Source organism: Corvus hawaiiensis, chromosome 5 (assembly GCF_020740725.1).
Source record: "Corvus hawaiiensis isolate bCorHaw1 chromosome 5, bCorHaw1.pri.cur, whole genome shotgun sequence".
Taxonomy (NCBI): Eukaryota; Metazoa; Chordata; class Aves; order Passeriformes; family Corvidae; genus Corvus; species Corvus hawaiiensis.
This window is the reverse complement of record NC_063217.1, coordinates 20874464-21451179: the sequence shown is the minus strand read 5'-3', so window position 1 is coordinate 21451179 and position 576716 is coordinate 20874464. Positions and strand designations below refer to the sequence as shown.

General features: G+C 35.8%; 1 protein-coding gene and 1 long non-coding RNA gene across 8 annotated transcripts; one reads left to right on the top strand and one right to left on the bottom strand.

The window, feature by feature from the left end:
* Positions 1–187540: 187540 nt before the first annotated feature.
* On the bottom strand, positions 187541–458464 carry PCDH7 (protocadherin 7). 7 transcript variants are annotated; one of them, XM_048304313.1, is made up of 5 exons: positions 457987–458464; positions 453062–457816; positions 406105–406164; positions 331921–332113; positions 187541–191875 (listed from the first exon to the last, which is right to left on the bottom strand). In XM_048304313.1, exons 2-5 carry the CDS (start codon positions 456230–456232, stop codon positions 191496–191498), a joined length of 3804 nt encoding a protein of 1267 aa, XP_048160270.1. In that variant the 5' UTR covers positions 456233–457816; positions 457987–458464; the 3' UTR covers positions 187541–191495. The 7 variants fall into 7 exon arrangements, with proteins under 7 accessions (XP_048160270.1, XP_048160273.1, XP_048160269.1 ...); XM_048304316.1 differs by having other exon boundaries at positions 332005–332113; XM_048304312.1 differs by having other exon boundaries at positions 331897–332113; positions 457987–458070.
* On the top strand, positions 458153–458672 carry LOC125326248. The gene is made up of 2 exons (XR_007203721.1): positions 458153–458244; positions 458458–458672. It is a non-coding gene; the product is annotated as an uncharacterized LOC125326248 (long non-coding RNA).
* The last annotated feature ends 118044 nt before the right edge of the window (positions 458673–576716 follow it).

The window sequence follows — 576716 nt, the reverse complement described above, 5'->3', positions numbered from 1 at the left end:
AGAGAGACCAGAAGAGAGACCCAGAGCCATCATCCCCCTTTGGAACACCATGATACTGTCACCATTGCTACACTGCTGACAGCCCTGCCTGGACAGCCCCACAACCAGACACACTTGGACAGGCAAAGCCTCTCATGCCTTCTTCATCAAGGCGTTCGAGCTCTTAAGTTTCCCATGGTTCTAAAGTTTCCTGTTCATAGAGTTAAGTTGTTAAGTTGTAACTTTAAGGCAATAAGCCTGCAGCATGCCGCTTTGAGAGTTTGTATCACTGGTAATCCCATGTGACAGCTTTTGGATATGATTGTTACATTGCCAATGATACAATGGGATACATCTCTGGCTGAAAGGGCCTAGGCCTGCTGAGCCGTGTTTGTCACCCTGTTTCCAAGGGCTCTGGAGACAGGACGACAGATACTGGTTTTATATTTAAAAACAAAAAGGGGGAATTATTGTGGTGATCAGCAGCTGGCCTGAAGGGCTCACAATAATAATGAATCCCATTTTATAACTCCCTCTTTTATAACTGAAATAATGAAGATATAACTGAAATTATGTAAGTATCCTGACCGGTTGGTTATGTAATCCAGCCAGTGCGGACTGTTGGAGAGCAGGCCCAGGCTGCTGGGGACACACACAGCTATTGGCTGGTTGGCTGGGTGGCAACTGGTTCAGCCCATAGGGATTGACCGTGCAGACCTTCAACTCTGTGCAAGTAAAGGAGGACTCAATAAAAGTGGGCTGTTGTGCATGAACCCAGTGTGTCTTGTCTCTTGTCTGTCTCTGAAAGTGTGGCAGTAGGAGGGCTCTGCAGAGAGACTTGGAACAGTTGGATATATGGGCAGAGTCCAACAAGATGAAGTTTAATATGTCCAAGTGCCGGGTACTGCATTTTGGCCACAATAATCCCCTGCAATGTTAAGGGCTGGGGATGGTGTGGCTGGACAGTACCCAGGCGGAAAGGGACCTGGGGGTACTGGTCGATAGCTGGCTGAACATGAGCCAGCAGTGTGCCCTGGTGGCCAAGAAGGCCAATGGCATCCTGTATCAGGAGCAGTGTGGCCAGCAGAAGCAGGGAAGTCATTCTTCCCCTGTACTCAGCACTGGTGAGGCTGCACCTTGAGTACTGTTTTGGGCCCCTCAGTTTAGGAAGGACGTTGAGACGCTTGAGTGCATTCAGAGAAGGGCAATGAGGATGGCGAAGGACTTGGAACATAGGCCCTATGAGGAACAACTGAGGGAGCTGGGGTTGTTTAGCCTGGAGAAAAGGAGACTCAGAGGTGACCTTATCGCTCTTTACAACTTCCTGAAGGGTGGTTGTAGTCAGGTGGGGGTTGACCTCTTTCACCAGGCGGCAACTGACAGAACAAGAGGGCACAGTCTCAAGCTGTGTCAAGGGAAATATATGTTGGATATTAGGAAAAAGTTTTTTACAGAAAGGGTGAAAGTGCTGGAATTGTCTGCCCTGGGAGGTGGTGGAATCACCATCCCTGGATGTGTTTAAAAAATAACTGGATATGGCACTCGATGCCATGATCTAGTTGAGGTGCTAGGGCATGGGTTGGACTCGATGATCTCGAAGGTCTCTTCCAACCCAGACATTCTGTGAATTCTGTGAATTCTGTGAATTTTGAGTGTCTGGTCACCTGGCTGGCCAAAGGTCTCTGTGCTCTTTGCTATGCAAAGGGTCAGCAGTTCGAGGCCTCTTTGCTTGGGATCCCACCACCCAGAGCTCCATGTGCAGCTCCCATTGCAGCTGCTCACTGAGCTACGGGCCCTGGCTGTATTCCTTAACAGTGAGAGTGTTTGCATTTAGATTTTAACAGTAATAATTTTTTTCATTTACCTCTCCCAGCCTGAGGGAGAGGTCCCAGGCACTCCCTTCAGACTGCAACTTGCCGGGCTGTAGCTATCATCTGAAGATTTATTTGGGTCAAAGCCTCTGCCCTGGCAGAGACAGCTGCTCCAACACCTCTTGGAAAATGTGTCCTGTGCTGCATAACTACCATTCCTTTGCTGTGGTTGCTGGTGGATGAGCTAGATAGTTCCATGAAATTATAAAATATTTTAGTTTATGTACATCAGTGATTTTTTTGTGGAAAAACATAGGACAATTTTTTTCTTGTATTTTTAAAAGGTTTTTTCAGAGCTTCACTAGTGAATTATAATGAAAATATTTGCAAAAGTTTTACATTTCATGAAGATTTATGCTGGAGAGAACTCCTCCATCAAACCAATGCTTATTTAACCTTTTCACAAAAAATAACTGTGGAGTATCTATTATTTTGAAGTATATCTCATAACTCTTAAGCCAAACTTTAAACTGTACCCTGGCTGTACAATTATTCTTTGAAAAAAAATCATATTTAAGTTCTGATTATTTTAGTCTAACATTTTTGTAGTGATTAAAGACCAGAAAAGCTGTGTGATTCTTTGTGAAATTAAGAAATTATCAATATTAATGTTCCTGTCTGATACAAAGGAGGAGTTATATAGAGTGAAATGCATTTAATCTTGTTCTGTAACTTTTAAACATGGCCCAATCATTCACTAAAGTTCTTTAAGAAAGGCCACAGGTGCATTTTACTCTCTGAACAAGAAGCTATAGAGTTAAAAAGAAGTAGCACCCACAGTAAATTTGCTCAAATAGAGTAAGAAAAATAAGTTGAAAAAGGGGAAAAGACAGAAGGCAAAGAAGAGTACATCATTTAGAATTATTTGTATTTCAGGCACACACTTCATAGGAAATATTGTGGAAAAGGCTAGAATAAAAGTGCACAAATTGCCACTGAAATTTTATTAATATTTTATTAAGCCAACAGACAAGTAGTTATAGGTTTAAAAATACATGGAATCAAAGAAGCTAACTGCATTATTAGTACTTTAGAATCTTTATAGATTTTTGACTATTATCATATGGGAGGTATATGCTTTTGGAACTATATTTTCATTGAACATGGTGACAGACCACCAACAGTCCTAAAAAATCACAGAGATAATAAGGACACAGAATATAAAATTGTGAACCTTAAATCACTCTTCAAAAAACAGTCTAAACAAATGCAAAAGAAGGAGATAATCTGTTCATTAATTACAATACAAAAATGAGTTTTCAAAAAAAACTATCCAAAAAAAAAGAGTTTGAAGAGAAATTCATTAAAGGTATGTATAACTTCAGATTGAACCCTTTCTAAAGTTTTTGCTAGCTGATCCCATAAATATACACAAATGAATAAGTGCACATAGAAGTGTAACTGGGTGTCTAGGGAAAGGAATTCCTCTTGTAGAAGAGGCAAAAAGACTTCTGTGCTTCTTCAGTCTGAAAAAAACCAAGACAAAATTGAAATACCAGTTCGAAAATTCCTGCAGACAAAAGAATTTCTGTTACCAGCAAGACCCAATGAAACTATCAAGCATGTTAAACTTGAGAAAACTTTTCTTCATGGATGCTTAATAGAACATGTTGTAATGGCATGAAGTGTAAGACTGAACTCTGTACAGAGGACTGATTCATTAAAGCCTTTGAAGAGTAGCTAAATGCTGCCTCCCTCAGAAAGGTATTTGTCCTTGCATTCTCTTCATATTTACTGCTGTAATATAAAAGATATTACCCAAAGAGGATACCAATTGGTTTAACCCTTTTGAGAGTATTTGATTGTTTATACAACACTCTTTGCATGTCAACATTCAGAAGTGCACCAGAATGTACATTAGTTAGTTAAAAGCCATGCAAACTTGCAAATTTAATCTAGCTGCATATTAAAAAAAAAATCTATCAATATAAAACTAATAAAATGGTGTGGCAGGGTGCAGACAGAAATGACACATAACTCAAATAACAAAGCCTATAATAATAAAGCACCTAGAAATTCAGAAACAGCACACATATTTCTCAGGAGTCTACCTCACTTGTGGACTTTTCTGGGATCAGCCTATTGAATTTTATGTCTCTCCTTCCACTGAGGAATTTAATACTTTACTTAAGTGCAATATATTTACCAGAAACAATAGCAAAACTGTCATTTGCTGTAATAAGTCCAATTATTACATTTACTATTTATAGATTTTTCTATAGGCCAACTTTTAGTTTTCTTCATAGTGACCTGGGTAACCCAAAATGTTATAGTGTTCCTCAACTATCTGTGCCCAAGATTGTTATTGTCTCTTTAAGAACCAGTGGCACGGCTGGAAATGGAACTGTGGGGCAGGGAGGTGCTGGTCCCTTTTAGAAAGTTCATCAAATTATTTGTTCGTGTGCAAATCTGAATATTAAAATTACAAGAAAAGCAAATAATTATGTTTTCCCAACTGAAAATAGCCTTTTTAATTTAAGATTGAGTTGAAGATCTGTATGTTATGTCAACCGTAAGGTTTTGTTTGTCCTGTATTATAAGTGATGTTCACATAAATTTATTGAGTCTTTCTACAGTCTGAAGGGCAAGAACTCTATTACAAAACATGTCCAGAAATGTGTTATGAAAGTGCAAGACAATTACTGAAATAGTAATTATTCAAGAAACATTACTCTGAAAGATTTAAAATTAAAATGACCTTAGTAACAGGCCAAATGTTTGTTCATATTAATAAGTCACAAGTATATATTTCTGAATAACCCTTCATAGTGGTAGGATGTTTTTTCCCTCTTTAAACACTCCTAAATCAATGTGAATAAAATTAAAAGAAAATCCCTCAAAAGAATGAGGCAATAATCAGTCATTGAGCTCATCAGAGTTCATTGGGGACAACAAATAATGCTATCTAATTAATTAGGTTGACAGCAAACTGTGTGACATATTTCGTATGGCTGGCTGGTTTAACATTCTAAACCCTCTTGTTTATTAGAGCTTGCATGTTTCAAATAGAAAAGGATGTTAGACATCCCATCTGCTGTGTAACAGAGCTTCAGAAAAAAAAATACACTGAAGTCTTGATAAATTCACATCACAATAACAAGACAAATGCAGCATCTTATCTGATATGCAGTGACACAATTCCAATTGTTTCTAAAATTTTATTATTTTAATGGGACTACGTGGAAATAAACATCCTACTGTCAACATGATTCCCTGATCAAAGTCTGACGTCAGGTTAGTCAATAAAATGTCTCAGTTTGAAATACCTCTTATCTCTGAGTGAGCACCAGTAAAATTTTGAAATGGAATGCACATCCTGAGACAGCACATCTTGTTTACAAAGTGGTGGTTGGCAAATAGTGATATAATGCTGACTGACTACTATGCGGAGCTGTGACTCTAATTATGTGCATATTCTGAAATAAATCTGTTAGAAAGCAATTTACTTAAAAATGCATGATTCTATTTCATGCCTGAATACACTTATGTGAAAGTACTGTACTTCTAGTATACTTCAAATAGATTTAGCAAACATAGGAAGGGGTAGAAATCCAAGTATGCTATAATCAAGCTGTTTTTAATTTTTTAAAATTTTTCTTTTCAATAAAATATTTTATAAGTATCACTTTGTTAGCATAGATATCCATATCATACATGACTACATAAAACTGTATGCAATTATAAGTTCTTGAGTTCTGATGCAATCAAATGCAGAAATTAGGAAGCAGGACTACCTGAAATTAAAGCACTTGACTGAGAGCATTTTCCAGATGCTCTTTGAACTCTGACAGGCTGGATAATATGACTGCTTCACTGGAGGACATTTTCCAGTGACTGACTACCCTCTCAGTGAAGAAGCTTTTCCTAATGGCCAGTGTGAACTTTCCTTGATGAAGCTTGATTCCATTTGCTTGTGTCCTGTTGCTGGTTGCCAGAGGGAGGAAATCAATGCCTACCCCTCTTCTGATGACCTTAAAGAAGATATACATTACAATGAGGTCATCCCTCAGCCTTTTCTTCTCTAAGCTGAGCAAGTCAAGTGACCTCAGCCACTCCTCGTAAGTCTTGCCTTTGAGACTTTTTACCATCTTGGCCATCCTCCTCTGGACACACTTCAATAGCTTCTAGTAAGTCCTTATAGTGAAGTACTTAAAACTGCACACAGAACTTGACTTGGGCAGCACCACTGCAGAGTAGAGTGGAACAGTCACTGCACTTGACCAGCTGGCGATGCTCTCCTTGATGCACTCCAGGACACAGCTGGCCTTTTTTGCCTTTCTTTTTCCTATTCAAAATTCTTTTTTTCAAAATTACAGTTAGTTTGTTAGTTTCTTGCCAAATCTTGTTTACCATTCAAAAAACAGGGAAGAGTTCTCAAACTAGAAATGTTTCCCATAACATGTTCTCATATCTACAGTCTAGGTGAGTTCTAGACATATTATGCATTAAGTTTATGTGCCAAATGCTTGTGCAGGATGGCTGTAACAGATCTAAGTTAAATGGTCTTTAAACTTTACGTAGAGTGTTTTTCAGGTGTTTTTGTCAGGTTGCTTTCTATTGCTCTTTAGGTTTTTTTTTTTCATGTTACAGTAGAAACAAGAACTGATTTATTCCTAATAAGCCCTTTTAGTCAGGAACATTTAGAATGAGTATAGCAAATTTGCATGAAAGTGTATGTTTTATTGTTGATGCTGCATGAGTAAGAATGATTGTTACCATGCTAATAGACATGGGCAATATTAAACATGGAAAAAATTAAAGTTAATATTAGACTGTGTTAAAGAGATAAATTTTGTGTCAGAGGAATGACAATGAAGTGTACTCTGTAATTATCATCTTAATGAAAAACAGAAGTCAAGTCTATGTTTTATGGATCATACTAAAAATCTAAGACTGTATTCTAAACACACATTGAAGTCTGTTATTAATGGCACAGTTAAGAAATCTTTAAGATCCAAAGATCTTAGCAAAATCATAACACAGACTGGGACTCCAGCTGATCATGCAAAACTCACAATAAACCTTAAGGCTAGACAGGTTTAATTTTCATTACGGGTGAACAAGGAAAACTCTAGCCAAACTTCCCAAAAAATGGAAGATACTCTCCCTCCCCAAGAAAATAAAATCCAACAGCTAAAAAAGACCTTAAACAAATACCACTAAAGCATTTTATTTAATATTCTGTTCTATCTTTCATCTTTGTAGGAAATAATTAGAAATCCATAAAAATAAAAATTGAAACTATTGCTGGAGCTGATGGAGTTTATTCACTTGTAAAAGACAAGATCCAATTTTCTTTGAGATCAAAGGCAAAACAAAAAATAAAAATATTAATACCTATTACAAATAAATTAGATATCCAATCCAAAAATTAGATATGAAAGGGACTGTATACATAAAACTTGATAAGAAAAGTAGTGTCAGAAGGAGGAAAGAGAAAAAGAAAGTTTAAGGGATATAAGGTGGTTCCTTCTCTTTAAAATGCAAAGTCTCTGAGTTTCCCAGGATGAGTTTTTTATTTAGTTCTTGTATTCAGTAGAATTTAATGTTTTTCAGTAAATCATATACAGCTGTTTTATGGGAAACTGTCAGAAACCATAATGGTAACAGGATGGGGCAAGAATGTCATGCATGATATCAAAGGAATAATTCTGGATGACAACTCTGAATTTTAATCTGTGATTATTGGCTTATATCCTGAAATGTACCAATGTTTCCTCAGGATTGGCCATTATCAATCATTACAAATCTGGGGGAAAAATAACCAAACAAAATATACATTATATTTTAAGTACTCAGAAAAACTGTAAATGTTCATTGGAGAACATGAAATGATTGTCATAGGTCAGTGAGACAAAACAAGTTTGAAAAATGCAGACACTCACTGAAATCACAAGATTTCACTTCCTTTCCTGAAAGGAAGAATTTCATTTCAGGAAAGGAAATTAAATCTTGAAATCAGAACATAGTGGAACAAACACTGGAAAGGAGATAAAATGTAAAATAAAATGCAATTCAAAAAAAAAAAAAAGAAAATTTAGAAATGGGGTGACTACAACAAAATGGACTGAGATGAAATGAGGTGCAGTGAAAAGGACCAAAACTTGCCAAAATCATTAATACTGAAATCCCAAAATCAGGGAAGAAAGGTAAACAAAGAGACAGGAGAAGAAGTTGAAAAAAATGAAATGTTAAAAAAAAAAGAGAAAATTCTGAAGCAAAGTGAAAATAATAAAAGGAAATGGGATGACATGAAGTGCAGTGAAATGGACCAAAGCTTGCAAAATTGATCCTCATTGATAAGGCAAGATTTCATTTCCTTCATGACTGGAAATGAAATCTTACCATTTCAATGAGGATCAATTCTGCAGGTTTTGGTCAATTTACACACACTTCATGTCATCCCAAGCCATTTTATTGTTTTCACTTTGCTTCAGAATTTTCTTTTATTTTTAGCATTTCATTTCATCAACTTCTTCTCCTGTCTCTTTATTTCACTTAGTTCCCTGATTTCAGGATTTCAAGGAGAAACATTTTGGCGAGGTTTGGTGCATTTCACTTCAAAAAAAGAACACCCCACTGCCCAAAAATTCCTCTCTTCACACCTTTCTTCTTAGCACCACCCATGTGATGAACCCCTCAGCAAAAGCCCACTTTTACTGCTCCACTTAGGATTAGGCATATGCCTTGGTTTAGACTTGAAAAAACCTCAATGCCTAGAGATTCAGGGAGTCTGCAACTACAAAAGGCATGCCAAGGTGGGCAGAGCACTGCCCCAACATTGCTCCCTCCACACCATTCTCCTTGGCACCACCCACGTGCTTGGCACCTCAGCAAAGGCTGCTTTTACTACTCTGCTTAGGGTTAGGCTTACGCTAAAGCTTAGGCTTTAGAAAACCGCAAAGCCTAGTCCTCCAGGGACATTGAAACTGTGAAAGGCATGCAAAAGGGGAGCACTTCATGTCATCTTATTACGTTTGATTACAATCACTTCATTTCTGAATTTTCTTTTATTTCTTTCCATTGATTTTAATTTCATTAGAAGCCAGCCCCAGTTAGTTTGTTTCATTTTTGTTCTCCAATTTCAAGATTTAATTTGCTTTCATGACCAAAACTTTTGTGCACACATGCAAAAAAATCTTGTTATGTAGAACTGGTTCAGATTAATGAAGTTTAGCAACAAGAAGGAGGCTCTCCCTCTTAATCCTAACTACATGAATGGAATCTTCTCTCTGTGAATTCTGTTTGTTGCAAAGGCAGAAAAAAGTTCAGACAAAAGACTGATTAACCAGATTCTCTCTGAAATATTACTGACTTTGAGCACTGTAAGAATCAAAGTCAGAGTTATAAAGGATATTTGAGCAGTAAACAACATCCAGATCCTATTTCAGATTGTGAGATAGAACAGAGGATAGCAGACAATCTTACCTCAAAAGTTTCTATGTGCAGGAATTACAGCAAGAACTTGAGTTTCTTTGGAGATTAAATAAATATGACAGAGAGTTTACCATACTAGAGATTTGTTTATTAGACAACAACCTCATTAATACTGACAAACATGAAAGGATGTTTATAACAAAACTAAATTTTTCCTGGACCTGATGGAGGTTAAAAGTCTAAAGCATTCAAAGTTGGTAGAAATTATGAACCAACAAATTTAGAAAGACAAAACAAAATTAATTTATTCTTTACAGAAGCTGTACTTATACTGATATATAGGTAAAGATGCCACATCAAGAGTGCCTATGCACTCTTATATGACTTCATATGTTTATGCCTAAAGCTGTAACCCTATGATAAGAGTTTTGATTGATTGGAAGAGTATATTTCAGGCCTCTGAGAAGACATCTTTACAAGTATCATTGACTATGTATGGCTGCTCCATCTTTGGAGAGTTCAAAGCCAACTTGGACAGGACTTTGTGCAACATGCTCTAGTGGAAGGTGCACCTGGCCATGGCAGGGGTTTGGAATGGGATGGTCTTCCATGTCCCTTCCAATCCAAGCCATTGTGTGATTCTGTATATGAAAGATAAAGGACTTCTCTCCTACTTCACCTAGAAATCCAATTTATTCACCAACTTTAGCTGTTTCTGCTGCCTTCTTAACAAAAAAATGACCTAGGAAACAGACAGGAAATAAAAACCAAACCCACACAAACCCCCTCAAAACATTATCATTGATTTACTCATTGTGTCACAACAAAGACACACTACATAAGTAAAAGAATACTTGGCTAATATGTAACTTAGGTAAGGTGACATACCTAAACTTTTTAACTGTACTTTACATTAAATCACGTTAGCTTGTATTCACTGTCAATTAATTACATATACAGGAACAAGTAAAAGCAGTTCAGCTTTTACCAGTTATTTGGCTTCAGATTAAGTCATTCAGGTGTCTACATACGGTATTCAAGCTCCTGTCATTTTCAGCTAGTCAACAGTCCAATGGGGTCTAAGGAGTTGATTCTCTAAATAGACCCTGATATCTGATCAACTAAATTGCACTTCAGCGATCACATTATCAAAAGGCACAGTGCAGTGCCTCAAATACAAACCCCTAGTACCATCTGAGATGTTTTTCAATATCCCATAATGACTTGTTAGACCAAAATGTAAGAGTCTCCTATAGATTTTGTATTAGATAAGAGATTCCCACATGAATGCCTGAAATACCTTAGGGCATTTCAAATATCATATCTATGAGCTGAATCAACTGCATGCCCTCTCCTGAGACAAATCAGTCATGTCCCTGACACATTAGGGTGACCTAGTCAGTAAATTCATCATTTATCTGCACTGTAAGTGACTTTGATCTATCATGAACCAAATTCTCTAAAATACTTTAAAAATACATTCAGGTAGACCTGCAAATATCTTCAACAATTACATCAGAGACAAATATTTTTCTTCTTTCTCCTAAAACAAAATTAGATTTTAATTGTGTAGATTTTATTGCTAGAAAAGAGTGGAGATGATAAGATTTAAGGACAACATATAGGACATTGTTGGGGAAGATGAAACAGGAAAGCCTTGGAAATATGATTGCCTGACAAAAGATTTTGGGAATATGAAAACTACAGGCAACATCGAAATGAAAGCCACTTTTGAAATACCAGGTCTTAGTTACTGAACAACTGGAAAACAATGGTATGGCCGACTGAAGGTAATCCCCTCTTGATGGAACAATACCCTCTGCTTGCAAACAGGTCCAAGGGTCAGAGCAGACCCTACTAGCTCAGCAGAAGGGGTCCAAAGAGTAGTTTTTAGAAGTTAAGATGTAACACTCTATGGTAATATAAGAACTCTTATAGGCTGTATGTAAATGCTATAGGATTTGTATCTTGTATTAGATTGGTTAGTGACAATTAGAATATTCAGTACAGAAGATGATTTATTGTATTGTAACCAGGACTTCAGACATTCTCATTCTCATTCTCATTCTCTCTTCTATTCATTCTTCCTCTCTTCCACTTCTACTCTTGCTCCTACTCTCTCTCTCTCTCTCTCTCTCACCCGTTCACTCTCTTGCTCTCTTGGGCCTGCTCAGAGCTGAGTCTACCAGCTCTGAGCAGTGCCCCAATACCCACGCCCTTTACAATAAACCGGCTGTGTCCCAAGACCTGCCTATAGAGATCTCGCGTCTCCATCCGTCACCGTCTACGTCCGGCCGTCCCGACTGGACCCCCAGAACCCCCGTAACCTTCAGGACATGTGTGTGAATACATCATATGTCTAATAACCAATTCCAGAATATACATTTAGAAAAATAAAGAACACAGAATAGGCCTTATCCATACTATTGAGTTCTCTTACCCTCTAAAACAAGATTATCACAACTGACCTGCCTTGGGAACAGTCTCTACCCTGAGCCATGTTGAGAATTAAATGCTACTAAATGGTTTTCCTTTTGCTGAGCTGTTTAAATTCTCTTGTGTGCAGATTTCAGCTTGGACATCAATTTCTCTTCTGTGGAGTCTTGCCATGTGTAAGTAAAATTTCAGTGGAGAATTCAACTCCATGGAAATCTTTGTACATGTTAAAATTTATATTAGCACAGAAATTTTTCCTTTGCAATTAATGTCATCTTGGTCTCTCTTTATCAGGTCTCATGGAACCTTTGAAACAATTATTGAAAAGTAACAATGCTTTATATCACGTATCTAACCTAACAGATTCTGTCTGTTTTTCAAGCAAACATGTTTTACTCCTGAAAGCATGAGAAACTGTAGTTTGTGTATGAAGACTAGAACATCAAGAGATTTACAAACACAAGGCAAATGGTTTTCTACTGTTAACTGTGGAGAGGAGGGGCAAGTAGAGGAATTAACTAGATTTCTTTCCAGTCTGGGCGTGTCCATTTTTGTCATTAAAAAAAAAAAGTGGAAATAAAAAAAGGTAATTGCTCCAAAGCAAAGTAGTTAAAACCATACTTAGTCTATTTCAAATGTAGTAGTTAACCCAAACATTCCAAAAATCCATCCACTCAAACAGAAGGATGATTCCTGAATCAGCTGCTGTACTGACTGTTCAGAGAGGACAGTTATACTTCTGCTACACAGATATTTCCTTTTGTATAAACCTATTATGTAAAGAAATTGAAAACAAAACTTTAATTCTTCTTGCTATAGCTTCTCTGAGTGCAGAAGTCCTTTGAAGTTCTCCCAGCTTTCTGCCAATTTTCTTTCCGGTTGTAAAACAGATGCTTGTCAGCTCCTGAGATACCCTGAAATAAACATAAATAATGAATATGTCTTCAAGGTTTTTCTTCAGATTTGTAATGACTAATGCATTTAGCTAGCTCATTAGTTCCATAGCACTTGATACATCTAAAGGGGGTAGTTTATGCCTCTTCTCACACCTTACCCAGTTTTCTGAATGATGCAGAGAAGTATCTGGATTGATTTTGGTAGTATCCTTCACAGTTTTAAAATACAATAGACTTCAAAAAACAGTCCTGCAGATGGAAACAGCAGGAATACAACAGCAGTATAGAAGGGGTGATATAAAAGAGATGTGATTTACACAGACATGTACATGTAAAACCTCAGTATGTAGACCTTATCAATATTTTCAACCATAGAAAAAATTTTTAGCTCCCAAATAACCTCTTTGCCTCAGTGAATGAATCCAAACTTTCCATTTTAATGACAATCAGAAGAAAAATCAAGTAGAAATGAACTCTCGAGAAAGAGATAATGAGCAAATATTATTACCCTCTTTTTCAGATGTTTGTCACACACAAGCACACCTCCTGGTGCGAATCAATTTAGCAGTATTTTAAGCTAGTCTGTTTGCTTTACTCAAAATCATATTTATGGGCAAGAGAAAACTAACTTTATATATCAAGCCAAGAATTTATTGCTAAAATAATTGAATATTCACAGTCTTACCTGTCAAACCAGAATAAATCCTAGAAAAGAAAATGAGCAGTTATTAGGTAATTTTATTTACGTGTGAAAAACTGAGAATTTATTGACATTCTTGTCTGTTGACATGGGGATCGATGTTCAAAAGAAGATCCATCTTACATCTGACATATGAAACAGTTGTCAAACAATTGGAACTCTATCTTATGCATCCACTGGGTTTACTTCAGGGGAAGAAGCTGCATAAGGAAGAGAAAGCTGAATCACTTTGAAGTAGGACCACAAAGTTGTTGCCATACATAGGTGACATTTCAAAAATTTGAAATAATTTATTCAGTGTAAATAACTGTATAGTAAAAGGCAGATAGTTTTATCTGTTGGATTTAAGGCCTCAGAGAAACGAAACAATTAAAAACCTGGAGCTGACCTGACAGGAAGGTGTGTTAAAATATGGTAAAGTTAGAGGTAAGAACACCACAGTAAAATTAAAATATAATTTTAAACCCCTCCAAATTTATTAAAACAAAAGCAATAGAAAAAAATGGCATAAAAATCTTACTTTTGTGTACAGCACATATATAAAGGTCTGGTTAGAGTGGTGGGTTGAGCCTGGCAACTAAGTACCAACCAGAGGATGAGAATCAAAATGTCAAAAATCAATGAAGAAAAATGAATCACGATTAAGACAGTTTTATAAGTAAAGAAAAAAAAAAAAAGAGATGCAAAAGCAACAACTTATCACCTGCCACCCACAGACTGATGCCCAGGCAGTGTCTGAGCAAAGGTTATCTAGGAAAAGCAGCATCCTCAGTGTGGAGTCATATGGTGTTAATTATGCCTTTGGTCAAATGGGGTCAGTTTTCACAGCTGTGTCCCCTCCCAGTTTCTTGCCCCCTCAGCCTACTCACAGGAGAGAGGCAGGGGAAGAAGGCAAGACACAGTAAGAAGCAGAAACCCTTGGTCCTGTGCAAACAGTTCAGCAGTGGATAAAACACTGGATTGTTATCAATACCATTTTGTCATAAATCTTAAACACAGCATTACACAGGCTACTATGAAGAAAATTAACTCAATCCCAGACAGACCTAGACAATTGAAAAAAAAACCCAAATAAACAGTCTGCTGGGGTTTTTTTCTGTCTATTTTATAATAATTTAATAAATAAATATCATGGAAAACAAAGGCTTTCCTCACATGTGAAGTAGTCATCCTTGGTAACGTTAGTCAAATATCTACATTTTCAGGACTGGATGGATTATTTCTGGTCCCCAGTAAAGGCAAGATGTGCATAGATGTTTCTTTTATGTCAATTTATTTATTTAACATTGTGAGTTTTATCCTAAATATAATGAAGCTAAAATATTAATTTGATGTCCCAAAGAAAAATATTTTATTCCAGCCAATGTAGAACATGGCCAAATGTTGCATTAGCTACCATCTGTATCAACATATTGTCAGCCAGGTGCAAATGCTTAGCTGGCAAATCTGGCAGCCCACCTTCTAGTTTTGTTTAAACAAATAGGTTTCTGTTCCTCTGGGATCCTTCCTCTGCATAATGAAACTCTTGGCATTCAATCTTTTCAAAACTTATAAAATGACATTTCTTTGCTTCTATGCATTCATACACTGGGGCATTTCCTGAAGGTGTTCAAATAACTTTAAAAGACTCACCCAACTCACAAACACATCTGTCAGAGTTAGTAAGTTTTATGGAGCAATCCTTGCAAATGGCAGAGTAGCTAAAATTCAACACGTATCTTTGAAAAACAACGGCAGAAAAAAGTATCATATTTTCATTTTATAATGTACCTTAATTCAACATTATTACTCTGTAATCTGAAGACAATAATTATGTCCTTCTGTTTACGTAAAATGTTAAACTCAAAGTCCTGCTACAAACAAAATGAGGAAAGTCCCCCATATGTGAAACGAATAATTTACTGTTAGTCCAACTAAAGTTTTAACAGCCTTATAGTCTGACTCATAAGTATAGTTACCAGTATTATATATTCACAGTCCAAACCAACACAGAGAAGCCTCGATAAACCAGTTTAAAATGTTGCTCGAAGGCTTTCCTAGTATCTGCTGCACTGCTGGGTGGTTTTATGCAAACACTGCTCCTGAGACTCTTTGTGTTTGCTGGGCAGGGTTGAGAAGGTTTTGCTGCACCACCCTGAAATCTTTCCAGGAGCGACATCACTAACAAGGAGGATTTCTTCCTTCCTTTAGAGGAAGGTGAAGATCTGTGTACTGTATTCCTTTTCAGTCTTGGAATCTATTTACATTAATTTTCCCAAATTTCTTAGCACAGTCTGCCTATATATTCTTTCTTTTCATTGACTTTCAACTATTTGGCATTTCTGTTCTCTGTCTAGTAGCAAAACTTAGTGAAAGTGGAGAAAGTTATTTCTAGAGCATCAAGGCAGTGTCATGTTCCTGAAAGCAGTCTTTGAAATAACTAATAAAGTCACAAAAAAAATTCAAGTATCTTTTAACATAAAATATTATCTGTTGTCTACATTAAAAATTCTGTGGTTCTAAAAGCATGTTCTGTGGTTAAGATAAATAATATTTTTAAGGGTAATTAGTATGTTACAAGTTTTTTTAATGTGTAAATATTTATATATAAATAGAAAAACAGAATACCCTGAATAAAGAAAATTCACCTTATTGAAATGTGTATACATATAAGTATTTGCTTATACTTTCTTACAAACTATACCTGGTATAGGCTATGTACTATGCAGAGATTTGTCCAGGTTGTCAACCATTCACTGTTCCTCTGGAAATTTCTGGGAAACAATTTTAACTTTGTATCCAAACTCTAAAATTGGTTTAAATGTGACAGTGAAGAAAAAAAAAAGCAAATAAACATATAAACATTTCAGAGGCTCAAACAGGGTCTTAAAAAAATTACTATTTTAGTCCTTTAGTTCACATGTATGGCAAAAATAAACTGTAAATATGGACTATCAGAGAATTAATAAAAAATCTAATCAACCAATGGTTTTCAGCTGCATGTCTGATGAAGTGTTAGGTTTTGGCACTACTTGCGTCCAGCCAGTGAAATATGAAAAAGATCATATTTCAATCATAATCATTCCTATATATCCATCTTATTGTTAAACATATCAAAAAGCTAAATTTTTTTAAAATAAATTTCAAATCATTCTCATGCACACGCACCACTTTCAAATCACTCTCATGTGCACACACACCACTTTCAAAATTTAAGTTCAGCAATTTGGCTTAGATCCAGCTCTGTATTTTGCACCATAGTGAAAATTTTTCATTGATTTTAAATTATATTTTACATATCATACTACATTTTATATTAAATATACATTATATTCTATGTGATTTCAAGAAATATGTACCTTATGCATCACATAGTTTCTTATGTGTATATATATGCATATATGTATGTATATATGTATATATACAAAATGTTAACCAAGAATATTTCTGTAAAATTAGAGTTTTTTCCAAGGGAACTGCATAGGCATGCTGATTTGAAAAAAACTCTGTAGAACTGTGTGTATTATTGTGTGTTCTCTTCATTCTTACAATTACAGAAAAAACCCATAGGTTTAAGGGTTTTATTGCTGATATAATCACCAATTTTTATTTGTTCTGTAGAAGATCCTACCACAGGCCAGGATATAATTGCACCTTAGTTTGCCCCTTCTAAGATTACCAGTTATATATATGATTGACAGTTTTTCTTACAGAGGGAGACATAGAAATCTATGAAAAAAAATTTCATTTTTATGTAAAAGTCATATTCAGCCACTCCCTTGCTACCCCACCAGTGGGAGTGGGGAGAGAATCAGAAGGGTAAAAGATAAAGAACTCATGGGTTGAGATATGGACAGTTTAATAGGAAAAACAAAAGCCACACGCCAAAGCAAAGCAAAGCAAAGCAAAGCAAAGCAAAGCAAAAATTTCATTCACCTCTTCCCATGGGCAGGCAGGTGTTCAGCCATTCCCGGAGGGTGGGGCACCATCACAGGTAGCTGTGACTTGGGAAGACCAATGCCATCACTCTAAATGTCCCCTTCATCCCCCCACTTTATATACAGAGCATGATGTCACATGGTCTGGAATATCCCTTTGATCAGTTTGGGTCACCTGTCCTGGCTGTGTCTCCTCCCAACATCCCAGGCACCCCCAGCTTCCTTGCCAGCATGATAATACAAAAAACAGAAAAGGTCTTGGCTCTGTGTAAGCCCTGCCCAGAAATAACAAAACTTCTCTATATTATCAACCCTGTGTTCAGCACAAATCCAAAGCACTCATACCAGCCACTGTGAAGGAAATTACCTCTACCACAGCTGAAAACAGCACCATTTCGAATAGCAGAAAGGAAACAAACAAACAAACAAACAAACAAAATCAAAAAAGCCCCCCACCTTGTCAAAGAAACAAGCTCCACTAAAATATGATTTAGCTTTATTTTCAAAAGTAATAGCATATAGCTATATTTCTCTTGTTAACATAATGAAACTGAAAAATATAAGAAGAGTGAGGAAAGGTAGCAGCATGCAGAGGATGAAAAATTGGTGTTTTGTACTGACTCCAGCATTCAAAAAAAGATTTCACATCTCTTCATCATCAGAGAAGAGAAACATCCCAATGCAAAAGGCACAATGTATGTCAGGTGGGCTGTGTCCATGCAAACAAGAACAGACACAAGTTTTCTGCTGCAAAAGGTAGTTCTAACCACATACAAAATATGGCTTCATAAGATAAAGCAAAGACTGTAAAACACATATTTATACATAATGTTATTCTGACAATACATTTAACAGTAATTCTACACTCTAATAACCCTTAACAAGAGCCAAATACTTTCATGGACCCCACTTTGTGTTTCCATACAACCTTTATGTCATTTCTATAGTTGAAATTGTGTAGTTACACATCATTCAATTATGTGAGATAACAAAGAGGTTTGTTGTTCTTCTTGTTTTAAACTAGGAAATGTGAATTAATTGAAACCAAAATTCTTTAAGTTAACATGGCAATTCCCAGAAAACTCTTATGAAGAAGTAGCAGATGTTATTTTCCTTTCAAAATCAAGAAAAATTGCACTGTATCAGGCTCCAAATATCCTGATGTTGTGATAAGGGTGCTTATACTTAGTATGATATTCCAATATTCAAGTGTGAGTTTAACAAAAGTGAGCTACTTCATTTGAGGATATGAAAATTCAGTCTGTTTCTGGAAATGCTTATAATAAAATTTTGTTTTTCTTCACTGATGCAAGATGTAGTTCTCTAAAACCTTCAAGGAGATTTCAACTCCTTTTGAAAAATAACAGTTTGAGAACTTTTAACTATTGTATTTTTAATCTGGAAGTAATTTTCTGATTGTGGAGGAATCTCGTTGCTGTAGAATATCAGAAACACAAAAATACTGCATACCAAAGCATTTAATCATTTCTGTTTTCATTTCACAGGAATCCAAAAACCACAAAGAATGGGAAAAAAAAAAATTAGCCAGGCTATTTTAAATCATTTATATGATCTAGACTTAATTTTGTCTGTGCTAGAGCTGAAGGACTGAACATCAAATAGTATGATTGCTATTAAGCAGATAAGTAGGCAATAGGGTCTGTATCAGTAAAAATCTTCCCTCCGTCAACTCCTGCCCCACTCAGACACGCACTATCTGCTGATACCTTCCCAGGGACTGCAAGGGCAGGCTCTGACACCCAATGGGTCTGCCTCGAGCACCTTCCTTGGGCCATGTTCCGTGCCCACGTAACCACGTTCCTTCAGCCTCTTTCTCAGGAGGTCTTTCAAACCAGGTGTCAGCCCAAGCCACCAACCAGGTTGGTTCGTAATGATTCTGTGATCTACCTTTCCAGCAGTTTCAGTTTTAACTCTTCAGTTAATTGTTCACCTGTGGTTCACACAAAGGCACCTTATTCTCTGTCCTTGTTTGCATTTTCCTGTTCACCCTGGCTCACCATACTTAGCCCACTTGCACTGAACTCAGCTCCTGGCCAAAGTGATACCATCATACTTCTGGATCAATTGCTGATTTATGAGTCTGATGTCAAGGAACTCTATCTGACTTTAAAAGTTTTGGATGAGACTGAATTTGTTCCTCTTTAATACCTCACATGTTTATATAGATTTGTCCACAGTCTCCAAGTAGTATTGAACCGTAAATAAATGCTTAAAAATTAGGTAAACAAACTGAATAATCTATTTGTTTCAAATATCATTCTTTTTCCCAGAGAGACTTTTTAAAAGAAGTTTCACTTTCAAAAATGATACTACAAAATAGTGAATAAATATGTGGCTATATTTATCAATTCAGAATTATTTCCACGTCAAACATAATGGTTATAAACACAAAGATAAAGGTATCTTCACTAAGTTCTGAAAACTTAGTCTGAGGTCTGACAACGCATATGCATTTTTCCTTTTTTTGCCTACTCTTTTCACTAGCAAGAGATGAAAGTCAATAGAGGCTCTCAGTTGCCTAATACGCTGCTGCAGCTTGTTTTCTGCCAAAGTTTTTGACTAGAAGAGAATAGAACTGAGTTCCTTATCACTCTTTCCTGTGGTATGGCATACCAGCCAATAAAGAATGGTTTAACTACTTATTTAAGTGGCAGAAAATTATTGTTGATCTGAATGCATGCATGGGCACTGGTGCTCAACTGCACCCAGAGAATACAAGGTGACTGAACATGCTAGGTGGAGGCCTAATTTCTGAACAGGGAAAGGTATGTTTTAGTGTTTCTCCATCTTACCTCAATTACTTGTTATAAACAGGTAAAAATACAATTTGGAAGTGGGTATTGTTCAGCAGTATATTGGACAGATGCTCTTCAGCTCCAGGAGGTTGAAGTCTGTGGTTTTACTAAAGCATCGTTTCATAAGAACGTCCTCCAGAAGGACATTGTCCTAAAGGACAGATCTCAAAAGTGACACCACCAGTGCTTTCCATAGACCTGTCTGCCTACAAATAGTATTCTGGCTGCACTCCAGTCATGATCAACAAAGAATAGAATTGCTCGGAGACAAAAAAATATTTTGCATATGTTTGTTTTCCAGATGAGGATGTATAAGACTGAATAAGTAGACATAGAAAGAAAAAGTACATTACAACTATATTCTGTACTACAGCTCTTGTATTATGGTCTGAAGGACTGTAGAATTTCATGATTATATACTAAACGCTTTTCTGTGTACATAGTACCTGACACCAGAGCATGATGCCAAACTACTAGGTTCTGTATCAAGGAGAGAATGTTTCCCTTTCCTTTACAGGAAATATAATGTATTTTCAATAGTTTCTTTGAAAGCAGAGTGGCTTCCTTCTTCATATGCAGTCCAGAAACTTTTCAGTTTCTTGTTGCCTGAAAAATACTTTACAATATGTTTTATTCAATAGAACTCACTTTACAAAATGAGAAATAGCATGCAGACAATCATGTATCTAAGGCTGTATCATGGTTTTATCATTATGAAGCATGACATACTTCCACTGAATTTTTGTTTTGATTCACAGCCTAAGTGAGGTGTGTTCTGTGTTTACTGCATATCGTTGTGTAGAGCTTAAAGATCTTTTCTGAAATGAAAAATGTTACGTATATTAAATATGGATTGCAACTTATTCAACATCATTCATTATTTATATTAAACCTACTCTGTTTTCCTAGGGGCAGAAACAAATATTTATGTTAGGTTAAATCTGGTGGTTTTCCTATGCAGCAAATCCTATTCCGATCCAAATCTTTTGGAGTCAGATAATTTTGCAATTTGGATTTCATGCATACATTGTTATGATTTTGCTATGCTCTTAATATTTTCCAGAAACAGTTGTAATTAATAATGTACCTATAATACAACAATAAAAATTAAAAGTACATAAAATCTTCCAAAAACATGCATGCAGATGTAAATGCACTACTTTTATTTTACTACTTTTATTCTCTAATCACTGCATGTAATTTCTGTTGACTGATCAGTGTTAGAATGAAAACACTAAACCAGTCTAAATGCTTAGCTAGAAAGCTGAGCTACAGCAGTTCACCAAGCAGCACCTAATCTGCTTTAATTGCTTCTCATTGTACCAGTTTGATACAAAACAGAGATTTGTAGTCGTATTTTGAAACGGTGGTACAGTTTTTTGTAGATAGTGTAGTAGTTTTTACAAGTTCATAGTATGTATGAGTTAAGATACATATAATAAACAAAATTATCTTCTTTATTGAATGTATGGTACCTCAAATTCACATACCATCAAGGGTACTGTCCTGGGTTGCAGTGTATTCTATTACCATCCCCATCAGCTGTTGAAATCAGGTGGGGCAGTGTTTCCTTGCCTCCTCCCCCCAGACTATCTTTCTGTTAATTGCCCATCATTGTCCTGCCGCCTGACTCAGCGATAACTCCCTCCGGACTATCTTCTGTTAATGAGCCTAATCAACACTTTGCCTCATGACTCATTACCCCATTGTGAGATGCTCCACCCAGAGGGAGGAACCAAGCATCCCATCGTGGATATAATCTGAGGCTGAACACCAGAGACACGGGCTTCCCACTGGATTTCCAGAGGACAGGAGCTACACAGCCACCACTGGACTTCCTGAGGAAGAGCAGACTGTTTTACTACAGGATCACTGCTTCAGAGGACTGCAGCCACCATTCTACCAGACTGCTACCACCACCCTGCCTAACAGGGTGTCAGGTTGTACCTTGACTCTGTCAGTTTGACAGTGTTTTTCTTTTACCTTTTTTTCCCCTTTTCTTTAATTTCCATTAAATTGTTATTCTGACTTGGTGCCTCCCACTGGTTTGTTTTCAAACTAGTACATAATTTGGCGCCCAGTGTGGGGCTTGCTCTGAGAAAAGGTCAGAATTACAATTTTGTATAAACAGAAATCTATTCACCATGGTGCTCAGCTGGTCTGCATGGGTACTGTATCTTGCTCTCTATATTTTTCCTCACATGGGGAACTACCTGCCTCTTGTATTACTCCTGTTAAAACCAGGGAATGGTAGGAGAATTGCTTTATTGGTTTATTATGTCTATAGCATAATAACCTGCGAGGCGATGAATACCATTCGGAATATATACTCAATTTTGTTTGGCTGTCCTAGTCTGGGCTCCTATGTCTGGGACCTCTTCAACAATCACAGCCAGCCCCTGGTGGGAGGAGTAGAGAGTGGTTTCTTCCAGCCTTTCAGGCCAGGCACAGCAGTTTTTGAAAAAATTGAGTTCCCTCTGGATGTTAAGGATGGTATAATCTTCTTGTCAGTTCTCTTCTCTTTTTTCTCTATGGCCTGCATTGTGTACACCATGCTTAGAAACAAAACACTACTTAGTGTGGTGCAACGTCTGCTTGAGGAGGAGGTAAAAAGGAGCAAAGCAGCAAATACCATGTCTACACAGACTGTCACACAGAAAGGAGCCAAAAGCAAAGCAACCGCATCCATTTCTACGCAGACCGTCACAGAGGAGAAAGGAACCAAGAGCAAAGCAACCGCATCCATCTCTACGCAGACTGACACAGAGGAGAAAGGAACCAAACAAAAAGCAACAGTGTCCATCTCTACACAGACTGTCACAGAGGAGAAAGGAACCAAATGTAAAACAACAGCGTCCATGTCTACACAGACTGACTCAGAGGAGAAAGGAACCAAAAGCACTGTCAGCGTCCCCATGCAAACCATCACTGAACCAGAACAGCCTAAACCGATTGCAGTTGCCCCCATGCAGAAGAAGAAATCAAAAAGCAAATCAGTCCGCATAGTGACTGACGAGGATGCAGCAGGACCTTCACACCCAGCAGAAGAGGCAGAGCCAGAGATCATCACTCGGTCGCTATCCCTGGGTGAGCTGCGAGACCTGCGGAGGGAATTCACCCGCCAGACGAACGAGTCTATCCTGACCTGGCTGCTCCGCATCTGGGACGCTGCAGCCAATGACACCATTCTGGACGGAAGTGAGGCCAGGCAACTGGGATCTCTGTCCCGGGATGTGGTCATTGACCAGGGGATCGGGAGAACCCAAGAAACCCTCAGCCTCTGGCGGCGACTGCTTACAAGTGTTAGGGACAGGTACCTTTGTAAAGAAGACCTCCAGGTGCACCAAGGAAAATGGAGCACAATGGAACAAGGTATCCGGTGCCTGAGGGAATTGGCTGTGCTGGAGATCATTTTCTCAGAAGATGAGAGATTTCCTAAGAGCCCAGATGGTGTCCAGTGCACGTCACAGATGTGGTTGAGGTTCGCACGCCTTGGACCAGAGATATACTCCCGTTACCTGGCAACGCTGCAATGGAGGGAAGGCGAGGACAGGGTGGGCGTCTTGGTGAACAAACTGAGGATTTACGAGGACACCGTCACAGCCCCGTTTCGCACCCATGTCTCATCCGTGGAAACAAGTCTTTCGGCTGAGCAAGTCCGGAGCTTGATTGAAGAAGGCCATCAGAAACTGAAAAAGGAACTTAAGGAAGAGATTTACCACATCCCACCAGAACCAACAAGAGTCTCTGCCATTAGGAGCCAGCGACCCTCAACCAGGGAGAGAGGATATACCCCACGAGGTAACCTCTGGTTTTTCCTTCAGGAACATGGAGAAGACATGAGTAAGTGGGATGGAAAACCCACCTCCTCCTTAGCAGCTTGGGTACGTGAACTAAAAAGAGGGACAACTACCACAAGAAGCGCATCTAGAGTCAACATTGCTCCGGTCTCCCGCACACAGAACTCCAGACGGTACCGGAACGATAATATGACCGATCCTCTTGAAGGGACCTCAGGAACGTATTCACCGGAAGGGAGCAACATGCAACATGACCAGGAATAGAGGGGCCCTGCCTCTAGCCAGGTAGAGGAAAGGGAGAATCGGGTCTTTTGGACTGTGTGGGTCCGATGGCCTGGCACATCTGACCCACAAAGATACACGGCTTTGGTTGACACCGGTGCTCAATGTACTCTGATGCCATCAAGGTATGTGGGAGCAGAACCCATTTCTATTTCTGGGGTGACAGGAGGATCCCAGCAGCTGACTGTACTGGAAGCTGAAGTGAGTTTAACTGGGAACGAGTGGCAGAAACACCCCATCGTGACTGGCCCGGAGGCCCCGTGTATTCTCAGCATAGACTATCTCAGAAATGGATATTTCAAGGACCCAAAAGGACATCGTTGGGCTTTTGGGATAGCTGCTGTGGAGACAGAAGATATCAGACAACTGAGTACATTGCCTGGCCTCTCAGATGACCCCTCTGCCGTGGGACTGCTAAGAGTTGCAGAACAACAGGTGCCAATCGCCACAGCAACAGTGCACCGTCGGCAATACCGCACCGACAGAGACTCTGTGGTTCCCATCCATGAGATGATTCGCAAACTGGAGAGCCAAGGGGTGGTCAGCAAGGCCCATTCACCTTTCAACAGCCCTATATGGCCAGTGCGTAAGTCCAGTGGAGAATGGAGGCTGACGGTGGACTACCGTGGCCTGAATGAGGTCACGTCACCATTGAGCGCTGCTGTGCCGGACATGTTGGAACTTCAGTACGAGCTGGAGTCCAAAGCAGCGAAGTGGTACACCACTATTGACATTGCCAATGCCTTCTTCTCCATTCCTTTGGCAGCAGAATGCAGGCCCCAGTTTGCTTTTACCTGGAAGGGTGTGCAATACACCTGGAACCGACTGCCCCAGGGGTGGAAGCACAGTCCCACCATTTGCCACGGACTGATCCAGACTGCATTGGAAAAGGGTGAGGCTCCAGAACATCTGCAATACATCGATGACATCATCATGTGGGGAAACACAGCAAAGGAAGTGTTTGAGAAAGGAGAGAAAATCATCCAGATTCTCCTGGAAGCTGGCTTTGCCATCAAAAGGAGCAAAGTCAAGGGACCTGCCCAAGAGATCCAGTTCCTGGGAGTAAAGTGGCAAGATGGACGACGTCAGATTCCCACTGAGGTCATCAATAAGATCACTGCAATGTCTCCACCGACCAGCAAGAAGGAAACACAAGCTTTCCTAGGCGCCATAGGTTTCTGGAGAATGCACATTCCCGAGTACAGCCAGATCGTGAGCCCTCTCTACCTGGTTACCCGCAAGAAGAATGATTTCCACTGGGGCCCTGAACAGCAGCAAGCCTTCGCCCAGATCAAACAGGAAATCGCTCATGCGGTAGCCCTTGGCCCAGTCAGGACAGGACTAGAGGTGAAGAATGTGCTCTACTCTGCAGCCAGGAACAATGGTCTGTCCTGGAGCCTCTGGCAGAAGGTGCCTGGTGAGACTCGTGGCCGACCACTGGGATTCTGGAGCCGAAGCTACAGAGGGTCTGAAGCCAACTACACTCCCACAGAGAAGGAAATCTTGGCAGCCTATGAAGGAGTCCAAGCTGCCTCAGAGGTAATTGGCACTGAAGCACAGTTGCTTCTGGCACCCCGACTACTGGTGCTGGGTTGGATGTTCAAGGGAAAGGTTCCTTCCACGCATCATGCCACCGACACCACATGGAGCAAGTGGATCGCCCTCATCACACAGCGTGCCCGTATTGGAAACCCGAATCGCCCTGGGATTCTAGAAATTATAACAAACTGGCCTGAAGGTGAGACTTTTGGATTATCCTCTGAAGAAGAAGAAGAGCAAGTGACTCGTGCTGAGGAAGCCCCACCATATAATGAACTACCGGAGACTGAAAGACGTTATGCCCTGTTCACTGATGGTTCCTGCCGAATTGTAGGCGCTAATCGAAAGTGGAAAGCTGCAGTATGGAGCCCCACACGACGAGTTGCACAAGCTACCGAGGGACAAGGTGGATCGAGTCAGGTTGCAGAGCTTAAAGCCGTCCAGCTGGCTTTGGATATTGCTGAACGAGAGAAGTGGCCGAGGCTCTATCTCTACACCGACTCATGGATGGTAGCTAATGCTCTGTGGGGATGGCTGGCTCGCTGGAGAAAAGCCAACTGGCAGCGCAGAGGGAAACCCATCTGGGCCGCTGAGATTTGGCAGGACATCGCCGCCCGAGTAGAGAAGCTGACCGTGAAGGTTCGACACGTGGATGCGCACGTACCCAAGAGTCGGGCTAATGAAGAACATCGCAACAACGAGCAGGTGGACCGAGCTGCCAAGGTGAAAGTATCACAGGTGGATCTGGACTGGCAGCACAAGGGAGAATTATTCCTAGCTCATTGGGCCCATGATGCCTCTGGTCATCAGGGGAGAGATGCAACATACCGATGGGCCCGTGACCGAGGGGTGGACCTTTCCATGGACAGCATCTCACAGGTCATCCACAGTTGTGAGACCTGTGCTGCAATCAAACAGGCCAAGCGGGTGAAGCCTCTGTGGTATGGTGGACGATGGTCAAAGTACAGGTATGGTGAAGCCTGGCAAGTTGACTACATCACCCTTCCCCAAACCCGCCAAGGCAAGCACTACGTGTTGACCATGGTTGAAGCAACCACTGGATGGCTGGAGACCTACCCTGTGCCTCATGCTACAGCCCGGAACACCATCCTGGGCCTGGAAAAGCAAGTCCTGTGGAGACATGGCACCCCTGATAGGATCGAGTCAGACAACGGGACTCATTTTAAGAGCAGCCTCATCAACACCTGGGCCAGAGAACACGGTATCGAATGGATATATCATATTCCTTATCATGCACCAGCTGCCGGAAAAGTTGAACGCTGCAATGGACTACTTAAAACTACCCTAAAGGCACTTGGTGGGGGGACCTTCAAAAATTGGGAAGTGAACTTAGCAAAGGCCACCTGGATAGTCAATACCCGAGGGTCCATCAATCGAGCTGGTCCTGCCGAGTCTGAACCCTTGCACACAGTGGATGGAGATAGAGTCCCTGTGGTACACCTGAGAGGTATTTTAGGAAAGACTGTTTGGATTAATCCCACCTCAGGCAAAGACAAACCCATCCGTGGGATTGTCTTTGCTCAAGGACCTGGTTGCACTTGGTGGGTAATGCAGAAAGATGGGGAAACCCGTTGTGTACCACAAGGAGACCTAATCTTAGGTGAGAACGGTGTGTAGATTTCACTGTGTATATATATATATATATATATATGTATGTGTGTTTTAGAGTTTAAGAAGGTGTTGATTTGGGATAATGTAGATGGTAATAGAATAAGGGGTGGATAATGTCCTGGGTTGCAGTGTATTCTATTACCATCCCCATCAGCTGTTGAAACCAGGTGGGGCAGTGTTTCCTTGCCTCCTCCTCCCAGACTATCTTTCTGTTAATTGCCCATCATTGTCCTGCCGCCTGACTCAGAGATAACTCCCTCCGGACTATCTTCTGTTAATGAGCTTAATCAACACTTTGCCTCATGACTCATTACCCCATTGTGAGATGCTCCACCCAGAGGGAGGAACCAAGCATCCCATCGTGGATATAATCTGAGGCTGAACACCAGAGACACGGGCTTCCCACTGGATTTCCAGAGGACAGGAGCTACACAGCCACCACTGGACTTCCTGAGGAAGAGCAGACTGTTTTACTACAGGATCACTGCTTCAGAGGACTGCAGCCACCATTCTACCAGACTGCTACCACCACCCTGCCTAACAGGGTGTCAGGTTGTACCTTGACTCTGTCAGTTTGACAGTGTTTTTCTTTTACCTTTTTTTCCCCTTTTCTTTAATTTCCATTAAATTGTTATTCTGACTTGGTGCCTCCCACTGGTTTGTTTTCAAACTAGTACAGGTACACATGATAAAATATAGTCATTCCTGATATAAAATGTTCTGGATAAAAATGGATTATAGAGGTTGCTATTAAGTCTGTGTACATAAAATGATTACATTTTCAAACTCCAAGAGTTCTAGCAAAAAATATGAACATACATTTCCCCAACATTTCTTCTGTTTATACAAAAATCCCTACAGACCTGGAAGTATTACCAGGTGTAAATTTCCTTAACTTGCATACTCAAAGCAACATTAATTAGTTTGTTACTAATTAAGAAGCTGATTTGAAATTTGATTCATGAAGTAATTGGAAAAAATCTACCTCCATTTCAGTTTGACATTGCAAAATTACTTCCACAAGGACAGCTTCAGTGTATATTAAAATGAGGAGTGATAATATGGTAAGTACATATAAATGGAATCACACCAGATTTGGGAAAAAAATGTTCTTTCACTTTAAAAGGAAGGATTACAGTTTAATCTACTCCTGCTGTTTTAACAAAAGTATGGTTGCAATAAGGAAGTATGAATTACATGGCTTTGAAAAAATCAGGTTTGAAACACTTTCGCTTGACTTTTGGTGACAGGCTACTTTATTCTGGAATGCTGGCTTCCAGAGTAAAAAGAGGATTCACTGAGCACAAGTTCCTGCAGCTCTTACCGTGATAATGCTGCCAATACGTGTAACAATTTCCCCTGTCAACACGTTTGTAGTATAAATGAGCAGAATATATTTCACCCATTTGAATGGGTAGAATGAATATATTGCATTTTGGCAATTATCTCACAATCAATATTAAGTCCTGTTTGATATATTGTCATATTATTAAATGAAATTTATACAGCTTTAAGCTTGTTGCCAGAAGTAATTTAGCATAATTTAAAATTGCCTTTTCTAAATGAAAAATCTTTAATTCAGTTCTTTTATCTGAGCTGAAGGACAGATGAGGTAGGACTAGTTAAAACATCCAGAAATTAAAGATAAGATTGTAAGCAAATTTAGGAGTCCATATATTTTCTTTTAAATTGATGCTCTTAGTATATCAAAATTAATATTGTTCTCGGAAGTCTCTGAGCCCCAGCAATGAAAATACCACCTTAGTTGACAATATTTTACACTGACTCAAAAGGAATGTGCTAACACCTTCAAATAGAATGTCTTTCTGTCTAAGGTCAACAGTCAGGATTGTGTTATTTTTTAAAATCTTTTTTTTATTAATAAGAGGTTAATCTAATTTTCTGTGTATTTGGACTTGTTTTTTAAATCTACAAGTAAAATTTATGCTTTTAGTGTCCAGCTTCAAGAAATGTAGATGTCTAATGACACAATGTCTACCTCTATGCCAGGAAAACCAGGTAACTTGTATGCTCTTTCTCCTTAGACAGATCTCTAAAGTATGTGATGAGCAGAGAACTTCTGAGCTTCCAAATATTCTTCTTCCATCAATATAAAAAAAGCTGTAGCTCTGTGAAACCTTACTATCTTCACATTAATGTCTAAATATTTAAAAAAAAACATGGAAGAATTGAAACTGGCTTGCATTTAACTGAGCTGTAAAGGAAAATACTGCAGGGGACAAGCAGGAATGTTTACTCCTTTACCTATCAGAGGCACTATTCTCATCATCACTGCCAAAGTGTCCTAACCCTTTTCATTTCAAAATTTTGTTGTTCCTTTAAAATAAGTACGGATTTGCATGTATTTATTTCTCTGTTAAGCTACTATACCTCACTCCTCACAGCACTGAGTTGGAAACTTCCATGAAAATTACAGTTGATATAAAATATTACCTTGGCAAAAAAAACCCCTGAAAGCATGTCAGACATTTAGCCTCTTACTAATTACTGTTACAGTTTAATGTGTTTTTATGTAACAAAGTGTCTCTAAGAAGGTCTTAGAGATCATGTGATCTCTAAGTGATACAAAATGTGACTGCACTCTATGGAAAACTTAGGAGAAACTCATTGTGAAGTAGCATACATTAGAATATGACTCTGCATGACCAATATTTTGGTGTGAAATTGACACTCACAGAAGATGAAATGGAAACCTAGTCTCACCAGATGAAGAACTGAAGTAAAACATGATTCTGCCTCACTATCTTGTTTAGATTATGGAGGTAGAAAATTTAGTTTCCATACAAATCAAATTTAAAATCAGATTATTAAAGAAATAGGGTAATTATGATAATGTGTGAATTTTTTTTCAATTACTATTTTCAGTAGCTCACTAAAAGTGCAATGAACTTTTAAAAGTAGACAGCTGGTGACAGATAGAAAGATAACCAAGAAAAGATGACTAATGGAGAAAAAGGGAGTGAGGCAGAGAGAGACTAATTTGAAAAATGTGTAATGTAGACATCTGGCCACTGACAGTGCTGTCATCTGCAGTGGTGACTTGGAACTGTCACTGGAAGCAAAGCCTCATATCACCAAAAAAAAAAAAAACCAACAAAAACCAACAGAACTATAAATAAATATATAACTAAATAGTGAACTAAATAAATCACAAGGCTGTGGGATATCCTAGGTGAGGGAGGAAATTTATCTCACTGTAACTCCTCTTTCATGTCTGACACATGGCATTCTTGAACCCATGGCTGAGTTCCCTTTCTAAAGAAGTACTTTGAAGTTCTCAGTCTTATATATGTAAATATTTGCTGAACCTCAGTCTCCCCCATTTCCACTGAACAAATAAATTATTGCATTGTAAATTCAGACTCTTTCTGTTACTGTCCCCAAATACTTCTTGTAGATAATATGAGAACTCCACCATTTGACATAAAGAGAGGCACCCACGTCAGAATTTGGTTCTTCTAGAAGAGTGGAGAAGTGGATTAAGTTCTGAGAAATGTTTACTGGCAAAAGATTCCCTCCCAGATCCCAGCCTGATATAGAACTCTGATAAAGATGAACTTTTTCCTGATCAGATCCCCTAGAATCCCCTAAAATGCTTTACAGTATTTAGTTTAGATTAAGTGCTTTTTAAAAATTCTTTTACTAGTCAACAGACTTCTAGCCATGTTATTTAATGAGCATGGATACTTTGAAGGCATGGTCTTGGACCACAGCAGTGTCTCTTTTGAATCTTAAACCCTCTATTCTCAATTATCTGCCATCTAAGATTTACTTACTTGGCAACAGTATTAAGGTCTTAGATGCTCCTAACTAACTTTCTGACAGGAAATAAAATTACCTTATACAAAGGTAGCTTAGACTCCAGACAAAACTACACATATTGTTAAAGGTGACAGGTTTTAATACATTAACCAAAACTTACAAGTTAACTTACTTCAAAAATATCATGATGAATTTAAGTCTTTGAAAACTTCACTCCTGTGACAGATTACCAGTGGCTTGACACCACCAAAATCAAATTTTGCTGAATTATTACATAATTGTTTTTCTTCGGAAAGGAATATATGGGAAGTTTTTCTTTCTTGTCTTTTCCTTGAGCCTCGCAGTTTCATTATTAACAAGTCCTAATTAATTGTTCACTCTAAGGGGAAAAACCCCTTTGACTTCAGTGGCAGTGGAATTAATCCTAATGGTGATAAAATATATTCCTGGAGCTACTTCAATGTTTGTGTGTGACTAGTCACTACTTGCCTTTGAAAGCTTACACTACACTGCTTTAGCAGTCAGATAAAGAAGGACCCTGTTAATTTCTACAGGATAAATTTTATTCCTATATATATTCCTCAAATATGCTAAAATTTCCTGTTAAAAAACAAACAAAAAACAAGCACAAAATAAAACAAAAGCCCACATAACCAATTTCATAAGGAATATACTTTTTACCGCTCAGTTACTTGTTGATTGATTGATTAGGTATTTTGACAGAACACTTTTACATCAAAAATAAAACATGACATCAAGATGTGAGGTTTTAACAGGGAAACATGAAGGAAAATCATGAAAGCAATAAGCAAATTTAGTAAACTATTAAACAGTAAATTATGCAAATAGAAAAGCAGAACGAAATAAGACTAGGGAATCTGAACATTAATTTCTTCCCTGAAAATCATAGTATATATTATACTTTACATATTACACACATTGTAAAAGCACAGGCAGTCACTGACACTAGAAAACATCACAATAACAAGCAAAAGAAAATATAAAACATATTGCATACTAAACTAGTTATATTGAGGTTACAGTGTTTTCTAAGCTTGTTCTCATCTAAATTAGCAAGGCTTACCACCACTCAAATCTAATTTGAGTTGTTATTTGCAGCCCTAATTGCCAAAACCTCTGCACAAAACTAGTGATGGAATTCTACTTTCATTATCCCTCTGTTCCTGCTGATAAACACTCAATATAAAATGATCTTCCTCTGTTAAAACATACTGATTAAATTTAAACTGTCAGATCTTATTGCATTTATCGTTATGACTCTCACAGCGGAGTATAACTAGTAATTTTCTTTTCAGGTACTTTCATCTAAACTTTGGCCATCAGTGAGAGAAAGCAATAGTTGAACTGATATTTTAAAAACATTGCACTTATTTTGCAACAGCCTAGAGAGCATTATGACACTCAGGTTTTGGATCACTAAATGTGATGGAAATATCCTCAAAGATGACAGTGGGATTGATGAATGGCTCAATCAGTCTAGAGTAAAGTCTCTTCTTCACTGGGCTCTAGACAAACATTATATATGGTTATCAATCTAAACAAATTATAGTGAAGTTCAAAGGAAAGATAAAGAACATGGAAAATGACAGATCTGTGCCAGCTGATTAATTTGTGTTTATTTTTTTTCCATAATCTGCTTTCACTTATTTGAATTAAATGAGGAAGCTCGATTGACTGGTTGAAATTTACACAGTAAATAATCAAAAAAGTTGTAAATGTGCAGAAAAGAAATAGGTTTAAAGTGCAGCAGAAAGGGTTTTGTAGATTTTTAAGATATCAGATAGTTTTACATATGAAGTATAGTTATTTAAAAATATATTTTTAAAGGCAGTAATACTGCCTATTTTTGTTAATGGTCTAAAGTTTATTTGCTAAACATAGCATAAAAAGAGAAAATCATACTGAAATAGGATTTGCAGAATGCAGCATGTTTTTAAGTTACATAAACAAGTATTGAATAAGTACATTCTATCTCATAAAATCCTTTTAAGAATGTATACAATAATGTAACAGTTAAATAGACTGTATATTGCAGAAACTCCTTTTTAACTATCAAGAACAATGAAATTACTTATTTTGGTTTTTCCTTTCTCAAAAAACTTCTCTTGTGGAAGTATTTGGAGACATTGACAGTGCTTTGTAAGACTCGAGCAGAAAGTATTCGTCTATTAGTGTATGAGCATAAAACTAATGAAAGTAGAAAATAGAAATGGGGCACACTGATTACTTTCCTATCTTTGATACCAATATCCACATCATTTTGAATTCCATCATATTTTCATGCTACTTTTGGCTCCTACTCAAAGATTCATAGTGCATTTGGTATTAATATTGTTATTTGAGATATATGTTACTTGTATTGCTCTAGGAGCTAGGGATCTTAAGCAGATACAGAAGTATGACTACAGCAGGCATTCTAAAGAATAATAATTTGTTGTGTAACTATTGTGTTTGCTAACCCAAATATTCTCAGAATATTGGTGGCATTATACTCCACCTGGGCTGTCTAAGGAAAATGTCCTTCAAATAAAAAGTTAATAAAACTTCCTAAAAGGACAAAGCTACCACATTTTTCCTTGAACTCTGAAGAATAGGAGTAGAAACTGGATGACTTAAGCTGTGTGCAATCATCCATAGAATCATAGAATCATTAACATTTGAAAAGATGTCTAACCTTTGACAAGACCTTTGACTGAACACCACCTTGTCAACTAATCCATGGCTCTAAATGCCACATTCAGTTGTTCCCTGAAAACCTCCAGGGTGGTGACTCTACCACTTCATTGGGCAGTTTGTTCCTGTGCTGGACCACACTTTTAGAGAAGAAATTCTTCCAGATGTCCAACCTGAACCTCCCCTGTTGCAGCTTGAGACCATTTCCTCTCGTCCTATTGCTGGTTGCCTGAGAGAAGAGGCCAACTTTCACCTGGTTACAACCTCCTTTAAGGCAGTTCTAGAGAGTGATAAAGTCTCCCCTAAGCCTCCTCTTCTCCTGGCTAAACCACCCCTGCTCCCTCAGCCATTTCTCGTATGCCTTACTCTCTCCAAATTGGAGACACTTGAATTTGAAGGGTAGACTACTTGGTGGATAAGGAATTGGCTGGATGGATGCAGCCAGAGAGTTGTGGTCATTAGTTCTATGTCCAGCTGGGAGCCAGTGAGATGTGGTTCCTTGAGATCAGTGCTCTTTATCAATGACATAGTGAAATCGAGTGCACTTTCTGCAAGTCTGCAGATGACATGAAGATGAGCAATGCAGTTGACACAACAGTAGGAAAGGATGCCATCCAAAGGGATCTGGACGAACTTGAGAAGTGGGTCCATGAGAACCCCATAAAGTTCAACAAGTCCAAGCGAAAGGTGCTCCACCTCGGTCAGGGCAATCCTAGAAATGAGTAAAGTCTGGGAGAAGAACTCATCAAGAGCAGCCCTGACGAGAAAGACTTTGGGGTTTTCATGGATGAAAAGTTGGACATGAGCTACCAGCATGTGCTCACACCCCAGGAAGCCAACTGCATCCTGGGATCCATCAAGAGAGTAGGTCAAGGGATGTGATTCTTCTCCTCTACTCTGCCCTTGTGAGATCTCACCTGGAGTACTGTGTCTGGAGTCTTCAGGACAACAAAGATGTGGACCTATTGGAACAAGTCCAGAGGAAGGACATGAAGATCATCAGAGGGTTGGAGCACCTCTCCTAAGAAGACAGGCTGAGAGAGTTGGGCCTGTTCAGCCTGGAGAAGAGAAGGCTTTGGGGACACCTCATAGCAGCCTTCCCGTACCTAATGGGGGCCTAGGAAAAAAAAGAAACACAGACTTTTTACATGGGCAGATAGTGATAGGACAAAGGGGAACTGTTTTAAAATAAAAGAGGAGAGATTGATAGTGATAGGACAAAGGGGAACTGTTTTAAAATAAAAGAGGAGAGATTGAGGTTAGATGTTAGGAGGAAGTTCTTTACCTTGAGGATGGTGAGGCACTGGCACAGGTTGCCTAGAGAAGGTGTGGATGCCCCATCTCTGGAAGTGTTCAAGGCCAGGTTGGATAGGGTTCTGACCAACCTGTTCTAGTGGAAGGTGTCCCTGCCCATGGCAGGGGGCTGGAACTAGGTGATCATTAAGGTGCCTTCCACTCCAAACCATTCTATGATTCAATGATTCTCCTTACCAGCCAGATTTCGGTGCACCACATGTGGTTTGGGTATGCTTGACCAGAGTTTTGGTGACACTGAATACTCTCAAAGGATAATGAAAACGCCAAAGAAAATGGAACACAGAGTAAAAGCAAAGCATGCCATTCCTTTCTCAAGTGCTTTCTCAAGTGCCATCACTTGGTGTTCTGGGATTTAAGAACTGATTTTGTGGAAAAGGAATAAGAAATCGGGTGAAGTTTATTCTTTGTACCCACTCATATACAAGGCAAATAAATAATTACATAATTACATGTTTATACCACAATTTAGTGTATATTGTCATTTGCAAGCAGAGAAGCACTTCTACCTGCAGATGGGATTTGTACATGTCTGTTGGGTTGCCAGATGTCTCGGATTATCAAATTACTCTCACACACAGTTAATAAAAAATGCAAGGATTGGAGGAGGTCTTCATAACTTCTGCGGCTTGTTTGAATTCATAGTTTGGAAATTTTTTAAAACTATTGGCTCTTGTAGGACACTAGAAAACAGTGAGGACTTTTTCTACCTAATTTTATCTTCTATGCAACTATTAAAAATGTAATTTCTGTCACACCAGACCAATACAGATTTTTCACACTCTCACTCCTTCACAGCATAATTAATGGAGCTACACTGTGACTCATAATATTAAACTATTGTAAAACACATTTTTGGAAGATATTTATAGATAAAATATAATGGTTTATTCTGTAAGAACTTTTTGTGAGGTCTTTTATTTTGTTTTCAGATAGGACACATAGGTATTAGTTAGATCATACTGCTTATATCTTCCATATCTTTCTTAGTTCCAAATTTAATTCTATGCAAGTTATTCGCTAGCTTTAGCAGGAACAAAATCAAAAGTTTAATGCCAAATGTTAAGCCTAGTGGACTAATTATTCTCATTTATTATTGTAGGATATCTTAACACTAAAGAAATCAATGAGAATTTAGTAATTTATTTCTGAGGGACTAGATATCATTTGGAAATGTTGATCAAACAATTGATAGGTTTTTGAATTTATTTCACTATTTTGAGAAGAAAATGTAAGGGTATACTTCACTAATTGGTTTAACAAAGTTCAGGAGAGTATTCTGTGTCACTTTAATTATAGTTTGTTAAGTGCCAGAGCTAAACCTTTTTATCATTTCAACAGAAATGCTCAGCTTAGGCATTGGTCCATTAAAAAGAGAAGTGGATCCAAGAGAAGAGCAATGGGTACTTTAAACAGGCATAAAAGCTTCATGCAGTGAATACAAAGATCTGGATAAAATTTGAATCAGAATATAGGTAATACAGAAGCACCTATGTACACTGTTAGTTATTATTCCAGTTTGGTTGTCTGAGATTTGGAAAAATAACTGTTTCATTTAAGAAAAAAAGGCATATTGTTCAAACAGATCAATTAACAAAATGGAAAGGGTAAGAATACAAGCTGTCTGTTGACCTTCCATACATTATTCAGTATATTATTTTAGCTATAATTTGCTTCCTATGTATGTAATATAATTCTAGAATTAGAATTATAGAATTCTAATTCTATAGAATAAAATCCTGGACAAGAAATATGAAATTCAGAAGTAAAAATTCCTTAAGTGAAGCAAAAACCAGATCTATTCTTGTAAATATTGACCTATTTGGAAATCTTACCATTCCCTAAGTGAGTTCAGGTTTAAGAAAATAAAAGGGTGAGGAGGAGGAGGGAGGGGAAACAATTAATTCTACACAAACAAACATACCAACTTGAGGTCAAATATTTGTCAAACTTCTGTTAAATTAAATTTTGTCCGATTTAAGGGGGAAAACCATATTTTTTCATTTGAGTCATATTTATTACCATAAAAGTTAAGGTAATTTCTAGACATACCAAGGGGAAACAGTAATTTCAATTATATACATGATATAATAAAATATAGAAACCCCATTCAGCTATAATAGGGTTGTGTGAGTGTACTGGTCACAGTGCCCAATATTTTTTTAATTCTTCAGTTAAAATTTTTACTGCCTCTTTGTGCTCCAATTTCCACACTCAGGGTTTGCCCTTCTTTACTTGGTCCCAGATATTTTCCAGGTAGAATTTCAATTTCTGCTTTATTTACTGCTTTCCATACTGCTGCTGCCTCTTCCCCCACCTTCTCAGGGGAAGTTTCTCCAATCAGAATATCATCCATATATTTTGATACAGTTTCACATCTTGGGAGAGTGAGTCTCTGCAAAAGTTCAGCAAGCCAAGCAAGAGCAATTATAGCTTAATATTTTTACCTCTGTGAGAGTCTGCTAAAGGTGTATTGTATTTCCTCCGCAGTGAAAAGAAACTTCTCTTTATCCTCCTCCTTCAAGGGAACCATAAAGAACATTTTTTTTTTTTATATCTAGCACCACCATCAATGGGAGTGCAGCTGCTTGAAAAGTAGCAGTTAAATTTGAAATGTTTGGTACAGCAGCTGTTAGCCTGGCTGTATTAGCACTCAGATACCAATAATCAATTGTTAAATACCACCTCCTGTCTGCTTTCCCAACTGGCCAAACAGCTGAGTTATATGGGGAGTGAGTTATGGAGATAATTTGTTGTTTCCCAGTCATGACTTCAGAAATTCCATTTTGTGCCACAGCAGAAATCATATTCATTTTTCAATGAGGGAGTGCATTGGCTATACTCATTAGTACACACATTGTAGTACACACATTGTAGACGCCGAGCTTCTGCCAAGGCTGGGATCAATGTCTGATCCTAAGGACCACACATCAGCATTTGGCAGGTACATCCATTTAAAACATTGAAACCTAAAATATTTTCATGTTGCTCTTAATTAAAATGTATGGGCTATCATCACCACCCAATAAGCCTCCACTTGCCAACAGAGAGGCCTAATTGCCTTCCAAGTGTTAATCTTTTTTTTTTTTCTTCATGCTCTGCAATTCCTCCTTAAGTCCCTTTGTGGAGACTGATGCCAGAGGAGTTGAAATATGCTTCTTCCTTTCACTGCTATCTCATTTCTGGAACACCTATTACATTCTCAAGGCCTCATCCAACCTGACCAAGAACATTTCCAGTGATAGGGCATCTGCCACCTCTCTGCAACTTGTTCCAGTGTTTTGCCACCCTCACTGTGAAAAATGTTTTCCTTATATCTAGTCTAAATCTACACTTTTAAACTGTTTTACTAGCCCCCTTCAAATATCAAAAAGTTACAAATAACATCTCCCCAGAGCCTTCTCTTCTCCAGGCTCTGATGGTCCCATCCAGCAGCCCTCCTCCCTAACAGAACCATGTCCTTCCTGCACTAAGAAGTCCAGACCTGGACACAGCACTCCAGGTGGGGTGTCACCAGAAAAGAGTAGAGTGGAAGAATCACCTCCCTCACCCTGCTGGCCAGGCTTCTTTTGATGCAGACCAGGATGCAGTTGTCTTTTTGAGCTGCGAGTGCACATTGGCTGCTCATGCTCAGCCTTTCACCTACCAGCATCCCCAATTCCTTCTTGGCAGAGCTGCCAGCAATTGCTTCATCCCGCAGCCAGCATTAATATCAGGGATTGCCATGAACCAGGTGAAGGATGTCTCGCTCGGCCTTGTTGAACCTTATGGGGTTCTCACGTTCACTTCTCGACCTCATGAAAGGCATTACATTTTCCCCATGGAAAAAGGAAAGATTATTTGAACTTCTTCATATGATAACAGTTAATTCTAGGTGTTATTTAGACAACTAGAAATTTCAGTCTCTAACAAAAAAACCTGAAAGTGAAGTGTAATGATATCTTTACAAATTAGATTTCAAACAGTGAATTTTAATAAATAGACTTAATTTCTTCTAGTATCATCATCTCTGTATTTTTCTTCCCTACAAATACACAAAGAGTAATTCTTGGGAGAAGTAGATTATATGCTGATTGGAATTCAGTGACTGCTTTCTTTTCCTGTTTTGACCCTCAAATATTTGTCAGTATAGTCACTGTAAGGTCTCAGGAATAATTGCTTTAAAGAAGTCAGTGTTTTCTATTTCCTATATTCACAGGTTTTCCAAAGCTACCAGGACTCGGATATATACATTCTCTATGTGTGACACAAAAAACTAGATGAAGTACAAACCTGGATCTAAAGGCTTTCAGACCTGCTAATGTTGTAAAATGAATTTATCAGCCCAGGCAGTTTCCATTACTAGGATAAAATGTATAATTATTTTAACAGAGATCAAGACTTTCTTAGCATTATGTATATTATTAAAGGAGTTAGTTTTAGGCTGATTTAAATTATTTTTTGAGAACATGCATTTAGGAAAAAATGAGGTCTCTCTCAAGAAAGCAGGACTGTGAAACAAGAACCTAAGTTCTACTGATTGAAAGAAATTCTTCTATAGATCATAAAGATCTATTTGAATATGTCTTGTATCTTATTACCACTTCTCTAGACTATGTCATATTTTAAAATATAAGTATACAAAAATTTACATGTTATCACTGAAATTGTAATGCTTTTCGCATTCAGATTGTATGGCAATGACCACAGCATAAATATGTTCAGAGAATGAATGATATCTGTTGTCAAAGATACTAAAGGTCATCTTGTCCAATCCACCACTCAAAGAAGGGAGTAATTTAGGTCAGGCTATCTATCTCCCCAAGGCTATGGTTTCCACAGCCTTGCTGGGCAGCCTGTGTTTGACCATTCTAATTGTGGTAGGTATTTTTTCCCTAAGGTCTAATCAGAAACTCTGTTAGAACTGAGGTTTTTGCCCCCCATCCTTTTGATGGACACCTATGTTTCCACCTCCAGTAGGAAGGATCTTTCGTATAGCATTTTAAAGAAAGTTACAAATAACACTTTTTTGTTTGATGTAACTTGGACTAGTAGACTGATGAAACATGAATTAAGAAAACAAAATATTTTGTAGATAAACAGATTAATATGTTGTCATGCTGTCTTTTCTTTCTTCTAAGCTGAAGTCAGAGTTTAATCACAAGTGTGTGGATGGAGTGCTTGCAGGGCATGATCTCCCTGGACTGAGGAGGTGTTGTCTGCATCTATCATTGGGTGCATGATCAGTATCAGTACAGAAAACAGTGACGTTAACAGTCAGACCCTGCATAACAGGAATTCTGTATATCCTGCCCAAGCACTGGTCCTGACAGCTAATGGTATGCACCTGCAAGGGAAGAGCCCTCCATGGAGAAGTGTAATTTTGTGTTGCAAAGAGAATAAATATTTCTCATTTGTTGAAGATTGCTCTACTACTCTCCCATTATAAGTACACACATTTATAAATTATGTATTTTCCATTTTAAAGGTAGATGTGTTTAATAAAGTATATTTAAAAAATACATGAACCAAGACAGAAATAACATTCATTGCCCACTTAGCATCATCTAGCATATGTAAACTCAAATGCCTTGTCAAACTGATTTCTCAGACACAGTCAAAATGCTGAGCCTACAAAAGGAAAAAAAAAAAAAAGGTAATTTAAGGATTTTTGGTTACTTGTAAGGGAAGCAGTGAGGAATCTTTTTCTGCATGTGATTTGTCATCCATATTTCAATCTCTCTGGTGCAATCTGTCTCTAACCAATGAGCATTTCTCTCCTAGCTTATCACACCAGTATTGGCCTCTCATATATAATCCTTTGAACCATTTTCTATGGCAGTTCAAAGTCCTCAGTCCTATGCAAGTGCTTAATAAAAAGAAATTTTAAAGACAAATGGATTGTAGTGATACAGTAGTGACGGGTTATAACTTGGTCAAATGCAAATTATAATTTGATAATAGACTGAAATGTCTGAGAAGACCTAAAGAAAAAAGGTCAAAAAAACCTGCAAATAAAAAGCATATGCACCTGCTGCAAGGAAGCGGTAGTGAGGCGGGGTCAGTCTCTTCTCTCATGTAACAAGCAATAGGATAAGAGGAAATGGCCTCAAGCTGCCCTAAGGGAGCTTTAGAATGAATATTAAGGAAAATGTCTGCCCTGAAAAGGTTGTCAACACTGGAAGAATTTCCCAGGGAAGTGGTTGAGTTACACCCCCTGGGTTTAAAAGACATGCTGAGAGACATGGCTTAGCAGTAGACTTTGAAGTCCTAGAGTACAGGTTGGACTTGATGATCTTGACCTAAATGATTATATGATTTTATAAGGGACTGATTGACTTTAATATAGATATTTGAAATTCATGAATTTTCATATTTGATTCTGTAGTCCTGTACATCCGTTCCTGTGGCAGGCTGGGTGTAATTTCCAACCAGCAGCCGGCCGCGTGTCCCTCCCGTCGGGAAGAACAGGCTGCCGTGGCCACGGGCGCGCTCCTGGAGCAGCTGCGGCTCTCGGGGTCGGGGCACGGCGGCGGCGGCCGCTCCGTCGGGGAAACAGCGGAGCACTGGGGTGCCGTGGGGTCGAGCTGCCTCGGGGAAACGGCGAAGCAGGGCAGGACACGTGCGGACAGGACAGACAGCCAGGGAAGAAGCAGGACCGCAGGGAGAAAAAGGCGAGGGGGACCAAGCTGAGCCTCTGGGCAAGCCCCCGCTCCCTCCGAGAAACCCAAATGAAATGACCCCGGGTTGTGGTGCAGCTCCCTGCTTTTGTGTGCTAAAGCCCCTCCGTAGCCCAGTTTCCTGGGCATTTTTTCCCGGGCAGCCGGGGATCAGCCCCACCAGCAAGGCGGGGTCGCTCGCAGCCCGATCGCGGAAGCTTTCTCTGCCCTGGGGGCTGCCAGGCGAAGCCTCCCCGGGGACAGGGCTCCCAGCACGTATGCAGCCCCTGGAGTCATTTTCACCTCATGTATAACACATGTTGAGGCATAAAGAAAAATCAGATTGGTCCCTCTCACTGCCTTAGAAAAAGGATAACAAGTAGAGAAAAAACAAATCAGTATTTCAAAGTGTTTTGATATGTTATACTGTAACTTTTGTCCACAGGAATGGGCTGAGATAGGAAAGGCAGGTTGTTTTCTTCCCTATACATAGTCCTGAAGGAGTCTAGATCTTCTAAATTGAGGGTAAACATATCAAGTATTCTTAAGTCTGTATAATAACTGAAGGAAACTGCAGATTACTTTCCACAGCATCAGAACAAGTCAGTCAAAAAAGTCAGTGGCCATACCTGGAAAACCTGCAAGTTTTATTTGTGTTAGCCTGTTAGTTGAAAGAAAGAGGATTTGAGTTTTATGTCTAAAAGCAGCAAAAAGCCTGGCAGTGGCTGCTGGTTTGGGAGGTTTTGTTTTTTTTTTTTTTCTGAATTGATCCTTCTTTTCTTAAAGAAAGTCTCGCCACAACCTTTCAATAAATAAATTTACTGCAGACAGCTTTCTTTCAGACACAACTATTTCACAGATGATCATAAAATGTCCAGGAGAGACTGCAGTAATAGAAAATAGAACTGCCTGACAGAACATTATTGCTATAGTTGTTCATAAATAATAGTACATGATTAAAATGCTGTGGGGGAAACAACCACTATTACATTCAACTAGGAGAGTGTTACCAGAACTCATCTGTATCCTTCATTTCTCACATGCATCTTCTGTTTTTATTCCTTCTAACAATCTTGGATTCTTTCACTTCAGCTTCTAAGAGTGCCCTGTTTTTTCAAAATGAAAGCATTCACCTTTGATTTTTTTTTAAAAAACATATAATGATGTTTTGAAAGAAAATTAAGTAATTTGCTAAGATTTGAAAGAAGAAACATTTCTGTTACTGTTTTGCAGCACATATATACATATTGACTGCATTTATGTGAATTATTTTTTGTGCTTTACACAGTCTAATGATAGAAGATATTGGAAGTAAATTATTTGATCTGATGCTTGCTAAAATAGTTATTTTCTTACTCTATATATTCAGCAACATAAAAAAAATAAGCATCACAAAATGAACTATTTTAACATTTTGGAGATACATAAAAGAGGCAATTTCTTGCAATTTCATATTAATTTTTTTGTCTGTTATAACAATTTATTTGTTAAGCATACTGAAACTGTGTCATGAAAAAGTTATGCTGAACATTTGTTCAACCAAATGACAGATGAAACAGAAAATATTTACTATGCTTATGCTTCTATGAAGCTTAATTATTGCTTAATTAAAACTACTAGATTCAATAGTGGTTATAAAATAAATAACTGTATATTATATACAATAATATACAGTATTATATGTAACCATAAATATTCAATATATATAGATATAGACATACAATATCTATGATAATTTTTTTGCAAAATAGTTATAAATGTGAAGCAAGAAAATAAAACATCTGAAAGTTTTGTTGCAAGTGTGTCACTTCCTGTTAATCCTTGGCGTACCTTAATATAAGTTTTGGTGGAAACAGAAATCTGTCTCCCTAAAATGTTTTAATGCAGAAGTTTAATTATTCCTGAGTTTTCATATGACAAAATTCACAATATCTAGGGGCTTAAAAAATCATTTCAAGACTCTTTTATTAAAAAAAAAGTCATTTAATCCCTATCTCTTTATTAATCACCAGAAACAAAGGAAAAGGGAAAAGCTGTACTGGAGTAAGATCCAATGTGATCATAGAGGGTGTTTTTGTTTTGGTCTTTTTTTGGGGGGGGGTCGTTTTGTTTTGGGTTTTTTGCGTGTTTTTTGTTTGTTTGTTTTTTAATAGATGTCCAGCATACTTTTTGGACTATATTTAATGAGTAGATTTTTTTTCTGATTGAAGTATCTTTTTTCATTCAGCATTTTCAATATGTATGACAGCCTGGATGCTAAAGACACGTGCTTTTATTTCCATTGAAAACAGCTGCAGATTAGTTATTAACTTCAGTGGGAAATGGATCCTCCTTAAGAGTTAGTGAAGGAATGAAGGACTATTGATGACTCAGTGCCATTAGGGATTATTGTTTGGTTTTTAAATGACAATAACTCATTTGACTAAAAAGAAACAGTAATGGGTTTGTATTTTATATTTTATGACTCTATTTTGTCTAACACTGAACCTCTGGAAACAAAATCATCATAAAATAAAAAACTGGATCAGGAGGAAAAAAATAATAAAAGAAAAGAAAGAAAACAATTTAGACTCAAATGTGTCCTGAAATAAGTATTAAAATGATTAGTCTTTTTCTGAAGACTATATCGATGTTGTTGCTAAATTACACTGTCAGCTTGTGGGAAGGCTGGTCTGGTTGTCTTGAAAACAGGCAGATGGTAGCTCTCTAAGTTTGAAGGCAATAGATCTATTATAGAATGGAATTGTAGAAACTGAAGCTTGATACCTCTTGGTGTGATATTTCCTGTACTTACTTCATCTCTACTAAACATGAATTTTCAAATGTGTAGAGTGAACGTTCAAGCTAATTTTGACCAAAGTCTTGATAGCGTTCCACCAAGACATACTCAGACATTCCTTTATTCTGCTTATTCATCTGCTCCAAGTGCTTCCAGAGAGTGGTAGAGGGAATTCTTTAATTTTCTCCAGTTATTAACTATCTTCAGATACCAAAAGGGTGGATTTCACCTGTGCAAGACAAATTACACAGTGCCTTACTCTCCTTATTTTGACAGATTTTCAATTCAATGTTATATCCTTATGATTCATACATTATCCTTATATCCTTCTAGTATATATCTCAAAAGTAAAAGATACACCTTAGCAATTTTTAACTATTGAAATATCTTGTAACCATATACATAGATACAGTCTAAAACCATACATACAGTACCTTGCTTCCAAAGGAGTCCAGGTAATTTTATACAATGATTTTTTTTAAATTTAATTATATTATCTTAGTGGACATGTTTTAAGGTACCATAAAAATTTATTAGAAAGAAACTTTATATATTTCTGTATGTCAATTAGAAATACTGCTGCATTTTATTTTTGCAGCTTTAGAACACTGTTTAGTAATAACAAGATGTCTGTTATACAAAAATGCAGGTAAAAAGTCAGGGGAGGGGGAAAGAAAAAGAGAAAATATGTTCCTCAAATATTTAAAACAATTACAAACTAGCCGAAAAACAGTACATGTTCTAAAGTGAAGGTATAGTACATGTCCTGTACTAATTAAAACTGATAATCATGGAATTGAATCTTTCCCTAACAGAATTAGGAGGTAATTTATTTCCTTACTCAGCTTTTTTCAGCATATAAATCAAATATGGAATTATACTTTTAAGCTGATATATAAGTATACTTGCATAAATTACAGTAAAAATTACTTTCAAGTCAATAGATTAGATATATAAGCTTTCTTCTAAGAGCTTTTTTCCACTTTATAAAGGTATGACCTCATTAGGTATTAAAAGAGGGAAAAGGCCTTCTGAAAAATGCATAAAAGCTAAATAGCCAAATAATTTATAAAATAGAGAGGGGAAACATGTCTTTTCCTGGTGATAAATCAGTATACAAGTTTTAAAGGAATCTTTGATCTGATCAAAAGAGGTGGGTGTTTCTTGTAATTCTGTTGAAATTCTCAAATGACAGGAAGAGCAATTAGGGAAGCTGGATGATTTATTGCTTCAGGGGTGTAATAGACAAAATTGTTGTAACAAAGTTTAAAGCATGAAACTGAACTAAAATGCCTAGTTACTTGAGGCAGCTAGAACCAATACTTGCCCATTTTGAACTGTATTAAAAGGCTGATGAGAAATATATAACAATACATACTGCAATTTCCTGTCTTCTCCTTTAGTTCACAAAATTATTGTGACTTTCTAACTAAATATATACTTTTTTTAGAAAGAATATTAAGACAGGTTCATATATACGAACATTTATGAGCAGAATGTGTAGCTGATGGCATTCCTGAACTATAATTGTGAAGGTTACCTTGGAGGAAATACAGGAGGGAGAATGAGAGAGAGAGAGAGAAAGAGGGAGAGGAAGGAGTTAAGGGGGAAAATGCCCATAGGAAAAGGTAAAAGCTGCTATAAAGAAAAGGGAACACGGATACACATCCTTCCCTGTGGGGTTCCCCCAAATGCAGGAGGTGCCAATGATGATGATGATTTTCAGCATGCTTTATTTCTTAGTATTCCCCTTTCAGTGAGATCTCCTCAAACTCCCCATTGATTCCTGTCTCCGATGACATTATAACTTCTTGGAAAACAAATCTTTTATTTTTATTGGTTATTAAGTCCCCGTTTACACTTAGTATCAGATGTTATTTATAATGAACTTCAGTAACTACTCTTCACTTTTTTGTGCGCTATGCTTGGCTTTCTGGAGTATAAAGTAAAATCTGCAAAACAAAAATGAAGGAGTAAGTGACAGCATATAGAATCATTGAATCATATAATAGTTTGAATGGAAAGAACACTTAGTTCCAAGCATTTAGTTCCAAGCCCCCTGCAATGGGCAGGGACACCTCCCACTAGACCAGGTTGCTCAATACGGAGAAAATGCAATGATGGTTTCATTTCTGTGACAGCTAAGAAATGTACAGTGAATAGAAGCTGAACTTTTAGTAGCCTGAATTTATGTTCCTCTGAAGACAAGTCTATTGTCAAAGAGATGACAGTATCTCCTAATGGGATCATCTTTTCTAATATACACATGTGAATAACCTAGAAAGGATCTTAGAAATTGTATATTAAGCTTATCCTCACTAACCAAATAAAAATTATGATCCTTGTGATAATTAGAAATATCAAAGTTGTTTTCTTTCCCTTGAATTTTTTTTTAATTAATCTGTAAGACTTGGAAAAAATGTTTATTGTAAGAGGACATAATATAGTAGTTTTTCAGATAATAAAGTTTTCCTCCTTTTCAGTCAATACATTAATTTTAAATGTAAAAAGTATTAATGCTGAAGTCATAAAGCAGAAGAATGGTAGGAAGAAAAGACAAATAAGGAAATTATGAAGTTACAAGTAAAAAAAAAAATAGAAGAAAAATAAAAAAACAAGTTTTCAATAAAAAGAACTAAACCCTTATCAGGACCAGCCTTTTGCTTCTTCCATGCTGCCTAAATGCAAGGAGAACCTTTTAAAAAGAAAAATCCCTAGTTAATATCATATTGGCAACCAGAGCCTTGAACAAGATGTTCAAAAGAGCAAGTAAAGGATTTGCATTCTGCCAGGGTAAAGCATATCAGTAACCACAGGAAACACATTTAGTTTTCAGGAATCCATGTCAAAATAGCACTGAACATTTAAGTCAGTATTATCTCAAAAGTGAAAAATTAGGTGTTAAGACAAACAATATACACAGCTAAGTACATCTGCTGGGAAGTAGCCTGAGTGACCCAACCATCATTCAGGTTCTCTGTTTGCAAAGCACTTTGGACAAAACAGATCAGTTGCACATGCAAGTTTTCTGTAGACATTTCCCTCTCTCTATAAAACAGTTTTTGAAGTTTATTAACTACTTGAGGAAGAAACTGTTTTTTAAAATTGTATTTATAGAATAAGTACTGTAATAAGATCTGACCAAACACTAGGTTTCCTCAATATTTGTGAATAACTGGGGTAGAAATCATAGCAGGGAAGGTGAGTTTTGTAAGGTTTTAAAAATAAACATGGCACAACACTCAAAGAAGACAATTTTTTAATTCACCTATGACAATTGCTGTATTGATTTCTCATAAGGCAAAAAAAAATTCAAGAAAATCAAAGCCTATTTTTGGGAAAGATATATGTAGCCAAAATAGAAAGAATTATAGCATGCATTCTTAATTTTGCTCACGTACTGGGTATGCAAGCAAATCACCAATGGTCTTGAAAAGCATATTGTCCCGTTTTATATACCAATCTTACATGTTGCAATTATGGAGGAGATAACAGATGACAAATAGACTTTCAGGGTGCATCTTGAGTTTCATCTTATTTAATTCAGATTGCTTCTCTTTTCCCCATACCAATGTTAAAAACACCAGTATTCTTTCAGTACCTGACATATAATGACTGAGAAATTTTGTTGTCCTGCACTATTAATGGAAAAAGCAAGAAGATACCACAACAGCTTTTAAAAACCTTTCTTACCTGTGAACATAGTTGTCCAAGTTAGTATGAATTATGTTCTTTGAAATACCAGAACTGAAATCAGTGTTATTGCTCCTGAGCCTTTGAATTCAAAGGCATCATTTCACTGTCTTTAATCTTCCATTTGAAACATTAATTCTAGGTCCCCAAAGGGAAATTTGTGTTTTATTTCATGCTATATGCATTTCAAATTATTGAATAGTAGTTTTGATTTGACTTTCTGATAAGGTTAAAACACAGCTGGTACAAAAGAACAAAGTATTTAGTATCCTGCTACATTCTATTAAGTCTGATTGTCTCATAATACTGAAAGTTGCATTTCATCTAATTCTCCCTGGTATGCAGATTAGTTTAAGTACAGTGTAATGATAACAGAAAGTGAGGAGGTTTTACATATAATCTTCATTCATTCACTTTTTTGGCACTTGATATACATAGCTTCTCCAAATTTTTTAAACTTTACTTCTGTATTCATATGATCTGAAATTAAAACTACTTACATTGAGTTTACAGAGAATTTTTTTAAATTGTAGACAACCTTTATTTGTTGTTTTAAAATGAATATATTAACAAAACACAAATGAAACCAAAGACATGGACACCTGAAACAACTTATAAAGGATTATACATTTGTTTAATCAGTAATGATGAAACTCTACTTTTTTTCCCTCAGAATCTTAAAAATGCCTCAGGGAAAGGGTAGCAGATATCAAACTCATATATTTGTCCTTTATTAATTTATTTAGAATGCTAAACCATTCCACTATAATAGAGTTGGCCCTAGATTGCAAGTCTTAGAATTCAAATGTCTGCTCTACTTCAAACTTCCTAAATATATGCATTGGCAAGCATTTTGAAATGCCATTGCTAGATTATTTCTTTCCTCTCATCATTACTCATCTGTTAAACAAGTTCAAATTGAAGAAATATATGGTAAACATTCAAAATCAGTTAGTTTTTCACTGAAGATAAGACCAAAAGTTTATTTGAGATATCTAAATACAGGTGGAATGCCTGATATAACATCTATAATTTCAGTTTATTTATGAAGTCAGACACTTAGTTTATAATTATTCAACCATTACCATAGTAACAAAGTCATCTCTTTAATACAGGGTCACTGTTTCATTGCAATTTTATCAAAAGTTGGACATGAAGTGAGTGAAAGCTCATTTCTACCAACAAAGCAACAAATTTGAACAATAATAGGAAAACAAAAAATAAAGAAGTATTCTTACTTAAAAGTCTCTGTTAATTGTTGTAAGCTAACCCCAGTAGGCAGCTAAGCACCACAGAGCTGCTTGAACACTCTCTGATTGCTTAAGCTTATTAAAGCAAAAGCTGCATGCTCAAGAAAAGCAATGTAAGGAATTAATTACACACTTCCTATTGCAGGCAGATTTTTTTTTAAGGAAAAGCAGGGTTTCCTCATGCCAAGCAGCTACTTGGGAAGACAAACACTATAACTCTGGACGTTGGAATGTTCTGAAACGTCCTTTCCATAGACACAAATGCCTATGAGGTATCCTTGTTCCCATGCGGACTTATCCACAGGTCATAGTCCCTTTGACTGGAATTCTCTTTCAAGTTCCAGCCTGTCCAGTACAGCAGCACAGGAAGAGCAAAAATGCCCTGTCCATCTGCTAACCAAGTCAGATTGTTGTTGCTGTTATCAAAGTGTTCCCAGGCATAGCACAGTAAGATGATAAGCAATACAGGAAACAATGAAAGCAGGCACTAACATGCACTAGACTTTTATATACAATAAGGCAAGCAAGCTGCATGGAAAGCACAGGAGACTGGCATTTAATAGCTGAACAGTTACAGCAGCTATGAATTCAGTCTATCACACTGAAATCTGTCCTTATCACAAACCCTTCAAGACTCACTTTGAGTTCCAAAAAGGACTGTTTTAGCTTAACCCCAGTAGGCAGCTCAGCACCACAGAGCCACTTGCTCACTTCCCTCACAATGCAATGGGGAAAAGAACCAGAATGGTGAAGGCTGAGATAAGGACAGTTTAAAGGATTAAGCAAAAACTGTGCATGAAGGCAAACCAAAATAAGGAATTCATTCACTGCTTACCATTGCCAGGCAGACAAACAGTCATTTCAAGGAAAGAATAGCTTACTGCATGTAGCAGTGACAAACAGATTTGGGCAATGAGATGTTGTAATTCAGAGCATCACCTCCTTCCTCCTTTACTCCCCCAACTTTTATTGCTGAGAATGACATAATATGGTATGAGGTATCCCCTTGGTCCATCTATGTCTCCTCTCATCTTCTCATGCATCCCCAGACTAAGAATTGGCTGGGCAGAATGAGAGGATGAAAGTCTTTGACTTAAAGTAAGCACTGTTCAACAACAATCAAAACATCAGTGTGTTGTCAACAGTCTCTTGGTCACAAATCAAAAACTTAGCACAATACAATCTGCAATGAATAAAATTAGCTGTATTCCAGCCCAAGCTGGTAAAATAATTTATTGACCTTCTGTAGTTACTACATGCTAATTTCTGATACCACAACATGAAATAATTCATTAACATAGATTATAAAATAATATTAGATTAGTATTTGAAAACTCATGTGAAAACTAATTGCATAAAGTTGTTGAAATTCCTTTTAAGGACTTGATGTCTTCAAGAAAAGTAGCTGTATGTAGGACCTTCATAGCAGATTGGGAAGCTGGATTGTATTTCTTCAGTAAGGTGGTTCAGGAAAGTTACACTGTATATTAAACTTGAATTATTTTGAACATTTCTTTACTCATATCTTTGAAGCAATTTTTCAACTGTAAATGAATTATAGTGGATAGTTCAACTAGTGCAGGCGAGGTTTAGAAATTTAATGTAGCATACGCTAGAGTTAAATAAGAGATTCTACATATTATCTTGGCTTGTTTTTTCCTATTTTTTCCCTGTGGCTTTCAGCTATCATCTTACACTAAAATTTCTTCTTAGATAGAAGCAAGGCTTTGTTATACACTCTTACAACTCATTATGAGAAGAACGGGCATTTTAGGTACCAATGTATCAGTGTAAATAATAGTATTTGTGAAAACTGCAGTACAGTAATGCTCCAAGTACCAGTCAAAGTGGCAGTTACAGAGTATTCTTGTGTAATCTTTTCAACTATACTTGAAACATCACATGAAGTGATAACAGATACACTATATATAGTTAAATTGCTAACATGAAGCATTGACACCAAAAGTAAATCCACAGAAGGTAGTTTTAGAATGTCTACCCAGTGAAATCTATAACTTATATTTTATACAGCATTTTACAACACAGAATAAGAGAATGGAAATGGAATCTATTACATTGTGGAAAGGATAAAAAGAATGAGCTTCATGTTTTTAGGTCTTAGAATTCCAGAATCATAGAAGGTTTGGGTTGAAAAGGACCTTTGAAAACCATGTAGTTCCAAACTCCCTCCATGGGCAGAGACAACTTCCACTAGATCAAATTTCTCGAAGCCCCATCCAGCTTGGCATAGAGCATTTCACATGATGGGGAATTCACAGCTTCTCCGGGAAACCTGTTCCAGTGCCTTACAACCCTTTTAGTTTTAATCTATTAGCTTTTGTCGTATCACAGGTGGTCATCATTAAAAGAAAAAAAAAAAAAAATCATCTTTCTAGTATTCACCTCTAAATATCAAAAGGCCAAAACAAAGTCTCACCCCCACCTTCTCTACTCCGTGTTAAACAGCCCCAAATCTGTCAGCCTTTCCTCACAGGAGGGGTATTCCTTCCTTCTCATTATTTTCATGGCCTTACTACGGGTCCCCTTTAACAGATCCATGTTTTTACGTCCTGGGTGCCCCAAAGTGGGTTGCAGCACTCCAGATGGCATCTCACCAGAGCAGAGTACAGGGAAAGAATTTACTCCCTCAACTGACTGCCACAGTTCTTTTCATGAGCTAAGGATATGACTGGCTTTCTGGCCTGCAAATGTACCTTGTCAGCTGACATATAATTGTTTATCTACCAATACCCCCAACTCCTTCGCAGCATGGCTGCTCCTGATCCCTCCATCCCCCAGTCTGTCACGATATTGGGAATTTGCCCAATCCAGAGAAAGGGTCTTGCACTTTGCCTTGTTGAACTTCATGAGGTTCACATTATACTACTCCTCAAGTCTGTCAAGGTTCCCTCTGGGTTGCATCCCTTCCTTCTAGCATATCAACTGCATCACTCAGCATCATCCAAAAACTTGCTGAGGCTGTATTTAATCCCTTCATGTCACTGATGAATATATTCAAAATTATCAGTCCTGACACAAAACCCTGAAGAACACCATTTGCTATTATCTCCATTTGGACACAGAGCCAGGAAATGCAATATTGGATGCAGCCATTCAGGCAGTTCCATCCATCGAATCAACAGCATCAATGATTTTGTGTGAGACTCTGTCAAAGTCTTACCAAAGTCAAGATCAATAAATATTCTTGTGATGTTTTCTATTCTATTCTATTCCATTCTAACTCTCTTCTATTTCCTTGTGCCTTTCTTGTAAATTGGAACAACGTTGACTAGTTTTCAATCAGTGGGGATGTCCACAGCCTCCTAAGACCATTCTTAAATGATCAAGGGGTCTGCCATAACACTGACTAGGTCATTCAGTACTTTGGGACGAAACCCACAAGGTCCCATGCACTTATGACATTCAACTAATTTGTATTGCCTGTTGCAGCACTAGAATGAAGTGAAATCATGGTGACTCTGAGAAATTCTCCACTTTTGCTTTCCTTCAGCGATGGAAAGCATTCCCTGCAGTAGGTTGGTCACTGGTCATGTGTTTCATGATGTAAATGTAAATAACTGCTCACCACCAAGTGACCAATGCATAGCCAGTCTCTGAAGCGTGTCCACCCTGCCAACCTCTCTACTAGACTTATTGCTGAGCATGGAGTCATATGGTATGGAACATCCCTTGGGTCAGTTGGGGTCAGCTGTGCCCCTCCCAACCCCTTGTGCACCCTCAGCCTATATGTGGTGGGGTGGGGTAACTGGTTGACTCAGTGTAGGTGCTACTCAGCAATTGCTATAATGTCCCTGTGTTATCAACAGTGTTTCTGCACAAATACAAAACATATTCCTGTAGTAGTTGTTGTGAAAAAAATAAATTCTATCCCAGTCCAAACCTGAAGAGAGGGACAGTACTAAAAGTTTTACTAAAATCCAGAAAGGCTCCAACCACCACCTTCCCTTCACCCACTCATGGTTAACCTTATCATAGATTCTTGTGAGGTTTTTTTTTTGTCTCATCTATTTGGTTTTATTTTATTTGAGTGAAGGTAGTGTCAGATAAATAGTGTATATGTGGAATACCATAACCTTATACGAAGAGAAGTGCAAAAAGTCCTTTAGAACTCTCTTGTATACATGAAAGAATGACAGAGGCCTTTTAGAGAGTACTGTGTTTTCAAGACACACATATGTACTGTAAAAAACTCTGTAACAAGAGCAAAACCATAAAATCCACAGATTTAACAAGAAATACAATCAAACATGTATATGTAAATGTGTAATTTAAAGTTTGGTCTAAATATCTATCATAATTTTTTATCCTGCCTTTGAATTTATGATGTAGATAATTTTTGGTTACTTTAATGTACTGAATGGAGCACTGTCTCAGAGCTGGTAGTAGTCTATGATGTCTTCTTTGCTGCACAATTGAACCAATTCTGTCACTTTTACTTCTTTTAAATAATTAAGACTTAATGAAACTTGCTCTTTTCAGACATAAGTATCACAGTCTAGATAACCCATAAAAATTGACCTCAACAACATTTTAAATGTCTTTTAAAAATTATATTCACCTTGTTTTCTGAAATCTTATATTGTTAAGAAATATTTTTAGACTTCTCCTTTGAGAGCTTATGTAATATGTGATTTACTTAGCTACAGGTTTTAATAAATTTTGACCTACATTTCAATTTAGGACTGAGTAAAAATGTCCTTTTCCCATGCTGACTTGGTGTATCCTGTCTTTTTTTGCTATATTAGATGTAGATGTCTATATAGGATAATAGCTAATCCTCTCTCCATCTTATCCATAGTTAATCCTATCCAGTACTTACTCATTTAACATCCTGTCTCCCTCCTCCTGTTTTTGAATACTCAAACATTGTATTTAAATTACTTTTATTTATTGATATTATTATGAAACTGTTAATACACCCTCAAATTTTTGACAACTCAAAGAAAAAGAAAACACATCTCTGTTTCAATAGTTACTTGTGAATATTTGAAGTGATGCTGTCTAAACAATCATTCATTTCACTTTAGTCAGTATTTTTGACGACGAAGCTTGTATCCACTGGGTTTAATGATTGTCAAAACCTAAAGTCTTACTGCTCTTCAGATGTATAAAGATCACAACAAAGGGTTAGTAGGATTCTGTAATACACAAGGACACAGAGACTTTATTCTTTCAATTTCTCTACTATATTACAGATTACCACAAATACCACATGAATCACCATTACTATGTAAATTATCACAAAACTCACCACTAACAAGTATACCTATAGTTAACAAACTGAGTATATATATCTCAAGCTATTAAAAATTACTATCAGCATTCATTGCTATAAGATTAATCAAAAGTATGTCAACAATCATTAATAAAAGTAATCAGGTAGCAACAAGCAATAACAGCAACAGCTAAGTAGACATATACACTTGCATAAACTTATCATTACTGAAGCAACTTTTCAACAATTTAACAACAGGTATAATAGAGTACTATTTGGGAGATAAACATGTCATCACTATCAAGTGAATTCGACAGATTTCAGAAGAGGGAAAACAATCCCAAAGGGAAGGACAAACTCATTCCAGATGGGGATCCAACCATCCCAGGGGTAGGAGGGCAAACCAAAGGAACCCCAAAAATGGGGTACAACAAAGTAACACAGAATCTCACTTCAGTGATGGTCTGTGTCTCAGAGTCTGGAGTCAGACAGGACTTCTCAGTGGAAGTCCAAGATTTCACAAAAAATTATGTGGAGAATTCAATCTGTTTAAGAAAGGAAAAGTAGGTGTAGTGTGGAGAGTTCTGAGAGAGGCTCCATTTTAGATAAAAATAAATGCCCTGTTACAAGATATAAGAGAGCATAGGACATACTACTTAGAGCAGACAATAGATGTATTTAATTTTGATATTTTTAGCCTTAACAGCCAGTAGATAATGGCATGTTCTGTTCTTTCAGAGTAATTTTATTTTTACAGACAGTTTTCCACCTTTTCAGAAAATAAGTTGCTGTTACAGTGCCTTGTTTTTGTGCTTGTCAGTGATATCTCAGAATCTGTCAAGTGTCTGTGTACCAAGCTGTACTTCAAGGACATTTATCATTCCTAGGCCTAGTTCCCAGGCTGGCAGTTTCAGCCTGGGAGTCCTTTCTCTGTCAGTCCTTTCTCATCAGTATTTTTCAACAGTCATGTTCTTTTGCTCAGTAAGTTTCACCTTCTAACCAGGCCACATCTACAGCTGCTCTCATCAACAGTGATCCAAACCCACTAAACCAATGACTGAAGAAATAGCTTTCCTACAACTCAGGGTATGTAGATCTGGGGTTTTGCCAAACCTCTTTGACTAGTATTAGAACAGAAATACAAGTATATATATATTATTATATGAAGGATGGCCTCAGATAATTTTGAATTCTAACATATTCTTTTCAGAACATGTAATGATGCCCACTAGAAGAGGGGCATGTGGAAAATGACTGATAGCATGCTGGCAACTAGTGAAATTTAGAACATGTCTATTGTGTTTTTGCTCATTTTTGTTTTTAAGGGAGACCATTTGCTTACATTTTATTTGCAAGACTTATATTCTAAAAATCTGACTACCAGTATCCTGGTGACTGTACATAACATAACACAAATTTATTGAGCATGGTAGAAAGACATCTGTTTTCTTTCATCTTGCTTCTTCTCTCTGTTATCAGGGATTCTTTCAGAAAGAGAAAGTGGTTGTGGAGTCTTTCATCTTCTTCTGCCCCGTGTGAAAAGGAATTAAACACTCCTGTTGGCTGACTGCTGTCTCTAAGCCACAAGTACACTATTTGGGCCTTGGCCTCTTTCAGATTCCTTTCTCTGTGATACATTGTTGTCCCCAGGTGCCACTGCTGACACTGACTTGCCTGTGGCTATACATTCCTCATACATACAGTTTGACACACAAACTATTGTCTGTCACAGGCTTGTTCCTCACTAACATTAACTATGGTTTGTCTTGTTAGAAAGATACAATGTACCTTCAGGTTCCTTTTACAATTCTGTGTAGTTGTCTGCAGCATTTTTCTATTTTCTTTTGTTTAGTAAGAATTAAATTGACAAAAACAAAAACATCTCTAAGAGGTACATGGAGATAAAGTACATAACAACATAAAAATGAAAATATTTTTTCTATACTTTAGAGTTTATGGACAGTAGAATTTCAGATTCTTCAGGAAATTTTTATGAAGCAGAACCCAGTTGTAGCATTTGTATCAATACTATTAATGCAACTTGACTAGATGTGAGTGTTGAGATAGTGAGATAATATTTTCAAATGGAACCTGTTTTGTTAAGAGTTAAGACTAATGATTTGTGAACTTGGTTCTTGCTAACATATCATCAGTACAGGAGAAAATAAATGAAAGGAAGACTTTCCAGCAGAGACATTCACACAGGAGTTTACTAAGAATTTTTAGAATTCTAGATTTGTCAGAGAATCAGTATTGTGTGAGAAATTATATAACAATAAGATATTACCAAAACATAAAATTTTATAAAAATAAATTGCATCTCAACTTTCATTTCATATTATGTGCAAGGCTTCCTACTAGTATGGAAAAGAAGTATAAAATTAGTTCATAATCTTTCTTTTAAAAAGAAAGCACATTTTTTGCTAAACATAACATTGTTTACATATTTCACCAGCCCTAGTTATCATTTTACTTCAGTAGGATTCTTACTCATTCCTTTTGTTTTCAATCTGGAAAAATCTATAAAATTCAGATACAGTGGATATTTATTGCATTATGAAATTTGGCAAATCTAGCAAGGTATTTGTTGGCATTTTAAACTGCCTTCTCAATTATTTTCTGTTACATTATTATACTTTCCTGAAGAGAAACTAATATTATAATAGAAACAGTGTCTTTTGACTCAGCAACAAATGAGCTTGCGTACAAAAAAGTCCTTGACAATATTTTCTTTTCATTACCAAGTATTATTTAGTCCGCTGAACTTGTCTATATGTGTTGCTGTTGTCATGCTTGAGTGCCCTTGAAAAAAATCAAGTAGCAAGCGTATATGTTTGATGTCTGATAATTAGGTAATGATGTACTCACTTGGAATAATTGGACTGGAAACATAAAATTATTTATTATTCTGAAAGTGTTAGAGGTACTGAGCCTAAATGCACCTGATTTTTTGTTGATTCCAATTAGGCTTTAGTTGAAAGGACGTCTTGCAGAAGCTGGTAAAACTAAGCACTGTTCTATGGACAAGGGTGAGGGAAATATTGGCTCTAAACAGAAGCAGAACAGTTGATTTAAGGTTTCCTAACTCTGACTTTACTAAGACCGTGTAAGAGATTGCTTGTCTCTCATGAAAATGTCTCTTTCTCTTGCTTTAACTGCTTCTTCTATATCTTCCTTGGTTAAAACTGCAAAAAAAACCTTACTAAGCATCAAATAAAGAGACATTCCTTCTTGCAACTATCACTTCTAGACTTTTCCCTCCTGTTTTCAAGATTGCATCATCTCTCTTCTCCTATGTTATTTCTCCTATGTTATTTATCCTATGTTATTTCTCCTACTGCTTTTACTTTGCACTTTTATTTTAGTTGGTCCTATTCTTCTTTCTCCTCATTTTCTCTGTTCACACCATACAATTACATTTGTGATCGACATTGTTTCTGCCAGCAGTGAATCACTTTAGTCATACCTCCAATGTGCAACTCTGTTTCTTGTCTACATACATAGACTAGAATGCTTGAGCAGTGTGATCTACATCCACTATGTGTATATAGTGCCTAGGAAAATAGAAGCCCACTCTAATTATTTATTAAATCTCTTTACTAATGTGATTTAATATTATTAAAACACATATGTTCAAATAAAAACATAGACAAGAGCAGATACAAACATCAGGAATCACACATACAGCAAATTCAACCAAACAAAATTTGAACCTGATTCAGCACTGGTAATTTAGTAAATCTTCAGTTACTTTTACTGTTGGTGTTGCACCTGGTAATATGGTTTAGTTGTGGACTTGGCAGCACTACATTATCAGTTAGACTCAATGATCTTAGACCTTTTTTTCAACCTAAATGATCCTATGGTTCTAGTTACTTTACCCCTTGAAGAGATGGAATGATGGAAGTTGGAAAAATACAACTGTAACCTTAAATTCACACCCAAAGGGACATTACCAAAACAGACAGTGCAATTCTTTGGAAGTAACAAGGAAAAAGCCAAGAAAGTATCCCTAGAGGTTAATGCCACCTGTATTTCGAGAAGGTAATAATGAATTGGTCACTGTGTCTTGGCTCAAACTTATGCATCTGATTTAAATTTCGTCTTTGTTAACTAGATACTTCTCTTCGTAAAAGTACTCCAAGTACACTGCAATGTATTTTTCCTCTCATAATGTATTCATTTTACAGTTTTAAAGTTTTTTCCAGAATGGCAATAATTATTTTTGTGTAAATTTAGTTATATTTTACAATTTAATTTTGGGATATACCTTGGAGACCTTACTGCAGGCTTTCATCAAAAGGAGGCTTGTAAGAAAGATGGTGACAGGATCTTTTTGTAGGACCTGTAGTGGTAGTGCAAGGATTGATGGGTTTAAACTAAAAGAGGAGAGATTCAGATGAGCTATAAGGAAGAATTTTTTCCCAGTGAAACACTGGAATGGGTTGCCCAGAGGGATGGTACATGCCCCATCTCTGAAAGTGTCCAAGGTCGTGTTGGACAGGGCTGTGAAAAATCAGATCTAGTTGATGTCCCTGCTCATTGCAGGGAGTTAAACTTCAAATCTTCCTTTCTACTTAAACCATTCTATGATTCCAAGTAAAGTTTGTGGAAAAATCAGAAATTGCAAACTAACTGGCAGCTAGTTCTTTGAATTTAACATATCATGTATTATACCCTATGTATGTGATACATATGGCTTACATTACAAAGTATATGACATATTACACATTGTATGTTATTTATTATTTGCTTATGTTAGCTTAAAATACTTCATTTCAACTCATGTATGTGGAAAGGCAACAAATATTTTTGTGTTGTGCAGAGCTATGAAGAAAGATGAACCCATGCTCATGATGCTTGTACAAAAACGCAGTTAAAAGACTGAAATGAGGTTACTATGAACTTTGATTTTGCGAAATATTTTTGTTTTCAATTTCATACAGATTTACATGGTTATAGATAACCTGTGCATCTTCTGTACTGATATTTTATTTGGAAAATCAATATATTTACCACTAGTTTTGTGTTATGTGGGTGGGGCTTTTTGGTAATTCATAGTTAAGCATTTAAGAGAAGAAAAAAAATGTGCAAATCTCCAGGTTGTAAACATGCATTTCTTACAGAAGAGGGAACTAATAGTCAACAATATTTGCACATATTTATGGAAGATATGCATGTGGTAGATCCCTGTGAAGCAGTAGCAGCTAGGGGCTTGATCAAGTATATGTGGAAATCCATGGTATCTTACCTTTACTAGAATGACTTTATCACTCTTCCCTAACTGAATTGATTTTAAGTCTTAGAGCTGAATTGAGGACACAAACTCCATCAGCTTTATCTTCCAGCAGATAGACTGCCTTTTCCAGTGGAAAAAGAACTATTTGCAGATCAGATAAGTACTAAAACCTCTCCTTATCTTAGGTTACCAGCAAGTCATAAAACTAGCATAATTTGTCTTATTTCTTGTACCAAATAAATACAATGCTAAGTATGAATCCCTGGAAAAAACTCAAGGCATACTAAAATTCTCTGATAAATAAACCACAGACCATAAATTATGTTTGTAAATAAGAAACATGATGTTAGATGAAAGGGGTTTAAATAAACGAAAGGATCACATACATTTTATCAAAGTTATTAAAGAATGATACAATCAGGAACATAAATTTCACACCTAGAGGATGGATCCTGTAGCCTTAAACCCATGCATCAGAAAAATATTAGAAATTCATATTCACATAGGTACTGAACACTATGAAACACCTTTCATAATAGCTTTGAGGCTGAATATTTTATTTTTCTATATTGGTAGAAGGATAACAAACTTATAGGGAATTAATCGAATAACACTGGAATACAGGATCCAGTTCTAATGTCCACACTTCATATAAGATACCCAAAATCTGAGTTTAGAAGACACCTACAAAAATATTCTGAGAAATCAGGGCCCTGAGTGCACAGATGGGCTTTAATATCCAGGGGAGGCTATTAGTCCTAGTTAGCCTCCCCTGAACACTACGCTAACACAGACATACTCATCCATGCACATACCCCAGAACCTGTGTTCAGAGGCTTGAGTTAAGCTCAGATCTAAATGTCACATCCCTGCCTGAGCCCTGCCATGGGTGTCCCCAAGCTCAGTCCTGCTCCTGCCCATCCTGATGTGCTGACTCTGCTCCCCAGACTGATCCTCGACCTCGCTCATCACCTCCCATTTGCCCAGTGCTGGTTGTGCCTTGGCAGGATGCGCTGCTGTGGCCGTCCTGCTCTGCTCAGCTTCTCTCTAAGGGTGGCTTGGCCTTGCCTGCCCTGGGCCACTCTCCCATCCTCACACTCTTCCCTCAGGAGCAGATCCACTACTGCTGCTTCCTGGCAGCCATAGCCTTATTATTTGAGACAAAGAAAGATAGTATTTGTTTATCAAACTAGAAGGAACTTGACCATTTTCTAAATGGAGAGACATTTCTCATTTTATTACATATGTTGACTAAGGTATAAAATTCTATAGAAGTTCAGATTACATGCTGTGTATTTTTTAAATTCCATTTTTTTTCTCTGTTTTTGTTATTTTTGAACTAGTCAGAGGAGCTGCATACAAAATTATTGTCCTTTATCACTTAAATTTCTGAAAGCCCTGTGAAAAAATGTGGTAGCACAAGATTACTTATCTAAGTGTGTAACCTTACTAAATTCTGTAGTCTTTCTTATTTAGGATCAAACTAAATGGTTGTCATACTGTTCTCTGTCCTCATAAAATCTATTAAATAGCTTTTATCATGTAAGTGGTGTGGAAAATAAGATGACAAATATGATTTAATCTGTCTTTTCAAGGATAAGTGTGAAAGTTAGTAATAAAATACAGAAATGTCATTCTACTAGATTATACATTTGTCCAGGGAATACATAAAGCTTTGATGACTATGCAGAAATTGTAGAAGATGTTAAATGTAAATATGACAAAATCAACAGCCATCCTAAAGTGAACTGCATGAAATCCAGATCAACACAGACAGGCAAGAATGCCTGCTCTTTTTGAACTTGAATGAGATAAAAACTTAAACTTATATTTAATTTCATACAAAATGCTTAACCTTATATAATTTAGCACGTCTGACACTAATTACACAAGCATTAGAAGTCTTCTTTCTTGAATCAAGAGTTTGCCCAGGGTAGTTTATAACATATTCCACACGTCTTTGTGAATAAGAGTTTGTGCTAATTTACATACATTTACCAACCTTTCAATGTTTTAGTGATCTTAATAATTTCAAGACTTCCAAATATGAAAGAAAACATTTAAAAATGTAATTCCAGAAGATGACAATAAAGCAAATAATTTGATTTTCCTAAAGTGCTTGTACACAATACAAGTCACCCATTTCTCAATTTTCAGTATCAGGTTCTTCTTCTACTGGAAAAAAAATCAAAACATATCTAGTATTCAATGTACCAAGCAGTGATAATTCAAACTCTTTGGCTCAGAAATATACCTGTTTACATGAGTCTCTGTTCTTTCTCCTTCATTGCCCAAGTTTGCATGCTGCTGTGGCTGACACCACAAGATACAACAAAGGTACCAAAAATCCTCATGTAAATTTTTTAAGCAGAGTTTTACTTTCAGTTCAACAAACAAAAAGGCATATCATTTGCATTTAATGGCAAAAAAAGATTCAGAGAGAAACCTCCTATGTTCTTCTGTCTTTCTTAGGGCAAAAGACAGTCTATTTCTTTTGAAGCATTGCCCTCAAAACATCTATCCATTTTTCTTCTTTCATGTCTTGAAGCTCTTTTGGTTATGCCAGTTAGGAATCAGATCCCTGAACTGACTGCCAGCCTCTCCACTTGGGTTCCTTAAAGAGAAGAGCCATCTGGTCTTCTACATTCTTCTTGTACCCTAATATGCCAAAATAATATCTTGCCAAAATCCTTATTCTTCCACATCCTTGCTTTTGCCTTTGTCTTCGATGAAAGTAAGCTGTTTACTGTTGTAGCAGGCTGACCCTGGCTGGCTTCCAGACACCCGCCAAAGCCTCTCTCTTATTCCCCTCTGCAGCTGGACAGGGAAGAGAAAATATAATGAAGGGTCCATAGGCTGAGATAAGGACAAAGAGCGATTACTCACTGAATAACATGATAGGCAAAACAAGCTAGAATTAGACTTATTAACTGAGTTTATTACAAAAAAAATCAGGCCAGGATAATGTGAAAAAAAACCAAATCTAAAACTTAGAAAGACTTTCCACCCACCCCTCCCTCCTTCCCAGCTCTACTTCCTCTTTCAGCGGTGGAGGGAGACAAGGAATGGGGTTTATGGTCAGTTCATCACATGTGGTATCTTCTGCTGCTCAGGGACAGGAGTCCTTCCCCTGCTCCGGCATGGGGGACCTCTCACAGGAGACAGTTCTCCATCAGCTGGTCCCACACAAGTCCAACCCACAGGCAACAAACTGCTGCAACGTTGGTCACTCTTCCACAGGGGGCAGTCCTTCAAGGATAGTCTGCTCCAGTGTGGGTCCCCCACAGGGTCACAAGTCCTACCAGCAAACCTGATCCAATGTGGGCTCCTCTCTCCATGGGCCTGCAGGTCCTTGCCAGGACCCTGCTCCATCACAGGCCTCTCATGGGTTCACAGCCTCTTCTCAGGCATCCACCTGCTTTGGTGTGCACCTCCTCCACGGGCTGCAGGTGGATCTCTGCAACCCTGTGGTCCTCCATGGCTGCAGGCGTACAGCTGCCTCACCATGGACTTCACCATGGGCTGCAGGGGAATCTCAGCTCCAGTGCCTGGAGCACCTCCTGCCCCTCCTTCTCCACTGACGTGGGTGTCTGCAGAGCTGTTCCTCTCACATGTTCTCACCCCTCATTTTCTCTGGCTACAATTATAACTACACAATAATATTTTTTCTTTTTTTTCCTTCTTCTTCTTCTTCTTAAATATGTTTTCACAGAGGCTTTAACGCCATTTCTGATTGGTCAATCATTGACTAGCACCCATCTTCGGAGCGATCGGGGGTTGGCTTTGCTAGACACAGAGGAAGCTTCCTCCTCATTACCAAAGCTTGGCCATGCAAACCCTATTCACCAAAATTGTTCAAAAGAAAGTGGAGAAGGTGGTCTGAGCAATGAAATTCCACATTTTAATTAATAATAATAATAATAATGAAGTCTTGATTATTGATTTAGCATTATAACAAAAAATCACAGGTTTCTATTAAGCAGGTTTTCACTGGTTCCCATCAATAAACTCAAAAATGATGGTGTCTTCAGAAATAAAAAATCATATATAACTTCTCTGGGAGAAAGAACCCAAATAAATTAAAAAGAGTCTAATGATATTAACTTTCAGTTAGGCAAACAAAATCCATTAATTTCATATTAGAACTATAACTTACTGACCCTTGGGTTACTAATCATCTGTCTTGTGGAGCTGAGAATGCTTTTTTACACAGAAACACCCACTTAGGTAAAATTTTGCTCAGGTGAGACAGAGACTATAAAGATTTTCCTGAGAGCCCTGCTCTGATAAGGAAGTTATCTGTCCCATTCTATATTGTGTTGTTGGAATCTGCACCAGATATTGGGAAGACTGTTAGGTGATAACTAGTATTTGCTCGTGGTACTGGCAGAGCTGCTCTGTGTTTTGTGAGTGACAGGATTCTAATGACCTTCTTAGCTAGGTGAAGAGGGTGAATACAGGCAGAATTCCTATCCCATGTGTCCTTGACCAATAAAAAATTTACTAAGGGCATAAGCAATCCACTTAAACGAGCTGAAGCAATAAAAAACAGTAATTGAAACTATGGTGGAATCACATAATAGTTAATGTAAATGAGACTGCCAGACATGGCTTTTTGCCTGTATTGAGGACAAAGAGTTCAGTCCCTCTAAGCCTCCCAGCTTGTGAGCTTGTGCATACATTAGCTTCAGTGATCAAAATAAGAATGAAATACATTTAAAAAAATGTATGAGTCCGTTACAGGAATGATGAAGCCAAGAAAGATCTTTAGCTAATATTTAAAATTAAAATTCCAGTATATAGCTGTTGTTCCATTTTTTCTGAAAAAAGAATAAAAAGAGGATATGAAGTTATAGAAATTAAATACTTGTATGATTTCCAGTAAGGTTCCAATGATTATTACTCTGTTATAATTTCATTTTGTGTATTGTAAATAAAATTAAAGTAGAAGAGTTAATAAACCTTTGTTGACCTGAGTCTTACAGAGAAGAAGACAAGTGAAGGCAAAAAAGGAAGTAGCCGTGCCATGTTAGAATGACTTATTTTTCAGATCACAATGGTAATTGGGGCCTACTGCTATGTGAAAGGCGATAAATACCTTTTTTATACCTCTTATATATATTTGTAGGTAAGAAGCCAGTTTTTTGTTAAATGCTATGCTAAGTAAATCTTTTAGTTTACCATATATTAAGTAAAAGGGGACAGTTATAAAATACATTTAAAGAAAAACAAGAAGACATATCCTGTTCTAATGAAATCGTAAGTTTATAGACTGACAGACTGCAGAATCAAAGCACCAGAGCTTTTCACAAAACACAGGGAGAATATATTAAGAGAGAATTGCAAAATAATGTTTTCACTTAGTAAATACATGCAACATGAACTTTATTGCATTCATAATTTAATTTGGGAAAAATTCACAATATGAAATTATTCTGTTTCAAACAGTCTCCATCAGTGAGAACAGATGTTCACAATTATATGTTAAGCTGTATAAGTAGCTCTTCAGGATATAAATGTAAGTGAAATTCTATACAGGCAAAGGGCAACTGTATTTCTAAGTGGTCCCTCACATGAGAAAAAATAATTAACATTCATTAAGAAGCATATCTTTTTTCAGAACAACCAAAGCATTCTGAAACACACTGTGGAAGTGATTACGTTTGCTATCTAATTATATTTTGTGAAATGCGTTGCACATATATCCTTTAGGCCAGGAGCACAGACAAGATTTTTGAAAAAAACAAAGTCACTCCTGAAGAATGATGAAATCCCAAACTACTAGTGGGGGAAAACTTAAAAAAAAAAAGCTAGGGATGGCAATGCACATGTTTATGTGCCCTACTTACCATGCTTTGTGGGTGATGACTCCTGAAATTTGCAAGTCAGAATATTTTATGCTGTTCCATAGGTTCTTTATATTTTGTCTCTGGCATACAGTAGTATAATTTAAACAAGCTTGGCATGTGAGAATCACGTAATATATTAATCATCATCTGCAAGAAATTATACTGTATTTAATGACAATAACCTTCCCCTTTCTTTACACACTCTTACCACAAATTGAGCTTGTTATTGCCATTTTTGCCCTCTGATCATTTAGTTTCCAAGTGTACGTGTTTATTTCACTGCTCGCTTGTTAAGGTTTCCGTCTGTGCACTTGGGTCTCATTGCAGCAAACTACCATTTTAAAGTAAAGTCATTGGGAATTAAATTGGAACTTAATTTTAAGCTCACACTAGAATTCAGTCAGGCTAAACACACATGAGCTCAGAAGCTTACTCAGATGAGGGTCTGAAGGCTGAATGTGGTTTCATTCAGTTCTTCCTGCTTTGCCTCCACTTTTTTCAAGTAAATAGACAGGTCCCATCTCCTAGATGCCTATTTAGTAACAGCTGATCAAAAGATAACATTTGTGTTTCACAAAAATATTTGAATTTGCAATATTTTTTTTTTAATTTTGCTCACAGAATTTTCTCAGGACAGATTCACACCAAACTGCCCTTTTGTATTTGTTGTACGTGCCATTGTACACTTACTCTATGATACCATTTGACTGAAAAAATTACATCTTTTTACAAAAGAATGTTATTCTGAACTTGTTCACATTAGGTGTACCTTTTCAAGGAATCCAGGATCAGGAGTATCTCTTGGTTTGTGTTTTCTGTTAAATCAAAATATTAGTTTATAGTCTTGTGGGTAATTTCTGTTGCACATAACTTAATTGTTTTATTCTCAATCAAGACTGTGGTTTAGATAAACATATAGTTATATACAAACTTCAAAACAATAATCAGAGAAACTAATAAAATACTGAGTAATATGAAATGTATGTCTTTCTTTTATATCAGCTCTGGCTGGTTGAGTTATTATATTTTAAAATTACGTAAGAAATACTAAAAGTTCTGGATGTTGATTTAAAGAGAGTATCCTGAAAAGTTCCACGCTCCAGGTGCACAGATAAATTTCCTTTGTTTTTGTTTCACCTCAATAGTAGGGTTTTTCTATGAGAAATATATCCATGCTTAGAAATGATAATATTTTTTGTGTTTGTCTGTACTAAAATCTTTTCCACAGGTAATAATTTGTACTATAGTTTATACCAAAATTTCTCAGAAGTTACAGAGAAATGATTCAATGCTTTTATTTTCTCCTTATGTCTTTGCATTCTTTATCTCTGAAGTATAAAGTACCTATGAAATGCATCCTTACCAGTTATCCTTCATACACAAATGACTTACAACTGTAATACCAAAGAGACTCTCTAACACATGAAGCTGAAACTGAAACATTTAAGGCCTAATACAAAATATTAAATTATGGATATTTGGATAAAAACTAATGTTTTTCATGGACAGAGGTGTGAGTCAGAAGGAAACTTCAGATTCTGACACTTTTTTCCAACTTATTCATGTTATTTTGGCCAAGCTACTTGATGTCTTGGTGGCCAAAGCCCCCATCAGAAAAATGGGAGTCATTTTTTTTCCTCCTACCAGTTTGTCTTTTCAGATTATCAAATATTCAGTACAAAGGCTGCTTATTATTAAGCACAATGCTTGAAAAGCAAGATCCTGATTCAGATTTGGCTGAGAGACACTGCTGTTATGCCAATTAAATTTAAAACCCCACTGAAGATATTTCAAGAACAAAAATTTCAAGGATTAGTAGGCGCATGATTTTTTTTGGGGAAAAAAATTTGACTTTGCTTATACTGCATCATATTTGAATTTCAATTTCTACATTTTCTTTGTACATTTGTTTTCTGAATTTTTTTAGAAATATGGAATTAAGACTTGTGTTCATGTATTTATTTCATCTCTTGCAGTAGCTGTGCTTTTGCTTTACCATTATTCACTAAAAGTTAATGGTGTAGGAGAAAACACAAAAGATATGAAGATGACAACATGATATTATCTATATTTTTAATTTGCTATTTCTACTCCTTCATCTGGTAATGAATAGTCAGAGCTGTATGATTCCACTCAATGTATCGTGCAGAGAAGGAGGACCGTAAAAGTGATGACATGAGCAGATGAGACTTTTCCTGTCAAAGATATGGCAGCCTTCTGTTTCACAGATGGAGTTTAGACTGGGTGCCTCATATCTCTGGAAAAGACAACATGGAATGAATATGCCAGGGACAAGGAATTAGCAAGCTAAGGTAGACTGGACATCACAATTTTTCTCTACCGTATTAACTATTAAGGATTCCAAAAGAGGGTCAGAGGTATTAAATAGCATTTATAAATATTGTCATGATTAATATGCTTATTTGTACCAGCATTGTGACTAAACATGAATGCCATGTACACAGATGGATATATGTATGTATGTATACATTCTTTCAAGTTATAGTACTCATATGATTACTCTACACAGAACTAATCACACCTTCACCTCTCTTGACCATATTGCTCACAGTCTTATGTAAACTTCTTGCCTAAGAAAATGCAGTATTAGAAAATACAGGTAAGACTCTTCTTGATTACAGTGCTTTAGCACACATATTTGGGTTGGAGACAAGCTGATATGAACTATATCCTCATTATCCCACTAATAATTAATAATTTTCATACATTTGACCATACTATAGAAACAGAATAACTTTGAATTTTGTTGGTTGTGGTGGTTTTAATCAAGAATAATTGTAGAAGAGAGCAAATCTACACATATCCATACATTTTCGACATATAAGCACATTTGTCCTATACAAATTTGACCATATGTTGTAATTTCATAGTGATGTCATGTGATCTTTTTAAAATATGGTGATGCTCTGAAAATACCCCTCTAAAAGTTTTTGTCTCACCACTATATTTCTTATACATTGTCTTCCTTTCAAATAAAGTTAATCACCATGTAAAAAGAGATGAATTACCTTTTGCAGAATGACTGTAATCCATGCAAATTCTTCCATGAAAGATACCAAGTGTAAGGTAATTTGGTGCCAAGTTCAATTCTGTTTTTTCTGTTTGAGCAGTAAAAAAAAAAGTTAGGTTTATTATGTATTTTTCCTTTAAACATGTGGATGGCTACAGAACTCATAAACAAAAAAATCCCTCTTTTTTTTAAGGATTATCAGACCTATCATTGGCTTTGTTTTGGTTTTTTTTTTCCTTAATGAGCTCTAGCATTCCTGGGTAGTTCTCACATAACATAATTTTAGAGATTTGTTATGTTTGTTGTTAGATGTTGTATGTTTTACGTTATATCAATCTGGTTTTTAATTGTGATTTGTACATAGACTTTGAGGTAAAAATCATCTTTCATGTTATGCATCTGTTCAGTAGTACCTCATGCATCACTTTTTTGGCCATTCTTAATTTTTACACTAGATCATCCATAGAACACATGCTGTAAAATGCTTCGATTGAAACATACAGCTCCAAAGTTGTCTGCTGGTGTCCTTCCTGTAAATGATAAGGATGAAATAAAATTCTCAACAACATAGAAAAGTATAGTCTATACTGAAAATTATATAAAAAAACAAAAAGAGAAACTTGAACTGTAACTGACAGATTCTGGGAAGTAAAAATTAAATACTTAGAGACAATTTTTGTGAGCTTTGGGATTTTTTTATACTCTCATGGGATCAAATGAACTTGTCACCCTTTATGTAACATCACATCTGCTTAAGAAAAAGAAAAGAAGTTATTATGAGGCAGTTTTTGCAATGTATGAGTCACCCTGTCCTCATAGACTATTAAATGCATTTGAAGACTAACTTTTGAAGATTTGGTGAATGTACTTTGAACAGTCAACAAAACTGACACATACTTAAGATGAAAAATTCAGTCTTGCAACTTTGACATATTCTTTTATTCTCTTAAAGAGACTGCCCTGCTAAGGGCAGTTTTTTGCTAAGGCTCTCAATTATGGAGGAACCAAAATCTGTACTAACAGACACTGGTTGGAGTTTCAGTACCAATATTTTTAGGAGTTACAAAACCTAGGCAAAGTAGCTGCAAAAAATAGATTGCCTTCATTGTGGCCATGCAGTATTTCAACATTTAGCATTTTTTGTTTAGATTGAGTCTGTTCAGATGTAACATTATCATGAGAGACAAAAAATAAAGGAACAAACCTATTGTTACAATAGTCAAATGGTTGAGAGGTGCAGACAGATCTTTACATCAAGTAATACTTAAAAGTATATAAATATAGCTCAGAATCATGGAAGTAGCCATCATGGATGCTTCTACACAGATAATTCAATGAAAGCCAGCCACACAGTTTTCAGTGAATCTCCCAGGAGCCCTTAATACTTGCCTTTGTGCTGTGGTGCAGTTTCAGTGTGCATGAGCTGGATTCCTTTCAGATGAATGCAAAAGAGTAAAACTAATGCATTGTGGGTTTAGACATAGATTGTGTCTATGGGACCCACCTATAGATAATTCAGTCAGAAGCTCCTGCAACTACTTGCTAATGTATACAGAGCTACTGGCTCCATCTGTCTTGAAAGTATCTTAACTCTTAATATCTCATATCCGTTGTCTGGAGTAAGGCAAGAATTTAATGAATGTGGGTTTCATGAGTCTGAGAAATGTTTGCATTTCATGGCCCCATCAAATTTCTATTATATGAATATGACATAATGAAATAATTCTGCTTAAAAAGTAGTTGCAATTTATAGGATGATTGTGGCATTCAATAAAATGAACTATGTAGTCAGTAGTCTTTTTTGAAGATTTTGTTTATAGTATTTTAAAGGTTGCAGTGGTCATTAAAATATCATTGACTGCAACACAGCTGACAGGGTTATTTCTTGTTTAAAATGAAACAGAAGTTTTTCAGACACTGCAGTGACTGCTGACTCTTCAAATGGTGACCTCATTATTTTACTATTTTGATCATGTACCACAGTTTACACTGCACACTTAACAGAAGAGATTTGCTTACACATTGCTCTTAACATAAAGTCCCTTTAAATTAGGTGGGCTAGTGGAAAAATGCTCTTAAAACCTCCCAAAGAGATACATTACTATCTCTTTTGCTCAGTAATGAGACCTAAACAAGAAGACAAGATTTATGAAGATATTAGGCATAACGGCTGAGAATGATTTTTTCTCATCATACACTTCATGCTATTTCATTTGTTTTGTTTAACCAATAGAAATGAAAAATTCTCTCTTATGACACAGGGAGAAAGACTAGAACAGCTACTTCACACATACCTGTAAAGTGATAGAGATGCTGAAGGGCACTATTGAATTCAGTAGGTACAAGTCAGAGTAATAATAACAATAATAGTGAAGTTCTGATTTTTCCCTTTAATTATGCTCCCTCCTGAATGAGGAAAATGCAAGTATGGCAAGACAACTTATAGCAGGGAAATACTGTTACTATTCCAATTGATATTTAATTAATTTGTACTAACATGAGCAGGCTCTGTAATACGCTTCCTCATGTTATCCAACCAAATGTTTTAGATATTAAATTACAGGCACATTTACACATGAAATCTCTAACTTCACTTCCCTTTTCCTACATCACTTGCTTCCCCCTCCTCCCTATCTTTCTTTGTACCTTCTAGTGAATCTTTGATTTTGTTAGCTTTTTGTTTTAAACACAAAGTACTGATCTATACAAATGAAATCCTGAATGGTCTTTTTATTGAAAGACATTAAACTAAAAAGTAAAGAAAGACAAAACATGCTAAAGAAAGGGAGCAAAGCAATCTTGAAAGGTTAGAAGAGAAGTAGGAAAAGTAGACTGAGCCAATCTCCTCCCTCACAGATTGAAAACAGAAACACACTGAGAATATCTGATGGGAATATAAGCAGACAACTAATAGAAATTTTGATATCCATATCGAGCTTGTATGAAACCTCTTTTTGTTTCTGTATTGGTTTTTTTTTGTTTTCTACTTTTTAACATTTGATCTTCATTTTAAACTCTCTTTATTCCATCTTTCTTCCTCATCTTCTCTAGAACTTAAACAAGTCTAATTGAATTGCCAAAATTATTTTGGGGCTACTTTTTTTTTTTTCCCCCATCAAATTAAGCAGCATTAAATAGTAAAATTATTGCAATACACAACACCCTGGAAAAGAGTGAGGTTAAAAGGAGAGTAAGTGCTCAAGAATGATTATTGCTGTCCACTAACCACCAATGTGGATTTTGTATTACTTTTGTTTTATTGCCTCTCCTGGACCAAATCTTTGTCCATTGCAAATTGGCCTGATTTTAAATCGATTCCATTAAATCACGCAGCTTTATAACAGCTGAGAATATGACTAGACAAAGATATCCATGCTAATACATAGAAAAGGGTTGACAAACTTAGAAGTAGGCCACTTCATTACTTTTAATTAGTATTTTTTATATAGAACTTCAATGAAAAGTATGTTTAGTGAATGAAGAATTTCCCAAGAATGATTTGGAGTTCATGTAAGCTGACAAACAGGAAAGTATAACTATATTAAGGATATTGGTGAGCATAAATTCTAGTGGAAAAAAGTATATAAAAGTCTACAAGTTAACATAACTACGTTGATGGGATTCATTCAAGCAGTATCCAAAGTCACATCCTCTTGTAAAGCTTGATGCAAAATTTCTTTTCCCTAGAGCAGGACAACAAAGAACTAATTTCTCACTCTTTTTTTTCCTTCTCTGCACTGCAGTGTTCTGTAGGAATATTCACATTTATAGTAAAATATAACTTTATATTCTAGACCTTCCTTTCAGAAATTGTATTTAGTCTACTTAATCTATTAATCTCTATCTAAGATGTCATATTTATCCCCTCAAAGGTACTGACTCTACCCCTTACTGTTCCTGACTATGCCAGTTTATTTTATTTTTTTGTCACTAAATGTACTCAGACAACTTTTCCTTACTATATATGAGGGCATAAAGAGTCATTCATTCAATTGTGCCATGTGAGATGACACGTGTAGTTTCTGAAATAATTGTAGCTAATAGGAGAATGATATTGAACATTACATAACATCTGAAGTCAAAATTGAAAAGAAACTGTTTCCCTCTCAGTGAGCGAATTAAAACAAAATTCTGACAAAGGAAATCTCAATGTGTCTGGAGGACCATTTGCTATAGGGGGGAATTCAATCTTCCTCATAAGCTTGACAATTTTGTCCAGAACTGGATTTTTTATTCGTGGTCAAATTCTCTGAGAGCTCCAGCCAAGCATCAAGTACTACAGACATGATAGGTGATGAAGAACCCTTTGGCAGAAAGCAGGCTAAAAAATATTAAAAGTGATTGATTATTTGTATTTCAGAAGTATTTTGCAACATTAGAAACTTGTTTATAATTTTTCAAGATAAGTGTTTTAGATAGGAAATAATGATGGGAAGGATGTCTAAGTAGAGTGGCTGCACTGGATTTTTAAATGTAGCTGGTTTTAGTATCCATAACCTGATTCTTAATTTTGTGTTCCAATATTTTGCTGTGTTTCTGTCAAAGATTTTGGTAGCCCTAAGCCTGTTCAGATCCGCTCAAGGTTCTTTATTCAAAATTAAAATATATAGTTTTTTTCTTTTCTTCCCTCTCACATTAATTCAAGTCATTAATTAGTTGATAAGGATTTGCAGAATGTGAAGGAAAGGAGGAATAAGTACTACTACATTGCTTGCTTTCATTGCATTTTGCATTATAACCAGCATATGCATCTTTGCAACCAATGGTCCATTTGTAAGACGTCCCCATAAGGTTTCTGTGAATCAGGATTCTACAGCACAGCACAGTAAATTTATCATCAGTTCTACTTCTCTCATCTGCTTCTGAGAAAACAGCTTGTAAATGTGGTTTTTTTTTTGTTTTTTTTTTTGATAAGTTATTCTAGTGTCTAAGAGAACTGCAATATAGACTATCCAAGCAATCTTAAAGACTATTAATATCCTTTATGGTAGAAGCATATGCTATCTTTGGACATTATCAGCTGAGAACTGCACTGACAAAAAAAAGTAATTTTATGTAAGATCCTGAATCTTGTCTCAGTGATACACATCACAAAGTAAGTAATATGTATGCATGTAAGAAATGCATATTCTGATCTCTGTTGGAAAAAAACAAAAAAGCCCCAACAAAACAGCTGTTCTATGTATCAAAATGGTGTTCATGACATGCAAACTAATGCCTCTTTTGTTTCTCTTAATAGAAATCAATAATCCAGAAGCAGCTTTGAGATCACTGTAAGCTTTACACAGAAGCTGATTAGAAGTGAAATTGGCATAGTTAAAATGAAACCAAATAAGATGCCTTGTACTGTGGTATTTTAGCAGAATAGGAAAAGAACTATTATTTTCCTCCTTGTGGAATAAACAGAATGCATAATAAGCACTTGCAGCACTGCATGGAATCGATTTAACTGGAGAACAAATACATTTATTACTCACTTGTGGTTTTGACTTCAGCTGAATTAAGAGGTGTTCTCATTATTTGTGGAATGCTATTGCTGTTCCGTAAGTGCCTAGGCACCCTAATGTGTATATACTAAGCTCTGAACTTCATGAAAGAAATTCTATTAATCCTAACTATAGGCTTACTAGTTAGAAATAAGTATATAAAATAATACAACTAATGATTATTTGGCATGTTCAGTGTACACTGAGACAAAATCTCATCAGCAGTAAAAGAACAGTAGGGTATTTTCCCCACACATTTATATTAAATTTAATCTTAACAAAAAAGCAATGTCACTTCATATTTCCACAGTGACCTCTGACGAAGAATCTCATCATCTCATACTATTTATCTTATGAGGCCATATTATGGCCTCACTATCAAAGCATTTCAGAATATGACCATTTTTAGCTGACATTTTACATTGCTATCAGATACAGCAATGTAACCCGTGCTCTGAGACAACCAAAGCCGTTACAACATTTAAGTCTGATGCAAACCAGAATCATTCCCTCAGTGATATTTCAGAGGATTATAGTCTGTTTGACATACTACTACTATCATCATGCTGTATTTGACTAGGAAGTAACTGGTGTCCTTTCTGCTCAGAACACCAAAAGATCAAACTCCATTTTACCAGGGATGTCTTACAAAGGAGTGCACTAAGTGTGAGAATATCTCTGACTTGGATTTTCTTAAAGTGTTTTAAATCCTTAAGAATTCATTTTTGTCTTTTCAAGTAGCACACAAATGGTGTTATTGGACTGATGATGCCTCCCTGACTTACTTACTGTACAGAGATCTCTGTTTGCTAGGAAGCAAACATTGGAGGAACTGTGGTCCTCAACCTTCACATCAGGAAAGAAGAGCACGTACAGTCGGATTTCTTCCAGCATCTCTTGACAAAGACTGCAAACATTCAATATCAAAGATCATAAAAATGGAGGCAATGGAGATGAGCAGTAGCAAGTTTGGTAAATTGAGGCGTGCTCCTGTCTTTATGTAGAACATAATCACAAATGGCTTTCTTGTGAAGGGACAAGGAATATTTTTTTCTGCAAGGAAAGAAAAACTATCAGAGGATGACTCCAGTCTTGTTTGTACTGAATCACATGGGAGAGCTTTTTACCTTGACTGTAACTAATCTAGCTATACACTTAATTGAGGCGTTTCACTAAGTCTGGGCTGTTGAATAAAAACCCAAGTATTTTATTAAACATTTATTCATTTCCTCTCTCTTGTACCTCAGTTTAACCATATAAAAACTTGTTACATAAATTGTGGAAAGTCTATTTAGATAAATGGCCAAAGCCTCCTGTATTTTACAGCTGAGTGACAAAAAAAGAGACCCAGATTAAAAAAAAAACCCAAACAGCCTTAACAACAACAGAAACTTCACAATTAGATGTAATCAGATCCACACACTTGACTGAAGATGACAGAGCAAATTGTTTAAAATTAACTTTGGCTATCCAAAAAGGTTTATAAAAAGGATACTGAGAAAGCCAACCCATTTTTAATGCAATATTGAAGGATCAAATGCAAGATTTGGGAAAAAAATCTTTTTACATGAACTATTTATCTTTAAATTTTGCTATAACAAAAATAAGTTAAAAATAATAAACTATTACCGATACACATGGTCATGTGGGTCCGGACTGGATCTGTGTTATAGATACATTATCCAGATGCAGAGGCATGCACATGATATTTATATATGAGTGTAAATATATCTTTTCAGCTGATGTGGCCATATATGCAGTAATATCGGTTGAATCTGGAAAAATTCTGATATGAAACTCTAAATTTTCGTTCAGTTTCCTCATTCTGCAGATATGTTACTCTTACATTTTGTCCAAGGAATTTCTAGGACATTTATTTTAATTCTAGATTAAAATCAATTTACGTAATATCATTTTCACAACTGGCAAAACAAAGACTATTAAAAGAATTGCTAATCTCTCATTTACTAGGGGAAATTATATAACCTAATTAGAAATAATTTGGCATGCATTGAAAATTGCCTTTATGGATGACAATACTGCTTATGCAGAAAAGTGTCTACATAAAAAAAAAGAAAGAAGAAAAGTAAAAGCCATCTGTATTCTGTGTTGTTTTGATTTCTATTGATCTGCAGTCAGCAAAGCAGTATATAAATTGATACAGTGGCATGGAGTGTTTTAGGAGTTTCTCTCTTCATTATTTCATTTTCTCTGGTTTGCAAAACTTGTGTTTCCCAGACTGAATTTTCTGTGTAACCTTATGTAATTAAAATCCAAACATTTCTATATGTGATATATTCAAAACATTTGTATTTTTTTAATAGTTAAGGTACACTGTTAAAGGAAGTGCCCCTAAAATACCTATATAATAATAAAATCACATTGAAACATTACAGATTTTCTCCTTTTATTTAACTTTTGAAAATTCTGGATAGATTTTTCACCTTTGAAATACCTTTGTATTGTCTTGTAGTTTTTGTTACATGGAGAGGCACAAATCCTATTTAGATCCCTTTTCTTGTACTTTCATGGAAATTGTGTGACTTGAATAAAACCTCATCATTTTCAAAATACTAAACCAAGTTTCCATAAAACTCTTTGTTGCATTCCCATTCATGGAACTTGCAAAGAATATAAAAGCTAAGTCACTATACAAAACAACAAAGGAGCAAAATGTATGCACTAACTTATTCTAAAAAGTTGAAATAAAATAGAAAAGAAAATAGAAAGAAAAATATATGCAGCAATTATAGAAAGGAATTTCTTTGATACTAACAGCAATAAAGAACTAACCTATAAAAATAATAAGAATATTATCTATATTGTTATGTCTGATGATTAAATTAAGCAAAGGTATTAATTCTTATCTGCACTTTTTTCTATATTTTAAAAACCTTTCCTGGAAAAAAATGAACTTCATAAATGATATATTTCCAAATTTTTCAGGGTTTTTTTGTTTTTTGGGGGTTTTTTTGGGGTGGGTGGGGGAGGTGGTTGTTTGGTTAGTTTTTGGTGTTTTTTTCCTGGTGAAAATTCTCCTCATTATTTCCTGAAAGACTTGGACATAATTTCATGCTTAGAGCAATTGTTCATGCAGTATCCAAAGCTTTGACATACACAACACATGTACCGCAGTATTGTGGCTGTGCTCTTGTTTCAGGTTGTTCCAAGCAATCTGTACTTAGGCCAGGTAACCTGGGTGTATTTATAGGAAGATATCAATATTAATTTGACCTAAATTTATCAGAAGAAAAGGAGGAGACATGCAAGAAAGCCTAAACTTATGGTAGTTTGGGGAATTTGTGGTAGTTCAAGAAATTTACTGCATTAAAAAAACCCCACCCAACCAACCAACTAAACCAAACCAAAACTAAAGCTGTCATTGTTATTGCCTACAGCCAATAAACTTTATTTTTGTTTTCCCTAGAAATAAAATGCTTTATCAATGGAAAGAGAAAAGGGGAAAAGGACGGGCTGATTGATGGCACAATCCTCACATAAACTCTACTTACCTGTATTAGGCTCCATCTCTGTAGTACGAGAGTCTAATGATAGCTAATATGTTTTCTCCAGCTCTGAGAATTGCATTTATTTTCAGAAAGCAATGGAACTGTACACAAAGAGGTGTTTAGGAGGAGAGTTCTATTCAAGCAAAATATTCAAAATGTAAATCTTTAAAACTCCTATTCAGCAAGCACTAAACACCATAGGTCATTAAGTTTCAGAGGAACCTACATTCACTAATTTTCTGCTTCAATTTGAAAAGCGATCAGTAATTCACCATGCAAATGCTCTTGGGAAAGGAAAAAGACATTCTACCACCTGTCTCATTTCAGGGGTTTGAGCTGTTTAGTGCAAAACTAGTACTTGAATTGCATTTAAAATAGAGTAAGGCCTATGATGATACTTTGCACCCCCTTAACACAAAATGACACATCACCTCAATGACAGTAATTTGAATAATTGATTCTGAACAGATTCCATGATTGGACTTTGGGGCTTAATCTTCACAAGCAAGCAAACAGCAGGCAAATAGTGTTTCATTCTTCTACTTCCCTTATCTCTTTCTGGGTTAAACTGCTATCAACATATATTGAGTCCTCAATACAAGACTCCATAAAATAACTTTATGCTCTGATAAGGAACAAACTTATCTGGGTGTTAGGAATGTTTGGGTTATTAATTTTAAGTTATTAACTGGTATTGTTTGGGTATTACTGATCTTACAAATGAGTGGGTTGAGGTGGTATAATAATTTGCAGAAGGGATTGCAGATGCATGGGGCTGGAAAACAGGGGTTCTGAAAGCAGTTACTGTGTCTCCTTTTTTCTCAGCTTTGATTTTGAAATCTTCACAGATAAAGACATGTTTGCAAGGTTTGCTCTTCCAGTAAGAGAAGTAGAGGCTATTACTATTCAAAATTGAAAATCTGAGCTTAAACACAAAGTTTAAAGGATGCTGATGAATTTGCTGCTCTGTAATACTCCTGCAAGTCACCAAGATAGACTAGTTTAAAAGAAAAGCCAAAGTACTAAATGAGTAAGAGCTTGCTTGTCAGAAAATCTAGGTCATTATATTAAAAAAGAAAATTATTACAACTGCTAGTTCTGCAGTCCAACAATGGTGAAAGAAAATGTGTAAAGAAAACAATTATATGATCCATTCTTAGAACATAATGTAGAGAAGCTCTGTGCCAGCCAAGGTGAAAAGGGTGAAAGGAAAGTTGAAAAAGGGAGAAAGGAAAGGTATGTCAGCTGTAAAAATATTTCAATGAATCCACCACACAAATACACATTCAGACAAGAAGGACAAGTCTTTATTCACTTACCTGCACTTTGACTTTTAAATACAAAAATCAGCATTCAGAATTTCATCTATGTGGTGAAAATACTTTCAAAAATAAGTAAATATTGGAAGTAATAGTGTGAAACTAGATTTCATTAATAATCATGCTGTTTGAACTTACCATTTTAATTTCAAAAATAGCTTATTTTGCTCAGCAACCCATCTTTCTATGCTTAAATAATATATGATTTTTTTATTGTTTATGTTAAATCTTTCAAATTATTTAAACCTTTGAATTTCCATGTTGCAGCATCATTTTTTTGAAATGAAATTACTTTTACTGGTAACATAACATCTAACTGAAAAACCTGAAAGACCTGCAGGTTATGCTGTACAAATGCTACAGTAATATATGTTCTCTCCATCTACCAAGCACTCACAGATTTACTCAATTAAAAGTGATTTTGAATAAAGATATTTTTTCAGTGTTTTCCAGACATTTCAAAAGCAATGAATATTAATAAAGAGAAATGATAAACAAATTGAAGGGAATTTGTCATTCCTAATGATATAAAATGTTAAAATGTGCTTGTGTTTTGGGGTTTTTTTCCTGGATACATAATTACATTCATTCATTTTAAAGCCTTTTTAAAGCATACCAGAAAGACATATCATTTCTATAACATTTATTTTTGATCTACTGTTTTATGTAGTTAGTTTGAGATAACTTGCTTGAGATTAATCTCAAATCTATAAACTGTCAGGTTATTACAAAGGCATGCAGTATTCTTTCAGAAAATGTTGATACCTCTTCATATTCAGGAAATTGTTTAACTCAGAATTAGATACCAAGCACTTGAAATATTTGATCACATCTTTAGAAGAAAGAAATAATCCTAGATGACTTAATAGAAGTTGTTTAAATTTGTATAATCTTGGTACTGTCTTTAACATTATGAGGCAGAAATAGACGGAGGATAAAAAAAGGTACAGTATTTCTGGGGACAACCACTCATGATAGAGAAGACTAATATGGCATAAGAACTTCTATTTTCAGTCAGAGAAATGCCTTATTCCTTCTTTGGCATGGTCAATGAATAATTACCTACAGTATTTCTGGTTTGATATCTTTCTCTGTTAGTTTCAACATTAATTCATAATAGTTTAACACACAAGTATCTTAATTTGAATGAGTAAGCTTCTCTGCCTTAATTTCAAACTTGTCTGAATGTTATAAGTTTTTTTACTAAAATGATGTAAAAAAAAAGGGAGAAATGAAACAGTGAAAAGATCATAGGGAAAAACAAATATGGAGTGAGCAAAATCAGAAGTAAATATATAGTTACTGTATGAGTGAATACAGAGTCTGCACAATGTCAGTAAGAAAATACACTATATTGTATATTTCAAAAGATCATAGACAAAAAACCCTGTTAGATTCTGAGTAGATGTTTCAGAAATAGTGACCCTGTTCAGACGCTTGAATACATTATTTGAATCTGAGTTTGAGACTAAATTGAAAATTGCTATAGTTTAGGTGAAGGTGACTTTAGCATGATTTTGAGCTTTAAAAAAAATGTTTAATGCCACCAACATTTTCTTTCATTTGTTTTGAATACTCAGTAGAGCAGGAACCATGTAGAAGCCCTGTAAATGCATTTAAGGAGGAAAAAAGCCCTCCCTAAAATTCTAAGAGACTAATTCTCAAAGTGATATCCTGGAAATAGAAGAAATTGGCTTGATAAGAAGTGAACTGTTAGATATGACATAGTTCTGTTCCCAAATCTGTTATATAGGCTTGGGTTCTTTGGACAAGCCATCCGTGACTGCTTTCAAAATACTATGTTTAGAATGGAAATGTTTGGTTCCTCCTTATTCCCTCTTCCTACTTCCTATCCACAGACATAGGGAAAGAAATGGGTCCATTTTTTTCACATTCATCTATTCTCCATACTCATAGAATCTATCAGATTTTTGACAACCAGATAGTGTCTATTTTAATATTTTAGAGAAATAAAAAGGTGAATTAACTAATTATATTTACTCTCCTCAACTAATAGTAAAAAACATTCATGGTTCACCAGATCCTTGTCAGTCTTTAAAATTTCTTTCTGATTTCTATCAGCATCATAATGCTGATAGCTGGGCCTGAACAAGCACTAGATGAAGTCACTGGGTCTCCAAAACTCCAAAAGATAATGTAAAGAGTAATTTGTCCTCAGAGCTCTTCCCTAAAAATGGAAAGATCAGAAGTTCTTGTTAGCTTTCCATCATAATCACTTACACAAGGTAGAAATATTTTCCCATTCTTTGAGTACTTTTAAGAGGCAGTATTTCTGAATTATGGAGAATCTCAGATATAGAATTATGTGCATAAAATTATAATATTTGTAATACCCACTACTTCTAAGTACAGAATTAAGTGTCAGCTGCAGATTTCTTAAAAACTCAACTTCTTTGAGCCTATACCAGGTTTCACAGTTGTAAAATAAGTAAAATTTTTAATACCACAGATATATAATGTAAACAAGAAACTAAAGTTTCAAGGTCAAATCTTCAAAATGGTCCATGGAAGAAACATACCTTAAATTCTGAATAATTGATTACTACTACTTTAAATTAATACTTTAAAAGGAAGCTACAGTAGTTTTCTTAAAAAGAATATCGGTGTTTAGGAAAATGTACTGTATAGCCAAAGGACTGCAAACTAGTGTCTTATGTTAGTTAATGAATTTCCCATAATCATCCTGTAGAGATTGTGTGTGTTAGATCAATGGTTCATACATCGTGTTTTCCACTAACCTTCAATAGTTCTTGAAATAAACTCTAAGTGAACTGTTCTTGAACTTCCTTGAGAAAATGTCATATAAGTGCTCATTTTTTTCTGCATTAAACTCATGTACAGTTACTATTCTAATTGAGTATAAATTGAAAGGTGAAGAGTATGGTAAATGGTATTCAGGTTTTAGATTAGAAAAATATTAGCCATATACTGTGCCAGCACATATAGCTAAATAAATGAGCTTGACGTAGTTGTGTATACTTAAATGTAAGCTACATAGGACATTCAATTAATGAAGCACATAATGTGAAGCATTAGCAGTACTAAATGATCTGTTTATCATTCACATCAAATCATCTTTTCCCATTAAAATGCTGGTATCCCATAATAAGTATTAGCCTCTTGTCTCAAAATGAAAATAGCAATTTACTGACTTGCCATTATAATGTTAATGATAGCAATACTCTGGAAAGTAAAAAAACGATTAAAATATATATTATCCAGTGTGGTTTTCCTCTTCCTTTTTTGAATAAAGAGTGTTGTAGACAGAGGATATGGAAAGAAATCTGATAAAATAATTTGGGTTTTTTTTATGCTTCTCTACAATTTAATTTACATATTGATTATATAGCTCAAAAAATCTCCCAATTTGATTAAGTAAAGCAAAAAATGCCTAAGAGTAAATTGATAGCTGAAATTGCAGAATATACTTAATCTAATTGTATTAATAAACTAATCTGACTAGGTGTTTTTGTAAGAAAAAGTCCTTTTGTCATTTTTATTTAGCATAGACTCTAACACATTCCATCTATCTTTTAATAGTGTTCTCATCTGGTTTTTTACAGTATTCTTATTACATTCTGAAAAATCAAACACTTTTAGAATATTTGGGCAAATGGAAAAAAATAAGGGAATAGTAAAGACTTTTAAATTATTTGAAGAGGTAGCTTTGCAGTGTTTGTGAAGCTTTGTTTTTAGCTGGTTTTGTGTTGCTACAGGCAAATTGTAAGACAGAGCAGTTGTAGTCTGACATTTTCCTTAAAAATTATTTTGTCAATGTTTTGTCTATTAATATGTTTCATGAATTTTACTGTATGTGAGAGAGTATGGATTTTTTTCCACTTTCAGAAAAGTAAGGAAGCTTTTTTTAGTAACTTGCCTTATATTTCTTAATCAATATCATATACACAATGAGTTTGTTCTTTGAGGTAATACTTAATATGATAGATTAGAAAACTTTTCTGGAAGTTGTGAATAGATTGGGGAAAAAAATAAAACTCAAAACAAGTTACTAGATTTTAAAACATTTGAAACAGAATAATTTTTGTGGGATGACATTTTGCTTAGAGAAACACATTTTCTTATCTCTGTAATGGGGTATACAAGAGAATGAACAGCTGTAAAGACTGAAGTATCCAAATATATTCATAACATCTGATTTTAAATATTTGACGTGAGTGTCAGAGGAAAAGGAACACCAACCAACATGAAAAAAAACCAAAGAGATTTTCAGTATTTCTTATTTCTGTTGTTTATTTATGAGTAATAATTTCTTTTTCAAGTTGAGAATGTAACATTTTCCTTTCTAGGATGCACAGCATATCTGCTAGTCTCAATGGCAACTGCAACTTTATCTTGCTGTTTTGCTTAATCACTTCTGTTTCTTTTTCCTAATTTTATCTTATAGTCAACAAACTAAAAGTCCCCTTATGCATCAGTCATAGAGCATTACCAGCTTTCCAAAAGTCACTGTTCTCTGCAATAGGTCAGCTTCTTTTCTGACCTTCCAAATCTGTTGCTACATAGAACAGCTCCATTTCTAGTACACCATACAACTTATTTCTCTGGAAAGACTCTTTTGATGTAATTCTATCAGCCAGGTCTCTTCTTCGCTCCAGCATCTAGGTTTTTAATTAAATGAAACAAACTTTAATAAGAAAAACCTGTCCTTAGAAATCATAGAAAAAAATCATTATTCTACTTTTTGTAAATAAATTATTCCCCATCTCTTGCTATTCTCTTACTGTAGCTGTAGAATGATTTAAATGTCTTATATGTTTACTGAAACTTTCATTCATTTTATTCTAATATTCTACATACACAGAGGAAAAGGGAAATTAATGGCATTCTGCTTATCTGAATCATACCATATCTGTAGAAAAGGATTTTATTGCAAATATAATTGAGTAGTTTTACAGACTTAGTACTACACAAAGATGACAGTTTAACATTATTATACAGGATATCTCCTGACATAGATTTTTTCTTGTTTGTCCTCATTGTTTTGGTTTGATGTCTTATTTCAGGACTCTGCATGTTGTCTCTTTCTTGAAGGCTCAAAACTGATATGAAGAAAATTCCCCCCTTCGCAATGGACAGCGTGAGTTTTGCTTTGCCTGGGAAGTCCAGAAGGTCTTCCTAGCTATCATTTTGAGTCATAAGAATTAAGCCAATAGGAAGTAAATTATTTATGCGTACAAAATATACCAGCATATTGGAAATCAATATTTTCTCTGTAAAAAGTCATTCGTATGAGTATATATGCCACTGTATGTTTCTGTGCTTCTGTGGCATCATAGCTTGTTTCCTTCTTATTTGACCTCCAAATCATGAGGTAAATATATGTTAATAGAATGTACTACTCACCCAGTAAATGATATAATTAAACAAATGTCTTTCTTTCGAGAGTTAGATTATTTTCTACCAAATGTAAAACCTGAAAAACAAAGTAGATACATTCTTTGAAAACTTATCCCTGTGCAACATTCCAAAAATAGGTAAGGATGAAAGGTCTAAAGCCTTTGTAATAGCAGGGGATCATTTGGGTAGAACAGACCGGAGTATTTCTGGGAGCTGAATCATGCCTGCACTGGGAGGAAGAAAAAGGGAATGGAGAATAGGGAGAGAACAAGTTTAGAAGAGAATTTCTACAAAATTTCTTAGGAGTGGGGGGAAGAAACTGCTCAGATTGAAATTTAGCTGTCAGTATGTCCCTGAGGAGGTGAGCAAGAAACATCAGTCAGTCATATAATATGAAAAGCATTCTTTGAACAGTCTGTGATTACTAATCTCTTTTCTTGACTTTATCATGGCTGCTCTCCGGTGGGAGAATAGATGACAACAAGCTGATTGTGCATCATACACACGAATGATATATAACTCAGAGGATAGTAGCTGATCTGCTGAAGTACGAATTTTTGTTTCAACTATGAGCTGCAACTGTCATAAGCATGCAGCACACACATTCAGTTCTGTTCATTGAGGCATGCAAAAAGAGAATAAAGGTGTCGATTCCAGAGCTTCCAACCTCCAATTCCAGAAATGACAAAATGCAAAAACGGTGCTTAACTTTTCACACAACTGTGTTAGAGAACATCTTTTGAAAGGTTAGCTAATTCTTTTTAAAAGACTTAGAACACTGGTAATTTTGTCACCTGCCATATTATTGTAGTGGCACACAACCCTCAATGCCAGGAACAGACTTTTGGTCCTTGCATTCTCTCATACCTCAGTCAAAAGGGCTGAAAAGCCTCCCATTACAATTTTCTATGTGGTTGTATCTATACACAAGGACCAAATTATTTCCCAACTTTCTCTTCAATAAGATGGTTTTTCATTATTTAGAATCCCACTAAGCTTTATTAGATTTTAAATCAGTCTTGGATTTTGATATTTTGAATAATAAACCAGTTTAAAAAATTAATCTTTGGAGTATCTTGAGTACTAGAGCTCTGATAAATGAGGTTAATTAGCATCAGGGTTTTGAGATCTGTTGATGAACCAGGTTTTATTTTGAGATCCTTGTGCACCCTTTCCATGCAAGTGGTGAAGTAAAAAACTTTAGGAAGTGTCAGCATGAATACAGAGGTTTTAAAGCACTTCAGAAGGCATGATAAACAGAACTGTTTTAATTATGCAGACTAAAACTTTTTAAATCTTGGAAATGCAGCAATGAAATACAAGTCCAAAAAGATCAGAATTTAAAAAAAAAAAAAAAAAAAGTGCATGGGTGAAAAAGAAGACTGCAAAAGGGTCTGAAAATTGATCAAAAAGTTAAGAAGGTAAAATGAACTAAAACAGACAGGATTTTGAAATAACAGAACAAGAACCGAATACTGCTATTTAAGAGGGAAAAAATGTCCTTTATCTGAGATTAGACTAATGAAGAGGATACATTAAGAATTTAAAATGTTGGCTATGAATATAAAGGGTTGTGGAATAAATCTCTTCTGAATTAAAGTGCTCTAGGTTACTAGGTATATATCCTGAAGTGCACTGAGCATAGGAAGGAGCAGCTGAGAAGCTAATTTTTTTTAAATTTTAATTTTAATTTTTTAAATTTTTTAAAAATTTATTTATTTTTATTCAGAGTACAGCACAACATTTTCTAAATTCTGGCATTTTAAAAGGATGATCCAGAATAGATATTCACTCTTGACAAAAGTAATAGAATCCAAATTCAGGACTTCATTAATAAAGAATTAGACACTAAAAATATCATTAATGACAATCAATTTGGTTTAAAGGAGGTACTGCATGTCACATAAACGTGTTATCCTCAGAAGCAATGGAAGCAAGGATTTCTTTTCTTATCTGTTATCTGGAAAAGGTTAACGACATCTGTGAAAATGTGGCATTTTCTCTGTAGAAAATGTATGTTTTTTTAAGACATTACAGAAAAAAATCCACTATATATCAGTGAACAGTTCACACATAAACTAAATTGGTCAGTTATTAATCATTGTTCATACAGTATTTTGACAGGTGCTGCTTAAAAATTTGCCACTGAATTTGTTCCAGAGAGAATCTGATTGCATCTATCAGGTCAGACCTACAAGGCCATCCTAAATTTGAGAGAAATACCCAAGTTAATTTCATCTTCATTTCTGCCTGGATTTTTAAGACACTAAGAGAGCTATTCAGAAATCCAAATTGCATTGGTACCAATCAGTAGCAGATAGGAACTTTTTATGGTCTGGCCATATTCTATTCTTCCAATTTTATTTAACTACACCCAGTTACAGGAGAAGATACAGAGGTGTTCACTCAGATAATGAGAATTCCACCCCAATTTAAGAGTACTAGCTTTTAAATTTTTTTCAAGTATTTGCCATTCCATAATAAAGGAACAAGACTTTCTTCAGCTAAATATACTATCAAAATAGAAGTTCCTTCTAATGTTCTCCTATCTTTGCACACTAACATTGTTGCACAACATTAATTTTTTTCTTTTCACTGTTGAAATCCTCAGATAAGTACCAAAGGCACATTTAGGTTACTAACTCCATAAAGAAGATTGCCACTTCTTTCCTTTCTAAACTTGTAAATATTTCTTACAAACAAACCCCAAAAGTACGGAGTTGATAAAGTTTGTAGTACCTTTATCAAAAATTGCCAAAGCAACTGCATTGTTATCAGCAAGCATGCTATAATTGCTACAGCAATTTATCACTGTTAACACCAAGACTATTTTTATAAATACTTCTGAGCCTCTTTCAGCTGTGATTTCAGATTCTCAGCTGCTAGTTGGAACCACTGTGGGGGTGGATGAAGTGGGATTCTATTGTTTCACCTGAGATTCTGCCTTGAGAACACAAATTATATTGAATTCAGACTCCAAAACTGGGTTGAAATGTTTTGCTCTTTAAAATTTAGTTCACATAATGAAAACTGAAGAGGCAGTAATTCTCTGTCAGGAATCATAGAAGAAACTCTGATACAATTCTGAGTCATTGACAAACTACGGACCCTTTGCAAAAGAAATTCAAAGCAGTCAAGCTTACTAATGAATTTGGCCCAAATTTCATATTTTGATTAAACAAGATCAAGTACCAACTCCATTTAAAAATATTTAAAGATGTATTGTTATTTAAGGCTTCATGAATATTTTTTATATACTTGTAAGCTTCACTATAAATGAATATTTCCATTTTCAGTTCATGATCCTGAAGCAAAGGGAATATAACACATTCTGAAATACAGTGACTTAGAGCATCTGTATTTGTGCCTTTGTTTCCTGAATATATAAATCATCTTCTCTCTGTGGTTTCTATCCCGTTTCTTACCATTCAGATTAATACATTTCCTATTTCATTCTTTTAAAATGGTTTCATATATATATATATGATGTCATATATATATAAACATATATATATATATAATTTTTAGTTTTTCTTGGAACTTAGGAATACAGAGAATATAATTTCTTAGAAAAATCAAATTAGAATGCTTAAATGGGGGTATCTTCAGGGGTGTAGTGTTCAGGCAGGCAGAAAGGAGACAAATATAGCAAGAAGGCATAAAGGTGCACATACTTTAAGAGTAACAGAAGCCAATTTTTCCAGGAATACCAAGAAGCTGGAGGTTTATTGCAGCCCAGAGGAGAAAAAATATTGTTCAACTAAGGACAGTACCAGTGAATAAGACTCAGTGACTAGACTCAGTGTCCAGAGGGCAGATCTATTCACAAATTTCTTTAAAATTAGTTTCCCTAGCCTCCCCAAAGTTCCATCTTTCTCAGCTTAAAACCTTTTTATTCCATTTTTTGCTTAATTGTTTACTTAAAATAATTAGCTTAAAATAATTTGACTGGTTCTGGTGTCCTCACTTTAAGAAAAACTTGTCAGCCAAGCAACTCCAAAACTGTATCAGGTTGGGCAGAAAATTGTATTTTTGTTTTAATGACAGTTTCACTGCACCGGTCAACATATTTAGCTTTTAGAAAGTCCTAACACCTTTGCACATAAAACTGTTGAGCATTATATCATAAAACTATATCTGACAGACTACAGCTTAGTGTTAACCTATTAAGAATGCCCATGAAATTCTATTAATTGTAGCATGTGGTTGCACCTGAGAAATATAGATGTGACAATGATTTGTCTGCTTTGTTCTCTAGTAATGAGAAGACAGGAAGAGGCTATGTTATTAGTGTAGAAACATTGTCCACTGGATTTTGCCTCCAATAAAAAGAACTCATTTAAAAGTGTCAAGTCTGGCCTTTCATTAATGATGCTTTCACAATTGCTGAAAATCTACAGTCAGAGAAGATAGCTTGCTCCTTTATGTTTGTTCTTTGTCATGAGTTTAGAAATAAAAAATATTTCACATGATTTTTATGTACTTTTATTTTGAAAATAAAAAGTTTTAATGAAACAAACAGAATTTGTTTCAACAGTTTCTGTCTCCAAAAATTCTTATTTTTTTCTTACTGTCTTTTCTTATGCTGACTTTATTTGTTCCTGGATGATCACAAGAAAACTACTGTTATACCTGAAAATCTTCAGTGGTCTCCCTTTTAGACACAATTCATTATTGAATCCCAAACTTTCAGATGATTTGAGGTTGAGGCACTTCTGTGTATGAAAAATGCTATTTTCTGCTATGATATCCAGTATTTGAAAGATCTGAGACTGAAACTAGCATTATTTGTGAAAAGTTCTAAGAATTTAATTTTCTAAATTAATGATTTTAATTGAACATATGAAGAATAGGATACATTTTTATTATGTATCACTGCTACAATCAGTTTTTGATGCAACTGTTCGGGTCATAGATTCCACAATTTTTCTATGACTGTCTAGGAACACTTGCATTCAATTCTTTGCTAAACTGAATGCTTGAGATTTAATGTACTTGTCAGTACATTATTAGGAACTAAATAATTGAAAATACCATAAAAATAAACATTTAAAAAATAAGCCTAACTACTGTTTTTAATTTCTAATATAGTAACTTCTAATTTTACTACTCCTTTTTCTTTTAAGAAGTATTTATGTTTCACATTTAAACCGTTGTTCTCCTTCTAATTATCTGTTACTAGAACTCATCAAAATATTACTTACTGAGACAAAAAAATTTGCCTACTATAGCTGTTTTCCCATAAAGAAAAACATGGAATAAACCACCATTATAAATACTCATAGGTTCTTTAGACTGACAAGAGTAAAATTTCTTTCCCTCCTTAGCCCCTAAACCTTCCTCTGAACCTCAGAGAACGAAGGAACAAAACCCCTGTAGCAAAAGATTCTTTCTTTTCATAGCCAGTATCAGAAAGGCTGGAGTTTCTTCTGCTGGTTGCTTTGTCTTGTTCATGCTCCTGAAAAAGACAGTCCAACACACATTGAATTTGACACTTCACTTCAGGACAAATCTGCAAGTGTGGTTCTTGCATTCTCTCTTCTATTCATAAATGCCTTGAAAATAAGTGGAGCTCCATCAAGAGTCAGGACTAGAGGTTGTGAGAGTGACAGCATGTTTTACACACACGCATGCCAATGTGACAACAAAGTCCATTTTTAGAAAGCTGTATAGAAACCTCTCTGCATCAGTGTCAAATTAGAGATACTGTTCTGATACACTGATTACAACTGCATATTTAGCCTGTGTCAGCTGACAGTATCTGACTTATCTATCCATCTATTACTGCCTGCTGCTCAAATGAATGTCATCTTGTTAATGGGCTCATCATTATATTCAGCTGGAAGGTTTGCAGACTTTCAGCTCTGAGAAAGAACTATTATGGTGTTTATGGATGACTTCAATACTAGCACATCCCTTTTTTAGGAGTGTCAAACTTCTTGGCAATCCATTCTGCTGAACAAAAGTGAGTCCCTGAACAAAAGTGAATCAGTTCATGAGCTCTCCATACCATTTTTTCCAGGTATAGTTCCTCAATGATTCTTTAAGCCCTGATGAATGTTCCACTTACACGCTTCTTTTAATGTAACTCTGCCTGCTTGTGTAGTATTATTTGTTTCCAAAAGTACAGCTCTGTGTGAGAATGCGCCTGGAAAATTCATATATAATAGGCAAATTTTATGGTGAGCTGAGGGACAAGACTGAACCGTTTAGAAATAATTTTATGTTTAACATGTCTTTTATAAGTTAAATGCTTGTTCAATTAAATTAGTTCAAAGTTAATGTCTTGTAGAAACAAAGTATTTTCTATAAAATCCACTATACCTACCCAGGCTGCCAAGGTTACAAGTTTTTTGTCTCCAGGTTTCTCAGACAATGAACTAGTGTTATCCGAAACCTATGAAAGGCAGTTTTGGTTGGGTTTTGGTTGGGTAGGATTTTTCTGCTTCGTTTTGTCTGTGTGTGTGCATGTGCAAACAGAAATTGCTAAAATTAATTTCATGTTTAGATGCCTGTTTACACTCAAAAACCTTGCAGGAAAAAGCTGATACCCTGATTAAATTATTGAATTTTTCTATGTCATAAGTCACTGCAGTATTAAGTTTTTTGCTTTCTGAAATTTCTGACAGGTTAACAATTCTGTATGGATGATACAAGAAATCTCATTGGTTTGCAATTATGAGTAAGATAAATAAATTAAGAGATGTTCTTAAAAGAGTAGTACCTGGTAAGGTGAGTGGCATAATGTGATCAAGAGATGTGTAAAAGAAAAGAAATTAGGGTATTTGTCAAGAGTTTCTTTCTGTGGTCTGGACTCTCTTGTTGGCCACCTCATTGAACCACACTCCTGCAACACCAGATGTCAAAGAGGTGATATGAGCGTAACTGTGTATATTAAAGGTCATGATAACATTGCAGAGATGGAAATAGAACCATCAGAGCAGAACAGAGCCAAGAAGAGGAAACATTTTTCCTTCTGGCTTCCGTGATATCAACTGGATTGATGCAAGTGGTTAAGGATTTGTCTGTGAACAAGTATTTTAGGTTCCTATTAAGCATATTTATTAAACAGTCTTACTAAAATTAGACAAAAAAAAGAATAGTTATACTAAAATTAATTCCTGCATCATTGAATGATGAATAATTCAAATGCAATAAACTGACCTTGAATTTGCTTTTGTTTTAGCACTGGCTGTTATTTTATTCTTTATTTTGCATTGTGCTAATTTACACCAAGAGTAGGAGTGTTACTAGACAGCTAAGGAGTGCATGGAAACAAAGGAATCTATAAGTTCTGGGAATAACTCTGCAGTCCTTTTCTGCAAGAAATTATAGCCCACTAACGTATTTGAAATAGCAACTCCCTATGAATTGAAGCAGTTTAGAAGGATTTTCTGACCCCTATATATTGTTTTCTCTTCTGTTATTCATGAGCTGCTTTATAAACAAAAAACCTTATGATTTATACTTTTTTCTAGCATGGAAAATAATTTTAAGGCTACTAGTGATGCTGATCTAGTAATCTCATACAAAAGTGGCTACTTTTGCAAAAGACAGCAAAAATGTTTTCACAAATGCATCATCAATAAAAAGAGGGCTAAGGAAAATCTCCATCCATCCTTTATTGCATACAAGGGGAAATATAATGACAGAGGATACAGAAAAGGATGAGATACTTGATTCTTTTTTTGCCTCAGTCTTTAATAGTAAGGTCAGTCATCCTAAGGATATCCAGCCCACAAGCTGAAAGACAGAACTGGGGAGCAGAATGAAACCCCCATAATCAAAGGGATGAAGCACCTCTCCATATGAATAAAGGCTGACAGAATTGGGATTGTTCAGCTTGGAGAAGAGAATGTTCCGGGGGAAACCTTGTAACAGCCTTCCAGTACCTAAAAGGGGGCCTAGAAGAAAGCTATAGAGAGTTTTTACAAAGACGTGGTGATGGGGCAAGGAGGAATGGGCTTAAACTGAAGAGACTAAGTTTAGATTAAATATTAGGAAGAAATCCTTTACTGTGAGAATGGCGAGACACAGGAACAGGTTGCCTGGAGAAATTGTGGATGTCCCATCCCTGGAGGTGTTCAGGACCAGGTTAGATGGAGCTTTGAGCAAACTGGTCTAGTGAAAGCTGTCCCTGCCCATTACAGGGGCATTGGAACTAGATGATCTTTAAGATCATAGAATCACAGAATCATTTCAGTTAGAAAAAACCTCTAAAATCATCACATTCAATGTTTAATCAATCACTGCTTTGTCAACTAGACCATAACACTAGACCATGACACTAAGTGTCATGTCCAGTTGTTTCTTGAACATCTCCAGGGATGGAGACTCCATCTCCCTGGGTAGACCATTCCAATGCTTAATAATGCTTTACGTGAAGAAATTCTTTCTGGTCCCTTCAAATGCAAGCCATTCTATGATTCTATGAAGAGAAAGAGAAGTATTTAGGTAGATAGTAGTAACATTAAAATGGAAATTTTGTCAAGACAGTGAGGTTATGCTAGAGTGTAGTCATGGAACCTTCTCTTAGTTTTAGAATGATTCATTTTCCCACCATCCCGAGGAAAGGGAATGGACCAGTCTTATTATAATTAATTGAAATTCAACTCTTATCCAGTAATTCAGATGGCTAGATGTAAATATATGTTTTTCATTGTTACGTTAAATGGATAAAATAAAGACCATTCTGAGAGGGAAATGTTGCTTAATATGCAAGATACAAAAAGGAAGACTTGTTTAGTAAACTGTAAATACTCTGAGGTATAAGCTCATTACTTCTGTTGCAATGCAAAAGAGCCTCACTAATTCACATTAATAGCTCGGAGACTCACTGTAAATGGCTGAATTTTATAATGAGACACTAGATGAAATAAATGGTAAAACTCTCATGGACTTGCAATTTTAGTTTTATTGGCATCAAGGCAAATGAGTAAGAAAAATAGAACCACTTACAAAATATCTGGTAGTCATTTGTATGTTGCACAGTTTCAAGTATTTGGGGATGAACATAGATGGAACTAGACTAGGTTAATTAATCTCTTTTTAAGTAGAGAAAATGGAGCAGAATTATATAAATTTTCAAAATTTATTTTTGAAACACTTCCTCATATTATTGAGATTGTTGTTTTGTCTCCCACTTTAATATAATAATACTAATCATACTACTACTACTACTACTAATAATAAAATTGATAACCATTATTTTGGCCACAATAACATTTTTCTAAAGGAAAAATGCTGAGGAGTAGATACTGAGGCAGCTTTAGAACAGTAACTATTGCAAGCCGATACTTTATTTTTCTTGGTGCTATTACATAGAAATTTCCTAATTTCAGATCCACTCACCAGTTTGTGATTAGATGCAGCATGCTAGCAACAGAACCATCCTTTTCTGGTTAATTTCTCCATTTTTTCTTATAGTGTGTTTTTCTTGATACAACCAGAGGAAATGAACTATTCTACATCTTAGATTATTAAAAGAATAATAATTCACAAGGGGTTTTCATACTTTCATTAATCATAAATTCCCATCTGCTCATCTGGAAAAAATCTGCTAACAATTATAAGCCATTGACTTAATGAAAGAATGTTATTTGCTTTTGTACATCTTTTTCTTAATATTCTGCTTGCCACTTGGACCTGAACTTAAAGATGTAAAATTCTGTAGAAATTGGAGGTGTACAAGGGGAAGGATCTATTTCATAATAAGTGCAAGAAAGAAAATCACATGGACTAAAGATGTCACAAGATGAACCAATAAAATGCCCAGGAAAAGGCATATGACCAGTTAACTACTGCAAAACATCTAGGATTTGTGCTCATTATCACAGAAAGATGGAAAATTGCTTCACACATACAACTTCACAAAAGCATCCCTGTTTATCTGTACTCAGATAAGTAGCTTTTCTACATCAGTGGAATTAATTTTCAAGATTCTGGCAACTGACTTACATAGAATAAGGGATTTCTGGAGACTACTTATGTGAGAAGCTCCAGCTTCTGATGTCAAGTAATTCTACTGGGGTTTCTTTGTCTTTTCTCAGTTAAATGAAATGCAAAACAACAGACAGCAATGGTGCTGAACATTTTCTGTGGCAATTATTCACGTACGTAGAAACCCAGGTCCTGAAACTATTTAGATGCTACTCTTCCTCGAATGGAAAAGTATGGTGTTTTTTGTTTTATCAAAGAAAATAAAGCCCTGAGGTACCACTTTAGGTCTCTGCATCTAACAATTTAACACTGAAATCTTCAAATATCTCTTTCTAGCACAGGGTTATTGAATGCACCCTGTATATTTTACCATCTTACACAGCCCCATAGAACAGTTGTTGCTTTATTGTGCTTAGTCTCATAGGTGTGCTCCAAATTCCATGTAAATGGCAAACAAAAGTGTCAACACCAGGCAGCAGGTCACTCTGGAGAGGAGGAGCAGAGACATGGGCCTGCTACCTTACTCCTGCAGTATCCAGGAGAACAATCTGTAGCTCAGGCAGGCACTGTCTTCCATGATGCTGTTCCAAAGGCTTCCATAACAGTACCCTAAAGTGGACATCTTCATGTCTTCTGCCTTTTCAGTTGTGGAATACTCAGATTTTTTTTTTTTTTTTTTTTTACTATGAATTTATTTACAATAAATAAGATTTCTTGAAACAAAAACTTTTAATTCAGACTGCCAAGCATCTAATGAGGTTACATAGTCATAATCAGTTTCTGTTTTTCTGACTACTTTTCTCTTAAATAACTTGTGAAGCTTCACCAAGAATGAGTAGAAGAGACCTGCAACATCACTCAGGAGCTTGACAGAGAGAACATTTTTGCCCAAAATGTCAGACCTTGAGCAAACATCCTTCCTTGAAGGAACATAGTGATCTAAAGGCTTGAATGACCTCAGTAAAGTGATGTATTTGCTACTGAGACTCATGAAAGAAGCCATTTTCACTGCCCGATTTCATAGGTGTAGTCTGAAATACGTTTTTTGTGGAAGAGAGGATAGTTATCCATTTACTAAGATTACATTATTAAACAAAAAAAAGGAGAAGACTTGCATATTTAAAAGGTGTTAAAATAAATAGAAATCAAATGAAATACAAACTCTGGTGTCAAATGCACAACATTCACTCCTTTATAGTGCATTTCTTTAAATGAGTTTAACGTTAAAGAGTTAAAAAATACAGCTTGATAGGAAGTATCCATCAGTTATATCAGTTCAAACTTCATTCAGAGAGAAAAGTCTCAGCTAAGAAAGAGAGAAAGAAATAGAAAGCAGATCCCACGTTCCTGTGCATTGAAAAAAACCCTGCCCTCTTTACCAAATAAATCTTTCTTAAAGGCACATTCTGACATTCACTGTGACAGAGAAAATAGCCATCAGCAACAACTGGCAGCCAAAGCATATTGAGATGCTTTGAGTTGTTCTCAAGAGATAGGAATTCTAGCAAGCAAATCCTTTTACACTGGCTAAAAATGTCCATTTTTTTTACCTGTGATCACCAGATACTCAGCAAATAAATCTCTCCTGCAGCATCCCTCTGCTGCAGAGCTGGGAGAGGTTTTTTAAAGCATTGTATTTCTATTGCCTTTTTTATACCTTAAAAGTTTAGTGGAGGACTGAAGGTGTGGTTTAAGCCTTAATTACTTCTTTATTGTTTCAAAACAAGTTAAAGTTTAATATCTCATATCCACTTTTTTGTGATGTAAGAAATATAGCACCCTCTTCTAAAGATTTGGCTATCAGTGCTTAAATTTCACAGATCACTCCCAGTTAGAAGTCTTTGTAGAGATATATAGGTATTATAATACTGATGATGATAATAAAAATAACAACATATAAACATATGTTATTTATAAAATAAATAATACACCTTTATGGATTAAGAAAGTTTGGCTTATGCAGCCAAATGTGAAAATAATAGACCTGAATAAAAATGCAGTGCTTCCAAGTAAAACTAGCACACCCGCTTTTGCTAGAACGTGGTTTGAATAACAACAAGGATGTACAGCATATGACTAACTGTTTGCAAGCACAACAACTGTGTCCATGTAGCCCAAGAATTAGTATTGCCATGGCTATTAGCAGGCCATAAGCTTTGTATTGAATTTGCTAAACATCAGCACTGAGGCTTGTCAGACTTGGTCTGTCTGAACTTTACTTGAACTGCCTTACGGATTTGTTTCACTGTGAAAACAATTTCTTTATTTGGCCAGGTATTTATGACTAAATAATTTTACTTTTGGGTTTTTTTATGTGGTGCAAGCATGGTTTTATAGAGGCTAACAAGCAGCTATTCTGTATAGAATGAAATATTTTGACTCTTAACACAATGCAATAGAGAAATGCAGAGCTGGTGCAGTAACAGAGGCCTAGAGAAGTGGAGACAAAGGATGTGGCATAGAGGAGTACAGGCATGGGATGATCAGGGATGAAGCACAGATAAAGAGATCATACAGTAATGTATGTTTCTACTCATGAAATACATAAAATTAACAGTGTCATTTCAGTGCCCTGGAAACTTTACAGTGTCTACTGTGGCTGCATATGGATTTTTAGGACCTCTAATGCCCTTATGATCTCTAATATTAAATATATCTGTATATAAAATATGATATCATAGAATATCTTCATAATGGCATGTATTTAAGAAGACCTTGACTTCTTCTGATTACTCAGTATTATTTTTGTCTGCTAACTTCACAAGCTTCTAGGAATGCTTAAATCAGGTAAACAGTTATGCAGAACTTGTGTTTAAATCTTCTGGTTATGCTTCAGTAATCCAAGAAATTAAATAAAGTTACTACAGGATCTTATCTATGTTCAGCAGTTACAATATAAAGTCCACATTTAATTTATTTTGTTTTGGTTAATTTGCATGCTTGCCATATAATAGCAGTAAGGTTCTGTAGGAATCTGAAATCTATTGTACTCTGAGTCTTCTGAAAACCCAATGGGAAAATAAACTTTATTTTGCCATAAAATATGGCAAAATAACTTTATTTTCAGGGATATTTTTTCAAAGAAGGTTTTGAAAAATGCTATTGTAAAAATAGATATCTTGGTGAACATGCAAATTCTTTTGCATGAGAGGACACCAGCTATATAGTATATATATAAATGTTATATGTGGCATCCATTTCCTAGCTATGCAAAAAGTAGAGATAAGGATTTGATTCTTCAGGAAATAAAGTAGGGTAGGTCTTTTAAAGAAGTGCAATAACATTCACATTAAACTCAAAAAATATTGAAAAGTACCTTTAAATTCTGTGAAAACATAAATATCTTTTAAGTGCATGGTCTTAAAAGAAATAGAATTCCAAATTGTTTTGGAAAATTTCCTCTGTTACTTATACAACCCTGCTTTACAGGACTGAGATTTAAGAAACTGTGTAAATTCTTTCTTCTGTTGTGCTACACTGATGCTCCCTTTTTTTTGTATCCAAAGATATAATGAAGGGCAGCTTAGTTCATAAATAACTAATTTGCATTCTCCCTCACTAAATCTCAATGATGTTTTGTGCACAATACAAAAGCATACTGCAGCAAAATAATGAGAAAAGCATTAATAATTACACAGATGACAAAAAGAAGAAAAGAAAATACCTGTTGCAACACAGAAGGAATTAAAAATAAAGGATTAGAATAATGGAATACATCCAATTGCATTAAAAATACACAAAAATTATTTAAAACACAAAGGGAGATTCAAAAATCAATAGCAATGAATTCACTAAAAATTAGTTATTAAATTGATTAAAAAGCAAGAGATAATCTAGTCACTGAGAACTTGACTTTACAGAGTTTTATTCACGTTACAAGTAAATGCTTTTAATTAGTTTCTTTGAAATTAATTTCTTTGCACAACTCTCAAAAAGGAGGCCTCTGTACCTTATTTTTGACAGTACCAAAGCTCTCATTACCATAGTAATAATTTGATTTGAGTTTTCTGTAATTTCTTTAAACATTTTTCTTGTACAGTTCTGACTTATGAGTTCTGTTACTTCATTTATGTGAAGTAAAAGAATCAATACATAGGGACATGTTAATTTTCTCTACTTAGTTTCTTTTGTTCTTTGCCTCTGTTTCGTGAGTTCTTTTACTCAGAGTTTGGATTGAAGCACAGGAGACACCAGGGTTGTTCTTCTAATTGATGTTTATTATTTCTTACCTATAGCACAGCTGTACAGAATGTGCCTCTTAAGTTAACAAGATGGAAAATGGCCCCAAGTTCTGACCTCCAAGGTCTTTTAAAGTCCATACTATCCAATTATGGAATTCCAACTAATTTATTTTTACTTATAATCCAATAACTAAACATTCATGTTCCGCACTGTGGGTTTTTTGAACCAATACCAAACTACTCAGATTTGTGAAGAAGGAGGAAAGAAGAACTAATCCACACCCCAAATCCTCCATCTTGTTACTATATCCCATAAACCTATTTTTCTACATCTCTACATATTCCACCCAGTGACATAACTTTAATTACACAGCAACAACCTCAGTGTTATCACACAATTTGGGAAGCCTTTCCCAAGGCCTCAGGTCAAATGCAGTGTGCTTTTGAAGATCATTGTCTGTCAGCACTGAAAGGCTGGAATTCTCTGAACTCAGGGTTCCAACAGGGACATACACAGCTTTTAAAGAAAATAAAGACATAACTGATTCTCATCCCCATTAGTCCAAAACAGCCAGATAGTTCTGGTTTAGTCATTGGCCAAAAAATTATTTGGAACATGTCAAAGAGTCTATGACTCTGTACGGTTGCTACCTGTAGACCTGCATATCAATTTTCAAGCTTTACCGTACTCTTCAAGAATTACTCTTCAAGAACCTTAGCATCTTACCAAGGGTCCTTCCCTAGCCTTTAGCTTTATTGTCTTATTCAACACTCTACTGTCTATTCCTCATATTTTCTTCCTGACACCCTACTCTTTTATGACATTTTTAAGAGCTATTTACCTTTACCTGTCAGTTTGGGTTGTTCTATAATGGAAATTTTAGAAGCTTCTTCTTTAATAAGTCTACTCTCTTCCAATGAAAGAGAAAGGATAAAAAATTACCCTAAACCCAAACTCATTTATTAATAACACATATATGAGAATTAAATTTTTCAACCAGGTGCATACTTTTTTTTAGCAGCTTTTTTGTAAAAGCTCTAATCTTTGTCCTTCTGGTAGCTGTGCTTCTGGGAGGCTTGAAAAACTAATACAGAGAAAAAAAGTGTTTCTTTTATTCTTATATAATGGTGGTATGAATCCTTTCACTTGTTATGTTTAATTCTTCTACCATAAAGGAGAATCAGAAAGTATGGTCTTCTGTTTTAATCTGCTCTTCTAAGAGGCAAAAAATGAGAAGACAGTGGCAAAGATCATCCTACTTCAATTTAATATTTTTATAGTGCTATTCAATAGTTCGGTCCCAAATTAGAGAATATAAGAGACTGGAGATGGCTTACCCTTACATAACAAATGTCTGAAGACGTATTTTATAGAGTTTTAAGGAATTTTGTAATAAGAATAATTTATAAAATTATTTATCAGTGTAGAAAAATAACAAGGAGTTTCTCAAATTTTATGTCAGGACCCAGGAAACTCAAAAGTTTAGAAATAAGAACAAAATACCAATGGTCCTGGCCTTTTTAAATCTCACTGTAGCAACTAATTTTACTTTGGAATATTTTAAATAAAATGGCAAACCTCCTTGAATTAAAACTGCCTTAGGAGTCCTTAGAGAGAATAACAGGATAAATAGCATAAATAAGATTGTATTTTCTTGATGAGCATCAAAGTATTAAATTTTGCACTTTGAATATAATAAAAAGCTAAATCTAGTTTGCTGGAAAGTGAGAACAGCTGAATTTCTGGTCACTAGAATTTGTTTAAAAAAAAACTTAGAAAATTGAGTAAATGTAAGTGAAAACCACAACATTCCTTTTAATGAGAAAGCAATTGGAATAAAAATTGATGAAGTGGAAACTCTTCTAGTAAAATTAAAGATTTTATTTTGATTTTGAAGTATTCTTGTTTTTGTGGGTTTTAAAGTTTTCTAGAAATAAGAACCTTTTAAATAATTTAAATATTTTTGATGATAGAATTACAAAACATTTGTTGTTCTCTCAGTCCATGAGTGACTGCAGGAATAAATCAATGTATAATCCTAGTTCAGAAAAGCAGTTGTGAAGAATAATCCTTATTTAAAAATAAACATATGAGATCTATGTGCTACATCATATTAGAATGTAAGGCATCATAAATATGTTTGGTATTTTGAAGGTCTGCAGGAGTTAAACTCTCAATTCAGTTAAGCGCTTTTGTAAAACCAATGACTATATGCTCCCTAGTTCAATGAGGATGCTAAAAAAAATAGTCTTTTATATTCTGCTATTTAGTTGACATTAAAAACGGTTTCCAAATATTATTTAAAATAACAAAATTTGAATGTTTGCTTTGCACAATAAAGAATGATACATTTAGCAAGAGGTCTGTAATATAGATAACTCAAGCTTTATCAGCACTAGGGAACAAATTCTTATAAAGATGGCAGAGTGTAAACAACCAGCAGAATTTCCTTGTTATGAAGCAAAAGTTACTTTAAAATATAGCATTTAGGTCAAAAAACTGTCTCTTGCAGGGAGGATGAAGTATGAAAAGTGGTTATGGTGACAGGACTTGAAAACAGGGTTGTTTAAATACAGCTTTATTGTTATACTGTTTTTGCCAAGTTACTTGGTTAGTTATATAGGGTAGCATCCATCTTTGTGAAGGCCAAAAAAAGAGTGAAATCCCCAAAGATCCCTTTGCTTTCTTCCCTTGGAAAAGAGAAGGAGGAAAAGAAAATACAAGGCCTTCACTTGATAATTCTGTGCATGTTCACTTACTTTTGACAGACATTAAATATCTTGATAATAACTTTTAAAATGAAGTTTGCAGTTACTTGTTTTTTTCTCCTTTGCAGTTCTTTTAAATTTGGAACATGTTAAAATTTTTAAGAATTAAAGTAGAATGATTGCTGCTGCATCAGAGCATTCAGAACAGGAAACTGAGTTAGTTGTATGGTTGACAACAAAAATATCCACACAGACAAATTGCTTCAAACAAATCTAGGGATTTATAAAATATGCAGAACTTGATTGGAGGATTAGTTAATATTCTAACATCAACCTTCCGTCAGATATTCTTTCTAAAAGTTTGTCCTTGAAAAAAAACATGTGCATGGTCACCTAGAGCAAAAGGTATCTTCCTGGATGTTTCCATGTTTTTGATTTAATGCAGCACATCAAAGTAATGATATATCACACGTGAGTTCTATACGCCTTCAATGCACCTTCAGCCTGTTCTGCAGAGCTCAAGCTGTCATACTCTGAATCCTGTTGGGGTTTTAGTTTAGTCTTAGGTTTTCCTGTTAAAGGAATTTTCTCCCATATGCATGTTGCTAGGGGACAAATAGCTGTACTTAAGAAAGACAAAAAGGGGAGTGGGGCGGGCCTGGCTACTCTTTTGTCTACACCTGGGTGTGGGGACAGTTCGCTCTGAGCGTCCGGAGAGAGAAGCTGCAGAGAAAGGAGCTGCTGCTGCTTTCTTTTTGGCCGTTCTTTCTTCCTGCTGGAAGCAACGCCGGGACCCCAAAAGCCGCTTTTCCCTGCCCTGCTGGAGACCGAGCTGTGGCTGTCCTGCCCCGCTGCTGCTTCGAGCTTTCGCTACGCTGTAGCCCTGCTCGCCCTGCCTGCCTGGGCCTCCGTGGTTTTTTCCCATCTGGATACATCTCGTCTGCCACCCGGGATTTGCGTTCGTCCCTGCCATTCCAGCCTGCTGTTCCTGAGAGCCCGGGATCGGCTGCCCAGCGGTTTGTGAAGCCTTTGTCCCATCCCTTCCCGGGATCCCAGGGCACCAGAGCCGCGTGCTCCCCGAGCTCGCTCCGGAGCGCCCCCTGCAGCCGCGGGGGAACCATCGCACCTGCCCTGCTCACCGGGAGCCGCCAGCGCCCCTGCCGGCTGCGAGCGGAACTGCACCCGAGGGGAAAGGGCCTGACAGCCGAGAAGGCTGGCACTGGGTTTGTGATTGCTGTTACTGCCATAGTTGTTGTTGTTTTGTTTGACTGGTTATATACATATATATATATAGTAAAGAACTGTTATTCCTATTTCCCACATCTTTGCCTAAAGGCCCTTGATTTCAAAATATAATAACTTGGAGGGAAAAGGGGTTATATCTGCCACTTCAAGGGGGGCCTCTGCCTTCCTTAGCAGACACCTGTCTTTCAAAACCGAGACAGATCTTGGCGCCCAACGTGGGGCCTGAGGGCATTAAGAGATAGAGGTGAAAAAGGAATAACAGTTCCTCGATAACTTTATTTTGTGTGCTGGATATTGGAACCTTGTTAGGCAGCACTATGTGGTCTAGTTTACCCTGGTTCGGGTGGCATGTGGCCGTGGCTATATTCTTCCCCTTTGCAGCTCCTTACTTGAATATGGGTCCTCTGACTAAGGCTACCATTGCTGTTATCCAGCTTGCGTTATGGGTCGAGAAGGTGAGGAATTCATGGGTTTTTAACTTCCTCCGGAATGTGGGCACATGGATAAACAGCTATCACACACTGAGCACATGTTTTTGGGGTTATGTTAACAATGGTACCTTCTGTGAGGAAATGACACCAGGGGAAGTTTTCTCCCAACCCCTCAACCAGTTCTTTGGGCCCACCCCATCAATTTTCGAAGGGTTTAAATTCCCTCTGAATACTAACCATCTGCTGCTGATAGGCCTACTCTATTTAGCATTCAAGGATAAGTTGAGATTGGCTTGGATATCTACCCGGACACCAGCCCCAGAGACTAGAGATCCTGCCCCAGAACCTGACATGGCCCCAGAGAGTAGAGTTCCTACCCCAGAGCCTGATCCTGCCCCAGAGCCTGACACGGCCCCAGACACTAGAGATCCTACCCCAGAACCTGACACGGCCCCAGACACTAGAGATCCTACCCCAGAGCCAGAGCCTGCCACAGCCCCAGACACTAGAGATCCCGCCCCACAGACTGATACCGCCCAACAGTCCACCTCAGAAATGGACTACCCAAACTGGGTGGGGGTACTGGAAAAAGGGATGCAGGAGATGTGCCAGGAGATGGGCCAGGTGCGCAAGGAGATGTGCCAGGAGATGGGCCAGGTGCGCCAGGAGATATGCCAATTGCTAAGGGAATACACCTCCTCAGCTAGTGAAAAACCCTCTCCCTGCCCCAAAGAGGGTGAGTCCGATGGTGCAGCAGTGGAACCCACGGATGTTACAACCGTCCAGGCTTCAGCTGAACCACAAGGACAACCACAGCCAGCAGCAGTCGCCCCTGTGCAAAGGAGGAAGTATAAGACCAAATCAGTACGACCAGTTAATGATGATGGGCAACCAGGGCCCTCACAACCAGCAGGAGAGCCAGAGCCAGAAGTCATCACTGAGTCCCTGTCGCACGACAGTCTCCGTGCTATGCGAAACGACATTGTGCGAAGGGGGCGTGAGCCTTATACCACCTGGCTGCTTCGGGTTTGGGACCTTATGGGCACAAGTGTGCAACTGGATAGTGGTGAGGCAAGGTATCTGGGATCGTTGACCCAGGACCCAGGTGTGGACCAGATATTTGTGAGGGAGCCAGGGCCTCTCTCTCTTTGGGAGCGGCTCTTAATGAGTGTGAGAGAAAGGTTCATTCACAAAGAAAGAATGCAGGAGTATCATCATAGAATGCAGTGGAAGACACTCGAGCAAGGGATCCAACAGCTAAGAGAGGTGGCAATATTAGAGGTACTCTTTGGGAAGGATGGACAGCATGATAATGACCCCGATAAGGTCAGGTGCACAGGACAGATGATGTGGAACCTGGCAAGGCTAGGGCCATCGCAATACACCACCTTCATTGCAACGATTGATGCTGACAATACCCGAGAAACAGTGGGCTCTGTTGCCAACAGGCTCAGGCATTATGACAGCATGATCAATGGCCCACTGAAAGCTCATGTCTCTGCTGTGGTCCAGGACCTCAAAGAGGACATGAAGGAGATGAGGAAGGAAATGAGGGAGGAGATGAGGGAGGAGATGAGGGAGGAGATGAGGGAGGAGATGAGGAGGGTCAGTGTGGCACCAGTGCGAGTCACAGGCCCCCAAGTCAGAGCCCGTCGTCCCCCTGCTAGAGAGAGAGGGTACACCCCACGAGCTGAGCTGTGGTTTTTCCTGTGTGAGCATGGGGAAGACATGAGAAGGTGGGATGGGAAACCCACCTCTGCCCTGGCAGCGCGGGTGCGTGAACTCAAGGAGGGAGGCACTAACCGAGGGGGTTCCGCTAAGGTGAAGGTAGCCTCAGCCTCCCGTGACCGAGCTGCCAGGCATTACAGAAGGGAGGATGATATGTCGGATCCCCTTGAAGGTACCTCGAGCATGTACGCCCAGGGAAAGAATGATAACCAGGGCTAGAGGGGCCCTGCCTCTAGCCAGGAAGAGGCACGGGAGAACCGAGTTTTCTGGACGGTGTGGATCTGATGGCCTGGCACATCAGAGCCACAAAAATATGATGCGTTGGTTGATACTGGGGCACAGTGTACTTTAATGCCATCGGGACATGTGGGGGCAGAACCTGTATCCATCGCTGGGGTGACCGGGGGATCACAGCAGTTGACCCTTTTGGAAGCTGAGGTGAGCCTGACTGGGAAGGAGTGGCAAAAGCATCCGATTGTGACCGGCCCAGAGGCCCCGTGTATTCTGGGCATAGACTTCCTCCGGAATGGCTACTACAAAGACCCAAAAGGACTCAGGTGGGCATTTGGGATTGCTGCTGTGGAGGCAGAGGGCATTAGGCAATTGAACACCCTGCCTGGACTATCTGAGAATCCTTCTGCAGTTGGGCTCCTGAAAGTGGAAGAGCAACGAGTGCCAATTGCCACCTCGACAGTGCACCGCCGGCAGTATCGGACAAATCGAGATGCTGTGATCCCCATCCACAAGATGATCCGCGAGCTGGAGAGTCAAGGGGTGGTGAGCAAGACCCACTCACCCTTCAACAGCCCCATCTGGCCTGTACGCAAGTCTGACGGGGAATGGAGATTGACTGTGGACTATCGTGCCCTGAATGAAGTGACTCCACCGTTGAGCGCTGCCGTGCCAGACATGTTGGAGCTCCAGTACGAGCTGGAGTCCAAAGCAGCAAAGTGGTACGCCACTATTGACATTGCCAATGCATTCTTCTCCATTCCTCTGGCAGCAGAGTGCAGGCCTCAGTTTGCCTTCACCTGGAGGGGCGTGCAGTACACCTGGAACCGACTGCCCCAGGGGTGGAAGCACAGTCCCACCATCTGTCATGGACTGATCCAGACTGCACTAGAAAAGAGTGAGGCTCCAGAACATCTGCAGTACATTGATGACATCATTGTGTGGGGGAACACTGCAACCGAAGTGTTTGAGAAAGGAGAGAGAATAATTCAAATTCTCCTGCAAGCTGGTTTTGCCATCAAGAAGAGCAAGGTCAAGGGACCTGCCCGAGAGATCCAGTTCCTGGGAGTAAAGTGGCAAGATGGACGACGTCAGATTCCCACTGAGGTCATCAATAAGATCACAGCGATGTCTCCGCCGACCAACAAGAAGGAAACACAAGCTTTCCTAGGCGCTATAGGTTTCTGGAGGATGCACATTCCCGAGTACAGCCAGATCGTGAGTCCTCTCTACCTGGTTACCCGCAAGAAGAATGATTTCCACTGGGGCCCTGAACAGCAGCAAGCCTTCGCCCAGATCAAACAGGAAATTGCTCACGCCATAGCCCTTGGCCCAGTCAGGACAGGACCAGAGGTGAAGAATGTGCTCTACTCTGCAGCCGGGAACAATGGTCTGTCCTGGAGCCTCTGGCAGAAGGTGCCTGGTGAGACTCGGGGCCGACCACTGGGATTCTGGAGCCGAAGCTACAGAGGATCTGAAGCCAACTACACTCCCACCGAGAAGGAAATCCTGGCAGCTTATGAAGGAGTTCAGGCTGCCTCAGAAGTAATCGGCACAGAGGCACAACTCCTCCTGGCACCCCGACTACCGGTGCTGGGGTGGATGTTCAAAGGAAAGGTTCCCTCCACGCATCACGCCACCGACGCTACTTGGAGCAAATGGATTGCCCTCATCACGCAGCGCGCCCGAATTGGAAACCCAAGTCGCCCTGGGATCTTGGAAATAATTACAAACTGGCCAGAAGGTGAGACTTTTGGGTTATCTTCTGAAGAAGAAGAGGAGCAGGTGACACGTGCCGAAGAAGCCCCACCATATAACGAGCTACCAGAGAGTGAAAGACAATACGCCCTCTTCACTGATGGTTCCTGCCGAATTGTAGGCGCTAGCCGGAAATGGAAAGCCGCTGTATGGAGCCCCACACGACAAGTTGCACAGGCCACTGAAGGAGAAGGTGGATCGAGCCAATTTGCTGAGCTCAAAGCTGTCCAATTAGCTCTGGACATAGCTGAAAGAGAGAAGTGGCCAAAGCTCTACCTCTACACCGATTCATGGATGGTAGCCAATGCTCTGTGGGGTTGGCTGGAAAGGTGGAAGAAGGCAAACTGGCAGCGCAGAGGAAAACCAATCTGGGCTGCTGAAGAGTGGAAAGACATTGCCACTCGGGTAGAGAAGCTATCCGTGAAGGTCCGTCATGTAGATGCTCACATCCCCAAGAGCCGGGCTAATGAAGAACATCGTAACAACAAACAGGTAGATCAGGCTGCAAAAATAGAGGTGTCCCAGATAGACTTGGATTGGCAACATAAAGGAGAACTGTTCCTAGCTCGATGGGCCCATGATGCCTCAGGCCATCAGGGCAGAGATGCCACCTATAAGTGGGCACGAGACCGAGGGGTGGATCTAACCATGGACGGTATCTCCCAGGTTATCCATGACTGTGAGACATGCGCTGCGATCAAGCAGGCCAAGCGGGTGAAGCCTCTGTGGTATGGCGGGCGATGGTCCAAATACAAGTATGGGGAGGCCTGGCAGATTGATTACATCACACTGCCTCAAACCCGCCAAGGCAAGCGCTATGTGCTCACAATGGTAGAAGCCACCACTGGGTGGCTGGAGACCTACCCTGTGCCTCATGCTACTGCCCGGAACACCATCCTGGGCCTGGAAAAGCAAGTCCTTTGGAGGCATGGCACCCCTGAGAGAATCGAGTCTGACAATGGGACTCATTTCAAGAACAGCCTTATAAACACCTGGGCTAGAGAACATGGCATAGAATGGGTGTACCACATCCCTTACCATGCACCAGCAGCTGGGAAGGTTGAGCGGTGTAATGGACTGCTTAAAACCACCTTGAAGGCACTGGGTGGGGGGACTTTCAGAAACTGGGAGATGCATTTAGCAAGAGCCACCTGGTTAGTTAACACTCGAGGTTCCACCAGCCGAGCAGGCCCTGCCCAATCCGAACCCCTACAAACAACAGACGGGGATAAGGTTCCAGTGGTGCACATGAGAGGTATGCTTGGAAAAACTGTTTGGGTAAAGTCTGCCTTGAGCAAAGACAAACCCATCCGTGGGGTTGTTTTTGCTCAGGGACCAGGTTGCACCTGGTGGGTGATGCAAAAGGATGGAGAGACCCGATGCTTACCTCAAGAGGACCTTGTTTTAGGGTGAACTACCCATGGCTCTGTACTTGTATCAGTATCAGCATGTATATTTGTATATAATTTGGGTAATGCATAGATTTATATGGTTAAAAAAAAGTTAAGTTTCATGTAACATGTTAGTATGGGAAAAAATTCGGGGTGGATAATGTTGGGGTTTTAGTTTAGTCTTAGGTTTTCCTGTTAAAGGAATTTTCTCCCATATGCATGTTGCTAGGGGACAAATAGCTGTACTTAAGAAAGACAAAAAGGGGAGTGGGGCGGGCCTGGCTACTCTTTTGTCTACACCTGGGTGTGGGGACAGTTCGCTCTGAGCGTCCGGAGAGAGAAGCTGCAGAGAAAGGAGCTGCTGCTGCTTTCTTTTTGGCCGTTCTTTCTTCCTGCTGGAAGCAACGCCGGGACCCCAAAAGCCGCTTTTCCCTGCCCTGCTGGAGACCGAGCTGTGGCTGTCCTGCCCCGCTGCTGCTTCGAGCTTTCGCTACGCTGTAGCCCTGCTCGCCCTGCCTGCCTGGGCCTCCGTGGTTTTTTCCCATCTGGATACATCTCGTCTGCCACCCGGGATTTGCGTTCGTCCCTGCCATTCCAGCCTGCTGTTCCTGAGAGCCCGGGATCGGCTGCCCAGCGGTTTGTGAAGCCTTTGTCCCATCCCTTCCCGGGATCCCAGGGCACCAGAGCCGCGTGCTCCCCGAGCTCGCTCCGGAGCGCCCCCTGCAGCCGCGGGGGAACCATCGCACCTGCCCTGCTCACCGGGAGCCGCCAGCGCCCCTGCCGGCTGCGAGCGGAACTGCACCCGAGGGGAAAGGGCCTGACAGCCGAGAAGGCTGGCACTGGGTTTGTGATTGCTGTTACTGCCATAGTTGTTGTTGTTTTGTTTGACTGGTTATATACATATATATATATATAGTAAAGAACTGTTATTCCTATTTCCCACATCTTTGCCTAAAGGCCCTTGATTTCAAAATATAATAACTTGGAGGGAAAAGGGGTTATATCTGCCACTTCAAGGGGGGCCTCTGCCTTCCTTAGCAGACACCTGTCTTTCAAAACCGAGACAATCCCTTCTGGACAGAGCTGCCAATCATGCTAAACTATGTGAACAGCTTAGTGACACAGACAGATGTTCACAGAGAATGAGACAGAGACCACCAAACTCACTCATTTATAAATTTAACAGGATTTGAATATAGGGCTTCAGAGTGAAAGTCTATTTCATTGTTCTAGTAGTTTCTTTCAATTGTATTTTTAGAAGATACATTTGCAAACAAAAAATCTCAACTCTTTTATATTGCTACCACCAAACAAGAGGGAATACACTTGGCCCCATTCAAGCTTTCAAACTCAGCATTCTTCATGATTTTGTACAAATTCAGAAAACAGCTTTTCATACTGAGCTCTGAGCTTTATTTCTCAAACCATCTTTCACTGGGAAAGAAATATAACATTGAGGTTTAAACATAATAATTTTAACAGGAAAGAAAATTCAGGAAAGTTAAGTACTTTAAAGCAAAACCTGAAACACAGCACCACAAGAACTGAACAGCCTACAAAAAGAACCCCCAAAAACCAGAGGGGCAAAAGGTCATAAATATTTACAAAGGTATGATTTTGACTTAAATAAGAAATAACCAAAAGTTCTTAATAACTGCAGCAAAACCAAAAAGCATCAAAACATTTTTATCTGTGCCTGTGGTAAGAACATGGACACAAAATTGAACAGAATAGTAACAGAAATATATACAATTGAGATAAAATATAAAATCACTGTACTTTTAAGTCTTATTTTTAGTGAAGCCTAGTTCTGATACATGTAATAACACATTTTCTTCAGTTATAAGTATCATACGTTTGAGAAGACTGTCTGAACTATACTGTCTTCCCCCAAAAGCTTTGCCAATTACCCTTATTGAGGTACTTTGGTTTTTATGAGATGATTTACAACACATACCACAGGAAAAATAAATGGAGATTTTCATATATTGTTATTAATTGTTTATTTTACTTAATATTTTGAAAAGCAAGTAACTTACCTCTTCCATTTTCCGAGCCAAAGCTAAGGCAAACTCCACTGAGGAACTTATATCCAGAAATGGTGAACAATTGATTATTTTAAGCATAACACTGAAGTTAGACTTACAGATCCAGGGATGATTTTTTTTTTTCTGGGAATATTTCTTGCCTCTTTTAGACTCATACACAAATATTACCCTGTGTTCAAAATTGTATTTGAGTCTGGAGTGCATTCATTCTTTAAGGAAAATTTAGCTGTTTCTCAGCGGGCTAGGAGAATCTATAGATTTAAATTATCTCCATATATGTGGAAAGTTAAGCATATAGGTATGAGATAAAAAACCAAAAATTTTGAATCTTCACAGTGAGTTACCTAAATTAATGAAAACAAATTGAGAAGGAATGTCTCCTGAATCTTTTTCCACTGCAGAATTTTTCTTCCACCAGCAGTAAATATTCATAAGGGTTTAATAAGTAATTCAGTAATCACAGTATAAATACCTATTTCAGGAAGCAAAATAAAAATAAGAAATTTTGAGAGACTGGTTAAATATCTCCTATTTTACAGTGAAGACTTCCAGTGAGTTGAAGGGAATAATTTCTCTATCACACTGGATTGTTGTATTTTGAATAGAACATCCAATAATGGGGAGAAAGTCTTAATGGAATAGTCATCGTGTTATTTCATTGAAGAAGAGGGACATGGACTCCATTAGTTCTTTAAAATTTATCTTAGATGCAGTTATATGAGAAGAAATTTAATCTGCTTTCTGAATTTTTATCTAGTGAGTCTGTAAGATTTTGCTACCTCTATTACTTTACTTCTTTACTATGGAATGGAAAAAGAAATCTTTTAACTGGGGAAGACTGATAAAAAATCACCACATATTTTCCTGCATAGTGGAAGTTTTTTCAGCAACCTCCAGAAAAGTTTAAATTTCAATGTCCTCGTACTGGATCTGTCAATTCTCTGGTGAGTGTTTCAAGTTACCAAACTAGTGGACACTGAGGTGATGAATGATTACAAACAATAATTCACAGGATATTCTAAGATTGACAGTATTTGCACAACCCTGGAAGTGAATGGAAGGAATCACAAATTTTGGCCCTTTGATTCAATTCCTTCTCAGCAGTGAAAGAATTAAATATTTTTAAGCATTAAAAAAATATTAAATAGAATTAAAAAAAAAAATTAGATGTACCTTTGGTAGATGACTGGCTTATCCAGAGCCAGTGACAGTTAAGCAAATGTCAAGTGCAGTGGGATGGTTATGCTACCATTCTAATTTTTAATACAAAATTACTATTAACTTTTTAATTACTTTTTTTACAACTATTTAACTATTAATTTAGAAATGAAGGTTCAATCTCAGTTTGGGTTTAAAAAGAAAATAAATAATGCTCAAATAATGACAAATTGGCCTTTTTCTCTCTTTTCATGACAGCTGATCTCTTAGCATTAGAAAATTATTTATTGTTCATTTTTAGTTAAAAAAATACATTCTTCAGTGTTAATCCTCCACATATTCACAAACGTTTCCTTCTTATTTTAGGACTCAATCTCCTAGAATACACTGTCAATAATTACTACAGACAGAGGGTAGGAAACAATTTATTTTCAAACACAAATGAAACAATTATTGAAGCAAAAGAGTTATATACTCTATCTGTAAGGAATGCATTTACATACTTTCATTTCTAGAAAGGTCTTCTTGCTTTGAAACGAAGCAGTTTTCTAACTTAAAGTAGGTAATTACACACTCCATTAAACAAGTAATTAACAGATTACAATTTAAAAAAAATTTGAAAATGAGCAATTCAAATGCTAAATGTGAAGCACACTGTTATAATTAGCATAATACTTTTTGAAATGGATTAACAAATACACAATGAAAATGGAAAAAAAAATCTATTTTCTCCATGCAAATCAGAAGCAACCAATAGTATTTTATAAGTCAAACAATATCACAGTACAAGAACCTAGTGCAAATACCTCATGCTAAACTGCTTATTTAAATAAATAAATAAATAAGCTCTTAATTCCCTGAAGAAATAGCTAAAACTTTTGGAAGATTATTATTGTGTATGCACCATGCTGGGAGCATTCATTATGTGAAGTAAACAAAAGGTCAGATGCTGGGCTTTTTAAAAGCAAATATGATTCTTCTATTAATCTGAAGATGCAAGTGAAATTTTACCGACCACTATTCTAAACATCAGCAAAAGCTACCACAATGAGAAACACTATCCAATACTTTATGCTTCCATGTCTTGTGTTAATTTTGTACATCTGATGAAGTTTCTCAAAATAAAAGTTAATAAGCCCGGATAGGATAGTGAAAGGCATGAATGGGTTTATGAACTAATTTCTTCAGCTCCTTCAGTCCAGCTGGCACATACTGGCCACCTGTCTATAGCACCAGTACAAGATGTGTGCTTTTCAGCTGCTGCCTTGAAGAAATGTTAATTCTGCTTCAAAATTAAAGAAATAGACTTTAATAGGAGCCATATCCTTTGTACATAGTCAGCTTATTTAATCTTCTTTATAGTTATCTGTTTTTATTTGTTGAAATTATAAATTGCAGACAAAAAATGATCAAGAAAGAATCTAGTTTAACCTCTTTTGCACGGGTATTTAGTCTAGCTGTTCTCCTGAATTCTCATTTTAATCATCATTTTACTTCAAAAAAGTACATTCTTCTTCTTCTAACCCACAGGAAGATTTTAATTATTCAAACATTATTTTCAAACGTTCTTTCCTCCATAAAAGGAAATTACTAGAATAAGTAATAATACCATTTTCATTATTTTTATTAAATAAAAAGAATTAATATAGAGGTTCTTAATCAGAAAGCCAGTAGAAGGTAATAAACAGTAAACAAGAGACTTAAGAATATAAAGTGCAAAACACAAAACAAAATATTCATGTTCTGTCACTTCTTTTTTTTTTTTTTTTTTTGTTAAATTTTCTGTGAATTTTTGAATCCAGCTACTGGCAACCTAGTCTTAATTTATAGGACCTGACAATCAGAGCCCATGGCAATATGGCTGTACGGGAGCAGTGTTTTGTTGAATGCATTAATGTCATGATAAACTGAATTACTTTCTTGCTAATGAAGTTGACCTCTTCGGGTGTTATTGGAAGCCAGGCCAGTAAAGAAATTCAAATACCCCAGAATCACTCAAGGCTTAATTTGCATCGAAATAGAGCAACTACAAAATATAATAAAAAATTGAATCACTGTGTAATACTGAATCAAATGCAATATCTGTGAGTAAAGGAGACTGCAAATCTTACAAAAGGGAATTGTTGTAGGGCAAACATATGATGACACATCAATGTGATGGCTTACTCCCACATACAGCACACTAGTTTCTTCAGCTTTCATTTACCTAATAGGTTGTTTTGATGAAGCGCCATCTCATATGGTTGAAAGAGGAGGGTCATGAGACGAAATCAGAATGGCAAAGGTGGTTACTATTCCTCTGAGTATCAGTAATAATTGTAACTTCTTCAAGTAAATAAAGCTCTCCTCAGTTTCCTTCTCACACGTCTTTCCTTCCTTAATTATATTTCTTGGTCTACTTTGACAGTTAACTATTTTCATGGATGGTCCTCATCCCAAGATCATGCATGAGAGCAACAGCAGTTTAAAACTTGCCTTTTTTTGTTCTTCCAGGTATGATTAAATGCTAGAAAATAAACATGAGAATGCATCTATAAATGTACTGTATTTTATCTTTTTCCTCTATGGAGGAATGATTTGTATGAAATTATCAATTTCTACCAAACTCCAGAAATCTTAGACTCTGCAATGATGAATAGTTGAAACTAATTTCATAATCAGTTTGAATTTAGTTAAGACCAAAGCCTACATATAAATATACATAAGTGGCAGCATGAGACAAGTTACTCAGACTGATATCATATTGTAAAATATCCCAAATGTGAAACTTTTGGTAGTTTGCATTTTTTTTGTTGTTTTAAATCTAAAAATATAATTCTGGTTTAAGTAGCTTTCTTATTTACTATTATTTCCTTTCTCAACAAGTATAGAAAACTGTTATAGAATACTGTTAGACTGATTATTTTCATTAAATTCATATTTAAATAATCTGTTTTCTAGAGTTATTCAACTTCTGAGGATTTAGCACAAAAAATGAGGAATAAGTCTTATTCACAAAAAATTTACTTCCGAATATATGTTTTAATGACACATAAAATGCAATACTTTCCCTACTTATTTGAGATAGATGTTTATTGATATGGGTTTTTTGAGCCTGAAAAGAGAGTTATTTGAGTACAGATCTCCCTAAACTATGACCCATATATTTTCAACAGCAAATAAATGTCCACAGTTCCTAGTGTTTCTGTAGAAAATAAAATTTTTAAAAAAGCATTTTGCTATCTACATTAGACTTGCTTATTTTGATTTTCAGTGTAATTTCAAAAAAGGAGAAAAAACTTGATAACACCACCATTAGACTAGCAATGAAGTAAATAGTGACTACAATGGTCAATCTTATGTTATAAAAGCTATTGTAGGCAAAAAAATTAATCTAGAAAAGTGCTATAGACAGCCAGCAATTCTGATCCTCTTTTTGCTACTGCTAAAGACAAAATCCCTCTCACTTTCTATCTGTAGGTTATTTTTATGGTTAGTCCTCTTTTCAATGTCATACTTTGCTGTATAGTAACCAAGATATGTGTGCAAAGCCATATCAAGAAATGCTACCTAGAACAGCTAACAAAAGTTAATAATTTTAGAAGATAAACCAATGCAAATGCACATGACACTGAATCTGAATATCTTGTAATGCCCATTTCCTCTGTGAAAACAAAGCAACTTTAATAACTGACCTTGTTGCAGACTTCAGTGTAGCTCACAGTCTTGTTTCACGGCCTGAGGAAGTAGTTTTGGAAGCTCATTATAGAAAGATAGCTTTCAGAGGAACTTCGCAGTTTTTCTCTTCAGACAAAAGCAAATAATTTCTAAGAAAGTGAAGTAATTTCTAAGAAAGAAGGTAACCTTCTCTTTCACAAAATTTGGAAGAAATAAAATGCAAGGCAGAATACTCCTATTCCTATCTTGTACATTTTTTTTTTCACTTAGTGTTCCTATACATTTTAAATGAAATTGTAAAAGCTGTATAAGTAATTTATTTGTTGTAGAAGAATATTTGAATTTCTTAAAACTTGGCAATAGGAGAATTCTTTGCTTTTGATAAATAGCATTTATCAATTTATCAAAGTGGGAAAGTCAATTTCATTTAGATTTGAAAGAAATACACTGTGAAAAATGTTGCAGGCAGCGTCACAAAAATCATCATCAATATATTTGGAAATAAACCAGTAAAAATTATATTACGGTGTTCCCTATTTTCTTCTAGATTACACTAGCAGATGGTCCCCTCCTGCTAGAAGTAACTAAAATCCAATGGAATTCACAACAATATCAATAACAAACTTCAGGGTTCCCTCCAAAAGTGACAGATCCTAGATATTACATTCAGATTATTAATTATTCTGTCATTGTTGTGGCTCCATTAGATATCAGAAGAAAATGTCTTTTACTATTGCCAGCTACTGCAAGTTTCTTATATGGGGCACTAATATGTATTGTTATATCTTCTAATGAGGTTTCAGAATATCATCTTTATTAAAGGCAGACACACAATAAGAAAGTGCAATAAAGTTTGGCTTAAGAAATGTCTGGCATCTCTTCTTGCTTTCATCAGACTGCAGCCTCAGGTGACCTTAGTTGAGGCATCTTTCTTAAAAATAGCCACTTATGATTTTGCAATAAATTTTTTGTTGACAAAATTCCTTAGTTAACTGTTTATAAAATCTGCTGGATAATTAATTTTATAGAACTTTATTATTTTTATTTAGATCTGCTAGGTAGGAAACTGGTGATCTGCTCTAGTTCTGTTAGTCAGCAAGGTGTGGCACAGCTATTCTGTGCAAGCCATAGCTACCTATGGCAGTGATGATGCAGTAATTCTTCAGTCTGTTGTACTAATAGGATATGTAAGACCTTTATAAAATGTGAATCATACCGGTCTCATGACTAGAACTTGGGAGAGATACAAGTAAAATGTATTCATATTTTATTGACTATACCTGAGCCCATTGTTGGAGTTGCGCTACCAAAGAAAGTTAAAATGAGTTAGGAGGGACTTTGACTCAATATCAAACAGACAAAAGCCTTCTGGATATTGAGTTTCCTATATTACACGTTGCTCTACCTGTTGGGATCATCTGTGTGTCTTTCTGCGTTCAATTCCCGTACATCACTGAGGCTACAACACTTGCAGTACATTGAACATCTTGAAGGACTTATGTGCTTCCACATTTCTGACAAATTTGAACTTCAGCTATCTAGATGGCATTAATTACAAAAGGGAGGAATCACAAATAACACTTTGGATGTTGAAATACTTTTTCTCAATGTTATACTCAAAGCATAGATGTGCACTCTAATGAAACACACAAGTTCTGAGAAAGGGTCTGCCCCTTTGACCCTGTTTTCAACTTCTATGAAAGCAAGGGTGTGAGGTAAAAGGAAATGGAAGAACATGCTTGGAACTGTATGCCTTAGTATCATAATGGCACTGAGATGGAATCAGCTGGGGGAGACACATAGATCTCAAAGCTGATATGTAGTTTTAAGATATTAGTATAGAGTACAATTTCTGTATAATATACAGTATTAATAATATCATATGACTGGGATCCTTGTATGTTTACTCTTAATAAGTGCTTCAGGAGGAAGATGGCAAATATTTTTTTCACATTTAATTTAAACAAATATAAAAATGACCAGTTGAATAGAGTAGTGTCATGATGGAGAAGTAACAAACAACTCTACAGATTTTATATCCTCTTTGAACTAAACATCCTATAAAAGCCAAAGAACTCTGTGAAACATTGTGGATAACATGTCATGCTGTCCTATAGTCCAAAAGTGCACATTTTTGACACATTCCTTTAAGTCTTTTCATTGCATATAATTTTTTTTAATAAATAAAAAATATTATTTGTTTTCCTAAAATCCATATATCCAAGAAGAAAAAGACAAAAATAACTACTTTGACCAGTTTCACCTCAGCTTAACAAGCTGAGACCTACCAGGTGTAAATATTATAAAACATGTGCATCAACTCTTTACGAAGCAAAGGAGCATTGTCTATAAGAAATCTTTAACCTTCATTGCCTGCCTCTTTGGGCTATCATTTATACCTGTATAAAGAAAGTGTAGAGTGCAGTCATACCAAGAAGCCCACCTATTCCAAGTACAAAGTAGCACTTTTTGGTCTTATTATGCATAAAAATATGGTTTCAAAAAAGATTTGAGTGAGCTGTGTCAGAATTTTGAAACAACTTATAAATCACTTCTAAAAGGTTTTCTTTGTTTTCGAAAAAGATGGTAGAAATATGTGTTGCAAAGTTTTTCATTCCCAATCCAAGATAGTCTAAATATTTAATCAGGCACAGAAATACAAATTAAAGCATGTTAATAAAAATTATGCATACCTCACTAAAGTTCCCTGTAATAATAATTTAAGAGATAAAGTGACAGAGACTATGCTACAGGGCAGTTTCCATTAAGTACATTTGAAGCTGTAGGCTAAGCCCTTGTTTATGAAAGCTATATGGAAGATATTTTATATTTCACAAAGTACTGCATCTATTTATCTCTTATAGATGCAGTGACAAGGAGGAGATCCTTCTTAATCTGCTGCTCATCAGCATGTATTAAAAACCTTGGCTGGCCATACTTAGGTATGGTGTATATTTCCTAAGTTTTCAGTGTTTCAGCAAAAGTGTCACACACATTACAATGATAGTCATTAGTGCTACTTGCATCTAATTGCTTTTTACATACCTCATCCATGCAGCTGTTCATATATCAGTGTTAGAAATGGGTTTGGAACACCAGTGTCAGCATCTTGATACAGAGGGCTGAAACAAACACATTTGTTATGATTCCCCGTGCCACCTAGGAGATTTGAACGCTCAGTTCCCATTAATTAACATCCAAGTCCCCTGAATGCCTGACTATCTCAGCTTCCATCTCCCATGAATCATTCAGAAAACGGTATAAGCTTTGACACTGCAAAGTTCAGTATGCTTAAATAAATATTTAACAATACTTGTGAAGTAAAGCTCTTATATGATCTGAAAAAAAACATTAAAAATACATAATAATATGCAAAAAAGTTAAGATACTTCAGAGATATCAGGTATAATTGTTAGCAATATTTAGAATTACTCTGACAACTTTCATTACAGTTACTCTCTCATTAATTTCTTTAAATATCTTCCCTCCAAAGAAATGCAGTCAACTATGTTATAATTAACTTGGTTGCCAGAAGATATTATATATCATCAGATGCTCTACCGGCCTAAGGTAGTCATAGAGTGGCAGCTGTATTGTTCGGTGTTTAATCAGTTCAAAGCTGTGGCAACTTTAATTATAGTTATTGTCAAGATGCTGCTTAATGCTTGCAACAAACCTTGTCATATGTCAGGTCTTGAATCTTTTCTTTTAGGCATGTGTAAGTGAAAAGACTGTCCCTGTTAAATTTGACAAGCATGATTCTATAAGAAAAATTGGCATATAGCTAGATAAATTTGGGGTAATTTGGACATGTGAGGATAGGAAGTAGGCCAACATATTGAGGTAAAACGGAAAAAAAACTTACTCTTGTAGCTAACACAGAAGATAAGAAACAGGTGCAGAGAAAATGAGGCCAGCAAGTCACAGAATCTTTTCCCAAAAAAAAAAAAAATCCCACTACATACACCCCACTATCTTAAAAAGCAAAGTATTATCATATGTTATCATATATAATTATAATGTATCCACCTGAATCATCACACTCTACTAATGATGTAGACTTATCATTCATGCATCTTCCTCCTGGCTCAACAAATGGATTAGTCTAGTGGTCCTTTGCCCTTTGTTTTCTAATTTATAGTGTCTTTTTGTTCTGCATAAATATTACATTTTGCAACAGTGTTTCCCTACTTTTCCCACACTAATAGTTTGGCTCATTCCCTGTTTTTCGCCAGGTGTATCCACACTGTCTCTATTCTCCTTGGATCTCAAGGCCCCATCTGAATCAAACAAAATTACTTCTCTCAAGGAAATGAACTGAAAGGAGAGTTGGCTTCAAAATCTTCTTCTTGTAAATCTGCTGCATCTTAAGGATGGATAAGGTTTTGTTCTCTCTGCTCACCACAATCCTTCAATATTATTCTGACATATATCAAATCGTATCACACTATGCCTTCACAAGCAATGGTTGAGATGCACGCAGCCCACACTGTGGGTGTCATGCTATCAAAAACAAGAGAACAGTCTCATTATTTATTTGGCAAGTTTATGTTTTCATAAGGGGTGTTTGTTATGAGCAGAACACCTAAGATGTGTCAGAGTACAGAAAAATAATTTAGGGATGTGGAGGCAAAGAAACTCCTTTGTCTGTGGGGTCTTCTGCTATGGTTTCTTTGGTGATCCAGTCACTGTGCTTTAAATATTATCTTCTAAGGAGTGAGTTGAAAGGAATAATCACTTCTCTCTAGCTAGTGACAGTGCTTCTGTATTAGGAAACAGACTAGGGGCTGAGCACAGGCGCAAGGCCAGAGGGGTCAGGAGCCAAACCACAATGACCTTATTCCACTGTACCTGGGCGAGGTACTGCGCAGATCGAGGAGTGGCAGATGGGGTCAGGCCAGAGTTGAGATCACCATACATATTTGTGGTGATGATGCAGGTCTCGGTCAAATCATGAAGTCAATCAACATTTCAGGTTTAAATCCAGCAGTGTTAACTGGTATTAGAAATAACCCAGCTGTTGCCAGGCATGTCTGTAGTGATGGAGCAAGACTGAGGCCAGGCTAAAAAGTCAGTCCACATATCAAGGCTCAGACCAAAAAGGTTCCTAGCCAGGCACATACAGAGCTAGGGCAGAGCTAGAGCCATGTACATGGAAAAAACATCTCAGGCATGAACTGAATATCCAGGCATGAGCTTAAAGGAAGCCCAGGGCCCAAGTCTGCCCAGTCTCTGCCCTATTCAGCTGGACAGGGGAGAGGAATTATAACAAAAGGCTCATGGGTCAAGATTTGGACAAGGAGATATCACTCAACAATTATTGTCATGGGCAAAACAGACTCATCTGAGGGAAATTGATTTAATTTCTAACCAACCATATCAAAGTGGGATAATGCAAAATAAAATCCAGATCCACTGTGGAGTCCTCTCTCCACAAGGCTGCAGGTCCTGCCAGGAGCCTGCTCCAGCATGAGCTTCCCATGAGGTCACAAACTCCTTTGGGCATCTACCTGCTCTGACATGGGGTCTTCCACAGACTGTAGGTGGATCCCTGCTTCCCCATAGACCTGGAGCACCTCCTCCCCCTCCTTATTCACCAACCTTGGTGTCTGCAGAGCTGCTTCTTGCATATGCTCACTCCAGCTGCAACTGCACATGGGTTTCTCTCCCCCTTCTGGAATCCGTTATCCCAGAGGGGCTACCAGCATTTGTTACTGTGCGGATACTGTAACATGCATATCAAACAAGGAGGCCCGTGGAAAAGAAATATATATGGACAGATTTGTGGTAGATGTTTCAGAGATGTTTTTTTCTCCAGCTGCATGGCCAGGGCTCTGCTGAGGAACTGAGGCAATCACGGGACCCGAGGGTCCTCGCCCACGCAGGGGAACACAAACCAACCAATGGGAACAAGGCTGAGCAGGGGCAGGGAAACCCCATGTCTGTCCCCAGGGCCCCTCTCCCAGGACCACATGGCAGGGGGAAGGGACCCCAACAACCATTGCTGATGGGCTCAGCCTTGGCTAGTGTTGGGTCCATCTTGGAGCCAGCTGCCATTGGCTCTGACAGACACAGGGGAAGCTTCTGGCAGCTTCTCACAGAAAACACTCCCCTTCCCCCTATGTCTATCAAAACTCTTCCACGCGAATCTAGCACAATTATTCATGTCTGGCCCAATAGTAACAGGTTCAAAGGAAAGAAAGGGATAATGAATATGAAATATTTGGGAAGATGAAGCCTAATTTGTAGTATATGAGTATATGAGTGAGTAGGGGGAGTAGCTGGGTTTTTTTTGTTTGGTTTTCTTTTTATTGTGGTAGAAAAGGAATATCTCTTGCTATTTGGGGAATTTTTTTAAAGACAGATATAGAAAAGGTCTTTTTTTTTGTTACAAATAGAGCTTGTATGCATTCATTTAGGTAGTTTACACTCTGATTGTGAAGGCTATTAATTTTACTCTAATAATTGCCTCAAAAATCAGTTAAATAATTTAAAAAACCCAAAAGATCCCTCTGATTCATAACCAGTTATAGTTATGATGAGAATGGAACTTAATTTTCATATATTGCAATGGAATCTAGGAAGTTAACTGTAAATCATCTCTCTAATGGTTGCAGAAGTGCCTTGTGTACCTCACTGTAGGTATGCATTGATATCTATTCTAGGCATCAATTCTTTTCTCCCTCTAATAAAAAAGATAAGACTCAATTCCCAGTTACACAAAGGCAAAACATGAAACAGAACTAAAAAGCCACCTAATGTCCATTTCCAAAGAAGAGCCATGATTCTTGGTTGTGGATGCTAAAAAGCAGGTGCATAGGAATTCTCCAGCTCCTGAAGCATTTTGTGAAGTTTTTCTTTCTCATGCTTTCGCTGAGAAACAGAGAAAGACAGTTTTGTAAACTAACTCTCTATCTCGTGCCTGCACAGTCTTGTTTTGGTTCACTGAAGAAAATATTTTGAAATAGGCATTGTAGCATTCAGCCAATCACTCTGGGAGGTGTATGGTCAAGCACCCAATAATGTCATTTCTCTATTGCGAACCAAGTTATATAAACGAGGTGATAATTCATTAATTAATCCCATTTATCCTGGACCTGAATTCTGTGTCGTTCTTCACGCTGTCCCTGCGGAAGACAGCGACGCTTGGTGATTCATAACAGTACATTTTTTCCAAGAAGTATAGAGACTTTGAGCAATAGAAAAGCCAGCAAGCAATATAATAAAACTGGTAAGGGAAGATATCTAAATTCTTTTGCCCTTTCTTGACATAGAATAATAGAATGGTTTGTGTTGGAAGGGACCTTAAAGATCATTTAGTTCCAACCACCCTGCCATGGACAGGGATACCTTCCACTAGACCGGGTTGCTCAAAGCCCCAACCAACCTGGCCTTGAGCAGTCTAGGGATGTTCCACAGCTTCTCCGAGGAACCTTTTCCAGTGTCTCACCACCATCACAGAAAAGAATTTCTTCCTAATATCCTATCTAAATGCCTTCTTTCATTTTGAATCCATTTCTCCATGTCCTATCACCTATGCCCTTGTGAAAAGTCCCTTCACAACTTGTCGGCCACCCTGAGTTACTGGAAGGCTAACGTAAGGTCACCTTGGAGCCTTCTCTTCTCCAGGATGAACAATCTCATAAAACCTGAATTCTTTGTATGCACAATCCTTCTCACAGGAATCTAAAAGCATCATGGTACAGACAGCTTGACAGCTTAAGAACTCTTGAGAAAATTAGGACTTCTCAGTTATTTATGTTGATTTTGGGAGTTAGAAAAAAACAGCTTTGGAAACATCATAGAAACATTAGTAAATTTTTTAATCTTTACATATGTATTGGTAGGTTTCAGAGGGTCAAACTTCTTTTAAATTTTTATTAATGTATCACTTTTTTCAGTTTAGGGATTGAAATTTCCCTAGCTCAGCATAATGAGTGGAATTCATAATTACTAATGGTGTTCGTTTGGAGAATATAAAGGTTTTACTGGAGCCTGAAAAGTTGTTAAAAGAAACTACCTTGATCTGTTAATCTGTCATCATTTTTATCTCTCTAGAATCAAATAGGTTATATTGCTTAGGTTTTGGAAAATAGTCATGGATAGGATGGATGTTTATCAATTATGAATCAATTAATTTGTACTATACCTAAGCAAACACTGCTTTAATACTACGTCAAACTTTATTCACTTGATATATTTCCTGAAGATAAGTTCTCATCTCATAGCTTCTAATTTTTCAGATAATTTCTACTAGAGGGTTATGATACACAAATCATTGCACAAAATAATTCAAATAAATGATTATAACAAATAACTTACATTTTTATAACATCTTTAATCTTGATTCAATATCCAGGATCTCAGTAATGCCTAATTTTGGGATACTTCCAGTAGAATCCATCCCTCATGTGTACCTTTTCTTAGTGCTAATTGCTATTTTGCTGTAAAAGTAGGCAAGTAGACAGGCAGCTCTTTCCAGAGTAGCAAACACACAAACTAACTGGTCTTTGAAAACTGTTCTTTCAATTTTCCTTTGGGGTTGTTTTATATAAATTTTTATCAGAGATTATTACTAAATAAATAATTAATATATCTTTATTATGTTATATCTTATATTGGTGAATAATGTTTATCATGTGAAGAAATGGGAAAGTCTTCATAGTAGTATTATTTGCCCACTGACAAGAGAATTAGAAGAGTTATACAGATATAGCATTTTTCCCAAAAAAACCCCCATCAGTGTTTTTGCAACCTGGTATTTAAATAATGCATTATAAATAACCTGCTCCTTAGATGGCAATGACAGCACCAGCAAACAGCAACTGCAACAAACAACAGGAACAGAGACCTCTATTTCCAGACAGATCATAAAACAGAAATTCTGGCAGTGGATCCTGAGTTAAACATCACATATTTAACAGCTCTATATTTAACATCTCTATACCCTGGACAGTTTTATCCTTCAGATGCATTGGTATTTGGATTGATCAGTCACAAATTAGTGTACTTTAAACACTGAAGATTTCACATAAAATACTTAATCTATATTGGGAGTGATACAATGCAGAATGTTATAGTTTAATGTAAATAGAATTAAAATCATGTATCAAATATTTTTCTTCTTTGAACTGCAATGATATCTATATCTATTAGCAGAAGAAACAGTAGTCATTTAGAGGTGAATCTCCCAAAAGTAATAATGCCCTAATTCTACTTTCACTGAAGACAGTGGTAAATTTTCATTAAATTTAACAGGAAGAGAATTTGGCCAGTGTTTTGAGAACTTCACCTTTAGGCTAAGCTTTATTCAACTACTTAATTAAAATTTCTGCTTGTTTTCTACTTGGTTATTATTCCTATGGTGAGCTTAATTGCTACTATATGAACAGTGCATTTGGCTGGAGATATTTATTAATTTTTAGTTGAGAAGCATTCACTTGTTATACACAGTTTGTGGTAAGTTATTTTAAGCAGTACCCTACTTCTATGCACATAGTTCATGTGATGAAGTCCATAAGTGTGAAACTATATAAAGCAATTAGTTCCTGTTGTCATTAAAAATTGACAATAATATCTTTATTCGTTCAGATGCTGTTAACTCCTCTCCCTCTACTTGCTTGTGTAAGTATTATTATGATACTGAATTATGTTCTGTGTGTGGCTGGGGATTTTCAGAGGTTGTGCAACATTCATATTCCATACATGTACAACATTCCATCCCAAGTTCATACTGACAGCATTTCGTTTTGCAACCCCCTTTTTCCCCCAGTATCAAACCCAGAAGGAATTATTATGATAATAATAGTAGGCAAGAAAATTTGCAACAATTAATATGTCTGTCAAATAAAAGAAATATTTTTTTCTAGCATTTTTCTATGTTATGTATTGAATCATTAAATATGCTTGCTTTTAGTCTTTAGTACTTAACAGAAATATTTAATAATACTTCCTTTTTATATTGTACAATCCTGACGTACTCCACCTTCCAATATCTTGTTTAACTGTGGATCCACATCATTAACTTCAAAAAAGTGCACTGATCCCAAAAGCAGGTGGAGGAGCGGAGGAGAAATAAGTTGACACACAGACACATTTTCTCAAACAAAAAATTCTGGATAGTGAATGCAACCAGTATTCTATTTAGCTACCATCCCTCTCATGAAATATGGTATTGTTTCAACAGTACATGCTACACAGGTGAATAGTTCTAGACTGTCTGTAGTACACAAGACTCAAATACTTCTTCAGGAAAACAATGTTTTCACTTATTAAATATTTGTAAAAAAATCTCTTCCTGAAGTTTGTGTTTTAGTTAAAATGTCATCTTTGTCCATTTCAAGGCATGTCGAATTTCATGCATGTGAGGCTGTCTACAATTCCTTCTGTTTCTTTTGTGCATTTAAGTCATGTTTTTAACAGGAGCTGTTCTGAGTAATTTTCTCAGTGAAAAAAAAATTGGTATCTTAGTTACCTAAGAGAAAAAAGTATTTTTGTGAGTTTCTATTGTGTGGAATTGTGTATAATACACGACTTAAATGGAAGTCATATGTTCCTTACTCGTTCTAGTAAGGTTTCTAGTTTAAAGAAAAAAAAAGTGCAGCAGGGGTCAAAATGCTAAACCAGTAATGTTTTCAAAGTCATGTGGTTTATTCAAATCCACATATTTTTCTGATAGAATCCAAAAAAGATTCCTATTCTTTACAGAAGTTTACAGCTACTATACCTATTTTCTAGGTACATAGATGCTTTCCTAGGACATAAGAACAGGTTAAATACTTCTCAAACATTTTCATGAAATGGACAACTTAGAAGGTACAGCCAAAGGAGAGGCAAAGACAACTGAGAGGCCATTATGTGGATTAATTCAAAAAGTCATTTTAGCCCTTGGAAGATATCCCAGTGTCCTAGAATTAGGCAATGACAAAGTTTAGCTTTATGTCTCTTGTGTGCAATCACTTACTTCTCCACCTTTCAGCTGGCACTGTGTGCCCTTTGGCTATTACTGAGAATGTAGCTGAGTTTTAACTCCTTAATGTGATCTCAACTCACCAGCTGACCCCAGAGGCCTTGTGCTTAAATGGGCATGTTCACTGAATTCTAGTGGGATTCCTTTGTTGTGAGCGAGCATGGATCAGAGAGAACAACCTAATTGCTCAGCAGCAGCTGACATACTGACTCTGTATAAGAAAACTTATGTGATTGACTCATGCCAGTTGTCTGAAGAAGGGGGGATTGTGACTAAATCCTTTAATGCCTCTTTTAATAATAAAATTTTAGTATGGCTAGGGAGGATGTAAGAAAACAAGGAAAATTAAAATGAGCTAGAAATATTATCACTAACTAGTCTTGCACTCTTTCTGGAACTTACTTAGTAATCCTACTTTGTCAATCCAGGTTTATGTTTCCATTTAAACTAACAAGATTGATGTCAATACAAAATAATATTCTAGGAAATAGGCAGCCAACTGTCTTTAAACTCCCAAAACCCAACCAAAAAGACCCACCTCAGTTGTGATAGTAGAGCCTATTGTGGCTTCTCAGTAACTCAGCCATTTCACAGTACCTTAAATATTTTTTCATGTATTTTATATCTCCACTTACTCCACTGTAAATATTAAGATGAAAAGGAAAAATATAATCCATTAAAACAGTTCTTTTAAAAAGTTTGTTCAACTTCTGTCTCATTTGATATTGAAAGATGCTGATAGGGAATACTAAAGTAGTTGAGTCAAAAAGTGTGTGTATGTTGGGAGAAGAGAAGGAATGGCACACTGTTTGTTAGTTTGGAAAATGTCACGTGGTTTCATAGGTAGGACTCCAAATATATAGGGAGCTATTACTGCTAAAACATTAAATTTGTTTATCAGGCACAGAATTATGTATTGATACATTTGAAGACTTACATCTGTTGAAATGATAAACAACCAAATTACAATTACAGTAGGACAAATTCAAGATATATGAGTCTATCAGTGAAACAGAAAGGATACATGACAGGAAACTCAGGAATAAAACTGTGTGGCTTACATTGCAAATTTAAATTATTGTGCAGCGTCATGTCTCAAATTGTAGAAGTGATTCTGATCTCTGTAGTCTCTGTAGTTGACTGTACTCATCATGCTGTTCACTTCAGTAAATTTTCTTCAGATCTGCACAGTTGTCAAATGGCAAATATAGCATATAGCTTTTGGGAAGGAAGTTTCACTTTTGAGGTTGAATATCTAACCAACCTAAAGCTTAAGGTATTGGTAAAAATCAATAAATAATTAAATAAACATGAAGATGTAGGAAGAGAAAAAAATGCTCTGCCATTATTATGGGGATCATAAGAACCTTGCAAAAGTCAGTGCACTTACTATGCCCCTGGGATTTGGAAACAGTGGGTGTAAGGATAGCAATAGAGTTACAAATGATAATGCTACCAAGAAAGCTACTGAAATAAACTGCAAGCAACTTACAAGTTCATGGATTTTGCAATTCAATACATCCTAAGGGAATAGTTTTAGAAGTGAACATTGAAAGTTTAATGTCAGGCAGTGTGGAAATAAGCATTTCACAATTTCTAACACTTGATTTAAGCTGCGTTGTGTAAAGGATTTATATTTTCTTTTTAAGATTGCATTATATCTGGCTGCAAAAATAACAATAAAAACATTGAAACCTGTAAAATGGTTTGTCCTGGAAAAGGAATTAATATTAATGAATGATTCAGCACTTGGAAAACAGTATGTTTATCAGTATCAATAGTAGACTAAAAGCAGAGTGAATGAGCAGAAAATTTCACTGGAATAAATCAGTGACAAGCTTTCCTGAACCTGGTAAGTTTTTATGGAGGAATCTCAAACAGACAGAGATTTTTCATAGACATAAAATAGCTTTACGGCTATATCTACTAAGTAAATTTTTCAAATCAGCATAAGTATTGTTGTTTTGTTATTATGACATAAATATATTTGTCTTCTTTATTTTAATGTGGATTTGGTAACTATTTACTATTAGCATATGTCTTAATTTCCACTGGTTTCTAGTAATATTACTGAAAGTTGCAAGAGATCAAGGATCAACTGGCAGCCAGAATTTCTTTTCTCACTTAAATTTTTTACTAGAGGAAAAATTATATTAATATATAATGAATTCATAAAAGCAGTATCACCGGTGATATTTAATGTAATTCTGTAGCATAAAAGCTTACTCTATGCCGTTCAGATCGAGAGCATTTTTTTTGGTTGGGGCTTTTGTAGCTGTTTTTTTTCACAGAATCACAGAATATGCCAAGTGGGAAAGGACCCACAAGGATCATTGAGTCCAAACCTTGGCCCTGAACAGCACCATCCCCAGGAGTCACACCATGTGCCCAAGAGCATTGTCCAAACACTTCTTGAACTCTGTTAGGCTTGGTGCTGTGACCACTTTCCCGGGGAGACTGTTGCAGTTGAACTTTGTATGATTGATGATTGCCCACTCCTACAATTTATCAAAGCATCTCTGCAGGGCCTCCCTTTAAGGGAGTCAACAGCTCATCCCAGTTTTGTATTGTCAGCAAACTTAATATCCCTTCCAGTCCTGTGTTCAAGTCCTTTATGAAGATGTTGAAGAGCACAGGGCCAAGGATGGAGCCCTGTGGAACCCTGCTGGTGACAGGTCACCACTCTGATGTCACTCCATTCACCATAACCCTTTGTGCCTGACCCCTGATCCAGTTGCTCACCCATCACATGATGTGTTTATCCAGCTGTGTGCTGGACATATTGTTCAAACAGATACTTGAGAGACAGTATCAAAAGCTTTACTGAAATCCACAAAGATCACATCAGCTGGCTTCCCTTGATCAGCTAGGTGGGTAATATTTTCATAAAAGGAAAACAGATTTGATAAGCACGACTTTTTGTGGGAGACAGAGGAGTAGAAACTCCTGCAATTAAAGGAGGCTTTGATTTACAACCCTGGAAGAGACTAGGTCTGGCTTAATTGACAGAGATTTGTGGACTTTAGGCAAAAGGATTACAAACTTGTGTTCCTATCATTATAAGTAAAATTGTACACTGGGTGTTTTGGTGAAGGGTTTTAAAATATAATAGTGTGATTTTATATAGTTTAAGTTAAGAATGTAGATGGTATAAGAGAGACATCTGTGTGTACGTGACATGAGAATTTATTGGTCAAGACATAGCTGCATTGCAGTGAGAAGTGCCACAGGTGATAGGTCATTAATCTAAAACAATGTGTTGTTTTAAGTATCTATTGGATTAGAAAGTTATAAATTACGATGTAACCCTAAATCTTGTGACTAGTCGCCATTACTCGGAGGTGTTGTAAAATCTCACGCCTCGACTGATGCGTTTGTTATTTTAAACAATAAATTCGTGTAGTTGCATAGTCCCATCCCTTAAAGTTATTTTCCTCCGACACGTGAAAGCACGAGAAACGGACAACTTTTCTGTCACGAAGCTGTGCTTGCTGTGACCAATGACTGTGTTGTTTTTCAGGTGTTTTTCAATACCTTCCAGAAGAACCTTATCCATAACTTTACCAGGCACTGAAGTGAGACTAAAGGCCTGTAGTTTCTGAGGTCCTCCTACCTGCCCTTCATGAAAATAAGGACAAGGTTAGCCAGCTTCCAGTCAGCTGAGACCTCTCTGGATTCCCAAGACTGCTTGAAAATCATCAAGGGAGGCTTTGAGATGACATCAACTTTCTCCTTGAGGATGGCTTAGACAGTGTTATGAAGTACTTTTTGCCCATTATGTCAAAACTGTATAAAGAAGCTGTGACCATGAAAGCCCACCCCTCCCTGAATATACCTCCTGACTGGAACTTTGGACTGTGAGTTAAGCTGCCTAAGGGAATTTGGCATAAGATAAAGATGACCACATTGTCCAGTTATCTCAGGTCTAGGGAGAAGTAAACAAGGCTGAAGGAGAGGAATATATCCACAAGAAAGTCAAATCCAGCAGCTGTTCTGAAGATCAGCTCTTGCTGGGTTCGGGCTGGGGAGGCCGTAGAGGTCAGGGCTGCGGACACACTCCCCCCCATCAAGGGGGAGAGGGGGAGAGTTTTTGCGTGTGTGGCACAACCTTTGATCAGGGGGAGCTAACGCCCATCACCCCTTACAAAAACTGACTCAATTGTAAAAACTCCCACACTGGGAAAGTCATGTACACATGGGACATTCACATGAGAGGCAGCTGAGGTGGTGTCATAATCCATCAAAGACCCAGAAGCACTCCCCAGATGTATCTCTGAGGCCTTGCAGCAGAGCACTGCATGTGATGCAAAGTGATGCAATAGACTCAGAGTTTGCTGCAAGAGACAGTGTCAAACTTGCTCCCTGCGGGGAGGTACTTGGGCATTCCCACCTGACCCAAATGTACATTAATCTACTGAACTCTGTTGTGTGGGACTCACCACCAGGAAGACCAGTAGAAGAGGATCAGTGGGACACCATCAAGATCCACAAAGTGGTGATATTTTCTACTTAATCTGTCTCTCTTTGTCTTCACCCCCCATCTCTCGCCGTCATTTACTGTTAAATACAATCCATACTATTGACTTCAGCATATGGTCTCATTTTCACCTCAACTCAGGCAGAGGCATCTCTCTACAAATTTTAATAATCAGATGGTAACATCTGGGTAACTAATTTGTACCACATGACAGATGCTGAATCAAGCTGAATTACTATAATATTCATTGCAGTCCTATTAGAATACAAGTTTACTCTAACCCCAGGGTCTTGATGAGGTTAAATATCAAGCCAAGAGGAAGTTTTTTCTGTTCTTGAAGAATGTCTTGCAGATGGCTTATAAAATTCTTTGGCCTCTGAGCTTGGCATATCTCAGAAATTGCCATCAGTTTTAAAATTTACCTTTGGAAGTCTTTTTCAATATTCCTTCTCTCTGAAAATGTAATGATTACATTAAAGTAAGAGCTTTGTAGATTTATTTGTAATTCTGTACTTTTAAATTCAAGGTTCAACGACATACAAACACTGTGTTCGGTGTTTGGGTTTCTTCCTGTAGATTAGTCAGCAAAGTCTTCCACTAAGAAAAATAGAACCATGTAGACAGAATGTCAAGGTTTCTGAAACTAGCAGGAAATCATGCTTTCTGTCTTAGAAAAAAAAAATAAACAAAACAACAGAGCTTCTGTAGTTCTGCCCACTAATCTGAGTCATTTTTGTGCTCTGCTGGGAAAACTGATGAGGGAGATAATTTCTCAGGAAATAGTGCTTCAAACATGAAGTAATCATAGCAAAAGGAATTAAAAAAAAAACTTCATCCATATTAATACTCTTGAAGTATTTATATTTGTAGTTTCTTGGTAGTCAAAGAATACCTTGCCTTTAGTTGTCTCATTTTATTATTTGATTACTTCATCGATAATTGCTTAATTTTTACCACCCATTTAAATATCATTGCATTGAATGTACAATTTAAAGTTTTATTTATTGCAACTTGGTAATGTTTTTTTAACATATGGGTAGTTAAAATAATAAAATTAATGTAGCACCTTACCTTGGGAGCTGTCACTGAGCTAGTGTTTTCATAGGACTTTTGTTATATTTGCTGTCACTAAGGGGTTTTTTTTGTGGCAGTTATACAATAGTCTCCTACTCAGATATTCTTTCAGCATTTGTTCCTGTCTGGATTTAGAGTGTTCAGTAGCCAGAGCTGTGCAATAAAGGTCATTTTTTATGAATGCCAGGAACCAATACAGGCATGTGTACATAAGTACCTGCGAAGGAAATGCCACTTAAAAATAAAGATGTTTTTATTTTGGGCAATGATATGTCAGGAAATTAATTTTAAAATCCAGAACACTTCTGTTCTCTTCACCAGGTATTCCCACATTGAATTTTACTAGTCTTAACAGTCTAGTTACAAGGACGTGGGGAAATTTTTTAAATAATCTTCTCCATATATCCTTATAAAGAGTAACATTCTATTTATCTATGTGTGTTCATGCTTGACTGAAGGACTAATTTTTAGCCTGTAACAGATAACGTGGCTCAGATGCCAACAAAGATAACAAGCCAGGGAAAGCTTTTTCAAAATTTTCATATGCTACTTTGTTGGGGCCCTCCCCCCTGCCATGTGGTCCTGGGAGAGGGGCCCTGAGGGGAGACACGGAGTTTCCCTGCCCCTGCTCAGCCTCGTTCCCCATTGGTTGTTTTGTGTTCCCTGCGCGGGCAAAAGGACCCTTGGGTCCCGTGATTGCCTCAGTTCCTCAGCAGAGCTCCGGCCATGCGGCTGGAGAAAAAAACATCTCTGAAACATCTACCACAAATCCGTCCATATATATTTCTTTTCCACGGGCCTCGTTGTCTGATACGCGTGTTGCAGTATCCCCACTGTAACACTACCTTTTCTGCAACAAAACATTTAAAATCACAATATTATATTATAAGTGAACAAGGAATGTGGATACAAAAACTGTATCGAACAAAAATGACTTTGTCTCTATTTCTTTTATTTTCAGTACAACTTTACAATAGGTTCTATAGTAACATGACATAGGGTATGATTCTCTATTTAGATTTATTTCATGCTGGTTCTTCTTTGACTAATGATTATAATATAAACATTGCACAGCTAAATGTCAAATCAAGTTCCATAAGTACTAGGTTTATTGGATTTTATCAGAATTATTTTGATGAGTCTACTTTTGCTGCATTAAGTAAATTCATTTTCCAAGTGAACACAACAGTTATTTAACAGCTCTCAGGAATACTAGATATCAGGCTGGTCCTGACATGAAGATACCATCTTTGTTTAAAGCTTCCCTCTTCCTGGAATGCCAAGTGAGTTGACAAACAGCAATGGATTTAAAATCTAGCCAAGAAACTAGAGATAATTTAAAAAGCATCTGAATGAAATCACTGAATTTAGAACCTCAATGAGCTAATAAGCCTCAGGAGGGACTCGCTAAAGATAATGCTGAATTGAAAAGTGGAAAATAACTGGGACCAAAAAAAGTAATAAAATTCTGCTATTTAAAAAGAGAAGAACTCTCTTAGTGAATACACTGTTCATCTTCTGTTAGATCAAACAGAGGCTTTGCTAATTCTGTTGTCCAGTAAAATATGAATAAATAAATAATACTATTCAGATATTTTTAGTGCTTTCACCATTGTGCTTTTAGGGACAAAGTTATGAGGGCATGCTAGACTAACATTTCAAACCATAGACCATCCTTGTACAGCAACAAAGTAACACACCAGATGAGTAAGGGAATGATGGCAACAAAATGGTATTTTCAGCCAAACTGTTCATTAATACTGTTTCTCAAGCCCGTTTACTAGCAAAGTTGAGATCAAGACATAAGCAGATCAGAATGGAAATCCAGCATTGCATGAAGCAGAAAATTAGGATATTTCTTCATAATTTGTCATAATATAGTATAAAACATACTTCCAGTTAAGGATTTACAGATAAAGCCAACATCTTAATCCACATGAGAGAACTGGAAGACAGCATAAAGCAGAGATTATCACAGGTACATAGTGACTTCTTTTGTGCTCCTATCTAAGAGGAAATATAAAGATTGTCTTCCTTCTCTTACCTTGTACTTTGGTTAGCAATATTTTTTTCTGGTAAAATTTGGATGAAGTAATTGAAGATCTACAGCAATTTTTTGGGGGGTAAAATGGCATGTTCATAACAGGCCAAAGGAAATAAAATTATATTTTAAATCAAACTTCAATCTTTTCTTTTCTAAGCACTTTTTATGAAAGCATTTTAGGCAATTTGCATCTATGTTCATGTACAACACTGCTTTTTTCTCTGCTATCTCTTCTGGAACCCATGTGTGGCATGCAGGAATGTATTAACATTTTTCCCTGCTACTACCAGAAATTATTCGATCTAATCTGAAAAAGTGTAAAGAACCTAATAGATTATCACATTTAAGGTGATGAATAGAATATTATGCATTAATTTGGCTCTTTTAACAACAACAGGACATCAAGTACCATTTAACCTCCAGACATTTTCTAATACCTACATACTTTGTTCAAGGTTAAGTTATGCAGAAAAAAACTTACAGCAGTTAGAGCAAAGTCTGTATGTAGATGTAGCATTGTTTTCAGATAGTCATCAATATCCAAAAAGCCTTTTGAATGGTTTTGAGAAGTAGTCTCTTCTTGAGCGGCTACAAAGGTGTGTCTGATTACTTGCATTAGCTGTCTCCTTTTGGGCCTCGCTTTGTTTGTTTAGGTTCACCCAGGCAGGCCTTTAGGCACATTTCTTAATCTTATGTTGATATAAGTTCCACTTAACAGAAGGTTGACCCAGGAGGTCATTTGAACCTCTTATTGCCCCAAATTTTACAGCAAATTTGAAAAACTATACTGAGTATTCAGAGATAATTATTTTTTTCTCAGACTTCTTATTCATCTCCGTAATATTACTCACACTTAGTGAAGATATCCATCAGACTTTGTTAGGTCTTGATTAGCCTATAGGAAAAGTAGTTAATATCAATAATAGGAGGATATAATTCTGCAGTAGTGACTTACCAAATAAAACTTACTTCTGCATGAATAAATACCACTTATTATGAGAAGAGATATTAAGATGATGCACTGCCCAAGAGTTTTATTATAATGTCTGGCTATTACATGTTTGCAGGAACTACTATGAAATCTTTAATCTTTTATTTTGAATGGCTATGTGACAAGGCTATTGACATGGAAAATAAACATGAAGTATTCAATTGAGAAATAAGACACTAAGATCTAAAGTCAAAATTAGAACTGCAAACAAATAAAAGATCCATAGAGAAGCCTAAATTCCCAAGGAATCTAAAAATACAACCATGAACACTGACCTTACAACTGGAAACGTACCAAATTTCCCAAGTCTCAAAAATGTGAAGCAGTTCAATGCCAACAAACCTATATACCAGTACTGTTCACAGAAAAAACCTGACCATTTTCCTAACTCATGTGTAGAGTTTAAGCCTGCATGGGTGCTCTGAACAACTTTACAATTTCTAGTGTGAGAATCCAGGACTTGCCTTTCCCAACTACGCACTCTAAACTCCGGGCTACAGAAACATCTGATTCTGTATCTGTAGACAAGCATTCTATGTTGTAAGTTTAACCAAAGGGAATAAAGAATATGAAAGTTTTTCCTTTTTAGATCTGAGCATAGGAAAATTGGATGTCCAAATTGGCCTTCATAAAGTCCATTTGACTCAACGAGGTTACATTGATTTAAATTAATTTTTGCTTACAAAGCTGGAATTTATATCCCCTCATAACCTACATTTCCATTGAACAGTTAAGTTGACCTTCAAATGTAAGCCTTTTTGTAAACCTGAAATTCTCATGAGTGCCTGGTATGCACTGGTGCCTCATGACAGAGTTTTGTGCTATAGAAATAAATCAAATGTCCTTCTGGAAGAGAGGGGTCTTTGAAAGCAACACCATCTGTACCCTGCATCACAACCACCTCTGTTAAGAGGAAAAGAAGGGTAGTTGTAATAGGAGACTCCCTTCTAAATGGGCCCAATATGCAGACCGGACTCAACTCAAAGGAAAGTCTGCTCTCTCCCAGGGGCTTGGGAAAGGGCCATTACTGGAAAACTCTCTACCCTTGTAAGGCACCCTGATTACTAGCTGTTGCTGGTTGTTCAAGCTGGCACTGACAAAATAACAAAGAGAAGTCCAAGGGCAATGAAAAGAGACTTCAGGGCCTTGGGATATTTGGTTAAAGGATCAGCAGCACAGCTAGTGGTTTTCTCAATCCTTCCAGTAAGAAGGAATAACTGTGATAGGAATAGGCAGATCTGTCAGGTCAGTGTGTGGCTCTGAGACCTGGTGTAAGCAGAAAAAGTTCAGGTTTTTTGACCATGGGATAATCTATTAAATGCCTGGTCTACTGACACCTGATAGGATCTAGAGGGGAAGAAGGGCTTTTCTCTAGAGGGGAAAAAGATTTCTAGCACAGGGTGATCATTGATAGAGCTTTAAACTACTTGGAAGAGGGAAAAAGAAAATACCAGGCTTGGAAGTGATGAGCAATGGAATAGTGTGCCAAAACATGAGGGAATGAGCACTAATGAGATCCCTCAATCTGCATCACGAGAAGTTGGCTACAAAATACCACTCCTGAAACTTTTCCACACTAATGCATGCAGCATGAAAAACGAACAAGACAAGCTTGAAACTTTGGCCCAGTTCCAGATATTTGATATCAAATCAAAACCTTATGAGGAGCAGATGAAATCACTTGGTTTGTTCAGTCTAGAGAGGAGGAGTCTAAGGGGAGATCTCATTGCAGTCTACAACTTCCTCACGAGGGGAAGAGGAGGGGCAGACACTGATCTGTTCTCTGTGGTGATCAGTAACAGAAGCCACAGAGCACTGGAAGAGGGTCCCCAGGGATGTGGTCACACCACCAAGCCTGTCTGAGTTCAAGAAGTGTTTAGACAATTCTCTCAGACACTTGGTGTGATTCTTGAGATATCCTGAACAGGGCAAGGAGTTGAACTTAATAATCATGATGAGTCCCTTCCAACTTAATTTATTCTGTAATTCTATGAAATTAGTAATCCAATATGACTGTTTCTTGGAAACTTGCTGGAGAAACATTCTGTTCTAGGCACGTGGCAAAATGTGGCAGCATCACAGTTCAAGCCCCTTGGGATTAAAATAATAAAATCCAAGTGTCAAAACCAAACATGTGTTGTATTTCAATGAAAACATCACTTATATTTTATTTTGTGGCCAAAGAGAAAAAGAAACCTGCAGTCAACCAAACTGCAAGAGGAGCTTTTGTGCTGGTGGCCAAGGTGGTGCAGGGCCTCACACATGGCCTTTGCAAGAATAGGTTGGGGCTGTTCCTGCCACACACAGACAATTCCAGCCATTTCCAGTCAGTTCTATAACAGACCTGCCACAGCAGACCTGTCGACGTGGTGGTACCTCTGTGAATGTATTTAAGAAAGGGAAAAACCCAACCCAGACAGAGGAGGAAGGAAAATAATTCAGTGAGGAATGGTGAACACAAAGATCAGAGAAGGAGGTGGAGAAGGTACTGCAGATGCCAGAGTAAGTGCTTCTCTGTAGTCCACAGAGAGGAGCAGATATCCATGCTGCAGGGCATGAAGGACTCCACAGTGGAGCAGGCAGGCATTTCCTGAAGGATCTGCAGCCTGTGGAAAGTCCAAACAGAAGCAATCTTATCCTGAAATATTGTATCCCATGGGAGGGACCACATGCTGAAGCAGGGAAAGAGTGTGAGGAGAAAGGACCAACAGAGAGGAACGGTTATGTACTGACCACTGCCTTCAGTACTCCATTCGCCCATGCTGCTGAAGGCAGGGAGAGTAGTCAGAAGTATCCTGTTGAGGAGGAAACCCGCTGAGTCTGGAGAAGAAAGATGTGTGGGAGAGGTAAAGTTTTGATAGATGTTTTTTCTTTGCTTTTCTTTTTTTGTGTTTTGCTCCTCAGTATCTGAGTATTTTTGGCAATAAATACAATTATGTTTTCCCTCCTCAAGTCTGTTTTGCCCATGACAATAGCGGGTAATTAATATCACTTTATCTAAATCCATAAGCTTTCTCATCCTATTTTTACCCTCCACCCTGAAGAGGAGAGTGAATCGGAGAGTTGCTGAGTGGGCGACTGCCTGCTGGACAAGACTAACTCGATTGTAGCTTTCTAAGTGGCAAACTATTACTCAAATTAGGTCTAAGAGCTCTGTGTGTGAAGTAGAGGAATGTTATTGATGTTACATGCCAGGGCCAACTTCGGTGAAAATGTGCCAGAGGAATAAATATTTAGGATACCTCAGGATAAAGAGGGAAACATCATCATCTTCACAGGAGGATTCAAAACAAAGCAAAGATAAAGAATCATTCGTACTGAAAAGTGTAATAAAATCCTTTAAATCTGGACTGTTATATAACAAACTGAATTCAATCCCATAACTCAGACAAATGTACTATCTAGATCAATCATCAATCTCGCAATCATTTAGAATAACTTGAGAAGCTTTGTGTGTGTTTGTTTTCTCATTTCATTTTTTTGGAAAACCAGATTTTGTTGTAACCCAAAGCTGGTAGCTGGTAAAAGCACTGATATCACTGCACACATACTTCAGTGTAAGGAACCCTCTGGGGAAGCACCATGCGCAGGAAACAATGGTTTGTTGCTTTTCTTTTTGTTTAGTAAAAGCAGATCATTATGAGCAGAAGTTCTGCCCTTTTGTGCCTTGCTTCTAAGCATAGTTATACCATTTCCACCACAGCCATATTCTGAAAGGACTGTGTATGTTTATTATTGACTATTTTTTCTAGCCTTAGATAAAAGTATGTCTGAAATCTGAGCAATAATAACTTCAGCAGGTGTTCATGGCTTGTTTATAATTTTTTATAGTTTTTTTTTTTTAAATATCTCTTCAGGGACTATGGCCAGTAGTGCTTTCTGCACCACAGGGTACATTATAAAAAACAGCTGCCCACAGTGACAATTAAACTACTGAAATGAGAACTAAGAGAATCTCTTCAAGAAAGAATTTCAGCTTGCCTCATACTTTATGAAGTGTTCTAGTGGAACCATATGTATATGCACATAAACAGAATGTGTAGGTTTTATGGGAATAGAAGTGGTTTAGCACACGAATTTTGAAGGGGTGAATAATAAAGAATATAAGCATTGAAGCTTGTAACAAGCGATATAATTTTAGGGCTTTGTATATGTGTTTATAACTGAAATATTATTTGCTATTGTCTATTATTAACTCATAGACTGTATTAATTCTATGTAGGATATTTTTCATACTCTCTTTCTGAAAATGCTTTGTTTATGCCTTTTCAACATATATAAAACCCAGCTGCTTTGCTAGTAGAAAGTGCTCGAAAGCTTCCAAATGTTACTGGGCAGCTAAGGGATGTTAACAGCCTTTGTTTACTCTGTAAGGCGTGCTAACTTGCACATAAATCTTACTCCTGGTGGACTTTTAAATATGTTTTTAATAATGTGTAATACCTGTAATGGCAGATTTTATTCTTTTCATCTCTACTATACATTCCTCTTTTCAGAAAATAGTTCAAAAAGGTATCCATAGGTAGAGTACGTATGGTCTTTCATCATAGTACTTTCAAATATATAAATGGTTGTTAAGTTGTTTCTACTAGATTTTTTTTTCCCCAAATAGGAAGGTTGTATAGAGAATAAGGTAAATGGCAGCACCAAAGCTTTGCAAAACTGTGAGAAAGCCAAGAAATAAACATAAAACATAAGGGTGTAGAGCAGGGCCAAAATTGCATATTAAGAACTAAATCAATTATGGTGCAATTTTAATATGAACAATGTGCATCTACAAGGAAGAAATAAGAGAAAATCTTTTACAGAGAGAAAAACTTGGTTAAAGCATACTATAGTCCATCCAATAGAGTTATAACAGAGAAATGAATAGGAATGGATAATAGGCTACTAACTAAAAGTCCATTTAATACCAGTTCCACTACTATTTTTTGATAATGAGTACTGAAAACAATACTAATTGGCAACATAAACTAGTGGTGTCAAAAATCAGCAATATCTTTTTTACTCTAGAAACATTTGGCATCATCATTTCTTCTCTTCAATCAACCTCCAGTAATTTCTCTAAAGGCTTTTGTAGTTCTCTGAATAGAAATAGCACATATTCTGTTTTCCAGGTTTTCATTGTGATAGGAAGGCAGTCACTTCTGAATTATAGCCTGCTGTAGTCCTGGGTTTGATCTAGATCTGTCTGCTAAAATCTGTGTGTTAGTGTTTTTTTTTTCTGAAACAATTCTTTTAGAATCACTGTATGTTGGGAGAAAAACATCATTACTGCATTGGTTTACTTTCATCCATATACTTAAATCATCATTCTTTTGCGACCATATGATACATGGGTGACACTAGGAGCAGATGAGTAAATTATGAGTTCTCAATCCAATGTGATATTTATGGGGTTCCTTATTTTTTATGTGCTGACAGACATTGATCGGTATAAGAAACAAATGACAGCACTGGAAAGATGAAGTAATCTTTGTTAGAATATACAATAAGCTATGACTTCTCAACTGAAAAACTGTAGATTCAACTGCAGATTCAACTAAAACCAGCAGATTCCCACCTTTTTCATGTGTGGGTAAATAATGCATTTGTAAAGATATGATTCTGAGAAAAATCATATCAACGTATATTTTAATTGATGATGTAGAATTTTTATTTTGTTGCAATACAGTTCTACTATGAATTGCGGCAGAGAATAGAAAAAATAATGAATCTGAATTAGCTGTTAATTAGCACTGGGAGCTGTGTCAAAGCACGTGGATGACAAGAAGGTGATTACAGGCAGCTAACACAGTTTCAAAAAGGGCAAATCATGCCTGCCTAATCTAGTGGCTTTCTACACACAGTGACTGCATTGGTAGATAAGTGAATAGCAGCTAATATCATCTACCTTGACTTCTGCAAGGATTAATACAACATTCGTGCCATTAAAGTGGAGAGATGTGGGTTTCATGGGTGGATTTTTTGATGGGTAAGAAGTTGGCTCAATGGCTGCAACCAAAGAATTTCAGTTAAGGTCTCAATGCCCAAATGGAGATCAGTAGCAAATGGTGTCTCTTTGGGGTCTGTAGTGGGACTCGTGCTGGTCAGTGCCTTTATTAATAACATAGTGAGACTGAGTGCAGCCTCAGCAGTACTCATCCTTTTTGGATGACACCAAGCTGAGTGATGCAGTTGATATGCTAGAGGGAATGTATGTCATTCAGAGGGATCTTGACAGACTGGAGAAGTCGAACATTGTGAGCTTCATGAAGTACAACAAGGATTAGTGCAGGGTCCTCCAAATTGGGTCATGGCAAACCTCAGCATCAGCACAGAGAGAGGCATGAATGAGCTGACGGAAACCCTGTGGAGGAGGACCATGGAGATATTGGCAGGTGAAAAATTAGACATGAGCCAGTAATGTGGACGTACAGCCCAGAAAGCCAAATATATCCGGTGCTGCATCTAAAGAAGTGTGACAAGCAGGTCATGGGAGTTGATTCTTCCCCTCTACCCTGCCCTTGTGAGATCCCACCTGGAGTACTGCATCATTTTCTAGAACCCCCAGCACAACAAGGATGTTGACCTGCTGGAGGGAGTCCAGATGAGGGCCACGAAGAGATCAAGGGACTGAAGAATCTCTCCTATGAAGACAGTCTGAGAGAGCTGAGGTTTTTCAGCCTGCAGAAGAGAAATATCCAGAGAAACCTTATAGCAGCCTTCCAGTACCTTAAGAGGGCCTACAGGAAAGCTGACAGGAGAAGGAGGAAAGGATTTAAACTGAAAGATGATAGATTTAGTCTAGATATAAGGAATAAATTCTTTACTTAGAGGGTGAGGAGGCACCGGAACTTGTTTCCCAGAGGAATTGTAGATGTCCCTAACACAACCGGGGGCTTGTCAGCACAAGCCCCGGCGTGCCCTCGGGCAGAGGGGACGCAGCGTTGGCCTCCACAGCGTCCTCGCTGGACGGCTCAGTGGAATCGGTGTGAGATGGGTGCGTGCGCTGGCTCCTCCTCAGAGGAAGCACGTCGGGCAGCCGATGATCAGGCTCGCGTTTGCCCGGAGGCAAAGAAGGCGGGAGGGGCTCCTGGTGTGAGTTCCAACAGGTTTATTTGCAGGAGGGACCAGGGACCAGCAAAAAGCGCCGAGGAGACGCGGGCTAGCCCCCTTTATGGGGGGGTGGAGCAAGGCAGGGAAAGGGAAAACAACCAATGGAGTACAAGCAGAGGGGAGGATACAATTTTTCAGAACAAATGGGGAAAACAGGGAGGCAGGAGTCATAACAGGGAACCAATTAATAACTACAAAAGGGAGAACTTTCTGGAACAGGGGGAGGTAATTTAGGATTGGGAGCCACCCAGGGGGAGGTAACCGAGACCGCAGTGATCTCTTCTGGTGACTGACATTTGATGGTTTCAGCCCGAGAGCAGGCTGAGCCACCCCAACATGTCCCATCCCTGGAAGTGTTGAAGTTCAGATCGGATGAGGCTTTGAGCAACCTGTTTGATGGAAGCTATCCCTGTCAATGACAGGGATGTTGAAACTAAATGATCCATAAAGGTCCCTTCCAACTCAAATCATTCTATGAATTCTTCAGCATTATGGTTGAAGTTCTAGCTTTATGAAGGCAGTTAGTGGAGGTATAGGTTAATAACCAAAAAGCGAATGTCTAAAATACTTCTTATTTCTTCTATTACTGCTTTAACTACTGTTCCGACTAATTCCTAACTGAACAGGTGAATTAAACTCAGTTTACAAATCAAAAACTGCATAGTACTAAAAGGAAGTTTACTGTAATAACTGCACTGTTGAACTAGGGTTTCCTTTGCACCCCCCCCAACCCAGCAGCTTAAAATAGAACCAAAAATTTTCATTTTATGGAGAAGAATCAGCAGTTAAATTTAGCAGGCAAGCCTTTCCTTTTACTCTGCTACACATGAATAAAAGCAGAAACCATTTAATATGTCGAAAATAATGGAAACTTTCCCTAGGGATATTTTCCATCTTGGCCTTTGCCATCATGCATTCTCAGGCTCACATTACTTTTCACATCGTATGTTGCTGTTGTTAAGGTGGAAACATAAGCAATTAAAAAGATAATATCCACACTGTTTCCACAGAGGCCATTAGCGTTCTTCACTATGGTGGTTTTTGTGGTTTTGTTTCTTTTTATACTAATGAAACCCATTTCCTTTTTTTCATTTTATTGTAAAATGTATAACACTAATGGATTAGACTAATTTCTTCCTGTGTCAAGTCTAATACTATGTAACAGTTTGTTTATACTGTTGGCTGCCTTAAAATAAATAAATAAATAAATAAAAGATGAAAGAAAAAAGTAATAAGAAAAGAGCAATTTTATCACTTATTAATGGGTAAATTTGTTGGCACAGAAGTGAACACATTGCTGACAATGACTTTGGCAAAGACGGGTCTCTTTAGCTTAGTGTTAGATAAGATGGTATTTGATTTGCAGTTCTGAGTTTAAAGACAATGGAGGAGCACACACAAAAAAGTAGAAATCATTACCATGGAACAGCAGTTGGAAGGAAAAGAAAAGCCACAAATAAAAGCACAAGCTTTGCAAAAAATGAAGGCATATAATGCTTTTTTTTTTATAAATTCTTTTTATAGCTAATCTTTCATTTCCCAAACATAACTGATTTAAATTCGTTTCAAGGGCAATTTTCTTTATCACTGTTACAGAACAGCCCAAGTTTTTCTGTTTCCATTTCATTTTTCATGGTAAAATAAGAAATAGGATTACCGTATTTACTCATCTTTCCAGATTTATCATTGGTAGAAGCTACTGCATCACAGTAGAAACAGATCCAAATGGTGGCTTCCTCAATATTATTGTGTTTTTAAAAATTATTTCTCTTCTTGTGTTCAGGAGATTTTAAAAATCATACTCTTTGAGACTTAAAACATGGATTAGTAGAAGATCTGATGAGTCATCTGAAAATGTAACTGAATAACAACTGCATTATTGGCTCTGTTCCAACAATTCAATATCTTAAACAGCATTTATTCCCTCCCTCTGCGGTTATTTTATATATTACAATGCTTCCTTTGAATGTTCACTGACGAGTTTTGACCAGCCTAGCTGAAAGAACAAAGCTATATATAAATTGTGCATGCACAAAGGGGTTCTGTCCTTCTCCATAAATGTACACTCAACAAAATATAAAACAAAAATGTGTATGAAGATGCTGCCTTGGCAGCTGAAGATCACAAATTGAAGCTGAAGAAAACACAAGTTTTATTCACATGCACACATACAGAGCCTTCTCTAAAATTATTTGGGTTGTGGTAGGCTGAGACCTGAGAAAAATATAGTTTGTTGACATCAGAATTCATAGAGAAATATAAAACAGTTGTGATCTGAGGATTTGTGGCAATCACATAATTTCTGGTATATAGAAGATCTCATCTTCTGTCTCTCTTGTTCGGAAAAACAGGACTTTGATAAGAAAATTTGTTTTGCTCACATCTACTACTTTACTAGACTTTGTTCATTTCTTAATTCGTGAACATAAAGAAAAACAAATCAAGTATGAATTCTGGAATTCATGTCCTTTTAGCTCATTACACTTGAAAGGGGATTATTAAGTCACAATTCTGGTTGGAGAACTATGTCCTTAATACTACCACTCTCGTGACAGTAAGGAAGAAAACTGTACACATAATGCAGGCTTGAAGAGGTTTATTTCTTTTCTTATGTAACATCTGGGTAAGAAAAAAGACAAGCTAGGCTAAGAGGTCACATTCTGTCCAATGCTACTTTTTACATTTTAAAGGCTTGATTTGATTGAAAGCCACCTTCTCTAGTAAATCTAATATCACAGCTAGAATCTGAGAGCCAATTTTTTATGTTTTTATGCATGCAGAATAACCCAGTGACTAATCCCTGACTTCAGAGAAGTAATTCAGAGGTGATACATGTACAATTAATGCTTCTTTCCCAGCAAGGACACCCAAATTAATACGAAACTGAGAAACAAATTATAATCTAAGGAATAGAAAGTCCACCTCCTCCATTCTTTTTTATGTAAGGATGCACCAAAAATAATCCATGTACTGTCATAATTTATACAATGTACCCTGTGAAAGGACTGAATATAGATCTGGAAGTACAAGTAGAACAAATCCTTATTTAAACTTAAACTATTTGAAATTAGAATTGATGCAAGTGTTGGGTATACACTGAATTTTTACTTTTCTGAAATATCAGATATATCTCCTTGGAGACAGTGAAAAGTACTTTGCATAACAGATCTGAAAGACAACAATCAGAAGTTAATGTTCATACAAAGCCTTTAGTTTCTATTATATTAGTAATTTTGATCAAATCATTGGGAAAAACCTGAAAGTGTGTTTTGGTTCAACCATAAGATATGAGCAAAAACCATAAACAATTAGCTTATTCCATGTCATTTAGGAAGTAAGTTTAAATATTGTAACAGGACAAAATTGTCTTAAAATACCTTGAAATGATGGGAAAATTTACAAAAAAAGAAAACCAATCAAAACTAAACTAGTAAAGGGTTACTACTCTAAGAAAGCCTTTAAACAAGCAAGAGGGAAAGAGAAGTACAAGGACATATTTTGAATGAAGGTAAGTTTACTATTGACTGTGAATAGATTGGCAATATCTGAGGATAACATTCAAAATTGGGAAAATTTATTGGCTCCTATCAGAGACTGTAACTGTAGCTTAAAGCAAAAAATCATAAAGGATCTATGTCCCCAAATCCCAAATTCTAGGTTTTTTCCACAGAATGGAAGTCAATCCTCTTTGACTAATATTTAGGTTTAAGTATTTCAGGTGAACTGTAAGGAGCCTTAGACTGGGATCCAAAATTATCTCACTAAGTAACAAGACACTTAGATCTTGCATTCCCAAGGTGAATTAATTTAATCTAATTTTACATCATATATGAGCTTTTTTACAAGAGACATAGTAGAGAAATAATCATCACCAAGATGGTTTTCATTCCACGTTTTAGAGACCTATCTAAGAATAAGACATAAGATGTTATAGAAGTTCTGCTCCTTTTCTACGGTCTGATGAAGTCATCAGAGTGAAATAATTCTTCACTATTTCTCAATGAAGGCTGAGGTGAATCTGAGAGATCTCAGTACATAGTTGCACGTAGATAATTCATACGAAAAAACTAACAGCAGTTAGCTTTGAATCTTGTCATACAGAAATTTACTTGAATTTTTTGAAATTTTACTTCTTTTAACTACAGCCCTAACCTTTTTCTTAAAGGAAAAAGATTCATGTTTTTAGCAAATAGCTTCATGAGTCTCACTATACTTATGGTGGAAACCCTCACCCAGGAAACACCTCCTGGCATTCAGCTCAGTATCTTGCCAGGTTATACAGTATGCTGATGTTAGAGGAACATTCTTCAATCTTCCAGATAAAGCTGTGTTGCCTCTGGATTCTATTATGAAATGTCATCTGATTAAGTTTATTTGTGCTGGGAAAAAAACATTGATGGAACAATTTTTTCTTCTTGTCAGCACACTGAACAAGAATAAAGATCTGCATTCTTCTCCCTGTAAAATTAACTGTTCTATGTTTTATGCAAATAGGTGTTTCATGCAAATTTGTGGACAGTCTTATGAAGTTTAGATTTGGTCTCAAAATGAATCATCTTTCATGTTATTCTTACAGTGGGGACTATAACAGAATTCTCAGAGTACAAGTGGTATAAAATCTTATGCAAACTATCTACTATATTTTTGTCTCAAGTATTAAATCCATGAGCTTTAGTTCCTAGAGGCTAGGAAGCTATCTAGGAAGCATCATCTAAGACTGCCTTTGTTTTATGCACTTCCTAAAGTATCAGCTAGCAAACTCCAGTCTACTGTCAGAGTCAGGCTACATGATTAGATTTGGTTCTCATCTTTCCTATTACAACTCATAGCTTAATAAAAGAAGATAATGTTCTTATTTGGGCAATATAGAATTTATGTACTTACATTAAGCCAAAAAGTTGAATTTGTTTGTTTTCATGTGTTACTGGACCACTGGTTCCTTCTCTAACACAAAGTTTTAAAAATTCTTTTCTACAGAACAACACATTTTAACACAACTGGTGAGGAAATTTATTCTGGCTTTGTGTTTTCTTTGGTGAGAAAAGCACCATAGATATAAAACTATATAGAGAAAACAAGCACTATACCTGCATTTCTCAGATATTTCTCAGGCATGCTAAGTAGGTATGCTGCAAGAAATTGTATGGGGTAAAGAGTGAGACCCACAAAGATGTCATAAAGAGAAATGTCTGAGTTCTGACTGTATGTGGCAGGGCATATCACCCCTCTCCCCACCACAGGTGGCCGGTGCAGATAGGAGAGAGAACCCAGGGGGGCAAGGCCCAGCAGGTATCATCTCCTGGTGCCAAAAGTTCTGCCACCTTAACAGATGTGGAAAGAGATAAAAAACATAAGTGACCAAAAGGCCTGTTTTACACGATAAAAGTACTACAATTTATCACAGAGGCAGAAGTCTCCTACACACACCCTGAGAAGCCTTCTACCCACATGCCCTGAAAGCATGTGAGACTTTTACCCAGAGTCTGGATGCAAATTCCATAGTTATTTTCCTGGGAATTGAGGGAAAGGATTTCGATGTGTGCTCCATCAGGAACTGAATGGTAAGAAACACTGGATCCTAAGTTACATTATTTCTTCACTACCAGTAAATTTCATGGTACCTTTAACCCTGCGTGTATAATACTTATACCCCCTTTTGTCTTATTCCTGTGTAGTAATAGTCTGTTTTAAGTCTTATGTCTGTTAGTTTTTTGTCTATTCAGAAAGAATCCATTTTATAATAGACCAAATCAGCAATTATTAAAGAACTTGGAAATGAGGGTGGGTCTTGGGGTGCTGGTCACCTCAATAACACAACTGCCAGCTGCCAGAGGCCCTGGCAAAAGGCAGGAACTTATTTAAATCCACATCATTCATTCATAACACTGTAATAACTTTGTTATTGCTAACTGCACAGATATAGGGTCCCACTGAACTGCAACCCAAAACGGAGTTAAAAACTGACTCATTTTAAGTGGAGTTAAAAACTGACTTATTTTAAGTGCTAGCTGAATAACAGATTTTGTTATCTTAATTATCAAATCAACTGTATTAATTGAAATTAATAGTTCAATTAACAATGAACACATTATTTTTCCTTAGAAATGGAAATCTAACTTCTGCAAAACTGTATAATACAAGATTTAATTATTTATGCCCATAAACAATGAGGATATTGAGAGAAGTACAAGGCCAAGACCAAATAAAAGTTAAAAATTACTTCAATAAACAAATCATGAATACCATTCACATAAGAAATTTATTCTTTAAATCTTTTTTCTGATGAATCATACTCCAGACAGTACAAGAGGAGAAGTGATCTGTAAGCAAACAAAACTTTTTAAGAAGCTTTACCAAAACCAGAGTGTGTATTGCAGCTGGGCTTGTAAGAGGCAAAATACAGATTCACAAGGATCTGTTCTCTAAGAGCAAAGGAATAGGCTGGAAATTAAACCAAATAAAATAAGAAACTTCCTGGCTTACACAGGGATTGAAAGAAGCCCCAGAAGAAGACAGTAAAAAAAGCAGCAAGTATAGTACAATTATTACAGAACTGGGTTTAGTACCCCAGGAGACCCTATGGTTTATATTTTCCATATAAACTCTCTTAATAAGGTTGTTATAGCTAAAAAAATTGTGATGATGGGTGGGCATAGACATGGGAAGTGTCTCCTTTATGATAGTGAGACCCAGTGGAAATCCTACTGTGTTGAACCATGGCCGCCCAGTGGCTCTTATGTAGACCCATCAATAGCAGAGGCTTACTTTCAGAGAGGCCAGGAATTTTGCCATCTGCTAGTCACACAGATTTTAGCCTAGTCCTTCATTAATGTTCATGTCAAAATTATTTTTTGTGATCTGGGTTTTACTTTTTAGACGTGAGGGAACTTCTCTTTTTTTAACAACTCAAGCTCCTCTCATCCATGAAACTGTTCTTTATTCAGTGAGTCACAGAAAAGATGTAGATATCTTTTCATGCTAACTCTGGTTTTGAATAGACCCAAGCTCTTATACTTAAAAGGAAACTATTTAAAATAAATTTCTCAAACCAAAACAGCCTAATGTGATTCCACATGTTCAATATGTAAAGATAGCTGTCAACTGAAACTCCGCTCTGAGTATGTGAAACAACATGGATAGGGAAAGAACTAAGATGTTTGCTGCTAAACTGAAGTACTTCACCAAGTCTCTGAAGCTATCCTTTCTTGGTGCTATTCCCACAGTACTATTATCTTCCAATGTTTTCTATAAATTCTGAAAGTCATGCTACACTTAGTGCCTTATTTTTTATCCTTTAATGCCACCAAATCTTAACACTTTACAATATCCTACTCTTCTCTCCTACAAACTCTGGAAAACTTTGTTTAAACTTTACTTCCTTTACTTTCTTTCTGAGATGCTCCAGGCAATTTATCATCAAGCGATGAACCCTGCTTGACACCCTGTATTCCAGTATTTGTACATCATGCTGCAGCCCAGTAACTTCAAAGTTTTTTTTCAGGTAGGTGTCTGTGTCCAATTTAAATTCTACTTGCCTAAGGGTTTTCCTTATTGGAACTGCTATAAACTGTCACACCTGTACAAGTGACATTTTCTTGTTTAACCTTGACCCATATCCTAGTGAATATAATTTGAGTTATTTTTATAATATCATCATTAATTTTCTAATAATACAGTCTGGAATTGTTTATAAATCCTTAAGCTGTGTAAGTTATGATGCAGAATTATTGGATGTGACAGGACATCTAAAAGACTTGCCCTTAATTCCTATGCCCTAGCAGCTAAAGAAGTTCTGAATAAAATCGTATGAGACTCAAACTAAAAAAGGAGTTTGTGATTGACATACACAATGTAGGAAGGTAGTAGAGATCTCCTTTAAGAAAATAATGCACTTAAGCTTTTGAAATTATAGTAACTTTTCCCAACATACCTATCGTTCCTTCCTTTGTTTTTCCTTTAACACACAGACTTGTAATGTTTTTTAGCTTTTTTCCTCATGATTTTCACATCTGAAGATGATCTTTCATCTGAAAAGTTGTATCAGACTTTTTCCACTATTACCCCACTTTCTGATTTTATTTTAAACATTTCCTGATCTCCTATTAAAAAGTGACACTGATTCACAAATAAAGGTTTATTGGGGTCCCTTCCCCGCCATGGAGCCCTGGGAGAGGGGCCCTGAGGGCACAGACACGGGGTTTCCCTGCCCCTGCTCAGCCTCGTTCCCATTGGTTGGTTTGTGTTCCCTGCGCGGGCAGAAGGACCCTTGGTCCTGTGACTGGAACAGTTCCTCAGCAGAGCTCCGGCCATGCGGCTGGAGAAATAAACATCTCTGAAACAGCTATCAAGAATCTGTCTGTCCATATATATTTCCTTTCCACAGGACTCCTGGTTTGATATATGTATGTTGCAGGATCCCCACTGCAACATAATGGTGGAGAATTGTGAGTAGAACGATCCCCGATCCCTAAGCGACTGATTTGTGTGAGTAAACCCTGGAAACTTTGGATTCCTCTTCTTGGTTTTGTTTTGCTATTCCATATCTAAACTATGGAGGAACCATGGGAAGACTCTTGGCTCTCAGAGCCGCATATGGACATTTATCTTAAAATGATTCTTGAACAACGATTTGTAAATTTTAGCTTGATTCAAGCTCAAAAAGAACTGAAACACTTCCTGGCATGGTTGTTTAAGAACTTTTTCTATGTTTCTTGGGATTTAATTCTTACCAAGGGCTTTTGGAAAACCGTTTGGACACAGTTAATACTGGAGTCAAAATATATGCCGATGGAAGAACATTTTCGTGAATATTATTTAATTACCAAGACTGTTGAGCAATGTCAGCTGTGTCCTGGCGAAGGGAAGCCTGGCGCAGGGACCGTGCGGCCCAGGCCACGTGCACCGAGCGCTCTGCGAGCAGCAGCGAGGCAGTTCCCGCGTGCGGGCGGAGCCAAGCGAGCTGCAGTGTTGGCAGCAGAGCGAGGAGCGGCGGGACCCGGCGGTGCCCGCACGGCCCCACGCAGCGCATGGTGGAGCGAGCCCCGTGAATGCCCGGCCGAGAGGGGCGACGCGCGGGCGGCGGCTGGCGGCGGTGGCGATGGAATGGAGCCGCGCCCAGCCGAAACGCACGCTGGAGCAGGGCGCGGGGGAGTCGTCGCTCGGGGGCCCGGCCGAGACGTGGGTACAGCGCCAGGCATCGGCAGCGAAGCTGCGACCAGAGGAGGCGACGCATGGAGAACTGAGCGGCGCGGACCGGCCTGGCCCGCACAGCCCCGAACGCGACCCCGGGAAGAGCGCGCAGGCACGAGCAGCCCCGACAATTCCAACACGGGAGCGACCGAAGGAGAGAGCAAAGACGCAGCGAGACAGAAAACAGCAGCCACTCGGAAAAAGGAAAAGATCATAGCAACTAAGACCTTAGGGATAGTAAAATGGTATAATGCTAAGCAAAATTATGGTTTTATAACAAGGTGTGACAACCAGCAAGACATATTCGTGCATAGAACTGCTATTAAAAAGAATAACCCTGAAAAATGCATCCCAAGCTTGGGAGATGGAGATGTGGTGCAATTCAAAATTATACGAGGTAGAAAAGGGTTACAAGCATCGCAGGTCACTGGGCCTGATGGTGTTCCTGTAAAAGGCAGTATATATGCTAAAAATCGTAGTCATGTTAGACAGTATCTCCATTGTAAGCCCCCCCTACAGTCTCCCTTTCCTAATCCCACCTTTCCCTTTTACCCTATGTCCTATTACCCCCAGTGTATTCCCAATCCATTTTTTTATCCATGGTTTCCCTCACAAAACCATGCTTTTGCCAATTGTTTCCCCAAAAATCCCTTTCCAGTGCTGAGTGGGGGATGAAAAGGGGGAGGGAAGAAATTAAACCCTCTCCTGCCTCAGTTTCCCCACAAAGCATGCCCGGAGAGTTCTGTCTCCCTTCTGTCAGCCCTAAGATGTTCCACAGAATCTGTTTGGACATTTAAAGACTCAGGAAGGTGGCTTGTTTTGTTTTGAAACTGTTCTTGTTATGTTTATCCAGTTGTTTTCATTCTCCTTTTATTAAAATAAAACGGGTGAGGTGTTGGGGTCCCTCCCCCGCCGTGTAGCCCTGGGAGAGGGGCCCTGAGGGCACAGACACGGGGCTTCCCTGCCCCTGCTCAGCCTCGTTCCCATTGGTTGGTTTGTGTTCCCTGCGCGGGCAGAAGGACCCTTGGTCCCGTGACTGGAACAGTTCTTGGGCAGAGCTCCGGCCATGCGGCTGGAGAAATAAACATCTCTCTGAAACATCTAGCAAGAATCTGTCTGTCCATATATATTTCCTTTCCACGGGACAACACTGCGTGTTGCAGTATCCCCACTGCAACAAAGGTTCTTTGTATTATATTCATCTGTTGGTGACAAGCAGAACCTTGTCAGTCTTCATCTGTCAGAAGCAAATATTAAGTGATTCTTAACCTAACTTGAATCACTTTTGTGACCCTACTAATTATAATCCTTAAATATATTTGCTGCAAAGCAGGTTTATATGACCCTGAAGTGAAAGTACTATCCTGAGCTTTCTGCTAATATAGAAGCTGGATGGTTTTACATTGTATTTAATGTATTTATTAAAAATGTTATACTCTTACCCTTGTGAAATGGAATAAAATGGTATGAAGATTCCGACCTTGGAACATAGTAAAATAAATTACTCTGTGTGTCCTGATGTACATTTCCAAGTGTGAATACCTGCTGGTAAAGCATTTGAGAGACATTGTTGCTGAATTAGATGTGACATGTAAATTTTTTTCCTTCTTAGAAGAACCCTTTAGAAAGCCTCTCTCCTAAGATATTTTGGGATATTTTGGGATATTGATTTTAGAGACACTGATATGTTTCTTTGTGTTCTCTGCCAAAAAACTAATGCAATACTTGAGTAGCTACAGACTTTACTCATAAAAATCCAAATAACTAAAGGCATATGCCCATCTCAACTGTCCTAGCTGTATATTTGCAAAAAAAACCTACTTTGAAGATATATAGCTTACCTTTAAGTTTAATAGCTACGATATTTTTGCATTCTGTCTTTCTTGATTTTGGCAGGAACTATGTTCTTTGTAGGCCTCCTCTTTTATGCCACTTTCATAAATTGATGTTTCCCATAAAATACTCAAACTCTGTTCTGATCAGCACCCTTAATGATACAGAGATCCTTACAATGAGATTTCTAAAAACAGCAAAACATATTTTGATTCATATTTCTCCTGATTGTCTAGTTGTATGGGAATGTATAAAAGGCAGAGCTACTGTCTTTTCTTTCCCTATATATTGATAAATTTAAAAAATCTATTTTGTGTGAAAGAATTTGCTTTTGAAATAGTTATTGCTTGTCCACATTTTTTGATAAATTTGAATTTTTTGAAAGAAAATAATGTAATATGAAAGCAATAATAAAATGCTTGCTAATAGTGTGATACTCATTCAAGCCTAAAAATAATGATTGTTTTGCATTAAGAAAGACAAAAACATAATAAATTAATCCATTAAAGCTCATAATGGGGTTCATTTCTAGGCCACTTATGGGTTTAATGGCTTTTAAATACTTTTAATGGCTCATACTTTGTGGACATTGTAAAACTACCGTAAAATGTAGTGAATATATAGTGTCTTCATCCGATAAGTACTTGAAAAAAAAAAAGAAAAAAAAAAGAGGATACTTATATTAGGTAGATCAAAAAATTCTGGAGATTTGATAATTTGATGGCCCCAAGTAAATTGAATATGTTTTCTAAAATTCACAACTTAAAGTAGTATTATTTCATGAAGATATTCAGGAGAAATTCCTTCCATTATAATTTCCCTGTCTAACCTGCAATATTTGATGACCTAGAGCATATCATTCCAAAGAAGTGAATATTGATATAAAGATTCTGAGTGATGAAGAATCCATTGTTTAAATGTCATAATTTTTAACATTTTTCATTACAATAATAGTAAAGCCTATTTAAAGGAACTTAGTCTGCAATGAGCTTTATCAAGTCAAATTTCAGGAGATTTCATTGAGATTGAAAGAGTAGATGTTAAGTACCAAACTTAGATATGATTCCTTTTTTTCTCCTTCTTACCAGAACTTAAAATACAATTTATCCTAACTCCAGTTTGAAATGCCCAGGTATTTTTTTGTCAGAGTTTCAGGCTCTGTCTAGTTCTGTGGTTTTGTTGCTAGTGTCAAAGTTCTGTGCCATTGGAGCATGAGTAGACTCATTTTATGCAGCATATAAACTAAACCTAACTGTGATGTCTAAAACTGTTACATGTACAGATTCAGGAAAGTTTTGGAATTAATACTGAAGCCAACAGGAAGTTCATCCTTGAAAAGCAAATTCTCTGAGGTTTAAAGCAGTCTCCTCTCAAGGACTGCAAACTTAGTGCACTCCTTTGGCTTACGGAGTTTTTTAATGGAGTAGCATAATTTTATATCTACATATATATATATATATACACACTTTACTATCCCTTATTTTACTGCACTCCCATGCAGCTGCATACTGTTTTGAATATGTGTAATTTTATTTGACCATATATGTGGTACTTCTTATAATGATGATACTTCTGTTTATTCCTGGTGCCCAGACACAATGAAAACAAAAGTTCTCTGTGCCCTAAAAGCCTGCTTCTTCCAATTTCATCAGTGACCAATCTACATGAATGATTCCATTTTAAACTAAATATCAGGTGAAAAGTTCCAGCAGGAAATAGCTAGTAGCCTGTGTCCCAGCAAATAGAAGGTTTTCTGGACTTATACCGTGTTATTAAAAAGGTTGGATTTGCCAGTCAGTATCTTATATGAGTGTTGAAAATCCATTTTAAGCTAATGATATGTAAAGTGGTCTCTCTAGGAAGTGCAGTTTTCACTCATATAGATTTGCAATCTCATTAACTTGTGTAGACTCACTAATCTGATTGTAATCATATTACTTATCTTTAAATTTTGTGTGTGGCAGCTGAACATCAGGAATGACATACATTTGGGACTATCATATATTAAATCAATTTAATCACATTTAAATATTTCAAGGTTTGGTCTTCTGTACAAAGCTGGTTCTTAAACAAGCAACATAAAAACCCCTCAAAACATAAACTCATAGTTACATACTTGTTTCTAAGCAAAGTTAAAATATTTAAAATTAAAATTGACCTTAAAATAATTATTGCTCATAATTAAGAAGACTCAGCCTGCTGTTTGTACTTTGTGATAGAAGAATTGTAATGCTCATTGAAGTAAATATATTTTTCCACCTATTCAAGAGGAAATTACAGTCTTTAATCAATTTATATTTATAATTTAATATTTCATTTTCATAGGAATATTACTGTGGTCTCTCAGACATGTATGCAGAACACCTAATTAGATTTCATCTTGATTGGTTACAGGCCAAAGGGGCTTGGATCTAGAATCCAGGAAAGCTATTTCAATTCCTTGCATGATTTCCAGTGTACCTTAATTTCCTGTAGCATTGTCATTTGTAGTGATGATAATTCTGAAGACAGGCATTCGTACAGGGGCTGTTGCTACTTAGTATCAGGGTAGTCTTCTAGTGGCAGCAAGACAGGTAGTACTTCAGGTGATACAATCCCCATCTTGGCTGTCAGTCCTTTCTCCATTACCCATCTTCATGACATTTGCTGGGAGCACCTTATCACTACCATTAAAATATCTCATGTGTGGGCCTATGTCTTCAGAATAGTGATACATATTGCTTTAAGAACTTATATAGCTTAACCTGTGTAAGAAATATTTTATAAAAAATACAGAATAAAATAATTGTATGAAAAAAAGAATTTGCATAATGTCTTCAAAAATTAATACATACATTCAATATAGCATGCATACAACTTGTGTAGATAAGTTGTTTTTAGCATACCTAAAGCTCAAGGACTTTAAATGCCATTTTGTACATATATTGACAGAGAGTTGTCAAATCTAACCTCAAGAGATCAAGGCTGACACTGGTACCACCAGTACCATGTATTCTCAGTAGGCACACACATAAACATAATGTACAATGGATGCTACCTTGTATACAGAGCCAGCTACACTGATCAACACCTGCAGGCACATGCAGCACTTGCACAAGCACGAACACCACCAACAGCCTCATTCCATTCCCTTCTCTGGCTGACCGGGATAAAGATCCAATAGTGGGAAGACATACAAATATATAGTGTTCACTCATCCATTGTATGGGCTCAGACACTTGGTCTGCCCATTTTCTGCCCTTGGATGCCAGGCTTCCCACTTGGTAGCACCTGGCCATGCCACCTTGAAGGCCACAACCCCACTCTAGCTACAGGTCTTCAGACCTGCACACACACATATATGTATCCCTTCAAATAAAGAGGTATTGGATGCACCAGTCCCAGACCCTCCCGCTCCCCCTTTGCCTTTCACTGAGATATTCATATACACAAGGATGTCACACAGTCAATCTCCAGAGCCCTCACATGTGTATCTGCTCCCACCTACTCACCAGCGAGGCTGACTTGTTGTTCGTTTGTAATCATACACTGACTTGGGTACAAACACTCATCATTCTTGCTGGTGACCCAGACACACAGACTCTCTGGCACTCCAGTCACTGGCTCTTAGACTTCCCACACACATACATGTGCACATGAAAAGAGCCCTTCACCCAAGAAAATAGTTAGAATTTAATGAGAAAACAAGACCGACGGTGGTGATGGAGTATAGGGCATGGTCACGCAAGTGCACTGACCAGCACTGTGCAAGTAACCATCCTCTCCTATTCCCTACATCTCTAGAGAACAAGCCTTATGAGGAGCAGATGAGGGAGGTGGGGTTGTTTAGCCTGGAGAAAAGAAGCCTCAGGGGACACTTGATTGCTCTCTACAACTACCTGAAAGAAGGTTGTAGTGAGGTGGGGATCAGACTCTTCTCCCAAGTAAAAAAGACAGAACAAGAGGAAGCAGCCTAAAGTTGTGCCAGGGAAGGTTTAGCTTGGACGTAAGGAAAAAGTCCTTCACTGAAAAGGTTATCCAACATTGGAACAAACTTCCTAGGGAAGTGGCTCAGCTGAGATCCTGGAGGTGTTTTAAAAGGCATGTAGATGTTATGGTTAGGGACAGGGCATAGTGGTGGACTTGGAAGTATTATGTTATTGCAGCCTAAATGATTTCCTGAGCTACTCCCCAAAACACCTCAGGCACCCTTTCCTCTCCTTTTGTCCTTCTCTGAACATCTCATTGTCTTGTACAATTCCCAAAAGTTCTTCTCCTGCACCCAATCACAAGTCCCACAGCCCTGTAAGCATCAACCCCCCCTTTAGTCCAGAAGTAATGGAGAAGCATTAAGCTTAGGAAAAAAGTCACAATACCATACTTTTATCTAAAGGTTTTGTGCTGCAAAAAGATAAAATATGCTATATTATTTATTAATAATACAAACTAATACAAAGGAACATTCACCCAGAAAATATAGGTAAATAAAAATAGAGATCAAATCACAGAAATTTAAGGATTTATACAAGGAGCAATTTGGAAAGCAACTTTAATTAACCTAGGTCTGTATTACACAGTAAAGCTAGCAGAGTTAGATCAGTCAAATGGATTGTAGACAGCCATCTCACTAGTTGGCATGCAGGTGGAAGACCCCCCTTGCTGCAGTTATGCCCTCCAGCTGCTCATTATTACCCTTTTTGCCAGCAGAACTGGGAGGGCAGTAACCTCCAGCAGAGCGGTTCCTGTGACTGATCCCTCTCCCTCTTCAGGCAAAAGCAGCCAGGTAAACACAAGCAATTTAAATGGTTGGCTTGAGGCTCAGGACAGATATCCTCTTTCACATCTAGCTGTGCTGATAGCTATTGTTCCTAGTCCTCTCTATGCTGGAGTCTATGACACTCAGAATGTCCAACCAAGTAGTAGATATCTCAGGACTACTTCTAAGACAGGCAAGCTGAGATCTAGGTATGCACAGTTTAAGCCCACTTGTTAACCTGTTGGTAGCAGATCTGGTGTTAATCTCTATTATAAACAGCCTGGTGTGTTTTTCTGTATCACTTGGAAACTTCACTGGCTTTGCTCTGAATGTGGATTAGACAGAATTTGCCAGAAACACTTTACCAGCTGAGCTGTGAAAAGGGGTAAGATCTAGCCAGTGAAAAAGGGATAGATTGATGTTGCTATATCAGCACCTGCAGAGGTGTCTGTTTATAGCTTTAGGCAGTTAAGAGGGGCAAGAGATGTGATTCCTGTTTGTCATAGTTTTGTTCACGAGTGAAGAGGCTTTACAAACACCATTATAAAGCTTCTTTAGTTCTATTTGAGCTGAATGTTAAAAAGACTTTCTAGAATTGTACACAGTGTGCTTTTTCATCCATGCTAGTATCATGCTGCCAGTAGAACATTTGACATTGCACCAGATCTCAGGTTCTAAATGTGCTACCTAAACAAATGTTTTAACTAAAAGAAAACTGTAGTGAAAACATTATATAAGAAGATATTTTTATTTACATTCTATTAGCTGCCTGAGCTAGTTCATTTAAACGTGAGAATGTTAGGAAGCAAACTACAAGTATTGCCAAACCTGCCTCCTAATAAACTCCAGACCTTCCAAAATGCAAGTAACAACTGTTCAACTTGATGTGCTTTTAAACAGAGGAAAACAACTTTAGGGATTAATCTAACCTCTATTTTATTAAGAAAAAAAACTTAGAAAGAGAAAACTATATTTGTGATATGTATTGTGAAATCCTAAGTATTTGTGACACACTGAACAAAAAGATGGATTTTGTTAGAACTGAGTGTATTATAAATGCATTAGATATAAATGTGTTCATTTTGTAACTGTGTTAAAGCTTCTGCTAGGTAGCAGCGTTACCTTGATCTGAAGGGATTTAACAAACCAGACCTTTTATTCAAGACTCTTCCAGCCACAGAGCAAGAGGGGACTGGACAGAGGCACAGAGCTCCGCTTCTGTGCAGACGTGCTAGAAGCGCCATCCCTTTGGCCAGGGTCTTTGAGCACCTTAGGTCAGCGTAGTATCACAGTACAATTTCTGCATTTGCCAGTGATACAAAGAGGCTGTGACTCCAGTCAGTGATTCTTTCACTGAAAGGAATATCATTCAGTTAAATGTACTGAGTTTTCTTTAGCATGATTTCAAAAAAAGGTGGCAAAGTTATATGAGCTTAAGTGAACTAGTAAAGAGACAACATGAATACAGTAGGGAGGTCTTTGTAATGGTCAGGCAACTTTCTGCTAGGGTTGTTAGCAGGAACTTAAGATGACATCTTCATTGATAGTTATGGTGTTTACATGAATGAAATCAAGTTGGTACTTGTAGATTAAAGTGCACTGTAATCACACAGTCATTTTGTCATATGGAAACACTCTCATTTTTTAAGTTTGGCCTGCTGTGGCATTATCTGGCAAATTCTAGTTTTACCGTGCTCATGTTCCCATTACATTTCTCCAATAACCCTGAGAATCATAACTGAAGTAATGGCAGTGAATAAATATCCTTGAAGATAAACTACAGTAAAAGCTTCATTCTGAAAAGCTAAATGCTGAAAAATTTACTGAGTTATTTAGTTCCATATACTATTGCTAGTTACTTGAGTGTCAGGTTAAATTTTACCTTGATTACTGCAACTTCTGTAGTCTGATGCTAATCTTTAGCTAGCTCTTTAATCTATTAAAATCATAGCCGCTATAATTATCTTCCTCATCTCTTATTTCTTCTGCAACACATCAATGAAGAATCCAGGCATTGATGCCCTCTTCCACAGTGCATTAGATATAAGATATTCATCTTCTTTAAGACCTTATACAATTTAGACCTAATTTTATGATACCTCTTTATCTCTGCAGCAGATGAAAATCTTAATGTTCTGTACTTTCTACAAATTCTTAGATTTCAATGCTAATTCAGTTGCATGCAGTATACTCCTTGTTGCAAATTATTCTGATTCAAAACTTTAAAAAATATTAAATTCTTCTGTGAAGTTAATAATGACAATAAGAGAACATGGGAGAATCCTAGAACCTTATGTAGCTATGTACACTAGTGGCCTCCTTTTCATAAGCACTGAGCATTCATGAATAGTCTTTCACTGAAGTTGCTAGATGTTGGGAAGGAGCTTTCCAAATGAAAAGCCAGAAACATTCCATCTCCTTTCTAAAGTATATTTCATGTATTATATACATGCAATAGCATTAATTGGATTACTTATCTGTTAACCCTCTTTTCAGCCCTCAGTAGAAAATGTCTCTTGAAATGTATTTCAGCATTCATTAATTCTGACAATTTATCGTCGCTAGCTCATAGTTGGTGTGTCAGTGACAACAAGTCTCATGGAGAACTTCTGAATGTTGTCCCCTGAGATGACATTCCATGGCATCCTCAGTCTCACTAGTAAGGTCAGTGACACAGATTTGCTTTCAACAATGTAATCCAGTCCAAGAGTGACAGCCAGACTATTCAGCATGACAGAGGCAAGGAAGGTTTGAAAAGGCTGTTCATTTGTAAATGACAGAAACAAGTCATACTGGAAACTTCAACCTTTGCCTATCTAGAAGCTTCTTTGAACTCAATGAATTAGTGTGACAATGATTCAATCACAACAACTTCTTGATCTGGTTTAAGATGTAGAAGGTGAGATGCTGATGTTTTGGCTTAATCATTTCCAGGATAATTAAGCCCAAAGGTATTCTTACAGAAATTGTTAATGCCCTCCCAATGATTCTGGCATAAATATGTGTATTTAAAATTCTTATATATGGAAACATCACTTGCCATGGATCGTCTTTCTAATAGTTTATTTCCCACCCACATCTTCTAGCAGGTGGATATGTTTCTTCAACCCCCATTTTATAATTGCAATGTTTCCTTCAGTTCTGAACTTTCTGGAAGAATATATCCCCATTATTAGGCATCGAGTATATAGGTATCAAGTCCTTCAATCATATGACGAGTCTATAGCACAAATTTATTCCTAGAATAGAGGTTTTTCACATGCTAAGATAACTAGAATTATCTTAGCTCATTTACATAAACACTTCTGATACTCTTCTGATACACATGTGAGCACTTAGAAATGGAAAATGAATTTCTGTGTATGTTGGTCCTTGTGACCCGTTGTGTGCATATGCATGTATGTGCTGTGCGTACGTGTAAGTGTGTGCCTGCTGGCACTGAAACTCAGTGGCTGGACCTGGGAACACAGAGCTTCAGCAACCTCAGCTCTTTTGGGCTATCAGACTTGGCAGTGCTTTACAATTTCTACTTTCCTTGTTGTCCTTGAAACTTATTCTTCTCACTAATTGTATAGATGACAGATATAACCAAACTACAGCTGCTTTAAGCTTGGCTTCTAAATAATGTAGGAACTTCTATGTACTTTATATAAAGCCTTCACCTTTCAAAAATCATTTAAAAATAAAATAAAGACCCCCAAATTAAAAAAAATCCCCAATGCAATTTATGACATATATTGAGAAGAAGTAAATGAATTATTTAATTTGAAAAGGAAGCTAATGCATGAACATGAATATGAACTGTATTAAAATCACTGAAGTTAAAAGTCCTTGATGTTACCTGAGGTCTCTTCAAACAGTCACTGAGTACAAAGTCTTAGTAATAATGTGCTCCTTTTCACATTAATCTCAGCTATGAAAGCTTTTAAGCAAAACAGTAATGCCTACTATATAATTAAAAAGAATGCAAGGAATTTGTTCTTTCTACACTGAAAAAAATTACTGCCTTTTCACCCTGAATTTAGCAATTAAGATTTTGCTAATGAAAGGGGAAGACAAACAATATTAGAGAATTTACTCAAGCATGCTAAAGAAGTATAATCTTTTCCTTTTCATGCTAAGGTCATCACAAGCACAATATTCATGCGAGTCCATGGCAAGGAAATTTGGTCATGATTTAACAGCAATGCATCATTTTTTGGGGTGTTTTTTTTTTTGCTTTCAAATATCAAAACCTTCTTATCACTGAAATAAAAATAATAGAAGAGTAGAGTATCTAGCCATTTACAGTTCATATTTCATATTATTTACCTTTTAGGCATTGCCTTGCCTAAAACCCTGTGTTGGGTGCTTAAGTTCCTCTATGAGATGAAAGCAAGTTACCTTAAAATTATTACCTTCAAAATATACCTATCAATATAACTGATAATAACTACCCAAACAATAATGATTTTCTTTCCCAGAAGTTTACTTAGAAGTGGATCATACTACAGAACACTCTGAAATCCCATCTCTCTTCAGCTCTCATGGTATGTTCTAGTTGATCAGTGCAATGACGTCTGTGTTACAAGCTGACTGGCTACACAATTTAAGACCGCTCAAAGGGCTACCATAGTTCAGAAGATTTCCTAGGAATGTGGGCAAACATTTGCCATATGGATGAAAATAAAGTAGGTGAAGAATCTATTCCTGCTGCTGACAGAGCAGAGGCAGCACAGAAAACATGTTCTTACCCCTGTCTGCTGCAGTCACAGATTTCCTTTGAGATTGGGCTGTGGCTGAGTTTCTGCTCTATTTAAGTGCAAACTCTGCCATATTAATTGAAATCACCAAAGACATTGTAGACTAATTCACTGGATTTTGCCCTGAAAGGGAATAGAGGCCCAACAGTGTCAGGTACAGACTGTCAAAGAAACTGCTCCTTTTTCACTGCATTTTGGACTGCTACTGCTAACTCTTACACCAGAAATAGGCCTAGTGCAGGTAAATATCCATTAGCCAAGAATTCAAATTTGAATTGTAAGACAATGTACCATACCTCATATTATTATCAAAGAGAGGTAATTAAAAACATGGATTTGGAATACTCTTACACAACTGAATCAGGACAAAAGGAATGCTACAGCCTTTTTTCCACCCAATTTTGCGAACTGGATTTTATCAAGATGATAGTTGTTTGTTGTTTGCATCCAGTTCCTCAAAGGATTTAACAGTGACCTTACTTTTAAACTTGGGTGAGGAGAAAAGCAAGCTTTCTGCCATCTACTTTTTATGAAACATTTTGAAGGTGCACCAGTCTGGGCTTGGATAGAATTAATTTTCTTTATAGCAGATCATATGAGGCTGTGCTTTAGATTTTTGACCAAGAAAAGACTGGTAACACATTAATGTTTAGCTTTTGCTGAGCAGTGTTTACACAGCATCAAGAACTTCTCTGTTTCTCACTCTGTCCCCAAAATAAATGGATTTAGCAGGTAAGGAGTGGTGCATAATATGTTGGGAAGACACAACCAGGCAGTGGACCTGACCTAATCAAAGAGATATTCCAACACCACACTCACAAATAAAAGGGAAAAGAGAGGCATTTAGGAGGGTCAGCCATCTTTAGATCAGAAACTATCTGGGAAATATTCTACTCATGGAAGGTGGGGAGTGATTGCTTTTGCATAATTTTTTTGTTTTGTTTTCTTCTGCTTCCCACTTACCCTTCACTTATTAAGCAATTATTATTACCATTAATGTTTGTCTTGATACACAAGTTTCTCTTTATTTATCCTTCATTTCCTCTTCCTCCATTCCCCTGGCAGAATGGGAGAAGCGAGCAAGCAGCTTTGTGGTGTTTGTCTGCCTATCTGAGTTAACACACAGCAGGAGAATAAAGCATTCTTTCAGGAAATGGGAGCCAAAATCCAGCCCTGCTCTCATCCTCACTGACTTCAGATAGGTGTTTTTGCTGGCAGATTGTGACATCTCTGAAAGATTCTGATTATCAGATTATGAGCTATGTAGATTCTTTTACTGTCTCTTTCCAGTGTTGTACCATGAGACCAATCATTTAGATTCTTTCCTATCTAGTGATGTCAAATCTTTTTACTGCATGATGAACAGCAAATATAGTATGTTTCGTACTATCAAAAATTACATCACATTCTTGTCATTTGTTCTGTTTCTTCAATGTACACTTCTACTTTGCTTTTACAGAGCTAAAAACACAGCTCAGTAAATGTCAGATGATGATGTTGTTCAAATGTTCTACTAAATAGTATCAAAATTTGAAGATGAATGCCAGAAAATGTAATGCATATCTTGAACAATTGTAGTCAATTGAAGGGATTTTTTTTTAAATTTTATTGTTTGGAGAGTTTTTTTAATTCCAGTAATTATCTGTGCTTTTTTCTTTTGCTGCTAGTCAGAAAAGAAGCTATTTAAATCTGAAAGGTCTTTATAATTAAATCACTTTTCAGTTTTAATTTTTCCTCTACTCTCTATGGTAATATTAAATTAAGCAAGTCTTGTCTGTTATTTCTGTTAAGAGGTATATCAGTTATTATACATCAAGGCACATTTTAACTGTGGAGCCAAAAGACATAAATGTAAAATTATGATCCTATGGGATACAAAAATGATTTGGTGTCATATTTTCAAATATATTCAGGTATGTCATTTGGGCACCTGTACAGGGTTTCTTAAATATCTAAACAGCTTAAGAATCCAATTGCCATTGAAAAACGACTAACGTTTTTGCTTTAATTTTAGAGGAAGTGTGAGATTTTCCTCTATTTTTTCCTTAAGTGAACTTAAATAATTACTGTATGTTTCATTGTCTCTCAATACTCTACTTCCTTACTTCAGACAATTTTAAACATTCGAGATAATCTAGTAGGTTTCTAGCTAACATGTTTTTAGCTAACAAGATTTTTATCTCCAACCTAAGAATTCTTGGAGAGAAATTGGAGAAACTAGCCTTCCAACACAGAACATAATTTAAATTGCTATAGCTGTCTAGCTTGTTAATTTTAGTGACTGCAGGCCAGTTTGAAAAGAGTTGTGTTCATGTTAACCCCATTCCAGATAGTTATCTCACTTCTAGGTCTGTTGTTTGTTTGGTTGGTTGTTCTGTTCTCATTTTTTATTTTGGTTTGGTTTGGGTTTTTTGTTAATCTTGGCCCTAAATCTTTATTAAATCAAAATTTATTTTAAAACTGATGTGCAGAATATATATAAGATGCTTGGGAGCCCTTTAAGCGCTAGAAGAGCTGCTGATTCCATTCTGAGAAAAAAAAAGGGGGGTGTTGGGGTCCCTCCCCTGCCTGTAGCCCTGGGAGAGGGGCCCTGAGGGCACAGGCACGGGGCTCCTTCTGCCCCTGCTCAGCCTCGTTCCCATTGGTTGGTTTGTGTTCCCTGCGCGGGCAGAAGGACCCTTGGTCCCGTGACTGGAACAGTTCCTCAGGAGAGCTCCGGCCATGCGGCTGGAGAAATAAACATCTCTCTGAAACACCTATCAAGAATCTGTCTGTCCATATATATTTCCTTTCCACGGGACTCCTGGTTTGATATATGCGTGTTGCAGGATCCCCACTGCAACAAATGGTGGAGATTTGAGAGCAGAACGATCCCCGATCCCTAAGCGACTGATTTGTGTGAGTAAACCCTGGAAACTTTGGATTCCTCTTCTTGGTTTTGCTTTGCTATTCCATATCTAAACTATGGAGGAACCGTGGGAAGACTCTTGGCTCTCAGAGCCGCATATGGACATTTATCTTAAACTTAAAATGATTCTTGAACAACGATTTGTAAATTTTAGCTTGATTCAAGCTCAAAAAGAACTGAAGCACTTCCTGGCATGGTTGTTTAAGAACTTTTTCTATGTTTCTTGGAATTTAATTCTTACCAAGGGCTTTTGGAAAACCGTTTGGACACAGTTAATACTAGAGTCAAAATATATGCCGATGGAAGAATATTTTCGTGAATATTATTTAGTTACCGAGACTGTTGAGCAATGTCAGCTGTGTCCTGGCGAAGGGAAGCCTGGCGCAGGGACCGTGCGGCCCAGGCCACGTGCACCGAGCGCTCTGAGAGCAGCAGCGAGGCAGTTCCCGCGCGCGGGCGGAGCCACGCGAGCCGCAGTGTCGGTGGCGGAGCGGGGAGCGGCGGGACCCGGCAGTGCCCGCCCGGTCCTGTGCAGTGCGTGGTGGAGCGAGCCCCGTGAACGCCCGGCCGAGAGGGGCGGCGCGCGGGCAGCGGCTGGTGGCGGTGGCGGTGGAACGGAGCCGCGCCCAGCCGAGACGCGCGCTGGAGCAGGGCACGGGGGAGTCGTCGCTCAGGGGCCCGGCCGAGACGTGGGTGCAGCGCCCGGCAGCGGCAGCGAAGCTGCGACCAGAGGAGGCGACGCACGGAGAACTGAGCAGCGCGGCCCGGCCCGGCCCGCGCAGCCCCGAACGCGACCCCGGGAAGAGCGCGCAGGCACCAGCAGCCCCGACAATTCCAACACGGGAGCGACCGAAAGAGAGAGCAAAGACGCAGCGAGACAGAAAACAGCAGCCACTCGGAAAAAGGAAAAGATCATAGCAACTAAGACCTTAGGGATAGTAAAATGGTATAATGTTAAGCAAAATTATGGTTTTATAACAAGGTGTGACAACCAGCAAGACATATTCGTGCATAGAACTGCTATTAAAAAGAATAACCCTGAAAAATGCATCCCAAGCTTGGGAGATGGAGATGTGGTGCAATTCAAAATTATACGAGGTAGAAAAGGGTTACAAGCATCGCAGGTCACTGGGCCTGATGGTGTTCCTGTAAAAGGCAGTATATATGCTAAAAATCGTAGTCATGTTAGACAGTATCTCCATTGTAAGCCCCCCCTACAGTTTCCCTTTCCTAATCCCACCTTTCCCTTTTACCCTATGTCCTATTACCCCCAGTGTATTCCCAATCCGTTTTTTCACCCATGGTTTCCCTCACAAAACCATGCTTTTGCCAATTGTTTCCCCAAAAATCCCTTTCCAATGCCGAGTGGGGGATGAAAAGGGGGAGGGAAGAAGTTAAACCCTCTCCTGCCTCAGTTTCCCCACAAAGCATGCTCAGAGTTCTGTCTCCCTTCTGTCAGCCCTAAGATGTTCCACAGAATCTGTTTGGACATTTAAAGACTCAGGAGGGTGGCTTGTTTTGTTTTGAAACTGTTCTTGTTATGTATATCCAGTTGTTTTCATTCTCCTTTTATTAAAATAAAACGGGTGAGGTGTTGGGGTCCCTCCCCTGCCTGTAGCCCTGGGAGAGGGGCCCTGAGGGCACAGACACGGGGCTTCCCTGTCCCTGCTCAGCCTCGTTCCCATTGGTTGGTTTGTGTTCCCTGCGCGGGCAGAAGGACCCTTGGTCCCGTGACTGGAACAGTTCCTGGGCAGAGCTCCGGCCATGCGGCTGGAGAAATAAACATCTCTGAAACAGCTATCAAGAATCTGTCTGTCCATATATATTTCCTTTCCACGGGACTCCTGGTTTGATATATGCGTGTTGCAGTATCCCCACTGCAACAGGGGGGATTCATTTCTGTGTCTCTCTGCCACCTGGGAGGCTTCATAGACTGTAAAAACTGTTTTACAAGATGGTGGTTCCTAAGTTAGTTGTTTCCTAAGGAACTATGTGTTCTATGAATTAAAGGCTAGTTTCCTTCTGCAGACAGAAAGATGAGATTACTGGTGCATTTTAGCGTTTATCTAGAAGGAAAATCTGCTCAAGTTTATTAAATTCTTTGGTGGTAAAGCAGCTGGGCTTCCTGGCAGTAGGCTTATTTAGCCCAAAGGAAGGAGGCAAAGGTGACACACAGTGCACATGAAACAAAATCTGGTAAAGAAACTGAATTTTACTGTTATTGTTATGTACCTACAAAGGACTCCTTCTACATTCTTGTGCTTACTGCATTGGCATAACAGCCCAAAAAGTAATTATGTGGTTGTTTTGATAGTCTGTTTTCACGATTCCATTCTTCCTGTTTAGTCAAACAAGGAGAAAGTTGGCATCTAACTGCTCAAACCTGATTTTTCTTTTTCCCTACTCTTTGTCCCCCAACCTACCTCCCCCCCCAAAAAAAAAAAATCCAATTTTCTGGGCTAACCTGAGAGTTTTTGAGTAGTTTTCTGTTTTCCTCTGTTGTGTTCTGATTTGAGTAGATTAGTTCTGTTCCACCCAGTTTCAGGATCCTGGGAAGCCAGAATCAGAGTGAAATATTCAAAGAATCACTCACCTGAGCACTTCCACAGGAATTAGTAACTGTAATTCTATCTGATCCTTAGTGACAGTATTTTAATAGTCATTTGTTAGTTTGTAACTGAGTACACTCATCAAGCTATAAGAGACCACAGAAAGTATTTTCCTTCATTTTTTTTCCTCAAAAGAAATTAATTTTCTCTCCTGTCCTTTATGTGAAAGGAGACAGGAGGTTATTACTATTCCATTGGGTAGGACAGTTAAGTAAAGAAAGAGACTGTTATCGCTCCTGACAAATATTCAATTTTGCAAGTTTCAGTGGAGTAAGTCAGAGTACCTTACTGCAGAACAGTTTGTGACTGGATAGGTGTGAAGAAAAATAGTATTTAAGATGCAGAACAGGTGCTGCTTATTGGATGTCTGCTCTAATAGATGGGAGTGTGCCTTAGCACTTGCCTTGAAGAAAATGAAAGCTACTATAATGATCCTAGATGATATATGGAAAATCTGTTTCAAAGAATTTTTATTTCCCTATTAAAATTCAACTTGTGTCTGGTGAGCTAAATGCTTCTATTGACTTAGTCTGTCATATTTAAACTGCATAAAGGAAAACTGATTTTTACTGTGAATTTTTTTAAGCTGTGTCAGCATTCTCCTTGAGTATTATACATTAATTTGTCGGAACATGTTCGTAACAGTTGCTCAAAAGCTAAAAGTTGTCAAACAAAGCCTCCCTCCTTTTTCACTTTGATTTTTATGAATGCTGCTGGTTTGTTTTTACTATAGCGATGGTTCTAATCAGAATAGTTTCTCAAATTAACTGAGGTACTTAAGCATTTAAAAGATGACTAAAAAGCCCTCACCTAAAATTGCTGAAGTTTCCTAAAGTTGTATTAATAGTAGAAGTATACATTTATTTCAGAGGGTTTATAAAAAAACCCTTATTCCTACAATGAAAGATATCTCAGTAGCAATGCAGTGTGTTTCTGTATGTGACTATAGGTTTGCTTCACACTGCTTGATTGATTTCCCTCTTCTTGCTTGTATGTACATATGTATGTACATATGTATACATACATGTGTATGTATAAATATGTACGAGAGTGTGTGTGTATATGTAGTTGCATGTAAGTTCTCTAAAAGTATGCAAAATGAGACCTTGACTTTAGTGTGGAAGGTTTTAGTTTAGTGAACCCAGATGACAAAAACCACATTATCATGTTAGCCAATTATGTTGTGAGTAAACTGCATAACATTGAATTCTGACAGGTTTGAAAAACAGATTTGTTAAAGGTATGAGCGGAAACAACAAAAGCATGACTATTTTTCAACATCACAGATATGAGAAGAGGACATAACTGGGAATTACTCAGCTAATACATGGAGATTAATCTCCTGAAAGATAATCACCTCTCATCACAACCTAGGAAGATGCTGTTGAAGTGTAGGCAGTTAGGTACCTCTAGGGATGACTTAGCAATGGTGTTTTATAGCTTTACACAAATGTCTCAACTCACTGAAGTCTAGATTAGCCATTTGTTTCCTATTCTTGGTAATTAATACTTGAGATTAATTAGCTTTGAGATCACTGCAGAAATTGCAGCTAGCTTGCTGGTAGTATGTTCCCAGCGTCTTACATTAGATAGCTTTGCTTTATTATCCAGGTGAATTGCATTAAATCTGTAGTCTAAATAATAAGAAGTCAGTTGTGTTTTGTTTTTCCTTCTGCTCACTGATATAACCTTAGTTACATTACTCCAATTGAAGAGATGTAAGCAGGTGTAATACTCATTTGTCAGTGTCTTATTTAATGGCAAGGTCACGATCCTAGTAAAAAACTTTAGAAAACTTAAAAAATAAACTACAACTATATATATGTTTCACTGCTTCTTCAAAGCAAGCTTGCTCAGAGAATTTAGTTAACTATAATAAATAATACCACATGAGACAAAATAAAGATACAAGCAGTTTATTGGGTTAGTTTTATTTTTTAACAATGAATGATTAACAAGTGATTGGGGAACTGTACATTGAGGATCAATGTCAGCAATATAGCAGACAGGTAAATAGCTGAACACTTACAAAATGTTAAAAGTGACCAAAAATTTGTGAACAGTTTTTCTTGACACATCCCCCAAATTCTTAATGACATAGACACATTCAAGGAGTTACACCCAGACCAGAACCCATCTCTCATAGGGCACTACAGGATACCCTGCTTGCCCATACCCGTGTTGGATATGTGGGTGCTCCAAATCCATTGTACCCATGCAGCTCACTTCTTTCAGCATACTAGTGTACACACAGGTGAGGAAGAACCCCAGAAGGCCAAGTGTCACCCCAGCCCCCAAAGGTGTGGGTCCCTATGTACTGTTAAACTAGGAGCTGCTCTGTCCAGCCTGGCAAAGGCCATTATGCTGCAGGGAGTCTTTGGCAGCATCATACCATTTTAGGTGCATTTCTCTCATCTCACTTTTTCAAATTTTCATGATTCTTTCATACCTCACTTAAGGATAACTCATCTTTTTTGTCTGGTTTTCTTACCCAAAATTTTCATGGTCATTCACAGATGATTGTTTATCACAACAGATATTAATCATCTTTGGTGCCATCAGTGTTGTTTTTGGTGCCATCAGTTGTTGGGTGGTTTAGGTTCTGTTTTTCTTGTTTGTTTTTTGTTGGGTTTTGGGTTTTTTTGGTTGGTTGGTTGGGCTTTTTTTGGAAGTATCCTCTCAAACATCTTTGAATATTCCACTCATATACGCTGTTTATATTCACATTCCTATCTTATCATATATTGTTACCCAGGCTGTTTTACCAAGGGAAAACCATTAGTGTTTCTCCACAAAGATATAGTGCTTCTAGTTTATATGCCAACATGTTGTTACAAGAGGAGCTTGAACTCAGGCTGCGCAGAGATCCCATCTGTCTTAGTGAAATACTGAAGTTTAGTGACAAAGGACCCTCCAGATCTCTGCAGACAGCTTAAATGACAGAATGACACCATATATCCTATATTCAAGCTGTACATGTATGCGTTGGCTCTTTTTGTGTAGTTAACCACTTTCAAATTCTATTCTTCCAGGCCCTCTAAATAACAACAATTGCCTGTGGCTTTCATCAGCACTGCATGAGATTTGTATAAGTACACAGTTTTTTCCACAGGTTGGCATCAAATATGCACAACTAATTTTTAAGGTCATCTTCCAGATGTGTTAGAAGCAGAGAAAATAACACATAGAAGCAGCTATGTCTTCAGATACTGAAAGGGTAGATACTTGGGGATTTGCTTTCTGCAGTTAAGCTCATGCATGTAGGATGTTTTTAATATTTTTTTTTTTCTCAGTACCAGAGGTACACATATTCAATTTCTTCCCTCTTCTTTATGGCACCTATGATTATGAGCCTATGTAGCCTCAATTTCAGTGGTGTTTTATTTTATTGAAAATATCCAAATTAATTTTACCGGAGTAATGTGAAGTAAACATAACGAAGAGGCTTCAGTTATTCCCAGAGAAAGGTCTGTGGAAAATTTGCAAGTGTAGCATATCTCTTGCCCTGCTTATACATCTTCTTGACAGATACTATGTGAAAAACAAAGCAGCAGAATACTTCAAGGTATGTGAGTCTTTGTTGTCTTGAGACAGTATGATTTGTGTACTGTGGCCAGTACATAGTGCAAGCATGCGTGCATGTAGGATGTCTGATGGGAGTGTACTGCAGTTACTTTCTGAGTTCTAGTTTTTCTGGCTAGCAGAACAATAACTGTCACGCACACTAAACTCCAAGACAGGCCTAAGGCTTTGCACAGATATATCTTATTTCTGTTGTTTAAACACTTTCTAAAACTTAGCCAAACTGGTATTATATGACACGGTTTAAGTGGAACTCATGCCCCAAGTATGTTGGAAGAAGAAAGATTTTATTCCTACTGTATCTACTGGCTCAGTTTGTCTTTCTTTGCAGTAGGTCAATTCAATTTTGCCAATCTGTTGTTGGTTCTTTGGGTTTTGGTGGTTTGGTTTTGGTTTTGGGTGTTTTTTTTGTGATTTGTTTCTTTTTTGTTGTTGTTTTTTTGGGGTTTTTTTTGGGTTTGGTTTTGTTTTTTTGGTGGTTTTTTTTGTTTGTTTCTTTTGGTTGGTTGGTTATTTGTGTTTGTGCTTTGCTTTTTGTTTGGGTTTTTTTTTGTTTGTTTGTCTCTTAAGTGCATTTTTTAAATTTTCCAGTGTGGTGTGTTTTGTAGTTTTTGGAAAGTTCTTCGTTCACTTGTTTGGAGCAGAATATTTGGGGGCTTTTGGTTTGGTTTTTGGGCTTTTGTTGTTGTTGGTTTTGTTATGTGTCTTTTATATCTTTGTGCGTGATTTAACTTATCAAGTACATTTAAAAGGGTTGAATGAAGGCCAGTGGAAAGAGGAGGAGGAATCACGGAACTGAACTTCTGACAAGTAGATTCAAATCTGTAAGAGGTATCAACTTTATGTTGTGTTCTCTGAGAAAAATCCAGATTTGATAGTCCATACAGAACCCTCAGCAATAAAGTTTCAGTCCTTACCTGTCCATCTTCTGATGTAGGACAACAGTTTCTGAACTATAAACATTTTATATTACTGACCACTTGAAAACAAGGATATAAATAAAGGAGTAAATAACCCATCATGGAGCGTGGCCCTCAACATCCCTTTGCACTAATGTACTTTCAGGCTCTTGGATTCATCTTACAGAACTGTGCTCTTGCACAATAGTTGCTACAATGTGCCTCTGGGCTTTATTGTTGTAAATAATTACAACCATAATAACAGAAACCAGAAACAGCAGCTTTCATTTTTTTACTTTAGAAAGGAATCTGCCTTTCAGGCATTTTTTTTTTTTTGTTGTTGTATATCACTTAAAAATCTTTTGCCTCCTTTTATTCTATCCTCATCCTTCCTTATTTCAAATTCATGTTCAAATAGTTTCTGTATCTATGTTAATATTTCATTCTTGAAAATTGATTTTAGTGAACAAAGTAACCAGGGTAATTCTTATGTTTGTGAGAATGTGAAATTTCAAGGACAGATATTTGATCAATAATTAAGCTGCAAAATAGAGTGGGCTGAATTCTATCTTTTGCTGTGATCTCCTTAATTTATTCCTCAGTTTATTGTTGTGTATGTAAAAGTTTAAAGAAACATTGGCATTCTAATGCTGTTATGCACTCACTGAGGGACTAAGAGTGATGTGATCAGTCATGATCACTGAGTTTGGTCATGAAAGGGAACACATAGAAAGTGAAAGTGGTAGTGGACTGCCTAAAAAGAGTGTAAAGATCTCTCCTGAACATTCAGGAATCGGTCTAGGAAAGCCAAAGCTTAGCTGAACCTGAAACTAAGGAGCAAGTGAAAGGTATGAAGAATTTCTGTAGCTAGTTCAGCAGCAAAAGAAGGTGTAGGGAAAATGAGGTACAGCTGTTTAGTGGACCAGGTTAGGTGGTTGGTGATGAAGGACAAGGAAAAGACTGAGGGCATGAAAGCCCCTCCTGAAGGGCCACTTGATTTCCTTCACCTCTCCCCATCTTCCTCTTCCCATCCTCCGGATTCCACCTCACAGGTATAACCTCAGGTCTTTTGGGCCCCTTTCACTTACAGCAGATGACCAGAAGCTATTTCTGTATTGTGAAGGAAGACAGGGAAAACATTCTGTGATTAAATGACTGGCTAAATGGAAAAAGACATTGCAGGAGATGCTGTATACTTTTTTTTAATAAGGCTTTTTACACAGTTCTTCATAGTATTCTGAAATCCATGTAGGATGTAGTTGGCCACTCAGAAAATGGATAGATAATAAGGCGCAAGGCTGGATCATTGAGCTCAGAGGGTTGTAAGCAACAATACAAAGGCAAAACATTGGTGTGATGATCACTGTAAGTGGTGATCATCAGAAATGAAAGTGAGGCCCTTTACCATTGCTAATGGAAATGACAGCTATCTGCCACCAAGTTCCCCTGGAGTTCAAACACTCCTAGTAGCCCCAGTCTCAGACCTGTTCCAGTCCTATGTTCTCACCTGCTTTGTACCACTATTTCTAATCCAACATTACATTAAGGGAAAAGCAATTTCCCTCTTGATTCTTGAGGTACAATTATGGTAATATCTTTCCATTCTCATGAAATAATTGTAAATATAAAGCTACAGAATTTATGGGGGTGGGAGCAGAGACATAAAACTCTGTGAATAACAAGAGAATTCAAAATCTCTTCTGTATTCATTAATCAAACTCAACTTGTAATTAGGCCACTCTCTCCTTGTCTTTTCAAATAAGAAATGTTCTGTAGTCTAGTAGGAACATCAAAAAACAAAAGCTGTAAGGAAGAGTAGGTTTGAGGCATATTAAGGCAGCATTGGTCAGTTTATAATAGAGATATGCTGTTCCTAGTCCTTTCTAAATCCAACAGAACTGCATTAGGACAGTCAACATCACCTGTGTAATCTTTTATGACCAGGGAAACAAACTCCTCCAGCTGCAGCTCAAAGGATGCTCTGAGTTGTTCTAACTCCATAAAAACATTCAAAGGATGTGGAGTGAGTGGCACTGAATATTCTTAGGCTAGCTTCATTTTTGTGGATTTCTCACTTTGCAGCCTTTCCCTGTGCCTGCAGTGTTGATCATGCCCTATTCTGACCTGGAGAAATCATAGGAAGGTACACTTGTTTTAAGAAAGGTGGTCAATTGTTATTGTTGCACAGATTGTTCTGAACAAAAATATATTCCCTTCTCATTATACACACAAGAAACTCAAGATTCAGGCAACCTTATGGTATTCCATTTTTTGTACAGTTTACTGAGAATTTTTAAAAATATGTTGTTGAAGATCTGCATTTTAATTATCCCTCATATGCCCTGATTTTTAGTTATGAAGTTTCTTGGCATATCTTGTTACATAATTGGTCACATTTCTGAAACTCTTAGAATATCCTGAGCACTACTGTGCTCCTGGAATTTAGGACAAGCATAGCTGTGTGTACAGAGTTCTAATATCTGTTTTACTGAATCAGTAAGTGGCTTGCTAATATTACTTCAAAACAGCAGGTTTTCTATGCTTGACAAGGAAGTGATTTATTTTCTCAAATCTGTTTTATTAAACACAGTTTAACATAAAATCAAAATCCTAGACCCTCTCCTCAAAGAATATAATGTTTTATGCATCAGCATATGAATAAATGAAATCTCCTTAGAACGAGAAAAAGTTTACATGGTTCCAGTGACATTAATCAGTAAATTCAGTCTTAAATGAGGATAAAATAACTTAATAACACATTAGAAGGTATAAGGTTCACTAATTTCCAAGATGGTAGTTCATTGTATTCACCTTAACGCTTTATCTCTTGCACTCCATTTGGGGAGTTTTAGGGAGGCATATAGCATGCTTGAATCCAAAATTTGGAGAAAAAGTATTCTAATGCAGATGGAACAATATTTCTAATTATTCACTTTTGCCAAGTGATCTATAAAAGATCAGCTCCAGTCATAAGTTTCATGACAAGTGGGAAAATAAATTGTGCAAGATAGGATGCAAATTAGGGACAAGGTTCAGCTGACTACCAGAATGTGTAATTATATTTTGATATGTCACAGAGTAAGACAGTCTAACTTGATTTAAATTTGTAAACTAAAAATATTTGACTGCAAAAATGGTAGGGAAAGGGTGTATAAAAACTGGTAATTCTTGAGAAATGTAAATATAACCTTGAAAAATAAATCTAGAGTAGGTTAGAGAATAAGTTTCTTGAATGCAATTTTACCTTACAATAGTGTAGTGGTGAATTTGTGATTATATTTGTCTTATGGATGATCTGGAATATCCATAAATGCATCATTGGTGGTCTGAGGGAAAAGGATTCTAACACATGACCAACTGAAAAATGTAATAATGTGCTTAATAATCCTGCATAATACGCTGATAATGAACAAATAAAAATCAATAATTATGATCAAAAGAAAATCCCACCAAACAGTAAGACTACTTAAAAAGCAATTCCAACACCAGAGGATTTTAAGGCTGGAATACAGTGTGTAAGCGAAGATTATGATTAAGAGACCTGCTTACTGAACATTTGATTCTGTATAGAGATATTTACGTGCATGATCTTTGTCTGCACACATGTAAATTGCCTATCACAATGTTGATTAATGAATGCAAATTCATCTTTTTTTAAAAGCTACTGATACACTGTAACTCAGCATCTGTGGATGCCAGAGTAATGCTAACTATGTATGTAACATGGATTTAAGAGTTTAATGTGAGAGAATAATAGCCAAACAATAGATCAGCGGTCAGAGCAGTTATACTGTGGTATTTGGTATCACCTTTTTCAACTAAAGTTAAGCTTGCCCTTAAGCACTTGATTGTCTCTTTAGTTTAAGGTTTTGTTTGTGTTATGCTGCCACAATGTTTGATGGAAAAGCAGTGTTTTATTCTCAAACAATACAGACACTAAAACATTGACCATGAGAAGACTGGATTTCTTACAAAAGGCAGTGTGGTGATGTGCAGAGGTACTCATGAGTCTTGACAACATTGTAGAAATAGCCTTTAGTCCCCCCTGCACAACAGCACTACTTTGCTTATTTGTATCTCAGCTCAGAAGAACATTGTACAGTTTGGATGCAACGGACCCAACCATATGATCTTATTTCAAGTTTACAAGAAACAAAATAGGAAGTAGAGAGATAGAGGCAGAAGGCTGGTTTGTAGAACAAAATGAAAAGATGGTAAATTTTTTAAATAGGACAGGTTGTAGGATAAACTCCTCCATTTGTCACTGGCCTCTAGGTAGGGGAAGACACTTTAAATATCACCTTCTGTTTTCTAGCAGATTTAGGGTGTTTTTTTACCCAGTTAGATTTTTTTTATTTTTATTCATCCATTCAAACTATAATGTTGTAACTAGGATATAAGAATAAGGCAGGAAACAGTGTTGAAAGCCTTGATTAAAATCAAGGTAAATTACTTCCACTAGTCTAACCTCATTAATAAAATAATTTGTTTTATCAAAGCAGGCAAAGAAATGTCTCAAGAATGGTTTACACTTGGTAAGTATTGACTCTTCCCAAGCACTTTATCCTTCATGTGCCCAGAATTATGTTTCAGGAGGAATTCTTCCTTGATTTTTCCCAGCAAAAAAAGTTAATCTCACTGGCCTGCAGTTTTCTGAAGCTGACACACTGGTCTTTTTGAAGATGACTGCAATATTTTCCTTTCTCCATTTCTCAGATTTCAATGACCTGTCAAAGATGACTTACATCAGCCATCCAAGAACATCATTCATCTCTTTTGGTACCCTTGGATGCAGCTCATCTGATAACTTGGATTTTCATGTCTGAAGTAAACATTATCCTCATCTAGTATTGTCTGTTCTTCTTTCAGAATCCTTTCACTGAGCACAGGTACCTGGGAGAAATTCTCAACGAAGACTGAGACAAAGGTGGCATTAAGCACCTCATTCTTACACATCTGCTGTCACTAAATCACCGACCCCTTTCAACACTATATTGGCATACTACTGCAGTGCTAGAAGCAAATCTTCTTGACCTTGTCATCCCTAACAGGTTTCCAAGAGAGCTGCAGCTATCTTAACAACATCCCTGCATGGCTGAACAATACTTCTAAATTTCTCTTTAGTAGCTTTAACCATCTTATACACTGCCCTTTCTTTTTTTCATTTGAATTCCACCATGAGCTCTCTGTCTAGTCAGGCTGGCCTCCTGAGACACCTGCTTGTTTTCCTGCGAGTCAGGATGGACTATTATTGTGTTTGGTTGGTGTCTTTCACAACCTTCTTGAGCATCTTTGCCCTTCAAAGATGCCTCCTCCCACACAATCCTACATACCTGTTCCCTGAAAAAGCTGAAAGCTGTTCTTCTTAAGTACAGGCTATAGACTCTGCTTATCTCCTTCATTCTCCTCAGGATCTTTAATTCCACTTATTCATGGTTATTCCAGTCAAAATTAGCATTGAGTATCATGTCCTCAACCAGTTCTTCCTTGTTTCTGAGCAGCTGATCCAGCTGTATTTAACCCCTGGTTGGAATCAGTATTTGCATCAAGAAGCTTTCCCTGACAAAAATCCTGTCATAGTGACCTACCAAAAAATGCCAAAGTGTTCCCCTGTGAGAATTTGTGTCTGTGATCCAGAATTCCTTATTTCAAAATAGCTTCATTCACCTCTTTATCCTGATCAGGTGAACTGTAAAAAACTCCCTTACTGGCTTCTCCATTGATCCTGAGTTGTGAACTCTCAAATTGTTGTCTGTCTCATGGAAGGGCTTGTGTACTTCTGAGCTACTCCTTCGTAGATACAAAAATGTTGCTAGCAAGGATTTTCTTGCTATTTTCTCAGTCCGTGAGAGACTTTTCTCTCTCACAGAAGAGGTAGCAGAGTTCTGTAAACAACCAAACACCTGCAACCTCGAAAAGTCTTGTTTATAGTATAGTAGAAAAATATTTTGACAATGGACGTTTTAGGATTTTAGCCAATCACCCCAAGGGATGGCTGATCCTTTGTCCAATTAAACTATGAAGAAAAAAGTCTATAAAAGAGTTTGTAAAATAATTAAATAAATCAATCTTGCTGCAAAATTCCTGCTTGTTGGATCTTCTCTCCTCCTCCCTATGGCTGTGGGACACGGTAATATACCTTAGGACATTTTTTTTAATACTCCTTCACCCTTTTCTTACCCCCTTTGTCCTCTTCTTGATATGCCTTCCCTGAAGAATGTGTGGGTACACACATTCTTACAATAACCATCCATTGCAATAACCTATTTTTATGAGTTGTCCCACCACAACTGAGTAATTGGAATGATGTTGTAGATGTGTAAACACATGTATGGTTGCAGTCTTTGCTGTTTGTTTCCCTGGCCATGTGCATTTCTGTGTATATAGCATGCTTGAGATGGACCTCTTTTCACCCTGTTTTATTACTCTGGAATTCTTTCCTGCACCTGTCACCTGTCCACTATTTCTTTGCTTGACTGTGGGTTGATATTTCCTTCCACATCTGTTCCCAGGTTAGAGCTCTACTCACCAGGTTGGTCAGGCTGTTGGAAAAGCTGCTCTCAACAACTTTGTCTTCAGCTCTGCAAAGGAGGGCCCTGTGGTCTAAATCCAAAATTGCTGTTAAAGACATCAGCTACACAAACCTCTAATCAATTTCCTGAAATAACTGGGGCCATACACTATAGTTTGCAAATTTTTGTGATGAACCAGCTATTGAATACAAGCTGTGGCAATATCATCATCTAAACCAAAAAGAACACTTTGCAGAACGGATTTCTCACCTGTGGATTATGTGATGATTTATTGTAGCTGAGGATTCGGTCAACAAATTTCCATGCACTCCTGTTAGATGAAAACTATATGTTTTTATAATCTCTAAATATCATCTCTGTATGCATTCTTGGTTGCAATAGGCACTGGAAGGTATTATAATTTTTCAGGACAGGTTTTAAATCTCACTTTACTTTCTCTTTGAACTAAATTGCTGCTGCTCTAAGGTCACATATTTCTTTCTTGTGGATTGAGAAGGTGGAGCAAGGGGAGAATTGAGATACTGCTGTCATGTATGTTCAACCCTTGCTGTGTTAATCTAACACTGACTGCTCCTTTTTCTCCCCAGGAAGAACTTTTTTAAGTCTCTAAGTACTATTGAGAGCAAGAGGGTAAATGTTCTGTAATGACTTTTAGGCCAACAAGAAAAAAATAGAAGTTTCTGGGAAAGTTTGAAGAGGAAAAAACGAACAAAAACCTGTCAAAGGAAAATTGCGTTCCTTTGCCTCTTGGACAAAGGTATTCTGGATATTTAGTGTAATTGGGATAATAATGCTGTATATCAATAACCAGTGAAATAATACACACCTCTAGGTCACAGTTACAATAAAATCATGCATTTGGGTAGATCCTTTGCAGCTTTGAAATCACTGCAATTCAGTTCTAAGAGATTTCTTTTTCAAGAAGAGAGGTTTAAAATATTTTAAATTGTTAACATTCCCACCAAGTCTATATTAGAGTGCACTAGAATCTGGTATATCCAGTAGGGAATGGAATTTATTGCAAAAAATTTAAAAACACAAAGAGGGCTGCCTCATTTTTCCTGCTTCCTTGTAATTTGAGTATGCTGGGACAAGCTCTTTTCAGATTTGTCCCTATGCAGATTTGTGGAATACTCACAGATTTTACCGGCTAGCGCGCAGAGTCTCAGTGCCTGAGGAAACCTGAGTCGTCTAGAGGGACGGCACAAGCAACCTGGCACTTCAGCAAGAACGGCAAATGGCAGCTGCAAAGTCAATACCACCGTAGAAGCAAAGACGTAGAACTATAGCCTTTGGCTTTGCTTAATTCCTGCAACTAGAAGCTTTCAATCAGAGACAGACACACAGACGTTTTTTGCAGAACGGATGCAGAGCCAACAAAGGCGGGGTCCCTCTTGTGCCCTCCTTTTATTCGGAGAAGGGGAAAGGGGAGGACTGGGGGCGGACCCGGGGTGAGCGGCCAATCAGACACTGCTGAAGAGTTTGAGTTACATTTGGTTTTGCCCGCGCTTGGAACACAGGAGTTCAGAGCACATGGCAGAGGCAAGTCCTGGCTTGTTTGACCAGGGAGGGGGGAAGGGCAGCTCGGAGCAGGCAGCAACACAAATTAATTCCAGTTGCATAGGTAAACTGAAACAGAATTTCAGTAGTTATTTTTCAGTACGTATATTCTGCTGCAGTGATCCAGAGGCAAGATATTTTTTTCTATGACTGAAAGATAATGAAGTTTTCTCAGGAGTAGGGCATGAAAAATTGTGTAACTTGTCACATCTTATATTAATAGACCTATTCTTATTTAAAAACTTAGTAAGAATTTGATCTATTAAAAAAATGAGTGGCAGCCAGATTCAAGGATTACAAATAAGCATCTTTAGCCATACCTGATTCCTTTCCTTTCCACACTTCTAGTGTGAAAACAAAGGACAGAAGCTGTAAGAGTTTGCAAAGACTGCTTTCTGGTGCTCAGAGGCAGAGATCTCTCATTGAGGCATGATATCTGATCCTAGCTTTTTCTACGGAAAATCAATACTCTCACAAAGGTGGTAATACATCTTTGGAGTTGGGGTATGTCTCCTCCATGTCAGACAGGACATTTTAAGTTCCCCAGGTTTAGAGAGTTAAGATTCTCCTGTCTAACCTTGTGTAGAGTGTACCACAGTCCACTGCCCTGCTTCATGCATTGCAAAAAAACCTTTTATCAAGCCATATGAAAATAATGGAACTAGTTTTGAATTATTTGAATAATGTAGCAGTCACATGTAGGATAACTTGGTTATCATCTCTGCACAGTGCTGCTTTTTTTATAGTAGCAATGTCCTTTGAGAAAGATGGTTTCCCTGCAGAGAAAAATAACAGAACTTGTCTCTCAACAGATATGCAGATTTGGCACTTATGACATTATTGGTGATAGTACAAGAAACTTCAAACACAGAGAGATTTGAGAGATCTGGTTGGGAGAAAAAAAACCCTTTTTGTTTTCATTCTTAGGTAAATTTCTGTAGTAGTTTTCTTTTAGCACTAGTGGCAACCATGCTTAGAAAAAGCAAAAAAAAAAAAAAAGTTATATTTGTCTCCTTTTGAGAGCTAAGTATGAATTCATTTTGATCACTTAAATAACTGCATTTCTGTCTCTATAGCCTTTCAGCTATGTAGTTAATTAAGCCTAACCCAAATGTCCAGTTTCTCAATTCTGGATACTTTTAGTATCCCGAATGCACTTTGCTTAAGGCTAATGTAATTCTGTGTAAATGCTATCTTTTATTTATTTACTTTTTTTTTTTTAAGGTTAAATGGTATATATATCCCAGGTCTTTAACTCGTGCTACCGCATGGGGTGTAGGGAGTATTTTGTTCTGTAAGTCAGAATTTGAAGAGTTCAGAAGTTTGAAGAAGTTGCAGTACCATTGCTGTCAAACAATGATTTTTATATAGATGATGAACAGCACTGGTATTCTGAATAATTCTTAAAAGAATATTATTGGAAATGAAACTAATGTACCTTCACATAATAATCTTGTTATTTCCTGCCATGTTATATGAGAATGATTTTTGAAAACTGCTGCCTGATTCTAAATTCTTTAAACTAAAATAATCCTAACTTGTATTCAGTGAAATATTTGTTATGTGTGTTAGCTTCATGAGTATCACTCTAGGTTTTAAATAAAATTTTAAAAATTAAAAAAAGTTTAGTTAATCTCAAATAATTGCAGATTAACCTGCACAGATCCTAATGACTCCAAAATTAAGTCCTATGAAGACACAGTTGTTTTCTCTAATTGAATGTGAAGGTGAAGAAACACTTTTTTTAATGTCTTTGGGAGGAAAAGTATTGTGTCTTTTCATTAATATCAGAAGATACAGCAGAAGTTCTTATTTCATCACTGATGCAAAATATTTTTGGTGTCATATTTGATAAAACAGACATATCCAGACACTCCAAACATCACAAATGCCATCTGGTGAGACCTCACATATTACTGTATACTTCAGCTATTTTCTACTATCTTCTGTTTCATATTTGTGTTCAGAAGTATAAGGTTTAAAACAACAGAAACCCTGGGAAAATTGACTGCAAATGTTTTTGGTTTGCTTTGCTATCCATTTTTGTCTATATGAATCTCCACAATCAGTAGTGCACAAGGTAAACACCTGTCACTGAGTTAAATAAATGACTCCCTCTAAAACCTGTGGCTGTTTACATGTCCAAATAAGTCTGGTAACAGTCTGTTCTAGTGCTTGTAACCTACATAATTCTGTGAGTCTGGATGTGTGTTTCCTGAGACACTGAGTTTTGGAGTTTAATTGGTAAGTTTATTGCAATGTGGATTAAAAAAAAATCAAAGTTCCCCCTCTCCATTTTCTAATTTTTTCCTGTTGAAAATTTTCTTAGCAGGAGCCTTGCAGCAGTGGATTTCCAAGGAGTAATTGTGGTTAGGCATAAATTATTTTTCGTCACTCTCTTGAAGAAACAGCATCAAAAGCACTAACTATCAGAAAACACTTCCTCAAGCAAAGCTTTTTACTTTCTTAGCTAACAAAATAGTGGTGCTGAGGGCTGAGGTTTTTGTTAATTTTGTTTCGGTGAGTGTTTTGTTTGGAGTTTTTTAGAGAGAGACGGGGACTTTGAACACAATATTTTGTTTTCAATAGTGGTTAGTATATCTGTTTAGGTAAGAGAGTGGGAGAAACAGAGGTGCCATTATTATGTTATTCTTACTTACATCCTTCATAAAAAGAATGAATCTAGAAATATTGTGGGTTTTATTTTATTATTTATGTGAGCCAAATTCATGGATGCATCCCAAAAACTGATCTCTGACAAAAAGCTAAGAAGTTTGATTCAGTGTGAGAAAACACACTTCCATATATCTTGAATCCAGTACTTGATAATTTCATATGATGATTCATAGCTGATTTATTAAGCAAAACTAATAGTTTTCACCACTTCTCTTCATGCCATTCATGAATTTGTATATATCACTGTCAAACCTCTCAGTTCTCTTCTCTGGGCTGAAGAATCCTACCTTATTTATTCTATAATTTTGATCACCCTAATAAGTATATTTTCTAGTATTTATATTCTTATCTATATAGAGCAGAAAGGTCAGAACTGTAAAAAATATGTAAAAAAAATGATGCACCTGCATCTTTGTTTAAGCAGAAAAATTTATTCTGTTTGACAACCCTTACTTAATACTAAGCCTTCATTCTGTTTTGTTGTTTTCTTTTTTGAGTGACACTGAACAGTAAAATTCTGGAATCTCATCACTGTGTAAGGAAAGACAAAATGCATTTTTTCTAAGTGTTGCTAAATTTATTTTATCTGCAGTCACTCAGTACAGAAAAAAGTATTCTGTACCTCTCAGATGTGGCCCCAGTCCATGACAAGCCAAACTCTCACCATTAATTCTTTCTGAATACTCATTCTGATTAGCTGAATTTTATTTGGAACAGAAAAATGATATTTAACTTCTATATTAATATGTAGTATTTGTGGCCAATACATTATAGCACCTTATAAAAGTTATAATACAAACCCCTTGTTCTCAAGCCAGCACTTTTGCATCATATCCCCTCTATTAATTCTACGCCCTCCTAAATGAACATGTCACACTAGATGTATCATTAATTACCCATCATCATTTCACTGATGATGCATAAACACAATCAGAATATTCATCAGGGGATCCAAACTCATTTGAAACAGTCTTAACTTACCAGGGTTGGGCAAAAGATGATTCCTTCTTTCTTGCATATATAAAGCACTATACTTCAGAGAGACCTGGGCATTTGTGCGTTTTCCTTGCATCTCTACATAAGGCATAAATTAGAATCAGTAGAAATGTACAGCTTGTTATTGTAGGCTTGTACATATCATGTGGTTGGTCCTTTATCACACAGAGCAGCTTTTCGATCCTCTCTGGAACTCAGGATAATTTTTTTTTCTCAGCATAGCACCTGAATATTCTAAATTCAAGGCATATTTCGTGTTCTATCACCTATAAGGACCCTTTTAATATTCAAACATGAAGTTATGTGTGAGTGAGTCTGCCATAATTTCATGCTCCTAAAAATAAGGGTGGCAACATGATGCCTGCCAGATCCTCAGAGGTCAGACTGAAAAAAAATATGAAATCACCTGTTGTTCCAGGGCTCTCTTCTACTTCAGTGCAAGGTGGAGAAAAGCTAAGTAGGTGCCAAGTTGATTCCAGGTACTGTCAGCAAGAAGAGATGAAGATTAAAAAAAATGCTCTGACTTTTGTTCTAGCCGCCTATGTGAGATAGGAAAATCAAGAAAAGTTGAAGCAGGTTTAATAATTATTCAGTTTTCTAACTGTGGTCTCATACACTGTCTTACTAAGTGGTAGACACCAATTTATGTATTTTGTTCTCTCTTAGTAAACCTTAGAATAAATACAGGATCTCCTGCTGCAGGTCTTTTTTGCCCAATATTCTGTCTCTCTGACACAGAATAGTGACAAAGAATTTTCTGGAATCTTAAAATCTACTTCAAAAGCAAGAGGTGTATGTACATATATGTACAAACATGCACTTATCCAAGTTGTCCATCTGTAACTTTTTTTATCCTTCTTCCACTTTTGCTTGTGAATTTTTCAGCCTCTTCTGTTTTGATAAGGCCTAAATAATGAACCATTAGCATTTGCAGCAGTCTGTGGATCTTTTCAGACTAATATCTTATTCCTATTTCTTCACATCTACTTGTCTTATCAAATATAGATTCAACTAACTTCGAAGAGATTACTAACACCATAACTTTGCCACAGTTACAGCCAGCTTCATTTTCTGGAATCATGTAACACAATTACTATGTAAGGAGAAAAAGAGTCAGGAAGATGATTTACCCCAACTAGACTTACTACAAGTTATAAAACCTGTAAGTACCTTTGGAAGAAGTAAAAGCATACACTTTTGTGGGGAAATGATAGAATCCAGTATTCCTGTTCAGGGAATTCTGTAGATTCTTGAAATTGTTGAGAGGTAGGTAGTAAAAAGACACAGATTTTTTTTTCCTTTTGTTCTAGTCTTCCCTTCCTTTTCTGATTCCCCACAGGATTGGGAAAAACTGGTGATTCATTGTTATTTTAGCTATTCTTTTCATGACACTACAGTTTGTTGAGTGTAATTTTACCAAAGGAGTAGTAAACATGGTATAAACCTGCTTTTATACTACTTTGGCTACTTGTTCCTTCTGTATTATCCTTGAAAGCACAGTTGAAAAGTGCTGGGGGTTTTTTAATTCTTTATTATAACGTGAAGATGAGAAAGTTGGTTGCTATCCTGAAAATAGAATAGAAATATGAAAACTATATCTTGCCTATTTTGTTTTTCCAAAACTGTCTTCTCCTACAGTGAATGCTGTAGAATTCTGCTAAAATTTGTTTTAGTAAGCTTACAAAGAAGGAATACTAAGATATAAATATTTTTTAACCATTACCTAAATCTTCAGAAACACCACCTTAAATTGAATCACATGCCTTATAATTAGAAGGAATCTTTTCTCATCAATTACAGTACCATACCATATATACCTACAAATTATGCATTAATATCTCCCTATTTTCGAATCCTTAAATCAGTTTGAAAATCCTAAAGGGATATATTTCTATCAATTCTGTACCAATTACATTATACCTATTTGCTGATCTTTGTTCCCTTTTTTCCCCAGAGGCTATTCCATGCAAGTACAGAATAGGTATTTTGCATTTTTTCCTCCCCAGTTTCTTGGTAAGTATATCTGTCTTTAAACGAGATGTACTTGTTTTAGAAGAAAGAGCTGTATGAACTGCCTGACTAGAATCCTACCATTTTACTAAGGAATACACTCGTCTAACGCTACTGTTACTTTCTTTTTTAGCAAAGGCTAGATGATTTTCATATTTATGAACTATTAAGCATCTTCTATACACTCTCCTCAGGAGGCTCAATAAAGACATGAAATTATTTCTGCCGAGATCACATTTATTAATTTCAGTCTCTGCATAAGATTTACATTTTACTGCTACACAGGAGGGAGAAATGAAGACAGGGTTAAAGGGGAGCATAAATTGTTAGCTTTTGCTAGTTTATATCATCCTCTCATACCACTCTTAGTGGTTCAGGAAATTTATTTTATCTTCCTGCAATCACTTTCCTGGATGCAGTGGGTAAACAAGAAAATGCAGACAAAAGACAAAATAAACAAACATAAGGTCATGCATTGCATACTACAACTAGTACAAAATAAACTTGAAAGATTGATTGAAGTTACTCATTAAAATACTGCTACTGCTGAAAGAGGTGGAGGGGTACCTCATTCAAGTGCAATGGGGGAGATCCAGGGTCAGGTGGTGAACTGAACTCTCTCCATAGGCATGTAGATTCAGAGCTCTGCTTGTGGAAGGAAGAATCTTCTTTGACGCATCCATTAGAGAAGATCAGGAAATGTTAACTTAAAGCACATTCAGAGAAAGAAATTTGCAACATAAAGTTTATTTGAAAAGAGTTCTGGCCAGTTTGTATTCACAAAAATCAAAGCCTAATCTGTAACTAAGGTAAAAGGATACAAATGATGTTCACTGGGAAATTGTATGCAATGGTGTGCAAGGTCTCTGTAGTAATTCTTTTGCATAACACAGAGGCAGGGGGTAAGAGGAGTTTTGACCTTCGATCCCTCTCCCCACAAACACATTTTTCACATATTACAATTGATGAAAATTCCAACTTAATGGCTGTTTTGGAACCTGCTCTTTTAAAACAAACAAGCAAGCAAGCAAGCAAACAAAAAAAGACCAAAAAAGCTATGTGTGATCCAGACAGCTAAGGAATAAACTCTTTCTCCTTAGATGTTCCTTTTTGAGGAAAGTTTGTTCTTGATCTACAGTTATGCTGAGATGGATAATTTGATTCACAGCTAGACAGAACTGGAGGCTTTTATTTCACTTTTTTTTCTGAAATTCTGCATTAGTTATGTTGTTTTTCTCAGTATAGATGCTCCACTGACGTTTTAGGATTTGCTAATAATTCTAAACTTCTTGGGAAAAATAACAGCCTTTCTGATAATAGGAAAATTGCCATTCCATAATGGAAACACCTGTACTTTTAGTAAAGACTTGTTATTCCACTTAATAAGAAGGTTTTGAACACATCTTAAAAATAAGCCCTTTTGAACAGTAATCAGAAACAACTACTCAGGTTACAAGTACTCTATTTCTGCTATGAAAATAGTCATGTGCTGTCCTGAGTGATAATAGCCTCTATCGAATTTCACTCCATAGGCAGGTAAAACTTCAGCTACCTCTGCAGCTGAATCTGTGGCCAGTTACTAAAGCAGTGTCATCTTTGCCATTCAAAATACCAGTTAAATATTGAAACTAGCATGTGATTTAATCTAGTAAAATTGGAATAGACTGTCCAAGAAAGTAAACTGGCAAATGGGCAACCAGTTGAACATGTTATATTTTAATTTGAAGAGACAAAAATGACAAGCAATTTATTTACATAAAACTGTACAAAAACAAATTAAATTATGTAAATATTTCATAAATAGAGGTGGACTAGCATTTAATACATTTTGCCATGTTTAGCATAGTTGCGTGCATAGTGACTCATAATAAACAATGATAAATTGTTCTCTGCTTCACTATCAACATCCAAGTTGCAGAACAATAGTCAATGATTAATATTACAAACAGATCGTACCACACTGAATGCAAGTGCTTTAAAATTTAGGAAAAAGTTGTCTGAAAGCATACCCCAGGTAGCTGGTGAATGTTGTCTTCTTCCTAGTGTTTATGCTCTTTCAGTCAGTAATAAAATTTAACTGATAGGCTTTCATTTCTATTGCTTTTCTCATCTGCTTCTTTTCTTAAGGAAACTGTATATTTATCACCAATGAAACAAGGAAAAATATTTTGTTGTTCAACTTCCTAACAAGTGTTTGGTGATGGCTGGATTTATGGCAAGACCTTTATCCATATTCATGATTTTTCTGCTTGACAACTTCTAGGGTAGCCTTTCAGCCAATCATTTCAATCCCATTTAAATTCTTCCCCCACATAAAAATAATGTTTAACTTTTTTTCCTGAAACTCAGGCAGCAGGCCAGTCAGAAACCATATTCAATAAACATAGTGGGTCTGAGATCTGGAATAAGCCTTAGATTTTAGACCAAAGCTATTGAACTTTCTAATACATATAAAGTTATATATTAACGCATCAATCTATAAAGGTGCCCTAATGTAAATACATGCAAAGCTCATTTGATTTTCCCATGGAAGGAAAGAAAAAATATGATTTCTATACTATACAACTAAAATGTGATGAAGGCTAAAAGCAATTTAAAAAAAATTAATTGTCCATTTTCCTGGCGACATGAACTGGTGACACCTTGCTAAATAACTATCATATAGACTGATCATATTTTTCCAGGCAGCAGAATTAAAAACAAATTAAAAGAACCCCAAACCCCACACAAGTAGTAATAAAAAAATCCTCAAGACCTACTTAAACCACAGCCTTGTGTTAATAATGCTTAAGACTGGTCCATTAACTGAGTTTGGCAAAAGGCTTGTTTTTAAATATATTATTTATAATTTCTCAGAAAATAAACACAGGTAAATATACAGGTTCAAAAAAGTTGGGAATAGCCCCTTACCCCTCAGTGTCCAAACCCAACTACCACTTTACCATAATAATAGGTATAAAAGGCACAGTTGCATATTTTGCATTCACCCTAATTATTTTTTATAGCTTTATTTGTTTATTTTTTATACAAAAGCACTCTATTTATGGAGTGGCACCAGATTTAACCTATTTCAAATAAAGAGGAAAAATACAAACACAAAATATATTTGTATGTCATGCCAGGTCAGAAGAGTAATCAGCATATTAATAGTGGCTAGTTCCACTAGAATTACTGTGAATACTTACAGTAGATAGAATTTTTTAAAAATTCTTTCACGCGCACTTTAGATCTAAGGAGATGCACACAAGAAAATTATTTCATGACTGTCTTATGTGGTGCAAAAATTGGTGAGTGACTGCTGATCCATTTAATCTGAAGGTCTACTATGACCTGTATTATTAGCCTTGTAGAAAAAGTGTCTAAGAATATATGGAACCCAGCTACCTAATTTATTTTCTTGTGTGTAATATTAAATAAAATCTTATTAAAGGAAATTCTGTTGAACATTTATGTTATGCAATTGTGTATTCTGTTGAAACGTGCAAGAAAAATGTGTATACATTACATAAGCATTTTTAGAAGCATTTTTAAACAGGTACTTACAGATTATACAAAGCAGTAACTGCTATCGCAGTCTCATAACAAAGTACTAGCTTGCATCTCTCCATATTACTTAAATAATTAAACATAAAAATGTTCAATCATTATTAATCTTTGATTTTAATATTTTCTTTCTAAAATGTGTCCATTCATCATAACTGCTATACACAAACTAATGTTACTTGAAGAAAGTAAATTTGAGAGAGGAGAATGAAAAGGCCAGTAATGGCACACCCCACTATGTGGAGAAGTGAATTCAAAAGATAAATGTGATGAGTTGTTTTGATTTACCAACCTCTACCTTAGGCTGTTTATGGTTATTTCTATGCAATTCTTCAAAGCAAGAAACTACCCAAAGCTACATTAAGACTACAGTTACTAGAGAGCCATCTAGCCATGCCTTCATGCCAGGTTAAACAGCCAGGGATCTGAACGCTTTCCCCCTCCTTGAGCTGTCCTTGCTGTGTTGTTTGATTGTCGCTTTTGTCTGAATGTCTGAGCTCGGTCCATGATTATTACTACATCATCAACTACAAAGCAATTGGTTGATGTTCTGCATGTTTTGTTGCTTTTATTGCACAAAAACCTGTTTCATTTCCTCTTCCTTTCAAAAAGCACTCACCATGAGAATTGCTACAGCTTTTGTATATCACAGTAGCTTGGACTCCTTTTGACTCATCTTGACCTCCTAGGTATCTTACCGCTGTTTATCAGACCTTTTTTACTTACGCTAAATGTTCTGAGTCTTGATATCATTTATTATTGCACTTCTCTTGGTTTTAATGCACTTGGTTTCAGGAAAGCTTTCAGTATCATCATTTTTGACATAATTGAAGCAGTTGATAAGCTGCAATATGGATGACAGACTTAGCAACCACACCTTGCAATCTGAAAAGAGGCTTTTGTATCCAAGTTGTAATGTTCTTTTGTTACTGCATTATCCCACCGTCCACCTTTTTCCCTCCCATCAAGCATTCCCATTAACACAGCGTTCTCTTATTATTTTTAAATTTTGATCTTAAAAATTCCCTGGAACTGGCATATGCAGCATATCATATGCAGCATCTGCTGCAACATATCATGTCATTACAAAAAAAGCACATCAGTTCCTTTGGGCATTCAACTGTACCACATTGGAAAAAAAAATTGTCATCTGGGCTTGTGATCTGTGCTGCTGTGCAGAATGTAACTGAAGGTGTGCTATGAGTACATGTGGTTCTTTGTGAATACATTAATGTTCTAAGTCAAGCCCCAATACTTAGCAGTTCCCCTGATCCATTGTGTGATCTTTGGCCTTTTTGTTATTACAATCTTCCCAGCTAAATGTTAGTCTTGCCCAAAATAATGAATTCAACAGTTTGTCATTGCTATCCTACAGTATAAGTGTTAGTAATTGTGTTTACATTGAAATAATCCTTACAGAGAACGAGGAGAGAAAGAGACACAGTTAGACGCATTTGTTCAATGGATAAAACAGAACCAGAGTTCATGAATCACAGGAAAGTATGCCATGTTTTTGACTGCAGTCTCAGGCTGAAGGAATTTCTCTTGCTTCCAGCCTCAGATGAGAGGTGAGAATATTAAAGCTGTGGTCTTCACAAAGTGCCTATTAATGATTATTCCTTTATATTTATCCTATATCTTTATGGTTTCTGAAGGATTGTCCCTGGTGGGGATCAGCAATATTCAGATGGTATGTTTTGAATACATTTTCCCTGACCTGTTATCCTCAACAAGCCAGATGACAAACAAACAAAATGAGTGGCTTAATTCATGCTTCTGCAGAGGGGAAACAACAGTGTGTTGATTTCTTTTTAATCAAGCTTGCTACTATGGGAAGAATTTGCAACCACAGATCTAGGAAAATAAAAATCAGCAAGGGGGTAATTAGACATGCAAGTAACAACAATGTTTTCTACATTGTACAATATAGTCAGGCAGACAGTATAATTACATGCCTGCTATGGAGGCAGAAGTGGCAGGCAGATCTTTTGTCTCTTTGGTGGCCCCCTCTTTTTTTCCTCATTTTTTCTTAAAATTGTTGTGATTTTAAGACTTTTGCCCCATTTCTTTCTTATATTATGAAAGAACTTTGTTGCTGCTTTTTAGCCTACAGGTAAACTTCTCTTCTAGTTAGAGTATTGACAGGAGATGGCTTGTATTCCCCTGTCTGTGTGAGGGGGATATCCTCTGGATTGCCTTCTTCATTTTTGCTGAAACTAGCTGCGTTGAAGGTCTCATAGGATGAGGTCAACTTTTTGTTAAGGAGGTTTCTGTTGCGATCACCCATGAGGGAGGCTTCTCCATTGGCCAGCTTTTCCTGACTGCCCCGTTCATCGACAGGCATAAAAGTGGAGAGTTTTGGCTGGCTCTTCTGCTTTCTCTCCGGAGAAGTGCGGACTGGCATCCAGCAGGAGTCTGAGTGGCCATATTCATCACATTCTCGGGTGCACTTCCCTGTTAGGGCTACATCTGGTAGAGGCCGTGAATCTGAAAATAAAAGAGAGTTGTCTTTACAAATTAATATTAAAATTACTTCCATTGAAACTGAGAATCCTTAAATTCACAAAAGGTATTTTTAAAGGTCTTGGTAGGAAGATTGCAGTAAGTTCCTCAGTAATAATTTTTTCACACTACATGTGCCCAGAGGCAACAAGCAGATCTGTACAGTTATTCTCAACCTTAATAATTGAAAAAAAAAAAAAAATGCTATTAATCCTCTTCCTGTGCTTGTAAATCAATTCCAGAAGCATTTGGCATTAGGTACTGAATTAATTTTGATGTCTGAAAGAGTAAAACAAGCACTTAATTCCATACTGCCAATTTTCTTGACATTATTAAAAATACCTTTCCTTGAATTTTTTTGTAGACAATACTCTGAATTTATGTGAAAGGATCCTGAGACCCTGTACCCTGCAAGTACTGACAAACTTACTTAATGCCCTGCAAATGAGCAGATCTGTTATTGACAAAGGGACTGAATCTTCATATAATGTAAAGCTCTGCTTGTATTTCTGAGGATTGGGCACTTGTTTTTAGTCCACAATATGTTACATAAGTTGAAAAATCAGTAATTGTAGGAGCATACAAAACCCCTTCTATGGGTTATAAACTTTATCAATCTTACAAATAAAGCTGTTCTGTGTGTATATATGTATGGTAGGGCACGGGATGAATCTGAGTGCTGCCTTAAGAGAGACACATTTTATGTGTGACTTGCTATGTTAGAAGGTGTCCTACTCCAGATCACTAAGCTTTCTGTACCTGTAAGAGCTTTCACTGAAAACCAGCAAAGTTCAGGGGCCTGCAGGATTGACTCCTACCTGTTAGCAATGCAAGTATATTTAATACTTGTATTTTGATACTTGCATACAACTGAATTTAAAAGCTACCTCAACTTTTTTAAGGAATGGGTAAGATTCTGAAACCTTGCTTTTATTCAGTTATAGTGTACTTTATGGTCTAAAGGAATAACTGAAACAGCCTACAAAGTAACGACATGATATTCAAAAAAAGTTGACAAAGGACATAAATCAAAAAATAAAATTTTCAAGTGTGTTTGATATGACTTTCACATGATATGATTTATTCCATGAAATATTTAGGTTTGTTTTATAAAAAAAAATATCTTAGAAGGAAGCAAGGAACTTCAACATGGAAACATAATCAGGTATTTCATATGGGCTGTGGCATCTTTCTACCTTCCCGCTACAACACCAAAGTTCTTTTGAATAGTAATTTTTGCCAGTAATACCATGTACCTTATAAAAAACACTGTCAAAGGCCTGCTCGGCCTTAATTTTATTACTTCTATTTTTCCTATTTCTTTTTAACTTTGGCTGGTAGATTACCTTCTCAAATAATGACAATTCCAATCGTGAGTTTTCTATAAACTGATAAAAAGAACACTGCTGAAGATAAAAAAAACCCAGACCAACCAAATAAAAAACCCCACACCACCAAAAATACTTTTCTCTTCCAGAATAAACCATTTTAATTTAAAATATTTACAAACAGGTGTTTGCAGAGAAAGCATATTTCATTTCAACATCTGTAAATTTAATCCTGATAGAATGGCAAAAGCTCTTGAAAGTCAGATTTATCTTCATCATGTCCTGATTTTTTAATACATCTAAACATTAATTTAATAAATAATTTGTTGCAGTACTGTAAAGTGTGTACATTATTTACTGCTGACAGGTGTCAACATTTTATAGAATTTACTGTACATATTCTGAAAACTGTATAAATTTTAATATTTCAATGAAATATCACTGAATTTAATGAGGAAACAGCCCTGGTGTCTATATAACTGAGTAACCCTGTATCTAAGATGTGTAAGGCTGGGAGGAGGGAACTGAGGGGTTTTTTTATTTTATTAATTTTCTTTCTCTAATTTATTTTTAACACTTTTGCATTTAGACTTAATTCCCACTTTTTTTTTTCCCCCCAGTGAAGAATGCAATACTGTGAAAACTTATCAGCCTATCAGTTTTCAGAAGACTGTGTTCTGCAGACATACACAGAAGATGGAGATGGTAACTGGAAAATCCTCTTTTTGTCAGCTAAATCAGCATTATTCTGACTCCCCTTAATGATAAGAAGCCTAATTAACTGTTCAGCTGCCCTGATGTGCTTTGATTTTTAAGCAGAATTTTTCATATTTTTACAACAGTAAATCCCCTTAAATCTCCATACACTACTCAAACCAGCACCTTATTTCCAAAAAGTGGCCATTAAACATTATGCTTGCTGCAAGTATTTTACTTACTACTCTGACATAATATTAGCGACGGCTGATCAAAGCAATTTGTCTGACCTTTATTTAAAACACAGGAATATATGTTTGCTGAAAAGAGTTTCTTTTGTTGTTGTTTGAGTTTGGGGTTTTTTTAGATTGAAACAATTAGCATCTCATTATATCGGATGGTGTCTTTTTAGCTCAAACAAACTTCAAGTCAGCAATATGTGGGTTCGTAAAAATCCTTCCCTTGCTGGTGGTCCTTGAATCATACACTTGAAAATGTACCGTTTTGCATTGTAGCACTTCTCCTATTCACTTCTGGACAAATACTGGAATTCCTTATTGTAAAGCATGAAGACTTACAGTACAATTCAGCCTTACAGTGCTGTTTTTAGAAACAAAAACATCCAAGTCAGTGTGTTGCTGAGTTTCCCTGTTGGGTTATGTGATAAACTTCATCTTTACATCTACAGAAGAGCTCAGAGAGACACTGGAAGAATACTACTAGCCCAAATACCCTGATAGACTACTCCCAGGACCACCATAGGGCCATCAGACCCTCAAAGGTCCATCTGTCCAGGCCCAGAGGAACAGATTGATGTATACTAGCAGGTAGGAACTCAAAATAAGGATTCAGGAGGAACAGCCATCTCTCTGTGTAATGGGGATTGCTGTCTAGGTATGTAGCACACATTATAAGATATGGGGGAAAGGAGATTGGATTAGCACAGGACTTGGATGATGTTTTGGGGGAGAAACCAAAGGGAAGACAAGTGAGGAGTTTAGGTGATTTGTGGAGGCACAAGAGTGGAGAAATAGAGATATAAGAGGATAAAATGGCCAATCATATGTGAATAGTTTGCTGGCTAATAAATTTGTCTGGTTATGTCCTGTGCCTGATGAACATCATCTTTTCTGTCTTATTAAACTCCTTTCTAACTCTTTGCTGGGAATGGGCTCTCTGTTATGTCTGCATGTATCGATATGGGTGTGTCCACTCTCACCAGTGGATTTTCATCCTGTCCAGCCAGAGAAGAGGACAGAATGAGGCCACTGGTGCTGTTTGTGTTTCTGTAAGGGCTTTGAGTGTCTGTGATCCGTGTGGACAACTCGGTATATATTTGGTGTATGTGTGTGCTCTGTGGATGTGCCTACTGGGAATATATCTTCATCTTTGCTACTGTTTGGACTTGGGGTATGGAGCAACAGCAGCAGCCTCATCTCCCTCAGGATGTCAAACTCAGTGTCATATGTTTTTCTCTAAAACACCTTCAATTAATGTTTGACACATACAGTTAATGCATCCTTCTGTTCCATTGCTTTCTTGCATCTGTTCTTAGAGCTTGAATCAGTACAGCATTTAAGTACAGATTTGATCTAACATGATTTGAAACTTGTTGCATTTTAACTGCTCTTCTGTTTAAAAGATTGACATAACTCCAGCACTTGTGGTGGGGGGGAGTGGTGAGGGAAGTGGAAGGAGGAAACACTTTATGTATGAGTGTGTATGTTATATCAGAAGATGGATGAAACAACCAGTGCTGTCTGGACTAAACTATTACCAGTATCTAAACTAGTTAGTAAAGGGAAAATGGGATGCTATCTATACATTGCACTTGACAACAGTCATTTAACCTCTAATTTGGATGAACTGCTGCAGCACTTTAGCTACAGAATAAGTAACTATGTTTTTGCTAATTCACTGAAACAGACCAACCCTCTTTTGCAGAGTAGAAACTCAATGCTTGGCATTTTCAATTACCTAGCCAAGGAGTTTTGAACAATCTCCAAATTTGAAAATAAAATAAACTTACTCTTGTCCTTTAGTATAATTTGTATTGAAACATGTCTATCTCTAAGTGAAATGCTTTTTTAAGTGCTTCTCAGTTTAGAAGTTAAACACTCTAGTAGTGACCCCCCTGAGAGCTGACAAGTGTAATGCAGTATGACACAGCAAAGAATTTTTCAACACAATTGGCAAATCATCAAGGGAGAAGCCCAACAGATTCCTACTGCAGTTACATATCTGGAAACCAAGTTAAATTAGTCCTTAAAATGCCCCTTTTTAACGAAAAAATATTTATCACAATGTTAATTAGTGAGAAAGATGTGTGATATTTCTTGTTGTATAGAAAGCTGTAGATTTGGGATTAGGGTCTAACAGTTTACATAGATGAGTCAAATTCAACCTTTTATCTGCACAAAAAGATCATCAGAAGACATCATCAGAAGATGTCCTCTCAGTTATTTTCAAGCATATCTTCTCATGGTGATTCTAGATCAGAAGCTGGTGTTGCTTGACAATTTTTTTAAACTTTAGTAACTATGAATCCAACAAATCCTTAAACATTTGCAGCTAATTTCTGAGACAGTGCTATGTTTTATGTTTTCCATAAAACTTCGTACAGAAGAATGTAAATGGAGATATTTTTATGTATGCTAATGTTTCTGCTGATTGTAGCTGACTGTTCCCTTAGGGCTAGTAGGATTGCTTATTATCAAAAAAGAACGGCACCTACCACTGCAGGGTAGACAGGGAAAATATGATGATCTATCTGTAATTTAATGCCAAAGAAACTAACTCAAATATTCCAGCCAAGCAGTTTTCCACTATTTTCTCTCTGCCCATTCTTAATAAAAAGAGGTTAATATATTTCATCAAGGACATAGTATTATGAACTCAGTAATCAACAAGTACACCTGGGGATTGGAACTAGATGATTTTTAATGTCCCTTCCAACCCTATCCATTCTATGATTCTACATGTTACAAGTTATGTGCTTTATTTTACACACATATTGCAGAAATATAGTCAAGAATGCACACTCTGGCTGCACTCTGCACATTTTTTAACAACCATTCTTGTACAATATATTTTATAGACACACAGCATTATTGTCTAGTCATGACATGGTCCTAGCACAGACACTGGAAAAAAATGCAAAGAGCTTTTCACTTTTTCATTTTTGTAAGCCACACACAAAGCTGATGGTAACAACAGACTTAGGATGTACTTAAGTTGGCAAAAGTTCTGTTATACTTGTCCCTGGAGATGGAAAACCTTCCAAATCAATACTGATACCATATCTAGACACAATAACTTGAACATTTGCAGAAAGCATTCCTAGCTGTAGACTTTTTTCTTGGAGGAGTACAAAACCACAGTAACCATATAGTACTACAGCAGTGAACCAGTACTTGCGTAAACCATGCAGCTTGGTCCACAAGATATGTGGAGTCATTGCCAGATGAGTTCTAAATAGTATCTATGACAAATCAATGACTACATGCAGATTTTGCTTTCCGCATTGGCAGGCCCATAATATCTCCACATGGTTCCATTTATTGAGGACCTATAAAAAGCGCATGTGCAGTTGTTCCAGCTACCGTGAGAAAAGAAAAAAAGAATAGGAACAGTTATGAAGAAAGAGACTGTGGTTTGGATGAGCCCCATTTTTTCTGCATTCTGTACACAAATATGTTCGATTCAGAAGGCCATCCAAAATTCAAGTGAAACACCATTATATGATTAAAGTGGAGTACGTTTACATGCCTTTTGTATTTAAAGGTTGCCTGTTTTATGAGCTGTGTGGTCAGGGACACAATTGAGCTCTTAAAGCATAACAAGTATTGACTACATGATCAGGGAACAATAATGCAGAAAACAGCTGAGAGGGTACATATTGTAGAAAATCACTGTTTAAGGGGGGAAAAGAAAGCTAGTCTATAGAGATAGACAGCTACAACAGTACCGTTGTTGAATTCTTGCCTCTTAATTGCAGTAATTCAGGAACTGTACCCCAGTTTATGCTGTGGCATATTCTGACATGCCAAGACACTATAAAAATACTTAAACATGTTTGAAGGCATCAGCATTTCTTTCTCTGTACCTTAGGCTAAATACAGTTAAACAGCAATTGAACATATCTCAAGAAGCATTTGGTGCCCCAAGGCTTGGACTGCTGTCATTCTGAATGTGGCATTATCGTGTAATGCAGAGATAGTGCATGCCATCTCTAAAACAGTCCTACTGGATAAAGTCAAACACAAATCCACTGCTTGAGATATGCCATCTGCACTGAAGTAATGAATATATTAATTGCTTTTGGACTAGAATAATTTCATGTATATCGTCCCCAATTCTAAAATTCTTTTCAGTGCTTAAAAAAGTACTTGATAGTACAGAAAAGTTTATATGTATATTGATTGGAATGATTAATATTCTGAGACAGGTTGTGACAGAATGATATAAAATAATGAATTCTGAAAATTTTAATTTGTTTTTTTGCAAAGGAAAAGGAATATAGAATGAAGGTGAGAATTTTCAATACTTTATTTGAAAAATGGTGGAAAATAGTAGTCCCTCTTAAACAATCCCTAAAATCAGCAAGACTCACTGCTGTGACATGTCCAAAGTCCAAATACTTAGCAGTTTCAAGAGAGACCACAGTGACATATTGTCATGGTTTAGCAGAGTTTGGGTTTTTAGTTAAAGAGGGCTCCATCAGCCACAGAAGTGATTCTTTGAAAAGAGGTGCTTACAGCTTCCTCTAGACCTGACAGAACCAATCAACTGGCTAGTTTGAATATTGGCACCTTTTTTGAGCCACTTAAGAAGCTTGAGACGCCTCTGTGATCCACGTTCAAGAACGAACAAACCCTGGGAAAGCTCTCTTGCTGCCGGCTTTTGGACAGGTAACTGGGGGCCCGTGGTGCAGCCCAGCGGGGCCGGGCCGGGCCGGGCCCTCCTCGGCGCGTCCTGGCTGAGATCTCAGCCGCTTCTGCTCGCTGGACACCCGGCACAGCCCCTCAGTGCGGGCCGGGCCGGTCGGGACACGGCCACCCTGGAGCCGTGAGGCCCTGTTCCACCCGCGGCCCTGCTCCGTGCAGGCGGCCCCGCGGCTCAGCCAGCCCCTCCAGTGCGGTTGCTGACATAAAATGCTACACCGGAACGAGCTCGGGCCGCCACCTGGCAGAAATTAGGTGACCAACAGCAAAAGGCAAATTCCAGCTGCAAGGCCTGGGTGAGATTAAGTCTCTTAGTGCTGTAAGATTCTCCAGAACAGATGAAGCCTGCAGACATCAATCCTCTCCCAAATCAGAGGAAGAGGAAAGGTGAGGACACATGAAGAAAACACCATAAAGACACCAGAGTAAGTGAAGAAGGAAGAGCTGAAACCCCGAGAGAGGAGAAAGAGGAGATGCTTCAAACCTAGAAGCTGAAATTCTGTTGTAAAGCTATGGTGATGGACTATGATACATCAGAGTACCCGCTGTAATTTCATGAAAGCATGGGGGGGTGGAGCGTTCAAACCGTACTTGTGAGCAAAAGTATCTGTGCTGAAACAAGCAAATGTTGAAGTAGCTGTGATTTGATGAGAAGCTTGAACAGAGAGAAAGTGATGAAGACCCTTGCCTCCCAGGGAAGAAGACGACCTCTGTTCCTAGAGATGAAGATGCTCCCAGAAATAAGTGAAGAGAACCTTTGCTTCGAACAGCTCATACCCCATTAGCTCAAGATTGGACCCTCGAAAGCAGTTGTGGGGAAAGCTATAAGTCAAGGGAAGGGGCTCTCACATGTGAGCAGAGAACCAACTCGGGCGGCTGTCTCGCTGTGACATTAAAGCCATGAGAGAACTGTTTCTTGTGGAGATGTCTCCATAGCATGAGCAAGAGAGACTCCTCTCCCTAAGTGAACTGAAAAAGGGATTATTATAGAGGTGGTAAACTGACCGAAAATCTCAAGGGTTGTCTTTTTATGTTGTCAGTGGGAGAAGGGAGAAAGGTGGGGGAAAGAGGTGTTCTGAAGGTTTAGTCTGACTTTTTTTCTTTCTTTTAGGTCTGTTAATAAACTTCTTTATACTCTTTTAAGTTTTGTGCCTGCTTTGTTTTCTCCTAATTCTTATCTCACAGAAGGAAAATAAGTAAGTAATGGATATTTTGAACCAAACCACTACCCTTAATTGGTGTTTCTGCCTGGTTTATGAACTGTATCCACTACACATGTTCAAAGGAATCATGTGCTGCTAAATAGTTCTCTGCAATTAAAACTAATAAAAATAAAACAAACAAAGAAAGCAAAGTCATAGGAAAATAGAAAGTTAAATGATTCTTCAACATTTGAAAAAAAGTTCATGCTAGATGAATGAAAGTGAATTAGTGAGAAGTGAAAGCAGATATGAGAGAAAACAGCACTGTTAACATACCTAAAAGGCAAGAAAAAAACAAGAGTGGAAACAAGCTGTTTTTCATGCCCCTAGTGATAAAGACCAATAGTAATGACGTGATTGCAACAATGACAAATCAGGTTAGAAATTAGAAAAATCTTTGAGGATGAATGAAGTAGTAATGGAAGGTTTCAGTCTGTAATGAGTTTTACAAATGTATAGAAAAAAATTTTCCCAGCATAACAGAAATGTAGCTAATCATACCTTGGGAAGGAAAGGATGCACTAAATGTCCTCTAAAGTTTTCCTTCAGCTCTGCAGTTCTGTTAATGTGATTGCTAACTCTCGCATACTTTGGCCTCAATCCAATTCCTAACTGCTTCTGGGTTGAGATTCTTGACTTATTCAGTAATAAATTAACCACAGACAGTGAGCCTCAGTTCAACCAGAAATCCTTTTTAGAATCCTCCTTAAAATTTTATGGTAGTAAAATTACAAGCAAAACCCAAAAATAGTTGCACCCCTTAAGTCAGCTGTTAATCAAAGGAATACAGAAACATCAAGCCTGTAATGATAAAAACACCCCGCCCACTCTCAAGTTCCAACATGATAATTTAGCATTTATAAAATCTTGTTTCCTGAGACAAAACGTATCCATCCTATTTTGCAATTAGTTTCTTCACAAAGTTAAAGAATGAAAATTGCTTCTACCTGTAGTGGTGCAAAACATATTACACCTCTGAAGGCCATTAAAACTGAAACTGGTGTAAGAATCAAAATTTCACAAGTCTTTACATCTTATATGATATTTTTGTTTTGCTTCCCTTGCATAATATCTCTCTCTGTTTTAGGGAGGAACAGTCAAATAAGATAATGCATGTATAAAGTTTTGATGGGGTTTTCTATGCTTATTAAACATACTACACCAGTCTATATAGCTACTTAACATGACTCAGACATGTAAGCAAAGGAATATTTTATCAGAGTAATAAAAAAATATAACCCAAGCAATAATATTTCTGACTGAGATTCCAAATAGTCATAGTTATTTCTATCAAAGTTACCTCCAGCAGGTTAAGGTACAATATTCTTTAACTGTTTCCCTAACTATGAAATAACTTGATAAAATTTTCTTGCCTAAATTAGTGATTATACCAGCTCAATAATATTGCATCTGTGTTTTTCAAGGAATCACCAGTATTTCACAACTAACATAAAGAATGTTCATATTAAAAACAGATCTATGGGTTTTGGGGTTTTTTTTACACTAAAAAACCAATATTTGTACTCTTATGGGCCAAAATCATATTGATCTGATGGTTGTCAGTGAAGAGCAATAACATAAATTTTGTATAACCTTATAGTTAGGTGAAATCAATTCAACAGGCTAAATTCTAGACAAAAACTAGTTTGATTACATTATAAAATAAAGGCAGTAGAAACACAAAGTTTTGTTTAAGTCGTATTTATCATGTAGTTCAGACTGTTATATTTCATTTTCTTTCACAAAACCAATTGCACATATATAATGAGAACTAAGAACTATCAGCTTATGGGATACCAGTGGTGGGTACCATACTAAATACACCATGCTGAACCTAAATTCCCCAGCTTTTAATTTTCTAGATTTAAATGTAATTGCTGCAAGACTTCTTGTAATCCTGTTAAATCCTTTGATAGCCTGATTTACTTCTGTCACTGAAATGGCAACATGTCCTTCAGAAAAACAGGACTTACTGTGGCTTCCTGAAGTAGCACAGACATTAAGATGTAGGAAACATTTAAGCCGTCTAATTGTTCTGCCAGTCTAATGCTAAGATATTAATCTGTCACTGTGTCAAATTACATACCTTTATTTTTTTCAGTAAAATGTGTCAGTGCTTAACAAACTCTGAGCTGAAACAATTTATGGGGCAATTAGAACATCAGCTCTCCTAAAGATGACTTAAGAAAATCTGAATCGAGGCTCAAAAGTAACCATAACTTCCTTGATACTCCTGCCAAATTGATAAGACTGAAGGAGCTCTAAAGGAATCAGGTAGCTGGAGGCCATTATTAGCTCACCTCAGCTGTTCCTCCCTTTTATTTTATTTCCTGGTGATAAGGATTTAATAATGTATTTTCACATCAGGAATGGACACCACGTAGGAAAACAAGTGCTCTTGCCACAGAAGATAAAAACAACATGACTTTCCCTCATCTCCCTTCAATTTATGCCCACCTCATTCAACAGACAACTTATTTTTGGAGATTCTCATGGGTATCTCAAAAAGATCTTCAAGGCTATTCTGAACTGATAATGAAAGTTGAATACATAGAAGAAGTCAGTGACACGGAATTTCAAGCTCTTTTGTAAGACTGATACTTGTTGAAGCAATATAAGTGGTTTAAATGGTGACTGATTAAAAAGATAAGCCCCCACTAAGCACATGGCCCATTAATTGTCACAAGTAATGGCAAGAAAACAATTAACAAACAAACAGAAAAACTGAACCACTTGCGCTTATCAATAAGAACTCAAACTAAAGTAATATTCTGGTTGAAGGCTTCTATGTTAACGAATTGGCTTTAAGGCAAAATACTGACTTCTTTCTTTCATATCTTTCAGTGAGTTATTTTTCTTACAGAATTATTCTGCCACATAAAATAGTAACTTGAACTGATTATCTTGATGGTACCACTGCATTTTTGAAAATGAAATGCTTCATACTGTTCTACCTTGTGCAGCAACACATTGCTGGATTCTGGATCATATTTTATACCTGCATACACAGAATAAAATATTACATAGTAGCATATATTAAATAGTACTACTGCTTTCATAAAAAGGGAATTACTCAGGTTTCCAAAGATTTTCTGTGACTCATGTAAAGTTTATTTTGTTACAAGTCAGACTCTCAAAGGTTAAACTTGAGCAATAAGTGTAAAATAAACTGAATCTCTGTTAATTTATATTATGTTATTTTCAAATGGGGGAAAGAACAAAGTTCTCCATGCTCTGCATGCAAATGATCACCTAAATAATGTAAAGCTCAGCATGAAGCAGAAACGAATAACTTGTGACTACTTGTCTTTTTAGCAGCTGTCAAGAGAAAGTTGTATTGTAAGAAGAAATATAGCAGTCATGAAGGATCCATTTAACCTTTTGTGTCACATGAAAGGAACCTTATTGGAAACAATGGAAAAAAATCACTTATCTGTTCATGTCATACATGGTTCTCTCACAAATTCACATATAAATTTGTAATTTTACTTAATGATATTAGAAGATCTGGGATACAGAACCAAATTTAATTCAATGCAGTGAATTGAAAAGTACAAAGAATACATTTTCATGTCTTTAACAGAAATTCTACATAATAAAAGACTGAAAGGAATACTAAAAACAGAAATAAAAAACAGTATTGTATTAATTCACATTTTTCCTGTCTGTATAAGTATACTTCAGAAGAAATGGATTAAATTCTATAAAATATATTGCTCATCCTCATTAATTATGAAGCATAACAGAACTATAAAATCATTCAACTCAGCAGTAAATGATAATACTTCCACTTGTCACTGGGAATGAAAATGATTTACAGATTAACTAGTTACAGACTTTTGTCTTTTATTCCATGTCAGTGACATGAGCCTCCTCTTTAGAGGAATTATTTTGGGACCTTGAGCTTTTCCTAAGAAAAAGTAGAATCTACCCTGGAATTATAGAGTCATAGGATAATAGAATATTCTGAGTTGGAAGGAATCCACAGGGATCATTGAAGTCCAACTCCTGACCCTACACAGGACAGCCTCGAGTACCACACCACGTGCTGAGAACATTGTCTAAACATTTCTTGAACTCTGGCAGGCTTTAGAACCATGACCACTTTTGTACTTCTGTTGTAAGTACTGATGATGTCTTATTGGGATTTTGCAGGGAAGAGAGAGTGTTGAGGGGTTGGTTTTTTTGCTGTTGATGTCACTTTTATAATAAGTATGTGGAAAAGTCTTCACACCTCAAAAAATGAAGAGACAAATAGAGAAAGATAGTGAATCTCTCAGTGTGATTTATGTCCTGCTCAAAGGGATTTCTTCCATTAATTTTTTGTATTGATTTTTCCGCTGTGTCTACAGATTACAGTGAACTAATTACAAACATCAGCTCAGAATTTTTCCATATTTATGACAGATTCATCTGGGTTACAGTCCATTAGTAATTAAGTATTAAGCACAGCACTAACTCCTCTTGAGCACATATAGCCGATAGACTGTAATCCTACACATGAATCATAGGGATGTTATATGAAAAGAGGTTAGTGTATCAGTGTTTATCTCACTATGGAATGAAACAGTATAATGATAATTTTTTCTAGCAATAGAAAGAACAAAACAGAGGAAAAAAATCAAGTGTTACTTACAAAGTCTAAGCTTGTCAGAAACAGTAGTGTTAATCTTTCTTGTGAGAGGTCAAACCTAACAAAGCCTGCAGCGTGTATCATAGTTATTTGACCATAAGTGTTCGATGGTGTTTCATTCACTCAACAGTTATAGGTGGTAAAGAAGTACAGTTTTTACTTTAGAAAGAGAACTGTGGAATGATAAATGTTAAAGGCAAGACTGGACTTGAACAGGGGTATCTAAGCATATTAGTCAGGAGCTATCTCTAATCCCTGTGATGAAGGTAGTTGGATTTAGTTGACTAGGTAACATTGTCTTCAGATTTCCTAAGTCATTTAGTTGAGTTGAGCATACTCTGCAACAGATTTCTTGAGATATTCCTCCAAATTTTGTGACACATTTCCCAGCCCCAAAATAAAAATGGAATAATTTTTATCAGAAGTAACTGCAGTGAAAGTACTTTTTTAGTGAATCAATTCTCTTTCTTGGTCTAAGAATGTTTAATATTGCAATTTGTCTCTTCTTATGTTGTGCAGCATGACACTAAAATTAGTCAGTATACTTTTGCTTAACGTGCTTGCCAAAGCATACACCATACCCATAAAGTTGTAAATGTCAGGAATTATTCCATTGTTCCTCTGCTTGTGACATCTCCAGATTTCTTAAGAAGTGCAGTATAGATATTTTGTACTACTGCTTCAGGGCTAACGTCTACTTTTTCCAGAATAAATCAGATAATTTCCAGCTTGTTCCATTCATTTGAATATCAAGAAGTTTCATAAATTATTACTTTTTGCTTTTGCTCAGACTTCAGTAAAAAATGACAATGTTAAGTCTGCTTCACTGGCAATGCATGACTAAATTCTTGAGAATATGTAGAAAAAGACCCCTAATTATGTTTGTTAGGGTAGCATAAAACTCAGCCAAACAAAACAAATTAACAGTGAGGTAAAATTCTCTTTTCTTTAAGAGTACATATACTACCGAAAAAAAATTAAAATATTAGTGTTTTAAATGTATTGACTGGAGGAGAGGGAAATAAAAAATAATCCTCTTGATTATTTCCAGTGTAAATCCACTGAGTAATTTCTACTAATCTACCCAATACTAATTGGAGTTGTCGTAATCAGTTAGCAGCTGCTGGAATGTTTTGAAAAGCCAAAGAAGACACAAAACACCAGTGGTTAAAGGGTCAAGTATAGGAGCTAGACAGAACATAAAGAAGTAGAAGATGAAAACCGTACGAAATCTGTAGATTTCATCTGACTTGAAAAGCAATTATTGTTGAAGCCAATAAAGCAATGTGGTATTTTGGCAATTATTATTTTAGACAAATTTTTAATAAACGTAATTTCCTTTTATTAAATTGTTATTTCCCACTATGGCCCCTATGATATATCATAGTTAGGCCATATGGTGCATACTTTGTACAGGCATTTTCTTTTCAGGCCATTCTGAATATGGTTTCCTGACAGAAAAATATTTAGTAGAAAATTGTTCTCTCTGCAGTGTTTGTCTCTGGCTCCTTTCTGAGACTGTAATAGAGGTGTCAGCTGGGATCGTAGTTCTTGTGAATGTAAAGCATTGTGCATTGAAGTATAACTAATTTATTCTTGTAATAGCTTCCATGTTGGCTGATACAATTGTTTTCTACCTGTGTCTACTGTGAAGCTGCAATTCAGGCAAAAAATGTGTGCCCAAATGTCAGTCACCTGAGCCACATTTATTTTCAGATGAGCAAATTATTCCAGAATTATTCAAAGAGCATGGCATTCTCCTACCAGAGCTGAATGGAGTCATACCAGTAACTGCACATCACACTTGGATATTTCATGGACCTTGTGCAGGAGTGAGCAGCAGAGAAAGCTGATGAGCGTATTTCATGCCTTTTGCAAACAAAGTATCTCTGATAGTGATCCATTAAATTAGGTCTAGACTAAGCATAGCAGATAAACCCACAGTCCACATTGATGGACACCAGTGATTAATTTATGAAACCTACACTTCAAGATAATTAACTTAAATGGATTGGTAAAGCATGGCTATAAATACATATATATGTGTGTTTTTATATATATATATATATATATATATACACATTCTATTTTAAATCAGAGATGAGTGGCTAGCTAGCTAAAATTGGAAACTATCTGTTTACTTTTAAATAATACAGATAGAAATCAAATGGAAAAGCTAATGTGTTCTCAAAATGTTTTGACAAAAAATACTTTTCAACATTAAAATTAACATTGATTTTATTCTGCTCTTTCTGGGAAGGTATTTTGAGACTCTTATTTTTTATTAGAATATTTATGTATACTCTCAAATCTCTTTCCCACCAGGTGTGTGAAAACTCCCTATGTATGTAACAGTGCAATAAACAACTGAACAAACTCTCAGTGCATGCTTTACCCTATCAGAGACATGAACTGTGATTAGATATATCTTGAACATTGTTATACTTATTTTGTTCTGTAAAAAGTATTTTGTGGGGTTTTCTCTGTTTCTATTTACTGATGCTTTTAGTCACTGAAAGTAGAGGAGGTACAGAAAGAGGTCAAAATTGACAGCAAAACTGAATCAGGGCTTCTCATGCCAATGAAATAATGAAAACCAGCACTGTTCTTACAGCAACAATAATGAATATAAATAGACAAAGGCTCTGAGCAGCTACTGGGAGAAAGAGAATAAGGCATCCATTTCAAGAAAAAATCTTTTCCTGCCATCACAGATAGCTTTGTGAACTTTATAAATTAGGATGCCCTTTAAACAATTTTCATGCTTCCAGAAATGTCTATGAGAGACAGGTTTCCTTATTTTCCTTTAAGCAATCAGACTTAATAGGTTGAATTTTACTTGTATTTTCTACACTTTTGTTTCTCGTGTCAATCATTCCCAGATAAAATCTGTTATCTCATCTTTGACATACCTCAGTACTTAATATGAATGCTTTTTTCCCCCTCCCTGAATTTATTGTCTCAAGCATACATATCCCTATATCTCTAGAGATAACATTAACAAAGTACCATCCAAATAATTGTCACTAGATAATAAAGATTTGTACAATTCTTTTCTCTGGTTAAAATTGTCTGTAAGTATGTGTAAATCTGCATCAGAGTAATTTATTGGAATAAATTTATCTATCTAATTTTCTTCCATATAAAATTCTGGACACTATCTTTAAAGAAAAATCAAAAAAGCAAGTTTCTTTGCTTTTATGACTGATAACATCTTCTAAGCCAACAAGTTTAAAAGTCACTGAATAGGTGCCATATCAATTTAATTTCAAAAGATTAGAAGATTTTTGTCTGTCACTATGATCTTATGGACCGAATATATTTTATACCATATCTGTTTGGAACTCAGTAGAGAAATATCTTGCCTATCATTTAAACTATTTGAATATAATTATATCTTTCCTAGAATAACGAAATAGCAATTTGTTATGATACTTATGAATGTCATCATGCTATATGAGGACAATTCTGATTAATTTACAATAATTGCATTTGTAGGGAGGTTTTAATCTGAATTAAGATTTACAGACATATGTTAGATTTTGAATTTCAAGAGGTAGAACTGATGGAAAAGGAAGAAAGAGCAAATTTGGAATAAAATTTCCTTGCTAAAGTCACAAAAACAAACTATTGTTTAATTTCTCTTTTGTTAGATTCATTTATTATGCTTCAGTCCATGAAAATTTGTCTAGCTGCAGGCATCTCTTTATCTGCAACATAATGCTTTATACAGATTTCTACAATAATCTGTATTCTGAAAACTCTCTTAGGAATTTTAAAATTACTTTTAAGACCTCAGCTACACAAATTTCCTCTCACTCCTCAGCTAAAGGAGAGAGAAAAGGCTCTAATTATAAACATCTATGAGAATTTCTCTCTGGTTCAGTTTTACCTACTCTGTCTTTTAGGGAAAAATAATACACACCTAAGTCATAGCTTTCATAAGATGCAATACATCACTAGTATATAGGATTTAGAAGTCCAGTCAATCCAAGTTCATTTAAATTTCTAAAAAGCATAAATATTTTGTTTATTCAGAGGCTAACCTCATACTGCTCTGATATTCTTTGAATCAAATATTTCTGTCATCAATGAGAAGAACAAATTCAAAACAAACAACTAAAGCTAGTGGCATGCCAAAAATCTGAAATTAATATAAAATATGATCCAGATCTGTTTCAAGGATAGCAACTGAAAATTTCAGTTGAACAGAAAGAAAAGATAAGGTCTCTCAAGATTATATGTGTTGCATCTTAACTGTATAAAGCAGATGAAGATTTATGCAACTTTAAATCCTTTGCTAAGACACTGACACCAGCAGCATATCCAAAGCATAGATAATTTTTCTTCAAAAAGATAACAGATATATTAAAGATGGTACAAAAATTTTCACTATATTTCACTGCATCTCATCTATTAAGTTTACACAGACAGAGATAACAAAACACCATGATAGAAAATACAATTTAAAGATGTGTTTGTGGTCTGTCATATAATTACCGTATAATGTATTTTTCAGCTCAAAAGTGCAAAGCTGCTGAGCAAAACTGCTCAGCTGCAACGTGTGTGTTTTTCTGACTGAAGAGTTTTAGGTTAAGTGGGACTCCTTTGAGGAAAATGAAATGCTCGATTCTCAAGAGTAACTAAACTTGTTTAACTGAGAGAATTTTCTATAGCTCAGAGGGGAATCTGTGCCCCTGCCTCTAAATTTATAAGTGACAGAATGAGACTTCGAGGAGACTGTAGAGTTTATTCCATACAGGAATCTGATGAAGGTTGTTTGGCTACATAATGTGGAAGGAAAGGATATTAAAGAGAAGTGGCAAAATGCATTTTTCAGACCTTCATACTCTATCTCATAAGTTCTTTGTTTTCACTATTAAGAATAAAAAACTATTTTTAGCTTATTACATAGTTTTCTAATAAAATAAGGCTATAGAGAATATTATTATTTTGACATGTCTTGCTGTGTTATTTACCCAGCAAGACTCAACCAAGCAGGTCATGAAACAAAGATATAAACAAAGGAATCTTATGAAATCAACAAGTACAAATTTGTATAAAGATAGAACAAAAAAATGAAGCTAAAGCTACTTATGGAGCCATACCAACTTTGCTTTACCTAGGGGTTACACAGATAAAAGTTCAGTAACCCAGAAACATAGTGTGATGAAAGAAAATAAATTCTGGTCTTACTAACAAACCTTTTGATTTAAAACTGCAGTGATTAATTTGTCGATGCTAATATAAGATTCAAAAGGATTAGTGTAGTCGAAACTTGATCTAATCCTTAGTCACAGAGCAACGTTGCACATAGCTCGGCATATAATTTTTAGGAAAAATTAGTTTGTAAGACAGATTTCTGCTATGATATACCATTACCATTTTACAAATAATATGTTTCTTCTTATTAAATGTACCAATGGCAAGTTATGTGTGCCTACATGTAGGTGGAACACAACAGACAGGCTCTAGAAGTGCACTGTGCAGTATGAGATTGCAGAGTGGAAAATAACAAAACTAGATTTTACAGGATGGAAAAAACTTTTAAGTACTTCAGACTAATTTTCACCATTTTTCTCTGTCTGAAATGAAACTGAAATACAAACTGTATACTAGACATACTATTCTATTTTGAACTTTTTTCTGGTTTTCTAGGATATTTTCAGGTATTTGCATTAGGGGATTTTATTTGTTGGGATTTTTTTAAAAGAGAGCAAAAGAAGAAGAGCATGAAAGAAGCATTTCTGTTTATAAAGTAAGCATACCTTTAAAAAAAAGTGCAAAAAGGAAAAAAAAAAGTAAATCATTAGATTTGAAAGGAACACAACCCAAACAGAAGATAAGCAATTATAGTGAAATTTTTGTAGTGTTTTGAATAGGCATTCCAGTCAGTAAATCTGTCTTATTCTGAATACTATAATTACCTTCTTCATGCTTAATATTCTGTTCATCAAATGAAAATAAAAACAAGCTAACTCTAGGTAGTTCTGCAAATCTGGCTTAAAAAGAAAAGTATTACCAACAGCTATAGTTCATCTTATCTCAAAAAAATCTATCAGGTAACCAAGACATCAAAGGACTTGCACTGCAGTTCAATCCTACTCTGTTTTTAATTATGAGGTTCTTCTCTGCAGGAAGCAATTCTTAAAGAACTGAAACAATTTATTTTAAAGGCTATAAACATCAGAAGAATTCTGTGTCATACATCCTGAAATGCAGAATATCTTAACACCTCACAGCTTGTAACAGGCACGTACACAACCCTTTTATAGGTAAAGAGTCTTTTTGGAAAACAGCTTTTCAAAATAAGATCAGAAATTAATTTCCCACTATTAATAACTGCATAATCTTATGTTAAAGAAGAAAGTAGTCTTTTATTGACCAAATGAAATTTGATTATGAAAAAGTATCATTCTCTAATACCTACCTAAGAGACATATTTTGAATTTCCCATATTGCAAATACTGAGAAATAAATAATGTTGCAAGTAGAAGTAAAAAGAACTACACAGTTTTTGACACATGCAGAAAAGAACTCATGGAAATGTTAAGATGGGGAGAAAAGTATCAAACAAACAGACATTTTCAGACTTACTTCTTTTTCTGTAAGTTACAGTACCTCACTGTTAGAAACTATTTCACTTGTTCTGAAAGTACATGTCTTCTGAGCTCTGCTACGCACCACAAAGTTAAAGAGAACCTTTTCTTTCCATAAATATGTGTCAGCATATTTCAGGAAACAAAAACATTTATGACAGTTTGCATTATTACATCTCTTTATTATACTCTCTGCCATGATCTTCAGTACAGATCATCTGCAAGATTTTGATGTTATTATCCCAGATTCAAAACAAATTGAAATGATGCACAGAAAATATTCTGATTTACAATGGTCAGTAAGAGTTACTTAGAAGAAAGTTGCACCAACAAATCATGGGTGTGTTAGCTTAATCTAGGTACAGAATTGGTATTCCCAAATAGAGAATTGCATTTTTACTTTATTTTTTATTTAATGCAGCCAATATTTCAAGTCATCATGCTTGCGTTCAAACTTGAGTGTTTCATAAACAACTTCACTTCCTCGCAGGCAGTGTCATGCGAGCGTTCTCTTTTCTTACTGAACATGGGAGAGGTCAGGAGCGTGCTCTATGTCTCTTGTTGAATAATAAGCACTCAGCTAGAAGGGGAGGTAGGGACCTGTGGTCAGATTTCAGAAAGCGTATGTCTGTCCCCAGTTCAATGTTTAAAAGGCCACAGAGAGAAAGTCTCTTTATTGCTTTCCACTTGCAGTAACTCCTAATGGTGGCTATGCAGCACATAGCTGCAGGATGATGATGGCTCACACCAAGAAATGCTCTGGATGTGAATCCCCTTAAACCTGTAACTTCCAAAAGCCTGCTTAACTGAAAAGGTCTGTGGCTTCTACTCTGATTTTAATCTATGTGCTGCGTTGATGTGTTAAAGGAGCATTTAGAACTTAACTGCTCATTTTTGCCTGATATCTGGATGTCACCAGAGCATAGATTTTCAGATGAAATGGTTTTGTAACTGTGAATCTTAACATAGATTCACAGGTAACTTTGTGATTCAAAACACAGAGTAAGTTAGATGCAAGAGATTAGCTTCCTGAAACTGCTTCTTAGGCGCATCTGCCTAAACCCCACTGCCAGAGCAAAAAATAGATGATCTTGAACTCTTCCATTTACCTTCACAAACCAGTCAAAAAGGCTTTGTCTGGCACGAAAACTGTCAAAAAAGTGCTAAGGTTTTTAATTTGAAAACAGCAAGGTCTAGAGCTACTCTATGACACAAATCATAATGCTGTTAATTAAACTCTAAAGCAAATACTAAATTTTGAGCTGCAATAATTACCAACATTTTCTCTAGGGCTCAATATCAAGTGCTTATTTCAATTAATTAACTGGTATGACACCTTCAATAACATTTCAAAAAAAAAGGTGGTTAAAATTCAGCCGAATTTATTAATAAAATCTTTGCCCCTCAAAAGACTGAAACTTAGCTTATAATCACCTTCTTCTCAAGAGATTAATAGCATGAAGTCCATAGCTATCATCTCTCCTTGCAAAATAGTCGATATTCTGCAATAAAGTATTTTAAAGTAAATATAAGATGACAACTGATTAGAGATCTGTCAGCTTGAGCAGGAAGACTTGACACTTTGTTTCTAGCTGAATTTCAAGTCCGTTATTTTCCATAATTGCATGAATGAAACTCTTGCATATTTTTCCACAAAGTGAAAGCTATGAGCAAATAAGGGCTGTCATTCACTTGTTAACATGATCTAAAAGTAACACAATGAACGCAAACCATTTGGTTGGCCAACTTTTCCTTTTGTGAACCAATACCCTGCTTTTCTCTAGACATTTTGAAAAGCTCTGAAGGATCTGCATCCATCATGATGGCTCGTGAAAAGCAATTTTTCCTCTGTTCCAGTCATATCTACTTTCTTCAGCTCATCACTAGGTTCCCAACAGTAGTCAACATCTCGCTAACCAGTATGATTAAACATGAGTTGCAGGAACATTAGAAGAAGTCTGACTAAACTGATATTCATTTAATATTTCCCATCAATCCGATAGACAAATTACATCAGGAGTTTCATGACTTTAACCCTTCAAATTTTGTCAGAGAATGTAGTGCTAGTAGTCAGGATGTACTTTTAAACCTCCATAAATATCACTAATTCGATTACTTGAAGACACTGTAATGTCAGTATTTGATACAAATAAAACAAATATTTTCAAAAAATACTCAGACTCAATTTCTCTCGCTAGAAGGTCCCATTATGATCTTCCAGATAGTTTCTTGAATGCATAAATTGAAGATTTTCCCCCTCCCAGAAACAAGATAAAAAGTATGTCTTCTAGAAAATAATGTGGTTTAGACTCCAAGAAATGTTGAGTTTATTAAGTCCCTTGGGTGAACTGTTATAATTATCCTTTCTCTTCCTCCTTGGAAGAGCTTGTTTTGTCTATGTATAACAGAAACATACAAAACTGGAAAACCTGTCCTATCATATAAGTATACCTATTGCAGTATCTTTCCTCTTTCCTCTTTACTTTCTTATTTAATGAAAAACTCCACTCTTCTGAAAAATTATCATTGCTGAAAAAGAATCTGTTGTAATGTATTTCCCTAGGTTAATGGAAAGATCTAACCTGGTAAGCAATTTTGAGACCTTGGCACATATTTTTGGGCTCTAAAAATTATTTGTAAGCCGACAAAGACTGCATTGTTGGCTGCAGGTTTTTTTTTCAAAAGAACCCAAGATCTTTAGAACCCTTTTTTTTGCTTAAAACCAAAGCTTTCCTCCTGTTTGGGAAAAATCAACATCTCAGTGGTCAATGTTATCATACATACTTTTTCGAAATATTTTTTCAACTTTTATTTGCACAAATAGTTTTTCTATTTTTCTTACCCCTTTGTTGTGTCTGAGCTACGCGGTTCTACCACAACAGCTTACATGACAGACAATAGGCTTTAAGTTCTCTTAAATGTCTACCATTTTTCTCTACTACTAAGTTAAAAAAAAAAAAAAAGAGAAAAGGAAAAAAAGAAGCAAATAATAAAAGGAAAGGTAGTGGTAGTTTCATCACTGATTAGTCTGAAAGCCTTATTACATTGTTACAGTACTCATAGTATAACAGATTCACTATAAATATTCATTTAAGAAAGGCATGGTATCTGAATATTATAGTATACCTAAAAATTGATGAATACATACCTCATTAAAAAAAACAGCAATGTAACTTTTTTTTTTTTTTTAATTTAAAGTTTCCTTTAGAATTTTCTGTTTAAATAAAACACTAATTTTTACCTGTGGATATTAACATATGTTTGATTACTTTCAATTTCACTGAGTAAAACAAAATCTGCTGCTTAGAGCAGATACGTACAAAATGCAGTTTTCCAGCAAAAAACTGGACAGTGAGGCAAAAGCCATTAAAAGCTTTTAATTCATAACCAGCAATTAAGAACTATTTTTCTCATTTAAATAAATAAATGTTCTCCAGACAGTATGCTGAACATTGTAGTCCCACATTCACTTTTATCAGTTTCTAGAAAAAAAACCCTCTGCCACAAACACATTTCTGCTGTATTATAATACATGAAATAATCTACATTTTATTCCTAAGGCTTAGCAATATATTAAATTGTATAAACATAAAAAAACCCTTTTCAAACAACATTGAAATCAGATTCTGTAAAACCGTGTGGGGTAGTATCATCTGACAGATACAAAATCTAAGAACAAGATTCTCTATTTCTGTACTAAATAAAATCACAAGCAAACGTTTCACAACCACATTTTAAATGGCTCTCTCTTGTCCCTCTACCAACAAATATACACACTTCCTATAGCCTATTTCTGTGCTTGTTTCTAACTTTCCTCTACGCTGGCATATTTTTTGCTTGAGTTGGCACCAGTCAATCAGTACTTTTGTTCTTCAGCAGCTCAAGCAGCAGCAACCAGGGCAGCCACAACAGACACAGTTCTGGCAGCTCCTAATGTGTGCCCCTGCCTTTTATTCAGATGCTATTTACACAGTGTTTACATGTGGACCACGTAGCTTTTACAAAGCTCAAAGCTCAGATTTTAAATGGAAAGCTTATTAGGCACAGGAGTCCCCAAAATTAAATCATAGTAAGTAGCTACTTAAAATGTTTGGAAGATAGAATCCAGAGTAATGTACTTTTATACACAAATAGTGCTAATCTAAAGGAAAAGAGGAAAATGGAATAGGAAATGCAATCAGTGAGATGGACTGGACACGGGAAATTTATTGCTACACCATTTGTCTGCTGTAGAAAAAACCCAAATCATTCTTGTTTTAATTTCATCATGTATAGGTAATTGTGAGCATGCAGAACAAACAAAAACATGAAAGCAATTGCCTTAGCTAAATCTCCAAGAAACATATATCGAAAGGTTACAACATATTTCTACTGTTAATTTTTAATTTCTGTCCCAAGAATTCCAGATGAGCCAAGTTGGTCTGCCTTAAAAACCAAGCAGTTTCTTTTCTGTCCTAAATTTTTATTTCCTTTTTTTTTTTTTTTAAATCTTTTTAACATGGGATGTAGGAATGTAGAGTTTAAAATATGCATTTTGTCTCAGACATGGAAATTACTCCAGGTTGGGTGAATTTCACCTGTAATAACATGGAATTCTGTCTAGGAATTAAGCTATGAATCTTATTATCAATATTTCCATTAAAAACTTTTGTGTTTCTATGAAGTATTCTCATTAGGGTGAATTGCATTTGCATTGTACTGCTTCATAATTTGTGCTGAACTAATCTTTTAACAATTTTCTGTTTCCTTTTCAGTCTGCTTGTCTTCAAGTTCTGTACCGATAACATAAACTTTAAGAAAACATAAATTCCTTATTCCATATTTGCATTGCAGCGGTCTCCTCTCTCTTTCTCATCCAGTATTGCAGAGTATTCATTTAAAAAAGACATAAGCGCACATCCTGCAAATGTGAACCTGCAACAACCCCCCGAATCCCAGAAATGCCTGCAATGTCATTTTATTCAGAGCAGAATGCTACTAACAGAGTTACCATTTCTCTATGGTCTTAGCGCACACAGTTCACAAATGTAAGCAAAAGAGAAGATATTACAGGCTGAATTTGAAAAATCTGCTTTAGGCTGCACTTCTATTCTCTTTACTCAGATTTGCAATGTCCTTGGAACATATATCCCTGAAACTGTGTATGGAAAGGTTGAACAAAGAAGGAAAAACTTTGATCATTAAAGATAAATGCAACAAGTCTTTAAATTTCTATATTTTCTTTTGTTGAAAATTTTAGTTCCACTCTGCTTTAAGCTGTTTGGCATTAGTAATCGATGATGTTTTTGTAAGATTAAGGTTTCATAACTGATAATATTGAAAAAATATTGCCTTACAATTTGGATTATTAATTGCAGATTAAAGTTATTTTAATCATTCCAGAGCATGCCAGCATTCCAACCTTCTTTACCAAATTATTTTTTTCTGCATATCGTTGTAAGTAAAATAATATCAAATATGCTGAGATGTGCATAAGCAGTGTTTTAACATTAAATTACTTGAAACACTTGACTAGTTGAACATTCAAGGGAATGAGGTAAAGTCTATTTACTGTAAAACACATCTCCAGGAGGGGAATGAAAGTATATTAGCATTAGGTTCTTTTTTTGGTGACATCAGCTTTAAAACCCTGAGTTTTTTACATGTGTAATTCGGAGCAATGCCTATGAACAGTAGTGTAGGAAAACTCTTATTTTGCCCTGCTCTGGAGACGGTGGTTCAAAATCCAGTACATAATTAAATATAAGGGATGGATGTAGCTGAGTGGTTAATGCATGTAAAATTTCCTTTGACAATTCAAGTTTAAATTCACTTTAGTTCTTATAAATCTTGCAAGAGTATAATTGACTTAACATTTTCTCCAGTACACCTAATACATTACTTTCAATTCTGATAGCCAACACCAAAACATCTGGGGAAGACTGGGCTTTTGGTTTGTTTGGGTTTTTTTTTTTCCCCAAATCTTTCAGCTGTAGCCATGTGTGTAAGCAGTTGATGACCTAAAAGAATGATCTGTTAATTTCAGGACAATAATTGCTAGTAAAATTAATCTGCTAAATTCTGACACTATGCCACTAGGATCATAGGTAAATAAATTACTGTGTTGAGAATTATATATCTTAGGTCTGTTAAACATAAATTTTATACATGTCTTTTAATTAATGGAAAATGGAAAAAAAAATGATATTGTCTCCAACTATAACTTCACATTCTCTGTTTTGCTGACTCGAATCCATAGTTAGTTCCATTGAAACTGAGTGACTTCATATTGCCGTACTTTCTTTCTGCTGCTCATATCAATTACAAATATAATCTTGAATTCAAAATTAATTTTCCTTTTTTTAAAATTTGAGAATTTGTCTATCACTTTGACTACCTATGAATAAATTACTTTATATAAGTGCATGTTCAAATTTTTAGTGTTATAGTACATGTATTTAAGTAAATATAAGGGAAAAAATGCCAACTTCCAGATGCTTATTTTAGAAAGTTAAAAAAATTCACCCTTAATATAAATACATAAATAACAACAGCAGAAAAAAACACAAGCACCAAAACTTTTAAAGAAACTCCATGGAAATTTATGCTTCTTTTGATCAAGGTAGAGTTAATATTCTTCACAGTAGCTAGGAAGCGGCTATGTTTTGGATTTGTGCTGGAAATTCTCTTCATTATCAACACTGTTTCCCACAGAAATTCTAAACAGCCCATACCAGTTACCATGAAGAAAATTATCTCTACCCCAGCTAAAACCAGCACAATAGCACAAAGATATGCTAGACTTTTCTTTACCTATTAAACTGTCTTTATTTCAACCCCTGAGCTTTCTCACATTTTCTCTTCTGATCCTCTCCTCATCCCACTGGAGATGAGTGAGTGGTTGTGTGGGCCCCAGTTGCCAGCTGGGGTTAAAACACAACGAAAGCAGAGAAAGGACAAGTTTTATGTCAATATCCTGTAAACAAAGTCACATATACAACCCTGACATACCATTCACGATTGTAAATTTAAATACTGAAGACATTTTCTTCTTATCGAATTTAATGTGAGTTTTCAGAAGAAAGAATTCTAATTAATTTTCCTGATGTTTATCAAAAAACCCAACCATTTAAGCAACAAAGCAAACAAAACAATGCAAACTATCATATCATTCCACATGAACATTTTATCAGATACAGCAATAATTCCTTCCTAGGTTCTATATTTAATTATTTTTAAGGTGTTTTATTTTCTCAAATAAAGGTTGCCTGTTCCAACATTTCTCTCAATTTCATTTTCTGCTTTATATTCTAGAATGAACTGAATTGCTCCCAAACTCTCTTTAGAGAAAAGTCAGTCATTCCTGTGTTATCAGCAAGACATGCATGTTTCTCGGATCTGCTGAGTTTTACTTTACTTTGTCTCTTAAATTATTTACAGACTGGTCTACCCTGTAGTTTTGTTTTTTTTTTTTTTTTTTCTTTTCTCCTTTGATAATAAATATTTTAGCATTCAATCACCTCTTTCTCAAAATGGAAGCTTCCTTTTTGTTTGCAACATTACATTCTAATTGTAGAAAATTCACTCTTGTTGATCAGTGCACTCTGTCACCCCATCTCACCATTTCTGCCTTCTGGTAGACTGTGTAAGAGGATACAAGCAGAGGAACACTGCAAAACTACCCCACCTTTAATAATTTAACTGATCTGCTGTTCTTCTCTATTTGATAAACTCAGCTTTTCTGTGACATTTAAAATCCTTTTTAGTGTCTAATCAGTGATTTTACAAATCCATTTTCTTACGAGTAGCAAATGCAAAGTCTATATTGAATCTCATTTTCCACTTTTTCTATTCATAACAACTGCACTCGGAAAAAATAAAGTAAAACTGAATAAGCCAATGGTTTTCACAGTTTTTGTATTTGTTGCTATAAAGCAGGTTCTGTTTTCATCATGAGGGCTAATGTCTCGAGTAGTTGCCAATTCTGCTTTGGCAATGCCTTGTCTCTCATTAGCAAAAGCCTAGGTAAGCAAAGAACACTGCCTTCTCCAGGGACTTCTCTTATGGTTTTCACCTCTTTCCCATCTCCTCCTATCATTAAAATAAAATAAAATAAAATAAAATAAAATAAAATAAAACTAAACTAAATTAAATTGAGAGGAAAATTCTGGTTTGCAACAACATTTCAGGAAATGTTCTCTGAACTGTAGTGTGAGAAGAGATTCAGAATGGCCCCGCTAATATACTAAGTAAATTCAACTTTTCTTATTAGGAATTCGGAACTACCAGCATTCAGAATTTTTTCTTTCATCTGCATCTGTTGCTGTTAACTTAGCCTTTTTTTAAATACACATATTTAAAAAAGTATTTATCTGAAAAAGAAGTGTGGTTATTGTCTGCTTATTTTGGTTTTTTTGTTTGAACTCCTGTAACATGTTTTTGTTATATAACAAAGCTGATTTGCCTCCCGGTGGTTCAGTAATATCTTTGAACATTAAGAATGCTGAAAAGAAAATGCTTCACACATAGAAGGCAGAGGGGAAAACAGGTGTGAGAACTCCAAGCATGTCATGTGGAAGAGCTTTTCCAGTGCTAGCAGAAAGTATTCACTTAGGGGGAAAAACAACAAGTTAAAAACAAAACAGAAAAAATAAAATACTCAAACCCAGGGATAGCTACCTCTCATGTCTGTACCTTTAAAAACTCAAATGACACCATGAGGAAAACAGTTTTGCTCTCTTCACTCTGCAGTGAATGCAGGAAGTGTGCATGAAAACGTCAGGCTTGAGTAATACTGTGAATATAATTACATTGTAAAGAACTGGTACCTGCCACTATCTGAGCTTCATTAAGATCTCTTCATGTCAGATTCCCAATCTAACTGTCCTGTGCAAATGCTGAACATTTCTGGATATCAGTACGTACTAATTAAGCGAAGTAAAAGGGAAAACTGTACACATCCTCGCAGTACATCATGCCACCTTTATTTCTGAAGCTTATCTCTGATTTTCATTGATTTTTCCAGCATAGTACCCTGAAATAGCAGGAAAAAAAAGCAGGGAGCGAAGAAACAACTATCCCGAAGTTTCTTCACTTTAGAATATCAGCAGTAAGGCAACAGAAATTCAGATATACTCAGAAACCATGAATATAAATGATCAAGTACTAGTGAAATTTAAATGGTGCATCTCTAAATTAAATGTAGTGCACATTATATGATCTGAGTTCAAAAGCTCTGGTGATAAGTACAGACACCCTTTGAGAACTTGGCAGTGAGACCCTAGTGGAGATATCAAAATGATACCATGCTAGTCGGGGAGATCAAAATTATTTCTTACTTCTTCCTTAACTCAGGAGAAGAATCAAGGCATGAATTCAAATGAGTTTCAGGTTTTAGGAAAATCCGCTTCAGTGTCACATTTAATTTTACTTTTCTGTCATATCAGTTTTCAAGGAACAGAACTAAGATCACTCTTCTTACAGTGCTGTTGTCTTGGCATTTGGTTACTGCTGCTTTAACTTTGGGGCATGAACTATTTTGAAAACTGTAATCTGAGACAATACACAAACTAAAAGTGAAACCCCAGTCTCCCAGATACTTGAAATAGACAATGGGAATATTTAGATTTTAGAGGCCATGGGACCCTAATCCCATAGACATGTTGACACACTGAGCCACAGCTTTGTATGCTGCCTTAATTAAGCATTTCTTTTCTTTTTATTGATTGCAATAAAAGAACCAAAGGAGCAAAGTGGTAAAGTAATTGAAGGTACAAATGCTGAGCCAACCAGAACACTGCAACCCAGAACTTCAAATGTTAAAAAGGAAAGATCACCACTACACACAAGTGCAGGTTATTCTTTTACATTTTTATCACCATGAAGTATCCCACTAATTCTTCATTCTCTCCATCATATTAGAAATCATCTTGCAATCTGTATTTACAAAGGCTTTATATGGTGAAATTGATATCTCTACCTTAAAATGACAAATCCAGAGAATAATGGACCAAACTTTATCAACAACAGTTGTCTGCAAAAGGTTGGAAATATATGTGATTGGATGTTATGTATCATGTCCTCTTTAAAACAAGCTGCTGAACTAGAATCTGTACTGCAGAGTGGCTTTTGTAGTTTATTCCTACTGTGTCTTCCTAAGGAGAGCATTTTGAAATGCTTATCCATAACATAGCAATAAGGTTTCAGTAAAGTGGAGCAGGATGGAGAGGCAAAAATAAAGATGTATATGACAGAAAAACATTCTCATGCTATGAATACATCACAGCTAAAATATTGATTTCCCTTCTGTCCAGTCACACAAAATAAGCTGATTCATCAAAATGCTGACTGTATACGTCATAAGACGAATACCAGATTATTCTTTTATTACACTCACTTGTGTTTTATTTTAAATTCTATTAGATTTTATTCACCTGACTCTTACTCTCCCTTTTTTATCCTTTGTAGCCAATATTTTAGTAACATCCGTTAGTAAGATCAGGGCTCTAAGGCAGAATTTGTACAAATACATTTGAAATACATTATCTCATATTTTTTTTTTTAAATATATATTTGTGGGGATGTCAATCTATTTCTAAGGGTGAGTTAAAATATTTGCCTTAGTAAAAGAGTATATGTACTGAAAATATACAAAATTCATATTTTACATGCTCAGATGGTTTGTTTTACACATATATCAGATATATAACCATCCACAAGGGTGGCAGATACAAAAGAATCCACCTATAGTCTGGATGAATGCCTGCAGACTTCAGCAGTGTTATATAATAAGGACATGGGCAGACAAGTTCTAGGGAGAAGAACACCTGGAAATAATGAAGAGGACTTAGAGTGAATATATAGGTAAATGAGATAACACTGGTCAAGCCACATCCCTGACCCCACAAAAGGAATAGATTTCCTAGTTATCTACACATGCTTAAATTAATGAGTTCAGATCCTCATCTGGTTTTGCTTTTTTTAAAAACAATGAAGCCTTTCAATCTCCAGTGTTATTTGAGATCATGACTCACAAATGCCTGAATAAACAGTCTCTTGCCGGCACAGTTGGCTCCTGAAGTCAGTGATACTGCTCCGTTGTTAAAAGCAGAGCAGGAAGAATAAGTAGTGACTTGCGTGAGATACAGTTCCTCTGCTCTTTGTTCCCAAATTCTAAATTGACCTTCCAAGAACTCTCATCTCCAAGAAATGTTGAAGTTCATCTTATATAACAAAAATGGTTACTTTTCCATATTACTATCTCAGAGAGCATTCCTAGTCCTCTATTGTGTCTTTTTTCCACCTGAAGTTTGCAGACTATTCCCAGATCTGCAGGTTCTTCCTTCAACAATGCAGACGCTTGTTAGGAGGGGAAGACCAGCACATGGATTATCATTATGTAGCTCTAAATTTTCATTATTCCTGCACTGTCCTGGGCTCTACAAATGACACAAAGAGAAATGTTGTGGAAGGGACCACATTTCCTATTACATAATGTACATAATGTATCTATTTCTACCTCCTTTCTCGAACAGGACAGGGATGAAATCAGGTTGTATTAAACTCCTTCTGAAGCATCCCTTTCATCATACTCCAGGTACTTTACAGGTGGTTAACTTTGGTCTATTCACTTAAAGTGCCTCTTTTACTGTTGCTTTTTCTATAATTTTTGCATGGCATATAGAAATCAAGAAGGGCAATAAAGATCAGGTTATACTACTTCTGAAACAGGTAAATAAAACACAAGAGCAAGTCAATAAAATACAACATTACAAATCACCAGTACAATATCTAACAAACAGGATTATTTATTTTCTTTTGGGATTTCATCTAAAAATATTTACTCTACCAACCTAAAGAGCTGTATAGTTCCAACATTTTGAGAGTACCAAACTGCCACAAACTTGAGAACAGGAGTTGTCTTAAATTTCGAGATGAGTAATAGATAGATAAAGATATTTCATGTAAAGGGGTTTTACTTTTTTTCCTGGTGATTTTAACAAGAGGAGGAAAGTATGAGAAGCTGTTTGACTACTGTGCATAAAATAAATAAAATAAATGAGTCAAGTCTTTTTCTTTCTGATACTCACAGGATCTCTGTGAAAATTGATAGATCAAATCACATTTGATAAGCTTCTCTCAAGAGTATAATCTCTTTCCTGCTTACAAAATAACATATGTTCACTTTGTTTGACACTGCATGCAGAAGAAAACCTACTGTAATGTGAAATTTGGAGCAATATACCTCATGTGGTTAACAAAAACACTTGCAAAAAAAAAACATTAAGAAATAATTAATTTTTGGTGGGAGGGCTGGCATTCATGATATCATTTTCTTCCATTTCTACTGGCACAAATTCTAACTCTATTGACTTAAATGCCCTATTTTTAACTTTGCACAGACAAAAATAAAGTCAGGAAATGATTAATTATAGCTGCAACAAAGAGTTATCAGGCACCACTTTTGGCATAATGAGGCCTCTGTTGCATTAGTGTAAACCAGTTGCGCTTTTTTCTTCACTCCAGATAAAGATCTGAGCAAACTGTCAATTGAAATCTAAAGCATAATGCTCATAGGTAATACCAACAGTAAGCAAAATATTTAGTGCTATGAAGTTGGTGACCGTAAGTGTTCTTCCCATGACCCACTAGCTTAAAATATTACTATTTAGAAATGCCACCATGCAGTTTTTGCTCCAGGCTTTTCACTTCATTCTCTGTGCTCTTTAACAATGCAAATTTAATGGTAATGGTAATGGTAATGGCAAATAGTTGTATGGAAAGATAACAAGCAAACACACATCTCCTTTGGCTAAAGGAAATATATTGCGTCCAGTCAACTGTCTGCCCTTTCAATAATGAAGTAAAACTACTTTAAACAATAAAAGGTTATGAATAATCAAAATTTTGTTAGAGAAGAAAAGAAGACACTTATGGATGTTTCTAAGTCTATAAAATAGAGGGCTTCAATACTGCAAGCTCTTAATACCAAATAGTATATAAACTGAACAGGGGTATGTCAACAATCTAAAAACAAAACCTTGCTGTCAAAATATTATAACTTAGGTACATACAGACATAAATAATGACATATTTCAAAACATTATCACATGAATGGTTGATTTACTAGTAATTATGGCAGCAAAACTTTGCATTTTGATAATCTGAGGACTTTCATGACGATTTGATGACCTAAGTGAAACAAACCTTCTGTCTTCAAATGTGTCTGTATTCTGTGATACAGAAAAATTTGGCTTCCCTTTGCCAACACTTCTGAATTCACTGGAAGCTGAACAGCAGGGCTAATATAGCACTGAGCCCTACTAAGAAGCCATACTGAGGAGTGAGATGTGTTAGCTTGGAGCTGGCTGCACGCTGATGCAGACACTGAGAGACTGATCCAGAGCAGAACTGTACTCTGCTCACTCTGAACAAGCTCAAGCTTTCCCACTGCCTGCCCCCACCCAGCCAAAATCCTGCCTGCTGTACTGCAAGTATCATCTGTAATTAACATTTAATGATTTCTTTCTTTCACCAGGTAGACGAATTCCTATTGATCCTGAGTTTAAAGTCTTTCCCACCAATAAACCACCTTGATATTCTACTGTCTATATTATTTCAGCATTTATGATAAAAAGAGAAAGCATTAGAATTAAGATTAGTCTGAAATCTTTCATTATCTCTAATGAAAATAAACAACCTTGTGGTGACAACATGATTTGAATTTTGGAGAAAGCAGCATGAGAATAAAATTTTTGTAGAACTTTTTTTCCAAAACAGGAGAAGCATTGCCTTTTAGATACAGTTTCAGCTCTGCTTAATTGCAGTATCAAGGAACAGACCTTTGTGTCATTGATAGCATTTCCCACAACTAACTTTAAACATAAAGACATAAAGATAAATCTCCTCATGACTACTCTACTGTAGAGCTTTTGCCTAAAAATTGTATTTTCTGCAGTTTGAGCTCTGTAGCTTTTCTAGATTGTGCTGCTCACCAAATTTTTCACCATTAGAAGCATCCTCTATTACTGCATGAGTAGATTCTAATAAAAAGAAGCCATATAGACTCTGTAACATATTTTTACAGTCATTTGTCCTCAATCCTCGCCTTTGGTTACAAAAAACATAAGTTGAAAAGGGGCAAGGGTGTGGTTTGTTGTACAAAGGAAAAAAAAAAAAAAGAAGGTAAAGTTGGACTTTTCTTCAGCTCAGGCCATGGATTATTAATATTCCTGAAACTTACAAGAAAGGCCTTATCCTTCCTTCCCAACAGAGTAATTTTCACTTTATCTGTGGACAGCTTTAAATGAGCTACGTGTGGTAACACTTAGATAAAAAGTACCTTAATGCTATGTATAGAGAAAAATTTTGTTTACCTTGAATTTTGAAGAATTGCATTTTTTAATCAATACATATGTAATTTTACTCTCAAAATTGTTGAAAGAACATTATTCTTCTTCTTGCAAGAGAGAAATGATCTAGCTGGAATTTTATTATAAAATGTTCAGTTTAATTTCTAAAACCTGTAATATGGAGCTTACTTGACTTTCCTGAGTCATCTAGTTTTAGCTTAATTTTATAATTAGAGTACTTTTTCTAATAAAAACAGTAAATGCCTCATGCTTCAAATCAGAACTTTTTTTCTGTCATGGGTTTGATTGTCATGGGTTTGATATTTTCTTGTCTCTTAAGTGATCTCTCACATCTCTACACTAAAATAAAGCCATTTATTTCCACTTTCTGATCTTGTATCATATTTCTTAATGTTCTGAGCTTGCTATTCTTTTGCAAATTGTCTTTTACCTAAAAACTTTCTTAAAAAGATTATACAAAAATGATGACACCCTGTTTGATCAACTAATTCAAGTAGAGTGGAAGAATTGCATCATACATGTTACAGCAAATCTTCTTGCATATACCTTTACAATATTGTTTGTTGTTTGCTTTGGGCTTTTTTTTGTTCCCAAGATCATTTGGTTTCTACTCCTATCTTCTAAATATTCCAAGTCTCTCTCAGAATGGTATTATCAGATATTTAATAATAATACAGCCTTCTTTCATTCCATTTTTTAGTGAAATTGCTTATCAAGTCCAGATTTGGGACAAATCTCTGTAGACTATTACACTAAAACTTGGGCAACTGTTCAGGAAATAGTTCTCCGACCAGCTCTAACCTGCTTCAATACCAGCTTCAATGGCCATAGTTCCCTAAATTTCTTAGAAGAATATTGTGCATTATTCAAAATCCTTGTGTATTGGGTCTGGCTGAGAGGGAGTTCATTTTCTCACAGCAGCCCTCACAGTGCTGTGCCATGCACTGGTGGCTGGAAAGGTGTTGATAACACACGAGTGGTTTGGGTACAGCTGGGCAGGGCTGGCACAGCATCAGCACTGTCTCTCAATATTGCCCCCTGTCACCAAGGGGCACAACCAGGCCAGCTGACCCAAAGGGATAACCAAAGGGATATTCCATACCATATGTTGTCATCCCAGATATAAAAGCTAAGGGAAGGAGGAGGAGAAAAGAGGGGGTGTTTGTTATTTACAATGTTTGACTTCTGGAGCAACTGCTACATGTGCTGAAGCCCTGTTTCCCTGAACATCTCTTGCTGATGGGAAGTAGAGAATAAGCTTTCTTTCCTCTTTGCTTATGTGCATGCAAACTTCCACTTTTTCTTGATTAAAGTGCCTTATCTCAATCTATAAGTTGCTTTTCATTTTATTTTCTCTCCCCTGTCCAGCTGAAAGGGGAGTGTAGAGTGGCTTGGAGCGTAGGTGAGTACTTGGTGTCCAGCTAAGGTCAACACACCACATCTTGAAGAAGTAAAAGTGTATCACACCCACCACCCTCATTCACAGTTTTACATTTCTCTAGTTATTTGGTAGTGCTTTCAGCAATGGTAAAGGCAGTGGTCTCTGAATAATTTATTTTTCTGACTGAAAATCAAACTGCAGGGCAGGAAGAACTGAAAGAAACAAAATAGATGATTTAATCCATCTGGAAGCCTAAATGCTCCTGATACTTTGTGGGCTGGTGGCTGCACAGATGAGATTAATCTTGGATGATAAAGGTCTAGTCCTAGTTTTCACATTTCAATTTACAATTAAAGAAGAAAAGTAGAAAAGAGTAATTCCATAGACAATTACCCCCACGAATTAGAGCTGCCCTCTACCTTCTTCAAAAGTTCTTCGAACATGGAAGTAGAATAACTTTCACTGCTTTAGTGTTTGTCAAAGGTCATGTAGTTCAGGAAAGGGAGGTTTGAAAATGGTAAAAATATCTGGCTTTATTCAGGCTAAAAGGTCACGTATCATAGCTCAGATGGCCACTTGGGATTGGCTCCCCCAAAAGTCTTCTAATTATGATGATCATAATTATTATTAATAATAATAGCTTGTATAGTATGTATCAGAAATCCAACTTATTAATTTAGAGGTAAGTTGTAAAGTCCTTCACAGATCCAGCATAATTTAAATACAGTTCAATTGCATCAATAAAGTAGTTTGCTCTCCAGAATTTAGTGAACAGCTTTTTGCTTCTATCTTAATGCTTCCCTACTCTGTTGTGAAAGTGTTTCCAAAAAAGACTGCTTCCCCTGCTGTTTGGGGAAATGTATCTATAATGTCTTGATCCAAGCGTTTCATATTCAACAGATGGTAATGTTGGCTGTACATTCATTCTGGTTTCTCTGAGCCTGAGTGCTTAATACCTCTTTCTCTGCCAATCACTTCCTAACTAGCAAACGAATCCTGATCAGACATGTACAGTTCCTGGTATTCTCTCTCACCTTTAGTGAACACTGACACCTTCAGACATGATTCTGAGAGTTGTACTTTTGATCTGCCAGGTGAAGGAGGAAGTCTGTTACTTTGTTCTTTAATCCTGAGTATGGGCAGGGGAGAAGAGAGGTCTAAGTTTCTACAGAATTAATATTTATTTCTTCATCATATCATGTTCAACAAACCTGTAATTCTACAGATTGAAAAGCTGCCCCCTCAGCCAGCTGATCTTTTAAACCCAAAGACTGAATCATATTGTAGAGATGAGTTTTTCCTATGAAACAAAGTTTTATTTCTAAATCTGAGGAACACAGGGGAATGAAGCCATGGGCTTTCCGTAACGGTATTTCAAATTTTGGTGGCGTTTCTTGTCTTTTTTAAAATTTGTTTTTACTTCTTATTCAACCAACTACTACATAGATAGAGAAAGAAAAAAATATAATTATACAGTTTTCAACATGAACAATACTGCTCTAAACTGGATTATCCAGAGATTTCTTGAACCACAAGTTCTATGTAACAGAGTTTGTAATTTTTTTTGTTTGCATTGATGTTTTCCTTTTCTTTTAGATCCTTGACCAAAGTTATTTTTAAATAAAATGGGAATGATATCAACAGTTATTGTCCCCTTTTTCTTTTGTCTATACAGGAAATAGTGAGGCAAAGCATTATCTGCTCATATTGATTGCTATATCAAGGTGGACCTTCTTGTTGTTGTTGTTGTTGTTCTAGGATTTTGTTTGCTTGGTTTTTATTAGGTTTTGGGTTGCTTTCTCTATTTATTGGAGTTTGGTATTTTTTTCTAAATTCATGCTAGTAGTAAAATCAATCCAGAAAACTGAAAGCAAAGACAAAAATGCTAGTCTCTGGGAAAGAAACAAATCTGTTTGGTTAATATTTCTAAAGCCATATATATGATTAAAAGCAACTCATGTACATGCTTGTGGTTTATCAATAATATAAGGACATCTCATAAAATCCATAAGGAAACAACTCTTTACAGAGAGAAATGACTTAACAAATAAATATATGTTAGAGATACAATTTGAGGAGATATTTCATCCAACCATTGTTTCCTGACATCATAAACCATTTTTCAGATTGTTTGTAAATGGTGTGAAAAATGAAAAATAATTTTATGATGAATTATATATTTTAACAACTACAATTATAAAATTATTAGCCTTATTAATGATATATAATACTTTAACAAATATTACTGTCACTCCTCCCCAGATTTTTGTTTTCTTCCTTACCAGTTCAATAGGTTGAATTTACTTTTACTTTGTAAAAACAGGAATCCAGTAAACTAAAAAATTTTGATTATAATACTGGACTATAGAATGGGGACGTGAAAACATTGAACACTTGGTTAATAGAGTAGGAACTCATTTTTTGTTTTTCAGTGTTTGGTGCAGTATATTCTTCCACTAAGATTAAGTCTTATAGTACTTAAATCTACTTTTCAATATAATGAACTTTACTGTCATCATTAATTAGCAGTATTACATTACAATTACATTAGAATTAGCACAACCACTACTACTAAGCCTTCAGTATTCAGATTTCTAGTAATGAATTAGCTTTCTGGGAAACATGCAAAACCAGTGTGCTCCACACTGTGTGTCTCTAGATTAAAGATCTAAACAGGACAATTTAGAGGTTTTGAAGCTACTGGGGTTTTTTATAGGCATATTCCACATCTTAAAAATCTGAAATTTGAAGTGCTGTCATTCTAGACTCCACAGAAGCCACTGTTTCTATCTATTAAGATCTAGATGAGACAAAATTTCTATATTAAACACTTAATTCATTTTGTTTTTTCCACTGATGCTTTGAAATTTTGCTTACTTCAGGAAAAAATTTCTCATTCACAAGTTTCAATTGCAATTTTGTATTTACCATGGAAGAAAATTCACAAGGATAATTTATGGTTTAAGGATATATTTTCTTATTGTTTTGCATATCATATAATTCAGATGAGATGTTATGTGTCATCATCATAATCATCATCCCTAAGGCATTTTACATCATTATTCAGGTATGAAAAAATAGAGTATTTCAAACTGTGCAGCTTGCCAGCTTCTATTAGAATTCATGGCATTTGAGTTCCAGTCCCTGTTTAGTGAATATTTCAGAATACAATTTGTGTATTCATTATTTTTAGACTTTCCAGCTAGAATCCTGAAATCTTCTCATTTACATTCTTGCCTTAATGGTGGCTTTTAAACTCAATACTATTGTTATGTACTGGGATTTTCATTATTAGCAGATATTTTGCTATCTCCCCATTTGAAAACTGTAATAATGGATTAATGAAAATAATCACAACAGGATTTTTGATGAAGTCTAGAGGTTTGATGTTGCAGCGGGGATTACTGCAACAAGCATATTTCAAACCAGGAGTCCCGTGGAAACGAAGTATATATGGACAGATTCGTGGTAGATGTTTCAGAGATGTTTATTTCTCCAGCCGCATGGCCGGGGCTCTGCTCAGGAACTCCGCAGTCACAGGACCCCAGGGTCCTTGGCCACACCGGGAAACACAAACCAACCAATGGGAAATGAGACTGACCAGGGGCAGGGAAACCCCGTGTCTCCCCCCCAGGGCCCATCTCCCAGGGCTACATGGCAGGGGAGGAGACCCCAACAGTTTGACTTCAAATAACTTTCTTGCTTTTTCAGTAACCTGGAGGAGGTGAAGGGAGTGCACTGTCATCAAGTTTGTAGATGAAATCAAACCATGGGACCAATTGATATGCTTGAGGGCAGGATGGCCATTCAGACGGATCCAGGCAGACTGGAGGAATGGGCCAGCAGGAGCCATATGAAAATCAAAATAAAGAAATGTCAAGTGTGAAAGCTGGGAGGGAAGAGTCCCTGAGTTGATACAGGGTGGGATTTGATTGGCTGTGGTGGAGCAACTTTGGAGCAGCTCTGCTGGGAAGGAGGTGTAGATGGCAAGGTGAGTGTGCGTCAGCAGTGTGTCCTGGCTGCAAAGAAGGGCAAAAGCATCCTGAGCTGTACCAAGAGCAGCACAGCCAGAAGGTCTATAGGAGCGATTAGCACCTCTCCTCAGCACTTTTGAGACGGGAGTCAAGGGTCCAGTTTTGGATCTCTTGCTCAATATGAGACACTAGCAAACTGGAGTGAGTTCCACGTAGGGGCACCTGTCCTGTGCAGAGAGGCTGAGGAAGCAGGAAACTTTGGAGGGCCTAACAGCAGGCCCCAAGTACTTATGAGGAGGTCATGAAAACATGAGAGTCAGACAGCTCACAAACACGGAGAGAGGGTAAGAGATAATGGCCAGAATTTGGAACAAGACAGAATCCACCTGGATATAAGTAGAAACCTTTTGACCCCAAGGGCAGTTGAGCAGTGGGGCAGGCTGTACAGAGAAGTTTTGCCATCAGTCTTTGTCCTTGAGGGTTTTCAAGACCAGACTTGGTCTTAGACATAAAGACCTAAATAACTTATCTGACCTCATAGCTGAATAAGCTTTGAGCAGGAGGCTGTACTAGAGACCTCCTGAGGTTTCTTTCAGTCTGAATTATTGTATGATCTCATGATAAAGAATAAAGCACGCTGATACACATGTATGACCTTCAACTGCTGAAAAAATATCTCACTTGATTGAGGAGATAGAAATAATTGTCTCAATAGTGATTCTTTGTATAGATCCATTAGGTAGCTTGCAGTATCATTGCATTTGGGAATATTAATGCATACACAAAAAAAGTCATTAGTGTACATTTAAAGCCCCTGTATAATGAAGAAGAAGATAATTTCCCTTTCCATTACTTTTTGCTCATTTCTTTCTATCCTTAGAATTATTGAGGTAATTTGGGTTGCTATAACAAAGGGAAGATTAGACTCTCGAAACTAGTGTCAGTGAAACTTGCTGTGATAATGCCCTGTTTTATTATATTTGGTTGCCTACAAAATACTAGCCTAAATGATTATTTGTACTAAAACTTTCTATGCTATAAGGACTCGGCATAGTGAATAATAACACAAAACACAGATGTGATATCTGTTAATTATATCTTAAAAAGTAACCATCCTTTGTTTTTCTTTCTATTGTGGAAGCAAACATCAGGTCCAGAGACCCTGCTTTGACTTCTGGCTCTGCCGTGGACTGTGCTTTGGACTGGCAAGCATTGATATCCCAGTAACTGGATTTATTAGTCTGTGAAATAAATCTTTTCAATTCAACATATAGAGCACTTATTGGAGCAAGAAGTAATTTATAAGAGTGCTATTCTAAGACCCATTTTTAAAACTTTATTCCGTTCCAACAAAATATTTGGAATGCAGAATATCTAGATTAGGTTAAATTATGAATTTATGTTACTTAATATTTTCACCAAGAATAAAAATATTAGTGATTACATATTTCTATGTTCATTTTCTTTTACTCATGATAGAAATTTTCCTATTTATTAGAATACAACACATTCTCCATTCATGTGTTTCCTTTTCCTACACTAATGAGCAAAAAGCTAGTTAAACAAAATACAAAAATAAACCCTCTAGGGAAATAATTTTCCCACAAGAGGTTAATATCCCATATTCCAGACACAAGGGCAATTATTGTATATTAACACCTTGAGAGAACTTACAACAGAAAGATATTAAAAAGATCTCTTACGTTATCAGAACACTGGTATATTTCATTACTATTTTCAAAGCAGGTATAATTATTGACAGTAAATGTATTAATATCTGCTTACTTTGTTTTTTCTGACTAAATTGTCTGAAAGACTGTGTTCATAAAAGTATCACAAGGTTTAAAATAACATTTGATGCAGCTAAAAATCAAAAACAAAACAGGAACAAATTTGGAATTGGTACAACTTTTTATGTATCCATGCTGAAAATTTTGTTTTTCATTTTTAATTCTCCCATCTGCTCTATTAACATTTGTACATACACTAAATAATCAAACATTTACTAGAACATTTTCTATACTTTCTGCTTTAAAGGTTTTAATAAACAATTTGAAAGCTGTCTAGAAAGGTATTGAATCACTTGTATAAATAAATGCACTTTCTGGACAGAAAAGCAGGATACTAAATACAGGGCAGGACATTAATCAGGATATAAGAGTATTTAAGTAAATAAAAAGCATACAAAGAAATTCTAGTTGTCTTTCATAGACCTCTACATTTTTTTATACTCAGATTTAAACCATAAACTCTAAAAAACCTCTTGCTTGGCTCTTAGCTAGCCTAAGAAGTCAGTAGGTAGTCAAGTGGTCAAGAACAACATGATCTTGAGATCTGCTTCTGTTCCTAAACAGACAGGCCTCAGGATAAACAGCTGGAAGTCTAGCTGAGGTTTAATCCATACATTTCACACATTCCCTATAGCAGCAACAATGCACAATCAAGGCATTTTCAGAGCACATCTGCAGCTAAAAAAAAGTCATGGTGGCACTGTGCACATTTCCCTGCACAATTCAGTGTTTTCAATGGTTATTAATAGCACTGGAAAACCACATTCAGTTACTTCCTCTTCTCAAAATATAACCCTATTTTCCAGTCTTCAGCTATTCTGAATTTAGTGTTTGTGCACTTACTCATATTCCTACCTGATGAATGTTCTGTATTGCATTAAAAAATATTCATCGTTTTCCTCCCCCTGGCCCTCATGGGAATAAATGTATGGCTCTATGGGTTAGTAAGTAAGAAGATATTCCTGTTCTTATGAAAACTAACAAATTACATATTGAAATTGGTCTTGAAGCACAAGCCTTTTTTTTCCCTCACAGTAAGAATTCTGGGCTACAGTGACATGCGATGTAGCTCCAGTGCTCAATCACATGAATTATTCTCAGCCATACAGTAAGTTGCCGCAGAAGAAATTGCACTATTCCATACAAGTGTGCTCTGTACCTGTCCTGCTAGTTATGCTCCCAAGGACTAAAGGACTATTTTAAAGCCACAAAGACAGAAACAGGAAGTCAACTCGTGCCATCAGGATTCTAAATGCGATAATTGGAGAATGAAACATCTTCTCCTTTCACCATATTTTAAAAATGATAAAAAATGCTCCCGACAGTTGCCTCGAACAATGACCTTGCAGAAGGCATTCAAGCCTATGAACACTTACTGGAGATATGCATCTCAATCTTAAGTCTCCCTAACCTGAGTAATTCAAGCACAATTTCTGTTACTGGAATTGGATTGTAATGATCACCTTTTGGGAAACTTCATGCTCCCTATTACGGGAACAGTGGACTTCCTCTGCAACAAGCTACATAAAAGGTAAAGAGCTATACGCTTGCCTAAATATCTCTTTGTATCTATTCCCGTGTTTTAATTGAAGAAGCATCAGGGTATTTCACGAAATTGTATGGCCTTCCTATATATTTAGTGCACACAGATATAAGGAGCATTCTTTCTGCTCACTAGGGATTGCAGGAAAAAAAGGAAATCCACAGCAACATTGGTAAAAGCTTATCTAAAACAGTTAATCTCATACAACTTGCACTAGATAGAAAGTAAGAATGGAAGAAAAAGCAGCGGGCTAACTCAGGCTGACACTATAGATCATTAATAATTTTGGAGCAAAAATGAATAGTGAGTTCAGTAACTGGAACAGAGACTCCTTTTAGACTCATCTGCTGGCTGGGGAGCTGGAGAGTAAGGCACAGTCATTCCCAATTAAATGCATGACAAATATTTAGAACAATTTGAAGTGGTTTGAAAGGGGAATTTTCCCTCTAACCTGGCCACAAGATCAAGTCTCTTCAAAAAAGACAGTTTAGAAATTCCTCAATTTCATCTGAATCAGGACCATACTATGCCACTGAATTTCAATCTGAAAAGGTTTTGTTTGTAAAACAGCATTTGAATATTTTTTCATATGCCACCCCTTTCAATTTCTTCTTGCAATCCAAGTCAGGAAGAGAATAAAAAGATAGAATTAAAGGAATATGTTTTCCTTAAACTCAAGAAAGTTTCAAATTTATATTTGGTTTCAAAAGAAATAGTTGGTTTGTATTTCTTTATCTTAACTAAATCAATTTGTAGATTCTTGAAATGAATCAGATCCTGGCACAGGATAAGAATCCTTCTGTAACTCATTGTAATTTCATACTCTTATGCTATTCAAATGACTCTTTGGAAACAAGGAGAGAGATTGTGCCTCTTCATCCATTCTAGTAATGGGAGGACAAGGAGTCAGAAAATAAACCATTCAGAACTTTTTACCCTCATTAACAGAATCAAGAAGATTCTGTTAAAGAACAAGTCACAAGTCAGTAACACTCCCCAGACTGCCCCCCACCCTCCGCCCCAAAACCAGATGATTGCTTTTTTTTTGCATTACACAGTAATGCAACTCATAAAACTAATTAATAATTTTTTCATAAAAATTATTCTTTATAACTCTTTTGCTAAGCAAACACATCCAGAAGGGGTAACATATAATTAAATACATTTTTGACCTACAGTTTTGCTAGATGAAATGTACCTCACAAATATAATGTATCATCAATGATAACAAAATTTCTCTCTTAATACCCAATAACGTGTTAGCATTTCAGTACATCTAATTTAAAATCAAGATAAAGTTTTTTTCAAAATTACTGTTGGTCATTAAAATAAAACTTCTATTAAACATGTATATTTTAATGGCTAACCATTGTAAGGACCACCTTGGCCAAATTTAACTTCTAGCGGCTGGATCTTGCTGTGCTTTATCATTATCGGGGGGTTTCTATTTTTTTTTTTTTTTAATCAAGATATAGTTAATTTATATAATATATATATAATTTTTAAACCAGCTCTTAAATGTCTTTTAACACTTACTTAATTACATAAGATATTTTTTTCCATAAAGGCACAAGAAGAAATTTCATGTTTCATGATTGTCCACAGAAACAACAGAACAAAATATTCTGCTGCAAGAGAAAATGAAATTAATTGTATTTCAATTCCAGTTATAACTAGAACTCACCAAAAAAGTGTGCTTTTTATCAGCTACAACTTTTTTATTATGTTTCTCAAAATAATTATTCCACACCATTTACTATGTCTAAGCCTGTATACTCTCATGAAAGAGAGACTATAGAAATATTTCTATGTACCAGCAAATTTTTAATTTGCTTAGCAACAAAGGTTTGCTTCTTTTCATGTTTGAGTTACAGAACTTTTTACTTAGTAAATGAGAAGCATGCCTTTTCTTTGAATTTATGTTTAGAGAGATAGTGGTATACTTATTCCCAGGAGTAGAATCACAGTCAGGAATAGAGTTCAGTCCACTCTTCCTATCAGGATCTCTCATTATGCTTGATATTGTGTAGGTGAGGGTCTACTATTACGACTTTTAACTCAGGAATTTTAAAGGAATGTCAGTGTCTGAAATATCTTCTCCAGTCAGATATGATCAAAGAGAAATCAGTCTCAAAGCCTCTGTTTCAGATACCATGACAATCAAACTGAGAATGAACTTAGGACAGTATTTCTTTAGTAATATAAAACCAGTAAAAATTACATTTATTCTTGGCAGGTGGCTTATATTGGCTCTTTCACTGGGGACAAAAGTGGTGCTTGTCCAGATCCCACACATGCAAAATTTTCTACCCATTTTCCGTGCTGACATACCAACTACTTCTTCACACCACCAAGAGTTATTTCAGATGGAACAGCATCAAGAAGAAATGTATGAGAGCAGGATTTGAGAAGATGGATAGAAGTTTACAAGACCCATCTCCCTCTCTCCCTCATGATATACATATATTTATATAGGGAATATTTTTATAGGGAAAGGAATAAAGACAGTGTGAGAGACAAAAAAATAAATTCTACAGTGTTCTTAACCCCAAGGAAAAAAAAAAGGCTTTTAAATCTTTCTTGACATTTTTATTCGATGATTAACTTGTGCTTTGGTTTCTGAAATAACTAAACAAACAAATAAACAAATTTAAGAGCTGTCTTCAATCAAGTACCTTTCCACAACTTGACACTTTGAAATAATGGTCAAGTCATTGTGATTCAGAATTAAATATATTAATTATCTTGTACAAATGTTACTGTATTCAACAGATTATTGAAAATTTTAGCCACAGGAATGCACATCCCAAAACAGTGACATTAAGGGTTTATTGTGAACAAGTGTACTTTGGACTATCTCATCTACCTAAAAGGGCTTCGAATACATTTTTAGGTCATAGTTGCAAGTCATCTAGAAATTTATATGCTCCTGCTGTCATATTATTTCTATTTGTAATAAGACAATAAATAATTTTTTTTCTCATCTTTTACCTTAATTAACCCTGTGAATCAATCCTCCAGTAAGTTTAGGCTTGGCTTGTAAAAACACAAGCATCTGTGTGCTTGAGGATAAAATCTGGAATGCAGACTCAGCATCAGATCAAGTAATGAATTAGCTGCATTTGTAAGCACAGAGATAAGCATAACTGTAAGCTTAACTCCACAGATGTGAAAACTAAGACATCATTCGACAACCCTCAATGAACATTGAAAATATTCAAAAACCTTAATTTTAAAGCTAAAGTTAATGGAAAAAAAAATATTGACAGAAACATGGATTAATTCTGACCTGGAATGAACTAGATATTTTGTCAGCTGCCAAAACTTAATTGCCATATAAAGTCTATAATATCCTTTAATTTATAATAAACATTGGTAGACCATCAGCTACAGAGTATAAAGTACTAAGATTTGCCTGCATATTCCTGGAATGTCTGCGTTATTTTCTCTGTCTACAAAAGTAATTATAGAGTGATATCATCATGGATGTGACCAGCTTTATAACTAATCAATGATTGTCAACTAATACTCTGCAATAGCTTTTTCCATAATGCCTGTCTCTTACCACACCAAGTAATAACGATTTTCCTTCATCTCTATGCAAATTTTGTTTCAGATAATCAATATATCATCCTGCTTGTAAAGACACAAAACTCTCTACCGCCTACTTAATGCCATGAAACATATTTTCAGTGAGAACTGACAGTCTTCTATCAGATGGCTATCTTAAAGTCTGAATGGACTATATGAATGGATAACTTGCTCCAAACAGATTAATGCTAAAGCTTCTTAATGCCCTTCTATAGAGAACATGGAGGGATATTTGCTCCTCATAAGGATCTAAAACAATTCTGCTTGTGAACAGGCTTTGAATTACTTCTCTTCTGTCAAACCCATTTACCATCCCCACAGACCATATCTTTAAAAGCAAACACAGAGAAGAAAGGCTTCTCAATTCACTTCCAGAGATCTAGGTTTTTCCCTCAGACAAAAGGTGAGATTGACCACATCTATAGCACTTAATACAATCTCAGATAAACATTGCATAATGCCCTTTGTTGAAGCTTCTATTTATTTCATTTTGAGATTGCAATAATGGGAACTTAATTTAGGATTATTGATTTGAGATTTTTTTGGTCTATTAAACCAGCACTTAGAGAAATTCCAATTTCAAGACATGTAGATGTGAATTATTTTGCATATTTTTCAGTACTTTTCATTTTTACTGGAAATACTTAAACTTTATTAAAATGTCAATATCACTATGGCTAAGAACAATGAAAAATAGTTTCTCTATTAACATCTGTTACTAATATGCCCATTTAAATCTTAGTTTACTGTGGAAAAATCTATTCCCTTACAATAACTATCACATTTATATTATGTACATTTCTGTAAGTATTTCTGTGTGCGTGATGCCCTTGAAAAGATCAGTCCAAAACACTAAAAATTTCCATTAATAGAGCAGCATATCCTACAACGATACCTAATTTAAACTGGAAGTATTGCATCATATAAGATCACTGAATGTGATGAACTTTCCCAAACTAGTTTGAAAAGAATTAATTATCAGATGTATGTTGAAATACTTAGAAAAATATTGCTTTAATGAAACAGTTCAAATATTATGTTTTTGGCTGATTTTTAGTGTGATAGATCAATCACCCTGTAATAGACTCACTCTGCCAGACAAACACATGCTGAAGAACATTTAGAACCAAAGAAGCATACTGGCCCTTTGACAAAACTTCAGTTCATTTGTTCAGTAATTAGAAGAAAAGTTTTGACTATATAATGGTTAATTTACCAGGAAACTGTAAAATAAATATAAATAAAACAGCCTTTGTCTTTCATAGGGCCATAGCATCTTTGTTACTTTCATAAACTATATTGTAATCCTGTAGAATTTCAGATTTTGCATTGGAGTCATTGAACACTACATATATAAAACTCTGCACTTTTCCAGTGGTACTTTATAAATGAATATATATATATATCCAATTTAAAATTTGCAAATTCATTCTTTAAATTAAAAAAAAACTAAAAAAACCCCAAAAAAACCCAACAAGCAAACCACAGAAATTCCAGGCTGGAAAGGGATTTGCAGAGTGGAGAACAGGGGAACAGGAAAAGCAGAACTCTGCATAAACAAAATATTCTCATAAGTTACACGAGCAGCAAGACTGGGCCTCCCAGCTACTTCTGTCTCACACAGTCTGACACACACAGAGGTTGATTGACCAGTGAAGTTATGCTTACTTGAAGGAGGGTCACAACTGACCTGCAATCTCACAAATTTCCATGCTGCCATCAGCAGTCTGTAATATTATCATCAGTAGCAACAAGAATAATTTTCCCTTTTAAAAGCATACAACTGTACACTCACTCTATTCACAACACTCTGCTCTTCAGATATGAGATATAATGTCTTCTGGACACATTCATCTCCTTTGTGTGTAAATATTGTTTTTTATTCTGTCCAGTAGCCAAAATTTATATACCAGGAGAAAAGTAAAATCCTGCTATATTACCACTGAATAGCATGGCATAGGCAAAGAGGAGTTATTACCAAATAACCATCACTTTCTATTTAGCAAGTTTATTTCTCTTATCTGACTTTTGTATCTTGACGATATTCTGTTGTCTGGCAAGCCAAACTATGATAATTGATGAATTTTTTCAATTAGGCAGCGCAAAAATAAAGGACTAACACCAATGTCTGGGGCATTTAGAAATGAGTCAGTGGAAAATAAATTTCATGAAAATCTTAGCCATAAATCTAACCTACCTAAAACCTGCATTCTTCATATTTTGCTTTGTAATAGAGTAATTATGCTTTAGAATCTTCATGGGAACTATAAATATGGGTTTCTTGATTTACTTCAGCTGACAAATTGTAAATAAGAGGACAAAACATGGATGTCTATGCACAAAGGCATAACTTCATGAAAGGAAGGAATTTTAAATAGCAAACATCTCATTAATGGGTATAGCATCTAGAGTTTTGCATGTCTGTAAATCATTTAGAGTTGTATAAAGCCTAGTTTCTTACCCCCTACTGTGTCTGTTTTGCGATGTTCTACTAAGATGAAGATCCAGCAGCTCAGCAATTGTGCCATGGAGTAAAAACAATGCTTCATTTACTCTCTATGGCATGACCTGAGTCCCTCTGCCAAGTTTTCTTCCTTTCTTTCTCCATAAACAATATCTACATATCTAAAATGTAACACAAAATGTAAAAAGGTGCCAGCAAGCAAGGCTCAATATTTAGATTTTCTTTCTTCCTCAAATGAAAAAACAGGATTTAAAGTAAAAACAAGGAGAGATTGCTTTTTCAGCTTTGAGTAGCCCATTAAGCTGAAGTGCATTATTGAGCATGAAGATAAAATTAAAATGAAGGGAAAAAAAGGAGACAGAGAAATAAAAGCCCCATAATGCAAAAAAAATGGATACCACACAAATGGAACACCAGATGGATTACAGAGGAAGGAATACGAAAGTTAAAACAACACTGGTATGTCTCAATGCAGATGTTGTCCCTTCACCTTTTCCCCACCTTGTCATCTGCAACTCCCTACCTACAGAGCAAGTCCTTTATCAATGCAGTAATAAATTCATATGTGCAACCATCTGCCTAGCAGATGGGGCAGGTGCTGAGTATCGTCATTCACCAGCTTCCACTGGCACTTGTCATGATCAGGAGTTAATAGGCTTCATGGCAGGAGGTGAACCATGTACACAGCAGGAACAACAGCACGTTGTGCCATGGTTGTTCACCCAGTGTCTCCAGGGAAAAAGAGGGTGGTGAAGGAAGGAGGAGGCAAAGGAGATAGGAATTTTTTTCTTCTAACATGTCATTATGTAGCAGCCAGCAGGTGTTACCTCAACTTGTTAACAAATGTTACCGCTCCTGTCCAGCACATCCCTTCCATCTGAGGGGTATACCTTTGTACCCTGAACTTGCACAATGAAATTCTGAAATTGTTAACGTGAACTTATGAGCCAACACTCCTTTTTTTTGTTTTTGGTTTGGTTTGGTTTTGTTTTTTTCCAAACGTGACAATATTAAAAAACAAAGGAAAAAAAAGGTAAGTTTTCAAGAAAAGCTAGGGGGGAAACCCCATCTGATGGTAATCAGCAGCTGCAGAAATGATACTAGTGGTAAGCATGCAAAAGGTCCATAAAAGAGAAGAAAATTTTCTTTTCTTACTTAGATCTGAATTCCAATACTTATTTCTTACCCAGACTAGGTAACACTGAGTTTCAAGAACAGTCTCATTTTATTCCTCTGCAGGTTTACACTTCCATTATGCATTTGATGTAACTGTCAATAAAAAGTTGACACTTACTGTAAGGAATCCCCACAGAAATCTGGGAAACTTCATAGCCTGTGCAATGTTTCTCACTGAGGTGTCAATGAAATCTGCTGGTGACTTACTGTCCCCACAGAACAGCGCCAGAGGATGTGAACTGTTACTTAGCACTCTTTCTGTAACTAGAAACTATAGCTCTCATAAGCTGAGGCAATTACTTTCTCGGAACATTTAAATGATTGATTACTGAGAGAATTTTTCATTTTGAAAGATGGTGAAATAAACAGCACTCAAAACAGAAGTCTTAACTGTGGAAGTGTTTCTTGATATTAATGAAACTTATTCAGTGCTGGTTTGTTTTGGGATTTGGTTTCATTTTTTTTTAATTAACGTATCTTTAAAATGTTGGGTTTGGGTTTTTTACTTGTATAAGGTTTTATCACATAAATTTGATTTTATAATGGACAGACTACCATCTAACAAAAAATTATTTCTTTACCAAAGGCAGGGCATCTTACTGTATTTAAATTTACTTTACAGAAAATATTGTCACCTTAGTTACACCAAATATGTTTTGCAAAACCTCTACTTTTGATACCAGTGCCTTATTTTGATTTCCTCTTGCCTACGGAAAGCACACATCCTCCAATGGAGACCAGGAATTACATGCTTGAACACTGGGTAGATTCTTTCCCATAGTATTGTTCCAAATTTTCACTACAGTCATATCATGCTTTGATTCCACTCCTGAGCACTTCTTTCCTGTATAGCATGATGGCTCACCAGAAAATAGTCAGCTGGAACTTGTACAGTTAAAAAACTTTCGATTAGAAAACAGCCATTTTAGTGTTTAAACACAATACAGCTGAAAATTATAATATTCAAGCCTTCCTGACATCCCAATTGCTTTGTAGAAAGCTTCAGTTGACAGATTCGACATGTGAGCAGTCTTTTTTCACTCCCAAATATCTACATACACATACAACTATTGTTTATATAAAATCATAAACACACACAATTCATGTTCCCTCAATATACTTCTCTGCTGATTTTTCTATTAAATATATTGATTTCAAAAAGCCTACGTCCTCCAAGGAAAAACGTACAACTACCAACTGGCAGCTGATGCAAAGGAGGAGGAAGTAGTCAGACAAAGGAAAGCGGTTTCTAGATTGGGCATCCAGAAGTTTATTATTAATAATATACAGAAACATTTTATACCATGCAAAGTACTGAATAGGACTTCATGAAGTTGCCTGCAAGTAAGGATTGTCAGTGTATTATCAAGCTTTTTCTTTTCTGTTAGCTCATAAACATCTGCAACTAATGCAAATTCTTGCATCTATTTCTCATAATAGCACATTTATCTCCCTTCAGAGTCATACAAATATACTCTCTAAACCTCATAAGTATGCAGGCTCTGATTTAACCTCATTTTGTTGACTGCTATGACCCAGAGATAAAAGCTTGAAATCTATACCAAAAAGATGAGCAACAGCTGTTGAAATTCTGAATTTATCAGCCCAAGAAGGAATATATATTTTTTTTATTTATGTTGCATGCTGAAAGCGACACAAAGACATTAAAATTTAAAACAGAAATTGGGTGCTAGGAATTCAGTCAGAGGAGAAAAATGAATAAATAAATTGTTCCACTTTGTCTGGACCCTGTGGCATTTTTAGAAAGCAGATCCAGAAAATAAAAAGGATAAACCAGTGAAGAGCAGATCATGAATGGAGATGGAAATTGTTTCTATTGATTTTCAATTTGTTATGGGCAAAGGAGCTCCTAAGACAGGAATTATGTTTATAAAAAGCAGGTTCTGAGTCATCAAGAGTTTCTACGCACTATCCAGGCAAAGGTTGTTTCTCATCTTTTAGTTACTAACATTGTCCTCGTGTGAATCCTTATAGCAAAAGAAAAGGGAGAAGAAGTGTAATAAAAATAATAATCACGTCAAGCATCTGCATTAAAGAAAATGAGGGGAAAAAACCCTTAAGATTAGTGATATAAAATCAAAAATAGTGTGAATTGTATACAGAACCAGTGCTATCCCTTTGTAATATGCAGGACTAATACTAATATTATTTTGCTTCCAGGTAGAACTAGAATCCCACTGTGTTAAGTGTTACACAAAGAATACAATAAGAAGTCTTCATGTGAAGCCTTTTTCAGCAAGTAAATTATGTAATACTTTTTCTAATAATCATTGGTTTTTTGTGTAAAAGTCTTCGCAGAACTGGACAGGAGAATCTTTCAAATCTTTTGCTGTTTAGCCTGCTAGAAGAGTTTGAGCTGGGATCATGTTGGTAGACTGCAATAACTGCTGCGCCTTCAGGTTTATCAGGATCATAGTGCAATGACTCTTTGATCTTCTCTTATTTAAACCTGAGACATTAAAGAACTGCAGCTACAATAGATAATTACTATTCTCCTTGCATTCTTGAGTTTGCAGATCGCTTCACTCTGTAAGACCAAGACTCAGTCACGAGGGCTGATTGTATCCTCATTTACATTTATGTACACTTAGAATAATTCCACAAAGGCCAGTGAAAACTTACTGAGGTAAAATTGGTGTGAAGTGTTTTGTCAAGTGAGACATAAATTCATGGGTTTTGTGTAATGAATTGCCTCATCTGCAAGAAAGCATTTGAAATTGGAACAATTCATAATGGACAACAATAATGCACTATGTATAATTTATTTTTTTATAATGCAGTGGCTTTTTTCAGGACTGTTTCTTGTCTCTTGGATGCATTATTTTTCCTATTTCTATTCTCTTTCTGCTTTATTATTAAATGGTTACAGTTTTGCTGTCTTTCTTAACAGCAGGACACAAAACAATAGAATTTAAAAGGCTTGGAAAAAAGATAACATTTATTTGCTCTTGTCCAGAATTTAAATTTCAGTCTTAAACACAAGTCACAGAAAAATATTTTAGACATCAATTTAGAAACAGTACACTATACACTACCTGTAACAATTCTAAGAGACTGAACTGAAAATTATATAGGGTCTTCCCCCTAATGAGAGAGTTGTATGCTTTCTTACTAGAAGCAACTGAAATAAGATGACTTCAGTTAAGTTTACCTGAAACCAAAGAAATTTTTAGTATTAACTCAATTTTCCCTAATGACCAAGAGTATCAGGAAAAATTAGTAGTCTCTGATTCTATATAAAATCTAATCTGTCTCTCAGTTTTCTATAAGGACATCCCTTGAATATGAATGGCCACCATGGTGAATAAAGAGAGAATGAAGGAAAGTATTGCAAACTGTGCCACATAAGTATTAATACTTTAAAAATATTTCTAAATTAAACTGTGTATTAATAATTTTTTTTTCCCCTAGGACAAAGGTGGGGACACCACCATGCTCCCCTCAAAATACAAAAAAAAAAAAAAAACAGAGGAAGAATCAATTCCTAGAACACACTGCTTTCCTTTAGGCATAGGAGGTGCTTTTCTTCTGAATAGATGAGATTCCCTTTGGCAACCTTTTCCCCAAGAATCACATCGATGCAATATACTCGGCATCACCTTGTCTAAGATGTGTACTACTTCCTAAAAGGTAGATATACATATCGGACAAAAGGAGATAACATATTGGGCCCCCATGCACAATGTTAGGGAAAAAAAAGAAAAGCAAACTAGCAAACAGAAGCCACAGAGCACCTAAGGTGAACAGGAAGATTTAAATAAATAGGTGCCTAGAAGTGAAATTCAAGGTATGCCAAATGCATGTATTTAAAACATTGAAAAGGAATCAGAGGCAAGTGTGTTTGTCTATTCCTCTGTGTGAGTGATCCCTCTGCTTTCCAAGTGACACAATATAAGACCAAAGCAATTATGGCTGGGGACTGACACAGCTGTTACAGCCAGGTTAGTGATCATGTACTGTGCTATACTCTAAGAGTGATTAGTTGTTTCCAAAGATATTTAGCATCAGATTACAATCAAATTTTTTACCAAAAGTGTTGTAAAAACCAGACTAGCTGCATTTTGCATATCTAGATTTTTAGCATTTTAGATTTAGGAATGTGCTCTCTTTCTCCTCAGATGATCTCTTTGCATAAAAATATACAAAGTATCACAACACACAGATATAAATATGAAATAAACATGAAAATTATAATAATCAGACTCTTTCCCCACTCAGTAAGACAGATCGAGGATATAATGAAACTGCCTGATTTTCTGTCACCTAGCAATGATCAAAAAACTGCAAAAATCATACAATCAGAGGTTGGCTAAGGTTGGAAGGACCTTGGAAGTTCTTCTTGTTATAAACCCCTGCTCAAGCAGAGCCACCTACAGCTGGTTGCCCAGGAACATGTCCAGATGGCTTTTGAATTTCTCCAAGGAAGTATACTCTACAATCTCTCTGAGCAAAATGCCTTGCTATAAAACTGCACAGTTTCATTTGTTTCACTCTGAATGCATCTTGAAAATTTCACCTCAGGTTGCCTTGCATTTATCATTCCCAGGATTCTGCCATTATAAAAAATTCATTTTCATTTGAGGAGGGAAACCCCCCCACATTTTGACTAGCTTAAACATGATAATGGATTTTAAAAAAGACTATGTAAATCATGATTTTTTTACCTGAAAGACAAATTGAAGAGCCACAAGACAGGAAGAAATCTGAGAGAAAGAGGTTTGTTGCACACATTCTACCAATAAAGCTAAACATTAAACTAGCCTGTAGGAAGAGAAATATTAATTTCTAAGTTATCCAACTTTAACCATCTTCCAAATGATACAATAGAATTACAAGAGCAAAAGTCCATTACTGTTGCATGAAAACAATTTAACTTTACTATGTGGGGCATGAAAAACATTGCAAAGCAACATATGAAATAGATAATTGATAATTACACAGGTAAATTTATTAAAGAACAAATGAATGATCAGATCAATTAAATATGAAATTTTATTATGTGGTTAAGCAAGTCAGATCTAAACAGAATTTAATTCTGACGTGGCTTGAAGAATATGATCTTTTGAAAGTATATTGAAAGTATATACTGCTGAGAGGCAGTGCTTATAGAGTTTGAAGAAGAGAAACATTTAACAGCTTGCAAAACATTTTCATACAGGTACTTACAACTTTTGAGTATATAGATTGAGATTAGGGGTGGGGTAGGAGAATGTTTTTCAACATTCTGAAAACAGACACAGGCATTCAGCAAACTTCGCTAACAAAAGTATTTGTGTAGTTTTTGTAGATTTTACAAAGCACGGCTATACTTTTGAGAAAGCATGAAGAATAACAGTGTAAATCAGGAAGCAGCCAAACTTTAAAGAGTGTTAACAAAACAATATCAGATACTTGTGTTGCAAGTGTTTGAGGAACTGCAACTAATTCAAGATTTTGAAGGTAGGAAACACACTAGATGAAATAAGACACGCTGACAAGATACACCAGATCAACCATGTGAAATTATAGCAACACATCAGTTCATTTGGAACAGAAATTGAAAGTGTGTGCATGTGCTATTTCTGAATATATTCTGAAATAATTTAACTCCTTAATTTCAAAACCAATTGATCTTATCTTGTAATAAAGACTACATCATTCCAGTTCAAAACTTAAGGTATACTCAAAATACTTGGATTAGTATAGATAGATATGGGGCAACCATACTACAAGAAGAAAAAAAATCCAACAAAACACCTCAGGGAAGTTAAATAACACATATTAGCATGGATAGCTGTAAAATTATGCTGATGTAACTATGTAAACTCATGAATAAAAAAAAATATGTTACACAACATGACCTTGGCTCTATGACTGTGCCATAATTTTTCATGCATTTCCATCTTTGTCAGTCTATTACTGTATGTCAAGCAAAGGTTCCCTGGATGTTCAACAAGAACTACACTTGTAATAGTTTTTGAGAAATTCTTTGACTATTTCATTTTCCATGGCATCCATTTAATATTTAATCAGAAATATATTTAGTAGTGCATATCTAATGATAACAACTGCTGTGCTTTTTCTTAATTTGTTTGTTTATTCTTTTCAAACATGTCACACAACAAAAAGTTTATCATTTTCTTCTAGAATTCTGAACTCAGTCTGGTAGTTCTACTTTTATTGAACATTTTCTCGGAGGCTGTACATTACAGACTTAATACATAAGGCTAGTATATGCCTGAGAAGCTTGCTGTTCCCTGACTCTTCTCTTACAGATGTACAAAGCCTAGCCTTTCTGTATATTTCAAGATACACAGTGAACATGATGCAGCTGAATTTCCCATGACAGAAATATCTTAAGTCATAGATTCATCTTTGTTACAGCATAGAAATAATCATTTCAGCTTCACATCTCATATTCAAACTGTGGATCAGAAAACAATATTCTGAGTCAAATAAGGACTCCCAAAACCTTCAAAAGAATGAGCATATGTATAGGATATGCTCCTTCACTTCACAAGAAGTTGAATTGATAAAGCAAACAAATGAGCAAACTGCTTAGGGAGGGAGGGTGTTGTGTGCGTGTGTGTGTGTCCGCATCAGAAAAACAGGGCAAACCAAACAAGGTAGTGTAGTCTGCTTCGTAAAATCAGACAAGATAGGCACATTGCTACAGAGGATGATTCACAACCTAAGTGCCAATAATCGAGTCAAAACTACACTGCTATGTTCCAGAACATCCACTAACTATAGTCAGATATAAGACCCCACTGGAAGCCTGGAATCGTACAAAAAGTATGTGAAGAGAATCAAAACCCACATTATAACAAATCAGGAAAAGTGCTTCTGAAGTTAAAAATAGATAACTTGTTCACAGACCTGAGATGATAAATGACCAAGATGATAATAAAACTGAGTCACAGAATTAACATTTTAAATGCCCCTTCTTCTTACACAATAAACAAGAGATAAGAAAAATAAACAACTCATCTCCTCACTCCAAATCTACAAGATTTTACAGGCATGAGACAGAGGGAGGAGCTTGCAAAAAATACTACAATGAAAAGATTGCATCTGGTCTGAAGTCAAAAGTAGCACAAAAGGTTAAATCCAAAAGGAAAAAATGTATTACTCTAGTCTAATATGTCGTTCTATTGTAGGTGAATGCTAAATATAATTTTAGGCTAAGAAAAATTCAATGTCATTATATTATTTTCATGCAGTAATAAAGAAAAAGAGTATTTTTACCAGCTCCTGAGACCAAAGCACAACCGGAAACACTTTATTCAGACTTTATGTAATTTAAATCACACTATAAAGAAAATATTAGTGGGCTATGTCTTCCACAAAGATTGATATAAACAGGTAGTGGAGGTAAGATGTAAGCTAGGGATTTATAACTATTGTTTTAGAGACTTTCTTATGATATTAGAATATTTATTGAAAATGTGCTCATCCACCTCCTGCTGATGCTTTTATACTACAGTACTTTCTTATGGTCTTCATGATTTGCATGTCCTAACACTGCTCACTGTACAGCCAATATACACACACTTATGCCCAGGGTAATATAAGATTCCTATACAGATGACTTTGGAATTATGAGAGCTCTATAATCTTCTCTGTCATCTACCAGTTGCTAAAATATGCTTTTATTACAATGGATTTAAAGACTATAGTGATGTACCAATATAGGTGGTATTACTATTAACATTGTAAGTAAAATATCAATGTCTAAAAGGAAGAACACTAGCAACAGAATTTATATTTTATATAATTTATATGTATAAAGTAAATGCATTTTTTAAAATTATTTTTAGTATATCTGCAATTATACTACCACCTAATGGTAAAAGATAATTAATATAGGACACAATTACATAAAGATGCCCTGAAAAGCTCTGCAATTCAAGCACTTGCTAGTAGCAACATTCTTTTCAGTCTTTTACAGGTCTCTTATTTCTCCTGCTGTTAAGACATGTTTTGCACTCCTTTGCCCATACTTCTGTCTTTTCCTGCAATTTTTACTACTTCAATTACATATACCAGTCATGGATTATTAAGTAGTCAAGCATATATCATTGCAGATAAGGTCATATAAGTCCTGTGTTCATCAGTGTGGAAATTTCCTCATACATTTAAGCTAGCAGTTGCTTTCAGCTATAAAATTCCATTTCTACTTAAAATAGAATATTTTCTTTCTTCCATTTTATTTTTAGGATGTATTCACTTAAATCTGTAGTAAAGGATCTAGAGGGTGGAGTCTTGCTGGATAAGCTGAGCCAGAGCAGCAGTATGTGCTTGTGGCAAAGAACGCCAACCACATATCCATCTCCACACTAAAAGCACCAACAGCAGGTTGAGAGAAGTGATCATTCTCTGCTACTCAGCGTGTTATAGGAGGGTGCATACATCTAATTTCCACTTCCTTAGTACAAGATAGACATTCATTTAATGTTTTTTTCTTAGAAGAGGCACCAAGATGATTAGAGGACTGAAGCATGATACAAAAGGAGGTACTTAAAGATTTTGGTTTATCTAGTCTTAAAAAGTGAAGATCAGAAACAGATTTCATTGCAGTCTTCCATTACCATAGAAGCCTAGAAGATAAGGGGGGCAAACTTTTGCAGACCCTTTGACTTTTGTTGTTCCTTTTCAGCACAAGAATCTATGAATCTTGGCTGCTCCCTTCTCCTTAAGGGTGAGGTGCCACAACTAAACAGCAGGGAATATGGAGAAAACAGAGTCAGATTCTGCCGGAAGATACACATTAAAAAAAAAAAAAAAAAAAAAAGACAAGAATTAGGGCACAGAATTTGCAGCAAGGAAAATTTCAACTGGGTATTAGAAAAAATAAGTCACAATGAGATGAGTCAAATAATTGGAAGATTATGTACATGCTGTGAAATATCCATCAGTGGATATGCTTGAAGCTTGACTGAACACCAGGAACAATGGAAAAAACTATTGTCCTGACCTGCCTGAACTTCTTGCTACATTTTCTCTCAACTTATATCTAGCATAATAAATGAAAAATGTACAAAATTTTTGCCCAGCTTTTTTGTTAGTATGACTCAGCACCACTTGCTTCAGAATGAAGATTCCTATTTGGTTTTTTCCCTTCATGTGCATCACATATTATGCTACATATAAGGGTGTTTTAGTCTAACCCCATCTGGCACCTAAGTACCACACAGATATCCACTTGTTCACTCCTTCTTTCCCCATTTTCCCTCCAGTGGGGTAGGAAGGAGAATCACAAAAAAAGTAGAACTCATGGGGTGAGATAAGAACAGATTAACAATTGAAATAATAAGAATAAGAATAAGAATAAAAATAAGAATAATATAAAGAGAGAAAGAGGAATAAAACCCAAGAAAAACCAGTGCTGGACAATAGACTTGATCATTACCTACTGACCAATGCCCATCACTGAGCAGCAATCAGCCCCTCCAGGAGAACTTCACCAGTTTATAACCTGAGCATTACTGAGCATGGTTTATGTTATGGAATATCCCTTTGACCAGATTGGGTCAGCTGTCCTGCCACTGTTCCCTCATGGACTCTTGTGCCCCTGCTCACTGGCAGAGTAGGAGAAAGTGGAAAGTCCTTGGCTTAGAATAAGCATTGCTCTGAAACTGAACTATTAGATGATTTTCAACATCATTCTCACACTAAGTCCAAAACAGAGTAATGTACCAGCTACGGAGAAGAAAATTAACCCTATCCCAGCTGAAACCGGGACAAAGGAGGACATTTTTGATGAGTGTGGTGAAGCACTGGAAAAGGTTGGCGAGAGAGATAATAGATGCCCCATCCCTGGAAACATTCAAGGTCAGGTTGGATGGGGCTCTGAGCAACCTGACCTAATTGAAGATGTCTCTGGGCATTGAAGGTAGGTTGGTCTTGATGACCTTTAATTGTCCCGCCCAACCCATGATCCTATGATGACAATTTGGAAGAAAACAAAATAAAATCACTGCAGAGATAGAGCTATTCTTATTTTGCCTAAACAAATAAACAAAAATAAACCCCTAAATCCTACACAAGGATGAAAAAACTTGTTTACTGAAACCTGTTCCTTGATAAAACAAACTGCAAGGAGGTTTAACCTCAGATAAATTGAATGCACATCAATTAATTCAGCTGCAAATTAAATTTCTATAAAAATTTTTATTCTGTTCATGATTGTACACACATTTTTGAAGACTGATGATAAAAGTAAAAATATGACACATAACCAATATTTTAGTCTCATTTTATATTTCAATTTTTTATTTACAGTTATTAATCTGTATTAAAATTAAACTTTCAGAATAAGAGCTTCCATGATTTGTGTGTAAAAGGTCAAATATGTGATTAATTTGTCAATTCAAGCAATCACTATTGCCGTTATAAAACATGGATCTCTTTTTATCCATTTTAGTATGGGGGAAATATTCCACTGATAGCAACCACTTTCAAAAGCTAAGCATTAAACTGAATACACTTCAACCCTTTTCTCCAACTCTCTGTCTCAGTATCTGAAGCAAGCAACTGACCACTGAAGTTCTAAATCAAGTTAAAAACAAAAATTCCAGTTTATATAATATATTAATATAAAAAATACATTTCTCTAACATCTGCATAATAACAGTGTTACAAATTCAGCTTAAATATAAAAATTAGATTTAAAAAATTAATTATAAAATATAGGAAAATGCTAATCAGATGATACAGAATATCAATATTACATAATATCATCATTTTAAAGAAAAAGACTACTTAGATGAATAATTACAGTCAACTTAAAATGAGCTGACATCTTAAAAATTAATTCATCTGCATTTTGCTTTAATTTCTCCTATGCCACATGCAATGCTAAACAAGGCAGGAACTAAAATATGTGCTCTTGAACGTTTTCTGTTTTATAACCTCTGTTTTTAATCTGGAACATACATCATGTACTTGGTTGTCCTTCCTGTGTACCACTGCCTTCAAAATTCTAAGGGAGCACTCTGTCTTACTCTGTTGATGTCTGTAGAAGATACTTTGTTAAGACAACCTTCAGATTTAATGTTTCTGCAGTATCTCTTGGCTGAAAACTCAGTGTGCACTTGGCTATAAGCATTCCCTTTGCTGCAGTGCAATAATGCCCTTGTTTGATGAATTAAGCATCCTGTCATTTTTAAAGCACAGTTTGATGTTCTATCCTATGAGTACAGTATGTAGAACTAAGATCAACTGTTACTAGTGAAAGCTTGAGGCTTATGACCACTTCTGTTGAATTTACCTTTCATTCCACATAAAGTAAATGAGTTGGAATTAACAGATCTGTCCTTGAAAAAGTGAACAGGAAGGCTGACAAAGTAATTCCCTGATAATCACAGCAAATTAGTCTTGAAGTTCACTGACATGGAAATATCCTTACTGGCATCAAGCCTGAGGAGTAGACGTAATCCCTTATCGTAAAATTGTGATATTAATTGGGAAATCTTAACTAAGGAGAAGTTCTCTTTCTCTTTTTGTTTATTTTTTTTCTTTCTGTTTTTATCCTGGTTGTGTACATGTACACAGTATATATGCACATTAGTCAAATTTTGAATACATATCCACAACTAGAAAGTCTACCCACATCTTTCTTTGGAGCTGTGTGTGAAAAAGAACAGATCCATACCTACCAATTGTGAATCTAAAACCATTTTATTTTTAAAGACATAACATCTCACAATTACACGAAACCAAAATGTTGCCCTCTAGACATTACAACTTCTTCTGAAAGAAGCCTAAAAGCCTGTGTTGGGGCAACAGGCCAAAAGCTCCACTCGATGTTGGTAGAAGTAATAATTTCAGATTTAACACATGGATCTTGAAGCTGTCAATCTCACACTAGGTACTAATGCTGATGAAATGACTTAACTGCTGAAGAAGCAGCAATTGGATCATTACAAGACAGACATGTGTGCATGTTCCAAAGTGTTTTGTAGTTGTGCTAGTATTCCTGGTTTGAATCTCCCATATTTGTCTCCATACGTGTGAGACCTTAGACATAGCAGTACAGTAAAAAACCCCATGACTATGGTGAGTCACACAATATTACAGAAGCACGACGTTCCTTTCTACATTGTGTACATGTGGTATTTTGAGTACTCAATAATGGTGCTATTAACTGCAATAGAACAAACTTCATTATAACGTTTTTGGGGATTTTTATGATTGGTCAGTTTGGTTTGTGATGGTGGGCAGGTTGCTTGTTTGCTGGAGGGATGTGTGAATCGACACACACAGATAATCAGGGTGACCACCAAACCACAGCGGAAATGCGAAGAGTACATTTATTTCTGTACCTTGCTAACAATGTCAGGCTGCAGAGAAACACGGGAGCACAGTCTCTATTAGGCTCAGTTCATCCTAGCACCCAGCAGGGGTGGAGTCAGGGCTGCTGCCTGCCTCAATATAACAAAAAACTTTGCACAAGCAGAGTTTATCACAAGGCTGTGCTTTTATGATCTCACTGTCCCTCCCAGCAGGAGGCTCTAGCATGCCTGGGAGACTGTGTTATCTCTACACAGGAATTCTACTTCTCAAAACAGGCAGAGAATGAATGACTTAGGCATGACTTAGGAATGACTTAGGCATGAATAACTTACCCACATTCCTAGCATTCCCAGCTGCAAGGTGGGAATTTCACTTGGAGTGAAATTAATCCCTCAACAAATCTTCTTGTTTTAACCCTTTCCTCCCAACAGGGAGTGGGTTTTTTTTTTGTTTGTTTGTTTGTTTTTTCAAAGAAAAATACTGGAAGTGGTATTCTTACAGCTATTTCTAATAGTTACATTGGCAGGAGTCATTCGGAAACCAAAACTAATATTTTAAATTTTTATGCACCCAAAGTATATCCAAATTCATGGACATATGTACAAGAGTTTACACATCTGCTACATAAGTGACCTCTTAACTATGCAGAAAAGTAGAAGCCTGAATATATCAACAATTGGACAGAAACAAAAGTCTGAAGCCTGAAAATGCAAGGCATTGTGCAACACGAAATATTTTTTGCCTTGCAAAACTTACAGTTAAGATAGAACAGTCAACATAAGTAGGCAAAACACAGAATGGAAGTTAATTCCACCAGGGTTAAATACTAAGACAGTGTGCACTAATTGATACCATAAAAATACCCACACCATATGGGTTGTACCTCAATGCTCTCATGGTCCAAAGTTAACTGCTACTCTTTAGTTCTCTGTTTCAAGCTTTGAATCAGAGTGACCTGTAAAGCAGGCTTGAGGTCCATTAACACTCAGTTAAGTTCTCTCTCAACTAACATCTCTCAACAAATTTTTAAAGATGCAAATGTAAAGAACAGTCAGTACAGGCAGAAATCGCAGAACATATGTTCACAGAATCACAGAACTGCTTAAGTAGGAAGATGTCTCTGCAGATCATATAGTCCAACCCACCTGCTCAGAGCAGTCACCTACTGTAAGCTGTTCAGAGCCATGTCCACCCAAGATTCGAATATCCCCCAGAATGAAGACTCCACAACCTTTGATTAAACAGTTCCGGAGTCTGATCACTCTTACAATAAAAGTTTCTCATGTTTCAGTAGGATTTCTTGTTTTTTAATTAATGCCCGCTGTTTCTTGTCCTTTCTCAGGATACCACTGGGAAGAGTCTGAGTCTGTCATCTTTACTTCCTCTAATCAGGTATTCACACAGTTTGCTAAGGTACTCCTGAGACACCTTTTCTCCAAGCCAAACCATTCCAGCTCTCTCAGTCTCTCTTCATATGACAGATGCTCCCACCCTGCATATCATCTCTGCTCTCCTTTTCTCCTCTCACTTCAGTACATCCCTGTACTGGGGAGCACAGACTGGGACACAGCACTCTAGATGTGCCTCACCAGTGCTGAGCAGAAGGGAGGATCACCTCCCTCAACCCACTCGTAATATTCTGCCTAATACGGTTAAGAAGGCTTTTGGCTGCCTTTGCCACAAGGGCATGTTTTCTGGTTCATGTCCAGGTTGTCTGCCAGGACTCCCAAATGCTTCTCTGCAGAGCTACTTTCCAGCTGGCCAGCACTCAGCCTATTCTGGTGCATGGGATTAATCTTCCCCCGTTGCAGGACTTTGTATTAAACATCATTTGGCTTCATGAGATTCCTGTTTGCTCATTTCTCCAGCCTGTTAACGTATCTCTGAATGCCTACACAGCTACATGGCATATCGGGTGTATCTCATGCATATGAAGTTTTCAACAAAGTTATGAATTCATTGAAGAATGTACCTCGCTGAGTTAAAGCACATGAAAATTAGCTGGAGTTTCTTTCTCAAGTTGTCAGTTACATATGGCAAACTTCAATACTAATTTAGGGTTTCCACCCACCCCTAAACTACAAAAATCCACAGGTCCCTGATCAATATGGAATACAACCATGTCTTGAGTTACCATGAGTATTTGGTGCTATTGAAAATTATCATAATTGATGATGATATTATATTGACTTAAGACTTTTATTATGCTGCCCATAAATTGTAAAATTAAGTGAACTACCTCAGAATTAAAAATTTCCTATCTATATATAGTCTAAGTTCCAGAAGAATATCAACAATTTTGTAGAAGAAATTCACATCTTCATGACCAAGATATATTCTGAGATACAGTTAAAAAAAACCCTTGCCAAACTACATACACATACATCCTTTCCCAAACAAGTTTCCTAGATCATCATCATAAAAATGTAGAATATCAGGAACTTTAAAGAATAACCAGATAAGAGATCCTGCTATGCCTTTTACAGCTCTAAATTCTGAGAAATAATTACTTGTCTACGTAGATATATACTCAACATAGTTTTTGCAATAGCCCAATACCTAATTCAGTTTGCTTAATCTACAATTATATGATTTAAAGCAGCCATTGGAATCCTCGTCTTCCTTCTCCAAATAAGTATGCCAATCATCAACATATGGACAACAGAGCTTGACACAGAGAGAAGAAACTGGAACTCCCCAAAAAGAATTCACATCTCTGACAATTTGACTACTGAAAAAAGAGAAGAATGCATCTTCTCTATCCATCTATTGAAACATTGGGTTAAAGCTCTTAAATCGAGGTGGTGAATCCTGTAGTAGATGAACAAGTGTGTGACCCCCACAGTTACTTCTTACTGACAAACTCAGGGCAGTTTCACTCAGGATGCTACCTTCCATGAGTTTTCTTCCTTAGCAGACAACTGTATGGAGGCAGGCGTAAATAGCTCAGACATGACAAAAGGTGTGCTCCACAGACATCAGGTTCTCAGACAAGCTGGTGGGTGGTATGATACACTTTTGTAGATCTATGGCCAGATGCTCAGTCATATTAACACCCAAATATCTCTGAAAATTATAGCTCGATAAAGCCAAATCGAGACAAGGTCATTCATAAGGTGTCTTCAATGTCAAACTGATAAGAGCAAAAGATAAAAACACTGAACACTCAACATTTTTCATCAGATGGATTTCATCACTGAAACTGCTTTGAAAACTAAAGGCCAGCATGTCAATGGAGTGTCAAAGACTTCCTGCAGAAATACAAGATTTAGGAGAACAGTGGTAAAACAATAAGAAAGGTAAAAAGCTTCATCAGAAGTATACAACACATGAAATACAACAATGGTTAAATAGAACAGAAAAGGTAAAACACAGATTTCACTACAAACACAAGAAAAAAACAGAAGAGTGTGAAAAATCGTGACTAATATGGAGAGTTTTAGAATCAAGAGTTGAGAATGGCTTGTCTTTGGGGAGTGAGAACATCTCATACAGTCTTTAGACCAGCAAACTGCACCACTATAAGTATTGGGTTATTTATGTTCTCATCTGTAATGTATCATCTGCCCATTAATTATCTTCCATAAAGCATAGTGGAAATTAGCTGTGCAGGTAATTTTTGAATGGCATTACTATTGAACAAGAGAGGACAAGGTTCTTATGTTTTAAAAACAGACTGTAATGTAAAGGTTAGTAACTGGTACTCTGCATCTGGAACTGATTCACAGTCTGTAAATAAGAATATGAACAAAATATCCCCATTTCATTATCCCATTCCAACACAACTGCAATCAACACACAGACCCTCAAGATATGTAAGTAGCACATATCTGAAATGAAAATCTCTCTTCTAAATGCTGTACAGGTATATTTGTACCGTGTCTATTAGCCCTTGTCACAACCTCAGGAGAAAAATAAAAGCTACATCAAACCTCATGCTTTCCATATTTTCCACTTTCAAAGGAGAGGACAAAAAAACCTCTTACTAAACTCCCAACACAAAATTACTCTGATTACCCTTCCATGAAATGTGCTTAACGTTTGCACTTACTATTCATCAGACATTCTTTGCTAAAGAAGGACTTGTTCTTTTCCAGACAACTTCTTTATTAAAACCAGCAATGGTGTTATCATGTTTACAGCAGAATAGAAGAAATACAATCCTTCTTTGTCATGCCAAAAGCAGACAAATAATCAATCAGGTTGCGATTAACAGAGAAATTCCGTTATCAGGCTTTCTGGCCTTGTATTTCATAAATTAGATAGAAACCACACATGAGAAAAATGTTAAAAGTTCAACAACTCTACCAGCTAAGGCTTGGTTGTTTACCCTGGTACCCCAAAGCAGGAATATTTACAAAGCTGACAGATCCAGTATCCCAAATGGAGGAGTTCTGATGATCAGGAAGACTGGTGGCTTGGCAAAGGTAACATAAAATAACGTTTTAAATTAGCTTTGTTGTTTCTTTTTTTACTTTTTATATCCTGATGAGCTACTCACATTTCCATAGATAACCAAACCTTGCTTCACAAACAGCAATGTAGTTCCTCTGCCTTGTTAAGTATTCATTCATTCATTCATTCATTTATCAGAAACATTTTTAACTGGGGGGAAAGTATGAGAATTTTTAAAATTATTTTGTTTTCTTAAGCACAATCTTAATCCTGTGGTTTTGTTCAACTACTGAATTGCAAAACTATGCACAAGTTGAGATTGCACATACCTTAAAGGTATTAAGCCTCAAATTATATAAGCATATGCACCATGTAACATTTGCAAAATCTTCTGTCAGTAGGTGTTTCGACTTTTTCTTTTCACTACTTACATGCAACTAACAGTAGGTAAGCCAAGTAGTACATAAGCAAAGCTTAAATTATGTTTTCAGGCTGTTACTTCAATTTTAAAACAGAATTGGTGACAGGTCAATGGTGACTTTAGTTAGCATAATTCTCTTGCTATCATTCCATGGATTCTATACAAGAAGGGATTTTTGTGCAGCCTACAGCACACTGAGGAATGTGGTTTTCTATCTGTCAAGAATTTGTGACCATAACAGTTAGTACTGACTGTATTTTGACATGCTAAGCATGATCATCCTTCTTAGAAATGAGAAGAATTTCCCAGAAGTATCCTGGTTTCAGCACAGTTCTATGCTGTGGCAAAGTGAGTCACAGTATTGTAATCTGGTCACTACAATTTCTACCAGGATTCAAATACCTACTTTGTGATAGTGTCATTGATCACTCTCAAAGAACACCTCTCAAGCAAACCAGCAACACAGTTTTGTGTATAGTATATATCCCAACTACTGCTGAAGGAGAAAAATTGGCAATTTGTTAGTCAAAATTTTTCATGTCCTTTTTTGACATGTCTGAGTAGAACAGAGTAATCCTATGCAACAAATAGGGCTTTGCTTCCAGAACCTATATATTTTGGTGAAATCTATTGCATATGAATCCTCTTAGAGGCACTGTTGCTCAATATTTTTTGTGATACTTCTTTCCTGCCTAATAAAATTGCTTCAGTATCTTCAAACACATTGGCCTACAAGTACCTTGGAATATCTTCTAAATGACAGTGTCAATACATAGGAGCTCCCTGGAAAGAAATTTTAATCCCAGTTGTGATTTTTAGAGGTGTTCTTTTCTTCTTTCTTTTGTTCTTTTTGCTGTGTAGGAAGGAATTACACCCTTGCATCATTAAATACAAAGAGCAAACCAGTATCAAAATTTTATCCGAAGAAATATCTGTATTACATTTCAGAAGGGAAAGCAATATTTAGAGGGCAAATATTTAGTACTCTCTAAAGAAACCAGGTTTACAAGCAACATCCCAAACTGGCTATCTCAAAGACAGATCCTCCCAAACCAGTAGCCATTCCTAAAAATTTTTTCTGTGATCTTTTTTGGTAGGCAAGACTCATCTAGTTAAACTTAGACATTTATAAGCTGCATTTCTGGAAATAGTTTTTAAAAAATCGAACTCTGTTTCCAACCTGATTTTTTTTTTGCTGTGACAATGGATAGTTTGAATTCAAAACTCTATTTCTGTTTAATGGGCTCTTGAGAAGAACAAATTTGGGAGTGGGGGGGGTGGGGGGAATGCTTAGTTAGCACTTCCTATTTCCACAGCCTTAAAGTTCCATTCTAAAGAAATATAACAAAGGGAATGAAGATTCACAGGTCTTTAAGAAAAACATTGTCTCTCCTGCTAAAGGTACAATTCTTCAAAGCTCACTTTGTGGCACACACAACCTGTTAGCACTCTAATGTTAAGTACCATCTAGTTGAGAAGGAAAGAGGAAAGCGTTCTGGAAAAGTTGCTGATTTTGTCACATAGATAGTACCCAAGCTTGTTTACACTCTAAAGAAATCAAGTGTTGAAAATGTCTTGATTTTTATAAATTGCAGCATAGGCTTCCAATATAAAAGGAATCTAAGAGGAGAAAGACTAATAAATAACCCTTGGTACGTCCCTGTCCACAACTTTCCTATATGCGTAAAAATAGGTGGCATACCATATACCACAATTGCTTATATTCTTGCATGTAATTCTAAAGTGCATTGGAAATTTCTGTTAGCAATGATATTTTCAGAACTATCATCTTCACTACCCTGAAAATGTTTTTGTGTATGTAGATTTCAGTACAGGAGAGCATATCACGGAAACATGAGACAATAGCTACCTTGTACACAAAAGTCTAAGTAGCCGATACCTAGAAACTCACAGAGTTATAGCACAACACTTAAGCTAGTGAAAAAAATATTATATTCTTTCATCTATATTTTGCTTGGAGGGAATCCTACTACTGACAGAACCTAACCCTTGCAAAGGGATAAAACCTGTAACTCTTTAACAGAAGCATTTACTTCTTGTAGTGCAGGCATGCAGGCTCTTAAAGGAGTCCGAGATTAAAGTTTCAGTAATATCCTTTGAATTTCTTATCAGCTAATTCAGTAGCTGCCTGACTCTTTTTGTCTGCTAATTGTTCAAGAATTCATTCTTATTCATCTCTATTATGCATTGCATAGGAGACTGAGGTGTTTAACACAGGACTCTGAATACAGTGACAAATTTTCTAAAGGTTTACACAGCACCGTCATTTTCTAGTTTCAGTCCAAAGTGCTTGAAATCTTCCCAAGTACATATCTTCCTTTTCCTCTTTGCCTTTATTATTCCTCCTGTAAAATGTTTGTTTTCAGAACATGGACTGAAGTTGCAGTAATTTAAATCTACAGAAATTTTTTCTTGTGTTTCTTTCTGATAACAGATAGAAATAGGAGTTCAAACCACATGGTGATCCCAGGACTGTCAGGTACAAGGGGTACTTAAGTATATGCAACATCTGTAAAACACAAAAAATTATGGAGTTCGCATAAACAAAAAACCATGCACCAAACTCTTATATTTGAAATATTATCAATAACTAGTATGGACTTATTTGCATTACATTATAAAAAAATATAAAAACTGTAAAATAATAAAAAGTGTCCATGTACTGCATCAAAACAGACAAAAAGCATGGTACTCAGTAGAACTTACTTGGTGTAAGCAAGAAAATTTGCAGGTTGGCAGGTTTTATTAACTCAGTTCTCATGACATGGTAAAGCAGCAGGACTATTTTAGACTTAACTTGATCTTGAAGGCATCATGACTGCAGTTGTACGATGCTGAATCTGACCTAATCATCCTGGCAACATGAGAGCAGGCTGATGTCATCTGCAGCATGGTTCTCTACAAACTGGTTTATCCACCAACAATTAATAAAGAATTGACTGTTTTAGAAATAGATACGAAAGCTGTAGTTTGACCCTTCATTACTTGAACTGAAGTGTTAGATTCTTTTGGTAAATTACATTCTTTCATGTTATATTTATTGAAAGATACAGCAGAAAATAAGTTAGAGTGGGAAATTGCATCAGCTCTTAGTTTACTACAGAGATCTTTACAAAGATGAGCAATGGTGATTTTCTTTTGTGAGGGAAAAACTATTTAACAATAAAAATAAATAGATGTTATCTTTTTAGACAATATTTAATTAAACACTTTAATATGTCTGCCTGCATTCTTTTGTGCTTCTTCATTGCTACATAGAGGAAAGAAAAAAGGGTGTTTCCTAGGCTCCTTATTTGTGTGCTGTTCTAATACTCCTCACAGAAGCAATTTGTTTTAAGAGACATACTATTTGTAGCTTGACTACCACATTACGGTTGTGTGAAGAAAATTGCAACACACAAACCTCCTTAACCTCTATTAGTCTTCAGCTGTATGGAATGCATTTTAACCTGTCAGATCTTGTGTTCCACTGCTCTAAGATCAAGCCATATGTAATATTCATCAGTTTAAATAATGTCAGAGACAAACACTATTCACAGCAACTTCCTCAAAGACTGAAACAAGTAGCTAGTGTTGAATATTATAATACCATTTGTTATCTACCTCAGCAATAGAGAGAGTTCATTATTGGACAAATTAGTTTCTAAGTTACTGATGCTGAGCCATAAATAACTGGAACCAACAGAATTGTTCCTAAACATTTTTCTGCTGTGCTTTTACATATGGTAACTGCTTGGAATGGGTAAAAATTATGTATTTCAGGAAACATTTTTCTTCCATATATATTTGTTTCTATCACATTTACTGAAAGCTATATAATATCAGGTTGATCTTGTAAATGAAAATGAGGAGACATAACTTTCTTTAGCATCTCAAAAGTTTCTAATGACAACTCATTTTTTATGAAGGTAGTGGTTCTGCTAACACCACTGTTTTGAAAGAGCATAAAGACACTAGGTACATGCTGCAGTATCTTATCAGGCAGTTAAATTAAAAACAGTAACACAACAGGATAAGGTGCATAGTTTTCCTTCATTAAAAAAAAAAAAAAACAAACAACAAAAAAAAAAAAAAGAAAAAAACCAAACGCAAACAAAACAAATAGCCTTAAACAAACAAACCTTGCCATGCTACCTTGTCTCAAACTACAAAAAGAAAACCAATGGTATCTTTCCTTTGTAGATGGCATGAACTGATACAACAGTGAAAAGCAGGGACTTCTGCACTGGCACAACAGCTGTGTTCCCTTTGATCAGGTAAGAAATTCTGTCTCCTAATAAATTCATAAATGCCCTATTGATCTAGAAGGTTTATACACAAGATCAGTACAAATTCATCTTTAAATACTGTCCCAGCTAATGAATGCTGTTATATCCCTCAGCTAGCCGGAGTTAGGGTAAGGATGTAGGAATGGAGCCAATAAAACATGGTGGGTAGTATTAGCTTGGAAGGCAAGAAGCAAAAATTCTAAAAATTACATTTTTTAAGTCACTGTAAGAGGAAAATCTTGTGTGACTACCTGCATAAAGTCTCATGTCAAGTCAAACACACTCATAATTAATCCTACAAAAGCTGGTAAAACTACATTCTAAACCAATCCTAATTTTTTATAACTGTTGTCTGCCTACTAAGTGCTTTTTAGCCTCTATTACACTTCTACTGCAAAATAGCTAAGAAATTGAATTTTCACAATTAACTAAATTAAAACTTAGTCACTATCTGATTACATCAATCCTACTTTTCTTACTTCATTCTTATTAAATATTTACTATCTGCTTCTGGAATTTTACACTGCAATGACTGCAATTTCCCTGAACCTCCCAATGTTTTGTACTGTGCCTGAGGTTGGAAGGAAGCAGTGAAGGCTAGTATTTCTCTTGCTCCCTTTATAAATTTTCTCAGAAATTTCAGAGGTACAATACTCTCTCAATTCCGTAAACAGAATACAGGCTTTATGTACCATACAGGTTATTTCTCTCACCTCATATTGCTTATAAAATGAAGAAGTACACTGAGGATTGAAGGCTATCCACAACTGGAAATCAGTTTGTGTAAAATAAAAAATATGTTTTCATCACTGTGAAAGACTGATTTTATTACAAATAATTGTTAATACCTTCTAGTTATACTTGTAATACCATATGCTGTAGCATTTTTACATCTTACTTCGTCACAGGAGTGATGAAGAGGGATACTTAAATGTGTTATAACAACAATGTAGAAGTCAGGTGAAGATGAAATAGACTTCTTTCAATTTTTATTCTGGTAAAATGTGACCCAAAACAAATTAAATCCACACACAGTTCTTCACCTTTGAATCTAGTCACTTAGGAAATAAGGCAGGAACATTCCTTTGCATTAAGATTATTAAAATAGGTAACTCTCAAGACAGACTTCTATTTTTATTCTTTTTCTGAAATCTATCAAAGGGGCTGCATACTGACTATTTCTAACAACACAACAAACAATACTAATTGACTATACCCAGTCTGGTTTTGCAGCTCCATTGGCATTAAATATTTACCTTGGTCTTCTGAAAATTCAACATTTTAATGAACACCTTCATATTTTCCCTGACAACTCCCACTGTCTTACATCACAGAGTTTGAAAATAGTAGCAAAGGCTAGTGTTTCCCCCATCACATGAAAAATTATGTTCATATCTGATAAGCTGATGCAGAAACAGTAGTTTCATATAATTATGTCTCAAGTGACTTTAAAATACACACAAAATTCCCAAAGAAAAACAAAATAATACAATGACAGATTAAAAAAAAAATTTCTTCCCATTTTAAAATGCATACCAGGATTCTTACTTCAAAGCAGTTTCAGATTTGATCATTTCAACACAGTCATTATGGAGGAATAACCAGGTGTAAGCATCCCTTTTCTACTCTCTGCAGTAGACACCCTATGGTAGACTCAGTTTCAAAAAGGCTTCTACATTCCAGAGGTAGGTGAGAGGGGAGCAGATGTAAAGCATACCGCTTGAGCAAATGCCACCTCTCACATTATGTACAACTTTGCTACTCACAAAATATTAGCTCAGACTAAACCTAGATTTCTTAAATTGTCTTCCTGAACCAGAAAGTTAGAGGTGATTTGCACAGATGGAGACCAAGAAATAGAATGCAGTTCAAGATATGACCTTAAACAAAGCTGGCTGAAGCTTGTAAAATGCAATGAAAAAAAACCAAAACAAGCAGAACTGGAATTTCAGAACAAATATCACAGAGAAATAATAAAACTCATTATTACATGAAAATATTTTGTGTGGAAGAGAAAAAAGATAGCCTGCAATGCAGAGGATTCTGCTTTAATTTTTGTTTTCTTGCACTGGGGCAGTAAGATATGTAAAAACAAACACACATTCCAGGTGGCTAAGGCAAGCATACTTATTCCTAATAGATTCAAGAAATTGTTTAGTACCAACCTCACTCCTGTGGAAGCAGAATTATCCCTGCAATACTGCTAAGGTCAATGAAAACATAAGGTGCCTGCTGTGCAAGTATCATTGCACAATCAGAAGGGCCCAAGAGACGCACGCTAGGTAAGTGTCCCTGTCCACATTAAACCATCTCTGGTGATAAATTGTGCTTGTGTAGACATTAGAAGGACCTTAAGTAAAGCACAATTACATGGAATTGAGCAGTAATCGAGCATAACTAATTCATAAACAGACAACATATACATCGTAGTTTTGTCAAATCTTGCCATCTGTTGCATATGTTGTAAGTGGAAAAATAAAAAAAAAAGGACCTGATTTTTCCCTTACAATGATCAAACTCTTAGAATTCTTTTATCTCCTTTCAGATTGTAATACACAGAAGTTCATTGATTTAAGGCCACATTGCAAGTTTCTGACAGCCAAGAAAAAATGAAAAAAAAAGAAAAGATTATCATCTGAAAGGATGCCAAGTATTTGAAAATTATTTAAAAAAATTAAATGCCTCTTTTCTTCTAATTTTTTTCCAAACTTTTTTCAAACCACACTATATTAAGAAACAAGTACATTATAAAACTGTTAGTAGCATGTTTTATTTGGTGGCAGAAAAAACCTCTTTAGTTAGCAGTCAAATACAAGAAGACAAGTTAGTTCTCAAGGCTCCCATATTCAAGAAGAAAAAACACAAACAGTAATGTCTTTACATCCTTTTCATTATTTTTTTTTTAATCACTGACAGTAAAGAGTCACTTTAAGCTAACTAAAATTAAACACCAAATCTATTTACAACTTTATATGAAATTAAATTAAATAAACATGTTGCCATGGTTTTCCCATACCTTGGAATTACTTCAAAATCTTTCACTAAGCACATAAATATTTCTATAATATTTGTTCATATATGCATATGTATGTATGTGTACACACATAAATACATACACAAACGTATTCAAAGTCATTATTATGAATTCAGGTGGCTTAATGTAGCAGACACGCAGGAAGAAATATTTCTTTTACCCTTTCATCCCAGCAGATGCCTGGGGAAACCAAACCAGATAAGGAAAGAGCACAAGATAAAATATTATTTTTATGTGAAAGTAATGGGCTAGAGTTTTAAGCTGAGGATTCAAGAATGAGATGTTGAGGCTGCCATATATCTGTCTTTCTCTATACTATCTCATTACTTAATAAATAACTAAAGAGAAAATAGAATTAGAAAGAATTACAAACTGAGAAAGAACATTATTGTACCAAGGAGTGTTTGAATGTCTTTCTCACCATTCACAGTTTTGCACCTGCCACACTGGGCTAGGTGAGTCAGTACAGTAGTTTTTAGGCCTCATAGTCTGGTAGTACTAATAAAAAAGCATATCTGTTTACAGAAACAGATTATATGCACAGTGTCTGATTTTTGGTGCCTACCTCTCCAGTACCTGATCAGTGAAAAGCTGTAAATAAAGCCATCTGCTGATGTCAATACTTTTTTTGAACCAGGTAATCACTTTGCCTGCATTAATTGTTGCTCATTTCTGTCCAAAGTAATTTTTCAAGGGGATCAAGGTGGTTAGGATGGGAAGCTCAACAAGTTTTGGCTTCCAAGTTCCTTTAAAAAGAGCAAAAACCGGTTTTGGGCAAGGTAATCTACCATGATATTCCCATTTACAACTAGCTAAACAAGCTATTAAGTGTATAGTGTTCAAGTTTTACAGGCCTTGGTTTCATGAGGAGCTTAAAGGCAGACTCAATTCCTGCAGCCTCGTGTTAAAACAGCCCCATTGTAGCCTGAAACAACTGGTGGCTCTAGTTAATTTTAACAGATTTATGACGTGTTATAATGCAGCTGTACTATTGTCAGGATGGCATTTTCCATTATGCCAACCCATTTTTATTGATCAGCTTTTGTTTCTGAAAGAAAATGGTTTCTTCCAGGAGTAAACAAGTTCTTTATACAAGAGAGCACACTCAATGTCAACCTTTAGGAAAAGTTGCTGGTTTTAACACCATCTCTTAGTAATAACATACACAATGTCTCGCAGCAAACTTTTCCTAACCAGACTGGAGGATTGTGTACTTGAGACATCTTGAAGGTTAGGCTAGCTTATGTTTTTCCAAGATGTTTGAAACTGACACATTACACTTGTCTGTCTACACAGATATTAAAGTCTGCTATCATATTTGACATACCACAAAACTTGAAACAGAAAACAGTTAAAACTTAAAGTTTTTTAAAGTCATACCCGCTGTAACCTTAGCCAACAGATAAGTAGGCATAATCTACACAGTGTGATACATTTATACCGATGGTCCTGAGAGGATGAATGGTACATGCAATACACTGTTGTTTGTACACACATATTTATACATGAAAAACCATCCGAATAAAGGGTTTCTCAGACAGAAAAGTATCTAGTTGAACTGCTGTTCTGAGACAGTGGGCAAAACCACAAGTACATCCACCCTATTTCAGTCACCAATGCTGTTATAACACTTTCTAATTCAGCATCACCTCATTTGTCACCTTCCAATATCTTAATGTTATCTTTCTACTAGGTCAGCAATGACTTAAAATGAAAAAAACTATGGTTCTCAGTAAAGGAAAAATGCAGTATTTTCTTTTCAAAGAAAATAGAATCTTCCTATAATATCTCCGTAAGGATTAATGTGTGTATGCGATATGTATTTTACTTCATAGCATTTTTGTTGTGCCAGCAAAGCTGCCCTTAAAATATATTTTACTAAGAAACACCTTCAAGGCATTGGGTTCCTTGTGGGATCATTCATATACTTCAAAAGAATTACGTACAGGATGGATGTGGTCCACATTATCTGCCACTGGCATTGTTTACCTCCAGGTGGAATTGAATTCCCTGAACTCTGAAGAGCAACATAACAGTTGTAACATATGTGAAATCAGGTCATTTGGCCTCTACCTATACTTTAAAAGATAATTCATCAGGAAATTATTTTTAAAAACCCTTAAAGTTGCTAGGCGCATAAATTAGTCATATTTTTCTGTACTAAAAAATATGAATTTTGATAGTTTTGAAGAATAAAAAAAAATCACTGCTTTCATGCTGTCCTACTGTCTTATCATTTCAGGTCTTATATTTTCCTGTTTACTATTTTCAAATGCATCTCAATGTGTGCAAATACATCAAAATATACTATAATATAAATATTCCCTATTCTTACTAAGAATTTAAAAATATTTTATATGCTTTCATATATTCTTCCTAAACAGTCTATTATACCTGTATCTATTTTTCCCAGAAGACAGTAGAAGTTACACATTGGTAGAACCACATTACTACTGTGGTAATTTTCCAAAGATCAGGAAAATCATAACTTTTAAAATACATGCTGATGGTTCTTGCTAGTGTTACTTTTTTATAATTACAAAAACATTTCTAAACTCAGGAGTTCATGAAAAAAGAGGCTGCTTTAAAAATTTAATACAATTCTTACTTCTATTTTTAATTCTATAAATTAAGAAGGTGTAGTTGCCAGGGATTTTTTCATTCTGCTGGGAGGCTTACTGCATTGAGTCATCCCTACAGAAAACCACACAAATACCAGATACAGGGAAAGGGAGGAGACAGTATTTTTCAAGTACAAATGACAGTGAAATTAACTCATCTGGAAGCAGAAAGCATTAGTCTATCATAGTTGTGACATGAAATTTCCCCTTGAAACAACTTAAAGGTAATAAATAAGAACTGTTTCAAACTGAAGCAAAGGAGAATGAATGAATGAATAAATGAATGAATGAATGAATGAACAAAAAAAATTTTTTGTCGGTTCCTACCTATTTCAAAGGGAATGAGGGGGCAAGGAAGAGTGGGAGGGTTGTAAACTGTTCCCCCAGTAATACAGAGGGAGACTACATATCGTTAGGACAGGAAGAAAAACAACAAAAAGTTTAATTTGCAACAGAATCATTCACAGATCATTCAGAACATTTTCACAAAAACTGAGTAGGTCAGAATATGTCTTCATACTAAAAACACATCTTTGGTCTTGCTTGTTGCTTAATGATTTATTTCCCTCAAGGGTGGGTTCTCATTTTGGGATTTTTTTGGGTTTGTTTTTTTTTTTCCCTTTCCTTAAAGAAACAACCAATTGCATCCTCCTTTAATGACTTTTAGGGAATCAGCATCTGGGGGTTAAAATTATTTTGAGCTGGGCGCACAAAGGGCCATTAGATACTATGGGAAATATTTTAATTTATCTCCTCTTCCAGCTGTAACCTGTTAATTAAAAATGGAAAAGAAAATAAACAAAAAACTAATTTATTTTTAAATATGAATCTTGATATATGACTGGCCAATGAAAATCAAGATCCTTGTTTTCCTGGTCGCAACACATGTAAGGAGTGGGGTGGGGACTACAGACCCAAGCGGTTCAGGTTTTCTTTTGAGCACCGGGCTGTTGTTTCCAAAGTTACATAATTGTGCAATCAAAACAATAAGAACTAGGGGGATGGCTTTTTTTTTGCTTTTAAAGGAGCAAAAACTCTCTCACCTATGCCTGGCAGAAGGACATGAGGGTTCTAGCCCATGTGCTGTTGGGCACAATACTGTGCAAACCTTTCACTCAGACTGCAATTCCTACTTGGAGTCTTCTGTTTTAAAGAAACAGTGTGTGACACATAACTCTCCTCAGAGAAGCAAGAATGATGGCAAGAGATGAATAGCTTTAGACCAGCACCATCAACTCCAAAGTGTCTGTGTCTTGCAATTATCTTGAAAACTGTGATCTAGAAAAGGCACTATGATGTTAACTGTGCCAATACTTCAGGGCTCTCTCTCTATCACATCTTCAGTCCCTCCTCTGAACACTCCAGCATGGCATGAAAAATCCAAACACACATAGAAACAACAACATCACAGTGCCTCACAGAAGTAGAAAACCAATTGTGCTGAATGACTTATTATTCAACAGTAATTGCAAAATCATTTCAAAATGAGACCAGAATTGCTGTAGCTATTCTTGAGTTTGTCTGATTCTCTTTATTCAATTCCTGTGGTTACCCAGGAAGCATTAGAGTAACAATAGACATATGGAATGAGGTGAGTGAGGTTTTTTCAGATTCTAAAGGAGGTGAAAACATCTAAATATGCTTAGCAGATGTGGTTGACACAGTGTCCCTGTATCCGGATGTAAGTTCTTAAATCTCGGGAAAAAGAATAAAAGATAGCCTTAAGGACATCGTATGAAAGTTATTCAGATAGATACATGCACTACATTTGCAGTGTAGCTCTAAATTCACAATTACCAGATGCCTTTCAGTCAAAGTACGGTCTCAAACATGTCTGACAAGAGTCTAACCACCCTCACCACTGCATGCAAACTTTTTTGTAACTACTTTACTCTTCATACAAACTAAGCTAATTTACAAAAATAAAGAATCATCCAGCTTTATGGGGAACACATCAAATATTTACACTGTGTTAAACAATTTCCTCTGGGTGACAGCTGCGGTCAGTGAACTACAATAACTAATCTGCTATGAAGATTGTTTATGCCCCAATGGATCAGAAGCTGACTACAGCTAGTCCTCCAGTAGAACTTGATAGAAACAGAGGAGCAGCTGCTACCAGGCCAAAAAAGCATTCCTTGAATGTACAAAAAACATGTTTTCTTGAGAAGCAGTCTCCAGCTTCGAGTATATCCGATATTGCAGTAGAATGCAATCTTAAAAAGTAACCAGCAACTTTTCCTACTTCAATATTTCTCATTGGTTTTAAGTATCACGGAGGACTGTATTTTCTGTTGTTTAGACATCATTTTGCACTTTTGCTTGAGAAGACAAAAATCTGATTATGTTGCACTAGAATGAGAAAAGGTTTCCCCTCTAATCCTGCAAAAAATAGTCAAACACAACTTTTTGCATTAATTTGTGAGTAAAACTCACAAAAGTGAGTCCAAAAGCAATAAGGGTCAAAGCTAAGGGTATGTTTCTTTTTCCATTTTTTCCTCATTCCATACAAGATTATAGAAATGTAGTTTAATGTACTTCAGGCAATACTGTTGTGGTTTAACTGTCAGGCAGCTAAACATCACACAGCCACTCACTCACAGTCCCCCAGTGGGATGGGGAAAGGATCAGAAATAAAGGTTGAGATATAAGAGTTTGATAGGACAGAAAAGGGAAGGGAAATAATAATAATAATGATAAGATACAAAACAAGTGATGCACAATGCAGTTGCTGACCAATCACTGCCCAATGCTCAACCAAGCCCTGAGCAATGAGCTGCCATCCCCTGTCCAAATTTCTCCAGTTTTACTGTTCATCATGACATCATAAAGCGTGGGATATCCCTGTCATTAGTTGTGGTCAGCTGTCCTTGGCTGTGTCCCTTCCCCACTCCTTGTGCTTCCCCACCCTTCTTGCTAGTGGGGTGGTGTGAGGGGCTGACTTAGCATAAGCACTGCTCAGGAAAAACTAAAACATCAGTGTGTTGTCAACATTATTCTCATCCTAAATCCAAAATACAACATTATATCAATTCCTGGTAGAAAATTAATTCCATCCCAGCCAAAACCATGACTAATCCACAATGCAAAATGGAAATATATTTAAAAAAAAAAAAAATCCCATCAACAAGAGGAAACATGAAAAGACACTTGAAAAAAAAAAATGGGAAGTGTGTCTGTCACTGTTATAATTCACTGAAATTAAAAAGGTAAATTACACAGATGTATCTGTATGCTCAGGTAGTGTTTTGATTCATCATTCCCATTGACTTTATCACATTCCTTAACATTTCCAATTTCTCATGTACACTTAGTTTGTATAAGTCATTGTTTTATACTTAAGATATTTTAAGTTCTTCCAAGAGAGAATAAAATAAAGAGACATAAGAGGACTAAATGGATTTCACTTACTCACCTGTAAAGTAAACATAATGTTTAAAATGCAGTTTGATATTTGTGACCTAAATTACCATTAATAGGGTTTTGTAGTGACTTCAGCAACTATCTCTAGCTACAGTCTGAACACAGATAATTTTAAGCATGAAGGTATCTAAACTCTTCCTGTGTTCTGCCTTTAGGATTTGGGATTAAGTATGAAGTGTCACATAAACACCATCCTTTTCATCTGTCTATTAAATTGCTCGACATACAATGCCCTGGATTACCACATCCTCTCCTGCCCAAGGAGACACGTATTGACACTTCTAAACATCAAGAGTGCTCTCACTCTTACAAGTCTGAGACATAATCTCTTTGCTCACATCTATCTGCTTTCCAGGAAACATAAAATCATTAGGGAAAACAGGGGAATTTAGCTATGCCTAGTTTTAAGACCTATTTAAATTCTTTTTGTGGGAATGTAAAGATCAAATTTATTTATTATTTATTTTTAATAAATTTAAATAAAGCATTCATTGAAAGAAGGGCTGAGATCCAGGTCTCCTAGCCAAGCCCACTCACATTTCTCTTTGAAACAATAATGCTCCAAAATACATCAATGTGATAAGCAGTATGAAGATTAACTGTGAAGATTGTGTTAGTCCTAATGACCTGCAGTCCACCCAAACAATACAAATAAAAGGCATGATTTCTTTTCATTTGTATGATATGCTTTAAGAAACAGTATTTCGCACAATTTCTTAAAAATGGTTTAAACAGTGCAGCATAGTTGTTATCCTTGTTAATAGAGTATTTTTTGTTGTTTTACAGAAATGGCAATATGTCATCAGTTGTATCAATGCTAGCTAAGGCTTGCAAATCCTTAGGCTAATTTACTCTGACCTAATCCTCATTGACTACACTAGGAACTGTGGGGGTTTACTTTACTGAACATAGCAAATACCACTTCCAAGTTACTGCCCTTTTCTGTAAATGAGGATTATAATAAACTCCCCAATTCATGCGAATATATTCTCTTGTTTACTTTGTTTATATTACTGAAATGATTTGAGGAAAATGGGATCAAATTCAACATCTACTGAAGTGCACAGAAGACTCTCCATTCTGTGCTTCTGGGTGATATTAACACTTACACTTAATTTACTAATGTTAATGGCAATGGTCCTAGTTTGGCAAGGTCCATAAACATGAAACAAGCTTTAAAATTTATTGGCTCCCTCAGTGATTCGACATATTCAAGTATATATATTTTTAAGTGAATCTGGCTTGAAATATATGGGAAGTACTATAGTGTGTCTTGGATATTCTGTAGCCTGTAACATTGCACACCAACATGTAACTGGTTCCAACTCATCTCTGCCACTGCATCAGTCTGCATATGGGTCAAATCCTAGAAAAGGACCTTTCAGTAAACCCAGGTCCTCTTCTAGGATGCCTGGGAAAGTACAACATATCATAGTGCTGTGTGGTATAGTACAGACAGGAATATTAGCAACAAACTGTAAGATACAGAAATATTGATTAGGTAAGTCTTACGTAAGAGAAGCAGCAATAAATACTTACTGGACTTTTTTAGAATTGTTAGTTCAATTCACCCATATTTCATTTTGAAAAGTATAAATAAGAAATGTCACAGGTTTGAAAACATTTTATTTCTTTCTCTGGAGAAAGACTAAAGCCATATGTTTCTTGTTTCAGTGTCTATTGTTAAAACTTTTCATTGCTCTAAACCTTTAACATATATTACAGCCATAAGGCTTTTCTTTCAGAGATTTTCAGATTGTTTTTATTCCAAACCTCGAAACAAATCTGATTTGTAATTCTTGCAAAAGTCTTGGTGAAATACATTTGCTTATTTTTAATGTTCAGATGAAATTTGGTAACAAAATGTTTTGTGAACAGGGCAGTGTAACTTTACACTACTACATACAGGCAAGTGTCTTACTTCATTTAATTGGATTTAATCTTTATTTTAGGATTATATTTTCAGAGATTGAATCAAGATGTTTCTTGTACTACAAATAATGTGATTCTTAAAAAATATCCCTAATCCATAGCACTTTACCATAGCTGTTGCCCTTGCAGAAAAATGTGTTCTCACTAGAGGTCTTCACATACCTTTCAATAGAATTTAGAATTAGCAGATTTGAAGAACATTTGGTCTTTACATTGCCATGTATTCCCCTGACAAAAGTGTTTATTCAGTATATCATCAATTTAAAATCAAAGTACATATGGAGATTTATAATTTTAAAAGGTGTTTTTTATTTCTTTGGTTTTCTTTTGGGTCTTGGAGTCATTTTTTTTAAACAATTATGTAAGAATATTATAGATCCTTAAGTAGGTTTTAAGATCAGTTTTTGTCATTTTGGTTGAGCAATATTACCAAAAAAGGCAAAACCTTTCCTAAACACTGTCTGTGATCCTAACGTGTATGTGAACAAAACCTAACATTCATGGATTCTCATTGATTATTTAAAAAAAAAAAAAAGTTTATTTCTGGAGAGATACTATATTCAGATTTGCTAAAAAGTGAGACACACAACCAGAAAGCAGAATAAAGTTACTCCCTTTGAGCAGCATACAAACAGTTCTGAATAAAGCACACATGTAACTGGTGTAATGTGACACAAACAAACCTCAGCAGCCATATAAAGAATGGGTATGAAATATCCAATTATGGTATTGAAGGCTCTTTCATTGAAAAAGATGCTTCAGTTGTTTATATTGACTTCTCTTACCACATTATTAATGGAAAATACAACATTAGTGTACAGAAACACCAGCGTATACATATACAATTAATGTTCTTTTTTCCCCCCAGTTTTTGATACAGATTTCAGAAATTTTCAGATTAAGATATTACAGCTTTAGTTTATATGGACAGAGAGTTAGAGGACAACACAGAATAAGAACGGAGACTAAGAAAGTTGTAATTTCCCTTCTCCTTATAACTGTGCTGAAAAATGTTGTAGTTTCCAGTTGGTGCCCTGTACTTTGACTTTTTCCTCTAAATACTCCAAAGCCAATAGAAAAATAAAGCGTGTGGCACAGCTACAAACTGCCCCTCTCAGTGTGAACACCTGTGAGCTAGCCAATCATTCAATATATCATGTGGCAAAGTTTGGGAGATCACAATTTCTCATCACAATTTCGCTTAAACTCAGATTTGGATACTTATAGCCACAAACAGCTTCACTGAATTATATATTACCAGGAGACATAATAATTCATCATGAGCAAGGACTATGTACCATGCTACAAGAAATACTACTGGTTAGTATTTCCACTGATTTCTTTAATAAAATTCAGATCTGATTACAAACTGTCTTTGTTATTGTAAAAATAAAAATATTTTCACTAATATTCATAAAATCTAATGCTTCAGGACATGTAAAAAGAGAAACTTTTCACTCCAGTTAGATGAGCAATACCAGCTGTTACTTCTGGTTTTACAAAAATACTTTTTTTTAGTCAAAGCTTACTTTATTTGGTACAGGAATAATTTAGATTCTAAAGCCTGATATAAACTGATTTATTTATCCAAAGAAATCTCAAGTAGGTAGTGGGAAGCAGAACATTACAAGAGAAAACTCAAATTAGATCCTTTTTTAAAAGTCTCTTTTGACTGCACTAAATTAACTCAAGAAAAAAAGTCATGGCCTAACATTTCTTCAAATCTGAAACACTTTCAAATAGATACTGAGAAGTGATGGCAATCTCAATTTCTGTTCTAAACAAATAAGTAAAATACAGAACATGGATTTGGATAGAAGAATATTTTTTTTAATTAAAAAGAGTTTAATTTTTAATAACTGCTCTCCTCCCCCCCAATGAAAAATTTCAAAAGCTCAACAGAGCTCTGTCAGACTATAACAGATGAAGTTTTACAAACTATTTTTCTTTCTTCTGGTAGATACAAATGAAATGAGGTCCTAGTCCTGTGAAACACTATTCACATTTTAAATGGAGCATAGTAATCCCAATTCCCATTGACTTCAAGTGCTCATGTTAAGTATTATTTGTTGCGCAGAAACATTTTTCAGTCTCAGGAGGTTTAAGCTCCACTCAAATGAATAATATCCATTTTCCCTTGCAACTGATAGATTCAGGGAAACTGTTCTTCATGCAAATTAGGTTACACCATGAATAGAATTAACCTAAAACAAAGGTATAAAAAAGTAATAGAAAGCTTCTCTTCTATCTGTAGTTCAAGTACAGGGGTGGGAAAATTATATTTCTGTTCCCTGGGTGAACTTCAGTTCTTAATTTGGCTGCTCTAAAAAACTTACCACAAACTGTAGATCTTAACATCATATGCAGAAAATCCTTGAAGTATTGTTTCCCTCTTTATTTCAGAGTAGCAACAAAAGAAAGCAACTTAAACATATATTCAAGCATCCCCTACTAGTATTATAATTTCTGGCTACCTTTTCTCTTTGCTTTATTACAACTTTTGTTTTCTTGGAAGCAAAAAAGTGAAAATACAGAATCATAATCACAGGGGAAGTGCTGATAGATACTACAGTTCCTAAAATATCCAGTCCATTTCCACTTAACCTGATAGACTCTCCAGCTCCCTTTAACTTCCACGGGATTATAGTTCTAAAGTACAAGTAAACACATCTGAAACCATTGTCTAATGTAACTCTGAACAATACTACATATATTCTTATCTCACCCTAGTGAGGAGAGGGCAAGAAAAACTCTTTCTTCAGTCTTTGGAGAGATTTGCCATCAGCGGCAAACAGAGGAAACCAAACTGTCTACAAGAAGGTAAACACCACCCTTAGCCCATTCTGCCACCATCACACCACAGAAGCAGCTCAGCCTAATAAAAATGGAGGATTCACAATAAATATAAGAACTGGAGAATGAGTGTTACATATTTGCTTTGACCAGCTTCTTTTCCATACTATGTCCATCATTATCCAGTGTCACTTCCACCATAGCACATAAATTTTATCCAAGTCTCGGCATAAGAAAGGAAGCCTCTACTCCCTTTTCTTATGGTTTAGGAATGGCTTATTCTATCAGGTGTCTCACTGATTGTCCCATTTTACTCATACTGGCACAGCTACATACAGCACTAATTACGACTGCATTCTACTTAGCAAGAGATGATGAGGCTGCATTAAAGATGATGCTCTTCAAAAAGTCTGTGAAGAAGTGCAATCTAACAGTTATTTCTTAATTCTTTTTACCTGTATCTAGTGCAGGTGTGTCCTAATTGGCATACTAAACTCAATTAAGAGGCTAGGAAACATGCCTGCCTCCAGTTAAAACACACAAGGAAGGGCATGCATCATGTCTTTGTATCCTCTCTGCGCAGTACTGAAACATTCAAACACACATTCTAAAGTGGGTGGGAAAAAAAAGAAAAAGATAAAGGAAGAGAAAGAGCAACATAAAAAAAAAATTCCAAGAGAAAGTTTGAAATGGTATGTTAAATCATTGAGTATCAGCTAAAAATGACACTATCTTTCAAGAAAATATTACGTTTCTTGTACTCCTGATGAATTTCTCATGCAGAATATTTATCAATGTATCTTTAGACATACACTGGTTATAATGAGGTAATTGAGCTCAATATTGGAAAAATATCATTTCACTTGTCTTACTGGTCCATTAACATGGCTTGTATCCGAGTAAAAAATTGCTGTAAGATTTGCTTGAACCAAAAAATATTCTTCATATTTCCTCTCTACTCCCAAGGATTCCTTTTTTACTTGCACATCTCCATATGCACAATATTCTAAAAGTTAACACAGATAGATATGGCTGTCTTGTTTTCTCATTACTACGACCACGATGTTTTCTAAAATATTATTCAATTATTATCTTCAAAGTAAAACAAATATTAGCCTAAACAAGCTTCTGCAAGTGCACACAGTACTGGGGAAAAGAAATCCTTTATCCATCAGAATACAGTTTGGCAGACCTAGCAGTAATTTACAGACACTTTTAAAATGTGCAGCTACTAAATCACAGACAGCCTGTATGCACTTGTTCCTGGACTCTGTCTAAAATTTCAGGTTTAAACTCTCCTTTGTCATAAATATGGCTTAGTCATCCCCACTAAAATATTCAAAAACATTTCTCAAGAGAGGCTGTTTTAAGTGACCTATGTTAGATGAAGTTTGGAGGGATGTTCATCATAAATGAATTATTGACTACTATAGAGGTGAACATGTTTATCATGTCTTTCTCCTTACATTGATATATTGATATGAATTTGTGTACTTTAGTCTCCAGGTATAAGATATTTTTTGAGAATTGGATAGCAGGACATGAGACTGAAGCACTAAATGTGCTATGAGAGAGGAAGTTATTTTCTGAGGTGCTGCATGTTTCATCAGAGGGTAGGAACTGGACTAGACCAGACAGAAAGGCGTTCGGATTACACAACAGTTTCGTTAATATCACAATACACATCTTTGGGCATCATTTTCACAACATGAAAGCCAGAGGTCTTTATGTATTTGCACAAATAATTTAAAAAGTTGGTCATGCATATTTAATATCTATCAGTGCAAAAATTTGTTCAATTAAATTTTTCTGACTGCATTTACAAAAGTAGTGGATTGACCTTGGTTCTCAACTCCATGAAAACCATGCTGTTGTGCTTCTCTTCCAGGAATCATTTGAATAAAGAGAATGGGCCAATCAAAGCCTATTTATTATCTTAGGCACTAGAAAAATTTATTATCTGTGTGCAGATAATATTTAATTTAATTCATTGATAATATTTAATAATTTTGTTATTAATTTTTCTCATTAGTTTTCTAAATGAATGCCAGAGAACTTCAAAGTATGGAATCGACTCATGATAGGAGAATTATGTGTTAGACCAGTACATTATCTGTGTATCAGAAACATATTTCAGCATTAGACTCTAGAGGATTCAAAACTGAACAAAACTGAGATAGAATAACAATATAATTGAGAGGGGATAGGGGGGGAATGTGGGAGAGGGAAAAAGATTTTAAAAGACTTGTGAGAAGACAGGGATTAAAAACTTTTTTCTGGTATTTGTAAAAAGATACAACAGAAAGCAACTGGACAGATCAGGAGGCAAAAGCTCTGCCAGACTGTGCAGGCAAGATTAGAAAAACTGAGCCAGTTTATTTTCTGAGAATTGTTGCACAGTTTCAAACCCAAGCAGTGAATAAGGTTAAAGATAGTGCAGCAGTGCCAGACCATGAGAGAGTGGACAAAGAATTTGGAATTGAGAAAGTCAGGCAAAAAAAAACAACACTTTTTTTTAAAATAAGGTACAAGTCTTTGTATTAATATCTATAAATATAAACCCCTTCATCAATTATATGGCAATGAACCAAGACCATATGAAGACAGCATTTGGACCTTGTACCCAGATGGATCACATGTAAATTTCTGCTGCTGGAAAAATTTTTCTATAAATAGCACTATGCCACATTTTATATTTGAAATTAATCCTGATGGCAATGCATCATCTAAAAGGTCCAGGGAACAGTAAAAAATAATCTTTTTATTAGTACATAATAAGGAAAAAAGTTGTTAACTCTTTTTACAACTAATGTTTATATAGAATTTAAACTCCTTAAGCTTATTTTTATATATTAGTACCCTCAATTTTTTCTATTAAATGGTTATGCAAAATGGTTTTCTTCCTTCTTAGCGCCTCCCACTATTTTTCAAAAATGCTTTGTTGAATGTTTTTATGCCACATTTGCCTGCCTTTCAAACATTATCATGAACAAAAGGAACTGTATCAAGCAAGCCCAAAGCTCTAACCATTTAGATAGCTGATACAGTAGACTGCCACCAGCCTTTCTCCCAAATTACAGAATAAACCAATAATTTTCCCCGTTGGAGTTAAATCACAAGTCAACACAGGATGAACTAGAAACTCAATATTGATATTGTATCTGCTACATACAGTTTACGCATATTGTATATGCTGCATACAGATTTGAAAGCTGCAAAGGAAAATAAAGGACAGGGTAACAAAAGAATATTGCCCCCCTGAAAATCTCACACGGGAATAACAATTTTTACACTATAAAAATAGTTTATTTTATGTTTCAGAGATAGAATCATGCCTTAATAAATTTGGCCAGTGGTTCTCAGCACCTACATATCAGCTAGAAATAAGACCCACATAAGATCCCTTAGCTTAGCAGAAAACTCAATGCAAGCTTAAAAATCTGCAATTAGAACTTACTCTGCAGAAATGAAAACAAGGCAATAAAAAGAATAATTTCCTCGCTTTGTCAGTTGGTGTGAAAGACAAATGCAATTGGCATCCATCAGTTCTCAGAAGTAAAAGGGTTTCTTTTGACTAGTGTCTCTAACAGTAGTAGTCAGTCAAAGGGCAAAGGAAGTAAGTGCAGCTGAAACAATCACACTGAAAATAACATTGTCTACAGCTTCAAAAGGCATTCCCAGAAAAAGTAACCCTTGGGTTTTAAACATGGTTTTTTGCTTGTAACATTCCTGACCTATTCCAGGGCCATATAAACCAGCTAAACTCAGTGGTATAATTCTACTGGAACAAAAAGTTGGTTTAATTGCAGTTTAAAATACTTTTCCTCCTTTCCTGATCTTGTCATATCTTTAAAAAAACCAAAACCAACAAACAAAAAACCTCCCAGTAAGATAACTGTCTACTATTGTACTTGCACACTAATTTCTTTTAAAGGTCCAAGGAATGTTTCAGATAGCATAAGGTTTGGAAAGCCTCTGGAAAAGGGAGGTGAAGTTGCCTGAACACAACAAAGCATAAGCAATACTTTAGTTAGTACATCTGTTGAACCATAGCACTGTCAACATCAAGCACTAGAGGCTAAATTTCATTCTTGGAGAAACCTGTCAAAGAAATAGCCCAACAAGTAATATATCAAAAGAGAAGTCCAAGTTTTCTAGATGATAGGATATAAAACTGAATTAAAAGTTCAAGGTACTCTTTAATATGAACAAGAGCACTTTTCCCCACACCTATCTTTACTTCACACAAATAGATTTTTTTCTGTTGGTGGTGTGTCATGAAATTGCACGTCAGTGCAATCAAAAGCCATCTGATAAGTCTACATTTATTCTATTATTCAGGAGAAATATGGAAGTGTTTAGGTTTTCACCTAAGCTCAAATAATGTTTTTAGTGAAAGAATTTGGTTTTGCATATAAATGTGATAATCAGTTCAACAAGAACTATTTAGAACATGTAGAGCTTAAGTTTAAAGGGAAAAAAATAGAGGAAGAAAATGTAATTGCTGTAGGGAACAGAGTTATAAACAGAGTTATGTTCTTCATAAGGTGTAGAAACAACTATAAAATAACAATTTGGATTAATGTTACAAACAAGGTTGCTACACAAACAATACTCTACACCTCTAGGAAATTCAGAAATAATTTATATAGAGAAGGTCTGGTCAAATTAGCACTAATCTCTAAAAAGAATCTTCCAGAAGCAAAAATTCCATGCTTCTTTTAATCTGATTTATTAGTATAGTCATTATTTTGGTGTTATTGTGGTGGGAAATTTTATTTCAAATAAATGACAGATATTTTTTAAAGAAACAGGGGTTTAAGTATAAAAAATATCAAACAGTAATCATGCCTTTCTAATTTAACAATAAAAGTAAATGTTAAAGGGACCTTTAGAAAACAGGTTTGTATACACTGTAATATACATCGTGATGTGTTTTTTCTAGATCCATTGTACACAATTATTCCAATTGGTTTGTTAACTTTTTTTAAGCTCTCTAGTAAAGTTCAAAATTTGATTTTTAGTTCTGTTAAGCTTAGAAATATTTTGATATCAAATTAATTACATGCTTCACAGAATGCTATAACCTACCTGCTACAGTGCTGTGTGGAAATATCACTGTTTGTCAAAGTACATAAATAAATCCTGATTAATTCTATCTGCCTTTTTTTTTTCAGACTAGCATAAGATATCAGAAGACAGTCTGATAAGAAACATTATATTTCAATTTTACCCTTGATTTCTGAGCATCTGAATTTGAAGCGCCTTTGTACATAGAAAATACAAGGTCTGAAAGGTAATGGTTATGGATCCACAGCCTCTGGTAATTTTGTCTATTTTGTTCTCCTGTCCATGACCAGAACATGTTCACAGGTGTAACCAGCACTGAGTAAGAGTTGATGCAATTTTGTCTTGCACTGCACTAGTATAAACTAGAAATGTATAAATAAAAATATATCCATCTTAAGTGGAAGAAATATTCTAAAACACAAACATAAGAAAAAAAGTAAAGTTAATAAAGGTAAACAATAAATCATAAAAATATATGAAATTTTTATACTCCTCACTTCAGGCGATCAAATCCTTTACTGTTCCTGGGACAGTTTACACAGACATCAATCAGAAAAAGTCTAGCCAATTGAAGTCCTGGTTTAAATTGTTCAGTGAACCTCCTTCTTTTCACTCTGCCTGCAGACAGCATGTTTGCAAGTTCTTTCATCTTGCACCAGGCCTACTACACAGCAATGGCCTCTGCCTTTGGGCAAGTCATCTGCCAACTTGCTAAAATACCTTGAATGATTTAGCAACTTTCTTACATTTCTCATGGGGCTATTAAATCCTATCTCTTTTTCATAACGCACTTCCTTGTAGCTGGCAGTTTAATTATTTTACTGCTAAGCTTTTAAGTTCATCTGCTGCACCCTGGGAACCTCACAACATACTAAGTGTTAATGGGCCTTTGCCCAGGCGCGTCAGATCTTTGTAGTTGTTTGCATCATTCTACAATTACCTGCCTGCTTTAAAGATAGCGTGTATCAGTCTTGAAACTTCGCAGGCCTTAAGAGGCACCTCATTGAAACCTGATACCTCTTCTAAAATTCTGTTCCTATAGTGCTTTCTGAAAAGTGAGTCAGAATGATTCATGTTGTATCCCCCAAAGAACGCCACCTTTCCCTCTCAGTGTAGTTTTGTACATGTAGTTGAACCTGTTTTTAAGACAAACTTTTCTTTTCAAAGGCAAATTGTGTATGCATTATATCACTGTTCTGAATTGTAGCTTTATTTGTAAAAAGAAAAGATTTAGTCTTGTAAGAAGGCACATAGGGAAAAAATACAATACCTAAATACCAAAAAAACTCAACTCTTCTCCGATTTTACCCTGAGACTAGACGTATCAGTTTTATGTATAAGCTTTACAGGAAAAATATTCTTAAACTATAACCATCTTATTAAATCTAGCATGTTCTACAGGTACAATGAAGCCCAAACCTCTTCTGGATGTACTTAGCTTACAAGCAAACCCTGTTCCTATACACAGGAAAGAAAATAATTCCTCCTAGCCAAAAAGCTATTTTTACTGCACTAGTCCTAGATCGCTCAGTTTTGCTGTGTTAAAAAGAAAAGAAGAAATCAAACATTCCTAATTCATGAATACTTCCTGACCTCTTTATCTGTATGTCTGGTTTCTTTGTGGCATTTCTGTTGCAATAATCCAGCTCAGTGCAGTCCAACTGAGTAAACAAGAGAATTCATATGATACCTATCTAGTAACAGCCACTTTTGACTGGGCCAAAGGTATAATTGCTGCAATCAGAGAAATCAAGTTAGAGTATAACACAATGAATTATAGAATGGTTTGGGTTGGCTGGGACCTTAAAGATCATTTAGTTCTAACCCCTCTGCTATGGACAGGAACATTTTCCAGTAGATAGCTTTGCTCAAAGCCCCATCCAACCTGGCCTTGGACACTCCCAGGGATGAGGCAGAAAACAAAAGTATTACAACAGGATAGAGGACACAATTATAGAAGGAGGACTACAAAAAACCATAGTATTTTTGAATTTGCTCCATATTGCCTGTTGACTCTCTTTCCACTTCTCATTGACTTTCCACTTTGCATTTAATATAAAGCAACTATTTTCTAGTAGCAAGTTTTGATATAGGTTTGGATAAATTCTGTAAGTCTCACAAAATTGAGACTACTCATAATATCTTAGTAGTTATCTAGGAAACTCCTATAAAAATATTGTAGAATACCTTGTCATAGCTACTTTTATTTAGAGTTGATACATTAAAATAGTAACACTACACTCTGACGTACAATTATCTAACCCTTTTGGGGCTACAACTATTATATGAAGAAAATAGGATATAAAAAATGCATTCAGAGGGAAAAAGATCTGAATTATAAAGGAGTTTTTTGGCCTGTGATTAAAAATGTTAAAAAGGCATTTCAATCTTTACAGTTACACTTTACAGTTACACAGAATGTGAAAACTGTGCAAGCATCAATTAACTCCCGGGGAAAAAGATCATACACATATTTAATAAATCTGTTTCATTGTTAGATAAAAATTAATACCTCTTCTCTCAATTGTCCCATGATGAAATTTCTGGGAATTCATTAAACATGAACCTTATTACTAAGCCGTTTTTGTCTTTAATGACAGTACAGGGTTGTCTAGCATTCTATTCATGATTTTTCTCCGAAAGAAACTTTTGCTGCTCAGTCAGTATCATCAAAATTATTTTACAATTAGAATTTAAATTGTATATTTCAGAGTGTGTCAATGTATCATTAGGAACTTACCTAGCAATGAAATACATTTAAAAGAATAAATCCTTCCAAACAATGTTGAGAAAGAATGATCACTACCTAAATTTACTTTCAATTACCATTTTCTAATTATCATTAGGAGTAAAATATTTATTCAGTACGTTATTATATATTAAGATATGAAATCCATTTCAGAGCCTGCTTTAAGTTCTTTTCATAACAGTAGTTTCCACAGAAGAATCATTGTTTAAGAAGAAAGTAAAATAGCAAAGAAACCTCCTAAAACCAAGTAAACAAATGAAACCCCAAATCCCTCAGTATTATGCATATTATGATGCCATTTGTGGAAAAAAACCCCAAACTTTTTCCCCCAGAAAGCTGTGCATCACTAATATTCCTTTGTACAGAAAAGGTTCTGCCCTGCAGCCCATCTACTCTATGGTAGCTAACTTTCTCTGTAAATTTTTTTCTGTTTGTGATAAAAAGTAGCTGGTGGAAGTAATTTTACATATTTGTGGATATAGTATGGTCCAGTTAAAACATAGATTGTATTTTGTCCATTCATCCTGATGAACACCTAATTTGACAAAGTGTTCAGTTTACATTACCTGATATCTACATCCAGAACTTCAGTGGGTATCTGTGGAAGTGTAATGGGCTGCATGAGAGTATCTTAAAAGATAGATCTTGCCAAGAAACCTTGCTGTATCTAACTGTGCTAGGACAAAAGGATGCCTGCAGTGTTAATTCCAACATTAGGGAAGTAGCCTTCCTTGACACTTGCACCTTCCATTTTTCTTCAAAAACACTGAACTTTCTCCTTATGTTTTTTGCACTGTGAAATAAATAAGTGCATTACTTAATTTGCCTGAATTTAGTATTCTCCTAGATTTTGAATAGTGACAATTATCTGGGCAGCTGATTATTATTTGGTACAAACACATTCCCAAACCTAATGTTGAATTAAGACTGCATTGTGTAATGCCCAAGCTGTGTTTCTCTAACCTTAAAATAAATTGTAACACTTCACGCCCCTTAGCCTAAACCTCAGTGCTTCAAAAGAGAATTATTTCAATATTTAGAAAAAAAGTTTTACCTGAAATAAGGTAGTTTAGGTTGTAAGTTTAGGTTGTATTCTAAAAATACAGTCTTCCAGATGTCATATTGACAGATCTATTTTACTTAAGCAAATGTAAGGCTAAACTCTACAGCAACCCTTTGAAATATTGGCTGAACAAAAAGAAAATGATGAAGAATCCTTTGGAAAAATTGAAACTGCTTTTAATTTAATAAGTGTTCGTGGTGAAATAAATAAATACTGTTCTAGTGTTTATAGCAGTCCATTTAGGGATCACTAATTTTATTACTTTAGTTCTCTCTGGCAATTAAGAACTCAGATAGTTATGGCCAGCATATGAAATAATTGAACTGTTTTCCCTGCTCTAAATTAAGTAATTTTCACTGGAAGAAGAAAGAAAATAATTCAAGCAATGCTGAATTAACCTTACACATAAATACATTGTGAAGTTGTCTTCAATTTATTTAGATAAATATTTGTATTTTAAAATCATCCTATGAAAATTAGTAGAAACTACAGTTACACCACATAAAGAGAACTAAGAAACCTCAAACCTTACATTATTTCCCTAATCAGAGGAATCTTCAGTGTTGTCAACCAGAAATGAACCTTCACAACCCCCCTCTCCCTTATGCCTAGGAATAAGAGTCCTACAAAAGAGAAAGAATAATGAAAGGAATCAATCCACAACCTTAATAAAGACGGGGACTAGAAAAGAGACCAAGAAGAGATAAATTCCCCTTGTCTGACATTATCTTATTTGCCTCATGTCTTTAACATCTAAGGAACTACAGACACACACACAAAAAACTTCCATGTGTGATGACAAGAAAGTCTCGTGAATCAAGATTCAAGAAAGACTTTTTAAGTTATCAGGGGGAGGGGATCCCTCTAAGCATAATTCAAAATTGTTTACTTCAGCAGAGAGAGGCAAATTTGCAGTGCACATCCATGTATTAGAAATTAATTATTTTGTGGCCTCATTATGTAGAATAGATTACTTTACGTCATTATGTAGAAAATTGAAAGGTTAAATATTATAATTAATTATCATTTCATCATCTAAGAAAATTAAACCAATGTTAAAGAGTTAACTTTAATTTTGAGGGAGAATTTGAAAGTATCTCAGTGAATAATCAAAAGCTTCTTTTGTTATACCTGATATCCACTTTGCTAAAATAAAGTACCACTGGACTAAAAACAGAGTTCCTATCCAGCAGCCTTGATTTTAATTCTTTGGTTATAAGGAACATGAATAACACTGGTCGTTTCAGATCCACTAAAAGTGAGCATCAAGACCTGCTTTTAGTCCTGGAATTTTTTCAAATTTCACAGCACAAGTGAAGCTGTTTCATTGAACACATAATTCATTTACTTCTGTGAAACACTCTGGGTTCTCTCTGTATGAAGCAAGACCTTGCCTTGCATTAGTGGGAACACTTAGATGACATCACTCCTAAGTCATGTCCATAAAAGAAACAATTCAATTACTTGACATTTATTTTTCTTTAATTGATTGTATGTTTGAAATCTTATGCAGGTAGTGTAAAAATTCTATTTTATTGCTCTTGTCTTGCTGGATTGAGGTAAAAAATAAATTACTCAAATGTCTAAATGAGGTCTATTTTTTCATTGCTCACTGATAATGTTATGTTCCTGGCTAAATGCTTACATTAAAAAGTATTAAAATTAATTAAGGAGTATGCTTTCAATTGGTGATACACAGAAAAATTGCTGAAAACATTTCCTGAAGAGCTTGATTTTATGTGCTCACTCTGTAAGATCTCGTGTTTAGTGAATCTGGGGTCAATCTGCATCTAATCTGACAATATGGCAGTTTTTCCACAGATTATATGTTCCCAAAACAGAATGAGACCAAAGAATTCCTCATATTAAGCAAAACTGCAGTATGATTCAGTTATATTTGACACTAAAGAAGCCTACAGGCTACACCAGAGGTCTTCTTCGTAAGATCAGCCAATTATGAAAGGACTTCCTTTTCTTAAATAATTTCTTCCTTTGAAAGGCCATCAAAACTTTGCAGAATATGACTTAACTTAATCTGCTTCTGTAAATGAGAGTAGTGCTATGTTACCCCATAATGTGTGTACAGAGTAATGTATGAGTGCTATTTGAAGAGGACAGAAAGTTGAAGAAGCACTTGCCAAAGCAAGCCAGAAGCAAGTGTCAGTAAGATGTTGGGGTTTAACACCAAATTCAAGTTGTATTCAGGGTGTCCATATTGAATTATATGGAATAGTTTGGGTTGGAAGGGACCTTAAAGATCACCTAGTTCCAATCCCCCTGCCATACACAGAAACACTTCCCACTAGATCAGGATGCTCAAAGCCCCATCTTGCCTGGCCTAAATACTTCCAAGGATGGGGTATCCACTATTTCTCCGGGGAACCTCTTTCAGTACATCACAACCCTCATAGTAAAACATTTCTCCCTAATAGCTAATCAAAGCGTACTGTCTTTCAGTTTAAAGCCACTTCCCCTTGTCCTGGTACATTCTCTTGTAAAAAGTCCCTCTTCAGCTTTCTTGTAGGCCCCCTTTAGGTACTGAAAAGCTGCAATAACGTCTACTTGAAGCCTTTTTTTCTCCAGTCTGAACAATCCTAACTCTCTCAGCCTGTCTTCATAGGAGAGCTCATTGGAGCAGTTCTTGCTTGGACACCTTAGGTGCTCAGTGGGGAAAGTCCTTTTTGAAGGGAAGGCCAGAGAAGAATCTCACTTAATGGTCCAGAAATCACAGGAATAAGAGAGAGCTTTACTAGAGTAATGTCTCTGCCTGTCCATTGTTCTTTATAAGGACAAACTATTCCATAGGTTTGTAGAGTAGAAGGGTGTTAACTTTTTTTACTCAAATGTCTAGAGCACTCACCTTCATTGTGAAAGATTCAGTTTCCAGTCTGTTTCCCTGAATATTTAATGATCTAAATAAAGGTGGGTCTGAGAACAATGGAATACGGTGATTGTTGGGTCGGGGGCAGGGCAACCTCAGTTCTAATGCAGAAAGCATGGTGAAATACCACTTATCTTGATGACCAGCCCAAATGAAAGTAATGGAAGACAGATTCAAAAGGAGTTAGAACAAGTATATGTGTTCTCTACCAATAATTATGAGACTGGACTGAAAATTCAACTTAAAAGATACACACACACACACACACACCAAATATTGTGAAATTCATGATAAAGTCTGGAGAGTTGGTAAGGCTGGTTGCAGCACCTGTGAAAGGTTAGTTAGCACATACACTTATAGGCATATTACAGAAACTTGTAGACACACTACAGACGTACAATATTTGCATATAAAAGAGACAACATGCACTGCTGCAGGCACACTACAGGTGGTAGGTATTACAGCTATAGTTAATGCTTATCATGTAAATAAGAAATTAGACCGTTTCCAATTAAACACTCTAATAAATGAAAATTTCTAAACATGAAGTAAAATAAGTTACCCCATTAGATGGCTACAAAATTTGTTGTTTACTACCATGTATCTGTGGCTTTCTGCAGTTGAGAAATATGAAGAATTTATAGCTTGGTATTTCTAACGTAAGGAAATGTTAGCCATCTTTTAACTGCAATTGCTTGATTTTCCTGTGTTATCTTTGTCCAAATAATGCACAGTTTTTTGAAATACAGTTATAGAAAGCCATTTGCAGAAATTGTCTACCAAATATTACAAAATATGTTTCAGATTAATCAGAATTTATCCGTTGACTCAAAGTGTTTTATGTTCATTTAAAATAGAAAAATAATAAGAACTGTCTAATATAACTCACTTTATTGCACAAAGACATAAAGAACAATTATTTATTTCACAAGACATCTTGCACATTTATCTCTCTGCAAAACTTCTGGGAAAGACAGATATGACTGAGCTAGTTTAAGGGGTAACACAGAAAAACATGCATTAACACTACCATTGCTGTAGATAGCCTGCAGGTAAACTGAGGTCTTCCATTCCCAGTTTCATTTGGTATCTTTAACTCTCAACGCCGAGGGTAGGATTTTCCAACACTAAGTTCTAGCATTGAAATGATCAAAGCTGCAGTAGTGTTTAGTGTTGCAAATCTCAGTCTTGTCAACGTAGTATGCTTCTGTGGCAGTTCCATATCCAATATTATAAGAAATCAAGATTTTGATTATTTGCCTCAGAATTTGTACTGTCTTTTCATAAAACGAAATGGCTTTGGCTGAGCAAATACTGTATGGATACCAAATATCAAAACAAGTGAGAAATACTTTAGTTTGTTTTTATCTTTTGTATCTTCAAGCCTAGATTCATCCAATACTAAATGTTTATGGAACATGAATATTAGAAAAGGGATGGAATATGACAGTGCATATGGAAAATATTAGGTTTCCTTTTCTATCTGAGTTTTGTTTCAACTTAATTCTGTCTAGAGTGTTTTAGAGTTAGAGCTGAACAGTTAGAAAAGTGACAGTCTTTATATATTGAGTGTCAGAAGTAACCTGTTATATAATTCAAAAAATTTCACTGCTGTTTATGCTTTTATTTTAAATGTACAGTGGTGTGTCCAGAATTGGATTTATGAGTCGGGGCTTTTTTAGTTAAATGCTTCTATTAGCAATTCTTCAACTTTTTCCTAAGGAAGCTCTTTTAAAATGACTAACATCTTTAAAGTGATTTGGTATTCCTTAAAACATTTGGTGACTTACAACTTTATAATTTTATTCATATAAAATGAAATTATATTAAACAGTTTCTGATTATAAGGGCTTTCAATTTGGGGGCAGCCCATTTTTGCTGATTTGGGAGCTCAGCTTGACTTCCCAGGTTTTCTTAATTCTCAGAACCCCCACCAACTCAATGAGTATTTGGGAATGCCTAAGAGTTCCAAAAACATACCACAAAAGTCTTAGGTTAAAAAGGAAGAAAAAAAACCAAAAGCAAACAAAAAAATTTAAAAAACCCAAACAAACAAATAATAGAAACACAAAACCCCAAACCCAAACAACAAAAAAAAAATTAAAAGGGAAAAACTTATCACACCAAAACCTTATTAATATTTGAACATATGAAAATTGAAGGCTTCTCTTAAATCTGTGTGCTGGAGTGTAGTAGGTTCTGTATGCTGAGTGGTAAATCATAAAAAATTAGTTCAAGTCCTGTATTCTACCTTATTCTTTGAGAAATAACATATATTTTTTTTAAATCAACAAGTAATCTTCAATGTAAAAATCCACACAGTAGGGAGGTATGTGGGCTTTGGGAGACACACAGGTCTCTGCCCTTTATGTTTCTGAATACCAAAATAGAAAAGATGCATCAAATTCTTTACAGATTTTTTTTTATTATTATTACTAGATTTTGGAGCAATATCTGTATGAAAAAAGAAGCAATATTAAACTGCAGGAGCTTTGCAGACTGTGAAAACACTGTTTGGAAAAATCTGATCAAATTTGTCTAAGGAAAGGCTCAGGGGTGACCTCATCACAGTCCTCAACTTCCTCAACAGAGGTAGAGGAGAAGAAGATACTGATCTCTCAGTGACCAGCATCAATACACGAGGAAATGGAATGAAGCTGCATCAGGGCAAGTTCAGATTTGTAACAGGTTCTTCACACAGAGGAGGTGGGCACTGGAACAGGCTGCCCAGAGAAGTGGTCACAGCACCAAGCCTGCCAGAGTTCACGGAAGCATCTGGACAGCTCTTAGTCACATGGTTTATTGTTAGGGATTAGAACTCAGTGAACCTTATGGGTACCTTCCAAATCAGGATATTCTATGGCAGACTATGACTACTTTGGCAGACTTTTACAATCTCCTTTTTTTTTATGTAACACTAGGACTTCATGGAAAAACTATCTGAAAAAAATAAAATTACCTGTTTCACTATGAAATAAGAACTTACGAAATGTTATTACTTTACTAGTTTATGAATGATCTCTATTACTAAACATATAAATCTTTATGTATTTACAACTTTGCCATGACTGCTTAAACCTACCCTATTATATAACATTTAACTTTCCTTGTGGGAAAAAAATAAAAAAAAAACCTGTGTGCCAGAACATATTTACATATTTATATATTGGGGTTTTTGATTTTCATTTTCTTAACAATATTTGGTATGTGTTACAGATCTCAGAAGCTTCCTTAACATGGAAAACAGCTATGATTATTTTAAATCACAAGAAGGAACAGTTTCATTACATTAGCAGTATAGCACAACTCTGTAATACTGTATATCTACAGACAAATGCAACTATGCTGTATTTGATAAATGAAGTCACAGTAATTGGTTTCAGGATCTTATTCTGGCTAAAGCATACCCAGTGACACTTTTGGATATGAAATTGCATATTTCAAAATGTCAATTTTGTTACAGTTCCACATAGAATGCATACTGATTACTGCTACTTTATAAATATAGGTGGCCTAATAAAATCAAAATAGTCGCATTAAACCACTGTAGGTTGTGAATTTTGTCAAAGTGCAATAAAAATAAACAAACAAATAAATAAATAAATATACATATAGTATAAAAATTACTAACCTATTCGTTTTTCTTCACGAAGAATGAGAAAAATATTTTCTAAATGTGGAAGATTTCACTAGCTGTGTGACTGAGATCTATTACACCTTTTTACTCTTGAGTCTAGAAATAAAACTAGGTTTATCTTTAGCAATATCAATGGGGTTAGATTTTTCTGAAAACTGTTATTTGAGATCTCTGTCTTGTCATCCACTGTATCGATTGGTACATATTTTGAAAGGAAAAAAGACAAACTACTATATTAGTATTATTAATTATGCAATCTAGATTAAAAATGAAACAAAAAAATTAGGTAAAATTTCTTCACTATTATTTTTTTAAGAGGACTGTGTATAAAAATTAAAGCTCTTTCTTCTCAAAAACCTCAGCACATTTTTCACACCATTATCATTTGCTTGTGAAGTTAAACCAGTCCTGTATTATTTTAAAATGCCTGGAAAATACAACTTATTCTGAATTTTTGCTTAATGACCTTTATCCTAATTCTATGGAAATGGCCACTGAAAAAATAAAATTAATGGGAAATTAAAATAATCAGCAGTATTTTCCATCATTTTTACTGGTGTAGCTTTTTGGACTAAAATTAGTGGGGTTGAATTTGAGATTTGGTGGGACAAATCCCACTTCTGGAGTGCAACTACCGATGGCTACAGAGACAGGGGAGGAAGGAGAGATAAAAGGGTTCTCCTCCACAATAAGAGCTGGATTGAGTATGAAGATCTGTCTCTGAGGAAGAGCCATGAGCAGGACAAAAGCCTGTGGATAAGAATCAGAGATTAAGGTAAAAAAGAGAACCAATGGTTGATGTCTACTACAGGGCACCTGATGAAGGGGAGCCTATTGATGAAGCCTTCTTTCTCCCGCTTCAGGAGGCATCATGCTCATCTGCTCTTGTCCTGCTGGGACACATCAACCACCCCGACACCTGCTGGGAAAGTAGCACAGCAAGCTGCAGGTAATCCAGGACAGTCATTCAGGGCATGGAGAACAACTTCTTGAGCCAGGTAATAGACAGGCCTACCACGGGGGAGGTAATACTGGGTCTGATGTCACAATTAAGCGAGGTAAATGGGGATGTCGAGAGGCAGCCTGGAATGCAGTGATCATGCACTGATGGAGTTTGCAGTCCTGAGGGATATGACTGCAGCAAAGTTAGACCCCTGAAATTTAAAAAAGGAAACTTCCAAACCTTTAAGGAGATAGTCAGTAGGGCCCCCTGGGAGACTGCCCTCAGGAACAAGGGAGTGGAATAAAGCTGGCACATCTTTAAGGAAATCCGTAGAGTGCAAGAGCTGTCAATCCGCAGGAGCAAGAAATCAGGCAAGGAAGGTAAGAGACCAATATGTCTGAGTAGGGACCTGCTGGTCAAATTAAAGGGAGAGAAGCAACTGCACAGACAGTGGGAACAAGGACAGGTAACCTGGGAAGAGAACAGAGAAGCAGTTTGATTGTGTATAGATGAGGTGAGAAAGCCAAGGAAAAGCTGGAACTGAACCTGGCAAGAGAGGCAAAGAATAAAAAGAAGAAAAGAAGAAAAACAATGTATGTTAACAACTTTCTTGTCTTAGTCTTCAATGACAATCTCCCTTCCCAAACTTCTTAAGTGGTTGGACAGCAGAGGGACTGGGGGAAAAGTGCTTCCCGCTGTAAGAAAACATTGGGTACATTGACCACCTGAGGAACACGAACGTGCACAAGTCTATGGGACCTGATAAGATGTATCTCAGAGTCCTGAGGGAATTGGCTGATGTAGTTGCCAAGTCACTCTTCATGATATTTGAAAAGTCATGGCAGTCAGCTGATGTCTCAGGTGACTGGGAAAAAGGAAACATTGCATCCTTCTTTAAAAAGGACAGAAAGCAGGACTCAGGGTTCTACTAGCCTGTCAGCTTCACCTCTGTGTTTGGGAATATCATGGAGCAGACACTCCTAACAAGCTATACTAAGGCGCACGAGTGACAGGGAGGCAATTTGAAACAGCCAGCATGACTTCACCAAGGTCAAATCCTTCTTAACCAAACTACTGGCCTTCTATGAGGGACTGACTACATCAGTGGACAAAGGAAGGGCTATAGACATGGACTCATGTAAAGTCTTTGACACTGTTGCCTCACAATATCCTTCTCTCTAAATCGCAGAGAGATGGATTCCGTGGTGGACTGTTAGACAGATAAGGAATTGGTTGGATGATCACATCCAGAGGGTAGTGGTCAATGGGTCAAAGTGCCGATGGACATCAGTGGCAAGTGGTGTCCATCAGGGGTCCATACTGGGACCAATGTTATTTAACATCTTCATTAATCACATACATGAGAGGATCGAGTGCAACCTCAGCAGATTTGCAGGTGACACCAAGTTGAATGGTGTGTTTGTCACACCTGAAGGATGGAATGCCAACCAGAGGGACCTAGACAAGCTTGAGAAGTGGTTTAATGGGAATCTAAGGAAGTTTAACAAGATCAAGTGCAAGATGCTGCACCTGGGTCTGGGCAGCCCCCCGGTGCCAATACAGCCTTGGGGATGAACTGGAAAAATATTTTTGCATTATATTACTTCCACGAGAGTTCAAGACAGTTTCACAACCATCTTATGTGATGGAAATAACCTAGCGTACACCATAGTATCATGCAATTCATATAAAGAGACATTACTGCAAAGCCATAGAGGGTGGTTTTCTGAAATACTGCATCTTTACTTACTGCTCTTCATATGAAGATTGTGTAAAGGTTTCAAAGGGTGACAACGACTTGTGGTTTGACTTGTGAAGGTGAGCCTTTGCTACTATTAGACCCTTAGCTGGAATTCAGATCAGCAAACTCACATTGTTTTCAATTTCATCAATTCCTTTTCCAGCACTGAAACTTGTAACACTGATGAGTTTAATACAATCATCTGTGTATTTTGTGGCAGAAATTAAGAATGACCAATCAGCTATTCTGTTTCCATCTGGTCTTGCTACACTTCACAGGATGGTGGCATCTACAGTCTGCAGTTTCACAGTTACTCACTGCACTGCCTACTACCATTCAATGGTCACTCTTTTACTGAAGCTAAGCCTAAACTACACCCAAAACAAATTGACACTTGCTCATAAAAACATTCTCATATTTATGTGTAGTTTTATTAAATGAATATTCTAAGTAAGAGCTTGTTGCACTAAGGCACCAGAATGAAAAAAATATAAAATATAGCATGCATAGCTAAGTTCTAGGCCTTATTTATCACCTTTCATAATACAGAGACTAGAAGCCCAAGCCCAAGACTGTTTTACTATTTATTGGCTCCTCCCTTCCAAATCCACATCAATTTAACTTTGTTGCTCTTATGATCTGGTCAGAAGCAGACATATTATATCCTACAGTTAGACAAAATGGTGACACACCCCTTTTTTAATCTCACAGAAACATCTCATAGTTTATCCTTTCTTCCTTTATTTATTTCACTTATCTTTCTTCAGTTAATTTGTTGTAAAAGAAGAAAAGGTTTCATCATTTAAATTACTTCTGACAATTCATTAAGACAGCATATGTTACTAGCTCTTTTTACAACATATTGATGTCTCTGCACAGTTGAGTGTAATTTGTTGCATTGATGGATTTAAATACACTTATTGTTCATAAGAATACTTTTACCTCTTTTACCTGCTACCACAGTGTACTTGAAGGGTGGGCAGATGTAGAGTCAACTCTTGGTATGTGACTGGCAGCTGTTCTCTTTTCTAATGAAGAACTACAGATCACAGGTAATAGAATATACAAAATATCTTGATCTAAATGAAAAGCAAAAGATCAAGGAAGCTAAATGAAAAGCTAACATGCAATACCTCATTATTGCCTGATTCTTTCCTTCCAGGAAGGAGAGTGACTAAGCTCCTAGTCACTTTTTTATTCAGAGCGAGTATACTCATTGAGTTACCATGTGCTGCTCAAAGGCAAAGTACAGGTGTTTCTTAACATTTCAGCGTCCTGTGATTTGACACCACTGTGTTAATGTGATCAGTCCTACTGTTAAATGCATGCAGTATTAAAAACTAAGAAAGTTAAGTAAATTAGACCCTCTGGTGTTCACCTCAAGTAATCCATTACTGGACAAGGAATGGGTTGATGAGGTTAGTCTACTGAAACTCAGGAATTTGTTGTTCGTTGCAATTGTAGGGGGTTATCCTCTGATTGCCAACATTTACAAGAATCTCATAACTGTATTAGGAAGAACTATTATAGCATTAAATGGATATTGGTGAAATTTTGCTTCTGGTTTAGCTACATTTTTAAGTAATATTTTTATTGCCAAAATAAAAGCAAGAATAGACAGCAGACAGACGCATACAATGTAGACTTGACAACACAGTCAAAATACAAACTAAATTTTTTTATTCAATTCACTTATCTGTGTTCAGGAGCCTATCTTTGTCTAAATGAGAGGATGCAGTTTTCTTAACATTTAAAAATATCTTGAAAAGAAATCCATTTTCTTACTCAGATACAGGATTATGGTTTTTCATTGTACAAACTATTCTTAAAATATTTTAAGCAAAATGTTGGTTGATGGATTAGATCTATCCATTTATTTTAAATCAGCTAGATAGTGATAATCTCTTGTAGAGAAACTTGGGAAAAAAAATCATAGGGATTAGGAAACAAGTAGTTACAAGAACAGAAAATGGAAAAATAAGATTCAGCATGAAAATGTAAAAGAAAGTAAAAATACTCAGAAAGGGATATTATGTAGAAAGAAAAATATTGGAAAATACATAATACCATAAGAAATGTATGTCATGAAACAAAAGCCTGGTATGATTTGCAGCTGAATATATAAAGTCATCCCATTATAAAAGAAACAGGATCATATAATTCTATATATGACTAATTAATTGCAAACAAAACCTGCATTTATTTATGTGCACTAAAGTGACTGGAACCATAACAGCAAAATGTCACTTCATATATTGTTGTATCTTCTATACACATGGCTTAAAAATACTGAATTTGTGTAAGTTAATTATTCAGTCATCCAAGTGAGCTGATATTCATATGATGCTAAAATCATGGAGACTTTTATTGAATAAATATTTAATCAAAATCCAGGTAAAGAAACCCACAGAAATAAAAATTGTGAAATTGTGGGCCAGACCAGTATAAAAACAAGTACAGCCAACATTTTTACACACTGCCATGCAAAAGAATAAATCATTACTGATGAGAACTCTACAATGACACAAAACACATTTGGGGAATTCTATTTCCAGGTATGTTGGTTCTGTGAACTAAATACCTACTACCAGCGGGGGAATGTTACACTTTTTCCTGCAACATATATTTTGTCTATCTTCACTTAAAAGGAACTCAATCCTCATGTTACATCACTGCTCTGCAATAGCAAAGCTTGTTAAGTCATGGCAGTCAGCAGTTTAAAGAACGCTCTTGCATGAAGTAGGATCCATACATAGATATAACCAAAGTCCAGAACTGTGAGAGTAAAAACTGGTTTGGTCTTTTGAAGCACTTCGTGTTTTAGCCTGAAAGTTTTAAAACACTCCTCCAGGCACGCTCAGAACTACACTGGTTTTGACACGGCTTGGTATGTATGAGCGAAGTGCCTAGCTGCACCTTATCAGTTTCTGGAAATCAGGTGTTGTTCTGCCTACAAGAAGGAAAGCATTCACTCCAACACGGGTGAGAAAGATTCAATTCTTAGTCAGAGAGTTTTAAACATCATGTCTTCATTCCCCAGTGATGACACAAAAACACCATGTCTAGTCTACTTCTAGAAGCATTGTCTCTTGCCAAAGTTCGGACATTTTTAGTTTATAGGTCAAGCTATTTGGGCAAGACAAAGAGTAAATACACAAAACATGGTTCCGTATGAGTCACTAAAACATCTGACTATATCACAGAGGCAAGAATGGAAGTGAAAAGGGATCTTGTTTCATGTCATCTTAGTATTTTATCCAACTGTGGGATACACAAAAATAGACATGGGAACAGGAATCATAATCTGAGATGTTCCCTTCCCACACCCAAGTACAGAACTGCTCATAAATATTATTACTTTGTCATTTCATAATAACTCTAACATGAGGAAAGAACTTGGCAAACTTAGTGAGCTAGATTTTGATGTAATTTATCTGAAGGCTAATCCAAGCCCATCTCCCACTTCAAAACAATTTATAGTAGTAAATTAAATAAGCTTAATAACTAACATAATCAGATCAAATTCAATGACCTAGTTTTCTTCTTTATACTAGTAATATCTTGAGGAATAGCACTTTAAATGCATTTTATCAGGGAAGATTCTGATATATTAGTGAATCAGAGGAGAAATTATGTTGCCAACTCAGATAAAGACCAAATAAATTTTTCATCTGTGTTTGCCACGCACAACATAAATTCTGAATGTATGTCTCAAGGTGCTGCAGAAACATTAGGAGGTGCTGAGGTATTGTGGCTAGTTTATCCAAACTTAAGCGTACACCATTTGAAAATAATTAATCTGTAAAAAATTCCTTTTTTTTTTTTTTTACACCCCCAAAGGATGAGGACAAAACAGCTGAGTTGTAAAAGAGGATTATAAAGAGGATTATTAAATTATTCTGTTTCCTCTATCTGTTTAACCATGCTGGGTGGTCTGCCCCCCAAATCGGTCTGCTAGCTATCCAGCTGGCAAGTACAAACCACTGTCTGTTGAAACTACAGCACAGCTGTATGAATGCCATGGATTCTTTTCCTGCACGTATCACGTCCAAGTTTCTTCACCTACTCTGAGCTAGAAGGAAACTGCGTTAGACAAATGACAGAAACGACAGACATGATGTGAGTTAATGTTTCACATACTCATGGCTACTTACTAACATCATCTTTTCTTCCAAAATCAAGAAAAAGGCAGTAAAATAACATAACAAATACAAAAGCCAGAGACCTGTTCTGATGATTGTGCTTGTACTTTAGCTGTGGTTTAGAGGAAATTGTAAAAGTGCCTGAAAGCAAAAAGCCAAATTTCTTCACCCTTAACTTTCACATTAGTCTAAGTATTGCACTGAAGACTAATATGGACTGTTCATATACTCAACTTAGTTTCATCTTTTGGGATTCCAGTGCACTGAGCTGCCCATGAGAGAAAAAACTTTCACAGAGGAATTGCAAGTCATATACACACACACTACTTCACTGGTGTCCAGAAAACACCCAGCAGAGCTGAAAAATTAAGTGTATGATGCTCATTCAGAAATGGCAAAGCACCTGTGGGATATACATATTATGAAGGTTCCATAGGAATAGATGCAGGAAAAAGAGCAAGTAAACAAAACATACAATTTTCTTTAACTTAGTTTTTTTCTGTCACTGGGTATGAACTGAAGGCAGTCTTTCTGCTATGATAAGTAGTTTTAAAATGTTGACCGTAAAGCAACAGAAAAAAGAAAATGGTTCTTAGATAACCCACATGGCATCATTTAGTCATGTGGGCTAATCTTACTGGAGTAACTGATTGCTGGGATTTCCACCCATTTTTTTTCCTCCCCTTTTCTTTTGAGAAAAAAAGATTTGTAGACAACAGCAGGTAGCACGAATAAACTACAAAGCATGAAATCTGTCAATAGTGACCACCAAAGGAATGCTGCTCTTCTGGCAGATAGAGCAGATGGCCAGATAATGCAGTGCGATTAATAAAGAGAAGCTCATAAGGCCTGAGGTTTTGCTGGATGCTAGAACAGCAATGGTTAGCAAGTTAATGCTATTTTGATTTGATTGGGGTCTTCTATGTTGATCTTTCTGAGTGGCGGATTTATGAATTTTTTAATACCAAGAGTGATAATCTATTATATTCAGGTGCTTACTCTGCTTTGTTTGAAGTCAGGAAGTTATAATTCAGAGTTTAGCATTTATACTTATCCATTTCTGAGGTTTATTTTTCATTTTAAGGAGCATTCAACATTAATAATTTCCAAGTGTACACTGATTGTTTAGCCAATTTCTACTATTTAAAAGGACAAGATCAGTTCCAATTCCATAGGTCTATCTTCTCTGGAAAATGATACAGAAGGGTAATCTTCAAATAGACATTCATTTAATGCAAAATGATATCCTTTAAGAGCAAACACATAAGTATTCTCTTTATATTAGGAACACTCTAGTTACCAAAAATATACTCAGGTCAGCTAGAACTTTCATTAACAACAAGTTCTTAAAAAAATACTTAAAAGATATTTATTTAACTGAAAAAGAGATATATTGCTAAGCCTGATGAGAAACTGAACATGTGTCATGTCTGTAAAATAAGAAATCCAGTGTTGAATTGGAAATTACACTTTATATGTTACTATAGAAAAAATATGTAAATAATTAACACATAAAAGTTTATTTTTAGAAAAATTTTTCTAGAAAACTAAAATGAAAAGTAGAGATACAAAATAAAAACTAAAGAAGAATGGCACAAGAAGCATTATGATTACTTCTGGTTTATGCCACTTGTATCATTACATCAACCAAAGATGACTGCTTTCCTTATCCCTTTCATATTTTCTCTTCTCAGATGCAACTTTTGTTCTTTTATTCTTATTTCAAATATGACACACCTTTTTTTTCCTTTTTTTTTTCTTTTTTGTGTTAGAAAACTCACTGTACGATGTGTTTCCTTCACACCTGAAGATAACAGCAAATAGAAACATAGTTTATTGAAAAGACTGTTAAGTTCAGATGGAAAAATTAGGTATCTATTTTGCAACTAAACACTTTTGTAGGGCAAATTTCCCAGCTGTTTATGATGGAAATCCTTTCATAAGGAGGATTTACTAGATGACCTCTAAGATCCCTTCCAACCAAAACAATTCTATGATTCCAGGACATGGAAATCCTTTCATAAGTGGTGTAAAGAAAGTAAGCATTTTTCAGGAATTATAATATTAATAGATTAAAGGAAACATATTAAAGGGAAAACTCCCGTTGACCCTCTTTATGAAAATAAAAGCCTATCCACAAGTATTTAATATTTTACTTTTGTAAAGATCTGTCACAACCACAGAAGGTTGTGCTACCAATGAAGTTATAAGATAATCTGAGGAAACTATAAAGAATTATATGCTGGGTGCTCTTGTTCTGTGGTAAAAATACAAGCTCATTGAAGTGAAGATAAAAGTCAGGTCTGAGAAAGCATAAATCAGCGTCCTAGTGCTAGACTCTCAGCTGGGTGGGCAGAACCCTTGCTCTCTGGAAATTCTCTCTACTTCATCTCACCATTACTGAGCACGTATTACTGACCCAGTCCCAGGGAAGGGACTGTCCTTACTGTCCCAGGGAAGCAAAACTACAATTTGCCTGAGATTGTAGCAGTCAAAGATTGCGAATATTATATCCCAGCCCAGCAATTTTTTATTAATGTTACCCAAGACAATCACTTGTTGACACTTGGTAATTTAGGCACTCCTGGGGTTTGTGGGAGTCAGAATTTCAAGACTCTGCAAAAAAATAAAAATACTTGAATCCCAGTTTGTCTTTATAGCTAAATTCCAAGCTGGCATAAGAGAAACCCATACAGATGGCTTAGAAGATCTTAAAGCAAGCTAAATGAATCAGGGAAAAAAAAGGGAAGGGAAATATGTATTATGAGAATCCTTCTTTGCAGTTTTGGGATTTTGTCTGACTCTAGAGCTTAAGGGTGTAGGAAGGCAGCAACAGTGTAATGACTTTGTATATATCCACCAATAAGAGTATAAATGCTTGAAAGATTAGATTCAGCTGAGTTGTTTTGAAGCTATCAGTGACACTTAAATGACAGATGAGTACTTTAAGAAAGGAGATAAACAACTACATATCTTTGAAGAATCTTAGCTGTGGTTGGTAGATATAACTATTTATCATAAAATAATTCTAGAAATGACTGCTGCGTTAACAAAATAGCCTTCGAGCAAGAGATGTTCCTTGCTCTACAAGTGTTCATATGAGGCCTCTATCTCTTCTTTCACAAGAATATTCTACTACTTTTTATCTGTAAGCACAAAAATCTTGGCAGTTAATTTTCTTTCTCAATTTAATGATAAGAACTTATTTTGCATCTGCCACACCTAATTTCAAGCCTTTTAACTGCCAACTCATCAAAAAGTCAAAACAGGAAATGACTGAATTTTTATTAACACACTAACTCGTTATGCAAAAAGTGAAACACAGTGACTTTAACTGGATAAAACTTGGGTCAACAATTTATGCTCCTAAAAGGCTTATCTTCTCATGCATATGAGCTGGAAATGTTCATCCAGAATACCATAGAATTGTAGAATATCCTGAGTCGGAAAGAACCCACCAAGACCATTGAGCCCAGCTCCTAGCCCTGCACAGGATAGTCCCAAGAATCGCACCATGCACCTGAGAGCATTGTCCCGATGCCTTGGACAACATTTCAAAGTGACTTCTGATATCTCGAGATTGGAAAATGTAGAAGTGCTACAATTTAACTAAAAAAGAAGTTACTCATCTTCCTTTTTGTTTTCTATAAAGGGGAAAAAGTGTTAGACCAAAGGCTACCTATGTCATGGTAACTAATTATCGATCTGTAGAATCTGTCATTAAATTTCTTTTCTAGAACTATTAAATAGTAATATTTAATTTAATGGCCTCAATAGGAAAACTAGAATAACACACAAAGATAAGAAAATTTGGTTTTGTCTAGGGTTTATTACACCAGATTACAGTAATTTATTTATCATCACTACTACTTTCATACTCATATATCTCCTTCATATGAGAAGATGAAGGCTTATTAAAAATTTAAAAACACATACCAACAGGAAAAAAAAAAAAAAGAAACCAGGAAAAGCAAAATAAAACTAAACAAAATTACCCCAATGGATGCTGATATAATAAGGACATTTCAGAAAGTGTCCATCTGACCTTTCTGGTAAGCCAACATGCACTATATTGAATGAGGATCAGGTCTGGCTAAACAAATAACCTGACTGAAATTTTCTGCAACTCATTAGCTGGTATTAGTGCAGTGAAGGCCATGAAAATTGAAACATGGTTCATTAACTGTGTGTGGGCTTTTGACAAGCAACTCTGATATCTGTGTTCTCTCTGATGACCAAGAGTAATCTGCACTGCAGCAACCTGATGACGTGTTTCAGTGCATAGCCTATTGACTACCTGCTGCTCAGTATGCTACAGATGATACTTTAACAATCCACAAGAAGCTAGGAATAGACAGGAAAGAAAAGTCTCTCATCTCAACTTCAATCTGCATTACCAAAAAATCAGCAAGTTATTTGAATGAAGTAGTTCAGGATAGTTCAGTCCATAAACCAAGTACTTTTTCCCCTCCTGAAATTCAGAACCAAACTTTTGCTTGCAAATAATAAACAACTAAGTGAATTAAATTGCTGCTACTAAGAACATAAATTAGTTTGCTGGAGGACATCTTAAGGTTAGTGAGAAATGTGATGCTTTTCACTGAAATTCACTGTGGGAGGCCAAGAGGTGGTGGTTATATATTGAGATAGAGGAAGTTCTGACTACATGAAAGGAAAAATAACCTAACTGAAGATATCAACAGTGGAGCCAGAATCCCAGTGAGGTTCTGTAATCCGTCCTTAGAGATTTTCACGATCCAGTTGAATACAGTCCAGATCACAGCTCAGTCTGAATTCAGAGCTGATCATACTTTGAGTATGAGGATGGATTTCACAAATGCTCTTCCACTGTGAACCAATTCTACGAGCAAGGGAATAACAATCAAAGACTTCGGAAATTTTAGAATATTGTTTTGTAGATGTACATTCTATATGTATAAGTGTATAATTCTGACTTTTTTAAAAATAAACAAGGAAGCATAAGCTCAATATGAGCTATCTAGCACCCAAAAAAGGGATTAAATAGTTATTTAATCCTCTATTGCAAACAGAGAAAGGCAGATTCCTACAGAGAATAATTCAGACATGAAAAGTTTTGTATGATGATCAAGTTCTGTGTTATGGAATAGCTAGAAACATTTATCTCTACTTCAGTTTTAGACAAAGACAATTCAGATGACAAATAATAAATTAGAAATAGGCAGTATGATTTTTACACTGCAGATAACAATGATAAAGTAAGCACAAAGTTTTTATATGTAAAATGCTTAATTTAAAAAAAAAAAACCAACATAGCTGTAACCAAGCTGTAGAATTTAAATCCTATTGGACTGAATTTGTATCACTAACAAATTTTTCACTCAATATCTCACTGTAGTTCTAATTATGTTCCCAAATTCTGAGAGTCTATATGTCTTTTTCCCCACAAGTTAATGTTTGCCTGCAAAAAATTATTGCATTAATTGTTGTTTCAGTTCCAAGGGTACTTAAATATAATTATATAATATAAATTTAACCCTGATTTCTCAGGCACTTCTGGCTCCAGGAACATATTATATATATTTTTAAATCTTCCATATTGTTAAAATTATTAAAAATGCCTAAATTTAATATGATGACAATTATGAATCAAAGACTTATTATCATCCCTCCATCTCTTATGAGTTTCCCAAATGATCCACTTTTTTTATATACTCGCCACCACTGCAAGCCTTTCTAATATATTAATGACTAGTATGTTATATTTGAAACTAAGTATTCTGTGAAATGGAAAACATTTATCCAATTTCCAGAAAGAAAAAGAAGGAAAAACACAACCAACCAACCAAGAAACCCCAACCAACTGAAAACAACAACAAAATCCTTCATATGTGAATGATTATTTTCAAAATATTAAAATAAGCTACTTTTACCATACAGTCTCAAAAAGTTAAAAGGATCTCATGAACGTTCTAAACATTGTCTTGGAAACCTGGCCATTTTCATGTAACCTTTTTTAACACCCTTTTAAAAACATAATACAGTTCCTTGACTTACTTGACTAACAAGTGCTTTAAATGATAGAACTCTACACTTTTTCTTTTCAAATATAACTATTTCAAAATTGCTTCTATACTGTGATATTTGATTATCATTTTTAGGAAGTCCTTGCTCGCACATCATAATAAAAGTTGTCTATTATAATAAAGATATTCAAGAGTGATTTTTCATGGTGCTACATGGTGGGAAGATGAGAGGAAAGAGGTTTAAGATAAAAGACGTTTCAACTAGAAAACCTTTCACAAGCCTATTTCTGTGAAACTCACAGCTCTATTGATCATCATTGGAATTTGTATCCTGCAATCAGATTTATCATCATTATCAGCAGACTTATTACAGGAGAATTAACTGGCTCATACATAGAAACAAGGAGATGCAATGCAAGAATCCGTCTTTGATTTGCTTCCATATATAATCAAACTAAGAAGAAATTGAATCTATTTCTCCAGTTGAGATCAGGTTTAATGTCAATAAATCTAAAGCGAAATTCATGCTATTTTTAACCTTCTACAGAAAAAGACACTGTTGAATGTTATTTTTCAAAGAATTTAGAGATGTTTATCTTATGTTTTCCTAGCATCTGTCTTAAGTACAATAGGTTTCCTATGAATAACACATGCTATTCTAATATATTACACTCATTTAATAAAGATTAACAGAAAATACTATCTTGAAGTTCCTTTTCCTCTCTACTAACTAACATGTCTCTAACACAGGCTACACAGGAAAGCATTTAAAATAGAACTTGAAAACTGCTTCCCAGATAAAGGCTTTTCTGCCTGCTTATTATTAGTTTGCATCATATTAAATCGAAAATCTTGTTTTGAAGTTTTACAGCTACTACCAACTTAGTTTATAAGTCTTAGAAGCTTTACGCTTGTGCAGCATTGCAATGATTTTCCACACTAGGACCACATGTTGAAAACCAAAAACTCTGGAACAGATCTTCAAATAAACTACTGGAGTTAGTTTATTATGTTTTAAAGAAGATCATTTAAAACCTAGTTGAACCATCATCAAAATAACTATAAGCTTCATAAAGTAAAAAGGTATTGTACTTATAATTGCTATAATAATAAAGTTCCTAAATAAAGATTTGCAGAAGTTGGTGTTAACATAGAAAAGTTTCTTCCTGCCTGTTTTGTAACAACTTGGGAAGAGAATGTATTTTACTGAGCATAACTGTAAGACAAAAAATGATCTTAAAATAAATTTTAGTGTCATCTGTGTAATAGCCTGAAGGATTAGAAAAAGAGTTAGTAAGTTCTGCACTGTAATTCTTCCCCTTCTTATGAGTGTTAACAAAATCTGAGAATTTTGTGTACAATTGTAAAGTTGTTGCCTACTCATTATTAACTCCAAAAACTACAAAGCAAGAATGATGCTTTGACAGCACTTTGGAAAACTTTTTTCCTTATTTTAAGCAGCAAGTAAGTTTTAATCGATGCAGATACAAAGCACCTGCTTCTGTCCCAAAGTATAGGGTCCTTACATTACTATATACACCTCTGTTAAAGCAGAGAAATAATGATATTGTTATATCTCTTTTAGGAAGTGCAGCTTAAGACTTCTTAATACACATTGTGCAAGTAATTGGATAGTAAAGTTTTATCATGCTTTGGAGCATTAAATATAGTTCAGGAAAATAAAAGTGGAAAAAAACATTGCATCTTGCTCTGATAATCTTGCCAGACAAAAGTATGTGAGTGGAAGAAATGTTAAGCATGTGTATTTTAGATCACTGTGTATTCATATAGAATTAAAAATTGTTCTCTAATATGCATTTGATGACTTGGAAAAAAAAAATATATTCTTATTCTCACACATGAAATATGTCGCATAGAAGTTAAGAAAGAATAAAATTGACTTAAAGAGGAGTTTAGCAGTTTTCTACAATGATGCCTTCATTAGTGACATCTTTATGCTTCAAAATATGTGTTTGTGGGATTGTTGGGATTATTTGAGATTTTTGGTGGTGGCTTTTTTTTTTTTTAAGTGGGGAGAAGAGTGAACCTAAATAATTTGAAATTACCTATGGAAACATTTCTGTTTGTATGTTGTTTCTGCACTTGCAAACTTGGAAACAAAGAAACTCAGTATCCTGATAAAACATACTCACTGAAGAAATATTGCATACCACCAGCGATCGGTTCTAAGATTTTGAATAGTAAAGTTTAAAAGGTTAGTTGGGAGAAAGACAAGAGAAATGCAGAGTATGATCAGTTACTCAATCAGTAACATGACATAATACGCAAGCAAACTCAAGCATTCAGTGAAAAATCTAATTTTCCATTCAGTAACCAAAGTAAAAGTATTTGCTGAAGAATTAATTAGGTAGAAAGTTAAGACATGCATAAATCTTTCTTAAGAAAAGTATATGCTAGATACATCATGTACAAGTTTCCCAAGAAACTTAACCCATGTAAATGTAGTTGGCTTTTTGATGCCAAGGGTAATGAGAGCTTGAACAATCTGCTGAGTAAGTGTGGGTCACCTAAGTTAGAGCTGTCTGGAGCCACACTGAAATAATTTTCTTCCAGGATAAAAATCAGAAAAAACAAAACAAAACCCCAAACCAAAACCCAAACACATTCTCATCCCTGTTTTCATATCTGACAGGTTTTGTATAACTCTTAGAACAGAGATTACACTAGTACAACCATGTTTGCAAAAAATAAATTTCTACCTCAATTTATCACAAACTATAGGGAAAATAAGAAAAAAACCCAAGCAGCAATATGTAACCTAGAAGCACTATGCAATTAATTAACTTGCTTATTAATCACTAGTTCAGAAAAGTCACATTAATTATGTAGATATCGTCAACAGTAAATAATAGGTCATTTCAGGAAATAGAGACAAAAGCACAGAAATGCACTCTATCTTCATGTCTCTCTTCAAAAGAAAATAAAAATTAGCTACATTTACTGAGATATGAAATCTCTAATGACTTTTAGCCTCACAACAGCTTAGTCAACATCTGGCATGATATTCTACACTTACAAGACTTAGTCTTGACTGACTCAATTCAGGCATGAAGCCAAAAGAAGTGGTAAATCACCCTGCATCTCATCCATCCAATGTAACATCAGAATTTGGGGGAAAAGCTGTTTGTTTAAAGCCACTTAAAAGTAACTGAATTAAATTGAAATTTTCATTGTTAGCAGAGTCATATTTTGGCTAAAATTTAAGTTATAGCAACTGTATCTATTAAATAACTAATGGAGCATGTTAAATGAGATGATACTTCAGTGAAGAGGTCTCTCCTGGAGACAGTGGAAATAATTTATGGTCATAGAAAATGTTGGTATAGTTTTCTCTTCCTTTTCTTTTATTTTTTTCCCATGAAAATTCTACTGTCAGGACTACTCTGGAAATTATTCAAGTCTTTTGAAAAAATGCACAGTGAATACCCACAACCATAAAGTCATTCTGACAGAACAGATACATATGGCTGGACAATTGATGTAATTAAAATAGCAACTGCCTTAAAGGAGATCTAAACATTGCTGTCATAAAACAACAAAAACCCCTGTCAGATTACTAGTATGACTACAAGCTTTTCAAACTTATTTTAGGGTAATTTTTAACTTAGCCCATATGTCTCACCCGTGTTATTTCCTTCTGTAATGCAACCAACAGTCAAAACTAAAACAATTACAGAAGAGAAAGCCTTCTGTATATCCACGTCTTTATTTTTCTTTCATAAAGGTTTCAGTTTGAATCTGTAAAAATACAGCTACATAATTAGAATCTTGTTTATGCTATGAGTGGACCTGAACAGTTCAAGTTACTGGTGAAACAGCAGTAACTTAATAGTCTGTTTCTCCAACATAAGCAAGAACTTTCTATCTGAATAAAAAACATTTATACTACAGTATGTCAGTAGTTGTCTTGCAATTTTCAGAATTCTTGCCTATTAGAAATTAAATATTTTTCAACAGACACATTCCATGTACCAAACATATCATAGAGACCAGAACTTTTTAAGACCAAAACCTAGTGAGCACCCAAATACAGAAACTTGCACAAAAAACAAATTAAGTAGATTTGGCCATCTTGAGAGTCCAAGAAAGACAAATTTATGTCTGAGACTAATTTCTGTAAACAGAAAACAAGCTGCTAATATGAAATTATCTTGAAACATTATAACCATTTTGTATTTCAGAGCAATACTAGGATATATTTTTAAATTTTACTCCTCATAGTTTAATATAAGGAAAGACTAAAAGGTGTTCATAGCTTACTATCCACAAAAATTAGCTGTAGGTGACTAATTTGTATTCCACAGTGAGGAGTAACTGCCCTCTGAAAGATGCTGTAGACAACTTGTGCATCACCGTGGTCATATCCTTACTCCTGGGAGATACTAAAGGGACCTGCAGCACCTTTGCTGTCATGTCCTTCATGTAGATGGTTCTATTCCTTAAGTATCATAACTACCTGTGCAACTGTGCTCCCATGGGCAGTTTCATGTAAGCATTTTCTTTTCATGGTATGATAAAAATAATTAAGTTAAAACTTAATTTGGTAAACTTTTGCCATGGAAATATTATTCCAAAAAATGATAAAAAAATATAAAGAGTGCATTTTGATTTGGATTTTTAGCCAGGATGAATTTAAGTAATTTTTTTTCAAATTCTGATAGTTGAACTTTCAATTTAAACAACATACGGGCACATATTTTGAAATATGACTTGAATTATATATGTGCATATCTTTCTACACAGAGAACAATTTCAAAAGTCAGCATATACCAGGATTCATTGCCTTAAACTATTTCTGATACCAAAATGGGATGACTTTTGGTAAGTGTTGTCATCTAAAAGCAGAGCACTGCATATGCTGTTTGATCTGAATACTAAGATTTTAAACACTAAGAGTGATTGGAAGGTTTGTCTATTGTTCTTTAAGTGTATTTTTTCAGACATTTTCGTAGAAAAACCCCTTCATTTTCTACTCAGAGAGCCTAACTGACTAAAAATATTCAAATATGCTCTTTGAAGGGAAATGTAAATCTTTTAAACATATAAAACCACCCCCCTGTGCTCTCCCTCCCTGTGACATATTAAAAATGAGCTAAAATTGATAAAGTAAAAAAGTAAATTAAAAGTAGATTATGTAATAGAACTTTATTTCACTTCCTACTTTGAAATAAGAGTTGCTTTACAGAGATATCCTCAAAGAATCCAGGAAAATCAAATTCCTTTCCATTTCAGATGTAATCAACAATTTTCGACACAGGGTTTTCAATACCTTCTGAAATACTTCTGTGCATTATCCATTTCACTGGAGCATAATCTAAGAAATTACTGTATTTTATGAGCAGTACTTCAGTAATGCCACAGAAGTAAAATATTTAAGTACTTCATAGAATCTTAGAATGGCATAGGTTGGAAAGAGCCTTAAAAAACATGTATCTCCAAGACCTCTGCCATGGGCAGGGGTACCTTTCACTAGACCCAGCTGCTTAGAGCTCCATACAACTTGGCTTTGAACACTTCCATGGACTGGACATCCACAACCTCTCTGGGAAACCTGTTCTAGTGCCTCTCCACCCTCTCACAAAAGGGGTTTTTCTCCAATATTTAAACCTACTCTCTTTCAGTTCAAAACCATTCCCCTTTGTCCTGTCACAACATGCTCTTGTTTCTTCTACAAGAAAACTCCTATGCCTTTAAAAGAGTTGGTATTCTGTTGGTCTTGGTTGTCCAAAATAGGTTTTTACTATGTATTTTTATGGGTTTAGAAGCACATCTCAACTATGTTTTAAGAAAGATAAAACTTCAAGTTATCCTGATATTAATTTTTTTATGAAAACAACATAATGAGTTATTCAAGCTTTGCATTTGAGGAACTTCCAAAAAACCAATAATAATTACATGCCTTTTATGTGGAATTTTTTGATTCTTTCATCACCCTTGTCAAATCTTGCATACTAAGTTATGAGCTTCTGAACGCGCAGTTCAGAAATCAGGACTCCCACCACCTGTACAAGAAACCTACCTCACAGGACCACATTTCTTTTGTGTTATTTCCTCCAAGTTAATGAGTTTTGTATTCCTTTCTGCATTGTGTCCTACCTTCACATGCAGAAAGATATTTAACCCAACCCTACTGGCTTTCCATAACAGAAGAAAGCAAGCTTGAGGAAATTTCAAAGAGAGTTTCTCTATTTCCTGTGTAAATACTCTAATAATCATTCAGTAAACAATATATTGTTATAGTGATATAAAATATGGTCTTGTCTACCATTCTCTTCCTATTATTTTTAAATAATCTATTTTTATGAAAAAAAAAAACCAGACAAACAAGCAAAAAGAGAAACCCAAAAAACAACACCAAAGCCCACCAAAAATGTACTTATGATAAAGACAAAAATCAATGCCCTTTTCATCTACTTTAGCTTACTAGTGTAACCTTAAAAAATTGAGGCACTTTAGGTGTGCCCAGAGTGTTATATTGACTACTTCTGGAGAGCTCACTTAGCTCCTGTATGGTATTTTTGGGGTTTTTTTTGGTTGGGCTTTTGTCATTGTTTTGGTTTTGTTTCTTTGTTTGTTTCTTTGGTTTTTTATTTTGTTTTCCCTAGTTAATTTTTTTTTTTTTTAGGGTTACATTCACAAAACACAAAGATCTGGGTTTGGAAGTCTACTCTTGGTTTCCTGAAAAGAAAAATATACAAGTAGCTCTTGTTCCTAAGTCTTCTATTAATTTTAGCTCCCATGTCACTGGCCTAGTTTGTGCTACTTCTTTTCAATGGCTTTTAATGTCTTTTTATTTGAGTATTTCCCATACCAAATTTATTACAAATTATTAATAATATTGTTTTCAGAAAGACCTGGCTGAGTGTGGTACTATTCCCCCTTATATGTCTTATATATGGCCATTATTTTGATACAAAACTTGCATGATTTCTAGAGGGCTTCTTATGCTCTCTGACTGAAATGAGAAATGCCACTATTACTTCTCACCTTGTTCAGTAAGAAAGGAAACACAAAAGTGCAAGCCAGCAAAATTATTATCCTACTTGTAGATGCTAGAACCCTGCAGGGAGTTTCAGGTTAATTACTGATGACTCACTGGGACAGCTGTGGCTGATTACACTCGACATTGGATATAAACAAGTAAGAAGAACAATATTCTTCTACAAGCCCCGTGGTCTAGGTACAGGTGCTGAGGGAATGAATTACAAAAGCTAGTATTGAAACCAACAGAAAAGAACAGAAAGGAATGCTGGCTCTACTTAGGTTGTATGGTTGAACCTGGCTCCCTCACAGCACAGGTTTTTGGCTCACCCCCACATGTTATTCTGTGGTCAGGTGAATATTCTAGCTGGAAAAACAACCCAACTCAAACTCTTTTATTGGCAGAAGCCAGGTGCAATCATTATCTTTCAGTAAAGTCATGTGCTTTTCTGAGTTAATAAACCTGCTTAGCTCTGCTAAGAGTCTCTCTTAAATTGCTTGGTTTTAGAAACTGGCAACCACAATGCTACGCTTTCCTCAAACCATTTGTAGAGCAAAGTAGGATTATTCACTTACACGCGTAGTAATCTCAGCTACAGCTTGGTGATTGCTGTTGTCTCACAGTCCAGATTTAAAAAAAGTATATTTCTAATTTTTTAATTTACTCAATATAAACCTTTCTTCTACTGTGTATGTTCTTTCTCTACAAATATATATCTAAATACACGCACCTACATTTACATGTTACACATGGACTCATCTGTGTTAACAACTCAGCTAGAAGACTGCACTTGTAAGTCTTCATCTACAACTTTCTGAACCATTTTCCAAGACTGAATTTTGATATTACCTGCCAAAAGAAAAACATAGGGGGAAATAAAAAGGATGGCTTGATCTCACATGTCATAGATACAGGGAAAGGTCATCGGTTTGGTGATTGCTGATCCAGGAAGACTTGAACAACAAAACATTTTTTACTTAGAAATTTGGATTATCTCATAGCCCTGGGATGGAAAAAACCTTAAGACATAAAGAAAAAAAAGGGATGAATTGACTGATATTTTTCATCTTCAAACTTGAAAATGTTTCTGTCTATCTGACAAGAGAGCTGTAAAAATTGGCTTTCCTTTTATGGTAATGGCTTTAAATTAGCGCTCAGCAAATTTACAACAAGAAATATACAATAAAGTTGTTTATGAGAGAATGGGACTGCTGAGTGGGAGACCTCTTCCAATCCCTACAGCCTCTATTTTATGAAAAAAATAAATCTCAAATATAATATTTTCTAAAAGGGTATTTGCATCTAAAGCACTTTTTATTGTTGTAGTTTCTTTCAGTAAAGCTATGCAGCATGAAATAAATGTTTCCTATCTTTTGAGAATGTTCTTATTCCAACATGATTTCAAGTACGTATTACATTGAAAATAAACACTAGTCATGTGAGAATAAGTTTCATTGTTTGATGAGAAATTTTAAAAAATCTGAGCTTTAGAAATACATTCTGAACCAGACATCCTTAACAAAGAGATCTGGAAAACATAATATTAAAATAAAAGAAAAGCTCAGACAAACAATTTAGAGTTTAGATCTGGTTTTCTTTCCTCTTTATTCCTTTTATTTTCTCCTTACACACAACATTCCATTGTGTTACATTAATTTTTTTTGTAATTAGAATAGAATAGTTGTAGTAGAAATGGATAGACCAACAGTTATCATCTAGTCCAACGAAAAGTTAAAGCGTGTTGCTAAGGGCATTGTCCAAAGACCTCTTAAACCCCTAGAGGCCTGGGCATCCACCACCTCTCTAGGAAGCCTGATCCAGTGCTTTACTACACACTCAGTAAAGAAATGCTTCCTAATGTCCAGTCTAAATCTCCCCTGGCATAGCTTTGAAACATTTGCATGCATCCTTGTCACTGGATCCTAGCAAGAGCTCAGCATCCCCTTTTCCACCTCCCCTCTGCAGGAAGCTGCAGAGAGAAATAACTTCACCTCTCTGCCTCCTTTTCTCATAAAAATAGACATTAGGGCATGATCCAACAAAGAAGAGAATCAAGTGATCTGCAAGATCTTATCTGTAGTTACTACTACACATCTTTTCGTGGTAGATTTGGTTAGGACAGGTAGAAAGGAAAAGCTTTTATCTCTATGTTAGTTTTTGCTCTGAAGTTTTAAGTTTCAGTTCTCTAAACAAATAGGTAAAAAAACCTTATAAATTATTTTTTATAGATGTCTCAATTTGATATTAGTGGTTTGCATGACATTTTGCTGTGAGTCAGGAGCCACCATGCAGTGATATAAATATTTCTCCTGCAGCATATCCTGCTGTTTTATTTCTGTACCCCTGCAAGGCTAATAAGCTACATGATATATTATCATCATGAGGTGAGGCTAACACTCACAAGAGACCAAAGTATTTTGCCATTTATTATACTCAAAGCCAAATCATTTCCTTCACTATTAGCATAATTAACTATTGCCTACAAAATCCTTTATAGAACAAGGAAAAAACGTCCAAAGGATTTCCAAACCTACAAAGCTGTCAGATGTAACTACAAATTAAAAAAAAAACATTGGTTTTCCTGAGAAGAAAGATACATTAAAAATAAATGGAATTTGCCCTTCACGTATTTTTCATATAATATTAAAAAAAAAGAAAAAAATTTAGAAGTAATTATACAATGTAAAGTTAACTGTGACAATTATGGTATTTCTCAAAAAAATAATCCACATTTTGAGTAAAACCCTATAAGAGAGAGATAAAAAAAAAGAAAGGAGTGGAAAGTCTTAAATCCTCAAGAGTATGCATATTCAGAAAGCTATTAAAAAAATATTCTGTATGCTATTTTTGCCTGAAATATGAAAATTATATGTACGAATTTTTTTCATACATAGAATTCAGTTCTGGATAAATGAATTATTTCAATCATCTGTGACTAAACCAAAATTCCTGTATTTTTTTTTTCAGGAAAAAATCCAAAAGCCCCCCATACGCACCCCCAAAAAACCTTCCACCCCTCTGAAACTACCCCCCAGCCAAAAAACCAACAAAATTTTAGAATGATGATGTCTTCTAAGAATTCAGGTTTCTTGTAATGAAATTTTTTGTTGTTTCTTGTTTTTCTTTCTTTTTTTGGTTTTTTTTTTTTTTTGGACTACCTCTACAGAAGGATTGAAAACTACCACCTTGAGCATAAGAAAATCTTGTAAGGAAGCATTTTATATACATAAAAATGTAGAAAAGTAAGTGAGATTTCATCTTCATGAAAACAGTTGTAATTCTGTCACCAAGGTTGTGATAAGAACTCCCATAAATAATTATATAATGATAGGTTTATGGTAAAGACACACTGGGAAAGATGTGCGTATGATCTTCTGGAAGTAGAGCACTATGTATCACTCAAGGAAAACAGACTAGTCTAATTCTGGAGAAAGAAGCATTAGAAAAACTTTGCAGCGCAGATGAAAGTATTTATGTGCTTGAAATAAATAAAATCCATTTTCTTCTAAAAAACTGCATTAAGGAAGCATTTAATGCATTTTTCTTCTACTTTGGATTATGATTATTCTTAGATAGCTGAACTTAACCTTTGAATGAATGTAAAAAAATAATTTAAAATGCTAGATTTATGACACTTTAAAATGTAAAAAGAAGTATAATTCTAACATAAATATAAAATGCCCTTTTCATCCTCTCCAGCTAAAGAATCTCATTTATTATAATTAACATGGGAATGTTACTTTTGTTGAAGTCATTGTCACATTAGTGGTTATATTGTTGTCACATAATCATCTGCTGCAAGTTTTTTATTTCTTATGACAAATATAAAAGTTAAGTGATAGAGCTATGTTGGCTAATATGTTTCTGGAAGGTATGCAGAAGACAGAGTATCTTTGAACTTATTAAAACCCAAACTGAAATCAAAGTCTGCTTTTCTGAAGCACAAAGAGGCATCTTCACTAATACACATCTTCACTAAAGGCACGGCTTTTTGCTTTGAACTCCAACATTATCAGTGCATAATCTACCACTTTAACAAAAAGCTTAAAAATATATTTTTTAAACATCTAGAGGGATGGTTTAACATTGTCTTACTTACAGTATTAGCTATTTATTCACGTGTAAGAAAAGGGTAGTTGTTCCTTAAGCCTTAAATGTATTAAAACATTTATCCAAATAACCTTCATTATGTTGCTAGCAATATTACTCCTACAGATTACACTAGAGGTAAGTTATTGCTCAACAGGTTGTTTTTACCCAAGCACCTAAATTACAAACATTTCTCCAAATTCTGGAAACTACTCCATTGCATGAAATTTCAGTCAAGCTTAAGAAAGGAAAGGCCTTTTGGAAATGTTGCTGGAGTAGTGGAAGCTCTGTAAACTTCTTCCCTCCTGCTCCAGATACTAAATGTACTTTTTACCAATAAAGAACTTCCCGTTGGGGGGGTTGAAAGAACAGCGAGGCTTGGAAAGGGTGAGAGCAATTCTGTTGGAATTAAGCATTGCCAATCAACTTTTAAAATCAACAGGATATTAATGTAAAGCTTAGCTTATTTAATACAGTTCTCTCAACTCTGAGAAAAAATATTTATTATGGAAAATGAATGTATTGATCCATATCAAACCTCTATATCTCCTTTTTCTTCACATTTAATATTTTTCTCCCTTCATTGACAAATTATGTGCTTGCAAATCACCATGAATATAGAGATTTTTCAGAAGATGTGAATAGTCTGAGTAAAGGTTGAGCTTAATCAAACTAAAACTTGGAAGTAATTTGAAATTGGCAATTATCAGCAGCTTTCCCTTTAGGAAGCTCACTGATCTTTACAAAGAATTTCCTATTCATTTTATGAAATGTATTTTGCATGTTTCATAAAGAATTTTTTTTCGTTTTGTCATACTGGCTGTGGCAGAGCTGAAAGCAGAACCTAGACCCTCTGTCTCCCAATATCTATTCCCAATCATGCTGTGAAATGAATTCCTAAGTTGGACTCAAAATTGGAAACAGCTTATTTCTTGCTGGCACAGCACAATGCTTCTCCTGCAAAGATTGCTATTTGGCTACCTGATTTGCTGATTAATCACTGACATTTGAACATAGGTGTCATTTTATTTACTCGTAAATAGTTGTCCAACTTTTGATTTTTTTAAACCTATGATTTGGTCCTGTTATTTCAGAAGCATTTCTGGTTTTATTCTCTCATTCACCCAAGGAAGGGTCTTTTCAAGACAGTTCTGCTAACATGACAAAAATAGTTCTCTCTATTTAGCTATAGCAGTAAATGCAAAGATTTCAAAGACTCTTCAAGTTTAGATTTCAGAGAGTAAAAAATAAACCAAAACTTTCATGAAAACTCTTACCTACTAGAAAATTGAGGAAAACCTAAATAAATAGGTCTCTATGTGCTTTTCTTAAAGATAATTTTATAAGTATCTTAGGGATCAGAGCTTGAAAGGCACATACGTTTGCATATTTTTCCAGATGTTTCATGTCACAAAACATCACAACTCTCACTAAGGTCAGCAGCATTTAGTATAACACTAAAAGAGAAAATGTCACATTATTTTGTAACTGACTGTATACATAAGAAAGACTGAATTTAAAAATATAAGGAGTCTTTTTCCATAATCATATGACATTATTTTATAGCAAAAAATCTAATTATAATTATCTTTATTAATCATTACAACTACCTACATATTTTTATTCTCTGCTTCCCAGGGGAGTCTCTTGTTGCACACACAAAAGTACCAGCTTGTCCAATTTTAATATTTTTGCTAAAGTCACACCTGTAGAAGTTATGAGAAAGTCATACACAAAGACCCTTCCTTCAGGGGTTATGAATGAAGCACAAAAACAAGGAAAATAGGCATGAAAATATGTGAAGTTAAATAAAAAATATCATAAGTTTGTATATGTTTATATATCGTTTTGAGGTCAATCAAATGTCTGATTTTCTTATGGGGGCTTTCAGTTAATTCTGACAGTAATATTCTATTGTATATGTGAGCATCTCGAGACTTGTAGGATTTAGACGATGTGTTCAAGCACACAGTATTTGGTCCAAAGTGTCTGTAATCCAATAAGCATAAAATGTAACATGTTTAGATATTTGCTACAATTCTACACCCCTACTGATAGCATTAGTTACAATCTTGTCATTTGAAACTCATAAAAAATGTTTTTTCTGGTTGAATAGATACTAGCAGTGTTTTCGTGATATCTCAGTATAAAATGCCAGTTAAGTGAAGAGCATTTGTAAAATACAGAGCCTTAAGGATGGAACTATATTTAGCTGTTTATAATGGTTATAAATCCCTTCTTTACACAGTTATAGTAATGTGAATGAAGTTTTAATCTATTTCCTTATAGCAGAATCTCAGAAATAGTGCATGCTTATATATTTTATCCCTTTTGTGGAGTATAGTTCCTGTGGAAAAAGAATTGGCTATTGTAGCATCGTGCTGAAGAAATTTTAGTCCTGTGTGAGGTATGGAAAGGCAAGAATAACTCAAATTTAGACTGTCTAAATGAGTTTATTGTTTAATTGCTGTAACGTGATAATCCCTTTGGAATTACTGGTGAAAAAGATGATGCAAGAAAATCCCAGAATGTCCTCTCAGTGCTCAAGACTTTTTGAGATTTGGACACCAAATTATGAAGCAGAACACAGAGACTCTTTGCTCTCCAAGATTATGTCAGTGAACATAGAATAAAAGTCAACAAACATTTTAAAAGGCACTTTTAATGGAATTTCTTCATGTTCAATTGCTCTTTCAAGACTTGTTTGGAAACCATATTGTATACACTTATGTGTATATATATGTGAATTTCTATAATTGGAAATGATGGGATTACTTTTTGAAGAGGTAATCAAGGCACTGGAAAATTCACTGAACAAGAGGATTTCAAGAAATATTTGTGAGAGAAAATAGTGAATCAATATGGTAAAATTTTTGAAAAATATTTATTTCAGCAGGAGATCAGAATTGATTGAAAATCAAGAGAGTAGAAAAACCAATTTGTTTATTTCTTTCTGTTTTCCACCCTTTCTTGACAAAGAACAACTAACATTATTTTCAGCTAATAGAGCGCAAGCACTCCTGAGTTCCAACACTAGAAAGTACCATTACTTTCCAGGAGGAAACAGTAAGCATTCCACATTGTAGTATTACTAAAACACTTCTTTGCATTGAGGTGATCCGAACTTGTTCACAAAACAATATTTAAAATTAGATTAGTATAAGTGCTAAGAAATATAGGAACCAATTATTCTTTGAAGCTTATGCCCTAACTAGTGTCCTTCACTACAATTATATGTGAAACGGTTTTAATCCACTGCTGAGGTTCAGCCCTATGTGGATTTTCTCTTTCCACATAAACCTAATGCTTCTGGGAAGTGCCAGGTTGTGAGTAGACAGAACACTCTTTCCAGTGTTAGCTGTTAGCCAGCCCAAAAAGTAGCCCTTGGCAGCCATTGCCATTCAAAGACTAATGGACTTTGTATCAGATCCTTTTTCCTTAGCTGTTCTTTGCTCTCCTCTTTCGTTAGCTGACAGTCTCAACAGGATGTTAGTTAATGCTTGTGGGGTCATGAGCATCTCTCCAGTAGGCAATATTCTTGAAGTGCTAGCATATTTTATACAAGCCAGTTAACTGTCACCTGAGAGTAATGACTTTCTATAACTACTGAACTGAACTTGATTCAATTTTTTTACTATTTATCTTCACAGTAATAAACAAATTTGTCTTGTCAGTACAGTGTTTTTGCTTAAACCCTTCTGAAAAGGAGCTTTCTAAAAGTCTGTTCCATGTGACAGGAAATACAACAGTACTAGACAGAGGGGAGAGGTGGTAGAGAGAATATTTTAGTTTTGTAAGTTCCTTAAGTTCCTTAATTAACATAACATGCTTGATACTATTTATCAAGAAATTTCAGGATAACATCTTTCTTTATGTTTTGGAAAAGTTTTTCCACTTAAAATTCATAGCATGAACAACAGCATGTGGGACTCTACCTGGTAAAACCTAAAGGCAATTTTTTCCTTTTGAAGAGAAAAGCAAGAGAAAAATATTCACTTATCTGAACCTTTGAGGGCATCTTGGGTTTTTCAGCATTTTCTCATTATTATTTGTGAGATTAGATCTGATTGTGTCTCAAGTTTCCATATCTATGCTCCTGGCAAATGAGCTATGCCTCTAAGCAACATCCTTTTTTAGGAACAGTGTGCTGTGGCAGTATAGAGCCTGTCCTCTGTATAGTCATTTATAAAATCTAGGATATATTCCTCTTTGACTCTCACAACTATTTTGTTTCATCACACTCTGTCCGTGAGCTAGCTTCTTATGCCACTGTATTTCTCGAAGTTTAATTCTGCAGATATGACCATTTCCAGTATAGGAAGAAACAATGGGTGGGAAAAACCAATTCTATTCATGCCCTTTGCACACTGCTGTTGAGTCCCTCATATTGGATAAAAAAACCATAAAGACATTTTGGTATAATTTAAATTTGATTTTTTTTTCCTATCAATCTTTCCCCTCCACCCTTGGTGTCATCCAGGTAGAGAACTATGGGCAGAATATATTATTTTAAAACTTCTTACAAAAAACACAAAAGATAACCTGGTGTCAAGGTTCTGAAATCCTGTTTTTCTTACAGCTTTTCTCAGGCCTATGCTAATTGCTAAAATACGAGAGGGCTATCCAGAGCACGCTGAGAGTAGAACCAAAGTCCATGCTGTTTCTCTCCTCTGCCACTTCATTGTACTTCTGTACAACACCACATTGGAAAGAGGGTTTCAGGAAGGACGTGAGTCATCCAGGCAGATTCCGTGACTCTTGAATCATACTGTGCAGGTTCCTTGCATATTGTCAAATGGATCAATCACCATTTTTTAGTTCTCCAGGGTTGCTTAAGTTTTTTCTTATATGCTTTACATGCCATTACAAAGTTTATTTCATCATGCTAGTACAAGCTTTCAATAAGCATGAAAACACATAATTAAGAAGGAGGTCTCATTTTAACTACCTTTGCCTACACATTTTTTACCAAAAATAATTTAACTGAATAATAAAACTGCATTAAATACAGTATATTAATCATGCTGTGGGGCATTGAATCGGACATCCTCAAACACAACTAGAATACTTAGATTTCTCGTATTTTAAAAATCAACATATGTAATAATGTTACTCATGTTTACTCCTCTTTTGTCCACTTAACCCCCCATAGCCTTAGAAACTACTAGAAACCTAGGAAAAAAACAAAGTTAACTCTTTTATTACTGTCTCACATACTTGAATAATGGCTGTGTATGAGACAGCTAGAACAAGCACATTTCCAGATCTGTCACATCTACTGGTATATTACAATAATCCCCATATTATTATTGCAATACATAACAGACTATGAAAAGAATGCTGGGATAAATTATCTAATTCATTAGCAGGGAATGATGGCCACTATTAATAGAATTAGACATTGCAAGATGTTAATAAAATAACATACAATACATATATAAGTTTATCTCTCAAATACTTCGTTAAAGAAAACTAATAGGTTTCTATTCTCCACTTAGAGAATAGAAGTTTCTGTTATTGAATAACAACAGTAGAATGTAAAATTACATCAATTGTAATCAATTACATCTTTGCCTTCTCTTCGTAATAAAATTTGCAATGTCATATTCCACGGATAATATTACTTTAATATCTCATGATAATGTGAATATCATTGCACTGCCTCAAAAAGGGACAGATTCTCCTCTTCAAAGATGATATGAATTAATTGTGAGCAGAACAACTACATGAGAAAACCACTGACTGTGCAGCTGAAATAATTTAAAGATAGTAAGACAGCAGGACACAAATACCACACACTTTTTGAATTAAAGAGATGTAATTTAAAAAGCCTTTTCCCAGAATTATCTCTATGGACACTACTGGTCTTTATAGCACTATTAAAATTTCAGAAAAAACAGAAAAGTCCTTGGATCAAGAAAATAAATCTCCCATGAACCCTGGGGGAGAAAAGTAACACTTTTGTGGGAGATAGTCCTATGGCTTGTTTACATGCGATTTTAGATAGGATACACTTCAATTTTCTTCCCTTTCTGATGAAATAATGCAGATTGCTTAGTAAAAGAACAAATGACTCTGCAGGCATCATTAGGGTTGATTCATTCCTTAGATACAGCTAAAAACCAGGTTAAAACAAGCAAGTTGAAGAAGCTCGTATGGGCATGTTAGATTGCAAGAGAGCACACAACCATCAATATAAATTATCAGTACAGTTCTTTCTTCACTGCATTTACATTTTACTTTTCCTATTATCCAAACAGAAGTTTACATTTCTGTCTTAATTTCAGCTATTTTACATGTTAGAAAAAAGTCCAGATTTGAATTATCCACCAAAATAATCTTTTTTTTATTTATTCATTGAGAGATGTGTTTGTTTTTTCTTGAAAGCCATATAAGAATGGACAGCCCTTTTAAACATGAATGGCAATTTATCTACAATAAGAGATTTGAAACCAATATTAATAGAATTTATTACTCTAGTCTACAGAAAAAGAAAACAAACCACCTTATAAAATAGGTATTACTAAAATACATTTTTTACATAATAAATGCTGACTTTTCTTTTGCTTTTATCTGTGCACAAAAATTATATTGGAGCATAAAACCCCTCCTTATTTGGTAGTGGGGTTTTTTTCTTATTGCTGTTCCTTGCCCAAAACAAGCCAAAAAGCCCTGAAATATCATTTTAAGTTAGTGTACAAAAATTTGAAGCAATTTCTTAAAAATTCTAATGTACGTCTTCTTTGAGCATATGACATGATTTTTTGTCTACTTATCCAAGGTATTTGAGTTGGCATTCACATTGAATGCTGTGTTGCTGTTGAGGCAAAAAAAGCAATATAGGTGATACTGTAGTAATATTCAGAAATGGTTAAATGCCTGAATTCATATTATCCTTGGATTTAAATCCTCTTGTCATCATAGAAATTGTTCCATTTCTCTGAAAATCAGTTATAAAATATAAATATAAAATAGAACTCTCAGAACTGCAAATGACACATATCAAACTGGGGCTTCTAATTCCTTTAAATACCTTTCTGTAGATTTTGGCATACTAACTTTACATTAATATTTGCTGAAATACATAAGAGACGCACACGCTTCCCTTCAATCTTTGGGGTTTAAACCTTTTAAAATAATAACTGAGTAAAGGACTTCAAATACAACAGAAAATTTTAGTATGAGTACAAAGCAACACATTCTCTTAAAAAATCCCTGTCTACTGTTCCCTAACAGGCTAGGAAGTTCATTTTTCCTTTGTCCAATCCAAGACTAATGGGACACACAATCACTTTAATCGCTTTCCTCATTGGGGAAAAGAGATATTAATAGTTGCATGCAATGGAAACTGGACAAATTTGAGTATGTAAATCCATAAAGATTACTAAATCCACATTACGGGGCTCAGGGAATCAGAATTCCCAACTGTTGATGTATAGAAAGCTACTTGGAAAATAAATCAGTTTATCTGCCCTGCTATACTTTCCCCTGAGCATCTTATTTTGGCCACCAGATGATCTTTGCTCTGACCCTATACATTACCTGGATCTCCCATATATATGGGATACATAAAAAATTCTGAAGAAGCCTTCTGTAGAAGGCTGGCACACAGGAATCCAGCCACGAAAACGAACCTTTCCAGATTATTGTTGGACCTGAAGAACTAAATTGTGTAGCAACTAGGTAAGCACACTTCCTTTTATAACTTTGAATTTACACATCAGCAGGTTAAAAAAAAATTTCCTTCAAGAAATCTTTTTGAGTTGCTTAAATAAGATACAGGCTGAAAACATGTAAAATTGAAGTTTTGGATGCAAAAAGAAATGCAAGACTGATTCCTTTTATATGTTCTTCTGTGTTTTGCACAGTGAGCTTTACAGTTTACAAATCTCTATTAAAAATTACATGATTTTAAAAAGAAGCAAAAAAAGAAGTGACCTCATTTAGAAGTGAAAATGCAACTTGTGAAACTAGTTATAAATTAATAACTCAGGGCAATACCTGTCTGTTCTCTGGCCTCGTACTCCACTTTTACTCAAACTGTTCATGTAACAAGAGTAGTTAAAATAAAAATTTTTGTTTATGACATAGATGGGCACCTGCTGGCTTAATACACTTGAGATTTGAATTTGTTTCCCTATTTTTAAAATCAGATCTTTGTGAATGTCATGATTCCTTTAGGTTCAACTCTGTGGCCAATTAGACATGCTCATATTCCTTCAGTCCAAGTACCCCATTTTGAAAATACAGTCAGAATTTTGTTCTGAATTAATAATTTGTATGTAATAATTTTAAAAATGGACCCAATGAAATTATACAGTTTATTCTCTTAATTTTATCAGTAGGTTTTGGGCTTATTTTTTGTCTATAGGAAAAGCTACTGATTCTAAAACATCATACCCAACACATAAAGATTTGTGACAAAGACAGTTGTAAGATTATGTGTTTTATAAAGATAATAAGGTATCAACATTTTCTGCAATGTATATTAAATAAAAAATAAACAGAAGAGTAGTTGAGAACCAGCAGTAACGGGAAAAGTATTTTCCACTGAAATTAAGATGAAATACCCATATAAAGGACTTGTTTTGGACCTTCATCATCCTTGAAGATTTGAAGGGATAGAAAGATCTAATGTTGTCCAGGAAACTGAAGAAGCTTACATTAAATACAGCCAACTGGGAAATACAGTATGCTGAAAGAATTCCTTGGAACAGAGGAAAAATAAATTTCCGTTGAATCTTCACATCAGATTTTTTTCAGGAAAGAGCCTGCCTTGGATGCAAAGGTTGCTAAATATTCCATTCATAAACCAGATGTCTGTTCTTCCTTGAGTTTGTAAATTTTGGAATGCATTTTGCCTTCCCATCTACATTCAGGACTGCAACAGTATCAAAGGGAGTTCTGCAATCTGCATCAGTGGGAGGCTGCCTGAGCTAGCAGCTGGCACGGAAGACTTGGACAAAAGCCTAACTTCCCTAAGTCAGTTGCAAAACCTTCATCAAACTGGAAGTTGATGTTCAAATTATTACTTTTTGAGGGGTGCACAAAGTTTGGATCAATTCATAGCATGACAGGGGACATACTGCTTTACTTTCTGATCATTTCGTTCTCCACTTGTCAGTTTAGTATGTTCGTTCATATCCACCTCAGCAAAATGATTTGAAATTCATAGAGGCAGGTTATATAACTGCAACTGCCTAGATCTCATGAGTATTTGCAGTGAGAACTGACTCACTGAGATTTGCACATGTGTGCACACCCACATGCTCATACAAACCCTTCCCTTACTGCATCATCCTAACAGATACAACTGCAGGTATGGTTCTTTAAAAATACAAAGTCTTCCTCCATTTTAAAATTATTGGTCAAAAATTGATGGAATGTAAACATGGAGTTCCTTTTTTAAAGGGTAATAAAAGAAACCAAAGTTTTAGTACATGGCATTTCAAGTTATCTGGTATCAATAGGCTGTTTTTAACAGTGGTGAACAGCTATTGCTGTATATACTTTCTTTTTAAGAGCAGGATACCGAAATCAAGAGTGGAGGAAGAAATCCTATAATATGATTTTTTAGAAAAGAGGCATATGTTATTCAGTCTGCAGCACAAAAGAAGCTAGAACAAATACAATGGGAAAGCAATAGAGAGAACACCAAGAGTCATACAATTCTATTCAGAAAATCAGAAAAGTGCTGAATAATTTGTTTTGCTACCAATGTGTGGGGGCTGATTTCCAGTACAGAAATATTCATTCCTTTGATTCCAGCAGATCCAAGCATATGTTCTCTGAGCAGTTAAAATCCTGATCAAGTGTAAAACAATTCACAGCAATACTCAGGTACACTTCATTAATAGAACACAGAAGTTGTTATTTATCTGGACAGTCAAGGAAAATAGAGAAGGTATAAAAAATACTATTCTGGTGTCTTCAATGAGAGCTACTTCGGATCATATTTGGCATATATTTGGGGCTTTACTTTACACTGTGCATTTGAAGTACAATGTAAACATAGAACAGTAGTTAATATACAGTAAACCTTAGTGCAATGACATAAAATGGACAACTGAAAATAATTTCTCAACTTTGTGTGATAAATTATTGGCTTAATAAAGTGAATTTATACGTAAAAAATATATATCAGCACTAGGAATTTAACACACAATATATTTCCCTCATTTCTATTACAAGTATATGTATATAACACTTCAAAATACAAGTAATTTTTAAAGAACAGGCACAATATAATTTTAAAACTTAAAGTATTAATGTGCATATAGGTTATCAAACCTATTCCTCTTTTTTTATTCCTAGTTTTGTTGAAAAAACTCACTAGACATATAGGGTAAGTCAGCTAAAGGAACACAGTAAAATATTAGAAATGAAAAAAATCAAGAAGAAAAGCAGCCAGTGTACTTCCCAGACAGGTTCCCTGCCTTACATAAGACTACCTAGTGCATCAGGGATTCCTACACAGCTTGTCTTCTGTCTTACAAGCTGGGTTTTTTTTTTTCCTCTTATAAAATATCTTTTCACAGATCTCATCAGAATTCTGTATCCTCAAAAAAACTTTGTTCAAGATATAATTCATCACTGAATATGTATGTGTTCAGTGTTAAACATTACCCGTGTATGTTGCTAGTGTTAAAGAATCCAAAATTCATTGTGTGCCTAATTATAAGTTAAGATTTATCAGAAACAAATATAGGAATTCTTATGTGTTTGTATTATATAATAATTTTTGCAGCACTTTCTTGTATTTTGAGTTCATGCATGCAGGGTGACATTTAAGAAAAAGTAGATGCAGCAACCATGACAGAATAAAAAAGAAACCAACCAAAAAAAAATGAACTGTTACTGAATAATCACTGCATTGAAAACCTTTACTGACTCAGCCTCTCAGATGGACTACTTACATCAACATTTTCTGGACACAATTTTAAAAACAAAATTACTCTCATGCAATTTTCAGGCCTGAATTCAAGAGAACAGAACATTTGAAAATAATGGGAACTACGAAAATGCAGTCATTCTCTGAAATAAATCAGTGAGTGTCTGTTTGCCATGTTTGCAATAAGGACAGTTAAGTCTTCAAGAACATTAAGCCATGTTATTTGCACTGCAAAAAGCTAAAGGAAAATAGATTCTGTAAACACGGGTTCTCTAAATTAATGGATTCTTTTTTTCACACTTTGGTCCGGAGAACAGATTAAGAATCTATTTCACAATTAAAAGTGAGAGAATGGTCTTACAGATAAAACTAATTACATTTATTAATTGTCAAAATTCACTTTGCATTTTTAAGTCATCATTTCCTACATTATGAACTCCTTCTCTATACTGATGGTGGAACTTTGACACTTGCAATCTAAATCTGAAATTGTAATTGAAAACAGAGCATATATCAGACTGTATGAACCAATGTAACGCACTTCTCTTCCTTGCCTTTTACTTCTTCATGTGTCAGTCAGAGAGTAATTTATCTTTTGATTTCTTTGTGGGAGTCAAGTAACTGAATCACAAAAGTTCTGAGCTCCTTTTTAAGCTCTGCTCCTTACTTTATCTGTGACTTCAGACATGTCACTTAATCTTTCTTTACTCCATTTCCCTCTGCAAAAATGGAAGCTGTAAACCATTCCCTTATTTTCCTTCTTTCACAGAGATGAATACTCTTTTCCAACCCTATTTGATATTGAAACATGGGCTAACTTAAAATTCTCTGCTTGCAGATCAAAGTCATGTTCATGTAGACGTACCTGAGCTAGCTTTAAGGCAGGTATCTCAGGTGTGGCAAACGGTCTAATTAGGCCTGCATGGAAACAAATCTCTACGGAGGATCATACAAGCCATAATCTACAGTGCTGCAGTTTCACCACTATACGTACCTAGCTAAATGAAACAAAAATTAAAACTGATTAAGCTAGTACATGCATAAATAAATAGTAGGTATGCAGAAATCAGGGGGTAGAGAGAAGGAATTTAATGAAATATTTCTAAGAGAGCTGCAAGAAACATGAGAGAGACCTAATAGAACTAGGTGAAGGGTAATGAAACAGAGCCATGAAAGCTCTGTTTAGAGATCATATCTGTAATTAATAACATAGGAATCAGTGTGAGAAGGCTGTCTTCAAATTGTGAGAATACATCTCCAGCTATCCCTACCTTCGCCAGAAGAAATAGAGCCTAGGAAGATTTAGAATTCAGAGGAAAGGTAAATTATAAGGCAACATAACAATCCATACTATTTAAAAAGTTACATGGAATGCTTCCATGCTCTTTCTCATAATGAAATAAAGGAATAGTCACTAAAACAGTTAAATGAGAGTCAGAAAGCCGAACCTGAAACAATTTTGGTAGCCTTCAGAGGATTTCGCTGTTGAAAGACATCCTCCAGGCCAGTAACTTGGCTTGTGATAAATTAGTGGATTTTTAGTACAACTACTATTGTTATTATTATTTAGAAAATCACATTCTGTATATTAACTGTTAGGGTCAGGAGGAGAGGTAATTCTGGAAGCTTCTGTCACAGGGGTTTTTAAAACTTTCTTCTGAGATGTGGTATTAGGCATAGTCAGAATGAGAAAGCTATGACAAAAGATCAGGAAACTAATTTACCATGGTAATCTATTTGCCCTTGATATACAAATATGAATGTAATGAAAATGTTCTTCAGAAAATTATTGTACAATTTACATTAACACAGTACCATTCTAATAGCAAAATCAGAGAAGGCTGCATATATGAGCAGAATTTCCTTGTAAGGAAAGCTCCAAGGGCAGGGGATAAATTAACTCAGAAGTTACTTTTGGTTCTGCAGATTTTACTAATTAACAAGATCTTTGCATACTGAATTTTCACAGTCAATCTGCTAACATTTCTTTTTTTCTTTATTTTTTTTCCTCCTGCATCTGACACCACAGCTAATCAGCAGAATAAAACTTCAATCTACATCTGACAGTCATGTAGGCTGGTAGGCAATGTACCGCATATTCTAAGAAAATGAACCCCCTTACCCCTTTTTTTCCCATATTCCAGTGTTTTATTCTCAACTGAGAAAATGTAAAGAAGGTCTTAACAGCAAACAGAAAGTTGAATTTCCTATTTACTCGACCTGTGAACTGAACCTTCTTAAATTTGCCTTAACGGTAAAGATTACTTGTTTTCCTTAGTCATCTAGGTTTGAAAAAAATTAAGGAAATGCATCAGAAGGTTTCATCTACTGTGCTTTAGATTATTATTTCAAATTCTAAAATTAAGGAAATCCAAAGCAATTAATTATAACTGCATTGTTTCACACCAACTGAAATTAGATGGTAAATATTTGAAGTAAAGATTAATAGCCAAGATCACTTCCAAAATGCTGTTTCCATGGAAAATCTACATGAAAATACAGTATAAATCCTGATTAAAACCTAACCAAGCCAAAAACTGCAGATTACCTAGATTCCAATTAAATGTGACAAATGAACACTTGACAGACTTCAATTCCAATTATATTTCTGTCAGAATGGTCCATTAATATTGAAGACTACATTATCAGAATTTGACCAATACAATTGTGCTTAAAATAGTTAATATACAAGTGGACTTAAGAGTCATATTACAGAAAACTCTCACTCAAATATCAGGTATTACATATATGAAGTAAAAAAAGTACATTCCATCCTGTTCCATCATTATTTATAGATTAATGTTAACAGAAATTTCTGGAGGCAGATCACATGCCAGTGTTGAAATCTTGCTTTTAAAATGTGACGGGAAAATCCAAAAGCCTCTAGAGTATAATTTTCATCACAACATCACCTACCTTTTAAAGGTTTCAGTTCAAGGTTTTATAAAGGAGGAGGAAATCTTGATTATTCTATGCATGTCTTACCATGCAAAATTTTTTACTGGAGATTATTTTTTTCATTCACTTTAATTCACCATGAACTAACGTATTTATCTATGTTTCTATTTATTAATTATAGAATACTATTTTCAAAACCAAATCCAAGAAATTCATCCTACCAAATACAAAATAAAATATTTTCAAAAAACAAAATCATCTAAAATATTTTAGTTATTAGAATGCAATTCCAGTTTTTGCATCAATACAAAAACTTTAATTATTTTGCTTTAATTTATGACACTGCTCAAGCACTCTTCATTTTCAATTACACTTCAGTTAGTGTGATCTTCTTTTTCATTGGCTATCAAGTGCATTAAAAATTACATCCATTTGTTAATCTACAGTTTCTCCAGCTTGGATCAGGCATATCCCATGTTAAAATATTTTCTGAACTCAGAATTTCATGTCTACAAATCTTCTACCTTGCTGCATGTCCAAAGTAATTGACAAATTGTTTAATTTTATTTTCCTAACTACAAAATCTCACTACAAAATAAACAATAAAATAATCAGCTCAATTTAGGTACAAATTCTATAAGCTTTTTTATGAAATTTTTTCCAGTAACATCATTATCACTTTATACCCCTACCCCATCCCCAGAAAAATGAAATGTAAACAAATATATTAATATAAACAACCAAGGAGAATGTATAAAAGCAAACGTATAAACATACGTAATCTAATATATCTTTAGATGGATAATACTATCTTCCTTTTTAGTCAATTTTTTTTGCTATTGGGATATATACTTTAAGCATATGTAGACTGCTGTAGCCATTCTTTAGTAATAGATACTAGATTTGGAAATATCTTACCATGAAGAATAACATCGTTTTAATGGTTTGACTTGTCTCTTTCAGATAAGACAAAACCCCAAGAACAATTCAGTATTGAAAAACTAAAACATGCACTTAGCCACACTAATCAATTCATTCTATAACGAAAAAATACACCACCCTTCTTGCATGTACCCACCTATTACAATGGAATTAGAAACCCCATTATTTATTTGGTTATCAAAAATCTGTACACTTTGATGTGTATTAATTTATTTTGTTGTTCCTGGGCACATGAAAATACAATGGAGTCAGTCTCTGACTTCAAGTCCAAGAACTGGAGAACAGTGAAGTATTCATGTTTTATAAAATATGTTTCAAAAAGAATAGGTCTTTTTGGTTTTTTAATCTCAAATAGTTTTAGATAGAAAGAAAAGCAGAACCTAATCTGAGACTCATATTAATATTTTTTGGTTTTTAATAGTAGGAGAATTACTGTGGAATAAATAAGTATTTAGCATTTTCCCCTTTTACATAAATGGACCCTGAATTTAAATGAGATGTTGTAAAACTACTGAACAAAATAAAGTGTGAAGAAAAGGAAAGTAATGTTCTATTCTAAATAATGAAGAATGGACTTGACATTGGGTTTTATTTTGAAAACAGTCTATACAACATTTTTGGGGAAAAGAGAATTCTCTAGAGTGAGGTTTTAAGATGCTATTTTCTTTTCCTGATGCTATATATATTACATTCAGGGAAATTTCCTAAGTAGTTTTTGAATCAAAAATGGTAGGAAATGAGAATACATGTCCTTTATGGTCTTTTATCTAAAATGAAAAGTATGTAATTTTATTCAATTGCCATTTCCCCAGACCTCTACTGATATTTTTTTTCAGTGTTTTAACTACTTCTACAGTATAGATTTTAAGTCATATAAAGAAAAGAAAGTGCTGTTTTAATTAGTGGTGTTATGTTCCATTATTTTGTATACCTGCATTTTAACAAACTTTAAAATCAAATCATTGCAATTTTATTTATTTATATATTTATTTATATTTTTGGACTGACCTTTCAAAAGTCTACTTAGTATCACTTGCTAGTGAGATTATGTGTGTGAATGTTGTGTTTGCCCCTACCATTTTCCATATGCTCTGCCTCACCAACACTGCCATCCGGCGTAGTCCTTTCGTAGTTGTCCTCTGGGAGTGGAAGGGCACCCAGTCTTGGCCCTGATGAACTCTTACTGCTTGGTGTTTCTGACTCCTCCAGACCGCTGTCATAGCAACTCTGCAATGACCCTTGATGCGGGTCCTGAGGCTGACTCACAACAGAAAACGTCACTCTACGAAACGGCTGCAAGAGAAAAGATTCTGAATGTCACTGGAAAGTACAGTCTTTGAACAACTGATTCTCAAAACATGACTTAAGCAAACTAATATTTTAACATTTACCAGTTAAACAATTTTGTCTACATTAAAGCAAATAGAAAGTACAGTTCTTACACAAAAGGCCACTGGACAGAATATGCATGGAATTTTACTGCAATACATGGTCCAGAACCTTCACGCAGTTTATCATAGTCTCCTTTCAAATGGCTACATGGGCTATGAAAGCTGGCTATAATTATTCGTAAATTTTTTACACTTTCTCTATCAATCAGTTGTAATAAGTTGATCAGATTTAATATCAGACTGCATAAAGGTACTTGACAGTGTGTGTGCATGTATGTGTCAGATTGTGTGGGTGGGTAAATACGCTCACCTGTAAACTATGTTGTGGGTATTATGAACATAGCAACACAGCCATAAGACTTCTATAAAATCACTTCCTGTGTTTCTGAAAGGTAGTTAACATGAGAAAGGGGGGAGAGGGAGAGGACGGAGGGTGGAAGGGAAAAATAAGAAGGGGACAAAAAAGTCTCTTAGGTCCTTTGCCATAAAAGTCAGCGCCTGGAGACAGGGTGTGTTGCCAGCTGACTTAATAAAGCCTTTAAAGTACCGTGAGCACAGCTGACACAACACGCTTCCACAGGGACTGTACAAACATGGATTGTTAGAGATTTGTATTCATTCAAAATGACAGATATTACTGTTGCTCTGGAAGCCTACATGCTGAACCCTGGCACCAATGAGAATCCCAGGAAGTGGGAGAGTCAATCCTTCACATTTCAGGGGACACTGAGGGCATGCAGGATTGTCAGTCAGTAGGGGATTCTCCTAGGATTTGAACTACACTCAAGCAGCAATGATACATTTAAAATATTTTAATGATACATTTGTAATAACTTGCTGTCACAAGGTTAGAAAACCACAGAAAAATGTCTGGTGTTCTAGCAAGCACCTTCTGAAACAAACACCAATAGGTCCATTTTATAAGACACTATGCAAATTTTCCCGTGTTTAAAATGGGGTGTCTAACAGCACTGTCCTTTGGATTCAGATGTGTTTCAACCACGATGTTAGGATGAGACATAGGCATACATCACTCCCACTGGCGACTGTAGTCACCATAGGATGGAAATATATATCCAGGCCAGATGGGAGAAAACAGCAACTGCAACCACACACACAGGCTCTGCAGAACAGAAGTCTACATCAGGTTTACAAGTAGAGGGGTAGGTGGAGTTTCATTTTAAGGGTACAAAATTCTTCTGAGGGTACAAAATTTTGAAGATATAAAGGTATTTAGTGCTGATGGTAGACAAGTTGGACAACAAATATAATTCTGAACCTTCCTGTCACAAGTAGATAAAAAGTTTAAACAGGTAACTGCTACCAGAAATACTTTACTGTAACTGTTTTATGGACTGAAACTTCATGCTGTAATCTGTAACTATACATCAGTTACTACTTCGTTGTGGGCCAATGACACAGAATGTAAATTTCAGCGATTTGAGTTCACCTAGACCATCCCCTAGGCTATTCCTGAATATCAAACTATTCTGGCAGTCATATTTGCACCAATGGAGCTGAGACCGAGGCCCCTTGGCATCTACACACATCAAATTCACAAAGTCGAATTAGGGTTCCTTACTGGCTCGACCCCAAATTTCCTATAGCAGAGTCTCAGGTGTCCCAGTCTTTAAAATAAAATGCAATAACCATATAAATCTTGACGCAATAACCATATAAAAAAGTAACAATTTGAGCTGGTACCTCTGAGGAGGGGCTTCAAACAGAGGAAACTCTGGGCTCTTATCCTCTCGTAGTCTAAGTGCATGAAAGTCTTGGGCTCTTCAGCTTCTGCCATATCACTGAGTGTCTGGTCACCTGGATGGGTGCAGGTCCCCATGCCTTTTATTATGCTAAGGCTTAGCTATCTGTGGCCTCTCACCTTGTGCTCCCAACACCCAGAGCTCCCACTGCAGCTGCTCACCAAGCTACCTGTGCTGACTGTATTCCTCAACACCAGAAGGACTTTGCATCATCTACAGTTCCTGCAAGAACAGTGATGTAATTTAAAATGGAAATTAGAAAAAAAAATCATCAAATATTTGGAACTTTATGTTCCATTTCTTATCGATTTTTTGGAAAGCAGTCTCAACTAGATCATAAGAACAGAACACCTGTTTATCACATCTGTAGCTACCACAAGAATCATAGCAAAGTTACTTAAAATAAGTTTTGGAACAAGCTATAAAAGATTTAGGAGCATTCTGTTCATCTTCCCATATTCTTTTAAAGCTATATTCCTTACCTAGTTGGCATATAGGGAAGAGATGTGACAGATGCAAAGTTGAGCTGTTTTATAGCTGGGGCTGAAAATTCCCTGAGAACATCACTACATATCCTCAAAACTAAAAGAAATGTTATGTACTTTTACTAAGTTATTAAGAATAGTTTTTAAACAGATCTGGGTGCTACTCTTGCTTTTTTCTTAAGTGCTGTACTGAATGAGAATTATCTAACACAAAACTAACACACAGAGTATTCAGTTGAGTAGAACCAATTCAGTCCTTTCCACAGAATATCAATGAGAATGACATAATGATGATAAAATTCTTTCTGAAAGAATGATGTGCATGTTAATCATAATTGTGCATGATTTATTGCACTTCTACTTTTAGTAAAAACATCACAATTCTGACCTTTCTATTGCATTACTTCTGAGAACCAGACCTTCTCAGGAAAATGTGTTGCAAATTTTGAATGCATCCTGCCTCATGGAATAATATCATGGCCTGTCCTTTTCCAAAAAAAAGAAATAGACTTGGATCATATTATATGTTTGTTATCTGCATAATTAGAAACACTCCATGTAATTAATATAAAGAATTTTAAGACCAAAAAAAATTAAATATCTGTATTGCAGTTGACTTTCCCTTTCCCACACGTCATCATCTCTGATATACAAATTACCATATTCTTTAGACAGTTTAATATGGAAAAACATTTGTCAGAGCAGAACTATCAGTTATAAAAGATACTGAGTTTTTATATACTTTGCATATTTGGGCTAAATTAATTCTGGAACCTAAATTTTACACCCAAAAAACTAGGACATCTTAGAGATAAAGTTGATGAAAACACAGCAGTATGGGAGTTCTATAAAATGCATCTGAAAAAACCCTGTAATGCATGTGCATGTTACTGTTCATGAAACTCATAATACTCCTTTAATTGTTACTAGTAAGAGCATTTAAGTTAAATGAGTTTAAATCTCTGTGAACTAAGTTATAAGCACCAGAATACTAATACATAATAAATACTACTTATGCATCAGTTACTACGAGTACAATAAGCTCCCCCCCAAAACCAAGGACTTTCTTCATATACTCTAATGTTCATTTATATCCAAATCTGCAAAAAACAGTTAGGTTTCACATAAAACTTCATACTGATGAGACAAAAAAGAGGGAAAGGTGATAAATACCAGGATTAATATTTACAAAAAGTTATAGGTAAAATGCTGGTTTTCTTATGCACTTATAGCCATGCCAAAATAAAGATAATAATCTGCATTTTAACAAGCAAAAACAGACTACATATTAAATTTTGTTCTACCATTTATAAAATTACATCAGTAATTTCTCGGAAAAATGGACAGGAGAAATTTCCAAGTGCTGACAAATTAAGACACCTACCCATGAGTGGAGAGGGTTATGTTTAGCTTTATTAATTTTCAATGCACAGCATTAACACAGCTGCATCTGCCACCAGTATGAATCAACATGGTAGAGCTACTTTTACCCAAATAAGTCCACTAGCTGTTCAATTTGTCCATCACAGAAAAAAAGCAACCTTAATCTTTTATTAGTCCTTTGGTAGGGGTAGCCCTTACAATATTCAGGTTTAGTAAGAAGACAGTAGGTTTGATAATTTTCACCCTCTGAAAACTGGTATCATATTTTCTGAGAACAGCATAGGGAGTCATTCCTAATTATATCTGATCTTGGAGATTAACAGATCACAGAGAAAAGATACACCTTTTCATTATACCTCAATAATCACTGCTTCTTCCTTGTTTCAACTGTACTTCTTAAATGGGATAGTTTATTTTCCAATCATCCATAGGAAAAAAACCACTGCAATTCCAAAGACACATACTTCCTGCTATCTGTAGTAATTGAGCCCTATTAACTTATTCTATGGTACAGTGTTTATCTTAACCTGTGTTAAATAAGTCATCCTTATCCAAGCTGGAAACTAAAACTATATTTTTAATACATGAAGAATCCTAGTTTTGGAGCTTGACATTAGGGACAGAGTTTGGATAGACTTGGTGAATGGCAATATATCCATATAGCTCCACAAGACTTAATTGTGACACTTTTTCACCATTATGAGATATTTCTTTCATATCTTGATGTTTGAAGTTTTGCACTATATTTCCTGGTATTTCACACTGCTCATGGATTATAATCTTTCATGGTTTCTGTATATCAGTTGCTATCAACATTATAAACATTGTCTGTTCAAAAATGTCGGTGCATTTGAACTACAGTAGTGTGGTGGCAGAGTAAATCCTTTTTACATTTAATTGTTCAGAGAGCTAAGCTTGCAACCATCAACCAGTTCTCAGCCAGTTGCTTCACAACTTATTCTGTGTACAAAGTGAACACACTAAAGAGTAACTCTCTTAATTACTTAACACTTGGATAAAAATAGTAAGACTTCCTGGCCTTCCTGCGGTCACAATACCTACATCTCAAAACCATAAGGACTGAAAACATTATAATCAAATGTAAAATGCAATTTAAGATGCAACTTAGTGACATTGCTAAAGAATTTGAGTTACATTTGGTTTTGTCCGTGCTTGGAAGAAAGGGGTTCAGAGCACATGGCAGAGGCAAGTGTCTTGGGGAGGGGGAGGGGAAGCTCAGAACAGGCAGCAACAACTTAGTATGTAGAGAAACATTAAAAAATTAGCCTAAACTGAGAACCAAGCTAAAGCAATCTATACTCTTTCAAGTATTTCTACCGGTTTGTTCATCATTATCTTGGACATTACTCAAACCCCTGGAACATTAGGAACTAGGGTTCTTATTTTTCCCTGACTCTCAAATCAAATGACTTTCCACTTCAACGACGTATGGTATCCTGGGGTATTTGCAGGAATTTAAGGTGGCCTAAGAGCTAGCTGGAGATTGTCTAGTCCAACTCTCCTGCTCTAAGTAGAGTCGGATAGAGCACTTTGCCCAGGGAGATGATCATTCAGGTTTTAGTATCTTCAAGAATGGAGACTCCATGGCCTTTCTGAGCAACCTATTCCAGTCTTGAAACTCTAATGATAAAGGAGGTTTCCCTTAAGTTTCAATGGAATTTCTGTATTTTCTGTTTGTACCAAAGCGTGAAAAGCAATGGTGATGAGTCGGGCCTAAATAATATAATTCCTGTTAGCTTCAGAAAGTCAGTCAACATCAAGCTGCTTGTAAGACAAATACAGTGACTCTGAGATGTGTATAGGGTAGATCTGAAAAATAGGCAGAAGAGATGCATCAACTGATCACATAAATTCAAAGTGTTTCTTTAGCACTTGAATTTTGATACAACATGTCATTATCCTTTTCTTTCTATTCATTCTTAATTGCTGGAAGCTTGTTGGAAGACAAACAAAATATTAATGAATGATTCCTATTCTGCATGAACAGTTTCAACCCACACAACTCTTTTTCCTATTCAAATCACATATTTCTACTGTTCTAAACTTCTGTCATTGCAGTTAATATAAAATTGACAGGAAATTAAATTAAACAGGCATTATTTTTTCAATGAGAAGACTGAAACACCTGAGATTAGTACTAGAGCAGCAGGCTAAAAGAGGAAAAAGATGCTGATAAGGAAAATGATGGGTTGGGGTTTTTTTATATTTAGCAAAATGTAGTGACAATTGTAACTTTCAACAGGACTTGAATAAAATTTAAAAAAATATTTTGATATTACAGCTCTGCAACAGACAGCACCTGTGACAAACAGTAATTAGCTTAGCTATCCGGCAAGAATTCTAGATACAAGAGAAGGACTCTCCATAATTATTTTCATTTATTTTGGTTTCACTTTTATTAATTTTACTTGCTGTAGTGGTCTTCCGGTCTTGTACCAGAAGCGTATTTTGTTTGTTCTGTATAAATTTGAAATACACATCCATTAATATCTATTTGTTTAAGCCCAAGGCCACATTTTAAGATTTGCTATTCAGGGATAATATTTCATAATTCATTTTACATTACAGGCATAATAGTGTAACATTCAAACATACTTTATGCCTTTTAAGTTTAGTGCTTTTCTCAAATATATTTTGTTTCCTCTTATCCAAACTTCCTTTCTGAATCAAAATAAGGACTTCTGAGCAGGCCAAAATTATTTTTATTCCCCTAGCAACATGCATTAAATAAATTCCTAATAATTCTTGTCTCTGTTATAACTAAGCAAATAAAAGGCCTTCCTTTATTTCAGTGAATATCACCAAAGAACCAATAGCACGAAGAACATCTCTTACTCAAAGATACTCTCAAAGATACAACACTCTTTCATGATAGAATCTTTTTATTTAGAAAAATTGGAATTTAGAAGGCTGGTAGGCCAATATTCTCAGTATATCATCAGAGCCCTTGCTAGCTATTGAAATGTGAGCATAAAGAAACCAAGAATAAATGAGAATCTGCATCAGAGATGGTAAAAAAAAATTGCAATAATATTTTAGTTCACCTAAGTTATGGACTCAGAAATTAATCTCCTTATCATCCCCAAATTTGTACTTTGCTATCTTTGGAAGGAGTACCATGAAGCAAGTACATTGGACCATTTGCAGCAAATTCCAAAGAAGGAAATGGTCCAAAAGCCTCCATAGACAGCTTGAACTAGAAGGAGCTCAGTTCACAGTATCAGACAAGTTGTCCACAGTAAATCTCCACAGAATGCATATAGTATGAAAATAAGTCTCAGAGCCCACTGTTTCACCATGCAAATCAATTCCTCTTGTGCCATTCTATTTGCTATTGTAGACAGAGACAATTTTTAAAAAATTTCTTTCTCTTTGTTTTGTCTCCCTGCACAAAGAGAGGCTTTTCTGCAAAGGGAACTTCGCCAGAATGCTACTGAAATCACAGATACAAATAGCTAAAGCATATATGAACCTTTCAAAATATGAAGCCTTAGTATTAGCAAATCACTGATGCACAAGTAAGGTCTTCTAAGTAATGTAAAATATTCCTGCTGCTGAGATGAAATATTTTGGATAAATCTAGAATACACCACGATGTTTTGTATAGAAATGGTTAGCTAAAAATGAAGAAAACTGACCATCTGAAAAGTTTTGAACTATTAATTCATACATTAAATCAAAGTAGAAGTCTTTGTGTCTTAAGTTTCGCCTATGAGCTGTCATTGTTAAAAAGGTTAACTATTAATATTATTGAGAATATTTTGGTTTTAGTTACTGTTCACAAGTCTCTAGCCCAATATGAATGTAAAAGTCACAGCATCAAATTTTAGGAAAATTCAGCAATAACTCCTGGAAGAATAAGATCAAATTCTAAATGTATATGAATGTATAAATAAGGCATTTCAAGTTTAATAGGGAAGATATACAAATATACTCAATACAGATACAAAGATTCATTAATTTTCTGAGTGATCAGATATAAGGATTTTTGCACTGGTCACCAAAATTGTATTGATGATGACATATTTTCCAAAATCTGCAGTTGAAATGTTTTCCAAAATTAGGTATCAATATATCAATTCATCAATATTTTGCATTATTTTTATCTACAATTCCTCAATGTTTGTTTACTGTTTATTCATCTAAGTTGTCCAAATTTTTCTTTAAACTTAAATGTCTTAAGTTTAAAGGCATAGTGATTTTTTAAGGATTGACAGATTTTCTATAAATTGGACAACATAAGATCAGGAATAAATTCTCTGATAGTCAACTACATTTCTCTACAAAAATCAAAAGACAGAACTCTAGAACTCTATCTTATCTTGGAAGATGTTTAATAGAATGGAAATATTCTTCACTAAATATAGAGGAATTTAAATTAGCTACATAATTTGAGATCACTCAAGTCAGATAAATTCAATCTTGATGAACACTGTAGCTATGCAAGTTATAGTAATAAACATGCCACAGGCTCAAAATACAAGGCCTTGAAAGGGAAAATAATTAATTTTATTCAGAAATTTGATATTTGGAAAAGTACTATAGATTGTGCTATATAGCAGAAAAAAGAAGACTTGAATGAACGTAAAAATACAGTTTGTTCCATTATTTCGTTTAAGTCAGGGTTACATACACTTTCATTAAGACAACTAGATTATTGGAAAAAGTATATTTGAATGAGGTAATTGAAGAGGAAACTGATAAAAGCTAGTCACAGACAAAACAATAGATGAGGTTCATGTCCAGAACTACACTCCAAACATGTTTATCTATACAGCCGCCTTATATAATTAAAACTCCTTCCAAAGATGTGGGGCTATTTGTTAATGTACTTATTTTTTCACATATCACATAGAAAAAACACTTTTAAAGTGTTGCATTACTGTAAAAATAGAATATGCATTTTCTTCTGTTGTAGGAAAATGTTTGAAGTTCAATGGGTATTTCAAAAAACTAATTAAAAGGAGACATTTATGTGATAGCAAGCTAATTGTTGTAAAAATAATCAAAATACGCAAAAGGAAAATATATATATTATTTTTAATTAATAAATTAAAAACCTACTGATATGTAGCTATTTCTGGCTATTTTCTGTTATGGCCATCTAGAACACCATGACTGTTGCTGTAGGTTGAAAGTTACTCTGTAATTGTCAGTGATAGTATTCACAGCAAATTGCTTAAAACTACTGAAATGGGAAACTATTACTTTACACTTCACTCAACATGTTAGTAACTACTTGAGAATATAGTTAACAAATTAAGGGTGCTTTAAATGTACAACCTTACAAGAAGTACTGATATACTTACCTGTGGAACTGATTACAACCATCGACTTTTTATGCAACTATTACTGAATGAGAAAATAGTGTAATGTCACAGAACATGTTTGTGCCTTGATTTCATTTTTTTCTCTTCAAAAGTCTAGTGGTGAAATTCTATTAAAATGAACTTTATTTGGCTTCAGATTTGTCCCCAAAAATGAAATACATATGTTAATCACTCAAAATATTTTCTTCATACACTTTAAAAATCATCAAAGAACTTATGTATCTGAATAAAAGTCAAATTAATATGAATATGGTAAAACTTTATAGATCTGTTTTTCATAGAGTGTTACTATCTATAGGTTTTAATATTCAGGCTAGTTGAAATATTCTCTAACTGGTTCACATTAAAAAAAAGAACAACTTCTCAATTAAAAACATGGCTATAAATGTCAGATTTCACCACCAATTTAAAAAGCTGAAGTATAAAACTTCAGGTACGTCAACCATTATTATACACCAATATGTTATGCAAAAATACTTTCTTCTGTTGACAAATGCAGGATGCCCTTCATTGATAAGAACCACAGACTGGTGCAAAGATTCCCTTTTAAAAGATTCAGGTCATTTGCTTCCCTTCCAAAACCTTTTCTGCACATATCAACTGTAGAAAAATTCACAGATATTTCTTCAGATTGGTTATTTGTTTATGAGAAAGATGCACTAATTTTTGTTAATAGGAACATGTATTTGCTATATCTCATGTTCCTTTAATCATTTTAAGGCATTCTGAAAGTAAGACAGTAGAAAGAAAAATACTCTAGGCTTAATAAATGGCTGGTTTTGATTGAATGTCTCATGTAAATAAAATAGACAAAAAAGGATTCATGACACATTTTGTTATGTGGCTGATGAAGGATGAGTTCAAATTATGGTTCTCTAAACCCGACAGTTTTAATAGTCACTGCATAGTCATCCCTGTCAATCACATTTTTAAAGATATTTTTTGATCATAAGAACATTAGGAAGATTGTTCATAGTCTCTAGAAAGTTCTACAAAGAGAACACCAACTGGAATTCATATTCTTTCATTTCACAGCCACAGACCAAATGGGTAACTTTTAACATCACAAGAAAAGAGTCTGATTAATTTCCTGGAAGAAACTACAGGCCCAGAGAACAATACTGCAATTGAAAGATGATTAAAAGAAGTCCACGTTGTCTTTTCAGACATCCCAATTCATTCTTACTCTGCAGTCTCTCAAATATTCACCTAGGAATGTTTTTAATGCTGTGACTCTAATTCAAGACATTCTGATGTTTGTTATCAGTTCCAAAGAAGTTTTAAATATTAAGATGTTATTAAAAAATGTGACAAGGCAAAATAAATCTTCATATCTTCTACCATTAAGAAGCGTCACATAGAGATGGAACGTTTTTGCCTAACCACCTTTCTCTCCAATACCCAAGTATGGGAAGTATTGAGAGCAAAAATTACTTTGGACACTTGATGCAATTCCATTCTTTCATTGTACAGTGCCTTGCAGAACATAAAATGGAGGGATAAAGGACGTAAAGTTTTGGGATAATTAGGTGTCACAGAAAAAGAGTAACATTTGACTAAAGCAAAAATAGAATGCAAATAAAATGTAAGAATTTTTCATTTTAAAGCTGAGTTTTTACTGTGTTGTCATCCAGAAAGAATTTAGGATCATAACTTGAAAATATCATGTAATTGAAAAAGAGTCACCTACTCCACAGGCTTAGGCTGGCCTGCAGGTTCTGATAAACTGCAGGGATAGCAAGTACTGGGATCTTCACAGGACATGGTCATTCCTAATATTCAGCAGGGAAATGACAACTCTTCAATTTTCTCTCTGAATATAACAGAAAGAGCCTTTCTGGCAAGGAATCTGAGCATAAGTCTGAACTTTTGTTGTACATCTACACCACAAATTGTTTTGCTGTTAGAAGTCACCCCAGCCAGCTCTAAGTGAATTGCACTGGAAGGCTGTTTGTGAGCTCCTTAAGTGCTTTGCATCTCTGTTTATGCAGCACCATATAGTTGAATGTGTACAATTTCCACTTTGAATGCTGCAACTTTCAAGATTAATTTCACTATTTATTCTTCCTTTACTTCATATGAATGAATAAGATTAGAGAGGTCAAACTCTTGGCTGATATAAATCAATGTACTCTTGCTGTCTGACTCCAAACGTCTGTTCTTTCCCTAGTTATACCAAGATGATTTTCTTTTTTCAAACAAAACAACATAATGGGCAACAGTATTGTCATGGCTGCAGACAGTCTTGGATCTTGATTGTATGAGGCATCACGCACTTCATAAAGCCAGCTGGCATTAGCAAAACACTTTCTGGTCAATGCCCTCTAAAAATAAAACAGTTTCAATCTCACCAAGAGCAGACCCCTATTGCAAAGTCCAGAATTAAATATTGCTCTCCCATTTTGCTGCTTTATTCCTGCCACTATGCCATCTGGCCAACAAAATTATTTAGCACTGCATCAGCTTTATGTCTGTAACTTTTAAAGCACAAATATTTATATTTGAGTTTTGTCCAAAAATTCTCCTAGATAAGTGGTAGAAAAAATGTTTCGGTTTCCAGCTCAGGTCAAACAAAGCAAAAAGTCTGGGCAGATGTAGGGGAATGGAACTTAATTCAAGAACTTTACAGTGAAAAAGAAATTCAATACTTGTGCAACTTTTAGACAGATTTGAATAAATAAACTATAATTGATTTTTTGCTGATGTCTTCATCTTAAATGACATAGCTTTCTCAGATTGTTCCATATGATTATAGGTTATTGGATCAAAACAGATGTAAAGCCACAGTCTGTGTAGAATCAAATGCATAGCTCTTATTCAGAACTCTGAATGGAACAGTTAGATCAATTAACTTTTTGTCTTCTTTAATTTCATGCCTTCAAAGATAAAATTGTACCTGTTTAAATCATTATGTAAAAGGTAACAGAAAATGCACCATTTTCTAACTGTAAAATAATTAAGTGATGTTCATGTAATTGCATTTATCACAGCACTCTTCAGCTAGAAGGAATGAAGTTGAAAGGAAAGGAAAACAATGTTGGAAAGCCTGGGTTTAATACCTGGCTCTGCACAAATGTCATGTTTTTCTTTGGCAATGTCTTTCACCTATCTGTAGATTCAAAGCAAGGATTACCCTTTATCTTTGTATAATGATTTCCTTGACCTCATAAGCAGACTTTGTAAGCCTATGGTAGAGACTGTTGGGAGCACAGATGGGAAAAACTGCACAAGTTAATGTAACAGAATTTCAAATAACTGAAGACATTTCAGGGAGCCACCACAACCCTAAGAATCCAGAACATGGGGGATACAGCTGAATTTTTTATGCTATGAATCTTCCTGGAAACTGGAACAAAAATTTATGTAAATTTCTGGCCAACACCACTACTATAAATATGCAAACATATCACTGACAAAGTGTTTCCAATACTGTATATCATTATGCAGATTTCTTTCAATTGTTTCCAAATTATAAGCCTCTGCAAATAAACACAGCAAAAATAACTAAAGGTAAGGGGCACACCGGCAGGATTTTTACAAACATTGACTGTGTCCCAACTTCAAGAATATATTCTGAGGCTACTCTGGCTCAATGGAATATACATGCTCTCAAAAAAGCTCAACTTCACTGAACCACAAAACCAGCTAAAACAAGTTTCTGTAGCTGCACAATTATGCTAATACTTCAAATTCTAATTTTAAGATCGAGCTTGAGCTCATGGGTATTCTTGATCACTGTCCTTTAATTTAACTACCTAAATAGGGCATGAGAGGCATCTAACAACATGGCAAAAGTAGACATTTTTTGATGTATACAGAAATACCTGGCAAATCACAAGGAAAGAAAATAACACTTAAAGTGTTGACAGACTATTCTTTAAAAAAAAAAAAAGTCAAAGTGAAACATAGATTTAGAGGAAACATAAAGATTTTAGTCATAGGCTTGGGACTTCAATAGTAAGTTTAGGCCCAGTAAGGGTTAATCAAAAATAGTTAGGAGAGCTGGACCTGAAATAGAGTTTTAGGTGCTAAGTAACTGATTACCAAATAACTGATGATCTGTCATTTGCATGTTTGTTCAGCTGTGCTTAGAATAATGAGCAGAAACATTGATAAGTTGGTGTATAGAATAAAGACAATTACCAATTCCCTCCCTTTGTGGGAGCCCATCCAAAAGTCACGCACGAAGAATCTTAGAGGCCACTAAAGTAATTAGAATTGTTAAAACTCAGAAAGGCAAAAAGGTCAAAATGAGGAAGATGAGTTACTTCATCTTTTTTGGGACCACTGACCCAATTCAAGACCACCGACTCAATTCAGGACACACACTACGCATGCTTAATGACATTTAAGCTCATTTCCATACGAAGCAGAGAATGGGAGGTGTCAACACTATGAATATGCATTTTGTATTTTGGATAGTCATAATATTTGGAAATAAAAGGTATCTTCTTTGCTTGTATCGGGGCCTGCGTCTTAGGGAGCTATCCCACGCAGTGCCTGGCGCCAAATAAAACATACACTTTCTAACTTTAAACTGTTAGAGAGTTTTTGTCCGTCTCAGTTGGATATCGATATTAGATCGATATTCAGGTTTTTGGTAAATCAAAAGTACAAGAAAACTGTAAGAGATTTTATTTATTTTGACTTACTTTTATATCCCATTTTAATGTAAGAAAGGAGAAATGATTACTATTAGGTATGTGAATATCTGCAATATTTCCTCTATAGATAAAAATACTTACAGGTTTTTGGTAAAGCTGTAATTCCTTGAAACAATTTAAAGTATATCTGTTTTTAAGAACATAACTTTTTATAACACTGACATATTTAATTACATTAAAGCTGAGTTGCAAGTTTCCTCTGCAAGTGGTCTGGACACCAAAATGTCACTTCAGGGCAAACTTCATGCAGGTGTTTGTGAAAAAATAAGGCAGGACTTTTGAAAGAATTTAAAACATTGTTTAAAAATAAAATGTTTTTATTTCTTCTTTCTGAATTTGACTGGGTTTTATGCTAAATTGAGCAATATATGTTTTGAAAGCATGTTTATAAAAGATAAATGCTTTCCACAACTGTTTTCTTAATTCTATTTTTTCCCCCCACAAATTTTCATTTTGATAAAAACCTTATCTTTTCAGATAAATCCCATGTTTTTTCTTTTCCCTATATTTTTCTTCTCCCTACTTTTTGTAAGTGGAAGAACCCTACTGGTTTTACAAGGTGCCAGAACCCCTATAGTTCAGTGCCCCTGCACAGAACACACATGCAATAGTACTAATGCAGTGAGACTTTTTGGATAGAAAAGCCCTCTCTACTTAATCCTATAGAGATAATAACTCACACAACTTTATTTAAAATATACACATACAACCTTTATGAAATTTCATAAATCTGCACACACACCCTGGGCATGAATCATTTGTGTAATCCCTTTTTCTGTATTCATTGTTCTCATGCTTCTCATCTTCTTACTTTCATATGAAATCTTCTGTATGTTTGAGATGTTGGTCTTTGGATAAACTGAAAGGACAGTGATAAAGATTACAAAAGCCATAATCCAGCTGTCATCGCATTCCCTATGGTCAGATGGATGTATCTGTCAGACACAATCTGAGATTCGTTTGTATCTTAGTATCAAGGATAAAAATATGAGAAGGCTGAGCTCCTTTAGCTTTTATGTGATTTTTGCTATCTCAGGTCTATGTAATAAGTAGTCATAGAATCACAGAACGTTTGAGGTTGGAGAAGACATTTGGAGGTCAGTCATCTAGACCAATCCTCTTGCTCAAGTAGGGTCACCTAGAGCAAATTTTCGAGAACTGTGTCCAAAGAACTTTTGAATACCTCCAAGGATAGAGACTTTGCGACCTCTCTAGGCAACCTGTGCAAGTAGTCAGCCAACCTCACAGTAAGTGTTTCCTGATGTTCAAAGAGAACCCCCTATATTTCAGTTTGTGATCCTTCCCCTCTATTCAGCACTGGTGACACCTCATCTGGAGTGCTGGGTCTGGTTCTGGAGTAATATAAAAGACAAAAATATAAAAAGAAAAAGACAGCAGGAAAAGAGCAAATCAGATTTCTGACTATCCACATACATATGTCTTGCCAAATAGTGTTTTGTTGATAAAACAACTTATGGGCTATGTGTATTTTGAATTGCAGTAAAACTCTTATGAGATTTATCGGAAAATTCTAAGCAATATAAAAACACAACTATACTGACATAAAAGGTGCTTAACATGAACAAGCATATTTTCTAGCTATAATGCAATTATATGGTTATGTTTTTACTTGAGAAGTTCAGAGTACTTCAAAAGTACAAATTATTTTAAGTATAGATAATTATTTATAAATTAATCATTACCTATTACTTCATCGGGGAAAAAAAAAACCTAAACAACCAACCTACAGGATGAGAAAAGTAAAGTGATTTCCCTAACTAAAAGGTTCACATTTTTCCTCTCTGAAAAATCTGGGTACATTTGAACTATTGCATTTGGGGGGTATGCATAGCTTTTTAAGGTACTATAACTGTCATATTTAATGGACATACAGAACCTTTCCATGTATGAAGAATATACTGTGTAACAATTGACATAAGTACAGAATAATTCAATGAATTATTTTTGTGATGTGTTTTATGCTGATCTATCCAGTAAGTCAAGATGCTAAGTGACCGGATTAAAGCCATTGCCGATCACACAGAAAAATTCTTCTTTTTGCTTGCTCATTTCATGCTTTTGATAAAGTAAGACGTCAGAAACAGTGAAGAGAACTTTCAGGAATGTTAAAGCCCTTGCTGTGATTACTGTATAAGGTATTTATACTGTATAAGGTCACATAATATCTGAATATAATTCACATAGTGAAATTTATACTGACTATTTTAAATTATACTTCTCCCACTTTATCATCTTTACCCTGCACATTTAACAAAAGAAGCCCCACTGGTTCAGAGGAATAACCAGTCATGATACTCAGTGGTAAGGGAATTACAATACCAAAAGGGTACCAAAAGATCAGGTTCAAATCATACCGTCAAGAACATACTCCAGAATTCCTGACCTCTAAGAATGTGACTCCCATGGCATCTATGAATCTGGGAAATAATAACTGAACTGACATTGCCAATTCCAAATTTCATGACAATACTGCAGGAAAATTATTTCTAATATAATGCTTAGGCTTCACAATTCATTATGAAAAACCTGTAAATCAACCAGTATCCGCTGCAAACTAAAAAGAACATGTACAATCAAAAATACAAAGATGAGAAACCACATTCTCCAACTAAACACAACGAATTACCTTCTATACCAGCTGGTGCCCCAAGGTGTGCTCTCATGGCTGGAACAATAACATTAATTTCAACAGTTTAGATGTAATGAAGAAATGGAAAAAGATCTGAAGTGTTCTAATCTAAAGGAGGAGTTTTTTACCACTATTGCTTCCTTGGGACTTAAGATGGAAAGAAATGCAGCAAGTTCCTAACACATTCAACTAGTTAAACAGGTCTACCTGAGTCTGGACAGATGTAAGATATTCTTCTGATAGGATAGTCATGATGGAATGTAAGTGGTAAAGTTGAAAATCTGTCTGAAACTTCTAGGAGTGTTCTCGCAGAGTACTAAAGCAAAGACGTGTTAATGGTTTTGTTTATAGTTATCAAATTATTGGGCTTGTTAATGAATCTTTAGTACATACATCAAATTCAAGATATTTATATTTGTATTGTATTTATACAGTGTCACCAATGACATGATGGAGATGATTCAGTAAGCATTTGATCCTGCGTATAAGAGATATGCAATGAAGTTTCTAATACTTAAGATTTCTTTCATACGCACATATTTCCAAGTCATCTTATCAGAACAGGAGATTCTCAGAATATTATTCTAAATTTGAATTGTTAGTTAAGACAAATGAACTCCATTGATTCATATTAATCTCCATTTTGGATGCTCGTAAACTGATATTTCATGATCAAATCCAGAATCAGACTTGTTTTTACTTAAGAAGAACTACACTTGACAAGGAAATAGCAGATTCAGTCACATTCAGACTTGAAAAAGGGATAAGAAAGTACTGTGGTGACAGAAAAATTGTATTACGGGCACATACATTATCAATACAGATGGCCGTGTTTGCTGTCAAATACTGAAAAATGCTAAAATGGCATTCAATCAGAGTAGAAATATTTGTAGGAACCAAACTCAGAAAAAGCTATCATTCGAGTGCTTTTCCATAGTTCTGAAATATAAACTCATTAGTCACTTGTATACTTTCAGACATTTTGTCAACTGTTTGAAGCTGTTACCTGTTTACTCAGCAATAGTACAATCATAGGTAGTTTCCTCTGGTAATTTCTGTCCAACATTTTTAGCGTTCAGGGTTTCACCATAAAGACAATTTTGGACATAGCTCTTTTGCAGTCAATAAGTACCCATTCTTCAAAGATATCAAGTTATTGTCAATACTTAAACTTTCTGAACAACAAGTTTCTGACCAAGTTATAATTTTTGACTGGGCTATGACATTATAATTTAAGAATAATTCAGAACATGAATAAATACCAGTAAGTTCTGTTTGCTGCATGAAAGTAATCATACGAAGCAAGCAAAACACAAAATCTTCAGAGCAATAGAGGATGCTTTAATTCATTTAACTTTTCGTGTCATAAGACAGTACCACAGTGCATTCCTCTCTCCAAGCCTGTTGATAAGTAGTCAAGTTTTAGTTCTGACAGTGGTCTTTCACAGATGGTCAATGACATCTCTTTTCCTGTTCAGTTAGTGGCATCACCAGTTAAGACAAATATCAAAAAATCATCCCTTTGTGATACTAGAGTAGGATCCTTGACAGAAATGGGGCATGGAGACAGTTTTAGAAAGGGATTCTGGTATTCAGCACAATTTAAATCAGTGTGACTTCACAGAACTTGCAATCCTGTTGCAAGAGCATGAGTAAGGTCAAAATCAGCCTTCCTAATTGCAAAGAATCTCTGCTTTATTTAACTTCCTATATCTACCAAGAACAGGCTTCCCAATATGTTCTCTTCAGTGCAAACATAGCAATGCTAGACTGAAAGGGTAGTGACAAGGGTTCTCTTTCTTTAACTAGCACTCCAAAATGTGAGAAGACAGTTAGGGGCTGTACAACTAGTTCTTCCCAAAGGCATCAGAGAACAACCTAGAAATCAAAAGAGGAGGATCAACTTCCGTTCATATTCTCATGGAAGAGTAATGGCTAAAGGAGGCTGATTTCCTCTTTACGCTATAAATGACAAGAACATTGGTTATAACCAATAGTGAATTACACTCAAACCTCACAAGAGATTGAATATGAGAATACTTTTAGGAGCTACAAAGGCTTTGAAAAGCCACAGAGGGCTATTAGAATTGAGATATCTTTGTACAGGTAATATTCATCTTAATAACTAATCATTAATAATTAATAACACAATTTTTACCTCCTAGTTTATATAGAAATAGGTGAGGATCAAAAGAGAATTTGTTCTGTGTGCTAGTCTACACATGTTGAAGCCTCTCTAGCTGGTTTTCAAGTAGAAGGATTTATTTGGGTTTGACATATCTACCATTAACTCTGCCTCTCAATATAACGATAAATAATGTTTAAAAAAAAAAGGGAGAGAAAAAAGACCAAGTGAACTACTGGATTTTAAATTCCTGAAACATTTGCAGTAGCAAGCCGGTACATTAGTTGTTCTTTCCAGATCGCTCTCTCTTCAAGCCATTGTAAATTGGAAGTAAACCCTTGGCAGCAATATGCCTTGAGTCTGCACTAACCTGTTCTCCAACATTTGAGACAGAAATAGGAACACTTAAATTTCAAGTGAGCAAGCACTGTAACAGGTGTCTCTTGGGGATGATGGGTCTCTCGTAAGTGAGCAAGTGAGTGCCTCCTAGGGGTTTAAGGGGCATGGTTAATTATTAACCTCAGCTACTGCAATTCTCCGCTATTTAGAATGCATGTTTTAAAATTCACAAGGTCGGAAAATATCTCTGTGTGGGTGGGTGTCTGAGTAGGCTCTCAAGGGGAGAGGAAGACAAACAGTGTTGAGAAATACATGCATTTACGGAGGTGCTGAGTGCTAGTCCTAGGAAAAACTACTTTAACTTCAAAGATAAGTAGTACTATAGGAGAGACATTTAAAAATGTGTAATGGAAAGAGTAGTCAATGATTTTTCTCCTGGAGTTATCGTTTTGTTTTTGTTTTTGAGAAGAGTGACTAAGAACACCACTAAGTTATTTGTTTAAATCTGCTGCAATTTTAGAGAGTCTTTTTCCTGTGGGTTTGTTTCATACTCAGTTCTATTTCCTTCTTCATGTGCATTTTATGGTAACATTGATTTCTTGTACTATTCTTTGGAGAAATTAGCATGCACATTCTGTCCCAGAGCTGCAATAATAGACTTCTGGGTAAAGCAGCATCAAAAATACGACTGGAAGAATAGTGAGCGGGGCTGCACACAGAATGCAAAGACAGCAAGAGAAGTCCTGGCATGCTTAGTTATTGATCTTGAACCATCAAAGAAGGCCCACAAAAGACCTGAAAATCTTTTACAAAGTTGAATTATGAAAGTGATTTTTTTTATGGTCTTCATTAGAAACATGAAAAGGGTAAATTACAAATCTAAAAGAAATTAAAATGAGTAATTTGTAAATTTTTACAAGTGTTTGACACAGACTTCTTCTTCCAGTCTCGTTGTCTTGTTTCAATGTAATAATGCAAGGTGTCTGTTAAATATATATTGACCCAATCTTAGCTGTAGCAGAGATTTGCATTGATTTTTATACCATGTTTTCTTTTCAGAATAAATTTGCCATGGAAAATTCGGACATCTTTAGTTTCAGAACAATTAAAGCATGCTGGTTTTGAATAAGTCAACTGGCTTGGCTGCTTATTTTATTTATAATATAAAAATGAAAAAACCTATTTCAATAGTAGCAATAAAAATCAACGTTTTGTTTCCCTGAAAAACATAAATATTAGCACACTTCTTTGAACTATTTCAAACTTAAAAAAAGACATTTCCAATAGCAAAATGTTCCATGTGGAAAATTCTGGAAACGCTCCACTTGATGTAATATCTTTGTAATGCTACAAGTATGCCATCTAGCCACTGAAAGTGATTTTATTTATTATAAAATTATTCCAGAGATCCACTCATACACCTTGTATTTCCACAGTCTTGCAACAAAACACAAATAGTGAACAGATGAGAACAGGAACACTACCCTTAGCCATGTCTATCTAAAAATCTCCATTACTTTTTCATTCAATCCACAGTCAGGATTCTTAACAGTATTAATAATATTATTCATATTGACAGCATGTACTATCAAAGAAACACTTTTTAACATTAAAACAAAGTATTCTGTGTGTTAAATGCATCTCAGATTAATGCTGCATGAGCACTGTAGGTGAAGAGAAATGCATACCCATTTGGGATGGCAGTGATGAATACAGGATTTTTCATGTAATCAGAAGCTGTAATATGTTCTTCTGTACATGTTATTGAATCCAGAAAATAAGTCTAAGCCTTTGTTAAGAGCTACTGAACTATAATGGCAAATTTCTTACATAGACAGTTTAGGTCATCTGAACTGGTGAAGCAAGCCAGTTATGTAGGAGATGTACTAGGTAGCTGATAACCCACAAATGTGTATTACATGATATCTGTTGTTATTCCTTTACACAAAATAATTAGACAATTTTGTATATCAAGCTTTAGAAAGAAAAAAAATGGTGCAAAATCATAATGGCTAAGTCATCTTCATAAAATAAACACTAACTTGGACTTCTATGATTTATTCTCTTTTTGCTATGGTGAGGACAAGCATACTGATTATTTCAAATGGAAGTATAAAATCATTGTCTGGATAAAATCCTTCAGCAACATGGTCTCCTGGCAAAATATCCTGTAAGTAAAATTTAGTTTTGAATGCCTCAAGCTCTTTTATTTTTTTGATTGAAAAGGCTCTAAAATAAGGAGGAGAAGAATGTAATATTTTGAGAAAGATCAAAATGCTGTTTCATAGGTCCTGGGAAAAATTATTATCAAAAGTAGGTGGTCTGACCAGCATGTAGCAGAAATTTATGTATGTAAGAAATATCAATAGTAGTATAAAATTGCACCAATAGGTGACAAACTGGAACTGCTTTCTGATAAACTTCAATTGAACTAATGAGATAATAACCAATTTGAAATGCAAGATGAAAAAAACATAGTTGAGTGTCAAGGCCTATGCAGACTGCCTAGATTTCAGGAGAAATCAAAAACCTGTTCCACTTGGAAAATTTTCATTCTAGTAGAACTCTTCATGCTTCATAATGGAATTCAAGGGATTATATTTTCTATTCTGAGTATTTTAGCAGTCATATAATCAGGTATTATTGTGAGTCTTAATGACTGCAAGCAGGATCAGTTCATGAAAAAATTTCAGAAGTTGGTCTTTGAGAATAATTTCATTGGTCATTACATCCTTAAAGACAATATTTTTTTATCTTTAAACCTTGATTACATCAAAACCAGAAGAAACAAGAAAATAGTATATTATTTTATCCTCCTGTGGAGACAAAACATCCAGACTTATTTCATTCCCCCCTAGAATAAAGGATTTGAAATCCGGAGTTACTCCTGAAAAGCAAGTGAACAAACAAACAAAACCCAAACTCCTTAAATTCTGCAACTGAGATGAAAATTTATGGTTGGATATGCTGCTTGCTACAGATGTTTCTAGAGTAGCGTTGATTTCTAAAGTGCTGTAGAAATCTAAAGTGCTAAATAAGAATATTGGTATTATCTTACTCCAACAATTTTGGGTCTAGAAATTGGAGGCTGCATTTCAATAAGGAAAACAACGTTTCACTATGGTGCACTAGCACAAAAATAGTAGTATATTTTTAATTGACATTACTATTTTATCATTGCTTATGGGCCTCAAGTTCTATGTCAATGTTCTAAATACTAATGAGGTAGCCTGGTCTTCTGCTGAGCACAGGGAATAAAAATACAAACAAGATAAGTAGAGTAAGTATCCTCTGCAGGATCAATATGGATAAAGTGACATGTTGAATACATATCACTGTAATTCTGGCTAGTCAGCTATTGTGATTCACTCTTATGCTGACTCAGTGCTTCAGAATGAATACTGCCTCCCTCCCACTCCTCTCTCTAGTGCTTGCCAAATCCCATTAGGAAATGTATAGCAATTAAGGTTAAATAACACCATGCTATCCCACTCTGCCCAGAAGGTACTCCAGAATGTCTCTGAAGTCAAGTAGAAAGGAAGCCTCTCAGTTCAGTTCCAGCAGAAATGCTTAATATCTGTGAGGAGCAAGATCTGGGCTGATCCCTCCAGGAAAGTGAGCCAGGAACCCAGGGTGACTGACGTAGGCCAGGCAGTGACAGCACTGAGAGGGAGCAGCCCCATTGCACCTTAGCCAGGCAAGCAAAGAAGGGTGGTAACATGAACAGGTTCTATCAACAGCACAAGGAGAATCAGGCTAATGCCAACTATGATCAGTCCAGAAAACCCAAAAACAGATTCATAAACAGTCATATCTGAGCTGAAGTGGAACTCGTGGGCCCACTTGTTTCAGATAAATTGCTGTACTAGCACCTAGGATTTAGTGTTGCTGATGAATTTGCCCCTATCATTTCATAAAACCAGTCTTTTTTCACAGATTTGATGTGAAACAACAATCTCCTGTGAAAATTTTGAAATAGATGTCCTTTATAATTTCATGTCCTCAGGAACAAAACTTTCAAGCTATATATTAGGAGATGTATTTTTCTCAAATAGAAAGGCTCTAGCTACCAAGGCACATTTTTTTCAGTGGAAAAACCCAAACAAACCACTGCTACATCTGCTACAATATTTTACCTGAAACAGCCAGCAACAGAAGCCTTACTGCACAAGCAGACCACAAGAGGTCTTCTGCTGTTTTGACATGCAATGAAAGGTAGCAGATTGGACCCCCATTGGCATGGGGCAGCAAAGGCTTACAGAGAAAGAAGAATGTCATGAGTGCTCTCAGAAAGGAACACGAAGACTAGCAAGCATTATGCATATTGTCAGCAAACACCACTACTTGAAAAACCCCACTGTCTACCACAAGCTGAATGTTCGCTTGTGTTCCGCACAGACAAACCTAAAGGACATAAAGGTTTGTGGTTGCTTTGTTTCTCTTAACTACTTGTGGAAAAATTTCAGTTACACTCTCCTCAGTATCTTGGCACCTGGATATGCAACTGCTTAGTAGGGTGTCTGAAAACATTTGGCTTTAGCCTGTGACTCATCACGCACTTTAGGTGCCTGTTTGTTAATCAAGAATCACACACCCTGCTGCGTGTTATAATTTTCAAGGAAGCAACAGAACCATTAGTGTTCAGTGTTTCTTGTTTTGTATCTCACATCCAAGTCAGAATTAACCAACACACCTGAGATTTAATTACTCTAAGCACCAGCCCATTTCAGTCTTTTGTGCAGTTCAGCCTTTCCCTGCCATTGTAGGTTCTTACAGACAGGTCCTAAGAATTTCAGTAGGCACTTCAGCAGTATTACCTATGTGTTCGTATTCACATTTGTAAGTTTGAATAACAAATAACCTATTTTTTTCTGAAGACCTCTCTGTGATCAAAGTAAATTTTGTGGAAAAAAAAAAAAGATTTAATGCTCCAAAAAGGCATATATTCCAGATATATTTCTAAATTACACACATACACAGATTTCCTACTATAATTGTGGAATGTAAATATCATGAAAATAAGATCAAACATCAGAAGTTAAAATATTTACTTTTTTTAAGGACTTTTTTTTTTTTTTAATAATTAAATTTTGTGGTTAAAATGCTGACTTCTCCTGGTCAATTGGAACAGTTTTTCTACTTACTTTAATGGAAACAAAAATTATGGAAGCCTTGCCAAGTATACTTGCTATGAAGTTGTCTGATTAATAGACACAGATAATTGCCAGAACTTTAGAAACACTTTTTTTTTTTTTTAAAGAGAAATCTCATCAATTAGTATTTCATACTAAAATGAAAGTTGAATGGCAGCCATTCTGAAATCAAGTTGTTCAGCTTTGCTCCCAATCCAGTCTTAGTCTTGCTGATCTCATACCATTTGATATTGTCCCTCTGAAATTTAAGATAGCCTTATCTTCTAATAGCTCCCAATAGAAGAGTAAAACCAGTCTAAAATGGCAGTGAAAAAAAAAAAAAAAGAATAAAAAAGGAGTTATGAAGAGAGAGCTAAGTGATATTTCAAGATCACCAGTATTATAACTCTTGGGAATCTACCTGTATCTTGATGGATCATGAAACACCAGAAATTAGAATAATCAGTGATACATATTTCACAAAAATAACAGAATCAGTTTTGCCAAACAGGAACTAAAGTGGTAGAATAAATGTATTTTTAAAACACCCCAAACACCCATAAGAAGCTTTATGTTTACACTGAGGTAAAATTACATGTCATTGTTTTCAGATGCTGATTACCTGATTCATGTCTCCAATATTAATAATGTTGACATATTTTGCTGTTGGCAATTGCTGTCTAACAGATCAAAAGTCAGTGTAGATTTAGTCTCATAATATCTTCATACTTTTAAATTAAAGACTCAGAAGCTTCTTGCTTCTGGACTACTAAGAGAAAAAAAAAATACTTTGCTGGTGCTTTTAGAAGAAAAAGAGTAGGATTAGGTTCTAAAGGACTCTTATATTTGCAGCTCATTTTGACACATAAACAAGTATAATCCAAAGACTGTGAAGTTATACCTTTCCTTATTTAGGGAGAAAAAACGATTAAAAATGTATTACTATATAGTCCCATTTAGTTTCCTCATAAGGTGCATTAATTGCAAGTCACAATTGAACCAACTTCCAGGAAGTGTTTATTCCACAGGTAATTAAAGCTATTGAAGAATTACCATTTTTCATTTTGTCAGGAAGATGCTAACTGTGAAATCAGAAGCATCCTACAGGTTGGGTGAGAAGTCAAATTCCTCTTTACACTCACACAAGAAATGGGAATAAGATAAATTGCAAAAAGAAGCAGTGCAAACAATGGTTTATACAGGGAAAGAAAGCAATTTGAAGGACCAAGACAATTCAAAAGTCTTTAGGAAACATTATGAAATTAAATATATTTTGATTTTCATTGTATTTATGTTAAAATAACATGACTTTATCAAAAGTTTACATTATCCTACAATACTACTGCATAAACACAGAGGGCAATCCAAATGCATTCTATCTAATCAACATTTATTGAAAGGAAAAAAAAAGCTGGTCACATTACATGTTTTATCATAAATCACAGAGAGGTGCAAACTGCATTTTTTATACAAGAGGTTCTTGAGAATGTTAGCACACTTTTAAAAAAGTATACTACATAAAACACTTCGATATGAAAACATGTAACAAGAAAATTTGAATGAAATTGTTACTTAAGTTTATGACCTTTTCTTGTAATGAAATTTTAATTAAGTTGAAATTTCATGGACTATTTTCATTTATAGTTACCTTCCTTTGATTACGATTTTCTCTGAGGAAATACACTGAAAATACTGTTTACTATATATATATTTTGAATATATAAACTAAGGTGGTAAACCCCGTACATTTCTCCAGAGATGTAGGCCATGAACTAGGATGGTGTTGCTAATTAATTTTTCCTTTTCAATGTTTTTTGATATAATATTCCCATTCCAAGTTGGAATGGAAAACTGATAAGTTTCACATGTTTCTTACAAAATAATAACTGGAGGGAAAAAAGTAAAAACAGGTCAATCAGAATTTTATTTTACCTATTCAAAATGTGTCATTGTAATGCATGCTGTAGCACTCTTACTAACACATTTCAGAATGAAAAGTCATTTTGAAGTCAAGCATTTCACTTCCATTTTCTAAGTTGAAAAGCAGGATATTTCATTATTCTCAAATGTTTGTTAAAAACAGAGAAGTTTTTTGAAGCAGGCAAACCAGAATTTTCCAAATAATATAGTAGAAATACTCTTATTATAATGTTAGATAGAAAATATTTAATTTATTTTGTCATGAAAATTTGTCTGTTCTTTGGACTTTCCCTATGGTTCTCATTTTGGTTTGATATCTGTCACTTTTTGCAATTTGTACTGGTACACTAAACAAAACCTGGGTACCAGGTGACTTTTGGCTTAATGAAATCATCCACCAGTATTTGATTATCTGTAAAATAGAAATAATCCACAGAAACTGAGGGCATGAAAGATAAAATTTTGTATCTTTGTCAGTTTAAGGGGTTTTTTTTGTATTTTACATCCTTAAAAAACTAGCTCCAAATGACAGAAATAATTTTTCCTCCAACACATTGAAAAGAAATCTTTTAACCTTGAAAAAAACATATCTAGAAAATCCTTTATTTTCTACTTGTTTTAAAATAAAATAATTACAATAGTGAAAATATAAGAAACATGAATGTGCTTAACAAAAATGTCTGGTTTACCCTTTCACCTTTTCTGCCTCATAATTTTTTCTGGCCATGGTTACAGTAATGACATTTGACTAGCTTTACTCATTTGACTCTTTTGAACAGTAGCTAAAAATATGTGCCAAGTATTCTTGGATACAAGCAATACCTTTGCTACTTTGATCTTTCATACATTCTCTGCAGTAGCATTTTTCTGGCTGATCACCTTCTTTTGGTGTATTCTGCATCTGGGATACTCATAGAAAGTTTACTGCATTTCAAGTACACTCAGAGATGGCTCAGAATTGGAGCTGATTAGACAGAACAGTGACACAGGAAAACATATTCTCCTCTAACACAGTTCTGAGGCTGACTAAGCCTTTGGAATCTCTTCCCACATCTGGAGTAACTTCTTTCTTATATGCTTTATGCAAAATAATTCCATCTAAACATTTACCTTCTCAAGAACTGTTGAAAAACCTTGCACTCAGCTTTGCTGAAAAATTCGATGAACTAATACTTAGGATAAAGTATGAGTTATTGACAGTATCATCTGAAAAAAACCACAAATTCTAAAAAAAGACTGAAGAAAAAGGCAAAATACTTATTCTCTGTAGAGACAATATATTAATCATTATTGTCACAAAAATAATTAAACAGTTTTAATTACAAAAATAGCAAAAATGTTAAATGAACACCTGACTTGAAGGAGAGGTTTTTTTCTAATTAGTTCTATAAGAAAGAAATTTCCTATTTTATGTTCAGTTCTGACTTACTAGATTAAAACACTTTGGTATGAACTGATTCACTGTCAGTGCCTTGGAACCCAAAATTTGGAAAAATGACTAGCACATTTACAACCTGTGTCAAAACCAGTTAAAACCATCACACGGGTTCTATACATCGAATTAGTACTTCCTTTGTGTTTCATAGGAATACCAGAATGAGACCGGTCACATTTTAGCTCTTCTGCAATAAACCTGGAACTCTGGACAGACTTCAAATCATTATGTCTCATATACTGATCCAGGCTGCCTACTTGCTAGCATTAGCATTAGCTAAGCATTTCTACAGTGTCCAAAATCAATACAAAGCACTGAATGCCTTGATTAGATGTACCATGCTGGATACATTATGATTGTATCCAAAACTCCACAGGAGGCTGAAGACACTGGCATATCTAAGAACATGCATTTTGTTGTGCTTCTGAGCTAAGTGGAAAAATGCATAAAACCTGACTGTCTTTCTAGACAAATTTGAAAAGTTTGCGATGTGAGACTTTAACATAATACAGTAAGGTATGATCCATAAACCTCTGTATTTATCAGAGACTCCACTAAGTTATTTGAGGGTAAATTCCCTATAAGAAATTTAACCTTAATTTTGTGAAAAAGGACTGGGATGTCTACGGTAAATATAAACGTATGTATGTATCTCTGACATAAAAGCTAAAATATCTGAATCGGTTTTGACCTCAGATAAACTTTTTGTTGATGGTCTAAATGTACAGCTGCTTAAGGAGAAGCTGCTATTAATACCCTGTAAGGATAGACATTGCTCTGTGAAGTTCAAAGGACTTGTTCACTTATCACCAACCTCATTAAGTTTTAATTTTATTTTTATATGTTGTACGTAACCAGCGATAAGATGGATGCTGCCAAAGCATCTAAAAATCAATTCAAAAAAGCTTTTAAAACAGTGTGGAGAAACTGAGAGCGGTTATAAATGGAACTGCTGACAGACCTTATCTCTAGTGTCTTGAATGTGTCTTGGTCATACTTTAACACAGTTCTTAAAAGAAAACTACAAATCCTCTCTCAACTCTTCTAAGAAGAGCTGAAAGAGAAGAAGATAATCTGTATTCTAAGCACATTCAAAAAGATTGCTCTTTATTTTTAATAATTTTCTGTATGTTTTTCTCTCTTTCTACAGTAAAATGACAAAGAGGAAAAAAACCCTTGTGTGTGCATAACCACATAGCAAGGGAGGTTTAGCCACTGGGAGATCTTTTTTAAGTCTATATTTTTTAATTTCTCTTGAGAAAAAAATTTGGCGAATAAATCTTTATAAAATTATTTGTAAAATCTCTCACTGAACTTGCTGGGGGTCATTTCATGTCTACGTATAAATATATATATATATATACTATAAACATTACTATACAGCTGAAATAAGAGAAGAATCATGCTTAGTCTGACATTTGGAAACTTCCTACTGAAACAAGCTAAACAGCAAGATAGACAAAATTGTAAAATCAGTAATACAGAATCTGATATGTCAGAGGGAAGCCTATGAACAGAAAAAAACAATACTTATAAGTAATACTGGCAAAAACAGACTGCATAGACTATAGAAATAATAGAATTTGAAAACTGAACTATTACAAAAAATATTAAAAGTTAGATGATCGAAATATAGGTTTGTTCTGAACACAAGAAATTTAGTGCTTTTTTAAAATCAATTTTCTTTCAAGGTTTAACTGAAGTCTTGACCATTTTAATTAAAGGCTATAAATGTAAGTTCCAAAGTGGACTTTATAAATATGTAACAGAATTATAGGTGCCATTAATATAAGCAATTATACTAGTAGTTACACTAACTACTACATAAGTCCATCTGAAAAATTACTCAGTATTTTCAGGTGATCCATAAACACTACTGGTAAAAATTTAATTACTCTCCTGGGTAATATAACAATTAATGAACATAGTAATAAGTTGATAAAACTTATCAATGCTTCTTGATTTTCCTATCCATTTAATGCCAGGTTTATACCCATTCCCTAAAGGGATATCTGTTTGGTCTCATAAACTAAATGAGAAGTGTAGAGGTTTTAGGATGATTTCATTATGCTATGCCTCCCTATGAAAAGACTTCAGGATAAGGAAAAAATACATAGTTTCTTTCCTCAAGAAGAACACCAAGGTAAATACTGACATTTATTTTATTTTTTTACTCTAACACATGGAAATGTTGGAAATTTTGGGTGTTTTTCTTATATACACATTTTTTTAGCTTATTTTTTACTATATAATTCTCCAGTAAGTCTCTGCTATAAAGAATATAAATATAGTATTAGTTTTATTATTATTTCTGAGTACTATCCCGAAGCGGCAAAAAAGACAAGCAAGATACTTTTAAGCAAACCAAATTTTACTTATCCTCAGGAATAATTGTCATAAATCAGTTAACACAAGATATTGCTTGACAGTTTCTCCTGAAATAATCTTCCAGATACGTTTTACTATGAATTATCCCACTCTTAAATATGGAAATACATTTCTTTTGTCAAAGCTCTGCAAGGATTAAAAAACATTTGTTCTGATTCTTACCTCTGTAAGGTCTACATTTACCTCAAGGGGATTTATATTCACTACTAAAAAGCAGGAATTACATCAAGGAAGGTGGTTTTTAAACTAATAGTTGGCTCTTAAAGTGACCATAATTGAAAAAGGAATCTAGAGTAGCGAATGTGTTTAAAGCAGAAAACTGATAACGGTTTTTGAAGAGAGGGACACTTCATATTCTCAGTACTAACCAGAAAACTGGCTTGTTTGTTTTTTTTGGTTTTTTTTTTTTTTTTGTATTCATACTCTTCTCTGCAATGGATAACAATATGCAAACTGACAAAAAATAGCTTTGGATTTTAATGTTCATAGGTTATATCATTGATTTTTTTATTGTTTTCCCTTAAATCTGCGGCTGAATACTAGAGTCTTTGTTAATGCTAATTGAAGAAAAGGTGTTCTTTCAGTATTTTTGCAGGTACTGGGCAGATTGATGTTTTTCTTAAAAAAAACACAACACGTGCAAAACTCTGAATCAAGTAAAACAATGCAAAATCCTTAAATTAACCACAGTACTGTCTGAATTCATATAGTCACACTTCCTTAAATTTTAGGAAATCAAATTGTCATGTTCCACTTCCAGAGCAGGCAAAAGTCACACTATTTCAAAAACAGGCACAAAAATTACACTTTTGGTTCATTTAAAAAAACCCATCTTTTTATTGTAAACGTGCATCTCAGAGTCAGAAAACTGGTTTCATATAAAAGTTGATAATACATAAACTGTTACTGACTGTTTTGTAAATATCCGGTGAAATAGCAAATGAGAAAAGATGAAAAAACAAACAAAGAAATGTATTATGAAAAAAAATCCCAAATTATTTCAACCTAACAATGAAGAAAATTTAGAAATCAGAAAGATTTCTAAATTTTCAGATAAAATGATAAAATGGCTTATTTCAACTAAGAAAAGTCAGGGAAAAAATAGTTTTAAGACTGCATTTGGTGACTTTGGTAAATGGGATTGTACATCAGGCTTTAAGAAAAGGGACTCAGTTTCATGATACAATATATTTTTTTCCAGTCCCATTTCTTATGTGTGTGAACTGAATTGCCTTTTACAACTAAGAATTGTCATAACAAATCCCCCTACTCTTAAGTATGCAGAAAAACTCTGTTTGAAAGCTCTGGTTTCCTTTTATACTCCAGACCCTCTACAGACATCCTCAAGGATGTTCTTCTGTATCAGGAAAGAAGCTAAAAGATACAATCACTCCAGAGATTCTTGTCATTCCAGATCAGGGACTGGAGTGAAATGGCACCAGCATTTTTTCTATTATCATCAGTTTCTACACAGTTTATTATTAATTTTTAATTAGGTTTTGAGAACTGAGATATTTCTTACATTGAATTTCTTATGATATTACTTTTTATGTTGGCAGACTGGAACTATTACTATAAAAACAATGAGAATTGTACTTCTGCTTTTATGTTGCGAATCCTAATGCTTGATAATGATGATCAGCTTTTCATCCTGTAAGAGTTAAATTTCATGAGCACTTTTCCATGCTCGGTGGTGAACCATACATTTGTAAAACTGTCTAAGCTAATTAGTACAATATATCCACTTATGTGCACAAATGTCTGATAACAGTGTGGTAATGACCCACACAAAAGCAGTCTCCCAAACTGTGCATGGGTCTCTGATATCATGTAATAAAAATCTGAATGAGCGAATTAAAATAATTTAACGGTTGATTATTTTTGTACTTAAATTATTTCCAGAGTTTGCAATAAATTCTGAGCTTTAACACAGAATAATAATATTTTAACTGTTTAGGTATCCTTTTGCCCCAGCAGCACAGATTTAACACATATTTCATTATATGTCATTGACAAAAACAAACACCCCCTCCAAAAAAAATAAAACAACAAACCACCAAAACACACACACACTCACTAAAAAACCTACTGCAGAAATATTTTTCCCCTATAGTTCTTGCTTCATAGATGGACAGATTACTTCTAACAGAGAAACAGAGAAACCAAAGATGAAGGTTTCCTCTGTTAAACAACCTAAAATTTATAATGTAATTCACCGTTAATGTAAGTTTGGTACTATAGTAAGGGTAATGAAGAAAAGTTTTTACTGAGATCAAGGCAGAGGTGAAAAGGAAAAAAAAAGGCAAGAGGGATAATTAACTTAATCATCTGATGCTGAGAAAGTCAGGGCCCAAATCTTCCAATTAAATCAATAGGTTATAAGTCAGGAGAGACTTTAACCTGGAAATGTCAAAGCAGAATGTCAATGAGATCTGAGTACCTAGTTCTTTCAAAAATTCAAGAACTCTTAGGGACAAAGCATAAGAAGTTAGCATGCCTATTCATGGGCAAATCATACCTCCTAGAGTTGAAAGGCTGATGTGGAACAGCATGATAACATTATGGCGTGATGAGAACAGGGTATTTCCTAAACCTTCAGATTAAACACTTCCAACAAAAAAGAAATCAAGCTTAATATGACGCACAAATTATATTTCAAAGGATATAAGAGCAGAGCCTCACCTATACTAAATTAATTAAGCTTCAATAATTTCAAATACCAATTTATGTCAAATGAAAATCTTATCCACAAACTTTGCTTTTCCAGGAAGCTTGTGTCTTGTTTTATAGTGAACACTAACTTCCAGTTGCTGCCTGTATTACACAGTAAATCACAGATTTGAGTTACAAAGCCCCCTGGTTCGTCCTTCTGCCCCAAACTGAGAAATCTTAAAAGCAGTAGGTTCAAGGCCTTGACTAGGTAAGTTTCCAAGAATGGAGGTTCCATAACTTCTCTGGGCAACCTCTTGTACTGTTTGGTGAACTTCATAACGAAATACTCCTTCCCAATATCTAATTACAATTTCTCTGGTTGCAGCTTGTGAGACTTGTCCCTCTTCTTGTTACTGACCCTTTGACAAAAGCCCAGCTCAACCACCCACTAGGATCTTGAGTACCTTTATCTTATGATCACACATAAAATGCATACAGACCCACACAATATACATGTGTTGGCCTTTGATATCTTCCACAAAGTTTTTCTATCAGAATGATTTATCTTAACATGCGTGAGGCTAACATAAAATCCTACAAAGTCTTGTGAACATGAAAAAATTTCCCTTTTTAAGCACTAAATTCACTTTTAAGAGAAGAATAGAAAACCTTAATAAACATCTCTGAATCATGGTAGCTTCATTCTATTACATATTTTTCAATTTATTTATAAATTAACAAATATTAGTTAAGTGTAGAGTATGGCTTAGGAGAATTTTATGATAAACACAGATTGTAGTATGATGGGGGAAAAAAATAGGAAACTAATCAATGGACTAAATTGCAATCTAGAAGAAAATGCAAATTTCTGGAATAGTTTATTATTTTAATCTATTATTAATTTGTGCTTAACATCATCACATGTGGAAATATTATTTAATAATACTAGGCAAAACTGAAAGATCCATTAAATGTAGTGAAAAGCAGCTGGTAACAATCAAAGCATAGGTAGAAAGGTCATTTAAAAAATGAGACCATTTTTCTCAGTATCTAACAAACTGGCATCTTGACTCAATGATAGAGTAGAGAGATTTTTTGCAAAAATGCTGATGTGAGTTGTGGTCAGCATTGTCTGTACAATTTACATTGCGATTTGTGACACCTTCAGAGGCCCTCAAACTTGATTCCCCTCTTTATAAAAGGCTGCAGAGCTGCTAGCAAAGCATTCTTTTTCTAGGGACTTTTCCTCTGGAATGCTCTTCCTTGCCAAGGTCTAAAATAGCCATAAACTGTTGACATTCTGGGTATGCTACACAGTCCATCTGTGTGAGCTGACTGAGGCAGTAATGGGTGGGATATCTCGTGGGAAGGTGTGATGGAGGTGCACAGGTCTTATGACTCGCAATTAAATGGGGTGTTAGAGAGTGGGAGGACAGAAGACTGCTGCTTTTTTTGGAAGCTTTATTTATTGCAGTCTCTACATTATGTTTTCAAATACATGCCAAGGTTGCTCAAAGTCTTAGGTGTCCTCTGGAGTGCTTATTTTGGATTAAAATCTAAATGAATGATAATTCTATTCCTAGTGTTAATGATTCATTTTGTTTTCCAAATTTCTCAGAGACTTTCCATAAATTAAAATCCAAGCAACAGACCGTTGTTTTTCAGAATCCTTCCACAATTAAATTAGTATGACTTTTTAAAGACTAAGACACTATGAAGAGTAAGAATGCAAGAATCAACCCAAATGATTTTGACAGTTAGAGCATGATGGTTTACAGCAACTTTTTTTGTTAAAATGCCCATGTTAAGCAAAATGTATTACAGTGGTAACACTGGTTCGTTGTCAAGGGGAAAAAATCCCCAAAAGTAATGATTCTGGTTAAAAATACAAATAAATAAACAGGGAATTATACAAATTCCAGGGGTTCATTAGATTAAATATCTATAAGAATATTTTGATAACAATAGTGCCTTTATAACAAGGAAAATACAACAACAAAAAAAAAAGAGTATCTGTTGAATTCCATTTCAAAAACATTGACATTTTTTCTGTATTGATCACTCCAACTAAAACACTTGTCATTTTAATCACTGATCTATAAGTAGCCTATATATAGGTAGTTTATCCTAACATTTGTTTGCAAGACTAGCCAAAGTCCTACATTTAAACTCAGTTTAGCAGAGCTTGGATAGTGAAAAACAGTTGCAGGTAACCAACATTTTAAAAATACTGGTTTCTTACTAAATCCTTATAAAAATAACCATTTATAGGAATTGATCCTTTATTCATAGCTATTTGAGAGATTTCATACAAAAACTTTTCTTTCAACTGTAATGATGCCCTGAAATTCAGATTTTAGCACTGTCCCATACTAGGTATAAAAGACTACTCCTGTTTTATATGGTCTTTTCTAGACTAAATACATGTTTAGACATTGTTTTCGCTGGTGGCACTAGGGATAGTAAAATAGAGAGAGCAATATTCCTAAAATCTTTCAATTTTTCTTAGTACTTAATCATAAAAAACATATCCAACAGCTGAGGTAATCATGGAAAATAATCTGCAGTAATTCTTTCGGAGTGTAGTATTTTCAGATTAAAATTCGGTACCAGAAAACACTAAGGTTGATCACACATCTGTTTGCTTTTTTTTTTTTAGAGGAATGGGAAAAAACTTAATCAAAAGCTCATTATACTAAAAGTATTTAGTAGTAGATCTGATTTGAGAACTCCGTCAGTTTTTCACTATACAAAGTTCCAGAAGAAGTAAAAGATTTTCCTGTCACCAATACTCTGATTTGTTGTAAATACTCATAAAAGTAGAAGTCACTAGACATGACATGAAAGAAAGCATGTGACTTTATTACCTATTCTTTCTTTTCCATCTTTTCATAAATTTCTCAGTTCTGCAATTTTAATTTTTTTAAAGCAGGAATTAAGTAATATTTGAGTTTTTCAACTCTTAAAAGTCCTTAATTTCTGCTACTTATTGGATGCAATTGGTTGAAAAAAAATTTTTTCAACTTTTTTTTTTAATGAATTAAACTAGAAATAACTAGAAAATACATTAAGTTTAAGGAAAAATTTGTTGATGGATCAAACTAAGAGAATTTTTTAGATAGATGTTCAATTTTTGTTTTATTTTCACTTGTCTTATTCAGTTATTTTTTGCCAAGAACAATTAGTAATTTCAGATAACATTGATACACCAATAGTATCTTGAATCAAGTCACATGTAGCAGTCACATAACAAAAAAACCCTTTGAAATATATTTTAAAGGAAATATAAAAATTTGAAGGTTTCACAGTAAAAAAATTATCTCAAGGAAAATTCAAAGATTTCTGAATGAAAGAAACATTTTAAATTTTTGGTTTTAATTCCCTGGAAAATGTATGTATTCATAGTCGTTGTTGTCTTTTCTCAGCATATTTAAGCATTCAGGCTTTCTAAATATTAAATTCATATTCTTTCAAGACTTACAGAAACCCCCAATAAAGCACACAGAGGTGGAACAAAGAAAAACAAAACTTAGCACATTTTGAAAGTTATCCAGTTATTCATATTGTTAAGTAAATTGATCATCAATCTTCAAAACATTTGTTTGGTAATGAATAAGCTTGCGATAATTACCCTCCCGTTCTCCACACTCCTGTCTCTTATTGATACTGTGTAATGTGGAACCAGGCAGCCCCACAAGGACTCTCATGCCCTTGTAGGAAGCTATAAAAGCATAACTTTTCATTGCAGGCAGACACCAGTAACAATAGCACTTCAATTATGTCTAAATACACCCAATCGAGATGAATGTCAAGTCTTCTCTGGGACTTTTTCCCCCTTTTATAACTTTTGTTTCTGCTCATCTTTCTTTACCACAAAATTGATCATTCTACTCAAAGAATCCTATGGACTCCCACTGGAAATTCCCAAAACATCTGAAAGCAAAAGAAGGCTTTCCTCTCTGACTCCCTGTCCCTGCTCTAGGGGTTGCACTGAATTCTTGTTTCTACACATTAAAGATCTTAATTTTATATCAGGTAGCCAAGAACATTCCAGTGTGCTGAGGCAGACAAACCCTCTGTGCCTGAAGTATGTCAGATACAATCAGCCTCAGGAAGCACTGAAGTAAAACACCAAGACCTTTTGAAGCTTACTCAAAAAGAGAGGCATTTGAACAGACACATTAATCAGGCTGGCATTATTATCAGTGGTGTAAGTAGACGTGGCAACACAGGAATGTCACAATTTACCCCTCATTCTTGTCACCTGCAGAAACAAGGTACAGTTCTCACAGGGCACTGAGGGTTTGCATTCTAACTCATACAGTGACAAGATAACTATCTCTGATGTCTATCTATGGGTTAAGCAAGGCTACACTACAGAAAATCCCACACTTTCACTGTAGTATTTACAGTTCCATATGTCCGTTATTCATGCTACACAAGCAAGAGCTGCATGTACACAACAGTAGTATATTTCAGTTGAGGTAACACTGATATAACAAAAGGCTGTCTGGCATCAAGTTTGAGGTCATTCTTTTAAAATCACTATTTTGCAATGTTAGTTTTTTTTCTTGAGGCTCATGGATCACCTGAACAGCTATATATTTCTACAAATGTAATAAAAAAACCCTGATCCTCCCAGCAAATTAAACATATCCACTGATAATAGTACAAATAGCTGAAACAATAGACCCTTTTACAAATCAACAGAATTTACAGAGCATGTTCTTCTGAGGAGAGCAAAACAGAAGTGACCTGCCTTTCACGTGACACTCTGTATTTTATATTTCATGGTTTTAATGTTCACCTTTGATATGATTTAAGAAAAAGAAATAAGAGCTATTAAAATTATTCCTTTGCATGTTAAGAGTGACTTCAAAACACAGTGAAAAACACTTTAATAAACTGTCTTTTTTGCTTTGTTTGTTCCTGTCTCAGAGTGAACCAGGGCCAAGACTGGCAGTCATAGATACACAGTAGCCACCAAGCGTCTTCCTTGCTGCAGAACACCCTGCAAAAAACAAGCTAATTATGCTCCTCTCTTCTGTGAATACTCGGCTTTAGTAGCACTCCCATTCCTTTTCATTTTCTTTCATAAAACATGATGCTGAAAAGTGGTGGAGAAAAAATGTGGAAAGGGTTTTGTATACAAAAAAGTATTACAAAAATCTGGATTTCTAAATACCCCTGTGTTTGTTCCTCGGTACTTACAAATTAAATAAAATGGCAAATTGAAATGTATAAGCTGTTTGTTTGTTTGTTTGTTTAAGTAACATAAAGCAAATTACATACTTTAAATTCAAATGCATGTAAGTATGCAGATTATGCACATATACATATTGCTGCACTTTTTTTTTTATTTTACAAATGCATTCTCTAAAGGCAGAAATTCCTTATTTTTAAGACAAGAAATACTTAATGGTTTCAGAACAATAGCATCTTTCTCACTGAAACCGTGAAGTTGCTTCTTGCTAGATGGTTTGAACCTTATCTCATGTACCATAAGAACCCAAATATTTAGGATGAAAAATATTTACAAACAGTATCTCTTTTTAAAAATAATAATTTTCTTGTTTAGATATCAGTCATTAGAAGCTCATTTCACTTCCTATTTCAGTTCCATTCAATTTATTTATTCTTAATGAACCATAGAGCTCAGCGGAAAATAACCTGTAAAAGATGAAAAATTCTGAATAGAAACTATCCACACACACAAAGTAGAAATTAAAGGAAATACTTCCATAAGCAGGCCTTCTCTTTTGAAACCATAGACAATGTACACACTGCATGCATGTACTACTGAATGCAGTAATATCTAATTTCAAGTCATGAGCTATTTAAAATTCTAAAGCTTCAAGTGGAAATTATGCAGAGAATTGCAAGGTGTGAAACAGGCTGTTAATCTATTATGTAAATGATGCAATATTTAGGGTAATGTAGAAAAGTATGTCTTGGTTAGATTTCATTGTTGTAAGTCTCCTAAAAATATGAAGAAAATCACATCTACTTTGCACTTCTTGGGCAGAAGGGCTAATTTTCTGTGCTGTAAGGTCAATATAGCTAAATACAAAAAGAAAATAATGGGTTGATGAGTTGAATCTCCATAGCACTCAGAAAATTTTAATGGAAAATTATCTTGCTAATTCTAAATGTAGCATTACAAGCCTGTCATCTGAAAATTTTGCCTGTAACTGATGGTGGTTTGTAAACCTTTGGTTAGGGATGCATCTGTACAGGAAAATTTTGTGTAGTTGAATGTCACTACTACTGAGGTTACTACAAGAATATAAAACAACTGAGTGTACTAGAAAGCAAGGTAGTTTCTCTTGTGTAGAAAAACTTTGATATAATTCTCATTTTATTTATTCATATATAACAGATACTGAAGATAAAACTCATCTAACAGTTAGACTAACAGTTTCTTTAATTGCTAGTTTTAATAAAATTATTTAAATATCTAAAATTTTACTGAATTTACCATTCTTTGTTTCTAATTTCTACCTTCCTGATCCTGGACTTTTTTCCTCCATATTACTATATGTATGATTTAAACAAAAAAAAAACAGGCAGAACCTTTCAATCATCATCAGATCACCTAAATGGGTAGACATACAAAAACTATCTATTAGCCTGTGTATATATATGATTGTACATATATATATCTATATATATATAACCTATAAATAACTTAGCATCAGTGGAGCAACCATCACATCATGAAGTATGTGACATCTAGACCAAAATGAAATACAAAAAGTCCATTTTTTTTTCAGCTTTTGTTGTGTTTTGCATTAAAAAATAAAAGGAGAAACATGAAACGGTGTTATCTATGAATGTGCAAATTTAAGTAGCAGTGGTAAATTTCTAGGAAATGTTTTAGTGTTTTACTCTGGACAAACCTTTTGTTTTGTTATCAGAACTAGAGAAATTTAGCAGATGACTGAATGAAGGCAGAAGAGCTGTTGTCGCTTAGTAATTAAGTTTGAGAATATCCGATGCATCCTTCCTTCTCCCGGAAGATTGTGCTTTAGGAATCTGAAAAGACTATATGTAAGACTAATGGACCTGTCAATAGCAACATAAAGTTGGAGCTAAAATATTAATTTCTATGTAAGACAAGACTTGTCAACCATTTCTGATTCGCGTGAATCTACTCTATTACAGGAACAAGTAAATACACCACGTACTGTCAGCTTTGCAGAAATAGCTGGGGGCACTTATAGCTCTGTTGGAGTTCCCTGACTCGGACAGTCATCTGTGCTTGGGTCATGCTGGATCCATATACTTACATATTCCCTGTGTGAAAACTGGCTACAAATATTATTCTCACAGGTTTTTTTGTTGCTATAACTTTTGTCCCTGCTTTCCCTTCAGTGAAGGTAGAACTTGAAGCCGCATTGATTTAGGCCCTTAGGACCAGTGTTGGTTCCCAGGATATCTCAATAAAGTATTTCTCTCTAGTGGTTCAATATGATGAGCATATTTCACTGCTTTTCCTAACAAAATAAATAATTTGAGACCTAAGATATAATACATGCCCACTTTCTGGGCTTACACCAGTCTCCACTAATGCATTCTTACTTCAGCTCTGGTCTATAGATAACTGGTATTTCGGGGAATAGTCTAAAAAAACAGGTGCAGTGAAAAATATATAAATACATACAGACACATATCTTCCTACACACTTGGAAGACATGAGTTGGTAGTTGCAAAAAAATATAATGGGAAAGCAGCTCCCAATATCCATTGGCGCCTCTCTGCAGGGAGTTAGCTCCATTTTAGTATTTGTTCATAGCAATACACATTCAAGAGACTTGCTCATACAGCCCCTGGATCTAGATGATTGTTTTCTGTAAATGGTATGAAATCCTAGCTCATACAAAAAGGCTTTTCAAGTATGTTACACACAAGGTTTGCATATACAATTCTTGAGTTTAATGGCCTTTCTGCAGGAACTTCAGCACTAACAGATTCTAGATCTCATGCTATGTCATGGGTGTAGGCCCTTACAGACTGTATACCAATATGCCCATTTGACCAAGAGACGTGATACATATTCAGTGGTCAAAGAGGAGGATTGTATTTCACAGGTAGGCAGCAACAACAGAGTTCTAGAATCTTTATTGGGAGTTCCTGTGAAGAATGGAGCTTTCTGAGTATCAGGATGGTCCCAGAATAATTGTTAATGTCAATTTAATGAGAAGTTGCTGATCAGCTGTCTTTGATTCAGACTACCGGGATTCAGTACAGGTCTCCTATTCAATGAGTCCTATGAGGAAGCCATTTGAATTAGTTTAAGCTGTAAATTCCATAGTTGCAGTTCATGTAGTCTTGCTGTCAACCTTAATTTCACAACTCAATCACGTTAAGCATGGCTAACTTAATTTCACCCTAGTTTCAGCTTGATTTAAATGTGAATATAGGATGTAGGGTCTAACTTTGAAACATACTGTGTATCCAGAAAAATAGACACAATAATATATAGGTTGAATTTTTGGGGGTTCTTTTAATTGTAAGTGTAGTATAAAGAGGTTAATAGTTCTAGTTCTGTGGTTTCAACAAGAAGCAAATCAACTTTTAGGAAAAATTAGAGAAATAAGTATTGGTAAGAAGAAGGCAGAGGCACAGTATAAAGAAATATACAGTGATTCGTCAGATAATCTTCACATGCAAAAGGGGATGGCAGCAAACACATGCATTTAATTGTCTTTTATAATTCAGAAAATCTCTGAAATAGCACTTTGTTCGCTTTTAGATACAAAAATGCTGTGGTGGTCTTTAAACATTGCCAAATGCTATGAAGACCTATTCAAATCGGTCCCTTTCTTGACTTCAGACGCTTCATACATAAGCTGAAATGTCATAGTAAGACAGGTGTTCTCCAAAATGGATATTAATTTTCAAGTGATATATTACACGATATATTTCTTTGTAGCTGATCATCCCATGTAAATAAAGCATATGACTTTTACGAAGCAGGCACACAAATTTTAATGTGACAGTGATTTATCTTTCCTCGTGGTGCATGCAGGTTCATGTGTAAAACATGAAAAAACAGCTGGATGCCAAAGAAAGACAGCCCTCAAGGCTGAAAACGTAAAACATTTTACAAAATATAGGTTAGGAATGTACTGATACATTTATATAGTAAACTCTTCTAAGGGAGTTTTCCTTATTGCATCTATAAAGTTCCATTCTTCTGAAATAGAAGGACTGAGTCTGATCACAGTTAAAATTGTTAAGGCTAGTGGGAGATGTAGATAAGGCAGAGCAACATGCTCATATAAGCAGTCAGTGTCAGAATTACAAAATAGATCCTTAGGCTTTCACATGCAAAAAGGACTTCACCATGCCATGCAAGAATAGCCCTGTTTATAAGTCAGTGTAGTGTTGTAAGAGGCTTTAAGTTCAAGAAGTATTTTACTTATGGAACAACATTTTTAGAAGTAAAATAGCCAAACAGAAAGTAACCACTCTGGGGGAGCTTAGCTGCCTTCTCTTATGTTCACAGCCACAATTCCTACCAGCTCCAAAGAAGCTGCAGCAAGAGCATTACACCCACTGGGAGAAGCTTACATCAAAATCTTCTACAATGCTGGAGGTGGTGTCTTGCTAAAAATAAAGGTAACTGTACAATGACACCCTTGAGGTTCTACTGGAACAGGGTTTGAAAGGAAGACAAATACGTAAAAAAAAAAAAAAGTTTATATTCAAATCAATAATGACAATGATATTGTTTCACTTTTCTCCATTGAAAAAGATTAAGAATAGGCTGCACATAGGATTTTTTTAACAAGTAAAGAACTTGCACTAGGAAATGTTGAATATTACTTCATTTGTCTTTTGTATTACAGGAAAAATTAAGAATGAATAATTTCAAAGCTTTTGTTTTCCATTACAATATTTTACATCCTAAATGTCTGTGATATTCTACACCTTATTAGGAACCTTAATGAAGTAAAAATGTTTATGTTTTCCATTTTTATGTTTATCACAACTATACAGCATAGCTGATACAATAATTTTAATAAGTATCCACATTTTTCTTCTCAAAATTTCAACACAAATTAGTGAACTGAAAAGATTTTTTTCCAATATTTCCTTTTATCAAAATCCTCAGTGCAGCAAGCTAGTGTCATATTTAAATTTGGAGCAATTTTATTGCAATCTCAGTGGTATCTGCCTGTCAGCAAAAGGGTGGCGTAATGGATTGCAATCATTTTTGCACAGAGTAAGGACAGGTCTAGCAGAAAATATTTAATTCTAGGTGATAGCTCCTGCAGAGTCAGTAAAGGGCACATGCTAATAAGGAAGCTGCAGAAAGGCTGGTGATGACACGCTCCCTGAAAACAGCAAGCTCAGCAGATACAGTGAAGCTAATAGAACCATTACTGCCTCATGTCAAGCTAGGAAAAATACCAAAGGACAGAGTCATCACAGTGAAGGAAAAAACAAAGCTCTTGTATATCATGGTTGTAAAAGCCTTATAGGCAGAACAATGTTAGGATAACAGTGTTATCAAATGCATGAATAAAAGTATGGCAAAAAGCTTGCTCAGTAGAAAGAGCAATTTCCTCATTGTAATTCACTCTATATTCCACATGTTGTAGCTGTACCACTCATTGTATTAATTTTCACTTTGAAACTCATTTCCCACTAAGGCATCTGTTGTCTTCTGATGATTGCAGCAAGTTTGCTTTAGCTTTTCCTTTTTTAACTCCTGTTTATGATAGAGTCCACAAGTAAAACATAAAGCACTGCAAAAGAAGATGAATACAAGGCAGGAAAAGCATCCAGATGCTTTTACAGAGAATTAATTTTCCAGACTCTGATTAAAGGCTTCTGTTACCACTGGCAAAGTGTTGATCAGCTTCTCTCCTTCTAAAACTGGGAGTCTGTCCAGAACCACCAGGACTTTGAAATCTCCAGAAACGCTAAGATTACAAAATCTTCATAGCATGCCTGTGTTACAGCAAGAAGCACTCTAGCTAGTCACATTATACACAGATAAAAATCTGTTTCCATCTGACATAGTATTTGCAATTTAAAATCCTGCTTACCAAAATTTTGTCACTAATTCCAGATAGGAGTAAAATGCTAAATATAACCAATGAGGTATGTTTAAATATTAGTCATACAACATCATCTGAAAACCTCCTGCAAAATAAAATTTTAGTAGACATTTTCCTAACATTTTTTTCAAAGCAAAGTATTGCTCTCAATTCTCAAAAAAAACATAAAGTGTGTCCTAATCTACCAGAGAGAATATTGCACTAGCAGACCTGTTTGTTTTAAAGGCAAAAAAATTTTTTGCTCCCTCTCCCTCATTCCAGTATGTGAATATGAGTTTGACTCTTAGCTGAGTCACTACTTAAGAAAAAAGCAAGCTAACAAGCGCCAGACACAAGAGTAACTATCTAACTTTGCATTCTTTGAAATTGCAATGCTGCTAATGGGATCTTTGTTTCACTACCAAAGGGCTTAATTAGTCAGGATTGTTAGTGAAATAAGTGTCTAATGAAAAGCCTACTAAATCTATGGAGTCTTTCTATTGGCTTCCACTGATGCTGACTTTCAGAACAGTGTTAATTTGATGAGTTAGATCCATAAACCCAGATCTTGGAAATCGAGAGTTAGAGTGGGTTTTTTAAGTATTAATTTTATGTCCTTAAACTTACCAAAAAGTTGACAGCTTTATTATTAGACAAAGAAAAGTTTCAAGTAAATTTTTGTATAATTTACCATTATACTGCTCTCTTAAGTTGTTACTTAATACAAGCTGAACATCAGAGGCCAGCTGAGAAACCTCAGAAACCTCATAAGTAGTCCTCTGGAACATGCAGTTTCTGATCCCCATTCTTCCTTTTCTCTTTACACTATTAATCAAGTGTTTCTGTGGGATATCCCTGAATAACGTAACTTTTTGCACTTCATGCCCTACTTCAGACTGTCAAAAACACAGAACCACTACAAGAAATAAGTTAATTAGAAATTATTCTCTGTCCATAATGTGTGCCATTCATCATAAAGATTAATTGTACTAGGAAACAATAATTTCACCTGAATCTCATTTATAAGGAAGATGAGGGCAAGTGCATTTTCAAAGAGCTCAGTCACTTGTATTCATGGGTATTCTTTACCACTTAGACGTTTTTGAGCTAAGTAAGCCTCAAGTAATTAGTTTCAGCCTGGCTCAGATTACCAAATCATTGATATCAAAGGCTTGTGTAGTAAGAAACAACCTATAATTCACTTACTTTGTGATTTGAATTGCTATAAAGGTCTATTTTAGAACCTGAGAGGTACCCTGAAAACCATGGTCACATGGGAAATCTTTTTTTTGGCATGAAAAGACCCATTAAGTCAATGGGAGTACTCATGTGAACAGAGACTCATGTCAAAAACCACTGATGCTGAGAATGCACTCTTTTGTATTTTCTTTCATTTGTGCGGATAAGCAAGGAAGGGTGCATGAGGAGTACTATGAGGAATATTATGCTCTTATTCAGTATGCTAACCACATTTCACATTATTTCCCATTAAAAAAACCTGTGGCATGCTATACTCTCACTCACACTTTATCCTTAAATCTGTTAAGTAGTATTAGAGCAGTAGATGCTTTTCACTCCAGACATGATTGTAATACCACAGTAATTAACAGATTCTGTAGAGGTATCATTTCATCCTTTGAAGTTTCCTATTGAAGATTTTTCATTGAAAAAAAGCTTTATTAAGATTTTGTTAATCAGTATTGTTGTTTCAATAATTCTCATATTTCTACAGGGACTGATCTACTCATGGGTTTTTGAGTAAGGTTCTGATCCAGCAAGGCTCAGAGAAAAGGAAGGTGCATTAAATAGTTTGTTTGGGTTTTTTCCCTTGTTTGTGTCAAATAAAGAGAAAATAGAGATGCCAGAGAACATTAGAAAAGTACTGCACTCCCCATCATTGCCACATCAAATATTCTCTTGACAGATTTCTGTTATAACTCTATCATATATACAGGCTAAACAATATTTCTGCCATCTGCCAAAAGGTGTAGCATTTAGACAGCATGCATGTTGTACTTCAGCTTGTGGCTCCAGGAAGAAAGTAGGAGAGGTGCCATCTGCTTTTCTTTGTAATTTTCTGCATGTAGATTACATAGCAAGACTGTGGAGGAGATCTTGCCTCCTCTGGAAAATATTACCAGGCTATAAAAATGGCTCTGATGATTTATTGCCACTTCTAACATACCAGGGGTTGTATACAGGAAACAAGCCTCAAACTCTGCAAAATACCAAAGTCCTTCACTGAGATTTAACTGGCACTTCAGTATGCTACTGACTTCTATAAATATATGCTTTATCTAAAGACAAGGAAATTGTAAAATATCTCCGTGCACTGTTTTACTAATACAGTTGTTGAGGACAGGGGATTATTTAGGAAATAGGATGTAAAGCTATCTAGGTTGCTTAGAAGCAAGGAGAAAATTTTAAAAGAGATTTTCTTAAATATATTAATGCATGCATCTTCACAACAGAAATCCTGTTTTCCTTGTTTCCTTAATATATTTGGAAAAAATAAAGAAAAAAGGAAGTGGTTTTAATTAAAATGGGAGCTATCATATTCTCAATCTCTAGATGAATTGAATCAGGGTGAAGTAATTCATCATCATTTTAAGCTAGTCATAGAGAAACTATGTTCAGGGCTCCATTTTGGCTCAGCCTTTTGATCAGGCCAGAGGGGTGTGAAAAATGATGTATAATCAGAACTCAAAAAGATGTCTAGTGTACTACAGAGAGCAGAACTCTATTCCTGAGGATGCACTGGCTGCTTCTGAAGTGCACCTTCATGAGTGAGCTCTTCTGTCAGAGAGGTGCTGTGACACAGTTATGGGTGAAGATTCTCCTTCCTGATAAAAGACTGGGTTTTTTTATAAACAAAGCTTGACCCCTTTTATAATATCTGTGTACATAAAGCCATGCTTAGCTAGAGTGTAGATGCAAATATACTAGCATTAGAAACCAGATCTAGTTCAGGTTTCCTTACATCTGTAAGGAAAGGGACAATAGCTTTTGATGTGACTCACCAAAGCAATTATTGCAAGCTGATATGACAGCACGCATGTTAATGTTATACAACTCCATTGGGAAAAAAACCTCATGCTCCAATATAAAATAATTTAACTGACATAAAATCTCTGTAAAAATCAGTAAATATCCACCCTCTATGAAGATTTGAAATGTAGATAAGGCCGTCACACTTTTACCTTCATTTTCCAGCATTGCAGCCATAGAGAAGGATCACAATAAAGCCTGTTGTTAAGACTTTACAGTTCTCATATTGCATTGTGTTATTATAACATTAAATCGTTACTACAATGAGACAGATGAGAAAGAACTGGAAATAGTCCCTCAAGACAGCTAAAATGTACAAACTTCTCTTCTCATTCCATGGGAAGAGAATCTCTCCTGCTTTCCTGCAAAATAATGTTTCAATCACAGTTGCTAAAGAGTCGCAAACAGCTGCTTGCTTCAGTATGTACATGAAAGAACAAAAACACTTCAGAGCAAGGGCCACAAGAAAAAATGTCATTATGGAAATATTCTCTCTCACCATTATGAAGCAGTTTGGAAAGTAAATAGGTCTTAACTGAATTAGTTGAAAATAGTTGCCATCCCTGTCTCATTATGCATAGTAAAAATAACAATAAACTCGTTAATCTATGAGAGTATTTATCTTTCCTGTTCTTGGAAATGCTGTCAGATAAAGGTACCAAATAATTTAGATAAACATATTTTGGTTATATTTTTGCTTTTCTGTTTTCTCTGTTTTCATGAAGTTTCATTCCAAGCTAGCTTATTCAAAATGCTCGAAACCACCTGATTGCCTCTTTTGATACAGGCATAATATTATCGAAAATTAAACTCGAGTATTTATGCAAATCTGGTCATGTTATAATAATGTTTTGTAGAGAAGTATGGAAAATGGAGAATGAGAGGGATAACTGAATGACCATCAAAGATAGAGGTGATGTACGAAAGAAAGTGCAAGTCTGCAATCTATGAAAGTGAAATGAAGATTTGGCATTTAAGGCATAAGAGGGCATAAGAACTCAATCTTCATCTAATTGACCTTGGGAATTAATAAAAATACAAGACATATACAGGCATACTTAGTGTCACACTTCTGTGTAAATATGTCTTTATATGTCCTTGTCACTGTGTTGCCTATGAATACTTCATTTTTACTTGAACAGTGATGAATGAAAGAGGAGGTGACTAACACCACAGGATTGCTGCCTAGCATGCTCTTTCAAACTGCACTCTGGAACACCACACCAGGGTGGAGAACTCCTGCATGTTGCTCTGCAGCACTAAGCAGTGTATATCAAGTGGACTTCTAGCTGCACAAACCACTGCAGATGATGGTATCTTAGAGGGAATATGCACATGAAGAATTATCCAGTGACCAAAATTACTCAGGAAAACTCTCTGACAGAGTGAAGGACAGTGACAGCGAAGATGAAATGAAAATTTTCAGGGTTCATATAAAGAATTTTACAAAAAAAAAAAAAAAAGTATGCAGTATTTCACAAAACACCACCCTGCATTTGTTCATCATGTGACTTATCAGTGAAAATTTTCTCAAATTTTAACAATTTGCCTTTGAAAAGAAAGACTTTGTAACCCACATTGAACCTATTTATTCATAGAACATAACTTTTTCTTCAGTTACTTTGGGGACATGCAATTTGCAAATGAATCATTTCATTTATCCTTGTTAAAAAAGGCACAGAATTCTATTTTTGTCTATTTAAATTACATTTGAACAAGGGGAAACTCTTATATTACCATCACACATAAAAATTTATTCCTCACATACTCCATCCCCACATCATCATCAGGGCAACACAATTCCAAATCTATACCACTTAATTGATATCCTGACAAATGAACTTGATCTATCACTCTGTGGAAATCAGTAACAATTATGGCAAAATGCTAATCTAGTGGGTATATATTGCTGAAGGAAACTGTTCTTACCCATGAAAGGTTCTTTAAAGACAAGATTTTAAGGTCAAAGATTGATCTGCCATGCTGAAATGTAGGATTTGGCTATACAGAGTTTGAAATAACGTTTATGGTGAAAGCCAATGATTTTTGAAGATGGGTGTATTAACTGGTGTATAATCAATATATGGTTTACTTTTAAAAATTCCATTTTAGAATGCCAGTTATAAAAATTCTTAAAACTACAGTTACATACTCTCCCTGATGTTACACTTGACTCCTTTATGGAATTAGGGAAAAGGCAAGGCAAGAGCACAGGAAATAAAACTATTTCTCTTTTAGAAAATTTAGTTGTGAGGGTGAAATCTTTAGCTATTTAAAAAAATCATAAATACAAAGAAACAAATATTAAAATATGAAAGACCAAAAATGAGTGAAATTGCTATAATGAACTATTCCTTTGTATTTCTGATTAGTTTTACAGGGCAATTCAGTCAGACTTCCAATCTCCAATAAAACAATAATAAAAGGCATTTTTACTGTTAAGAGTTGAATTATCTTTCCAATTAAAACTGATTTTCAGTGGATACTGATGAATTGCTATACTAAAAGGTTCATTACAAGTCTTCCAGTCAAAATGTGTATACATCTATACTTTTTTTTGAACACATATTAGATGGAGTACTATATTGTAAACCAGAGGCTGATGTATTTACCATTGGCATAAAAATCTGTGTTATTCTCCCTATCATAACCTATCTGTTTGCTGGGGTGGGGAAATGAATAATTTTCAATAGAATTCTCTAAGCTATTGAATTAACTTGATTCAGTTCTGGACCTTAAGCACAGTCAGAATTTATTCATACTTGTTCACACACAACTTTGATTTATAAATCATAAACCAAACCATACCCTCTAATACTTGTTTGTAATGACCCAAAAGTGATCTAGACTCTATAAACTGAATGAAGGTCTACACATAGAGCCCAATAATAACACCTGTTTTAGTTGAATAACTTCTTCAGAAAAGACCTCTACGCACATTTATGGAGCATAAAGAATGCCTGTTTTAAGGTTAACACAAGACATACTGGGGAAAAAAAACCCCAACTATTAGAAAACTAGCAGAATTTCTCTTAAAAAGTTCATTTAATATTTTGAATCTTTTGATTTTTGTAATCCATGTCAAGTTTTAGTGATAACTTTATTAGAAAAATTATTAGGTCATGGTCCTTATTTCTCAGTGTCAAATGTCTTCATTGCCCACAAGACACTTGGTTTTACTGTGCCTACAGTAACAGCTGCTGGTCTATGACTGAATACTTCTGAATCAAGAAAAATGGTTAAAGTGAGCTCATTGAATTTTACACTGAATTAAAGAATTACCCAGGATAAGGAAGTAACAGGGATTTAAACATAGGTTTGAAAATATGTTCTAAACTTGTATGTAAAAACGTAGACTGACAAATTGTCCTGTGATAATTCCTATAATTCATGCGTCTGTAGAACATAAATTCTATAGAATATAATGTTCTTTTGGAATAGTATCCTTTATAAAACTCTCTTCAGCTGTCTACAGGTGTTCCTCATTCATTTGTAAATGAAAGATATTTATTGTTTTGACTATTTTGGCTATGTCTGCTACCATGCAGACAGAGTACAACAGTGCATATATGGCTTATTAACATGGAAAAAGGCTAACAATTCTATTATTTAAATATTATAGTTTATTATTTAATAAATAAATTTTATTTTAATCTTACATTAAATCTCTTGTTTTCTTATTTAAATCCATATAGCTTTGTAAAAATTCTATTTGCATGAGTTAATGAAGTATCAGGTATCTAGGGTTAATGTTTTCTTGTCTGTTTTGTTAGTATTATCCTGACAGCTAGAAATCTGTATATTAACTAGTGAATGTCATCTCACCCACTTAAGAAGATGAAAATTAAACCTATGTAGCTATTTATTTAAAATGCCTTCCACACCCCCAAAACACCCCCTATATTCAAAAGGGTTTTGCCGAAATACTATTAAAAGATGTCAAAAGAGCTTGTTGGAACTGCTCCTTGAATGTCAAATAAATATGACATGACATGAAAAATTCAAAAACATAGAATACAAGGTAAGGAAAGAAACGCAAAAAAAGAATTTAAAGTATAATGAGAAGGAAGATGCAAAGTAACTAAGAAACAGCTGCTGAATATGTTTATAATTTTTATTTATTCCTAGTGATTCATAGGTCTAGTTATTATATGGGTAGGTAGTTCTCTAAATATATTATGAAGCTACTTTCATTCATTTTGACTGTATGTAAAAATTTTTGTTTCATTTTTCATACTTTAAAAGAATTTTTTCTTAGTTCTCTGGAAAGAAAACAAGAACAAAATTCCTAAGAAAATAGGAATCCATGACTAAAAAGTTTTTAAGTTTACTGAAAATTTGTATCATATATTTTACAGAAATTCTTCATAAACAGAACACATTCAAATAATTTTTAGTATACACACGTATTTTGAAAAAAAATTTGTATATTGAAAGTATGCCTCACCTTCACATTGAAAAAAAAGAAGAAAAAAACCCAAAAATTAACCAAAACCATTTTTACTATGATTAGCATAATTAATTGCAAGGTGCCTGTTTTCAAATAAAAGCCCAATAATATAAAAGAGAAAATCTTAGCTGAGAAAAAGATGCTGTAGAAAAATTTAAATGGAGTATTATTATTATTATTATTATTATTATTATCAGAGAAGAAGGGACAGACTAGATGAGAATTCAACTGTATTTCAAACATAAACCATGCAGTGAAGGACAAAATAAATTAAAAGGCCTTTAATGAGCAGGGCACAGGAACTGATACTGTAAGATTTTTTTCTTCAATTTACAGAGGAAGAGAAAACTGCAAGAAGATTAATATATACTCAACAAAACATGTTCTCAGTATAGGTAAAATAAAGAATTGATTTCATCTTTGTTGAACCCTTTGCAACATTTCAGTGACTTGTGGTTTCTTTGAGAGCAAGATGTGCCATTAAGCATCATAGTTTATATGCTTATATAATATCTGCGTGTCTATTATTATAGGACTATACATCTCTAACTGATACTGAAATCTACATGATTGGTCTGCCAGGTCAGTCTGCAGGTTATATTCTTGAGAAGATCTGGAGGATTTTCCCCTGTCATTTGATGAAAAAAAATCAATTGCATTTTAGAAAAGCAGTATTTTAAATGAGTTTACATTTTAATGTCATCCCCATGGAAAAAAAAATTCCTCACCCAACATTTACTTAACGCTTAAAAAGAAAAATTATTTATATTTCAGGATATACTTATCAACATAAAGCAGATTTTTTCCTTTCATGACACTGCAATTAATTTTCATTATTTTCCTTGCTTTTGTGAACCTTGCATTATTAATTTATTACTTATTAACACATTTTTAGTTTCCTAATCAAAAGTATGAATAAATTTATAACAGTCAGGATAATTTTGTGTGGGAAGGTTTACCAAATTTGAGAAGTCAGGTAAGTCATCTCCTTGCTAATCTATGAAGAGTCTATAAAAGCAAATAACAGGGACCCACCTTTGCACATACACTAAATTCTCAGAAATTGAACAGCTACATGGAAGCCAACTGAGCTATACAGATTTAAACATATAATGCAATATGCAATAAAGTAAGGGTCTGATAAAGTAGAAAATGGGTTTAAATAACAATTTCCTTAAGGAAGTAAGTGGGTCTCATACTGTTGAAGTCAAGTCAATAGAAAACACATAAATCCAATACACCAAGCAGGAACTTTCTGCTGACGTGGCTATATTTTATTGCTGTCATTGAAAGGCTAAAAAAAAAAAAAACAAACCCTATTTTCCTTTTTTTTAAATCTAATTTATTAGTTTTTTTGTCTTGGATTATCTCAACCCCAAATTAAGTACCATAGCTACTTCTTTCAGCTTTTAATTTTTTCTTGCTATTACTCACTAGTGAGAAGGGCAGTGATTGTCTCAGATCTGTAAGCAAAGTATAGTGGAAATAATAACACAGTAAAAGAAGCATAAATGACAATTTTGTTTTTCTGGACACAACTGACCTTCCAGGCCTGCTCCTCTCTATGTGGATCTTAATGTCTGCTTAAAGTCAGTGAAGATCACATTGTCTAACAACAGCTGCCCATGTGCTCTCTCTTTACGGACTCTTAAGGAAAAGATTCCACATTTCATCTTGGTGCCAGCAGAAGTATTGACAGTCAAATGCATATACATCATTGGCAGTACAACAGTTAAAAGACTTAAACATATACGAAAACCCTAAAATAAACACAGTATCAAAAGCTTATAATACTTCAGAGCATTGTAGAAATATTCACATAGAAAAATATTTTAAAAGAACATTAATTATGAATTTGATAATATTACATATGAATATTTTTATTGAAACATTCTGTAATAATTAAGAGCATCATCATAGTACTTTGTCATATGAAAAAAAATACCAGTATACACAGTCTCTTTCTATCCTGAAAATCCCATAACATGCTGAAAAACAGTGTCTTTGATATTGATGATGTATAAAGGATGCAAAATACACCAGACAGTAAGACCTGTATTCTGAACAAGTGCTCAGAGAGTAACAGGCTTTGGAATGCAACTGGGGGGGAAGAATAAACAACCGAAAATAAGAACTAATTACAAACTATATTAACTTTTATAAAAGCACTATGGTTTCTGTAACTTATGAAAAAGCAACATAAGCCAACTGCATTTACATAACCTGACACAGAAAGGATTACCTCAGTTCTAAGCGAGCCAAATATCCAAAGTACTGCAGAGTGTCATTATTCAGCAGCAGAACAAATCTTGATTTAGGGCAAGAACTGTCAGCCTTCCTAAGAGGGAAATATGCCACCAGCTGAAAGATGCACAAAAGGTGATCTCTCCAGTTCACAGTATGTTCCTTCATAGTGCAGATTGCATGAAGAATTTCAAATGTCTCATGACAGCGATACCCTGATCTTCATTTTATGTAAAATGAGACATGTAGTGCATCATTTGAACAGAAGTATGTATGGGCAAGGAGAAGGATGCCACTCTGAAAAAGTCTCCGCAATACAGTGAAGCAACACACTAATTTTAGAGAAATCAGGTCCTACAGGAAACCTGACAAGTTTGCTGCAAATGCCTGTCAAGAAAGTATTGAAAAGGTATTTGTGATTCTCTCACAGTGGCCATATACATGTGACAAAAATTTTACTAGCTAAGTACAACTGAAAAAGCAAATTTGATCCATCTTAAATGCTTTTACTCCTGTTTTTCTGTCCACAGAATCACCCTGTAGGTAAAGTCACGCTGTAGGCAAAGTTACCACTTCATTCTAAATCTCTCATCAACTTCATGACCCTCCTTTGGACTTGATCCAACAGGTCAATGTCCTTCCTGTGCTGGGGACCTCAGAGCTGGACTCAGTACTCCAGGTGGGGTTTCACCAGAACAAAGTAGAGGGGCAGAATCATTAATTTTGTTAGTTTGCATCAGCAGCCTTGGCTGAAGTGTTTCAGTGATTTATTCAGTGTCCTCAAGTGCTCTCAAACTCTATGCCACCATCCCTTCTCCTGTTACAATATTGACTTATGAAGCATAAGTTTGAAAAGACATGAGCAAGGGTAAAAGCACACGTAGCACTGCTGTCACAGTGGACACAATCACGCCAAAAGATGATACATACTGTGTCACGCAAACTCCTATATCCATGCAGAATAGAAGCATAGATAGCATTGTAAGTATTTACTATACCCATAAATAAGTCCAGCCATACTAGAATACACAGACAGAGCCAAAACAAAGGTAGCCCAGTTTGTACCACATGTATTTGCTGCACCATTAAAATATATGTATTAAAATAGCAAAACAGACAGGACTATGTGCAATGTAATATACCCCCGTAACAGCATTACAGAAAGCAAATGTGTGTAAAGAAAAATAAAAAAGAATGCAGTTTTAAGTTTAGAAAGGCAATTAAGGCTGGATCAGAAGGAAAAATGCAAGTAGGCTGCTTCATAGAACTCTGCAAAAGAACATATTTTCACACCAGCAGGCATGACTCTGTAGGAAGGATGGGGCAGGTGTTGGAGGAACTGGCTGAGAAACAAAGCAAATGAAGATAGATGAATGTTTGAAAAGCTTTTAAAATATTTGGAATTTGAATGGGAGTCAGTGGAAAAGCATGAACATCCAGCTGCCATTGCCATAATGGTAATTAATAAATTTTAGTGGTTATAACGGGTGTTTGTGAAATACAGAAAGCTTTTGTCAAAGTTTGGACTCAGAAATCAATTTCTTAAGATAGTATGGACCAGGAAAGAGGTAAAGCAGTCTGTCCTAAGGTTATATATGAGAAATAGAACAACAGCTCTGGTGAAAATCTGGCTATAATGCAGAATATATGAGGAATAATTCAGTTCAGGGTCATATGACATATTCTGATATCATACCAGCACAAACTTTGAGCCAGAAGGGATTTGGGGCTGCTAGACCCTCTTTGCCAAATAGTAAAAATTTCTAAAAGATTTCTAAAAAATACTGTGGGGATGGAAGACTTTAAGCCTAATGTGAACAAACATATAGATGTCCAGTTCACAAACATATAGAATCAACTTTATATTATTAAGATATCTGTCCTAATTTTGAAAAAAGGAAATTAATTTAAACCGTTGTATAAATCATGATGAAGAGGAAAAAGATTAATTGTATCTTTCATGTTTAATTGCCTGGTGAACTTATCCAGGTGTGGCATGAATAGTTTCTTATTCTAATGTGTTGATTTCAAGGGGCTAGAACTAGTCTATATCGTAATGATTGCATTCTTATTTGTTAGTGCTTTGAACAAGCATAGCAACTGATGAATACCACATGAAAGGCTTCCTTCCAGCAGTACAAAGTTCATTTAGAGCCTATTCATGGAAGTTTCAAATTTAGAAGATAAAAAAGTCACTTTGAATGCTAATTTTAGTTATTTAAGTTGCAAAATAAAAATTTAATATTATGGTTCCATTGTAGTGGTGTCCAAGTAATAGGATATTTTTATGAGTTCTGCAAATAATACAGTGGATCCAGCAAATCCAGACAGACATCTTCAGAAAACCTTGCAAAGACTTCTTTCTTGCTATTATAGTGAGTGGTCCTTCAGTTCTAGTAGGGATTTCAGTAAAGCTATTGATTTTATTGTGGCAAATGATAAAATATATTGCAGTGTTGAAGGATATCAATATAAAATTTCAAATTGGGTAGAAAGACTGATAGGGAACTCGATAATAAAGAAAGATGTATTTATCTATAAAGCTGATTGTAATAGTTCAAACCCATCTCACACTTCCATGTGGGTAAAATAAAACTGTGGTTAGTATACTATAAAAAAACTGAAATTCTACTGTGTTGCTTACAGCATTCTTGGTTTACAGCGATATGGAACTACTTCTTTTCCAGTGCAGCATCAGAGACACAATACCGTAGACTTCTCTAAGCACAATGGAGATGCATTGTGGCAGACGACATCACAAGGACTCTTCATCCTCAGCCTCATTTTGGTTTTGGTCAAATGAGCAGTCCTTTACACATCAGTTACGTGGACATATGCGTAATTCTTGTGTGAGGAGAAGAGTTGGGTATCCCGAGAATATGAGGAAGATGTACAAAATACTTCTCCCAGACTAGTCTACTCCGCTTCAATCCATTCATGTTTTACTATTCTGCCCTACTGTTTTAATTAATACTAGGAAGTCAATTACCAGACAAAAAGGGTTTGGAAGTCCAAACAAGCTTAATGCATAAACTGATTTCAAATTTTGTCAGTGGAAATAGCTGAGGATATAAGGCCAAAATTTCTTCAAGAATTTTCACTTAAATTAGATTAGTAAATCCAAGGAAACTTAACAGGAATGAACTGACAGCATTTTTAGGTTTTAAGTGCTAGTAAAGGGAAAGCTGAAACTTTCACTTAGAGGCTCTCAACTTTACTTCTGATAAACCCACTGGAATCTTAGGTGCCTGTTGCATGTGACTCTCTTAGCTTTGCACTTGACTGTGAAAGGTGAAAGTCTCTTCATTACCCTAACAATACAATTGACAGCTAAAATCAGAATTTTTCCAGGTTTATGTCATTGAGACTTTATGCAAACATACACCTCCTATCACACAGATCTGTTTTTCTGCTGAGTAATGAGAATATCAGATGATTGGGTAGACTGTGATGCAGTGAAGTTTTCCTCCAGGGATGGAAAACAGCAGAAATTGTGCACATAAATTCTTCTTCTAGTGGTTCAAAATTCAATTATATAAGCTGCAAATAGTCCCTACAGCCTGTCAGAGATTCAGAAATCTGTCTCTTCCACAGCCTTACTCTTTCACACTTGATCATTAGGCAATTTCCCACTCTCTGCACACCCAAAAGGGTTATTCTTCTCTATGCTCTTAAAATACTGCATGAGATTAACACAGCCACAAGACACATATATGCTATTCACTCTGTGGTAGTAATGTTTTTTAGCTCTGATCTGAGGAAAGTGCAAGGACAAGAGATATAAACATTCTGGTCCCAAAGATTTATTGATGTTGGAGTTCTCAGTGAAACACAATTCCTCTCCTCATGCCTTTCTCACTCACTTCTGTATTCATTTACATTTTCTCATATATTAGTCCTAGGGCTTGGGCTAAGACTGACAGAGCTCAGCTTCAGATGGAAATTTCACTTTTTAAAAGGCTATTCTAGTATAACCGAGCAAAAGACAGACTCAAAACTCATATCATGCTTAGGTGACAAATAAATGCCAAACCTAAGAAATGTCAAGAGCACAGTTAGTGAGCTGATGCCACATTACTCTACACAAAGGGATTTGGTAGATGAGCAAGGAAATTCCAGGTACATATCCAAATATGAACATACTGACTAAGTTCTTTTCCTATACATTTCAGAAGGCAAACTGTGCTGACTAGTCCATAACAGCTGTGCATACTTCTCTCTCCAAAAATGGGTTAACTCTGCAAAGATCAGCATTAACTCCCACACAAATTTCTGCTGGAAATCTATCAGGTTGCTAGGGTAGCATGCTGTGCATAAAGGCTGCTCCCTGGCTGTGTACCCTCCCTGCAGGCACACGAAGCCCTAATTATGAGGTATATATACAGAAGAGTTTCTGTGGGATAAGGAGAAGCATCAACAAATACACTACTTCCTTTGCTCCATGAGTTGCAGACCCTTTGAAGTCTTTTTCTGTTCCTTTGTTTGTGCTTGGATCACCATATGGGAGGCTGTTTAAAACTTCACTTTTATTATTCTGACCAAAAATAACATCTAATTTTTTACTGTTACTCATTAATTTAATTTTAAAATTCAAAGTAAACAAATCCTGAACAGCAAGCAATAAACTAAAAACTGAAAGGGGATGTTATGTGCTGTGACAGCAGGACTGCCCTTGTCCCATTTCATTACCAGTTAATGTGACTTTTTTCTTTTGCAAGGTCATTTAAATACTATATAAGGAAAATACTCTCTTTTTTTGGTCACATTATGCACCTTTATTAACTTATTTATTGGTGCATTTATTTCTTTATTTTGCCTCATCATAGGGAGTGAAGGATAGTTTCTTTCTTCACTTCAGGTTCTATTTCACTTTGTTCCCCTATCTATTTTAAGACTTCTTTACCTCCTACAAAAAAAACCTTTTCATTTCTATAAGTCTAGCATCAAGTCATAAAGGATGACTTATGCATCCTTACAGGCTAACCAATATGGCTGCAGTTAAATACAAAGAAAGGGTTACTACTCCTGGCTGCCAGGAGCTTATATGCTATTTCCATAGCTTTCCCTCATGCTCCATAGTGAAAGTGATGGGACTGAAATTTTTCTGTATCACTACCCTAGCACATAAATCTAATTGCCGAATACTTAGAGAGTCTGTATATGCCAACATGGACAATATTTTGAATTTCTTATACAGCCAACTAATCCATGCACTTCTAGAATATAAAAGTTGAGAGACAGAATAGAACAGTCTTGGCACTGAGAAAAAAGCATAGGTGAATTTCTTAAAAAGAAGAGAGGCACAGAGGAATTTCCCTTTGATTTACAGTATAAATCCTTTCCAAACCCACACAGGTTAAAAATTCTAGTTGTCGTATTTGTTTTGTATCTTAGCATCTTTGTTTTCTTTATGCTTAAGATGCCCTCAACATATATCCCCGTGAGTATAGCTAAATTGGAAGAGGAAGGTTAGAAAGATTTATAATGTTGCCAGAGCTGTCGTATGGGCAACAAACAGGGAATGTTTCATCATAAAGACTGTGAAAGTATTCTGCTTACCATTTCTTTGAAAGTTCATTTTTTCCTTTTTGTATTCCTAAAGTACAAATATCAGTGCTTTTGAAACTAAAAGGTAAATTATTCATAACAATTAGAACAGCTGCTTTATCTTTGTCTTGTAGGTAGAAATCACAGACAAAAATAACAAACACTAGCAGAATTAAGTATGAAATATTTGCAGAATGTGCATCAATGAGATTTTCATTTTCTTACACCTAGTTCATGTAAATCAAGTCCTCCTTAGTCCTTTTCTGCTGTTCTCTTATACCTAAGTGTATACTAAAGGGGCTTCACCCCCTTATACTTCATACATCACATTGTGTATAATATGTCTAGATTTATAGGCTGGAATTCATCCCCCAAAAGACATGAAAGACAGTAAGCAAACCTTTAAGTTACATTCTGCTACTATATTTACTTGACTGACAAACACAGAAACTATAATACTAATAACAGCAGGTTTTAATTGCATACATTGATTGATCACTGCATGGCTCTCTTATTTTAACTATATACACACCCCATGACAGTTATGATTTTGTAAGAATTTGGTTGGGTTTTGCAGTTCTTTCCTGAAGAGCTTCAGCAGGCAATCTTCACCAGAAACAAAAAGAAGGGGGTAAAAAAGCCACTAAAAACCTAAAGCAGCAGCTCTGGGGTGCAACCATACAACTCTAAATACCTAGTAGTTCTCTGAACATTTAGAAATGTCCAAGCCCTTCTTGGGAAACAAAAACAAACAGTTATTATGTCATTTACGAAATAGACTCAACTGGTCTATTGATACAGGAATTCCTCAAAGAGGAAAACTTCTCATGTTAAGAGGATGAAGCCCCTATTTGGATTAAGGACAAGAAGTATTTCAGGATTAAAAATATCAACACATTAGAGATTGCCTGCCTTGGCAGGGAATAGTGTTTCTAGCCTCAGACAAATGAGGACATTAAGTAATTGGAAAGAGACCATTAGGCAAGTCGTAAATCTATAGAATCTTTTATCTTCCCAAGCATCTCCCTAAATAAAGAAATTGCTTAAAGTTTCTGTTTCTACGTCAGGATAAATGTATTATACCAAAATGTAGCAATCTCTTACTCATTCTACTCAAGTATTGGTCTTCTTCCCAGCACCTTGATTGAGAGTACAACAAAATTGTCATCCCGCAGTGTGCAGCATCAACACTGAAGAGCAGTCAGTGAATTCTAGCTTTGTGCTCACTTCAGGACATTTATTGTCTTAGATTTTTAATTCAACATATATTAAAAATTATGTTACAGAAAAATGAATAAAATCTTTTGTGCTTAGTTTTTAAATGTTCATTGTATTGTGACTGGTTTTGTGCCAGAGAAGAGGGTCTTTCCAGCTTCCCTTCTCAAATATGCAGGTAAATGGAATATTTATGTGAAGGATCTAATTATTTATTTCAAATCAGGTAAGTTTCTTCCAGCATCCTCCATTTAAATGGTGTTACTGGCTGAATGGCAGAACTCAGACAGTCATGATCAGTGGAGTAGAATCCAGTTGGAGACCCATAATCAATGGTGTTGCCCAGGGATCAGTACTGTGTCCAGCCTTATTCAACTTGTTTATCAGCAGCCTGGACTAGTGTGCAGCCTAAGCAAGTTTGCTGATGATAAAAAATGGGGGGGAGTACCTGATACACCTGAAGGCTGTGCTGCTGTTCAGCAGGACCTTGAAAGGCTGGAGAGTTGAGTGGAGAGAAAGTTAATGAAGTTCAACAAAAGCAAGCATAAGGTGCTGAGCCAGGGGATGAATAACCCTGAGTACCAGCAGAGGTTAGGGGATGACCCACTAAAGAGCAGCTCTGCAGAGAACAACCCAAGAGTCTTGGTGGATGACAAGTTGAATGAGCTGGCAATGCCATTGCAGCCAGGAGAGCCAATAATATCCTGGGGTGCATTAGGAAAAGTGTGGCCAGCAGGCCTAGGGAGATGATCCTCACCCTCTACTCTGCCCTACAGGCTACATCTGGAGTATTGTGTTCGGTTCTGGTCTCCACAGTCCAAGAAAGACAAATTGCTACTGGTGAGGGTCCAGCAGAGGCCAGAAAGTTGATGAGGGGTCTGAAGCATCTCTCCAGTGAGAAGAGACTGCAGGAACTGTGCCTGTTTAGTCTAGAGAAGACTGAGAGGGGACCTCATTAAAACACAAAAATATTTTTAAATTGAATATCAAAAGGATGGTGCCAGAATTTTCAGTGGTGCCAGTGACAGGACAAGGAGCAATGGCCATAAACTAAAACACAAGAAATTCCATCTCAACATGAGGAAGAACTCCTTTACACTGAGGGTGGCAGAGTACTGGAACAGGCTGCACATGGAGGTCATGGAGTCTCCCTCTCTGGAGACATTCAAAACCCACCTGGACACATTCCTGTGTCACATGCTCTAAGTAACCCTGTGATCCCCAGAGGTCCCTCACAACCCTAACTATTCTGTGATTCTGTAACTGGAACCTATTTACACATGACAAAAATTATTCCTTTTACAGAACTCTGTAGCTCTGTTCATTATTTGTATTTTTCCACCTATCTTCCTTTGGCATTACAGTGAGCAGCCCTGTTTCAAGATATCAGCTGTCTCATCCTTCTCCATTGTATTCCTTCCTTGCAAGGTTCTCTACATATATAAAAGCAAAAATTGAAAAATACCAAGCTGTCTCCAATAGGTGATCTTCGCGAATGAAGAAGAAACTCTAGAGGGACAAACACAGGCAGAAGCTAACTGCTGCTTTTTATATTTTCTTCCACATAAAATCAAACAGAAGCTAGTTTGCCCTGGGCATTTTGCTTTATACATTGTGTAGAATACATATTCTTGTCCATTTATATTCATCAGACCTAAATCTGGGAACTGCTATCATGCTGACAAAGAACCAGAGACAGAATATAATTCCTGTGTTGCTCCTGTGTATGATAATATGATCTCCATGACTGGAAATTTTCTTGGTACCCTTGCACAGTGTGAAGATGGTATCAATCTGCCTGAGTAAGATTAGCAACATCCATTCAGTTTCTAACTCTGACATGAGGGGGAATGAACTAAAAGGCTAGAAAATACCAGCGTTCTCAATGAACAGATATATTTTTTGAAATATTTCCTGGTTTATAATAGGCGTTAATCAAATATTTTTGTTTGCTCCTCAAGTTTAGAAATAAATTCATTAAAAAACTTAATCCATTACTCTTCACAAAGTCAACCAAAAACTGAAGCAGAGCACATAATTAGAATTAATTGTATTGCCTGCTTGCAGAAGGAGTTCTGAGATATCCACTGGGGCTCCCAAAGAGGCTTTTTTCACCATTTGGGGGACCTTATGTAAGCTATATTGCCAAAATATCCTTCATTTGATATTACATAAATTTTTCAAGTTGAAGCAAAATGAACAGTGCATGCTTTATATTTTCTGCCCCTTCTATTCAGCAAGCAGGAACATCCTAAAAATTTTAAACATGGTCCACTGCTAGACTTTAGAGAGGGGTTTTGGACCCAACTATCCCATTAGAAAACTATTAGAAAAGTTGTACTAGAAAATTCTACAAATATGACACAGCTCTGAATACCAAGTTTTGTACCTTCATCCAACACGAAGACTGCAGTTTGTCAATCACTAACACAGTCATGGGAAACTAGAATAGTAGCAGAGAAGATGTTTTCAGGAGCATATTTCACATTAATAAAATTCACTAGATACAGGTGATTAAAAAAACCTAATAGCTTTTTGCACTAACTCTTCTTAAATGTGACAGAAAGTTCAACTTTTCCATCTCTGCCTCGGATTTTACACTAGTCTTTGTGTTCCTTGGGTTTTTCAGCACTCTCCTAATCAGCATTTTGACTGCAGCTTTTGTTTTGCTCTAAAGGGCTTTACATGTGTATTTTCTGCAGTGAAATGAATAGAACTCCAAAGTGAATGACTGAATATTAAATAAATCAAAAGCATAGTTTCAAAACACTTAAAGTGGAAAAGTACTGCATTTACAAAACTGTCAGATTTGTTATTCCATCTATTTACTTTCCTAATACTGATCCCAGACTCTGCAAAGGCAAGGCTACTACTAGCCCAACAAAGAAAGCTGGAACATTGCAAATTGCTTTGTTTTTCCTGCAAGACATTAGTCAGAGATAGGCTAAGCTACTAGGACCACACCTGTCTTTTCCACAAAGGCAGGTAGTCAGAGATGACAGACCTGCACACCAGGGTACTTAAACACAGTGAGATTCAATTTTCACCAAAAGCATTCCCAGGGAAGAATAATTCCCCATGGAGAAACAGGAAAAAAAGGAGAAAACACTATTCCAAGAACTTGCCACTGTATGTAAAAAACCCACAAGATAAATCTAAAGAACTGAATGTTTAAGTGAGAATAAACTTTTTACCAAGTGAATTACTATATTTCATGGTAATAATTAAAATGATAACATAATATGCAATAAAATAATGATAAATAAGGTAATAGAAAAAAAACACTTAAAGGGTTTAATTGTTTATACAGTCCAAAAAGTCCAACCAAGCAGGGATAAAGATAAAAGCTGGCTCAAAAATATGTGATGAAGAATGCATTAGGCACAGGAATAAAAGGGATAACTCATAAGAAAACAAAGAAAGAGGTTTAAAAAAAAAGGTATCAAAATTTTGAATAAAAATTCTGATTCCAGTAAGGATTTTTGAATAAAAATTCTGATTCCCATAAGGATTTTTGAAGATCATTTAATTCTTATGATTTATTATTTCTTCAGTAAAACTACTGCACTGAGACACTGTGGTTTTTTTTAATAATAGAAAATGACAAATGCCACTGCAATCAGTAACAATGACTTTCTCTTTCATCAGCTAGTGGTCTGGTGCTGATCATGGTGCGGATCAGATGATGAAATCAAGGAAAGTGAATTGGTAAACCAGCTGGAGAAAGCTTTTCTAATATGATTTAAGACAACAAAAACACAAACAGAGGAACTTTCTTGTTTTTCTTTAGTTCACTTCTGTCTGTAACAGTGTGATTTCATTTATGCTTGTGAAAAGTGTGTATAAAACTCTTATCTAATACTTATACTAACCACCTCCTCTCAAAGGGATAAATTGCAGCACAATCCAAATACAGTGGAAAGATAAGATCCTGGGATTTTTTGCATCCTACCCTGTATTTTTACAATGGGAAATAAAGATACACAAATTATGAGGAATCCATATTTTTATTCCTTTCCACTCTATGAGTCAAAATGCAGTAAAGGGTACCACATCCCTCTGTGAATTGAGTGAATGAGAATTTGACAAGACTAAAGGACCAGCAAAATACACACAAACTCTCCCTCATTAGATTTTTTGCACAAGAGTGACTACAGAGAGCTATGAATGAACAGTACTATGAATAATAAAACATCTGTGAATTACATAATGTCACTAAGTACATTCCAAATGGTATGCATATATTAACCCACAAACACAGGCTGGTACTTATTTAATACAAAATCAGAAAAAAAAAGGGTGTTTCACAAAGGCCCTGGAAGTCCATTATGTTATCCAAATCTCACATATTACTCTAAGGAATGTGATGCTATTGTTACACCACAATAAACAATTGTCTCAGCAATAGCTCTCAGTGACAGGTAGCAATATCTTTGGGAAATCCACCAACTTTAATAAAAGTTTAAGGAAATGTAATTTCTTCTTGTATTTTAAACTGGCTGAAGTCCACATGGAAAAAAAATATGAGGTACTTTTACACATATTAAGACTCCATGTTTTCACAGCACTTCACATTGCCATTGAAATGCAGAAGCAAACTTCTAGCCCATAGCACCTTCTGACAATCAGAAAAGCTTTCCCTCGTATCACTGCAGACTTCACACAGCTTGATTGGAACCCTCTGTTTTAGAAATGCCCCACACCATCCTGGTGATAAATCATTTTAGGATTTGCATGCTTGCTCTTAGCTTTAAAAAAGGATGTGCTGCTTTTTCACTGCTGAAGCAAGGCTTCTTTTTAAGCAGCTGTACTAGTCTCTTGACAGGGTAATACAGATACGGATCCATAATTATAAAGGGAAGTCAAAATTATGACTCCTCTGCTGTATATTCTTCTTAATGACTATCTCAGAAATAGGAACATAGAACTATTGCTTCAAACACAAGTCTGAAACCCCCAGAGTTTTAAATTAATATTGCATTTTTTTTTTAAATTACCTTTTTTCTGTCTCTCTAAAATTACCTACTCTTTCAATTAGCAGAAACACATCACTTGGTAAAAATACAAAGTGTTTTATTATTCTATTATAGCTTGATACCATTACTTGGAAAAGTCTTTACTACGAAGTAGCACACTGTTTATCCTCAACTAGTCATATACAACATCAGACAATTTGACAGTTTACCACACAAAAACCTGATTCAAACCCTCTTGAAGTCACTGACTCATATTTTCCTTTTACTTTCTTGAGTCAGAAATCTTTTAGAAGTCAAGTGCCCTTCATCCTTTCATTCCAGTATGTAGCACTCCAAGCTCATATCACAACTGCCTCCTCTGATGTTATGACCTCCATGGTAAGATAGTGTAGGAAAGGTTTATTCAGTATAAAAACTTAGGATGAGGCTCTAGGGTTTATGAAATTAACAGATGGCCTCAGTCTAAGTGTATTTAAAGGAGATTTTATTTTTTAATGAAAATAATTTGAGATTGGGTATGTAACCAAAACTCAGGTATGTACTTGATCTTATTCCAGAAATAATTCAAGATAGATCATCCAGGTTACCATATGGGCTATATTCCATTCCTGTTCCTATTAAAAGCAGATTACAGAATGGCTAAAGCTACTTATGATTTTTCAAGCTTACCAGTATTAATTTGAATAAGATAATAGATGAGGGAAGAATGATTGGCAGCCATTCCATCCACAAAGTACAAATCTCTTCAGCAGAATTTCAATGGATTGCAGAACTAAGTATCAAAAGATTTAGTGATAATTTGATCTTCCATTTTTTTAAATAGTAGTACTTCTTAGATAACGTTATTCACTCTATTTTTTCCTAAAAAAAGAGATTTGTCATATTTATATTCTGTCCTAAAATGCACTACTGCAAAGTATTATGAAAGTTTGATATGTAAACTGAGGTATTAGATATGTGCAACATAAAATCTGTTGATGTGCAAAAATCATGAAGTGTACACAGTGAGTTATGAATCCAGTCTTAAGTTCCAACCATTGATATACATGTCTGGGGACAAGAATTCCAATTGCCTTATCTTTCCTGGTTATGGCATGTAGGGAAGCAGCTAGTGCATCTGTACAGGCCCTGAGTGGCGCATGCACAAGCCAGGGAGATGATACAGATGTCCAGAATCTTCCCACCTGACACCTGACTAAACTCACACAGGTTACTGCAAGATGTGGATAACCATCTGTACATCTGTCTGGTACTGACACTTAAGGGCCATATTGTTTCAAAGAGTTAATCACTGGAGGAAGTAATAGGAAATATTTTTGAAAATTCAGCACTGTTTCCTACATGAACTATAATAGTTATTATAGTTCTCTCCTGGTGCAGTTCAACACAGCCAGAATATGAGAAATCCAGCAGAGTCGATGCACTGTAAGAGACATGTTTTATCATATTTACAATAAATTATGCAAAAAATGTAAAGGTTACATTTTAAGGGACAATTCTCTGCCTTTTTTTCCCCATCATATTAAGAGGGGAAAAAATTATTATTCTGAAAATGACAAAGCTGAAGTTATTATGCCAGACCTCATGATTCTAATTTTTTATCTTCAACATGCAAAAATGCTGTACATGTGTAGATGAAGACTTTACCTAAACTTTATATTAGGGCATAAATCAGTAAAATCCCATTGACTCTCACGTACCATGGGTAGAATTTACTTAAGCAATTCTCATCATGTCCTGTAATGTAAGCTGTCCTATATGTATTTAATACACCAGACAGTCAAGGCACAGAAATCTAAGGTGATTTCTTTCATCCCAGGGTAGCAGGTCAGTGTCATGAACAAGATCCCGAATTCCCAGTTCCTAGTTCAATGTAGTAAACAGATTATTCATTTGAAATTAATGCAGCTCATGGTATAAATGCAGCCTTTACTGAAGTAGGCAACAAGACAAGAATATGTCCTATTGTTTGTATGTTTTATATATAAGCAAAAATCTAAAAAAAATATCAAGGGGATTGTAGAAAGTTAATGGACTAAATAGCAGTTCAAAAATCTCCTGTCTTGTTTCAAGACTTGCTAATGTATCATCTTCTATAATTACTTACAGCAATGAATTCTGTGAAGCAGAAATCCTGACATTACTGTCTGACCTCCCATAGTTATAAATCCTATTTTTCTGGAAGCACTTTTTACCTTGAAATGTATTACAATAAGCCACAAACTCAATCAAAGCAACAAAAAATTAATATAAAAAACACCCTAACAACCTGTATAAAAACAGTATATATTTTTCAAAAGTTATCTTATCCAAAATAACTTTTTGAGTGAAATCAAAATCTGTCTGGTGCTTCTCACTGACAGTTCTAATTTCAGTGAGAATGATTCAAAGCAAAGTGCAGAAGGCTGCATGGAAGTGCTGCACAACACAATATGAAATCGTGTTATATTAAAAATCCAATGCTGTATTTAAAAACTGAATTTACTTTTTAAGTGGGAGATTGAAAATTAAAAAACAGTATATTAGTATTGCCCCTATGTCTTTACCTTTTCATTATTTCAATATTAATGCTAGAAATTAACCCCATCAATGTAACAAAAATAAAGGAATACTAGACGCTGCTTCAAGGGATTTTATTTGGTTTAGCTCTCTGCTACCCTTCAAGTTCTTCAGGAATGATCCAATGTCCGTACATGAGAAAGGCACAAGCTTTGCTCAAGAACTATGGTGAGATTCATAAAAATATTCAAACTGATCTTCCTTGAAAGATCAAAAACTGAACTCAACAGGAAACCAGAAATTATCAACTCCTTATCACTGCAAGATGCTCAGACTTCACGTGCTTCTAAGTGTCTGAAACACAAGGTGAGCATGACATGATGTCATGACATGACATAAACTTTACAGACACATGTAACTGTACCATTTGCATTCTCCTTTCACCATCTTCATTGCACTATAAACTCTTTATCATGCATAGGAAACACCTGACTAATTGCATCAGGAAGTCTACCCTTTGTATTCCACAACACTGCTTATAGCTGCTTCTTTCAGGCTCCCTGGAGCTTCAATTCACAACTTTTTAATGCCCTCCACAGGGAGTATTTCAAAATGAGGGATGGAAGCAGGATGAAGGCAACAAGAAAAACACTGAGTCTCCCGCAGCTTGTCTAGGTTTTTCTTTATAACATAAGCTTCTCAGGACAAAGCTCATGTATCGTTGTGTCACTGCCAGCACTGAGTATATAATCAATGGTTTCACAATACTATTGAATTTGTTATTTCCATGTCTTTTCTCCAATCATTGAAAGACTTTACCCACTAACCATGTCAATATATTCACACTTCACAGATGTGAAATACTTGTATAAAACCAGATATGCTATCTATATTCAAAACCAAAAATATTGTTTCATTTGCTTACTTAACATGATTTTTTAGGAAAAAACATGCAACCTGTAATTTTTTTTTCCTTAATTGCAGCATGGTTAAATCTAAAGCATTCTTTGACAAAAGTGCACTGAAGTATAGATATATGTAACTGTCCCATATACATAATGATGAAAATTATTATCTGTTTCAAATAATTTGGCCAGGAGGCAGTTCATAGCTGTTAAGCAAAAGAAGGATTTGCTCTGAAAAACAGTTCTCCCATCTTCAGTGAAATGGAAGACATGAAGCATTTCTACAATATGATACTACTTTTTACAGACATTTCTATGGATCTCATAACTATACCTTGTAGGTAATTCACAAAACAAAATGCATCAAAGAATTTTCTCTGACTGAGACAATGAAAATTATCCTTTTCACAGGTGTAGCCCAAAAGAAGTGGGTACTAGAGGCAGATCTAGGAACAGAGACTGATTTTCTGGTTTCTAGCCCTTCTACAGCTAGACTGATTTTCTTCCCCTCCATAGAAATGGTGTTGTGATGTTAGTAAAGTCAAATACACAAACTGTCTTCTACCATTAGATATATGCTAAAACAAACCAAGTGTGATGAGACATTTCTACTTAAATGTGTTCCATGTTAACTGACATTAGATGCAGAAAGGTTTTGAGCTTGAACACATATAAAATTCCTCTGAGATTAAGTCTCTCTGTAGACTCAGGTCAAGAGACACGAAAAAAGGTTTCATCCTAAATATTAGAAAAACAACTTAGGCTGAATGAAAGGGGCCCCAAAATGCCTACTTCCTACTAAGTGTGACACGATGCAGGTAGGTGAGATGCCAAATTTTGCAATAATCCTGATTCACCTTTTAAAATTATGCATGTGTAACTGTTTACATGCTAACTCCCTTCTTAGAGGTGAAAGCTGAGACTGGCTAGAGTTGTCTTTACTCCCTGTATGCTTTTACCATTCTCACAGTACAGGGCTGGATAGCAGAAGAAAATAATCATTCTTCTAAGAAAAAAAAGGAAAAGCAGATGGACATTTATGATATAGAATTATGCCCACACTTCTTCTGAGGTTAATTAGTTTATATACTCTTTTGCTCATATTTGCTTAAAAAAATTGCTCTAAAGAATATTGGAGAAATGATACCTTTTATGCAGAAACAACAATTGTCAGCACACAGTTTCACAGTTTAAAGAAGGGCTATTTTGTGTCAAAAGCCAATTGAAAATCCTGCTTTCCTGAATAAAAACTCTGCAAAATATAACATAAATAGATAATTAAGCCTGATAAGATAGGCTATAGAGCATAATTAGTTTACTAAAGTCCTGTAGAACATTTTCCTCTGTCATATTTCTCATAGATAATATATAAATAAGTAGCGTATTTATATGTATAAATAATAAATAATTGAATTTTTTTTGAAAATTGGCTTGGTTGACACTTGCTACTCAAAATAGTATTACTGGCATAAACTAAGACTGTTTAAATGTGAAAACTAATCTGATTTGAATAAAAATTAATTTTAAACTAAATGTAGAAACATTAATGCCTTTCTTGAATTCCACCACTGAGCAATATTGAGGGCTCTGTGGTGACTGCCAGGGGTCATAACAAACCTTTTCTTTTTTTCCTGATAAGTGCCATAAATTCCTTAGAAAGGGCAACAAACTGGTTTCCTGTGATAGATGCCATTTCTAGGAACTAAAGATCAAAGGAAAACTCACTGCCCAAGTAGTAATCTATTGGGGTATGATGGAGAATAGTAATTCAATAGTGGCTTCTTGGTATTTCAGGAGCACATTCTAACAAAAAAAAAAAAGAGCTTAATGCTAAACAATGAAATTGTAGGCATGTTCATGGTGATAGAAAGGATTTAAAACATTTGTCACATTCTTCATATTTGCTCTTAATGCAGACTCTTGTAAAATATTGAGAACGACATAGAAGATGGAACAGCACTTGACATATTTGTAGTTTTCCCTAAAAGAAATGTCGAAAGTCAAATATAATGTCTACAAGCAAAATAGCTTAATTTTTCCCCAATGAAGAGGGAGATAATATTGAGTTTGTAAGAATGCATAATTAAGTATACATTGGAAATTTAAATATAGCCAGTGCATTTGAGAGTAAAAAGATATCTTTTATTAGCTCAGCAAAATTCAATCTATTGAATGACTCTCAAGGAGTAAAATGAGTAATAGGTTAAAGCATGGATTATCCTGACTTTTTAAATGACGAGTGGGTAAATCCAAGACTCTGTGTTTATGGCCCTAAATGAAGCTTGCAGGAAGAATAGAGACAGAGTTTTTTTATCAGCTTGAGAAATCTCAGGTGAAGGTGTTAAAATGTTTATGAGCCTTTGCAAAAACAGTTTACTTGAATTGAATTGTATTGTTCACCCTGAGACTAAAGTGTGGTCTGGGTGGTGAAAGTTTACTTAATTTAATCCTTTAGTCTAGGTTTGACAGACAGTTTAGCAAGCTGAGTACTACTGCGAAGACCATATCTACTTCTCCATTTATATGTAAAATTGCAGTTGGCATTGTTGAGAGTGCCTCTACAAATTGTGACAGTACACATTCACCAGGAGAACCATTAAGATGAGAAAAAAAGATCTTGGGCTATACAGCTCCCTTTTCCACTGGTTTCCACTTCATATAATATTCCTACTAATAATTTATATAACTTGTTTTGTAACTAGCTAGAAAAATTTTATATCACAACTTCCCTCATAGTTTTCTACTGATATATCTTGCTCTTTTGTGTTCTTGTATAAAACAAATGAAAATAAAGTGGTCTTTACTTATACAAACAATCTCTGGGTATATTTGGCCTGGTCATATGAGTAAGGCAATTCAAATTTGGCTTTAAAAGCTCTGACTTAACCTCTTCCTAGAAGATACGAAAATGAGAGTCGTATGGATGTATTTTTTTTTTTCTCTAATCCAAGAAGGACGATGGCAAACAGAAAGTAGAATGTCACTTCTCACAAATATCTTTCAGTCCCCCATTCTGACATAAAAAAAGACACTGCCCAACAATGAAGCAGCCGTAGGAGGCAAAGAGGAAAGAAATAAATCATAAAAGCTATATTACCACTTGCAATTCTGAAGCTCCCAGTGTCTTGCAAGTTGATGTCACAGAAGAAAAAACTCCTCATTTGATCTCCCACTGTTTTGCTGCCCTTTCCCCACTGGTACTGTAGCAGGAGGCAATATAAAAGTGCTTTTATTCCATACAAATTGCTTGACTGCTAAACTCTCTGAAATGTGAAAATTACAGTAGTTGCACAAATTTTTTTTTAAGGATTCTTTCTTCACAACTGCTTCTGACCAAAAAATTAAATACAGAAGAATGAAATGGCAAGAACACAGAAGACACAATTTTAATTTAATTTCCTGTTGAATAATAATTTTATTGAAATAAAACTGCTATATTTGAGATAAGAATCTGACCAGAGGTCCTTAACATTGCCTTTACACATTCCAGGTTAAATTTCTTTTCTAAAATAATGTCTATATTCAGAAAAAGGCTGAAAATTTCACAAAACATATTTGCATACTTAATGCATTTATTTCTGCAAAATGTTATATGTTAAATATTTTGGTGGTTTTTTCTTTTTTCTTCCTCATCTTTAAGTAAGATTTGCAAATGCTCTGAACGCACAAAATATGGTCCATAGACTGCAGGTGTTTCATATACCATTTCCAAGCATGAGTTGAACTAAAGAAAAGGGATAGAAAATCCAAAAGAAACAACCTCTTTGCTGATTTTTTTTGACAATGTTATTTGTACCAATCTTTATAGTTCACTGATATTCCTAAAAAATACATTACAATAGAAAACTGTGCTTTTTAAATCTCTTTTGCATCTTTTTCCTTCTCATTCCTGTATGTCTTAACTGTAATTTTCTTTCTTTGTGTATTTTATTAATTTCTATAAGTTCTTTTATGCAGAATTACTAAAGTTCCAGACTAACAATCAAGGTTAAATAAACAATGTACATGTAGAAAACCTGAATCAATTCAAAAATGAAAGAATTGATTTTTTTTATTTTAATTTTGCTCATTGATTTTGTTCACAGAAAACAAAATCGATATGGTAGCAGCTTATTGACTTTGAAGTTTGATAATATATCTCAGTGCAATAAAGAGGTCAAAGCCCCTACTGTATCATAAATTCCTCCACTCAGAACTAATTACTCCAAGTGGAAAAAAGTGGCAGACTATCTGTTTTGAATAAACAGATGAACGCAAAGGGTGAGTTAACTCAGGCATAAACACATCACAAGCAGGAGAGAAAAAGTATTTTTCAGCATTGTTGTTCATACAGTTGAGAAGCCGTACTATGAAGGCAAGTCACAGTATACAGTCGTGTTACAAATATAATGTAGTTTTCTCATGCAGTTATACCAGATTTACATCACAAACTTTAATGGGCTGAAGTTATGCTTCATTCCTAAGAAAAAGAGCTTTATGAAAAATTATTAATACTTCAAATATCCTCTTTTGTTGTTTCTTATGATGAACAATATGACTAAATAAATTATTTAGGGGAAAACATTCAGCCTTTCTCTAAATCATAAACTGATATATGGTGTCATATTCAAATACATATATAAAATGAATATAAAAATTGGTGTGTGTACATATATATATATATGTATAAAATTGGAGTTGGCACTCTAGTCTTTGTTTTTTTGTGATGCATGTAACTCAGTAGTGACTGCAGAGTCAGAGAATTTCTATATATATGGTTTTGATACTGGCAGCTCTACAAGCCTTGATAAAATTATTCTAGTCTGGAGTGCTCTAGCCAAGTGAATTCAGTTGTCTTGAGAAACCAAACTGTACGTGTATCATGTGAGTGACTGTTGATTTCCCTATATGCTGATAGTCATTTATCCTGATTTTGTTTCTTTGTATCTACCTCAATTTCCTTGTAGAGCCATTTTTCTCAGCGAAATCTGAAGGATCCAATTCTGCTTGCCTTGAATCCTCTTCCACACTCTCTCTCATGTCCCCAAGCAGGACAAAGATTTTCAAATACTAAGCCTCTTTCTGAATTTCCAGAATTTCAGTCCTGAGGTATAATTTTTTTTCTTTGTTTATCTAGCATGTCATCAGGATTGGTTTATTGGTTTTTTTTTCAGCAAACCACAAATACTTCATTGATTCAAACACTGAAAATTCAATCTTGTTCACACTCATCTCCCAGTTACTAATTCAACAAATAATCTAATCAAATTTCAGTCTTTTCAAAGATGGAACAAAGAAGAAAATGGTGAGTTTTTTCATCCTATTCATATGCCTGAATTAGATGGTATTTGATCCTCTTCCTCTACTTACGATCAGTTCTGCTTACCAAACCTTTCTCATGTACCATTTTTTTCCCTGTTTTGAATTCTTTACTCCATTTAATATCACTCCAAGCGTATCCAAAAAGTAATCTGAGTCTCTTGTTTTCAGAGGTTTTTTTCATGATTTATCATGTTTGGGTTTTTTTTTTTCTAATAGCTTTGCTTTAAAGGTCCACTTAGTTCAGCAGTAACCCTGCCCCCTGGGAATCAATTTCTTAACATAAGAGTAAAGAGAGTTCATGGATTTTGTGATCCAACATCCCTTAGAGTTGGAGTGTCATTTCATAAATAATTCACTTACGATCACATACATTCATTTTACATGATTCCTCAATGTGGCCAGGGTGCTGCGTAGTCTGCACTGTATCCACCTACAAAAAATACAGAAATATATATATGTCTGCTTACCGGGATGTGAGCAGGTTTGGCTAACTTAATCCTCTACCATGGATCTTACTAGTGAGCAAAAAATTTCTCTTCTCTGCCTTAGGTCCAAACATATTCCATAAAATAACTATTTTGGCAGTGAAGACAGAACTGTCTGTTTCACACAATATGAAATCTGTTTCATATTTCTTAAGAAAAAGAAGGAATTAAGTGAGATATGCCCAGAAACAAGCTGGTTTTAGGTTATAGACAAATTGGAGTGATTTATACATTCTTCCTTTTCTTAAACAGAGTTATTGAAGACAGAGGAAAAAATAATACAGATGTCTCAGGTATCAGTGATGAGCATAACTCTTCTCCATCAAATGATGGGATAAATAGTGCAGTACAGAGAGTTGAAAGAAGCAAAGAATAGGAATTTTACAAGAAAACAAACAGGCAACTCCTCTTTCCCTTCATCTTTCTCACCCAACCACCAGATAAAACGGAGTGAGCAAGCCAGAGTTGGAAGGCAACATAGAGTATACAATGACAATTCTGTGGACGTCTACATTCTTCAAAATGCCAGGTATCAACTATCTTGCTCTAAGGTAGACATAAAGAAAATGCAGAACTAGGGGAGAACCTTCTTCCTTTGAATCACTTTGATTAATATGTTTGTGAAGGAAATGAGACACTAAAGACATGCACAACTAGTGATAAACAGTGAAGGGTTCTATCCAAAATATTCTTCAAAAACAGCACTTAAAATATCACTCAGAATTGAGTCATCCACACAGAAAAATATTAACCCATTGTTGCTGGTTACATAACACATTTTGTTGGCATTCATCAGTCTTTTCAGCTTTTCCAGTACCATTGAATTATTAATAATTTATATTTATTTTACATCACTGACTACTACATCCTTATTTTAATGAATCATTTCTTCTAATCTGTTACACATATGCAAATTTAAAACCAAATTACACAAACATAGGATAGCAATGTCAAGCATGTCTATAAAGCATCTTTTACTCTATGAACATAATCCATAAAAGACTCCCAAATGTCCTCAAATAATAACGTCTGCTCCTCAATCTAAATATGTTCTTCTTATAGGAAGCCATCTGGGACAAGCAAGCAAAACATTCTGTTTTCGTTGCAGAAGAAATATATTTACACCTCAGTAAAATTCTTCATCATCACCAATCAAATTATATACAAACCTCTTTGTTCAATTTACACTGGCTTAACTTGACAAAACAGCAAAAACACTAAATAGGCCAAAACATTCAATAAAAATACAGGTAATGTATCTATCTTTCTATCTACCGATCTATTTTTATCAATCTCTACCTTTCATTTAAGTTCATTAAGTACCTCAAAATTCCTAACTTAACAGTTATTTAAATTAATATAAAAATTAAGTTTTGCTAACTTTAAGGAGAGTACATTCACTGGAATAGTAGACTTGTCCAGTATGCAATTAACAGAGATATGTTAACACGTATTTTAAATATCTTTCTCCAAGATACGTGTTCTGAGGTCAAAAAAGTTCATAGATGTGACGTATCCCTTCTACAATAAGAGCTTTCTTGTATGACAGATACCCATACTATTTTTTTCAGCTGACAAATCAAATCATAAATAGCAAGAGAAAAGCTAAAACAAGCAAAACAAATTACCTGGCACATACTAGACAAAATGTTGAATCTTTTTTATCACAAATGCAATATATTACATTATTAAATCTCAAGCAATCATGGAAGTATCAGTGTGTGTGTCTCTCTTACCTGCAGTACACCTGATGCAGCATATGAAGGGAAGGATGACAGTGCAATTTGTTGTGCCTCTCTACATTACATCTTAACAAGCAACAAAGTCTGCATCACCTGCCAATCTTTGGCACACTCTATGCAGGCATAGAGAGCAAACTGATGGAAGGCCTTGCACCTGCACCGCAAGTGCTACACACTACATGACAATCTAAGGACAACACTGGAACAAATCAATGCTTCAAAATGCTCACTGGTGCTCAGAAATATGTACAGGACTCCAAACATAGACTGAAGAGAAGTTCACACCCAAAACACATTCTCATGCTCTGTGTCATTAGTGTAGATGTGTCCATATATAATGATTGACAGAAAATAATTAGAAAATTATCTTTTCTCCTGAAGTTCCTGTTAATTTAGGTGCTGTTGTCCCCACTTCTTTACGGCAGTTGAGGAATCTTGCTAATTTCCAGGAAATTGCTATTATTGTCTTGTTCCTTCTCCCATTTTCTTGCACAAAAATGGACATATGCCAGAGTTAAATGAAGAATTGGAAGTCACTACCTCAGTTTTCATGAGCAAGATGCTTGCAGCTCTCCACTAACCCAGTCCATAATACCAAAATACGGGCCTGGAAGTTTCTTAATACTTACTGAGTCCACTTTCTGCTTATCATGGGTATAGTTTCACATAATTTCTTGATAGGTTACAATTCTATTGCATGAATATTTCAATGGGAAATTGCTCCAGAATTTCAATGCTGTAGTACATAAATATTATTGCAAAACAACCCCAAATTTATTCAAGGATCTTTATTTCTGTTTCTCCTTTTTCCTTAACTTACATATTTATTGCCATTGGAAACCAACCTTTTAGTATTAGTGACATATATTTGCTATTACTGCAATTGTTTTTCATTCAATAAGTGAGAAGTCACACTTTAACAGAGTGTAGATGATCACAGACAACATATTGCTACAAACTTAGAATTATTAACTTCTGCAAGTACCATTTTATTGTGGGGTTTTATGGCCACTCATTTCACTTTATTCTTAGAACTATATCTCTGTCTGTAAATATGTTATGATTGCAATATATATTATATATTCATCTGATTGATGTGTGCACATGACTAAAAATGTGACACAAGTTTCTGCAACATTCTTAAACGGAACTGAAAGGCACAACACACTCATCTTTGCCCACCACAGCAAATGCCAGATAAAAATATATGTCCATAGATTTCCTGTTACATTTCACAAGATACTCCTAACTTATTTTTAAACTTCTTATACACATGTAACTTCGTTTTCAGTTTGTGGCAGAAATCAAAATAGGATATGCAGAACTATAGAAAGTGTGCTGAATATATTTCCTTAGAATGTACATCTAGCATAAGGAAAGGTAATTCTCATATTCTTAAATAAACAAAAGAAAATTAATCAGTAAATGAAACATTCACTATCTTTATGTTGTGCCATTTGTATACACAAGTAAAGGCCACATACTGGGCAAAAAATAGGCAAAATGGTACTCAAGAACAGTTATTTCTGAATAAGAAATTAATGAGGATTTCTACATGTGAAAAGAAAAGGATGCATAGATTTTGATAATTAAAATTTTTGTTATAGATATGGTCTAAGTTAATATAAAAATTTAATAATCCTGCAAATGAAAGTTTTTTAAAAAAAAAGTTAAAGAAAGCTTTAAAGAGTAACACACCTAGAGTTAGCACACAGTTTAACATGACTGTATTCTCATCTAACCTCATTTAAATTAAATTTATCATATTTTTATTCTCTGACTACTTCTGACTCCTGCATGTTAGGTAAATCAAGTCTATCCAAACTAATACTTTTAGTTCTTACCAAAACAAAACAAAACAAAACAAATTATCCTTTTAACCCATCATTGCAAGCATAAAATTGATAAAATAAACATCTATCATTCATTATCTTTACAAACTCTCTGGGTTATTGATTTCCTTCTCACACTATGCTTATAAATGAATTTTGAACATTTAGGAATCTGTCAAATCCCACCACTTATGTTATTTTCATAGTCACACTTTGCAATAATATGGTAACGTATCGACCACTCTTGATGTTAAACACTAGAGGACTGCTGGCTCACAAAGCCAGTGGTTACAGATGGAAGAACTGTGTACATGCCATTGACCTGAAAGTAATTAATTCATCCCCACAAACTAAAGAATTTATAACATAGAATTTTTAAAAAAAATCACATCCACTTAAGTGTTTAGGAAGCAGTTCTTTCTAAAAAAACCCAAAAGCTTGTAAACTAATAATAAACATATACCTTCTATTAGTAGTAGGTAGGAATGAAAACCAAAATATAAAATATCCCATTTAACTCTCTAATCCACTCTCACAGAAGCAGTGCAATATTAAAAAAATTGCATATTTAATGCTATTTACTAGAATGACTTGCCATTGATGAAGCACAGAACTGTCTTCATTACAATCCACTATAAAGATTTTATTGTTTTATCTTCAGTATGTATGCACTGACTTATGCCAGGTAGACCATATTCAGAAATATAACTTGCTAACAGTATTTTGAAAGCACAGAGTGGAATAACATAGTATTAATCTACCTAAAAAGCCTCAGTAATGCAAACTTCCATATGGTTTGCCTTCAACTTATGTAATACATTTATCAAAATTCTGTCACCTTGCCCTATTGATGTACTGCATTAAAAAGCACTGTAATGATAAGAGTGATACCTATTTATTTATTACAATCAAGCCAGAAAAACTCTGGACCTCCTTAAAAACTGAGCAATACTGACATGTCAAGAAAAGGAAAGGCTCATGGAAAAACAGAAGCATAAGTACTGATATCCTTAGATGCCTCTGATGCTGCAAACCTCACATGGAGAAGTTTGTGCTGCTCCTTAAACAGCTTACAGAACAAAGCTTGATCTCAGTGTAGATAATGCTACTAACAGTTTAATCCATCATTAAGGAACTAAGGCATTAAAAGTATGGCCCATATTTTTTTGCTGTTGTTTCTTTGTCCCTTTTCTTAGAAATACACAAACCTACTGGAAGGAAAATATCTGTATGATTCTATTATTCTAAACTGATGAAGTTCCATTTCAAAACTATCAAGATATTTTTATGTCACCTCAATCTCAGAGAGTTGAAATATTTTATTTTTTCAGTTTCTAAATTAACATAGAGTGGTACATATTTCCTATTGTGACAATATTGTTCTTTAATACGTTTTGCTGATATTTATTCCCAGTATATTTATGAAGACCAATCACATCTCCTCTCCCCACTTACTCTCTTAAGGCTCTGAGGTAAACCTAGCAGTGGTTTAAAACCAGACAGCAGGAACAGTTACCACCCTCATCTGCTCCACCCTTCTGATGGGCACTAAAGCCCTCAGGGCAGGGTTTTATGGCATGCCTATGAACTCATCTACTATTGCAGTCTTCAGCTGGGTGTATTAAAGTAAAAGAATTCCAGTTTTGGTTTACTCTAATATACAAAGCAGTGGTTCACAAAGTGATTCAAAGGAGGTTCAAGTATTCATGCCTTGAGGACAGTAACAACTTCTGCCATCCAGTTTTAGCCTGCTACAACATGTCTCTCAGAGCCTTAAGTCTGAATAAGCAAAGTCCTTTTAGTCTTCTCTTGCTCAGCTAGGTCTATATTCCATGGTTATTAAACAGCTTTTTCTGAATGTCTAAAAGTAAGCTTAATTGTTCCTGAAAATGGTTGAGTAGAATAACAGAACAATTTCTCAGAGGAAGTTTCATGAATGACTTCTCAAATGACATGACTATGTCTGTTTCTCTCACAGCAGCAACCAAATTGATGCAGCCTTATGTTGCAGAAATAAATTTGCTTGTGTTACACTAGTGGTCCTAGTAACTCTGCCTAATATATTAAATTCTTCTCTTTTTCTACTGCTCCCATGTCATTATTTCCTACCTGAATTTTCAACTTGGTCTTGTTTTAAGTTTTAACTCCTAAAATCTAGAATGTTTTCTAGTCCTTCAGCTAGACAGTCTAATTCTCACACAAATTCATTATGTTTATCATATTTGTTTCACAATCAAGTCTCCTTATTACATTTGCACTAATTTTGCTTTAAAATATAAAGCAAAAATGTTCTTGAGACTGATGCTTGACTCAAGTAACTTTTCATGATGCTTACCTTTGCAAGAACACCAATTGTCATCTCATTTAAGTGAATTTCTCACATATTTTTTTATTCCTTTAGCAGTACCTATCTTCCTCAGGTGCACAGATAATTTCCCAGGTGGCACAGTATCAACCGATGGCTGAAGTCCAAGGAGATGACTAAATTTTCTTTGTCTAGAAAATTGGTTATCTTTTCAAAGAAAGTTATCAGATTGGTTTGTATAAACTCCTTTCAGTAAAGGCATTTTCAATTTCCATCCTATCTTCCCTCATTCTTTATGTCAGTAACTTAATTTTTTTTCATATAATCTCTGCTCTACTGTTTGATAAAAGATGAGGTCACACTTTCAGACCTTTATCACTTCTTTTCCATCTTCCCCACTACTTAAATATAAATACTTTATTTGCTATTCTCCAACAAAACAGTACTTTTTTTTTCCCCTAACAGATTTATTTAAAAGAAGACATTACATGCTTTGCTCTATATCACTCAGAATTCTGTGGTGACACCTATCTGGTCCTACTTGACTTAAATACATCAGACTCCTGGTTTTGCTTTTATCTCAGACACTTCCAGCTTTTGCCTCCCATGTATATCACTGTCACATCTACATTACCTTTCACTTCTAAGTGTAAAAATCGTCCTGATTCTCTCCCTTGCTCTTATAGCTTAATAAAGTTTTCTTTTAATCATCCCTTTAATGTCCACCTCAGTCTACATTTGTCAGCACTTAATCCTGATAATGACCACACCCCTATAATGTACATCTCTCTGATTATCTGACTTCCCGTCTCCCTCTTTTTCCAATTCATTGCAATTTCTTGATCTTTTAATTCCATCAAAAAAAAAAAAAAAATCTTCTCGTGCATCTACATGGAATAAACAGCTGTGCATCTGAGGCTCTGAGAAGGAATTTGAGCTATTTTACTTCACAGATAAGTATGAAGAATATTTCTATATCAACTTCCCCACTTTCCTCCTGTCAGTGTATGTGAAATCATTGCCTACCCCTACTACTGAAGGCCAATGCTGAAGAGAATAAACTGTATTGATTGAATAGGGAAAGTACTTTTCCAAGTCCCAGAATTAATCTGCCTAGAGGCAAAATGTCTGTGTTCTCTATTAATGATCCTTTGTCACTTCAAACATAGTATTGTATTTATTTATAATTTCTCTAGCCATCATACTGTACTCACCAAGACAGAAAAAAAATTAAGAATGGCAAGACTTCAGTGTCTAATGTATAAAAGGCCTGAGGTAAATGACAAATATGGGAGTTTTTATGTAATTTTAATTTTTAGAGGCATTAATATCTGGTTGTTTTAAAGGAGATTTTTTTAAATCATTGCCTAATGTATAATCTACATGGAATGGTATCTGTCAATTAAATTTGTTGCTTACTAAGGTTTTCATTTGCATGTACAAGGCCAGGAAGGACTTCTAGTGAAATGTTCATGAGAGGCAGAAGCATTACTCAAGGAATTAAATACTTTATAGATATATTTAAAACAGACCTCTGCGATGCGGTAGAAATAGCAAGTTATGCATTTATTTCTTACTTTGGTAAGGAAAGTATTACTTTTCATCTCATGGGCACAACAGACTCCACAGGAAAGCTGTACACTTCAGACCTTTGGAGACACTGGGCCAGTAATCCCTGTTCAACACAGACACTCCTACTCTACCTGGGGTACAACAGGCTTCAGGGGCTTCTTTTGCCCCACTACCACTCCTCAGCCCCCCTGCTTGCCCTTGGCTGAGAGGGGCATTTATTCTCCTCTCTAGTCAAAATGCACTAATGCATGCGTGAAGCAGAGACCTGGGTGAATAAAACTCCCCCCATCAGGCAGCAAAGACGATTATGCCAAAGGCACAGTAGGACTCTAAAGGTAGAGGCTTACAGAGCACCCAAAATTGAAAGAAAAATTTATGGAAAGCAGGGATAGTGAAAGATGAAGGGAAGTTGGTTTAACTGTTTTATACAGGATCCTTAGGCAGGAAATAACAGACCTACCAGCCTTTATATCAAATTACAAAGTACAAGTAGATATCACTATCACCTAGAAAACTCACTGATCACAGTGAGTAGGTAGTGATCCCGGTAGGGATGTTGCAGTAAAAAAACCAAACAAACAAACAACAACAAAAAAAAAAAAAACAAGAAGAAAATGTCAGAAGATGAAAGAAAGCCCTTTTACCAGTGTGCCAGCCATTTGAAATGTCACAATAGGCATAGGTTGAACCCACTGTTTGATCAGATCACAGAAAACATGGTGTAAAACACAGATTCAAAAAGCAACATTAAAGGAGAGTGTTGTTCAGTAAGCAAAACATAAAATTAGGCTTCCAGAATCCCTCTTAAGTGTACCTCGCAGTTGCAATCAAAAAGATTATAAAAGGTACAAGTTCTCGGTTAGTCTGTACATTCATCTAAATAACCACTTATGTTATGGAAGCATCACAATGATTAACTAAGTTTATAAAGAATAGAGCTATTCTTAGACGCTGTGTTATATGTAGGCAAAACACTAAATTGTTGTAACAATACCATAAACCCATCTGTATTGTCAACTGTTCACTTTCTTAAAATTGTTCAAAGCAAGAAGGGGTTTTTTTGTATCTATGTCCTCCCTTTCAAAGGAAACATAAATTCCATGCTTCTAAATTACTTGTAACTTTTGAAGTCCTTTATCAAGGAGAAATATGGTGTTTCCTAACAAATAAGGGCTTGTATTACACTGTGGCTTATGAGTACAGTGTGGTAGATTGGTTTAATTAAAGTCTGTCAAATTATCTAAGTGGGATTTTTTTTACATTTTGCAAATAATTGCTTTATTTCTCTATTCACTTTTTGTTAATAGAAACAGAGAAAGTTACTTTTAGCTTTAATATATGATGTAGAATGAAGAAAAAATAAGAAAAAAAACCAGTTATTGATGTGACCTTTAATTTATTAGACACCCTTCTAAATTAAACCTAAAATGAACAAAATTAAACTATATTTGACAACGGTTATATATGTGAAATAATGTCACATATCAATATTAGACTGTCATGCTAATATTTCACATGCAAAAGTATCTGAACAGTGGAAAGCAACAAATGTTGCATTCAAATATTTATGACATCAGTTAAATTACCTCACGTTAGATTGCACTCTGGTGATTTGAACATAGCATAGTTAACACATTTACAGATATAAGGTGACTACTAATCCTTTTGTTCATAAATTCCTCATGGTCAATTTATTTACAGAATTTGCACATGGGAATACTAAATTAACACTATAAACTGGTTTAGTTCAGTGTTTAGGGTTGAGTTTTTTCTCATATTTGATCAAAAATTAAAAAGCATGTTTTTCCAGTAAAGTAGCTCCACTTGTTTTGTGTTAAATTACATCTAATGTGCAGAGAGAAAAGACTTTTCTCTGTCCAGGTAAGTTACAGAAGAATAGTCCAGTTTATTCTTACATGGCTGCCCCAACTCAGTATATTACCAGTTGTAGTACTCAGGAGTAAGACACGTTAGAATGGCTGCCCCATATCTTAGCAGAGATGGACAACAAAAGACATTTTTCCAGTTAAGTTTCAGGAGACAGATGTACACCAATGAAACAGTGCCTAGGCTGGCTGGCAAGCAGAGTACACCAGCCAAGACTAATAGGTTACGATTCTAGATATTTATTTGTGGGGGTTTCTATTTCAAATAGAAGGATGCTTCAGAAAGTAAAAACAAGTGCATAGTTCATGAATATTTTAATTGGTTTTCTGCATCACTATAGAACATTTTACAAATGAAAGGCCTCTCTCTCTTTCTTTGAATAGAAAAACTCCAGAGCTGATTTCATCTTAAAATTTGCATAACCTTTTTCCTGATGCCTTTTCAATAGTTAGTTCTTGTAATTTGAGTCCTCCTTTGGATGCCCACAAACATAAATTTTTTGGAGAAATTTCTAAATAATGGCTTAGCTTCTTCAAGGAATTGAGAGACCTTTGAAGTCATTTTCTTAAAGACTTCCTGTAAGGTATCTGGTGGAAAATACATTAGTGCTTTACTCCAACTTCTGGCTTTCCTAGAAACAAACAAATACATGGTGTAGGTCCATAAAAACCTCCTGCTTTGTAGGATGAAAAATACTTAAGTCCCTTCTGTGTATCAGGCAGGAACTTGAGAAATCCAAGCCTGTAGATCTTTTGTTTGGATCTGCAACATTTAAAATAATGCAAATTCATTTTGTGATATTGTAGAGGGGACTAAAAAGAAGGAAAACATCTTGATAGGCTTTAGTATAATACAATAACTAAGCTTTGTTGGAACAGATTGCCAAATAAGACCAATTCACTGTGGAACATGAAGAAAACAGCAGCAGCATGAACTCTGGTGTCTCCTTGTCAGTATCTGCACAGACTCTGGGTAGCACACTGGGCTAACTTTTACTTTATGGATAGTGTGGTCCACCCTCAACAGATCTTTAAACATCAGTAAAGCCTTTCCTCAAATTATTTCTCTTTTGAGTTAAATGTGAAGGGAACGTACGCTTGCAGCAAGTCTTATGCCACATTTAAAAGGATCAGAAGTGAAACATACACTGGACATTTACCCCACTGCTACTTGGATGAACGAGAATTTCATCATGAGCATTTATATCTGCTCAAGGGGAGAGCCATGCTCAATAAAATCTTCCCCCTCTCCTATTTTAAAGACTGTATTTATAAAACCTGTCTTTGTAGATGCTTGCTAATACTCAAAACAAGTGAAACAAGCAGGCCAGTTCACCTTTCTGATTCTTGCTCCACAGAAGTGCAGCAGGAACCCATGAAACTGAATGTTTAGAAAACCAGACCTGATGAAAATATTCTTCTCAAGTTATTTACAAAATGCAATTCTGAAGAATATAAGACTTCATTTCAGTTTCATTTTACCAAAATTTTACATAGACTGTCTCCATGTAACTATGTTTCATGAAAGCCTGTTATAATTCAAAACTATTTAAAGATAACAATTAAACCAGAAGAATTATGCTACTCACAGTGTGTTTTACACTTAATAAGTCATTGTTCTACCTTACACTTATAAAGAGAGAGGAGGGAAGTAAAAAAACAAAAGGAAAGAAAAAGGTGTTTCATCTTCATTGAGTGCAGACATTTTAGATCTACTTGTTTTACTCAATTTGTTTTAGGAGAAAAAAGGAATCTTTGACAAAACTGTCATCTTTAAAATATGGTGATATTTCATTTTCTCCCTTCTGCACTATTTAGATTGCTGGGAACTGAAATACTTCCAGCAGCCACTGTGTCCAATTTTTCAGAGCTGTCACTTCCTAGCAAATCTGCTTAAGCAAAATACTTATGTTAGAAAACAGAGCAAACATATGATATAAAATACATTCTACATTTCTTTGCAAGATAACTCATATTCAAACACCAAACAGAAGGTATATATAAACACCTGGAATCTGAGTCCTATAGACTCTTTTAAACCATAAATCTGACTAATTTCCAAAGACGTATAGAATTAGCTCACTTTTTTTGACTTAGATGATTTTATTTTTTCACAATAATTATAATCAATGCTATAAAATAAAAAAATAAAAAAATGCTATTTCCAAAGAAAGAAGCATTCCAGGTCATTAAAACTAAAAACACACCTCATCTGAAAGACAAAAAACCAGAAGATGCTCAGTTTTAACCTTCTCTAGTTCACAGGCTCTTTTGGTCAGTATCTGATGCCCTGCAAGGTAACATAAAACTGGAACAACTTTACACTTAGGTCCCTTTAGCCTCCGGTATAAAGAGAACAGATATTACACAAAATGCAAACAAACCCTGTATGCTGCTAAAAACTACACTAAAAAAATGTTAAGATCTTTACAGATTACATTTTGCAGAAGAAAAAATACAAGGAAAAAAACAAACTACACAGTATAAAATAAAAAGTTTTTTTCAAGAGTGAATTTGAAATTCTGGATACCTAGAAATTTTACAATGAAAAAATGCAGAATGGTGTTGGCTCTTAAAGAACAATAAATATTACAATTTTCTTTTAATAATATTTTCTGATTTTATTAATTTAATTATACAAAAATCTTATTAATGTTTGAAGTTTATACATGAGGAACTGTGTAAGACTGACATTACTCCTACTGCTTTAGAAAGCTGTCATGTTACAGGAAAGTCAGTGCTTCTTACTGTGTACAGCTCAAATCCCAATACTCTGATGGCCTGTTAACACCAAATATGTCACCCTTTAACACCACAGAATCAATACACTGGAATGTCATGGCACCCTGATGGGCCACAAAGCCTCTGTATACATTTATTAGACAAAGATTTTGTATTACTTCAGAGAAAAATGTGTCAACTTAAAATCAATTCCAAGTTTCTTACTAAGACGGAAATAGTCCTAGGTAAATAAATGATTTTTTTCAAATTTCACTCAATCAAACATAGGAAGTAAATAAAGTTCAAAGTCATTTAGACATCCCCTTCTGAACAAGGACACTTGCATGTGCACACTGCTCTAAATTCTACTCCTCATTTTCAAGATTTTTTGACAGCTCTTTCCCACCCAGATCATCACCCACACAGCCATTGATGAGATCTTCTTTCAGGATAGGATAAGAAAAAATAAAAATATAACCTAATAAAAAAATTTTAGTATAATCAAACAATAATATCTCAAATGTTAGGTACAAAATGCTCTTCTAAATATTATTTAATCCATTTTCTTACATGATCATCTAAATATTCGGACTACTAAAAGGGAGACAAGACAATTTCTTACATTTAAAAAATGCTTCTGCAGCACACTGAGGAATTGGAGACAAAGTTATTGACCTTTCTGACAGCAGTGGAAAATTGCAGATGAGACAAAACCATCAGCATCTTCTCACATTTAAATCTTAAAAATGTTTCCCAAATGTAAGACATGAATTGTTGATTATTTGTGTTCCACCTTTGGATAAGCAACACATACTGCCCAATCTGAGATTACTCGGATGTTTAACAGAAAAAAAAATTTAAAAAATCTTTTTCTGAGCTGCTGTGCAGCTGGCAGAGTAAAGATTACTTTCTTTAACCTCTGGGTTTCAAAGCTGTGTCCATTTGACAGACACAGAAACACACATGTGCACACCTGACTCCTGCATATCTCCAAGGCCTTGTCAAAAAATAAAAATGTACAGTTCTCAGTTCTCACATTTCCATTAAGGTACATTAAATGCTTAAATTAATAAAATAAATTCTTCCTAATCCATATGAAAATTATTTATTTTCTCAGTTAAATAGCAAATGGCCAGCATAGATTAGCATCTATAAATAAGTGATAAGCCAAAATTCAAACTGGATTCTTATGGAATTTAGTGTTGTATTAATTCATTACAATATGCTTTAGTGTGCACCAAAATACTACTGTAAAAATGGGATTCTTCAATATTTTTTTATAAATATGGTTCTTCAACTGATTTGTATATGTGAGATAAATTTGTCAGTATTAAGTTGTAATAAACACTTGCACATAAAAAAAAAGCCCATGTAAAACATTTAATGTGTTTGTAAGGTAGTAGCATAGCATAGGCCATGTTGCTGAGAGAAAAGATGTAACTTTTTTCTTCAAAGAAATGTAAACTAAAACATATCTCGTGAATTTTTTCTTTATACTGACATTGCATACTCTGATAGAATGATTGTGTGGCACTCTGTCAACCCAACTGCTGGTTATCCTATGTAACATTAACTAAATTGAGGGGATTATCAGTAGGGTTTTCAATTAATACATTAGTGGCCATCAATACAAAAAACCTCAGAAGAGGCAATGCTGCAACTTTGCTGTGTGAAATCATTGCATTCCATCTCAGAAGCTGTTTTCATACAGGTGCTTCTCTCCTTTTCCCTCAACCAATGACATCCACACCAAGCAAAGATTAAAAAAACCCCAACAACAACAACAACAACAACAAAAACCCACACAAAAAAACCCCCCCAAAATAACAAAGAGAAGAGCTGAATATTGTTTCTACGTGCTGCAGTAGAACCTGAAAATTTCAAACCACTTTGCAAATGTCCTGCCAAATAATGGATTTTAGCTGTAAGTCATGCAAATTGCATACTGTGAAGAAAGAAAAAGAAAAGAAAAAAATAGGAAGATCCCTGAGAATATGAATATCCATGTTTTGTCTCTTGTGAAGCATTCCCCACACAAGATTGTCACTATTTCTACTTTTTCTGGATGCTTTAATATTTTCTATGGCATCTCTCACCAGCTCATGAGTATCTCTTAGCAGACATTGCTGTGCTTAGCTCTAAGTCTCGGGAGGGCTAGACTACTTTTGCCAATTAGAAATAAGCAAGTTGTTTAATTAACACACCCTTTTCATTAATAGTTTAACCCAAAGCTGACAAAGAGTCTCTGTTGCAAACCAGGAACAAAGAAAGGAGTACTAATTAAACACCCTGAAGTTTCTAAAAGGAGAGTTTATTTCAGTACCCGAGGGATTCTTTGAACTCCTCAAAAGACCTCTAGAGCCATCCAAGAGCACTTGGAATTTCTTATAACTGTCCCACTCACTCTGGGGGAAAAAAAAAACAAACCAAACAAAATACAAGCCGACCAAAAAAAACCAACCCAAAGTCTAAATATTCTGGGCAATTCTGATGATTTTTCTTTCAGTGTTTTTGAACCAGACTAAAATAAAACATGTTTTGACTTCATAGTAACACAAGTGTACACTCAAACCTGGAAAACTGTTTCCAGCTCTGACCTGAATTTATGAGATCAGGATGGGCTGATGTGATCTAACTAAATGTTGTCAGTCAAATTTAAAGCACTATGCAAGCCACTGTGAGCTACATGTTAGATATTACATGGGAGCTAAACTGATGCAGAAGAGGAGAGGAAAGGTGACTCCCTGCATTGGCACTAAGTGCCTACCAGAGGGATAAACAGAAAAATCTGTTCTATGGCAGCAAAATTGTTACTTTCTACATTCTTTCAGACTTTCTCTGTGCATTTTATTATATGCGTGTGGTGAACACATTGTCTTAAAAACAACTGACAAATCTAAGCAGCGAGCAAAGGTTTCCAGCTGGATGTGGGTTTGAACTGAGAGCTTCCACTGCAAGAAAAATAGCAGCTTTCCTGGAGATAGGTAGCAGCGATGTTTGCTTCAGCTCTCCACCTTTCTGCTTTCTCACAGATATCTACACCCACACCAGGAAAAGCAGAATTGTTTATGAGGCAGCAGCTAATAGCTGCAGTTTACAGCCTGGTATAGTGAGGCCAAAGAGCACTGATTCTTTAATATTTGGGCTTCAACTTGCACTGACCCAATAACTGCTGCATGAGCAATTACTCTGCTCAGGAGCAACAAAGTGATAGATAGACAGAGGTGGTAAGTGTCACAAAGTTAGACATTCATGCCCATGAATCAGACCTCTAAGGTGGAGTGGGTATGAAGTGACTGTAAATGTAATGTGCTTTCAGGAAGCAGAAGTATTACAGTATTTTATTCTCCCTTATACTCACATGTACTTAGCCAGTTCTAAATTTTCTAGAGTCCAACAGAATGACAATTCAAGAAAACATGACCAGACTTTGGAAACCTGTTAGAGCTAAGGTTCAAAATACCAACCATCCAGACTTTCTTCACCTAACTTCCTTTCTGTCTTAATAGTCTACTCTTTCCTTACTATTTTCTATACATTTATTTCATCAGTAACCAGAAAATTGAGAAAGCTCTTCTTTTTTCTTTTGATCAAACCTAGGTACTTGCTTGTCCAAATGTGTATTCAGATGCTAAATTCAAGATTTTTGTCATAATGCCAAGGAATTATTTTTTAGATTCAGAAAGAATACAGAGTTCTACAGGTCCACACCTCATTATACCACAACCAGCAACAGACCAAATCCTGTGGACTGCTGTCACAGACAAACAAGAAATAAACAAGTTTGCAGTACAAAAATTTATCTACTCCTTTTATTCAGTAATGGATCAGAATTTAGTTTACAAAATAGATTTAAAAATATATTTTTTTGTAAAGCTTGCTTATAAATACATTATGAAATGTATGTAGGAGTATTTATTTATCCTTTCTTTTACACTGTTATTATTTTGGAAAAACTGTTGATAAAATCAGTGATAGTATTTCAGTTCAGTGTTTCTAGACACAAAAAGTCTGCTACCTACTACTGCCCATATTAGAAAAAAAAACTCTAAGGAAACATGGTATTAAAACCCCTGTCAACTACATTCAGTCGCAGTATGCCTAGAGATCTAAGAGTATACCAAAATCCACTGACCCAAAGATTTCACAGTTTCTTGTTTCATGATTCAGTGGAAAGGATATGAATGAACAAGTGAGAGAAGAACAAATAGAAGTGAATCAGGACATGCTCTGGAACTCTAACAGGCAGCTGGGCTCCAGCCAGGAGTCTGCACTTTCTTCTTTTTCCTCCCTAAGGAGCAGTTCCAGCATACTGAACTGCTTCTTCAACTAACAAAAAGAAGCAATTTTTACATCCCCAGCCTGAAAATTTAAAGTAGTCCCAGTTCCATACGGAAAATACTTTAAAATCTAATCCCTCTTTCAGGCTGTGCTCCAAAATCTTTAAAAAAAAAAAATGTTTTAAAATAAAATGTATTATACAGAAAATATTTACTGCGAGATTCCCTTCAATAAAATCATATGTAGATGGGATACACAGCAGCTGACTGGTACAGCCCTCTGGAGTAAACATTTCTTCCTCCAACTCTGAATATTTTTTCTTTTCCAGTTCTCTCATCCTAACAATTAACATGGATCTGGTCTAGCCTGCAGGATTTATCTTTAGAGGCACTAATCACCCACTGCTCTTCACTGATTGTAGTGAGAATTGTCTTTATTTATCTGCCTGAAAAACAAGCTTTTAATGGTCTATCATAATGCAACTTTATTTTATAAACTATTTTTCCTGACTAGTAATTTTGTAATTTTAACTTTAATCCTACTTCCTCAATTATCTCACTTTTACTCTGAATTTTACTTTATGCTCAAATGAAAAAACAGAAATAAGTAAATTATACTGATATGGCAAATAACTTTTTTCTTAAAAATAACTTTTCTTCTGGTCTTCGAATTCTTTCTAGTTGTTGGTCATTTTATTTGAACTGCTTTCACTCATCTACAAATATTACACTTTAATAAAAGTAGTAAAGGGATTATCCAATCAAATGGAGTAAAAAATAGAGGTAATTATTCTATGGACTCACATAAATATGAGAAAAAAAGAGGAAAAAGTAAGTTAAAATTGTCATTGTGAAAAATATGAGGAAATCTTTGGGTATTTTCTTTTTAATGAAACAAAGTGAGCATTTTTCCTACTTCTTTGAACAAATCTTAGGCATGTTATTTCAGTAGATCATGAAATCATGCAACACAGTTGCATTTACTCAAAGGAATAACAAAAAGGTACAGGAACACATCTATGCAGCATTTTTGAAAGCTGCTTTTCAGATCACTTTTTAATCATGGAACTTAAAAATCAAGTATAAAAATGAAAATTTTTTTTACTGTTGAACTTATACATCAAAGCCACATTTTTTTAAAGGTTAATGTCATTTTGAAAAAAAATTCAATTTTGAAAACTACTTTTCAAACACATGCCCACATGAATTAAGACCTCATTTTGGCAAAGGGTTCAGCTGAAGCATAGGAGCTATATACTGATATCCTGATCACATATGTATGATACCTACAAGACTGAGGTATCACCATAGCATAATTCTCGTCTCTCTTGAAACAGATATTACTTTTCCTTTTCTTTCTATGAACACCTTTGTTAAAGCCTTCTCAGTCAGATTTTTCTCCTTCTGCCACTTCCTGATCAAAAGAGTTGTAAAGAATAACAAAGGCTGACAATGGAATAAATGGCAAAGCAAAAATGATGTGGAAACCAAACAGCAAAACTCCTTCTTGCTCCCTTTTCTCTATCAGCTAAGAACTGAACAAATTGTAAATGCATTAAGATCTCTCTCTGAAACCAATGAAAATTTTCTGAAGGGAAGGAGAGGCAAAATAATAAATAAAATATACCTTCTCCTCTAGGAATTATAACAGAGTCATGAAGCCCATGAGCATAACCCATGAACAAATAAATCCATTCTTTGTAGCGTCCATTACAAGATGTCAAACTTGAAAGGAAGCCTTTGCATTAACCAGGGTAATAGCAATGATGTGCCTACCTCCACAGCAAGAAGAAACTAGAATTGCTACAGCTGATTTACTTCACTCCTGCTTTCCTAACTTTAGAAGAACAGCAATGCAGATGGATTTAATTAGCAAGTCCAGACCACTGGATTAATGGCTGCAGTATCAGCTATTATCTACAGAGTTAGTATTTCAACATTAGAAGAACTCAAATTAACTCATACAAATAAACAAATAAAAGAATATTTTGAAGCAGCAGAAAAGCATATGACTGAACTACTAATCAATAAAAATAGACTTTATAGCAGTAGCAAGTTTTTTGGTCTGTAGGATCAGGCCAGTGTCTCTGTGACTGCCAAGCTTGGCAGCAGTTCCACAGTTCTCTCTGTGATTTACGGGTAGGCTTACGCTGCAGGGCCCAGTGAAATTGGATTGTGTAGGTAATGGAACCAGCTTAGTTACAGTGTTAACCAACTGATTAGCAGTATAAGGTTGTGTGTAACTACAAAAACACTGAACTCATATTTTTATGGGGTTTTTTTTTTGCAGTTCATTCTGAATTCCATATTGCCGTTACTACCTAGATGAACTGGCTATGTTGCTGTATCCCCATTTGGGGTGCAACTACAATATAATCAATGTATTCAGTATCTAATAATTGTCTCTGTGTCTGGTATTTAGTGTGTTTTTAAACCATACTCTTTTACATTTAATACACACTTTTTTTTCAAAGAACATTCAGATTTTCACTTGACTAGAAATGAAAATACAAAAATACAAAACTCTGTCATTCTTTTTTACAAGGTATTTTGATCTTGATTTTCTAGGAATTGTACTAGCTTAATTTATTTTGGTTAATGGTCATTCTTTGTAAAGTACGTTTTATTCAAAGACCATCTGATCTAAAGCCAGAATTGAAAGAATCTTAAGTGACTGAAAGAGAATATAGACTGGAGGTTCAATATTAACTTGCCCAGATGAAATGACCACAGTATTACTGTTCTCCATGACACTGATATTCAGTTAGTTGAAAAAAAAAGTCATTTGGTAGCTAACCACATTTTGTTGGCAGGAAAAGGCAAAACTGCAAATGAGATGCTATAGGAAGATTTTTTGGGTTTGGCTCAACATTTCTTTAATCTTGAACAATGGTATACTCTTGTGGAAACTGTGGATGACCCAAAACAGGCTGTGAGCACCCGGAAGGAAGCAAGATTTGAATTCAAATGACCTTGAGAAAACCACAGACTAACTCTGTAGTAGAAATGTAGCACTGAAAAAAGGGCAAAAAATCACAAGTACATAACAAATTACATTTTATGCTGCCTCACAGACAGGAATTGTTACAATGGATCAAAAAATAGAGCAGAATGACAATGAAAATTAAGTCGAGATGTGTAGCAAAGAGTCAAACACTAGGAACGCAGGAAAAGGAATGGTAGTACGTAGGACACTGAGAAACCTATTTTCTATTCAGAACTGATAAGATTTCAGTTACAATAAAAAGTCCTGCTCGGCACTAGAATTTTTCTGACTGCATTGGCATCTGGTCTCAGATATACTGACAGGTGAAAAAGAACCCAGAGAACAACAATTAGAAGCCTGTGAAACATAAACTTTCTTGATGCAAACTCATCAAAACATAACAAAACACTAATAAGATTCTCCAAATTGTTATAAAAGGACAATGAAGAACTTTTTCCTGTGCACACTAAGGAGAGGTAAAAATGAAACTACCTTACTCTGGCTTCTGCGTTACCATTTCAATATGCTGATTTAGGCATTTATTGCCTTCATACCTCATTCACTGACTTCCCTTTTTGTCTCCTGTGTGTTGAATGCTTCCTATTTCTCACATTTTTTCCTCTCTTTAAACATTTTTGTTTGTTTTTAAACACTTAAAGAATATTTTAAAAAATAACAGAAGTGACCTCCAGGTGTTAAGAAGGCTTGAGCAGCTTAGGGACAGAGGTGAAGTACTCTTAAACAGCACAAAGAATCACAACAACAGCAGTAGCAAAGCTTTTAGGAAAAAAAAATACAGTTACAAATTCTAGTACACTCTGCCTAGATATCCAGTGAATACTCCTTTTTAAAGGTTTTGAAGAATTTAGATGAAAGATGTCTAACACTACACCACTAACACTTCTGCAAGTTTTGTACCCTTGGACAAAAGTGTCTAAAAAATAATATGCTAGGTAGCATCAAAGTTTCCTTTGCCTCTCCTGCTCATTCTGGGTTTCTAAGTTTGTGGTCAAAGCAAAGTAGAAAAAGTATTTAAAGCAGCATCCATTACCTTATATTAAATTAGTGAAAAATTAGAGCTAAAACACTTAACGAAGAAATATTTATGAGGGAAATCAAATGTAAAAAGACACATTCAGCATGTGCTTAATATATATTCCATAAGCCTTTTCCCCTTGTTCTTTTTAGGTAGTGTAAACATAAACAGAATGGATTTTTATGGTTTCTCATTTGTGAGTTTCGTAAAGTTATTGGTTTAATAGACAAACCTCTCATGGGCAATAGTTATAGCCTGAGGGAAAACAGTCCAACTATGTATTTTGTGTTTACTACCCTTTCAATATAGATCTCCATTTACTCTATCAGTCCTGTGATTTGCTGCCATGATCTTCAGCCAGCTATTTTGTTTGGAAATCTATTCCACAAATTTATCCAATGTTCATAACATGCCATTTAGGAACATGTGAAAAAAAGTAGTTCTTTCACATCCCTCCTCCAAGAAGCATAACTAAATTATTATTTTTATAATTAGAGAACTCAAAAGAAATATGGATAAGCTTCCAAAAACAGGCATTGCAGTCATTTATACAACAAGCTATCTCAACAGTTTCAAATTTCTCAGAACTATAAAAAAAAAAAGAAAAAGAACATTCAGCATGGTACCCAGTTGAAATCCAATCCCTTATTTCCTTTTCTTTTTCCTCAGAACACCAGTTCTACATTTATGTGCACTTTGAAATCTCTACCACGGGATGACAATTAAGCATGCTGTTCTGGGCCAGGAGGTTATTGCCCCCTGTTTTTAACAGCTGCTTCTCCCTACTCTTTCCTGTAGGAGGTAAGAAGCATCTTACATCTGACAGGAGAACCATATGTGCACTTCTTAACTCAGTTCTGTCAAAATGGTTTCCTTTACAAAAAAACCTCAAAACAAAACAAGTAAACAAAAAACAACCAACCAGCCAAAAAAAACCCCCAATAAACTAAACATAAATATCTATTTAGCAAGTGTTTGAGTTAAAGTGGAATTGCTTGTCAGAATATGTCCTAAAGGCAGTTTATCTTTAAAGTTCAGAAATCAAAGCCTCTGTTAAAAATGACAAACTATGATAATCAGCTTATGTTTCCCAAATGGTTTCCAAGGCTCGTTCTTTAATGCTCAGGGGCTAAAATAGGGAACAACCGAGGTAAATAAATTGTTCTTTTTCTACTAGATCAAATATTGACATATTTTACAACATATCATGCTGTCTTCTGTAGTCAGCTTCATCTGAGACCGTGGACAGCATTGTGACATATTAAGATATCATCATGTTGCCTATCCAGACCAGTTTATATATCTCATGCTTTTAGATTTTCTTTATCATTATTCTGCATGATTGTAACATATTTCTCTGTCCAACTGTAGGTTATACAGAAGCCTCCAGAAACTCTGCTATAAAAGATTCTATCACTATGTTTGATATAATTTGACATTTGATGTAACTTCAGAAATAATTATTTACAGATATTGTTCAGCATAACATAGCAGCTACTAACACTGAATAAATGTGAAAAAATACAACTCAAATCAATCCAAATAAAAACAGTTTGATAAATCTCTTTTCTGCTATGAGTAGTTATATGCAATTATGAAGAATCTGTCTTGAGTTCATGAGAACTTATAAATAGGTGCTTATCCAGATGACTTTCAGGTCAATGTTAAGACTTCCAATGGTTTTACTATTTAACTACTTTATTTTCTGAGACAGAATCACCAATTTCTGTCTAATCCTCTGTGCTGCCTCATGACACAAGCCAAAATAATGAATTTGAGCCAATTATTTTACTGCTTCGTAGTATTATGATAAAATTATCTTTAAGACTTAGTAACTTGAGGAAAAAATGACCGGAAATCATAGCTCACCTAAATCCTTAGAAGCAATCTTAAAATATAAGGTAATTAAATAATTAGATGGCTATATGGCATCTGGCTGAGACTGACTTACTTTTCTTCATAGCAGCACATAGGGTACTATATTTCAGATTTGTGACTGAAATGATGTTGATAGCACACCCATCTTTTTTCTATTGGTGAGCAAAGCTTGCACAGAATTGAGGCTTTCTCTTTTTCCCCACTCTGCCAGCAAGTAAGCCACAGGTGAGCAAGAAACTGGAAGGAAACACAGCCAAGAAAGCGGACTAAATTGACCAGTAGCGATATTCCATGTCATATGATGCCATGCTCAGCAAGAAAAGCTCAGAGAAAGAAGAAAAGGGGGAAGTCTGGGGTTATGGCATTTGTTTTCCCAATAAACCACTATTTGTGATGAAGACGCACTTTTGAGGAAGTTGCTAGACACCTGCTTGCCAATGGAGACTAAAGAATGAATTCCTTATTTCTCTTTGTTTGTGTGCACAGCTTTCACTTCACCTACAAAACTGCCTTCATCTCAATCTTTTTATTTTCTCCCCTCCATGGGAGAGGAGACTGAGCAAACAGCTATGTGGGAGCTTGGCTTCTGGCTGGGGTCAACCTGCAAGAACGGCCATTTATAGTAACTTACTGTAACTAAACAAAAATCAATGAATGTTGAAGTTGAAAACCTCATAAGAACTTCAGCATTACTGAAAATTTATCAGTGTGTAATACTTGTTCCTTGTAATATCAGTGTGAAATACTTGTCTTTTAAAATCGAATATAATTTCCAGGGGGGTATTATCATGTAATTTAATTTTTTCAGTCAAAAAATACCCTGATTTTGTCAAGATTTTTTGTCAGACTAAAGGTTCTTACATTGCATGACAATCTCTTTCCTGTTAAAAGCTTGTAATGTAATGCTCTATGAATAACTCTCACAAAAAGGAAACCTCTTAGATTTCAGGCAATTTAAAATAAAACATATTTTCCCATTTAAAAAAAAAAAAAAAGGAATGAAGTGATACATTTGGGCTTCTATCACTGCTGCAGTTGCCATGTTACAGTCATTTTCCCAGATATTTGATGGATGACTTGTAAGTGTACAACAGCCTGTCCTGTATAAGGCAAAAGGGATTTCAGGATATATTCTAATGAACCATGTTAAGGGCTAGTAGCTCACACACACCTGATAGCTTTTTTTCAAGCATTGCCAACTGTTTTCATCAATCCCAAGCACATAAGTGGATAATAAAGATTGATTGAAACCAGAAGTATTTGAATTTGAGCATCACGGGGTTTGCAATGGCATAGCACAGTAGCCTCACTGAACTGCTTTATGTAGCTAGAACTATCCACATTTTGTGTACTGCTCTTCTGAGTTTTATCCATTGTGACGTTGAAATAGCACTTTTATTCCCAGCATCTATTTCTTAAATGATCCTCAATTTATTTGGGGTTCTGAAAACTCTCATACTTGGGCAGATTTTTTTTCCCCCTAATTTGAGTACTACCCTCCAGCCATCTAGGAATTTTCTGTGTGTGAAAGAATCATATTTAAGTGGGGTTTTTTTCTTAAAAAATGATTTAGTACTTCTTTCCTTAGGTATTTAAGCATGCATCAGACTCTGATATTAGCAGTTGTACTACATTTTTTCTACTGATATTAGCCATTTCTGAGCTTTTATATCTGCATTAACCCTAATGCATTTTTATTAGCTACTGCAATGGGAAATTCCAATTGTGCCTCAAGAACTGAACATTATGTCAGAACATTACATTGTAAGAATTTCCTGAGGTTCACTCAATACCACCGATGCCTGCTGATAACTGCTTTGACTCTATTCAGGGACTGCTCTCAGCATTTTGTGGTACCCATGGCCATCCTGAGATAACATATTTCCCAATGACAGGAATTTAAGTTCCTACACAGCTGTAGGGATTTCATTTTTAGTGTTGAGAGAATGATTCAATTGCCACTTTGCAGGAGTAGATGTAAAAGTGTCACGGGACATATTCTACTTTCAGTTATATAAATGTAAATTTAGAATATTTTTTTCTAGTGTGCTTTTATACCTAAGCTGAAATGAAAATTAGAGTTCGTAGTTCCATTGGTAATATTCCTACAAAAAACAGTTCCAAGTGGTTAGTAGGAAATGCTATGGGCATTATTTTTCCCATGAGATTTTATTTAATAGTCACATATTGGAAAGAGCAAAAGAACCCTGATTCTGTAGAGCACTGCAATCAGAGTAGCAATGCTGATATTTAAATTAGAAAGATTTACAAAAAAAAAAAACAAAAAAAAAAAAACCCAAAAAAAATCTTCTTTAAGCTTTTAAAAGAGACTCAACAAACCAAGTTAAACTTAGTTAAGAATAATCATACCTAGCATGTAATATTATAGGTATTATTTTGCTTTACTTTGCTTTTTTGTTCTTGTTTTTACTTTTCTTTTAAGCTGAGATCTGAAATTAAAAACAATGATCCTACAAGTAATAGTCTGCACAAAATCCCAAGCCTGATGTTTATGAGTCATTTTTCTAAGTGCATGCAAAAAATATATTGCATGAAAAAAATGTGTGTGAATGCAGTCACTTAAAAGTCTGCTTAATCTGTGAAGAAGATCTATATTCAGTCATCACATAAAACTTTATTTTCCATATGGAAATATGGTTATACATTAGCATCTTGGCATGTAGTTGTGATACAAAAAATATCTTTTTTTTTTTTTAAAGAAGTCCATTAGTACAATAAACAAAGCTTTCTGAGAGGAGAGTAAAGTATTATTTATAGTAATAAATTGTGCAGGGTCATGGCACGTTCTCATTTTCTGATAAGTGAATATCCATAGCACTAAGTTATCTGCACGACCTTTAGTACAGTTTTGGTTGATGCCAACCAGCACTTGGTCCCCAAGACTACTTAGCCACAGTTCAGCAGACACCACAGCCCAAGAATCATTCCCAATCCATAAATTGAACCCAGTCATTCTGTTCTGAAGGATAAGAGAAGCATGGTAGCTGGTCTGACAAACAGGTATGATCCTATGAATTAAGTTATGTTAGTTAAATATTTTTTGGCATAAAAATGTAAAAAGCTCAGAAAAATATTCTGGAATAAGGTTTAAAAATGTCTGCAGTAACCATAGCTGCATTAGCTACTTGCCTAGTACCTTGGGATAAAAGCAGGAAGTAGGCATTGTATTTTATCAGTGTACCTGCATATTTATGTAAAAATGTGACCTGTATTATTCCTTAAAATACTGTACTGATGCCACAGTTCTTACACATAGAGAGAAAAAAGGCAAAGCCCAGCATACAAGGCCAACTTTTAAAAAAGAAATTGAAGCAAATTATATGTGTCACTGATTACTTTAAAAGAAAGCAAAACCTCTACCTTTCTTCTACCAAGATAGTATCAAAATAAAATTCTACAGACATTGCACTGCAGGGTAGTACACAGAACACATAATGAAGATTGTCCTCAAGTGGGCCTCATGAGAGGATAAATACTGAAACTACAATGAGTAATGCACTAACTTCTCTGGCATCCTTTGGGAAAGTGATAACTCGGAAGAGACTATGCTGACATTTGTAACTCCTTATCACAGATACTGTATTAGCTGTTCTCTTCTACTGGACTTTGCCTGCTGGGATTACTGGAGAAGAATGGAATACTCCTGAGTATATTACAGTGAATTTCGATCACTTCCGAAAGCCAGCAGACAGACGCTTACATAAGGTGCTTGGTCCCTGATCACTTTCACAGCAGGTGAAGGAAACAGTTATAGAATTAGGTGACTTGCCAGAGTCTTTCCTTAGGTAGGTCAATGAGAATTTTTATGTTCAAAAATTTTAAATCATCACAGAAATATCAAAGAATAGCACTTTTCAGTAGCTGCTAGAAAGGTAATGAATTATTTCAATGTATTGCACTAAGACTGTGACACCAGCAACCAGTGAAACACAGCAGTGATCAACCAGTGCATAAAATTGTAGCCCTGTTCTCTGGTACATCGTGCTTCTTAAAACAAAACAAAACCCACAAATAAAAAAAAAAAAAACCTAAACAGGGAGTACCGTGTCTGGTGATCAAGTAAAAACAAGCATCTTGTTTTGAACAGGGTCTGTCTTAGCATATAAATTTATACACACACAGTGTTTATAAAGTTTTACATGTGACATTTTATAATCTGAATGTTCAGTCCTATAAAATATTACTGTAAAATTGATGTTGAATACAATTGTAAGAACACTCATACTACAAATCTATTCAAGTTCCTACTCTCTCTATTCTGAGATATTTCTCATGCCTCTTTTTAATGCAGACAACCATTTAACTTCATTGTTTACACATCATTTGAGTACTCTTCTTTAAAATAACACATTTTGCATGAAAGCCATGTTTGATTAAAACATTGAGCTTTAAATGGCAAAATAAGTATATCTATGTAAGTATAAAACTAATACACTTCTAATAAAGATGGACTTTTTTTTTCTTCTAAATTATCCACTACATTAATTGAAAGGTTATACAAAAATAAATGCAAACTACCTTATATGCATGTGGAGGTGCTAAGTCTCAACAGTTCCTTAATCTCTTTGCTAATGGAAAAAATCCAGGGTAGTAACTTTTAAAAAATAGATTTTATTCCTTTTCTCATTTAAGTAATTCATTATTATCATAATTCATGATTGATATACTTAAATATATTTATAATTCTATTATCTATAATTAATATTTAAATTGTCATGCAGAATATCAATTCAACATTGCAGAATAATAATTAATTCTATAAAGTAAACAAAATTATTGAATTACATCAGAGGTGCCAAACAAAAATCACCTTTTGATTAGTATTGGACAAAACATTAAATAGTGAAAAACGGGGTTTTTAAGTATTGAAAATAACTCTTGTGATTTAACAGTAAGTCTAAGAATAAACAGCATATAAAAATATCAGCCCAAAGTCCTGTAAACACAATATTCATCGGAGTATGTAGGACCATGTCTTTTATTTTTTTCTGGATGTTTCACTTGTGAACTCTGTTTCTTTGTTTGAAAACTGGGAGATAGAAATACAAAACCACTGATACATGGGTGTTTCCTTTCAAAATATGTGCAGTTCAAGATCAGAGAAAGGGATAGAAAATATCTCTTCAAACCACTTTGAAAGTCATCATCTTCACTTTACAGGTCACCTCCCCCACATCTACGTGATAGAAACAGCCCTGTACCAGCAAGGCACTGCTCCCCAAATGGTCTTTTGCTAGAACAGAAGTCAAGCCTGCAATAAAGCAATAGCTTGGAGACAAGCACAGCTAAATCTTCAATGACTTCTCCAAAATCCACTAAACCAGGGACTAATAACATAAGAGTGATGACATTTCTAATTATGTGCTCAGTCTGGCTCTTTGCCTGTTTTATGTCTCTATAGATGACAAATCCAGGAGAACAGGAACCAAGAGGTAGCCTTACAAATTTTTTGCAGTGATTGACATTAACATCCTGTAATGTTAGAGAAACCAGTCACAGGAAGTAGCTACACAGTTTATAAAATTCTTTTTATCAATCTCAGTTGTATAGACCCCTAAAAATTCATAAAACCATAATAATATATAGTAATATAACCATATAAACAATATAACCATATTTGTGTGAGAAATGTATTTGAAGAAATAAAAGTTGATAAAATTTAAATTGATTGCTCAAAGTCCAGGAAACCTATATATCATGTTGTTTGGGCATGAAGAGTCTATAGGTCATGTATGAGCAATTATACTACAACAATCACATCCTGGTATCCTGCATAAGTTGTGTGAAATAAAACGGTGACAAGATCTGTTGTAAGAACTCACAGTACTGAGTTACTGCTTCTTATCTTAGACACTACGAGAGTCTGTAAGGACCTCTCTGTCACAGCATCTTGTTCTTCACAAAGACATATTCATTGATGTCCCATATACCTCTCATCTGCAGCTAGGCAGTCACTTATCAAGGACATAGGAATCCATGCTAGTTGGATGGATCCCTCTGAACCATTCCAGCTAAAATTCCTGCTGCACTTCTCTCCCTATTCAGCCACTATATTCCTGTGTGCAAGTATTTCCAAGTTCATCTGTGGTTTTTTCTTCATCGAGAAAAAAATAATGCATACTTTTCATTTTCTCACTTGAATCTCCTTGATCTTACCTCATGACTTTTTTTACCTTAAAACATCAAAGAGACAACAGGACATAACTGAATGTACATACAGATTTTGGAAATAAATTCATCTGACACTCAGAACATTATAGTTCTGTTTTCAAAATTAAAACTTTGTCTATTAGAACAACTACACTACTATTTTTACTTCATATTGTATTTCTACAAGTATATTACGTATTTTAAGAGTAAATAAAGATTGGTGGCAGAAACAGTTTTTACAAAGCCACCATCTAAATAACACCAAAGATATTATAATGAAACACTATACTGTGTTATCACAAAGCCAGGATACTATGATTTTTTCTAACAGACAGCTCTCACAAATTATTTTGCAAATAGGGTTAATCTTACAAACAGGAATTTTACTTCTTTGAACTTCCTTAAATTACCTTTCCAATTTCTTTGAGTTTGTAGTTGTTGTTATTATTAAGTTTTTGGATATGACCATTGGATATGACCATTCTATCTCATTCTAGTTTCCCTTTTTCTTCCTGAAAAGGCTCAGCTTAGAGGAAAATTTACCAAACCTCTTTCATAATCTTAAACATTGACAGTATGACAGAGGAAAAACAGTGCATTATTAAAATCTGATGTTTCTACAATCGCAACAAAATAAAATCCCTGTCTTTGGCACATTTACACAACTTCTATGTCTGTATTATGACATAAAATTTATCTACCTGCTATTTTCTCTTCACTATTACAGTTCATGCTGTATTTGTTAGATATATGCCAAATAGAGGACAAAACATAAAACAGTTTAAGACATTGTGGCTGCTGCATGTTATCTTAGTTATTAGGAAGGCTATAAATACTTTCTAGTATATCAGTTTGCACATTCCTCATTTTCTAGGCTTAGGTACATGGAGAACTAAATTCATCAACGTTATTTATGACATGTAATAAATACTACAAGTCTTTTTTTTTTTTAATTAACTCTGATGTTTACTGACTATAAAAATTTCCTGGGGCAAGACGACAAAGCAAATGTGAGGTGAAAGTAATGCATGCATAAATCCTGATGATGATGAACTCACAATCTCTTGTATCACCATCACACAAGTTCTTGCTTTTCCATCATTTATACTTTTTACATAACTAAAGAGCTAATTACCATTTTTAGAAATAATGATATGACTGGTATCTGGAGAGAATATCTATAAAGCACCTGCATTTTTCTTGCTTTCCTAGCTCCCCAAGTCATTTTCCACATTTCCAGAAAGTACATACAGGCAACAGGTGAGAGGGCAGAAGGATGCACAGATACACTCCTTTAGCAGGCCTAGTCCCTGTGCTCCTATCACCTGCTTCCACTGCCAAATGCATTTGTCTATGCTCCAACAGTCAGAACACTCAGAAATACCTTAAAATATTTTTATTATAGGTCTGTGTCACCATTTGTACAGATGAAATATAACACCAAAAAAAAATCAAAACTTATACCTGATTTTGAAAAAACAGCTGGAATCTCACCCCAATTCAGTGACCTAGAAGTCGTCTAAACTACTCTTCTGCTATGATCAATGGAAAGAGAGATCCAGGAGACAGTACATAGCAACAGTAGAGGGAATAGCTTGACTCCTGAAAGAAAGGCATCTTTCCCTCTTCGTGTGAATTGTCCCTAGATAGGTAACTTGTGCTAGATGACAAGCAAGCTGAGGTGAGATAAATTGGCCTAAGGGCCAAAGTACACCTTAAAGAAACAAACTTTTAAAAATATGATTCTTCACTAAAATTGGCTTTTATACCTCATTCTTGCTAGGAGAACTCAATCTGATTCAAATATAGGGATGTAACAATAATTCTGCTGTTTGAAGTACATTCATAGAAATGAGTTACACATAATTATACCCCAGTTAATTAAATCTTTCAAGGGAACACAGAGTTCCCTTTATACAGGGAATTCCCTTTCCCTTAATACAGGGAAATTTTGAAAACCTTATCCCTGTAAAGTCAATATGTATGAAGTTAAGCTTATTTCAGTAGTGCTAAATAAGGCCAGTATGTTCTAATATTGAGATAAAATATCTACTGTATTTTAATAATTAAACACATGTTGAACATATAAAGAATGTAGAGATCCGTTATCCCATCAACATCACTAGGAATTTAATTCTGATGTACTAAAATAAAGTAAAATGTATAAGAAATTTAGTTACGGACACTATGTTCATAAGAGAACCAAATTTAAATTCTTAAGATGCTGAAATCCATTACACTTCATACTTTAGTGTATTGCAAGCCATCTCTATAAACATACATAAGATACATCATCTCATCAGAGTCATTTCAAACTGTCCTACAAAAATTTTCCCAACATTTCTAAAAGGTGAATACATTAACCTTACAATTTGTGTTTGTTTGCATTTTCCTTAGGCTGTATAACAGCACAACAAGATCAGAGAACCTGACTCTCACAGTGTTTTGGACTCTGACTTGCAGACTAGAATCCATAGTGTGGACAAAATTCTGCATGTAGCAAGAACAATGGTTCCATTACTGACCGCTGTCCAAACTTGTAACGTGATCATGAAGCAAAAAAATGCTATTATATGCTTCCTATGGACAAGAAACCAAAAGGGTGATATTAAGGGTGTGTCTAGAATAAGACAGACATGAACACATGTTAAAGGACACCTATGACAACATGCTGTTAACAAGGTTCAGTATTCTCACATGGATTCTTTCCAACACAGATTCTTCGTCTACTCCCCTTAAATACAAATGAGAATACTCAATTGAAAAAAAAAAATTAATTATTTAAAACCTCACACCTTGATGTGATCTCATTATTTTACAGTGACATTAATGCATTTATCTGCCAGTCATCATGAAACATCTACTGTTTAGAACTACTATAAGAATTTAAACAAATTTAAGCCCAGGGCATAGAAAGAGTGTAATAATACTGCATCATACATGTATTAATGTAATGAACTAAGTTGTATTACTGGATACTTTACACTGTGGATAGTATTTTGCAATGATTTTTATTACGTCTGCTCCATACTTTAGATGCTAAATATTTATTCAGCTTAAACTCTAATAATAGGTCATCAGAGTGTTTCTATTACTTTGTCTGTACCTCTCTTTTCTTTCTCTGCATGTAAAATGCTAACACATAATTTAAAAATGAACTGCCAAGAAGATAGGTAAATGTTTACCCAGAATTCTCCAGTCTGAATAGCTTTCTTTTAAATTCTCTTAGCCTCTTTTAAAACTGTGTGATAAACCCTTAAATTCTCTTAACCCACTCTAAGGCTGTGTTATAAACCATGAATCTATTCATAGCTTGGATCATTAATGAGTAAGTATATTCCTTCTTTTAAAAGAGCTGGCAAAGGCATAACATTGCCTCATTTTCCCCCTTCACTGTCAATTACACACAAAGTCACAGAATAAGCTTCTCACAAATCAGGCTTCCTAGCTCTTGAATTATGGAAAAGTAGAGAACATGGGCAGTATTTCATTTGTGCTCAAAATACTTAAGCCTCTTTTGGAAAGAAAAGGTTTCATGAAAGACAGAGGATTAGTCATAAAACTGACATGGTCTCTGTTTATTCTCTACAGCATACGTCAGCCATAGGTGTTTGCCAGACTGACTGTAAATTTGACTTGGGATATTGATTCATGGAAACAGAAATCAGCCTGAGCTGGGAAACGTTTTTTCAGGTTTAGGTTGATTGGGGGGGGGAGGGGGGGGGAAGGGGCACAATGGGCTGGTGTTAGTTTTGGTGGTTTTTTTGGCGTTTAGTTTTTAATTTTGATTTTTTTGTTGTTGATCCTTCGGTTTTGTTATTTTTATAACAGAAAGAAACTCCCTCCTTGGGAAAACAGTATCCAAGGAGTCATATAGACGTGCTGTTATTCCATGGGACAGGAGAAATCTGTAAATGAAGGTCTTTGTTGTCTTCACTGTCTTACCTTTCACCATATCTGCTCAGATCTTCAAATAGTTAGGGTTTTAGGGTAGAAGTTAATTATTAAAAATAAAAAGCCCCAAAGAAACACAAAACCACCAAAAAACTAATAGTAACATACTTACAGATCTACAACACTTTCTGCAATCCAGCAGAAAGAACAAAATTGAAATTATATTCAGTCTCCACATTTTCATAACATTTGACCTCTTCTTGGGGTATCTAACTTTTACACTATTAGAAAAATAAACTGGTTTGGTGGGAAGAACAGAGACTGAAATGAAAATTCAAAAATCTTCAGACTTATACTGGGAACGTGAGACTATAAATGAAGACCACAAAGCTGGGATTAGAGGACAGATAGTATAGGAGTCCACGGTATATTATACGTGAGCAAAATTCTCATGTATGTCAGTACATGTATTCTACTGCCTCCTCAATAAAAGTTCTCTGTCCAAAACACCAAACAATTTTACAGATTTATTTTATTTGGCTCTCAAAACAGCTCTCCATAAAGCCAACATATAAGTAAATATTTTAAGGTCACTAGGTTAATTTTTAAATCAGAATCTTCACGTTTAAACAAAAGAAAAACTGCAAAAAACGACTTTGAGAGAAATTTTTTCCATCCCAGGTTCTCTTTGTTTGATTCCTTTATGTCTTTATAATAGTTATCTAGTCTATGTTTCCTGTAAAGTCCCTTCAAAATCATTCCAAATATAAGCATAGAAAAAATAAGTAGGCAGTCTTAAAAATATAGAAAGATTAAACTTTCCTGTCTATCTGCCCCAGTGTCTTAAAAGTGCACTGCTTTTGATGAAGATGATGAGGAAGGTAGAGAGCATCAGATTTACTTTGCAAAGTTATACACAAATATTAATTAATGAAAAACTTTGCCAGAATCTAGGGTGTTGAATGCTTATAAACTAGATTTTCTTTCTTAGTTACAAAGAAAATTCTATGGTTATAAAAAGAAAAACAAAAATGACAGAACTCCAGCTGTTCCCCCTTTCTATGAGAAAAGTCTTGCTCAAATGCTAGGCCTCTCTTTTAGGAGAAAAAACAAATACCTACAAATTTACACCACAGGAAAAAAATCTGGATTTTCTTTTCTCATGAGATCTTTCCTTTTCCTCCTCCAGATTACAAGCTTATAACACCTTAAACATGGGATGGACATTAAAACCTATCACAAACATACCTCACTCAGTAGCCAGATTGCCTAATTGCTGAGCCAGACGTTCAGTGAGAACATATGCCTCCTGGATTTGAAACTCTTACTTATTAATTATGTGATGAACTATAAACTGTTGATTGTATCCTATAACACCTGCCTTGTAAATGATTAAATTGTCCTCTCTATAGGTTTTATAAAAGTTTGAAGTGAATCTCGGTTATGTTAAAAATAGGAAAGACAGCAAAATGTTTTCTTCAGACATTCAAGGACTCTGAGACATGCCCTTGGTCCAGATTAGCATGGCTTTGATGATGTTCAGAAATTGTGAAAAAAATTACCAGCTCAGTGAGGATTTCAGAAAGGCTGAAGATTAATTCCCTAGAATGATAAAGATTTTAAAAATGAAGTACTAACATTTCTAGACATGTTCATTCTCAATTGCTTCCCTTATTCAGGACTTCTTACTGCATAACTTAGGATTTATTTTCTCTGTTATCACTTTGAAACTTGAGCATAAATATTACAGATTAAGTATTCAGATTCTTTGTGTTCTAATTTCTTACAGTATAAAACTTCAGAATGATGTCTAATTAATACTGAAATTCCTGTTTATACCCATAAACGAAAAATGTGGTTTCTGATTTAAAACACTCCTACAACCTGTGAATGCTGCAATCTCAAAATGGAAGACATTTTCCACCACATTTTGATTTACATAGAAGTAGTTGAGCAGTATACTTTTAGGCAAACTTGCAATTTAGACTTCAAGTGCTAGATGCCTTTAAAAAATGTTTTAAAGCATTCTTGAAAGTCTGAAGAGTCCTTCTGACTTTTATTTATGCCAAACTTGCTACAGCATTTGCTGACCTTGTGTAAAGGACCTTTCTGTGTGTGATTACATGTTGTATATTCAATAGCATTCTGCACATAAACTCCTAGATTCCCTCAGTGTATATGTTAAGGAATTCACTTATGTTGGTAAGAGCTATGCATTTCATTATGCACAAAGAAACCTTCTCAAGCATACTCATATTAGTATTAAATTATTAATTTAAAAAAATCATTAGCAGTAATAGAAAAATGTTTACTATTTTAACTTTCAGTAAAGGCAAGATGCATTTTATGACTTCAGGTTTAGGGACATTTTCTGACCATCTCTTACACTGAATTTATCAAGCTCACAGTGATAAATGCATGTTGTCATAATCCTTCACTGTCACTGTGTAGTGCTGCCCTAACAGCATCCACTCTTGTAAAACAGAATTGCAATCAAAAAGTTCAAAATTAATAGCTGTGAAATTGCAAGCACTCATAAGCATGTGTTTTTATCACTTCCATGCTCTGCAGATCGGGTGCTCTTGTTATTTATTATTTGTGACAGTGAACAATTCCCACTTGCTTTAGTGAAAAAAGTGAAGAGCTGTTTGCATAACTCGCAAGGTGAAAAAAAAGATTTGAAACTGTTGGAATCGTTTCACAAGAACAATGTACACAGCCCAGAAGACAGTTTTCTTCCAGAACACTATAATGTGCTGACTACAAACAGTATTTACTATTCTACCCTCTTGCATGACTTGTTTAAAAGCAGCTTTTATAGTATGTTTTGTGTTTGTGAAGCACCTGAAATGATGGAGTCTTGGTACAGAACTGGGGCTGCTGTGTATTTAATCACCCTCATCAACTTCACACTGGAAAAATGTGAATATCTATAATGTCTTAATAATGTAATCTGCATATATGCTATATACGGTTAGCATGTGGTCTGCACCTGGTCCAGAGAGAACTCTGGCACCCACACCCCCAGCAGCTAATCCACACACACCAAGAGAGAATGAAGCACTACTTTCTGCTGCAGTATGTAAGACGTGTTCCTCACTCCCCTGAGATAAGCCACAGAATGCGTAATATTACATGTAAATACTTCTTTAAGTATCAACAGTACTTTATCTTCTAAAGAACCAACTATTCTAAGAGGAGAAGCTAAAGGGAAAAGCATGGCTATAATGTTTTCCTTGAGATTTCTCTTTTTTGCATTTATTTTAAGAAATTAAACGTGAGGGTGGTATCTCCAACCAATATAAATATCCAATTAAAAAGGAAAGGTTAAATATAGTAACTGCAACAAAATGACTGATGTAATATTAACATACAGGAAAATCTATCATAGATCAGGACAGCGAGTAAGATTTGCCTGTGGGCAGTGCTATTATCAGTCCACAATTAGTTGCAGATTGGAGACACTAGCCTTAGATCTGTTCTCAGGCCAGTAATCTGTTTCCTAGCTGATTGAAAACCAACAGCTCTTGATGAAATACTATTTATTTAGCTACTGACAATTTGATTAAATGTAAGGGTAATAATAACAAAACTAGTAATGCACAACGCAACATGAAATGGTGTAGGTCATATTTTAATTGAGGCATTTCAGTGAAGGATAGAAAATTATGAAATGAGACGGGATATGTTACGTGAGAAGCTTTTACGGCAAAGTCATTTTCTTTAGTTTAAAAAAAAATAACCCACATTGTAAATGCTAAAAGGAAGTCTTTTCTACTGTCAGTTACTATAAACCCATCACAAAGTATGAATACTTAGTCCTTAATGCTAAGTCTTTCAAATCCTTGGACTTATTTAATTTATTTTTTTCTTTGATAACAGATGGATTTTCTTTTATCCTTAGTAATTTGCATCAATAGTAGATCATGAAGTCTTATAAATATATAAAGCCTTTTAGAAACATTTGGTAGAGTGATGCTTTAGCCAGCCCTTTCATATTTCTGTAACATTAATTCTCCAGGAAGTTTACCGTATAATTTAAAGAGTTCAGTCCCTTCATATATTTAATTAAGAACTAGTATAGAAAAAATACATAAATTTAGTATTCAAGGTTCCTAGAAAGGTGCACTAATGTGCAGTATTAGAAAGTTGAAGATAAATTTTCAACTCATTCTGCAGCTTCTGAAGGGCCAATTGAATAAAACATCACCCAGTCTCCTTGAATATGAGACCATAAGTGATAAAACATTTTGCAATATAATGAAAACAAAATCTTATTAATATATGCTGCACAGAGGAATTTCACACTGTTGCTTATCTTTTCATCTGCACTAAAGAACAAACAAAAAGATCCAGAATACTAGCAACATTGTAAAAATAATTATTTAAAGAACCAGTTGCACAAAAAAGGATAAATTATATAAGTGTCCAGTGATCTCTCCAAAACACAGGATGGAAAATGCAGAGCCATTTTGCAAACACTTGCATAAGTTTCCTTTACTTCTAAACTAAAGCTGTCTTGTGTAATTTTTTTTAATTCTTGTATAAAAGCACAGAAGAACACCACAAGTAGCAATTATTTTAGCAACATACCTATAATTTCTACCTATGAACCTGGAGAATTTAAACAGAATGAATTACTGTGGTGCACCAAGCCCTAGTGATTTCACGTCTGCTCAAGGATCTGCCAGTGCCAGGTCTGAACCTAATGCGTGAACCCACCCACTACACAAACCCACATGCTGGTGAAACACCTACCACACCTCAGTGGTAATTCTCTGTCAATCTATAAAGCACAACTCACATCTGCACTGCAGTTAGATAGTTCAGCTATGTCCCACTACTCTCTTTCATATGTATATAGCAACAAATTGAGCAAAATACATGACCCAGACTTTGTGTTGTAATTCCTCAGAAAAACACTCATAGTTTAAAGATCTATGAAAACAGGTACTGCTTGGTTTCACTCCCATAGTTGTCACTTTTACTCATCAGAATTAACTCCTGTTCTAGAAATAGCTCAATCTTACGAGTAAAATTCAGGCCCTTAAGTTGCAGGAAGAACAGTAAAACATTCAGCATATAGTCAGAGGAGCCTTCTGAGTGAATTTTCTAAATTCACTAAAGTGTGACAGATCTTACCCAAGATCTGGGCTGAGGTTCAGAGGCTGAGCATGTAGTGCCCTGTTAAGTAGAGATTTCTAGTTTCCAGTGCAATTATTCCTTCCATATACAAACCCACACCATTACTTGAAAATTCAACAAATATTTCTCTCTCAAGTAAATCAATTACAGTCCTTCTGTAAACTTGTACTGCAACTGGAATATAATTACATGATCACTGAAAATAGCACTTTTCAAATTCAGCAGAATGATGGATATCCTCTCTCACTATCACGCAAAGCACACGTTATGTCATTATAACCAATTTGGAATACATGGATGGAGATAAGGAAACTGCTTCACTATTTCATTACTCAAATTTTATGACAATGTAACTTCACTTAGAGAGGGTGTGACATAACAAGATCAGACGTATGTTAAAACCAGCAAAACCGTAAAAGTCGTGAATAGCAAAGGTGTAAAATAGGGGTTTAAAATATCACTGTGAAAATGTTGGGACCAGGTGAACCAATGCTTTAGCTTGCTGTTGGTGTATCATCTGTATTCTCATTCTTGTCTTTCATCTTTAGAAAGACTGCAAATTGCAGAAGTATTTTCTCTTGTTTTAAATAGGACTTGAAATAGACTAAACAGATTTTCCTAAGCAAATGGCCAGATTTCATCTGAAGCGAAGTTTTGCATTATGAACTTGATAGGAATTTTCAGGCCAAGACTTTTTGTAAATATGCCTACAATGGTAACACACAGCTGCATGAACAAACACCATGACCTATCTGGGGTCTAACAAAGGTGGTTTGCCACATGTATTCTTGCTGTACCATTAGCTTAAGAATATGTTCAATATTAAAATCTTACTTTTTTGAAATGTCATTAAAGCCCCATCATTTCCAGACCTTCTTACAAAGATAATTTTACATTTGGATGTAATATGTGAAGAAAACCTACTCTGTTATTTTGCAAATTATACTTATATACATGCTGATAACTTAAATGCAGGGGATTAACATCCAAACTGATAAATTGGTATTCTCTATCTATATTTTATTTTAATATGAAGCATTTTCTGAATATTACAACACCTCATACAATTTACAGCAGCTAATACTAGTTGAATTTGATTGACTTTTGTGGAATTACCTGTAGTTTCACCTGAGATAAACATCAGCCTGAGAGGTCTGACAATGAATGGAAATTCAGTTAAGCTAATTGCTTATATGTGATCAGGTATCTGCACATGCAGATTCTGTTCTATTAATTGGCATGTGTATGGCACACACATTTGAAAATTGTGCTGAAGTTCTTACAGGAAAAATAATTTTCAATCCTGCCAAAGTGCACTACACACAGAGTGCTTAATTTTATTTTAATTATTGTTCCTTTAAGTAAACCAAAGGATTTAGTGATTGCTTATTTGTTTGGCCTTGAGCTGCAGCTACAGAAGAGTGTCACAGAAGACACCCAGGTCTTTCATCATACACCCTGGGTGTGCAGCTCTGTGCAGATAGTGCAGGAGCTTTCAGGTATCTAAACTGACATTAGGATGTGCACACTTAGATAGCTGAATCATAAGCAGAATGCCATAACAGTCTCCGTAACTTCCTTTATTTCATTTTCCAGCACAACACTGAACTCAGAAAAATAATTCTACCCCAAACTGTATCCCTGTAAAAGCATTGTCCTGATGAAGGGTCTTTTTTTACCCAAGGATAAGTCTCTGAGATTGTGTTAAAGTAATTCTGCCTCTCAAGATTTGGTATCCAACGGAAGTAGGGGCTACTTCTCATATTTTACACTGCTCCAGGGCTGAAAAGACCTTGACATTTATACATGGATAGACAGAATAAATTACAACAGCCCCTCCCGTTTCTCTTTGACAAGCGTTACAACAGACAATACAATTGACATATAACACAGAATACATTCCCTGGCCTAGTCAAGAATCTAATTTTCATGGAGTTTATGGCAGATTCTTCATGATCATCATGTGACCATGTAATTCAGGAATTTTTATGCGGTCAGGTGGCAAATATTTTTTTACTTACAAGGTGGTACTGTAAAGGAATTTGTTCAGACATGACTGCAGTATATTGTCTCTGAATTTTTGGCAGATGGTATTTCTGTATTCTGGTTCTATCTATGAGTGATTTTCAGCATCAGCTAGTACCTACCTTCTGTACCTAACCTTAAAAAATTAACGTTACATAATACACAATTATCTGTAGATAATAAAAGACCTTATATCAAAAACTTTGATAAATACTAATTTTGTTGCTTCCTAAAACTGCAAGAATGCTACTTGCAAGCACACATTCCTTTCATTCAATTACAAACTCAGACATTAGAACATTAAATCTGTAGCAAAATCTCATCCGACAGGAAAATTTTTGCCTTTAAAACTTACACTCACTCTTGTCAATAGTTAATAAGGAAAATTAAGTTTTGAAAGACAAAGATAATGCTTTTCTTCTCATTCTTCTAGTAACTGTGCTGTTTGTGATCCACTCTGAGTGAAACTGAACTTTTGGGGCTATGCTGCAACATTTTACAAACTAATGATTGCAAAACATCTGTTTGCCTAAATGAGAGGAAATTTTTTGACTGGTATAAACAACAAAAAATCCCATCACTTTTACCTACCTTACAGTTTTAAATGGCGCCAGAACATTGTTTCTCTTCAAACTTCTAAACCCCAAAATTTGTTCTAAAGTTTTTCCATATTCTCCTTTCACAAAAAATAATAATAGGCAGTTCCTCCACACTGCTCGTACGTGATATATATACAACTAATCCCTTGGTTTTTTTAATACCTTCAAAAGTTGTTCTTAATTTTAATTTTAGACCTCTTGTCAGTGAAAATGGTCACATAACAGTGAGAAAATGATTCATGCTAAGCACATCTCCACACAGTTGGACAACTTCAGTATGTGTCACTGACATAATTCAGGAACTTGACTAACTGGTACTTCAGTATAATCATATTTTGAGATTTTGACATGCTCATGACCTGCTCTCAGTTAAATATTTATAAAGGAAATTTCATTAAAATAAGAAATTAAAAAGTTTAAAATCTCCTATGGATTATTCTGGTCTTATTCTATTCTTATTCTTGTCACCCGTTTTAAATGCTCCACTAATCTTAGTTACTCCAGCATTAGCGGGATATTTCGTCATCCACAACAACAACAAAAAAAAAGTGACCTTGGGAAATTTGTTTCCTGACGTGTATGGAAGACAGTAAGTCCGTCTTAGCTTGAAATATACATTTATGAATGTCAGAATTTTCTTTTAAAAACTTAATTAAAAATTAAAATAATGCAAATTTATACACAAAAAATCCAATAATTAAAAAGGGTTTTTTGATCCTTGAGGGTAACTGTTAGTCTATTTTTGTCATTTCAATTACTGATGAAAATGAATGTATAGTATATGCTAGAAAGGTCCAAAATCTGATAAGAGAAAACAAGTCTTCTCTTCTAGAAAAGAAAAATCAGGGAAGAAAAATACAAAAATACCATCTTCTCAGCACATGCTGAGAAAAAACACCTAAAAATTTAATTATTTTTTTTTAATGGAAAAACATAGAACATAAATTACATAGAACATATTACATGTAATATAGCCTAAGATGGAAAAAAAATGAAAATATTTTGCAGCTTTAACAGTTTCTAAATATCTTTTGGAAGCTGACTTGCTTAGAAAATCTGCCTGCTAAATACTGTACTGAATTGCTCTTATTCCTCTATCAGTATTTCTTATATATATAGTCAAAATTATGTTAATCTTGTTAAGATTAGTAATTAAGTACTAAGATGTTTTGCAATTATAGTGGAGAGTTCACAGTGCTTGTCAAGGATTTAGTTGACTTATAATGCTAACAACTTTTGAAGTTTGTTGATTTTCTTTTATATTTTAATGCAAAACCAAATTGATTAGTTTTATATCTCAAAGCAGCCCAGCATATTACTAAGTATATAAACCTTCCAAAACTTTTGAAAGAAAATACTTAAAGGAAAATGAGTCTGAAGCTGCAGATATTTCTCTGAAACAAAGCTGTACTGATGGTCAAACTAGCAACTATCCCAAATACTAAAAAACTAGGCAACTAAACACAAATTTAAAAAAAAAAAGAAGAAAAAGAGATAGTGAGGAAGAGGAAGAAACATACTCAGAAGCAAAAAGACTGACAGCAATAGTCAAACTTCTAACCATGGTTATAACTCAAGTGCACTATGTACAACGCCAGAGAGCTGTCTGAGTTGATAAATCAGATTCCATCCTTTTAAAGATGTTTCTTGCTACCCCTTGCCTATAATAGTACTGTTCTTTACTTATTCAGAGCATGTATCCTCTTTTACTCAGATCCTGTCCCTTTTGGCTCTGTACATCTCCTGGGAGTGCAGAATGATTCAGTGGTAACTTAGTCATTTGCTCACTGTACAAGATGATTTTACTGGAGAGGAAAAAATAAAAGCTGCACTTATCAGTGAAACACTTTGTGTTAAATAAAGATAATTAAAGCATCAATGACACATCCATTTCATGTTTAATTAGCCCCTCTCTCATCATAATTTGCTACTGAAGGTCAAATGTGGGTCACTTTTAAAAACTAATTCTAAAATATTTAACATAATGCAAAATGAGAACAGAAAATTGAAAATACTTCTGTACACTTTTCGCTAAACAGTATGAAAGTTAAGTGTGTGAAAGAAGTCACCAATGTAAATGTTTATACTTAATCATGTTCCCATTTTTTTTGACACGGCAGTTTAGTACCACCATAACATTGTTATTTTTATGATTATTAAACTGTAGGCTACTTGCTTACCTTTAAGTTGTGAAAAACTATTCTTTAGAGGTGTTTGGGAATATAAAAAGTAGCCTTTGAGATAAGCCTCTCTATGTATGTGTCTGTCTGTACATAAATAAGAGGAAAGATGATGCTTTCCTGCAAGGTTAAACTGATTGCCCCCTTAATGGATGAATCTGGGGTCCTATTAAGGCTGCTGGATATATGTGCATGTTTATGAGGAAATTGACCTATTTAGTTTATAGATACAATTCACATACATGATAGCCAACTAGTCAAAATGCTTCTGCAATATTGCAGCAGACTGATTAATGTTTGAAATTTTATGAAATAAATTAACTGGCTACCAAACAAAGATTTTTTTTCAGAAATTAATTTCTATGTATTTCACTTTCAAGGAAATACGACTTTACAGAAAATGCATATAATTTTGATTAGAATGTCAACACTGGTTTGATAAACATTTTTGTTCATGAAACAGTACATTTTCAATGAGAAAGGGCATTGGGATTTTTCATAAAGAATTATAGAATTGGCTAAAAAGCCAACACCTGAATTACAGAAATAATTCTGCTCAGAAATTCCTGAACTAGTTCTGCTAGTTCTACTGAGAATGACCAATACCTCCTAAAAAATAACAAGCAAAAAACCCCTCAGCATCACAACTGAAGTATTTTAAAGAGCCATCAATCATTGATTAGTAGAGCAAGTAAAAAAGAAACCAAGATAAGGTGACGGCCAAGAAATACAAACATATAAAGAGTGTTTAAAAGGCTTGTTCTTCAAAGAGTGGTTGATAACATGCTGATTCGTGATTAAAAGTTTCAGTGAAATAAAGCTGCTTATATGCCACTATTTTGCACCATGAGACAAAGAGGTGGAGAAGTATATATTATAAAAATGTATCCGTAACTAAATGATAAAATAAACAATTATTTACAATTAAAATTCATTATGAGTTTTATGATTAAGTATGTAACTCTCCAAGCTGCTAAGTGATTCCCCTTAGGCACTGAGCTTTCATTATCTTTGGCTGTCTTTGCTGGAAGTTAGTAATATCCAGGCTCCTCACAGGCAATGTGCAGCACCTGGAGGGTTCAAATTTTAAATCTGTGATCCAGAAAAACTTGCTTAAACTAATCGCCATTTAGTAAAACACTTCTGTATAGCTTTAACTATAGCAAGTGATTAAGACCTGTGGAATACTAAGTGTTCTAAACACTTGTAGTGCTTTACTGAAAAGGAGAGAATTGATAAGTGAAAGGCTAAAAGAGTTATTTCAGACTAATACCATGCTAAATAAGACAAGAATAAGAGTTAAACTTGTTAAAGATCTCCTAAAAAAAGAGTGACTGTGAAATGTCAGAAGTCTACTGAATACAGAATTTTGTTTTAAACTTTTTATAAAAGCCATGGTGTCAGAAGGAGGAGAGTTACAAATTGTTTGCAGTTTTCTCCAATGAAGTTCTCTTACACAGTACTGTATCAAACATGATGTATTTTGAAACTCATATAAGAATGCAATTCATCACCTTAAAGAGGAAGTATCAAATAATTGGAATGAAAACAACTTGTGTTGCCTGGGGTACACCAGTCAGTCATGTAAGTAGAGACTTTATTTCCTGACTGCTGTATTGTAGATATAAGTATCAGTAACCAATTCTAATTACACTAATGGGAAATTAGCATCATTCTCATCTCCAGTAACTTAGAGCAGGTACGTTCTGCTGCATCCACTTATTTGTTCTAAAATTTTATACACTGTCTAATGTCTCCTTAGAACAAAGGGAACTGACAATGAGTAAATAAATGCAGTCTTAGAGATTTCAAGCAGTCTCCCGACCACAGTCACACTATTATGCTACTGGTTCTATTCCACATGTACAGCAGAGCTATGAAACAATCTGATATACACCCCATCAGAACCCTTTATCTGCATCTGCTTCACATTTCTCTCTAAATAATTGTGCTGAACAAGAGCTCCACATGGTTTGGGTGTTAAAAATCCTCAGGTGTTTTGCCTGCTAAACTGAGAAATACTGCACTGTCAATGTTTGAGACGTGAAAAGTGTACACATTATTTATCCAAGTCTTAATGTCCCTACTACTATGCAAAATTAACAAAACTATACAAATGTCACTCAGCAACAAGCTGGCAAGTATCCACAGGAAAGTGGTAACAGAGGGTTTGTGACTGATAGTTCCTCCCATAAAGTCTGTTATTTAACAATACCTTTACTGTTTTCTTGGACAATTTCCAACTTCTATGCATGCTTTATAAGTATGCAAATACTTTCTACATATTTAAAAAAAATAGATAAGATATTAGAATGCTGGCTATAAACTACTTGGATAAGTGAACTTTCATAACAGGCTAAATATTTAACCCAAGAGAACTATCAAGAGTGAGAAACTGGTTTGCAGCAAACTGCATAAGTAATGGAGCAATTCAGGGTGCGCTTCTTTATAAAAGTGCAATAAAGCCATTTTCTTCTAGTAAGTTTTCTCATATATTTTATACCAAACAAATGCTTGGAAAATGTTAAGTAATTCAAAATATATTCCTGTATTATGAGTTGGAATTTTTTATCAAGCAAAACAGCAACTTGTAATGTGTATTCCTTTACCATTCCTACACTTAGTATGCAAATCATTCTTTGACACTGAAATTAAATTACACTTTAACAGATTATAATCCATATGTTTAGATGAATTGCAGCATCAAGAAAGAAGTGGTATCTAATTATCATATATTCTATCACTAAATTTATTCCAGTGTTTGCTAAAATGGCAAAATCTACTCTGTGTTTAATAAGCCTTAGGAGATAAAAGCTAAGGAACTTTGTGTTTTATACAGACTATTCTCAAATTGAAATTGTGATGTCCTCTCTAGGGGAGCATTAATTAAATGCATCACCCAGAAACTACTGTGTCATTCTATAAGTCTGTATCACCTGCAAAACCACATACACAAAAGCACTGGCAGATAGTACAATCACACTATTTTGGTGACCTGAAAGAATGGGGGAGGGGGGCAGCTCATACAATTAGTTTTATTCTACTATATTTTAAGTATTTCTGAGCAGAATGTAAATACCGGCAACACTTGTAAAACTTCAACTTTAGTAAGGTAGCAGACATTTCAAAGTATAAAAAAATGTCATCATGTACCATATTTACATGTTAATAAGTTGAAAATAAAGCACTTTTGTCAAACTAGTCAGAATTTCCCTTTTCCAGAATTGGATGTGTATTTACATGAATCAGCATTCATTTGTCTCTGGCTTCTTGCGTAACATGCATTGTAGCTGAGGAAACATTCAGGAAATTATCTTATATGTACTATCACCCAAAAAGTACTCCCCCATAAAAGGGCGACCTCTGTTCAGGCTACATATGTGTCTTATAAAATAAACGGAAGCCTTCACTTAGAAGCTTGATTCCCCTCTGTGCTGTCCCTATTTTATTTCAAGGACTACAAAGATGTCCCTACCATCACCAGTTGTAGGCTATCGGAGCTTCACTGAACCGAGCCCCGCCAACACAGCCGAGACCAGAGCCAGTCACTCGTGGCACCCCTGAAGGTACATTTCGCTCCGAGAAGTCTCACGGCAGTCACACTACAAACAGAGCTATGCGGCAGCTGGGCGAGCAAATTAGGGCCTCTCAGCTTGAATGAAATTTCATGTGATAGGCAAGAGGGGCAAAAAAAAAAAAAAAAAAAAAAGCAATGAAAGCCTACTGGGGTGCGATTCTAAACTCACTAACGCTTATGTGTATTCAGAGAAACTGCTGCAATGAGTGCAATCTCTGTGGTGTAAATTAGTGGGCAGATAGGCTGTGTAGATTATTTAAGCATTTTGGTCCTAATGAAAGACCCGGTAATTACAGCCATTAACGCTTTAGCGCGGCGGCTGCAAATACACTCTCACCCACAGCTTTAGGAAGCGTCAGGCAGGCTGCAACCCCCTTTCCCCGAAACACCTGGCTGCCGAGGAGAAACTGGAAACTTTCCTCTTCAGCCGGAGCTGACACGTCCCTAAGGCTGGGAAAGCATCACGGCGGGGGAAGCGCCGGGACCGGCTGATGGAGGCGGGGCCGGGGGACGGGCGGGGGATGGCGGCTCCGCCCGGTGGGGGGCCCTAATCTCCCCTCGACCCCCCCAAAACCGCGGGTTTGGCCTGCGGACGCGCGGCTGATAAAGGCATCTCAGGCTGCCTTACAGTTCGCTGTCAGGACTGGCGACAGAGAACCCGGCCTGCGCGGCCGGCAGCCGCTGCGCCTGCAGCGGGGCAACGCGGTCCGGTTTCATGGACGGGCTGGTTGGCTGCCGGATCGGAAAAGCGGAGGGAATGACAAAAATTATAGTAATAACAATAAAGATCTCTGACTGTCCTTCCTGCATGCTGCGTGTTGGTCTGTGCACCTGCCTGCCTGGAGGGAGGGGCGCGGGGATACCAAACGGAACGGGTCACTGAACCTGACGGGGCGTGTGCCTGTGCCGGTGTGGGAGGCGGGGGAAACGGGCATCCCCGCTCCCTCACCCACTCTGTGTGCGTGTGCGTGCGTGCTGGGGCCCGCGGGGTGCGCGGCGTGCAGCGCTCTTACCTGCTTGCTGTACTTGCTGCTGGCCTGGCAGCTGTACTCGGAGCAATGGTCCGAGCCGATGGAGATGTTGTCACCAGCGCCCACGAAGGTGTTGGCTGGGGGCAGGTCCTGCACGGCCTGGTGCTTTTTGCCAGCGGTGGGGGACTGCGGGTGCAGCTGGACGGTGGGCAGCGGTGAGCTCGACTTGTAGTGCCTGGCCAGGTCAGGACTGCCTGGGCCACCATTGACGGAGCGATATCGGCCCATGCCGGGGCTGTCCGAGAGCTTCTCATTGACACTGTCGTAGCGCTGCCCATTGGGCTTGGAAGCTTCAACGGTAACGATGCTGCTGTAGAGGGGCTGTTTGCCCTTCTTGCCTTTCTTGTCCTTCTTGGGCTTCTTGGCCTTGTCGTGCTGCTGGGGGGTGAAGAAATCCTCATGGTCCTTCTTACCGGCCTCGTAGCCGTGCTTGCCCTTGGATCGGCAGTAGCGGGCCATGACCACCACCAGGATAAGGAGGATGACCGTCATGATGCCAGCCACAACGCCAATGACTATGCTAAGCCGCTGCTTGCTCAGCTCATAGCTGGGATCACCAGCAATGTCCTGGGCCAGTGGGGTGTGAAGGCTGCGGGCCACCTGGCTCTCCACCACAGTGGCGTTGGACAGGCTCTCATTGACAAAGACATGGAGCAGGGCAGTGGTGGACTGGGGTGGCTGCCCACTGTCATTCACCTGCACAACCAGGCGGTGCAGGCCATAGTGCTTGGGGGCCAACTTCCCCACCAGTGACACCACACCACTGGCTGGGTCTATTTCAAAGAGTTTGAAGGGGTTGCCCCCAACAATGCTGTAGTTGAGGTCAGCATTGAGACCAGTGTCAGAGTCAGTGGCCACCACTGTGGCCACCACAGTGCGCAAGTTGCTGGAGGGTGGCAGTACAGTGTAGGAGCTGTTGCTGGGGAAGGTGACAGTGGGTGCATTGTCGTTCTCATCCATCACAAAGAGGGACACAGTGGCAGTGGCAGAGCGTGGTGGCTCACCCCCATCCACTGCCTTCACCTTAAAGGTGTAGCTGGTCTGCTGCTCACGGTCAAAAGAGACAGTGGAGAAAATGGTTCCAGTGTCATTCTCGATGGAGAAGATGCCAGCCGCCTGGTCGTGGTCTCCAGGCTGGATGGAGAGGCTGAGCTCAGCGTTGCGGCCCTTGTCAAAGTCCATCACGGTCACCATGCCCACAGGGCTGTTGGGCTGCAGGTTTTCCTTCACATAGAAGGTGAACACATCCTGCATGAATCGGGGCTCATTGTCATTGCGGTCTGACACTCGCACCACCACTGTGGTGGAGCCCTGCAGGGATGGCACCCCCTTGTCCCGGGCCGTCACCTGAAATTCATAGGTGTCACGTTGCTCGCGGTCCAGCACTGCCTGCACTGACACATCCCCGGAGTCAGGGTCAATGCTGAAGATGCTGCTCGGTGCCTCTGAGGAGAGGGGCGAGGCCTCCAGGGAGTAGGTGATCTCAGCATTCTTGCCACTGTCCGCATCTGTGGCAACCACTGTGGCCACCCTCTCACCAGGCAAGTTGTTCTCTGGAAAGGAGACCTCCAGCACGGCCTGACTGAACATGGGAGGGTTGTCATTAGTATCCCCGACCCGCACCAGCAAGGAGTTGTTGCTGGACAAGCTGGGACTGCCTGAGTCCACGGCCACGATGACCACATTGTAGTCACGGACAGCTTCATAATCCAGAGGGGCCGAGGTGTGGAGGAAATATTTGCGCTTATTCTGTGGCTCTCCTTCACCCTCACTGGCCGGCTTGAGCTGGAAGGGCACGTCGCCAACCACGGTGCAGGTAACCACACCATTTTCACCTTGGTCCCGGTCTGACACCTGCACCAAGGCGATGGGGGTGTCCACCAGCACGTCCTCGGCCACGCTAGCCACCCCGTCCCGGAGCGGTATGCGCCCAATTTTCCGGATGTCGATGGTGGGCACATTGTCATTCTCATCCCGGATGTTCAACACGACAGTGGCCTTGTCTGTCTTGGGGGGCTGGCCTCGGTCTCGGGCCATGACAGTGAACCGAAGCTGGTTCACCTCCTCCCGGTCGATGCGGTGCAAGACGCTGAGCCAGCCCGAGGTCTCGTCCAGCCGCAGTAGGCGCCTGACGGACTCAGTGGCCGCCCCGAAAACATACTCGATCTGCCCATTCACTCCCACGTCCAGGTCGGTGGCTCGCAGCTGCAGAATCGGGGTCCCAGGGCTGCTGTTCTCCGCCAGGTCCGCCTCGTAGACGCTTTTCTCGAAGCGGGGGCTGTTGTCGTTCACGTCGGTGATCAGCACCCTCAGGATCGCCTGCGAGGACCGTGCCGGGTCGCCGCCGTCCCGCACGCGAAGGCTGAGCTCGTAGGAGTCTCGCTGCTCCCGGTCCAGCGCCCCCTTGACGATCAGCTGCGGCTGCTTCTCCCCGTCCAGGGTGTCGGCCACCTGCAGCTCGAAGACGCTGCTGCGGGCCGCCGCCTCCGCCTCCTGCCGCCGCTTGCTGCCGCCGGCGTAGGGGGCGCTCTCGGGGGCCGCCGCGGCCGAGCCCCCCCCGCCGCCACGGCGGCCGCCGTCCCCGCCGGGCTCCTGCAGCAGCTCGTAGCGCTCGATGCCGTTGCGGCCGAAGTCCCTGTCGGTGGCGGTGGGGAGCAGGTAGAGGGTCCCCACGGGCCGGTTCTCCTCCACGGTGAGCGTGAGGACGGGGGAAGGGAAGGTGGGGGTGTTGTCGTTGATATCCAGGATGATGACCCGGCCCTCGAAGAGGTCCACCCAGCTCTGCGAGGGGCCGATGACCGACACCTCGAAGTCCAAGAAGCACTCGTTCTCGTCGAAGATCATCTGGCACTGCGGCAGCTTTTCGCGGTCGATGCGCCGCTCTGTGGTGCTCAGCTCGCCGGTCATGTTATCGATCTTGAGATAGTCGGAGCCCGACTCCAGGCTGAATGTCACCTCTCCGGAGCCCGTCACGATCCCCAGGTCGGAAGCCACGTTGCCGATGCGAATGTCGGCGGGTCCCTCCTCGGCCAGCCGGTACTTAAGGAGCTGCTTAGCCGCTGCCAGGCTGACCCAGAGCCGCGGAGGCAGGAGGAGCAAGAAGCAGCAACAGCAGCAATGCACAAAGCGAAGGAGGGTCCGCATCTTCCTCATCTTCCTCGCACCGAAACCCCTCGCCCTCTTCTCACTCCCACCTGCCTCCCAGTAAACTCCCCTGATAAGCCAACAGAGCGGCTGAGAGTCCAGGTGATCAATTATAAAATCCTTCTGTTTCTGGAAACTTATTGTCTCATGACTGGTGCAATTGGTGGTCAAATCCCTGCTGCTGGCTCCTCTGCTGCTCTCCCTGCCTTCCAGTTGCGATATACTTACAGTTCACGGGACAGTGTATTTTGCTTTTTAAAGATTCATCTCAGTAGATAGGATGGGATTTTCCTCCTCCTCCCCCTTCTCCTCCTCCTCTCTGATTTTACTGTAATCACTTTGCAAGGTTTGCAATAAAAGCAGGAGCAGCACTGTACGATTCGAAGCTCCCCAGGTCGTCGTCTTCGACACTAGAGTTAACTACAATTCACACACTCTCTTTTCTCTCTCTCTCTCCCTCTCGCTCAGCCGTTTACGACCAAGGCATTAGCTTTATTCTTCCCCCTCTCTGCACACACAGGGAAAAAAAAAAAAATGTGATTTGCTTTATTCAAAGGGCTTGGGAAAACTCCAAATCCTCTTAGCAAAGGGCAGTTCTTAAAAAAAAAAAAAAAAAGTAAAGAAAAAAAAATCCCAATAATGTCGGTAGCTGCACAGCTGATAGAAGAACCCCGAGTATTACAGTGCAGTCCACAGAATATCCCCTTTGGTTGGCAGAAAAGCACCCAAATCCATCTTCAGAGATCGCCTAAAATGTTCAGCTCTTTCTCCGGAGCGGATTTTTTTTTTAACAACTCTGCGCAAGGTCATTAGTCACAAAGCAACGATACAGAAACTGCAGAAGCCGTTTGCCCAGAATTTGCAAGTCTGGAGATAAGAACATAGACACACAACAGTCCCAAGTTTGTTTTTGCATCCGCAGTTTGTGTGTGTGCCTTACCTGCATTTGCACTGCATGTGTTAAAGCAATCTGGATCTGCAGCACTGAGAGCGATTCACAAATGAGATTGCAGTCTCTCTCTCTCTCTCTCCTCTTCCTTCCCGTCCCAATGCAGGTAACCAGATCTGAACTTGATCCTTTCAGTTCAAAGGTTAGCAACAAAACTATGTGTCCAAAGGCGATTATTGGTCTCTCGTAATTATACCCGGAGCGGAACAAGATGTAACTGGATCCCCCATGTGAATTAACACAGATTCTGAATTACATCCATATAAAGCAGAATGGCAAAGGGGAGGGGAAAAGACCCGCAACGCGATTAAAAAAAAATAATAGAGAGTTCTATTTGCAAATAAAATTGTATCAGTCAGTTGTTTCCTGTGATCTGCACCGCCACAGTGGGTGAAATCTGCAATTGTGCATTCCCTCCTGTGTCTTTCAGAGAAGTGTGGATCAGGCGCTTTCACGGCAGAGCGGCTTGTGCTTTAAAATGTTGAATGGCAATTGAGAAGCTTCCCACTCGGAAGAAAAAAAAAAAAAAAAAAAACGGAAAAAAAAGAAGAAGCGGTAAACCGGCAAGTTTGCCCAAAGTGGAGGGAGCTGCTGAAGCCTCTCGGTAGCTCTTCCCTGACGCTGCAGCAGCAGAGCCGCCTGCGCTACATACACACAGAAAGAGAGAGGGAGAGAGAGAAAGAGGGAGAGCAGAGAGAGAGAGCGAGAGTGAGAGAGGGAGGGAGGGCGGGAGGCAGGGAGGGAGGGAGGGAGGGAGGGAGGGAGGAGGAGGGAGGACGAGTCAAGCGCTGCACTCCAGAAAGCTCAGTCTTACCCTCTGTCTCTGCTGCTGCTAGTGCTGCAAGTGGGATAGCTGCTCATCACAAAACACCAGTTCAGTCCTCCAAACTGATCCTCATTTCACGCCCGAGTGTTGCGTCTGTTGCCTTCTTAAACCCGTGATCTGTAGTGATTTTCTCCTACCCTTTCCCTCCCCACGTCCGCTATAGACTGTGAATCGAGCAACGATTTTTAAAGCAAATGTTTGTTCGCCTTTCTTTTCTTCTATTCTGCATTTTGCGGAATCAAGCTGGTAAGGAAACTCGTTTCGCAGATTCCCACCTTCTCCTGTTGTGTCGGTGCTTTTGTGAAATAGCTGCAGTCACTGTAACTGCATAAAACTCCAGGGAGGCAGGGGGGCTGCCTTAGATCTCAGACTTTCGTCCTGTTTCCCAGTGCTTTTTCAGCCTCCCCGTCTTTGTGATTATGTTCTTCCTATTACCATGTTTTGAATGTATCTTTTCAGCATGTTTGTGGATATCCTAGGAGAAAAAAAAAAAAAAAACCAAGCAAAAACACCTCGAAGAAGATGATCAGGAAGGGAGCGAGAGGGTTAGCAGAATAAACACATGTTAGAAGTAACAGATTTATTTCCGAACAGAGACTTGCTGCTTCGATGATTGCTAAAATGTAGCGTCACCTACCTGGGTAAGTGGGAAATAAACTTTAACTGTAAAGCTCTCCGGTTCAACTTTGCTTATTCTGGCGTCCCTAGTTCGCGTCTCCTTTTGACTTTGAGCCATTTAATAGCCTATGGCTTTTGTGTGCTCCTGCCCTACCCTTGATGATGCCTGGCTCCTTACCTGTCCTCTCTGCTCGGAGCCCGGAGGGAAAAGAGGGAGACTCCGGGGGCAGGCGAGCTTGGGGCAGCCGGTGGGGAGAGAACCTGGTGTGCGGCTGTGTGTGCGCGCGCGTATGAGGGTGTATGTGCGCGGGTGTGTTCATGTGTGTGTGTGTGCGTGCGCGCAGCGAGGGGAAGGCAGGAATCCAGCTGCTCTTTCTCCCACTGTGAACACATGTGGGAAAACAAGTTGTTGCGGGTTCTGTATGTGTTTGTGTGTGAATTCCTCGTTACAAATGGCTATTTTGAATAAAAACGCATGCAGACGAATGTAGTGAAATGTCTCTCTTTCATCGCGATGATATATTTGAGCAAAAAGCGGCCGGATATGTTGAGGTGGTTCAAAGCAACGGTCACAGCGTGTCTTTGTCATTTGGGGCGGTGAGTGATTGCAGGAGGGAGGGAAGGTTGCCACCTCTTTCCTTGAGGAGTCCAGAGACACAGAGGGGCAGAGCCGCGCCGCATGGAGTCGGCGCTGGGGAGGGAGGGACTGCTTCCCTCTCCGGAGGGCTGCAGGGCTGCTCCTTCGGCGCCTCCTCCGGCCCTGGTACCGGCCCCGGCCGCTCTCCCTGCCTCGCCAGTACACGAAAACCCTCCCCCGCTGATGCTGGAGACACTCGGCTTTCTATCTGCAGCATCAGCGAGAAAGCCCAGCTCGGCGCAGGCTCAGTGCTCACCGCCGCAGTCCCGGACGGAGGAGGGGGGTTCGGGAGCGCAGCGCCTTCGCAGCGGGTTAAGTAGGATTAGTACCAAATCCCTATTATATTTGCCAAGCAACTTGAATTTATCAAAATTCCCCCTCGCTGTTCTGGAGCACCGAGAGGAGGAAATTTTGCTCTCAGTGTAAGATCCAGACATGCCAGTACGTAGGAATACCAGCATACTGCGTTACACTGGCTCCCTGCACTGGAAATACAATTGGGAACCGCAGCTCCAGCGGTTCCCTTCCCTTTGTGTTTTTAAACGCAGCCAGGAAACTTAATGTATTCGCCAGGGAAGGGGCGGGATGAGAGCGTTTTTAACCTCCCCGCCATAAACTTTAATCGGATTCCGGGCTGTTGCACGGCATGGACGCTCGCCTCTTGCCTGCGTCTCCTTCCCCGTTGTTTTTACTACGGTCTGCTTTGCGAGAGCCTCTTTCAAGCGAATGAGTGATTTCTTTCTCTTGCCATGTGCAATTGCTCCCCCTTCCCTTCCTACCCTCACTGGCCTCTCTTACACACACTATGCCTTTCACACGCGGTCTGCGCCCCCCTGTCCCCCCCCTCCCTTTCTTTCTTTTTTGCAGTGTCTTCACATGCAATCTCTCTCTGAATGTGCAATGTCTTTCCTGCTCGGGAGTGCTGCGTCCTTCACAGTGGATTGGTTCCTCTTTCGGAGCAGAGGTAACGGCCCCCCTTTTCTATCATTCTCCCTTCCTCCCTCCCCTCCTCCCATCCTCCCCCAGGGCAGGCGGCCGGCGTGGGAAATGGGCCCGACGTGCGCTGCATGGTGGATGGCCGCGCTGTTCCCGGTCCACGTGCCCCGGCTGCCGGGGGGAGGACGGGGCTGTGCTGGCCGTGTGTCCCCCGCACCCCGCTCGTTCGAGCGGGGAGGGAGTAGAATTACCCCCACACCCTCTCTACCCCTCCCCGGCACCGTAGACTCCCGGTCCCGCGGCCCGTGCGCCCACAGCTTCCCGGGTGTCGGTCGGAACAAGCTCAACTCTTTCAAGCGGGGGAGGTTTGTCCCTCTCGGGCAAATCTGTTTTGCAGTGTAACTCCCCCCCTCTCCCGGCTGCCCCCCCTCTCCGATGCACACAGACGCCCACACGCGCTCAGACACGACACGGCATTTGTCCTCCTGATCTGGTGAGATCAAGTGGGAAGAGGGATCACAAATGTAATCGTCTGTAATAAATAAAATAGCCCGAGATGCTGGTGATATACAGAGGGGAAATAGGAGCTTGTGTCCTTAAAGGGAACATCTGATAAGGCCACCGAAGTGGCATCTTGCGTGTGGGAAGGAATCCGTCTTGCTGACAATCGCAGCCTGCTGTACGTGGGGAAATCCTAAAGCAGCCTGGGAGCTTCCCCGGCTCTCTGCATCCCCCAAGCTCCTGATGCTCTGCAGTGGGGCTTTGTTGTCGTTGTTGTAGTTGTTGATTGGAAAGACAGGGGTCATCGTTAAAATATGCAGATATAATTAATGGTTGGTTTATCTTCATGTGTTGGCTGAGCCCGGCTTCAGCAGCCGGCAGCAGAACTCGCATCTGCAGTTGTCGCTTTCAGCCCACGACAATTTGGTTTTCACAGTTTAGGAATGTCAGTGGCTCTCACTGGAAAATTACTTCTGGGATCTGCAGTGGGAATCCATCTCTGGTTAAAGAGAGACAGATTATATACATATCCATACCACTCTGTACATTAACAAATACATGCTGCATATTGCTATTTGCGCTCACAAACGAAAAAGAAGCTTCAGAAGGGGAAAAAAAAATCATATTGGCTTGAACGTAACGTATTCAAAATAATACGTGGAAAAGGTTAAATACGGTAAACACGACAGAAAATTCGAAAGCAGGGTAAAAACAAGGACAGAACCCCCACAAGAAGCAGTTAAAGCCATTTGACGGAAAGGAGAAACTAACTCAAGAACTCCACCAAGGGACAAGCAGCTGAAATGACACCACAGCAGCACGGAGCCCGTGGTGACCTTTCATCTCTCTAAAGTGTCTTGCTGATCTGGTGCAATTCTGTTGTGACCTCTTCACTCCCTTCCCTACCACAACTGCCCTCTGGCCGCCTCGGAGCTCCCTGAGTTCCTTGCCATGGATATACTGCCAGGCCGGCTGAGTTACAGGGAGGGCTGACACTTGGCCAGTGTCTTTCACAGCTTTGCAAATATGCTTGCTGTGTAGTAGCGTGTAATAGGCAGCAGTGATTAAATTATTCATTGCAGCAACAGCCTTTCTGATGGACGTTAAAACTTGAGAGTTAAAATAAGAAAACCATAACTTTACTTTTAAGCAGATAAAACCCACATCTGTGCTTATTTAACTGAATGCTAGCTAAGCATGAAACCAGTTACTTTGTTTAAATCCTCTCTTTTACTCTCTTTGAGAATTTTGAGCTAGATAATGCACCATAAAAGTTACTGACAGAGCAGAATTAATCTGTGTTGGATAACAGTGGTTAAATCGCTCACGACTGTAATTGTTCATTCTTAAAGTTGTATCTGAAGTCTGTTCAAAATGAAAGTTTCTTGCATAGGCATGATTCCATCAGCATTTCTGAGTTCTCACATTTATAAAGAATGATGAAAATTAATATTTAGCCAAAAAGGTAGTGATTCTGTTTACTAAGGTTTTTGCAGGAATATTTAAGGAATATTCCTTACAAATCACAATTATTAATACTGAGATTGATTTCTTTCTTTCTTTCTTTCTTTCTTTCTTTCTTTCTTTCTTTTTTTCTTTCTTTCTCTCTATAGAATTTGTCATGGAAGGCCTTTTACAGACTGGTTTTTTTTTTCATAGATGTTGACAAAAAATCTAACCACTCATAATCATGCAGAAATGACAGACAGAATATGATTCAAATCAGAGGGAAAAATTAATGTAAGGTCTTTAAAAAATCATATAAATTTTTATGAGAGGAGGCAGATTTTTGTTAAATGTATGCTTCATATGCAACTGGTAACTTTCCTGGATTTTCAGGGATATAAATGAGGGCTGCAATCAGCCCCACTATTTTATAAATTTAATTTTAAATTAAACTATTGTTCATTTTCTCTAAATGCAAAGCAAATTATAGAAAAAAAATTAGGGTAAGCTTGCATGAATTCCTATAAAAATAGAGGGAAATTATGAGTCATTAATATATGTTCTACAGAAAGAGATATAATGAGACATTCAGGAGCGATAATTAAAGCTGGACTTAATTTAAATGAAATGTATGAGAACCAGGTAGCACTGCCAAAGAAAGAAAAATGTGTTCATTGTCACTGAAAATATTAAATGTGTATAGTTGATACATATATAGATTCACTAACAGAGAACAGGACAGTTTCTTTGGGAAATAATGTAAGGATTTTTTTTTTTTATATAATGTTTCCAAGGTGGATATCAGTAGTGAGCACACCGAAGGTCTCAAAGTGCTTTGTAAGTTATCCCTATGAGATAAAAACAAGTGCAATGACCTGTTCAGTCACCCAGGCAAACCACTAAAAAAATTACTCTTTCCAGATTAGGTTCATTATACCATAGTTTTGCATTTCTTTATGTTCTTTTAATATATTCTGGATTCACCTCAAGGTTTATCTTTAAATATGTGGCAATCATTTCTCCTTTATTTGGTGGATTGCTGGAAAGTCAAAGAACTCATTCTGAAGCCTTTAAAACAGGTTTTTATTCCAGAGAACAACATATAAAAAGAAAATCTTGTGTCAGAAAATTTGATGGATAGCAGCAAAATAAACAGAAGGGTTAGAGATATATTGAAATACAGATATTTTCAAGCTTGTGCTCTCACTTCTGTCAGATATCCTTTATATACCAAAGTGAGTACACAGACTTTGTAAAACCGTTTTGCCTCAACATACTCTTGAAGACTTCATGACCTAATATGATTTTTCCATTCTATGCTCTACATTTTTAATCGGAATTTTTAAGATGCTACAAATAATTTTTCTGTGAATTAAAGTTTTCTTTCATTTTTAAATGAAAATCGCAAGGGCATAAAATCTTTTGTCTAATATTCTTAGTGCATCCTGTGCAGCTTTAATTTATTTTTAATATAATTCAGGAGAGTGTAAAAGATCTGGCATGTCTTCATGACTATACTGTGTCAGCTGCCTGTTGAGCAGAACATGAAATACCCAAGCAAGATAGCAACTCTGAGAAGTTCTGAAGAAGAACCTTTGATGTTATAATTCAAACACTGTTATGGATAATTGAACGCTGTGCAGCTCTATTCCTTTCTGTAGGTTAATGCCAATATAGGTTATTGACAATATCTAAAATGAAATTTATAAATCTACACATACACTCACTTATTTGGGAGCTTTAATGTTCCTGTCTGCTTTATCAAAACAACTACAGCTCTCTGGCTGAAAAAAAGAATAATAGTTGTATAGAAAAACTAGGGTATAGAACACTGTTGTTCTGTATTAGGGAAATAAATATGGTGGCAAGAAAAGCAATGTAGAATGGGATCAAGCTGTTGATTGCTTATTGGACAGGCTATTTGGCTTTGTTCTGCAATGTTTAAAAGTGCTTTACTAGGTATTTTATAGTGTTAGGCTTGTCATTTCTTTTCATGTGAAAAGTGCAACATTAGAATCCTTAGAGGTCATGTTGCTGTAAGCCTTATTCAGCTGTACAGTGCAGAAGCAGACCAAGTTTTTCCTTAATTCATTGTTTGACCTTATCAGAGACATGACTATTCACTGAACAAAAGTAAAGGCTATTCACTTGCTACCATCAACTCTTAATGGTGAGCAAGAGAAAGTATGAAGAAGTGGAGTCCCTTGCACCTTTCTGTGAACTAGGTTAAAACATAAATGTATATATCCATGCCTACTGCACAGGTCTAGTGAACAGCTTTGGCATTTAGCCAAAATGGTAATTAGAAGTTGAAGGCGGCCCTGGTTCCATCACACTAAAACAGGATCCTTTTAGAACCAATAGAAGTAGCCAAATATATTTTAGGCTGCTAAGCACTGGTACATACCTGATCAGCTTTGCTTCTAAAATGTTTTGCACTGCTATCTTAACTCTCCAAAATAAGACTGAAGGGGTTGTAGCCACCCTTCCTGTGAGGAAGATAACATAGCCTGGAATTGGATTCATCTGCTCTCCTGCTGTCTCACTTGCACTTTTTGCCATGCACAGCCAGCCATATTTTATGTCTGCTTTAGCTGTTTTGCAAAGTTTCTTGGTGATAATTCTTTGCATAATTATATTTTTAGCATCCTTTATAAGAGTAATAAGTACTGTACAGAGTGGGTTTTTCTGACCTACAATATATCCAGAGGAAGAGAGGTACTGATAAGTTTCTACATTTTTCATCTTCTGATAGAAACCTGACATATCTTGTAGTTCATTCATTCTGTGAGATGATTAAAAAGTTGCTCTTCAACAAACTAAACCTCATCCAGGCCTCAGCAGGAAATAACTGCAATCTAAGCACACTAAAGAATGGACAGGGCAAGCCAAAGTATACCTCTTTCTTTCCCTTTAAGATCATGGAGAAAAGAGAAAAGCAGTCTAATACTGTGATAAAACTGCAGCCTGCAGCAGCTGGCTGTGGGTAAGGATATAGAACCTAATCCAAAGCATACAGAAGTCGATGGAAGCACTTTGACTAAATAAGCTTTGCATTAGGCACCTAGTTGTGAATGATGTTTAAAGCATTCATGTAGATCTTAAACAGATGAGTGAAGAAGAAAATTATGTGCATTTGAATCAGAATAAATGCCATTAAAACACTTGGTGTAAATGTTATTTTGTTGACCCCAGAGATCATGTTTATGATTCAGAATAAACTGGCATTCTTGGGCACTGAGTCCTATCCTCCATTAGTGCAAGGACTCATGTTGCATGAAAAGCATATGTTTAAAATATGTGTTTGTATATATATATGTAAAATTCTTATGTTGATACTAATCTTAAAGTTCAATACATTATAAACAACTGCAGGCTCTTTTTACCCATTCATGTGTTTACAGACCAAATTTCTCTCATCTTAGGGTTGGGTTTTTTCCTGCAATATAGTACAAGATTTTTCAATTTCCTTTCATGAACTAAGTTCTGCATTCCTGTCGTCATGCTGATGAACTTCCCCTTCACCTCCACTACATTTTTAATGATGTTTCCAGTGAATCCTTGTTTAATATGGAGGACAGGAATTGTTTATGATTTTCATCATGAAGATGTACTCTACCTCATGTGGTAGTGTCAAATATCTCTTTCTTTAACCCAGAAATATCTTGTTTAATCCTCAGTATTAACATTTTTCATAGCTATATCATGTTTTGATGACTAGTAGTCCTTCTTTAGTAGATTGGCTGCATCTTTCTTTTTCTCTGTCATTTTCAACTGATAAACTCACAGTTTATAGATGAAAATCTAGTTACATTGTTCTTTGTACTATTAAATTTAATTCCATTTATATTATAGAAGTCATCAAGGTCATCTGATTCTTCTTGGTTTTTTTATCATTTCAATGGTTCTCAGACTTGCTTTGCCATCAAATTTCAGCAGTATGCTCTGAGGTTTTATGACTTAGTCTTTAACTTAAATATCAAAAATTCTACTGCAAGACAACCCTTAAAGAACCCCTTAGCAGCTTCCATCTAATGATGCAAACACGTAACACAACCTGTTGTCCTCTCCTGATTAACCAGTTCTTTGTCTTCTCAATCTTAAGTAATTCTTTTCATATCAGATTGTGTCAAAAACTGTTTTGAAGTCTAGATTTCTTGCCTTTGATGGAAGATAAATTATTAAAGATATCAATATATGATAGTATCTTCCCTCAAATATATTTGGATAGATTTTATTAAGTTTGCTTTGTACTTCTGTTCTCTGTACTTCTGTACTTCTTTTATCAAGAATAGTGTGCCCAGCAGACCAGGGAAATGATTGTCCCCCTGTACTTGTCACTGGTGAGGCCACACCTCGAGTGCTGTGTCCAGTTCTGGGACTCTCAGTACAAGAAAGACAATGAGGTGCTGGAGCATTTCCAGAGAAGGCCAATGAAGCTGTTGAAGGGTCTAGAGGGTAAGTCCTATGAGGAGTGTCTGAGAGAGAGCACTGGACTGGGGTTGTTTAGCCTGGAGAAAAGGAGTCTCAGAGGGGACCTTATTGCTCTCTACAACTGCCTGAAAGAAGATTTTAGCTTGGTGGATTCAGCCTTTTTAGGGTTCAGTCTCTTCTCCCAGCCAGCCAGCAACAGAACAAGAGGACATACAGTCAAGCTGTGCCAGTAGAGGTTCAGGCTGGACATCAGAAAGGGTTGTTAAACATTGGGATGGACTGCCCACGAAGATGGTGCAGACACCATTCATGGACGTGTTCAAGAAATCGCTGGATGTGACACTTAGGGCCATGGTCTAGTGGACAAGGTGGTGATCAGCCAAAGGCTGGACTTGATGGTCTCAGAGGTCTTTTCCAACCTAAATGATTCTGTGATTCTGTTCAATTACTCATTCTTAGCTTCAAAATTTATTTTGAAACTTTGCATTCTAAACCCATAAAAAAATCTATTGACACATTATTTATTTCCTCTCTTCTCTTTCCTTTTTGAAATGTAGGCAGGCTATTTGCTATTTTCCATAAATTATCATTCTCATAGCCTTACTAAAAATCCTTGTTCTAGACTCTTCACATACATGTACTAATTTCTTTGGAACTCTGCAGTGAAAGTTGTCTGGACTATTGGCTTAGAATATTTTGTAGTCTTTGAATTAATTTCATTTCAGATGTGATAATTCTTTTTCTACGGCTTTGCTTTCATTGATCATTTTGTTCATTTCAGTGTCACAATCCTTGTTGGGACCTGAAGTAACGTACACAATTTATTTGGGTATCTCTAGGTAAATAATTATAATTTGACTTATTTTTGTGTTTGTTGCACATTCTGCAAAAGAGGAAACAATGTTTTCCTAGCAATTTTTTAATAAAATCTAAAGGTTTACATTTGACACTTCATTAAAGAATACACTCGGAACATATTTGGCTATTTTGCCACTGCATGTTTTTTTGTCTGTCTTGTCTATGTATTATCTATATATCATCTACATTATCATCTGAAAACTCATTATTTTGCTTGTCTGAATGCTTCATATTAGAAGAAGGGCAATGAAAGTGAAGATAAGTAGATCATTCCAGAACAAAGGAAGCTATACCTGACCAGAAGGAACTTTGCACTTTCAAAGAGTTAGATATTACACAGATAGAATAAAAAACACGTAAAAAGACTCTGAAAATATGGATTTGGCACTTACAAGAGCAGAGCCACATAGAATATCAATAGTCAATCCAAATTACAAGCGATACTACCAGTTGCCAGATGTTGCCAAGCTGAATATACAGATAGTGTGTATATATATATATATATGTGCATATATATATATCTATAAAGCCCTTGATGAACAAATAAATTCCCCACATTAGAACAAGTCATTCCATGAAAATTCTTGTACCAAGTACCTTAGAGAAATTTGCAGAGATGGATCAGAATGAGAAGATTAGAAATAGAATAATAGGGAGGTGAAGATAGGAAGTGTTTTGTTTGTTTTTTTTAATTTTGTGGACAAATAAAAATTTTATAAGGGATAAATGATAAAAAACAGATTTTGGAAAGCTGATGGAGTTCCAATTTTAATGCATCAACACAGCTGGGTGAAGCTACTTCTTAAGTTATTAGTATTGTATTTATTAACTTTTGTTTTTCTTTTAAAAACATTTTAGCATTTTTGTACTAAATGTCTATTCTTTTTTCTCAAGGGGGACTGCATGACTCATAATGTAACTTTAGGAGGATATATTTAATTTATTGCAGTTCCAAAAAGTTTATGAATACAAAGTATTGAGAAGAAAACTTTTTTAGTTTTCATCTAGTGTCATTCTTGGAAGAAGTTATTAACTTAACTTGGCATTATTACTCCTCTGAAAGTTATAAGTAAGAATGATAACTATTATGACTTCATGACACTTCAAATAATATATCCCTTTCTTTGGTTTCTTATTACTTTACTGAGCTTTAGCATATAACTTCTTTAGATGTCTAAAGCTATATTTAAATTTTTGAAAAAAGACTGATTCAATGATATCTGATAATGAAGCTAGATTTTTTTACCCATGATGAAATTTATCGGCAATCTTATTTAAATATTTTCAGCATTTTTATACATTTCACTATGAACTGGAGCTTTCAAGAGGCTAACTTTTGGGAGTTTTTTGTCTGAATATTAAAATTTATTCACTCAAATTTGTTGAAATTGCAATGCACTAAAATGCTGCATTTACATAAGAATGGTAAGGACTTAACATTTTTTGAGAATAAATTCCTCAAATATTTTATGCACATTTTATGTAGCCCAACATGTGGTTAACTAAGATTCTATTGACAATTTAATCTCTTTGTCAAAAAACTACAATACTCTGGTATTATGTGACCTCTCTCCTAGGACATAACAATGTGAGCAGGAAGCTGCCATGTTTGAGCACAGAGGGATGAAAGTTAGATCTGAACAGAGAGAAAAGGATGAAGAAATGCTATTGACTGTACCAGATATCAGTGATGTCAAAAAATAGCTGTGAAATTTGCTATAAAATAATCATGTTTATTCTCTCTCTAAGCAATGGTAACATTGTATACATTTAGTCCAAATTGCAAAGGTTTATTCAACAGATCAAAATTATATGGTCCTGATGACCAACCACATAAGTATCACTAATAGAACATATGACTCAACTTTTGTTGTTTTTTCAGTTTGTTTGTTTTGGCTTTGGCTGGGAAATGACCTAGCCAAAAAAAAAAAAAAAAAGGAAAAACCCAAAAACTAATATCAAGAATACTATTCATGTTGCCAAATATGAACATTGTACTCAATATAGCCCTCAGAAGTTAGAAAATACCAGAATAATACTTTCAGCATACCCTTAGTTCAGTGATTACAATCTAATTACATGTTCATATATTCTTTCTGCATTGAATTTCAATTTGGAATTACATAGAATGAGTAAATGAATGAAGAAGAAAGAAAAGAAAAGAAAAGAAAAGAAAAGAAAAGAAAAGAAAAGAAAAGAAAAGAAAAGAAAAGAAAAGAAAAGAAAAGAAAAAGAAAAAAGAAAAAAAAGAAAAGAAAAAAAGAAAAGAAAAGAAAATGCAAATGAAGAAATTTAAAGAAATTTAAAAATTGAACACATTAATCCATATTTTTATTTAATTACACAGAAGAAATGTATAAGATTTGACTTAATAAGAAACTTTTTTTTTATGTTCAGTATTTGTTTCATGGCCTTACCGCACACTGTTAGAACAGCATCCTGGACACAGAATTATTAAATGGAATTTTTTATGATGTATATAACTGCATTGTGTAAAAAAAAATTAAAATTTATTTAATTTGTGAAAAATATTATTATACTGTGGGCTATCGTGATTCCAATATTAAAAATGGGAAGGTACTGCAGAGATTCAGGTAAAAAATATCCATAGATCTAGTATACCTAGATTTATAGATACCTAAATTTGAGTCTTTAAGATCCATATTTTTGAGGAGTGTTTAGAATTACATACTTTTACATATCCAAGCCAAAACTCTCACTGACATAAGGTGTGTCTGGAAATGTTCACTCTTCAGCAAAACAGTCTCATGATTTCAGGCAAGATCTCAGATATGGTGAAATGACAATTAAAATGTTTTCTTCTGTGGTATCATGGGGGAATTCTATGCCGGAAGTGATAGTCAGTCTCCAGCTTTAAAATAAAACCTTCTAACACTGTGGAACATTGGGTTTTGCCTTGATTTAATATCAGAGAAGGTCATTTCTGTACAATGAAGCAAGTAGGGATCTTGAGGGGAAAAATATGGCTCTAATGAAAGACAGTGTCAGACTTCACAAGTATGGGTACTTGTACAGGAACTAAGATTACACCTATAGCTTCGTTTAATAATTTTCTAACTATGAAATGAAAATTTAATTTTTTGACCCTAAAAATGTCCTTTTACTATAATTATGTGGCATATAGTAATTTCTGCTGCAGACAGAGGACAGCAACATCCCTATCTCTACAAAAGGAAATGTACTTCGGTATCAACACTTTGGAGAAGAAGGAACTGGAGTGTGGGGAAGAACTCTTGAATAAGCATAAGTGGGAGATGCACAGATGGTAGAAGTTCCCAAATGTTCTATGATTCTCTCTGGGCATCTTTTGCTATATAAGTGTGATAACATTTGTTAGAAGGCATGATTAAGGCTTTGTAGGCTTCACAGATGGAATATAATTTAGTGGAAAGACTTGAAAGAAAGAAGATTCAGACATGAAATGTATACCATGAAAGGAAGAGGTCAGGTCTGGAGAGGTAACATCTATACCATAACTAAGTATTGTTCTGTAAACTTATCTGTGAAGGAAAAGGCATGAATAAGTTCCCTTCACCCAGGGATATCTCTGCTTTTTTGAAATGAATATATAACATAAAACATATTAGAAGTTCAGAAAACTTATTTAAAGTCATATATTCAATTAAATAGCCTATTAGGTTACAGCAAAGCTTCCACCCTTTCAACTTACAGCAGGCCTCTTATCCACTATGCTGTATATGTCCAGTAGGAAGAAAGCACCTTGATGACATAAGTCAGTAAACTTCAGAATGGAAATAAACTTCCATTTCTCTTGACTTCCACTTGAGGGAAATGCAAGAAAGTCTAACCAGAAAAATTAATTTATATAGACCCCATTTCAGAGATTCCTGCATAACATATATACATATGCTTGTATGTATATATTTGAATATATTTCTATATATATGTGGTCAACTGGTTATAGCAAGGGAATATTTGACAAATAGCTGCTGCTGTAAAATTTCATAAACCACAAGACTTGTCAACAAGTCAGAATTATTTATCAGCAATACAGAGAATATGGTCAATTTTCTCAGATTCATCAAAAGAAATACTTGGAGTAAATAATTTATGTTGATTTTTTTTCCCTGTTATATGTACTTTAAAAGCAGAAATAGCTTTTAGAAATTAGTTTTAGCTTTAATAAGCAAAAAGGATTAGATGCCAACTAAATGAGTGTAGAAGAATGCAAACATCATTACCGATCCCCATTCATGCTGGAAATTTAAGGTCTGAGATGGAGAACAGCCCATGTAGTAGTGCTTTCTCACTACACATGTGCTCGTATCAAAACCACCATTCAAGGTTGCTATAATTTTGACTTGCTAATTCAAAAAAAAGAAAAAAAAAAAAACCTCTGGGCCAAAATGAGGACTAATTGATCATGAAATACTGTTTTAAAAATAATATTTTGCTCTCCATAAAGGGAAAACAAAAACTTCCAAATGTTCAGCTTGTGCCTTATAATTACAACAATAAGATTTCTGTTAGTAATTCTTCATTAAGTCTGGTTGTAAGGTGAGCAGAGACAAAAATATTCCCATCTTGTGGCTGGTTTTTTTGAACTTGAGATATATTTTGGAAGAAAAGAACATATCTTTCTAAAACAAAGGGCATATTTTCATTTTAAAGAAGAACGTAAACAGCCAAGCTCTCATGTTTGATGTACAAGTATATTTTGGCCAAAATTTCACTTGCTGGTAGCCTGTTCTTGATAAGGTGTTTAGTTTTACTGGCTGGCTTTCTTCAGTGTTTTGTTTCCCAGAGCTGTCTCTCCTTTATAAAGATATTTATGTGTCAATTTAAGGCATTCTAAAGTCAATCAGTTGCAAATGTAAGCTTGTATTATGGGACTTTCCTTTACTTTAGTGTGGTTAATGAATATGTTCCCATGACTTTTAAAAGGACTGGTGCCTCAGCACATTTTCAAAATTATGCCATTTGAAGACATTTCCATTTATAATGCAGCTTAAATCTCATTTCCCTCAATATGTGCCCTCACTTAGTCTATTTTAAGGCTTCTCTGGAAAAAAATTATATCTCAGCTGCTGCTCCTGCTCTTAATGCTTTCCTAGTCTCAGTAAGAGCAGAAACCAACTGATGCCTCACTCTGATACTCATACAGAGACAATATGCAGACACTGCACTATCCTCCATTCCTGGCTGAAGGGCTCTGTCCTACCATTTCATATTATCTACACGCACAGCTGCTGCTTCCTGTGTCTGCTAAAGCTTCATGCCTCTCTGTAGTCTCTGTGACTTCTCATTTTCCCTGTAGGAAGTTAGAGTAAGAGTGGTAAAGACTTCCTTAATTGCAAGCTACTGCAGATCCTAATTGGGAAAAAAAGCACGTCACCCGAAATAGTAGTACAGACACAGTCCTGGATGAGTGGAAGAAGGAAAAATAGAAGGGGTTATAAAGAAGGAGAGAAAAGAGGTGGAAGTTGTACTGTTTGATTATGTCCTTAACTTGCTGAGTCAGCAGGAGCCAAGAGCTCTGCAGGGGCACACTTAGCCTTCACATTTCTCCATAGAAACCCCATCTGGCCAACTAAATTGCCAGCAATTGAGAAGCCATGCAGGAAGCTGTATCCAGCTATTCTCATTCAGTGTGAAGGTTACTGTGTTGTGGAGGTAGCGGTAGAGGAAATAAGGAAAATATTGCAAGACTATGTCTCTCACATACAATAAAGGAAAGCATCAGATATGGATCAAATTTGGGCTGTTCACTGTTGTAGGTCTTAGAGAAATAAAGAACTAGACATTCTGAAAAAATATAGCTTCTTTTTTGGAAGGACCCATCATCAGGCAAATTTGTGAAGAAAAATAATCCTGGAGAAAAATGCTGAAGGAATTTCCATAACCATATTTTACTATAGGATTTGTGCTTGAATTTCAAAATCAAAAGCTTTACTTGTATCTTTCTGTCAGGTTATCTGAAAGAAATTTCATAGAGCCCTACTTGGGCTTTGCAAGGACATCTAAATTCAACCTCCATTTAAAAGGCCTAAAAAAATTAAATGCCTTTTCTGGGCCTCTTAACATGGAATGTTTATTCAGATGCAAATACTTAATGATATACAAACCAGAGACAAATATACCAACATTGCATAAAAAATGCAGTAAGTTATATGGGGAAAGATTCTGGAAGAAAGCATCAGTCACTGGTTTATGTGTTGTAAAACAGCAATTGCACCCAAGCCCTTCAGTTTGGTGCTTCCCAATGAGCAGGGCTGCTCTCACCAGAGGGATGTGCCAGTATTAAAGGTGAAGCACAGAACATAGTACAGTCCAATGAATGTGTTGACTGAGGCTCTGTGCCCAGAGTGGCATTGACAGCAGGAGCAAACTGAAGGAAAGAAGATGGTCAAGTAATACAGTGTGAAAAAAAGAGAAATGGCAGAGAAAAAGACAATGGAGTGCCCAGGGAATCTTGGTACCAGTGATTTGTCTCTCTGCTCACAGTAAAATAGGTTAAATAAGCCAACATCCCTTGTAAGATAACTCATTTTCCTGATGCTAGTTGTAGCTTGGTGTTGGCACATTGTATTATGCTGGAGAGTTGAGTTACCCTTAGGTGACTAGGTCTCTTGCTAGTGCTTTATTGATCAAGTCTTCACATGGTCTAAGCAGTTTACAAGGGCATCAGTATTCAGCTTGCAGTACATAATGAGTGATCATTCAGATTCAAAATTATCAGTCCTTTGTGTTTCCTGTGAAATATTTGAGTTTCAGGAGGAGAACTACAATTTTAATTTCAGATTAATTTTTTCTTTCTCTGATTAAACCTAATTTTCTATAAGCCTTGCAAATCTTTGACAACTGGGCATGAAAAAGTTTCCCAGGAGCAAATTAGCTAGTTGTTTATAAGAACACTTACCACCCTGTGAGTTTTCTAAATCATCGGTTCCCAGCCAGTAACTCTGGAGATATGTGTCACATCACCAGTGAAGCAGAGAGCAGAACAGAAACTAATAAACTTCCCTCAAGAATAACACAACATACTTCATTCTATTAATGAGCAGTTGAAGTTAGATATCAACTTTTTCCACTACCTTACATCTACTAAACTGGTAATTGGGGCAGATTTCTACTAGACTCAGTTAATTTTAAAATTTTAAAAAGTTTACATAAAGGTTTTCTTTTTTTCCCAGAAAGGCTAAAGAAATGGACTATTAACTACATCTTTCTTAGAAATGTATAAGTACTGATGAATGTAAAGTCAAGTTACAGTGAGTACTGAAGAAAGTGTTACAGAAGCTGACTTGCTGCTAAAACCAAGCAGCAAAAGTAGATTTATTAGGCTTCTTCAAGAAATTGTGCTCTCTTATAAATCAGATTTTAATACAGAAAGTATTTCTGTAATTCTCTGCAAAGATCATATATTAAGGATATATGTTTATAAAAATACCCTCTCCCCATGACTGTAGTTGTAATCTTACTATATTTCCATCCAGAACTGGTAACAAATACCAATGTAGACATATTCAGTCTGTGTGCTTGCAGAAACTATCTACCAAACAGCAATGTTCTTTATCCACTAGAATCACTGTCCTTTAAGTATTGAATTTGAATATATGTGGTTGCTTTGCCTTTTTGCAGTGCAGTTAACTGTGGGACACTGCATATTTGAAAGAGTGCTTCAATCCAGAGCACCTTTCTGCCATCTTCAGGACATGTCAGAATGGATTTTAACAGCCACAATTAGGCTTTCTGCTGCTGCCTTCTGCCAACCTAACACAGTGCTCTTTTATTGCAAAGATGTCTTCCTCACAAAATTTTTGGTGGCAAGATGGGATCAATCATGTGACTTTTGAGCAAAGCCCTAACCACAATACAGAACCTTTTCTTTCTTTCCATGCCATTGTGAGTTTGCAGGCTATTCTGATGAGTCCTGGAGGGCTTCCCAAGGAAAGCTAATGCCGACTGACTTTTTCCCAAGCTTCAATTCCTCTTGCTTACCAAAGGATGGTGGGAGCAAGCTTATTCTCCTGTGGACTTCAATTCTATTCCTAACTCATCAACAGATGGCAGTAGAAAACTCCCTACTTTTCCATCATAAGACCAAAGGCCTTACAAATGACTCTAATAATGTCAAAGGAAGAAAAAACATCCAAATCATTGCTGTATAAGTCTTATATATATATAAAAATGTGCTCTAAACTTTTCAGGATAGTATGAAATTCTCCTAAGGATTAATTTCATGCTGAGCCTGAATGACCAGAAGCAGGTACTGCTTCGAGAATACCTGTCTTTCCTGTTACCTTCTGTTTGTAGAGGATTCTTTTACAGATGGACTTTATTTTTTTAGTTGTGAAAGAATATATTGAATATAGATTGTAGCTAATAATTTGCTTTCCCCACAGATAGATTTCTGTGATGAAAAATCTGTTCTCTTATATCAGTAGAGGCTTTTTCAAATGTTATCACTGCAGTGACAGAACAAGTAATTTAATCAGTAAGTTTTTGAGACATGCCTCACCAGATTTTGTCATTTCATTAATTCCTCCCCCTTCAAATCAAGTAGATGGTATAATAAACTTAGTGAATTCTTTATATAGATTGAAACATTAAGATGCATGGAATATACAGTAGTTTCTTATTCCATTTTTTAAAATATGCTGATACCTTGGCATTGTCAATCAAGGAAAAAGGATGACCATAAAAATTTTTTAGAGGCTTTTTTTTCTGTAATGTATAATAGTGAGTATCTGATATAGGATAACTCATAATATATAATTCTCTTTTAGCCTCAAGGTACATGAATGAGGCCTAGAGTTCCTGATTTCTATTCCTACTTCTTTTACTAACTCATCTTAATAACTCTTTGCAGTTCACAAGTTTCCAGCATGCTTTTCCAGGTGAAAGAAACTGATTTCAAATGAATGGAAGAAAGGAAGAAGAAATGTCTCTTTCAAGCATTGCTGGAAGGAGTGGCTTAATGTCCTAAACATACCAGAAATGTCTGAATGTGCTGAGCCGATGATTTAAATTGACGTAGGTTTGAGTGAAACCTTCTTTGAGATGTGAGCTCTGATTTCCCTTCAATTTAATGAGTGGGTCTTTTTAGAGTAAACTTTAAACACTGACCATGTATTGGCTGTGTGAGGGTGCTACTGAGCTCTAGTGCAGTTGGCAAAAGAAAGTGTATGTCCTAGAAGCAGTGCAAAGCATTCTGCCTCCACACACTGTTCTGCAGAAATGTTGGGGGAAAGCCAGCGTTGTGTCAAAGCCATGAAGCTGAAACATCATTTTTAAAGCATTTTTACTTTTTGCTTTCTCACCATTATTTTTTGTTTGGTTTGGAGTTTTTTTTTCTTTTTCCTCCTCTAAGTAAATAGGAAACTTGCCACAGTAGAATATGTTTTGGTCCCATTATCAGAAATATTTATTGATTTTACTCTTCCCCTCATCTGTTTTTACTACCCATGTGTTGTAAAGTTTTCCTATAACTAGGGAAAGGAGATAAATAATGTAGTAAGTATTCAAATTATTTTAAATGTATTTTGGTAGTATTTTTGTTATATAACTAGTTTCAGGTTGTTGTCATTTTCACATGAAAAATGTTGAAAAAAAATGGAAGTAACACTAATTCTTTGGCTATAGGTATAAATAGTGGTGTTGAGCCTGATACTATCTTATTCCTATGAAAAATACTACCTGTATTATAAAAAATGAGGTTTTAGTTCAGGTATATCTATTTGAGTGAGGACATTGATAAGAAGTTTGTTATGTGTTAGCTAAAAGTAAATATAAAAAAATTAGAAGATATAATTTAAGAGATATGTACTCATACAAAGAAATAGTTGCAGAATCATCATTTAGTCCTATCATGATGTCTTTAATATATTATCATATGCATTTCCAGTGGACCCTGGATATTAAATATACACCCTGATTTTTTTAAGAAATTAATTCCATGAATGAACTGTGTATTCAGACTCTTCAGTCTATATCATCCAGGTCCCTATGCTGTGAATAGGAAAATAAATTAGAGATTGAAAAACTCGTCATGCACTCAATAGTGTTTTCTCATGGTAGTGTTAGTATTTGGAAGATAGTAGCTTCCTTTGTAAATAACTTTGAGATATGTTTTAATAAAATGTTATACAATATCATATGTATGACACTGACAGTGTGAAGGTTTTATGTTCTGAACTGAAAAAAATTAAATAATCCACCAACAAGTGGATCTGCCCTGGGAGCATGTTCTGGATGGATATTGAACTGCTACACCTTTAAATTTAGATATTTGTTTTGAGAAGCTACCAGTGTATGCGCACAGCATAGAGCTGTCCAGAATGCAGCAAGCTCTGCCTTCTTATATGAACCCTGCTGTATTGCTTCAGGCACAGGAGTGGATATTCTAAATATGAATGTATTCAGTGCAATAGAACAGCTAGTAAGAGGGTTTCTGGCTTGGACTAAGCACATCACTAATGGTAGCTGTATTGTTTCTGGAATGGCTGGTGATCTATGTTGCTGTGATCATCCATCCCCAAAGGTCTTAGGGTGCTTGAGGAAGGCTAAGACCCTCTTTATTCCACAAGTGGTAATTTTATAAAATTGCACCAAAGGTGTGTGTTGTATGGCTGGCAGTGTGATATGAGAACTGCTGGGCAGTGAAGGTCTGGCTTTGCAGCAAAGGACTCTGTGTGTACCATGCATGCGTATGTGTGTGTCAGCCTGAGGTGGTGCAGATGTGCAGACAGACCTGTTGCAGTCTTCTTCATACTGCCTATAGGTTTAATTTGGAGTAAATTATCCCCACCTGAAGTTTCCCTAAGAGAAAATTAGCCGTGACAGTTCAAAAGAGAGCCCAGGAGCAAACTGACATACAAGCAGTGTGAACAGTCAATGAACTGCAGAGTGAAGTGAAATGGAGTGCTAAGTTTGACAGCATGCAAAGGTGACTTAGATCAATGTAGCTTGTCAGCTGTACCTGTATGCCAGTGACGTCCTGAGGAGACATACCCTGAAACACCATTCTCCTGTCTTCAGTTAACTCTGTGAAGATTCCTGTACAAATACATGTAACTAGTTATTTTTTTCATGTGTTCCTTCTCATTTTTGAAGATATTTTGGTATCAATGTCTTTCACTTCTCATATATTTACTCAGCTTTTTATGCTCAAAATACTTTGCTTTTCAATTTTCAATGCAATTCTGATACAACACAGAAAAATTAAATGACAATTTACTTCTATTATGAATTATTATTTCCAGAAGCCAGCCTTATTTTCAAAGACCAATCTTTCTGTGTGTAATAAATTTCAAAGTGACTATTTCCATTACCTTTACTGTAATTTTAACTACCCAGTTAATTTTTTTCACAGTTTTTATCCCCAAATCCTACTTTTGTCTCGCTTTAACCTGTTATTAGAAAATTGTATTTCTCTCTTTACCTTCCCTTTATCCAAACTTCTGTAAGAAATTTTATTTCAGTAAAAGTATCTTCAGTAAGAGTGTTAAATTTTACTGGTATTCATCTTCGATTGTATAATTCGTAGTTTTCTTTTAAACAGAAATATTTTCTTCATTTACTTTGTAGAGATCAGACAGAAAAAAAATTAGCTTTTGGGAACATGCAACTTTAAACTGTAAACCTTATTTCTTTTTCAAGTTCTTTAACCATAAGAAATTTCATGTCTGTAATGAATTTGAAGTATTTCTGTGTTTTGGAAAGTCCTGTTATTTCAAACTCTACTTTCTTAAAATACTGTTGAAAGAATATGACTAGCAGTAGAATATGAATTTTCAGACACTGGCATAAAGTATTCATGGTCCGATTCGTATTGGACAATCAAAGTGAATTTTAAAGCTGAAATTAAACTCCTACATTTAAAGCAACACTTCAGAATGTCTCTACTAGCAATAGTTCATAATGGAGAAATTCTTTTTTTGGATTACCAAATCTCTGTTACGCTAAGAGGGAGAAGGAGGGCTTTGGCCAGGAGAACAGGCAGGAAAGAACCCAATTGCTAAACTTCCAAACTGCCCTCTTTTAAATTTGTTTTTTAGTTCAGTGTATCTCTGGTATGAAATGATCTCAAAATTCAGACCATATGCAAAATGTTTTGTCTGCTATGCTACAGAAATTGCATGCTCTTGTTTAGGTCAGGAAATACCTGCATATGTGGCTGAACAGCCTTTATAGGAAGTATAGGTCTGAAATGTAGGTTTTAATATCTCTTGATTAGTTGAACCCTTTTCTGAATTTCTATGTAATTTGGTGTGCAAAACAGGACAGCTAGCCACTGTTTAAAAGGGAAAATTTTGTTCTGCTCACTAGGTTGTCTCAAGAGATGTGTGCTCTGACTGAACGAGACACCCAACATCTCAAAAAAGGACTGCGAGCTCAAACTCAAAGTTGTATTAAGTGTTTCTTTGTTGGATAGCTTTAGAGAGATTTTTGTGTGGCCTGTGTTCAATTCTTTATTTTAAAGAGGTGTTAAACATTTTAAAAAATTGTGATGTATCAGGCATTTCCTTTTATGTACTGGGACTCCTAAAACTGATACTCATGGTCCAATATGGTTTTGCAATACATTCTATTTTTGGTGTCTTTTATGTAAAGAACTGCAGTCAAGAATGGAATTATAACACCCTTCTACTGGAACATGGAAACACAGCCATCTGGCATGTGTGTGTTTCATTTTGCCAATTTTTTGCTACAGCCTATTTTAGTACTTGGGAGAACCTTCTTTTACTTGGTGCTTTTGTCAGAGGCAAAAATGTGGAGAAAAGCATACAGTCTATATCTGTAAGATCTATAAGATCTCCTTTTCACAATCTACACCATGCTGAATGATTTGGTAAAGATTCAAATATGGCCTATGCCCACGGATTATCATATAAATATGAAATTTTTATAGAATTGCTGAATTTGTTGTTACCCGCATGATTTAATCAATTTCCCAGTACATGTTTTTCCACTGGATTTTTAAAATAAAAGAACTGTCTGTCTCTCAGTGTATTCACTCAGTATCTCTATAACTGTGTTTTTAAAGGAAATACGAACAGGAAGCAATTCAGTTAGGTCAAGAAGAATCATACCGTATTTCAATTGGATTGGTTAAGAGTTATTCTTTCTTCTTCTCCAAGAGTGCTTCTTTTTTTTTTTTTTCTTCTTCTTTCTTTTTTATGGAGTGAAAATTTAATACACTGTTTATGGTCAATTTCATAAAATACAACTCTGGAGTACTTTTAAATATATTTCTAGTTATTCTATTTACATTTATTAGAGAAATTGCCTTTTTTTTTCTGTTAATTTAGTGCTGGGCTGGGCCACAACTCAGTAAATGGAAACAGGAATTCCTCCTATTTCAGCACTCCAGGGGTATGTGTGTGGTTCTAGGAAGCCTTAATCATCTCTGTTCCACACTGGCACTAGGTTTGTGAGGATTGTTACTGACAACTACCAACAACAAATTAAAGTCTTATTTCTCACTCATACCTTGATTCACCAACTCCAGACAGATGAAGAAGATCCAATTCATCTTACATCTTTGCCTTCTAGAATGGGAATGAGTTAAAGAATGTGCAACATCCACTTAATTTTGCATATTCTTGTATTCCTTTAAGTCTCCCTTACTGCACTGCATAGGCATCCCACTGAACTAAAAATCTAGCTCTGACATAGGGCCTGTTTGAAAAATCTCTAAGTAACTCTCAAAAATAAGAAAGGCAAGGCAAAATAAGGTCAGGAGTACTCCAGAACAGGTATGAAAAAGTACCAGCCTCTGAACTATTGCTCAGAAATTAGCTCCAGTACACACTTTTAGTAAGTTTTAAGTAATTCATACTTTGTGACTCAGGTCACATGAGCTATTATTTTCCTTCTATTCTGAAGTTGTATTAGAATTGGCCATCTTTTCTGCATGTCACATGCAGAGAATGGTGACACAGAGGTATAATCAGGCAATTTTTGAATCTACCATTCCCTAGACAGGGAACAGATATCTGCTTCTTATTAGAAATAAAGCAATGAAACCTTGAAAAACAAATTGTGGATAAGAATGCTGAAAAAGTCCAAAAAAGTGTCAAAAAATCTGGTGTATGAAAGCTCATCTGTATAATATCTGCATTCTCTGTGTCCTTAAATTCCTTTGCCCCTTAATAGGGTGAGGAGTTTGGAAGGCTATTTAGCTGCCCTCATTTTGTCAGTTATGCCAGTAGACAGGGAATTAAATCTAAGAATTAGCCATAAAATAGATTATAGTCCAAAGAGTTTTTGCAGGAAACAGCAGTCAGACAAATAGAAAATTAGTCAATTCCGCTGGTATCATGTGGGTCAAGGATTGGAAGAGAAACGATAGAGCCCCATTATAGAAAGTCAGTACTTTTTGAGGCCCAGAAAGGAGTTTTAAAAAGATGAGAAGCTAGAGTTGATAAGGCTTTTTGGAACACAGAAATTCCTGACAATCACTCATTTTGCCTTCAGTGTTGTGCAATGCTGGTAATTTTAGCAATATCTGAGAGTTTCTGTAGTTAGGAGTACCTAAATATTTTCATTACAAGCAACATTTGTCAGACATGAAGGCTTTTGCTATTTCAAACTGTGTAAGTATGTATGTTTTTAAAGCTGGATTACTACCACCAGTGCTTAACTTCTTGGTCACCCCACAAAATTCATGAAGTCATTCAGGTCTGAATTGAAAATTTGTGATGTTGCTGAAATACCCACTGAATCATCATGAATTGTCAGTGAAAAAGGTTCAGCTACTGGGGAAGACAGGAAGAAAATACTTTTTAGCACCAGAATAGAGTGTGCAATTTTGTTTTCATTTATTCTCTACTGAAAGTTTTTTGTTCTGTATGTACTACTGCTGAAATAATATCAGTATCAATTCAATAACACCATAATAGATCACCAACTGGTCAGTCTTAATGCCTTTGAGACAAAGCAGCTCAGCAAGTCTGGCAAGTTATTTAAATTACATGTCATCAGAGGCTTTACAAGGATAAGTGAAACTGCCGTTTTCTGATACCAATAGCAGCAGGTAAGTCTCTTGAGATTGTTTGAAAGATTTGTCAAAAATGTGTTCCCTCAAACAGTAAAAAAAATCTTCCACAGAAATTCCATAGGTGAATTACATAAGAACAGCATTTTTCTTGTAGCTTACAGTGTTATGTGAGATATCTGTACATTTCTAACAATAGCAGCAGTTATTGTATAAGTATTAAAATATAAAAATCACATATTGAGTCAATCACACATTTAATACAGTCTTTATTTCCACTTCTGTGCTACACTTTCCTCCTTTTTCCTTCTTCCTTTCTCCTTCTCCTTCTCCTTCTCCTTCTCCTTCTCCTCCTCCTTCTCCTGGTACCTTGATCACCTACACTGATATAACTGTAAAAGCTACAATGTGCTTCAACAAATTATTGTGGCATTTATTTTCTTTCTTTTGTTAATGTTTCATAACTGCTCTTACTAAATCAATAACCTTAAGCCTAAAGAGGTAATTATAATATCTGGAACCAGTGTATAAAAAAATAAGGACTAACAATAAGACTTTGATTAGCTATAAGGTTTACAGTACCACAGTTCTGTTTTCAATTTTCAAAATACTGTTTTCCATGTACTTTTGTGTTTGCTTGTATGCAAGACACATGCTGCACTTTGCAATCAAGAGAATAAAGGAAAATCAAAGAAATACCCACCTTAGAGTGGTTAAAAAATACTACACATTTCACCCACTGCATTTCTGATTGACAGTTCTTGAAACTAAGATTGACAACATGTAGGATGCAATGAGTGGGAAGACGACTGGAGTGTTCAGTTTATAAAAGAGAGGTCTGCCTTCACAATAGCACTAGAAGTTCTTACAGTCATCTGTTACTGCATTTGAAGAAGCATATGATAAACAGTGTCTAAAAAATCCCAAAATGATGTAAATGCCTACTTTTTTAAATTATGGATTGTATTTATGGATCCCCACACTCACCAAATTGCTTTCTCAGGGTAGTGCTGTACTAATGATATTTTTCTTAAGAAGTTAATAGAAAAAAATTGAGGGAGAGACAGATAGTAATGGCCAGTGAATGGACAGTTACTTGAGACTATGCTCACAGTACTATGTAAAAAACAGTCAAGGAAGGAGAGTTTCTGAGAACTGAGTTTCTGAGGTCAAGTGAAAAGGACAAGCTCCTTTCCACACTTGTTGGAGATAGCCAGTCTTACACAGGTTTGCTTAATCCACACTACCTAGTGTTTGATTCTGTCTTTTAGACAAACACTGAAGGCCCTGAGAGATCATCTTTAATTTACAGGTCTAGGGGATAGTGGCAGGTGGACTTCCCCCATCTTCACCAAGATTAAAATGCCAGAACTAATGTGAAAATTATCTTGCAGCTTCCTAGAGTAGCAATTTATATTAGGAAACTCAAAGGATCCTGTTATTGGAAGTTTTGAGGTATGACATGTGGATTTGTGATGAGCAACTGTGTGATTAGTTTGTGAGGACCATATTCGAGGACTGCGTAAAATATATGGAGAGAAAACTAGTGGAAATCTGACAGAGTTCTATCTGCATAGACTTTTGAGATTTGCTCATGAAGAAAACTGTCTCCAAAAGCCTGTGCAGGCCTTGTCTTAAAAAGAAATATTTGGAGCAGTCTAAAGCATAGCTATGGAAAGAATTGCCAAATAAGCAGGTGTAGATGAACAGAGGTCCAGTGCTTAAGCAACATTTCTCTTTCATTTATTAGGACAGATGGAACTGTAGATACCAGGAGTCAGGAGAGGGTTCTTTCCCCACAGTGCATGGAGTAAATTAGAATTGACTCTTAAGCTAACAATGATAATGCACAAGCCTAAAAAAAAGTCACATAATGACTCAAAGCCACAGAGTTCTGTGTTCTCACACTCCTATCCCACTCTCTTTTTCAGGTAGAGAAATATGCCAGTATGTATCAGTCCTGTATTTAGAGTGGATTACTTTACAGGACTCCTAAGGGTTGAAGAGTTCTATACCATTTATGGTCAATTTTCTAGTAGACCATCCACCTGCAAATAAATCAATGGTTCTACAGAAGCTCCTTGATTCCAAACTTGCTAGCAGCTATATAGGCAGCAAATGTAGGCAGTATGAATGCTGAACAGCCTCATAATTCCTGGTGTGGGCACAAAGCCAGGATCACAATCTGGCTCTTCAAGACTTGACACATTCTCAGAACACTGTAATACAGTATTGTTATTTATAGAATTTTGGACCTGTTTGAACTTTCCTACTTTTATATCAGAGGATAAAACCTGAAGATATCTTCTATAATCTATAAGACATGGTGTATCTTTCTGCAAATTCTGATAATAATTAGAGAGTACAAATTACTCTAGACCTTTCAGATTCCTGTGTTATAGCAATGTCATTTTATGCTATGTATTTTGCTGGTTCTCAGCACTAAAGGAAACTCATTTGATTAGTATCTTAGGATTTCTTTTCTATTTCTTTTTATTATACAGAGTCAATAGGTTATATAAATTTAGATATAACAGAGCAAATGGGGTAAAATCAAAGAGAGAGTGTAGTTTAAAAAATGCTAGAATAGCATGTGTGCTTATTTTGGTGTGAAATTTGTTGAATCCTTTAATTCCCCATACATAACAGAAATTTAATTGGAACAATTGTCCCAACACTTTTTAGAATCTTAAAACATGGTTCACTCCAAGCTGTGGCAGTGATTATCACACCTTACCTAAGACTGGACTGTGATGTCTTTGTGTTGCACAGGACTTTAAAAGTCATATTTTGCATGTGAATATTTGTTTTTAAATTATGGTGAAACAGGCAATTGAAAAGATTCTGAAGAAAACTTGAATGCACGTGGATCCTGGAAAATCTTGTAGGCAGTGTGAACCTGTTTCTACTTGTTAGCAAGAATCAAATATATTTATAAAAGAAGCTTGCTATTGTTCATTACTGAAATAAACATGCAGGGTTAGGAATCATGGCTCTAACCCCTGTTTCTGTCTTGTTTGACTTGAATTAAATTTGACAAGATGTTCAGGCATTGGGGTAAGCAGACAACAGAGTGGAAGACATGAGCTGAGACTGATTGTCCTTTGGTCACCATTCTCACTCATTTGGTGGAAGCACAGCAGAAAGGATGATTCTACCTTCAAGGCACCAGCTAGCCATTAACATTTGCGATACCACAGTATAATTTTAATGTATATTAAGTGACTTTGAAACTTTTAAACCTTGCTGTCTTGAGTGCAGCAGCAGAAACAGGGTGCATGGAAGGAACACTTCACATCCTTTACTTCCTAGCCAGCAATTCAGGGAAAGAGGTTTCAGTGCTTATTTATCTCTGAGGAAAGCTTTTGAGGAAAAAAAGGATTATTTTTCTTTGCCAACTTTATCAGTGGGTCCAATGAACAAAATTATTTTTCTCCATAACTTCTACCCTCTTCTTATACTGCAGAGTCCAGAGAAAGAAATAGGAGAAAGGTTATCTCCTTTATTTGCTTTTCCTAATTCATACAGGTAAGCTCTGTTTATTACAAGTGTTCTCAGCTAATTCCATATATCTTTCTTCTAAAGTATGAAAGATATTTATACTTTTTCATAATAACAGGGGTTTATGAAGACATGTAATACGTAAATACTAATGTCACCACTCACGGAAAGGCAAACCCTTAAATTCATGCCCATTTGCTTTATTGTGTGCCAATGCAGGGAACAAGGCAAGACATGAAACCATCTTCCCCTAAACAGACTACTTATCTTGCTCAGTTACCTGAGAACAGGCAGACACAAAAAGATATTATTAGCACAGAGCAAAACAAACTGTAAAGCAGACATGGGGAAGAAGCTGATCATAGCAGTCATGATCCCATTTCCCTTTTGGAATGGTGCTGTGTATACACAGGTTGGTTTTAAGTTTGTGCTCTAATCCCAGATTTATTACAAAAAAGCTGTATCTTATAGATTCCATCCAAATCAATCTCCTAAAAAGCTACTATCTTGACTTTTGGACATGTTTACATATTGGGGGGTGGGGGCATTTGTCAGGTATTTACTAACAAGTAATGAAGATTTATACCTTAGCTGAGAATGGGCTAGATTATATCATTTTTCATTTTCTGACATTCTAGAATTTAAAAATTTGGGAATTTTTAAACAGGTGATTAATTTTTGCAAAGGAAGAATACTATCAATAATCAGAGTTGGATAAGGCCCATCAAAACATGTCAATCCTGCACAGATTTTAACAAAGTTTATGCTTAAGGAATATTTGAATATGCTAGCGCTTGGTAACTTTGGAGAATGTCTCCACTCCATCAGTGCTGTGACCCCTCGGATACATTCAGAAATGGTATAAAATTGCAACAATTTTTAAAAGTATTGCTCAGATACATGCATATTGAATATTAAGACTTAATAATGTATGTTTTATACCTTTAAATTTTTGTCTTTCATTGTGTTGCCTGACTCAATGAAATACAAGTGATTGAGGACTACGTCCCATTTTCCATTGCCTTACGCTATTTTTTAATCTAATGAAAGATGAAAGAATTAAAAAAATTCAGTCATAGTACAGTCATAGGCTGATGAAAAAGTAGCTATCCAAAACCCATTTAAATATGCATAAAATCATTCTCCTTTTTTCCTAGGACTGCATTATTCCTTCTTTCCCTCTGTTCTTGTATGCCTAACTTCTCACTGTACGATAGGATTTAGATATACTTGATCTGAAAGATAACCTAATCTCCTGCTTCAAATTACTTGCTTGGTTCTAAAAATATGTTTGAAACAAAGCAGTGAATTTCTGAATGGTGTTGGTTCTGCTGAAATCTTATCAAGGAGACCTGACGTCCTACCTAAATTCTAAATAGCTGTTCCGTATGTCTGTATCATTTTACAGCCTAAGTTTATAGGCATCTAAAGGATTAGTTGACATCTTCACTGCTTTCACACATTTTAGTGGTATTTATTTTGGAGATATGATTATCTATTTCATACTTATGTCTATACTTGACTAGGGCACAGCAAAATAAACACTGAGATCTATAAGGGCATTCTGAAAAAATGGCCATGATCCTGATCTTCTAGCTTCTAGCACTGCTCAGCTTCTTCACAATCACTGTCTGATTTTAGCTTTTTTTAGAGAAATCTGAAAGTTTCCTTTTTTTGTTTTAATCATCTTGAGGCAGAAAAAAATTTGTCTTCTAAATTCTGGGAAGCCACCTTTTTTCGTCTACTGAACTGCAAACAAACATGGTAATGAAAGAAAAAGAGGCTATTAGACTCCAATGGCTAAAAAGAATCATAGCAAATAGTTCCTTTCTTTTTCCCATTGTTGACATAATATAATACAAATATGTTTTACAATTAATAGCATATAGGCTTAATTTTTTTTCAGTTTTAATCCTTCCGAGACAGGAGCTTAGCTCCTTCTTCAAGCATCAGGTTTCTTGCCCTTTCAGCCCTTTCAGTATTCTCTCAAGACATAAATTTAATTCCCTTGCTGTGAAAGCAGATGCAGAACCCACCTCTCCTAATTCCCAGCAAGGTGCTGTCATATGAAATATTAGACAACAGGTAAAAAAGCACTGCTACATCTCCTTTGAAAGAGCCACCATTAGGGATCCATCTTAGAAGAAGCTGAGACAGATTAGGTCCTGAGCAGAAAGAATTGCCTAATGGAAAGAAACCAGATAGACACATAGCTTAGATAGTGAGTTACACAATGGAGGGGTTTTGAAGTTAACATAGGTGTGATGGGGATTTTCAGAAATGCCACCCCTTCTTCACTGATGAACTATAGATTTTAAACTTTGCTTTCTGAGAACTAAATTTTTCCTCACCTCTCCCACAGAGATGGCCACCTAAAATTTATATCTATCAGTTTAAAACAGTCATCTTGAACCTCCAGCCTCTTTTAAAATTATCTTTATTCTTACTTTATTTCCTTTTGAAGCCAATTTGAGCTTGAATTTTGAGAACAATGATCTTTTCAAGTTTCATCACCACAGTATAAAGGCTTTAATGACAACATAACAAATAATTTCCTAATTTTCTTTAAAATGGCAGGAAATATTTCAGTATTGTACAAATATTCTACAATACCAGACACTTTTCTGTTGTTAATATGCTTTTCTTAAGACAAAGATTAGTAAGTACAGCTGTCTTTCATTTGAAATCAAAACCAGTTCTTATCTAGGAGAGGGAAAAAGTAGCATTTCCTAAAACTTATCTGTATCCATACCTAAAATGCCTCGAAGATTAGTAAAAAACAGTTAGCTTTAAAAAAAAAAAAACATATGCTATTTAAGTGCATTTTGGTAGAAAAAAGTAACATTGACTAGATCAAATGTTGGCAAAAGCTCCATGAAATTTGAATATTTTTTCCCCTCAGAAGTCAGTGTTTCACTCAGCACTAATCTATAGTGAGCAAAAGAAAATTGCTCCACCATTTCTGGTTATCAGTTCTCCATGGAACAGGAAAGAAATAGGATGTAATTTGTGCCACTATTTGCTTTTCAGCATAAGAAAAAAAAAATCATGGTCTCATTTAAAGCTGAAGTCTGGGATTTCCTTCTCTGTTTTATATTCTGTAGTGACTTTTTTGCTATTATGCTTCATGTATAAGTGTAAAGGACCATCTTATATTCAGGCGCACCACCTACATGGATGGTATAGACACACTGAACAAATTTCATAGGGAATTTACTTGATTTTTTCCTTTGTTTTTCTTTTATAAATAGAGTATACAACTGCTCTCTAAGTATTGAAAAGGATTACATTTACTGTCTAAAGGTATAGACTTTCAAAATCACTGAGTTCCTTGAACCAGTTAGAGATGGTTGTTTTCTTCAAAGTAGCTGGCTACCTTTTTTGTTTGTTGTGAATAAATTGCTTTCAATAAATCATACATTTGTACTATTTTCTGCTGTTCCAGTGCTGACAACCCTGGACAATTTCTTTCTTCTTTCAGTCATCCTAAAACTCAATGAGACCCCTACTTATGGCTTGAGTTTAGGAATATGAATTACATGCTAACAGGCTTCTAGTGTGAGAAAGCTTACCGTTTGGCTTTTTAAAAAGACAAAAGGAATTTGTTGTGTTCAATAGGTTTCCAGCAGCCTTAGAAGACAGCATTTTGTTTATCTAACTCTATGCATAAATATCTTTCAAAAAATGTGAATATTACCTGAGCAGTGTTCTTCATAATCTTAAATCAAGAAATAATAGCACATTTCTTTATGGCAGAACAGACAGTTGAATGCCATTGTCTGATTCTACTGTGATGTTATCCCTTTTTAGTTCATTATCTTCAGCAAGAGCTTTGCTGCTTTATCAGCTGCAATTTAAAATACAGGTGCTTTTAATGTTCTTTCAAAGGCTTAGATGATAGTATCAAGTAAAGTGAATTTGGGGTTTAGTACAAATAATTCCTCTTACCTGAACAATCATTCTTTGAAAGATGCAAATCAAAATGAGAGTTAGAAATGATGTTCACTATGTACCAATGTTCAGTTTTATAGTTATGTTACTCCAGGATAAAACTGATATTTTTCTATCAGTACCATTCCACAGTTTCACTGATGGTACCATTAGTAACATACAAAAACATGACACTGACAAGAGAAGAAGAAAGACAAATTCAGGGACTCATATTTTTTTGAATATGAAATAAACCCAACATTGTGAGGTTGTGCCCATAGTAAAAAGCAGGTATATATGTGTGGCTAATGTTTTTGGCAGTACTTCATAGCCTTCATGGGAACATCGGCCAGGCCAACTGTCCCATGTCCATACTACTGTCATTTAGCAGTGCAGCTCTTATTCTTTTCAGCTCCAAAAGGTCTTGTACCATGGGGTACTGTCTGAGTCTTTCTACTTCAAAAAGGCAAACTATTGCAACATCCCTCATGCTTTGGCATTGAGTGATCATCTATGGGACATTCATAAGTTTTACCTTATGTTCTGTACTTTAAAATAAAGCTGGATGATTTCATTTCAAGATATCAAAACCGAAAAAACCCAGATATTTTCTTAGACTACTGGAATTGCATCTTTTGTCTTTGACATAGTATTTATTTAATCGTCCTAGGAAAATAGCTTAAACTAATTTTTTAGTAACAGCATAACTGGAAATCTTGAAATATGAGCTGCTGAGGAGTCTCAGCTGCTACTGAAATGAGATTTGTTTTGAACATGTGAAGTATGAGGTAATACAAAGCACTCTGAAATTCATGCAATGAATATCAGATTTGATTACCCAAAATTTATAGATTTTTTTTTAAATGTTGTGTTTCTTTTCATTACCTAACATCTCTTCTTACTCTTTCATTTCCTCATATAGATGTTGTGAATTAACTAAAATAAAATTGTGAAACATTTGATTAATTCAGAAAAACCAATAAGTAAATAAATAATTCTCTTTTTGTAAAAAATAAGCAAAAAATCCCTATTGGTTTGCAGTGAATAATTTTTTAGATCATTCACTTGAGAGACAAAAGTGAGCTAAATTCAGGCTGCTTATTGAACAACTTCTTTGTTTAATGTGTTACAGTCTCTGTTCCCTGGATCTGGTTTTCCTTCTTAGCAGTTTCCAGCCATAACAGTATAATTCTCTACTAGGTTGGGTTAGGATGAAATCAATTTTTTTCATAGTACCGTATATGGTGCTGTGTTTTAGTTTTATGTCCAAAACTCTGTTGATTAATACACCAATGTTTTAGTAATTGCTGATAAGTGCTTACAGAATGTCAAGAACCTCTCTGCTTCTCACTCTGCCCTGCCCAGAGAGCGGGCTGAGGGTGGGCAAGAGGCTGGGAAAGGACAGTATCAGGGCAGCTGGCCCCAGCTAACCAAAGGAACATTGATAACAAATGACATTGTGCTCAGCAATAAAAGTAGCTTGTGGGGGAGTAGTTTTTCAAAGATAGCTGGAGGACTGCCTGGGAACTGATCAGCTGATGGGAGGTGGTAAATGTCTTTAAACCACTTGTGTGTTTGTCTTTCTTTTCTTCAAATATTAAATTGTCTTTATCATGATCCATGAGGCTATTGTCATTTTTACCCCTTCTGATTCTCTCCCATATCCTGCTGAGGTGAAGAGTGAGAGGGCAACTGGGTGTGGACTTTGCTGTTGACCAGCAAGGGGTCAACTTACCCTGAATTCTAAGTCATTTGTTTCTGACTCTATTAATAATTCTGTAAGGCTTTGTAGGAGTCTAATGTCTTCTCCAGGCCAAATCCCCCACATATTTGAATCAAAGGAGTTAATCTTCCATAATTTTCTTTTTATCAGTGATGTGGACAGTACAGGAGAAGCAGATTCTTATCTTTTAATTCAAGCACTGGGGCTTAATCCAGAGCAGACAAGAGCAGGAAAAATCCCCCTGTTCCCTTCTACCTCTGAGCTGGATGTTAATTTCCTGCATATTTTGGTGTATGCACAGCCTGATCACACTTGGAACTGTGATAAGGACATATTTATTGAGAAGAAAAATAGTCAGAAACCTATTAGGTAAACACTGTCAAGCACTCAGCTGTATGAAGAGTGATTCTTGCATGCTTATGACTTTTCCAGACTTGGCAGAATTTGTTTTCGGATCTATATCTTTGCCTAAAGCCTAATACCTCCTGCCAAATTTCCAGGCGGCCTGACTGCTTTCAACTTCTGTGTATTTCCTGCTTATGCTTGAGTAATGACAGGAGTCCCTTGTTCATTCATGCACATATTTTGCTCCCCTTCCAGGGGATTTGCCTGCCAGCCCAATCAGAAACTTCTTCCATTCCCTCCCCTCCATTTCTAAGGTCCCCCCTTCTTTTGCCTGTGGGTGACAGGGTGGGGGATCCATTGCTTCTTGTGAAGTGGATGGTGGGTGCATTTGTCCAAGGCATGGTAGAGTGCAGTTCCTCCAGTAAATCTCTTCCTCAGAGTCCCTAATACCTTTTAGTCTTTCCACTTCATCTCTCATCTCTGCCACTAGGCTGAGCACACTGTCGACCTGATGGCATCTGATCTTTCTGATCTGATCTGATCTTTCACAGCTGATCTTTCTGCTACCCTCAGAGAGCAGTGCCAGGCTCTGGCACGCCCTGCAGCCTGAGACCTGGATCCTTGCATGCTCTTGTAATTACTCCATCTGGGTCACCACATCCTTTGTTGTGTGTGTAGAGGAAGAAACTTTTGTCTGAGTGAACACGATACCTGAGCTCTCTCAACAAGGGGGATGACCACCAACTGAGTTAATTGGTTGAGCTGACAAATACATAATAATTATGTTAAAAAAAAAAAAAGAAATTGACTCCCTTTATTTCCTAAGGAAATTTTGGATCAAAATGTAATCATTTAGCAGACTAATAAGTATCGTAAAATATCTTAAGCTAGGAAGTAGCTAAAATCATCAATTCTGGATAATGCTAGCATTCCTGTAGGTTTTGAAAAGGACTTCTCATGAACTATACTCAACTAATGTTGCAATAACTATCATTTCAGAGACCCTTCTGACGGCACTGAGCTTCACTAGTTCAAGCACAGTAGCAAAGACTTATGCCTGACAATTTGCATCTTCCATATTGAATTTAAATTTTTCTGCCTCACCTGCTCTTACAAGCGTAGATTATGATCTAATTTTCTATTATGTAAAAACTCAAAATTACTGTTCTGCTCAAGAGTCAAGGATATCTCCCTTGTCTGAGAAATATTGAGGTGTCAAGGATCATGCAACTTCCTAAGGGTGAGCACAAATATTCAACTACAGATATTTTTCAGTCTCCTTATACTTTTTATTGCACAGACAGGTAAACAGAAATTACAGATTTTAAAATGCTCAACACTGAATTAAGTATGTTCCTCATGAGTAATGGATTTTAGAACTAGATCCATGAAGAAATTGTGGTGCAGCAATGCTAAATTTCAGTGTCTAATACACAGATATAGGATTTAAAGGATTAATTGACAATGATTCTTTAAATGATACTGTCTTATTAGTGCCAATAACAGTCACACAATATTTCCAACATAGCATGACATTATATTATGGATAGAAAAAGTAATTCCTACAAATACATAATAAACTTAGGTTTTAGTATTGCAAGGAGAGCCACTAGTGTGGATCCATATTCCCATTAAAAAATTAATAAAAAAATCTGGTGAAAAGGGTGAAAAATTATTATTACATCTATTTACTATTTCAACACAGTACAAACATCTTCTTCGTAGTCTCATTACATAGTGATTAAAGGATGAAAATAGAATTTCATTCGCAAGGTATTAGTTTACAATGAATTTTTGTAGTTGTCAGCAGGGCAAAACTATAATTACATAGAAATTAATTTTTTCTCTTCAGGATATTAAGTGACAAGGTGTGAATTTGGATGGAAAGGATGGGAATAAGTTCTAAAACCAATGCTCTGAACAACAAGCAGCTGCAACTCAATATATGTAAAAAATAATGAAACCAAGCCGAATAGTGTAAACTTCAGTGAAAAGTCATCTCTTGAGATGCAATCTTCTTGCAAAGCTCTTGAATGATTAATGGAAATGGTATTTCACTTGTGGTTGTTTTTTGAAGTGGGTCAAGAACACATATGTTTATAACACACACAGAAATGATGTTAAATTTTAAAGCTACGAGAAATTCACAAGAGCCAGACATATTTAGGATTAAAACTTTGACTATGTCCACAGTACATTCCCCCTGTGCCTTCATAATTGCAATGTTGGTAAGGCTTGAAATCAGTGCTTTTAAGTTACAAGTTAAAGATTAATTGGAAGCCTTATCTTTGAATTTTCTTTCTTTCTTTCTTGGGTTAAAGGCAAATCATTAAAACAACATTAATGCATTTCCTTTTCCTATAGTTATTTCCTTTTATTAATAGTAATAAGGATAAGGATAAGGATAAGGATAAGGATAAGGTTAAGGATACAGGGAAGGGAAGGGAAGGGAAGGGAAGGGAAGGGAAGGGAAGGGAAGGGAAGGGAAGGGAAGGGAAGGGAAGGGAAGGGAAGGGAAGGGAAGGGAAGGGAAGGGAAGGGGAACTCTAAAACAAATGTACCCTGTATGCATTCAATTAAGGGGTATATTTATTTTCTTATTGAGAAGAATTTGATTTTAAAATTTGCAGAAATGCAGTACTATTGTAATTTGGATAGGAAAAGTCACTCTCTCCTTATACAAGTAAATAGTCCAGGGTTTAGTCACTTTGATTCTAACAATACACAGATAAATGTTTTGCCTGCATTTCAACTCAATAGAAATAGTTTTAATCTTTATCTCAGTCTTGCTTTTGACTTTGTTGTTAGTGCCAATTATTACTAGTCAATAACAACTGTAATTATTGTCAAGTAAGAAGAAAAAACTAAGATTGTAGTAGAATGTGATCTTTTTGAACTAATTCAGTATCATGGTTAGTTTATTTTTAAACATGAAATAATTATATCCTCTGCTTTTTACTAAATATTTTAAGTTATTTTATTCAAGTCAGATAGCAATAAAATCTCCTAAAAGAGGTGTAGTGGGTTCCCTTCAAGAGGAAAATTGTTTGGCTCTGTATCTTATCTTTTTGGCGAGGCAATGTTTCATGCTTAGAGAATCTCAAAACAATATTTATTCCCACCATACAAGTTTAACTATTTTAATTGTTTTTATATTTATCTAGATGTATGACTACCTTCTGGTTATATTGAAGCATCACTGTTTAACTACAGTTGAGATTAATGAATTAGTCCAATTTATGCTGTAGTTCTCTTTCTTGAGAAAAACTTTTGAATAAAATAGAATAAATTATGTAATATTTTAGCTCAGGAACGTTGCTGCCAGATGTTAATTGTATCAGCAGTTAGCACACACTTGTTGACGGTAAATAATATTTTATTTTACCATCATTTACTTCTCCTAGGGCATTGTATACATAATGTGGAAAATCTGCAAATACGTAAAGCATTGTAAGGATTGACTGAGAAGTAGACTGACAATTATCTGCACACGAAAGCCACTGTAACTGATGTGGAAAGCTGACTCTATGACTTAACCTCTTTAATAGGAGTTAAAAACACCACCCAAACCAAAAGGCTCACTCAGGTAACCATTCTACCCTGCAGGATGGCACATGGAAGAGTTGTCAGTGTCTAGTCTGAATCAGTCAGGTGGATGGCAGATACAGCTGAGAAACATAGCAAGAAAATGGGTCTAACTGCAGACAAAAGTGGAGGCAGGGCTAACTGTGTCTTTATCTAGATGTGAAAAAATTACCAAGCATAGGTAGAAGAGTACACACACTTTGTGTTACAGCAGGGATTCTGTAACACAATGCACCAAACCAGGAGTCCTGTGGAAAGGAAATATATATGGACATATTCTTGGTAGATGTTTCAGAGATGTTTATTTCTCCAGCCGCATGGCCGGGGCTCTGCCCAGGAACTGTTCCAGTCACCGGACCAAGGGTCCTTCTGCCCGCGCAGGGAACACAAACCAACCAATGGGAACGAGGCTGAGCAGAGACAGGGAAGCCCCGTGTCTGTGCCCTCAGGGCCCCTCTCCCAGGGCTACACGGCAGGGGAGGAGACCCCAACAACTTTGTTTTTCTTTTTCTTGTCAGTGAATACCCCTTCTGCATGGAAATAAATCACATTTTGTTTTCAGAAAGGTGCACATTCTAATCTTGGGTTACTCGTACTGTTTGCAGCCTTGCAGGTGCCAAGTCTTGAAGTCAGCTGACTCTGTGTTTGAGAACATAAGAGGTGTGTATTGGAAGCACAAAGAAAGTTTGTTTTTCTGACCCAAAAATAACCAGTGGAAGCCCAGTCTTGAAAAGGATACTTTCACAAAAGTATGAATGAAGTTTTGGATTGCTTAGTCAGAAATCATAACAAAAGATTAACTTTCAATTTATCTCTTCATGAACTTACTAGAATGACTTGAAAAACAGAAGATGGTTGGTTGCTCTTTTGGTATGTGCAAACCAAGGGACATTCGTCTTTGGTCAAAGAAATGTATCCTGCTTTCTGTATTGGGCACCTTCTATCAGACCAAGATCAGTTTCTGCAGCTGCCTGCTGCAGAGGAAGAGAAAATGCTTTAGACATTGCATCTGAACACCCCAGGCTATTTTCTGACAACAGATGCTGCTCTCTCCCCAGCTTTTCAGAACTTCCCAATATACAAGTTTTCAAGAAAGTTTTCTATAGACTAGAGTGGGACAAAAGAAAGGTAGAAAATACAAGCTTCAAGAGAAAAGAGAAAAGGATCCTTTAAATCTGGCAGAAGCATAGACATTGCAGAGCTCAGTGCCTAGGCTGTAAGTTGATCAACATATAAAACTCTTCATAGTTAGTTAACAGGTGAGACCAGATTATATATAATAAGTAATTATATAGAGTAAGTATGAAGGATGTATGTTTGTTACAAGAATAAGGACCAGACCCATCAAGGCCTCTTTGCCACTTTTACAGTCAAGCATGAAAGAGATATTTTAATCATCGTGCAACAGTTAAAATGTGTGTTTAAAAGTAATCAGATCTGATTAGCCCTGAAATAAAATAAGAAGCTACTAAATAAGAACTTCCAATGTTAAGTCTTTCTCACAGATCATTATTTTCTCCTATTCTGAAACAGACATGCTCTCCATAAATCTTGTGAAGCTAATGAGATTTATGAGTGTTCAACAGCCTAAAAATTAGGCTACTTAGATTTTCATATGCCTATAAGCCCCTTTTTTCCACCAATCGTATTTGCTGGGTTTTTTTACCTCTTTCTCTTTTATGCTTTCATAATTTACATTTGTAATATGAAATATCAGTTTCAGGAGATGTTGGATCAAAGCCCAATATATTTTTTGTTTTGCATTTAATGTTATCTTGAATCTTAGTAGTTTTTTTCAATGTGAACCCCCAGATGATTCATAACTAACAAATAAATATTAAACCCCCCCTACAGCACCAGAATGATGAACAAGCTTGACACTAGGTGGCAGACAAGACAACTACGAAGATCCTTGAGCAAACTATCCCTTTCTCTGTATTCTGGTATGCTTCCTTCCAGTTTAATACCTCCGAACATATAGGCAACGAAATCAAGGAGTTAGTACTGCAAACATGCTAATTGCAGCACAGACTTCCTGCACACACTATTGACTGACTATATCTTTTAGTGTTCATGCTAATATTTTGAAGAATTAATAACACTTTGAGAATCCCTTGTCTTTGAAGCCATGAAAAAGTATACATTAAATTTTTTTTTAAGAAGTGGGTTTTATTCATTAATTATGAATATATGTGTAGATGCATGTGAAAGAATATATATTTCATAATATGTGAGAAACAATGCCCAGCTAAAACTTCTTGTTATATAAATATATCTATATACCTATATATATATATGTGTGTGTTATATCTTTCTGCCTAGAGTCAATCTATTGGCTAATATTCTATGATCTGCTCCCCAGTGCATTCAGGAGTGGTGCATTCCAACAAAGACAAAGTCAGGCAAAAACACCAGGAGGCCTGTGTGGATGAACGAGGTCAAACTCAAACACAAAAAAGAAGACTACAGAGGGTGGAATCAAGGACAGATAGCCTGGAATGAATACAGAGAGATTAACTGGGCAGCCAGGGATCAGAATACAAACACTAAAGCCCTAATGGAATTAAACCCACCCATGAATATCAGGGCAACAAGAAAAGCTTCTATAGGTAAGTTGGCGATAAAAGGAAGATTAAGGATGATATGGACCCTCTCTGGAAGGAAATGGATTACCCAGGAGATGAAGAAGACTGAGTTATCCAATGACTTTTCTGCCTTGGTCTTCAATCGCAAATGTCCCCGCCATGCTGCCTGAGTCACAGGACATAAAGTCAGGGACTGGGAGAACAAAGAATCTCCCACTGTAGAAGACCAAGTTAGACCACCTAAGAAACCTAAAGGTGTGCGAAACCATGGGACCTGATGAGATGCATCTATGGGTACTGAGGGAGCAGTGGATGAAGCAGCTGAGCTGATATCTGTCATATTTGAGAATTTTTGGTGCTCTAGTGAAATTCCCACTGACTGGAAAAGAGGAAACTTTATCCCCCCCATAAAAGGGATAAAAGGAAGACCCAGGGAACTACCGGTGTCAGTCTCATCTCCATGCCTGGAAAGATCATGAAGCAGATCCTCCTGGAAAGCATAATAAAGCATGTGTAAAATAAGGAGGTGACTGATGACAGCCAAGATGTCTTCACTAAGGGCAAATTTTGCCTGATGAATTTGGTGATCTTCTATGACATGGTTAAGGCATTGGTGAATATGGGAAGAGCAACTGATGTCATTTATTTGGACTTGAGCAAAACATTTAACACTGTCCCACATGACAACCTTGTCTCTAAACTGGAAACATGGATTTGACAGATGGAATATGTGGTGAATAAGGAATTGGTTGGATGGATGCACTCAAAGACTTGCAGTCAGTGGCTTGATGTCCAAGTAGAGACCAGTCTCATGGGTGATATTCCTCAGGAGTCAGTCTTGGGGCTGGCACTGTTTAATGTCTTGGTGACATGGACTGTGGGATTGAGTGCACCCTCAGCCCGCAACACCAAGTTGTCTGGTGCAGTCAACATGCTGGAGGGAAGGGACATGTCATCCTTGGCTGGTTTGAGAGGTGAGCTTGTGCGCTCTTCATGGATTTCATGGGTCAGGGCAATCCCAAGTATGAGTAACGGGCTGCGTGAAGAATGGATCAAGAGCAACCCTGAGGAGAAAGAGTTGGGGGTAGCAGTGGATGAGAAGCTCAATACGACCTGGCAATGTGCACTTCGATATATAGATAGAGACATACTGAAAAGTTTTAGCTGGGCTTTCTACCACGTTTTATTGAATGGTTATATAACATTTTTTTCTCTATGACAGTGAAAGTGTCTGTTTATTGCTTCATTTTTAAATTCTTTTTCAAATTCTGAACCATCTGTTGAATATTGTGAAAGACCTTTCATGAAAATTTGCATAAATTACATAATTAGGCCTGTGAACAGAGCAAGAACTTTGCTTTAAGCTCAGAGAAATAATAAATTTGCTAATATAAGTCAAAGTCTAGCACAAACATTATTTTAGTGGAAATACTAACAATATTGATCAAATTATAAAGGAAAAAGTCTAGAAGACAACATGCTTCCAGATTATTTTGGATTTTTTTTCACACAGGAATGCAAAGTTATTAAAGGGGACTAAGTCTATAATCTGATTTCCAATTCTTAACAAACTATGTTGGGTGATAAACTTGTAATGAGAAAACAAACTAATTAAACTGTCTAAAAGGCCTGATCCTTCAACAGATTTTTTTTTTTTTTTAATGAAAAAAACTTATTGAGCGAAACTTGAATTATCTTACTACCACCTTAGTTTTGAAGATACCTAAACACACACAATATTGCATCCTTTTTAGCTGTCAGCAAAACCAGTTGAAAAGGCATCAATGCTAATTGAATTTATATAAATGATATCTATCCAAGTGATCTAGGGCCTTTGCAAAAAGATACATAAACAAACAGAGAGCATTTTGACTGGGCTTTTTTTCAGACAGTTAAAACTGAAGATAGTTGGAAGTTATCTAAAAAATAATGCCTTAAATTTTCACTTTTGATTAACTGTTAAATATCAGGAATACTGTGAATGATAATTCATAGAAAAAATCACTGTGAAAGGTAGATGGGACATAAACCAAAGACAAACAAGATGTTTTCTCATTGTTTAGCATTATTCATTTCTGGACTGAGCTCATTACCGGAGACATCAATCAAGCAAAGGTATTTATCCAGTGAAGCTGAATGTATTTTTTGCATCCTGACAATTCATTTGAAAATATGTCGCATAAGGAAAAGGGTAGAAGCTCAGAATATATGGTCTTGGGCTTCTGCTATGCAACTTGCAGGATTTGACGCCTCTGTGTGTGTCTATTTGTAAAACTAAACCAAGCCCCAGATGCATCTCACTTTAGTAGTACTGAATTAGATATCTCCACATCCAGAACAACTTTCCTCCATATCCTCCTTTATGCTGCATGTGCCAACGTCATTGTCTGCCATAGGCTTGCTTTACAACAGATTGTGCTGTTTTGCTCTTATGTTGCAATTCATTTTGGCTTCCAAGTGGAAGTGGTACTAATGCATTTCTTAGGCACTTACTATAAAAACAATTTGTCTTGTTGGCAGTTTCAGATACTCAGGAATGCTATGTACTTGTCTTCACTTTGCAGATCATCTTTTTTTGGCACTTAAATATCACAGGAGGAACTTCCTGACTGGAGATAGCACTTACCATATTACATGAGCTGTGCATTCTTTCAGGCTCTAGGGCTACATATAGCGACAAGCATTTGGCTCTAGCAGGCAAAACAAAAATGAATAAATTACCTCAGCAGAAAAATTGAGGTCAATATAGTTTTGAGCTGCTGAAAAATCACTTGATTTTTACTACCCCTTATGAGCTCTATGGGTCCAGTATTTTGATTGGTTTTTTCTCTTGTAGTGCTGTCTTATACAAGACCAAATTTCTTTTCATTATAGATAAATTAATGTTTATTTCCTCTTATGAATGTAGTTCAGCTTCTAGTTCAGTTCTAAATTTTTTTAATTATCATTCCATTGTTAAATAACACAGATATAAAAAAAGACACTTTTTTTTTCAAGTGTCATGTTTCCAATGAATATAAACCTAAAAGGGAGTAATAATACTGATTTTTACAATTAAAGCTTGCAATATAGGCAATTCTAACTTGGTAGCATAAATTTAGAAACTAATTCTTTTTTTTTTCTGTGATAGAGAATAGTTAATTATGATTGCTTCAGAAAGGAAATTAAATACCTGCCTTATACTGAATACATAGATGAGCACTCTTTTTGCAATCCCTTGGTTTGAGACCACTCCTTGGTATTAATTGATCATGAAGAAAGGCAGAGAAAAAGTCATGAAATGGTGTGCAAGGCATAGTAAAACTTTCAACTTTTCTCTGTACTATGCCTTTTTTGAGAAGCTGAATGTCCAGTAAAGCAGAAAACAGAACTTGCAAAATGAATGGTGGTGATACAATACAATCCTCCCCCTAGAAAAGCATTTAAAAATTAGAGCTAGAGAATGTGTAAAATCAAGGTGTTGGAGAAGAAAAACAATAACCTCCCAAGGGAATATGATGACAGAATGCTGGATGTAAAATTCACATGAAGAATAAAACAGTATGTATTAATAATGGGTAAGATAAATTTGTACAGAATCAAATGGATCATTTGCATCAGACTTAGAGGAAAAGATATTCAGCTGTTTCTTTCACCTCCCTTTGTAAGTAAAATAATATATGTTAGAGGTAGGAAAAAGTATCAGTAATAATAACAAAGAAAAATAAATGTATGCTGTCATTATCCAAGTAGGATATTTAAATAGCAGTACTGGAAAGTGAGGAAGATCTGCTGGAAAGTAACTGCAGATATGTTGCAGACATGTGGCTGCATATCTAGGTCTGTACCAGTACATATGTGTCATATGGTCTTTCTCCATTTGCTAAGATCTTTCTCCTTGGTAAACTCAGCCACTTGCTTGGAAAGCAACAGCATATGAAACAATCTCTGACAAGTGTATTGTGGAGACATGTCATGTATTGCGGAGCAGTTTCATAACACATTAGTTGGTATATACTTAAAGTTGGCATATACTTAAAATGTTAAGTCCCATATCATGAATTGTTGCTGCAGGAGTGCAGTGTATTTCACACAGGTGAAACTTAAGCTACCGTAGTATTGTAAAATATGTATCAAGCTAGTAAATGAGTATACTAATATTTCAGTTTCCCGGAAACTCTTTTCTATGCTTTAGGAAGGTTCCTATTTTCATTCTGTTTATTCATTCCCTCAGTCCCTTAGATAAAGGTAGAATGGATTGTCCATTCAATAAAGCTGTGTGAGCTCAGCTACTCTTTGAATCTCTAAATAAACAGTAATTCAGGACTTCACTTTCAAGGGGTATGCAGTCTTCGTCCTTAGGATATCACGGCCAAAAGACATCCAGACTCTGCTCATTCAGTTTCAAGAACCTGAAAGAGACAGGAAATTTGGAAACCCTGGAAACCCTCTAATCTATTAGTTCATCTTATTACTGAATGATAACCGCACTTCTCAAGGTTAATTCTGCTTTTCAGTATCCTTTTACTTGGTCTTATATTTAAGTGATATTTTGTGGAATGTTGTTACTTAGATATGAAAGTAGATTTTTTGTTTTCAACCCATATAATGGCATTTGATTACCTAAAATAAATGCAACATCAGATGTATGTAAGAGGGATTTAAAAAGTGGAGCTTCAGAGTTTACACTGTGAATGAGGTGCAAATAAAAATACAGTGGAGCTTGCAAATACTATTATATTTGTAGCTGTAACAGCCTTTCCTTTAGAGACTTAGGGAACTGAAAATATCAGTGTTCTGTTAATTTAGGCAGAAAATTTGAATGTGCGGACTTCAGAAAGAAGAGAGAAGGAAAAATGTAATGAAATTTGACAGATTTCTAGAGATTACATTAGACTTAGAATGCCTTATAAAATATAAAAATACCTGGTTTTATATCTTCTGGCATGCATGGTGGCTACCAGCTCATCTAAAATGTAAACAGAGTCATTATGGTTTTGATGGTTGGGTTTTGGTTCGAGGTTTTGTTTTAGTTGGGGGTTTTTGTTGTGGGGGAAGTGGGTTTCCACACGGAAAGTACCATTACAAAGTTATTTTTTAAGTGCAGACTCATTAACAAGTATAACTTCCCCACTAAAAATATTTTTCCAATAGTTCTGTCATGCCCACTCTAAAATTTTCTAAGCAGATTAGACATAAAGCATATTTTAAAACATAAATTTTGCTCATATTAGTGAAATAAACTGTTCCCGTCAGATCTGCTTCTGTGCATCTCCCATACCCCGATGGATACATGAAATATTAAATACCTAGATATATTTTGACTTAATTTTTTACATCTGCAAAGTGGAAATTTAAAGAAATTAGATGTCTTGGACAAGATCACGGACAAAATACAGACAGGCCAATGAACAGAGTGTTCAGAAGGTGCTCTTGTGAATCAACAGATGTTTTTAATGTGTTTTTGAATGACACATGAGCTTTGTTGCATTTGTAAATTATTACTGTTGCTGTTTCACAAGTAGAACCTGTGTTTTATAATAAATAATAAAGGATCATGTGCATTTTTTTTAATTACGGATGACTATATGATACACCCCTGCGCTCCAAAATGTCTTCCAAATCCTCCATATCAAAGTAAAGAATTCAGCTGTTTCTCAAGTGCTGGGCCTAAGTATTAGCACATTCTTATACTTTAATTAATTCCTTATTGAATTTACAGAAATTGTTTTGTTTTGTTGGGGTTCTTTTTAGTAATTTATTCTTTTTTTTGTTATATCTTAGTTAGAAGAACCCAATTCTGCTTTAAATTCTTCCTTCTCTGAAATCTCTGTCTCTCCTAACCCTAACTTTCGTGAAACAGAAAACATTTGCTATCCAACTCTTCAGAGTCAATCAATCAATCAATCAATCAAATAAATTTTTTTCAGTTCCATAACTTTAATCCTAAGATTTTCTACTCTTGCATTATTCAATTCTAATCTATTCAATTCACTCTAATCATAAAAACACACTGTGAAAATATGTAAAGAGAAAATGTAGCATCACATAGCACTGAGTAGTTTTGCTCAATATATCGTGAGGTTTAAGTCAGTTTCAGTTGTAGCTCAAAATATTTCAGTGGAAGTTATTGAAACAAAATATTGAAACAAATTTACAAAGTATATAATATAAGTAATGAACATTAGCATATTTTTAGCTCTGCCACTGTTCACTCTATAATAAAAATATTTTATACTACGGCCTAAAATATCTAAAAGCAATGAAACAGCACAAGAGGTCTCTAAACGGGCTCTGAATTTTCTTTTAATGTATTGAAGTTAGCCTGAAGATAGAACTTTGTTTATGTGATTTAATATTTATAAGGGTAAACAAACTTCACAAAGTAGTACATATTTACATCTCTAACTAATTGCTCCCAGTAATTAGTTAATTGCATTACTAGGGGCTGCAAAGCATTCATGAAAAATATTTTCTGCACATACAGTGATTTACAAACTGAACCTGGACTTCATATAGACATAGTGCATCTATTGTAAAATAATTATACATAATTTATATGCACTTATTCTCTGTGTAGAAAGCCTTACTGATATCAAGTAGCTAAAACTAATTAGTTACCAAGGCACTTCTGTAGAATTTTTTCTGTGCCTGCAAAGTTAGCAATAGTGTAACAATATTGTTTCCACTTTTACTTGCATTTTAACATTATTCAAAATGATATCATATGCAAGTTTGATTCAATCTGAATGCCAGAAGCACAGCAAAAAAAATTTCTTGTATCAAGAAGATACAGAGAGAATCTTGTACCTCTCACATTTATTCTGGGGCTTGCACAACAGAATAAAGAGGTTAAAAATGCAAATATTTTCTAGATTTTATGTTCATCCATAGAATTAGTTTGATATTATATTTAAAATCATAGATTATAATTCACTACTGAAAGCAGTTTAAGATGCTATGAAATGTCAGATTATTTTAATCATACTATGACCTCTGTTTTAAATGTCTGTATCTCTACAGCTTGTGAGTGATTATGACAATTCACTGAAAAAAAGGCAGGTTACCACAGCAGGCACATGTAGCATACATGTAAGTATGAAGAAAATGATACAGTTTTCTCAGAAAGTAGAAGGATTTAAGTTTTTCTAAGTAAGGCTCTGATGCTGCATGTTTTGCCACAGAGCTAAAAATGCTTTTTGCTCAAGGTGGGGGAGTCAGGTGGTTTAGTAAGTCTACAGATCCAGATTCTAATCATGTGTAGAGTTTGTTATACATATCTTCCAAATCCACACTGATAAACTCCAACAAGCTTCTTTCAGGGATTAAAGCAGATTTTAGGATTACATATACTGCAACTGTTTGAGAAAGAATATTGTAACTATGAGCAAGACATGAAATGAGTGACAAAGAACTTTTTTGAAAGCTGTATTCGAATATTGTTTAAAATTCAGATAAATATACAAACAAAGTTCTGCCTAGGGGAAATCAAACAGAAATTAAAGTAAGGAATGAGTACCATAAGAATATCATTCATCTAAAGTATATAATTCCTTGTATAAATAAAAAACCTCTAAATCTCCCTTGGAAAAAGAAGGGAAACATGAAATGAAGGTACACATATCACCCCCAACCTTGTTTTTTAACAAAAATACAAAGATTTTATTTTTCTAAGTTACACTGCCATAAGAAGTTGATAAGAAAAGAAATCATAGAGGTCATGCCTAGTTTCCTTTTGTCTCAATTTGTCTTAAAATATGCTAGGTGCCATAATTTACTGTATGTAGAAATAAATAACTGTTGCTGACAGCTTTCCACTCCCTCATGCCATTCAACAGTGACATTTGATTCTTATTTAGGTCCATTCTGGAAAGCCTCTCTGTTTGACCAGGTAGGTATGTAATATCAACTGAACAGTAGAGAATGCATATTTCTGCTTTCCTTGGAATTCTGAAATATATTAATGGAATAATATACTTCTGTTAATGAAATTTATCTGGAGCATAAGATTAAAGCTACAACTCTAATTACTATACTCTAGTAACCATGGAATATAGATTATTAGCATTCACTGAGGGATGAAATTTTCAGGTAGCTGGCACTTGAAGCTAACTCTACATTTTGAATGTAAAATGTGTGGGTTTCATCTTGTGGTGAAAATTATCAGTTAGAAAGAAGGAGACCTCTGTTCTTGTCCTGTTTTTCTTGTTCTGTTGTTCCCTCTTGTGTTTTTGCCTTCTTCATGAAAGAGCTCATATGCAATGCTTTGAGCAGAGCATTACTCAATGTAATGCCCATGTTTTATTCAATTCACACTAGCGGAAACCTGTTTTGATTTGTTTTGTTAACAAGCTTGGTAATCATAACATCATCTGTTATACTTCCCATGACTTCATGGTATTTCATTGCCTCACAACAGAACATTGAATTTATTTTCAAAATGGGTTGGAGAACTGAAGAGGTAGAATTATCCTCATTTTGTGACTGAAACATTGAGATGCATTATCAGATAAATCAAAGATTGGTTTGAATACCTGGAAAGTCATTCTCAGAGTACTTAGCCCTTCAGTTTGGGCTACTGTTCCCAGTATCTTCAAATGTAGCTGCACACATTCTGTAGTTCAGCTGGTAGCCATTCATGGCATTAATTGTACTCCCAGAAAAGGATGAAGTCAAAACTTGCTGCATGAAAAAAATTGTGTAAATGGTATGATTCAAATGTTCTACTTTGTATCACAAAATTTTTGCATGTCTGGACTCTGACAAACTCAACTTGAGGAAAATCTTGAGGGAAGTAGCTCTCCATTTTCCTTTTTTTTTAAAGAGTACACCGAAAGACATTAAAGGCTCTCAGTCTTTAAAGATGGATTATTTAGAAAACACATAAACAGAAACAAGGTAATCCTTTTTGTAAAAAAATCAGATGTTGTCTGTTTCAAACATCAAAATTACCTGAGGCTTTAAACAATTCTCCTTTTCCTCCACCATCTCCTTTTTTCTAGCTTTGCTTTTGAATCAGAGAACTCCCTGTGTTCTGGGTCAGAAAACCCCATAGATTCTCCCTAGGTCTTTAAAAAAATTTATCTTGCACAAGTTTGGCTTTTGTTTCTACCTAACAGCAAGCCCTTTGTTTCAAACACGATCTCCATCTCCCTCATCCTATAGGCCACCCCTCAGTGCCTGCCTCAAACGATATTTTTCAACCTGACCAGATGCTCAGCCTAAGAGAGCAGTCTTCCCTTTCCCGTAAGCATTCCTTTTAGCTAGCAAGGCAGAAACCTGGGCAAGTAGCCTCCTCTGTGGTTCAGCCAGACCTTATAGACAGAATATATAATCATAGAATCATTAAGGTTGGAAAAGACGTTGAAGATCGTCAGCTGCATTGAAGTGTGTCATGAAGTGCCACATCTACTCCAGGGATGGTTATTCCACCACTTCCATGGGGATATTTTTCCAATATTTAACCACTCTTTCAGTGGAAAAATTTTCCTAATATTCAACCTCAGTCTCTCGACATGCAATGGCATACACATGCAATGGACTGTCAGATAATTCAGTTCATCATAGAACTGTAGAAATCACAGTCTTCCTAGTCTTAGAATGAGTGTTTCATCAACAAAATGTGAATAAACATCTCTTTGACTTTCATGGATAATTCAAGGAGTAGAGAGTCACAGTTTTTCCCTTTCATAATTTGGTCATTAAGCTTTCTCCCTTCTACCAGTTCTCTCCTCCAGCTCATCTTAATTCACTCATTCCCTTCATTCTTTCACCTAGGCTCTCTGTGTTGTCACTTACATACAAATACATTGACTCCTCACCAGTCATCCCAATTTCGTTTGTTCTGTTTACTCTCAGATCTTTCCTTGTCACTTCTGTTTACTATCACAAGTTCAAAGTTTTTGCATTCTGTCCACCTACTGACCTTTTCTCTTTCAGTTTTTTTAGTCTCATGTGCCTTCTTATGAAAAAGGGCCTAAGAAAGTGAACTTCCTGAATTTAGTACCAATAAGGCTATCAGGAGTTCCAGGCAATAGTTTTCTGAGGAATGATTTGGTCAATTCTATATTGCTTATTGTTATCCGTTGTGTAGTGAAATCTTTTTAGAGTCTTATACCTTGAGCAGATTTGAAGATTTTAATGGGATAACAACAGAAACAGTCTTGACAGACTTTATAAAAATTTCTTTTCCAAAATGTGTAGCATTGCAGATTTTTGTACAAGGAAATAGTATTGAATTTTTCCTAATTTTCTTTAGACACTTTCTTGGGAATAGCAGATCTGTTTGATTGAACATTTATGGCAGAAATGCAAAAAAGGGCAAATCATTCCATCCTGAGTTGTTCATTCAGCATGGAAAATGTAAGTTCAGACCATTGAACCTAAGCAAAGTTATAATCAAATGAAAATATGAACCACTGACCAACCTTAATAATAGGTGGTACCAACAGTCCTGCTTAAAATCTTTATGATGTTCTTGTTGTCATGGAAGTAATTGTTCCAATGAAAATTCTCCTAATACTTCATTCTTTGATAATAAGAATAATGTACTTCATTTAAATATGCTTGTGTATGGCTCAGTTTCTCAGGGTGAGAACACCAGTGTTTCAATTCTCACACCATGAGTGTAAAATGTAACAAAAAGATGTATATTCTAGAGGCAGACATACTACGGAGTAAGTTGTGAAGTATGGAGAAGTTATGAAGTCTCAACATAGGGTGACTGAAATCTGTAATACAGACCTATATATACATTATATTTTGGCAACACAGCATGATTTTAAAAATGAAGTAGAAACAACTTCGTAGGTATAGTTGCATTTCCTCCTATGCCATTGTTACGGTAAAGTATATTGATTACCATTAGATTCTGTGTAGAGACTGGTGCAGGCTGCAGAGAGCCTCTTTCCCTTATTTTTACATCTATGTACATCTATTGTACACTTGTACATCCATGCTAAAGAACATTATTTCTTCTGGCATTTGGAATAAAAAACCCCACCTGCCTTTGAGGACTTTGGTGTTCCTAACACTTCTTCAGTCATTTCACCAGAACGGTGGAAAAGGAGGGAAAATTTTCTTGATAGGTAAATAAAGAATATAGAGAAAAATGTAAAGGGTAAGTGAAGCTTAGTTTAAATAGAATAATACTTAAGATTTTATTTAATTATTATTGCTTATACAAAAGAATTGATTTATAAAACCACCTCTTCTTACCTTAAAATATGAATTCTTATATAAAAATATATATAATATATATATAATATAAAATCTAACTCGATATAATCACAAAACAACTGAATACAGCAGCGATACAATTCAGTTTTCTATTCATCTCTAATGTTTAACATTCCTCACACCATGCTAGTGACAGCAGAATATACATTTACTTGCCAGTAAAAGGAGAAATAAAAGCAATAAAACAAAGATCCATTGAATCCCTTGGCTCCAAAAATTTTCACTGGTTTTCAGAAATGCTGCACATTTCTAGATGAGATCTGTTTTAACATAAGGTATTTATTGCAACTTTTAGTTTTACTTATCTTCAGGACAAAAAAAGAAAAAATTCCCTCCCTCATCATATGTTCAGTGATGCCTTCTTTAAATATTTTTTAATTTGCTGGTATTTTAATTTCTGTTACTGACAGTTACTCTATCTATGAGACATACCTTGTTCATTTTATAACAAAAGTCACTGCTATATATTTAAAATTATATAATTTTACATATAAGTACCTCCAAGAAGTGGTTTCTGAACCCTTGTCCACTTTTCCAGTGCAGGGCAGGGAATGAGTGGCTATATGTGGGGCTGAGCTGCCTACTGGAGTTAATCTGTAGCAGCTTAGTCAGCTGAGTCTGCATTTGTCTGCCTTAGCTAATATTTTCACTGTGGAAGTGTCTGGAAGTCGTTGCTGAAGTCCTCATAGACTGAATGACAACAGAAGAACATGAGATATGATTTCTGCAGATATGCAGTGTATATAGTACAGTTCTCAAATTTTCCATTCCAGTAACAGCATCAGTTGTGGCCGGAAGGGACCTCTGAAGGTCATCTCATCCAACTCCCCTACCCAGGTTAGGTCACTAAAAACCATTTGCTCAGGACTATGGTGAGACAGCTTCTGTAAATCTCCAGGGATGGAGACTCCAGAGACTCTTTGAGCAAACTGTCCGAGTGCTGTGAGAGACTGTAAAGATTGATATCTCAAGATATTTTGGGGTGCATGTGTGTGGGGGAAGAGGCAAGTCAGGCCTTTCCCTGACAAGGCAGCGGCTTGCTCTGCACTCCCCCTCCCTAGAACCTGTATCCCAGCCCAGCAGTGCCTGTCAATCCCTGGCACACCAGAGGCAATGCTCTACACCTGCTTCTGGAGCCCCTAACCCAGCTCTTGAGTGGCCAAATTAGGCAGGAATTCCTACCTGAGGGATGGACTCAGGAAGGCCAAGGGGTACTTAAAGCTGAGCACAAGGCAAGCACATGTTTTTACACTACCTCTTCTTGGAATTTCTATCCACTGAACACTGCTGGAACCCAGGAGCTGGTAGTTATATGTGCCCTTTTCTATATCTTTTCTTTCTTCCTCCAATTCTCTCTTCTTGAAATTTTTGAGTAATGTAAAATCAAATGGGCCTGGAGTTTGCTAAGTTGAATGGGATAAGTTAATATTTTGGGAAGTGTTTTATGTTGATTGAATGCTTCTCTAAACCTTTGCCAAAATTCTCTGATTTTCTGAGGTTGCCAGTGGAGTTCTTTTTGTTGTTTTGACCTCTTGAGAATATTTTGTCAGTATTTCTCCAGTGTGTCTAACTCAGAGTACATGAACACCCATAAGCTGCTTTAAAAGTCTTGTTCAGCAAGTTTTTTGGGGCTTTACAAGTGCTTAGTCACAGTATCAAATATGATACACAATAACAAATATAATCAAATGTGATAGAATATGGTCATATTTTCTGGTTTTGTCTGGGATAGAGTTGGTTTTCCTTGTGGTAGCTATTATGGGGCTGTGCTTTGGATATGTGCTGAAAACAGTGATGTCTTTCAAAGCAGCACAGTATTACTAGTTTTTATATACAGTTATCTCACACCACCCAATGGTTAAGTGATTTTCTCTTTTTTCTCTCTTCATGTATATTTAAAAATTCTAACATGGTATGATCAGCAACTTGTTCAGTCTCCAAACTCACTTGGGAGGTTAGTAAAGCATAGAAGAAAATAAAAAGGACCAAAATCACAAAGTAACAAGTTATTAATGTAACAAGTTATCAAATAAAATTCATTATAGTAGCAAGCTTCTGTTCTGGTTCCAGTTACTCAAAATTTTTTCCAGTGTCTGCAAAATGAAATTCAGATAGGTATATACTTAGTTTGTTGCAGCCTGCAGGTTTGCAGACAGGAACTTGTGCTGAGTCCAGAGTTCTTTGTTTCTCAAAGGTTCTCTTATAGGAATAGAACGAAGTTGACAGGCAAGATGACTACTACTTGATTCCAGCTATAAAAGAGGATTAAAAGTTAGGGTGGCTTCAAAAGCTAGTGCCACCAACAAAATAAAACTGGAAAAGGAGCAAAAAAAGCTGCTGTACAAATTGAAAAATCCATTGGATAATACTACTTTTGATAGTAGGGCATAGGTATCATACTTCATAAATTGCTCATTATCACTGACTTTTAATAGCAAGGTCACTGTAATGTACTCAGTGTCTGGCCACTTTATTCACTCCTAACAAAGCTAGGAAAAAAACCTTAAATAATCTGCTTTTGCAGTTGGAAAGCAATTTGCCACAATATCAGTTGAAAAAAAAAGAGAGAAGATTCAATTCGTTGGTACTGCAATTTTATGCTCAAACAACTTTTGGGACCGAGAAATACTGTGCATGAATTCAGAAACAATTTGAAAATAGACAGGGCAGATGTTACACTGACCTCTGTCCATTAGAATGCGGTAGATAGTTTGGTTTATCTTTTTTTTAACCAGATAATATAACCTCTAGGGAAATCATTATCAACAGTGTATCTTTAAGCCATGTGTTGACACACTTTGGATATCTGTATTTCTTTAGCGAAAAAAAAATTAGTTCGGTTGAAACCCCAAACTGATTTTGATACTGCTGCTGGTGTATAATAGTATAAAGAAGTTAATTCATAAATGCACATACATAAATAAAGATATGATCCAACAATAAAAAATTACTTAGCAGATGTTTGAATTTCTATTTTTAAAATAAGGTACCATTTTCCTTTTCATAATACTTTTACTGACAGATCCAAATCATACTCCTAACACTAAAAAGAGAAATAAAAATGGATTGCTGTTCTAACAAAAAAATATCCTATAGATTCTTATCCCAAAACCTCTTCGGACTTGTGAATTTGCATTTGAATTGAGTTCTTGTTGGTGGTATCTCTACAATTTTTGACCCTTGAATAAAATAGTGATCAGCTGTCTCATGAGCTTTCTTTGTCTGGCTGATGTCAAAGCAATGTGTGTTGCTTTTAGAACACACTATAACAAAGCAGTAGCGAAGACACATTTCCACAACTTTGTGAAAGTCTTGAAAAATATCTCTTCTACTGTTTCCTCCACAAACTTATTTTCATCTTACCTGTATTCTTTTGTTTTGTATGAGGAGTGGAAGAATTTTATTTTTCCTTACTCTTAAAAATTTTAATTATTTAAATAATTAATTGTCATTTTAATCTAAAGAAACAAAAGAGACAAAAAGACATCAATAGGGAATATTTCATGTTCTGTGAATAAGATGGGATTTAAGAGACTTTAACCTTCCATAAATGGAGAAGTTTAACCAGAAGTCTAAGGAAAACTAAGGTGGTTTATGTAGAAGGGTGCCACTGATAAATGAAAACAAAACCCCCCTAAACATATAAATCTTTTCCTGAATGAAAAAAAGATCTTTGAACTTTCAAACTGTTGATCTAGGCACAACATATGCAGATTGATTATACACAAAAGAGGAATGCAATATAGTTGTCTATCTGGAGTTATTAATAATATTCTCTATTCTCTGGGTCTATTTATCACTAACAGTAAAGGGGATTTTTTGACACAATTTTACATTATACCAATATGGTTCTCTAAGCAGAAGAATTAGGTTAATAGACTAAAATATTGACTAGAAGTCATAAAATCACAGCATGGTTGGTGGTGAAAGGAACCATAAAGATAATCCTGTTCCAAACCCCCTGCCATGGGCAAGGACACCTCCCACTAGACCAGGTTGCTTAGAGCCCCATCCAGCCTGGCCTTGAACACTTCAGCACATGGAACATCCACAACTTCTCTGGAAAACCTGTTCCAGTGCTGCATCACCCTAAGAGTGAAGAATTTCTTGTCTGTGTTGCCTGTCCCAGAGCTGATGGCTGCAGGGAACAAGGTGCAGCAGGGAAACCAGCGGGCTCATCGTGTTCTCTAGCCATCTCATTTTGCCTGACATTGCCCCACACGGCTCAGTGCAGAGGCCATTGCTTCATTTAATAATCATTCAATTATATCTACTCGTATTTTAATTTCTTCCACACACAACAGCAACATCAAACAACTAATAGTTCTTTCATTTAATTCACACTTACATAATTGCCTGCTAAATGGACAGATCTCACATTTACGTCTGTGTCATAAGTGTATGTAGGATTATTCATTTAAATTACTTCATATATAGTGTTTTCTGTACACTTATATATCACGTTCAAAGAAAGTGTCAGTGGCTACTACAAACTCCATCATTTTGTTTCAATATGTTTAAAAACTTCCATTTCACTAAACTATTGTGAACAAGACAGAATTTCTCTGTTATAATTTTACCTTACTAAAATGATATTTTTGTGTGTAGGAGGAAGATAAAATTTTAAAAATAGATAAAAGAAATAGCTTACTAAATTTGGTTAACAAGTTTCATTTTTATATTCCACAGAAAATACTAGGAATTGAAAGTACACTGTCCCCACACAAAAACAGCAAAGCAAATTTTTTAATGAAACAAAATAAATGCAAATGGTTTTATATATTTATACATCTATTATGCTATACAATATGAAAAGCATATACATCATCAGCACAAGTAGTTTATTTCTATTTCTTGATTCCATCTTGATCACACAGGATACAAACCCAGACCTTAGTCTTAGTCAAAAATTGCTTTTCTTTTTTTCTGATACACATTTGTTAGGAAATTGAAATTGCTATTTTATGTCAGAAAATATTGTGCATTGGCTCACAATATTTAAAATTACATTTTATTGTTTCTTTTCATAATTTTCTATTTTATTGTAACTGAGCGGGATCTTCCAGTTAATAGTCCCTAAAGATACAGTAACCTAACTTTGTAAGTGGGTAGAATTGATTTAAGACTGCAAGTTATTAATGCATTTAGCCACTTCCATTTATCAGAATTAGATTTCTATTGTCATTATGGAAGTAAATTTCAGTTTTTCTGGAAATCTTATACAATTTCTTCAATCTTGACTAGCCTGAATAATGTTGTGCTCCAAGAAAACATCATGACCTTCCTCCACATCATCTTTTCATATCAGTATTGAGTATATATAACAACCACATTCCTCATATAACGTTTTGGGAAATCCAGTTATTAGTTATTAGCTTTTTTTGTCATGCAGACAATCGTTAATTTATTCTTACACTTTATTTTCTATATCTATATCTGTTCAGAATGCATCACAGTATTTCACCTTTCTTCACATGAGTAGGAAGTTGCTACAAAGGACTTTGCTAAAGATTTCTGGAAGGCCAAAAAAAATTACATGCACATTTCTCCTTTATCCCCTATTTTAGTAGATTAGAGGGACTTGAATTTTGTTTGTAGAAGCCATGCTATTATCTCCATCCCAGTTCTGATTTTCAGAGTAATAAAACACAGCTATTAGTATATTTCCTTATTCTGCGCTGACAGGGAAGCACCTTTGTAGAAAATTTGTAGCTTCTGTTCAAAGACTAGCAATCTTACCTGGCAACTGATTTATTTGCATAGATTAACTGTGTCTTACCTGACAGTTGGTGGTCATTTTGTGCAATGGTGATGACACAATAATTCTTAGATCTGGAAGCACTTTTCCTCCAAGTGATGTGGGGGTATTTTGTTTTGGTTTTTTTTTGTTGGCTGGTTTGTTTTTTTTTTCCCTGGGAGGGAGGGGGAAAACTCAACTAGATCTACAATGTGAACATAAAATATTCAGTTTGCCTTATGAATAAAACCCACAAAATCAGAGTGAATGTTAAATCTACTTTTATATCACAAGACAATTTCAGAATTTATGATGACTTCCAAATTGTTGAATAGGTGTCTCCTTCTCTCCCTTTATTCAAAATTTACTTTTTCATACCAGCCATTGCCAGAAAGCATAGCCTATATAGGCATCCAGTATGATGCAGCCTAGGTATATTATTGTCTCTCTTGAATTTGTTTCTCTTCTTTGATGACATACATAATTTTTAAACTTATTTTCTTCACTTGGTATTGAATTCCACAGAAAGGAAAAGCACCTGGGATTCAAAGTAAATTTAATTAATGGAGAATTTCTAATTTTACCCTGATATTTGTGTAGTTTCTCCAATGATATTCAATAATATTAATTCTTCTTCACTAAGTGTGGTTTTATAGTTTTCCCAGGATATATATATGTTGAGAAAGAGCTTATATCTGCACCCTGAAATCTAGTAGCTAGAGAACCATCTAAAAATATATTTGGTATTTGAGCTTCCAGTAAAAGAAGTCTGCCTGTTAAATTAAAGAGAATGCAAGAATTTTGTGTGACTCTCAGCACTTACAAGGTGCAGGCTAACTTCTCACGACTTTGATGCATGTCACAAGATTTTCCTAGCTAATGAAGCAAGACCACTTGAAGAAATTCTAGTAAATTAGACAGGGTAAAGGGAAACTTCCAGAGTATGAAACTCTGCTGTTCATAATTTAAAATTTCTAGAATAATCCCTGAAATATTTTTGCTTTGTGAAATGTAGCTGTCATAGGCACAGTCTGGAAACTAATGTAAGTCAGAGAAAAACCCCTGAATGGCAGACATCTGTTTTGGAGAGTAACAAGGTCAAAAGTAACAATGTGAGGTATTTCCCTACCTGGCCTCAATATCAGAAAATGATCCCATGATTTTCATGGCAGTGTGGACATAAATTCACCTCTGTGTCTTTTGAATACAAGCAAACAGCCTATTTTCCTCACTGTCAAAAACGTTCCATTTAACTAAATTTTAGGATTGTCTGGTCAAAGGAAAAGAATTTTTAAGAATTAGCCAATGAACATTTAGCCACATAAACCAGCTGAATAAATATGAATGCAAAATATGCTTTCCCTCACGTTTCATGTGATAAATTGGTACATATTTCATTGGACTTGGAGAAGAAAACTATATGAGTCCTTCAACCTTTGTTAAAGTTTCCCAATCTAAATGTCTTTGTAATTAATTTCTCATTCTGGAAGTTATTTGGGTTAATAATGGTTTTTTCTCCTTTTACACTTTATTTATTATTCTTTTACCCAAATAAGGTGTTTATCTGTATTTCCAACAAGCCACGTTTTTCTACTTTTTTATTTGAAAATACTAATTGCAATTTTAATTTGACATTTATGGCAGGTATTTAATAACTACTTATCCTTAGCTGAGCTACTAACAAGTTAAAAAGTCATTGTGAGAAACAGTACTCTTCCTCAGTAGGAAATACTCAAGCATTTTGTCACATGCACAATTCATAGCTCAGTGTTAACATAGGTCTGTTGATCATATTTCTAACCGTTGCATAAGTTAACAATATACATCAGAAAATACAAGAGGTAATGGTAATCATGATATTGGTACAAAAATGATTTAAGGAATTTAACCTGTTTTGAGTGACACAATTAAAACTTACTACTCTGTTTTACTAATCATCTCTAGTATAAGAGAATTTTTGGGTTTTTTTAAATGCTTCCTAGATACCTAGCTGCAATTGAATTTTTAATAAACAGTTTTGTCTTTATATTTGCTTTTGTGTTTAGGCATCATTCTTGTTAAATGAATCAAGCCATATGAAAAATTATATTTGTTCTTTCTAATGTCTTCATAAAGTGAAACAAATGGTTCTTAATAATAGTAACTACTGAATATTTCTTTCATTTTCTGTCCTGAAAAAAAAACAGCAAAGCCATTTACAAAGAAAAAAATGTTTTCTCTCTTTAATCTCTGATGGAGAAATCTCTACTTTATTAAATAAAATGTGACATATTGTCAGGAATAGGATTGACACTACTTATCTGACCAAGTAAAACTTGCTGTTGATGTAGTTGGACATTACACATTTGGATCACAACTAAATATTATATATACACATATAACTACCTTCTGCTTTTATAGAGGTTAGAACACCTTAAATGTAAGACATGCAATTTAATTTTACTAGCAGAATTTTCATAAAAATATATGCCTAACCACCTGTTTTAAGCGGAGCTCACCCATTTTCTTCTGTCTTGCATTAAGTAATTAAACACTGATTGGCCCACAGCAGAAGGTGAAAAGTAAGTTTGATTCTCTAGACTTCTTTTTAGACTATTTGATGGCTGGGAAAATGAAAAAATAACACAAAAAAGTCGAATAGTTGATGCAGATTTCTAACAATTGGTTTATCAAATAAGTAGGGATAAAAGAGGCACCAAAGCACTTACTAGCTTCCCCAAATGAGAGGAAACCTACTTTACCTGATAGATAAATTTGTAAGCACAGAACTTTGAAAAACAGTTTGTAGTTTGATGTTCCAATTCTGTCTAAATTGCACTCTGTGTAACTAAATCTCTAATATCTTTTATGTATCTATATCTAAATTTTCAAAAATTCAATGCTCGTTACAACATATACACCTGCATTTACTTGCTAAGTTTTCTTGCACATACTCTTAAATTATCTAATTGGGACATTTTATAAATTAAAACCCCAATACATCAGCAATAAATATACAATATGTGATGCTTATGATTTTAGCGTCTAATACATTCTGTGCTTCTGTCTTACAATGAATTATGCTTCTGACAGTACTTTTCATAAATCGCATTTATTAAATTATATGCTCAATATATTTTACAGTCTCACTGACATTGTTTTCCATTTAAAATTCAGATAAACTGTATCAGTTACTGCAAACATCTTCAAATAATGATTGAACAGCTGATGCTAATTTTTTATGCATGAACTGACCATTAATTAGACAGATTCTTCACTCATGGGAGGCAGGGCTAGTTAATTTGTAAGAGTAATTATTCTGTGTTTGGACTGGGAGGGTTAATCTCTTAACTGATTTTTCAAATGTTGTTATATTGTTATACAACCCAAAATTTAGCAATTAGTACACTGTGTGAAGTAAGAGGTCCATACCATTACATATATCTCTGTATGAGAAGAAACCATACAGTCTTTCTGAATTAATCAAATGAGCTAACAAATTACTGTGGATAATTACAGGCATCTAGAGATGTGAGACTGCTAGCAATCAGACACTTGTAATGCTAAGAGAATAATTACATCTTGTGTTTTGTCTTGGAAAAGATTAAAAGATATTCTACCAATCTGTAGTATTTTGAATTATTTTACTGCTCATTAATGATCATCTGGGGAGCAAGGGAAATGAAATATTTTACTAGTCTTTCTAAAAGACTACAAAGTACTTTCAAACAAGTTATCACTTAGTGAATATGACAAAGAAATGAAAAATATGAAAATAGATGGAAATGAGAGAATTCTCCCTTAGCGTCAACTTATATCTTAAACTTCTTGTAAAGAGGGTTTGTGATAAAAAGTGGTGACCTAGAACTTAACCCACCTAGATGATCAAGGGAAGCCAGCTAATGTAATATTTTTGGATATCAGTAAAGCTTTTTGTCTCTCATAGGATCCTTTTGAACAAAATGTCCAGCACACATCTGGATAAACACATCATGGGATGGGTGAGCAACTGGCTCACAGGTCAGGCACAAAGGGTTATGGTGAATGGAGTGACATCAGAGTGGTGACCTGCCACTAGCGGGGTTCCACAGGGCTCCATCCTCAACCCTGTGCTCTTTAACATCTTCATTAACAACTTGAACACAGGACTGGAAGGGATACTAAGCAAGTTTGCAGAAGATACAAAACTGTGAGGAGCTGTTGACTCCCTCAAAGGCAGGGAAGCCCTGCAGAGAGACCTCAACAAGTTAGAAGACTGGGCAATCACCAACCATATGAATTTCAACAAGGGAAAGTGCTGGATTCTGTATCTGGGATGGGGCAACTGTGGGTGTAGGTATAGACTGGGGAATGACATGCTGGAAAGCAGTACAGCAGAAAGGGATGTGGAGAACCTGGCTGACAGAAAGTTGAACATGAGTCAGCGGTGACCTGGAAGCCAGGAGAGCCGACTGTGTCCTGGGGTGCATCAGGCACAGCATTGCCAGCCAGTCTAGTGGTGTTCCCAGGGATCAGTCTTGAGTCCAGTCAGATGATTCCAGATGATTCCAAAAGACCCACCACAGAACACAGCTGAGCCCATCAGTCAAGCTGGTGGTGCCTCTAGGAAAACATATTTAAGAATGGGAAGAAAATTCCAAACAGGCAGAGAACACAAAGAGTGAGAAGCAGCAGAGGAACACCACAGTCACAGAAAAGAGGGGGAGTAAGAGGTTTTCCAGGCACTGAAGCAGGTATTTAAGTTGCAGTCCATGAAGGACCCACACAAGACTAGAGGAAAAGTGTGAGACAGAAGAAGCAACAGAGACAAAGCACTGTGCACTGACTGTAAATCCTCCTCACATATTTTCACCATTGACTCATTGAAGGGCTGAAAGAATTGAGGCAACCTTTGGAAATCAGGAGGAGAGGGAAGAGATGAGGGGTGAGAAAGCTATGCATATTTTACATTTTTTTAATGAGTGAAACAAAAATCAGTTAATTTTAAGAAATATTCAAATAAAAAACAATCCTGATATTCTGATGGTATCTACATAAACCTCACCTTAGGAATATGCCTGAAATATCTGCCAGATTTTTTTTCTACTTTTGAACTAATGGCACAGAGGGAATTTCCAAAACTCTTTTGTTTATGTTTTAAAAAGATGGTCACAGCTATATTTTCTTGAATGTGTAATCACCTTGTGCTGGGCTTTCTTTGGCACCATCTACTTAACATTGCCGTGTAGTCTCGTTTCAGATTTCTGCTGGCCTAAGATAGAAGATTGATAGTCAGACTGTCCCTCTGGGAAAAGAAAAAGAGAAAAAAGCTAATTACCATCTAAAAAGAAGCTTATATATCAAACATCATGTGACATCCACAAAAGTTGCTGAGTGTAGCTTTTATGGAGGAATGACTCTGGACCTGAACTGTCACTAGGTAGTGCTGACCACCTTTAGAAGAATAAGACTGGTTTTGGACTTGATCTCACCACCTAACACATGTTTTCTTTGAATTGTGCATTTGTAAGTAAGATAGATTTTTGTGGCAATATGGCTGACAGAAAATGAGTACTTTGAGAAAATTAAAGACATCAAAAATTGACACCTTGTATACTCACCCACAAATTCAGAGGTTTTACAGCCTTTTCAATCAAAATTGCCTAGCCATAATAAAATATTCAGGGAACATCCTCCTATGGTAATTTTCTGCTGCATCACGAAGTGGAATCATTCTTGCAAATATATGGCACCCAAAATTCAAATAGAGCCTGGATGAAGACATCTTCCTCTGATAAGAAAAAAAGGGAAATTAACAAAAATTGATATCAAACTGTCTGTGAAGTCTATGAGAAAGAAGACATCTGAGGACAGATGTTCTTCAGTCTAGTAAATACATGCACTACTTGTTTATTTGTATTTGTATGCATTTTAATTTTATCTGTAACGAACAAGATTGATGTCATTCCTTCTTTGTCTGCTTTTGGAAGGCGTGTAAACCTATGTCTGTTTTTTTGAAGTGAACACACTGTTCTGTATTACATTGATTTTAGTCATATTTGTAAAGCTAAGTATTTTTATTGAGCTAATTTTAAAAGGAAATCAGTTGACTTTGTTTAGAATTTCTTACCTTTCAGTGGTATTTATAGGCATTCAATTATTTCTAAGTCAAGCATAAGTGTATTCTATATCCTGACAATCTTTGGTGATTGTTAGGATGCAGAATACATAGAGCTTGGTTTAGCTCTCTTACCTCAAAAAGAAATTTTGACTTTGAGCAGTGAATGGAAAAATGTCCCACCTTAGTCCTTGGGAAAGGATTTCGTTTTTTGGTTTGTCTTCTTATTTGGTGTGTAATAAATTAGGCAATTTTCTAAACAGCATATATGAATACTGTTCTCCATGTAAACTCTGCCTTAACTCAGCTAACTCAGAGCAAAGAATTCTGCCAGGTAGTGGTGCATGGGAGCCAAAGTGTCACCGTTTAATTCCTCTTTCATCTATTTTGGGGCATTGCTAGAATGTTCTCTGCCAGCTGAATACACACTTACTTATTTAATTAATCATTGATTCAGATTTCCTTTGTTTAAATCCTCTTAATGGCTCAGTATAGGGAGGTATTCTAATATATGTCTGATAACAGAGAACATTAACTGTGGAAGTGTATTTGTGACTGTTCTCTTTAAAAACATTTTTTACTTTAAGAGGTTATTTTATAATGTAGTTCCTTGAATGAAGACTGCCTTATTACATGGATTGATAGAAAACTGTCTCAAAATATGCCTTTGACAGACCACTGATCTTTTCAGAGTGAGGAAATTCAGACACCCAGATTCCCTTTCATCCCAAATTTAGTGCTTCAATCAACAGCCTGCACTGTGGGACAACTATGAAAGGGAAGAAGAAAGACAAATATGAAAAGGAGGGTGATTTCCAACTTTTCTGTTTAATCTGTCACTACATAGTTAAGGATATAAGATTTATGAGAAAGAATGAGAGGGAAAGTTAGAAAAAAGAAAAGAAAGGTAAGGAAGTATGATACTGCAAACTAGTGGCTAGAACATTTTGGCAGGATGGAAAACTGAGTCCCTCTGCTGTGAAGATTCTTTCTGAATTTTATTTAATTACTTCTATCAAAAAAATAATACCAGGAAAAGATTTTTTCACTAAGTTCTGAGTAATATGACTGAATTTTGGAATAATAAAAATAACTGCATTTTGCTTTTTCTACGTAATGTGGATGCCTTCTCATGCTGACTTCATATTGATTCAAGGCACCTCTTTCTGTGAGGAATTTGCAGACTTGTTTCTAGATCAACACATTTTGATCAATACATTTTCCTAATGCTATTTGCTTGTTTGAAGTGGTCCCCTGAGATGCCAGCTTTTTATCATTTTGTCTAAGTATAATGCTCTGCAATATTTTCATGCCAATCAGAAATAGGGTCCTACGTCTAACAGAGATGGGCCAAAGAAGATCACTGACCATATGCTACTTAAGAACCAGGGTCTACATTTCTGTAGATGGATTCAAGATTTGAACTGTATCTAAATTTCCAGGTGATAGATAGTCATGATAGAAAGATTTTCAGTTTGAGATGAAGTTGCTAGTTTTATGCCTCTGGCTAAATCCACAGAATGACTGCCTTCTGGAAAAAAATTACTGAGAGGTCATGTGTAGAACAAATTTCTTCATTAGAAGAACAACTCTTTATTAATAGCCCAACTTCGTTACTGAGTTGGCTTTTACTCAAAATAGTGATTGCAGAGAGAGGCTCTACTTAAAGTGAAAATCAGACTGGCCCACCTTGAGCACATTAGCAAAATCAACTAATCATCTGTGTTTGTCTTTCACTCTGTTAAAGAGAAAACCTTACCATACAAAACTAAATGAAGCAATGATAAAATTTATCCTCACAGGGGAAATACCCATATGTTAAGAAAAAGGTTGAAAGAAAAATTACAACTGAAAAATAAAATAGACTTGTCTTCAGGGATGTTACCTCTATTTCAGAAGAATGAGTAGGAAAAATACTTAAGTAATATGGGAGTGAAAGGGAATTATACTACACATACCACTGTAATTTTGGAGGTTAATTTGTAGCTAGTGAAAGACAGATATATTCACAAAACTGTTAGTGAAACATTTAATCCATACATAATTTACTTTGCTTTTCATAAAATCAGTTCAAAACCATTTGAAAAATTTTAAATTCATAGGGTTTGGTTTTTTTTTTTTTCTCCCTTGTTATTCTGGCATTAAACTACTTAAAACTCACAGGTTTTTGCGTGCTAGCTCAGAGAGCCCAGAGGTGTAGCCGCAACCCGACTGCACTACGGCAGGCACAGACACACAAAAGTGCAGGCAGACGAGGGTGCGCTCCTCACCCGAGGGGGCTGTCCCTGAGCTGATACGTAGGCATGCAGAAGGTTTATTGAGGTGAAAAAATGGGGGGAAGAGAGCAAAAGCTCTATCTGACGGTCCAGGGATTTTATAGTGGGGATAGGAAAGGCGGGGATAAGGGATACTTGACAGCAGGCAGGGTTGAGGACAAGTGAACCAATGGAAATAACACAAAGGAGGGATTTAGGGAAGAAACCAATGGGGTGTCGAGTACAACAGAACTTTCTAGAATTAATACATATTAACTTAGGGGGAATGAATATTAACAAACTTACACGTAGAACAGGGAGGGGAAAACATGAACCTATCACATAAAAATATGGAAACTGTGAAACCGGGGAATTATAGGCTCTCACCCTAACCAAGGAATGAGGCAGTATGCTTCGGGGCTTGACCACCACAGCTTGGTGTCTGTTGGATCTTCTGGGGTCAGGGTGGCTTCAGCCCCTTGCACCGCTCCATAAAACTACTTGGTGAAAAAGATGAATAGTCTGTTGGATTGTAATATGACAGCAAGGTTCATAGGCCACTGCTGTGTTTAAATCCGATATTGTCTAGACCAAATGTTTAGTTGGTGGAAATCAAGGTATATACAGATATGACACCTTGGATTAAACTGTAGCAGATGGCTGCTCCCATTAGCTGATGCCTATCTGCTGAAATGTGTTAAGTAATTATTTTAAGGTTTTTCAGACCTTTTCAGTGCAAAGTAAAAATCTTTAGTGGGGACCCAACTTAGATGCTTCTATACAAATAGATGTAGCATGGGGATAAAATGAGAGGAGTTAGAGATAAATGCACACTTGTAGGGCTGTGACCTTATTGGCAGCATGGAGACATGGTGGGATGACTCCTCAAGAGCAATGCATCCCAGCAGACACAAAGTCTGGCAAAAAAGACAGGATGCCTGCATGAATAAACACTGTCCTGCATGACATCCTTGTCTCTTAATTGAGGAGACATGGATTTGACAGATGAAGCAGTCAGTGGATAAGAAATTGGGTGGATGGGTGCACTCCAAAAACTACAGTCAATGGCTTGATGTCCAAGGGGAGACTAACAATGAGTGGCATTCCTCAGGGGTCAGCATTGGGTCTTAAACTCTTTGACATCTTTGTTGGTGACATGGAGAGTGGAACTGTGTGAAACCTCAGCAAGTTTGCCAATGACACCAAGCTATGTGGTGTCGTTGACACACTGGAGGGAAGGGATGCCAACCAGAGGGACTTTAACAGGCTTGAGACACGGCTTTGTGTGATCCTAGTGAAGTTCAACAAGGCCAAGGATAAAGTCCTCCACTTGGGTCAGGGTAATCCTAGTGCAGGCTCGGCAGACAGTGAAAGAGACATGACCAGCAGGTAAAGGCAAGTGATTCTCCCCTCTACTCTGCTCTCATGAGACCCCATCTGGAGTGCTGCTTCATCTCTGGGTTCCCCAACACAAGAACGACATGAATCTACTGGAGCAAGTCCAGAGGTCGCGAAGGTGATCAGAAGGCTGAAGCACCTCTCCTATGAAGACAGGTTGAGAGAGTTGGGGTTGTTCAGCCTGGAGAAGAGAAGGCTCTGGGGAAACTTCATAGCAGCCTTCCAGTAAATAAAGGGAGCCTACAACAAGAGTGGAGAGACACTTATGACAAAGGGCGTGTAGTGATAGGACAAGGGGGAATGTCTTTAAAGTGAAAGAGTGTAGGTTTAGATTAGATGTTAGGAGGAAATTCTTTGCTGTGAGGGTGGTGAGGCACTGGAACAGGATGCCCAGAGAAGTTGTGGATGCCTAATCCCTGGAAGACCAGGCTAGGGGGAGCAACCTAGTGTCCTTGCCCATTTTAGGAGTATTAGAATTAGATAATATTTAAGGTCCCTTTCTACCCAAACTATGCTATGATTCCAAGATTCTATAATCTAACAGAGAATACATCAGAGTATTTTTCAAAATAAACAAACATTGAAGTAGACTAAATATGAATGAAATTAAGAGCAATATACTGAGTACACAATTCTGGCTAGTCTCAGAAGTTTAGTTGTCTTTACCCTGTTTTTTGTTTCCAGAGATGAATATCTGTGTATTTGAGGATTCTACATATGAGTGAAGAAACTCTGAGAGAACAGGTCATGCACACTAAACAATTTGAACTTGATCAACAGACCCCATTTAACTCCATTACTGAGACAGTAGATGGAAATAAATTAAGATACAATGCTTATAAAATACAAATTATACATTATCAATATTCAAAATCTACTTCTTCCAGAACAGTTATCAAAAAGATTATGATACCTTCATTTTGATTTTGGCAAATAATAAATATGCAAGATGGAGGAAGATAGTGTACCTTTACTGAAGTATATTAAAGTGGTTCCTTTGAAATTATATTAAAAAATAAGGATTCTGTTTAAATTATATATTAATAATGTTTAAATTATATAAAAGAATAAATAAAAGTCTCGTTCTCAGATTCTCATTTAAAGAGAGGGAAAAAGATAGGTTTGTGAATGTGGGTAATTTTTGAAACTTGTCTAGGTCAAAATTACAACTATATTTGGAGCTTATTTGTAAGGGAAAAAAACATCTTAATAGACAACCTACAAGTACAAGAGACAATATTTTCTTTTTCAGCTAAAGAATTTGTGTATTATATTTTATTTTTGTCAATAAGTACAGAATAAGGAAAGAAAAATCAGACATTGATTGACTGAATTGGTGTGGAATTAAAAATGACCTAGTTTTGGCCTCAGGAACTTCATATTTCAAACAAAGATTTGAATGTGAATCCTGAGGATGAGATGGTTATGTTAGACAGAATTGTATGAGGCAGTTTTACTAGTTACTAGCTTTAGAACACAAGAATGTGTGAATGTCTGTGGTAGGTGTGAGAGATGTCCATCTCCTCATAAATGTACCATTTTAACACTGACTGCATATTTATCTAGGGCAGAATAAGAACACAGCCAACATATGATGCTTTATCCTAATGCTCACCCCTTCTCTATCTCTTTTCAGCTCTAAACTTTCTAATTCAGATAAAGTCTGCTTTGTAGCTTTCAATGAATCTCTAGCATGTGGTCAGGTCTTGACACTTTCAGACTTAGTAAGTTTTTGATCTTTTCTGTATCCTGTGGCAAATTCAGCTTCTTGCATTGAAGTTGATGAAGAATTGCATTTTTTTAATATCTCACTGTTAATACCTTACTGATACATTCTAAACATTTTTTAAGACAGTGAATAAGCTCCATCAACTGTGTTTTACTTACCATTTTCTGACTGTTGAGTTTTCATGTTGGCAAGAAAATGAGTTACATAGTCTGTCCTTATACTGTAACCCATTGAATATAATTTTTGTATTTCCTAGTAAAGGGTCACAGTGTTTTTAATGAAGTGACAGAACAGTGTGTCAGGGAGCTAGGCTCAGAAAATTTTGGCTTTTTTAGCAACTGGCCACTCAACATACCTGTTTTAACTTCAGTTCTTTGAATTCCTGGTACAGTAGAAGTCTCACAATCTACATAGTCATTGCATAAAACCCATTTATTTTGTTAATCTCATAGGATAGTAAAGACCAGTGGCTGCCTAGAGTCTGGGAAAGTATTAGACATAAAGATTCACCACAGGGTTGACAGGACACAATCCTCACCAGCCAGTGCATGTCTCATCAGCTCCAGGGAGCGGGCAGGGAAACCCTGATGCACTAGGCATGAAAAACAGGGTTTGGCAGTAGAGGCTGCAGGGTGTCCTTTGTGGAAGGAGTGCGTGAACCGGCACTGTTCCTATGTCCTGGTCACAGCGGATTCCAGACAGCTCTAAATGGAGGGAAATAGTCCATCACACTGCAAAACTTCAACCAAACATGTCACTTCTTTTCAGACATATTTGAGGAAGGATGGCAGCTGCTGGGGGCAGAAAATGCAAGAAAGATACAGGAGACACAGGAGGACACTCCAAATGGGCCACATGAGAAAGTATGTGAAGAGGAGTGTTTGGAGAAAGGGGAGAAAGAATGAGAGAAATGAGTGGAAAGAGAAATTTTTGGGAACATATAAAGAGATGAACCCCTGAAAGGAAGTGCTTTGTGTCGACAAGGGGGATTGCATCCTTTGTGTTACCTGTGCTGGGGCAGGGACACCTCTGAAGAGACCGTGGCCCAGAGGCAATGCATGCTGGAGCAGGGGAGCAGTATGAAGCAAGAAGCTGTAGCAGAAAGAAATCTCTGTGTACTGTTCCCAACCTTCTACACTGACTGTTTCCTCATCAAAGGGGTTTGGAGGGACCGAGTATAATGTATGGTGAAAACGAGTGGTTGAGACTAGGAAAGGGGAGAAGAGGTTTTGGATTGAATCTGAGTCTGGACAACAGGGAGGGAAGGCATTTCCTTAAATATTTCATTACTCACTACCCTAACAAATAATTAAAAACAGATAATTTGCAATTAATTTTTTAAAATGAAATTTAATGAGCTGAGATTTTTTAGCTTGTTATAGTCAGCTATGGTGACCAGAGTCATCACAGAGCCCAGGTCACAGTGCAAATCCACGGTGCTGAAGCAAGGCCAAGGACAAACCAGGAACATGACATGAGTCAGGTTCAGTTCCAATGACAGTGACCAGAGCCAGAAACAGGCTGATGTCCTTGGAGGTTGATGGTGGCACGGAAGGCTGACACAATGTTGAGACATCATCCAGGATGTGGGTGAGAATAGGCCTGATGAGGGTAACTGGTGTCAGATGCAGCCCTGGAATGGCTGGAAAAGGCAGCAGAGTGGAAGAAAGACCAAGGGTAAGCTGGTACATCAGTATGCAGGGTGGACCTGTCTCAGGTGGCAGGGTGGTGGTGGAGCTGTCAGTTTTGTCAATCCTTTGCCAGTTGAGGAGAAACTTACTGGGAACCAGTGACAAGGGAGGACTGTTATTAGAAAGCACAGAAAATAATCCCTAAATGGATGTCAACAACAAAGAAGCAGGGACATCCCTTCAGGATGTCAGTAATTTCCTGTGATTACAACTCTTCCCTGCTTGAGGAAGATTGGTGACATCGACCTTAGGACCTAGATGGACTTTATAGGGATGAGCGTAATGGAGGAGGAAAGATATTTTAAGTTTTCTTGTACAGCAATGAAAGGTACTATTATTGATGAGGCTTTCTGTATTCATTTAGACTATGATTGCTGGTATTATTATTGCTTGCTTTATACTGATTAAATTGCTCAGTTTTTATAAAAAAAAAATTCTTGCCTATATGTATATGTATTTAAAATATTTATTATGCATTTTCTTTTGCTCATACTAAGATTTTGATCTTAGGGATGTTTTTTTCTGTATTTTTGATCTTGTTTCCAACCTCTTTTCCATTGTTATTTTATACTTACTGAGGAGACTGAAACAGAATTTTACGTAGTACTGAAAATGCAGGATAATATTGGGTTTGTACATGGAAAAATGTGACACTTTCTTTTTTTTTAAATTTTTTTTCACTCACTCCTAATATCCTGATTTGCTTTTATGGCCACTCCTGAATATCAAGTTAATGATTTTTATGATACCTGCTTTTGTAAACCCAAACCATGCTTCTGAGGGGTTGATTGTCAGCTCAGAGCTGATCATTTTTTTATGAGAAGTTAGGCTGGTTTATTAAATTTTTTATTAGAATTGTAAAGATAATTATTATTGCCTTTAATCTTATCTTTATTCGTATTGAAGTTCATCTGCCATTTTAGTAGCTAGTTTTTGCTAGTTCCTAGTTCCTTCTGCAATTACTCACAACTAGACTTTATCCTTACTACCCAGAATAAACTCCTCTCACCAGCAAACTTTGTCACTTTGTCACATTTGCTAAGCTGTATATCAATATTTTCACAAGTCATGTCAGTGTAACTCACCACCAGTCATTCAGTGATTGGTGGTCCCCAGTAGTTGACCTCTCTTTCCTGTGAGAACTGACTTTTCCTACCTTCCTTTCTTATATTTCTCGAAATAATTTAACATTGCAAAGCTCTTTTATGTCGTTGCTAATCAGTGTCTTTAAAAACAGTTGGCAAGAACCTTTTCAAACCTTTTGAAACCCAAGAAGATTTTATCCATTAAATTACCTTTATCTTACAGGACCTTTGAGAAAGCAATTTGATTTTCATTGATGCTCACAAAAAGCCATAAGGTTCTCGTGAAATTTTCTGATGATACAAAATTGGAAGTTAATACCAATACAGAAGTAGTTCAGAATATCTGATAGAAAGAATTAGATGGTCTTAGAAATGGGTTGAAATATGGGTGATCATCCATTTATATATTAAAAAAAAATCTGCTATAAAATGGGATTTTTCTACTTCAGAAGATCCAAAGTCAAAGAAATTAACATTCTGAGCAATTATAGAATGACTAGAGTATTAAGGGCAGAAGGGGAAGAGGTGAGGTGTGGGACATACCACAGGCTCTATCAGAAAATTATTTCCGTTACAGAAAAGGAAGTACCAATGACATTTTACAAGGTATTGGTAAAATCCTATATAGAATCTTTTGTATAGTTCTGGAGATATTTTTTGTTTAAAGACAAGGTGACCAGAAGGATGAAAACTTTATTTTATTGAAGGCAATTTATTGAGCACAGAAAGTTTGGTAAGGTAAAATCTGGGAGAGGATATGTTTTGCCTTCTAGAAACAAATACCAGAGAAAAGGATCACTTAAGGTAAAATACGTTTACACAAGAGCAAACAGGTGTAAACTTTCTGTGACCAAATGCAGCTTATGTGTTTCAGGAATATTTCTAAGCATGAGGGAAATTCATACTGAAAATATTGTAATGGGATTATTTCATTAAGTCTTTTGCAATAGCAGGGCACATAGTCTATTGCAAGAAAATGTCTACAGCTGAGAGATACCTGTGACTCTTGAGTGAATGAGTGAAGTAGAACTATATTTGCCTGCTTCTTCCTCCCCCCCCCACCTTTTTTCATTTTTCCTTCTTTCTCATAAAGGTTTACATATATTCGCTTAAGTGTGTACTTTTGGTTCAATGAAGCATAATGATAAGGAAACCTGGGGTGGCCCATATTGTGATTCAGCTTTGGAGTTTGTTTTATAACTCTGAAATCACAGTTTACTGAGATGCCCTAAGGTGACAGGAGAGAATGAGGAAGGAGCTCAGCAGCCCACTGACGTGTGAAGATAACTATTTGGCAGTGGAGAACATCTTCTATGATGTGTTAATTCATTCTCAATAATAAGAAGATCAGAATTTGAATTAGGCTATGGAAAATATAGAAAACTGAAATACTAAAGAAAGAGGAAATACAAATGTATTCATAATCAGGTGGAGAGCATAAAACCCACGGGGAGTAGCTTAAGTAAAGTTTATTTAAACTGGGGAAGTCAGAATATTGTTGATCAGAAAAAAAGTATTTTCTTTTAGTTGCTCGTATGAGTAGAGTTATACTGTATTTGCAGAGAAATTTTGATTTAAGATAGGTTCTATAGTAGTTGTCAGTTATAATGCAGTCATCATAATGTTAAAATCTTCAACTTTTTCCAGACAGTACTTTACTTCAGCCTTTGCGTGCAGTTTACTGTTTTTGCTTGTTTTTGGGGTTTATTGCTGAGGATACCACTTAGAAATCAATCTCAAATTTGAGATTTTGTGTGGACAAAGAGGCTAAGTGGAATTTGACACAAAGTGGCACCTTGCCACTTAGAAAATATACAGACAGAAGGGAGATTAGTCATGTGAAGAAGTAACAGGGAAAGAGCATTTGATCTTGTACCCTCTGCCATAGTAGTAAAAAAGAAAAAACGTGAACTGAAGAGTGACTTTTCTCCTTGTTGCCGTTCACATAATTTCTTTCTTGTGAACTTTGATTTTTAACATTTTTCCAATGAGATTGAGTTGTAAGGGTTTTCCAGAGCTTTATGGTCAACAGCAGAAACCTAAATAAAAACCTGAATTTTTTCTGTCTCCCTCTTCTAGCTTGAAGGTTGTTAGTCATGTTCTGCCTTTCAATGAGAGTGGTGGCAAAAGGAGCATCATGCAGAACAGGAATGTAATGATGTAGCCTGATTGCCACGTTCCAAAAGGATGTGCTGACACCCTTTGCCATTTTAATGTGTCCTTCATTGTTTTCCTTCTATTTGTTTACATTTTTAATTTAAAAATCCTCATATACATTTTTCCACATTGTTTTCATTTCAAGGACGTGTTCCTGTGGGTATCCAACAGATGTCTAATGGTCCTAAAATCCCTTAAAATTATTGAAACATTAAAAGAGCTCACTGCATTTGAGAAAATATTTTAAATAGAATGATGATTGCTAAACACTAAAGGTAGTATGTTATTTAATAGAATTTAAAAGAGAAAAACATGAGGGACAAGTATCTGTGAGTCCTGCCTTTTCTTAACTGATGTGTACCATGACAAGGTTCAGGACACAACTGTCTTTTGTTAATCTTTTCTAAGATTTTTAATGGAGAGGTGAATGCTCTTACCCATACGAGAAGAGGCAAAGTGTTGCCTGAGATCCAGCTAGGAGTGAACTCTTATTACATTACTGTAGTGGCTTGGTTTGACAATTACTCTCATTAATACTTATATGATGGTGCTACCATAAAATAAAGATCAGCTAAATAAGACATACATATACATAGTATAAATAGAGAGAAAAATTAGTCCCAGATTAAGCCCCTATAAATAAGATACAATAAAGGATTTGCTCAAAAATCCTCTTTAGCTTGGCAAAGATTTTTACTAATTCTCATGTAGCTGGGAGGTAATATGTGAATACTGAGCATATATGCAGTCTAATTCAGTCAACTGTCTTGCTTTCTTACAACATAATTGACAGAGGACTGTGAGGAGGAAAATTTTTGTATGAAGATTGTTATAACTTAATGAACCTTGTGAGTTTGATGTACTGTAGCTGAAAAACAGTGTATTTGAATGTGAAAGGACGCAAAATAAAGTATGAGGTTTTGAAATTTTATAAGCTATCTCAGAAAAAGGTAATGTGCTTCTTCAGGTAAATGGTGAAAATGGTTATCTTTGATCTAAGCAGAAAAAAATAAATTTCCTTCAGTCTTATATTTTTGTGGAGTACTTTGTCAGCTAGAGGCTGTGGTGGCCCCTTTCTAAATATTCAAGTTCTTATAATTGATTTATCGAAAACTCTTTTGTTCTACAGAAAAGGCTTCTTTGACGCCTTTCTTGTCCATATGTTTGCCTGACACACTGATTTTTTCAAGGAAATTGGCCCCTTCCATGTTTGTCCCTTGTCTAGCTCTTTGGAAAACAATAATAATAAATTGTATTTTTTATTTAGTAATTGAAATACAAGAGCTACAATCTGAATCTTTTATAACACTTGTATCAAAAAGACAATTCATTTCAAGAAGATAGGTTGGGGATCAAAGCCTGCTCGTATTGCAACTATGCCTAAATGAACAGCTTCAAACTTCTGCCAGCCCTTACTTGGCATACTACCAAGAAAGACTACTGAGGCGATCAGCAACATATTTAGATAATTTGGGCTCCTAGACTCAGAAAAAGCAATCATTTTACTACTTGTGTGTTTCTACTCCTTTTCAATATTGCTTGTTTTTGTTTGTAGGATAGAATGTTCTCTTTTACACCCAGTAGAATGTAGAAAACTCAGTCAGCAATCTCTTCCTGATCCCTGGAGCTCATGGCACACAGGAGGAGTAATCTGCAAATCCTGTTCCCACTAAAATTTATTTAAGTGAAAAATACTCAATAGCTTGTGGGATCACGACTTTTGTATAATGTATTGTCAACAGCAGTTTGAATGGGAATGTAGCACATTTTCACATGCAATTTGTATCTTGTCTCCCTTTTTCTGGGTAACCTGCATTACATAGAGGAAAAATATTTTTTTCTTTGAGAGGCAGGGGGTTACAGTTCCTGCTGAGTTTACAACTAATAGGTGTTGCAAGATATTGCCTTAGAGCATGATAGTGCGGATTAGAAATATCTTACCTTTGAGAAGAGGAAGGACTCCGACATTCCACTGACTTTCAAACTCAGCAGGAACATAGAGCCAGGAGCTATGGCTTCTTTCATATTTACCTCTGTCTTTGTCCTCATTTAATAACACTTTCATTCCACATAGAGAAGACTCCTTTTAGGTTTTCTGAGCTATTATCATAAAGATTGCAGAAAATCCTAAGAAGAGTTTGTGAAAAAAAATTGGGCATGGAAACATCAAAGTGAAATGAATTATGAAAAGTTTCAGCTATTAAAAACAAAGTGAAAAGAAATACAATGAAGATGAATCAGGGTTGGAAAGATGGGAGGAAGTGTCATTAAGATAAAACTGGTGACTTTCTCAGAAGGAAAAAAGCACTTATGAAAGGGACAATTATGCCTTCCCTACTCCCCATGTTTTGCCTGTGGACCTCTCGTGTCAACACTCATAACCTTGTATCTGTCCACTAAGAGGGGTAAGCAAATTGATGTAGCTAATCTGTCATTATGTCGGTTTAACAATCAGAACATAAACAGTAGCTCATGGAGGTCTAACAAAGTGCACTTGGAAAACTTCAGCAATGGTAGATCTCAGTCACAGTTCTTCAATCAGTAAGGAAGGCAGCAGCTCAAAATTAACAGTAGAAATTGAACATAGCTCAGAAAAAACCCAAACCCAAACATGATGAAAAATTTTGACAATTGAACCTGGAAAGGATAATTAAAACAGAGCTGGGTTTTTTCAGTTTGAAGAAAAGAATTGTAGGGACAGTTGTAATGACTATCTATGCAAATGTAAAGGGACAAATAAAGGTGAAAAGATCAATTATTTTTAATAGCCAACAAGTAAAGAATGAGCAGTAATGGAACAAAAAACAGTAGTAACATTTCATAACCTTTGATGTGTTCAAAATCCAGGAAGAACTAACTTTCACAATATTTCTCTGTATTTAGTGAATAATATCAATGCATTTTAAACATGAAGATACTGAGGTAAAAAGGTTTTCTGGCTTTTCCTAGTTCAATTAATAGAAAGCCTAGACTAATATTGGAAAAGGATTGTATTTGTTTTCATTATGAATATGTCAGTGCTCAAGATTGAATCCAAAAAAGGGACTGACTTTTCCTGAATGTTGAATTGAACACCTAAGCTCCATGTATACTGAAAGGAAAACATGCACTTCACAATGGATTCCACAGAAAAGAAAATAAAAAGCCTACTCTCTAGAAAAGAAAAGAAAGGCTGCCTAGAGTTATAGTCTACAGAAAGAATATTAAAAACAAGGATTTCATCTCTCTTACAGACCCAGTAGCTTTACTGGAGCTACTCAGAGACAGTATTTTAGGTTGACAGGACAGAGTCTTTCCCTAAAGGTGAATCCTTGGGAATTTAAGTATAAGGACTGACGTCCTTCCATTTAAATTTATTCTTTAAAGAATATATAATATTTCTCAGGAGAAAAAAAAAAAATTATTGAGACTTATATACAGGAAAAAAATGCAAAATACATTTTGGGATGTTCATATTATAGGGCATATATGTTCATATGCAGAGATATTTTCATATTTGGACTGAAAGTTTGCCTCAAGATCAAAATCTGTTGTCTTCAAAGATGCTAGGAATTAATTTTCATATTTTATACTGTTGTCTTAATCAGTCTAAATAATGTCATTAAAACCCTTTTTTAGGGCATCTGTGTAGAGTCCACAGAAGTGTGTTAGATGCTTTACAGTCATGCAAGAATATAAGCTGCTATTTTGAAATGCTTTCAGTTTAAGTCAACAGTTTGCATAAGGAAGTGAAAAAGAAATTTTAAAAAAGGTACAATAGAATTATTTTCCTTTTCCCCTACACTTTAATAATTTGCTCTCAATTGTTCAGTTTCACTTAGCTGCCTTAGAATGATATAATACCACCAGGTCTTTTTCTTCAGCTGATAAAAAAATAACAATATATTCATACACCATCTCATTGCACATTTCAGGAGTCTTAAAGTCCATTAAAGTAACTTTATCTTCAGCTGATTATCACTCTCTCTACTTTATTATTTCCCCAACCTATGTTCCTTACTTCACCATGCTTCAATTTAAAGTTGTTCACATTATATCTGTCAGTATGCCTTGTCAGGCACTGTTTTGTCATGCCACCTGATTAGGATTTTTTATAGATTAGACCAAAAAGAGGTTCCATTTTGAACCCACTTGATGAAGAAATTGAGATTTTTCTCACATGTGCATTCCTTGGATGGAGTGCCAGTGCATTAAATGAGAATTAGGATATTGTGAAGTAAAGACTAGGCTAATTTCCCATACTGTTTTAACCTCTGTAAATACTTTTAATACTTTTCACTATAGTATCTACCCTTATGCCAAGAAACTGCTTGAATCCTTGAAGCATATGACTGCTAGGACCTTCAGGCAACAGCTTAAAGAGAACTGCAGACAACTGCTTTTATGCAGCTATTAGTATTGATTAAAAAAGCAGAGGATGTAGCTTTTAAAATTCTTAAAAGAGAACTGGAAGTTAAGTTTACTAGGCAAGAAAAAAAGAAATAAGTATCTGATTCGAGCTGTTTGAAACTTTTTACTTCATGCAAGGTACGTGGAGACATAATGTGGTCACATTCATACACCTGATATTGTTATATTATTATATAATTAACTTTGTTAACCACTTAGCACAGAATCATTGATCCTGTAGGTTTAGTCAGGATAGTTTGAGTGCTAAGCATGAATTCTGGAAAAACCTGTTGTGAATAGACTCTTTCTTATGCCTAGAAAAATACTGTAAGTGACTGAAATTCTGTCCTGTTAATATTTACAAAGATATGCTCAGAAAATTTTCACTTGTATGGCTTTAATTCCACAATATAGGAAGTCACAGCTAAAGACGATCTGCTGTAGCAGATAACAATGTCGTGATGCTGTCAAATCTCATGAATAGAATAGGATTGCTGACCTGCAGAACACTAGAACAAAGAAGATGTAGTGAATCCATCCGTGGCCTTTACAATCCCTTACCCGCTGGACAGAACTGAAGTAATTTCTTTCTATAGAAGACACAAAACTTGAATCCTCTGATGTCAAATAATGAGATGACTTCACTGCCATTTTGCCATCTAGGTAGCATGGTCTTTTAATCCCAGAAACGTGCTGTAATGAAGCTAAGTAGACACTCCTAATGCTTATTAGAAATGCATCTTCCTGAACCTGTTTTCTGCTCTCCTCTTTCCAGTTGTACACTTGTTTATACAACGTTCATTAATAAGTTCAAATTACTTTCAAGCTGCATTTCCAAGTTTCAATAATATTATCAAAAAATCCTTACTTACAGAAAAGATGCCTCCTACTGATCCTAGCAAATCATATTCTTATCTTCTTCATATTGTGGTAAAAGTGGGCCGCAGTAGTAATAGCTCTAATTCACTTAAAACCCTCATAGAGACAAATTTTTAAAAATTTCCTTTTCCCTTTTTTTATAATGAGGTAGAATTATTGTACTGTAGCAATTTTGTTTCTGTATTTGCTTCAGCTTTCAAAGTGTTTAAATCAAAAAAGTTAATAGCCTTCTGTCATAGTAAAAAATAACTATTCTTTTTAAAATTAACTTCGACCAGTAAGCTTTATATATCACTTTAATGTGTGAAAATTCCACATGTCCAAACATGCCAACTGTGAAGTTTATTACAATATTTTAAGAATCAGTGTTTATTGATAAAGAAAATATCAATTGAACGATAAAAGAAAAACATTGTGAGAAAAACAGCACTATTTTCCTTGTCTTGGAAATTTCTCTTCATATTTTATTTACTTGGTTTTGTTTTGGAATTAAGTTCTGTGGTGCTAAAGGTTTAGTTACTTAGTCTCATGGTTGAACCTCAGCCAGCAGCTAAACATCACACAGCTGTTTGCTCACTTTCTCCTTGTGAGATGGGAGAGACAATTGGAAGGGTAAAAGTAAGAAGACTTGTGGGTTAAGGTAACGACTTTTTAATAGGTAAAGCAACAGCTGCATGCTCATGCAAAGCCAAATAATAAATCCATTCATACCTTCCCAAGGGCAGGAAGGTGTTCAGCCATCTTCACAAAAGCAGGGATCCATCACATGTAATGGTGACTTGGGAAGACAAACACTGCTCTCCCTTCCTTCTTTTTCCCCCATCTCGATATGTTGAGCATAATGCCATATAGTATGGGACATCCCTCTGATTATCTGAGATCAGTTGTCCTGGCTGTGTCCCCTTCCAAAGTCTTCTGCACCCCCAGCCTCCTTGCTGATTGGGTGGTACAAGGAGCAGAAAAACCCAGTGCAGCTCAGCAGTAATGAAAACATCCCTGTGTTATCAACCCTGTTTCCAGTGCAAATCCAAAACACAGCTATACTGGCTACTACAAAGAGCATAAATTCTATCCCAGACAAAACCAGCACACTTAGCAACTACAGGAATAAATTTAATACCAAAAGGCTGCAACAGTACTGACGCTACCAATGGATCATTTTATGCACCACTGCAGTTTCTTTTTCCATTCCCCTTAGAAATGTCAAAAATTATCACAAGGGAAAATTAGGAAATTGTATATTGAGAAGTTCTTCACAAGCCTCTCTAGGCCTTTGTTTAGATTTTTTAAAATAAACTGTGGAAAGTAAATAGCTTTCGTTAATAAATAATTTTTCACAGGACTGAACTCACCACAAAGTATATAGAATATGTTTCATTTGACTGTTCATTGTATTCTGTTCATTATAATCAGTTATGGTGAGTCATTTGTGATAACTTGGACTATCTTATTGCTTCAAGAATTCATTTTTGAATAGCACCACTCTTATGAAAATTGCCAGTCTGTTTATGAACTGCTGTGAATCTTGTGATGTCTAGAATTGTAAAATCTAAAATACAGAAATTCTCTTTAGACTCAGCAGAATGTATAATGCTGGGAAAAAGCATCAGGACCCTCTCCTGAGCAAGTCTGGCCAGCATGTGTGCATTGGAATTAGATTTTCCAGAAAATATTTGGTAAATTTCTGTCACATAATAATAGACAAATATCCACATAAAACAGTTCTATAGTGCTCTTAAATAAATAATAATTTTACATAATTTTACAGGAAAAGGGCTCTTTTGCTCGTCTTTTGTATTCTTCAGTTAGTGATGTCTTATTGTGTTTGGATTAACAATCATGATAAAAATGACACTTAAGGTACAACTAACAATGGGGGAAAATGAATTAGAGACTCATTGAAAAGACTAGGCTGTTACTCTGAATGTGCTGCCTATCATGATGATGAGGGAAGAGAGTGTTCCTGGCAACTGGATAAAATTTTATGAACATCTTTAAGACAATAATAGCAAAAGTCTGTAAATTTTAGACAGGTCCATCCAAACTCAGTCCCTGTAAAGATCATGGAGATCTTCCTTTTGGAAAACGCTTCCACATGTAAAAGAAAAGAAGATAACCAGGTAACCAGGTAAGACAAAACCTGGTAACTAACCTGGATGCTTCCAACAGAGCATTCAGTAGCAACGCATAGAATCAAAGAGCAGTGAATAGAATATGCCTTATAGTAGGATTTTTTAGATTTTCTCTTGCAGCATGCTCACTTGAAAGTAGAGAAATTTCAGACTGAAGAATCGCATGGATAGAGATTTGGATGCATCACAAGGGTCTAAGGATTGCAACGAATGCCTTGATAGCCATATGGTGGCTGGTAACAAGTAAGGTATTTCTGTGTTGATTACTGTGTTAATATTATACTATACCATCAATAGCAACCTTGATGACAGGTTAAAATATATCTTCAGCAAATTTGTGGGTGATGCTAAAACTGGAACAGCTAACACAGCAGACTCTGGAGTTTCAGTCCAGGCAGATCTTGACAAACTTAAGACTGATCGACAGAACTTCTCAGGGAGAGACTGGGAGAACTGGGCTTGTTTAGTACAGTGACAAAGGTGCAAACCAAATGACAGATCACAACTTCTTGACAGAGAGTTAAAGACATGATGGAGTAAAGTAGAAGATGGTAAAGGCGGCATCTTCAACTTATTGTATGGAGTTCAGACTGGACATTAGAAAAAAATGACATTTTCACTCAGAAAGTAGTATAACACCAGAACAGGTAAGCCAAATAACTTGTTGAATCTCTTTTCTTGGAATAGCTTAACAGAGCTCAAAAATCAGGTTTCTGAAAGAACAGCAACTAAAAGAACCAAAATTTTCTTATCACTGGTAGAGCCATATATTATTAGAAAAGAATGGTGTGATACAACACAGAGAACATAAGCAAAAAGAAATGGAATTGTACAAGAAAAGAAAGATCTATCCTAAGATTCCCATCTTGATGTGGTTGAATGTGTTTGGAGAAATGGAGAGAAAAGATGAAGGAGTGATATAGAAATGATGAGAAAAATGATCTTAGTGGTTATGTGAACTGGAGTGGGCTTATCACGTCACAGGCTGTATAAGAGTTGAAAATATCTTATATTCCTTATAAAGGAAAGCAAACAGAAGGCAATCACAGTCCTAGAGGTATGTAGGGATTATGTGTTCTCATCATAGCTGATAAACGAAGAAAACAGAAGCTCCTGTAGAACAAGAAATGACAAGTTCTCTTTTGACATAGGAAAAGAGTGTTCTGATGGGCTACAGCTGACTGAAAAAGATGTGAAAAAGATCACAGACGTCTTAAAATAAAAAGAACATTTTCATGGTTTATACTTTGAAGTTTCTAATGAAACTGAAAACAAAAGAAATATTTTTAGGCCTTCAGAAGTTTGCAAAAACATTTTTTTTCTTTCTTTTCTAATTACAGGAATGAAGCAAATTTATTAACTATGACAAAATCTTAAATTCTTTGTCCTGCCAGCAGGTCTGTGGTACTGCGAGGTATACAGATTAATTAAAATGACTCTGTAGACTTCCTTCTTCTTTACAATAACTTTAAACACACAGAAAAAACTGAGTCTAGGAATATCCAGATCACGTTATATATGGTCATTTTCTGACTACATGTGTGTAGAGAATCTTCTAATCTAATTGAGTAGACAGCTATGAGAATACTTCTTACTGCCACTGCGCAGTTCTGAGAGTAGTTTTAACAGAAAAAAAATAGAATTTTGTATTTTAAAGATATTTTTCATTTCCTTATTAATATCTCAATTAATATTTGTGCATATTTTTTTTAATAAATAAATCGGTGTTGGAAAATAAGAATAGCATGGTTAATTACTTATTTTTTGTACTCTTTATAATCTTTTTTTGCATAGCGACTCTAGTGCCAACAACTTAAGCAATACTTGTTGTACACCTCAGAGCTGACAATCTCTATTCTAATTGTGTCCACAAGAAAAATCTCTTAGAATCTGTACATTTTATTTCCATGTCTGCAAAAGAGAGGTAGCAGTTTTTATCCCTGTATGCAGTTTATGATTATGAGTAATTTAAAATGTAGGACAAAAAAGTTGAAAACTTTTAAGATGGAGCTTGATAAACTCATAAACAAAATAACTTACAGTATAATTTACGGTAGCAAGGGAAATAAGCTTGACATGGTGGGTCCTCAGTAATCTTGCATTATTAACAACTGCAAGTAACTTGTAAGATTTTGAAGAGAACCGCAAAACTTACAAAGTCTGATATAGAATTTCAATGTAAAGATGATATAAGAGAGGTAATGTGTTTACATGACTTCTTTCTGCTGTGTTTTACCTTTATTATATTTACTGGTGGTGTTTAGTTCTGAAAGATTTATTAATTGACATTCCAAGTAAGTTTGCCATTGTATAAGCCTGGAAAGAAAGGTAGAGAAAATATAGAGATACACATCTGTTATGAAGGACTTAAATGTTTCTTACGGTTTTGCAGGTGGCATAATGAGCATAAAGTCTTCAGAAAGCAGTAAGGAGTTTGGTACTGTTTCAACAACCAAGGAAACAACTCTTTCTTTTTGGGGTTTTGGAGTGAATATATCTTGAATATTGCATTTGATATTAGAAGCTACATTCCAAAAGAGATATTGACAAACTAAATGAAGTTCTGAGGACAAGGAAAAAAAAAAAAAACCCACCCTCCCCCCTGCAACAAACCAAACCAAACCAAACCAAAAAAAGACCCCAAACCCTAGATCAAGGAGATGGAGGAATTGATTTCTGAGGAAAGATAAAAGAAGACTGTATGTATAGCTTGACTCAGCAATGAAAAGGGGCAGAGAGATTTAACACACTACAAATAGCCAGTGGATTGAAGTATTAGGTTAGAGAGAAATAATTTAGTGCAGGACAAGATGATGTAGCTAGAATATTGGCATTAAATTGAGGAAAAGGAACTGTAAACTGAATGTGAAAACAACCATTGCAGAGTAGCTATGTTGACTGTCTGATTGGATCAAAATTACAATGCAATAGCACTTGTTACACTACTAAGGTTGATCTTTAACCATTTATATTAAAACTATCATAGAGATACATAACAACACTGAGTCAGAAACTAAGATTTTTGGTGATACTGTTTTGTTTTATAATCCAATAAAACATCCTGGACTGTGTTATGTGAAGTGCTGCCAGCAGGTTGAGGGAACTGATCCTTTCCCTTTATGCTTTTTAATAGGTTAGTTCCTTTGGATTATTTTTTAGTAAATTGCTGCCATGAACCTATACATGCTGAGGCATCATGAGGAAGAATTAAGAAGAAAATAGCAAAGGATAAAAAGAAGAATTTTGAAACATGAAGAGAGAGAGAATAGAAGCTGCGTGAATAGATCATTTGGATGTAAAAGTACAGGTTAACACTGTCAGGGCTCTAAGGACAATATCAGGCCTTACTGTCCTTGCCCAGCGTCACCTGGCACCTCTCTGTGCCCCTATGTGGGGCACTGGAACCCATTACAGTCCGCTGGGGCCTTCAGTTCCTGTCCCAGGGCTGGTCTCCAAGTTCCCACAGCCCTGACCATCCCTGGACCAAGCCCACTTGCTAGTCCGTGCCCGGGCCCGGAGTCGGTCCCTCCCCTCCCCAGTAAGGTGCTCTGGGGCTGCCCCCAGTGACCCTACTGCCCTTCTGCCTTGGGTGGTGGGATAGGACTGGCTGCCCAACCTGGGGATTCCCCAGGGCTCCCAGTTCCCAGCCCACAAGGAACAGCTAGCTCACACTTCTCCATAATAAAGAATATACTCAAGAGAGCAACTTGTAAGTGGGTGAGAAAAGATTCTTCTAAATCATAAGTCATTCGCCTCAGGGGAAAGAAAAATACTCTCAGCTGTTATTCAGCTCAGCTTCACAGACAGTTCTCTCTTTTAGATAGGTGACACATTGCATGCTATTTTTCTATGACAAGTTGAAGTTTTCTGTGCTTTTATTTTCAGAGCAGAATCATGTTTTCTGCTAACATGTTTTCTGTAAACTTGTAAGGACTTCTTGGAACTTCATTTCTTAAAAATATGATGTTTTCATTCATATGCATAAAATACATGTACACATCGATAAGATATATTTACTTAGCAATAAGTTTACATTAGCATTGCATTTACTTTTACAATGCCATTGTGCAAAAGTTAAAAGTTACAAGATCTTGAAAATGTTTCCACAGGATTGATAATTCAAATAAGTTTTGAAATTTGTTGTGGAATGTACAGAATCCTGTCAGTGTTCTAACACTTGAATTTAAAATGGCCAAGATTATTAAAAACAAGTAAATTGTGCTTTAACATTTTATTAATTCCACTTTTTCCAGCTCTTTGAGAACTCTTCAATTTATTGCATTGAATCAGTGTCCTTTGAAAAAGACCTGATTATGTTGCCCTTGCATTTCCAGAACTCATATTTTAAAAAGGTCAAAATGTTTATCTTTATAACAGAAAAAGTCATAGCTACTTATAGGTATCGAAGTTGTTTCCTGATCTGTTCCCCTGATGCTAATTTCAGTGCTTTGGCTTTCTTACTCTTTTACTTGTCAGCCTGAGGTATATGCTTTTGAAGTATATAATTCAAGACAAAAATCAAACCAAATAGAAATGAGCCCCTTTGATCTTATAAATACATTGGTAAATTAATCTCTTTTTCTTACCTCTAGTTTTTGAAAAGGATGCTGGTACTTTAGAGTTACTGACAGAGCAATTTGCCCCTTAGATACATACCTCACTGCTCTTCTGGAATTACTGTTTTCATCTGTTTGTCACCAAAAAAGAAAGTCAAGCTTTGGCCTTCTAAATGATGATCACCTTTCCAATGACCATAAAGGAGTCACAGGTTTTCCTTTTATAATTGTTTTAAGCTCTTCTCTGGCTGAGTCTTGAACACTCCTATTGATAGCTCAGGGAAGAAATTTTTATCCCTGTAGAACATGGTCCCATGTACAGCTGATAAATGTTCCAGCCCTACTTGTAGATGTATAAATGAAAGATTACAGCAATACAACAGAGCCTTTTAAAGTGGTTTTGTGTCTAATGGCATTGAAACCTACTATTTTAGTTAAAGATTTGCTATTGGAAATCCTTGCTCCCCCTTCAGATGCTTGTTCCTCTCACTAATGTCAAATGCTGAACTGATTGTTGTATGGTCTTACTCAAAATGTGACATTTTTCTGGGACGGTGAGGATGCAGAGATAATGATATATTTACTTAAATTTAATTTCAGTTTCTGGTTTAAGAAGCATAAGGGAAAAGTTTTGACCACATTAAATTTCTGGGTAATTTTTGTGTTTAAATAGAATCCATGAGAAATTTGTTTTGCTGACATATTTCTACATAGGCATAATAGAAAAAAAGTTGCCTTTATCATGATGAAAGCACCAGTTTTACTATTTGGATGAAATGCAAAAATTTAATTTCAGGTAATGAAACATAAAACACTAAAGACTTGTAATATACTCATTTTGGTAACGTTAGAGAAGGTGTTTTTTATATTTATCCATTTTTACAAATTATTGATGAAGTTACTCTAACCCTAAAAGAATTTGATAAAATATTTATAAGGTTCTTTTGTATTATAGTCTTATAATTTTACAACTGGTATAAATCTAAATACATTTGACATACAAATAATGTAACATGACTCTTGAATTACATAGTGAAAATATGCATAATGTTATTAACTGAAGTTAGACTTAGGCACAACTAATGCTTTTTCATCTGGCAATCATTTTATTCTGTCATGTCAGAAAGCTACATATTTTAGTATAAAAGGAATAGAAACCTGATGGGAACATGTTGCTTTTTAAAAATGCTTATTTTCATAATAAATTAGGCTAAAAATTTTTCTTGACTTCTTTTATGTAAACCTCTGTCTTGTACACAAATATTTCTTTGTTTGTATGGTGAAAAATAGGATAGTCTGTTTTAGAAAAAGAAAAATGACACCCGTCAATATTTTTTTTGTATGAAGCGTCTCTGTCTTAGGTACGCAGCTATTAGATGTGGTAATGACTTGGTAGCTTTTGACATATTTCTTAAACCAGTATTTAGTCCAATGTTCTAAGTATTAAGTGATAGAGGTGACAACTAGACTTGGAAGTATGTGACAGAGGAATGGATAGGTCCTATGTTGAAAAATGAAGAGCAGATTTTTATTCTTTTTTCTCTGTATTGCCTTCAGCAAAGTATTTTCATGGCAACTTTCTCTATCCCAGGATGGAATAAAACAGCAGGTAATTCAAAAGGGAATTAACTCTCTGCTGTATAAAATCTTTTCTTTGTATTAACAAAAATTTGCCAGTCAGCTGGGCACAAGAAGGAGTCAAACTCTGTATGGCATTTTTAAGTACTTCATCCTGTACGTCTTTCACAAGAGGAGAGCTCACATTATGGCCATCTAAGAATTTGCTGTTCAAGCAAACACTGAAAATGATTTTGCTACTTTCCCCATAGCCTTTCTTTCTGCCTACTGTCCAAATACACAGCTGCAACATTTTTTAAAAAAGCTTATAAATATTTATTTTACCCATAATTCCTCTCCCTGTTATTTGGACAAGCTTTGAATTGAGGCCAATCTGTTAATTTTACCCATGAGAATTCCAGCAGAAGTGGGACATAAAATTATCTTGTGGACCCTAACAAACTTTGGACTTGAAGAGTTCTCAGTATCATCAAAAACAGAATTTTGTGTAGTAAACAATACATTTAGAGTTTCACAGCTCAGCTAAAAATGGTCATGGTTGTATCTACACAATGCTATATTAATGCCTGAGCAAAGAAACCCAATAGCACCATTTAGGCTGATTTTGTTTCTGGGTCAAGCTTGACTAGAAACTTCTTTGGCTACATTCCTAAGTTTTGGTATCACGAAAAAGCTTAAAGATTGTGATTGTCAGGGCTCTTATGATGCTCATCAGTCTTAACAACCCTGACCAGCCTCACCTGGGGCTTCCAATCACACCACCTGCATTGGGTTCCAGAAGCCTCACTTGAGCTGAGGCCTGAACAACCAATTCCCTATCTTGGGCTGTGACAGAAGCATGCTTGTCCTGTTTATGCTCACGTCACGTGGATGAACTGTGGATCTACACTGAAGGTAACTTGTCTCCTGAATGGATCTCTCATATGGTAGTTATATCTTGCTTCCAGTCTTGTCTTTGGTCATGTCTTCTGCTGCTCCTAACTGGATCCCTGGATAAACTCTGTGCCTGTTTCGTCTCCTTGCTTTGTCTGGGACTGATGCTGGACTCCATTATCAGCTCACTGACTGGTCCACTTTGCTTGGGAAGGACGCTGCCCTCTGAGTGCTCTGAACACTCTTAGTTGCTCTTCCTTGCAGATTGGCCCTGCTCTTTGTGCTTCCCTGTAGTGCTACAGTGTGGTGATTCTAAAGAGAGAGGAAGGAGGATGGTAATGGTAAAAACCCAAACAAACTAACCAAGCCAAAACCAAAAACATTCCATATTGGACAAGAGAATACAAAAATCTCGGCGTGTAAAGAACTGGTGAACCTCACTTTGCCTGAAAAAGTAAGAGACTGATGCACCAGCTGAGGGCTAAGCTGTCTTTAGTATCTCCTGCTTGTACCAGTGAGATTGTTCTTGCTGTATGAAAAAGAAAATCAAGATTCACACTAAGTGTCTTGTCTGGTATTTTTAAGGGAGGGGTTTTAAACTGGGGGCCTGCTGTTATCACTGTTCCTATGGTTTGTCCAGCAACTACTGATTATTCTGTTTTCACTGTCTCATTTTCCTAGTGCAGATGTAATTTTATATGTGTAATTGAGCACTCTAGAAACTTAAGTCTTAAAAGTTGAATAATATTTTAAAAAATCTGAATCCTTTAACCACTAAAATAGTATTTATTTTTACAGATGGAGAATATTTTCTCTGAAAGAGAGCTTGAGAAACACATCTTATGAAACACTTTGTGGTTATGAAACACTGGTGGTTAAAGTATTCATATGTTCCCAAGACCATTTAAACACTCAGCTTTCTAAATAAGGATATTTAATGCTGGTCTTCTTACCTGCTTGTGTACTTTTTGAATCTGACTGCTGTTCTGTATAGAAATCTTTTCCTGTTTTTACTTAAAATTGCATCTTGTAGCAGCATAGAACAATTTACACTACAAAATAGCAATAGCTAAAATGCTTTCTTTCCCTATTTTATTTTTCAAAAAAAGGGACACTTTTCTAATTGAAAAGCTGTTGAAAAGAAATGTTTGACTGGCCCTAAACACTTAAACTACATACTTGAAAAGTGAGATCACTAGAGAGTGACTTGGAACATTTATACATTTAGCAAATGTAGAAAAGTAAACGAGCATTGCTCTCTAGTTCAGCAAATGTTGGCAAGGTCTTAGATAGATATGTGTGTTCAATAAGTTAATATATTGGGATTTTACCGAGATTTCTCAGTATCAATTGTTGCTTTAATGTGGTAGAAGCTAGGAATAACTCCTCAGACCGAAGAAGCTTCTGAATTATTGGTCTGTTAAGATCCTAAAATTAATTTCTAGAATATATTTTTGCAACAATTAGATATAGTTTTCAGTGCATTTTTGTAGTTTTCCTATAAATGGTTGCTATTGATAAAACACTAATAGATATTCTAGATGACTCAGCTATTTCTCAGTACTAGCAGATTTTACAATGCAAAATCATCTCCAGAATAATATTACAGATTTATTTAAAACACTTGTTGATGCTTCCCAAATTGCTTCTCCAGAATTCGGTAGGATTGAATTTAAACTTCAATGTATTATACTCAAATACTTCCTATTCAGAAAATTGTAAAAACTTTAAAGGATACTGTATGAAAATCACTTTTCAAGTATATTATATTTTGTTTATAGGAAAGTTTTAGTTATTTGGCTTTACATCAATAGTGGTTGTACTCTAGCAATGTTATCAAGTTTATGAAAGTGTCTGAACTCAGAAAATTCTAACAAGTGCAAAGTAGAGCTCATATTAGGGAAAAATGTAAGTGTGAGAACATAAATTAATAACTAAAGAGGTTAAAGTAAATTAAGTGCATCATTTCAGTCCTTGTATAGATAGAATGGGTGGTACAGAGGCTCTGAAGGAGTACATTAACATTAAGAGTTTATTAAATTTAAGCTTACCTTAAATCAATCTTCCTGTGATGACAGTATGGTTATGCAGTTAAGTGACATTGAAAAATTCCAAAGAATTTCCAACCAGATCAGGTTAATAATGACAGAAAATGGCTGTGTAAAGGCAGGTGTTTTGTCTTCTCTTTTTTAGTGGATGTGACCAAGGTAAATGCTTCAGTTTCAATTGCTATCTAATAAATGTTAGTTTATGCAATTTAAAGGTAGTATTCTTTGGTCTGTCCAACATTTTTAGGGACAATTACTTTAGATTTTCTGAGTGAAAAGCACTATTCTTTGTAATAACTTTTGTAAACAAAAACATTCTATGTCAATCTGCATTAGAATTTTTTGGAATCTTATCACAATCCCCACGAAGCCATCTAGATTAACTCAGGAAATGTCCTCTGTAGATGTGGGACTTCTCTAATATTTTGATGATAAAATTTTTTGCTTGCCCTAAGGTGTAACAAGTCCCACTGTAGAACACTGTAAAATTAACCATCTGGGTAACTGGTCTCTTTCTATTTCTGTGTTCCTTTCTCCTGCTTTGCTCTGTAGCACTTAAAAGAACTCCACTGAGGTGTCCTTTTAAAGTAATTTGTATAGATGGATTGTACCCAGAAGTCATCCAATTATGCTATTCCTTGACTACTTTTGCAAATCTATATCCTCTTTTGACTCGTGTAATCACACAGAATTCTCAAAATAGCAAAGGCACCCAAAATAAAAATCTCCAGATATTCCATATCAGTCAGCTATGAGCAGCCATATAACTATTTGTGGGTTTAAGGATGCCATCTTGATTAATATACTTGACACAAGAATAGTTTAATTGAGCACTCTGAATTAAACTATTTAGGTGAAACCAAAAGCTTAATTAAATTTTTTCCTTAGTAATAGGTATTGAGAAATGGTTGTTAATGGGAGACCACAGTTAACATCATACACACTACATACCTCTGGTAAACATAAATTTTGGCAATCATAAACATAACATTTGTTTCATGGTTTGCAATCTAGAATAAAATTAGATGTGGTGAAAGGTACAAATTTAAAATGTGGGATAGATTGCAACAAGAGTGTTAATAATAGAATTATGAAAGTTATGACTTATTCATTCTTATAAAATACGTTTTTTTTCTAACTTTAGAAAATAAAAAGCCTCATGATCATTCCACAAACTCTCTGCAGTAAGACATATTCCTGAGGCTTGTTCAGTGGTCCTTCACTCATAAGAACACTGAATTCTTTTACAACAAATTGCAGGGGAATGTCACTGACTATCAGGGGACTGATAGTTCTAGTATTTGATCAACATTGCCTGTATCTTCATTGCAAAGGGCTTGTCCCTAAAGGAAAGCTACATATATACCTGAATTTGCATCATCTGAGTGACAAACTTCATTCTGAAAGCACCACTCAGTTTCTTCCTTTACCATTCAGAGTAGTCAACTTTTCAAAAACATCAGTTGGTTTTCTCAGCATCTTTGAATGCAGCCTATTGGGTCCGAAAAGAGATTTATATCCTATGTATTTGTCATATTTACTATTACAACTTGATGCTCCTCAACTAGCAAGAGAACTTATGGGCTATTCTGTCTGAAGTGATTCTTGGATGTGTGTGGTCAAGTCATGCTCAAGCATAAGGTCCAAGAAGCTAAGCCGAAATTTTCTTAGTCAACGTGTGTATATTTTCAGACTTTCACATTTATATCTAATACTTTTCTTCTACTGATTTGAATCAGATTGTAAATTTTAGAAAAATCAAGTAATGGGGCATCAATAATTTTTTTCTCCTTCAGATAGAAAGCTATTAATGGCCTCTTTTCAGGAGAAAATTGAATTTTATTTATGCTGAAAGGACTGCCTTTCTTCATACTGAAGTGAAAATCTTGTGACTGTGTAACATTGAGAGCTGATAATTGTTTTTATCTTGTTAATTAGACCTATCTGAAAGACACTACATACTAGGAAGTGAAAGATTGTCTATGTCACATAGTATAAAGATCTTATCAGCACAGTTCATTTGAAAATAAATGAAATCGAGACCCCTTGCACCAAGACATTTGTCTGACTTCAGCTTATAGTATGATAAGGAGTGCAAGTCTGAAAATTAATCTCTTGCAAAACCCACTGTTGGTTTGTTGACACTATCCTATGCAATTCAAAGACCAAATTAATGTCATTTGTTACAAAACAATCGCTGATTCTTATTGGTTTTATTCATTATTTGCCTGAACCTTTTTGTGTTCCTGTAGACTTTCCTGTGGATATACTTATATGAAAACTTGATTCCAGGACTTCTGATTTAACAAAATCTTACACCTCATTCTGGTAGGTTTTGCAGCTATTGTGAGGGTGCTGAATGCACTGGCAGGATCTGCAGAGTGCTGCAGAGTACAGCCTTTCAGAAGCAGCTCAACAAAAGAGATGGTCAGAGAAGAACCATCTGAAAATGGTCCTGCACCTGGGGAAGAATAACCCTACACACCAGCATGGGGCTGACCTGCTGAAGAGCAGCTCTGCAGAGAAGGACCTGGGGGTCCTGGTGGACACCCAGTGTCCATGAGCCAGCAGTGCCCTTGTGGCTAAGAGGACCAATGATACCCTGGAGTCCATCAGGGAGAACACTGCCAGCAGGTCAAGGGAGGTGATCCTGCCCCTCTACTCAGCCCTGGTGAGGTGCACCTGGAGTGCCGTGTCCAGTTCTGGGCTCCTCAGCACAAGAGAGACATGGAGCTCCTGGAACAGGTCCAGAGAAGGGAGACAAAGATGATGAAGGGACAGGAGTATAACCCTTTTGGGGACAGACTGAGAGAGTTGAACCTGTTCAGCCTTGAGAAGAGGCTATCAAGACAGGACCTCATCAATATCTATCAGTACCCGAAGAGAGAGTGTCAGGTGGATGGAGCCAGGCTCTTCCCAGTGGCTCCATGAAATAGGACAAGAGACAATGGACAGAAACTGATGCACAGGAAGTTGTAGCTGGGTATGAGGAAGAAATTCTTTACTGTGCAGGTGACTGCACTCTGGAACAAGTTGCCCAGAGAGGTGGAGTCTCCCTCACCGGAGATATTAAAGAACCATCTAGATGCAACCCTGTACAATTATGCCTGAAAGTGAAGAGTTTAACAGTTATGTTGTGTTCTTCCTCTATCAAGATTTGTACTCTTCAGCAGGCAGAGTTGGAAAGTTTGGATTGATCAGAATTACAGTTACTGGCTCTGATTTATATTTTAAAAGACTTTTTCTCAGATAAGCCTCTGCTTTTTAATTCAGTAAATTGGTTGCTGAATCTTCATTCAATAAATTAATATGTGTTAAGCTATTCTGGAAGAGGGATATTCATTCAAAAGAAGCCCCTTTTATGGTCCTCCTGAAAACAGTGAGAAACCTGACACTGTTTTTAAAAGCAGATAAAAAAGGTAGTCTTCAGATCCTTTAATGAGATTTTGAAAATTAGCTTGTGTGACTTTTTGTCTTTGTTTTTCCAGTCAAAGTTAAGGTCCTAAACTACTTAAAAAGCTGAAACTCTTGCTTATCCTAAATCAGTGTACAATCCATATTAATTCATTCTACCAATGAAACCTGAGTGATCTTCCCTACAGATCTCCATTGAGGTACAAGACTAGCCTTTTAATTCTAATGATCTAAGATGAACAATTCCCAAATCTAGTTTGACAATTTTTAGAAATTTTACTATTATGTGAATATTTCTATAAACTGGGGAATTTTTCAGTTCATATGTTACTGTTATTTTTATAACAGGCAGATTTCTGTCAAGCACAAAGGTGTAGTGGAAGTTAATCCACATAAATGTTCAGGCTTGAAGAAATTGTTAAAAGCTCTTCCTGGGACACACCCACCCCTACTGTGTGAACAAATCTGCCAGCAACAGGTACAGTGCTGCTCTTCTAGAGGCTTCTGTCTAGCAGATCAGGAAGCCAGCTGGAGAAATATTGTGGGAAACCCCTGGTGAGCAAGTGCAGTATTTTATAATATCCTTCCAGCTGGCAGACTGCCTAGGATGGTATTTCCGTGCACTCTTCAAAACACTTTAAGAAGTTTATTAAGATTGCAGGCAGCAACCATGACAACTGGTAGGAACTATACTTCTCAAGTGCACTAAAAAAGCATATATACAAATGAATGTACATTGTGGGAAAATACAGGTCGATCCAATTCTCTGTTGCAATTTCAATATGTATTGAGTAAAGTGGTAGCTGGCATCTGAGCATTGCAGCTTAACCTGGGTGAGAAGGCTAATGGAACAGAGCTTTACGCTAATATTTTTGTACCTGTTTGTGTATATCAGGTCATATGTTTTGTGGCGCTGGATCATATTGTCATGTTCCTAGTCACACATGTAAACTTGCAGAAATGTCAGTTAACAGTACTAAATGATAACATAATGAACTGCTATTAGCATATGGGTAATTTTCTCAGAGCTCAGACAAACCAGGTCTCTTGATGGATCTTGTGATCAGTAGCCTGCTCTGTGTGCTGCAGTCAGATCCTGTAGAGCTGTGCCCTCCTAGTGAGAGCAGTGCCTGTGCTGTGGCCACCTTTTGTTCATGGCCCACACTCTGTGGAGCAGCCCTACTCCTGCTGCTCTCTAACACAGACAAAAATCATCCTAACAAGTAATGTGAGGAAAAACTAAGCAGATAGCAAAAGTAAACCTAAATAATGACTGAAAGAAATTAGTTGAACTAAAAAGGAGAAAATGAAAGTATGGTGAAACCAAAACAAAACTAAAAAAAAAGGTAGAAGTGGGAATAAAGAGTGATATTTATAGAAAAATGTCTTTAGCAAAAAAACAAATGAAATCAAAATCTAATCAAACTCAGTCAAGGGAAATTGAAATGAAAAGGTCTAACTTAAGCATGTAAAAATAGAAAAAAAATTGTCACATAAATTACAACTTTTAAGTCAATGTTTTCTATAATTTTTCTGCCAGTGATTTCAACCATCACAATTTTAAAATCTAATCTATTGAAAAAATTCTGGTTTGAGTAGACAGTAGCCTGGATAATGTTTTTTACATAAAAAAAAAAAAAATTGATTAATTTGAGGTGATGTGATTTTGATCCCATTCTTAAAGATGGGATCAAAGATGAAGAATTGAGTTTTCACTTTTATATTTTTGTATAGTTGTAGTACACTATAGTACACTAGTAAATAAGTAATCCTTATATAAGCAGTGAAGAACTTGTTCCAAGATATTACCCCTCCCCTTACCACATTAAAAACAATCCCTATCACTGGATTTACTGATGATATAAAGAGGGGAGAAAACGAAGTGTGATTTTAGCTATAGTCAGATATAACTAGACGGACAAATTTTAGGACTACCCATATTCTATTTTAGACTCATATTAAGTATGAAACAGCATTAGCACTTTCTCAGATTCATTCACTGCTTTGTATATCCTTGGAAACAAGGGTACATTTCTCTGTCATAGTCACACTGATTGTTAGCACAAGACCATATCCAAATATTTTATCTTGCTTGTAAAGTTCAAAGCTGAATACTTACTCTTTCTTCTCGAAAAGCATTTCTGCCTTTATAGATTTCTTCTGGCCTGTTTAGAATCTGTCACCTCTCAAAGTAGGGAAAAGGGTCTCTGTGTAAGGATACTTAGGCTTCAATCATTTTATACCAGAAACACCAAATGATTTAAATCTATTTCAAAGATCTTTCTTCCAAGAGAACAAGTGTTTCATTTTCCCCTTTAAGTAGTCTTATTGCAGGAAAAACTATTTCAGAAAACTATGAAAGTGAATTGCTGCCCCATGAGAGATGGCTGAGAATTTTGAAAAAGGAATGGCTTTTAAGACTGATACTTTGCTACCTGTTTCCTGCAAAAAAATAAAAAAACAAAACCAAAACGAAACCTCAAATGTTTTGATAACACCAAAACTATTTGGAGTGTGGTTTAGAATATGCTCGTGTTCCGATTAATGACGATTGTTAATATAATAGAGTAAACGGGGATAAAAGTAAGTGAAATAAAACACAGAAGAAACTAGTTCTGCTAAAAAAATCAACAGAAATCAGTAAAGTGGTAAAAGAAGTCTAACAAGTAAATATTTAACAGTAGCAAGCAGATTACATAGGGCAATAGTTTCTAGCATTTTCCTTGGACTGTTGACTAAAGCCTACAGAAAACATTCTGTTCTTGAGTATGTCTCTGTAACTCATTGGCTTCTGTCTCTGAGTTTTAGTTGCATCAGCATTTCTTATAATGATCTTATAGTCTTGTTGCAACTGAAGCAGATATCAATTGGGGCTAGATTTATTACTGCTTTTTCTTGTGTAGTCATTTAAAACATTGTAAAATGGGTTTAAAATGTTTACTCTGATTTGTTGGGCAATGATGAGGCAGGTCTCTTACACTTGCTAGAATCAGGGAAGAGGAGGGAAAGGGAAAAATGACGTAAGGTGTCGTATAAATAAGTATTTCAGAAATATTATTTTTATTTTTCTAGTAGATTCTAACAAGCCATTAAAAGAATAATTTTTCTTCTACATATATATATATATGAACAATAATCAAGTTTTATGGAGGTTTTGCTAGCCTTAGTATATGAACACTGAACCCCTGCTTATAGCTGTCTGATAAAACCACTTGAGCTTCTAAAACAAAGTAAGAATATCCCTCCAGGCAGTTGGAACATGTGTAGGGAGCACCACTTATTGAAAAACATTTCCTTTGCAGTCTTGCATAAAAGTTTTATTTGATATCAGGATTTCTACAATAAAGTTATACTTTGTTATGCAGAAAAGAGACGGATGATGACTAACTTAAACTGAAAAAAAAGGAACTGAAATTACCAACCCAGAGTTTTAAGTAACCCATTTAAAAAAAAATTGTATAGAAACATTTTTAGAATTCTGAAAGATGTGGGAATGATTTTAATTTTACTGTATTCCTTATTTGTGGGTAAATATTCTGTATCTTGAACAGAAGGAGGAGTCATGCAGTAGCTGAATTACTCATGCAAGGCCATGTAAGGAAAGTATGATTAAGCAAGAAAAGGATCCAGATTTTTTTATAATCTAGGCAATAAATAACCCTCCTTCTTGCTGGAAATGAAGTGAGGTCCATCCAGCTTTTTGTTGCTTCTTTAGTCTTTTCCCCCTTCCACAAGTTTCTCCTACGTATCTAATTGGGACCTCAATAAAAGCAATTCTGTGAATGTAAGAAAAATACAGGAAGGGAATTATACGAAACATATTCCTCTTAGCAGATTTTGAAATTAATGCCTTGGACCTTATGTGAGTCAGGACCCTTCTCAGTGCTGGCAGAAGCCTATTCTTTCATGCTGCAGTGCCATTGAAGCAATTGAGATCTAGCACTTTAGACTTCTTCTCAAGAACTCACAGGACTCTGGGGGTCTGGGACCCAAATAAACACTTAGCCAACATTTGATGACAGTTTCCTGTCCTTCTTGATATGTTTGCATACAAATATATAAATATTACATATATATATATATAAATAGCTAAGCCAATATTCAATATTAGGTGCTGGAATGTGCCAGATAGGCATTATTAATACCATTATTATGTTCCAAAATGTCATAGTGAGTAAAGTCTTTTGCAATTGATAATAATTCTGTCCTGATATTTTTCACATTTTTATGTTTAATGTAAAGTAAATTATGACAGTACCAGATTATTTGCTCAGCAAAAAATTGCATATGGTTTGTAGTAGAACATCAGATCACTATATATGTCTGGAAAAGATGCCTTTAAGTTTGGTTAGGTATCATTATAGCAGCTTGAAGTTTGTCATTATTGACAATATATTCCACACTCCTTATGGTAATATTTTTGAGAATTTTAATATATTAAGGGTTAGATATAGTTGCTGGTTCAAAGAGAAAAGATACCTACAGGTAGATCTTCAGCACAAGAAATATTTCTGGCTCTTGGCAGGATTTTATGCAGCAAGCCACTGCAACAGCAGGGTTCCCTTTGCAGCTCCTGTGATCGTGTTTACTTGTTATCAGGTAGCAATTGCTGATAATATACTCCTACATAGGCTCTGGGGTGAGATACAGTCCTCTTTAACTAACCCCATGCCTGAAGAGACAAGTAATTGCTGAGACACTTCAGCCATGTACCTCTCTCATCATATGCTTATTAATCACCTAGCTGGTTTTCTGTCCAGTCAGGTGCATGACAAGATCCTCTGTTTCCCCCACTTCCCCTGCTCTTTACAGAGCAATTAACCTAAAATGTTAAAAAACTACATGGGAAAAAATTATTATATCAACAGAGGAGAAAATTAACAAGCTTAGCTGAAGTAAAGGCTCTACACACTGAAGGAAAAGACTTTGTACAAAGGTATTGATGCCTGATGTGGCCACCTAAAACAGAGACTAGACAATAAGAGCATAAAAGGTAGGTATTTATTTGAAGAGCCTTTAAAGGTATACCCTGGGCAGTCAAAAGGCTACACCCAAGATGGACCCTGGGTCACGGGTTCTTCACACTTTTATAAATTTGGTCCATTTGCATATCAGGGTTAATTGTCCAGTTATAACCTCAGTTCATGATGTAAGTTTGCCTCCCTTCAGAGGCTTTTAGTTTACACATTTTGGGGCCTGGTGTCCTTGATGTGGAAACCTAGAGAGGTTTGTTATGTCTAACCAGCATGAGAGAACAGCAGCTAACAGGCCACAAGAAACTTCAGAGTTACACACTGGGCAGTACAGGATTTGAAAAATATAAAAGTTAAAACCTAAGGCATCAGTATGTAGGGCTAAAAAGCTGAAGTTAAAACAGACTTAAGTGATACGATTAATCTAGGGAAAATTTACAGGTCTCAGTTATAAGGAAATGTAACTGTAAAAATAAATCCTTACTTTTTGCTCTGCAGTCTGTGAAACAATAAGTTGGCAAAATTCAGTGAAACATTTAAAGCAATGTTAGCAAAAATGTCATAAAAAAAAAAAAAGTTGTAAGAAACATGTCTAGCTGCCTACAAGACAAGAAAATCTGAAAAAATGGATTGATGTGTATACTGGCACAGAGACTAGGCAGCATGGCAGACTCCATACATAGTAAATGGAACTACATGAAGAACAGATGTTCTCTCAGTAAAGTGCACAGCAGGCCATGACCAAAGAGTAAACCAAAAGTTTGTTCTCAACAATCCCCATAGCCTTGGGACCATTCCAGCAACCTGAATTCCTCTGTTAGAATTCTTTATCTTAGGTTCCTGGAGACATAATGCTAAAGTTGGAGCTCATTCCCAGAGAATCACTTCTACCTTCTCCCAAACTGCATATATACCCAGACTAAAAACTCAAGAATCATAGGGTCATAGAATGGTTTGGGCTTGATGGGACCTTAAAGACCATCTATCTCCAACCCCCCTGCCATGAGCAGGGAACTTTTCACTAGAGACTAGGATGTTCAAATCTCCATCCAGCCTAGTCTTGAACACTTGCAGGCCTGGGGAGCCCACAGCCTCTGTGCAATCTGTTCCAGTGCCTCACCACCCTCACAGCAAAGAATTTATTCCTAATATCTAATCTAATCCTGGCATCCTTCTGGTTAAGGACATTCCCTCTTGACCTATTTCTACGTGCCCTTGACAAAAGCCCCTCTCCAGTCTTCTCATGGGCTCCCTCTAGGTACTGGAAGGCTGCTATAATGTCTTCCTGGAGCCTCTTCTCCAGGCTGAACCCCAATTCTCTCAGGCTGTGTGCACAGGAGAGGTGCTTCTGCCTTCTGATCAACTTGGTGTCTCTTTTCTGGACTTGTTTCAACAAATCCAGTTTTTCCTTTTGCTGGGGGCCCCGGACCTGGATGCAGGGTCACAGCTGGGGAGTCATACCATGCCTATAAATCAGGTAAATCTAACCTTCTGCATTGAAGGTTAATGCATTTTACTTCTGGAAATAAGACATCCCCAGCTTTCTGATAGTTATAATTATCCAGAAAAGGACTAACATTTCACTTTAAAACATGCACTTTTAAAATACCTTAAACATCTATTAAGTACATTTATATACACAGTAGCCATGGCATACAGAGTAGTGTAAGTAGTGAAACATTTTAATGATTCTGCATAACACTCTAAAAATGTTTCTTCTATAGATTGTGACATGAAGTTGCATCAACAGGAGTTTGGTGATGAATTGCTAATGAATGGTGAGCTTTACAGTAAGTAAATGCCAGCTTTTTCAAAAGGATTTTCAGATATGCAGACTGATGTTCTTGAGGACATATAATGTCCATGTCCAATTACATAAATAATTCCTTCTTGTTAGTCTTGTAACAGCTGCTCTTCTAAACCTGCAAAATGTACATATCAACCTGAAACTTGAGTTTGAACCTCATCCCTAGGTTTACAATCTCTTTTCACCTGTGTAATTGTTAGGGAAAAAAAAATTTGATGCAATACTTTTCCTAAGGAAAATGACAATACCACAAACTTCAAACTCTCTCCTCATCTTTATGAGTGCTAAAATTTTAAACATTCTTTCCTAATCTTTTTTTGTTCTGTGATCTGTGTTGAGAATAGAACTTGAACAATGTTCTGTAAAAACTGCTGGAAATAATACAGTTCAATATGTTCTAACTAACTGCAATTGCATTTCTGTTGCTATTATGAAACATGTCATGGGTTTTTTTGTTGTTTACTCTGGTTTTTTTCATTATATGAATGATCAAATGATCATTTGCTTCTTTTTAAAACCATGATTGGGCTGTAGAAATGTTGACATTTGAAGACTAGTAGGGATTTTTTGAGCCTAGATTTTAATTATCTAATATGCTAAAGGCAATAACCAGAGATGAGTGTTCCAGTCTTACTCTCATACAGACCTCACATTTACACATAGAAATAAATTTAATTTTGTCCTATAAACTGCAAACGATTTTTGGAAAGGCAGGGGAATTTTTAGAAGTTTTATGTTTGTTAGATTCAGTTACTCATGCAAAGCACGTACTGAACCACTTTGAAAGTTATTTCTAGTAGTAGGGATATTCTGCTATTATCCTGCTACTGTCTCAGTGCTTTCTAAATTCTGTATTTAGGTCCAAATTTCCGTCTTTCCTCTTCCCTTTTCATTCCAGCTTTGCTCCCTTTTTTAATGCAATAACATTTATGATAGCTGAGAAATGAAACAGTCTGTAGCATCACTACAATCATGAGCATGAAAGATTATGGTTTACTAAAATCTGAACAATTGCATTAAATGAATGGGCAAATATTTTTAGGCTAATCTTTAATATCATACCTGACCAATTTCACATGTATGATTCTGTATTCAATTTCTTAAGTATAATTTTAAGTGACTATCTACATTGATTCTGTATGGCTGAACAAAACAGAATTTGGTATCTGAATTTGATTATTACTACCGTTAATTAATAAAGGAAAGAATTTGGAGATGATAGGAAGAAACAGTCTGCAGCTTGTTTTACTGATTCAGACTCCCTTTGTGTTCCTTTGTGCTTGGAGGGATTTTTGTACATATTTACAACTAACTGTTCAGTATCTCATGTACTAGATAAATATTTCTATAGAAAGAAACACAGAACAAAATAAATACCAGGTCAGTAGCTAGGCCACAACTAAGCTAGATAGGAAAGCCACCTAAGTTATCTTACTGTATATTTTTCTGAACATCAAGCAACAATACCTTATGCTTTTTAAGATATGTTACACTGAATGTTTAAAATAGATTTTTTTTTTATTATAATTAATTATTTGGGGTACTTATCAGCAATAATAGTTAATCGGCTAATCCCTTAAGGTACTTAATTGTTTTCTGGATAAAGCTATCAATGCTTAGACTGACCTTTATGTAATTAAAAACTGTTTTCCATGAGCTTTGCACTGTGCACTTGTGTAAACTAATGCATGAGATGTTCTGATGCATTTAACGCATGAAAGCTTGACATACTTCAGTATTACTTAGGGAAAATGCATATATGTTCCTTCAAAACTTTTCCCAGGCGAAAATAACAATTACAAAATGAATTAAAATGTGAAGGATACTTCTATTACCTGTTTTTCTAGTTAAAATGATAATAAATTATACTGAAATGTTTAAAATCGGGGGTTTTTATAATTTCGGATTAAAATTTCAGTATTTTATTTATTGATCCTTGAAAATATAGCATTATTTCAATAACAATCTGAAATTGAACCAATTTCTTTGGCAGTGGTGCACACAAAAAAAATTTATTTTAACTTTGATAACTTTTTATCTTACTGTTCAGTTTATAGACAGAACTTTTTAAAATCAACTGCTCTCTCCCTTTGAGAAGATCTTTATAAGTGAAAGAAATCTCCCTATTTTGCTTTTTTACCACAAAACCAGCAAATGGTAATGGAAGTAGACACCTGCTACCAGAAACAGAAAACAGAAAAAAGAGCATTCAGCTCCCAAAAATACTTTTTTTTTCATGTAACTGCAAGTTTTCTTGGACATGTTTTGAACAGCAAACTTCCGTGATATGTTGTAAAATGACAATATATTTATAGTAATTATATATAACAGTTAAAATCAATAAATGCTTTCCACTAAACTCTTTTCATTCATTCTTTTTAGACTTTTGTTTATGACTGCATCATGCACTGTATTTATATTGCAAGAGCACTGCGATATGCAGCTGTTATCCAAATACATATCTTTTTCTTTTTGGACAATAAATCCTTTACTGTCACAATGACCTGATATCTGAGTAGAATATGAAGGTGTCTCAAATGGAGTAAAAACCTAAAATGTGAGGAAGGATAAAAAGAGGATTCATTTTCAGAAATTTGTTGATACTGCCTCACTATTGATCTAGGACATCTAATCACAGATCATTAAGTCAGTGAAGCATCTCATGGTCACTCTTGTGTTTTTCCTTATTCACCTACAATTCGCTTTTGTATTAAGGAATTTAAAAGGGAAATATGAAAGGGTAATAGCACAAGACAACTGATAACGGGCTTAATCAGAGCAGAAAATGTGAATAACTGAGAAGCAGAGGAGTTTTTTAGTTATGATGTATCAGCAGGTGACTGACAACAAGCCAGGCCTTTTGTCCTTGTAAAGTTTGGAGATTCATACAGAACCACTATGCTTAGACTTTGCATTTTCAAGATGTGTTTACTAGTTTGGGTGGAGTTGATGCTGAGTATGAATCATACTGTTTTTTAACAGATATGAGAGGGTTTATTTGACAGAAATATTTACTGAAGCAGCAGTTAAACTGGACAACAGGAGAAATGTGCTGAGTTTCCAAAAGACTGTAGATATGGTCCTCTCTTCTTTGAGTCTGGCTTCAGCTTCCCAGAAAAATGCTGTGACAGAAATTCTATTGCAGATAAGAAGTGCGATTTTTCTAATTTTGTATACAGATGGTGATAATATGAGCTCTCCAAAATATTATTAAATGGTCTTTAAGATGATCTGTGTTCTCTGAGAAAATAAGGATTTCACCAAAATATGCTATAATATAATCAGATAAATTCAGTATCACAGTAAAAAAGTGGTTTTCTATTTATCATCTGATTAATTTTACCAAGCTGTACACTTGCACTCAAAGTCTAATTTGCAAAGATGTTTCATTCTCTCCTTCTTGTCAAAGACATTCCATCAATCCGAATGTTTCAATTTCCATATTCATTGTCTAAGATGATAATGGTTGACATTTTCTATTTTTCTGGAGTCCTCTGCTCTAAGAATTTACTGAACCAATGTCATTTCTGCTGAAACAGTGGGGCAGGGAAGGAGAAAAATCAAATAGATAGAATTACTAAAAAAAGGCTCCACATCTGTTTCAACTTTCACTTGGGTTAGCATCAGGTATAATGTAGAAGATAAAATTTAAATATAAATCATATTCAAAGCATAAGCAGATCTCTGTATCAGAAAGAAACTGCATTTAGTAAGACAGTTTCAAAGTACTAAGAGTCTTATGTTAAACCAACAAGACCAGGTCAGGTTCGGTGCATTAAGAACTTATACAAACATGGAAGTAGCTGTACTGAACAGGAGTACAGGATGTAATGTCTGTATTTTGGTAGGCTGGGCCTAGAAATTATGTAATTTGAGCATTTATTAAATATATGAAGTCTCTGAATCTTGTTTGGCAGGATGTGGTAAGATTCTATCCTTTGGGAGGATGATCATGTCATTAAGTTTCACCATCAGGCACAACAATTAGAACAGACTACTGGTGTAGGACTCAACAATCTGATGTAATATTGGAGAAAGGAGCAATGGTAGAATATGCTAGGAACAAAAAGAGGAATGTAAAAAGAAACTTGAGAGCTGAGGCAACTTATGAAATTTCTTCTTTTAGTGCTATGACAATGAGTGGTGATGTGCAAAAAATTGTTATTCCTAGGATAGCAAAGACGTAATAAAGCAAGAGATTCCTTTTCTATCTGAAATTAGTTCCTGTAGACTTCCACTAATTAAAAGTATGAACAATTAACTTTTCTAAAGTTTTTGCCAGTATAGCTTCTAGTTATTGCTATGTGACTGACTATATTTACTATATTTAAAGCTATAAAGCTATTTGAAGCTCCCAAAGTATTTTACTGTACTTGTTTCCTTTAATATTACTTACACAGTAACCTTTTACAGGTCTTGTAATGTGACCTCACTTGTGAATTAGTATTCAGACGAGACCCTGTATGATCCTTTTCTCTCAAAAACATAATCTCATTAGTGGTTGAGGCAAATTTTGGGCATAATATGCTGTCCAATAGCTTATTTTCAGGTAATACAGTATCCAATGGATTTATAGGATTCCATCATATTTAAGAGCACTGTTATGATCTCTGAAAGCAAGGGCAACTCAGGCTCTTGTTAGTCAAGTCCTTGAGGCAGATTAGAGTGAAATGACACTGAATGACTAGTGTATCTAAATAAACACATACAGGGTTTATTTTAGAACAATTTGGTTGCAATGGAAAAAAGCTATGTAGCCATTTTTGGGTATTATCTCTAGTAATATAGCAATACAAAAGCTTAAAAATAACACTTAAGAGAATGTATAAGGAAGAGAAAGAAAAAGAAACTAAAGGAGTAGATTGTGGAAAGATGTTACCCAGTGTGAATTCAGTGACAGGACTGGATTGTTGCTATTTCAAGGTCTGTTGGTTGAAGTGATGGTCGCAGTCTTGATCTGCTGGAATGGGGGAAGCCCTTGAAACATAAAGTTCAATGGGTTAATATACATTTAGGTTTGGTTGGAATACCCTTATACTTCCTCTTGAGGAGGGGGAGTTTTACACTGTCTGTTGCGATACTGAGGATCATACGCAGTCCTCAGGTGGAAGGCCCCAGAAATGAGTCGGGGGTATTTTGGGGGTCTTTGATGGTTTGTGACACCTTCTAATATGTGACAGTTGCCTCTCAAGTCAATGTAGTTGAGCCATTTATGTCCCATCAGAAGGAATGAACACCTTCAGGCCTCTGTGTGAATGTCCTGTGTGAATATGAATACCCCAATATGTTCCCTGGGGGAAGTTTTACAGCTGAGCCACTTGTGTAAGGAAGGAAACTCACATAACAAAAAGCACTTTCATTCCACAACAGGATCTGCTTCTTATGGCCTTCTTCCTCATCTGGCTCAAAAACCAGCTTGTATTTTCCAGGGGTGGTTGTGCGCCCGTTCTCTCTTATGTGGAACAGAGGTTTTGCCACACACAAAATCTCTCTTTGCAAAAAACTTCTCCTCCTCTTTTTTTGGTGTGTTTGTGCAAACCTGGCCTCAGCAAAGCACTTGCTGCTTTTGAAAATAGCCAATTGTGTGAGTCATTAATCTTTAACATTTCAGTCTCTCACAAACACCTTCTCTGGCAAGGTATTTTGAATTATATATTTTTAATTTATGGAATCATAGAATGATTTGGATTGAAGCAACCATAAACATAATCTTGTTCCAAGACCCCTGCCATGAGCAGAGACACCTTTCACAAGACCAGGTTGCTCAAAGCCCCATCCAAACTGGCCTTGAACACTTCCAGGGATGGGGCATCCACAGCTTCTCTGGGCAACCTGTGCCTCACCACCCTCACAGTAAAGAACTTTTTTCTAACATCTAATCTAAACCTACTCTCACCAATTCCTTGCTTGCAAAACTCTTGTGCTGGCATATAAGATATTTTCATTTTTTTTTTATTCTGTATTTTATATTAGTTGAAAAAGTTTAATACTTCAACCTATTTTGCAGATGAAGAACTAAATATCATTATTAAAATACCAGCATAAACTCACTTCAAAGTATTCATTAGTGTTAGAATGATGTGAAAACTATCAGTCTGATAAACAGTCTTTCTTTCCTTCTAAAACTTGAAGGACTATGGGAGCCAAGCTGATACACTAAGCATGAGATGAGAAGAATCAAAGGAGAGAATAATAATTTTGAATATGTTATTTGCTGCCATGTGTACATTTCTTTCTATTATTCTTAAAAATATTATTTTAACTTCTTATCATAGCAAAGTTCTCCTGCAAAGAAATTAATATGATGATAAGATTCTAAAGAAAAATTATTAATCTGAAAAAGTTATGCTGAAAAATATAGATAAAATATCATATATTGATTACAATGAAACCTGAAGTTAATAGGACAAAATTGCTAAGCAGAGGCACATAAACTAAAGCATAGAAATGGAAGGAACTACATCAGTTTAATTATCAGATTGTCTTTACATAATTATGAAGGGATTTAAAATCATATATTCAAATAAGAAATTTGATGGTAATATATTTGTGTTAATTTTTGGGACATACCTTTTCAAAAGCAGTTTGCCCCCCATCTTTCCTTCTAATCAAAATTACCTTAGAGCCAATGAGTTTTGTCATTGAAGTAAATACTTAATTAGGCCAAAATTGAGCACGTCTGGAAAATCTTGCCCTAACATTAACATAATTAAATTACCATATAAATGAGTGTACTGTAGGATAAAAGCAATTTCATATTACAATTGCAATTGGATGTTTTTGTTTTCTTTCATGTTGCTACACCTTAAGTACTTTGTACAATTACTAGTGGTTAAATATTCATGTTTTTTTCTAATATATTGTGTTTTAAGAATGCACCTAAAGAATATAAAAATGACATATTCCTAAAGGACTGATGTTTTATTAAATACTGAAAATTTTTTTCCTCTTAAAATCTTATTTTAATCTTAAATCTATCAAACATCACTTGTCTGTGGAAGACACAGAACAAATAAAGACTAATCAAGCTGTCATATTTATTAAATGTCTGATAGTGGTTGCTGAGTGCCTAAATTTTAATTAACTGCACATGTTCTGAAAGCTTTGCCATGGTTTTTTTTCCTCACTCAAGAGCTATTCTGTGATAAAGTAGGTTGTTTGTAATATCTAATTGAGAAATGCAGAATTCAAGCTGTGTGTAGGTGATACATGAATTTTTCACCCCTGCTGACAGCTACATTGACTTCTGTGTAATTCTTTAAACTGATTGAAACTCATGCTGTTTATGCTTTTAATTGATTGAATTAAAACATCATTTTAAACACTTAATCATTCGATTAGGCAGGATTGTGTTTGCCTATTCTGTGCTCAATCCAGCACAAAATAAGCAGATTTCTTATGCACAAGGGACGAGAAAACTCATTCCTCGGTCTCCCAGTTTCTTTAGTTTGGTGGCCTCATGAAAGCATTTTGCAAAGGAGACCGAAGAGGTACTCTAGTAATAGTGAACATATGAAAGACTATAAGGATTACTCTGTTTTGGAAAACCAGATGTGAGCATTGACTCATCATTTCAGAATGAACTGGTTAATAAGCCTTAAACTCTGCTGCTTCCAAAATGGACTCATAACATTAATTTCTACTCCTTAGAGTTTTTCAGTGGAAGCCTTCGGAAGAGTGCTGTCAGCCTGAAACCTATGATATTTTCACAAAATTTAATCTTTAAGAGTTTATTTAACAGAGTAAGTAGTACAGACACATCCTGAAGCTTGCAAACCTTGGTAGCAACATTTTGAGAAAAGTAACAACAGGAAATGTCTGAACCACCATAAGAATGCTACTGAGAAAGAAAATTCTCTGACAAATTTCAATTACTTTCACAATTCCTGACTAGAATTTATGGAAAACTGTGATTTTTCAGCCTGTATTTCTGATTAGATTTACTGTTAGTAATATCATTTATCCACAATGGAAAAGTAGACTGTTCTCTCTCTTATTCCATTTATTTTGACTCTTACTATTTGCTTCCTTCCACCTAAAATTTTTTATCTGTAGTTTTTTCACAAAGCTGAGTTTTTCTGTTGTATTTTAATAATTATTATGGTTTTATAATGCTATTTTTTGCCTATTTCCATATAGTATACCATACATATAGTATACCATCCATTTAATTTCTCTAAAATGGTTCCATAAGCATATTTTAAGATAATGACCATGTAAGTGGTGATAAAAAGTATTTTGATAAGCTGTTGAGGTATATGACAAAAAATTTTGTGGGAGGCACGGAAGAAGCCACATACATGTTCACCTTATACTAAATTCGTCATGAATGCTGCTTATATTCAAAATTCTCAGAAGCTTAAAACATTATCCATGCAGAAATGAGACTTTTGAATACAAAATTCTTCTGATTTTATCCAAATATGGATACTATTTCTTTTATATGAGAACTTTGTTGGCTTAGAAGAGGCATTATTCTGCTCTGAAATGGTAAGGAACTTTTACTACATCTTTGGTCTAAATAGTCACTATCTCATGATTTCTATGCTTGATGCCTCTCAATGATATCAAATGTGCATATTTACGATGTTAATTTATTTATTTCTAATTTCACTCCTGAAATCACAACCTGAGCTGTTGGGCTCAAGCTGTGTTCTTATTTTTGTATCTGTCATCGCTGCTAGTAAGGATTTGCATGCCAAATTAGGCCCTAGGTTACAGATTAAATTCCATTACATTTGTATTATGTCCTCAGTGATAACTCCATAATTTTATAACCTTTGTTTTGGTGGTACACCTGTAACTAAATAAATTTTAAGCCTGATTCAAAGGTTATTGGAAACAATATGTCTTTATACTGACTTCATTAAGCTTTAAATAAGACCTGTATTTAACAACTCTGTTAATGAAGTACAAGAAGGAATAACACTCTTGTCATTCTCTTAGCTATGTTGGTTAGTAGCAACAATCAAAAGTAGTACTGATTCTTTTTTAAGAAGGCAAATTTTGAACGACTACCTGAATTCAGACATTAAAATAACAAATTTATCCTTAAGATCAATATAGTTAGGGTTAATAAAAAAAAAGTGCTGCTTTTAAGTAATCACAGCAAGTAGTAAAATTGTATGTTAGGTTTTAATAGAACATTTCTTCATCATAAGAATAAATGTCTTTATTACTAACAGAGTAAAATTTTATTAGGACCTATTTTTGAAAGAAAACAATGGAGAAAATTATCTGTCTGAGAAATATAGAATGAATGAGAATGTTTAAATAAAATATGGATCTATGAGAGGCCACTAAGGTGAGAAAGTGTTTTTTTGGTATGAGCCCCTGTAAAACTACAGTAGGAACATGCTCTCCAGAATTACAGAAAGAGTGATATAAATTTTAAAGTATGCTTAAGTTCATTAGTAGCCTGTATATACATAAAATTCTTTGGGATACTTCAGCATATTATTAATTTGGATTTTATCTGACTTCAGATCAACAACTGTATTTTATAAAAAGAAGTTGGCCATGTATTACTGTAAAGCTTCAGGTCAGAAGGAAAGAACCCTTTATGAACTGCTTTTATTCTGAAAAACACTGTTGCTATGACTACTTGAGTAGCTCTTGGGTGATGTCCTTTTTATTTAAAGTATTTTTAGAACTTTAGTTACCCTAACAACAGGCTACACTTAAAATAACAACTTCTAGCAAGTCAGTTCTTGTTTGCAAAGAAAATCTCATCTTTGTCTTTCCTGATGAAGTTCTAGTCATTAAATGATGGAAAGGGTAAAAGAAACTAAACTTCAAAATCATGTTTCACATATTTATCTTCCCTCAACAACTTTAGTCCACACAGCAGCAAATAATCTGTGTTGATATCATTTCACTGGATTTTTTATTATGAGCACATGATCCAAATGGAAGAGTATGAAAAATATTTTTGGCTGTCAGAGCATAGTATGATTTAAGTAGATATATATTTTTAAAATAGGCTGTAATATTTTATATAACCTCCCTTACTTCAGTTAATAATAGGGAGTAATACATGGTGAGGCTCCATTCCTGTAAGAAAAAATGTTTACTTTTTCTTACTATATCCAATGTCTTTATCAGACATGAATGCCATTGAGTGCTAGAAGAATAATCCTTCTCTCTCACTCTGGAATGGTCAATAGCACATGTCAAGAGTACAAGAACTGGATTGGTCATTCTTTTCTGATACACTTTTCAATTTTACAGTGTAGTACAAGCATCCTGCAGAGTAGAAATGGTAGGTCTTATTCTGATGAATTTTGCATAGTTAGTTGTTTTTTTTTATTTATTCCAGTGGGGTTTCTTTAAATTTTGGTGCACTACTGTGAATATCCTCCATTCTATCTAACAAGAAGCTGTTTCTCATCTTTGTTTCAAATTTGCCACCTGCACCTTTCAGCTGACCCAGTGAATAGTCATCTATTCAATTTCTCCATGTCAGTCTTTATTTTAAAGACCTCTATCATGTTCATCTCCAGTTATGCCTTCCATGCTGAAGAATATTATTCCAGAAAATCTACAGTGGAAATATACACTGAATGTATGGACTGTTAGATGGATTTAAGACTGGGTAGTGTATTGTTTTCAAAGGGTGATGGTTTATGTCTTGATGTCTGGTAGATGATAATAAGTGGAGCATCCTTGGCATTCATATTGGTCAACAGAAGCTTTATGAAGTTCATAAAGAGCAACCATATAGATTAAAACAGTCTGGAAAGGGGCTGATTGAGTAAGAGCTTAGCAGAAAAGGATTGGCTAAATTAAAAAACAACCCAGTATGCAGTAAGGCCAGCTGTTCTCTAAACAAAAGGCTGCTGGAAGTCAAGCACAATAATACATCCATCACGACAGGGACCTTGCCAGTCAGAGCTCGTGGTTGAGATGGTCCTTGTGCAGTCATTTCTGGGATGAAGAGACACACAAAGAAGCAGTTCACAATAGTTGCAGTGGGGATTCGGTAAAACGATTTACCAAATAAGGAGGCCGTGGAAAAGAAATATATACGGACAGATTCTTGCTAGATGTTTCAGAGATGTTTATTTCTCCAGCTGCATGGCCGGGGCTCTGCCCAGGAACTGCGGCAATCACGGGACCCGAGGGTCCTTGCCCGCGCAGGGGAACACAAACCAACCAATGGGGAACGAGGCTGAGCAGGGGCAGGGAAACCCCGTGTGTCCCCCCCAGGGCCCCTCTCCCAGGGTTTCATGGCAGGAGGAGGAGACCCTGACACACAATTACTTGATTCTCTGAGCTGCAGAAATAGTGAAAATAAATTCTTCTGTAGTAGCAGATTGTTGCCCATTGTTACACTGTCAGTTTGTGGCTTGGAAATCTGAGACTTTTCCTCCATATTCCTGTGGCAGGGTAAGGCAGCACAAAAGCTGTCCAAAAGAAGGCTACCAAAACAGACTGTGGAATTTCTATCCTTGGAATTTTCAGGATTTTTCTAAACAAAAGTCGTCCTGATCTAGAACCGGCAATAACACTGCTTTTAGTAGAATGCTGGGCTAGGTAACCTCCACAAGTGTCATCCGACAAATATTTCTACCATTCCATGATTTCACTGCCTTCATTATGGAGGCTGTTCCAGATGTTTTGTCATACATGCTACGTTCTCTGAAACTTTTCTAACTGTAGTATTCCTTTTTTTTTTACATCTGGTCTACTATATTCTTTTTTTCTTGTGAAATGTTAAATTTATTCCAAGTGCACTATTAACTTTAAGTAATTAAACACTCAGCTTAGAAATAATGAAGTAGTACTCATCTGCTTCAGTATATTTAAGATTAGGTCCTTAAATAAGTATGCACAAATAAAAGAAAGCTATTATCGTTCACAAAATTTGTTCTATGTTTCCTAAATCTATATTTTACACTGATTTGATGAATAATATTGCATATTTTATTTTCCCTATAATATTTCCTGAGGATGGTATATTTAAACATTCTGCCTTATTTCTTGGTCTACAAACTTGCTGTACATTGACTGAAAAAATTAATTTATATATCATTTGGAAGGACAGCCACTAAAAATACCCCAGACAATGAGGAGCCTTGAGTACAGGTTTCTTCTCAAGTCCACAAGCATCTCTTTTAACACAATGCTTAAGGACATATTTCATTTTGGGCGTATAGAAATTTCCATCAAGTTGAGTGCCTAAGACTCACGTCAAGGAAATATGGTAATTTCCATGTAGAATGCATGAAAACCAACCCAGGGGTCCATATTAAAGCTACTGATTCTGAGGGCATATGGGACACTGCTGACACTGTTATTACTAGTGTAACAGTAGTACCACAAGCTGATGTGTGGGGTAATAATAAAATTTAAGGAGATTTGATCTCTTCCCTGACAATTTTAAAATTTATGTATGAGTTGAGGTATAACTGGAGCTAATGCTGCTAATGCATGTTAATGAAGAAAGTTGATTAATGGAAGAAAAAAGAAATCTTTTTGGCTTTAATCAACTGTTGGTTTGGTTTGCTTTCAGGTTTTGTTGGGTTTTTTTCTGGTTTTATGTTTTAAAAAGATTTTATTTTGTTTATTTTAAATATTGTGTGTAGCTATTAAGTGCATAATTTAATTACTTGACTTTTTAGTGCTAACCTTTCTTAATATTTGAATCTATCTTAATGTATATATTTATATATGATCAAAAATCAGTAAGTAATATTTTTTGTTGAAGACTTAAATATTCTTTTCACTAGCTCCTTTTAATAATCAGTTGCTAATGAAAAAAATGCAAAATTAAATTTCTCAAATGATGATATTTTTCATGTATTTCTATATGATCCACTGTCAAATCTGTTATACAAAATCTTGTAAACTACCCATTTGCTATATGTGGGCCTGACCTGTGACCAGTTGTCCTGGGCTGGCCTTGACACATCCCTGGACACATGGAGGTGCAGAAAGCCCAGGGCTGAGGCTGCCTCTGGTTCTCCCCAGCCTATCCTGCTTCCTGGATGAAAGTTTCTCTCCTGCCACTCCTATGGAGAACCCCTGCCCTATCCCCAGTCTGGCAGCCTTAAAAATAGTTTATTTTAAATAAGTTTTTGTATGAATCATAACTATGTTATAGTTGCTAATTTTCCTATGACAATCAACTGTAGTCAGATGAGTGCTCTATGTAACTGAATAACTTTCTGAATGCAGGCACTGCTGACAGGTCATTTAGAATGCCATGAGAAACAGACTGGGGTTCTGGTCAGGCCCTGGCAGATAACATAAAAGTCTACAATAAGGTACCTTGAAGATTCACCATTTGTTTTCTGAAAATTAAGGAACTAGAAAACCAATTTACCACTTGATCACAACCCCCTAAATTCTTAATTTCTTGTGAAATCAACCAAACCAAGTATTCTGACACATCAATAAACATGGTATCAGTAGATTTTCCATGATCATAGTGACACAGCTTATCACAAAATTTTAATATTAAATGTTAAATTTACTGTAGTGCATCATGCCATATAACCAAGCCAGAAGAATGGTGACTTATGAATCATTGTTTCCACTTGTGGACATATGTGAACAGTCTGTTTGCACAGGAACATAAGCAAGAGTCAGCTGCAATACCTGAAAATAGATAAGATTTCATAAAACGGAAAAAACAAATCCCACAAACCAAAAAACCAGAGATAGAGTTTTAGTGAAGTGTAAAAATATCACTGGAACAGGAAAAATTTACATATAAAGTTGCTTTGTGTGTCAATGAAAGTACAAGTGTTGATAGATATTACAGTCCCACAGGAACATTAAATGAGGCAAAAGATGGGAATCCTAAAAGAAATAGTGAAAAATTGGAAAACTTACTTTTTGTAAGCTAAGTGCAAGTAGCAGAAAGAAGTGGGTCATTGAACAAAGTAGCATATTAAAAATGAACTTTATACATCCATCAATCAATATTCTGTGCTAAATTATGATATACTGAGGCTTTGTTTTAATTAAACTAAACACTATGTGAATATGCTCAGGCAATGGGATGTGATCATCTACAGTAGAAATGTTAGAGTGTGTTTTGAATTTGTCATATTCCAACTAGTCTTCTCTCCAAGAATTGCTGGGCAGAATTCAACACATAGGGAGATCCAGGACTTATTGTCAGCAGCCTGATAGAAAATTTGAATGAAGTCATTCTGTTTTGTGAGCTGAAAGAGTTTATGAACATGTGATGATAATTCGTTCTTGTCAACTGTCCTATGTGCCAGAGAATGTTTTTAAAATGTTTAATGAACTACTGCAGCCAAGCTAATATGGATCACCAACTATAGACAATAGAGGTCTCCTAGCACTAAGTAAATATATCTCTCACAAGATATGACAACAGCTTAAAAGTTGGAGAAAGATTTACAAACGCATTTTAATAGTGTGTAAATACAAAATACTTTAAAATAAAATGTTGAGATTCACGGGTTCCAGTCTATTCTTCATTAGCTTCTTAATAGGGAAAAAAGAAATAGCTAAATATATATATAGTCAAATAATAGATGGCTAAGGCATTGTTTTAAAGAGAGACCAAACTCTTAGACAGGTAGAGATAATGGTTTGCAAGAAATTTGAAAGAAAATGTACTTTTTTCCATTAAAATTATGGTAATGAATCACCAATGGGTGGAGCTAACACACAAAAGCAAGAATTCTTAACTTCAGTGCTTCCATTGAATGTAATATTGTATAATGTAATATAATTTGAATATAATATGTTGAATCTCTGCTTCTAATGCTGCCAATTCTTTCTAAGTGTCTGATTTTACTATGCATTTATAGACATTTAACTTTGCATCCTTCTTGTTCTTAAGCTTAGCTTCTGTTTCTCTTTGTTCCTTACCAAAAACAAAATTGACAGAGTTGCAGATAATACTGAATAGCAGAGAACTAGATGATGCAACATTTTCAGATATTTTTCAGATACTTTTAGAAAAATCTTCACAAATAGCTATTTCTCAGGTTGGACTTGATGATCTCAAAGGTCTTTTCCAATCTAGCTAATCCTGTGGTTCTGTGTGATTCTGAAGTTAAATTATTGCTATGCAAAAGCAAGTGTTGTCATAAATCAAGAACTGGCCAAAATGAAACAAAAAACTGCCATGAGAATGGTTATTTTGTTCTCAGTGGGAAGAAGATGGCTGCGGCTTAGAGCAAAAAACAATATTATGCAGTGTTGTATTTGCTGATGAGCTGGAAAAGGCAGAAACAGTGATACTGAAAACAAAAAAAAAGGCGTTGAAAACATGAACAACTGAGAAGATAGAGATTAATACGGACCATGGAGAAAAATCACAGCTAATAAAGGAAAAGTAATGCGAATGGAATTATTTGAATACTCATGCCCAGGAGTCAAAAATTTACTTGTACCAGCTCGGGATATGGATGCTGGCTTTACACTGAACATGTCAAGTCCATGGCTAAGATAACAGTAAAAAAAAAAAAAACAGGAAAAAAAAGTCTAAGTGGAAAAACAAAATCAAAGGACAAAGAATAATATGGAAAAGTTCTATGCTCATATGTTCTCGTCTGCCTTTCACAGGATTTTTTTGTCCCCTTCACAAGCACATTTGAGAGGGCATTCAGTGTTAACATATAAGACACATTAGAACTTAAAAACATGTTCATTTCAAGACACTGAAAAGATTGTCAGTGTGACTCACTGGTTTATTTAGCAGAAACCAAGATGATTTGTAGGGAAAATACGTAGTTTGGACTATCTGCTTTTTTTCCATGTCTTTCACGTTATCTTTTTCTCTCTTTCCTCCTCATTGTATTAACATTACTAATGCACTTTGATATTTCCCAGAATAAATATGGAGTTGGTGAGAGTTTCCTAAACTCCCATGATCAAATTTTAAATCAGGCAGCACAAAGTGACCTCATTTGACCTATAGAAAAGGAGAGAGAAATATTAACTTTATTTAAGAATTAAGTTTTTGAGAGATTAGTCATGAAGTTATATATTGAGAATATGCAGAGGCAGATGGAAGTGTTTTATCTGAAAATCTAGTTCTATCTCTTTTTATTGTAATAAACATCGATTGAAAGGAATGGCAATTGACAATAAATGCCTTAAAAAGTTTGAGTCTATTTACATGTGTAAACATTTTAGATATACAATCTAAATTAAATTAGTGTAACTGCATGAGTAACTTTAACTGTTGTCAATGTGACAGTAGCTAAACATTTATATATAAGTGCTTATATATATTTACTAATTTAAAGATTAGAAACACTCAGTAATACCATTAAACACAGCAGTTTTAACAGGAAAATTTGTTCTCACATATTTATATAGCCAGTTCTTTAATTAGATAATCTAGTTATATTTATCTGACATAGTCTAGCTAAGAATTTCATTAATGATTGCAAATTTAGTATTTTTTCAAACTACAGATAGAGTAGATATTTCCTTTGAATAAAAGTAATATTCAGTAATACTGTTGAAAAACAATTTTTTTTTCTATCATATACATTTTGTAAACTTATCATCCATATTTCATTCAGTTTTGCCTCAAGACATATATTGCGCATCTCTCATTATTTTGTGTTAAGTAACACTACTTACCCCCATATTCTTCAATATATTCACAACCATTTATTTTTAACACAATTCTTTTCCACTGAGCTATTGGCTGACGATATTTCCTAAATGGCTGACATTTATTTGCTAAATCTTTATAAATCTGTTGAAATTTTCATCACTAAACTCTGGCCAACATTCTGTTCTTATTTCAATACTACAATCCAGAACAATTCTAAAGAATAAATGATGACTTAGCCCTAATTATCTTTATGTTTTATTCAGTGTTACATGTAGCTGTCTATTATCAGCAAATATTAATTTCCATTCCAGTCAAATGGACTGGTTATTCAATTTTGCTGTAATCTCTCTGGTGTTTCTAATGGGAACTGTTGCTGTAGCCCATGAGATACTGGTGGCATTTACGTTTTTTATACAGCTTTTCCTAGTAGTTTTTTTTTTAATTATTTCTTCCTACTCCATCTGAGAACATCAATTTCCTTTCCTTCTGATAGCATTTTCCCAATTTTAAGTGTCATTTCTGTATTTGATACCTCATTCCCAATTCCATTGTCAGTGGTATTACTATTTTCTCTCTGGAACATGGAGCTCTGGAACATGGAGCTGTATGTATCATAGAACTCTTCTCTGGACTGAGTATGACCATTTTCATCTTGGCGCTACCTTTCCACAGGCTAGGCTCATTTTATCTGCTTTACATCTTTCATCTTTTTGAGCCTTCTGTTGAATTTATGGTCTTGCTTTTCTCAGAGATAGGCACTCTACCATTGGTCAAGCAAGTTAATGTTTATCTTTTCCCTTCGTGTCACTATTCTGTATTCCCAAATCTTTCTTTTTTTAACTGAAATGTTCCTCCCTGCCCTGCCCTTGCACCCCTCTTCCCCCTCTTTTTTAGGGCCATAAATCTCTTTTTTTATTTTGTGTGGTGCCTGACTTTTATTTTGTATACCTCTGCTTTTAGGATATGTCACTCATGTCTATTTATTTGCTATGAAACTCAATATTTAATACATTTATATCTTCTGTGTTTCCATATTTACTATTAACCATCAAAATAATTATATTTATTTATTTTAAAATTTTAATCTTGTTCAGGTTGCTGTGCATATTAGATATGCATGCTCTAGTAAGAAATACATAATCAGTTTATAAATACATCCATTACTAAATATTCCCAAGAGAAACAAGAATCATTGAGAGATTTCTTTGTAGAAAAAGCTGTGTATTTTGTTTCCAGCAGAGAAAAAAGCAAACACATCCCATGGCTGCTAATTTAATCTTCGCTGCAGGTACTGAAAATCATCAACAGTTGCTTCAAAAAGGTTTTACATGCACCGAATTTTGTTTTCCAGTAGGCAAATAGAAAGTCTTGTCTCAGTAAAACCAGCTTCATTGCTGCTTAACACTAGGGTGGCCTTCTCAAATATGTCAGTAGAGAGATTTAGAAATGTCCTGTGGTCCATTAAGCAGGTGTTAGATACAGAGATGGATTGCTATCCTGCAGGGCTGCAAAGTCGCTAACATCTTTGTACTGATCAGTCATTTAGCACAGATAGCTATCATCAGGCTCTCTCAAATGAAAGTTATTGCAGGGGAGCAATAGAAAAGAAAGCTATCTTTAGTAGAAGTGATTTTGCTCATGTAATAATTAAGTACAAGATTTACATGAATATGGATTGTCTCAAGCATTCTAAAAAATGGGGGGGTTTGGGTTGCCAGCCTCTATAACGGTCTTTGGAAGATGGGTAGTATGCTTACCATCTTCTAAAATAAGGACCCATGTCACAGTTAAAATAAGAAATAATAATTTGTCCAAGTCAAGACACTCAAAGACACACTTATGTCTTGTTGGTTTTACCTCATTAAAGGCATGTTTAAATCTAAATATGCAATTTAACCCTTATCAATATATTGGATTTGAAGTGAAGTTCTATGGTATATCAAAATAAAGCAAAATAGGCATTTGTCATTAAAAAAATATAATTTGCTGTGGAAGCCTCAGATAGCAATTTAAAGTCTTAAAAAAAAAGAATAGTGATGATTCACATACAGAAGATACCATTTCCTTGAAATAGCATCCTAACT

What these genes read in the sequence shown, in the direction of transcription:
- PCDH7 (XM_048304312.1), bottom strand. Translation starts at nt 456,232, where the DNA reads ATGAGGAAGATGCGGACCCTCCTTCGCTTTGTGCATTGCTGCTGTTGC. An exon ending in AGGAATCATGTAAAATGAAT is followed by an intron (nt 332,114 to 406,104) that starts GTATGTGATCGT and finishes TTTCTCTTGCAG; the next exon opens with CCGTTTCGTAGAGTGACGTT. An exon ending in GGCAGAGCATATGGAAAATG is followed by an intron (nt 191,876 to 331,896) that starts GTAGGGGCAAAC and finishes TTTTATTTTCAG; the next exon opens with ATTCACGGCCTCTACCAGAT.